The sequence below is a fragment of the Maniola jurtina genome, chromosome 5 (genome assembly GCF_905333055.1).
Source record: "Maniola jurtina chromosome 5, ilManJurt1.1, whole genome shotgun sequence".
Classification (NCBI taxonomy): domain Eukaryota; kingdom Metazoa; phylum Arthropoda; class Insecta; order Lepidoptera; family Nymphalidae; genus Maniola; species Maniola jurtina.
In genome coordinates, this window is record NC_060033.1 from 14,033,403 (window position 1) to 14,610,118 (window position 576,716).

Sequence of the window (576,716 nt, forward strand, 5' to 3'; positions counted from 1 at the left end):
ATTGGAAGCGGTTCTTGCGTCTTTTGCGGATCTTGCAATGCCAGTGATATGTAATAAGCCAAGACGGGTTGTTAAAAGACAAAGCAGAAACAAACAAGGAAAGATAGATTGTGTTTTATTTCCTCGCGAGCTTTACATTTTATTTATTTCAAACGTGAAATATTCTTGTTTCAAATATCAAATAGGCTTAATTTATACACTACTGTTGTATCGTTTGAGTTGAATAAAAATTCATTAAAATTCTTCATTAAAGATTTTTTCATTCATTACAATATAGGCAAGCGCTTCATCACAATCACACCTGATGGAAAGTGATGATGTGGCCTAAGATGGGACGCGTTTACCCAGAAGAATTATTACAAATTCTAGTTAGAAAATGATGATGGAGTCCTTTTATACCTTCGTGGAACTTAGGACTGCAGTTGCTTTCCATGTCTCCCTATCTTTAGAAAATAGTACATCTAATTAAGATATATATCTTTGCTGCTTTGCCCTTTTCCGGGCAGTTCTTGCAGTACCGCTGGACCGCAGGCTTAGGGTCGGTTCACATTAGCACCAAATCAAAGCAAATTCAAAAATCACTATCAGTACAAATATTATAAATTTGAAAGTGTGTTTGTTTGTTGGTTTGTCCTTCAGTCACGCTGCAGATGAGCAACGGATCGGTGTGATTTTTGTTGTGATTTGTATGGATTTGTATTTGTAAATTGTTGTAAAAGTTGGCTATGTCACTTTGCAGGTCTTTAACTATTAAAGACCTGGAGAGTGACATAGCCTACATTTTATCCCAGAAAATTAAAGAGTTCCCACGGGATTTTAAAAACTAAATCCACGCGGTTGATGTCGCCGGCTTCAGCTAGTTAGTTGTATATAAACTACTAGCGACCTGCCCCAGCTGTGCACGGTACGACCATGTCGGAAACTACATGGCCGGTTATTGAAAGGGTGGGTTCCCAACGAGTAACACCAAAACGAGCAACAGTGTGACTCGGGCTTCACCATACTTTTCTTTAGACAACTTTTACAATGGGACCAATTGTGTCCCACTGTGAAAGCTATTCCAACGGGAATTATAAAAAGTTTGGATAGTTGAATGCTACCCTCCTATGCTTGGACTAAGGGTGCGTTTCCACTGGAGCAGAGTGAAGCGAAGAAGTGTTCAAGCTCAGAGTTATTTATTTAACATGAGTCAGTAGAAGTACATTGTACACTTTTTGCCTGTTAAATTGTTGAATTAGTAAGATAATTATTTGATCATAATAATTAATAATGTACCTAAACATAAAATTAAACCACAAATGTTCCGAACACGCCCTGGTCTGAGAAGTAGCCCACAAGAAACTCTGACGGGTATTCCTTTTAATTTTCACACTATCAATTTTTGTAATTTATTACAATTATTATCAAAGCTGTTTAAAGCAACTCATTCCTAAAACCCAAGCGTTCAGTGGACCATGAATATTGTTACATGACGTGACAATTTTATCACATCATCAGATCAATGATTGGATTGGTCTGCTGAATACATCTCCGCTCCGCATGGCTTTAGTAGACAGATACCACGGTCTACATGTAAATTCTGAAACTTCCGAGAAAAATCTCTAGCTCCGAACAGGTAAATAATGTCCAAGTGAATTTAATGCTGGAATGGTTTTGAATAGCTGAGCTTAGAGCACCTGTCGGAGTTAACTCAATCCCTGCAATCCGTTTATCTGTTACAAACAGGATTCTATTTAGAGTCCCCCACTTTGGGAATTCAGTAACTCTTCGATTTTAAAAGTTCCTGGAACTTGACTACTTAGCCTATTCTACTAGTTCGGGACGTGTTGGATTCGATCTCGGGCACGCAGTTCTAACGTTTCGAAGTTAAGTGGGTTTAAAGTACCTACCTAATAGTAAAAGCGCGTGCAAAAAAATCGGCGAATGACTGCACATTGTACAAAAACATAGCTCAGCCAGGCTTGTATATTAAATCCTTACTCTATGATCTGCAAAAATCGTCATGTTGCAACTTCAGAATGGACTAGGTAAATGTTTTGCGCGGACTATAAAACAGCAACATATGACATAAAAGCAATCTCGAATTTTGCGTAAGTGGACTTGAATTACGTAGTTTGAAGAAGGCGGGATGTGATCAGCAACACAAACTTAACACAATACATCCTTTGTTTGCATAACGTGTAGGTACATATGATGTTAAATCTAAGAAACAGTATCCAGCCGATTAGCCGGGCCGAATATACCTCATAGACAATTACAGGGAAATAATAATTAATACAAGGAATCATAAAATTACCTAAACTTAGTACGAGAATATCATAGGTACCTACTTATCAATAGTAGATAAAAAGTTGGTATATTCAGGTGTCGGCATGTAATGCGAGCAACCATGCCTGAACTATGAAGAACGCGGCGTCTTAATATTCCTACAAGTTTGCAGGAATTCAATATCCAGATAATAGCGGCCGACCAGCACGATATTGAGGACACGGATATATTTTTATTACTTTACGTGTGCTTTGCTTATTAGGTATTTAGTACATTATGTATATGTGTAAAGATATAGCGATTAGATAAAACTAAGGATTAAAAGTTCCTAATGGTGGATTTGATGAAAGTATTTGTAAGCTCTCAGGTAAGACGGAGCGTGTAGCCGGAGCCTTAGATACGCCTTTTCAAAGAGGGAGAGTAGTAGAGAGAGAGTAGTAGAGAGAGAGTAGTAGAGAGAGAGTAGTAGAGAGGGAGAGAGAGAGAGAGTTCTTAGAGAGTTTTTCCCGGCTCTTCTGAATACAGCCTGCTTTCCAAACCGTGGTGGTAGAGTCTTGATCATATTACGAGCCACAATTTGGGCTACCTACTTGGATAAAGAGTTTTCATTCCACCTTGGTTGTGCATGGGCAAAAGGAATTTCCTTAAATAACGAGTTAATATTATTATTCTCTCGCACAACACCGAGAGGAATGGCGTGCACGTGAGGAGGCCTATGTCCAACAATGGATTAACAAAGGCTAAGAAAGAAGAAGAAGAAGAAGATTATTATTCTATAAATGTAATATAAATGTTGTGATATCGCGCTGTAGGGTTATAACGTGGTTAGTATGAGTACATTCACTAAAGTCGATAGAAACAATTAAGCGTCAAAATACTTTAGCGTTAAAGTAACATGAACCTTAAGAACCTTACCCTAAAGCTCAAGCCCATCCATACACATCTCTAGTAGTGCTCCCATCGGAAACCTTGTGAAATCAAAATTTATGATGCTGAATTTTGACTTAAATTATTATTTGGCCCATAGATTATTATTAGGTTCATTTTAGTCTGACGTTATTGTGTTCAAGCACTGCTAGCTTAATGGCTAAGGCATACAACTATGAGTCAGCTTAGCTTTAGGGTAATACTTCGGTTTCCTTTTCCGAATTCAAGCTTAGGCAAGGCTTTCGGACTTATGTGCGATTTTTTTAGAGGCGTGAAGTGATGATGTGGCCTAAGATGTAACGCGTTTGCCTAGAAAGTGCCTATTACCATTTGTTTTAAAGATACCCAGATTATAATTGGCAGAAAACAAGATCAAAAGGTAAAGGAAATCATCACAAAGAAACCTGCATGTTTACGTGTTTTCCATAATGTTCTCAAAAAGTCTACCAATCTGCATATGCCAGCCTGATTTAATACCTACTCATATTCTGTCCGTTTCTCGTTCTGAGAGGAAGATCCGCGATCAATACTTGGGCCAGCGATGAATTGAGAACTGTGATTATGGCCATGATACTAATAAAGTGTTTCAACGCTCGAATTATACCAACGTTTTTGAGATGTAAAATCTCATACTAACCCTACCTACTGTTAAGTGCGCCATTAGATTCATCCGGTGGCGAATGGCGGTGTTAGTCTATAAGAGCTTCGCAACTAATAAAGATAATGGCAGGAGCGTAATGGGAATGTTGTGTTAGGTGTTGAGATTATATCGAGAAGATTGGCACCATCGTCACCGCCCTCAATAGTTATTGTATTAATTTAGTATCAGACATTTACGAGGCAGGAAAAGCCAACCACCAAGCAAGGCGTACCCAGTATACGCACCACCACCACGCAGCACCACACAAATTCCAACACCACTCGACGCACGTTTCGCCCTGACACCGGAGCATGCTAAGGAGATGTAGACCTTACAATGCCTAATTTTTTTTTCTTTTATTGCTAGATTGCTATAAAACTTAAGGTTAGCCTTATCTAATTACTATACAAATCATGCCCGCGTGGAATGGTGCCAAGAATACTGGCTGCATTTCCGCGCTGGACAGCCAGGCTGACAGAATGAGCCAGCCCTTCTGTCACCCGATGAGGCTATTAAACGCGGTGAAATGTCTCGTAAAAATTGTTTAGCACTAAGACTCCATGGCCCCAGGGTCTCCACGGCAAACGGAACAAAAATGTAACTCTCAATAAGAGAGGCATACTTGCGCCGCTTGCCGTTTTCAGCCATTTCTGCTGCGGCTCCCGGTCTTGAAGCTGTCTCCCTGATGCCTAAACTTTGCAATTAGGTAATGCTACACGTTGCACGATACAGATTTCTTTGGTTTGGCGGATTATAGCAAATTAACCTTTTGGTTCCTTGTATGCCATCATTTAATAAAGGATTAGATCGTCGAGCCTTAATGCATACATGAAACACTCGGGTATGTCGTAAGACGTTTAGAATATACGGAGACCCTCATTTACTTCCTAATGGCTTGAGGTATGCGACCTTACTATGTCGGTTGTAAATGTATTACTGCTGGGTTAAACCTTCCTGAGTTCAGATGAGCTTCTAAGTTTATTGGAACTACAATTTTGTAATTTTCACGGAAATTATCTTGGACCCTTGCGCAGGGACATTGTATTGAACACGTCGAGGGTTCGTGAGAGAATTGATCCAATTAATACATCAGTCGGATATATTGGTTTGAGGTATGAGACCTTACTGTGTTGCTCGTAAACATATTAATGCTGGGTTAAACGTTCCTGAGTTAAAATGAGCTTCTATGCTTATTGGATGGATTCACGGAGCAAATCCTGGACCTTAAGCTCGTGCAGGGACATGGGTCCAACACGTAGAGGCTTTGTGAGAGAAGCCGGATCTTATATCCGGCTTATGTAGGAGTCAATTGTTTGGTATTGACTTGGCTCAACGATGCTCTACAAAGCTGAAGCTATAAATTATCTCTTTCTAAAGTTCGATGTTTATTTACTGTCGGGTACTGTCAAAAATAATACTGGACTAAGAGCCAGCGCTGTAAGAGTTCTAAGATAAAGAGAAAGAGTGTAAGAGTAGTTAGTGTAAGTATCCTGCGTGACATGTGCTACAAATTACATACCTACGAACCGCGGACGAAGTCGCGCGCAAAAGCTAGCATATTATACATATAAATTAGTCTATAGGTTAAGTCAGTCAACCCATATGAATCCGAGACGATCTATCTGCTTCAATTATAATAAAACCTTAGATTATATATATTTTCCTACTTCATTATAATGGGAGTGCGAAAAACTTATTTTAACTAAAAAGTAAAAAAAAATATTAAATCAAAAAACAGGATTGAACTTCTATCAACAAAATTAGGAGAATATTTTTGTACAAAAAAAAAAACAAAGAATTGTTTTGAACAAAAATAACAAAGCTGATTGATACGAAATTGAAATATGATGCTAAAAAATATTCTATTCCTTGACTCATCCATCGCAAAATCGTAATTACAATTGTAAATCGAGTCACCAATGAGAAAAAACTGGTCAAGGTAGGATTCCGTAGTCAAGCTAAAAACTTTGACAGTCATTAAGTATTTCGTATCCGGCAGATTTTTTCAAACTTTTCGATTTTTTTATGGGATAGAAGGTCGTCTTATACTAACGTATAAATTATCGCCATTCCTCAGCCAAATCCCTTCAGTAGTTTTTGCGTGAAAGAGTAACAAACATACCAAACAAGTACTTATAATACAAGTATATCAAATGTCTGAAATGAGCAACCGCCGAGTTTCTTGCTCGTTCTTCTCGGTAGGAAAGGCATTTTGAACTAGTGGTAGATGCTCTTGATGATTTAAAAGCACTTGTAAAAGTCCTTATGAGAATTACGAGTAAATAAAAATATTTTGAATTTTGAATTTTTTGAAAACTTTCGCCTTTATAACATTATAGTGTAAAAAACTCCCACAGAGACAGCACGAAATTCTTTGTTTTACTAAGGAACCCTAAAAACGAAATGAAAGAGCAAAAGGGATTACTCGACGAAATACCGAAATACTTAATCTTGATAGCGGGAAGCGAGGCGAAACAGCCGCGCCGTGTTATTGGGATGCAATAAAATTATACCACCAGCTCTGATTAAAATCTGATAATGCTTGTATTGCAAGCCATAAGCGGAAGCGGGTAGCTTGGTATAGCCGTGTATACATTTTAAAGTTTAAGGACGTCTGGCAGATGGTTGCCACCACGACACCAGACACTAGTTAATGCATGACGTGGTTCCTAATACTATTCCGAAGAAAAAAAAAATAGACTAATTTATACTTTGACGTAAGATTATATACACCTTTATTACCTGTTATCTCCCAAAGCCAGCATGATCCAAACTTCATAGTCGCTAATTGTTCTTCCCTGTGTTGGGGACAATACGCAGAGAAACTTTCAGCTTATATAAAATTACGAAGGACTCTCTCTCTATCCGGAGCTATGTGCGTTTCATGGTTTTTATCAATTAAATATCACTTGCTTCAACGGTAAAGGAAAACATCGTGAGTAAACTCGCATGCCTGCAGAGAGTTTTCTACAATTTTCCAAAGGTGCTAAGGCCTAGAGCCGCGTGGCGGGCTAGGACCAAAATCCAAGTCTCATTCTAGAAGGAAGCCTGTGTTCAGTAATTAGCTGGTAATGGGTTGATAATGATAATGATGATCAATTGATTGTGTGATAGCGTTCCGATAAAGCTTATTATAAAACTGCCATAATGTTTCTCCATCTTAGATAGACCGCACTTGACTAACTACATAACTTAAAAAACTCAGTCAGCCTCTGACTTGAACCACACATGACATTTGTTTGTACCGGGGACCAAAATTAATTTGCTTTTACACTGTCCATACATAAATTGTGACCTCAGCTTCAACAAGCGGCAGTTTTTGCTGCAACCCCGGCGGCTGCTCATCTATTCAATTAAACCTAGATTGTCTGCACACATACCTACTATTACGTGTGTATCTACATGCTTCACTCACGATTATTAAGAGGGGTTTATACGAATAAACTCCAAACAAACGTAATTTAGCTCTAGCAATTATATCAAAATAGCAAAAGGCTAAATTTGAAGTAGGTTTAAGTCAATATTGATGCATAAATTAATGCTGGCCTCTCTATACAAACGTAGTTTTGTTCTCATTTGACTACTAACCAATCAAACTCAATTAAATTTTGTAGTTAAATGCCCTAGGAATTAATATCTATAGGTATCTGTGGTTAGTTTAAGTTGTAATCAAACAAGACACGCAGACTTGACTCTGTCAAAGAACTTGTGGCTTAGAAAGATGATTTTAAATCGAACTAGGAACGTCTCGATAAGGTTCATCCGGCGCGGCTCCGGCTTTCCTGCGGGAAATTCCACATCCGACTGTTATCTCTAATCCGCCGTAGGGGAGGTCGTGGTTTAGATATAAAATCTGTTCATTAGCTCTATTCAGAAGCTAACAAGGTGAATTTTTGGGAATAATGGAAGAGTTTCAGACAATACCTGAGTGGGTAATTGACGAAGTTAAACTGTTGTAGTACTTACCGATTACTTACTTACTTAAACTTTAAAGTAATCATACACAGATGTTTAGCAATCATGACTGACCAGTACAAGCTGCGACTGCATAGCGAATCTTTCAATTTTCCTATCATTTTCATACACGAGATCGCTTGAGCAGTGGGCAGACTGCTTGTGTGGTCTGTGTACGTATCAGCGATTAATGCAAATTGACAGGGTAGGGTAGATATTCCGAAGTTTTGCTTATTTCCATCTTATTTGTTTCACATGAACTTAACATGGATAGAGCTATACTTAAGTTTTCCTAGTTGACTTAAAAGATAAAGTAATCGCAGAAATCTTGTCCGAGAAACGCGTGTAAGGCAATGCGATTTGCCCGATTAGGTAGGTAGGCCTCTTTTGCTTGTTTATCTTTTAAATCAGTGAAGGAAAAACTGAATTAGCAAAAATAAGCCGCGACGCGGCGTACTGCGTCCGTGAGTTATTGAGGCACCTTCGGCATGGGGTAGCCATTCAGGTTTTAAATGAATTCAAATTCAAAATATTTTTATTCAATTAGACTTTTACAAGTTCTTTTGAATCATCAAAAGCATCTATTTACCACTGGTTCGGAATGGGGTTTGTAATGTGTAATCCTTTTTTATAATACCTCAGTATTTTTAATCTGTATTGTAACACTATCAGTTGAAATCGCAGTTTTCTCTTCAACGACCATTGTTTGACAAAAAAAAGTTTGAGCATTTTCGATTGACTCTATGAATCATTTATTTGAGGGCCAGGAATGAATTAAACATATTCGAATAGGTAATAATAATGATAGTTATGTGACCATAACACTGTATTAGCCATCCAAGTGCCGTAATAACTATAACTGTGCTATAACAGCTAACTTTACAAGCTAATAAAGTGGTGATAACATTTTCGGTCAGTTTTACGAGTTTTATGGACAGCTTTGACGATTCAGATAATGTTAGTCTATCACGTAGTTATTGTAGAAACATGATACTTTGTGAAAAATTTTGTTTATAATACTTATGAGTAAGGCTAAGGCTAGTTACGACCCTACCGGCAAAGCTGTGCCGCCAAGCGATATGTTCCAGTACGATGGCGCGTAGAAACTGGAAATCAATTAGGGGAATGGGTTTAATTAAAAACTGCCACATCCATTCCAGGTAGCCCAACTTCTATCATTTCCATTTTTGACTGCATCATCCCTTACCACCAGGTGCCACAACCAAGGGATAGTTACCTTGTTAACGAATAAAAAAGTTTAAGATCAAGATCTATGATTAAAATAAAACTAAGTAAACCAGTTCTATTCGATTTCTTTATTTCTATTAATTATATCAGTGCATATACGCCTTAAAGTAACGTATAAAATAATGATTGGTATAACAAAATTATAAATTTAATTATTTAATTTATCTGATTTATTATAGGTATTGGTATAAACAAAGTTCTTCGCTCACTATATAGGACTGTAAATTAATAATAATGTATCTCCAGTAAGAATAGGCAGCTAAAGGTTCTGCAAATATCGTAGTATTTACACAAAAATAAACAAACTTATTTAGGATGGAAATGATCTTTCTCTCTCTGCCAATGAGCACATGAGTGTAAAAATTACAAATTAACAGGGCTCTCACCGTCACTTACTCCATACAATCGTAGTTCCAATTTCATTTGAATATTAAGCAACCAAAGTCCATGAAATTTTGCAGACATAATATTCTAGAAACTAATATCTGTGTCTGTGGTGTTTTAGATTTTTCTAAAAATATGTAGTTTTAAAATTACAGGGGCTCAAAGATTTGTATGTGAATTTTTAAGACCGCGTAACTTTGAAACCGAATATTTTAACAGAAATCTGGAAAACCACAGACATAGATATTAGTTTCTAGAATTCGTCTGCAAAATTTCATGGACTTTGGTTGCTTAATATTCAAATGAAATTGGAACTACGTTTGTATGGAGCGAGTGACGGAGAGACCCCTGTTAAAACATCGAACGAAGTTATGTTATGACTGGTACGGTACATACAGAGCGAACAAGAGCAAGCAGAGGTGAACATTCGCTGGTTTTCTGCACGTAGAATGATCAGCTAATGTGATGTACCAACAGGCTACATGCAGTGGAGTACGGTCAAAATCGATCTTACACACACTCTTGCTATTAAAGTTCCCTATCGTTCGTTAGCCTTTGATTACCCTCTTTCGCTCTGTCTATAGGCAACCTTAAATAATTATCCTTAAAACCATAGTATTAGACGGGCAAACTTTGTAGATTGCCCTTCTATACTAATAATCACTTTACACCAATGCACATTATGTTAGATGAGTTAACTGAGAGACAACTTGAAAATTAACTCTAGTATGATGAAATCTATCAATTACATCGATTTATTTATTTATTTTTGACAACTACTCACTAACGAGAGAAATTATACAAAACCGTTTTTATTAAAATTAATTTTTTTCTACCTATATCACAAAACACAGATGGTACAAGCAAATATTTTTTTAATGAATTATTTATTTTTTAGTTAAAATTTATAAATACATGAATCTTAATTTATTCGAAAAACTTTATGATAGGTACAGTATTAATTTTAACAGAGCAAACTTTTAAACATTATTTTATTAATCCCAATCTTACCACAATTACATATTTCAACCAAATAATTATGTATTTACAATAGTAACTTGAGTAGGTATCTTCAGTAGGTATTACACTAGCTTCGTAATTATTATGTCTGAAATATAAACTCAATAAGTATAAATCTTATCATTTAATTAGAACATCATAGTACGATATTATATTTACTGTGGCAAGGTCGGGTATTTAATATGAATTATATTCCTAAAAATATATTCTTCAATGATCTTATTACAAAATAAACAAAAGTAAATTCACACGATTCTAAATAAAAATTAAAATATCTTCCTCGATTTCAAAGTTTTTCAACCACTTTAGGATAGATATAAAAAGTATCTACAGGAACAAGTTTGAAAGTAAGATTTATGTTTCCAATAGATAGTAAAATAGTTTTATATATTACTTATAGGTTGTTAAAAAAATTAAAGTTACGTTGTATGGATATTAAAATTTATTATAAAGTGGGTGACAACCTTCAGACAATATTTTTGTGACATCAATTAATAACACTATCTGGTAATTTAAGTGCATGTGTTTCATATTAAAAACTTTATTTTTATAAACGGATTATTTTTGAATAAAACGTGCTCTGTGTGCATTATATTATTGTATATTCTTTACTTACATTAAGTAATTATTTATTTATTCATAAATTAAATTTAAATATCTTTGTCTATTAATAACATTAAATATTAACGCATTTACTATTAAATATTAGTAATATTAATATGAACTATAATTTCGCTAAGATATTATATTTTTTCGTCGGTAACGTCTTAACTAAATTTATTAAATTATTATTATTTTATAATAATATGATATATTGTATTATTATTTACATCTATTTCTCTAGAAGGCGTAGGATTAAAAAACACCGTGGTCCTTTTAATTATCTTCTAAGTAAAAGCTTATAATTACTGGGGTTTCTCAAAATTGACTGAATTAAATAAAGACCTTTAAATTTCTACTGAAAATCAAAAAATCGGAGGACCGGACTAAAGGCTGCTTGATAATATTTGCTTAGAGATTCTTTGATATTTGTATGAAAGCAATGTGGCAATCCTAGCGTTTGCCAAGAACGATCAATGTGCTCTATATCCTTCAGATATCGTGGATGCAATCTATACTATAAATTAAAAAAAAAAATGAGGAAATAATAGTTTGGGCAAAGGGTTATATACTTAGTCAATATAAATATTTACTTTCAATAAGTAAAATACTATGTTTTTCGTTACGTTTTCATGTAAAAAAAGACATATTTTTTCCTAGATTTTGCGATCTTTGACAAACACGCTGAGAGCCAGAAATTCTTCTCCAAATTTTTTGAAAGAAAACGCTTTTTGAAGGAGAAAATCAGAAGAAAACTTAAAATTTCTGACAGTGTATAGGCTATTCGTTTTTGTCAAGGTCTTTTATAAATGAAGATGACTGTATTGTAGAGTGCCAAGGGTAATTTAGACGTCTGGATCTTTTTATTAAGCATTTCTCAGTCATTTAATCGAAAATCAATGTCCTATTACGGCTCTTGCTCGAGAGGTCTTATCTGTGTTGAGATATTTGGGTCCCTTAATAGGGTATTAAGATTTTCTTGAGAGTTATCGGCACTACCCTACACATTATATCAATTTCTTTTGACAGCTACCTTTATCCCTATAAATAATATCATAATATTATCACTCGTCTATGTAGTAGGCATCCTTGGGGTTCGTCAGATAGACATAAAACGCTCTACGAGCCTGTCTATCTGAACGGGCGTTATAGAATTGATTATCAAAATATTTGCCATCAATTAGGTTAGGTTAGGTTTGACTCTGTGTTTAAAATTTATTAATAAAATCGATGAATGAGTGACATTGGCAAAACGTCTAACAAAAGATATATTATTATTATCTCTTTAGTTAAATACTATGTACAATATAGTATTATCTAATATAAATAATTTACTATTAATACTAGAAATAAATACTTTGTAATAATGTCACAGCTTCACCATTGTGACAATTTTCTGAAAAAAAAAAACTTAGCATGTTTTTTATTATTTCATTTTTTTATTAGCACGGGAAGGCAGTTTTTTACTAGGGTAAAAAACCCCTAGTAAAAAAGCCTTTACCCTAGTAAAAAACTTGGGGGACTGGTGAGTGCTACAGGTTCCCGAATATAGTAAATAATAAATACCCGGAGAAATCCGTACTTTTACAAGGTCAAAAGCGTCCTAACCCTAAAGGGGTCAAAGTATCAATAAAAATAACAACTGTTAACGCAAATATGAACAAACAACAACTTGTTTTACTTAGTTGTTATTGTCATTATCTCTTATGTGTGTCTAATAAACAAAATGAAGAAAAAATAAACAACCCTGCAATCAGCTGATCGTGGAAATGCACTCGCAAAAAAAATCCGTCAACTCGAAGGAACGTTTCAGCAGAAACAGAAAGAATCTATGGCGCTAAGTATTTGGTAGGTAATACATGTAAATTATACATGCCTCATTTGTCATGTTATATGATTTATCAAACACGCTGTATTTACCACTACCTGCTTGCCACTGATGTAGGAGAAATCGTTTATTATTAACATTAACGGTGAATACAGTGACCCTATTTTGGGGCGCTTTCAGAAACCTTGTATGTTGGATTTCCTTTTTTGATTCCGAATTTATTTGCAATGTAATTTTGTTTTTTACACGTCAAAGACTTAGGCAAAGTAACGTTTATCTGTATACAATACACTTAATTTAATTAAAAATTATAGATTCGACTAGAATATGTTATTATGCTAGGTTGATGTTGACGCCGACGCCGGACATGAAGTCGTCCCTTATAAGCGGAAGAAGTGCTGTGTGTCTGTAAAAGAAGAAAGATTTTCAAGTTAGTCGCATTTCTTCATTTTGCTTTTTCTTTACCAATAATTGTCGCATAACAATACCAGTAACATTTTCCATTATCAGTGAAAAGTTTACTGAAATGGACATACACAAATACGCTGCAAAAGGTGTGCCAAGCAAGGCGGTACAGGGGTAGATAGATACCTTCGATATAAATGGGCTAGGTACCTGACCAATAAATAATACTGGACTGACTGGGCGCTCTAGGTACAGTTTAGGGTCAAGTAAAAAAGCTTCGGACGACAGTGAATAAAACTTATGCGCATAGATAGATGCTGTACTTTCCTACGGCACATGGAGGGAAAGCATGAAAGCATTCGCGGCATTCTTTTTATCTGACGCCAACATTTACGCGCAAGATTTTAAATTAATGCATGAAATGACACATGACAAGGACAAAATTTGAAAACCACGGGCAGCAGGGTGCACACAGACAGCACATGGGGGATAGAAAAAAGGAGTGAACTTACAAGTCCAGTGCGGACCACTACAGTAAGTGTAGCAGTGTTATGACGGCGCTCTTAGTACAGTTGGTGTTGAGTAGAAAAAGCTCTGGAGAACAGTGAAGGAAGCAGACAAGGCAAAAGCATGTCACCAACTTAAAATATATGCATGAAATGACAGGCACGGGCGAAATGACAGGCACGGGCAAGGCGGGGGCACACATACAGGGTACAACATAAAGGCGTGGACTCACTCGTGCGGCGCGGGCCACTGCGGCGCGTGCTTGTGCGTGGCGGCGCGCGCGCGGGCCAGCAGCGTCATGACGGCGCGCTTAGTCGGCGACATAGCGGCCCGCGCGCCCAGCAGCGGCCGCTTGCGCCCGCTCGCGCCACCCGCCCCACCCGCACCTGCAGACAAGCCCTAAGGTGATACACGTGCCTGCAGATGGCATGCCAGATGCTGCTGAGTTGCCATATCAGGTTCTGGCATCCTCAATCAAAACGGTACGCATGCCTGTAGTTGGCATGCCAGACACCGGCCAGCTGCTATACCAGGTTCTGGCATTCTTTGTCAAAATGAATAGCATACTTATAGTTAGCATGCCAGACACAGGCAAGCTGCCATGCGAGGTTCTGGCATTCTTTGCCAAAACGACAGGTATGCATACCTGTAGTTGACATACCAGACACCTACAAGCTGCCACACCAAGTACTGGCAAGTGTAGAATGCCATGTCAGTTTCAAGATACGCTTCTTGAGGTGAAACGAGTCTGCCTCCCCGCTACACCGAAAGATGAAAAATGGTTTGCGATGCTGGCATACTAAGTACAAGTATACTGATGGTATCAATCTATGATAAGTTACCAAGTAACATTGCTACTTAGAAAAATTATACAAATAACTGACTGAAAACATTATTTGGCTGAAAACAATATACAGTTTATCATGCCTAGAATCGATCTGCATTCGAAACTTTTTTTCGATTTTGTCGCTTAGTTCGATATTCCATACCGCAGTCCAATTTTCCTAACCTGGAGAGCGGAGTGCCCATAAAGGCAGTTATGACGTCATAAATCCGCAAACAAAGGTCTATCACCATTAGTCCGTGGCACGCGCAAACAAACGTTTCGTGTATTTCATTCTGCGGTGGATATAATGCGTCAAGAATCACGATATCTGCGAAATATCACCCGAACAAAACACTTGAAACGACTCTCTGAGAACTTAAGTCTCTAGCCCAAGATATAAGCTTAGCGTGGAATGTTTCTTTGTTTTATTTATTTGAGGGCTTCTATAGCTATTGTTACGAATTCTAACACACTTGGCTGCAATCAGACTTGCTGGTAAGTGATGATGCAGCCTTCGATGGAGCGCGCTTGCCTACAATGAATATTCACCTTTGACTTGAAGACTGATGCTGGAAAGACATTCCATATCCTAGTAGCTCAAATTAGAAACTAGGAGGATATCATTTCGGACATATCCGTGGAATTTCAACTATGTACGGGTGCAGAGTTTGGCGATGCCTTGCGGTACGATAATAGAAAGGTGAAGGAGGAACCAGGTAAAAAAATTCTCGGGCACACTCTTCGAATTTATATATCCTGTAAAAAATCGAATTAGCTTCTTTTCAGTTAAAAATAAATTTGAACCTATTAAACATGCGCAGTTGGCTAATTATTCTCGATCTACTTGGTAAGTGCACAGTAAGGGATGATAACATACATCGTGGTTTACTAAAATAACATGTTGGTTTTTCTTAGCAGGTTGTAGCGACAGGAAGACGTAATATAGTGTAAAAATTATCTATACTTTTTTATTTAATAAATAAAATTGGAGTGTCTGTCTGTAATTTCGAAATAACTACCGCATATTAAGGTCATAATATGATTATTTGAACGATACTTTAACTGAATCACACGTTATTAAAATTTTTGTCTGTCTGTCTGTCTGTTTGAAAAGGCTAATCTTGTGAACGGCTGAACCGATTTTGACGGGATTTTCACAGACAAGTAGTGAATTGACCAGGGAGTAACATAGACTACTTTTTTAACCGACTTTCAAAAAGGGAGTTGTGTTTTTCTGCCTATGTACACCGAAATCTCCGAGATTTCTGAACCGATTTGCGTCATTTCTTTTTTAATCGATAGAGGAACTTTGAGACATTGTTTCATAAAAAATTTGGAGTCCAACTCCGCAATCCTGATGCTGCAGGGGATCTGACCAATCCACGCGGACGAAGCTGCGGGCATCAGCTAGTAGCAAATAAGAATTCGAAGGTAAGTGGCAGACATAGAGCAAAATTGAGGGTCTTCTCATTTAGTGAGCGCTTTGCTAGCAGCGGAAGAAACCTTCCTGTAAAGATCTAGCCTTGTTTCATTTCTTGAAGGGCCAAGAAGTGGATAAATAAGATGTTTAGTTTTCAAGTAACTTTCTGCCAAAGAAGAGACCAAACAGTTTGTAAAAGTAGATACGCTATTGTTTCTAAATTGTACCACAGCCGATTTTCTCATTACGCGGGAAAATTTGCGGGGTGTTTTATCGTTTTTGAAGTTCACAACAATCGGTCGAGCTTTATTTTTGAAGGCTGGAACAAGTGAGAAGTGCAGCGATTTTCAGATAGAGATTTATTTATAAGAAAAATGTATCACTTTTCAGCGTGATGAGAATAAGGGAAAATTTACATAATTTTATACCCTGGAATTATATCAAAACTTTACAACTTCAGTGGTCTTAGTCTATTTGGAAAATATCGTAACACATCGCAAATTCGTAATGCCCATTATTACGATGGTGAACATTGAATAAAGTAAGCTTGAAAGGTGTTTAGACGCAACGTTAGAAACTTAGTCATAATATGTTCTATTAAATATATAGAAATCACTAGAAATATAATGATTAAATAGGTTTTAAGATAGCCTGACTTGAGACCTATAAAAATACTTGAAAAATTGTGAAGGTCTACTGTTTTTGTTATTTGAATCAATACCATTTTTCCCGTCACACAAGGAAAAATCGCAAAATTTTTATGGTTTCCCAAGTACATCGTTCTGCCTCCCTTAACAGAACCACGGTAATGGTATGTACAGTATTCCAACTTCATACAAACGGACGAAACGCGAGCTATACCTACGCACCTCGATGTCGGCAGGCGCTCGACACGCAGACAGTCGCGACTGTGCCGCAGTGACGAACGGGCGGTGTTTTGTTTTTCTAACAATAACCGCGCGATTTTTTCGTTGTATGTGAAACCCGATCAAAGAAGCCACAATTTCAGCTCAGAATCTCGGTATTTAAGGTACCGGGACTACAATAAGATTAATTCGCAAACTTTTTTGATTGTACCAAGCGATGATTTTGTGGAATATATACAAAAAATGGGGAAAATGTTCCGAACTTCATTTAAAACCAAATATATAAATTGTAAAGTAGCTGCAGGTGTCTATAACCAAGTAAAAGATATTTATTCCTTTTTCTCTATCTTGCCCAAGTTCCCCAAAACAATTTTTGATTAAAAGCTTTATAGGGATGCGGATTTTTTAAACTTTAAAATTTAATAATTCGTAACGTTCGTTTAATTTCCTACGTCTCAGTCGAGGCGCAAATATTTTTCGGTCTCAAATTATAAGACCGATTTGTTATTCAATCATAAACATGGTTTTTTAATTAAATCTACCAATCAAAAAACAACACGCATTTTTATTGAACATTTCCTATGCAATTCACAAAGTATTTTATTTGTTTATATAAAAAAAGTATATTTACAATCACAAAACTAGATGGAAACACAAAGTAGGCAAATGTAATTAAACTGCTGGAGGCGGGCAGCCCTACCGCATGTTTACGTACCGCGCAGCTGTAGGTATTTATTTCAAAGAAACGGCCGAGTTAGAATACTGTATAGATAATATTACCGTGACAGAACCGTCAGAAAGTGACGTTTAGTTAAATCACAAAAGCAGAACCAAATGAAACAGTGCAGCGATTTTGATATCAATCACAAGATAGTGGTCTGTGATACTAGTATGAGTTTTTACATCCCCCAACGTTGATAGAATTCGAGTGTCGAAACACAATAACTTCAGAGTGAAATAAACCCTAAATCTGGTTGATTTAAAGTCTAAAATTCATTAAAACCGAAAAACTTCCACTGCTGGGTATTAGGTCCCTTCTAGGGACTTTCACGCCACGGGCTTGCCCCGTCTGAACCCAGCGGCTCTATGCAACTCGTTTGATATCATTTGCCCACCTAGTGAGGCACTTTCCGGTCTGAGGTCGACATTTTAGCACTTTGGGATCCCAACGTCTGACGGTTAAACGAACTAAAAAAATTAGCTCCACTGATTTTAATTTCACAAGATTTTCATTTGGAGCGCTGGTTACAATGATTTTAATTTCACAAGATTTTAATTTGGAGCGCTGGTTACAATGATTTTAATTTCACAAGATTTTCATTTGGAGCGCTGGTTACAATGATTTTAATTTCACAAGATTTTCATTTGGAGCGCTGGTTACAATGATTTTAATTTCACAAGATTTTCGTTTGGAGCGCAGCTGGCTACAACTATTATGAATGAACTGCAGCTTAAAAACAAGTTGGTTAAGGTTCATTTTACTTTAACACACTTTGAAGCGTTACGTTTCGCGCTCGAATTTTATCAATACTGGGTGAAATGTAAAATCTCATACTAAGCACATGTTTCTGGAAACAAACGGTTACAAAGCCTACAAAGCGGATTGTGGTCAGCGTTACAACTTGGATCGGCAAAGGGAAACACCGTTTCAAACGTATTTTGACTATTTGGGGGATTGCAAACAATTTTCATCTAAAACCGCGGCTGTTTTTGAATTTATCATGACCACTGTGACGTGTTGGTTTTTTCCAATGATATATCTACACCAATATTATAAATAGGTAAAGTTTGTTAGTTATGATGTAGGGAGATATTCATTACACTTTAGGACTTTGGGAGGATTTGGACGAAATCATCACATCGGCAAGCGCAGTGTGGGACGACCCGTCCGACCCGCTACTGTCTGACGACCTTAAGAAGATAGCGGGAAGTGGGTGGATGAGGAAGGCTTATGTCCAGCAGTGGATGGAAATAGTCTGATCGATTGATTGATTGACATCTTGAAGCTTTCCCTTGCTTTTTCTCGAAGCTTTCTCGAAATGCAATAATAATATGAACATGATGGCATGTAATCATAATATTATTATGAGCCGTACAATATTATTGGTTGTGTCAGTGCGATATGTGAATAAATTCTGTTTTTGAAAAGTTAGGTAATGAATATTTTGTTTTTAGAAAATTGCGGTTGAGAGAAACATGTTCAATAGTTTAAACAAAAATGTTTGCCAAAAGTTAAAATATGTAGGTTAAAAGGTTAGATAAACTATTATATACTTAAACTATTAACTATATTACACGGGGAGGAGTAAAGCCGGAAATATGTTAGCGTGTCGTGTTGAGTGTGAAGTTGAAGAAGTAGAAGAAGAAGAGAAGAGACACATTATAGTAGAGTGGCGTGTCGTGACTTTCTCTAACCATACTAAACTTAGGTAGGTATACTAAATACATGAAATCGATCTCAGCGTAAAATTGTAAATACCATTAGATTATAAATTAACAGAAAAACTGTTGAAATATTGTGAATCTCTCTACTGTGAGATCTATTTGTCTACGTTCACTAAACAAATCTAAATATCAAACATGGATATTTATGTTCTAATCTAACCTAAGTAAACTTTAGATTTTGGCGCCATTTTTCTTTCTCGAAGAAAAAAGTCGGTCAGTTCGGTCTGTCGTTACATTTCATAAACTATGCATTATGCCCAGTTTATGCTATTTTGCTGCGACATATTATTATAGATCTCACAATAGAGAGGTTCACAATCTTTCGACACTTTACAATCTCACGAGATTGGTTCTGTTAGATTATGATCTAACTGTATTTACAATTTCACCGTGACACACTATGTGCTACTGATGCATCACGACACAACACGACACGCTAGTCACTGGTCTAAAATGTTGTGTTACTTAGTGGAACCTTTAAGATTGAATCGTCCGTGGTTTCTAGAAAAAGCTGTAGATAAAAATGCTTGCCAAGGATAAATAAGAAACTGACTCCAAATGAAATAGGGAATAGGCAGAATAAATAAAACGTGGCTTAAATAAATCTAAAGCAGCGTTAAATGGAACTGCAGCGTTTAATGGCTAGAGTTATTTGAATTTTAATCCTCCTTAGCTATGTCATCTAAAACTTGAATTTTATGTGTTCCCAGACCTTTATTGTTGAAGGGGGAAGATTGTTATCAGTTTAATGACTAACCCTACTTTTAGAAGGACCAAACCGTGCCAAGTTTAGTCATTAGTTGCAAGTATTCAGAAACTTTGGAACTTTGATGTATGTCAGTTTCACGAGCGAAACTTTAAGCGCTCGTCGTATAAAATTTCCCTGCATTATTTACCTACAAGGAAGGTAATATTCATAATGATAGAAATACCTACCTACTGTTAATGTGAAAGTAAGGTAGCAAAAAACTTTTACGTGAACAAGTTACTGAATGCGCCAGCTCTCTGAAATGAATTAAAAAATAAAAGTAAATCGTAATACTTACTGATTTTTTTAAATTGTATGAAATGAAATGAATAAGATAGTGGGAAAAACAGGAAAATAATTAAAATGCTCACACCTTAGTTTGTCACCGCCACCTGGTTAGAGTATCAGTAATAGGTACAGTACTAGATAAACAAAATACCTACTACCGACCTTACACTGTCTTGTGAACTTATACGACCTCCTACGATCAACGATACCTACCGGCTCGACACCATCTACACGCACGTCAACGGAGATCCTATGGTCCGCAGCGCGGAGAATACTATCGGACTTAGACCAAGTCCAAAGGCCCAAAGGCAGCCTGCCTTCATGGCTTTTAGCTGGCAAAATCCCCGGTAAATGATCATCACAGGAAGCATGACTACTCCGCGCTATACGCGGGCACTATTAAGAAGTACCGACCTTGCGATGCTAGTGCGTGCACCGCGGCAGGCTTCACGCTGAGCAGGGCCGGGTATGCGTGCAGCATGCCGCCTAGCACTGGAATGCTCAGACCTAGTATGTCAGCACCCCTCAGTCAGTGTCAGTAATAAAGTGCTAGATAAATAGAGACGTACCGACCTTGCGTCGCGAGCGTGCACCGCGGCAGGCTTATCGCCGCGCAGTACTGGGTATGCGTGTAGCATGCCGCCTAGCACTGGAATGCTCAGACCCAGTATGTCAGCACCACTCGGTCAGTGTCAGTAATAAAGTGCTAGATAAATAGAGACGTACCGACCTTGCGTCGCGAGCGCGTGCACCGCGGCAGGCCTCACGCCGCGCAGCGCCGGGAGTGCCTGCAGCATGCCGCCTAGCACTGGACTGCTCAGACCTAGTGTATCAGCACCACTCGGTCAGTGTCTGTAATAAAGTGCTAGATAAATAGAGACGTACCGACCTTGCGTCGCGAGCGCGTGCACCGCGGCAGGCTTCACGCCGCGCAGCGCCGGGTGTGCGTGCAGCATGCCCCCTAGCACTGGACTGCTCAGACCTAGTATGTCAGCACCACTCGGTCAGTGTCTGTAATAAAGTGCTAGATAAATAGAGACGTACCGACCTTGCGTCGCGAGCGCGTGCACCGCGGCAGGCTTCACGCCGCGCAGCGCCGGGTGTGCGTGCAGCATGCCGCCTAGCACTGGACTGCTCAGACCTAGTATGTCAGCACCACTCGGTCAGTGTCTGTAATAAAGTGCTAGATAAATAGAGACGTACCGACCTTGCGTCGCGAGCGCGTGCACCGCGGCAGGCCTCACGCCGCGCAGCGCCGGGAGTGCCTGCAGCATGCCGCCTAGCACTGGACTGCTCAGACCTAGTGTGTCAGCACCACTCGGTCAGTGTCAGTAATAAAGTGCTAGATAAATAGAGACGTACCGACCTTGCGTCGCGAGCGCGTGCACCGCGGCAGGCTTCACGCCGCGCAGCGCCGGGTGTGCGTGCAGCATGCCCCCTAGCACTGGACTGCTCAGACCTAGTATGTCAGCACCACTCGGTCAGTGTCTGTAATAAAGTGCTAGATAAATAGAGACGTACCGACCTTGCGTCGCGAGCGCGTGCACCGCGGCAGGCTTCACGCCGCGCAGGGCCGGGTGTGCGTGCAGCATGCCCCCTAGCACTGGACTGCTCAGACCTAATATGTCTGCACCACCTGGTTAGAGCGTTAGTAGGTATATAATTAGTATGTTAGTACTGCAACTAACTAACACTCATGCTAACAAATTGGTTAAAAATTCGAAAGAACTGACGATTTAGAATATGAAATAAATTAGTCATATTCAGATTTCCAGAAAAATTTTTTTTGGAAATATTTATCTAATAGTTTTAATAAAATCCAAATGAATTTATTAAAAGGCATATTTGTAGTAGGTACGTTAGTAAAAGCACTAGTGATAATAAACTCGTATCGCATAAATAAAGACCATAGGGTATAAGGATATGAAGGATAAAGAAGTTTTTTGATGGAAAAACAAAATAGAAAGTTTCGCGTATGTTATTTTTATAACCTATTCGTCAATACAAAGAAGCAAATTATACTAATGGAAACATTGATTTTAATAGCTCCTTAATAGGTAGTACGTGACAGTGAACTCACCCAATATGGTATTTTGTGTGAGCAAGTGGTGTGTAGGCGGTTGCTGTATCACGCCCCCGCTGACCAGTACGCTGTGACCCGCGTGACTTGGCGCCAGCTGCTAGTAACATACGAGATCATAAGTTTTAAGTTACACTGGACGTAAAAAGGATAAAAAATATTAGATGCGAGTTGGACTCGCGCACGAGGGGTTCCGTACACCTACCCATCGCACAAGAAAGAACATTTTTTATTTATTTTTATTTTCATGGCGGCCATTTTGAAATTTTTATTTTTGCTGTTACAGTGGCAAAAGAAGTACACATTCTATGAAAATTTTAACCCTCTACCAATCACGGGTTCACGAGATACAGCCCGCTGACAGACAGATGGACGGACGGACAGATAGCGGAGGCTTTGTAATAATAATAATGAATAATGATTTAAAAAAATAATGTCCCGTTGGTACCCTTTAGATACGGAAATCTAAAAATAAGTACAGAAAGCATAACGATGTTCGAGAATTTGAATTTCATAAATAAGACATAGTTTCAAAAATAAGTGGAAAGTGCTTTTCTCAACATAAAAAGAAAAAAAAAACCTTTCTTTCGGGCGCTTGCATTGGGACGAAAACGTGTGACGCATTATGCTAAATATGCTTCGTATATTTGGAAGGTGCTATAAATACACGGCCTAGAAAGCAGTTTTAAAGATTTTTCGAAAGATTTCGGCAGGTTTGGTAGAATATAATTTTCACAAGCTATTGTCAAAAAGTAGTTAAGTATAATTTTAAATAACTTTTTTTGTAAAGTTTGACCATTCGCCCTATATGGGTATCATTGTGTTATTAGATATCGAATGCTCATCAAGCAAATTTTTTATGGTATGATTGGTTGACTGTACGTTCATCTCCTCTCCTCTCCGCTTAGGTGGATACTGGACCTAAGCGAGCGTTTAGACTTTTGATAAAAACTGATTTGACTAGTAGGTGCCAGGCGCCAGCCCTATTACTATACAGTTTGTGTTTGTTTTACCTGATGATGGGAGAGGTGTTCAGGCGCCGGGGTCGGTGCGGGGGGAGAGAAGTCACGTGCGTTCGTGTGGTTCACGGCTAGAGGCAAAGCCGGCTGTGCAGGTGCTAGCGGTGTGGTTGGTAACTGTTGAATAATACAATATTACGTTACTAGTGAGTAAAGTTGCAGGCGGAAATTGTGACCAAGCCGAAGACAAGTATTTACAACAAAAGATTAGGTACTAATGTGTATTTGTATTTTCTTTACGAAGTTTTTTAGTAACCTGGTACGTGTGTACGATAGTTGTGATTGACTGAATTTATGGTGTTTTTGCTGTACCTAACTTAGCCAATCGTCAAATAGAACCAGCCAATCAGAGGTGATTCAAATCGTCAAACAATGGTGCTAAGAGGGCTAGTTTATTTTTTAAATAATCTTTTGTTTTAACTATATTGTAATCTGTAAAAATACTTGTTCTGACAAGAAAGGTTTAGCTCACAGTCCGCTACGCTGGCCCCGTGCAAATTGGCAGACTTAACACACCTTTGGGAACATTATCTTAGGAGAATTCCCAGACATGCTGATTTCCTCACGATGTATTCCTTTGCGGTTCAATAAATGATATCCAATTGCTTAAAACGTACAGACAAAGTCTGTAAGTCGTTTAGCACCTTAATGATCATATTCGCGTGGCACGGTTATGAACATGCGTTAGATATGTATGGCGTGCTTATAGAAAAAGGTCATAAGTGCGACAGGTTTTGATGCAATAGTTTCACGGAATTGCTACTCGAATTCTGAGGCCGACCGTACATAGCTCCGAAAATTTAGAGGTGCGTGTCGATCGAAACCTCGACCTCCGGAGTAGAAGGTTGACGTCTTAACCTTTAATATCCCAATATGAATAATGAAATCCTAAATTGGGTAATAACGGAGATGAAAACGTTATAACACCTGGTGAGGAAGAGGAAACAATTAATAACTCTGCTAAGTTAATTATGCTAAGCATGCATCATTAATTTGCATCTTTATTTTGCATTCATTATGCTGTGGCCATTTCTCATCGCACCGCAAGACAGCGAGATTTATATCTTTTCCCTTCCTTTAATTTTTGTGTACAAAATGAAATAATTAAGGTTTTTAAAGGCTTGGATACACACAAAGCGGCATGACAACTTCAATACTACTGCACATTGTGTGTGTGGCCTGCCTATATAAATCGCACTTAGGTGCATTTTTTCAGTTTTCAATGTGCTTACCTAATATCCACAAAATAAAGTGATGGTTTATTTAAAAGTCATCAGTTTTATCGATGACAAAATGAATCATGTTAAGCAGCAAAAAAATTGGAACAATCTGATGGTAGAGGTCTTACAAAGATATAAGTTTTAATAAACTCTGTACAGATTTGACGTGGATATAGAGTAACATCGCCCGAAAGAAATTAAAAAATGCGAACTAAAAACTTTTAAATTTTCAAAGTAATTTAATCAAAATAACACTATGATGTAATTTACCATGTAGAAACTATTTGGAATCAAAGATTAATTTACTATTCATCATATCATTAGTTTGACAAGGGTCTATCAAAAGCGTTATCTTAACCCCGCAGTACCTTTCACGTAAAGTATCAGTAATATAATATCTGCCCCTGAGATCTACCCCATGTCTACGTCTAGCATTCAAATGAAGATAATTCTGTTCCGAGATATTCGGATTGATTGGACGTTATCTATCGACCGTTTACTAAAATTAACTAGAATATTCTAGATGTTGTAAATATTTTACGGAAAATGGCAGTGTTAAAATTTTCTGAATAACTCATGACTCAGGAGAGACAAATAGGTACTTATTTTAAGCGTATGCATAGAGTTAATACATGTAGGTAACTTATACCTACTAGGCTTCATACGTTAATATTGTAGTTTCAGTTTTTAATTATTATTATCCTGCGTTTTGACGTTATATTTTTCTATGATTTTTTAATATGAATTTTAGCAATGATTAACATTGTTAACAAGCTGATATTAGTGTCATAAATTTTTTATTTAATTAGATACTTCGTAAATAATTCAATTACTTGATAATAAATAAAGTAGAAAATCTAATTGTAAATTGGACCTCCTTATAATATTTTAACAAGATATTATGTTAACTAATTTGGAATTTGATATGGTTTAGATACTGTAGTGCTTGAAACTGAACTTAACAAAGTCTTAAAAGTCAAAACAAGACTGAGTTTGAAAATCGAGCCGCAGGCGAGGTTTTTAATAGAATCACTCGAGAATATATTAACCCCTATCATCTATGCATCAGTCTCATACCCCACGTTAAATTTTAAACCTCCAATAAATAAACCTATCACTCGACATTTTCTTCAGTTCATTGCAGTGAAAGCAACAATGTGATTTCCTGTTTTCCTTTTAAAAGAAAGCTGTAATTCCCGGGTGGCATGGAGTTGTCAGTCTAAGCACTGCTAGCGATCAGGGGGCACGGCAGTGCCCCCGCCAAGACGAGCCAAACGAGGCGGCCGGGGCGCTACGTACCTTTTTCTCGAAGTGTTTCGCCGTATTTTCGACCTGTCATAACTTCGGTCTGGATGACGCTAGAAAGCTGAAATTTTCAGTACAAGGTGTCCTCAGCAAATTTACCAAATATACCAAATATCAAATATCTAGCTTTTATGGTTACAGATTTATTGATACCTAAAATACGCCGATTTCGTCCCTCACTGATGATCATCAAAACCTCTACTCAAAACCTCTAAGGTACTTCCCGAAGTCCTAGAAGACTGAAATTTGGTATGTAGACTAGAAATTGCATACAAACTACAGGAAAATTAAGACTTTGGAAATTCCCCCCCTCTACGCCTCTTATGAGAAAAGCAAATCTGTAAATTCTGTCGCTAGAATGCTGATATTTTCAGGATAAGATGTCCTTGGCAGACTTATTAAACGCACTGAGTATCAATTGTCTAGCTTTTATAGTTTCAGATTTATTGACAGTCAAACTTCTAGTCTGTAATTCTAGGGCACTTCCCGAAGTCCTAGAAGACTGAAATTTGGTATGTAGACTAGAAATTGCATACAAACTACAGGAAAATTAAGACTTTGGAAATTCCCCCCCTCTACGCCTCTTATGAGAAAAGCAAATCTGTAAATTCTGTCGCTAGAATGCTGATATTTTCAGGATAAGATGTCCTTGGCAGACTTATTAAACGCACTGAGTATCAATTGTCTAGCTTTTATAGTTTCAGATTTATTGACAGTCAAACTTCTAGTCTGTAATTCTAGGGCACTTCCCGAAGTCCTAGAAGACTGAAATTTGGTATGTAGACTAGAAATTGCATACAAACTACAGGAAAATTAAGACTTTGGAAATTCCCCCCCTCTACGCCTCTTATGAGAAAAGCAAATCTGTAAATTCTGTCGCTAGAATGCTGATATTTTCAGCATAAGATGTCCTTGGCAGACTTATTAAACGCACTGAGTATCAATTGTCTAGCTTTTATAGTTTCAGATTTATTGACAGTCAAACTTCTAGTCTGTAATTCTAGGGTACTTCCCGAAGTCCTAGAAGACTGAAATTTGGTATGTAGACTAGAAATTGCATACAAACTACAGGAAAATTAAGAAATTGGAAATTTCACCCCTCTAGGCCTCTGTATGGGGGAAGCAAATCTGTAAATTCTATCGCTAGAATGCTGATATTTTCAGGATAAGATGTCCTTGGCAGATTCATTAAACGCACTGAGTATCAATTGTCTAGCTTTTATAGTTTCAGATTTATCGACATTCAAAACCTCTAGTCACAAATTCTAGGGTACTTTCTGAAGTTCTAGAAGACTGAAATTTGGCATTAAGTAGGAATTTCAACAATTATAAACAACAGATAAATTAAGAAATCGGGTCCCCCTTCATCCCCTCGTATATGAGAGGCATATCTGTAAAATCTGTTGCTCGAATTCTAAAGTTTTCAGGATAAGATGTCCGTGGCAGATTTATCAAACGTACCAAGTATCTGTGTTTCCTGAAGTCCTAAAAGACTGAAATTTGGTATATCTGCTTCAAAATTGAGTTGCAAGATTCCACCCGAACAGACATATTTACATACGAGTACATTGCAAGTTGAATAAAAGCTTTTTAAAAAAGAGGTAACGATAGAGAGTGGGCCAAGAAAATGATGTACCTACAAAAAATAAAAAAATCCAAAAAAATCTAGGGCACCTGCCAAAAAGAAATGAAATCCCACCAAAAACATTTCATGTAAAAAGGTAGCCAAGACTCACAAGTTCATAATGTTTTCACTGTTAAAAAGTTATGAGATCTCTAGTAGAGCCAAGCCCCTAGCTGAGCTTAGATTTGTGCTGGTCATGGGACCTATCCCAAGTCCAAAGTAATATAGCTCTTAAATGTTCTTGACTATATCAAATTTATAACAATAAATAACAAATCACTCTACTTACAAGCTCTGATTCTACAAACCCTATATCTTGGTAAAAAAAGTACGGCTTGGCCGTTTACAGTTCGTGGATTTTTTTATCTGAAATGACATCTAAGCCCGGAATTGCTTCTGCGACCATCACGAAGTACAATACAAATTAGTAATTGTCGAACAAACTATTCCTTAAGGCCTTAAAATATGTTATGTCATGTAATAGTTTTACGAACATTAAACGGCCAAGCCGTCCTTTTTTTACCAAGATGTAGGGTTTGTAGAATCAGAGCTTGTAAGTAGAGTGATTTGTTATTTATTGTTATAAATGTGATACAGTCAAGAACATTTAAGAGCTATATTACTTTGGACTTGGGATAGGTCCCATGGCCAGCACAAATCTAAGCTCAGCTAGGGGCTTGGCTCTACTAGAGATCTCATAACTTTTTAACAGTGAAAACATTATGAACTTGTGAGTCTTGGCTACCTTTTTACATGAAATGTTTTTGGTGGGATTGTTCTGTCAGGATTTACTTTGTTTTCCTTTTTGAATGTGTATTTTGTTTCAATAGCACCTGTTGTGTGAAGGTTTAATCTTATAGATTGTTTCTAAACATTGTAGTTCTTACGTACCTACTTACTAGTTATAACACATACTCGTAAAATTCCGTAGCAACTCTTAAATTTTCCGTGATAAAAAGTATCCTATGTCCACTAAGAGGTTGAGTCATAAAAATGTAAGAGACCTAGATAATATTTGGTGGTAATATTGGTATGGATAGTTTGATTGATCACTTTTTATGAAGGCGAGACTATGCTCTCATATAAGTATTGGGTTTACCTAGGTTTTTGAGTAAAAATAATATCAAGCTAGATTTTATACTTGTCAATTTGTCAATCTGAGAAAAAATTTAATCCTAGGGTTCTTGTTTAACCTCTAGAAACAGCGGATATTGATATTTCTTTACGCTCATATTATGTAGGCTACTTACTTAGTTTAATTATCTTAGTTTTAAATAATAAGCGTCAATGCTTTTTGATAAAACTTCAATTTCCTTTATGGCTTCATTGCTAGGTATACTGAACACATTTTTTTCACTTTATTTAAAGAAAATTCCTCAAAGGCTGGCAACGCATCGGCGCCGGCGCGGCGGTTCCTCTGGTAGGTACCTACTGCAAATGTTTATGGGCGGCGGTAATCACTTAACATCAGGTGATCCGCCTGCTCGTTTGCTCCCTATTTTTATTTAAAAAAACTAATACATATAAAAAGTATCATCATAATAATATACTTACTCTTGGTTTGTTTGCATTGTCCCTTAGAGGCAATGTTTCTTCACTGCCACTCCTCGAGGAGTCGGGGGGTGTGAGGCGCCTTTGCTCATTTTGCGACGACAGGATTTGCATTTCCAGCATTTGTTCTTGCCTTATATCGTCATTGTAATCCTGTAACAAAAAGTATGCTGTAAGTATATCCATAATCAACTCTTATCTTCTTTTCATCTGCGCGGGAGATAATCTAAATAATCTGTATAAATAAAAAGAAAAGCTGACTGACTGACTGATCTATCAACGCACAGCTCAAACAACTGGACTGAGCGGGCTGAAATTTGGCATACACTTTTATGACGTACTAGCCGATGCCCGCGACTTCGTTCGCGTGGATTTAGGTTTTTCGAAATCCCGTGGGAACTCTTTGATTTTCCGGGATAAAAGTAACCTAATCCAGGATATTATCTGTCTCCATTCCAAATTTCAGCCAAATCCGTCAAGTAGTTTTTGCGTGAAGGAGTAACAAACATACACACACACATACAAACTTTCGCCTTTATAATATTAGTGTGATACATCCGCTAAGAATGGATTTTTGAAAATTCACATAATCTATTCACACCATAGGGGTTTGAAATTTGTGTAGTCCACGCGGACGAAGTCGCGGGCATAAGCTAGTAATGTATAAAAGAAAAAGGTGATTGACTGACTGATCTATCAATGCATAGCTAAAACTACTGGATGGAGCAGGTTGAATTTTGGCATGCAGATAGGTATTATAACGCAGCCACCCGCTAAGAAAGGATTTTTGAATTTTCAACTCCTTAATAATAGGTAAAATAGAAGCTTGAAATTTGTGTAGTCTACGCGGACGATGTCCTGGGCATCAGCTATTTAAGTACCTACTTAATATATTTTAAAGAAATCAGATTCTAAAAACACCGCACCACCCTGTCTAACTTAATTTAAATTTTAAGCATAAAAAATCAAATTGCCTTGGTCTAATCTCATCTTTTATTCAAAAAATCGTAAAATGAACATTGTAATTAAAAATTTCCGTAAACGCTAATAAAGTTTGGTAAGAGTAATTTGTAAAAATAAATTATTCAATTTCAGACAAATTGAACAAACTTAGCTTATCTTTTACTTAAACTTTAATTTACAATCGAGAAAGCTTACGAGAAAGGCTTATCTTCTTTGTTTATCTAGACTCTAGACTCTATCTCTACAGCATCACGATTGAGAAATTGGAATCCAGAGTTCAGTGACATGAAGTGAAGTTGGTTGACATAATGGACTAAGAGCCAGCGCGTGCCACGCCTTCATTATTTTATAAAAGCTGAAAGTTTCTATGCGTATTGTCCCTAGCACAGGGAGGTACGATCACCAACTATGAAGTTTGGATAATGGTGGCTTTGGGAGATAACAGGTTATAAGGGCGTAAAAAATGTTACGTCAAAGTATAAAGTATTTTTTTTTTTAAGTTTAATGTTGTATGGCAGAGTTTGCCACGATACCAAGTGTCCTAGCAATGTATGACGTGATTTCTAATATATTCCGAAGAAAATATAAGACATTGACTTTATACTTTGACGTAAGATTTTTATACCTTTATTACCTGTTATCTCCCAAAGCAACCATGACTTACACTTCATAGTCACTTATCGTACCTCTCTGTGCTGAGGACAATACGCAGCGAAACTTTCAGCTTTTATAAAATAACGAAGGTCTGCCACGCGCTGTCTTTCTCTCTCTATAATGTTTCCGTAGTAGGAATCGAAAAATCCATCGCACTTTTCGAAACTTGATAAACAAAAGAGAATCTAAATAGAACTGTCAAATAAAGGGTACTTTATACCTAAAGGTAAAGATATCTTTTGCGATATATACAGACAACATTTTATTACTGCCCTAAAAGGCGATTTCTGACCTTTCTATCTAAAGTCTCCGATAAAACATCTCACACAATGAGAAGAATTTATGGTCGGAAAAATGTTTTTCTTATCTAAGTAAGTTAGGATCAATGCACATTGCGGTATAGCGATATTATGCGTTTTTTGTAAACTACACTATGACTCTAAATGATAACTTTGACCTTATGTTTTTAGGTAGCAAATTCTCCGCAATTTTCATGGTGGACACGCCTATTGAACAATTGAGGCTGTAATTTTTCGAGTTAGCTGATCTATCATGCACATTAATTATATAAAATGGACTAAACAAAAAAAAAACAGAATCAAGATGTATTTATTTCATGTAGGACAACTAGTGTAACTCTTATGCTACATCTGTGACTCTACCGGTTCCAAACCGGTTTCCAATGGAAAAACCACTGAGAAAAGCTGGTAAGAAACTCAGTGGTTGCTCTTTTCAAATCATAAAAAGTTACATTATGTATCAATAAAACCACGTCACGATCTTGTAGCCAAGTGGAAGCTCAGGCGGTTGCTTCCACGCAATTTAGTCACTAAATAAAGCCTCGACTTTATAAATGCATTTTACACAATGTTTAAATTTGTGTAAATGCAAATGTAAAATGAGTGATTGATGATGATAATGTCGTAATTTTGACATCTCCTTATAAATTGATTTATTATTGCATCTCCTATGCCACGATTTTTAACTTAAAAACTTACAGTCTGGTGTAAAATTTCAAGTGAACGATAGCTTTGCGTAAATCTGTCATTTTTTTTGGAAAGGAAAACGTTGTAATTTGATATTTGCTTTCTTTTGCAGATTAGCTTAACTCCGTTATCACGTGTTTTAGAACCAAAATTTGACACTCAGCTTGGTCTCGACGTGTGTGTCACTCGACTCTGGCGACTCTGCAGCGATGTGATTTGAGCCTTAGGTACCTACTCATGGGTTTACGAGGGACAGTTCAGTTGTTATAATTTTTATTGTTACGTACTTAAGAGTTTATTTTTGTCCTGAGTGCGGCCTTTACAAAGTTTTTGAATTACATGAACGTTGTGACAAGCTTTGCGAAATAATATAATATAGATTTTTTTGGGCATTTTATCGCGAACCTTTGTAATTTGGCTTTTGAGTGAGTACTACAAGAGCTCGGTTCGCAGTAACAATTCGCTACGGTATTCCTTTTCAAATGAGTATTCGGAATTTATATAGGCTTCCATAATAATTTGAATACTTCTATAATAATAAAAGTACCTGTATTATTGTTAGAGGACCTTAAATTACCTGAATTTTTAGCATTCGACATGTACCATGACATGACATGTTCATCTATGCACTTTGCACTACCCTATCGCTTCATGAAACAAATTCACTCAAGGTGCGAAAGCTATTTTATCTTACTCGAGTTTATTTACGAGTACAAATTTTATGCCACGTATAACTTTATGTGTTGCCGTAATATCGAAATGGCACTTTATATTGCTATCAAATATTTTTGTGATTGTTTGCAAACGCTATGGAAATAAATATGTTTTTATGGCACTTTGCGTAAATTTATTCGTTAGTTACGTGCTCGGATGGTATTGTCAATATACCTACCTAATATTATCGATTCTTTTGATTTTGCAGCAACCACATAGAAAACGAAATACATAAAAGGCAAAAGAACTCGCCCAATCATCATCATCATCATCAACAGTCCACGCCGGCTCACTACCGAGCACGGGGCTTCCCTCAGAATAAGAAGAGTTTGTGCCACCGTCGAGATCAAAGCCCAGACCCTTTTGAATCTAGGAGACGGAAGTCTGAGCCTTGGCCTTAACCACCGGCTACAGCACTTTTATAGTACTATGTTGCTATAAAACGGATATTTTATCAAATTATGCCGCCAAGTGATTTTGCGTTTCGGTACGATATCGTGCAGAAACCAAAGGATTTAATGAAAACTGCCATACCCCTTCCAGGTCAGCCCGCGTCCATCTTAGACTGTAACTTGTATATCTGAGTTAAAAAAAACTATCTTCACTGGTCGAATAAACAGGTCTATGTTACTGCTATGCTATAAAGATCGGCTTAAAGAAAATTGAAAGTCAGGTGTAATAAATCCTTCATTGTTTTACACACAACGGATAAGCTTTAAAATTGTTCTCCCGTCGTCGTCTATAATACGCTCGTAAAATCGACTCGCACCTGGCTGAGCTGTAAAATTGCAAAATGGCTGTCCTATAATCTATCCTTAAGTCATAGCGATTGTTAAGTATTGGACCTAAGTACTTGCTGCAAAATTATTATCGGACGTTTCTAATTTATTTTCTAACTTTTTAGGGTTCTACAATCAATGTCAAGCTTCATTCAAGCAAAATCAGAAGCTGTGATAGTCTAGGGCTTAGGACATCATCGTCCCATCACCAACGACCTTAAGAAGGTACTTAGTGGGAAGTGGGTAGGAGAGTGTCGGAGGACCGTGTGTAGTGGCTCGACACTCTTGGGAAGGCATATGTCCAGCAGTAAACGCTTACAGGCGGATTGACTGATTGATTGATATATTTTGGAACCATTTGAATATGTTGTTTTTGGTCAATAAAATATTTATCATATTTTTTCATTTTTCTTTGTTAATTTTAGATTGCCTAGTTACTGCCCTACCGGAAAAGCCGTACCGCCAAGCGGTTCAGCGTTCCGGTACGATGCCGTGTAGAAACAGGTGTTAAGAGGGGTCTCTCCGTCACTCGCTCCATACAAACGTAGTACGTCTCTCATTGGAATACTAACCAATCATACTCAATGGAATTTTGTAGAAACGTTCCGGGAACTAATATCTATGCTTGTGGTTCTCCAGATTTCCGTTAAAATATTTGGTTTCAAAGTTGCGCGATCTTAAAAATTCACTCACAAATCTTTGAGCCTCTGTAATTTTAAAACTACATATTTTTAGAAAAATCTAAAACACCACAGGCACAGATATTAGTTTCTAGAATATGTCTGCAAAATTTCATGGACTTTGGATGCTTAATATTCAAATGAAATTGGAGCTACGTTTTTATGGAGTAAGTGACGGAGAGAGCCCTGTTACATGAAACTGCTATACCCCTTCCCAGTTAACCCACTTCCATCTTAGACTGTATCACCAATTACCATTAGGTGAGATCGCAGCCAAAAGCTAACTTGTATCAGATTTAAAAAAAGATGCAATTGATAATATACTCTCTAGTTATCTATCGAACGAACGGTAACCTGCTTTTCTAATTCGTCGAATTTGCACATCTCCGAAAGCGAGTCCTAACTTGCATTTGCGTCGTTGCGAGCCAAAGTGCGCAATCTATTTGCTTTGCAAATTCGATGCCTCACAAATGGCTGCAATCGTTAAAAGAAGCGTCCGACGTGTTAGACAATTAAGGTAATTGCTATTTGACAAATCGCAAAAATGCTGTACTTTGAAGTAAATTGTTTATTTTTCTAAAGCATTAACAGCTATTAAATACATGCAATTAAAAACTTCAGTTTGTGAAGATTATAAGGGCCTCTTTTAATTTAGTATACATTATCCCAATAAAAAAAAAAACCAAGTTGAAAACATTGCTGTTCGCAACTTGTTCTGTAAAAGTTTTCTTTAACATCTTGATACTTTGAAGCCAACCTCCAGAAAATGATATGTTTAGGTTTAGCAATCAATTTTAACTGTTAGTTTTATACTAAATGTTTTTCGTTTCTTAAATAATCTAAAACTAACCAAAAAACTTCCTGTGCTATTTATTTTCTTGCAGGCGCTCTATGGAATTCAGTGTCCACTGGACTGTCATGGCGGAAGGACTGTGCGCGTCATTTCGTCGCAAAATATTATTTAAAATGAATTTAAGCTTATTATTTTTGAATGAAAGTTGTGTTTATAATCGTTGAAAAATAAAATAGGGATTTTTTCATTTCTAAATGAAGCCTGCTTATATACTAAAATTTATTCGAAAGTTACGGTTTTACCAGGTAAATACTCGGAGGTTGTCATAGATTATGATGACAGATAGTAAGTGTTCTAAATAGGTATTATACCTATGTTTTTTAGGAGATAGCGCGCCTCGTTTCGGGCGCCGTGTTCCGAAATGGATTTCGTAGTAGTGCAAGTTTGGTGTAAGTCCCACATGACGGAGGGGTATGCGTCAGGCATTTCCTGTGTACAAAAAAAGACCTATATTTCGGATCCATTTTTCATCACTGACATCATGCACTATTCAAAGACTGGTCTTCAAGCATTGAGGAATTTTGGACGAGAGACATCTCGAAGGTTCCCGAAGGCTGCCTAACTGAGTTAGATTTGTCGGCTAGCTAGCTTTTTTTGAAATTGGACCTACTTAGCTGGATTGTGTGTTAGAGATTTCTTATGAGATATTATATGTACATAATATAACCATCATAAGGAAGCTCAGATTCATGCTGCGGGCAATGGGGAGAGCCTAAAGGTTGGAACGCCATTTCTGCGGCCGTGTTTCCTGCCATATATACCATAGATACCTGCAAGCCAAGAGTGAATAGGCATCTTCCAGGTAAGCGTGCTCCAACTTGGACCTCATCATTGCTTTCTTTAAAGCATGATTGTCGTCAAGCGCAAGCGCAAAGATTCAGGCGGCGCAAACCCGTAGCATGTGGAAGACCCTATTAAAGACCTATGTTCACTGTGGACGTCTGTCGGTTGATGTTGATGATTATGTCTTTAATGCAAGTAGTTCAGTAGTTTCAGAGTTTATCGATAACAAACAAACAAACCTTTCCTCTTCATAATATATGTACTTAGTAGCGAAAACTTGGAAAAAATCTCGTGGAAACTCTTTGATTTTCCGAGATAAATGTCATTTTACCTGGCAGCCCTAATCAATTTTATCACTGATAATAATAACTAATTCATAACCGTTAAACCTAAGAGTCAAAATCTCGTTTTTCTAGTCGAGTTCCGTAGGCTCTTTGAACTCATCGCATCCCAAGAAAACCTACCATTAGATGTAGGAATAATGGAAAGAGGTCACAACCCTCAGCAATAAAGAATACGATGCGGAGAGAGATGTCACTCTCAAGGTCTTTAAATGTATCCATGCAAAAAACCACGTCGACTGGTTGCTCCGTTGCAGCGTGATTGAATATTAAACCAACAAACACACTTTCGCATTTGAAATATGGCCAATAATTATAAGAAACAGTTTAAATCTCTCTCTGCTCTCCGAGAGACGTTAGGCAAAGTGAACACGAATTATGACACTTCTGTGTTCTTATACAAGCTTAGGTCTCTCAATTTTGTCAATTAATGTCAAATTTCTTTCTCAGATCAAAACCTAGTAAGTGGTTTAAATTCAAGAGAAGTTTAGGCCGTAGTCTTCAACAAGAAACTCGGCGGTTGCTCTTTTCAAAGATTTGATATACAATATTAAATTGCTTAAAACGCACATAACTGAAAAGTTAGTAGTGCGTGATTCCAGGATCGAACCCCCGACCTTCGATTAGGAGGCGGACGTTCTAACCACTAGGCTATGACAGTTTTAAAATTAAAGGGGTTTAAATATTTTAGTGTGAAGACTGGCCTACACATTTATTCATTAGATGTGCATCACTTTCTTTTTTAGGGTTCCGTACCTCAAAATGAAAAACGGAGCTCTTAAAGGATCACTTTGTTGTCTGTCCATTTGTCCGTCCGTCCGTCAAGAAAACCTATACAGTACTTCCCGTTGATCTAGTATCACGAAATTTGTTCTCGGATTTATTCCTTTACTTGGGCTATGAGAGTTGAGACCTATCTACCTGCCCATAATTCTAGGTTAACGGGAAATACCCTATCGGTTTTCTTGACAGACACGACAGACGGACAGACGGACAGAAAGACAGACAACAAAGTGATCCTATAAGGGTCCCGTGTTTCCTTTTGAGATATGCAACCCTAAAAACATTATGTAAGTATGCAAAGTATTTCCCTTGCAAACCATATTTAACAGTTGACATGTAGAGGTCATTGACTTTTCCTATCTTACTTTTAAGTTTTAATGCATCATTAAGTATTTACTGTTTTGACATGGTATTTAGATAATGGGTGATATTTATTTTATTTAATCTAATTCCTTTGAAAAACTTAGTAAGGCGCATTAATCTATAAAAAACCTAGCCAGTTCATAGACTTACTATGTTTTAAAATGGTCAAAGCGACTTACTAGCTTTTAATTTTACTTTAATGTGGGTGTCCTTACAATACAACGGGACATACTATGAAAGTTAGGCTTATGACATAAAACGATTTTCGGAAAAATGACTTTTACTTTGTTTTGATATGGGGCGGTCGATATAATTAGGTACTAGGGTAAAGGCTCAAGTAAATGAACAGATTGGACGTTATTACATGTATTAAGAGCTGGAATAAAAAACCGGCTGATATACCTTTTTTAAATATTTTCTTACAAATTCTTACACTTTTTTCAATTTCAATTTCAAAACCGTGTTCCGTTCAAACCGTTCAAAAGTGCGTGTGCGTGCGTCCATGTGTGTGTGTGAGTGTGTGTGAGTATATACTTGTCTGTATGTTTGTACGAGTGTTTGTTAGTGTGGTATTGCGTTGTATAACCACATGAGTAGCGAACAGAGTCAAAGCTTCATACAAGCGCGCTACGATAGGTACACTACTACAAGCTTGAGGCGCGTGTGTGCGTGAGCACAGGCGCTACGTCGCGTACGGAGAGAAATCGGTTTATACCGGCTCGGCCTGTGCTCAAGCTCAGGGGCTGCAGTACACGTCGCGCGTCGTGTTTCCTTTAATTTAATGTTAATGATAATAATTTAAATAGTGTTTAAAATCTATTTTCTTGAACTGTCATAGATTTTGTTCAAAATCAATATCTGAGGATCCCTAGGATCACAAAACAGGATATTGTTACCAAATTTAAAAAAATCGACGCCATTTTGAAATTCTTTGTTAATTGACCGATTTCGTTCAAAATCGATATTTAGAGCTCCCTGGGATCACAAAATAAGAAACTGTTACCAAAATTTAAAAAAGTCGACGCCATTTTGAAATTCTTTGTAAATTGACCGATTTCGTTCAAAATCGATATTTAGAGCTCCCTGGGATCACGAAATAAGAAACTGTTACCAAAATTTAAAAAAGTCGACGCCATTTTGAAATTCTTTGTTAATTGACCGATTTCGTTCAAAATCGATATTTAGAGCTCCCTGGGATCACGAAATAAGAAACTGTTACCAAAATTTAAAAAAGTTGACGCCATTTTGAAATTCTTTGTTAATTGACCGATTTCGTTCAAAATCGATATTTAGAGCTCCCTGGGATCACGAAATAAGAAACTGTTACCAAAATTTAAAAAAGTCGACGCCATTTTGAAATTCTTTGTTAATTGACCGATTTCGTTCAAAATCGATATTTAGAGCTCCCTGGGATCACAAAATAGGAAACTGTAACCAAAATTTAAAAAAGTTGGCACCATTTATAATTCTTTCTAAATTGACTGATTTCGTTCAAAATCGATATTTAGATCTATCGATCGATATTTAAAGATCGATATTTAAACTAGGCAATCACAACAAAAACAAACTTTACCATCTTGTTGAACAAATAACTATTGTTAATTAAATTGTATCCTCCAGTGCCAACCCTACCAAAATAGTTATAAATTTTGCCTCTGTTTGCTACTCTGTGGTATAACACCATGTTAGTAAATCTTAGTATATTTTTAACCGACTTTAAAAAAAGGAAGAGGTTCTGAATTCGTCGGTATCTTTTTTTTATATATGTTCCCCGATTACTCAAAGACGCCTGGACCGATTTGGATTTTTTTTTGTTTGATAGGGTATACTTTGCAAGTGGTCCCATATAAAGGTAAAGATCTGATGAATATCTTTGAAGATGGAGAACAGAACTCCTCAATGGATAAGAGCAAATTCAATTTTTTTTTTAATGTATGTTCACCGATTGCTCAAAGACGCCTGGACCGATTTGGATTTTTTTTTTTGAAAAGCTAGGTATACTTTGCAGGTGGTCCCATATAAATTTGATGAAGTTCTGATGAATATCTTCTGACATGGAGAACAGAACTCCTCAATGGATAAGAGCAAATTGCTCGCGCTCAGTGTAATTGCTTAGTAAACAGTAGGGTTTTAGCTGGGCATGGCACATTATTATAGTACAGTGGGGCCACTAAAAATTTTGAAATAAAAAATTTTCAAAAGAAAAATAAAACCGACTTCAAAAACCACAATAACTTAAATTATTTTTTACTTTTTAGTGTTTGTGATTTTGAAGTCGGTTTTATTTTTCTTTTGAATTTTTTTTATATTTATTCTGGTATTCTTCTTTCTTGGATATGGATCCCTCTTGGGTATCCCCATTTCTCTCTGTCTTTGGTACTATCAAGCTAATTTTCTCTCGCGATTTGCACAATAGCATTAGACCAACGCGTCTTCGGTCTACCTACCTGTTCTTCTTTCATCTGTAAAAATCGATACAATATGACCATTTGCATTTCAGTTTTAGGGCATGTCTCAAGGTGTCTGTAGGCTTTGTCTTTTTTCTTATGTCTTCAATTCTCACTTTGAATATTTTTTGCTTAATTTATGCACCTTGCCATCGCCCTTTAGCAAGTCACTATTTCTTTTTATATTCTTTGTCTGGACCCATGTTTGGCTGGCATAGGTAAGGCATGGCAGGATGCATGTATCTATAACGGATCTTTTAAGATGTACTGGGTAAGCTCCTTTCATTCTTTCCTTTTGTGCCCAGTAAAACAAGCATACTCGGGCTACTTTGAGAACCCATTAGCAGCTAACAGCAAGGCCTGGACTCCAATTTTTATATGTGGAAGCTGTATTTCCTCGTTGCGTTTATGAGCAAATAAGAATAGTTAACTACTTTTACTAAAAAAAAAAATTATAATTTGGCGCGAACCATCTAAACACCATGATGATTATTATTTCTGCGTTGTGAATATTACCAGAAGAAACAGCAAAAAAAATTGTTCCAAGCGGCTCTATTGTAACTTGCAGTCTGCAATTTGAACGATTCTGACTTCTGGTGATAAATCTGTACCTCAGCCCCAACCCAGTACCTCTAATCTACCATTTCAAGAACTTTCAGAAGGTAGTGACGATGTAGTGACTTTTTTACATCTCAACTTAGACCATTCAATCAAAATTATTTGGATCACTTAATGAGAGATCTTAGATTGTCTAAAAAGCATCAGAACATGTGGCTCAAAGGAACAAATCTGATAACATCAGACACTTGTGTTACGGTATATTATTCTCACTACTCTTAACACATTCAGTAGCTGATGTTGCACTTCCAGCGACTTGGATACAACAAGAGCGTTAAGTTTCATTTTCTCTGTAGTCATTTGGACTGTTTTCCAGAAAATTTAGGTGACTTTCAAACTAAGATAACTATACCAAAGGGGATAATATCATATGAAAGGGCTCTATTATACATTCTAAAACAGGTTTTATTTATTATTATTATGTAAAAGAGTTTTTGATTTATCGCGCAAAATGTAGAAAAAAATATACAATAAGTCAAAAACTGAAAATCTGACATTTTTTTTAAATTCCAAGCCGAAAATATACTTAAGAATTTATTAATAGGAATCGAGAGTTTATGCACTAGATAGAGTTTGTTCATTCACTGAAATTCCCAGTTCATTTACTGGCAATTTATCCTTTTGTTAAATAAAATAATTTATAATAATTAATACCACGCATTTTTTTGCGTTTTTGATATTTAAATAATTTAAGAGTGTATACCTACTGTGTATAGACACAGATAAAAAAAAATATAAAAATTATATATAGAACGATTCTCATATATCTTAATTTTAGGTCAAAGTCAGGGTAGTCATTCATTTACTGGATCTTTTACCCTCCTACGTCAAAATACTAAAAGTCCGCGTAAATTTCGCAGATTGAAATGTCTGCTTGATTAATTGTCAATAGAGGGTCATGACATGTCGAAATTGCTAGTTTGAAGGGGAAATCGTCAATGTCATTCGCATAGGTTTTCCTCTTAACACGGAATTGTGAAGCCGGGAGGTACAGGTTTTAGGACTGCCTTTTGGCCATTTTTACGGGAAGAGAGAATTCTCTGTCGCCATTGCAAATTGACATTTTGTACAACTCGCAATCATTGTACGATTTCACTAATTCTATTTCTACATTGACTAGAGCGTTTCGCCTCGACTTCGTTCGTGTGGAAGTTCTAAAAATACTTTTTTGGTGGAAGTCGAAGTTCTTTCCTTTCTTCTGTCTTAACAACAAACAAGTTAAAAAGAGAAGAATTATTTTAGCAGAAGAAGCAATAAACTTTCTTAGCTCGGTCAGCACGTTGGCAATAAACGTCGATTTTAACGCGTAGGTATCTCGGAAAATAGGTGGGTGCTCTTTGATCCAATGTAGACACGAAATAAATATATTTAAAAAAAATCAGATGCGAGTATGTCATTGATTACAATCTCACCTGGTGGTAGTGATGATGCAGTCTAAGATGGAAGCGGTCTAATGGTAGTAAGCGGTAGTATGGTATGTTTTTATTAAAACCATGCCCCTTTGTTTATGTGTATAGATGTACGTACCGGTACTAAAAACCTCCTCAGCTCAGCGAGCGCGTAGGCAATACGCGCGTGAGCTTCGGCCGGAGTTGCGAAGGCGCTGATTTCGACGTGAAGCTCGTCAGAGAGGTGGGCGAACTTCGGGTCACCGGACACGCGGAGCTCTTCCTCCTGGTGGAAGATGGAATTTTGATTAATACAAATAGCTGATGTGTAAGGACGACCTAGTGGTTAATCGTCGATCTTCTATTCTGGGAGCAGGGATTTTATATGGCGTGCACTTCAATTTTTCGAAGTTACATGCGTTTTAAGAAACTAAACATTACTTGCTTCAACAGTGAAGGAAAACATCGTAAGGAAACTTGCATGCCTGAAAGTTCTCCACAAAGTTCTCAAAGGTGTGCAAAGTCTGACAATTTACATACACTTGGCTCATCTCATTCTGAGAAGAGCCCCGTTGGTCACTAGTGAGCCGGGGTTGATCATATTGATGACTTAACTAACTACTGGTTATTTAACCGGCTGTACTTTCCGGTTTTATTATTATGTCAATTCTAAAATATGTAAATAGAACAAGAAAAAAGTAATCAGATTGTGATTCAAGTAGGTACAGTACCTTTTGGCGGTCTTTCATAGAACCTCGTCCTAAAACTGCCATCTTGCACATGGTGTCTTCCTGCAGCCTCTTCAAAGAGTTGCCTTTCGGGCCCAAAAGCTTCCCCACAAAATTGAACTGTAACAAAAAACCATCAATCTGTACTATAATATTATAAAGACGTAAAGTTTGTAAGTTTGCTTGTAGGAAGTAATCTCTGGAACTACTGTACCGATTTTGAAAATTCGTTCACCTATAAAAAGTTATACTATTAGGTATTTCTGAGTGACATAGGCTATATTTTATTTTCAGAAATTGTAATTAACTCTACGTGCGAAGCCGAGCCGAGTATTTTCGATAACAACTTGAACTCAGTCTTATTAATTTTCATTTGAAAATTATACATACCTACTATAATGTAAACAAAGCAGATAGATACGTATACAGCAGGCTTCAAATAATAATCAAAGCAGCAGACAGTAAGACAGATATACTTTCGTATTTATGATATTAGTATGGATTGGATATAGAAGATAAAGTTTACAATTCAGGGTAAAAATGACGAAGTTGGTTCCAAAAAAGTCGGACAATAGATAAGTTATTCCATCGTCGCCTATAACACAATTCACCCAATTTGATTCCACTGATCTCATAAAATCAATCAGACCCTCAATATGTCCCCAATTTTGACATTGTGGATTGTGGGGCGAAGCTCATTTCCGGGCGCTGCCCCAACGTAACCGCAGCCGCAGGGGACACAATCATAATTACCTATCTACAACATTTTCTCTAACAATTGACCTATATTACGTCGTTAGGAGTTTTCAATAATATTTTTAACGTGGAGCAAGATTTCCTTTATTGTTCATTGTTCATAATAACGAAATAACACGAACGAATTTATATATATTTTTACCCGACTAGCTGCGGGATTAAAAGAATTGGTAATGTTTGTAGAATCGTTGTTCTAGTGTGGCGAAACGCCACTTCTCAACAACATATTCGTATTATTTTTTTTTCTTTCTTAAAATAATATAATGAATTAGCGGATCCACACGATTTTACGTGTTTGGGTTAAAAATCCCGCTGAAAGTCTTTGACTTTTAGGGATAAAAAGTAGTTTATGTCTGACTCCGGAATACAAGCCAATCCAAGCAATGTCTATACCAAGATTTGTCAGTATTTCATCCACAGACCGTGAAAAAGTAATGGACAGATAGACATACACATTCGCATTTATAATAAGAAAGAAACAAATGTTTTACATTATATTATCTATTTTTCAATACACAAAGGAAGATACGTGATATGGAACAAATTGCAAAGGTTCACTTAGAGGCCGGAGGCTACGGTATGTTATCGAATATGTACACAGACGTGAATTTATTACGAGAATAACAAATAGGAAGTACATTCTATAGATAAATCGTTTCACTGAGATGGCTCGTGCGGGTTGTGGGAAGGTGTCAGTAACCCTTAACACCGAAGGAGCCCTCGGAGCGAAAACGAGAGCTGGACACTGACGCCCACCCATCCCGTCCGTCAGAAGAAGACTGGGGAGAAGAAGGAGACGTTATGCTCACCTTCTCCTGCCTTAGGAATTCAGTTTCTTACTAGGACGTCTCAGTCGCATCCGATACCCGGGATCCTGCCATGTCTCTTGCTGATACGGACTGTGACGTTGGGTTTTTAGTGGGTATCCCGTGGTGGTGCCAGCGAGTCCCACATACCCGCTTTTATGCGGAATGCGTAAGTGTATTTTCCCCAGGGAATAAAAAAGGGTAAAAGTGACCCTAGCGCACTCTCCAGTGCTTTCCATATTAAACGTAGTTTGGTATTCCAAAAATCAAAGAGTTCCCACGAGATGTTACATCGGCTAGTTTATGAAATAGATTCTTAATTAACCATCCTAACACTTGGTCTATATGTATGACTTCTGTGATATCTTGGTATGACAGCAGAATTTTCAATATAACTTCTCTATCACTTCCAGGTGAGCCCGCTTCGATCATCACTTACCACAAAGTGAGATTGCTGTCAAGGGCTAATAAGTGTGGGTTTCTATTTTCTAAACTTCTATTTTAGGCACTTTTATTTCAGGCGTCATCAGTTACAATCAGGTGAGATCGCAGTCAAACGCCAGAGGGAATAAAATACATCACTCCAATTCGTTATCGCAATTTTCCGAACATACGTCTGCCGTGAACTTCGGAATCTAATTCAGTATCCCGGACGGAGCTGTCCGTTTCCCTTCGTCCCTTGTGGGCCAAAGAGCAAGGAAACCTTTGAAGGGGAGGCAAGATACACAACGTTTCCCTCTATTAAAGAACTAGTCCATCAGGTCTTGTTGATGAACATTCGAAGCACGTCAATTAGTTTGAGGTGCAAGTTGCGGTCAAAGTTACGTTACATAAGTTACGTTAGCCTTAGATTTTGACCACAAATAAATAGTGCAAGATGCCATGATTATGGAAAAAGGTACATTTTGGTCTAAAATTAACAAATAGGTTCAGTACTTATTTTTTAACTTGTGTAACCAATGACATCACGTTTCCAGTGCCTTGCGGCGCCGTACCGCTGGAGATTTGAATATTGGGTGTCACAAGGGCACTGAATTGCCGCTTCAGCAATAAGTATGACGCTGCAAAGCACCACCCCTCCTCGCCTCTTCTCTCTGGTCCCAAATCCGTTGCGCATGTATTGATCACCGCAACGTGACGTGGTGCACGATTTCTATGTAGGATGATGCAGCGGCATCGCTCAGGCGCCGCACCGCCAACGCAAAGCATCGTGTGGCTTCACTCAGACGTGTAACTTGATGTATTGTACTCGAACATGGCCCGATTTTGTAGCTTTCGCGTGGAAATTAACGTCTACAAGTGAGCTTAAAATATTACTAGAGCCTTTATAGCTTGTACGACTATAAAATTTGGGATAAGTGCTTGCTTGGACTAATAAAATCGGTCTTGAGGGTAAACCTCGGGTTAACATTGGTTTTTTAGTCTAATAAATACTGGATTGGTTGCATTTACTTACATTTTAGTTAAAGTAAAAAGTAAGTGTATTAATAAACACACTTAGGTATGTATATGGTTTTTACTTTGTATGCTGTAGGTAGGTACCTATAGGTACTCTGAAATTACGAGAGAAATGAGATGAAACAATTTTTATTTATCTTTATACTACACGACGTCTGTGATTAGGTCCGCGTGCATCTGTGTTTTTAAAAATCTTGTGAGAACTATTTGATTTTCCGGAAAGTCAATTTTATCACCCTCCAGCAGCTCTTTAAAGTATATTATCCGCGCAAACAATCCCGTTGATTCGTTGTTCCGTTGTGGCGTGATTAATGGACAAATCAATAAACAGACACAGTTTCATATTTATAATATTAGTAGGGCTAGTCAGAATTTTTTCTATAATAACTTTTTTCACCCTAGAGAACTCGCCAAAATGTCTTTGCTCGCAAACGAACTGTCTCAAAATTGTTGTTAACTTTGACACAATAAACCCTATGTTGGAATCATCCCCTTGGGTACTCGGTCACGCAATCGCTTGTAGAACATCAATTAATAACTCGTCCACTGAATCCCGGGATCAGGTCTCAGGCGGCTGTCCGGGGCGGTCCCGAGTTGCCCCATTAGCGTAACTGAGCGGTGGAATATTCCAAGGGTTTTCATACAAAAGGGGTCATACCGGGAGCTTAACGCACCTGTCATTTTGAGAAAATTTATGATGGCGACGACTCCGCTAGAGTAGTAATAGGTATGCGCTGTTTTCTCAAAGTTGAAGATCCTGGTTTGATTCCGGGATATCAATTTACTAATAATATAATTAGGTATATCTTCCGGTGTCAATATTAAGACATAAATTATTTAACCACATTTTAACAGGATCCTTATGAATGCGATGACAGCTTGAAGGTGGTCGAAGAAGATACACCAAATAAAACTGTATGGTTCCATTTACCGAGTCTAGCAAAGAACTGGCCATTATTTTTGTATCAGTACTTTTATTGGCCGAAACTTTTTGATAGGAACTGACCCTTATTTTTCACATGAAATGTTTTTGTTTGGATATAATTACATCTTTTATGAAGTTATTGTACCTATTCATAAATCAGGGGATAGACAACATAGATAAAATGAATTAAGTTTCCTCCTCCGAAATACGACTCCATCCATAACCATTCATTTTAATTTATAAACAATTTGAAAATGTGATGTTTCCTGGGGAATCTATCATTCAATTTCACAGACAGCCTGGGCCCGACAATTTTTTTTTACTGCGGGCAAGAACAAATATTCAAATGACGGATAACCAAATACCCGTCCGAATAGTTGAAACAACAAAATGCCCGAGACAGTCGAGTCCTATCACTCAATAAATCATTTCTGTCCAATTCAATTTCGGGGTTAGTCGAATATCTACTTGGCCTTGAACCCAGGGTCGGGGCTGGGTACCCTGGGGTCCGGGCGGAGGAAATCATTTCTCTTTGTCCCTTGCGGCTCTGTTCTGGGCGGTTGGTGATCGAGCTGACGTCTCGAGGTCGACACGAATTTTATTTATCAGAGCTTAAGGGTTGTTATACACCTTATCGGATCGGCATATTCGATCCGGCAATTTTTACTGAGTAACAAAATCGGCCTGTAAGAGCAGTAGGTACCCTACCCTTACACCTCACCAAAGTTGGTACAAGAGCATCAAAACAATTTAGTGCTAAAATAAACCTTCAATAATTAAATCATATTTATTTTCTCAAATTCTGAGTAGGTACCTATTAATTAACAATAAGGTTAGACCCATTCACAATCTACTGCCACAGACAGTATGCAAAAATACACTGATTACTTAACTTTGAATTAAATTAAGGTAAATAGGAAAATATTCAAAGGACAATCGAAACTGATAAAATCAATATTACAGAGTAATCAAATGCAATTTTTAATAAAACAATGTAAAAACAACTTTACAAAGTCTCAATTCAATCGGAAAAATGATGTTCGAATATTATGTATAGGTAACGAAACAACATTCATTTTTACGAAATACTTAAGTCGAAAAATATTAACCGTTCAGGATTCTTTCACTTTATATAGGAAGGTTAAGGATCCACTCAAGGTGAAAGTACTAAAACCAAGAAATATTTTACCAAGAAAATGCTTTTTTGACGTTAATTCATTCATTCTATCACTAAACCTTACAAAATAATGCAATCATACTAGAGAGATTTTATAAAAGAGATTTAATTCAGAACAAGTCTACTAAATTAAACCACCTTTTATTAACGGTAATATTACCTTAACGGTTAAGTAATCTTAAGACAATGCCAGCCAAACGAAGTAAATGGCCTGAAATTCTGATCAAAGCATTCAGTAGCTCATGTTAATTGATATTCCGCAATTAACCGCTCAATTAAACGCGAAAGGTTAATTAGCGACCTATTTGGAAATTGAAACTTGAAAGAAGGTCCCGAACGCTTAACATTTTCTTTAATATGTATTTTGCATTTTCTTATTATAAACACTATCAAAGGAAAATCTGAGCAATGTAATGTTTTTGATGTTCTGTTTCTATGGGTTCAATTTTACTTTTAGGGTACGGTCACACCTGTGCGTCATGACTGCGGGATGCGGGACGCGTTGTGTGAGCGTCCACGACACAAGTCTATAATACTCTGTACGTGCAGGTAAAGCGGAATTCACATTACAATTAGTGGCACGAAATTAGTTTCACAACATTAATTTCATTATGAATTGCATTTGTAAACGTCTAATTTCGTAATGCATGCATTACGAAAAATTAATGTAAATTCCGCTTAATGGTGACGTACTGTATCATGGGAGGCGACCGCCTTACGGCTGACGTTTCTACTTCGCAGTTCCTTTGATCGCAGGTTTGGATGATGCTTTATTTTTCAGAGTAGGTATAAAAGGTGCGGACGTATGTTGAGCTCAACGCATTTTTATTTTGCGAAAACCCTTGTCATTATTGATTAATGGAAGGCGTCATTAGAGGCGTTATTAGATTACCTACTTGTTTTTGTATGCTGAATACTTGTTTTGTTTTAAATCCTTATCTTCTACTTTACACATAGACCGACATTTATAATTTCTTTTAGTTGATTGGTTGGTAGGTATTAATTGAATACAAACCAATCAACCTAAATTAAATTGAGCCAAGCTACATTTGTTTGGAGAGCACTTTTAATAGAGTCGTAAAAATCCCTACCATTTAATGAATGAGTGAATGAATGAATTGATTAATAAAAAGGGATTACAACTCTCAGCAATGAGAAATACGACTCACAGAGAGAAATTTGTTCTTTTAAATTTAAATCGAGTAAATCTTCATAACGAAAAAACTGGAATATTCAATGAAAAGAAATGAAATCCTCTCAAATATTGATATAACGTAGTATCGCGAAATATGTTTATCCAGTCAGATTCCATATTCCCCGGTCTAAAGCCGTCGTTGAAATTCATGCGGTGAGTTGTGTGCACGCCGCCTTAATCGTAAATCAATATAGAAAGTGGAAACATACGTGTCGATATACGAGGCGTGTGGAAACTGGAAGTGCCTACAAGAGATCTCCAGACAGAGAATCCAGGGGCTCCCTGCGACTCTTTTGATGTCGCCTGTCCACTTAATGGGGAGTCTTCCAACGCTGCGCTTTCCGGGTGCAAGGTCACAATTCTAGCACCTTAGGACCCCAAGGCTATCGGTTTTTCGAACTATGTGCCCTACCCTTTGCCACTTCAGCTTCGCTACTCGTTGAGCTTTGTCGGCTACTCTGGTTCTTCAATAGATCTCTTCATTTCTGTTTTGTCACGTAGAGTAACTCCAAGCATAGCTCTCTCGGTCGCCCGCTGAGTCCCCAATCTATGCTGAGCGATAAATAGATGACTGTACAGTCAGATGAGCGTAACCGTCTCGAATTTCTGACCGTATTTTTTGTCATAAAGATGTATTAGGGCAAAGAAAAACGCCGATTGTTAAGGATAGGGCTTCTGAGAGCCAATTTGTTACACGTCGAAGATTTAACGTTAAAAAATGTGTCAGGCATTGCTTCACTCAGATAACGATGGGATAAGTGAACTTAGGGAGATTTTTCACCCATTGTTGAAATTTTGAAACCCCTATTCGCATGCAATATTATAATTATGCAAAAGTGTGTTTGTTTGTTTGTTGGTTGTCGCAGCGGAGCAACGATCGACGTAACGATTTTTGCATTAGTATAGACTATAGAGACCTGCAGAGTGACGCAGGCTACTTTGTATTCTGGAAAAGCAAAGAGTTCCTACGGGATTTTTAAAAACCAAAATCCACGCGAAAGAAGTTGTGAGCATCACCTAGTAATACCATAAGCATAAAATAAGAGACACTCAAGTCGCATTGCAATGCATGCCATGAATATAAGCTTCTAAAAAAACGGCCAAGTGCGAATCGGATTCGCACATGAAGGGTTCCGTGGCATCGTACAAGAAATAAACACTTACAGCCGGCAAATTGTACCTATCTGCCCGTACTTTGTTGTGCTTTGTATGTTTTTTCTGTACTAATTTTGTGGTGTACAATAAAAATATATTCATTCATTCATTACCTTTTAATGGCAGCCATTTTGAATTTTTTATTTTTTTTTGTTTTTATAAATCCAATAAAAATACACTATGAAAATTTCAACTCTCTACCTATTACGGTTCATGAGATACAGCCTGCTGACAGACAGACGGACGGACGGACAGCGAAGGCTTAATAATACCGTAGCCCTTCGGCTACGGAGCCTTGGAAAAAGCAAGAAAATGTTCTGAAAAAGTAACAAAAGCTAAACCTTTCGACAAAAGCTGACCGACGTCCGTACTATAAAATTCACAGTTCAAATATCAGTTCTAGCCAAGTGGAAAACAAAGTTAGGTTCCTCACAAACTCAATTCCGTAGAAGTAATGCAAGATATATGAGCAGAATACAAAGTGAGTTTCTTCGTCACCTGTCAAACGACCTAGTTGACTGTAGTGTTGGGGGAAAACTTATACGAATACGCAAGTCTCAATCACACTAATATTATAAAGGCGAAGGTTTGTATGTGTGTGTGTATGTTTGTTACTCCTTCACGCAAAAACTACTGGACGGATTTGGCTGAAATTCGGAAAGGAGATAGATAATATCCTGGATTAGCACATAGGCTACTTTTCATCCCGGAAAACCAAAGAGTTCCCACGGGATTTCGAAAAACCTAAATCCACGCGGACGAAGTCGCGGGCGTCAGCTAGTTAATAATATATTTGATTTTTTTGGATCTTGCTCTCGGTATTTAAAATAGAAAATATCCGTTGAATTTATAGTGGGCTTCTTCCACCAAGATGAAATTGGATAGCATTAGCTTTTTACTTTACATAACCTATATTACATGCTATTATAAGTCGATTTATGTGATATTTAGGTGTGTGTGACTGTGTATTATGTGTAGAAGTTGCCTGAAATATAAATTTGGAACTAGTGTCACTATGTGCTTTGTGTGTGTCTGTGTGATATTTAAAAAAACTTTATGTTCATTAGCATTGAAAATGAAATAATCTACAAGTAGAAAAAACAATGCTATTTCTTGCGAATAAGTGTGTCTTCTCCCTGCCCTATTTGGACAGAGTCCAAGAATTGTGTTTGAGGAATACCCTAAGTTTTGTTTGGCGACGATCTTTATACTTATTGGTTCAGGTGTGTGAAATATACATTGGCTGTGAAAACAAACACTAGGGTAGTCCCCTTATGTTTCAGCTTGATTTATTGGGATGAAATTGCAAGGGTGTTATGAAAAGTAATAAAGGTAAATACAATTTGCCTTAGATTATATACAATATACATACTTTGGATTGATTGACAAAGATAAAAAAAATATTAATATTATTTTAGTGTTTCGATTAGATTAAATCCAAGATCCTAGCAAGTTAATATGGCTTTAAGTCTATCTTTGATGTAAATAGCAAGAGAAATTTTCTTTCAGTTAAAGATGCACAAAGATGAAACAGGATCACCACTGTTGCAATATTGTCGTACTTGATTTATCCAATAAAAAGCGTTCATAAACTCGTACATAAGCATTAGGCAACCCTAGACTGTTTGCTCTCAGCAAATTTTGTTTATTTCTTTATTTATTTGCGTTGGCTGTGAAAAGGAATGTGCGTAGATTTACTCTGAAGAATGCTTCATAGATTGTGGTTTGACTGGTTAAGATTAATTGGTTATAACTATTAGGTATAAAAATATCTATAGTATCCATTTAATTTATAGTTTACAGAAAAGTCAGCACAGTTAATTTATAGTACCTAATACACACTCAGCGGGCGATGGAAAGAGCTATGCTTGGGGATCCGTAGGAGAACCAGAGTAACCGGCATAGCTTAGCGGGTTGTGAAGCTGTGTGGTGTGTGGCAATTGTGGTTTCAAGGCGCTAGAATGGGGACCTCGTACCGGAAAGCTCAGCTTTGGAAGACCCTCCCACTAGGTGGACAGACGACATCAAATGAGTCGCAGGGAGCCGCTGGATTCAGGCGGCGCAAGACCGTGGCGTGTGGAAGTCCCTACGAGAGACAGGTTCAGCTGTGGAGGACATCTATCGGTTGACAATGATGATGATGATGACACATAAATACAGTTATAAGTCATGTGTCTAGCAGGAGGTGGCCACGATACTGTCTGGTGGTGTGATGACGTGATTTCTAATACTATTTCGAAGAAAATATAAAAAAAATTAGACTTTATACTTTGACGAATGATTTTATACGTCTTTGTTACCTGTTATCTGTCAAAGCCGCTATGATCCAAACTTCATAGTCGCTGATCGCTTCTTACCTTTGTTGGGGACAATGCGTAGGGATACTTTCAGCTTTTATAAAATAACGAAGGACTGGCTCTCACAGGTTCTTTCTATTAGTAATGTCAGAGACGTATGAATAAAAACTTACAGTAGGTAAGTATTACATTGTACTTCGATAACCTTTTATAGATATAATATAACCTTTAATCAGCTGCTCCTTAGTGGATAGCAAACTAACTATGGAGGTACCTACTTTAGAGAACCTTTCTATGCCAGCACGCACTAAGTGTGGCGCAATTTATAAGCAGCAGAGAGAATCAGAGTAATCCAGATAGCTCAACAGTTTGCGAAGCTGAAGTGGCAAAGGGCACATAGTTCGAAAAATCGACGAACGGTGGGGTCCCAAGGTGCTGGAATGGTGACCTCGCACTAGAAAACTCAGCGTTGGAAGAAACCCTCCCCCCTAAAAGGTTGACATATTAAGCCGTTGAGCTCGCAATTGGAGCAAAAACTAAGCCATTCTAGGTCTACTTAAAACTTGAAAGTAATTGGAGATATCATCTAGAACTTATTTCGAGAGAAGGTTTAAACCATTAATAAGATGGCGGTTTGCGTAAAATTGCAGCTATTGTAAATTTAAAAAAACAATACCTAACTTATTGCACTAAGGAATGCTGTTAGTTACTGTCAGGAAGGTAAAGCAATATGGAGTATTTAGGCAGTTTTACCGGAACACCACTTGTTCAATTAAGTGAAGTTTGAGGGAATGTGTAGAACCGATTACACCCTTCACGATGGTAAACATATCCTCACAAAGCACACATTTGGAGGAGGAAAGTCCTCATGGATACCGTCATGCCCGACTCCACAGGTATTGCGCAGTGACCTACGAACACCTCCTCTACTTTTCGATATCTGCGCTCACGGCTTCCCGGTATTACACGAAGCATTGCATCAGGAAGGCAGCTGTTTTTAGGGTGTGAGTCTTTGTCTCTCCCATTCATCGTCTTCTTGCGTTCTTAAGCACACACATAAACCCTATATCCCTTCACTTGGGCCACTCATCACTCGATCGCAATCGCCAATGTTAGCCTTGCTCTGCACAGAGAGCACGACATTATATCGAGATGTGACGAGCTTTCATTGAACCCTGATGTTCCGATGCAACTTTATTATCATTCTCTATTTTATGTAGGTACCTCGTGATATAACCGCTGTATGCCTTCACTTGGGGCACTCGATCGCGATCGCCAATGTTAGCCTTGCTCTTTGTGCAGACGACATTATATCGAGACGTGACGAGCTTTCATTGAACCCTAATGTTCCGATACTACTTTATTATGATTCTCTATTTTATGTAGGTACCTCGTGATATAACCGCTGTATGCCTTCACTTGGGCCACTCACCACTCGATCGCGATCGCCAATGTTAGCCTTGCTCTTTGTGCAGACGACATTATATCGAGACGTGACGAGCTTTCATTGAACCCTGATGTTCCGATGCAACTTTATAATCATTCTCTATTTTATGTAGGTAATTTCTGAATTGATGAAAAACTTTGTAATGGTCTTAATATTTTAATTCCATCATTATCATCAACCAGTAGACGCCCACTGCTCAACAATAGATCTCTTTTAGGGACTTTCATACGCTACGGTCTTGCGCCGCCTGAATCCAGCAGCTCCCTGTGGCTCATTTGATGTCGTCTGTCCTCCTAGTTAGAGGGTCTTCCAACGCTGAGCTTTCCCGTGCGAGGTCCCCTTTCTAGCACCTTGGAGCCACAATTGCCTCTTCAGCTTCACAACCGGCTAAGCTATGCCGGTTACTCTGGTTCTCCTACGGATCTCCAAGCATAGCTCTGTCCATCGCTCGCTGGGTGTAAATTCTTACTATAAATTAACTGTGCAGACTTTTCTGATATAGATATAGTGCTATAGATATTTTTATACCCCATCGTCATAGTCAATCAATCTTTACCAGTCAAGCCACAATCTATGAAGCATTCTTCAGAGTAAATCTACGCACATTCCTTTTCACAGCCAACACAAATAAATAAAGAAATAAACAAAATTTGCTGAGAGCATTTGATATTGTCCGCCCACCTATCTTCCAACACTGCGTTTTCCAGTGCAAGGGCACTGTTTCAGCACCCTGGGACTCTAACGCCTATCTTCAAACTATGTGTTCTGGCCGTTGCCACTTCGCAACCCGTTGGGATATGTCCGTTACTCTAGTTCTTCTACGGATTTCCTCATTTATGACCGCGTAAGTACTCACGGATATGGAATTCTTTGATTTTCCGCGATAAAAGTAGCCAATATTGATACCCGTGATGCAAGTTATCTCTGTACTAAAGATTTAGGTTTTTAAGAATCCCAAGGAAACTCTTTGATTTTTCGGAACAATAAAATTCCTGTCCCTAGGATGTTAGCTAACACTGTACAAAATTTAATCTTTATCGGTTAAGCGGATCGGCCATGAAAACGTAACAGACAGACACTTTCGTATTTATCGTAATTAATGTTTGGATTTTGGAAGTGGATTTGAATTGATTGAACATGCGTCTTGTGGCATGACGATGGGTGAATAAACACCTAGGTATGTTACGACTCATCATTCCGTTTTACCTACTTAAAACAAGAGGATTCTTAACAGTGGGATATTATTCTATATCGTTGTTTAAGAATTCAGCATAAGTGCAGAGACCAGATGCAGGTGTATCTTGATACCACTCCGCTTGCAAATTTTCAGCATAATTTAAGTGACTGTATAAGAAAAGCTTTTAGCAAAGTCGTACCGAGATAAGTATGTCTGTGTGTACATCTCGGCGTTCAAAGAGGTCTGTATTCTTCGTATTCTCAGAAGCGCGCTCATGTTGAAGCACGCTTGATTTCGTAGTTTTGCACTGTATTGTTAGTTCCAGTATTAAATTGTCGAGAAACGTGTAGGTACTAGACGCCGGTAAAGGGGCCTCGTGACAAGGTTCTGTAAGGCGTTGCCTTTTAAAAGAGTCTTTTCTTACGCGAGAAATTCGAGTGGTATAAACTCTTGAATTTACTACGGATTTACACTTTGAATCGAGCCTTTGATTTCTCCGGCTAAGGATTGAAACTTGTAAAGAATACCGAGTGAAGTTTGTAGTGGGTTTCTCTGACCAGGAATTTAGTATCTGTAGCCTTCGTAGCTTTAGTTAACAAAAGTATATCACCATAGCCAAACTAAAATAATGAAAAAAATTTGATCTACGAATAGCGATTGATATCTGTAGGTAAATATAAAAGGAAAGCTGACTGATTGACTGGCTGATCAACTAACGCACAGCATAAATTACTGGACGGATCGGGCTGAAATTTAGCATGCAGATAGCTTTTATGGCGTAGACATTCGCAAAGACAGGAATTTTGAAAAATAAATCCCTAAAGGGGTAAAAAATTCTGTAATGAAGTTTGTGTAGTCCACGTCGATGAAGTCGTGGGCACACGCTAGTTTAATACTACCTCTATACTTTGAGCTTTTTGTTCTGTACTTACAGCCTATAGGCACACAGACAGACACACTTTCGCATTCATGATATTAATGTGGATATCTTTGGGATCCATACGTTAGGTGTTTGTATAAGACTTGTGTTCTCACTAATGTAATAAACCCATAAATCAACGGGGAGAAGGGTCCAAACGCCTCATATTTCATCACACGTCCAATCTTTCTTCACACGTCCAAACAGAATTTATTTAGATCAAGGTATATTATTCTTCAAAGGAACTTCAGGCGAAATCAACGCGCGTTTATTTTCTTTGGCAATAGTAGTATATACTATGTGTTAAAGAGTTTGTGCTACGATACATGGAGTTAAGTAGTTTATTAACTATTTACGTTTTTAATTAATTAACTACCACATAAAAAAAAAAGAATATGAGCCAAGTTTATTATGCTTACTAATATTCGCCTTTACTCTCTACCTAAGCGTAAAGCATGTGCCTGTTGTTGTAGGCACGACAATAGGTAGGTAGGTAGTTACGTAGACAGGTAGGTAGGTGCAACGGGATTGAACCGGCAACCTTTCGGATTTCATTCCGCTCCTTTAACCGTTGAGCTATCGAGGCTAATAACATTAACACGTGAGTAAGCATGAGAAACGAAACGAAGCACGAAAAAACGATTCGCTAGGTGTTGTATTCACTCATTTATTCATATGTTTGATTGAGTGGGCTACTTAGCTTACGGGTCGGCTTAGGTTGATAGATAATAATTTCTCTCCAAAAAATTATAAAACACCTAAAAAGTTTTACGTACATTGCAGTTTATGAGTACGAACATTGAAGTAAATCCAACTTCATTTTCCATTAAGAGGGGTCTCTCCGTCACTCGATCCATACAAACGTAGTTCGTCTCTCATTGTAATACTAACCAATCATACTCAATGGAATTTTGTAGAAACGTTCCGGAAACTAACATCTATGCCTGTGGTTTTCCAGATTTCCGTTAAAATATTCGGTTTCAAAGTTACGCGGTCTTAAAAATACTCTCTCACATACAAATCTTTGAGCCCCCGTAATTTTAAAACTACATATTTTTAGAAAAATCTAAAACACCACAGGCACAGATATTAGTTTTTAGAATATGTCTGTAAAATTTCATGGCCTTTGGTTGCTTAGTATTCAAATGAAATTGGCTACGATTGTATGGAGTAAGTGACGGAGAGAGCCCTGTTAAGTCCACTGAAGCAAGCTTTGGAGCCGAGTTGAACAATGAAAATGTTATACTATAACAATATCTAGGATATAGAAGGGTCATGGGCAATTTAGCTAAAGAATAAAGGTGAAATTGAACATTAGATGGGATAACGCGTGGTTGTAACCAAGCTAAAGTCTGGGTCACACTGGGTTAGTTGAATATATTTTACAACCTTACAAAATCCCTGATATTAAAAATCATAGAAATTGGTTAAAGTCCTCAGAGCGAGGTGTTTTTGTGTTGTGTTACTGTGTATTTTTACCGAGTAATGTAAAATCCAAATCAAGGAAAAATTGCTACTAAACTTGTTGTACAAGTAGGTATGTATATGATGTAAAATGTCCACGCAGACGCAATTGCCAGTATCATCTAAATAATTACATAAAAGGAAAAGCTGACTGATGACTGATATATCAAAGCACAGCTCAAACTACTGGACGGATCGAACTGAAATTTGGCATGCAGATGCCTGATGGAGTCAAATAGGGGTTTGAAATTTGTGTAGTCCAAGCGGAGGAAGTCGCGGGCATAAGCTACTGTAATTATAAGACTTCAGCCTTAAGTATACCTTTTTAATGATTTTTAAACAAAAATATATATCTAGGTAGATATCTTTTTTAGAGATGAGTGCTTCCCTGACCACTTTTTTTTCTTTTTCTCTTCATTGTCACAACTTTCTGGGACAAATAAATAAAAAACAAAAAACAATAATTTGTGAGCGAAGTGTACACCCAACCTAACGTGTCCAGGGTAAATGCCCGTCATTTTTCAGCGAGTCGCAGACAAATGCGATCGAAACGTGATGACCCGTGCCGAACATGGCGAATGAGATTTTTGGCAACTTTTCACGTGTAATGCGTCTGAGCTGCGAAAACTATTACGCTTACTACCGTCAGTTATGGGCCATTTTTAAAAGTATAAAAATGTATTCAGAAGCTAATCTCAGTCTAAACCTAAATATCCTACCTATATATAATAAAATAATAATAATAATAATTTATTGATACTTATACATACATGGGTTACATAGCAAGATTGAGATTCCTTCCTTCTGCAATAGGAAATACCTGTATTGGAGAAGGTAGGAGTACAAAGTTTAAAGTTTTCTTAATTAATTTCTAATATTCAAACCTACGCTATTTGCGCACTGAATTGCACGATTGAATGTACTCATTAGATAATATAAACAACTGCAACTTATTTTTGCTTATAAGTTGATAGCCAATGTTAGTCAAGTTGTGATGCAGTCTAAGATGGAAGCGGGCTAATTCGAAGGGATGTTTATATATAGGCAGTTTTATTAAACTTATACCCCTTTACGATTTCCATAATTCATCATACTGGAACCAGCGATATACCCATTCACTTTTGACGATTTAATAGTGTACAAATATAAATTAAAAATTTATAACAACCCCGTCAAGTGAAGGTTACGGTAATATAATAACTAGATAACTTTCAAACGGCTGAACCGATTTTCTTGGATTATAACAAAGAAATTAAAATCGGTTCATAAGTTTGGGAGCTACGATGCCACAGACAGGTACACAGATACACAGATACACACGTCAAACTAATAACACCCCTCTTTTTTGGGTTGGAGGTTAAAAAGCTAATTTAATTAAAAAATATTAAGCTATTCTATTCTATTCTATTATTGTTTGGATTAGTATTTCTATAAGTACTTACATTAAATTATTTAACGCTTTCAAAAAACATTTTACACTTAACGAACTAAAGATAAAAATAAAAACGACGACGCTTTGGAAATAAAGTTAGAATAAAATAACAGAGCTCCAAGTGCAAGTTTTTCATTAAATTAAATTGTTCGCTTTAGGTGGCGTTAACTTTTCTATTTGCAGCAAAGCTATAAAGTGCATAGCTTATGTCTGCTAGGGTCCAGACTCCAGAGGCGCTGTTCGTTAACAAAGAGCTGGAAAATTATTTTATCAATAAAATATAAGTACTATATCTTACTACACTTTACTAACCTGCTAATGACCCCGCGGTAATATTTTAGTTATTAAAAATCTCTTTAATTTTTCGAAATAAAACATAGCCATGTCACTTTCCAGGTCTTTAACTATAACCACAAGTGTATTCGTACGTCTATCCGTTGCCCCGTTGCGACGTGATTGAAATACAAACCAATAAGCCAGCAAACAAATAAATGCATCTCCGGGATGCAAGCTATTTCTGATTCAAATGTATGGGTTGGCCGCGAAAAGGTGACAGACGGACACACTTTCGCATTTATATTATTGGTGTGGATTGCCAAGAGGATTTAGAGCGATTTACCATTGGTTCCCTACACTAGGTTGTAGGTATAGTACGCGACAGGTTGAGATGGCTATGTCGGGATATGAGCCGGGGGGATGTCCCGCACACCGGCACGTCACTCGCACTCACCCGCAGCGGGTTAGCGCGTGAGCTGTCTGTCCCCACCCCGGTTGCCATCTCAACCTACTAGCGCACTATACCTCTGTCATTATAATGAACGACTCAACGTGACATAGTCAACCACAGTAGGACAAGTGTAAATTAAAAATTTATAACACCCCCGACAAGTGAAGGTAACTAGAAAAGAGCTGATAACTTTTAAACGGCTGAACCGATTTTCTTGGATTGTATCTAAGAACACTCTCGACCAAGCCACCTTTCAAACAAAAAAAAACTAAATTAAAATCGGTTCATTAGTTTAGGAGCTACGATGCCACAGACAAATACGCAGATACACACGGCAAACTTATAACACCCCTCTTTTTGGTACGAGGGTTAAAAATCGCATGAATAGGTATGAATACAACACGGTGACTAAATACCTAAGCATAGCTCACCTTTGGATGATCTCTAACAGGTACTACGACTCGCACGCACACCTTGACAGGCTTGTCTCGTGTGATGTCCAGCATCCTCCTCTCACCGCGCCATTCACCTGTAGACAATAGACGAAAAAAATTATCCTTGTTCGGTACGAACGAAAGGTGGAACAAGATTGTTACTCGGTGGAAAGGGCTGCACTTTGAACATCATAAAATTCAAAATTAAAAATATTTTTATTCAATTAGACTTTTACAAGTTCTTTTGAATCGTCAAGAGCATCTACCACTGATTCGGAAAGCCTTTCCCTATCGAGAAGAACCAGCAAGAAACTCGGCGATTGCTCTTTTCAAAGATCTAACATCGCTGCTAACACTAGACAGATATCATCGTGGCGATTGACGCTTACGCGCCTGTTGACATCTTCGAGCGTGGTTTAACAGGGCTCTCTCCGTCACTCGTTTCCACTCGTTTCATACAATCGTAGTTCCAATTTCATTTGAATGTTAAGCAACCCATGTCCAGTCCATGAAATTTTGCAGACATATTCTAGAAACTAATATCTGTGTCCGTGGTGTTTTAGATTTTTATAAAAATATGTAGTTTTAAAATTACAGGGGCTCAAAGATTTGTATGAAAATTTTAAGACCGCGTAACTTTGAAACCGAATATTTTAACAGAAATCTGGAAAACCACAGACATAGATATTAGTTTCTAAAATATATGTGCAAAATTTCATGGACTTTGGTTACTTGATATTCAAATGAAATTGGAACTACGATTATATGAAACGAGTGGAAACGAGTGACGGAGAGAGCCCTCTTAAAATATATGGCGGCCAAAACATATGGGTTGTTCCTCAATTAAACCATTCTAATGCATCATGACTGCCCACACACTTTTTAACGCCATCCGATGCAGAAAAAAAAACAATTTAAATCAAAATAACCTATAGAAATCCGGACAAATTTCTAAACGCGCGATTTTTACGGATTTTCACAAACGCCATATTTAATCCGCGTCTGACAGCTGTCATTTTTCCCGCCCACTGCGACCTTTGGCTTGTATTATTTTTCATATTTTTTTAGCGATTTGCTCGATCGCCGTCAAATCTGAAATATAGGAGTCGTGATCGTGAGTGTTCTATGAATTATTCAAGCGTTTTCGCTCTTGTTTACGTAACCTACTCATAACTTGAGTAATGACTAATGAATTAATTACTTAGTTCATAGAGTTCATATTATTAGAGTGAATTATGACATTGATCTCATTAGTCGAGTAGATTTATGATTTTAATGTGCTCATGCGTTGATAAAATTTAACAACATTACATTATTATAAAGTAACATTAAGTAGTTTATTTGATGAGTAGTCACGAAATCTTATTTCATACTAGAAGATGCCCGCGGCTTCGCCCGCGTGGATTACGGTTTTTTTAATCTCGTAGGAACTCTTTGATTTTCTGGGATAAAAAGTAGCCTATGTCGTAATCCAGGATATTATCTATCTCCATTCCAAATTTCAGCCAAATCCATTCAGTAGTTATTGCGTGAAAGAGTAACAAACATACACACACACACACACACACACACATACAAACTTTCGCCTTTATAATACTAGTGTGACTAGTGTGACTAGTGTGATAGTGTGATGTGATTTGATCTCATTTCACACCATGCTAGAGGATGCCAGCGACTTATCGACAATGTTCTGCCAGTATTCTAACTGTCTGTGTGAAGTCTGCGAATCTACACTTGACCATCGTCTTCTTGACTAGGGTCTAAAACCCTTCTCATTTTGAGAGTGACCCGTTCTCAGTAATGACGGGGCGAAGAGTTGAAATGATGATGACAATGTTGACAGCTATTGCGATTATCGCAAAGTGATAACCTTTCAACGTGTTAAACGCAAGAATAGAATTTCTCATTAGACACTCTTGCGGGCCATTTCACACCATAAATGACCATTACCTCTTCAATATCACGCTCTACCTCGTCCTCAGATCACTAGCTATCAGTAATCAACCCGCATAATAGCATCTATAGATATGCCAACTTCATGCCAACTTCTGACTCCAACTGTGTTCGGCAGTCGTTTACTAAACCCATATGTCTTTAGCGTAGACCGCTTGATAAAATATTTGGTACTAGCGACCCGCCTCGGCTTAGTACGGGACTATTGCAATTTCCGTAAGGATCTCTATTTTTTGTCGAAAATAAAATATTGCCGATATTACTCAGGAATAATGAAGCTTTTCACTGGTAAAAAAAAATTCAAAATCGCTTCAGTAGTTTCAGAGATTACCTCCTGCAAACAAACTTACAAATTTTACCTCTTCATAATATTACTATAGATGTAGGACTGTAATTTATAGTCTATTATTCCTCCGTAGCGCCTAAACTACTGAGCCAATTTTGATGAATGAGATTATTATGGTCTGAGTGACATAGGCTACATTTTATACGAAAAAATCGACTTGACGGATGTTACATCCAAAAAAGTGGGGTATCCAAATGTTTTTCTATTGTATCGATTGTGATATGAAATGAAAGAGAGAACAATTCTGAATTCATAAAAATAAATATAGTACGATATTAAAATACACCAAGAGACGGAAAAACAATTTTATTTTATTTTATTGAAAATTTTGTTATATCTATCGCTATCTATCAGAAGTTCGCGGATGTGGTTTTAGTGCTGTTTAACTTCATCTTGTATTCAACATTTCTATCATCGATATGCTGGTATATGTGTGGATGCTTAAAAGCACGCTCCATCTGGCTTTCGGGTCATTAGCTATCAGCAATCTACCCCCATGTGGTTAAATGCTATGTTCGTTAGCATAAGCGTTCCTAACATCCAAGTTGGGCAGTTACAATCTAGTTGTTTTAGGGTGTTATTTGTTTAGGATCTTCGTACTACCCTGAATGTAGTTGTCCCTTTGAAATAAGCGTCTTATCATACAAAATGGCTTATTGTTCTTAGTTATAGTTTAAGTCTCAATAGCTCAACGGTTATAGGAGCGGACTGACTTTCGAAAGGTCGGCGGGTCAAACCCCACCACCACTATTGTCTTACCCACTCCTAGCACAAGCTTAACGCTTAGTTGGAGGGGAAAGGGTTAGTCATGATTAAAAATGGCTAATATTCTTTTAAAAAAATAGTGCCTATGTAATAATATAGACAAGGTAGATTGTCCAAATGAACGAATGAATATACTTTTATCGTATACCACAAAATATACAGAAAATATATAGTTCAGAAAAACACATACAAAGCACAACAAAATATAGGCAGGTAGGTAGTACAATTTGGCGGCCTTAGCGCTACCTAGCGATCACTTCCAGACAACCAAAATGGTGCAAAGGACATAGCTATAGATATTAGAGGTAGGTGGTGCAAGTATATACATTAATGTACTTATAGTGGTTAGGAGAGAGAGCCAGCGTGAGCCAGACCTTCGTTATTTTATAAAAGCTGAAAGTTTCTTTGCGTACCCCAACACAGGGAGGAACGATCAGTGACTATGAAGTTTGGAGCCTACTGTTGTCTCCCAAAGCCATGGAGGCTTTGGGAGACAACAGTAGGCTATAATAACAGTAGTTACCTACTAAAGGCGTAAAAAAAGCTTATACCAAAGTATAAAGCCTAATTTTTTTAATATTTTCTTCGGAATAGTATTAGAAATTACGTCATGCATTGCCAGATACTTAGTCGTGGCCATCCCCTCTTAACCACTATAGGCAATCACGGCAAGGCTCTCTACAATATAGGTTAGGTTATACCCTTTAACAGGTAGGTACATACACTGAATCGAAATTGAGTTATAAACTATTTAACGATACACTACACGTACGAAATTGGGTAAATCTTATCTTCGAAGCCTACAAAGAGACAATGGATGCGATACCTATTGGCAATGTACGGAATCAAATATTCGAAAACAGAATAATTTATAATCTTCGGGCACGACTGCGGGTTAGTCCCAATTCTTGGCGAAATTGTTTATTATAATTTATCTTCCCTAACTGATTTTGGGCTGATTTTTCAATCGTATACTTAGAATAACTTTTACCTGAGGAAAATAATTTTACGTTTGGACAGATTTTCTATAAAAGAACAGCTGTCAAAATCTCAAATGTATTCCTCAAACAAAAGTTATTTGACAAAAATCGCAAAATTGCCCCTTAAATGTAAAATAAAACGGTCAAGTGCGAGTTCTACTCCGCACCATAGTACAAGAAATCTTAAACCAGTATAGTAAAAATTTGCAAGTTAATGAGGGACAGCGCCATTTTGCTGTTAAATCTTACTTATTACTTAAACTAACTAAATACCTAAATCTCCCACGGGTATCATAGGTTTAATTTTTTTTTTATCTACACCTCATTGCTCCTATCTTAACCTCTGCTTGCCGCGATGTTATAGATATTGTCTAGTTAGTCTAATAAGGTAATACAACTTGTGGAAAGCCGTGGCCAGTTATTTAGTTTATGGTACGGTTAAAGAGAAAGATCAGTATTCAAATGCCCTAAATTATTCTGTTCAAGATATACGAGTATCTGGGAACAATATCATTGTTTCATTGTGAATTGCCTCTTTGATTGCTCCAGAGATAGCATTCACCCAATTTCCCATTTGTTGTTGAATAGTTTAGGTCTTTGTCTATAGAATAACTGCTTTAACTATTTAGTTCGATTTAAATCGTCTGTATTAGCTGCAAAAAACAAAATATATAAAGATTTTAACCTTTCTCTAGCTTAGATGGTTGTTCGAACACAATAATGTTTATTTAGAGATCCTGTTGAGTTTTGGCAAACATAGTACAAACACGTAGATGCCCGACAACCAAGCTATGTGTAATACAGAAAAAACACAAAGCCCTTCGTGCGGATTAACTAAAACCGACGGCTCATACCCACTTCTCCGAACGTAGACGCTTAAACAATTCAAAGAGAATAAAGCTTGAATAAACTCACTATATTTGCACCTCAATAAGCCCGAAGCTAGAGCTTTTCGCTACTTTTTTCAGAATTTAGAATTCCAATTTTAATTTCAAAATGATTTGCAGCCAAAGACGTCAACATTATATTTTAACAAGCTTCGTTACGGACGCTCTAGAAATTATTTCAAAAAATCATGTCAAGAATCCACCTTGCCTTGAGTCGACTTCAACAAGCCACTCGTTCGCTCCTGCATTTTTTACAAATTTATTCGTGATGAATATTTCACTTTAGCCATTGAGGCGTCAAGACTCAAGACGCTATGCAAATAAGGGCCTCTGAAATTCTCGGGACAGAGCGTTGTTATATTACTAGAGTAGCATTAATTTCCAAAAAAAGACTCACCCTGTCTGCTTTTTATGATTCAGTAATATATTGGCGCTGGATTTGCTTTTACCCTGTCTATTTATTTTTTGGATTGTTTTTGTCAAAAAAATAAAATGTTTTTTGCAAAGTAATAAATGGCAACGTTATAAACATTTTCTTCCATCTCATCAAGTTTCTTTCAGCAATATCGCCTTATCTACTCGTATATTTAAACATAAAATTTAGAAAAACTGATTGACTGACATATCAAAATGAAGCTTACTTGCAGAGAATAGCAAAGCAAAACGACGCTTGGTCTAAAAAGTTGAGATTTGGCATGTAGTTTCCAATCGGGAATAGTGTCACAATCTATCAGTGGAAAAAATCAGAATCGGATCATTAGTTCCGGAGATATTTCTTTACATAATATAAATATACATAATTGACCTCTTTATAATATTAAGTATAGTGTAGATTACATTACTAGTATAAGCGGGGGCGTTTTTTTGACGCCTAAACTCTGAGGTTTGCAACTCTATGGTCGAGCTCAAACGGCCGGAGTATCAAAATTGTATATCTAAATTTCTTTGAGTGCGCCAACTGCTTATTCTTTATGTGTAGCAGAAAACATTCTGCAATATTGCGCACGGTTGAAATGAAAATTCTAGTAGCATAGCACTATGTGTGCCAGCGATAAAGCAAAGTTGCATTTTGAAACATAAATAATTTGCTCCGTCAAAATGCTAACTTCACCCACGAAATGAAATAATTTCTCACTTTTGGACGGCATTTTTTCAGCAGACCTAGTTATAGCCAGCTATGACAATTCTGCCACTGTTTAAAAGCATGTTCTACTGAGAAAACAAGGAACTGCAAGAAACTCGGCAGTTACTCTTTTTAAAAGGACAAGTTTCTGATACGACCTGCTAAGGTCTGGAATGTCCTTCCGGCTTCCATGTTTCCTGCCACTAATCCTCTAGGCAAGCGTGCTCCAACCTTCTTTTTTTTATCGCTGAGAAATGTGTTTACGCATCCCCCCCAAAAGTCAGCCCAGGCGGCCAGCCAGTCAGCCAGCCAGCCAGCCAGCCAGCCAGCCAGTCAGCCAGCTAGCCAGCCAGCCAGCCAGCTGTAGAGGGATGGTAAGTGGGATCCTCCGGCCGAGAGGCGGCAGGAATACCTACTTAAACCCAGCGGCGCTCCTGCGCGTAGCTTGGCGACTGAATCGTGCAATCAACCGCGAAAATACAAAATTTCCTTCTTCAACCTCCAAGCGTTGCGTTTATATCACTAGTCACAACCCACACTCTTAAAATATACCAAAGCGTTTTGACTGTTTATTGGGTTGTCTTTCAATGACTCATCAAGAAGGTAGGTACTTAAACCTAAGTGGTTTGAAATTCGGTGTGTCAAAAACAGACTTCCCAAACATTCCATATTTGATAATTAAAAAAGAGGAAAAAACACACTGCAACAAAGCAACGGATCGACGTGGTTTTTACATGGATGAAGCGAAAATCCTGGAAAGTAGCGTCCTATCTGGTAGTCCTACATACATAAAATCCAGAGCACAGAGCCGGGCCAAGTTCGCAAATCCCTAATAGAGAAGTTTCAGTCAGAATTTCCAGAGCGGGTCAAGTTAGGTCCGCTGCGAAAGTAAATTTGCTCAACAGCACTCGAAGCCGGGAGATCGACCAAAACGTGCGGCGCTGCCAACTCAAACAGACGATACCGCGAGTGGGGGCCGTTTGCTTTGTCTTTGGCGCAAGGTATAGGAGCTATCATGGGTACAATTTGTATACCACTAGTCAATATCAATAATATTATATTTTTATAACATTATTATTAAAACATTAAACGCATCGAGGGAACTCTAGATCTCATGTACTATCTAAGAATGTATTTGAACCCGTATATTCAATGTACTCTGTGATGCAGATATACTCTAAAGAAAGTCTACTCTAAGGTTGAAATCTATTGCGCACTTTGCTTAGACTTAAGTTTCAGTTAAAACGAGACTTTATGCCAGTGGTATATTGCTATCTCGTTTTGACAGTGCCAAGTCAAAGTACGCTCTATAGATCTCCGCCTAAATGCCTCAGAGAAAACACGCTATAGTCTAGATCAGGGTTTCCCAACTGGTAGTACGCGGACCACCAGGGGTCCGCAGGTACTAATTTAAGGTCCGCGAATCTTAGTTGTAAAATCACTTTACTATTCCCGTTAAGTGTGTTTGTTGTTGGCTTGTGATCACGTCGCAACGAAGCCACGAATTGACGTGTTTTTTTGCATGAGTATAGTTAAAGACATGGAGAGTGATATAGGCTACTTTTTAACCCGGCAAATCAAAGAGTTTCCAAAGATTTTTTAATACCTAAATCCACTATAACCGTTATAATATATTAGTAACCTTATTTTTGAAGTTGGTTGATGAAACAGTGGCGGTCGCCGGAGTAAATGAGTCTCTTTGAATGCACCTGCTGAATGCCAGGAGTTCCAAGCTCTGGAGTGTGAAAATTTAATAAACTCACTTCAAGGATATATTTTTCGTGGAATGGTGGAATTTTGTAGTTTTACGCTGACTTTTATGAGCTCTGTGTTCATTACTGTATTGTAGAAAATTGCTTATGAAATTTTCACTTCGACTTCATTTGACGTGAATTTTGGTTTGCTGCGGATGATGGTGTCCTGGCTTCTATTACCGTTGGGGCAAAATAGTCAAGTGCCTATCGGGTCTTTCTATCAAGAAATTTTTTGTACTAACATAGGAATTTGACAGTGTTTCAGCCCCGTACTTTGGAGAACACTTATAGTCGTCGGTCCTGTGCCGGTCGTGTCGGGTTGCCGTCCCATCGGTGTTAGATATTGTTTGTGTATTGTAATATCTCCCGTGAAAATAGCTATTCTCTGTGGTGTTGGGTCACCATGGCCAAAATTCAGTCGGGAAGGCATTACATCTGATTATGCCGCCATTAGTGCCGTGCCGAGCTAATCATGTGTATAGCAATCTTTAGCTCTAAAACACAATACCTATAGTCTACATGCTAAAACTAATCTCCTGTAAGGTTTAATGAAAGGTTTAATTAACAACATCACCGTATATCTTGAACTGGTGTATCTAAACGTTAAGTGTGATCTCACTCACCCCATTTCACCCCGACACTACACGTCATTAGGTGGCCCATATATCACTTGTAATGACAGCTGTAATCAAGTACAAGCGTCGACACTATTTAGAGTAGATCGACGCTATCGTTCTGTACAACTTGGTTGTCTGTCAAGAAAACCTATAGGACCTAGAATCATGAGGCAGGTAGCTATTTTGTGGTTACATCAAAAAAAAAAAAAATTTTGACAATAAATCACATGAAGTGTTAGGTACGTTATCTTTTACGATACCCTTACGTACGGTGACGATACGGAACCCTTCGTGAGCAAGTCAGACTCGCGCTTGACCGGTTTTTGCTAACTCGAGAACAGATGACACTTGATTGGATATCAAAAGTTCGGTACAGTTTAGTTTAGTTGAAACAGTCGGAGTTCACAATTCGGTTTCGAGCAGCGCTAACTGGCACAAACTAGTTACAACTAGTAGCTGATGCAGGCACTTTAAGTCCACCTGGATTTCAAACTTTAGTTACATTGAAAATTAAATACTACGAACAACTACGGAATAGAATTATTCATTCAAGCAAACTGCATTAAGTGTTTGTATAAATATCATAGACCTCCGCCTTCATCATTTCTTGATCTTGATTTTGGAGGGTTGCAGCTGAAAATCAGCGTTGTTTTGTATTTGCGTGCATTAGATAATAAATTGACGCATGAACATCTAATGATTGATGATGATACATTTTGACTGTCAATAGTTGTAGGATTTGTAAGATAATTAATTATTATCGTAATGAATTACGTAAACTTCAAATTAAACTACGAGAGTCTTCGACCTTAAGCTTCAGAGTTCATACCTATACATGTTTCAAATCTCAACCCTTCACAGCATTATATCAATTTGTTACGAGCAAATAACTTTGCGGCGCGTCAATCTGACGTATATAACTTCAAAGCCTCCCAAAGTTTAACTTAACCCGCTACCCGCCGCCCGTACGTGCCTCCAAGTTCAAACATGGCGAACTTACCCGCCAACTAATTTTATATTCAAACAAACCCGTATCGGTCAGTTTGGTTAATCTGACAACAAGTCAACGGGGACCTCTTTATGACTGAGAAAGGGTTGAGGTTTGAGGGAGCAAGCCGCCTTTATTTATATAATTAGCTTATGCCCGCAGCTTCGTCCGCGTGGACCATACACATTTCAAATTCCTATTTTACCCCGTTACGGGTTGAACTTTCAAGCTTCCTTTGTGGATGTCTACATCGTAATAACTATCTGCATGCCAACTTTCAGCCCGATCCGCTCTGTAGTTTGAGCTGTGGAATCGACAGATCAGTTAGTCAGTCAGGCACCTTTTCCTTTATATGTTTAGACACCTTTTATATGTTTAGACAATCCCGTATCGGTTAGTTTGGTAATCTGAAAAAAAGTCAACGGGGACCTCTTTAAAGGACTGAGAAAGGGTTGAGGGCTTGAACGAGCATGCCGCCTTTATTAATACAATTTAATTTGTTAGAAATGATTAGATACATGATTTTTAGCGGTTTTTCCCATACATGGTAGATTGGTAACTATTGAAGAAATAAAAGATTAGTAGATAATATAGATGACAGATCACGAACAAAATGTCATCGCTCAAGTAGCCAAGTTTGGACACATTGTTGGTAACCTACCTCGTCTCACCGATTTTTTTGATTTTCTGGCATAAAAGAAGTTCATGGGTGTCTTGGGGATGCAAACTATGCCTGTCAAAATTGAACAAGCGGATAGACCGTGAAAGGTACCACACAGACAGACGGACCCACTTTAGCGTTTGTAACGTTAATATGAATAATGGAAATATGGTTTAAACAGGTAGGTGTGTCATGAAATATGAAGACTTTAATACATTGGCCAGATATTTCAGATGATACGGGAGTATTCGGAGCGAAATGAAATGTGAATGCATCGCTGATTCGCGCGATGTAAAACTTATAATGAAAATATGAATTTAAATGAAAACCCACTGAAAGATCGGGGCGGATATCCGTGTAGGTAGTTTCTGAAAAATATTTAAATTAAAGAGGAATAAGTACAGCTCAATAATATTATGTACGATTTGAGTGACACTTTTTGAAATGAAGAAAAATTGCAAAGGGAGAGGAATTAAAACAGGTTTTTAATAAGAGAGGTTCTAAGCTGTAACCTTAGTTTAAGCTTACTAATGGCAGTTTGAAAGGAACTGTTAAAAAAAATATATAAATTTTTGTTGTTATTTATTACCTATTATTTTTATATTTATTGATTCGCTCCAGCAATACACGGCGCTGCAATTGCTTGTATACAGTATGACATATTATTGTAAATTGTACATTTGAAAAGAGCAACCGCCGAGTTTCTTGCTGGTTCTTCTCGGTAGGAACAGCATTCCGAACCAGTGGTAGATTATTTTGACGATTCAAAAGCACTTGTAAAAGTTTAATTGAATAAAAATAATTTGAATTTGAATTTGAATTTGAAAATAAAAAAAGTGGTTTTAGCCCAGTGGTCAAAAGGCTGGTCTTCCCGTCGTGAGACCCGAGGTTCCCGGGCACGCATCTTTTACTTTTCGGAGTTATGTGTGTTTTGAGCAATTAAATATTTCTTGCTTTAACGGTGGAGGAAAATATCGTGAGGAAACCTGCATGTCTGAGAGTTCTACGTAAGTTTCACCAAGGTGCGTGAAGTCTGTCAATCCACAATCACCCAGTGTGGTCAACTATGGCCTAAACCCTTCTCATTCTAAAAGGAGACCCGTACTTAGTAGTAAGCCGACGATGGGTGACATGATGGTGGTGTTGATGAAATAAATGTTTATTTGAATTATTTGAGTTGTTGTTAGGAGGCGAGAGTTAGTTGAGCCAAGGCATATCTGTATTACAAATGCCCTGCTCGCAGATGATCGCTTGATGATGATTGCTTGCAGGTCACTCTGACGGTGTGCGCCGTCTAGCGGAGAAAGTTAGAGCGCTGGCTGATACAGAAATGAATACAAAAGGAACTTTTATAAAGTACAAACAAACGGTCGTGAGTTCTCACTGTGACCGAACATTCATGCAGCTTGAAACATTCAAACTTCTTTGTTTCAACAGTTTTTACACGCGCGAAAATGCGCTACTTTTTGTGCAAACTCTGCTTAAAAAACAATGCTGGAAAAGCTGTTCACATATTTCCATATTTCATTCAAAATTAGCTGATGCTCGCAACTATATTTTTTATTTTTTATTCAGATACAAGTTAGCCCTTGACTGTAATCTCACCTGGTGGTAAGTGATGATGCAGTCTAAAATGGAAGCGGGCTAACCTTTTATTAAACCCATACCCCTTTGGTTTCTACCATCTACACACGGCGCGGCCTCGTACCGGAACTCTAAAGGTGCCCACGCACTCGAACTGAACTGCAACTGAACTGCGCGTCGCGGTATTCTCTCCAGCCGCGACGCGCGTACCGCGTAGCGCGTCACTGCCGCGCGTCGTGGCTGGAGAGAATATCGTGCGGGGCGCTGCCGCGACGCGCAGTTCAGCTGCAGTTCAGTTCGAGTGCGTGGGCACCTTAAATCGCTTGGCGACATAGTTTGATAAAATATCCGTTTTATAGCAACATGGCATTATAAAAGCGCGTGTGTTAAGTGGTGGTTAGTGGTTAAGGTCCGGTTTCTACCTAGGTGAACTTCACCTCCTAGATTCAAAAGGGTCTGGGCTTTGATTTCTAACACGCACCTTTAAACTTTCAGGAGTTATTTGTCAAAATAATAAAGAGTTTATTTAAAACACCCATACTTTTTATTCAGGTATAATTAACATCAAAGTAATAAATTCGAATTTATTTAAAACACCCATACTTTCAGTCAGGTGTTAGGAATTCCATCTAAATTGCCCGTGTTACACATAAATGTAGACAAATGAAAGATTAACCGCTCACACTGTCCGACTTCAATATATCAAACTGACAAGGGCCAGTTATAATAATACATGATAACAAAATGTGAACTCTAAACGGATAGGCTTAGAGTTCAAAATGTTTAAAGCGCCAAGTTAATTATTCGAGTTGGCAATCTATTTCCCTACCTACATAATTATAATATTATCTACTTATACAACATTACAGCTCTTTTCACGATAGTTAAAATTACTGCTGAGTTTCTTACGGGCTCTTTTCAGGGAGTCTATTTTCCAAACTAGTGGTAGAATCTTGATAATTATACCTATTACAAGTTGACCAATATGATAGAAATATTATAGATTTTATATACCTAGCATATTTTAAACTGCCCTTGACCCTTAGCGAGTTTGTTAAAAAGCATTTTTACAAAACTGAATATCTTTTATTATTTGAAGTAGTTAAAAGTTTCAACGTTCAAACATTGTATTTTTGAAGTTGCTTTTAGTAAAATGGATCTTTTATAAACGTCTAAAACAATGGCAAAACACGGAACCCTTTCTGAAAACTTTTTAAAGATAATATAACTAAGAACAAAGCTTCGACCCTGGGCTATTTACCGTAACCTAATAACGTTAAACATGGAAAATAATGTTTTCAATAACATAAGCTCAAGATACATTAGCGCAAAGACGAAGGAAAGCGACAATTTTTTTTCTTGATATTTTAAAGTATAATGAACTAAATAGTGTTCTACTATGTAATGTATTGCGTGAATATTATAAAAAAATATCAAGAAGGGCAATGACGTGCAGCACATTATCGCAGGGAATTATGTCGTAAAACGTGTCCAAGGTCAAACTGCAAACATGACGAGATAGAATTTTAGTTCACTTTGATATATTTTGGATAGCGCGACGCTACGCTTTGTTCAAAATAATGATCATGTGCCTTGGCCCTTGACCCCTGAATCATAGACCAAAAAAAATATTATAGGTACCTACCTATCACAAGTTTCGAGGAAAGTGAATTTTCGTACATCTAGCGACCGCCCGCGGTTTCAACCCTGGAATTTTGAAAAATCCTTTTTCATGTGAACCTCCAAACCTCCTCGAACCTCCGTGTAAAATTTGTCAGTGAGTGAATTAGGATTTTCCTTTTGATTTATTGATCCTTTTAAATTATTGATGATACAACATCCTTTATATTGCCTTGTTATGGATATTTTCACAGGGAAATAATGAGAGCTAAATGCAACTTAAATGCGGGATTCTACTAGTGATATTCAAAACTGAAATTCCAACGTACCTATTATGAAACTCGAATAATCCAATAATGTCAATTTAATTTCCGAAGAAAATTGGATTTCTGCGAATTGAGGAAGTTTTTGACTCTGTGTGGGCACCTCGCTTGGCTTGAATTCACGTTCGCGGTACGAATGTTGGTTGTGGGTTGAAACATAAGTGAAAGCGGGTATTTTTTTGGGTACAAAACCTCAAAAATACGTTTAACATAAAAAACAAGCTTACTTTGCAATATCTGCAAGTAATCAGGGGGACAGATAGGAAGAATTCAAATCTATATCGTGCAATTTAGACGTCAAAAATTTTTACACATGTAAAAGAAGCGCAAGGAAAACTCAGGGAGGTGATGTTGGAAAGGAGGAGATTTTAGAATGTACAGGTAAAATACTTTCATAGAATGGTACTCATTTGGTACAGTTATCTTACTTTGAAAATTGAAATACATTTTAATTTTTTTAAATTATGTAAACACAAATTCACGGTTTTCAGATTTATTTCTTCACTTGTGCTATAAGACCTACCTGCCTTTCATGATTCTAGGTCAACGGAAAATACCCTATAGGTTTTCATGGCAGACACGATGGACGGATGGACGGACGGACGGACAGACAGACAAATAGATAACAAAGTAATCCTATAAGGGTTCTGTTTTTCCTTTTGAGGTACGGAACCCTGAAAAGGTCATAAGTGCAACAGGTTTTTGATGCAATAGTTTTGCGGAATTACTACTCGAATTCTGAGGCCGAGCGTACCAATCTTGCGAAATATGAGTTCTCTACTTCAAAAATAACGAAGAGTAGATAGAATAATAATAAGAAACGCTAATCTCTCGTACTTTACGCCGTCATCCTGTGCACAAGCGTGTCGCAGGTTTCACGCTCGGCTGCGGGAGTGAGAAACGTCTTTGAAGTTGTACAATTTATAAGAATATAGAGCCTCCCGCGCCGGGGCTTGCGGGGTTTAATTACAACGAGCTACTGGAGTCTCGAGGTATTTCGAGCTAAATTGACTGCTACCTCAAGCTGAACGAGTGGCTTCTTTTTAACCCCCGACCCAAAAAGAGGGGTGTTATAAGTTTGACGTGTGTATCTGTGTATCTGTGTGTCTGTGTATCTGTGTATCTGTGTATCTCTGTATCTGTGTATCTGTGTATCTGTGTATCCGTCTGTGGCATCGTAGCGCCTAAACGAATGAACCGATTTTAATTTAGTTTTTTTTGTTTGAAAGGTGGCTTGATCGAGAGTGTTCTTAGCTATAATCCAAAAAAATTGGTTCAGCCGTTTAAGAGTTATCAGCTCTTTTCTAGTTTTCTTGTAGAAAAGAAGGTTAGATAACCGTTAGGTTCATAATATTATGTCAATAGACAAATGTCAAGCTGTCAAGATGGACGTTGCCTAAATACATAACATAATTATTTATTTGAAAATGATGTTTTGGAAAACTCAAATACTTTGGATCGTCGGGGGTGTTATAAATTTTTAATTTACACTTGTTTATATGAAAAACTAAATGATACCTGCGTCTTCATATAGGTATTTTCAATCCCGCGGGAACTCTTTCTAGGTTAAACTGTTAAATTAGGATATAAACTATCTTCGTCCCAAATTTCAGTCTGTCCAGTAGTTTTTGCGTGAAAGAGTAACAAACACGCACACACACACACACACACACACACACACACACACACACACACAATAGCGCGATAATATTGGGAAATGTCTTTAAAATTGTACAATTTGTAAGAATATAGAGCCTCCCGCGCCGGGGCCTGCGGGGTTTAATTACAACGAGCTACTGGAGTCTCGAGGTATTTCGAGCTAAATTGACTGCTACCTCGAGCTGAACGAGTGGCTTCTTTTTTATATGAAAAACTAAATGATACCTGCGTCTTCATATAGGTATTTTTAATCCCGCGGGAACTCTTTCTAGGTTAAACTGTTAAATTAGGATATAAACTGTCTTCGTCCCAAATTTCAGTCTGTCCAGTAGTTTTTGCGTGAAAGAGTAACAAACACACACACACACACACAATAGTGCGATAATATTGGGAAATGTCTTTGAAATTGTACAATTTGTAAGAATATAGAGCCTCCCGCGCCGGGGCTTGCGGGGTTTAATTACAACGAGCTACTGGAGTCTCGAGGTATTTCGAGCTAAATTGACTGCTATCTCGAGCTGAACGAGTAGCTTCTTTTTTATACAAAAACTAGATAATACCTGCGACTTCGTCCGCGTAGATATATATTTTTAATCCCGTGATAACGCTTTGGTTTGGTTCTCTTAAATCGCAGAAAATTCAGGAGATTTCTTAGAATATGAATAATGCCAAGAAAATTTCGCAATTCAAGATTTACTACAAGAATAACGCCTAGAAAATTTTCGGGCTTAAATTCAAATTCAGTTCGTGAATATAAAATTGAAATCGTGCAAGGCACAGGCACGTGTTGCACCAGCCTCTAGTCTAGAGGCTAGACCAGTTGCTCCCAACCTTTTTTTGATCAGGGATCAAAATATTCCAGGGAGTAATATAATTCTCGAGCTCTAATTTTATACCAATCTACTTTTGCGCCATTACAAGGTAAATATTAATTTAATTAATTAATATTATTAACTAATTAATTTTATATATAAATATACATATGTGCGTGCGGGAGATCACCCCGTACATCCCGATTGCCATGTCGACCTGTCGCGAATTTTATGTCATTCTCCAGTTCTTACTACCCCATACGAAAAATCACGTTAATCCGTTGCTTCATTGCGACGTAATTGAAGGAAAAACCAACAAACCATTAAATCAACAAACAAACACGTCTTTTGCATTAATAAATGTGTATTGGGTATTTACAACTTAGTTTCGCGGACCTCAAATTAGTTCCCGTGGATTCCTAGTGGTCCGCGTACCACCAGTTGGGAAACCCTGGTAGACATTTAGACTTTTTAGAGTTTATCTGCATTCTTGGATAATATATGAGATCTAGATTTCCCTTGATGCGTTTCTTCTTCTCTAATCAATTTTTATTGCCGCTGTTTATTGCAGCTTGAAATGACTGCGGTACTCGTAGGTATGAAGTTTTGCTTCGTTTTCCAGAACTAGATGATACTGTGTCTTCGTTCGCATGGATTTAAGTTTTGGAAAATCCTGTGGGACCGGCGTGTGGGGGTGGGGTGGTTGTGATGGGGATTTTTTTTTCCGTTACAAAGTTAGTCCTTGACTGCCATCTCATCTGGTGGCAAGTGATGATGCAGTCGAAGATGGAAGCGGGCTAACAAGGAAGGGATTACGATCTCAATTTGGATGATGCCTATGTCAAAAATAAATTATTCTTTAATTACTTCCAAAATCTATGTCTGCTGTTAGTTTTAAGTTTGCTAACCATTTTAAATTATCGGTTCAACTAAAAAACTAAAAAAGTACGCCCAATTACATCAAATGCTTATGACGTCACATCTATGTATTTCATATTCATATATCGTATTCTTGTTGCATGCAACAATGTATTGTAGCTTTGTAGCCAATATTGAGCGAGTGTCAAGCAGTCAGTGATTGCGATTGTGACATTGTAGCTGTCATTTTGCCGTAATCGAGCCCCGGGTATATACACGATATTAATCGCAAAGGACTATTTGAAACATCGATAATTTCAAAGCATAGTTTGCAAATTGCAGCGACTAAATTCTATCGATAAAACGCTATGTTGATGATTATTCGTAATTGCATCGTACAAAGTGGATGCGAATAGTTGAGATAATAAATAATAATTAATACCAATCAATTACATTATCAGAGTGAACCAGAGTGAGGGAGCTCTCGGTTTGATCCTGAATCGAAATCTGTCAAATATTAGGTAATTTTATTCGAGCGCTAAGGGTGACATTTAAAATCATCACTATCCATTTCAATACCCATAATGTTATAAATGCAAAAGTGTGTTTTTTTGTCGGTTTGTTCTTCAATCACGTCGCAACGGAGCAACGGATTGACGTAATTTTCTCCATGGGTTAAAGATCTGGAGAGTGACATAAGCTACTTTTTAACCCGGAAACCCCATGGGATATTAACAGGGCTCTCTCCGTCACTCGTTTCATACAATCATAGTTCCAATTTCATTTGAATATTAAGCAACCAAAGCCCATGAAATTTTGCAGACATATTCTAGAAAGTAATACCTGTGTCTGTGGTGTTTTAGATTTTTCTAAAAATATGTAGTTTTAAAATTACAGGGGCTCAAAGATTTGTATGTAAATTTTTAAGACCGCGTAACTTTGAAACCGGATTTGATTTTAACAGAAATCTGGAAAACCATAGACGTAGATATTAGTTTCTAGAATATGTCTGCAAAATTTCATGGACTTTGGTTGCTTAATATTCAAATGAAACTGGAACTACGATTGTATGAAACGAGTGACGGAGAGAGCCCTCTTAAAACCCAAATCCACGTGAACGAAGTCGCGGGCATCACTTAGTACCTACCTAATATTTGACAGATGTCGATTCAGGATCAAGTTGAGAGCTCACTCACTATAGTTCACTCTGCTTACGCTACGAATAACCTGTCAAGGTTGTCGAGAATCGAGATGTCCAAACTCATACTAAGCCTACCATTGTGCACTCGATGAGTGTTGTTCTATAAAGTCGCGTATCGGAATGTAGCAGCCACTTCGCACTGCAGTTGGACATTTTCCAAATTGCCCGGTTCTATTTCCACTTGTATCGCGGAGTGAATTTAACTCCACTTTAAATTTTCTTTTCCAATAAATATTATTTATGTGACACCGTTTTCGTGTTTCCACTGGTGCAACAGTTTGTTATTTAAAAAGTAGTAGGTATAGGATGTTTTCTTTTATTGTTTCACACTTTTTCACAGGGTGTGTATTTCTATTGCCTAGGTTCGGCAAACGGATGGACCGTGAAAAGCTATCAGACAGACAGACAGTCAGACAGACAGACACACTTTTGCATTCATAATATTAGTATGGATTTAATCGTCACTTATCCACCATTAAAATTTTGATCGCAGTTCATCGTTAACTTGTAATTTTTTTATCATCGCATAAAAAAGGTTGTTTTGAAAAATAATCCTAATGAGCTCATATACCTACTCATTAATTACCTACATAGGGACTGTTTGCCATGCCCCGTATTGTTACCATGAACAAAGGGAGGAAATAAAAGTCTTGTATACCTAAAACCTTTTCAACGAACTAGCGCAGTTTACATTTACATCCGAGAGGTGACTGAATTATGCACCATCCGGGCAATTTTTATACGCTCCGAATCTCACAGCATACTGGGACATTGCTGTTTAAAAGATACATCGTACAGATTTTCATACAACTCTTTGAGCCCATACTTCTTTGAAACAACATATTATTGCCCGACTGTGGCGAAGCCCAAACGAGGGTTATATGTTTGTCCTGTATGTATGTATGTACGTTCCTAAGTTCACGCGTTACTACTCAACGGCTCAACCGATTTCGATAAAATATGATACGTCTTTAGATTCCGTTTTGATGGCGTGAGTGCATCAGAGTGATATGCGGGCCAAAATTATGTAGTGCAAACCGCAATCGGAGATTTTTTAGATAACCTAGGACATCTAGTTTTAGAAAATCTGCCAGTAATCACTGGCATGGATAAATAATTTAATCAAAACTTCGTTTGTATGGGACTCGTTCGAAGGACACCTAAAGTTACACTGCTCTGAAAGAACGTAATGGTAAATCATATTAATTAAACTACAATTTACTTACTGTCTTTAAAAAAACATAGGTAAAATATATCTGCAATTATCTAGAGCACGTATAAAAGTATTTCTAAAATTAATTCTATTTTCATATTTGTCATGTTGAAGTTATTTTTGGAAAGCGTGAAATGAAATTGAATAAATTCGTACTCGTTCATAGAAATTGAATCACCCGCTAAATGAAAGAGTTTAGCACGTATTTTGTAAAAGTTCGATTAATATTCCATTGTAAAAAATTGTCGCTTAAAATTTGGCTGTGAGTTAAATCCGTGCTTGTTTTTCATTTACATAATCTTCCATAGTATAATAATATATCTGTATGCTTTTTTCAGTAGCCAACTTTTTAATATTACTGATGTGAATATTTTTTTTTCGTAGACAGCTATTCACTTGGTATGTAGCAATGCAGTCTAAGATGGATGAAATGAGCTATCCTGAAAGAGGCATGCCATTATTTATTAAACCCATACCCCTTATGAATTTATTTTTGACAGTAGGATGGTATTGTTAAATCGACACGTTGAAGTATCCTACCAGACCAGACCAGACCAGACCAAAGCCATTCGAAATTATAATTTATTTTCCAAACCCTTCTGGGCATCGAATTCAGGGCCTCCCAGAGAGGGCAACAGGAAATAGAAATAATGTATAAAAATTATATAATTATAAAACAGTTAAAATATACAAGAAAAAGTTAAATAAAAAATAGTTTGTTAGAATAGGACATCCAATTTTCGTTTGAAATGTTGCGAAATATAATTGCAAAAAACTCGTTGGTTATTTCTGCCAAGAAATACTTAGTTTTTTCATTGAAAACCCTGCTCAGTCAGGGCAGATCGGACCGTGTGATTGATCTGTGCAAAAGGATCGCTGCAGAAACATTTTCAATTATACTATGAGTAGGTATTTCTTTTTTATAACTTTAGTATTTTTTCTTCAAGAAGGGGAAAAAGTGATTATTATAACTAACTGTGTACTAACTGCGACTGCCTTCAAAAAATCGGCTTTATTCCTTGTCTACTTTGTAAAGGCAATATTTCAACTTTCTAATCAGGACGCTCCTTTTGGCTTCCGTACCCGATGGGTGCTAACGCGCACGGGACTCTATTACTAAGCCTCCGCAGTCCGTCTGTCCGTCCATCCGTCTGTCCATCCATTTGCATCCGTTCGTCAGACGGTTTGTCTGTCTGTCTATCAGCGGGCTGTATCTCATGAGTCGCCCGTAATAGTTACAGAGTTGAATTTTTCGCAGTGTGTATTTCTGTTGCGCTCTAACAAAAAAATAATTAAATTCAAAATGGCTGCCATGCAAAAAGATTAAAAAGTGGTATCTTGTACGATCGATGATACGGTATCCTTCGTGTGTCAGTCCAACTCGCACTTGACCGGTTATTTATATGTTTAGATTGAAAATTAGACGATCTTATGCACACCTACCTATTTAAACTGTATAGGAAACTGCATAATGAGAGTTACAATAAGAAATTAATTAAAAGCAATGAAACACTGCAGCAACAAAAAAGTCAAATTAAGTAAAATTAGAGAGAAGAAATGCATCGTTTCAATACAATTACGGAGCCCAAAGTCTAACGTCTAACAAAGCAACGTATAAAGAGCCAGCAGACAAATAGTTCAAAGTGACCCTGTGGCCTGTAGATATCGGGATACGCCTGAAAGAATTGAATATGCACGAATGGATTTTTCGATCGGATTAACAAGAACAAGACGAAATAGCCACACAAAGCCATGGGAGACCGTTGCAACGCCCTAACGATGCAAAAACTACAAGAAAACATTGTCGTACTAATTGTACTTGGACTGTTGAGTGTAGGGACCTAGAGGTTTTGAAGAAGAAATTTCTTAGTGTGTTTATTTAAATGTGTAATATGTTGTTTAAATGTGTGTGTATGTAAAATTAATTATAAAATCTATGCTAACCTGCATTTAAGCAAATAAATAAATGATTGATTGATTGATTGTGACTTTTTAATTTAATTTATCTATATACTTATGATCAACTCATATCCGCCCCACTACTGAGTACGGGTCTCCTCTCAGAATGAGAAGGGCTTAGGCCATAGTCTGCCACGCTGGCCCGATGCGGATTGGCAGACTTCACACACCTTTGAGAACATGGAGAACTCTCAGGCATGCAGGTTTCCTCAAGATGTTTTCCTTCACCGTTAAAGCAAGTGATATTTAATTGCTTAAAACGCACATAACTGAAAAGTTAGTGGTGCGTGCCCGGAATCGAATCCCCGACCTTCGATTAAGAGGCGGACGTTCTAACCACTAGGCTATCACAGCTTTTAATTAAATTTAATTTATCTATACTCTTTAGTTTTTATTTTGTGACGAATACATTGGGCTACATATAACAATTATAAAGATTAGAATGTGTAGAGAAGAGAGTAAGGCCGGTTTCTCGCAATTCCCACGGGATAGAGATTAAAGAGGATTTATATTTTCGTCAAGCGAAGCTATAGACGGTCACTAATTAATAGTGAATAGTGATAGTTCAATTTTTTTTAAATTGCAAGCCTTGCAAGATAGGTCTGCGCTTGATGAGAATCATGATTTATAAAAAGCAATGATGAGCTCTTGGTTGGAGCGCGCTTGCCTAAAATATGCCTATTCGCTCTTGCCTTGAAGATGTTTAGGATAATCGTGGCAGGAAACACGGACGCAGGAAGGGCATTCCACACCTTTCGTATCAGAAACGTTAAGCAAAAACGTTTCGTGCGAGTATATTGGAGATCGACTATAGTATGTAGTACCTACTATGTTCAACTATAGTAGAATGGTGAAGGAGGAACAAGGTAGTGATAATGAAGTTCCTGAACACACTGTCCTCAGTATACCCAATTTAAAAATTCTGCTGAAGACGAAGTCGCGAGCATAACCTACGATATAACAGTGATAAGCAAGAATTTGTAACATTGACTTTCACATTTCAAATAATAAGTACCTGTCAGGTCAGGTAACAGATTTGGGTACAATAATTTCTTTTCTGCGTTACATAATATGAGATACAGATCAGTAATTGTATTGAAAGCATTGTGTGAAAAACCGGCCACGTGATAGTCAGACTCGCGCACCGAGGGTTCCGTACTCGGGTATTTATGCATAAAAAAAAATAAAAAAAAAACTGTTTTAGAATGTACACTGTACAGGTAAAGCCCTGTCATATGACACCCTATCTGGTATAGTTATCTTACTTTGAAAAATTGAAAATATTAATTAATTTATTTGTTCATGAACACATTTTTCATTTTTTTCGTAATATAACCACAAATTCATGGATTTCGGATTTTTTGCTTTATTTGTGCTTTAAGACCTACCTATCTGCCAAATTTCATTATTTTAGGTCAACGGGAAGTACCCTATAGGTTTTCTAGACACGACAGACGGATAGACCAACAGACAGACAACAAAGTAATCCTATACCTACAAGGGGTCCATTTTTCCCTTTGAGGTACGGAACTCTAAAAAAAGCGTACTGTTGGCCGCTTTCTATTTGATAGGATAGAACTTATCCCTTACACTACGTGATAGCTTATCTCTTTCAATGGACGCTTCTTCTATTGAAGCGTATTGAGAAAGGATCGTGTATTCTTCTATTTTAACTACACGTTACTGTTCGCAAATCTTTAAATTCTATTAGGATGTAATAGACGTACCTAAATTAAATTTGATAGGGATTTACGTGTTAACGGATGCTTTTCTACCAGGGATAATTGAAGATGCGTAGTGAAAGGTATTTTAAAATTCCATACTTAGTAAAGGGACCCTTTACCCTTAGATATTACTACCCATTTTGGAAATGCGAAAGTGTGTTTGTTTGAGGTCCTTTAATCACGTCACAACGGAGTAAGGGATCGACATGATTTTTTGCACGGGTGTGTAGGTAAAGACCTGGAGAGTGACCTAGGCTACTGATTACGAAACCCTAGATACCCACTGCAGTTCTGACAAGCATTTTTTTATTCTTCATTCTTTATTTATTTGCATTCATGTCTTACATCATAATAAAAAAAAATATAATATTACAAAATGAAGCCCCGTCAGGGCGCTGCAAATTAGCTCTTGACAGCAATCTCACCTGATGGTAAGCAAAGGTGCAGACTAATATGAAAACGGGCTAATCTGGACAGGATGACATGGCTGTGGCAGTTTTTATTAAACTAAGGTCGGTAAAGTAGCGTCACGGCAAAAACACAATAAAATAAATTTTCATCTCTCTCTCGATTGTATTTTAGTTTCAGGTTTCAAATAAATCTTTGAAGCGGCTTTCCAAGGGACTCAAACCCTTGCGTCGTCATTTATCCACATTACTGGACGATAAGCCGGCAAAGTTTACAGAGGGTTTTGTGAGGGACAGTTTTGTCAGAGTGAAAAAATCGAGTCGGACTCGCACGCGAAGGGTTACGATACCTTTTGTTTTAATTTTTAACCCCCCAAAAAGAGGGGTGTTATAAGTTTGACGTGTGTATCTGTGTATCTGTCTGTGGCTTCGTAGCTCCTAAACGAATGAACCGATTTTAATTAAGTTTTTTTTTTTGAAAGGTGGCTTGATCGAAAGTGTTTTTAGCTATAATCCAAGAAAATCGTTTGAAATTATCAGCTCTTTTCTAGTTACTGTAATCTTCACTTGTCAAGGGTTTTATCAATTTTTAATTTACACTTGTCATTGCAGCGATTTTGGAATTTTTATTATTTGTTGTTACAGCGGCAATAGAAATACACATTCTGTGAAAATTTCAGTTCAGCTTCAGCTATTACGGTTCACGATATACAGCCCGCTTACAGACAAACGGACGAATGAACATTGGAGGCTTAGTGCCTAGTATGGTCCCGTCGGCAATTTTCACCCATCTGTTATTCAAATAGTATTGTATTATCTTTGCTAACACATAATTTTGTATAACTAGGGCTTATATAAGTTAAAACATGATTCTTTGATCTATTCTAAAGTTTTCTTTCTGTTCCTTAAAACTTATGACGACGATCACAATGCCTTTCTTGACCTGTTACCCTAGCAATGATTCCAAAACGAACGGCCCGAGTAATCCACTTACAATAGCAAAATATGTTAACGAAATTGTTGATCCCATAAAGAATATTAAGGTCCTTATTATTGCCCGCGAAACTAGCAAAAGAAAGGGTCTAGAGGTAATAAAATTGGGATAAAGGGTGGGTTCTATAATAGAGGTCATGAAAGAGGTTGTATTATGTAGCAACGACTTTTGCGCTTAGTTTTGGCATCAACGAATTTTTTATTTTGTTTACACTTACATATTTTTGTTTGGTTTGCTAAACTTTAGCTGTTATCCGCGCCAATTCTGATGAATGGGACATAATCGACAAAATACTGAGAGTCGGTTGTATTAAAGCATAGCACGACTCTGGTAGAAAGGAACAAGAAATACAGCGAGTTACACTAATCAGTTTTTTTTTAAGACACAACAACTAGCTTGTACAATTACAACTTTAGTACAACTGCCTTGGCCAGATCATACAACTAGGTAGAAGAAGTTTGATGAAGAAGCCAAAGAGCCAAACCAACAATACGGTTGGGCTGTGCAGTGTAAGGTCTTCTCATCGTCAATACCGCAGAAGACGAAAGTTTTTACTTTTCTAGAATTTCTAGGATAAAATAAGTCATTCTAGGTCAATAGCCACTACTGACCTAGACCTAGGCAAGCGCGCTCCATCTTGGGCTGCATCATCACTTGCTAGCAGGTCTGATTGCAGCCAAGAGCTAGACTATAAATTCTTAAAAAATCTTTCTTTTTTATTCCCGTACTTAGGCGTAGCAGTCCACTATACTTAAGTTGCCTTTAAACTACGGAAATATAATATAATATGTATATAAATATCGCTCACCCTACTTTGAAATGTCACTATTCGCACTTAGATGTAATATTATATTACATCTAACATCATATTATTTTATATTTCCGTAGTTTGAAGTCAACTTTAGGTACGTGAAAATAGTACATATTGTGTAGGTATATGCAAAGTAAAATTTTCCGAGCCAAGCCGCACTAAAAGTTAGTTCATAACATATATATAAAAGTTGGAAGGCAATGTTTTGTGTGTAGCAACTTGTAGTTCCTCCTAGTTGCTCCTAGTTGTACGCCATGTATTGTAAAGTGCTAGAAGCGAAGTTTTCATCGCACAAAATAATGCATAGAAGTAAAGCTATCCTTTAAAATTATATAACTCTCACAAAAGTTTGCGTTTCAAAGGCTTAGGGCCCCTGCAGACTACATATAAAAAAATATACTAGCCATGTTTTACAATTATGGCTATAATTTTTGGTTCAAAAGGCATACCTAAAGCTTGTACTAGGATTCCTACATGTTGGTACCAAAACAGTTCTAGCGTGGCGCGGATTTGAAGAGATTTGGGTCCATTTGAAACTGTACCGAGCTATTGAGACTATTTTAGCTCAAAAGCGAGTTCGCGACCAAAGCGTTATGTCAACAACCAGTCTAAGCAGTTTCGTCTTTACCATAAGGGCATGTTAGGCACAAGTGCAGGATCTCCACCTGATGGGGGCTCTGATATAACGAAACCCATTGCCAGTGGCGGACTAAGGGTGGAAAGAGGAGTCGATCCGCTCCGGACCTCAGCTCTAGAGTCGGTCGAGACCACGATCCTTTCTTTAAATATTGTAGTAAAATCCCAATCCAGTCATTAAAAGCCAGATAGCGGCCCCCGTAAAAACGAGGAAAAATATTATGAATAACATACGATCGTTTCTGTAGTAAAGAAAAATTTCTAATTCAAATTGTCAAATTTCATGATTCTAGGTATTTTTTTTAATATTAGCTTACTAAACGTCTTTTCCTAATTTAGCATAAGTATAGTTAAATAGTTATACCTTTTTACGCGGGCCAAAGGCACTAAAATACAATTGTTTGAATAACTTTTGATCCCATCAGACCCCTCGTTATAGCCTGCTGAGGCATCAAAGGAAATGGTCCGAGGGCAATAAAATTGTTATAAAAGATCTTGCGGGGGTTGTAAAGAGGCTGCATTATTGTATTAGCGAGGAATGGTACGAGTACGATTGCTTTTTAAATATTATCTTTATGTAACAAAGTGTAGAGAAATCTCTGTGTAAAGTACGCGTTTAGTGTACGATATATTTTTAACCCCCGACCGAAAAAGAGGGGTGTTTGTAAGTTTGACGTATGTATCTGTGTATCTGTCTGTGGCATCGTAGCTCCTAAACTAATGAACCGATTTTAATTTAGTTTTTTTTTTTTGAAAGGTGTCTTGATCGAGAGTGTTGTTAGCTATAATCCAAGAAAATTGGTTCAGCCGTTTGAAAGTTATCAGCTCTTTTCTAGTTACTGTAACCTTCACTTGTCGGGGGTGTTATAAATTTTTAATTAACACTTGTGATAGAAAAGCGGTGATAGCCTAGTGGTTCTTTTTTCTTTCTTCTCTATGGGTTGCCCCTCCCCGAAGACATCTTCACTCTAGCCATCCAAGCTCGCTCCAAAAGCCGAGTAGACCACCCAGGTTGCCGAAGGCTTCATGGAGTGAGATTAGGGCGCTCATATGAGAAGAGAAATCACGTAAAGTATGCGTTTAGCGTAAGATATTTGATGGAAAAGCGGTGTTAGCCTATTGGTTATAAGTTCAGCCCCCTTTTCGTGGGGTCCAAGGTTCGATTCCTGGCACGCACATCAATCTTTCAGGAGCTACTACTATGCGCATTGAAATATTAGATAATGTAAACCTGCACGCCTGAAAGTTCTCCAGAAGAAAGTGTTTCACCTTAGCCTGAAAATAATATTATTCTGTTATTACATAATACATTCGAACGTTAAATTGCACGTATTATTTAAACCTCAGCGTTGCCAAGAAATTGCATCGAGCGCAGCTGCGGGCGTGCGAATAATTTTAAATTATTTTAAACCAAGACAATCGTAATTCACTTTTAACAATAAATCCGATAAATGTGATGTTAGCTTTGGATACAAGTCAATTCAACAACATGTAAGGTTATTTTTAAAAATTGATTTGAGTTGTCAAAAATAATATAAAATTATTAATTTATCTAATGCCGGTAGTTTGATAAAATCGATATTTCGCTCATTCGATGTCATACAATCTGTTGCTAGGAGGCCAACAAGATTGAACTTGCATAAATACGGGTGTTTCGAAGGTTGTAGTTTAGTCTCCTTCAGAGATTCGGAGCGATATCGCATATTTTCGGTATTTGGATTGTGAACTGTATAATTAGATGTTGTGATAGCAATCACGCTCTAATTAAATTATTTATTTTGGCATTAGTTTGTTTAGATTAAGACTCTCGGATTACCTTTACACATTGAACTTGTGTTTTTTGTGTTGGTAAATGAGAGGACATTCCAATAATTCCATAAAAATAATTAAATAATACCTGCTTTTCTGAGTGACGCCAATAATTCAGAAGCGGGAAGTGTCTCACGTTGCCTTCATTTCGCTTTGGTATCTTTTTCAAAACAACCCACATTTGATAATTTTTTTTAATGAGTTCGGTGGTTTTGGTAATTTAGTGATTAAAATTTTAAGTTTTTTTTAAAGAATTTAGTCTTTCGTGAAGTGGAAAGTAATTTGCAATAAGTGATTCAGATTTTGTATACATCGAATGAGAAGTTAGTCGTTTGGATTTATTGTTGACTGGATATTAAAACTGAGAGTTCGGCAGTTCAAGGGTAGGTTTTAATGATTTGACGGAGGGCAGGATAGCCCATGATTTGGATTTGACTTAGGGCAAGGAAGCCCGCGACTGACATGACATGATTGATTAGAAACACGAGGACGTGTTAAATTCAGGACGGCCGAACTGTAAGGTTATTTTTAAAAATTGATTTGAGTTGTCAAAAATAATATAAAATTATTAATTTATCTAATGCCGGTAGTTTGATAAAATCGATATTTCGCTCATTCGATGTCATACAATCTGTTGCTAGGAGGCCAACAAGATTGAACTTGCATAAATACGGGTGTTTCGAAGGTTGTAGTTTAGTCTCCTTCAGAGATTCGGAGCGATATCGCATATTTTCGGTATTTGGATTGTGAACTGTATAATTAGATGTTGTGATAGCAATCACGCTCTAATTAAATTATTTATTTTGGCATTAGTTTGTTTAGATTAAGACTCTCGGATTACCTTTACACATTGAACTTGTGTTTTTTGTGTTGGTAAATGAGAGGACATTCCAATAATTCCATAAAAATAATTAAATAATACCTGCTTTTCTGAGTGACGCCAATAAACAGGAGTTTAATTTTAGCGTTCTTAAACTATCGTGAGTGATATTCATTTATATCTATAGTACGCGACAGGTCGAGATGGCAATCGGCGGGGAGACGCCCCGCACAACCGCAATTCACCGCACCGGGTCAGCGCGGAGGCTGTGCGGGTGTGCGGGGCGTCCTCACTATACATAGTTAGTAGTTACTTATAATGAATAACAATGTCCTTCCGACCGAATTGCGGCCACGGAAGCTCTACTTATAAAGATTAGCCAACTGTGCGGGAGACACCTAGTGCTCAAGCGTGTGCGCAAACACAGGTGCACTCTCTATTCCCCCACTCTCATAGCCCAATGGGACGGAAATCCGGCGCAGGACCAACAGCTTTACGTCCTCTCCGAGGCACAGGGGTGGAACATCGCCAAATTCCTGAATTCCGGGCAAGTACTGAGAAAAACCCAATGTCTATTATTTGGACCAATCCGGGAATCGAACCCAGGACCTCGTCATCTGCAGTTGAACATGCTGACCACTGGACCAACAAGGCAGTTATAATAAAACTTAATTGGACGATTATAATGTATTTTAAAAAATTTAACCGAAGAAAACATTTTGAAAAATGTGTTGCGAGCTCTCCTTGCTCATGAGTCGTCCGTAGTATACGAACACCTTAAACACAACCAAGATTTTAGCTAATTGTATTATGAAAAATAAAAGCTAAAAAGCAAAATACAAAGGGTGGCGCAAAAGAGGACCACTCAGACTTAATTAAGGCAATTAGTCCCAAAATCTCAAAGATAATACAGTTACTCTAAGGGCAAGAAACATGAGAGCATCAAGTACCTACTGAGAATTGATCTACTAGAAAAAGTTATATCAAAAAAGTAAAGTTAGGGCGTCGTGATTACCTAAGTTACCTAAGTTTCCTTCTCTCTAACACATTCTAACATTTTCAGTGATTGTGAAAGAATCAGTTCTTCATTATTCTTCACTTCACAAATCATCACTTTTGACAAATGTGGCTCAGCCAAGTCCTAAACAATAAAATGACTTTTATTTTAGATACATTTTATCATTTTTGATAGAGACAAATGGGGACGAAAAATACTGAATGTTTTCGCCATTTTTCTCTATGAAATTTTACTGATATTACAATAAAAATATGTCTAAAATGAAAGTGATTTTATTGCTTAGGCTGAACACATCTGTTGAAATTATACTGGTTCTTTAACAATCATTGAAAATCATAGAATGTGCGAAAGAGAAAGAAACTTAGGTAGACTTGAAGACATAACTGCGGAAACTGAGTTGTCTGCCTGGGTGTAGGAAATTTTGCATTGAAGGTTTTTTTCCTTAAATAATCAAAGGCTTTTATGATGTTAAACAACTACTGAGAATGCATTTTCGAAAATCTAGTTCGGAATAAATTCCGCCACTAGCCACAGTTTTGGAATCGCGTAAGACTCAGCTGCAAAATGCAAATTGCAAAAAAGATGTTCTTATTTCACTTTGAAGCAATAAAATCGATAAAACTGACAAATTAATTCCCCTGTAGTATCTCCCCGGGATAATGTATTGAGGAATACATTCGACGCTGAAAATAAAAGCATCGGTAGGTAATGCAAGCGGACGTTATTTTCACTCGGTAATGCAGTCTCTAGTGTTATTGGAATCTAGCCTGCGGCTTTGTGTGCTTTAAAATTCATAGTTTTGAACTCTTTGATCTGACAAAAAGTCTATGTCACTCTCCAGGGCTTTAACAGGGCTCTCTCCGTCACTCGTTTCATACAATCGTAGTTCCAATTTCATTTGAATATTAAGCAACCAAAGTCCATGAAATTTTGCAGACATATTCCAAAAACTAATATCTGTGTCTGTGGTGTTTTAGATTTTTCTAAATATATGTAGTTTTAAAATTACAGGGGCTCAAAGATTTGTATGAAAATTTTTAAGACCGCGTAACTTTGAAACCGAATATTTTAACAGAAATCTGGAAAACCACAGACATAGATATTAGTTTCTAGAATATGTCTGCAAAATTTCTTGGACTTTGGTTGCTTAATATTCAAATGAAATTGGAACTACGATTGTATGAAACGTGTGACGGAGAGAGCCCTCTGTCGATCCGTTGTTCCGTTGCGACGCGATTGAAGGACAAACAAACAAAACACACTTTTGTATATTTTATATTAAGGATAGTGATATAAGTTATAATAACTTATAATATTTTTAGGCGTAGGCATATTAATAGATAACACTTGTCCGTCATCTGCTGCAAAACTGAGCTGCCAAGCGATTTAAGTTCCGATACGATGCTGCGTATAAGTCGAGTACCTATAGGTTTAAGCAATGAAATTGCTATAGGGCTTTCAAGTTAGGGCCAATGCAGACCGAGCGCGGTGAGTGACGGTGAGTGAAGTCAAGGCGTGGGGACTAGAGAGTGGCTAGTGGCGTCTTGAGATAATATGGAGGAAGTATGGATGAGAATCGACTGGTGCCGTTACCCCACGAGCAGTGCAATGTGCATCTTGATCGCACTTATTTTATTACATTTTATTATAATAATTCCAAATGTGTGTCGAAGTATATAAGCTGAAACTGATTAAAAAGAAGAAGACGCGTCTCCCTGCCACTCTACTCTGTTTATGGGCCTCGTGCCTTAGAAGCACAGAATCCCGCTCACGGACTCAAGGTAAGTATTAGAGACGCATCATATCTACGCGAATAAAACGCCGAAGAGAATTTCCGCGACCGATTTTCCACTACGTTTGTCCCGGGCCTTAATGTGACAAATTATGTAGTTTCCCGTCGTGACATCGGGATAAAATATCGCGAAAATACATCCTATGCTAACAATGAAAATAAAAAATCTCATAAATCCAAGTGGTCGTTGTTTTTACACGTCTGAATAACGTACTACATCCTAAATAAACACGCGCTTCACATGTGTAGAGCACTGTAAATATAGAGGCGACGATTAGACAAAGACTTTATTTTGTTTTCGATTTTATGTTTCACTGAGAGAAATCCCCTGGCGCTTACCTACAAATGAAATGGGACAAGGGCAAGAGAAGAGAAGAGAAGAAGAAGAACTTTCCAAATGTCCCTTTTTATTTTCTCCACCCAAAAGCATTTTCTTTCAAAAGGCTTCTTCTCTTCCATTTCGGTAGGAATTTCACAGTTTTCCGATTCGCTAGGTAACCATTAGGAGAAAAGTTCTGCCTTTTCAAAGGAAACGCGAAAAAGAAGGAGGAAAATTAAGGTTCTCCCTTCTGAAAGGAATTGGTTTTAAAAGCAGAAAATTAAACGGAAAAAGTTTTCTTTTTTGCAAGGCTAAGGACAAAATAGAAAAAAAAACATAAATTTTGGAAACGTTTCTGGAATAAGCTAATCATAACGCAATTTAAAGTATTCCCTTTTGAAAAGAAACTTTAACAAAAAAAGAAAACCAGAAGGAAATTTTTCTCAGTGAATTCACTTTACGCGCTACGATGGGCGTATTTCGCTCGGAAATAGGTACCTATTGAATTTTGAAAAATCTGGCCTTATTCCTTCACTACCATAAAAAAGGAACGTCTGTGGAGTTGTTTATGTCCAAGGGCTAGGCGTTAATGAGTCAGTCATGAGTCAAGAATTTTGTTTTTACATATATAGATGATTTTAAAAAAAGGTTCCTATGCAAAAGGTACTCTATACATATTTTTGATAGCTATTGCAGGGGGGCGTAATGAAAAATGTGTATTGTATATTTTCTTTCGCGATAGATGTTTATTGAACGCTGTGAAACATCGACCATCGCGTCTAGGAATAGACATAGCGCTATCGTCTTTTATAAAAACTCAGACTAAACATGATACATGCAAACTATACCTATGCTTGCCTATAATTAAGGTATGTACTCTGTGCAGTGGTTAAGCCGTGAAAAGGTAATAAATAGATACACTTTTGCCTTTTTCTGTGAAATATAAGAAATGTGCATCTTGTTAGAAAAGCAGTCAAATAACTCACTTGATTGCATGTTTATAAATTCTAGGTATCTAAAAAATTGCCAGAGGCTGACGTTTTTATGCCTCAATGATAATACTCCTGCGCAGATTGGTGCGTAGTACTAACAACGTCTTGAGGTTACAATTATTAGTATTAGCTTATAGTAGTAGTAGTAGTATTAGCTAGTGGGTTGGACTACAAATTATGTAAATTATTGCTGTGATTTTTTTAACGGAAACGGAATTGCGCAGCGATGACTTATACCCACGCTAAATAAGTATGTACTAGTAATAAAGTGGAGTCACTGTTACTTGAAATAAAAATTGTATATTCTCTTTGGCCCACTGGTCGTATAGCTATTAGTCAGAGACCATATAACGTCTCCCCGTTGGCCCATGTTTAATTTTTGTCGTGGATGTGATGTTTTTGACAGCAAATAAAACGCTGTTTTGCTTGTTCTGAGATGAACAACAAGATTGGGCGGGACAGTCATGTGAACATTTAATGAGTTTGTTGTTCTTTGTCAGACTTTTTATTGAGTAATCGCTCCTCCCTTTTTGACTAACGACAACCACTATGAGATCAATATTTCACTAGGACACCATGGCAGTGCCACCGGTTACGCCAGCGTGGTATATTGAGCTATCAAACAAGAAACACCAGAACAGATACCAGAATTGTCAGTTTCAAAATGGAAGTTGAAGAAGACGTCACGTACGAGCAGAGTGCGAGAGAGGCTACCCTTGTAGCGCAACCGGTGGTCAAAAAGTGAAACAATAAATAGCTCTATGTATAAATTATTGGTTGCGCCACCAGCGGTTGATCCTGGCCACCACCACCTAATTAATTGGTTGCGCAACCAAGCGGACACCAGGTGAGGTACACTGAAAGTGAGGATGTAAGCTATCTCCATACCAAATAGATGAAGCTCGTGACTTCATCTACGTGGGATTCGGGTTTTTAGGGTTCCGTACCCAAAGGGTAAAAACGGAGCCCTATTAATGTCACTCTGCTGTCGGTCTGTCTGTCTGTCCGCGTGTCACATGTATCTAAATCATAGATAAATGTATTACAAACCTGAAATTTTATAATTTAAAAATCCCGTGCTTTTGTCAAAATCATTTGAACGAAGAGCCGTGAAAAACTATCAGACAGACAGAAACACTTTCGCATTTATCATTTTAGTATAACGTACCTATTCGGGAAAAATACCTACACTAAATATACAAATCACCCTTTTCTCTTTTTTCAACCGTGTACGTGTTATTGGCAGTAGGCTGAAATTGCTTACACGGTTATAAATTTAATTAATATTGAACATAAAACAGTAAATCCTAGTTTTACGAACTAAACCCCTCCGAAGGTCGTATAAAGGCTGTGTATTATAAAATGGAGGCAGTAGCACCGAAACGATTATGTAAATTATAATAAATTATGGTATGCAATAAACTGAAGTCCTAGGTTTTATTCTAGGCACCTACACTATTTTACACGGGCTGGCGCTATGGTAAGGCAATTTATGCTACATTGGAATTGCTATTTTACTATTACATTTTATTATTTACTAGCTGATGCCCGCGACTTCGTTCGCGTGGATGTAGGTTTTTTAAAAATCCCGTGGGAAGTCTTAGATTTTCCGGGATAAAAAGCCTATGCGCTAATCCAGGGTATAATCTAGCTCCATTCTTTTCAGCCCAATCCATCCAGTAGTTTTTGCGTGAAGGAGTAACAAACATACACACACACACACACACACACACACACACACACACATACAAACTTTCGCCTTTATAATATTAGTGTGATGTGATGATTTCTTTTTTTATAATTATAATATTTTATTCGCAGAACTCTTTTTTGTAACGAGCCAGTAAGCCCTGCCTTAGCCTTGCCTAATTTTGTTTACACTATATATTTTTGACTCATGAAATAGTAAAAATTGATAAAATACCGCATCCGTACATTTCTAAGTTCACATCCCAAGAAAATAATATAAATATTATCTAGTAATTTAAATTAAAATTTCTAGTAGCACTCTGTCTTGTAAAATAGTAAAAATATACCTATCGAATTTTTTCTTGGATTTACCTACTTTACCTTTTTAGTCTACACAAAAACTTGTTTTTTTTTTTTCAAATTGAAAAATGAAATTTAGTAAGATAATGATGTAATAATGGTGACAATTAATTACGTAAACTTAAAACTAAAGCTACGAGGGTTCCAAACGCGCCCTGGTCTGAGGAAAAACCCGCAACAAACTTAACCGAACTACTATAATTATGTACTTAGTTAAATGTATGTAAGTAGGTACTGTTTATTTCTGAGGCAATATAAAATTTTCCTTCCTCAAGGGGATAAATCATTTACAGATTTTCTGCCATTGTAATAAAGTTGCAGAACTTTGCTCGCGATATTAAGCTGTGCCTACACCGGTGCGATTAACATGTCAAGTCGGTAGAAGAGAGCGAGTGGCTTAAAATATTAAACACTATTTAAATTGGCTTTTCAATGTCTGTTTCTAATTTATACTAAGTATACTAAACTTTGTATAGTTATAAAGAGGTTAAAATTGGTAAGTTTGTATGTAGGGATGATCTCCAGTTCGGAGCTTATGATCCGATACTGAAAATTCTTTCACTGATACATAGCTGCATTATCCTCGAGTGCTATAGAATTATTATTATCAGTCGAACAAAGTCGCGGGTACAAGTTAACAATATTGTAAGAGCCATAAGTTGGCTATTGCTCTTGGTTCTTACAACTTGATAATTGCCGGTGTAAGTCCAATAGCTATTACTACAGGCAAGTTAATACAAATAAATGAAATTACAATAATTTTATTTAGGTCAAATAACTGATCGCATCGGTGGGACGGATGTGAACTAAGCTTTAGGATCGATTGTGCCAACTCCAAATTATTGACGTAAATAATACGTTGAAGCTCATTATATCAAAATACAAAGTTAGGCACTTTACTTTGTAACTTAGCGGTAATTGGCTTATATATTTTCGGTAAACTTATTACGACTTTGATGTAAATTCAAAATGTATACTTGACAAATTCCTTCACCCTTATGACATAGTGGTTTGCATGTTTACCTTAACAGGGCTCTCTCCGTCGAGATTAGATTCCATTCCAGATTTCTGTTAAAATATTCGGTTTCAAAATTACGTGGTCTTAAAAATTTTCATACAAATATTTGAGCCCCTGTAATTTTAAAACTACATATTTTTAGAAAAATCTAAAACACCACAGACACAGATATTAGTTTCTAGAATATGTCTGCAAAATTTCATGGACTTTGGTTGCTTGATATTCAAATGAAATTGGAACTACGATTGTATGAAACGAGTGACGGAGAGAGCCCTCTTAAGAATTTGTGTCCGGAGTTTCGTAATCTCCCACTAATAAGGATATGTAAGCAAATAACGTCTATACTGCAGCAGGTTTAGCATGACGCCTAGAGCTAGAGTTGCAGTAATATCAAAACTGATACCCTTCTCATTCTTGAAGAAAACCCGTGCTCCGTAGTGGGCCGACGATGGGTTAATCATGATGATGATGATGTGGTTCAATTTGGAATTGCGAAGTTTAAACTAAGTATGTGTTCATATTGTTATTTGTTACTTGTTGTAACAAGAAGAATTTGAACAAGAGCTTGAAATCTTGCTTCTCACAATTTTGTTGTTGTTACTTTGAAGTAGGACTTCTTCAAGTAGGTACCTATGCAGTAGTGTTGTACTCAACTGCAGTCAAAAATATCCTTGTTCATGAGAAAGATACTCTGGCACACAGTAACTTTACGAGTGTATAACATTTCTTTATCTATCATACATATATTATTTTTGGCACACCTTCGACACTCTATACAAGCGAACTGATTTAATTACCTATTACTACTACCGGAATACTGGCCTGTCCACACACGATTTGTTAATGGCTAACGGTAGGGCTGAGGTCTTAGCGAAACCATTTTTCTAGGCCGTGAAAAGACAAACAAACCTACATATACGTTCAAAAAAGGTTCCTCAAATTTGAGATTGCAATTATAAACTTTCCGAACATTGTGTTACCTCAAATCTGATTGCAAAAGAAGATTCCAAGTTTTCCAAACACTCAAAAAGGTGCGTCTTTAACACACGGGACTAAAATCTAAATGAACTTTGGAAGACGAGAGAGGGTCAAAGTATAAAGCTTAGTTAGGCTTAAGAGATTACTCGTAAATGGGATAACTTCAGAACAGGGATAAATAATATATTCATTCCCCCAAATTGTGTAAGAAAAACGTATCCATTTATTATCGTATATCCGTTATCGTAACCGACAGCAAATGCTGCCCTTTGATTGGTTGATTCGCTGTTTACATTTTTTCCACAGCCAATCAAAGGGCAGAATTTGCTACTTGCTACCAATTACGATAACGATGAATGCCTTTTTTGTTACACAATTGGGGGGCAGTTCTTTAGTTGTTACTTTATTAGATGTAGTATGAGATTTCACATCTTACTAACGTTGATAGAATTGGAGCGTAGGATGGGTCTCCTCTCAGTAGTTAGGCCATAGTCTACGTCGTTGGCCAAAAATTGGAAGAAATCACACATCTTTGAGGACATATAAAGAACTCTCAAGCATATGCAAGTTTCTTCACAATGTTTTCCTTTACCGTTAAAGTATGTGTAGGTATATTATGATTGCTTAATAACTTAAGTTAAAAGTGCGCGCGGCCGTGGTAGAACTCCATATCCCTGGAAAAAGAGGGTGACGTTTTAACCACAGAGCCATCGCTGCGCAATTTTGATATCACTAGGTAGAAGTTGTGGCGAGCGGCAATTTTTTGGAGGCGATTCATCTATTTTTAAAATACTTTCCCAATGCATTCGGGGTAAACTTCTAAACTAGTATAAAGTCTGAGTGTTGTTTAACCTACTTCGGCAAGTATTAATAACACAGGTTCAGCATTTTAGCTAAATTGAGAATCAGGTTGTTAAGTATTTGTAACCGTGTGTAGTCTTCTAACATCAAAGTCATATCAACATAGTTATTTCTTGATCGTAGCAAGAGATCGTACTTCGTAGAGAACATAAGGCTGCTCGAAACACTCGTGTGTTACAAGCGGCGATTGTTGACAAAAGCGCGTTTTTTAATAAATCGCGCGATACAATGTGTGTATGCTAATTCTGGACTAGCTTTGGAAAGTTTTAATAACATTGGAACAGCATTTTATACTTAGGATCAGGTTGTTAAGTGTTTGTAACCGTGTGTAGTCCTCTAACATCGACGTCATATCAACATTGTTATTTCTTGATCGTGGCAAGAGATCGTAGAGCGTAGGTAAACTTGCTCAAAGCACTTCAAAGACGTGTGTTAGAGAGGTTATAACATAGGGTTACAAGGAGATTGTTGTCGGAAACGCGTTCTGTTACAAATTGCACGATACATTGTAATAGATAGGTACCTTTTTCCTATTTCTGTATGTCTGATTTTAAGATGGTAGTGTAGTGCAGTTATTCAAAATGAGAAATCATGTTTAAAAGTATCCAAATTTTGATTTTTCGTATTGTTTGGGAAAAACAGAAATTTGTTTTTATAATTGCATTGTCAACTCCCTTCTGCGGTGTTTCCATTAGATTACTACATGGGATTATTCAAGGGGCGGACCAACAAATTCCTGAAAGGCCAGCAACGCATTGGTGGTTCCTCGGGTTTATGAGCGGCGGTAATCACTTGACATCAGGTGACCCGTCTGCTCGTTTGCTCGCTATTTTTAACCCCCGACCCAAAAAGAGGGGTGTTATAAGTTTGACGTGTGTATCTGTGTATCTGTGTGTCTGTGTATCTGTGTGTCTGTGTATCTGTGTATCTGTGTATCTGTGTATCTGTGTATCTGTCTGTGGCATCGTAGCGCCTAAACGAATGAACCGATTTTAATTTACTTTTTTTTGTTTGAAAGGTGGCTTGATCGAGAGTGTTCTTAGCTATAATCCAAAAAAATTGGTTCAGCCGTTTAAGAGTTATCAGCTCTTTTCTAGTTTTCTTGTAGAAAAGAAGGTTAGATAACCGTTAGGTTCATAATATATGTCAATTGACAAATGTCAAGCTGTCAAGATGGACGTTGCCTAAATACATAATTATTTATTTGAAAATGATGTTTTGGAAAACTCAGATACTTTGGATCGTGGGCGCGGAATAGTCCAAGAAAATCGGTTCAGCCGTTTGAAAGTTATCAGGTCTTTCCTAGTTACTGTAACCTTCACTTGTCGGGGGTGTTATAAATTTTTAATTTACACTTGTTATTAAGGCTATCCTTGCCAACGATCCCCCGTCGATTTCCTACGTATGATATTATTGTTCTTATCTCTATCTGCCCTGGTTCGTGCATTCTCGGTTCCTAGATCGGTACATTTGTGATAACCAATTCAAATTGCTGTGATTGGCTGAATTTACCATGTTCTTGCTGCGACAGTGAGTTTGAGCCACTAGCGGAACAATGTTAGCCGGTCAGAAATGATTGCAATTAGTCAACCTGTTTGACGTCCGTGTTCTGTTTTCGATTACAAAAAAGAAAAAATTGTTGTTGCAATCATCAATTTTAGCAAATAGTGAAAGAGAGTCGGCCAATCAGAGGTCACAACTACCGTCACACTTTCTGTCACACTATGGCAGTAGGCATACCGAGTAATGAAAACAATTTTTCATTCTGTCTAGGTCGAAGTAGGGTTGCCACCTGGCTCTTTTTGATTTACAGGCTACCACCATCAAAAATACGGGGTTTAGATTTGAAGAAATTTGAAATTTTGAAGTATTTGAAGAATATATATATATAGGCGGTGTTTCTCTCTGAAATGCATGGAAAGCCTATTTAGATATTTCAGTTTATTTATAAGTTTTGTATTTTTTCTCTGTATGTTGCCGTATCTTGATTGGTGAACTGTGTTTGCAATGTGGTTTTAAATAAAAGATTTATTTATTTAAATAGCTTTTAAAAACTCTTAGTGTTGTAAAGCAAAATGTTATACATTTCATGCATACAATCTTCTCATTTCAACTTAAAATTACATTTAATTTGTAATTCCACCTTCACAGTATCAATACTATGGCCGTAGCCAGGAATCGATTGCGGGAGAGGTTTTATTAGGGCCGGAACTGAATCCTGTCATGAGGAAAAAAACATTCGCTCAACTTTATGGGCTAATTACCTGGTTAGTGGAATTTCGCCTTTCAATTTGACAGTGAGATAAAATACAACAATAAAAAAGCGCGAGCGCAGTGAGCGTAAGTGTTTTTGGTTCAATACAGAAAAAATTAAAATGAAAGGGAAACGAGTGTAGCCATAGCAAGATTTTATTTTTAAAGCTTCCTATCCATACTAATATTACGAATACGACAGTATATCTATTTGCCTATCTATTTGTTACCCTTTCACGGCCCATCTTCTTTACCAAAATTTTGGTACTTACTATTCAGAGGTAACTTGCATCCCAGACATTTTTTTTAGGCGGCTTTTTAGCCCGGAAAATCCCCCACGGAATTTTTAAAAATCTAAATTCATGCAAACGAAATTGCGGGGTTTACACCAAGTAATAGAAATTCAAAGCGCGAGTGAAGTGAGCGCGAAATGTTTGATATATTTCCAAAAAAAAATTGGTAAGCAAATGCAAGAAATAGTGTAAGTATTATTTTAGGCTTAGGTTTTTGACGGCTTCCCAGGCGCAGTCGCCATTTCGAAATTTCTGGTCTGGTGGGAGGCTTCAGTCATGGCTAGTTATATGGTTAGTATGGCCCTAACGGCCAAGAAATTAGACTGCATCATCACTTACCACTAGAAAAGATTAAAGTCAAAAAAGTAAAGTAAAAAAAGGCTTACATCCTCAAACCAAGCCCCGCCGCCTTGGCTACGACCATGATCAATATCGAGTGGGTTTCGGCTATGCATTGCCGCAAAAGAAAAATATTCTTTCTACTGGACATAACGTCAGTGTTTGATTTCGCCAGCCAGCTCCTGCTGAATTTGTAAAAAACCGGCCAAGTGCGAGTCAGATCCACGCACCGAGGGTTCCGTATTCGGGTATTTTTTCCGACATTTTACTCGAGAAATCAAAAACTGTTATGCATTAAAAAAATATGCATAAAAATAAATAAAAATCTGTTTTAGAATGAACAGGTAAAGCCCTTTCATATGATAACCCACTTGATATATGTAGTTATCTTACTTTGAAAATTGAAAATACTAATATTTGTTCATGAACACATGACAGTCGGATAGAAGGACAGATGGACAGACGGACAGACGGAAAGACTGATAGACTGACAGACAACGAAGTGATCATATAAGAGTTCTTTTTTGCTTTTGAGTTACGGAACCCTAAAAATATTTAGTTTTATTTGCCCCGTATTTTATTTTCATAATTACAGGTTTCTGTATCCTGAAATACGGGGTAACCAGTAAAATACGGGGCCTCTGGCAACCCTATTCGGAAAACACTGTCACATTCAAGTTAATGTCAAATATTTTGTTTTCAATTACAGAAAGCTGCATCAATCATTATTACAATATTTTCTTTGTTGTGATTGGCTGAATTTTTGAGTTTCAGCCAATAAACAGACTGTTTGCCAATTAAACGTCATAACAATATAAATGCCAGAAAGTTTAACCAAATAAAACAAACTTAATGAGAACCTAGTGAGAATGCAAACGGCACACAATTTATAATACATATTATGTTAGTCGTATATAATAGATATTATAGTAGTCGTTCACTTTGGTAATAGTCAGATTGTCATCAGTAAAATTGATATTGGTCGATGTTTCGTAAATTATTGTTTCGGTGACAAATATTTTTATTATCTATTTATCTTTGAACAGAATGGAATAGAATGAAATGGAATGGAATACAATGATAAATTTTTATTCCTGTAAACTTTTAGGTAAACTTCAAAGTGTTTTTGGATGGTCAGAAAAATTTACCACTGGTTCGGAATGCCGTTCCTACGTTTTCTAGGGTTTCGTACCTCAAAATGAAAAACGGAACTCTTATAGGATCACTTTGTTGTCTATCTCTCTGTCTGTCGTGTGTGTCAAGAAAACCTCTAGGGTACTTCCCGTTGACTCAAAACCATGAAATTTGGCAGGTAACCTAACTGCGTAATTTTGGGTAGTTTTTTTAATCGATAAAGAAAGTTTGCGACATTGTTCAATAAAAAATTTGGATTCCAACTCCTCAACCCTGATGTTGCAGGGGACCTGACTACTAAAGCTAATGGGATTTAAAAAGTGTCGATTATTAATTGATATTGAAGGTATCTATACCAAGTAAACACTTTGTCGTTGACCTCAACCCTGATGCTGTAAGAAATTGCATTCCTAAATCCTGGTGATCCCTCGGGATTTGAAAAGGATCAAAGGATCAAACAAGTTGCATCCCGGGGACGGGCTATTACGGAGAGGCAACTTTTGTTCTGGGAAATGAAAGGATCGGGATTTTTAAAAACCTAAATCCACGCGAGCGAAGCTGCGGGCATTAGCTAGTTGTAAATATATTTAGAAGCTACTATAAGATAATAGATAAGGTACTTATTTCCTTATATTTTTATTGTATGGCAGCGCGCGGTTTTAAATTATAAATTGCACGTCCTGTCCTTTTCTGTAATACATTTTTTTCTCAATATCTACCGCTTTATCTCATAGCAAGAGTCCGTAAGACATAATACAGTATAAATAAGCAAAATATACAATTTTTGCAGTTTCCACGTCAGTACCTGTCGAATTTTTCTAACAGTGTAAGCAGCAGAGTTGAGTTTACCATCAAGTGTTGATATGTGGGTGTTCCATAGAAGCTTTGCATCTAACATTATACCGAGAAACACGGGGTTCTCCTTTATTTTCAACATATGATTATTTATCAATGAATTTATGTCATTTAAGGTCCTGGTATTGGGCAGTGTGAATTCAACACACTTAGATTTCTTTGCATTTGGAAGTAAATTGTTAGCAATAAATCAGAGAGTGATCTGTGATATGGCATTACATATAGTATACATTGTCAAAAATTATAATATTAAAGCTGTGCGTATTGCGTGAGGAATAGGTTGCAAGAGAGTTGCAACTTGCAGGGTTTGATGCATGCGCTATTGCCAGCAAACATGAGACATATTTTTATCTACAGGCAACGTCTACGCATAACGGTAGGTAACGCATACGTCTAACGCAAGTTGAAATGTACCAGTGTATTTAGTTAGACCTATCGACAAGTTTGGAGTTGGGTGCAGTCTAAATGTGGCCCGTGTGTTTAGACTGTCAGTTTCTGTCAGTTTCACGTGTCGTCCCCCGCACTTCACCACCCCGCTTGCACAAATCGAGACAGCACGAAATTTTCAAGATTTCTGGGTGTAATTTCTGGTTTTCGTAGTTCCCACATAATTATAACAATATAAAATATATAACGGTAATTTTTTTACTACATAATATTCATTAAATTTTCTAGGTCTGTGGTTTTTCCAAATTTCATTAAATTGCTTCGTTGTCTAGAAAAACGAGCACAAAGTTGGGCCTTTTTTTAAAGAAAAATACAAATCTTTGAGCCCCTGTAATTTTAAAACTACATATTTTTAGAAAAATCTAAAACACCACAGACACAGATATTAGTTTCTAGACTATGTCTGCAAAATTTCATGGACTTTGGTTGCTTAATATTCAAATGAAATGGGAACTACGATTGTATGGAGTAAGTGACGGAGAGAGCTCTGTTAAATAAACAAATAAATTATATTTTCTGACAATTTACAGCTTTACTCTCTCTATTTCGCAATCTTGTAGGAGGGGTTTCTCTTGTTTGTTTCGGAGTAATTTCAAGTTGTACGTATTACCCGTATGTCATAGATATATGAAGACTGACGTCTGATTACTCAGCACAGAATTCCAAATAAGGTGCCTAATCTAGATTCCATGTAACTCAGTTAATATTTGAACACGGATCAAAGTACCTATACTTAAAAAAATCCCCATCTTCAGGGGATGCATGTCTCTGTTACGTGGGCAAAATTGTGAGTAAATAATCGACTGACTGATGCACGCGACTTCGTTCGCGTGGTTTTTGCGTGAAAGAGTAACAAACATACACACATACAAACATACACACGCCTGCATTTTATACCAACGCGTCGCTCGGTGATCGTTGTTCGTGACAACAGCAATTTGTTACACCGCTCCGCACTGGCAGCGAAGTTTTTGTCGCTGATATGACATATTGTTTTGTAAATCGGTGAATAATTTACAACATTCCATGTCCGAGTGTGTAAAATTTGTATCCGACTTGCACATATTTTGTGTTGCATGTGGATCACATTTTCTAATATTGAATCTATATACACCGCAGATAGCATTTAAAAATCACCACAATACAATTTTTTTTTGACGTGACAACGTCTTATAATTCGATAGAGCCGGCTGCACGCACGAAAAAACATGACTCATGCGGCGTTACCTAGCTCTGAGGCGTTCCATGTAAGGCTTGAAGTGCAAGCGAGAGCGCGGAACGAGCGACAAAGAAGCACAATCGGCCTTTGTTGTCACGTTCAACTATCGTCAGTTAACCGACTTTACAGACAACCAATTTTTTATTTCGATATAAGTTAGCCCTTCCCACGTGGTGGTAAATGATGAGGCAGTTTTAAACGGAAGTGGGCTAACTTGGAAGAGGTATGGTATTGTAGTTTTATTAAACTCATACTGATTTCTTTCTACATGCGTGGACGAAAATAGCGAGTTTAAATGGATTCACAATTACAAAACTAAAACGTATCCAAAACTAGTTAATTCAATCCTAAAAAAGTAACGTATTCTCTCTACAATTCATAGGACATTGCGTCCAGGGACCAGGCTTGCATAAAAGTACATTGTTATTTCTACGTCAACGCCTGCATTTTATAGCGACGCGTCGCTGAGCGTTGTTCGTGACAGCAGCAATTTGTTACACCGCTCCGCACTGGCAGCGATGTTTTTGTTGCTGATATGACATATTGTTTTGTTAAACGGTGAATAATTTACAACATTCCATGTCCGAGTGTGTAAAATTTGTATCCGACTTGCACATTTTTTGTGTTGCATTTGGATCACATTTTCTGATATTGAATCTGCATGCACCATATCAGATAGCGTTTTGCCATAACACAGATGTTTTAAATTCCGATATAAGCCCTTGACTGCGATCTCACGTGGTGGTAAGTGATGTGCAGTCTAAGATGGAAGCGGGCTAACTGGGAAGAGGTATGGCAGTTACTAAGACGAAATTATCAGATAACCCCAAATGAATACATGCAATTTCTAATTTTATCATAATGACTTCAATATAAATAAATAAATAAAATAAAAATAAAAAAGCCTTTTATTTATTCACTAATTTTACATAGATATAACTTAAAATACTAGGTGATTAAAGTAAATTTTTAAGTAGCTTAAATTAATTAGTAGGTAATATTTTTATGAAGAACCCTTTTCAGGTCAAGGCCTCCTCCAGAGAAAACCATTTTGCTCTATATTTGGCTATAACCATCCAGTTTGGAAAAGCCACTTTCTTTATGTCATCGTCCCAACGATAATGCGGCCTTCCTCTACCATGTGTGCCTTTTGGGACCTCAATATAATGCGACCTAATTAAAATAATGAAATAAACATACTTACCGAACTTTTTTCCCTTTCATCTGTTTGTTGAACATACTCAAGCTTGAATTCAAAATAAAATTAGAATATTGCCGGAGGTCACGGAATATTCAAATCTCTTGCTTTCTATAAAAGTAATGAGGAACTTAAGAAGTATTATAATGAATGAACTCATTTATTCATTACTAGATGATGCCCGCGACTCCATCCGCGTGGATTCAGGTTTTAAAAAATCCCTGGGAACTTTGTGATATACCTGGATAATGGATAGTCTATATATACAATCCGTCTTCGGGATGTATCATGCAAGCTACGAGTATGTCTATACCAAATAGATGATGCTCACGCTTCGTTCACGTGGATATAGGTTTACAAAACTCCCATTTGAAGTCTTTGATTTTCCAGGGCCAAAAGTAGTCCTTCCCCGGGATGCAAGCTTTCATAAACATCAGATATTTACTGTATCCAAATCTCGTTCTTTTAGTCGAATTGTACCTATGCGGAAAGATACCGGGAACCAACCGTTGTATTATCCCAAGAAATCTCCTACCACCATGTGATTAATGGAAAAGGGTTCACGACCCTCATTAATGAAAAATATGCAGTGAAAGAGATTGATTAAATTCCATTAAATCCTCGTTCAGCCGTTCAATTCGTTTATATAAGACGTTAAAACTTAAAACAATAGGTACAAATCCCTAACAAAAGGCGACATAACTCTTTGTGATGGAAATCTCTGGAAGCTGATTCCTTCGAGGGATGGCGGCGATTGAACAAACGGAATTATTAATGGATTTACGGAGTTTAAATATTAAATACATAATGTGAACTTCAAAGCGGTGCAAACTTGTAAAGGATTCAAAGTTCTCATATTCTATTGTATTGTCTTTGCTTTAATGTAAAAGACTTGTCTATATCTTCAAAGGAAATACAGAACTCAACCTCCCAAAGTAGCAAGTACCCAGATGGATTTACAAGCGTCGAACAAATCACTGCAAGCAAGTAAACTCCTCAAGGAAATGTATCAAGCAGTCAGCATCTATCTCTGGAGTCAGTGTGACGTTGAATTATTGCGCAGTCGATTTGTCTTGATCGTAGCTAATGGAGAAATCGTTTGTACACAAGTTAACTTAACTGTGTAATGTGTTACACCTAGTCGTACTACCTGAGGTTAAAACAAGTTACAATTACAAAATAGCTAGGTTTCTGTCTCCGGGAATGGTAGTAGTGTACTTTGAATGAATCAATATCCATAGGAAAAATGCGAAAGTGTTTCTGTCTGTCTATCTGCTTGCTTTTTACAACCAAGCTGTTTGTGCGAATTTGAGGAAAATTAGTACAGAGAGAGCTTGCATCCCATGGATTGACATAGGTTACTTATTATCTCGGAAAATCAAAGAGTTCCCAAAGAATTTTAAACCTACATCCACGTGGACGAAGTCGAGTGCATTATATAGTGTATAATATTAGTATGGGTTTCGTTTCTCAAATACTAGAATCTCGGAAATCGTGATGATGATGACGAAAGTTACCTACCTAATCCTCCTTCGCCTATACATACTTAATTTTTTTCAATAAAATTTCAAACGTGCTATAAATAGTGCACAGCAGCCTGCGCCAGGATTTTCAACTCTTGGGCGGAAAATGCTAAAGTTTAGCCCCAAAAAAACGTAATTTTACACTATGGCACACTGCCAGCGTGGCTTCAGGGCTTCGGTTGTAAACTTCGGAACCGTGTGTTGACTGTAATGTATATCTTATGGGATTTAATTCAACTAAAAGCTTGGAGAAATAACCCTTGTAAGATTCAAGAACTAACCTAAAGGTTACGTTCAAAATTAAAAACATAGGTAGTATTGCTAAAGAAATCTTATCTTACTTGTTTTATATTGTCCTTTAACGTGATTTTTTGCATCGGTATAGTTAAAGACCTGGACAGTGACGTAGGCTATTTTTATACCGGAAAATCACAGAATTCTCACGGGATTTTGAAAAACCTAAATCCACGCGGACGAAGTCTCGGGTATCAGTTTCATATAAACATCGTTAGTGCTCTTACATCAACCCAATTGACACTGGCTATAATTTATTCTATATTTATTTATTTTTATTTTTCATGTACCAAAACAGTATTTACAAAGTAATAATTTTAGTTACATTTTTACTTATAGGTATAGACCATGCAAGGGAATCAAAACCTATAGAATAGGTAATTCCCATTGACCTAAAATCATGAAATTTGGCAGGTAGTGTCTTATGGTACAAGTAAAGGGAATTTCCGAAAACCTTGAATTTGTGGTTAAGTACATCACAAAAATAATAAAAAATCGGTCGGTAAAAGTCTTTACAGCGTACTTGTGTTAATGTTATCTTTGATCAATCTCTATGTACATTATTATCTATGTGGTAGACTCAGTTCCGACGCTGTCTCTTTTAGAAAGATAAGCGGCACAGTGCGGCTTGTTTACTTTGCCTGTTTTCTTAGTATTATATCACGCAATATCCTGCTATGAACATAGGCGGTACCAAACGAAAGCACTTTTATATTGGGAAGCCATAATGTAGAAGAAGTACCTATTGTTTTCAAGGATACCAGCTACTACGATGTTTTACCTAGGTGCTCATGTCAAACAGAATACCTTTTAGTAATCCGCACTGAAAAGTAAAAAACATGGAATACCAAGTACCACCAGACAGAAAAATTGTAAAAGACTTTGAATTTGATAAATAATCATTTTTTCATTCTTCATTTTCATTTTTTCATTTTTCAATTCAGCGTTTAAGCTATCGCGAGTCTATAAGTATAAATTATCTATTAAAAATCGGTCAGGTGTGAGTCACAATCACACACGAACAAGAAATAACACTTTTTAATTTTTTTGAATGGTCATGGCGGCCAATTTGGAATTTTCTTTGTTGTTATTATAGCGGCAATAGAAATACACATTCTGTGAAAATTTCAACTCTATCAATTATGGTTCACGAGATACAGCCTGCTGACGAATGGACGGACAACGGAGGACTAGTAATTGGGTCCCGTTGGCACCCTTCAGGTACACAACCCTAAAAAAACTAAGTTCCGTGTCCATGGTACCAGCGATGAAGAATAGATTTAGAATAGAATAGATTTTTATTCAAATAAACTTTTACAAGTGCTTTTGAATCGTCAAATAATTTACCACTGGTTCGGAATGCCGAAGATATCCCAGAGCGGGGACCCGCCGGAAGGTGATCTAGCTACAGCATGCCACCATGCAAATTAAATCTTCTACGATGGTACGGAACCCTTCGTGTGCGTGTCCAACTCGCACTTTTTTATTTTTTCTTGATATGGATGTAGAAATATGAAACAATGGTACATCACTATTAAGTCCTAAAACTTTTCCGAGGCAACATTTCGCAAAATATTTATCATCGTCATAGACACGGAGGGATAATTTCGCCCATGTAATTCGCCTTTTGTTCATCTTTATTTCACTCGAGAAGCAATTTTCTTAGGCTTTTATCGTGTATCGTCACGGCTTTCCGAAGAGTATTTCCTGGAGATTATGTACTCTATGGGAACTTATTACTACGCGATAACCGATTTGCAAATGTGAAAGTATGTTTATGTATTGGTTTGTCCTTTAATCACGCTACAACGAAGAAACAAATCAATGTATTTTTTTGCATGGATAGTTGAAGACCCGGAGAACGACGTAGGCTACATTCATCCCGGAAATTCAAAGAGTTCTCCCGGGATCTTTAAACCTAAATCAACACGGATATTATTTAATTTGTTGTTTAACTGAATTTACGGCAACTTTAGTTAACCAAAGTAAAACATTTATTTTATAAAACTTTGTTGGACAGTATTTTTTTAAATTAAGCTTTAATGGCACGGATATTAGTTTCTAGAATATGTCTGCAAAATTTCATGGACTTTGGTTCCTTAATATTCAAATGAAATTGGAACTACGATTGTATGGAGTGAGTGACGGAGAGAGCCCTGTAAACACCTACCTATCTCTTTTACCATTGTAGGTACAGCTGTTGTGTTTCTTTCAAACTGAGTAGCTTTCGTACCTTAATTAAGTAGTCGTAGCTTTTGATAATTATTGTAGCATATGTTTAGTTTTGTACCAAAATCCAAATCTGTTTCAACACATACATACATAAACCTTGAAAACATTACACTTCTTTTTTGGGCTATCGTGTAGGTAATAAAGTAGGTAACTCAAGTGATAAAGGAGAGAATTTTTTAAACTTTTTCTCTCAAAAACAGGGTATCATAATTCTCTATAATATCGACAATCACTTTACTTTGACCCCGACATTATAAATGTTCGTCAATTAATTGGAGACCCTCCCTACTGCCGCCCTCGTTTATTGAATCTGGACATCCGTTCTTTGTCAAAGTAATGAATGCCACTTGAACGATTTCCCTTCTCCCGGTATTTTTGCGATATTTCATTCAAAGGTATTTATAGTAAGTACTTAATGATTCTATGATTTATTACAGAACAAAGTAAGGAGCAAGAAAACTAGGTTTACACCCGTAGGTAGATTTCTCTGGTTCTCCTGTGGTTTTCCTAATTTCTGATTTAATCACGTAGAGAAACCCCAAGCATAACTCTCGTCAAGAGGTTACCTAGTTAATACTAAAATATTTAGACCTAGTTATTTTTGAAGAATAAAATATCATTGTTTTTAAACAAATGAAGAAAAACTACGTTACCTATAAAGGAAAATATTTTACACAAAATTGTATAAAATTAGCATAATCAAAGCTAAAAGAAAATGCTGGTCCATTTTCTTCTCAATAATAAATGTAAATTTGTAAAGCCTGACTCGATTAAATGAATAAATATGCATATTTCTTTATTGTGATATTCATCTTGCAGGTTCCCGCAACAATTATTTTGAAAAATTATGAAAGGTGAAAAAATCAAAGTCAAAATACATTCAGTCACAAATCTATGATCTCTCTTGAATATTAAAAATACTTAATGTTTTTTCATTGTAGCGTGGTAGGTATCTACGCTTAGATTAAGGACTAATAATATTTTTTTACCTAGGCATTCTAAAATAAGTGATGCATTGGAAGTCTCGTAACACAAGCAGAAACGGAAACAGAAACAGATGCAGAAGCGGAAGTGGAAATACTATAAAAAAATCCTTTTTCAGCAAAAAAAATATCTAAAGAAACGCGTTGCGACAAGTGCCGAAAGCCCGCGCACCACCCGTGCGCGCTCTACCACCATGCGATTCACATGCGCCTACACCAGAACTCGACCATCGTTAATTTCCGATCATATTTCCGTAATAAAAGTTGCGGAAACAGAAGCAGAAACAGATTTGAAAAAGCGTGCGGAACTTTCGTAGGTGCGGAACCTACAATGCGCGAGTGTTGTAGCGGGCCCTACAACACTCGCGCATCCGTAGCTACACTGTAGGCCCATGCTCACGCTACACCTACCTCGCACAGCTACCTCACGGGCGGCGCATCTATACTAATAAATAAAATTGGAGTGTCTGTCTGTAATTTCGAAATAATTACCTCATATTAAGGTCATATGGTTATTTGAACGATACTATAACCGAATCACACGTTTTTAAAATTTTTGTCTGTCTGTCTGTCTGTCTGTCTGTCTGTCTGTCTGTTTGAAAAGGCTAATCTTGGGAACGGCTGAACCGATTTTGACGGGATTTTCACAGACAAGTAGAGAATTGACCAGGGAGTAACATAGACTACTTTTTTAACCGACTTTCAAAAAGGAAGTTGTGTTTTTCTACCTATGTACACCGAAATCTCCGAGATTTCTGAACCGATTTGCGTCATTTCTTTTTTAATCGATAGAGGAACTTTGCGACATTGTTTCATAAAAAATTTGGAGTCCAACTCCTCAATCCTGATGCTGCAGGGGATCTGACCAACCCACGCGGGCGAAGCTGCGGGCATCAGCTAGTCTTCTTATAACATCTTAACCGATCCGCTACATCGCGTAGCATTAGTGGAAACGGTCACATAGTTTCGTAGACGTTTCTTTGACCTCCTCACAGTGTAGCTGCATACCACTTTTTATTTATCCAGATAATACAAGTTGACTGCAGTCTCACCTGGTGGTAAGTGATGATGCAGTAAGATGGGAGGGGGCTAACCTGGAAGGGCTAAGGCAGTTTTTATTAAACCCATATCGCCAATATCTTAATTAAATTAAACCCATATCGCCCATATCTTAATTGAGGGGAAAGAGGAGTATTAGTCATGATTAACATGTGTTAGCTTTATCATTGATTATAAATTAATATTTGAAGCTGATTTGACCAAAATATAGAAAATGTAAAGTCTTGATTTGACTCAAATTTAAATGTAGAAAATATAAGTCTTGATTTGAATAAATTCAGTAGAAACATTTTTTACAAGTCATGATACTAAAATCGTAACGTGTATAAATAAGAATTTTGGCGGTATTGTCCACCAGTTTTTGAGAGTCAGTGTTGAAGCGTGTTATAATGCCGGTTCACGGCCAAAAATCTATAAACTTCCTAATAAAGTGAATAATCAAATTCTAAACAAGTAAACGAAATAAATCACCACAAATAACTAATATAATGTTTGGAGAAATAAACGCTACTAAATGGATTATGTCTATCATTTCATCGAGGTACCTGACTACGATTTAACACATGGCTAATATTCTTTAAAAAAAAATGGAAGGGGTCCACGATCGTCAACAATGAGGAATAGTGAGACAGTGGACAACCCTATTGGTATAGTAAATTCCGTCCGATTCAACAGCGTCGAAGCAAATTATTACTAACTAATATAATTGTCGCCAACATCAAGCTGTCTATTCAATTACCCGTATTTGCATTAGGCAATACTGTCACTTGCCAACGCTGTTAACATTGATTGGCTGGACAGGATAGTTTTGGGATAGTTAAAATGTAATAATGCCTTTCGCACACTGACGGAATCACCTGCGGCGGTACTTATGAGATTTTACATGTTTCCCAACGATGATAGAATTCGAGATTAAAAGATAATAACACCAGAGTAAAATGGACCTAAAGTGTGTTGAATTAAAGTCAAAAATTCAGTACCTCCGATTCTAATTAAGACACTGTTATCATATTCCATAATTATTATATTAAGCAGGTTCGTGAATATAAATAAAAAATAAAATAAAATAACTTCACGTTTCCGTTTGGAGTGCTGGCTGTTTATGTATGGACGAATTTAAGCTTTAAATCAAGGACGCTAAGGTCCATTTTACTTAAACGCTGAAGTGTTTCAACGGTCGATGTGATGTAAAATCTCATACTAAGCACACTGTAGGCGACAACCCTATATATTCCAAATTCCAGCTAGTCCCCCAGATTTAACACTAAAGTAATTACAGTAACTGAATCAAATATAGCCGTCGAAATCGAACTGGTTATCCAATTACTATTTGGATTAATCCATTTCCACTCGATGTCGTCACTGGTTGATTGATGGATGGTGGATGGCTTAAGAGGGCTCTCTCCGTCACTCGTTTCATACAATCGTAGTTCCAATTTCATTTGAATATTAAGCAACCAAAGTCCATGAAATTTTGCAGACATATTCTAGAAACTAATATCTATGTCTGTGGTTTTCCAGATTTCTGTTAAAATATTCGGTTTCAAAGTTACGCGGTCTTTAAAATTTTCATACAAATCTTTGAGCCCCTGTAATTTTAAAACTACATATTTTTAGAAAAATCTAAAACACCACAGACACAGATATTATTTACTAGAATATGATTGCAAAATTTCATGGACTTTGGTTGCTTAATATTCAAATGAAATTGGAACTACGATTGTATGAAACGAGTGACGGAGAGAGCCCTGTTAAATGCATTCACATTATGTATTCATGATCTGCTGTCATTAAGTGTGGTCTAGTATTGACAACTTACATGGAATGATGAAGTGACTAGGTGTTGGTTGTTTGGTCGGTCTTGTCACACTAATATTATAAAGGCGAAAGTTTGTATGTGTGTGTGTGTGTGTGTGTGTGTGTGTGTGTGTGTGTGTGTGTGTGTGTATGTTTGTTACTCCTTCACGCAAAAACTACTGGACGGATTGGGCTGAAATTTAGAATGGAGATAGATTCGACACCTCCCACGTAAGTTGTTGTATCCCCAAAACTACAACTTTTCAGTAGAGCGTTTTAAAGATATAAATTGAAATTAAAGCTCCATTTTTCAATATATTTTTGTGAAATTCGGTATTTAGTTATAGTTTACAGTACTTTCACATATTCTGAAAGATAATTTATAGAAATACTTCACATTTCTGAGATTTTGTTCATACAACATTTTACGGCGTGTTTCATCTTTGTAAAATGTTGTATAAGATACTTACAACAAATTACGCTGGAAAAAACGGGTTGAGTGTCATCGTATGTGTTAAATACAACAGTGTACGTCGTTTAAAATTTAAATAAAATGTAGTATGTGTAGTCCGATTCATCATTTCCAACCAAGGGATGTCCACTACTGGACATAGGTCTCTTGTAGGGACTTCTATATGCCACGGTCTTGCACCACCTGAATCCAGTGGCTCCTTGTCACTCGTTTGATGTCGTCTGTGCACCTAGTGGGAGTCTGTCAACGCTGTGCCTTACAGTGCGAGGTTCCAGCACCTTGGGACCTCAACGTCTATGGGTCCTTCGAATTATGTGCCCCAGCCATTTACACTTCAGCTTCGCAACCCATTTATGCCGGTTACTCTGATTTTCCTACCGATATCCACATTCCAGATTCGATCACGTGGAGAAACTTCAAATATAGCTCTCTAATTGCCCGCTTAGTGACTCTGAACTTTCTTATGAATTCCATTATAATATGTGACCATATTATCTCGGATCCATAATATGTCATCACTGGTAACACGCATTGTTCGAAGACTAATTTAGTTTCCATACGCTGCCGCCGAGTCGGATTCGTTGGCTGACCTGTTTCTTGAAATTGCACTTACCTACCTGGTCCAAGTACCTGTTCCAGGCTTACACACTTTTCTATAATTTAGAGTGCAGAGCCCTCAACGATTACTGGGTGGGCCGAGACATAAGAATTAGACATAATTTTCGTCTTACTCATGTTCATTTTCAGGCCCATCTGTTGTGAAACTTTGCACAGGTCATTGAGCTGTAAATGTAGAAACTCTGGGAAACCTAATGACGTTTGCCAGAGTTTCTGCGATAGTGACTATGTCATCGACAAATCAAGGGTGAATTTCTTTTGATGTTAATGTCAAGTTCATTCCAATCCAAGCTTAAAGATAAGGACGTCTTCCAAAGCAGCGGTAAAGAGTTTCAGAGAATTACGTCTCAATATGCACTCTGTCACTGCAATTGGACTGGCCTAGTCTGGTCCTATATGTCGACTGACATGATGTTTTCGTACAGGATACTATTTCAGCATTTGTATGAACAGGCAGTTGTTTCAGCATCTCAATAGCAACCTTAATACAGCACCAGTTTCCACCAAATCAAAAACTTTCTCATAGTTTACAAACGCTTAGCAAAGAGGCAGATTATTATAATAGCCTTTAGTTATGTTATGCATAACATGTCGCAGCTTATGAATGTGACCCTTAAGCTTTTTCAGAATCAAGTTTGTTAGGGATGCTGAAAGTCATCGAACTTATTATTGTGACGATTCATAATGACTTACGATAACAACAGCTTATAGACATGGCTTAGCAGCGAGATGAGTCTATGACTCTTCTTGAGTAATGTTTGTAACTTTGTAATTTCGTTATGCAATGAACTAGATTAATTTGAATATAAGATTCACTAACCTTTTGTGCCCACATTGCAACAAATAAACCATTACTTATTATTTATTACGGCATTATCGCCATGACGGGATTGAAAATCCCGTCATGGCGATTGGAAAATAGCTGAAAGACCTTAAGTACTGGTTTGCCACCCGCTTTCGGAATTCTACTGTGATTCTGATATCACCGAGCGAATTTTTATCCTTGAGTTGTTTGAGAACCATACTTATCTCGTATAAACTGGAATCTGGGATATCTTGGGTATAGTGTCCCGTCAATTTAGCTCTGGGATCTTTAGCCAAATCTTCAACAAGTCTTTGTATTGTGGTGTATAACTGTCCATAGAACTTCTCCACTTATTTCAAGAGCTCAAGTTTAGCTGAAATGAGGTGTTGTCAGTTTTTTGTCGTATCAGCAGGCCCTGTTAAGTAGACAGATCTTTCGTGAATACTTTTGAGTTCCTGTTCCGCTCTATGGTATCTTTAAAACGGAATTAAAGATCCATAAGTCACATGTTTGTACAATAGAGATCTGCCAGTAGGTAGGTGCATCTGCTGAAGACTACAGTATCATTTCTGGCCTTTTTCTGGCCATGAGCTTTAAAATCATAAAAAAATATTTGTTATTTTTGGACGATAGGCCGTAAAGAAATTGGACTCCACCACCTGGCAGGTTCTACCAACCTATTTATTGGAAAGGTAGGCTCTGAAATAATATATTGTAGTAGTGATTTTTTTGTTAATTATATGGTAACCTAGTGGTATGATGAGCCGATTAGTTATTTCATTGACTATCATAGGTTTACGTCGCCATCAAACTGAATTTTAACATAGTTTTATTGTATACAATGTCGTATGTAAGAAAAAAAACAATGTCATAGCAACGTAAAATATAGCATGTAATCATGCAACAAAATTTTGAAAAATAAATGCCGAAGTAAAATGTTGTATGTATCACTTAACACAAAATTTATTATAATTCTGCAACGTAAACGGTTGTATGTCATCATACAATACTGTTTTTGGGTGTCCTCAACGACGTAAATTGTTGTATGTAATCTATACAATAGTTTAGCTTGGCATCACTATTAAATTACTAAAATACGATAATGAAATAAAAAAATGCAAACACAACCGTGACATATCAGTGTCTTGAGTTTCAAACATTTCATTTGAAGTCCGGCGTGATCTGTTGTATCTGTTACATACGAGGCGCAAACGTGCGACTTCACCCCACATAAAACGTTGTAAAGGTCGATATAATATTTTACGTCGTCCACGTTTGAAAAATACAACATTATACGCCTCAAAAGTACTTTAAAAAACAACATTTTTAGGATTTTTTTTAATTGAACATATAAAATAGATAAAAATAGACATTGTTATGTAAAAAAAGCAAAATGGCAATTTTGTGGCTTACAACAACTTACGTGGGAGGTGTCGGATTATACTCTGGATTAGCACATAGGCTACTTTTTATCCCGGAAAATCAAAGAGTTTCCACGGGATTTTTAAAAAACAACATCCACGCGAACGAAGTCGCGGGCATCAGCTAGTATTATATAAAATTATTCATTTATCTGATAAAGGTAGTTCAATAAAATCGATATTTGGCTCATTCGATGTCATATAATATGATCTGTTGCTAGGAGGCCAACAAGAGTGAACTTGCATAAGTACGGAGGTTTGAAGGTTTATAGTTTAGTCTCCCTCTGAGATTGATGAAGATGAAACAATATTTTCGTGTTTCATATTCTCGGTGTTTAGATCTTGAACTGGATAATTAGACGTTGTGATAGCAATCACGCTTTAATTAAATTATTTATTTTGCCACTAGTTTTTAGATTAATACTCTCGAATAACCTCTATGCTTTGAACCTGTATTCTTCGCGTAAGTTTTGGGAGGATATTCAAATAATTCGTTAAAATGAATTAAATAATACCTGTTTGTTAATGGTGTCCGTGCTACAATGGTGCTACACGACTGTGGGCCTCTTGTGTATCACCCCGGATACTGACATCATTGCCTTGCGTGACCAACTGACTGACTTTCAACACCTAGCCCAAACTTAGAAAGCTGGAATTTTGCACGAAAGTCCTCTTGATAATGTAACAAGGAACAAGGCTACATTGAATATAATATATGAGGTATATTTTCATGGAGCAAAGCCAAGGGCGATCGCTAGTCATATGCAGAAAACCTTTTAAATATTTTTCTTTTCAATTTAATAGTTCATTTGGGCTGGCAAGGCCGTTCAGCCGAGCTGGCACGTGGGCCGTAAAACGCACTTTTATGCCACAATGTGCTCAGACACAAAAGAGCAGCGTAGCAGACCGATTTTACGACGTTATTCCATGTATATTGGGAAACATAAATAAAACTATAAAAAAGGTTCAGCTAATACTAGTAATTTACATGAAATGTAAGATTTTTAGGAATCTATTGCAATTTTTAGAAAATCCAATAGCTTTAAGTAATTGGATTATGGAACCGAATTTCTTGTACGCTGATGTCAGTTGCTTACCGTTTGTAAAAATGAAATGTTAAAAATGAATGTTAAAAATTGAAAAATGAACATTAAAAAAATTAAAAAGTATTATTTCTTGTACGATGGTACGGAACCCTTTGTGAGCGAATCCGACTCGCACATGACCAACATTTATCACTTGTTAGAATAAGCTTGATGAGATACCGCACCCTGATAGACATAATAGACGGACAGCGGAGGCTTAGTAGGTAAAAGTGTCCCGTTGGCATCCATCTGGTAAAAAACCCTAAGAAATTGGAGAAAGTGGCAACGCAGCTGTTCAAGCATAAACGTTATGATTCAGTTAAAGAAGAAAGGGGGAAATCAGGCCATTGAGGAAAAAACATACCTTTTTTTATATCACTCGCACCGTGGGAAGTCACATTTAAATTTCAGCGTAATAAAGGCAGTAACATTTGCATCCACTTCAAACACAAAATGAGAGTAAGTGGCGCAAATTTATACAATTTAGTGTAGAGAAGAGCCCTGCTGAGGTAGAGAATAGAATACTTTTTTCAGGGTATCGAAGTAAAATTAGAAACCCTCCGGAATTTCACCGCGCGATGTTTTCCGCAAAATTCTATGACGTGAAAATTGTATGAAGCGTTCGCGAGTGCGTGCGGCTCCATTCAATTTCAAGGAGAAAATTACGTCATTAAAAAAACACCCCTATTTATATTACTCGCATCTTGGAAATCCACATTTAAATGTCAGCTGACGGCTGTCAGGTCAATTTTTATCGTATAAAATATAGCCTATGTCACTTAGACCATAATTATTAATAGATACCTCATTCAGCAAAATTGGCCCAGTAATTTAGACGCTACGGTGGAACACACATAATCTGATACAAACATACATACATACATATTACATACATACATACATAGACTGCTAAAACCCTTCCTTTTGGTTTTGCTGTACTCAGGTAAAAAGCTGCCAAAGTTTTTAACAAATATCATGGCTACGGAACCCTACCTTATTCTGATACGCACTTGACCAGTTCTTATTCAAATATCACCACATAAGGCTTTCACTGACAATGACAATGTTGAGTCGGGGAACTGTTATGTGTTTGATCACTTTTGATTTAACTTGTTTAGATTTTAAGCTTAGTTTAAGCTTAGTTTTATTTATTGTGAGTTATTTATTCATCCAAGTTTATTGTATACTTTTTAATTTTTTTAAATGATGTAACCATAAATTCGCGGTTTTCAGATTTATTCCTGTACTTGTGCTATAATACCTACCTACCTACCAAATTTCATGATTCTAGATCAACGGCAAGTACCCTATAAGTTTCTTGACAGACACGACGGATGGACCGACGGACGGACGGACGGACAGACAGACATACAGACAGACAGACAGACAACAAAGTGATCCTATAAGGGTTCCGTTTTTCCTTTTGAGGTAGGGAACCCTAAAAGTGTACTCTTCTAATTTATTCTGTTCAAAAGGTCACAGGGATGATCGCTAACGATTATAAAATAGGATAGCACATAAGGTGCTGAAAGGGTAGAAAGGTATGAAAGGGCGCGTAATATCCCGGGTTAAGGGGCACAGGTGGTCAATCTCAAAAAATTATGTACCCATTGTTATGTTATTTCTTCAAAAAAATCGCGCCCTTTTATATGAAAAATTGTGTTGAAAACTAGGTGAGTAGGGACCTAATTTGTTTATCACATATATCAACTATGTATATCTTGTGCGATGGCACGGAACCCTTCGTGTGTGAGTCTGACTCGCACTTGACCGGTTTTTGGTAAGAATATGCGTGTATGTGTCCCAGATGCTTTTTCAATTGATTTACTTTAGTTTCGTACTGCACTCACGAACAAAATTAGTGACTAAGGCCTCATTCGCACGGGAGCTTTTTTAACGTCCGTTAAAAAAGCTTTTTTTCGCGGAATTGCTACTCGAATTCTGAGGCCGACAGTACACAGAAGTTATAGGCATATCAAATTACATATGCTCATAGAAATCGTTGCCTTTATTATATGTCTCAGCATAAAATATTACTTTTGCGATCCATTAATACGTGTGTTGGCAACAACTCGTTCTCACGTTCGGTGTTGCTTGATGTTGGTGGTTATGCTGTGGTCGTGACGTCAGAGCCCCCTCCATCGAGACGAAAAAGATGGCGCTAGGGCGAGGACGTGGCGTGGAACGACAAGCTTCAGTTGCTGTTTGCGCTCCAACCGATTTACATTGCATTATACGGGTTGATTTTACTATCTGAGACTTAAATTGTTTACATCAGAAGTGTGTAGTAACTTACGCTTTGAGGAAAAATCGGTCGAAACGCAAACGTACTTTTCCAGCTAGAGGTCTTCAAGTGCCAGGACACCGTCGGCCGCGATGGAAACGTAATAAGGTATCTCGTAAAGATACCGAAACTGTGAGTACTTTGAATAATTATTAAAGATTAAGTGAATATGGTTTAAATTACTAAATCGTATTCTCAAACTTTTGTATAGTCAGGTGAGATAATTCGTTACTAAACTAAGTTGAAGGTATCAGCTAAAAGTCTGGCACGATTTAATATTGCGTACAGTCTATAAGTGGTCCTCGTGGGAATAGTGATCGGTAAACGAAATTCTCTTTTAGTTCCAAATTCAAAGGAATATGTTTTAAAATGGTTAATTTTTAGTTTGTTCGAATTTTATTTTGGAACTAAATGTTAAATTCACGTTTGTCTCAACTTTTTTTTCGAACAAAATATTATTTAAATTATAGTGGGTCAATTATTATAGTAGAATCAGTAATATACGTCCTTAGAAGATAATAATTTAAAAACGTGTGACGATTGAGCTTGTTATTTACATAGAAGTTTTTATAATAAAAATATTAAACATGTGGGTAGTATACGTGACGAACAAGTTAAAATGTTATAGTGGTAGTGGTAAAAGTAATCGAAGAATGTCTTAGGTTAGTCAAACTTCACAAGTGAAATGTTAGCTCAGATATAAATCATGATAACCAATCCCGAACTCGTATACTGAAAAGAAATGAAATTTATTTATTTGCTGAATATCAGTTGTTGAGTTCAAAATTATAACTAAGCAGCGACCTTCATATTCTACTTAATAAGCATGCAAATATTTATTTTAATACTCATCAGGAATAATCCGTACAAATAATCCTAATGAGACCAAAAAGTGAATTAATTTCTATGGTAACATGTCTCTTAATTAAATGTCAATATTAATATTATAATAATAAGTTATTATATTAATTGTAAGTAAATGTTACATAATATATGGGTTAAAAAGTGTATATTTTTGATACATGTCACGAGGCGTTTATAGATACCGGAAGTAGGTAGTTGTCCGCGCATATCAAAATCGTTAGTAAAGGGATTTCAGTTTAAAAACATTTATTTATCAATAAAGAGCATAACAGTCCTTTTAGATATCAGGAATTACAGCTATTTACATTTACAATGGTAGGTACTTACGCACATGATATCAAGTATCCATTTTAGTACTTCATATTATCTACATTGAATAATTGTGTGGGTAAGTAATAACATCCATACGTTTACAATACTAGTTTTTAGGGAAGTTTTCGTAATTGTTCTTCTTTTAAAGCATAATTGGGAGTGTATATATCCTGTTATTATTTTCTTGATAGGAATACAAGTTTGAAGCGCGTACGAGTGACTTATATTTAGAATTTTCGTATCTTTATAGAGGTAATTCTTTATTCTTTCTTTATTTGCATTCATGTCTTACATCATAAATAAAAAAAATATCATAATATTACAACATGAAACCCCGTTGGGGCGTTGCAAAGTAAAACATATGTAAATAATCAAAGGTAATATTACAATTCTTATGAAATATGAAATATGAATAGCAAAAATTATGAATTAATGGTCATTAAATAAAAATAAAATAAAAAGGTCACATATAAATAAAGACTATGTGAGTTTTCAAATTATGTCCTATTATAATTAATCAGACTTTAAAGGAAAAAGTACTTACAAATAAAAAGTGGTTAACAAAGTTATTACAATCTTCTTATATCGTATTATCGTATTATTGAGGTATATTCATTCAATAGTTCATGCACACTGTAGTAACATTTTTGGATTAGCCATTTTTTTAGTTTTGTTTAAATATTGTTTCTTTTGTTTCATCTATTATTATTGCTATACAGGTTATTTAAATCAGTAAATATTTAAAAAAGAGCCTTTGTTGCAGTTTCAAATAAGTTCTGTACAGGTTTACCTTAGTGCTACCTAAGTAAATAATTAATTAGATAGATAATAACTTTAAATTATTACAGTAAAGATTATTTACATATGAAGTTTTAGTTTTATTTTTTTTATATTCTGCGTGATCATCGACATAAGCATCCCCTTTTCGATATAATATTCAATATACAATAGAATAGAATAGAATAGACTAGACTAGAATAGAATATGATATAATATAAAAGAATAGAATATAATATAATAATTCAAGTAAACTTTTACAAATGCTTTTGAATCGTCAAAATAATTTACCATGCATTACAATATGATGTTTGACTAGAGCGTTATAATATTAGGGCGTACTTTTGGCATACAAGATGAATAATTTTACGTAACGTTTCTATTTAAAGATAAAGCTGATTTTTTTTTGTTGATACAAGGGTTTTTAGCAGAATTACAAAAAGGTAATTAAAAAAAAAATGTGTTAACATTCCTTTTGATTCAATTGCGTTAAGCGAATTTATTTTTACGTTATAGGTATGTACCTATTGGGTACTAGGGAGTAATAACTTGCTTGGACGGAATGTAACAGAGTGATCCGATTTGGTTTATCCCCGAGAAAAGTAATGTAATAGTAGTAGACTCGTATACACATTGACCTCTGAAAGCATTTTAGCTATTTTTTGTACATCCAAACAGAGAACCGTTTTGTATACATGTACAAGTCAATTAGATTGAACTAGAACGAAGGTAAAAGGATTGTACATCATATTTTAATAAAATAGACACAGACAGACTAGTAACGATGAAAGTAATATTTCTCTTCAGAGTTAGAACTATTGCCTGTAGTCTGTTCAATTCAAAAGTTTTGTTGCATTTGTTGGGTACCTGCTTCAAAAACAAATAATAATTACGGATTGTGGTGTGTATAATATGATAATGAAGCTTTATTTAGTTTGTAAAGTTATAGTATATCATTAATAATGCAAATTAGAATAATATTTAAAAAAATAACTATGATTTATGTTGGTAGTTAATACCTAATATTACAAATTTGGGTAAAAGCTTCACATTTGCGTTGAACAAAGAAATATTCTTGTCCGGATAGCTAAGTGGGTAGTATTAACTTGAGAAATTCTCATTAAAAAGATTACAATAAGAGGGTAGACAAATGCAACATTTTTATGCTCTCAGCTGCAATTCTGTGCTATAATCAGGACGGGCCGAAAATAATAAAGAGTGACAGTAAGAGTATATTGTGCGAATAGAAATATTAAATAGCATACAGTGGCAGTAGATGAATTCCCTGCGCGAATGGACAGATGAATGAGTTAAAAAGAAAGTCTTGGTTTTGGCAGTGGCATGCATCGGTGTCGCTCATAATCCATGACTCTCTGTTTATCATTTTTAATTAGCCTAATAATTATTTGAGATAGCGTAATTTAATATTTGCATATATGGAATATGAAATACCAATTATTATTATTGTTTGATACTAGAGTAATTCATGAATTAAAATAGTTTGTGGGCTATAAGATTATATTTGGTGACCAACCCTTGTAATTAATAATGCAGTGAACTAGTGAAATCATTAATATAACTGCAGTTAAGATATTGATTAGTTTAAAAAGTGATAGTTTTAGTATGATAATAATTATTTAAAGTTAACTTTGATAGCACCAGCTTTACAATCAAATGATCCGTTTATAATAATAAAGCATTGATAGTTAAAATAAAACGGATGAGATCAAATATGATTCTTATGAGATCAAATACCTTGTATTATGGTGAACTAGGCACCGGTGATCCCTTGCGTGGATGCGCGGTAGATAAAGATAGTGTGGTGATTGCATACGTGGATGAATAGTGTCGGAGCACTGTGTGGGTGCACGATGCTATGGCATTGAGTATGTGTTCAGAATTTAGTAAAGAATTTTGAGATTTAGTAAAGAGGTATGATCTGATGTTAATCGTGAGTGCTAATGCATTGCTTCTTTAAAGAATATTCATGGAGTATTAAAAACCGTGTTGGCAAGGCTACCCTGTGTATTATGTTGAGTAATCTATTTAAAATTAAGTATGTATAGCAACATAATTGATACAGCGAGCCGTGATAAAATTTTGGAAGATTAATTAGTTGGAATATTGCACCATGGATATAAGATATCACGCTGGGATACGAAGCTTGAACTTTGATAAAATATTCGAAAGATAATTGGGAATATTGTACCATGAATATAAAATATCACATTGGAATACGATGCTTAAACTTGAAGGCGAACTTGGTACGCTTAAGTGAGTGAAATGCTCTTTAAGTGCAAGTGGTCTTCAAGTGGTCTTTTATAATGCTTGGAACTTGATGGCGAACTTGGTACGCTTAAGTGAGCGAAATGCTCTTTAAGTGCAAGTGGTCTTCAAGTGGTCTTCTATGATGCTTGGAACTTGAAGGTGAACTTGGTACACTTAAGTGAGCGAAATGTTCTTTAAGTGCAAGTGGTCTTCAAGTGGTCTTCACCAACTTGGTACGCTTAAGTGAGCGAAATATTCTTTAAGTGCAAGTGGTCTTGACCAACTTGCTGCATTTAAGGTAATTGCTATTTGACAAATCGCAAAAATGCTGTACTTTGAAGTAAATTGTTTATTTTTCTAAAGCATTAACATCTATTAAATACATGCAATTAAAAACTTCAGTTTGTGAAGATTATAAGGGCCTTTTTTAATTTAGTATACATTATCCCAATAATAAAAAAAAACAAGTTGAAAACATTGCTGTTCGCAACTTGTTCTGTAAAAGTTTTCTTTAACATCTTGATACTTTGAAGCCAACCTCCAGAAAATGATATGTTTAGGTTTAGCAATCAATTTGAACTGTTAGTTTTATACTAAATGTTTTTCATTTCTTAAATAATCTAAAACTAACCAAAAAACTTCCTGTGCTATTTATTTTCTTGCAGGCGCTCTATGGAATTCAGTGTCCACTGGACTGTCATGGCGGAAGGACTGTGCGCGTCATTTCGTCGCAAAATATTATTTAAAATGAATTTAAGCTTATTATTTTTGAATGAAAGTTGTGTTTATAATCGTTGAAAAATAAAATAGGGATTTTTTCATTTCTAAATGAAGCCTGCTTATATACTAAAATTTATTCGAAAGTTACGGTTTTACCAGGTAAATACTCGGAGGTTGTCATAGATTATGATGACAGATAGTAAGTGTTCTAAATAGGTATTATACCTATGTTTTTTAGGAGATAGCGCGCCTCGTTTCGGGCGCCGTGTTCCGAAATGGATTTCGTAGTAGTGCAAGTTTGGTGCAAGCCCCACATGACGGAGGGGTATGCGTCAGGCATTTCCTGTGTACAAAAAAAGACCTATATTTCGGATCCATTTTTCATCACTGACATCATGCACTATTCAAAGACTGGTCTTCAAGCATTGAGGAATTTTGGACGAGAGACATCTTGAAGGTTCCCGAAGGCTGCCTAACTGAGTTAGATTTGTCGGCTAGCTCGCTTTTTTTGAAATTGGACCTACTTAGCTGGATTGTGTGTTAGAGATTTCTTATGAGATATTATATGTACATAATATAACCATCATAAGGAAGCTCAGATTCATGCTGCGGGCAATGGGGAGAGCCTAAAGGTTGGAACGCCATTTCGGCGGCCGTGTTTCCTGCCATATATACCATAGATACCTGCAAGCCAAGAGTGAATAGGCATCTTCCAGGTAAGCGTGCTCCAACTTGGACCTCATCATTGCTTTCTTTAAAGCATGATTGTCGTCAAGCGCAAGCGCAAAGATTCAGGCGGCGCAAACCCGTAGCATGTGGAAGACCCTATTAAAGACCTATGTTCACTGTGGACGTCTGTCGGTTGATGTTGATGATTATGTCTTTAGTGCAAGTAGTTCAGTAGTTTCAGAGTTTATCGATAACAAACAAACAAACCTTTCCTCTTCATAATATATGTACTTAGTAGCGCAAACTTGGAAAAAATCTCGTGGAAACTCTTTGATTTTCCGAGATAAATGTAATTTTACCTGGCAGCCCTAATCAATTTTATCACTGATAATAATAACTAATTCATAACCGTTAAAACTAAGAGTCAAAATCTCGTTTTTCTAGTCGAGTTCCGTAGGCTCTTTGAACCCACCGCATTATTATCCCAAGAAAACCTACCATTAGATGTAGGAATAATGGAAAGAGGTCACAACCCTCAGCAATAAAGAATACGATGCGGAGAGAGATGTCACTCTCAAGGTCTTTAAATGTATCCATGCAAAAAACCACGTCGACTGGTTGCTCCGTTGCAGCGTGATTGAATATTAAACCAACAAACACACTTTCGCATTTGAAATATGGCCAGTGATTATAAGAAACAGTTTAAATCTCTCTCTGCTCTCTGAGAGACGTTAGGCAAAGTGAACACGAATTATGACACTTCTGTGTTCTTATACAAGCTTAGGTCTCTCAATTTTGTCAATTAATGTCAAATTTCTTTCTCAGATCAAAACCTAGTAAGTGGTTTAAATTCAAGAGAAGTTTAGGCCGTAGTCTTCAACAAGAAACTCGGCGGTTGCTCTTTTCAAAGATTTGATGTACAATATTAAATTGCTTAAAACGCACATAACTGAAAAGTTAGTAGTGCGTGATTCCAGGATCGAACCCCCGACTTTCGATTAGGAGGCGGACGTTCTAACCACTAGGCTATGACAGTTTTTAAATTAAAGGGGTTTAAATATTTTAGTGTGAAGACTGGCCTACACATTTATTCATTAGATGTGCATCACTTTCTTTTTTAGGGTTCCGTACCTCAAAATGAAAAACGGAGCTCTTAAAGGATCACTTTGTTGTCTGTCCATTTGTCCGTCCGTCCGTCAAGAAAACCTATACAGTACTTCCCGTTGATCTAGAATCACGAAATTTGTTCTCGGATTTATTCCTTTACTTGGGCTATGAGAGTTGAGACCTATCTACCTGCCCATAATTCTAGGTTAACGGGAAATACCCTATCGGTTTTCTTGACAGACACGACAGACGGACAGACGGACAGAAAGACAGACAACAAAGTGATCCTATAAGGGTCCCGTGTTTCCTTTTGAGATATGGAACCCTAAAAACATTATGTAAGTATGCAAAGTATTTCCCTTGCAAGCCATATTTAACAGTTGACATGTAGAGGTCATTGACTTTTCCTATCTTACTTTTAAGTTTTAATGCATCATTAAGTATTTACTGTTTTGACATGGTATTTAGATAATGGGTGATATTTATTTTATTTAATCTAATTCCTTTGAAAAACTTAGTAAGGCGCATTAATCTATAAAAAACCTAGCCAGTTCATAGACTTACTATGTTTTAAAATGGTCAAAGCGACTTACTAGCTTTTAATTTTACTTTAATGTGGGTGTCCTTACAATACAACGGGACATACTATGAAAGTTAGGCTTATGACATAAAACGATTTTCGGAAAAATGACATTTACTTTGTTTTGATATGGGGCGGTCGATATAATTAGGTACTAGGGTAAAGGCTCAAGTAAATGAACAGATTGGACGTTTTTACATGTATTAAGAGCTGGAATAAAAAACCGGCTGATATACCTTTTTTAAATATTTTCTTACAAATTCTTACACTTTTTTCAATTTCAATTTCAAAACCGTGTTCCGTTCAAACCGTTCAAAAGTGTGTGTGCGTGCGTCCATGTGTGTGTGTGAGTGTGTGTGAGTATATACTTGTCTGTATGTTTGTACGAGTGTTTGTTAGTGTGGTATTGCGTTGTATAACCACATGAGTAGCGAACAGAGTCAAAGCTTCATACAAGCGCGCTACGATAGGTACACTACTACAAGCTTGAGGCGCGTGTGTGCGTGAGCACAGGCGCTACGTCGCGTACGGAGAGAAATCGGTTTATACCGGCTCGGCCTGTGCTCAAGCTCAGGGGCTGCAGTACACGTCGCGCGTCGTGTTTTCATTTAATTTAATGTTAATGATAATAATTTAAATAGTGTTTAAAATCTATTTTCTTGAACTGTCATAGATTTTGTTCAAAATCAATATTTGAGGATCCCTAGGATCACAAAACAGGATATTGTTACCAAATTTAAAAAAATCGACGCCATTTTGAAATTCTTTGTTAATTGACCGATTTCGTTCAAAATCGATATTTAGAGCTCCCTGGGATCACGAAATAAGAAACTGTTACCAAAATTTAAAAAAGTCGACGCCATTTTGAAATTCTTTGTAAATTGACCGATTTCGTTCAAAATCGATATTTAGAGCTCCCTGGGATCACGAAATAAGAAACTGTTACCAAAATTTAAAAAAGTCAACGCCATTTTGAAATTCTTTGTTAATGGACCGATTTCGTTCAAAATCGATATTTAGAGCTCCCTGGGATCACAAAATAAGAAACTGTTACCAAAATTTAAAAAAGTCGACGCCATTTTGAAATTCTTTGTTAATTGACCGATTTCGTTCAAAATCGATATTTAGAGCTCCCTGCGATCACAAAATAAGAAACTGTTACCAAAATTTAAAAAAGTCGACGCCATTTTGAAATTCTTTGTTAATTGACCGATTTCGTTCAAAATCGATATTTAGAGCTCCCTGCGATCACAAAATAAGAAACTGTTACCAAAATTTTAAAAAGTCGACGCCATTTTGAAATTCTTTGTTAATTGACCGATTTCGTTCAAAATCGATATTTAGAGCTCCCTGCGATCACAAAATAAGAAACTGTTACCAAAATTTTAAAAAGTCGACGCCATTTTGAAATTCTTTGTTAATTGACCGATTTCGTTCAAAATTGATATTTAGAGCTCCCTGCGATCACAAAATAAGAAACTGTTACCAAAATTTAAAAAAGTCGACGCCATTTTGAAATTCTTTGTTAATTGACCGATTTCGTTCAAAATCGATATTTAGAGCTCCCTGGGATCACAAAATAAGAAACTGTTACCAAAATTTAAAAAAGTTGACGCCATTTTGAAATTCTTTGTTAATTGACCGATTTTGTTCAAAATCGATATTTAGAGCTCCCTGGGATCACAAAATAGGAACCTGTAACCAAAATTTAAAAAAGTCAACGCCATTTTGAAATTCTTTGTTAATTGACCGATTTCGTTCAAAATCGATATTTAGAGCTCCCTGGGATCACAAAATAGGAACCTGTAACCAAAATTTAAAAAAGTTGGCACCATTTATAATTCTTTCTAAATTGACTGATTTCGTTCAAAATCGATATTTAGATCTATCGATCGATATTTAAAGATCGATATTTAAACTAGGCAATCACAACAAAAACAAACTTTACCATCTTGTTGAACAAATAACTATTGTTAATTAAATTGTATCCTCCAGTGCCAGCCCTACCAAAATAGTTATAAATTTTGCTCGCTTCTTAGAAGCTTTGCCTCTGTTTGCTACTCTATGGTATAACACCATGTTAGTAAATCTTAGTATATTTTTAACCGACTTTAAAAAAAGGAAGAGGTTCTGAATTCGTTGGTATCTTTTTTTTTATGTATGTTCCCCGATTACTCAAAGACGCCTGGACCGATTTGGATTTTTTTTTTGTTTGATAGGGTATACTTTGCAAGTGGTCCCATATAAATTTGGTAAAGATCTGATGAATATCTTTGAAGATGGAGAACAGAACTCCTCAATGGATAAGAGCAAATTCAATTTTTTTTTAATGTATGTTCACCGATTGCTCAAAGACGCCTGGACCGATTTGGAATTTTTTTTTTTTTTTGAAAAGCTAGGTATACTTTGCAGGTGGTCCCATATAAATTTGATGAAGTTCTGATGAATATCTTCTGAGATGGAGAACAGAACTCCTCAATGGATAAGAGCAAATTGCTCGCGATCAGTGTAATTGCTTAGTAAACAGTAGGGTTTTAGCTGGGCATGGCATATTATTATAGTACAGTGGGGCCACTAAAAATTTTGAAATAAAAAATTTTCAAAATAAAAATAAAACCGACTTCAAAAACCACAATAACTTAAATTATTTTTTACTTTTTAGTGTTTGTGATTTTGAAGTCGGTTTTATTTTTCTTTTGAATTTTTTTTATATTTATTCTGGTATTCTTCTTTCTTGTATATGGATCCCTCTTGGGTATCCCCATTTCTCTCTGTCTTTGGTACTATCAAGCTAATTTTCTCTCGCGATTTGCACAATAGCATTAGACCAACGCGTCTTCGGTCTACCTACCTGTCCTTCTTTCATCTGTAAAAATCGATACAATATGACCATTTGCATTTCAGTTTTAGGGCATGTCTCAAGGTGTCTGTAGGCTTTGTCTTTTTTCTTATGTCTTCAATTCTCACTTTGAATATTTTTTGCTTAATTTATGCACCTTGCCATCGCCCTTTAGCAAGTCACTATTTCTTTTTATATTCTTTGTCTGGACCCATGTTTGGCTGGCATAGGTAAGGCATGGCAGGATGCATGTATCTATAACGGATCTTTTAAGATGTACTGGGTAAGCTCCTTTCATTCTTTCCTTTTGTGCCCAGTAAAACAAGCATACTCGGGCTACTTTGAGAACCCATTAGCAGCTAACAGCAAGGCCTGGACTCCAATTTTTATATGTGGAAGCTGTATTTCCTCGTTGCGTTTATGAGCAAATAAGAATAGTTAACTACTAAAAAAAATTTATAATTTGGCGCAAACCATCTAAACACCATGATGATTATTATTTCTGCGTTGTGAATATTACCAGAAGAAACAGCAAAAAAAATTGTTCCAAGCGGCTCTATTGTAACTTGCAGTCTGCAATTTGAACGATTCTGACTTCTGGTGATAAATCTGTACCTCAGCCCCAACCCAGTACCTCTAATCTACCATTCTACTCTTAACACATTCAGTAGCTGATGTTGCACTTCCAGCGACTTGGATGCAACAAGGGCGTTAAGTTTCATTTTCTCTGTAGTCATTTGGACTGTTTTCCAGAAAATTTAGGTGACTTTCAAACTAAGATAACTATACCAAAGGGGATAATATCATATGAAAGGGCTGTATTATACATTCTAAAACAGGTTTTATTTATTATTATTATGTAAAATAGTTTTTGATTTATCGCGCAAAATGTAGAAAAAAATATACAATAAGTCAAAAACTGAAAATCTGACATTTTTTTTAAAATTCCAAGCCGAAAATATACTTAAGAATTTATTAATAGGAATCGAGAGTTTATGCACTAGATAGAGTTCGTTCATTCACTGAAATTCCCAGTTCATTTACTGGCAATTTATCCTTTTGTTAAATAAAATAATTTATAATAATTAATACCACGCATTTTTTTGCGTTTTTGATATTTAAATAATTTAAGAGTGTATACCTACTGTGTATAGACACAGATAAAAAAAAATATAAAAATTATATATAGAACGATTCTCATAAATCTTAATTTTAGGTCAAAGTCAGGGTAGTCCTTATTCGTTCATTTACTGGATCTTTTACCCTCCTACGTCAAAATACTAAAAGTCCGCGTAAATTTCGCAGATTGAAATGTCTGCTTGATTAATTGTCAATAGAGGGTCATGACATGTCAAAATTGCTAGTTTGAAGGGGAAATCGTCAATGTCATTCGCATAGGTTTTCCTCTTAAGTGAGCGAAACGCTCTTTAAGTGCAGTTGGTTTTCAACTACGACAAATCTGGTCCCCTAAGTGTGGCAAAGTCCCTTTAGATGCGGTTGTTTTGTTCTTTAAATTGAAAGCTGTTGTTGTGATGAGTGATAACGAATGGACAATATTCCTGGATCTTACGAGTACATAGTGGAGGTATCTTGTTAAGTTGCGAGCTGTCGTATGATTGTTAAGTGATAAGTGACAATGAATGGGCAATATTCCTTAGAAGTTAGGAAGGATCCTTACAAGTAGGTAATGTGAATCAGGTGTTAACGGTTGTTTATTTTGCAGTAATTTTATCCCGACTCGTGGGGTGCCCGGGGCGGGCACCATGCAGCATGGCCGTGTTGGCAACAACTCGTTCTCACGTTCGGTGTTGCTTGATGTTGGTGGTTATGCTGTGGTCGTGACGTCAGAGCCCCCTCCATCGAGACGAAAAAGATGGCGCTAGGGCGAGGACGTGGCGTGGAACGACAAGCTTCAGTTGCTGTTTGCGCTCCAACCGATTTACATTGCATTATACGGGTTGATTTTACTATCTGAGACTTAAATTGTTTACACGTGAAGTACTAAATTAATTGCCTAAGCAATATAAGTTAATTATATAAGAGGATAACGATAACGCCTAAACACTCTGAGGGTAGGTAATAAATAACGGACATCGACAGCCTTCGTTTGGTTCGGCGAGAGAGAAAATGAGTATTAATTATTCCACGCCTACGCTCTGTCATCTGTCAATCGTTTGCATCGGTATCATCAATCGTTATGTCGCCAATGATAAGAGACAGATCGAGATCAAAATGATAGACTAGCTACGGTGACTTAAAATATTTAGTTATACCAGCTAATAATTATATTATTCTGAGCTAATATGGTCCTGGTCGTACCTACTCCTAGCACAAGTTTTACGCTTAATTGGAGGGGATAAGGTAATATTAGTCATCAAGATAAAATTGCATAATATTCTTTAAAAAACCTTAGGATCAATAACATCATGTAGTAGGAAAATATCATCATTATCATTATCACTAACCCATCGTTGGCTCCTTTCAGAATGAGAAGATGTTTGGCCATAATCCACCACGCTTGGCAAGTGCGGATTGGCAGACTTCACAGGATTCACAGGACTAAATTTTGTACCTCTTAGTAAATAGGTCCCTACCTAACTCTTAAGGTGCCCACGCACTTGAACTGAACCTCAACTGAACGGCGCGTCGCGGCAGCGCCCCGCACGATATTCTCTCCAGCCGCGACGCGCGGCAGTGACGCGCTACGCGGTCCGCGCGTCGCGGCTGGAGAGAATATCGTGCGGGGCGCTGCCGCGACGCGCAGTTCAGCTGCAGTTCAGTTCGAGTGCGTGGGCACCTTTACTCTGGCTATAAACGTACACCACTGAATGAACGCGACTAATATACCTACGCATACTTACTGCGTCCACTTGGATATTCCACCCTCAGATTACCACAGATAATTGCATAAAAAAGTTTATTCTTCATTTAATAATACCAATAAAAGGCGTTTAGTCCACCGCTAGTGAATGGACCATAAAACGCAATTTTACGCCTCCAACGACCCAGACACAAAGGACAGAATACACTTGACCACTTTACGATTTAGTGCCAAGTGTATTGCTATATCATAAAAGAGACTATAAAAATAGATTCGACAGATAATTTATACGCACCGCAGAACGTAAAGATATCAAATGCCAGATTCGCGGAATAAAATATCGTGGTCTCAGATTATAGAAGGGTATTAGAGATAATAGAGGTTTTGTAAAACGTTCACTGTCTATCACATCACACTTAATATTATAAAGGCGAAAGTTTGTATGTGTGTGTGTGTGTGTGTGTGTGTGTGTGTGTGTGTGTGTGTGTGTGTGTGTGTGTGTGTGTATGTTTGTTACTCCTTCACGCAAAAACTACTGGATGGATTTGGCTGAAATTCGGAATAGAGATAGATAATATCCTGGATTAGCACATAGGCTACTTTTTATCCCGGAAAACCAAAGAGTTCCTACGGGATTTCAAAAAACCTAAACCCACGCGGACGAAGTCGCGGGTGTCAGCTAGTTTTTGATATATTTTTGTGTATTGGCTCAGTCAGGATATAGGTATAATCAGTCAGGATACAGGTACAGCTGCAGCTCGATTGCGGTAGAATGACTGCTACAATGTCACAATCGCAATCACCTCTGATTGGTTGACACTCGCTCACTTTTGGCTGCAATGCATTGCTGCAACAAGAATAGCATAAATTCAGCCAATCACAACAATTGTCGTTGTTATAATAATTGATGCAGGTTTTCCGGAATTGACCTACTGATCCACCCGGCTTTGCTCGAGAGAATTTAGCTATTATGTATATCTATAACATATACATATATTGTTATAAACATTTCCACGTTATATCCTGGATCAAATCGCTTTTAAAATAATTATTAAAATTGTTTCAGTACTTTCACAGTCTATCGATTACAAACAAACAGACAAAATCTTTTTTTTTTTTTAGTATATTAATTTAGATTTTATTAAGTGAAGAAATCAAGCAAGGCATTGGGGTCTCAAAGTGCTATCGAATAGTAACTTCGCATTTGCAACTTTTAACAAGTGTAAATTAAAAATTTATAACACCCCCGACAAGTGCAGGTTACAGTAACTACAAAAGAGTTGATAACTTTCAAATGGCTGAACCGATTTTCTTGGATTATAGCTAAGAACACTCTCCGATCAAGCCACCTTTCAAACAAAAAAAAAACTAAATTAAAATTGGTTCATTAGTTTAGGAGCTACGATGCCACAGACAGATACACAGATACACACATCAAACTTATAACCCCTCTTTTTGGGTCGGGGGTTAAAAACACAGCCACAAATAACCGCTCTCACTCTATTATGAAACTACACGATGCGAAAAACACAAAAGCAAGTATGTGTATTCCGTGTAGGTACTCGTATTACGCGATATTACTTCTTTAAATGTATTTTCATATGCGCCCGGAGCGGCGGCGTACCATCCATTGTTACAACATGTTGACGTATTTTATTTCGACGCGGTTTTCCGCTTCTGAATGCGATATAAATGCTGGGAAAACGTTATTTAAATATGTCTGTGTTACTGTAAAAGCTTAAACTGCGGTAAATCCTAGGATTTTCCTGCAAAATCCAAGATTTATAAAGTAAATCCTTACTACTTAATAGATAAAGTCCGAAATGTTTCGTGATAGCTATAGAGAACTCTCAGGCATGTAGGCACTACACACGATGTTTTCCTTCGCCGTTAAAAGCAAGTAATATTTAAGTAATTTCTTAAAACACACAGCTCCAAAAAGTTAGAGGTGCGTGCCTGGGATGGAACCCTCGACAGCCCGAGTAGGGGGCGGACTCTTAACCAATATACTGCTTAAGAGAGTGCAGCTTTCAAACTTTGTTGCTAGGTCCATTGCTAAGCTTACTAAAAATTGGCTGGTATTTATAGAGAGAGAGCCAGCGCGTGCCAGACCTTCTTTATAAAAGCAACATATTGTCCCCAACACAGGGCGGAACGATTAGCGAATACCTACGAGTATCTATCAAGTCACCACAATACTAAGCGCCTAACAATGCATGACGTGATTTCTAATACTATTCCGAAGAAAATATAAAATTAGACTTTATATACTCTGATGTAAGATTTTTTAACACCTTTGGTACCTGTTATCTCCTAAAGCCACTATGTCTTTACCGTCCTAACTTCATAGACGCTGATCGTTTCTCCCTGTTTGGGGGCAACACGCAGAGGAACTTTCACCTTTTATAAAATAACTAGCTGATGCCCGCGACTTCGTTCGCGTGGATGTAGTTTTTTAAAAATCCCGTGGGAACCCTTTGATTTTTCGGGATAAAAAGTAGCCTATGTGCTAATCCAGAGTATAATCTATCTCCATCCTAAATTTCAGCCCAATCCGTCCAGTAGTATTAGCGTGAAGGAGTAACAAACATACACACACACACACACACACATACAAACTTTCGCCTTTATAATATTAGTGTGATGAAGGTCTGGCACGCACTGACTCTTAGTCCATTATTAAGTAAGTCAATTGTATCAAACATAGGTATCGTTTGCATAACTTAATCCCAAATTCCAACGTTATCCACCAATCAGCGCGCTTTGTTTGACTCACAAATCTAATTGCTCGATTGCGATTGTAATCATATTTCAATTAAAACAGCGTAATTACTGTGATACCATACAAGTCAACGTGGATTATATAACTGAAATTGTGTTCACAAATTGTTAAGTTAATCTATCATAGGATAACCAAATTATATTTTGTCATATAAATTTCCATCACTGCCCATGTTTATAAAATTATGAAAATTGCGAAAGTGTTTTTGGTTTTTAGTTTTTTGGTTGGTCTTTCAATCACGCAACGGATTGGGGAGTCACATGATTTTTGCATGGGAATAGTTAAGGATTTGAGAGTGATTGGCTATTTTTTAACCCCCGACCCAAAAAGAGGGGTGTTATAAGTTTGACGTGTGTGTCTGTGTATCTGTGTATCTGTGTATCTGTCTGTGGCATCGTAGCGCCTAAACGAATGAACCGATTTTAATTTAGTTTTTTTTGTTTGAAAGGTGGCTTGATCGAGAGTGTTCTTAGCTATAATTTAAAAAAATTGGTTCAGCCGTTTAAGAGTTATCAGCTCTTTTCTAGTTTTCTTGTAGAAAAGAAGGTTAGATAACCGTTAGGTTCATAATATTATGTCAATAGACAAATGTCAAGCTGTCAAGATGGACGTTGCCTAAATACATAATTATTTATTTGAAAATGATGTTTTGGAAAACTCAAATACTTTGGATCGTCGGGGGTGTTATAAATTTTTAATTTAAACTTGTTATATCGTAAACTCAAAGGATTTCTACGGGATTTTAAAAACCTTAATCTACGCGGACGAAGTCGTGGGCAATGGCTAGTTTCAAATAAAAAAGAAATGAATGTGAATATTTCATTTAATTTCAGATCTTACTTTTAATTTGACCCCATGACAAAATGATTTCTTAAATCTATACTAATATTATAAAGAGGAAACCTTTGTATTTTTGTATGTTTGTATTGAATAGGCTCAAAAACTACTGGACCGATTTCAAAATTTCTTTTACCATTACTTAGAGGGATTCTTCCGAATCCGTATAGGCTATATTTTATCCCGGAAAATAGATAGGATTTTTCGTGGTAGTGTCCACCCGTGCAAAGCCGGGGCGCGTCGCTAGTAAATAATAATTTGGTGTAGATTTGGATAAATTAATAGCAAGATCCTGTAGAAACTTGGATTAAATTAAAATTAGGTACCCATATCTATAAACAAATTTTAAAATTAATAAACAAAATAAAAAATCGTTCATAAAATCAATATAACAAAAATAAAACAATTTCAAATAATTACTGCACATTTATTCATTGAAGGAAAATGAAATAAATAATAATTAATCGAATCCCAAAATTAATTTTACTAGGGTTGTGAATTATGATAACGTCATTTGTTATGTTCATAATTATAACTGACCATACTTAAACAGAAACACTTATGTAAGCAGTCGTATCTATATTTTTAGCCGCAATCTAAAAATATGAATTGACCGCGTATTTTCGTGCAGGTAATTTGCCGCTGGGAAGTATAAAAGTGTGTAAAGGGAAAGGGCCAAAACATAAAATCCTTTATAATATTCAGCCCTATCAATCAAAGAGCCCTTTAGGTGCGCAACGCAAAGGTCTACCAGCACGCAAACTACAAATACGCATTTTATTGGTAGGAAAGGGAATTTTGATACTCTTTTTGGGAGAGTTTCTTTTTTATTACGTCATAGTTGAACCCCGTTTCCAGTCTACACTAGTTTAAACTATTGAAAACTAGTTATTCAAATACAACTTTGTTTTACAATTTTTTTTTGTAAAAACTGATTCATGAAAACAATATTAAGTAAAGCCTACCTACTGGGCCAGTTAAATTAATTTAATTGTGTGTAAATTAAGAGTGTGAAGAATGAATTTAATTGATCATTTTAGTTTTTAATTTTTTTTAATTTAGATTTAAAATTTTGTAGAGTTCTCTATCTAATCTAAAAAAGTAAGCCAAGTAGGTCGCAAAATTAAAGGTAATGTTTATAAAAATTTTGAGTGTAAGTTTGTCCATTTGTATGCCGATAAAGAGGGGCATATAGATAAATCATTTTATGACCCCAATTTAAAATTTTAAAATTACGAAATAGCTCTTTAAATGCGTAGGTAATATTATTCAAAATGCGGATACTTTGCTATTTTATAGTATCCTTCTAAATACATTTGGAGCAAAATTGGTGTTCGCCAGTCATTCGCCGCAACATGGTACAGCGATGGCTGCGCCTGATACCGCCATCATCATCAATCATGCCATTGATTGCTTTCTTGATAGCTTCGGACTGCGTCTATTCTTTACTAACTTAATATAGAATGAAGCCACATCAAACTATAAAGATTAGTAATAATATTACGTATAGAACTTTTTTGCTATTATCAACGCAACTTAACTCTTTCAAATAAAGTCCTCCTAGGTAGATACATTGAGGACCAAATTGGTATTCGCCAGTCATCCCGCAGCCCACGCGAGCGTCGCAACATGGTACAGCGATGGCTGCGCCTGATACCGCCATCATCATCAATCATGCCATTGATTGCTTTCCTGATAGCTTCGGACTGCGTCTCTTCCTTACTGACATAATATAAGGTGAAGTTATATAAAACTAATAAAGATCAGCGATATTTTTATTTGATACTTAAAAATAATATTATTCTATTTCGAATTCTCGTATGTTCTACTAGTTGCCTAACCCTGGCTTTACATGGCGGGCCTGTCTATTTTATAGATAAATATGAACTTGTTATATATACAGCGTGTAACCAGAACGTTAGCAAAAACATCAATGAGCAAAAACGGTGATAGTACTGATGATTACTGATAAGATACCATAAAAACTCTACGAAAAAATCCTGTATTTTAAAAGTTCACAATATATTGAAAAAATAAAACATTTGGACGACGGTAGAGGTCAACGAACGTTCCGAAAATAGGTCACTTGAAGTCAATGCCACGTTGTAGTTGTTCTGTACGTCATCGACATCAATGCGGGTTCGAAAAATACTCAATCACTAAAACTACAACATAAGACAAATGGTTATTGATCGGATTATTGATATAAGTTTTTGCTAGAGTTCTGGTTACAACCTGGATTACAATACTTATAAATCTTTCCCCGAAAATGTTTTGAATATGTTTACTTAATTAGTTTTTTTGGTGCAAACTCACAGTTGGTTACGGAAAAGCGTAAAGCATAATCATAAGCTGTATACGGGATCGCATAATCATATTTCGGGATTTCGGGCAAATTAAACAATAATTTCTGGCCTCATATCGGGTATCAAGCTGCAGGTATGTCAAACCGCATCACAACAAAGCTAATGCGGCGTAAATATGGCGGCCGCATTTAATGATTAAGCGTGAAATGTAATTCGCTTCACGCACCTGTGCACTTCATTATTTATTGATTTTGTTTTGATGAATATTAAATGATACAACTGGTAGTTTGATGGATGGAAACTATGTACATAGTTTGGCGGGTGGATGATCGCGAGAGAGACAAGATGATGGTGTCTTCAGCATATTCACTGGGTCTTCCAAAATATCTAGCATTGACTCTGCTATGGTTTTTTTTTCGTGTTTTATCTGCGATCAGTCGACAGACTATAAGCAGATTCGTTGTAGGTCTGTATGACTTTTTCAATATCATACCACCAGTGCCCTTAGATCTGTATTTATCTACTAACTAGCCGATGCCCGCGACTTCGCCCGCGTGGATTTAGGTTTTTCGAAATCCCGTGGGAACTCTTTCATTTTCCGGGATAAAAAGTAGCCTATGTGCTAATCCAGGATATTATCTATCTTCATTCCAAATTTCAGCCAAATCTGTCTAGTAGTTTTTGCGTGAAGGAGTAACAAACATACACACACACACACACACACACACACACATACAAACTTTCGCCTTTATAATATTAGTAAGTAAGTATGATTATTAACGCTGACTGTAACAAAAACTCTCTGTATATTTTTAGAATAGAATAGAATATAATTAGTTCTCGACTATGAGTTGCAAAGTTAGCTGAACCGCTCCAATGGAAAGGTACCCTCAGGTACTTCATCCACCACTTACCAAAAAGAATTTGGGTTGAATTAGCAACAAAGTTTAGAGCAACTGCAAATTTTATTCGGCAAAGGGCGTTGCTGCTTATTAGCATTTGGACGGACTAATATTCCACATCACAGTGCGGTAAGTTACTAATTTTCCCTAACCATGGCAAAGGCAAAATGTACGAAGTAGCTCAATAAGGTAATAATTGCTTCGGACCAACTTTGGTCTCTGTTTAATTTGGGTTCAAGTCAAATGTAAATGCTACATGAAATACTATAATTAGATGACTCTTGTATTCGTTTGTGACTCTGTTACCTTTATGAGTCCCGATTTCTACAAATAGGTAGACCGTTGGACTCTTTAGTTTACAGCAGACCATCGTAACACCAGCAGACCTACATCCGGTTATAGATGTCAATCAGTTGACGATGATAATGATGAGCGGGTTGTTTTTTTTTTTAAATTATTACATACTAGCTGATGCCCGCGACTTCGTTCGCGTGGATGTAGGTTTTTAAAATTCCCGTGGGAACTCTTTCATTTTCCGGGATAAAAAGTAGCCTATGTGCTAATCCAGGGTATAATCTATCTCCATTCTAAATTTCAGCCCAATCCGTCCAGGAGTTTTTGCGTGAAGGAGTAACAAACATACACACACACACACACACACACACATACAAACTTTCTCCTTTATAATATTATTGTGATTGTGATAGACTAGTCCTAGTGCTTGGCAGCAATCAGACCTAGTGGCAAGTGACGATGCAGCCTAAGATGGAGGGTGCTTGTCTAGAAGATGCCTATTCACTCTTGACTCTAAGGTACCCATAGAATAGGTTTCTGGAAGTTTAACAGTAACCGTAACGTAACTTTAAACACCTGTCATGCAACTAGACCTAAATTACAGATTTACACATACTTAATTAATGTTAACTTGAAAAGTTTCAGTGTCTTGGATGACTTGTGGTTACCAGAGAAAAGTGCTAATGTAATTATCCTTGTAAGTAAATGAAAATTGCTAATGATCTTACAGTTTTGCGAAGTAGATACAGTTGGTACTAATTTATAAAAAAAAACTTACTTTAGCTCTTACCCAAATTAGGTATTAATGAGAAAATTTGGGTAAGACAGCTTAAGTTATTGATGGGAAAAGAAAATTAAGGACTTTTGGATTAATTGTGTAATAAGATGGCGGCGTGTGGCTACAAGAGGCCTACAACATCGACCATCCTGGAAATCTATCGTTTAACGACAACACTATAAGCGGTAGCTTCTGAGAGGCCATTACTTTAACAAAACCCCTACCATAATTGACTAGGTGATGCCCACGATTTCAGCCTATTTTTAACTGACTTAAAAAAAAGGGAGGAGGTTCGCTATTCGACTGTATGTTTTTATTTTCAACAGTCGGTGCTAATGAGGTGCCAATGTGGAGTCACAAACAATATGAAGAGTAGACGGTTCATGCGGCTAATTGGCACCGGCTCCAAAAATGTTGATATACATAGAACTACATTAACTCTTGTGTACATAATATATTCGGTAATAAATTAAATTATGTTTTACTTTTTAGTGTTTGTGTAGAATTTTCAAAAATCCTTTCTTAGCTAATGCCTATGTCATAATAGCTATCTATCTGCATGCCAAATTTCAGCCTGATCTGTCCGGCGGTTTGAGCTGTGCGTTGAATATTGATAGATTAGTCAGTCAGTCAGTCAGCTTTTCCTTTTATGTATAGATGGAACACAAAGAGCCTCAAAGAGAAAGTGTTATAAAAAGATAAAGTACACAAGTTATTTTTAATTGAGTTGGTAAAAGTGTTAAGTACAATTAATCAAGCCCCGTGGTTTTATTCATGACTGTAATTAATTAAAAACTACAATTTCTGTGACACAAATGTAAATTCCTTTTCAAAGCAACGAGTATTAAATGTGTCATTACGTTTTACGATTATAAATTAAAAACGGAATTCCTTTTTAAAATTAAGTATTTTCCTCATGACAAAAATACTGTAATTCTACTAGGTAGGGATAGTAGGTACTAATTAGAAGCAAGGAAAGTCGTTGAGTGGAGACCGCGTATAAGCAAGCGTAGTATGGGACTCCCTCCAGCACGATGGACTGACGATATAAAGCTGCTGGCGGGAAGTGGCTAGATGAGGAAGGCTGGGACAGGGTGTGGTGGCGCTCTTTAGGGAAAGCCTACGCCCAACAGTGGACGCCCATAGGCTGATGATGATGATGATGAATTAGAGGCAAAGTTAAATATCTTATCCAAACGGTGAAGGAAAACAAGAGTTTTTCATTTAAAATTCTCAAAGATATATTATGAAGTCTGCCAATCCGCACTTGTCCAGTGATCTAGACTACGGCCTAAATCCCATTCATATATCATTATTTATTGCTGACAAAAGAAACTGGTAGCAAAATTAAGTTTGTCATTTTCACTCCTCTGTGTGCTAATGAAAATAATTCTAAATCAAAACCCAATGATTCGCGCAGGTGTACATAATAGCCTTACGGTACATCCATCCATTATCACTAGAAATGGGGATAATTGCTACTTTTGAATCATTTTCATTTGGTGAAATTATTTTTCTTCTTCATAGTGATTTCATAGGTGCTTTTGACGGAAAGTGATTTTTATATTTTCGAACTTACAAGCGTTTAATTAAGTCTGCTACATTAATTTAACAAGGAATTTACCGTTGATACTTCACACGTGGCTTTTCATGGAAAGTGAATTTTCGCACTTATCGTTAGTGTGAAAAAGAGAAAAGGAGTTAAATTAATGTAGTGAACAGCTAAATTAATTCAACTAGATATTTTTCTCTTTCTACCACGAAGCGGTGTAAATATGTCCACTTAGACACTTTCTGCATCTTAACTTGGATCGATTAAAGCGCGAAAAAAAATAATAAGCGGGATCAAATAAATATTTTATATTTTTCATTATTTTTGTAAGATTTGCTTCATGATTTTTCACAGGCTACTTTGAGTAAGATAGCTAATGTTGTTTAATATGATTAGGCTTCTCACGTGAATTTCACATGCAACTTACCTGTGATATCGTTCATCACTAGTTAACACCTCTGACAAGGGAGATCGCTCGCGATAATTACGTCAGCTGCAGACGGGAAATTAAAATTATTGATTGGTTTTTATGTCATTCCAAACAATGCCAGGCAATCTCTGGCACTATTTGAAAATTTTCATATTGCTTAATTATTATCTTCAATTTGCTTAGCTGTTATTAAACTAGCTAACCCAATCCGGCTTCGTTCGAAAGAAGTTTTTGAAAATCCTTTCATAGTGAGGGTCTAACTCTACGCTATAAACATAACTAGGGTTGCCAACTGCCACTTCTTGATTAATTACAGCATTAAAAATAGGTAATTAGTTTTTTTATGGGAGACAACCAAAATAGCAGAGTTTTATAAAGATAATTCATTTATTTAATTAAAACTTATTTTTTGGAGAAATGGCTCTAAGAAGCTCTTCGCGCGTCAACCAAACGACAAATTTAAATCACAGATTCAAAAAACCACAATCTATGCCAGCCAGCCAAACAAAACGACAGTGTTTGCTTCCAGCCAGCTCCGGATGAATTAGTAAAAAATAATACGGGAGCTTTATTTACCCCGTATTTTATTTTCGCAATTACAGATTTCTATATTATTACAGCCTGTAAGTAACTCGTAAAATACGGCGCATCTGGTAATCCTAAACATAGGTAACCTAAGAATAACGTAATATGTGTAAAATCTCAACTTTTCAGACCGCTACCTTCGAACATTTGAATATTTTTTTTTCTCCTTGAAATTTGAAAAAGAAAAGCAAACAGAAAGTTAGTTTTTATATTGAGTTCAGAATTTTTGATAAAAACGAAACCGCGTGCAAAATTTAGTTAGACACAAATCATTAAGTTCCATTACCGACTTCCTTGAATCCACCAAGTTTGCACCATAAACAAACTCAACAAAAGCACTTGAACAAACATAAAAAGATATAAATCAGCAAAGAAGTAATTTCGCTGTAAATAGCCGATAGAAACTTGCCCGCGGCCTTATCAGATTCAATGTTCTGGAACAAAAAAAATGGCTAAGCGTGTTTCCGACACGGTAATGGGTTCCGTGACATAAAATATTAGAATCAAGCGGTTAAACAAATGGCTTCACTGCTTGAGTGATTGAGAGTGATTATTATATTCAAACAAAACTCTTTATCAAGATTAAAGTTCAAACCTACAGGCACTATCTTATTGGAGCATCGCAGTAGTAGCGCAACCAGTCGCGCTACCGTCAAAATGCATAGGGTGCAGCTTTATGGAGGGTACCCCACCTGGTGTCCGCTTGGTTGCATAACCAATTTGGTTCGGATCATCCGCTGATGGCGAAACCACTGATATGTATACAGCAACTAGCTGATGCCCGCGACTTCATCCACGTGGATTTATGTTTTAAAAATCTCTTGGGAACTCTTTGATTTTCTGGGATAAAAGGTAGCCTATGTTACTCTCCGTCCTTTCAACTATCTCTATGCCAAAAATCAAGACGATTGGTTACTTTAGTTAGGGCGTGAAAGAAAGACAAACAAACACTCTTTCGCGATTATAATATTAGTATGATTTGGCGTCACACTCACTAGACCACCAGTTCCCAAAATCACACGTAAGTACAATTATTGAGGTTGCTCGTCCATTTCGACGGAAAAATGCCACTTGACTCGCTATAGTGCAAGCAGGCACTGTCCGTCTTCGCCACTTGCCAATGTACAGTACTCGTTACCTCGCCACTGTTCTTGACCAATGTAAATTCTTAGAAGAAGCTAACGACACCTCATTTACAAAAGCCTAGTAATTCTGGTATATATTCTAGTAAGCCACTTAGCAATTACGAGGGAAACAAACTTTTAATGTACTTGTTTTCATGGAACTCTATGAAATTCGATATTCTTGAAACAGATTTTGAAACGGCAATAAAACAGTAATAATACATTATTATTTAATACTTAATTACTCTCATTTCACCTGTTATTACAAAATGCACGGAATGGGCAAGCCAAATGATGGGTTGTTAGCAAAATTAACATGAATTTTATTGCTATAGTTTTCTTAACAAGACTAATAACGAAAATTGTTAGGCAAGTATTCCTAATTGGAATTACGTAATATTGGACGAGTCGATTTAGGATTTGACGGTGAAGGAAAACACTGTGAGAAAACCTGCATGCCTGAGAGTTCTCTATACCAAATGTTCTCAAAGGTGTGTGAAGTCTGCACATCACTAGGCCAGCGCGGCGTGGCAGACTAAGTATGCCCAACTGCGATGTTATTCTAAGATGGCCAAACTCTTTTCATTCTGAGAGGAGACCTGTGTTCAGTAGTGCACTGGCAATGGGTTATTCGATGAGTGTCACATGAATTTTAAACGAAAATACTTTGAAATTGATACGATTTGTTTATTCTTTGCGACGACGTGTGAGCACGTTTCCGCCATCGTTATGGTTTCTGCGTTTTTGGGAGCAAACGAGCAGGCGGATCGTCTGATGTTAAGTGATTACCGACGCCCATGAATGAACATTTGCATTTTGCAGCACCTGAGGAACTGCGCCAATGCGTTGCCGGCTTTTCAGGAATTTGTTGGTCCACCCCTTGAATAAACCCATGTTGTAATTTAGTGGAAACACCGCCGATGGGCGTTGATTCCACAGTTTATATGTGCGTCATCTCATTCTATCTTTCTTTTTGTCAATAGCTCTACATTTTTCTAGGTCTCTGTGGACAGGATAACTTGAGGGAAATGTATTTTTCAATTCTTACTACAAAATATTGTGATTCCGTGGAGAACAGAGTAGGTCGTGTTTTGAATGTAAACACTGCACCCTCGATGCACAGCATCGGGTATTTTCATTCCATTTCTGTGCCGCTGTTAAACAAATGTGTTTATTTTTTCAAGCTCTACTTCTATATTTTGAAGTTATGGTTATCTCGGTCTGGCCTCAAGGGTTAAGGTTTTTTTTCTCAGAAACGGCTGAAGGTATATTTTTCACGAGTTCTTTTAAACACTTGAGGTACCTTTCCTTAAGGAGTGTACCTATACGTGACATCGTTTGTTCTACAGACGTTAGGGCGTTGGTTGCGGAATTGCTTATGACATGACCATAAGCGCCAAATTCTGGTGTCGGAAATCATTGATTCCCAAATGACCCCTGTCTATCTCTTCGGGAACTTCCACTAATAAATCCACAGCGCTCAAAACTGCACCGGGAAGGTCGTCAAAAGATTCTCAGTGGGTCACCGAGCCAGCGAACAAAGTAACCAAAATTATTCTAAAAACATGGTAATGTCTTGAATGGCTTCTCCTTTCAGCTTTCTACCCTTAAAATTAGGACCAGATGTTCGTCAAAGTATCAACTAATATCAAAGTTGTAACTTTGAAGTTAAATGTGTGCAAAAACCTAAGGCTAAGATTCTGAATATTGAAGTGAAAACTTGGCAAAATGTTTTTAACCTTATAAATAATTTCTAAAATAAGTACATAAACATCTAAAGACTTTTATGAGAGAAGTACCTACTTTGTCTTTTTTTGTTTTCATATTTAATTATTATTGATTGAAGACACGAATAAAAATAATTGAAGTAAGCAATTTGTTTATACATATTATTATGTTACTTCAATATTTTTTGCGGCAGAAATATCATCAAAGTAGACGAAGTAAAATTAAAATGAACATAGCGAACCCAACTGACTAGGGTAGATCCTGACTTAATAATGATCAAGGAAAGTACTAATTCAGTTAATTTATACCGTTTGTTGTCACGTCTTGATATTCCAAGTTTGCGATTTTCTCCGTGCATTCTAACACATCACTGCACTACACATTAAACGTAGACTCACCATTCTTATGGCCATAGTAGCCGGTGCCGGAGGAGGAACCGCTGCCGCTCGAGGAGGTCTGCTGAGGGCGGCCCTCGTCGTCCACCTCCAGAGGCAGAGAGGCTTCCATCGCGGCCGCACTAGCACATCACTGCACTACACATCCGATGCACTTGCACTGCTTATACCTGGAAAGAAAAAACACAATTTTATATACATTTTCGCAAAAGTGTTTGGTTCTTACGTGTGTGTGTTTGTGTGTGTGTTTGTGCGTGTGTATGCGTGTGCGTGAGTGCGTGCGCGCGCGTGTTTGTGTGTGTATAACTTTATTCTGTTTCCATCATAATCAAAATCAGCAGACTTTGTGGGACCAACTTTAAATACGATCCCAAAATAAGAAATAATGACATGGGTGGTCTTACAATAGATTGACGGGTATTAGCGCTTAGCGACATATCAGGTTCGCACTTGGCACCAGATCTAAAGCGACTTGTTAACTATTCAAACACTCAGAGCGTGGGCAATTTGATACCACCGACTTGAGAACTGAAGTCGAGAATCGCGTCGATTAGTGAAAATAACAAAAGACTTCTAAACCCAAGCGGTGATAGTCTAGTAGTTAAGAGGGCTCTCTCCGTCACTCGTTTCATACAATCGTAGTTCCAATTTCATTTGAATACTAAGCAACCAAAGTCCATGAAATTTTGCAGACATATTCTAGAAACTAATATCTATGTCTGTGGTTTTCCAGATTTCTGTTAAAATATTCGGTTTCAAAGTTACGCGGTCTTAAAAAATTTCATACAAATCTTAGAGCCCCTGCAATTTTAAAACTACATATTTTTAGAAAAATCTAAAACACCACAGACACAGATCAGGGGGCACGGCAGTGCCCCCGCCAAGATGAGTCAAACGGCGGCCGGGGCGCTACGTACCTTTTTCTCGAAGTGTTTCGCCGTATTTTCGACCCGTCATAACTTCGGTCTGGATGACGTTAGAAAGCTGAAATTTTCAATATAAGGTGTCCTCAGCAAATTTACCAAATATACCAAGTATCAAATATCTAGCTTTTATAGTTACAGATTTATTGATACCTAAAATACGCCGATTTCGTCCCTCACTGATGATCATCAAAACCTCTACTCAAAACCTCTAAGGTACTTCCCGAAGTCCTAGAAGACTGAAATTTGGTATGTAGACTAGAAATTGCATACAAACTACAGGAAAATTAAGAAATTGGAAATTGCCCCCCCTCTACGCCTCTTATGGGAAAAGCAAATCTGTAAATTCTGTCGCTAGAATGCTGATATTTTCAGGATAAGATGTCCTTGGCAGATTTATTAAACGCACTGAGTATCAATTGTCTAGCTTTTATAGTTTCAGATTTATTGACAGTCAAAACTTCTAGTCTGTAATTCTAGGGTACTTCCCGAAGTGCTAGAAGACTGAAATTTGGTATGTAGACTAGAAATTGCATACAAACTACAGGAAAATTAAGAAATTGGAAATTTCCCCCCCTCTATGCCTCTTATGGGGGAAGCAAATCTGTAAATTCTGTCGCTAGAATGCTGATATATTTTCAGGATAAGATGTCTTTGGCAGATTTATTAAACGCATTGACTATCAATTGTCTAACTTTTATAGTTTCAGATTTATTGACAGTCAAAACTTCTAGTCACAAATTCTAGGGTACTTTCTGAAGTCCTAGAAGACTGAAATTTGGCATTAAGCAGGAATTTCAAGAATTATGAACAACAGATAAATTAAGAAATCGGGTCCCCCTTCATCCCCTCGTATATGAGATGCATATCTGTAAAATCTGTTACTCGAATACTAAAGTTTTCAAGATAAGATGTCCGTGGCAGATTTATCAAACGTACCAAGTATCTGTGTTTCCTGAAGTCCTAAAAGACTGAAGTTTGGTATATCTACTTCAAAATTGAGTTGCAAGATTCCACCCGAACAAACATATTTACATACGAGTACATTGCAAGTTGAATAAAAGCTTTTAAAAAAAGAGGTAACGATAGAGAGTGGGCCATGTAAATGATGTACCTACAAGAAATAGATCCAAAAAAAATCTAGGGCACCTGCCAAAAAGAAATGAAATCTCACCAAAAACATTTCATGTAAAAAGGTAGCCAAGACTCACAAGTTCATAATGTTTTCACTGTTAAAAAGTTATGAGATCTCTAGTAGAGCCAAGCCCCTAGCTGAGCTTAGATTTGTGCTGGCCATGGGAGCTATCCCAAGTCCAAAGTATATAGCTTTTAAATGTTCTTGACTATATGACATTTATAACAATAAATAACAAATCACTCTACTTACAAGCTCTGATTCTACAAACCCTATATCTTGGTAAAAAAGTACGGCTTGGCCGTTTACAGCAATTTACACCGTTTACACCGTTGTAGCAATATCACTTGCTACAACGGTGAAGGAAACCATCGTGAAGAAACTTAGGTAGATGACTGAGAGTTGTTCATAATGTTCTCATAGGTGTGTGAAGTCTGTATGCCCCCATTTGGCTATCATAGTGGACTATAATATAATATAGCCTAACTTCTTCTCACTCTCAGAAAAAAACCGTGCTCCTGGTGGTAAACGATGATGCAGTCTAACATGAAAGTGGGCTAGCCTGGAAGGGGTATGCCAGTTTTCATTTAACAAATACTCCTTTGGTTTCTACACGGCATCGTACCGGAACGCTAAATCGTTTGGCGGCTCGGCTTTGCCAGTAGGGTGATAACTAGCCACGGCCGAAGCCTCCCACCAGACTAGACCAAATATTTAGAAATAATGAAATTCCAAACCTCTGCCGGGAATCGAACCCGGGACCTCCCACTAATATATAACTCCCACAGCGTCACCACTGCGCCAGGGAGGCCGGCAAGATGTTGACAGGGCCAACAATGCTCTAATGGCTAGTAGCCATAGTACGATTTACGACCTAGAAAAGTCTGCACTCTCGACCATAGTTTACAAACCGTACAGTTCGAAAATGACAGTGTTTGATGCTTATATTCATAATATTGCTGAGAAGTGCACCAGTCTGACTCACACTTGGCCGGTGTTTTGTTATAATCTTGCTAACCTGTAAATTTTAACCAATAACAGAAAACTATCCGCCAATCGTAAGTGATTGTAGCTCATTATGCTACCATGTTTTGTGTTTTAAACTCTTTACTGCACACTAGCTGATGTCCGCGTGATGATTCGTTGATTTTTCGGGATAAATGTATTTAGCTTATGTCACTTTCCAGGTTTTTAACTATACCGATTCAAAAAATCACGTCAAACTGTTGCCCCGTTGCAACGTGATTGAAGGACAAACCAACCAACGAACAAACTTTCACATTTATAAATTAGTTTAAATTTAATTAATTAATATCTAAAAGTATTCCCTTCCAATTAATTTCTGTTTAGTTAACGTATCGTCTGTGATGCATGAGTTTGTAGTACATACTCCCGCCGCGCTCTCGCCGCTATGTTTGTACGTACGCTCGGTTCTAAACTGTATGATTCTTAAGCTGTGTCAAGACCATTAGGTATAAGGGAAGCCAGTACGTCAAAATAATGAAAACAAATTGAGCTTGTTAGAGCTCGAACAAGCTTAGGCGTTGTACGTGAACTTTGTATGGTAGCTTCAATCAAAAGCTTATAATTACGACTAGAGCCACTAAAGGCCTATCAAGAAACCTATAACAATTATTGTAATTTATAGACAGTAGAGATAGTGTAGTGGTAAGTATGTTAAAAATTATATATACTTATATTATAAATATTTCTATTTAAAAATAATAAAATGACGTCACACACACACACACACACACATACCCACCCACACTCACCCACACCCACACGCACACACACACGCACGCACGCACGCACGCACGCACGCACGCACGCACGCACACACGCACACACACAATCAAAGACCCACGAATATGAAACCTACGTCACTAGGCTATGACTTGTAATATTGTATTGTAATATGAATAATTACCTGTTAATTATTCTATCACAGTAAATAGGTAGGTACTCCACACAGTTATTATATGCCACTATTACTAGAATTACAAATAAAAATAAAAATACATATTCTTCACTTGATTTGATATTTTAACGAACGAACACCGTACACTCATTAATTTTGTAACTGGCTTTACAGATCTGGACCAGCTTTTAGACCCCGAAAAAACTAATCTCGCTTCACAAATTCTGGAACCCAGTAAATTCGGCGCGGCAATTTTAAAATTCGAACGAATTCGGTATTCGGCGTTCGAATTATTAAAGCGGTTGTTTTCGGCGTAGTGTGCAATAAACTGAGCGCGCTGTGGGGCGCCACTATTTTTACAGATGTTCTGAATATAGGGCAAGAACGGGTGGTTGATATTCGAAGGAGGAAATACATTATTGTGTAGCGTGATGCGTGACGAGGCTCATATTTTTTATACCCATTTTACACGTGCAGTCTGTGGATGGACTATACGCAGCGGACATACAGTGCCCTGCGTGTTTAATATAACAATGTGCTGAGAGCGGTGTTGTGGAAACATTGCCGACACTGCAGTGCGTCGGCAATGTTTGCATATGCTCGCGTGGATGATTTCTACGCGATCAGGCGCAAGCTCGCGTTCAAGATGCCATTGTTCATGAGCGCATTGGCCATGAAACTGGACAGTCCACTCTGGAGGTACTGAGGTGGTGCGCACATAGGCGCCAGGAGACTCCCTCGGGCTAAAATATTAGGATTAGGTAGTTTAATTTAGTAGGATTAGTTATTAAGTTAATCTAAGCTAGAAATAAGTACTAAGATAGGTAAAGTGATTGTTATTGTTGAAAGTTGATGAAAATAAAAGTTATTTTTATTTATTTAAGTATATTAAAAGTTTGAACTAAATCTGAAAATATTATGTTATTGCTACAATATGTACAAGTGTGAAACTGCCAGCGGAGTGTTCAGCGCTGAATAATAGCCATTGAATTCATTCGACATATTTTATTTTAATCCATTGAAGTTTTTCTACGAAAAGTTATTTTAATATCACTCAGTGAAGCAGCAATGTAGAACCAATCTCAAATGAGCTCAGTGGCTATCATTCAGTGTTGATCACGGAGTTAGCAGGCGCAAACGAACAAAATATTATAGAAAGGTTCCCGATCTATACGAATATTTATCGTGAATTAAAGAATTTAAAAAAATTGTGAATATTGTGTTAAATCACTTTAGATTATTTTATTATTCTAAATGTGCTTATTTCGTTAACAAATTAAAATTAAAAGTTGGCTGGCTGGAAAGAAAGTCATAAAACATTCTCTTATATTATGTATTTTAAGTACGAAATATGTTAACGCTTTCCATGATTTAATTTTAATCTAAAACAAGTGAGAACTTTACTTAGTAATTAATATTTAAGAGCTAATTTATGTCGCTCTTGGTCCGTAAACACAAAATTGTTTGGAGTATAACATGGCTCATCTTTTGCAGAAACAATCACGGCTTTTGGCTTTTCAAATCAAGTTTACCCAAACTCGTGGAAGTGTGTCTATTTGTCTGTCTGTTAGGTACCTTTTCAAGGGTCATCCGCTTAACCGATTTTTAGAATATTTGGTAGAGGGATAGCTTGCATCTCGAACACGGACTAAGGCTACTTTTTATACCGGATAATGTAAAAATTTAAAATACCTAATCCCCACAGACAGAGTTGTAGGCATCGTTTAGTTTTGATACAATATCAACGTGCTTAATAACATAGGTTGGTACCTAGAATTAGAATGTTCTAATTTTATTATATTAATTTATTGATAACATTAACATTTAGAAACAGTTATGCAAATTAAGCTATTTTATTCCCTAAATTGCTCGTGGCTAAAGCACTAATAATATTGTACGTTAAAATAATGGAAAGGTGATTATGAAATGAGTGAATTTTAATTTTCCCACTAGATTACAAAGTGGGGTTATTCAAGGACTGGACCAACAAATTCCTAAAAGGTTGGCAAGTGGTAACGCACCGGTGGTTCCTCTGGTGCTACAAATGTTCATGGGCGGCGGTAATCACTTAGCAACAAGTGACCAGCCTACTCGGTTGGTCGCTATTTATTATTAAAAAAAAAAACGACCGGACAACGGATGAAGCATTGTCTGAAGTCTGAAAGGTATAAGTAAGTCCGAATTTCACCCGTGGAACTAATGTCTTTGTTACTATTTGAGTAGTACAGTCAAAATCAAGTATAATTAAAAACAAAAATTTTACATACAAGGTTTGTATGTATAGATTTAGATTTTTTTTTTAAATCTGGGACTCTTTAATTTTCCGAGAGGAAAAATGGCATATGCAAGCTATCAAAATCAGTTAAGCGAATGAAAAGGTAACAGACAAACAGACACCCTTTCGTATTTTTTATTAGTGTGGATTCAACTTTTGATTCCTTCTATAAATCATGCAAAGTAACGCCTGCGTCTATACAACATTTGTGCGTCAAATCTAGGCCACTAACTCCTGGTGTACATAAACTTTGGCAGAGTTCCCGGGAAGTTTTGACTTGTCAAGTAAAAACTCGTTTCATTTTAATTTTCACCAACAGGCATGATAGATCATCGCAGTTTTAAGACCAACCCATTGCAGAGATTCATTCCATTTTGTTATTTTAAATATTTATCGTACCAATTTTCTAATAAATGTAGGTGGAAAAATTCTAGGGTTGTCAACCGCACTTTATTATAAACTTTTTCATCTGACATAATTATGAAAACAATAAAGGGCAAAATGCTTAATATGTGTATGTGTATACGTATGTGTGTATGCACTAGATATTTAGATAGATAATAATACTGTAGAGATAAATGTTCCAGTGTAGCATCGCCTCTTTTGTGCCGATTTTTTATTAGGATATCGTAGACTTCACTTAAGGGACATCGCAAATAGATGGAGTGGAGTATAGAGCCAATTCGTTTTGATAGAATCAAATTTTAGTCAATTAAACTTTACAAGTACTTTTGAATCAACAGAATAAAGCCACTGGTTCGGAATGCCGTTTCTACCAAGATAATAAATTAAACTCAGCTTTATGTACTACTAGCTGATGCCCGCAGCTTCGCCAGCGTGGATTGGTCAGATCCCCTGCAGCATCAGGATTGAGGAGTTGGACTCCAAATTTTTTATGAAACAATGTCGCGTTCCTCTATCGATTAAAAAAGAAATGACGCAAATCGGTTCAGAAATCTCGGAGATTTCGGTGTACATAGGTAGAAAAACACAACTCCCTTTTTGAAAGTCGGTTAAAAAAGTAGCCTATGTTACTCCCTGGTCAATTCTCTACTTGTCTGTGAAAATCCCGCCAAAATCGGTTCAGCCGTTCCCAAGATTAGCCTTTTCAAACAGACAGACAGACAGACAGACAGACAGACAAAAATTTTAAAAACGTGTGATTCAGTTAAGGTATCGTTCAAATAACCCTTAATATGAGGTAGTTATTTTGATATTACAGACAGACACTCCAATTTTATTTATTAGTATAGATTTAATACAAAACAAGGAGTAAGCTCGATGCGCCTCTGGATATAGCAGAGGTCTACCGATAGCTTTCGAAATCTTGAAACAAATATATGATTTTAGGCACATAAATCTGCGATTGCAATGGGTTCCTTCTCATATAGGCCTAAGAGGAAACGAGGAGGCTGATAAACTAGCGAAATCGGCAATAAATGTTGGTAAAGAATTGTCCATTGTACCATTTTTTACAGAAATTTTAAATAGTTTTAAAAATAAATGTTGTGATAAATTTAAGGAATACTTTGATATAAGAAGTAGGGAAAAAGGAATTTGGTATAAAACTATCCAATGTCAGCCTCCTCGTTTCCCTTGGTTTGGTAATACTTGTTTAAGTAGAAAATATATAGTCGTAGCTCATAGGTTGCGTTCTGGACACTATCCTTCTAAGAAATTCGCATTTTTAATGAAAAAAGCTGATTCTGACAAGTGCGAAGTATGTGGTACAACAGATGATGTCCAGCACGTACTAGTGGAATGTAGCAGATACAGCGCGCAGAGAGAGAGTCTTGTGCAGAGATATAGCATTAATAGATTTGACATGGGTAGTTTTACGAGTATGTTGACTACACCGACAGCAGAGAGATTCAAGTCTATTATTGATGTATTTCTGCATAGGCAGTAATATCTCTCCACTTGTATCTGTTGCATTCCACGATGTTATTTAGAATGTAATTTAGGTTACGATGGGGCTGGCGTGTCCGTGTCGGACAAAAGTCCCAGAAAAATAAAGATTAAAAAAAAAAAAAAAAAAAAGGAGTAAGCGCACCGCATTTGGGCTTGCTGTCGTTTAGCCAAAGTAAAAAAGCTGGTTTGATTTGCTAAGTATCAAGGAAGACGCTATGCCTCGGCTCTGCCCATTTACGTTGTGCTTAGCGTTGTGTGTGTAATGTGTATAAGCTGTATGACGCCATAACTCAGGACAAATCCAATATCACAAATATTGTGTTCTTTTTTAATTTTCATACCCGCGATACGTACTACGATATTTTTTGAAACAAAATTTGGCAACCCTATGAAGATAATATTCGAAGTATTTTATAATTAAAACAATAATAAATGAAATATGTTATCACATTTTGTTAACACATTGTAAGCCGTGAAATAACATCAAAATAGGTTATTGTATCAATATGTATGAGCTTTATAACGTAAATAGCTTTTCATTTAAATAGTTTGGTGGTATTTTTATGCTACGAGTACCTATCTACCAATATTTTTTACAAGATATGCCGGCTACTTCGCTGTCCTAATGCAAATTAACAGAGTTTACACATCTTTGAAAAAAAATGTTAACTCTCAGAATAATGTCAATGATGAAAACTGCTAACCCCTTCCAGGTTAGCCTGCTTCCATCTTAGACTGCATCATCACTTACCACCAGGTGAGACTGCAGTCAAGGGCTAGAAAAAACATTTTTCTCGACTAAAAATTGGTCACCGATTGTCGGACATGGGCGGAGTGCCTAAGTAATAATATATTCTGGCTCCGACGGCCATCACAATACAAATCGTTGGAACGAAGCTAATCTGCGATTTGGTAATCTAAATGCATTAACAGTAAGCTTTAAGCACATGCAAATACGTCGCCCGCAATCAACTGGAATGTTTGTGTTTCCACTGCAGTGCATTGAAATGTAGCACCCAGTTATTTCACAAATATCAAGTGCCAACTAATTTATCCGCGTGGTTTCTAAAAATCCCGTGCGGACTCTTTAATTTTCCGGGACTAAAAGTAGTCTTATGAGCGTCTCTAGAATGTAAACAATCTCAGTAAGACCAAGACAAAGTTGCAGGTATTATCTAACGATAATTCACATCCACGTAGATTTCGTTCTTTTAATCCCGTGGGAACTCTTTGATTTTCCGGGACCAATAGTAGCCTATTTCGTTCCCTGGAATGCAAGCTATCTGTGTACCAAATAAAACAAATAATATGATAATAAAATTTTTATTTCTTTTAATTTGACATCAACTTAAGAGTTCTTTTTAATAAAATAAACTTACATCTAAATTAAAACTAAAAACAAATAAAAATAATTAAAATAAATAAGAAACTAAATTAAATCTAAAACCTCATCGAGACAACCACAGCGAACCACAGCAATAATACGACATCCGTAAACACTCGAGGTTACGTCTGAAAATCAGATTGCTGTGGGTTCATTTTGGAGTCTTCTACTAAAATTGTTTCATATCATTTTATTATAATACACATTGTAGTTTATAGAATTACATACATAGATACAAGTAGAAGTAACAAGAGTAAATTAAAAATTTATAACACCCCCGACGAGTGAAGGTTACAGTAACTAGATAAGAGCTGATAACTTTCAAACCGCTGAACCGATTTTCTTGGATTATAGCTAAGAACACTCTCGATCAAGCCGCCACCTTTCAAATAAAAAAAAACTAAATTAAAATCGGTTCATTAGTTAAGGAGCTACGATGCCAAAGACAGATACACAGATACACACGTCAAATTTATAACATCCCTCTTATTGGGTCGGGGGTTAAAAAACAAAATGAATGCAGTGCTCCCCACAACATGGCCAGCAGTGCACCAACAGTTTTCCCCACAGTGGTTCTCATCTCAGCGTAAACCTCTGCTATTATTGCAGCTGCTTTTCGACTGCACCATTTCCCTTTACTTCTGAATACTTAGTGCTACAGTTTACTGGAAAAATTAAAAAAAAACATAGTTTTTCATTTATGCGTAATTTTATCATCTCTATTTTTTTCTTTTTACCCGACTGCGGCGAAGCCAAAAGGAAGGGTTATGATTTTAGCGGTCTATGTGTGTATGTAGTTTGTATCCACATTCTGTGTGTTCCACCGTAGTGCCTAAATTACTAGGCCGATTTTAATGAACGAGGTGTCAATAATTGATTCGTTGTAAAGTGCCCGGGCGACGAGGTTATATTTTATACGAAAAAAAATTACCTAACGGATGTTAGTACCATCAAAAAAAGTGGGGGTCTCCATAAATTTTTTTTTGCTATTGTATCGAGTGGGATATCAAATAAAAGAGGAGACAATAATTCTGAGCTGATATGAATATAAATGTAAACAACATTAAAATATACGAAGCGACAGAAAAACAATTTTACTCTAATATTGTAGTGTTTATTATGACGATCGCAGTCGGGTTTTAGTTTTCAACTTTCTCTAGTACCCTTTGGGTGCAGAACCATAACAACCAATGTTATGGTTCTGCACCCGAAGGGTACTAACGGAACCTTATTTCTAAGCCTCGCTTTCCGTCCGTCAGTTTGTCAGCGGGCTGTATCTTGTGAACCTTAATAGATCCATGCTTAATAGCATCGTAATAGGTAGAGAGTTGAAATTTTCACAGAATATGTATTTCTGTTGCCGCTATAAAAAAATTACAAAAAAATTGAAACTCATTCCTTGTTCGATAGTATGGAACCCTTCGTGTACGAGTTTGACTCGCACTTGACCGATTTTTTTCCAGTCCACGCGGATGAAGTCGTGGGCATAAGCTAGGTAATCCATATATCCATATATAATATTATAAATGCGAAAGTGTGTCTGTCTGTCTGTCTACTACCTTTACACGGCCCTACAGTTTAACCGAGTCTGACGGTACAAGGTTAGCTTATATCCCGGGGACGGACACTTTACTTACCCGGTTACTTTTTATCCCGGAAAATCAAAGAGTTCCCACGGGATTCCTAAAACACCTACGGCTTAACCGATTTGTATAAAATTTGGTACCGAGGCAGCTTGCGTCCCTGTAATTGACATAGGCATTTTATCCCGGACAATCAAACAGTTCCCACGGGATCTTTAAAAACCTAAATCTACGCGGACGAAGTCGCGGGCATCTGCTAGTAGTTATAAAGTTATATAAAACGGGAATATAGTCAAATGTGAATCCCTATGAGTTACATAAAAGCAGCGGTTAGGTCCATTAATGCATATTTCACAGACAATTACTAAGTTCTCTAAGCCACAACACAGTTACTATGTACTGCACTATATCACCTTTGTTACGCGTGTTTATTATTCTATACGCCATGCGCCATCATGGATAGTTTTGTGCTGAATTTCGACAAGGTCTGGGTAACGTTATTTGAAGAATAGTAACGCTTTATAGTTTAAGTAATTGAGAATGCGTTTATGTATCTGCTGATAAATCAGAAAAGAGGAGATCTGTAGGAGAACCAGAGTAACTGATATAGTTCAGCCGGTGACGAAGCTGAAGTAGCAATGGGCAGGACACATAGTTCGAAAAAAACCGGCCAAGTGCGAGTCAGACTCGCGCACTGACGGTTCCGTACTCGGGTATTTTTTCCAACATTTTGCACGATAAATCAAAAACTACTATACATAAAAATAAATAAAAGTCTGTTTTAGGATGTACAGGTAAAGCCCTTTCATATGATACCCCACTTGGTATAGTTATCTTATTTTGAAAATTGAAACACATTTTAATTTTTTTAACGATGTACTTGGCTTTGCAATTGTACATCTCCATGCAACTTTGTTGTTTCTTGTGTATACGTAATGATCGTAGAAAATAAGTTTCTACTCCACAATTATTTCTACCAAGTTAAATAAATAACTACTCTAATGACGTACTTATACGGAACGTCAAAATAATAAATTCCCACAAGAAGTTTTGGACTAAGAGCCAGGGAGGGCCAGACCTTCGTTATTTTATGAATGTTTCTCTGCGTATTGTCTCAAACACAGGGAAGAACGATTAACAACTATGAGATTTGGATGATGATGGTTTTGGGAGATAGCAGGTGAAAATGGCGTAAAAAATCTTACTTCAATGTATAAAGTGTAATTTTTTATATATTTTCTTCGGAATAGTCCTAGTAGAAATCACGTACAGATACTTATCGTGGCTAAATTTTTAAACATTAAGGATGTCTGGCAGGCGGTTGCCACGAAACACCTTAATTTCACTCCGGCACCGGAGCATTCAGAAGATATATTTTTTTTTAAAGAATATCAGTCACTTTTTAATCATGACTAACTTTCCCATTTCCCCTCAAACTAAGCGTAAAGCTTGTGCTAGGAGTGGGTACGACTATAGTGCAACGGGTGGGATTTGAACCGCCAACCTTTCGGATTTCAGTCCGCTCCTATAACCGTTGAGCTATTGAGGCAGATGTTGACTCTACAATGCTCATTTGTACAACTGCAAATAACTTGACGACTTTGCAATTGCAATTGTACAACTTTGCGCGAATTAGTTGTCCCTTTTGTAGTGTGGTGATTGTATACCTACTCAAAAAAGCTGTTTCTTCAAAATTATTTCTACCAAGTCAAATAAATAACTATCCTAATGACGTACCTACTCGTATACGAAACGTCAGAATAACGAATTCTCAACTAAATTAAAACTCCCCGCGTGTTCGAAACGCTTCATAGAGCGTACTTGTTTGTTTTCAATATCGCATGATGAAGTGTAGTGGGGAACATACGCTGTGTATTTTTAATATGAACGTGCAATATCAACATCAAGTGCTTTTTTAATACATTAACTTTCAAATATAATAACAGCTACGACATTGGTTTTTAGTTGGTATTAAAAATAATGTTAGAGCTTGACTCGTGGTTCCTGACACTGCATATTGCCAATGCATATTGCTCTGTTGGTTATCATGTTCGACTTTGAATGACGAGACCCTGGCTTTGATTCCTGGGTCGGGATTTTCGGGCCGGGTTATTCCGTCAAGATATTTTCTGAATAGACAGGAGTGCGGACCCCGATGTTCGTTGGTACATGTTGTTATTATACTATCATTGACTTGTTACTATGCAGCGCCGCATCTAGTTAAAGTCTGTATATCTGTCTGCAAGCATTTCATAACCCAACAGTTTAACCGATTTTGATGAAAGGTACAGAGGTAGCTTGCATTCCGGAAATTGATATACTTAGTCAACTTTTCAACCCGGAAAATCAAAGAGTTCCCACGGGATTTAAAAAAAACATAAACCCACGCGGATGAAGTCGCGGGCATCAGCTAGTAAACATAAATTAAAGAAGTAGGTACTTATGTTGGAAAGAAATAAACCATTAAGCTGGAACCTGCACGTGGAAAATCATATTTCCGGTACAAATTGTACTTCGTGGCTCGCACGCCTAGTTTTCATATAATAATTATTACAATATTCCTCGCTTCACAGGAAACCGGCGGGGTGGTCGGAGCAATGCATTCCGCTTTATGTTCGCGTATTTCTGCAAAACGTCGTAAATGTACCGTTATTTGCACGCGCAATCGTATGGAAATTATAATCAGTAGGTATTAAGCCAGGTAGGTTAGCCAGGGTACCCAGTCATTGTTTTGTAAACGTTTACTCGCTTGTGTATGCTGAGTACTAATCATAATCAAAATGAAAATGTTGATAAGGGTTCTTTGTTTTACTAGGGAACCCGAAAAATCACCTTCGAAAGATGTTTTTCACTTTAGTGTCACAGTTTAGGGAACTTCTAACAAAACGTCGGAAATTCGACGTCACTGGCAGGCGTCAAATGTTAGTAAGTACCAAGTACATTTCTGCCGTCCTAACGAAGAGAGCAATAACTAGGTTTCGACTACTTTCGAGATATTCGCGGTTATGATTAGCTACTTACAAATCGTAATATTACATATTGCAGTTTTGATAACCAACAGAACCGAAACTACTGAAGATACAAAAAAGACGTCTAAAGCGAAAATATAGAGCTCATTTTCCTGATTACGGATATGGTCTTAAGTCAATTTGCCCAAAAACTCGACTTGTTGCACTCTTTGTTAGGACGGCAGATTTGACGCAGGTAGTTTTAAAGTAGCCCTATTTTTCTTTGATTTTATTTCGGAGTTATAATATGTGCGTTTTAAACAATTAAATATCACTTGCTCTAACAGTGAAGGAAAACATCGTGAGTACCTACCTGCATGCCTATGAGTTCTTTTTAATGTCCTCAAAGGTGTGTGAAGTATGCCAACTCGCACTCGACCAGCGTGGTGAACTATGACTTAAACCCTTCTCATTCTGAGAGGAGTCCAGTTGTCAATAATATTAAATAAGTAAGTACATAATTTAATATCAAACATTGTGGAACCGGCAGGGTTATGAACCTGCATCTCCCCTAGGTATGTATAGCGTCTGGAGCACCTTTGGCCACTAGGCCACAATTCACTTACTGCTAAGCTAGTACAGTGAAAAGAGGAAAAGCAGCTTTGAATCCTGTCGGTTCGACAACTTTTGATTTGTATTTAAAACTATTTCGAAATTTCCTTAACAGGGCTGTCTCAATCACTTACTCCATACAATCGTAGTTCCAATTTCATTTGAATATTAAGCAACCAAAGTCCATGAAATTTTGCAGACATATTCTAGAAACTAATATCTGTGCCTGTGGTGTTTTAGATTTTTCTAAAAATATGTAGTTTTAAAATTACAGGGGCACAAAGATTTGTATGTGAATTTTTAAGACCGCGTAACTTTGAAACCGAATAATTCCGAATATTCAGAAATCTGGAAAACTATAGGCATAGATGTTAGTTTCTAGAATATGTCTGCAAAATTTCATGAATTTTGGTTGCTTAATATTCAAATGAAATTGGAACTACGTTTGTATGGAGTGAGTGACGGAGAGACCCCTCTTAAGTGTATGTAAAACACTGTAAATCACAAAAGTTATAAATATAGAGCCCCGTTCTCAGTAGTGAGGCGGCGGTAGTTTGTGATGATGATGATGTGAGATAAATACAACAAACAACACGTGATGGCGTCCGTCTTCACTGATCTTTCGACACACAATCAACAATGATGCAACACCTATTCCCGAAATAATGGAAACAAACGAGTCTAGGAAGTTGCTATCGGCCCATTCATAAATATCGAGTTGTGAGTGTGCCAAGAATCGGTTACTTGGGTGTTTTACAATCGAATGAATGTTAGGTAGTTCTTCGACTTCAAGAAATAAGACTTTAATAATATACCTATTCAAATAAATATTTATTTCATTTATTTATTTAATTAAAGACAATAAAAAAATACCATTTTACACCAAACTTTGTAGACCAAAGCACTATATAAAAACTGAGACTGGTGTTTGAAATTTTGCAGCCCAAATTGACCGTAGTACAAACTCCTAAGCGATCATTTTTGACATTTGATAAAAAGTCGCTGATTTGACTAGTAGTCATCATCCCTATTGGTCAGCGTGGTAGACTATGGTCAAACCCCTTCTCATTCTGAGAAGAGACCCGTTCTCTTTAGTGAGCTGGCGATGGGATGATGATGATATAAAATCGATCAACTTTGAAACTACTGAACCGAATTTAATAATCAGCATCAAAAACTACTTTATATGCAAAAGTAATATAGACTTTAAATAATTAAGTACGAATACGATGCATTACTTGCTCTCGGAAAGAAAATCCATGTAACGAAAACTTAAGTCTACTTACCTATATTCTGAAGTACCGAAGTTACCATTAAATTTTCTATTTCCGCCATTTAATTTACAGCAAATTGGGTACCTCGGTGCATTTTCCCTGTAATTTGTAGGTAGGTAATAGGTAGGTAGGGAAGTGCCTATATTATTTTGCTGAAATTACACGCTCTAACCAAGGCTATGAAATTTTGCCAAAACATAAACAATAGTTAGTTCTGTATGTTTTAACTGCAAATTATAATGTGACAGTAATTACTTGTAAATTACTTTTAAGAAATAATTAGGTTTTATTTATATTATGTTCAATAACAAAAGCTACTGCATAGATGAAATAAGGGACAGCGCATACACGCACAGTAGAATAGCGTCGAGTCTTTTTGATAACAACTTTAAATCAGTGCAGCTTTACTGTAATATAACTAGAAGTATTTAAGTACGTAAGTATACTTGGCTGTTGACATCAAACATATTTAAAAAACTTAAGATAAGCAAAGCTTAAGTATACAATTGCATTTTCAAAAGTGAAGACTTTAGTCTGTTCGCTTGTATGGGACAGTGTTTACGCTCCTTTTGACACCTACATACGAGCACGCTTCAAAAAATGGCGGTCCTTTACATGGGTTGGTTGACAATTTGACATAATATGGTCCAGAATTTTTCAGTGAAAATAAAACCAGAGGTGATTTAAAAGATGCGCCTGCGAGCTGCGCGCTACTCGGAGCCTTTATATTAGGTTAAGTAGGGTAAGTCAAGGTTATAGTTTGAGTTAAGCCGTCGCGCTCTGCCGGTATGTGTTTCACATATAACACTTTATATTAATGGCGAAAGTTTGTGCGTATGTGTGTAAGTCTGTTACTCCTTCACGCAAGAACTTTGAAAGGATTTGGGATTTGGCTGAAATTTGGAATGGAGATAGAGTAAACTCTGGATTAGCACATGACTACTTTTTATTCCGTAAAAATCCATGGTTCCCGTGGGGTTTTGAAAAGACGCAATTCTGGAATTCTTGGCTGGAATTTGGAATGGAATGGAGATAGAATATGCCCTGGATTAGCATATACTTAGACTAATTAATAATGTTAGCGAAGGGAATGGGAAAAAAAGGAAAATTAAATTGTCGCCCAATCAGAGGCAAACCGAATGGAAAATAGAACATCCGAATGCTTTCATCTTCACAGCAACTCTCAAACGTCGTAAAAACTGAATAATGACAACAGATGTGTCCCAGACGTATAAAACGGTATTGTAAAAGGTCTATCATACGACACGCCAGCTGTGAATCATACTATAGTATGTATGTATATAGTGTGCACTAATCTAGAAAACTTTAATTGTATTTACAAGGTTAAAGTAAAATGGTCTTAATTAAACGGCTCTCCGAAGCACGGAGGGAACGAAAAGGTTGAAATCAAACCTCTAAAATTCTATCACACATCCAATTAGCGATTTGAGCCAACATTGTGCAACATTCGAGTAATACTTACTATCACGACTAAGCCACCTTAGATAGGTGATATCTTTGTACATCCACTAATATTATAAATACAAAAGTATGTCTGTCTGTCTGTTTGTCTGCGAGCTTTTCACGGCCTAACAGTTTAATAGATTTTGACGGACAGGTACCGATACCTACAGCTTGCATTTCGAGGAAAGACATACTTTTAGCTTGAAAAATCAAAGTTTCCAACGCAATTTAAAAAAAAAACTGAAATACGTGGATAAAGTCAAGCAACATATAGTTCCTAATAAAATAAACGAAAAATTGAATTTAAACACAGAAACCAATTAATGCCTCTCTAAACACTCAAAACTCTAATAATAACTTATTCAAATTAGGTACTATTTATACAATTTTGATTGTCAATTGTTGGATTTGTGAGACGATGTGATAATATTAATTACGTAAACCGAAAATTACGAGGGTTCCTAAAAATAAAAGCTGTTGTTTCAATAGCCAAATGAACTTTAACCTGCCTTTTATTTTAATAGATTTTATTATAATACAAATACTGTGAAAAAGTCAATAAAGTCGTCCTTAAAACAGTGGCCAAAAATATATTTTTTGTTCTTTGAATGTGATACGGCATTAGACATTCTTTACTAGCTAAACTTAAAATATGTTTTCGTATATTTATAGAAATGTATTAAAAACGTGACATTATTAATAAAACTTAATATTTTTAAAACTCGGAACGTTTCGCTTTCGTGATATAAATCGGACATAGATGAAAAAACCGGCCATGTGCGAGTCATATATTATATCCACAGAGAGTTCTGTATTTGAGAAAGAAATTCATAAATAGTTACTTATTATTAAGTAGCTGATACCCGCGACTTGGTTTGCTTGGTGCTCCGTTTGCTCCTTTGCGGCGTGACTGAACGACAAACCAATAAACCAACAAACAAACACACTTTCGCATTATAGTGATTTCGTAATAAAAATAAATTTACTATTTCATAAAGAAATTCCTTTTATTTTGGACCGCAAAACTAAGTTACTTTGTTTTAGTGAACTATCGAAACATAATTATATAGGATTTTACGCTTTGCAATCTTCGGAGATAAGGGAGATTTATGTTTTGTTGGTCTGTTAAACTAAAAAACAGCAAATGAAGTGCTTTCATAATAATTAATAATCATTATACCTATCATTGGATTAGTATCACTATTTTAAAATTTCGAACTTCCGTCTCTGCTCCTTTTGCAATTGTACCTAATAATTTTATTATTTTAAATTATTTCAACTCCAATATAAGATCCATCAAGCATATTCTAAACTCATACATTTTGATAGCATTGGCAGTTACTGAAGTAGACAAGCGTGACAGACGGACAGACTATAAGTCGCATCGTAAGGGTTCCTTTTTTAACATTTCAGTACAGAAACCTAAAAATAAATGACTGTTCGCGTACATCCGCACATTAGCAGAGCTTTTAGTTAAAATTTCAAATATATTCAGATAATTTCATTCACTTATTCACTGGTTTAGCGATCCAAAGAGAATTTAAAGTTTAAAGTACCTAGTTCAAACTTCAAATGAAACGTGCTTCAAACTTCAACTCCAAGGAAATCCCACAAAGCATTTTGATCGCCCCATGGAACTACGTGTAGGAATCAGTTTTAAGCTTATTCAGTTTTTTGTAGGTCGCCCATTGCCCAAATGTGGTAAATAGTATAATTCCATTCTTTACTATCGATGCTAATTTTTAGATAGTACATATCTATACATATAATAAAATTGTAGAAAAGTGGTGTCTGTACAATGGAAATATATAAAAAAAAGTAGCAGGGGTTGTTATTATATCGATGCCGAACCCGAAATTGTAATTAATTTTTTTTTGCCTGTTTGTCTGTGTGTTTGTGCACGCTAATATCAGAAACGGCTTTTTCGATTTAGATACAGTTTTCACTAATATATTGTAGTAAGCTTCACTTAACATTTAGTGTTTATTTCATGTCAATCGGTTGATAAATAAAAAAGTTGTGTCAATTTAAAGAATCACGGCGAACATTTCTATTCCACGCGAACGAAGTCGCGGGCACAGCTAGTCCTAAATAATAAGCTTTGGAGTCATCGTCGACAAAGTATTTTTTAAAGATTGTATATTATTATACATAATGATAAAATAAAGAAAACTTCTCCCATGCAGGAAGAGGATGACATAAAGACAAGACGAATATTTTTATGTTTTCTCTTTTCGTTGAAATAACATAATTATTTCAATCACATTTATAAAAAAACATCATTATTACGTCTTATTATATGATATTTACGCCTGACGGATTCACCGACGACGGACGGCGTCTCTCTCACAGCAACTATGTAATGCTGGAGTCGCGCCAACTTCATAATTTACATTTACATAACTTTTAGGACCTATATTCATTGACTAGTTGGATTATTACAGTCCGCGTGCAGTTCTAACACAGTTCACGACATTTAGGAAACTTGTATTAAAACGTCGAGGCATCCATGTCAATGGCAGACGCAAATGTCCCTACATTTGACGCTAAGTAGTCTATGAATCGCCTATTATTATTACCCGACTGCGGCAAAGGCAAAAGGAAGGGTTATGATTTTAGTAGTCTATGTATGTATGTATGTTTGTATCTAGATTCTGTGTGTTCTCTGTGAATTCTGTGTGTGTGTCCACCATAGCGCCTAAACTACTGGGCCGATTTTGATGAATGAGGTGTCAATTGATTCGTCGTAAAGGTTCGGGTGACATAGGCTACATTTTATAAGAAAAAAAAAACTGACCTGACGGGTGTAACATATAAAAAAGAGGGGGTCTCTTTTTTTGCTTTTGTATCGAGTGGGATGCCAAATGAAAGAAGAGAAAATTATGAGTTCATGAATATAAATGTACTAGACTACAACATTAAAATATACCAAGCGACAAGAAAATAATTTAACTATAATATTTACTATTTTACTGTAACAATTTTACTATAATATTCAGCGTTTACTAAGACGATCGCAGTCGGGTTTTAGTTTTCAACTTTATCTTGTTCTTTGAGTTCACGTCACCCATAACCTTAATATTTGACATGACGTCGATTCAGGATCAAATCGAGAGTTCCCTTACTCTAGATCACTCTGGTCCTACAAGTAGGACAGTGCGGATGTTTATTGGCTGATAATGATGTTGATGATAAAGCAAAAAATTGTTTGCACATATTAAAACTATGTATTTCTAAAACTGTTGAGAGTTTTAGTGTGTAGGGCACGTTAGCTCGAATCCCTACATCTGAAACCATTTCGGTCGAACGACGTACGTCAAAATTATCGTTTTCTTGTGCTATAAAAAGACAGATCATAACGTCCAGATTGTCTCGTTTTGACGAATCTATTTATATGGATGTTTTGACATTTCTGCTCCAATCTGGAGGCTGACCTAGTATTGGGGACACATGATTTTTTTTTGACAGTTTTGATACAAGTTCTAATGTTTCTTAGTTATTTTGTGAGGGGGTGATAGTAAAAAAATACCCGGCTGAGTTTTTGTGGGTTCTTCTTGTTTTTTCTCATAATATATTTTTTTTTTTTGGCAGCAACAAGGTGATTATGATTTTGTTTTTTAAATAAAGCTTGGTCGACATTACTTATGTTTATTTTAATCAAAATAATCACCTTGCTGGTCATGGAGAAACAAGCGGTTGTTATCATAGAGGATGCCGCGTCCCGGCGCTTAGCAGGTGTGCGTTGCACCTTACACTGAGAAGATACCATACATATTATGTAACGTAAATGCGAAAGTGCATCTGTCGGTCTGTCTGCTTAAGCTTTTCACGGCTCGTCCGATATCCTCTTATGACCAAGATACAGAGAAAGCTTGTAACCCGGGGAAGGTTTTTTTTAACAACCGACTCAAAAAGAGGGGTGTTATAAGTTTGACATATGTATCTGTGTATCTGTCTGTGGCATCGTAGCGCCTAAACTAATTAACTGATTTTAATTTAGTTTTCTTTTGTTTGTAAGGTGGCTTGACTGAGAGTGTTCTTGGCTATAATCCAAGAAAATAAGTACAGCCGTTTGAAGGTTATCAGCTCTTTTCTAGTTACTGTAACCTTCACTTGTCGGGGGTGTTATAAATTTTTAATTGACACTTGTTGTCCCGAAAAATCAGAGAGGCTCCACTAAGTAGGTTACTTTTATCGCGGAAATTCAAAGAGTTCCCACGGTTTTTAGAACGAACCTAAATCCACGCGCACGAAGTCGCGGGCATTATTCTAGTAATGCTTATATTTCTTACAGGAGATAATAATAATAATATTACATTTTCTAGAAGTTCTATTTTCTGAGGCGACGCGCTCCACTTCTTAATCAGATAATTCGTACATTGCTTCGATATTCTCTCAGATGCAAATGTAGGGCGGGTGGAAAAGTTAGGGATGTGGAAATCTAAGCTATTTGTTTGTCCTTCACGCCCTAACTAAGCAACCAACCGACTTGATTTTTGGCATAGAGATAGTTGAACGGACGGAGAGTAACATGGGCTACTTTTTATCCCGCAAATATCTATATATTCATACCTTTAATATCTTAAAGATATAATATCGCAGATAAAGTTCAAGAATACAGCGTACGCCGATTTGGTTTCAGGTGATTTAACATGCCAGGACAAAATTTCAGCTTTCTAGATCCAAGAATTCGTGCTGAGCATCAATGAGTATCTGCGAGTCAGAGCTCTTCTTTTTATATATTTCGATAAAGAAAGATATTCGCTCGAATGCAAATGCGTGGAGGCTAGGAAAGTTAGGGATGTGGAAACGTATAAAACTGGGCCTATTTAGAAAGAAAGAGCCTTTTCTACCGTGCACATAATAGGTAGGTATAATATGAAGGTCGGAATTTTCTTCCGATTTCGAGGTCTTTGTTTTCTGACTTGCGATATCTTGAAATAACAGTGAATAGGCAAACTCCTTCCATCTAAGAGAAAACTGCAACCCCACAAGAAAGGCTTGTCTATAGCATAAGCTACACAAGCCGAGACCTATGCCCATCATTTATGATTATTATTAAGTAGTTATACAGAGTGTACCCCAAATGGGATATCATAGTATGTAAGGACTTTACATTTTAAAACAGTTTTTTTTTTTAATTTTTATGATTTTTATTATTTTTGAATTATCTGTCGTGCAAAATATCGAAAAAAATTGGTTGAGACGATAACGAAGACAATGTAGAGATACCCTTTATTAAAATAAAATAATTATTAATATAATTTCGGACGCTATCTAAAATTGTTTCTGTAGAAACATTTTTATTTAGAAAATTACGAAAAGCCATTATTATAAAAGCTATTTCTGGATATATTTTACTCTGTGAAAATGCTATAATATTGGAGTACCTACCTAACCGTGATTATCCCCAACAATTCAAGCTCACCCAACCAGATTATATTGTATTATACAGAATTATCTGTGAAGATCTACAATGTTTTTGTTCAGGACCGCTGACCGAAGAAAATAAGATAATTCTAACAATACTGACTAATGAAAATGGTCTGCAAAGCACAATTTTTTTCTAAAATATAATACTTGAAATATAACTTGCATTAACGGTGATGGAAAATGTCGTGACGAAACCTGTATGCCTGAGAGTTTGACGTGTGTATCTGTGTATCTGTCTGTGGCATCGAAGCTTCTAATTTTTTTTTTAAAGAATATTAGCCATGTTAAATGACTAATATTCCCCTTTCCTCTCCAACTAAGCGTCAGGCTTGTGCTAGGAGTAGGTGCGACAATAGTGCAAAGGGCGGGGTTTGAACCGTCGACCTTTCGGTTTTCAGTCCACTCCTTTACCGGTTGAACTATTGAGGCTCTAAGTTCTCCATATTGTTCTCAAAGGTGTGTGAAGTCTGCCAATCTGCAGATGGCCAGCGTGGTAGACTCTGGCCAAAATCCTTTATACTCTGAGAGGAGACCTTTTCTCTGTAGTGAGCCGGCGACGGGTTGATTATGAAGATGACACAGAATTATCTATGAAGATCCAAAATGTTAATGTTCGGGAGAGCTATCCGGAGAAAATAAGATAAGTAATTTTAATAATACTGACTAATGAAAATGGTCTGCGAAGCACAATTTTTCTCGAAAATATGATAGGTACTTGTCTGAAGTACAAGAATTATTTTTAAATTAATTTTTGCCTTTGAAAGAAGAACTCCGCCAGTAGAAGATCGATGTTATAGTTGTCAAGTTACTATGTCGTTTAAAAACCATCTAAATAAACTAGCAAAAAAATTTAAATAAGAATTTTCCAAGCAGATTTTAAATAATAGGTATTAATACCCTTTGTTTAAAATCAAAGTGTAGAGGAGAATTTTCTCAACGGCTTTTTCATATAATTCCGAAGCAGTCTCTAAAGTATAGGTTATTATATCGAAACTTCCAGAACAAGCAAACTTGAGCACTAAACGAGAAACTCGGAACTTTGGAAAGTTGTAAAGAAACAATAACTTTGAGGCAAAGATATTTAAATATTATTATACTGATATAGATAGGACAAAGGGCAGACTATCATGATCATACACGCAAATCAAATATTAAGGATCTGTTTTTTTATTGACAGTAAATCGAATTGAATTTCTAATAGCATATAGATCAGTATTTCCACCATCTAAAGCACAAAATATGTCGTACCTATGCTATTTCCTATATTAACTTGCGTGTGAAATTTTCAATATAAACTCACATCCGAAATCCAAATCTGAAATTTGGTTGACACTTAACTATTACTTAACGATTTTTGGCATATTTGCATTCAGTAGGTGCTTTTATGAAAATAAATCAATTAACGAATTGAAGAAATCAATTAATGTTCAACGCTATAAATTGCTACAGGTGTTTAATTATTTGTATTATTATATATTAGATTAGCGATCGTCCGCGGCTTCGTGCAGCTAAAATATTATAAATCTTTTTTATTTCTTATCCCGTTGGAATTTAAAAAACATCGTCTTATGAAGCTAACGTCTGTGCAAAATTGCAACTCTGTAGCTTCAAAGGTTTAGGCTAAGCGTTGCGCGTGTCAGTGAACCAGATTTTTCTTTTTATATATTTAGATAAAAGGTCCCAAGAGCCGCTCTACCGTTTAAATCTCCTTACTTTGGCGTAATGTTATAGAAAAATATCGCTGTGCGTGATGATTTCCTGGCATTATTTTGTTTGAGATTTGATCAAGTTTTGATGGCTTAAATATTTGATAATAAAGTATGAACAAAGCGAAAGTTCAAGATCGCGTAAGGGCATGAAATGTCGGATTTGGATTAACAGCTTGGCAACTTTGTTGTTTCGTACTTTTACTAATCCAGGCAGTAATTGACTGTAGAGTATTGCTGGCGGGGCAAAAAGTTTCACACGGGGCAAAATCTTTGCCAACCCTGAGAAACATTTTGCCCTTTGTGAAATTTTTAGCATCAGTTTCTGTCCACGATGTTTTTAGAGTTCCGTACCCAAAGGACAAAACAGTGCCAGTTTTAAAAAGTTATTAATGTCACTGTTGCATGCCTCTCTGTCTGTCTATTTCAAAAACTAAATCAGTTTCTAATTTGAAATTTATATTTAAACAACAAGTACTGAAAACGCCGATTTTTAAGTCTGTTATAAGCAGTAAAAAAACGATGATGACATTTAGACAATACAGTTTTGTTGCCTAGACAATTCATATTCACTCTTGTTGAAGGTTTTTAAATTCATATCTTCGCTTAGTTTGAGTTTTTATTAAACAAGTGTAAATTAAAAATTTATAACACCCCGACAAGTGAAGGTTACAGTTACTAGAAAAGAGGTGATAACTTTCAAACGGCTCTTGGATTATAGCTAAGAACACTCTCGATCAAGCCACCTTTCACACAAAAAAAAAACTAAATTAAAATCGGTTCATTAGTTTAGGAGCTACGATGCCACAGGCAGATACACAGATACACTTCAAACTTAAAACACCCCTCGTTTTGGTTCGGGGGTAAAAAGACGTCGCATCTTGTCTCCACTCCACTCTGACGTTTACCTACACCTAAGATAGCATAGAGTAGTAATGCAGTATATCGAGAGAGTAGTAATTACCCTTTCAAAATTAGTTTTTTCACATAATTAAGCTTTAATAACTAACATAATTACAACTTCTAAAAAGCTGATAGACCTCAGGCATTATAAATTCAATCAAAGTTTGGTAAAACTTTTCATGATACACATTTTTAAGTAGGCAAGTTAGCTAAGAAAATAAGTGTCGTAAGCTATAATTAGATTTTAATAGGCAACTTAATTTATATTGGAGAGTTTGCGGAGCTCGCAAAAAATAAAATTAAGTGTTTGGATACTTACTTAACTTTTTCCTTTTTTAGAGTTCCGTATTGCCAAAGAAAAAAGGAAACCTATCACATCATTGTCTGTCTGTTTGTCTGTCGTCTCTGTCAAGAGCTGTAAAGAGAATCCAAACCTATAGGGTACTTCCCGTTGACCTAGTATCATGTTTGGCAGGTTAGCAATTTTTTTTTTTTGGCCCAAGTACAGGTAAAAATCCGAAAACCGTGAGTTTGTGGTTAGTACATCACAAAAAATAATAAGTGTTATTTCTTGTGCGATGGCACGGAACCCTTCGTATATGAGTCCAACTCGCACTTGAACGTTTTTTAAAGAATTCTTAGTTAGCTAACTTAGTCAGTTTTAGTATGCTAACTTTTGCTATGTTGTCTGAAAATTTTTGAATGAAATTGTGTAAAGAGATAGCTTACATTTCGCGGAAGGACATAGGCTAATTTTAATCCGGAAAATCATAGAGTCTCCATGGGATTTTTCAAACCGAAACTTAGGCAAATGCAGTTGCGGGCGTCATCTAGTATAATAGGTATCTGTATATCTGAAAATGTGACTGTTTGTTACGTCTTAACGTTTCAACTGAGAAACAGATTTCATCAACGAAAGTTACAAATATACTTTTTGCTTATTCCAAACAAAGCACTCTTACGTGGTTTTGAAAACACCAAGTCGTCTCAGACAAAAATTAATTAATCAATAATCATGTGCATTTTTCCAAAAAATACTAAAATGTACCTATTATTATTAGTACACTAAGTTATTCCTAGCAAAACATAAAAAGCCCATACCTACATTTCATTTGTATAGAACTATTATAGCCCAAAGGTAAAAATATGTTTTAAGAGGCTCAACACTTTGAAATGAAACGTATGCCTACTTGAAAATAAATAGCTGAATTCTAAAATTACTAGAGCGTATCAAAACGAACTGCTTCAAGTACCTGGCGCCAGTGAAAACACGCCCATTGTTTATATCAAAACTTTGAAACGCTGGAATAAACAACACCTGAACGCAGGAGTGGGTTAATATTTTAAATGGGTAGTACTTGTTTTTCTTTTAAAGTTCATTTAAAGTTAAATATTACTCATTCAAAATACGTGCTACGAGTAAATTATGAATTTAACTTTTTGAAAGTGCTTATTTTGCGAAAAATATTCACAGAATGTACGTTGATTTTTCGGTGGGTAAAACAAGTCTTCTTTGTTAAAGCAAATCACAAGTAGGAATTTTTTTTGTGACTAGGTACAGTATTTTTAAAATAGATTTTTAACCCCCGACCCAAAAAGAGGGGTGTTATAAGTTTGACGTGTGTATCTATGTATCTGTCTGTGGCAACGTAGCTCCTAAACTAATGAACCGATTATAATTTAGTTTTTTTGTTTGAAAGGTGGCTTGATCGAGAGTGTTCTTAGCTATAATTCAAGAAAATCGGTTCAGCCCTTTGAAAGTTATCAGGTCTTTTCTAGTTACTGTAACCTTCACTAGTCGGGGGTGTAATAAATTTTTAATTTACACTTGTTAAACTAGATGATGCCGACGACTTATTCCACGTGGATATGGTTTTAATTCATGGGAATTCTAATTTTTCGGGATAAATATTTTATGATAAATAAATAAATTCAATTCAATTTACTTCAGTACAATCGAGATCGATAAAGCGTGAATATTTTAACCTTTAGAAATCTATTTTCGAAAGGTGAAACTATAAAATTACGCACTACCTACCTTTCACCGATAAGGTTGTGATCGGATTCCAATCACGAATAGAAAGCCCTCAAGAGGAAAGAGCTTAAAAACGCCGATCTATTTTTATTTTACTACCAACTATTTGCTGTTATAGACCCCTAACTTCTGCTCGAGCCTTTTCCCGTGTGGATTAGGTTCATCCGGAGAAACTGTTCATTATTGAACTGTTGCAGTTTTCTTTACAACTAGGCGATACTTTGTAGAAGTCCATGATAATTATACAAGGAACCATAAGCTTAATCCATCCATACTAATATTATATCTATCTGTCTGCTATCTTTTCACGGCCCAACATTTTAACCGATTCTGACGAAATTTGGTACAAGGTTAGCTTATATCCCGGGAACGGACATAGGCTACATTTTATCCCGAAAAATCAAAACTTTCCCACGGGATCTTAAAAGACCTAAATCCACGCGGACGAAGTTGCGGGCATCCTCTAGTTTGCTATAGTACCTAACTAGCTGATACCCGCGACTTCGTTCGCGTGGATTTAGGTTTTTTAAAATTCCCGAGGGAAATCTTTGATTTTCCGGAATAAAAAGTAGCCTATGTGCTAATCCAGGGTATAATCTATCTCCATTCTAAATTTCAGCCCAATCCGTCCAGTAGTTTTTGCGTGAAGCAGTAACAAACATACACACACACACACACACACACACACACACACACACATACAAACTTTCGCCTTTATAATATTAGTGTGATGTGATAGGCCACTAAAAGAGATCTGAATGGTGCAACGAGCAGCTTGCGATATGCACTGCCAGCCCTCCCCTTGATCGATTTGATTACGACGAGAAACTACAAACATACTTAGCTCTCGCCATCGCTCGTTGAGCTTGCTTATGAGGCCCTTATTACGTCTACGTAAATTAGATCTTAGAGCTTGAAAACTAGATATTAGTTTCTAGAATATGTCTGCAAAATTTCATGGACTTTGGTTGCTTAATATTCAAATGAAATTGGAACTACGATTGTATGAAACGAGTGACGGAGAGAGCCCTCTTAACAAAGGCGTGCCTAAAAAGAGTTCCGTAAGGAGACAGTGGTCAATAGACCGCTGTCAGCCTTGTAATATCACGATTTCTACGATCATAATAATTATGATGATTGATGAACCAAAGCTAATAACGGTTTTCCAAAATATTCTGAAATAACAACTTTTTATTGAACAAACCGGCTGGTTTCTTTTGTTCTTGGTAGTAGCACAGAATATATAATGTAGTAGTTATAATAAATTCAATACCTCCGGGCAAACCTGTGAAGATTTTACGACTAGACGTAGGTTTTCTCCAAAGCCTAATTTATATTTTATAAAACAAACTTTAGGGCGGTTACGCACTCGTCCGATCCGAATCCGTGAAAATACGTTCCAAAGTAGTCATAGAACTACATATTTGTATGGTAGCTTACGAACTAGATCTTACTTCCATCATCCGATATCTCTCCATCATCCGTGAGAATATCTCGGATGTGCCTCGGATTCAAATCGGTCGTATGACGTAGAATGTAGATATTATTTCAAATATCATATAATAAGAATATTAGTAATTTTTTGAAATCATGACTAACATTCCCGTTTCCCCTCCAACTAAGCGTAAAGCTTGTGCTAGGAGTGGGTACGACAATAGTGCAACGAGTGGGATTTGAACCGCCGACCTTTCGAATTTCAGTCCGCTCCTATAACCGTTGAGCTATTGAGGCTATAAAGATGTCCACTGAATAGCTTGGATTTGAATCAGAGATCGGATTAGTGCGTATGCAATATCCGAGTTTTTTATATGCGTATTTTCACGGACTCAGATCGGATGAGCGCGTAACCGCTCTTACGTTTGGGCCAGATAAGATTAAATTATTATTTTATTAAATCTTTTTGATTCATTCCTTTAATTCTGAGTTCTATTACATTAATAATGTATTCTTAACTCTATAACATTATTTTGTCTTATTAAGTATCTTATTTTAAAGAGGTTTTTTCCGTTTAATAAAATGCACATGTTACTTATTTGTACTATAATATATATTATCTTACTAACCGACTTCAAAAAAGGAGAAGGTTTTCAAATCGTCGGAATCTTTTTTTTAAATATATAGATAAGGATCGCGATTTCTCACCATATGCATCTATCTCTGCCTAGAGTACCTACTCCATGTCCTGATGATACTCCAATGATGCAATTATTCTCGGAAAATTTTAGGTTTTAACAAAAATGTCACCTAGCTTACAAGGGTCGCGTTGTTGGTTCAATCATATAATCTTATGATTAGAGTGTACTTTGAGGTAATAGGTAAGCTGCAGAAAGTGGGTAGTGGGTACCTAATGGGAAAATAATGGGGTGTTCGTGTGCAGGCAATAACATTATCGGGTCCAATTTTGAAAAGTTTGTTTTTATTCCAGATCTGGGCGTCAGTCCTATACTTACCTAGTATGGAATATAGATTGCCTAATTAATACTGTACTTAAGAGCCTCGTTGGTCCTGTGGTTAGCATATTCAACTGCTGGTTACGAAGTAGGTACTGCGGTTCGATTCCCAAGTCGCGCCACAAACAGTTAAGCATTCGATTTTTCTGGAAATTCTCAGGTAGGTAAGTACTAGCAGAGTTCACGACAATTATGAAACTTGTAACAAAACCTCGTGGCTTCACTTACACTGGCAGCTGTCAAATGCAATCTATAGCCCGCGACAGGTTGACATGGCAAGCGGGGTATGAGACGAGTGGAGGTTAGAAGGAGGACGAGTTAGGAATTGATACACAAGAGACACAAACAAGGAGAACTCAAAAAAACCGTTTAAAAAAGCAAAAACTCGTAAAATTAATCACGAATTGAATTTCAATGGAATTTTCATGAATTCGAAGTCCGAGTCGGGAATGCACACGAAGGGTTCCGTACAACTACAAATACAAGAAATAACACTTTTAATTTTTTTAATTTTCTTGGCGGCCATTTTTTTATTTTATAATTAAGTTTATACCTAGTAACTTAGCGGCTATAGAAATACTTACTACTAAATAAAAATACATACTGTGAAAATTTCAACTCTACCTATTACTGTTCACGAGATACATGGCGTAGACAGACGGACGGACGGATGGATGGATGGACAGTGGAGGCTTGGTAACAGGATCCCGTTGTCGTCCTCCGGGTACAGAACCGTAAAACCCAAAAGCTTGTAAAATTCATCACGAATTGACTTTCAGTAGAATTTTCATGAATTTTAGTCGAAATAGAGTCGTCACTTTAACTCTACCATGCAATTCAATTCAGAATAAAAAGAGCGATTAACGACTGTCTTGTTGGAACTTGGATCCCTTTCAATGGAATCAGCTTTCCGAACTGAGGTCGCGTCAGCAGTTTACAAAATCCTTAGTTCATCACAGTTTCATAGAAATTGTTACTTTTTTGAGTAGTTATCTACAAATCTCCTTTACGGCTGATATTCATACATATTTAATATTATAAACTAGCTGATACCCGCGACTTCGTTAGCGTGGATGTAGATTTTTAAAATTCCCGTGGGAACTCTTTGATTTTCCGGGATAAAAAGTAGCCTATGTGCTAATCCAGGCTATAATCTATCTCCAGTCTAAATTTCAGCCCAATCCATCCAGTAGTTTTTGCGTGAAGGAGTAACACACACACACATACAAACTTTCTCCTTTATAATATTAGTGTGATGTGAAAAGGTGTCTGTCTGTCCGCTAGCTTTTCACGGCTCAACGGTTTAACTGATTTTGATGAAATTTGGTACAGAGTTAGCTTACTTTCCGGGAACGGACATAGGCTACTTCTTATCCTATAGATTATCTTAAATCAAAGAGTTCCCACCGGATTCTAAAACGCCCATCCGTTAAACCTATTTATATCAAAATTGGGTAAAGTGGTGGCTTGCGCCCTGGAAATTGACATAGGCAACTTTTTATCTCGGAAAATCAAAGAGTTCCCAAGGAATTTCAAAAAACCTTAATCCACGCAGACGAAGTCGCGGAAATCATCTAGTTTATAATAATCGAAATAAATATCTGCAATCTGTCGGTACGTTACTTGATCTGACTCAATCGAATGAACGATGCGTGAACGCATAAGTAATGAACAGACAGACAGACAAACAGACAAACATTTCATAAAGCAAGCAAACAAAGTCACAAGCATAATCTACTTATAAAAGACCTAGATCTTGAGAAAATAAGCCCGCCTCTTATTATGAAAACACATAGTACTCTGATAATGGTCCTGGGAATATTTACATTGTAATAGCAATTTTGTACGTGGTCCAAGTCAAAAGAAACAATAGGAAAAAAATCTATTTTATTTCTTCTTCTAAAGTTAGCTAATCTTTTTGAATGCCTCTTCCACGTCTCTCTTGAGGCTATTCCTTATAGGTACAGCGTATGACTGAATACGCTTCTACGGTAGTGGAGAGGTGCGGGAGGGGTGTCAGTTGTCACAAGTTGACGAATCACTGAGCCCTCGCGTCACGTCATCACTCCCCTCCTGCGCCGTTCTATTACCGCTAATCTACTCAGTTATGCGTTACGCCTATTAGTAGATAGTAGAGTAGATAGATTATTTTAGTGTTTTTAAATTAGAAATATGTTCTAAAGTCAGGTACCTATTAACTTACCAACTAATAGCTGAAATTAATAAATAATCAATTTCTCTGTAATCTGTTGATAATTCTGTCAAAAACGATCATACAATTTTAGGCAAATTAAGTTTGTTGTTCCTTAATCCACTTATTGACAAATAGATTAATTATTATTCAGTCACTAAACCATTTACTTAACGGTACTATTTTAAAACAACAGACCGACGACAAAGCTATAAGCAACTTTTTTTGACAAGTAATTGACATAGATAGATCTTTTAAATAACGGTTTTTTTGATCAGAATAAAAAGAAGAAATAAAAGAAAGAAAGAAAAACGTTTACCAAAACTGAACGCTGGCGCTTATAACTCGTACCAGAGTAACAGCGTATTTGATCATTCTAAGGCTGTGAAAAGAGATGATATAGCTAATGAAAGTGAGATTGGAATACAAATTGATATTTCAAATGGGAATTCTTAAATTGGTCATCTTAATTTGTGTAGGTAATGCTCAAAAATGAAGTCTTCATCAGTACCCATTTAAATCCCGGGCGCTGTTATAGCAGAGTGAACTGGAGTGAGGAAACTCTCTGGTTCACTCTGCTTGGGACTGAATCAGAAGTGAGTTTTGAGCATGAATCGACATCTGTCAAATATTAGGCTAGGGATGGCGTAAAATCAAAGAGAGCTAGTCGTTTCATAGCTTACTTAGAGTCAAATGTAGGTGAAATTTGACGCCTGAAAGTATAGGTAAAGCCTCGATGTTAGATACAAGTTTCGTAACTCGTGAACTGTGGTCATAGTGTGAGAATGGGACACCATCTTCCCACCCAAGCGCATAATATGTGTCAAAATGGAACTTATCCTTTAGATTAAGGACTTCTCTACACTGAAGTTTCCAAGAGGAAGACACACATTCTCTCACACACTCACACACACACACACACACATACACACAACACACACATACATACACACACATACACACACTTGCAAACGCAAGACAAGAAAATTGCTCAGCCTTATTGTCACTTGTGTCAACTTGGGTCTATACCTATTGAAACAATTGCCTGAGGTGTAATTAGTATAATTATACTGTACGGTACTTATGTTTCAGGTCAAAGTATAATTCGCATTCGTAATCCATCTTCATCTAGACATTCTTGGTTTAAGCCTTGAAGTTAAACCATTTTGAAATATTGTCGTAGGTACGTCAAAAGATAAAAATAACAGACGAGTGGGCTAAAGACATTACGACTCCCGCGGGAAATTATTGTCTTGGTTTGTCTCGAGTGATTTTATATGAATCTCGACAGTATGTAGAATTAGAATCGTGAATGCTCGCCCTACGTGCGCAAAGCCGCTATTTAATTGTACAGTGTCTTGCATGCAAGTTGCATACAGCTTGAATAGTGGAAAATTAAACATGTAGGTACGAGCTGCAGGTTGCACGTAGGTAAATAGTTTTGAACTTGTGCGCAAAAAGTACAACTATCACTTAGATAACTGCAAGTTATTTGCAAGTGACAAGCAAACGCGTCGGACGCAAAGACATGCATGCGAATTGCGAGGTGCAGGCCCAGGCAAATCTTTCTGTTGCAAAACTTGTACGTAAATTGACAAACTTGCATGCAAGCATTTGAAACAGCGGAAATTGCGACTTTGACATAAGTTATTATAAGATTTTGCATAGGTATATATTATAGGTTTGCTTGATAATGCCCTTTACAAAAAGATTTTCAGCACCTAACCAAATCTAGTACTATTCGAATGAAATAACAACCATTCCTAGACATAACTAAGCGAAGATGAACTTTAGAAATTAGTGCCTAAATGTTAAAGAAAATCATAATCATATATTGATAGTAAAGTTAGTAGGTAAGCAGTTTCACTTTATGCCGAGGAAATCCCACAATACACTTACAATACAAATACACAAACTACACTAAAACCAAACAACTGACATAGGCTATTGACATGAACGATATAATAATTAATCAGACGTATTCAAAACTGTTTAGTTTGTGTATTCTAAATACTAAAATATTATCCGTTTATATATTATTAAACAACACTATATTTACGTACTCAGTCTATGTATAAAACATCTGCAATATGTGACTGTTTGAAGTGTGATTTCTCCTAAACTATAGTACCATGGTTGTCGTTTTTTGCTATCGTGGCAATAGGTTTTACAACTGTCTGCCTATCAAGGTTCATGAGATACAGCCTGCTGACAGTCAGACGGATGGACGGACAGACAGACGGACGATGGACTGACAGCGGAAACGTAGTACCTGATAGGGACCCGTTTTAAATAAAAAAATAGAAAAAAAACAATTAAACTTTAAGTACAAGTATTTTTAACCCCCGACCCAAAAAGAGGGGTGTTATAAGTTTGACGTGTGTATCTGTGTATCTGTGTGTCTGTGTATCTGTGTTTCTGTGTATCTGTCTGTGGCATCGTAGCGCCTAAACGAATGAACCGATTTTAATTTACTTTTTTTTGTTTGAAAGGTGGCTTAATCGAGAGTGTTCTTAGCTATAATCCAAACAAATTGGTTCAGCCGTTTAATAGTTATCAGCTCTTTTCTAGTTTTCTTGTAGAAAAGAAGGTTAGATAACCGTTAGGTTCATAATATTATGTCAATTGACAAATGTCAAGCTGTCAAGATGGACGTTGCCTAAATACATAATTATTTATTTGAAAATGATGTTTTGGAAAACTCAGATACTTTAGATCGTAGGCGCGGAATAGTCCAAGAACCCACCAAAAACATTTCATGTAAAAAAATAGCCAAGACTCACAAGTTCATAATGTTTTCACTGTTAAAAAGTTATGAGATCTCTAGTAGAGCCAAGCCCCTAGCTGAGCTTAGATTTGTGCTGGCCATGGGAGCTATCCCAAGTCCAAAGTATATAGCTTTTAAATGTTCTTGACTATATGACATTTATAACAATAAATAACAAATCACTCTACTTACAAGCTCTGATTCTACAAACCCTACATCTTGGTAAAAAAGGACGGCTTGGCCGTTTAATGTTCGTAAAACTAATACATGACATAACATATTTTAAGGCCATAAGGAATAGTTTGTTTGACAATTACTAATTTGTATTGTACTTCGTGATGGTCGCAGAAGTTATTCCGGGCTTAAATATTATTTCAGATAAAAAATCCACGAACTGTAAACGGCCAAGCCGTACTTTTTTACCAAGATATAGGGTTTGTAGAATCAGAGCTTGTAAGTAGAGTGATTTGTTATTTATTGTTATAAATGTCATATAGTCAAGAACATTTAAAAGCTATATACTTTGGACTTGGGATAGCTCCCATGGCCAGCACAAATCTAAGCTCAGCTAGGGGCTTGGCTCTACTAGAGATCTCATAACTTTTTAACAGTGAAAACATTATGAACTTGTGAGTCTTGGCTATTTTTTTACATGAAATGTTTTTGGTGGGATTTCATTTCTTTTTGGCAGGTGCCCTAGATTTTTTTTGGATCTATTTCTTGTAGGTACATCATTTACATGGCCCACTCTCTATCGTTACCTCTTTTTTTAAAAGCTTTTATTCAACTTGAAATGTACTCGTATGTAAATATGTTTGTTCGGGTGGAATCTTGCAACTCAATTTTGAAGCACATATACCAAACTTCAGTCTTTTAGGACTTCAGGAAACACAGATACTTGGTACGTTTGATAAATCTGCCACGGACATCTTATCTTGAAAACTTTAGTATTCGAGTAACAGATTTTACAGATATGCATCTCATATACGAGCGGATGAAGGGGGACCCGATTTCTTAATTTATCTGTTGTTCATAATTCTTGAAATTCCTGCTTAATGCCAAATTTCAGTCTTCTAGGACTTCAGAAAGTACCCTAGAATTTGTGACTAGAAGTTTTGACTGTCAATAAATCTGAAACTATAAAAGTTAGACAGTTGATAGTCAATGCGTTTAATAAATCTGCCAAGGACATCTTGGCTTGGCCGTTTACAGCAATTTACACCGTTTACACCGTTGTAGCAATATCACTTGCTACAACGGTGAAGGAAACCATCGTGAAGAAACTTAGGTAGATGACTGAGAGTTGTTCATAATGTTCTCATAGGTGTGTGAAGTCTGTATGCCCCCATTTGGCTATCATAGTGGACTATAATATAATATAGCCTAACTTCTTCTCACTCTCAGAAAAAAACCGTGCTCCTGGTGGTAAACGATGATGCAGTCTAACATGAAAGTGGGCTAGCCTGGAAGGGGTATGCCAGTTTTCATTTAACAAATACTCCTTTGGTTTCTACACGGCATCGTACCGGAACGCTAAATCGTTTGGCGGCTCGGCTTTGCCAGTAGGGTGATAACTAGCCACGGCCGAAGCCTCCCACCAGACTAGACCAAATATTTAGAAATAATGAAATTCCAAACCTCTGCCGGGAATCGAACCCGGGACCTCCCACTAATATATAACTCCCACAGCGTCACCACTGCGCCAGGGAGGCCGGCAAGATGTTGACAGGGCCAACAATGCTCTAATGGCTAGTAGCCATAGTACGATTTACGACCTAGAAAAGTCTGCACTCTCGACCATAGTTTACAAACCGTACAGTTCGAAAATGACAGTGTTTGATGCTTATATTCATAATATTGCTGAGAAGTGCACCAGTCTGACTCACACTTGGCCGGTGTTTTGTTATAATCTTGCTAACCTGTAAATTTTAACCAATAACAGAAAACTATCCGCCAATCGTAAGTGATTGTAGCTCATTATGCTACCATGTTTTGTGTTTTAAACTCTTTACTGCACACTAGCTGATGTCCGCGTGATGATTCGTTGATTTTTCGGGATAAATGTATTTAGCTTATGTCACTTTCCAGGTTTTTAACTATACCGATTCAAAAAATCACGTCAAACTGTTGCCCCGTTGCAACGTGATTGAAGGACAAACCAACCAACGAACAAACTTTCACATTTATAAATTAGTTTAAATTTAATTAATTAATATCTAAAAGTATTCCCTTCCAATTAATTTCTGTTTAGTTAACGTATCGTCTGTGATGCATGAGTTTGTAGTACATACTCCCGCCGCGCTCTCGCCGCTATGTTTGTACGTACGCTCGGTTCTAAACTGTATGATTCTTAAGCTGTGTCAAGACCATTAGGTATAAGGGAAGCCAGTACGTCAAAATAATGAAAACAAATTGAGCTTGTTAGAGCTCGAACAAGCTTAGGCGTTGTACGTGAACTTTGTATGGTAGCTTCAATCAAAAGCTTATAATTACGACTAGAGCCACTAAAGGCCTATCAAGAAACCTATAACAATTATTGTAATTTATAGACAGTAGAGATAGTGTAGTGGTAAGTATGTTAAAAATTATATATACTTATATTATAAATATTTCTATTTAAAAATAATAAAATGACGTCACACACACACACACACACACATACCCACCCACACTCACCCACACCCACACGCACACACACACGCACGCACGCACGCACGCACGCACGCACGCACGCACGCACACACGCACACACACAATCAAAGACCCACGAATATGAAACCTACGTCACTAGGCTATGACTTGTAATATTGTATTGTAATATGAATAATTACCTGTTAATTATTCTATCACAGTAAATAGGTAGGTACTCCACACAGTTATTATATGCCACTATTACTAGAATTACAAATAAAAATAAAAATACATATTCTTCACTTGATTTGATATTTTAACGAACGAACACCGTACACTCATTAATTTTGTAACTGGCTTTACAGATCTGGACCAGCTTTTAGACCCCGAAAAAACTAATCTCGCTTCACAAATTCTGGAACCCAGTAAATTCGGCGCGGCAATTTTAAAATTCGAACGAATTCGGTATTCGGCGTTCGAATTATTAAAGCGGTTGTTTTCGGCGTAGTGTGCAATAAACTGAGCGCGCTGTGGGGCGCCACTATTTTTACAGATGTTCTGAATATAGGGCAAGAACGGGTGGTTGATATTCGAAGGAGGAAATACATTATTGTGTAGCGTGATGCGTGACGAGGCTCATATTTTTTATACCCATTTTACACGTGCAGTCTGTGGATGGACTATACGCAGCGGACATACAGTGCCCTGCGTGTTTAATATAACAATGTGCTGAGAGCGGTGTTGTGGAAACATTGCCGACACTGCAGTGCGTCGGCAATGTTTGCATATGCTCGCGTGGATGATTTCTACGCGATCAGGCGCAAGCTCGCGTTCAAGATGCCATTGTTCATGAGCGCATTGGCCATGAAACTGGACAGTCCACTCTGGAGGTACTGAGGTGGTGCGCACATAGGCGCCAGGAGACTCCCTCGGGCTAAAATATTAGGATTAGGTAGTTTAATTTAGTAGGATTAGTTATTAAGTTAATCTAAGCTAGAAATAAGTACTAAGATAGGTAAAGTGATTGTTATTGTTGAAAGTTGATGAAAATAAAAGTTATTTTTATTTATTTAAGTATATTAAAAGTTTGAACTAAATCTGAAAATATTATGTTATTGCTACAATATGTACAAGTGTGAAACTGCCAGCGGAGTGTTCAGCGCTGAATAATAGCCATTGAATTCATTCGACATATTTTATTTTAATCCATTGAAGTTTTTCTACGAAAAGTTATTTTAATATCACTCAGTGAAGCAGCAATGTAGAACCAATCTCAAATGAGCTCAGTGGCTATCATTCAGTGTTGATCACGGAGTTAGCAGGCGCAAACGAACAAAATATTATAGAAAGGTTCCCGATCTATACGAATATTTATCGTGAATTAAAGAATTTAAAAAAATTGTGAATATTGTGTTAAATCACTTTAGATTATTTTATTATTCTAAATGTGCTTATTTCGTTAACAAATTAAAATTAAAAGTTGGCTGGCTGGAAAGAAAGTCATAAAACATTCTCTTATATTATGTATTTTAAGTACGAAATATGTTAACGCTTTCCATGATTTAATTTTAATCTAAAACAAGTGAGAACTTTACTTAGTAATTAATATTTAAGAGCTAATTTATGTCGCTCTTGGTCCGTAAACACAAAATTGTTTGGAGTATAACATGGCTCATCTTTTGCAGAAACAATCACGGCTTTTGGCTTTTCAAATCAAGTTTACCCAAACTCGTGGAAGTGTGTCTATTTGTCTGTCTGTTAGGTACCTTTTCAAGGGTCATCCGCTTAACCGATTTTTAGAATATTTGGTAGAGGGATAGCTTGCATCTCGAACACGGACTAAGGCTACTTTTTATACCGGATAATGTAAAAATTTAAAATACCTAATCCCCACAGACAGAGTTGTAGGCATCGTTTAGTTTTGATACAATATCAACGTGCTTAATAACATAGGTTGGTACCTAGAATTAGAATGTTCTAATTTTATTATATTAATTTATTGATAACATTAACATTTAGAAACAGTTATGCAAATTAAGCTATTTTATTCCCTAAATTGCTCGTGGCTAAAGCACTAATAATATTGTACGTTAAAATAATGGAAAGGTGATTATGAAATGAGTGAATTTTAATTTTCCCACTAGATTACAAAGTGGGGTTATTCAAGGACTGGACCAACAAATTCCTAAAAGGTTGGCAAGTGGTAACGCACCGGTGGTTCCTCTGGTGCTACAAATGTTCATGGGCGGCGGTAATCACTTAGCAACAAGTGACCAGCCTACTCGGTTGGTCGCTATTTATTATTAAAAAAAAAAACGACCGGACAACGGATGAAGCATTGTCTGAAGTCTGAAAGGTATAAGTAAGTCCGAATTTCACCCGTGGAACTAATGTCTTTGTTACTATTTGAGTAGTACAGTCAAAATCAAGTATAATTAAAAACAAAAATTTTACATACAAGGTTTGTATGTATAGATTTAGATTTTTTTTTTAAATCTGGGACTCTTTAATTTTCCGAGAGGAAAAATGGCATATGCAAGCTATCAAAATCAGTTAAGCGAATGAAAAGGTAACAGACAAACAGACACCCTTTCGTATTTTTTATTAGTGTGGATTCAACTTTTGATTCCTTCTATAAATCATGCAAAGTAACGCCTGCGTCTATACAACATTTGTGCGTCAAATCTAGGCCACTAACTCCTGGTGTACATAAACTTTGGCAGAGTTCCCGGGAAGTTTTGACTTGTCAAGTAAAAACTCGTTTCATTTTAATTTTCACCAACAGGCATGATAGATCATCGCAGTTTTAAGACCAACCCATTGCAGAGATTCATTCCATTTTGTTATTTTAAATATTTATCGTACCAATTTTCTAATAAATGTAGGTGGAAAAATTCTAGGGTTGTCAACCGCACTTTATTATAAACTTTTTCATCTGACATAATTATGAAAACAATAAAGGGCAAAATGCTTAATATGTGTATGTGTATACGTATGTGTGTATGCACTAGATATTTAGATAGATAATAATACTGTAGAGATAAATGTTCCAGTGTAGCATCGCCTCTTTTGTGCCGATTTTTTATTAGGATATCGTAGACTTCACTTAAGGGACATCGCAAATAGATGGAGTGGAGTATAGAGCCAATTCGTTTTGATAGAATCAAATTTTAGTCAATTAAACTTTACAAGTACTTTTGAATCAACAGAATAAAGCCACTGGTTCGGAATGCCGTTTCTACCAAGATAATAAATTAAACTCAGCTTTATGTACTACTAGCTGATGCCCGCAGCTTCGCCAGCGTGGATTGGTCAGATCCCCTGCAGCATCAGGATTGAGGAGTTGGACTCCAAATTTTTTATGAAACAATGTCGCGTTCCTCTATCGATTAAAAAAGAAATGACGCAAATCGGTTCAGAAATCTCGGAGATTTCGGTGTACATAGGTAGAAAAACACAACTCCCTTTTTGAAAGTCGGTTAAAAAAGTAGCCTATGTTACTCCCTGGTCAATTCTCTACTTGTCTGTGAAAATCCCGCCAAAATCGGTTCAGCCGTTCCCAAGATTAGCCTTTTCAAACAGACAGACAGACAGACAGACAGACAGACAAAAATTTTAAAAACGTGTGATTCAGTTAAGGTATCGTTCAAATAACCCTTAATATGAGGTAGTTATTTTGATATTACAGACAGACACTCCAATTTTATTTATTAGTATAGATTTAATACAAAACAAGGAGTAAGCTCGATGCGCCTCTGGATATAGCAGAGGTCTACCGATAGCTTTCGAAATCTTGAAACAAATATATGATTTTAGGCACATAAATCTGCGATTGCAATGGGTTCCTTCTCATATAGGCCTAAGAGGAAACGAGGAGGCTGATAAACTAGCGAAATCGGCAATAAATGTTGGTAAAGAATTGTCCATTGTACCATTTTTTACAGAAATTTTAAATAGTTTTAAAAATAAATGTTGTGATAAATTTAAGGAATACTTTGATATAAGAAGTAGGGAAAAAGGAATTTGGTATAAAACTATCCAATGTCAGCCTCCTCGTTTCCCTTGGTTTGGTAATACTTGTTTAAGTAGAAAATATATAGTCGTAGCTCATAGGTTGCGTTCTGGACACTATCCTTCTAAGAAATTCGCATTTTTAATGAAAAAAGCTGATTCTGACAAGTGCGAAGTATGTGGTACAACAGATGATGTCCAGCACGTACTAGTGGAATGTAGCAGATACAGCGCGCAGAGAGAGAGTCTTGTGCAGAGATATAGCATTAATAGATTTGACATGGGTAGTTTTACGAGTATGTTGACTACACCGACAGCAGAGAGATTCAAGTCTATTATTGATGTATTTCTGCATAGGCAGTAATATCTCTCCACTTGTATCTGTTGCATTCCACGATGTTATTTAGAATGTAATTTAGGTTACGATGGGGCTGGCGTGTCCGTGTCGGACAAAAGTCCCAGAAAAATAAAGATTAAAAAAAAAAAAAAAAAAAAGGAGTAAGCGCACCGCATTTGGGCTTGCTGTCGTTTAGCCAAAGTAAAAAAGCTGGTTTGATTTGCTAAGTATCAAGGAAGACGCTATGCCTCGGCTCTGCCCATTTACGTTGTGCTTAGCGTTGTGTGTGTAATGTGTATAAGCTGTATGACGCCATAACTCAGGACAAATCCAATATCACAAATATTGTGTTCTTTTTTAATTTTCATACCCGCGATACGTACTACGATATTTTTTGAAACAAAATTTGGCAACCCTATGAAGATAATATTCGAAGTATTTTATAATTAAAACAATAATAAATGAAATATGTTATCACATTTTGTTAACACATTGTAAGCCGTGAAATAACATCAAAATAGGTTATTGTATCAATATGTATGAGCTTTATAACGTAAATAGCTTTTCATTTAAATAGTTTGGTGGTATTTTTATGCTACGAGTACCTATCTACCAATATTTTTTACAAGATATGCCGGCTACTTCGCTGTCCTAATGCAAATTAACAGAGTTTACACATCTTTGAAAAAAAATGTTAACTCTCAGAATAATGTCAATGATGAAAACTGCTAACCCCTTCCAGGTTAGCCTGCTTCCATCTTAGACTGCATCATCACTTACCACCAGGTGAGACTGCAGTCAAGGGCTAGAAAAAACATTTTTCTCGACTAAAAATTGGTCACCGATTGTCGGACATGGGCGGAGTGCCTAAGTAATAATATATTCTGGCTCCGACGGCCATCACAATACAAATCGTTGGAACGAAGCTAATCTGCGATTTGGTAATCTAAATGCATTAACAGTAAGCTTTAAGCACATGCAAATACGTCGCCCGCAATCAACTGGAATGTTTGTGTTTCCACTGCAGTGCATTGAAATGTAGCACCCAGTTATTTCACAAATATCAAGTGCCAACTAATTTATCCGCGTGGTTTCTAAAAATCCCGTGCGGACTCTTTAATTTTCCGGGACTAAAAGTAGTCTTATGAGCGTCTCTAGAATGTAAACAATCTCAGTAAGACCAAGACAAAGTTGCAGGTATTATCTAACGATAATTCACATCCACGTAGATTTCGTTCTTTTAATCCCGTGGGAACTCTTTGATTTTCCGGGACCAATAGTAGCCTATTTCGTTCCCTGGAATGCAAGCTATCTGTGTACCAAATAAAACAAATAATATGATAATAAAATTTTTATTTCTTTTAATTTGACATCAACTTAAGAGTTCTTTTTAATAAAATAAACTTACATCTAAATTAAAACTAAAAACAAATAAAAATAATTAAAATAAATAAGAAACTAAATTAAATCTAAAACCTCATCGAGACAACCACAGCGAACCACAGCAATAATACGACATCCGTAAACACTCGAGGTTACGTCTGAAAATCAGATTGCTGTGGGTTCATTTTGGAGTCTTCTACTAAAATTGTTTCATATCATTTTATTATAATACACATTGTAGTTTATAGAATTACATACATAGATACAAGTAGAAGTAACAAGAGTAAATTAAAAATTTATAACACCCCCGACGAGTGAAGGTTACAGTAACTAGATAAGAGCTGATAACTTTCAAACCGCTGAACCGATTTTCTTGGATTATAGCTAAGAACACTCTCGATCAAGCCGCCACCTTTCAAATAAAAAAAAACTAAATTAAAATCGGTTCATTAGTTAAGGAGCTACGATGCCAAAGACAGATACACAGATACACACGTCAAATTTATAACATCCCTCTTATTGGGTCGGGGGTTAAAAAACAAAATGAATGCAGTGCTCCCCACAACATGGCCAGCAGTGCACCAACAGTTTTCCCCACAGTGGTTCTCATCTCAGCGTAAACCTCTGCTATTATTGCAGCTGCTTTTCGACTGCACCATTTCCCTTTACTTCTGAATACTTAGTGCTACAGTTTACTGGAAAAATTAAAAAAAAACATAGTTTTTCATTTATGCGTAATTTTATCATCTCTATTTTTTTCTTTTTACCCGACTGCGGCGAAGCCAAAAGGAAGGGTTATGATTTTAGCGGTCTATGTGTGTATGTAGTTTGTATCCACATTCTGTGTGTTCCACCGTAGTGCCTAAATTACTAGGCCGATTTTAATGAACGAGGTGTCAATAATTGATTCGTTGTAAAGTGCCCGGGCGACGAGGTTATATTTTATACGAAAAAAAATTACCTAACGGATGTTAGTACCATCAAAAAAAGTGGGGGTCTCCATAAATTTTTTTTTGCTATTGTATCGAGTGGGATATCAAATAAAAGAGGAGACAATAATTCTGAGCTGATATGAATATAAATGTAAACAACATTAAAATATACGAAGCGACAGAAAAACAATTTTACTCTAATATTGTAGTGTTTATTATGACGATCGCAGTCGGGTTTTAGTTTTCAACTTTCTCTAGTACCCTTTGGGTGCAGAACCATAACAACCAATGTTATGGTTCTGCACCCGAAGGGTACTAACGGAACCTTATTTCTAAGCCTCGCTTTCCGTCCGTCAGTTTGTCAGCGGGCTGTATCTTGTGAACCTTAATAGATCCATGCTTAATAGCATCGTAATAGGTAGAGAGTTGAAATTTTCACAGAATATGTATTTCTGTTGCCGCTATAAAAAAATTACAAAAAAATTGAAACTCATTCCTTGTTCGATAGTATGGAACCCTTCGTGTACGAGTTTGACTCGCACTTGACCGATTTTTTTCCAGTCCACGCGGATGAAGTCGTGGGCATAAGCTAGGTAATCCATATATCCATATATAATATTATAAATGCGAAAGTGTGTCTGTCTGTCTGTCTACTACCTTTACACGGCCCTACAGTTTAACCGAGTCTGACGGTACAAGGTTAGCTTATATCCCGGGGACGGACACTTTACTTACCCGGTTACTTTTTATCCCGGAAAATCAAAGAGTTCCCACGGGATTCCTAAAACACCTACGGCTTAACCGATTTGTATAAAATTTGGTACCGAGGCAGCTTGCGTCCCTGTAATTGACATAGGCATTTTATCCCGGACAATCAAACAGTTCCCACGGGATCTTTAAAAACCTAAATCTACGCGGACGAAGTCGCGGGCATCTGCTAGTAGTTATAAAGTTATATAAAACGGGAATATAGTCAAATGTGAATCCCTATGAGTTACATAAAAGCAGCGGTTAGGTCCATTAATGCATATTTCACAGACAATTACTAAGTTCTCTAAGCCACAACACAGTTACTATGTACTGCACTATATCACCTTTGTTACGCGTGTTTATTATTCTATACGCCATGCGCCATCATGGATAGTTTTGTGCTGAATTTCGACAAGGTCTGGGTAACGTTATTTGAAGAATAGTAACGCTTTATAGTTTAAGTAATTGAGAATGCGTTTATGTATCTGCTGATAAATCAGAAAAGAGGAGATCTGTAGGAGAACCAGAGTAACTGATATAGTTCAGCCGGTGACGAAGCTGAAGTAGCAATGGGCAGGACACATAGTTCGAAAAAAACCGGCCAAGTGCGAGTCAGACTCGCGCACTGACGGTTCCGTACTCGGGTATTTTTTCCAACATTTTGCACGATAAATCAAAAACTACTATACATAAAAATAAATAAAAGTCTGTTTTAGGATGTACAGGTAAAGCCCTTTCATATGATACCCCACTTGGTATAGTTATCTTATTTTGAAAATTGAAACACATTTTAATTTTTTTAACGATGTACTTGGCTTTGCAATTGTACATCTCCATGCAACTTTGTTGTTTCTTGTGTATACGTAATGATCGTAGAAAATAAGTTTCTACTCCACAATTATTTCTACCAAGTTAAATAAATAACTACTCTAATGACGTACTTATACGGAACGTCAAAATAATAAATTCCCACAAGAAGTTTTGGACTAAGAGCCAGGGAGGGCCAGACCTTCGTTATTTTATGAATGTTTCTCTGCGTATTGTCTCAAACACAGGGAAGAACGATTAACAACTATGAGATTTGGATGATGATGGTTTTGGGAGATAGCAGGTGAAAATGGCGTAAAAAATCTTACTTCAATGTATAAAGTGTAATTTTTTATATATTTTCTTCGGAATAGTCCTAGTAGAAATCACGTACAGATACTTATCGTGGCTAAATTTTTAAACATTAAGGATGTCTGGCAGGCGGTTGCCACGAAACACCTTAATTTCACTCCGGCACCGGAGCATTCAGAAGATATATTTTTTTTTAAAGAATATCAGTCACTTTTTAATCATGACTAACTTTCCCATTTCCCCTCAAACTAAGCGTAAAGCTTGTGCTAGGAGTGGGTACGACTATAGTGCAACGGGTGGGATTTGAACCGCCAACCTTTCGGATTTCAGTCCGCTCCTATAACCGTTGAGCTATTGAGGCAGATGTTGACTCTACAATGCTCATTTGTACAACTGCAAATAACTTGACGACTTTGCAATTGCAATTGTACAACTTTGCGCGAATTAGTTGTCCCTTTTGTAGTGTGGTGATTGTATACCTACTCAAAAAAGCTGTTTCTTCAAAATTATTTCTACCAAGTCAAATAAATAACTATCCTAATGACGTACCTACTCGTATACGAAACGTCAGAATAACGAATTCTCAACTAAATTAAAACTCCCCGCGTGTTCGAAACGCTTCATAGAGCGTACTTGTTTGTTTTCAATATCGCATGATGAAGTGTAGTGGGGAACATACGCTGTGTATTTTTAATATGAACGTGCAATATCAACATCAAGTGCTTTTTTAATACATTAACTTTCAAATATAATAACAGCTACGACATTGGTTTTTAGTTGGTATTAAAAATAATGTTAGAGCTTGACTCGTGGTTCCTGACACTGCATATTGCCAATGCATATTGCTCTGTTGGTTATCATGTTCGACTTTGAATGACGAGACCCTGGCTTTGATTCCTGGGTCGGGATTTTCGGGCCGGGTTATTCCGTCAAGATATTTTCTGAATAGACAGGAGTGCGGACCCCGATGTTCGTTGGTACATGTTGTTATTATACTATCATTGACTTGTTACTATGCAGCGCCGCATCTAGTTAAAGTCTGTATATCTGTCTGCAAGCATTTCATAACCCAACAGTTTAACCGATTTTGATGAAAGGTACAGAGGTAGCTTGCATTCCGGAAATTGATATACTTAGTCAACTTTTCAACCCGGAAAATCAAAGAGTTCCCACGGGATTTAAAAAAAACATAAACCCACGCGGATGAAGTCGCGGGCATCAGCTAGTAAACATAAATTAAAGAAGTAGGTACTTATGTTGGAAAGAAATAAACCATTAAGCTGGAACCTGCACGTGGAAAATCATATTTCCGGTACAAATTGTACTTCGTGGCTCGCACGCCTAGTTTTCATATAATAATTATTACAATATTCCTCGCTTCACAGGAAACCGGCGGGGTGGTCGGAGCAATGCATTCCGCTTTATGTTCGCGTATTTCTGCAAAACGTCGTAAATGTACCGTTATTTGCACGCGCAATCGTATGGAAATTATAATCAGTAGGTATTAAGCCAGGTAGGTTAGCCAGGGTACCCAGTCATTGTTTTGTAAACGTTTACTCGCTTGTGTATGCTGAGTACTAATCATAATCAAAATGAAAATGTTGATAAGGGTTCTTTGTTTTACTAGGGAACCCGAAAAATCACCTTCGAAAGATGTTTTTCACTTTAGTGTCACAGTTTAGGGAACTTCTAACAAAACGTCGGAAATTCGACGTCACTGGCAGGCGTCAAATGTTAGTAAGTACCAAGTACATTTCTGCCGTCCTAACGAAGAGAGCAATAACTAGGTTTCGACTACTTTCGAGATATTCGCGGTTATGATTAGCTACTTACAAATCGTAATATTACATATTGCAGTTTTGATAACCAACAGAACCGAAACTACTGAAGATACAAAAAAGACGTCTAAAGCGAAAATATAGAGCTCATTTTCCTGATTACGGATATGGTCTTAAGTCAATTTGCCCAAAAACTCGACTTGTTGCACTCTTTGTTAGGACGGCAGATTTGACGCAGGTAGTTTTAAAGTAGCCCTATTTTTCTTTGATTTTATTTCGGAGTTATAATATGTGCGTTTTAAACAATTAAATATCACTTGCTCTAACAGTGAAGGAAAACATCGTGAGTACCTACCTGCATGCCTATGAGTTCTTTTTAATGTCCTCAAAGGTGTGTGAAGTATGCCAACTCGCACTCGACCAGCGTGGTGAACTATGACTTAAACCCTTCTCATTCTGAGAGGAGTCCAGTTGTCAATAATATTAAATAAGTAAGTACATAATTTAATATCAAACATTGTGGAACCGGCAGGGTTATGAACCTGCATCTCCCCTAGGTATGTATAGCGTCTGGAGCACCTTTGGCCACTAGGCCACAATTCACTTACTGCTAAGCTAGTACAGTGAAAAGAGGAAAAGCAGCTTTGAATCCTGTCGGTTCGACAACTTTTGATTTGTATTTAAAACTATTTCGAAATTTCCTTAACAGGGCTGTCTCAATCACTTACTCCATACAATCGTAGTTCCAATTTCATTTGAATATTAAGCAACCAAAGTCCATGAAATTTTGCAGACATATTCTAGAAACTAATATCTGTGCCTGTGGTGTTTTAGATTTTTCTAAAAATATGTAGTTTTAAAATTACAGGGGCACAAAGATTTGTATGTGAATTTTTAAGACCGCGTAACTTTGAAACCGAATAATTCCGAATATTCAGAAATCTGGAAAACTATAGGCATAGATGTTAGTTTCTAGAATATGTCTGCAAAATTTCATGAATTTTGGTTGCTTAATATTCAAATGAAATTGGAACTACGTTTGTATGGAGTGAGTGACGGAGAGACCCCTCTTAAGTGTATGTAAAACACTGTAAATCACAAAAGTTATAAATATAGAGCCCCGTTCTCAGTAGTGAGGCGGCGGTAGTTTGTGATGATGATGATGTGAGATAAATACAACAAACAACACGTGATGGCGTCCGTCTTCACTGATCTTTCGACACACAATCAACAATGATGCAACACCTATTCCCGAAATAATGGAAACAAACGAGTCTAGGAAGTTGCTATCGGCCCATTCATAAATATCGAGTTGTGAGTGTGCCAAGAATCGGTTACTTGGGTGTTTTACAATCGAATGAATGTTAGGTAGTTCTTCGACTTCAAGAAATAAGACTTTAATAATATACCTATTCAAATAAATATTTATTTCATTTATTTATTTAATTAAAGACAATAAAAAAATACCATTTTACACCAAACTTTGTAGACCAAAGCACTATATAAAAACTGAGACTGGTGTTTGAAATTTTGCAGCCCAAATTGACCGTAGTACAAACTCCTAAGCGATCATTTTTGACATTTGATAAAAAGTCGCTGATTTGACTAGTAGTCATCATCCCTATTGGTCAGCGTGGTAGACTATGGTCAAACCCCTTCTCATTCTGAGAAGAGACCCGTTCTCTTTAGTGAGCTGGCGATGGGATGATGATGATATAAAATCGATCAACTTTGAAACTACTGAACCGAATTTAATAATCAGCATCAAAAACTACTTTATATGCAAAAGTAATATAGACTTTAAATAATTAAGTACGAATACGATGCATTACTTGCTCTCGGAAAGAAAATCCATGTAACGAAAACTTAAGTCTACTTACCTATATTCTGAAGTACCGAAGTTACCATTAAATTTTCTATTTCCGCCATTTAATTTACAGCAAATTGGGTACCTCGGTGCATTTTCCCTGTAATTTGTAGGTAGGTAATAGGTAGGTAGGGAAGTGCCTATATTATTTTGCTGAAATTACACGCTCTAACCAAGGCTATGAAATTTTGCCAAAACATAAACAATAGTTAGTTCTGTATGTTTTAACTGCAAATTATAATGTGACAGTAATTACTTGTAAATTACTTTTAAGAAATAATTAGGTTTTATTTATATTATGTTCAATAACAAAAGCTACTGCATAGATGAAATAAGGGACAGCGCATACACGCACAGTAGAATAGCGTCGAGTCTTTTTGATAACAACTTTAAATCAGTGCAGCTTTACTGTAATATAACTAGAAGTATTTAAGTACGTAAGTATACTTGGCTGTTGACATCAAACATATTTAAAAAACTTAAGATAAGCAAAGCTTAAGTATACAATTGCATTTTCAAAAGTGAAGACTTTAGTCTGTTCGCTTGTATGGGACAGTGTTTACGCTCCTTTTGACACCTACATACGAGCACGCTTCAAAAAATGGCGGTCCTTTACATGGGTTGGTTGACAATTTGACATAATATGGTCCAGAATTTTTCAGTGAAAATAAAACCAGAGGTGATTTAAAAGATGCGCCTGCGAGCTGCGCGCTACTCGGAGCCTTTATATTAGGTTAAGTAGGGTAAGTCAAGGTTATAGTTTGAGTTAAGCCGTCGCGCTCTGCCGGTATGTGTTTCACATATAACACTTTATATTAATGGCGAAAGTTTGTGCGTATGTGTGTAAGTCTGTTACTCCTTCACGCAAGAACTTTGAAAGGATTTGGGATTTGGCTGAAATTTGGAATGGAGATAGAGTAAACTCTGGATTAGCACATGACTACTTTTTATTCCGTAAAAATCCATGGTTCCCGTGGGGTTTTGAAAAGACGCAATTCTGGAATTCTTGGCTGGAATTTGGAATGGAATGGAGATAGAATATGCCCTGGATTAGCATATACTTAGACTAATTAATAATGTTAGCGAAGGGAATGGGAAAAAAAGGAAAATTAAATTGTCGCCCAATCAGAGGCAAACCGAATGGAAAATAGAACATCCGAATGCTTTCATCTTCACAGCAACTCTCAAACGTCGTAAAAACTGAATAATGACAACAGATGTGTCCCAGACGTATAAAACGGTATTGTAAAAGGTCTATCATACGACACGCCAGCTGTGAATCATACTATAGTATGTATGTATATAGTGTGCACTAATCTAGAAAACTTTAATTGTATTTACAAGGTTAAAGTAAAATGGTCTTAATTAAACGGCTCTCCGAAGCACGGAGGGAACGAAAAGGTTGAAATCAAACCTCTAAAATTCTATCACACATCCAATTAGCGATTTGAGCCAACATTGTGCAACATTCGAGTAATACTTACTATCACGACTAAGCCACCTTAGATAGGTGATATCTTTGTACATCCACTAATATTATAAATACAAAAGTATGTCTGTCTGTCTGTTTGTCTGCGAGCTTTTCACGGCCTAACAGTTTAATAGATTTTGACGGACAGGTACCGATACCTACAGCTTGCATTTCGAGGAAAGACATACTTTTAGCTTGAAAAATCAAAGTTTCCAACGCAATTTAAAAAAAAAACTGAAATACGTGGATAAAGTCAAGCAACATATAGTTCCTAATAAAATAAACGAAAAATTGAATTTAAACACAGAAACCAATTAATGCCTCTCTAAACACTCAAAACTCTAATAATAACTTATTCAAATTAGGTACTATTTATACAATTTTGATTGTCAATTGTTGGATTTGTGAGACGATGTGATAATATTAATTACGTAAACCGAAAATTACGAGGGTTCCTAAAAATAAAAGCTGTTGTTTCAATAGCCAAATGAACTTTAACCTGCCTTTTATTTTAATAGATTTTATTATAATACAAATACTGTGAAAAAGTCAATAAAGTCGTCCTTAAAACAGTGGCCAAAAATATATTTTTTGTTCTTTGAATGTGATACGGCATTAGACATTCTTTACTAGCTAAACTTAAAATATGTTTTCGTATATTTATAGAAATGTATTAAAAACGTGACATTATTAATAAAACTTAATATTTTTAAAACTCGGAACGTTTCGCTTTCGTGATATAAATCGGACATAGATGAAAAAACCGGCCATGTGCGAGTCATATATTATATCCACAGAGAGTTCTGTATTTGAGAAAGAAATTCATAAATAGTTACTTATTATTAAGTAGCTGATACCCGCGACTTGGTTTGCTTGGTGCTCCGTTTGCTCCTTTGCGGCGTGACTGAACGACAAACCAATAAACCAACAAACAAACACACTTTCGCATTATAGTGATTTCGTAATAAAAATAAATTTACTATTTCATAAAGAAATTCCTTTTATTTTGGACCGCAAAACTAAGTTACTTTGTTTTAGTGAACTATCGAAACATAATTATATAGGATTTTACGCTTTGCAATCTTCGGAGATAAGGGAGATTTATGTTTTGTTGGTCTGTTAAACTAAAAAACAGCAAATGAAGTGCTTTCATAATAATTAATAATCATTATACCTATCATTGGATTAGTATCACTATTTTAAAATTTCGAACTTCCGTCTCTGCTCCTTTTGCAATTGTACCTAATAATTTTATTATTTTAAATTATTTCAACTCCAATATAAGATCCATCAAGCATATTCTAAACTCATACATTTTGATAGCATTGGCAGTTACTGAAGTAGACAAGCGTGACAGACGGACAGACTATAAGTCGCATCGTAAGGGTTCCTTTTTTAACATTTCAGTACAGAAACCTAAAAATAAATGACTGTTCGCGTACATCCGCACATTAGCAGAGCTTTTAGTTAAAATTTCAAATATATTCAGATAATTTCATTCACTTATTCACTGGTTTAGCGATCCAAAGAGAATTTAAAGTTTAAAGTACCTAGTTCAAACTTCAAATGAAACGTGCTTCAAACTTCAACTCCAAGGAAATCCCACAAAGCATTTTGATCGCCCCATGGAACTACGTGTAGGAATCAGTTTTAAGCTTATTCAGTTTTTTGTAGGTCGCCCATTGCCCAAATGTGGTAAATAGTATAATTCCATTCTTTACTATCGATGCTAATTTTTAGATAGTACATATCTATACATATAATAAAATTGTAGAAAAGTGGTGTCTGTACAATGGAAATATATAAAAAAAAGTAGCAGGGGTTGTTATTATATCGATGCCGAACCCGAAATTGTAATTAATTTTTTTTTGCCTGTTTGTCTGTGTGTTTGTGCACGCTAATATCAGAAACGGCTTTTTCGATTTAGATACAGTTTTCACTAATATATTGTAGTAAGCTTCACTTAACATTTAGTGTTTATTTCATGTCAATCGGTTGATAAATAAAAAAGTTGTGTCAATTTAAAGAATCACGGCGAACATTTCTATTCCACGCGAACGAAGTCGCGGGCACAGCTAGTCCTAAATAATAAGCTTTGGAGTCATCGTCGACAAAGTATTTTTTAAAGATTGTATATTATTATACATAATGATAAAATAAAGAAAACTTCTCCCATGCAGGAAGAGGATGACATAAAGACAAGACGAATATTTTTATGTTTTCTCTTTTCGTTGAAATAACATAATTATTTCAATCACATTTATAAAAAAACATCATTATTACGTCTTATTATATGATATTTACGCCTGACGGATTCACCGACGACGGACGGCGTCTCTCTCACAGCAACTATGTAATGCTGGAGTCGCGCCAACTTCATAATTTACATTTACATAACTTTTAGGACCTATATTCATTGACTAGTTGGATTATTACAGTCCGCGTGCAGTTCTAACACAGTTCACGACATTTAGGAAACTTGTATTAAAACGTCGAGGCATCCATGTCAATGGCAGACGCAAATGTCCCTACATTTGACGCTAAGTAGTCTATGAATCGCCTATTATTATTACCCGACTGCGGCAAAGGCAAAAGGAAGGGTTATGATTTTAGTAGTCTATGTATGTATGTATGTTTGTATCTAGATTCTGTGTGTTCTCTGTGAATTCTGTGTGTGTGTCCACCATAGCGCCTAAACTACTGGGCCGATTTTGATGAATGAGGTGTCAATTGATTCGTCGTAAAGGTTCGGGTGACATAGGCTACATTTTATAAGAAAAAAAAAACTGACCTGACGGGTGTAACATATAAAAAAGAGGGGGTCTCTTTTTTTGCTTTTGTATCGAGTGGGATGCCAAATGAAAGAAGAGAAAATTATGAGTTCATGAATATAAATGTACTAGACTACAACATTAAAATATACCAAGCGACAAGAAAATAATTTAACTATAATATTTACTATTTTACTGTAACAATTTTACTATAATATTCAGCGTTTACTAAGACGATCGCAGTCGGGTTTTAGTTTTCAACTTTATCTTGTTCTTTGAGTTCACGTCACCCATAACCTTAATATTTGACATGACGTCGATTCAGGATCAAATCGAGAGTTCCCTTACTCTAGATCACTCTGGTCCTACAAGTAGGACAGTGCGGATGTTTATTGGCTGATAATGATGTTGATGATAAAGCAAAAAATTGTTTGCACATATTAAAACTATGTATTTCTAAAACTGTTGAGAGTTTTAGTGTGTAGGGCACGTTAGCTCGAATCCCTACATCTGAAACCATTTCGGTCGAACGACGTACGTCAAAATTATCGTTTTCTTGTGCTATAAAAAGACAGATCATAACGTCCAGATTGTCTCGTTTTGACGAATCTATTTATATGGATGTTTTGACATTTCTGCTCCAATCTGGAGGCTGACCTAGTATTGGGGACACATGATTTTTTTTTGACAGTTTTGATACAAGTTCTAATGTTTCTTAGTTATTTTGTGAGGGGGTGATAGTAAAAAAATACCCGGCTGAGTTTTTGTGGGTTCTTCTTGTTTTTTCTCATAATATATTTTTTTTTTTTGGCAGCAACAAGGTGATTATGATTTTGTTTTTTAAATAAAGCTTGGTCGACATTACTTATGTTTATTTTAATCAAAATAATCACCTTGCTGGTCATGGAGAAACAAGCGGTTGTTATCATAGAGGATGCCGCGTCCCGGCGCTTAGCAGGTGTGCGTTGCACCTTACACTGAGAAGATACCATACATATTATGTAACGTAAATGCGAAAGTGCATCTGTCGGTCTGTCTGCTTAAGCTTTTCACGGCTCGTCCGATATCCTCTTATGACCAAGATACAGAGAAAGCTTGTAACCCGGGGAAGGTTTTTTTTAACAACCGACTCAAAAAGAGGGGTGTTATAAGTTTGACATATGTATCTGTGTATCTGTCTGTGGCATCGTAGCGCCTAAACTAATTAACTGATTTTAATTTAGTTTTCTTTTGTTTGTAAGGTGGCTTGACTGAGAGTGTTCTTGGCTATAATCCAAGAAAATAAGTACAGCCGTTTGAAGGTTATCAGCTCTTTTCTAGTTACTGTAACCTTCACTTGTCGGGGGTGTTATAAATTTTTAATTGACACTTGTTGTCCCGAAAAATCAGAGAGGCTCCACTAAGTAGGTTACTTTTATCGCGGAAATTCAAAGAGTTCCCACGGTTTTTAGAACGAACCTAAATCCACGCGCACGAAGTCGCGGGCATTATTCTAGTAATGCTTATATTTCTTACAGGAGATAATAATAATAATATCAGGGGGCACGGCAGTGCCCCCGCCAAGACGAGCCAAACGGCGGCCGGGGCGCTACGTACCTTTTTCTCGAAGTGTTTCGCCGTATTTTCGACCCGTCATAACTTCGGTCTGGATGACGCTAGAAAGCTGAAATTTTCAGTATAAGGTGTCCTCAGCAAATTTACTAAATATACTAAATATCAAATATCTAGCTTTTATGGTTACAGATTTATTGATACCTAAAATACGCCGATTTCGTCCCTCACTGATGATCATCAAAACCTCTACTCAAAACCTCTAAGGTACTTCCCGAAGTCCTAGAAGACTGAAATTTGGTATGTAGACTAGAAATTGACTACAAACTACAGGAAAATTAAGAAATTGGAAATGCCCCCCCTCTACGCCTCTTACGGGTGAAGCAAATCTGTAAAATCTGTCGCTAGAAAGCTGATATTTTCAGGATAAGATGTCCTGGGCAGATTTATTAAACGCATTGAGTATCAATTGTCTAGCTTTTATAGTTTCAGATTTATTGACAGTCAAAACTTCTAGTCTGTAATTCTAGGGTACTTCCCGAAGTCCTAGAAGACTGAAATTTGGTGTGTACACTAGAAATTGCATACAAACTACAGGAAAATTAAGAAATTTAAAAATTTCCCCCTCCACTCCCACGTATGGGGGAAGCAAATTATTTGTAAAGTCTATCGCTAGAATGCTGATATTTTCAGGATAATATGTCCTTGACAGACTTATCAAACGTGCCAAGTATCAATTGTCTACCTGTTATGGTTTCAGATTTATTGCCATTCAAAACCCCTCTAGTCAAAAGTTCTAAAATACTTCCCTAAGTCGTAGAAGACTGAAATTTGGTATGTAGGCTAGGGATTTCATTAAAACAACAGGAAAATAAACTTTTCCCAGTCTGTACATTTAAAAAATGTGTTTCCTGAAGTCCTAAAAGACTGAAATTTGATATATCTGCTTTAAAATTGAGTTGCAAGATTCCACCCAAACAAACATAGTTACATACATTGCAAGAATAAAAGCTTCTAAAAAAAGAGAGAACGATAGAGAGCGGGCCATGAAAATGATGTAGGTACCTACAAAAAATAGATCCAAAAAAAAATCTAGGGCACCTGCCAAAAAGAAATGAAATCCCACCAAAAACATTTCATGTAAAATGTTGCCAAGACTCACAAGTTCATAATGCTTTCACTGTTAAAAAGTGATGAGATCTCTAGTAGAGCCAAGCCCCTAGCTGAGCTTAGAATTGCGCTGCCCATGGGACCTATCCCAAGTCCAAAGTATATAGCTCTTAAATGCTCTTGAGTATATCACATTTATAACAATAAAGAACAAATAACTCTACTTACAAGCTCTGATTTTACAAACCCTAAATCTTGATTAAAAAAGTACGGCTTGGCCGTTTAATGTTCGTGAAAGCATTACATGGCATAACATATTATATTAAGGTCATAAGGAATAGTTTGTTCGACAATTACTAATTTTTATTATACTTCATGATTGTCGCACAAGCTATTCCGGGCTTAAATGTCATATCAGATAAAAGTACCACGAACATTAAACGGCCAAGCCGTCCTTTTTTAACCAAGATTTAGGGTTTGTAAAATCAGAGCTTGTAAGTAGAGTTATTTGTTCTTTATTGTTATAAATGTGATATACTCAAGAGCATTTAAGAGCTATATACTTTGGACTTGGGATAGGTCCCATGGGCAGCGCAATTCTAAGCTCAGCTAGGGGCTTGGCTCTACTAGAGATCTCATCACTTTTTAACAGTGAAAGCATTATGAACTTGTGAGTCTTGGCAACATTTTACATGAAATGTTTTTGGTGGGATTACATTTTCTAGAAGTTCTATTTTCTGAGGCGACGCGCTCCACTTCTTAATCAGATAATTCGTACATTGCTTCGATATTCTCTCAGATGCAAATGTAGGGCGGGTGGAAAAGTTAGGGATGTGGAAATCTAAGCTATTTGTTTGTCCTTCACGCCCTAACTAAGCAACCAACCGACTTGATTTTTGGCATAGAGATAGTTGAACGGACGGAGAGTAACATGGGCTACTTTTTATCCCGCAAATATCTATATATTCATACCTTTAATATCTTAAAGATATAATATCGCAGATAAAGTTCAAGAATACAGCGTACGCCGATTTGGTTTCAGGTGATTTAACATGCCAGGACAAAATTTCAGCTTTCTAGATCCAAGAATTCGTGCTGAGCATCAATGAGTATCTGCGAGTCAGAGCTCTTCTTTTTATATATTTCGATAAAGAAAGATATTCGCTCGAATGCAAATGCGTGGAGGCTAGGAAAGTTAGGGATGTGGAAACGTATAAAACTGGGCCTATTTAGAAAGAAAGAGCCTTTTCTACCGTGCACATAATAGGTAGGTATAATATGAAGGTCGGAATTTTCTTCCGATTTCGAGGTCTTTGTTTTCTGACTTGCGATATCTTGAAATAACAGTGAATAGGCAAACTCCTTCCATCTAAGAGAAAACTGCAACCCCACAAGAAAGGCTTGTCTATAGCATAAGCTACACAAGCCGAGACCTATGCCCATCATTTATGATTATTATTAAGTAGTTATACAGAGTGTACCCCAAATGGGATATCATAGTATGTAAGGACTTTACATTTTAAAACAGTTTTTTTTTTTAATTTTTATGATTTTTATTATTTTTGAATTATCTGTCGTGCAAAATATCGAAAAAAATTGGTTGAGACGATAACGAAGACAATGTAGAGATACCCTTTATTAAAATAAAATAATTATTAATATAATTTCGGACGCTATCTAAAATTGTTTCTGTAGAAACATTTTTATTTAGAAAATTACGAAAAGCCATTATTATAAAAGCTATTTCTGGATATATTTTACTCTGTGAAAATGCTATAATATTGGAGTACCTACCTAACCGTGATTATCCCCAACAATTCAAGCTCACCCAACCAGATTATATTGTATTATACAGAATTATCTGTGAAGATCTACAATGTTTTTGTTCAGGACCGCTGACCGAAGAAAATAAGATAATTCTAACAATACTGACTAATGAAAATGGTCTGCAAAGCACAATTTTTTTCTAAAATATAATACTTGAAATATAACTTGCATTAACGGTGATGGAAAATGTCGTGACGAAACCTGTATGCCTGAGAGTTTGACGTGTGTATCTGTGTATCTGTCTGTGGCATCGAAGCTTCTAATTTTTTTTTTAAAGAATATTAGCCATGTTAAATGACTAATATTCCCCTTTCCTCTCCAACTAAGCGTCAGGCTTGTGCTAGGAGTAGGTGCGACAATAGTGCAAAGGGCGGGGTTTGAACCGTCGACCTTTCGGTTTTCAGTCCACTCCTTTACCGGTTGAACTATTGAGGCTCTAAGTTCTCCATATTGTTCTCAAAGGTGTGTGAAGTCTGCCAATCTGCAGATGGCCAGCGTGGTAGACTCTGGCCAAAATCCTTTATACTCTGAGAGGAGACCTTTTCTCTGTAGTGAGCCGGCGACGGGTTGATTATGAAGATGACACAGAATTATCTATGAAGATCCAAAATGTTAATGTTCGGGAGAGCTATCCGGAGAAAATAAGATAAGTAATTTTAATAATACTGACTAATGAAAATGGTCTGCGAAGCACAATTTTTCTCGAAAATATGATAGGTACTTGTCTGAAGTACAAGAATTATTTTTAAATTAATTTTTGCCTTTGAAAGAAGAACTCCGCCAGTAGAAGATCGATGTTATAGTTGTCAAGTTACTATGTCGTTTAAAAACCATCTAAATAAACTAGCAAAAAAATTTAAATAAGAATTTTCCAAGCAGATTTTAAATAATAGGTATTAATACCCTTTGTTTAAAATCAAAGTGTAGAGGAGAATTTTCTCAACGGCTTTTTCATATAATTCCGAAGCAGTCTCTAAAGTATAGGTTATTATATCGAAACTTCCAGAACAAGCAAACTTGAGCACTAAACGAGAAACTCGGAACTTTGGAAAGTTGTAAAGAAACAATAACTTTGAGGCAAAGATATTTAAATATTATTATACTGATATAGATAGGACAAAGGGCAGACTATCATGATCATACACGCAAATCAAATATTAAGGATCTGTTTTTTTATTGACAGTAAATCGAATTGAATTTCTAATAGCATATAGATCAGTATTTCCACCATCTAAAGCACAAAATATGTCGTACCTATGCTATTTCCTATATTAACTTGCGTGTGAAATTTTCAATATAAACTCACATCCGAAATCCAAATCTGAAATTTGGTTGACACTTAACTATTACTTAACGATTTTTGGCATATTTGCATTCAGTAGGTGCTTTTATGAAAATAAATCAATTAACGAATTGAAGAAATCAATTAATGTTCAACGCTATAAATTGCTACAGGTGTTTAATTATTTGTATTATTATATATTAGATTAGCGATCGTCCGCGGCTTCGTGCAGCTAAAATATTATAAATCTTTTTTATTTCTTATCCCGTTGGAATTTAAAAAACATCGTCTTATGAAGCTAACGTCTGTGCAAAATTGCAACTCTGTAGCTTCAAAGGTTTAGGCTAAGCGTTGCGCGTGTCAGTGAACCAGATTTTTCTTTTTATATATTTAGATAAAAGGTCCCAAGAGCCGCTCTACCGTTTAAATCTCCTTACTTTGGCGTAATGTTATAGAAAAATATCGCTGTGCGTGATGATTTCCTGGCATTATTTTGTTTGAGATTTGATCAAGTTTTGATGGCTTAAATATTTGATAATAAAGTATGAACAAAGCGAAAGTTCAAGATCGCGTAAGGGCATGAAATGTCGGATTTGGATTAACAGCTTGGCAACTTTGTTGTTTCGTACTTTTACTAATCCAGGCAGTAATTGACTGTAGAGTATTGCTGGCGGGGCAAAAAGTTTCACACGGGGCAAAATCTTTGCCAACCCTGAGAAACATTTTGCCCTTTGTGAAATTTTTAGCATCAGTTTCTGTCCACGATGTTTTTAGAGTTCCGTACCCAAAGGACAAAACAGTGCCAGTTTTAAAAAGTTATTAATGTCACTGTTGCATGCCTCTCTGTCTGTCTATTTCAAAAACTAAATCAGTTTCTAATTTGAAATTTATATTTAAACAACAAGTACTGAAAACGCCGATTTTTAAGTCTGTTATAAGCAGTAAAAAAACGATGATGACATTTAGACAATACAGTTTTGTTGCCTAGACAATTCATATTCACTCTTGTTGAAGGTTTTTAAATTCATATCTTCGCTTAGTTTGAGTTTTTATTAAACAAGTGTAAATTAAAAATTTATAACACCCCGACAAGTGAAGGTTACAGTTACTAGAAAAGAGGTGATAACTTTCAAACGGCTCTTGGATTATAGCTAAGAACACTCTCGATCAAGCCACCTTTCACACAAAAAAAAAACTAAATTAAAATCGGTTCATTAGTTTAGGAGCTACGATGCCACAGGCAGATACACAGATACACTTCAAACTTAAAACACCCCTCGTTTTGGTTCGGGGGTAAAAAGACGTCGCATCTTGTCTCCACTCCACTCTGACGTTTACCTACACCTAAGATAGCATAGAGTAGTAATGCAGTATATCGAGAGAGTAGTAATTACCCTTTCAAAATTAGTTTTTTCACATAATTAAGCTTTAATAACTAACATAATTACAACTTCTAAAAAGCTGATAGACCTCAGGCATTATAAATTCAATCAAAGTTTGGTAAAACTTTTCATGATACACATTTTTAAGTAGGCAAGTTAGCTAAGAAAATAAGTGTCGTAAGCTATAATTAGATTTTAATAGGCAACTTAATTTATATTGGAGAGTTTGCGGAGCTCGCAAAAAATAAAATTAAGTGTTTGGATACTTACTTAACTTTTTCCTTTTTTAGAGTTCCGTATTGCCAAAGAAAAAAGGAAACCTATCACATCATTGTCTGTCTGTTTGTCTGTCGTCTCTGTCAAGAGCTGTAAAGAGAATCCAAACCTATAGGGTACTTCCCGTTGACCTAGTATCATGTTTGGCAGGTTAGCAATTTTTTTTTTTTGGCCCAAGTACAGGTAAAAATCCGAAAACCGTGAGTTTGTGGTTAGTACATCACAAAAAATAATAAGTGTTATTTCTTGTGCGATGGCACGGAACCCTTCGTATATGAGTCCAACTCGCACTTGAACGTTTTTTAAAGAATTCTTAGTTAGCTAACTTAGTCAGTTTTAGTATGCTAACTTTTGCTATGTTGTCTGAAAATTTTTGAATGAAATTGTGTAAAGAGATAGCTTACATTTCGCGGAAGGACATAGGCTAATTTTAATCCGGAAAATCATAGAGTCTCCATGGGATTTTTCAAACCGAAACTTAGGCAAATGCAGTTGCGGGCGTCATCTAGTATAATAGGTATCTGTATATCTGAAAATGTGACTGTTTGTTACGTCTTAACGTTTCAACTGAGAAACAGATTTCATCAACGAAAGTTACAAATATACTTTTTGCTTATTCCAAACAAAGCACTCTTACGTGGTTTTGAAAACACCAAGTCGTCTCAGACAAAAATTAATTAATCAATAATCATGTGCATTTTTCCAAAAAATACTAAAATGTACCTATTATTATTAGTACACTAAGTTATTCCTAGCAAAACATAAAAAGCCCATACCTACATTTCATTTGTATAGAACTATTATAGCCCAAAGGTAAAAATATGTTTTAAGAGGCTCAACACTTTGAAATGAAACGTATGCCTACTTGAAAATAAATAGCTGAATTCTAAAATTACTAGAGCGTATCAAAACGAACTGCTTCAAGTACCTGGCGCCAGTGAAAACACGCCCATTGTTTATATCAAAACTTTGAAACGCTGGAATAAACAACACCTGAACGCAGGAGTGGGTTAATATTTTAAATGGGTAGTACTTGTTTTTCTTTTAAAGTTCATTTAAAGTTAAATATTACTCATTCAAAATACGTGCTACGAGTAAATTATGAATTTAACTTTTTGAAAGTGCTTATTTTGCGAAAAATATTCACAGAATGTACGTTGATTTTTCGGTGGGTAAAACAAGTCTTCTTTGTTAAAGCAAATCACAAGTAGGAATTTTTTTTGTGACTAGGTACAGTATTTTTAAAATAGATTTTTAACCCCCGACCCAAAAAGAGGGGTGTTATAAGTTTGACGTGTGTATCTATGTATCTGTCTGTGGCAACGTAGCTCCTAAACTAATGAACCGATTATAATTTAGTTTTTTTGTTTGAAAGGTGGCTTGATCGAGAGTGTTCTTAGCTATAATTCAAGAAAATCGGTTCAGCCCTTTGAAAGTTATCAGGTCTTTTCTAGTTACTGTAACCTTCACTAGTCGGGGGTGTAATAAATTTTTAATTTACACTTGTTAAACTAGATGATGCCGACGACTTATTCCACGTGGATATGGTTTTAATTCATGGGAATTCTAATTTTTCGGGATAAATATTTTATGATAAATAAATAAATTCAATTCAATTTACTTCAGTACAATCGAGATCGATAAAGCGTGAATATTTTAACCTTTAGAAATCTATTTTCGAAAGGTGAAACTATAAAATTACGCACTACCTACCTTTCACCGATAAGGTTGTGATCGGATTCCAATCACGAATAGAAAGCCCTCAAGAGGAAAGAGCTTAAAAACGCCGATCTATTTTTATTTTACTACCAACTATTTGCTGTTATAGACCCCTAACTTCTGCTCGAGCCTTTTCCCGTGTGGATTAGGTTCATCCGGAGAAACTGTTCATTATTGAACTGTTGCAGTTTTCTTTACAACTAGGCGATACTTTGTAGAAGTCCATGATAATTATACAAGGAACCATAAGCTTAATCCATCCATACTAATATTATATCTATCTGTCTGCTATCTTTTCACGGCCCAACATTTTAACCGATTCTGACGAAATTTGGTACAAGGTTAGCTTATATCCCGGGAACGGACATAGGCTACATTTTATCCCGAAAAATCAAAACTTTCCCACGGGATCTTAAAAGACCTAAATCCACGCGGACGAAGTTGCGGGCATCCTCTAGTTTGCTATAGTACCTAACTAGCTGATACCCGCGACTTCGTTCGCGTGGATTTAGGTTTTTTAAAATTCCCGAGGGAAATCTTTGATTTTCCGGAATAAAAAGTAGCCTATGTGCTAATCCAGGGTATAATCTATCTCCATTCTAAATTTCAGCCCAATCCGTCCAGTAGTTTTTGCGTGAAGCAGTAACAAACATACACACACACACACACACACACACACACACACACACATACAAACTTTCGCCTTTATAATATTAGTGTGATGTGATAGGCCACTAAAAGAGATCTGAATGGTGCAACGAGCAGCTTGCGATATGCACTGCCAGCCCTCCCCTTGATCGATTTGATTACGACGAGAAACTACAAACATACTTAGCTCTCGCCATCGCTCGTTGAGCTTGCTTATGAGGCCCTTATTACGTCTACGTAAATTAGATCTTAGAGCTTGAAAACTAGATATTAGTTTCTAGAATATGTCTGCAAAATTTCATGGACTTTGGTTGCTTAATATTCAAATGAAATTGGAACTACGATTGTATGAAACGAGTGACGGAGAGAGCCCTCTTAACAAAGGCGTGCCTAAAAAGAGTTCCGTAAGGAGACAGTGGTCAATAGACCGCTGTCAGCCTTGTAATATCACGATTTCTACGATCATAATAATTATGATGATTGATGAACCAAAGCTAATAACGGTTTTCCAAAATATTCTGAAATAACAACTTTTTATTGAACAAACCGGCTGGTTTCTTTTGTTCTTGGTAGTAGCACAGAATATATAATGTAGTAGTTATAATAAATTCAATACCTCCGGGCAAACCTGTGAAGATTTTACGACTAGACGTAGGTTTTCTCCAAAGCCTAATTTATATTTTATAAAACAAACTTTAGGGCGGTTACGCACTCGTCCGATCCGAATCCGTGAAAATACGTTCCAAAGTAGTCATAGAACTACATATTTGTATGGTAGCTTACGAACTAGATCTTACTTCCATCATCCGATATCTCTCCATCATCCGTGAGAATATCTCGGATGTGCCTCGGATTCAAATCGGTCGTATGACGTAGAATGTAGATATTATTTCAAATATCATATAATAAGAATATTAGTAATTTTTTGAAATCATGACTAACATTCCCGTTTCCCCTCCAACTAAGCGTAAAGCTTGTGCTAGGAGTGGGTACGACAATAGTGCAACGAGTGGGATTTGAACCGCCGACCTTTCGAATTTCAGTCCGCTCCTATAACCGTTGAGCTATTGAGGCTATAAAGATGTCCACTGAATAGCTTGGATTTGAATCAGAGATCGGATTAGTGCGTATGCAATATCCGAGTTTTTTATATGCGTATTTTCACGGACTCAGATCGGATGAGCGCGTAACCGCTCTTACGTTTGGGCCAGATAAGATTAAATTATTATTTTATTAAATCTTTTTGATTCATTCCTTTAATTCTGAGTTCTATTACATTAATAATGTATTCTTAACTCTATAACATTATTTTGTCTTATTAAGTATCTTATTTTAAAGAGGTTTTTTCCGTTTAATAAAATGCACATGTTACTTATTTGTACTATAATATATATTATCTTACTAACCGACTTCAAAAAAGGAGAAGGTTTTCAAATCGTCGGAATCTTTTTTTTAAATATATAGATAAGGATCGCGATTTCTCACCATATGCATCTATCTCTGCCTAGAGTACCTACTCCATGTCCTGATGATACTCCAATGATGCAATTATTCTCGGAAAATTTTAGGTTTTAACAAAAATGTCACCTAGCTTACAAGGGTCGCGTTGTTGGTTCAATCATATAATCTTATGATTAGAGTGTACTTTGAGGTAATAGGTAAGCTGCAGAAAGTGGGTAGTGGGTACCTAATGGGAAAATAATGGGGTGTTCGTGTGCAGGCAATAACATTATCGGGTCCAATTTTGAAAAGTTTGTTTTTATTCCAGATCTGGGCGTCAGTCCTATACTTACCTAGTATGGAATATAGATTGCCTAATTAATACTGTACTTAAGAGCCTCGTTGGTCCTGTGGTTAGCATATTCAACTGCTGGTTACGAAGTAGGTACTGCGGTTCGATTCCCAAGTCGCGCCACAAACAGTTAAGCATTCGATTTTTCTGGAAATTCTCAGGTAGGTAAGTACTAGCAGAGTTCACGACAATTATGAAACTTGTAACAAAACCTCGTGGCTTCACTTACACTGGCAGCTGTCAAATGCAATCTATAGCCCGCGACAGGTTGACATGGCAAGCGGGGTATGAGACGAGTGGAGGTTAGAAGGAGGACGAGTTAGGAATTGATACACAAGAGACACAAACAAGGAGAACTCAAAAAAACCGTTTAAAAAAGCAAAAACTCGTAAAATTAATCACGAATTGAATTTCAATGGAATTTTCATGAATTCGAAGTCCGAGTCGGGAATGCACACGAAGGGTTCCGTACAACTACAAATACAAGAAATAACACTTTTAATTTTTTTAATTTTCTTGGCGGCCATTTTTTTATTTTATAATTAAGTTTATACCTAGTAACTTAGCGGCTATAGAAATACTTACTACTAAATAAAAATACATACTGTGAAAATTTCAACTCTACCTATTACTGTTCACGAGATACATGGCGTAGACAGACGGACGGACGGATGGATGGATGGACAGTGGAGGCTTGGTAACAGGATCCCGTTGTCGTCCTCCGGGTACAGAACCGTAAAACCCAAAAGCTTGTAAAATTCATCACGAATTGACTTTCAGTAGAATTTTCATGAATTTTAGTCGAAATAGAGTCGTCACTTTAACTCTACCATGCAATTCAATTCAGAATAAAAAGAGCGATTAACGACTGTCTTGTTGGAACTTGGATCCCTTTCAATGGAATCAGCTTTCCGAACTGAGGTCGCGTCAGCAGTTTACAAAATCCTTAGTTCATCACAGTTTCATAGAAATTGTTACTTTTTTGAGTAGTTATCTACAAATCTCCTTTACGGCTGATATTCATACATATTTAATATTATAAACTAGCTGATACCCGCGACTTCGTTAGCGTGGATGTAGATTTTTAAAATTCCCGTGGGAACTCTTTGATTTTCCGGGATAAAAAGTAGCCTATGTGCTAATCCAGGCTATAATCTATCTCCAGTCTAAATTTCAGCCCAATCCATCCAGTAGTTTTTGCGTGAAGGAGTAACACACACACACATACAAACTTTCTCCTTTATAATATTAGTGTGATGTGAAAAGGTGTCTGTCTGTCCGCTAGCTTTTCACGGCTCAACGGTTTAACTGATTTTGATGAAATTTGGTACAGAGTTAGCTTACTTTCCGGGAACGGACATAGGCTACTTCTTATCCTATAGATTATCTTAAATCAAAGAGTTCCCACCGGATTCTAAAACGCCCATCCGTTAAACCTATTTATATCAAAATTGGGTAAAGTGGTGGCTTGCGCCCTGGAAATTGACATAGGCAACTTTTTATCTCGGAAAATCAAAGAGTTCCCAAGGAATTTCAAAAAACCTTAATCCACGCAGACGAAGTCGCGGAAATCATCTAGTTTATAATAATCGAAATAAATATCTGCAATCTGTCGGTACGTTACTTGATCTGACTCAATCGAATGAACGATGCGTGAACGCATAAGTAATGAACAGACAGACAGACAAACAGACAAACATTTCATAAAGCAAGCAAACAAAGTCACAAGCATAATCTACTTATAAAAGACCTAGATCTTGAGAAAATAAGCCCGCCTCTTATTATGAAAACACATAGTACTCTGATAATGGTCCTGGGAATATTTACATTGTAATAGCAATTTTGTACGTGGTCCAAGTCAAAAGAAACAATAGGAAAAAAATCTATTTTATTTCTTCTTCTAAAGTTAGCTAATCTTTTTGAATGCCTCTTCCACGTCTCTCTTGAGGCTATTCCTTATAGGTACAGCGTATGACTGAATACGCTTCTACGGTAGTGGAGAGGTGCGGGAGGGGTGTCAGTTGTCACAAGTTGACGAATCACTGAGCCCTCGCGTCACGTCATCACTCCCCTCCTGCGCCGTTCTATTACCGCTAATCTACTCAGTTATGCGTTACGCCTATTAGTAGATAGTAGAGTAGATAGATTATTTTAGTGTTTTTAAATTAGAAATATGTTCTAAAGTCAGGTACCTATTAACTTACCAACTAATAGCTGAAATTAATAAATAATCAATTTCTCTGTAATCTGTTGATAATTCTGTCAAAAACGATCATACAATTTTAGGCAAATTAAGTTTGTTGTTCCTTAATCCACTTATTGACAAATAGATTAATTATTATTCAGTCACTAAACCATTTACTTAACGGTACTATTTTAAAACAACAGACCGACGACAAAGCTATAAGCAACTTTTTTTGACAAGTAATTGACATAGATAGATCTTTTAAATAACGGTTTTTTTGATCAGAATAAAAAGAAGAAATAAAAGAAAGAAAGAAAAACGTTTACCAAAACTGAACGCTGGCGCTTATAACTCGTACCAGAGTAACAGCGTATTTGATCATTCTAAGGCTGTGAAAAGAGATGATATAGCTAATGAAAGTGAGATTGGAATACAAATTGATATTTCAAATGGGAATTCTTAAATTGGTCATCTTAATTTGTGTAGGTAATGCTCAAAAATGAAGTCTTCATCAGTACCCATTTAAATCCCGGGCGCTGTTATAGCAGAGTGAACTGGAGTGAGGAAACTCTCTGGTTCACTCTGCTTGGGACTGAATCAGAAGTGAGTTTTGAGCATGAATCGACATCTGTCAAATATTAGGCTAGGGATGGCGTAAAATCAAAGAGAGCTAGTCGTTTCATAGCTTACTTAGAGTCAAATGTAGGTGAAATTTGACGCCTGAAAGTATAGGTAAAGCCTCGATGTTAGATACAAGTTTCGTAACTCGTGAACTGTGGTCATAGTGTGAGAATGGGACACCATCTTCCCACCCAAGCGCATAATATGTGTCAAAATGGAACTTATCCTTTAGATTAAGGACTTCTCTACACTGAAGTTTCCAAGAGGAAGACACACATTCTCTCACACACTCACACACACACACACACACATACACACAACACACACATACATACACACACATACACACACTTGCAAACGCAAGACAAGAAAATTGCTCAGCCTTATTGTCACTTGTGTCAACTTGGGTCTATACCTATTGAAACAATTGCCTGAGGTGTAATTAGTATAATTATACTGTACGGTACTTATGTTTCAGGTCAAAGTATAATTCGCATTCGTAATCCATCTTCATCTAGACATTCTTGGTTTAAGCCTTGAAGTTAAACCATTTTGAAATATTGTCGTAGGTACGTCAAAAGATAAAAATAACAGACGAGTGGGCTAAAGACATTACGACTCCCGCGGGAAATTATTGTCTTGGTTTGTCTCGAGTGATTTTATATGAATCTCGACAGTATGTAGAATTAGAATCGTGAATGCTCGCCCTACGTGCGCAAAGCCGCTATTTAATTGTACAGTGTCTTGCATGCAAGTTGCATACAGCTTGAATAGTGGAAAATTAAACATGTAGGTACGAGCTGCAGGTTGCACGTAGGTAAATAGTTTTGAACTTGTGCGCAAAAAGTACAACTATCACTTAGATAACTGCAAGTTATTTGCAAGTGACAAGCAAACGCGTCGGACGCAAAGACATGCATGCGAATTGCGAGGTGCAGGCCCAGGCAAATCTTTCTGTTGCAAAACTTGTACGTAAATTGACAAACTTGCATGCAAGCATTTGAAACAGCGGAAATTGCGACTTTGACATAAGTTATTATAAGATTTTGCATAGGTATATATTATAGGTTTGCTTGATAATGCCCTTTACAAAAAGATTTTCAGCACCTAACCAAATCTAGTACTATTCGAATGAAATAACAACCATTCCTAGACATAACTAAGCGAAGATGAACTTTAGAAATTAGTGCCTAAATGTTAAAGAAAATCATAATCATATATTGATAGTAAAGTTAGTAGGTAAGCAGTTTCACTTTATGCCGAGGAAATCCCACAATACACTTACAATACAAATACACAAACTACACTAAAACCAAACAACTGACATAGGCTATTGACATGAACGATATAATAATTAATCAGACGTATTCAAAACTGTTTAGTTTGTGTATTCTAAATACTAAAATATTATCCGTTTATATATTATTAAACAACACTATATTTACGTACTCAGTCTATGTATAAAACATCTGCAATATGTGACTGTTTGAAGTGTGATTTCTCCTAAACTATAGTACCATGGTTGTCGTTTTTTGCTATCGTGGCAATAGGTTTTACAACTGTCTGCCTATCAAGGTTCATGAGATACAGCCTGCTGACAGTCAGACGGATGGACGGACAGACAGACGGACGATGGACTGACAGCGGAAACGTAGTACCTGATAGGGACCCGTTTTAAATAAAAAAATAGAAAAAAAACAATTAAACTTTAAGTACAAGTATTTTTAACCCCCGACCCAAAAAGAGGGGTGTTATAAGTTTGACGTGTGTATCTGTGTATCTGTGTGTCTGTGTATCTGTGTTTCTGTGTATCTGTCTGTGGCATCGTAGCGCCTAAACGAATGAACCGATTTTAATTTACTTTTTTTTGTTTGAAAGGTGGCTTAATCGAGAGTGTTCTTAGCTATAATCCAAACAAATTGGTTCAGCCGTTTAATAGTTATCAGCTCTTTTCTAGTTTTCTTGTAGAAAAGAAGGTTAGATAACCGTTAGGTTCATAATATTATGTCAATTGACAAATGTCAAGCTGTCAAGATGGACGTTGCCTAAATACATAATTATTTATTTGAAAATGATGTTTTGGAAAACTCAGATACTTTAGATCGTAGGCGCGGAATAGTCCAAGAAAATCAGTTCAGCCGTTTGAAAGTTATCAGGTCTTTTCGGTCTTTTCTAGTTACTGTAACCTTCACTTATCGGGGGTGTTATAAATTTTTAATTTACACTTGTTGAATCTTCAGATTTATCCACCACTGGTTCGGAATGCCTTTCCTACCGAGAAGAACCAGCAAGAACGTTAGCAAGCACTCTTGGGTTGCAGAAATCTAAAAAAGAAATAGGTATAGAACGCGACAGGTCAAGATGGTAACCGAGGTGCGGGATAGTGCGGGTGACGTGCGGGTGTGCGGGGCGTTCCCAGCCTCATACTCCGATTGCCACCTCGACCTGTCGCGAACTTAGGTAAGTACCCACTCAATTAAAAGCCTAGCTATATTTGCATGAATACTTAATTGTTGATTTAACATTTCACAGAGTATGCGAAGTCCTTTCCATGTTTCCTAAGCTAATAAGAAGCTACAATGAAAAGTCAATTAGAAAAGCTAATAACACACAAACGACCCTAATCCCGTATCCCGATTTATCCCGGGTTATAGCGGATTAAGGTGAAATTCACGTTTGGATTAAGACTTGATAAAATTAATTTGCCTCGTAGCTAATACAAAATTTATTCAAGTACTAATCTATACTAATAAATAAAATTGGAGTGTCTGTCTGTAATTTTGAAATAATCTATACTAATAAATAAAATTGGAGTGTCTGTCTGTAATTTTGAAATAACTACCTCATATTAAGCTCATATGGTTATTTGAACGATACCATAACTGAATCACACGTTTTTAAAATTTTTGTCTGTCTGTCTGTCTGTCTGTCTGTCTGTCTGTCTGTCTGTCTGTCTGTCTGTCTGTCTGTCTGTTTGAAAAGGCTAATCTTTGGAACGGCTGAACCGATTTTGACGGGACTTTCACAGGCAAGTAGAGGATTGACCAGGGCGTAAAATAGGCTACTTTTTTAACCGACTTTCAAAAAGGGAGTTGTGTTTTTCTACCTATGTACACCGAAATCTCCGAGATTTCTGAACCGATTTGCGTCATTTCTTTTTTAATCGATAGAGGAACTTTGCGACATTGTTTCATAAAAAATTTGGAGTCCAACTCCTCAATCCTGATGCTGCAGGGGATCTGACCAATCCACGCGGGCGAAGCTGCGGGCATCAGCTAGTTTTATAAATAAGGAATCAGCAAAGCGTACTGCGAAAATCTGCACTAGGGTCGCAGATGATTGGTCTATACTCTATCCGCGGAAATTTAGAGCCTCAATAGCTCAACGGTTGAGGAGCGGACTAACTTTCGAAAGGTCGGCGGTTCAAACCACACCCGTTGCACTATTGTAGTAACCACTCCTGGCACAAGCATTACGCTTAATTGGAGGGGAAAGGGGAGTATTAGTCATGATTAGCATGGCTAATATTCTTTAAAAAAAAATAGTATAGCTCTCTGTTACGTAATCCCATACAAATGAGAGAGGCAAAAAATATAGCAGCGAGACACCAACCAATCACAAAGGAAACACGTTTTTAATTGAATGACAAATGTATTTGAAAACATTTTCGGATTGAATTTTGAATTTTTTTGATATCAAAGATATTATAAAACTCCAGACACGCAGCGCTGACACAATTGTATTAAAAAAGTGAAGATAATTCGTACGCTTGTGTGTGACTCATAAGCGTAGCGATACAGACTTCATAGATACCAATTCAGATTATCACTGGATTTCATATTCAAGATAGGGGATAGAGAACCATCCAGATGGCATATAATATCATTCAATGCTTAATGCTTTGCATAAAGGTTTAATATGACACTTGACGACTGAATGGTCCCCTAAAGAAGCCCCTATCTTGACTAAAAATTTCAGTGTATACAAACTTGGCACATAATATGAGCGTGCTTCAAAAATGGCGGCGCGCTATCAAAGTTGGCTGGTGTTAACATGGCGTTACTACATCGCCTTAAAATTTGTCCCGCTAATACCTCATTAAAGTGAACAGAGGCGGTAAATTAAGAGTCTGTTAATTACAAAGTTAATTAAGCCAACAAGTTAACTGAAATCCCGGATCCCGCATACCTCGCAAGTTACGGGACCGCGGGATTAAAGGTACGGCGGGGTACCGCGTTTGTGAGTTACGAATTAGGAAAAGTAATTTGTCGGCTACTTACTCAACCAGTAAATCGGGATAGGGCGTAATAGTACATTACAGTCCAGGCCTGAAATAAAGCGATTACTGGCCGAGTAATATTGGAAGGTCGAGGCGAAGCCGAGAACTTCTGAAGTGATTTTGAAAGGACGAGGCACTAGCCGAGTCCTTTTAAAAGAAACGAGGTCGATATTTGCTATTTCAGCCGAAACTAGTATAGTACTATCCTCCATTCCTTAATTTCCTTCATTTACGAGGAAACAATAAGAAACTTAAACTCATAAACCCTACAGTCCTATTCACACACCATTATGTGTAGTACCTATTGTGTGTAGTATTGGTACACACCAATTCGAACGTGACGGTCTCGTTTGAAAAAAAAATTAAAAAAGTTAAAAACAAATCAATTAATATAAAATTTAAAACAAAATATATAAATTATCATCAGTATAAAACTGTTCCAAATTTCCATTACAGTCCTCTATAACCTGGTCATCAGTATGAAACTGTCCAGCAATTTCCATTACAGTCCTTTTGGAAATGCGGCCAGTAAATACCCAATTACAGTCCTCTATAATGAGATCCTTTCTTTTGTAAAGTAGCACTTGCTCGAAAACTGTTAAAGTGAATGTGTGTGTGTGTGTGTGTGTGTGTGTGTATGTGTGTTCATTTAAAATTAATTTTACCTCCACTTGGAGGTTAAATTAATTTTAAATGAACAAACTAGAGTTTTTCGATGCGTTGGTACAATATTCTTATATTTATCGTAGTTCCAGTTTTATCTTAATATTAAAGACCCTGTAGTTGTAATAAGAAAGCTTAGAGTCACTCAGCGGGCGATGGAGAGAGTGCTTGGAGTTTCATTACGTGATCAAATCAGAAATGAGGAGATCCGTAGGACAACCATAGTACAACCATACTGAATTAACCGAAAACAGTTCTACTCTCTGAACTCAATGATTTTCCGGCCAAAAAGTAACCTATATCCTACCCCAGGATGCAATCTACTTCTGTATCAAACATCAAAATCAAAAACACAGACACACTTTCGCATTTATAATATTAGTATGGAAGTGTGGAAACGTGGAAGTAATTAATGCTCGACGTCAGGTATAATATCTAATTACATAATACTTCTCCGACTCGAGTCGAGACAATTGATTATGTAAGTGCTTCATGAGTAAAACATTCTTACATTGAAAAAAAAAACGGTTAAGTGCGAGTTGGGCTCTCACACGAAGGATTCCGTTCTACCACCAAAAAATAAGAAATAGCAGTTTTTTTTCCATGGCGGCTATTTTTATTAACCCCCGACCCAAAAAGAGGGGTGTTATAAGTTTGACGTGTGTATCTGTGTATCTGTCTGTGGCATCGTAGCGCCTATACGAATGAACCGATTTTGATTTAGTTTTTTTTGTTTGAAAGGTGTCTTGATCGAGAGTGTTCTTAGCTATCATCCAAGAAAATCGGTTCAGCCGTTTGAAAGTTATCAGCGTTTTTCTAGTTACTGTAACCTTCACTTGTCGGGGGTGTTATAAATTTTTAATTTACACTTGTTAGGTTGATATTTATTTTGTTGTTTTAGCGACAGTGGAAATATTGTCTATACATTCTGTGAAAATTTCAGCTCTCTACCTAAGATACAGCCCGCTGAAGGACGGACACTCGGACGGCGGAGGCTTAATAATAGGGTTCCGTTGGTATACTTCAGGTGCGGAACCCTAGACATGGACATACCTATGATGAGTTACATACAATATTATATAATAACAGCCTTTGTTCCTTTAATTGAAATATAATATAAAATAATTAGGTATATTATTTTCCTCGTGTTGCATGTCACGGAAATAAAACTATATACTAATAAAATATTATACAGAGGTACAGTTTGACAGACAGACACACTTTCGCATTTGTAAAAGGGGTGATTATCGAACTGTTTTGTATAAGCATCAGACATCTCCAACTAACATTGGACCTATACCATAGACAGAGGACAGAGGACGGACAGCGAAGGCTTAGTAATAGGGTCCCATTGGCACCCTTTAGTTACGGAACCCTCAAAAGAGTTTTAAGAGGGGTCTCTCCGTCACTCGCTTCATACAAACGTAGTTCGTCTCTCATTGGAATACTAACCAATCATACTCAATGGAATTTTGTAGAAACGTTCCGGGAACTAATATGCCTGTGGTTTTCCAGATTTCCTTTAAAATATTCAGTTTCAAAGTTAGGCGGTCTTAAAAACACATACAAATCTTTGAGCGCCTGTAATTTTAAAACTAAATATTTTAAAAAAAATCTAAAACACCACAGGCACTGATATTAGTTTCTAGAATATGTCTGCAAATTTCATGGCCTTTGGTTGCTTAATATTCAAATGAAATTGGGACTACGATTGTATGGAGTAAGTGACGGAGAGAGCCCTGTTAAACGTCTGTTATTTATAACTGACACTGCTGATGATCGTTAAATGTAGTTTATCCAGCAATTTGTTCGAGCAGATCGACGTTGCGCTTCAGTGCCCGCGCTGAACTTGATCATGAAAGTGAGGTCACGGTATCAGCACAGTTCACGGTAATAACTACACCTGCGAGGAAAAACATCTATCTCATTTTTCTATAAATTTTTAGGAGAGCGCAACTAACATTTTATATCCGTACCTACCTACTAGCAGATCTCTTTTAGGGTTCCGTACCTCAAAAGGAAAAACGGAACCCTTATAGGATCAATTTGTTGTCTGTCTGTCTGTCTGTCCGTCCGTCCGTCGTGTCTGTCAAGAAATGTACTTCTCGTTGACCTAGAATCATGAATTTTGGCGGGTAAGTAGATCTTATAGCACAAGTACAGGATTAAATCTGAAAACCGCGAATTTGTGGTTACATCATTAAAAAAAATTAAAATGTGTTTAAATTTCAGATGTGTATTTTCAGAGTAAGATAACCATACTAAGTGGGGTATCATATAAAAGGGCTTTACCTGAACATCCTAAAACAGATTTTTATTTATTTTTATGTTCAATAGTTTTTGATTTATCGCGCTAAATGTTGGAAAAAATACCCGAGTACGGAACCCTCAGTGCGGGAGTCTGACTCGCACTTGGCTGGTTTTTTTTGTGAGAAAAATCCGTCATGGATAACACTGGCCACGGGGGAGCACAGTCACTGGCTATGTCGGACTCCTACCGACTATAACCTTACGAAGTTCCATCCCACCGCTGACGACGGAGCACAAGGAAACGTACTAGCCGACCTTACCCAGCTTCGCTCGGGCGGAAATTAAAAAATCCGTATGGGGGTAGAGTTTCCAAAAATCCTAAAACACGTATATCCTTCATTTGTAATCAAAAACCCAAATACCTATTTTCCTTACCATTGTACAAGAAATAACATTTTTATTGTGATGTTACAACAAATTCACGATTTTTGGATTTTTCCTTTACTTGTGCTATTAGACCTACCTTAACTGCCAAAGTTCATTGTTCTAGGTCAATGCGAAGTACTCAATAGGTTTTCTTGACAGACACGACAAACGGACAGATAGACAACAAAGTGATCCAATTGTTCCGTTTTTTTATTTGAGGTAACTTCACTGACTATGACTGGATATGATGGCTTAATTCTGAATTGTAAACATCTTGTCAACCCATATAAAAACAAAAATAAATTAAGTCATTTATTTCATTTCTTGCTGACTTACAGTCTTTTTTCATTGACTGAATTCATAATGCTAATGAATTTAGACACAGTTGTTAGAAAAAAAAGAGCATTTTTGTTTTACGAAGAAAATGTAACTCCAAATCGCTAAAAAGTGAGTTACGATGGGTGTGATACGTGTGAGTCCTTGCAGATGTCAATAGTGTCACTCCGGTCAGCGATTCCTATTATTTCCCTAGAATAAATAAATAAAACTTTAGACAACACGTATGCTACATCAGTGATGTAAAAAAGTCGAGATCCTGCGCGCATGTGTTGGGATTACTTTTTAATGTGTTGTGTGTGTTTTTGTTCTACAAGTATTTACGGGATAACACTAATTTAAAAAGTGAGTATTTAATATTTATCAAAAGATAACCTCTTCTATTCAGTGGGTTTGGAGTTCGTTACCGGGCGCACATCTCTAATTTTTAGGGATCTGTACCTCAAAAGGGAAAAAGGATCACGTCATTGTCTGTCTGTCTGTATATCTGTTCGTTTGTCGTGTCTGTAAAAAAAAATCTTCTTAAAAACTGACTTAAAATCGCTTTAAAGTGACTTAGGTTGTTTTTTCTTGCAGGTGTCGATAGTGTCACTTCGGTCTACGATTCCTATTTGTCTACAATAAAACTTGATGAAGAACGCATGCACTATCAGTGATATAAAGAAGCCGAGATCCTGCGCGCATTTATGGGATTATAATTTTGATGTCAATGTTTTAGTGGGATAACTATTATTATTATTATTAAAAAATCGCGTATGCTTACGGATTACTAGTGTATTAATTTGAAAAGTGAGTATTTCATCTTCTTTGCTTTCTTGACTTTACTTAACACAAGTGATGCTCGCAACTTCGCCCGCGTGGATTAAGGTTTTTAGAAATCCCGTGGGAACACTTTGATTTTCCGGGATAAAAAGTAGCCTATGTGCTAATTCAGGATATTATCTATCTCCATTCTTTTAAGCCAAATCCGTCTAGTACTTTTTGCGTGAAGGAGTAACAAACATACACACACACACATACACACAAACTTTCGCCTTTATAATATTAGTGTGAAAATAGAGAGAAATCTCATCAATCACAAAAAAAAATATTTTTATTTTAAATGAATTTTTTGCAATCAAAAAATTTAATTTCTAACTACTTTTCCATACTTAACTATAAAAAAAAACATAATTTTCTTTCATGGTCTCATCGCCGGCCTACTACTGAGAACGAAATTAAGCACGAATTTGAGTTCTTAGAAAGAGAATGGTTTAGGTTACAGTCTGCCCCGCTGGCCCAGTGCAGATTGGCCAAATTCACACAGCTTTGAGAATATTATGGCTGACTTTTAGGCGTATAGATTTCCTTACGATGTTTTGCTTCACCGTTAAAGCAAGTGATATTTAATTGTCCCATCTTCGGCTCCGAGATTTAATATTTTTCACTTGTAAGTAGTCTTCGCTACGCTTCAACCCACTCGCACGTAGTTTAGCTATATAAGAAAGAAAGAGATAGCATGCTCCCTACTTTCATAGCAGCCATGCCGGCTACAGGCGTCATTCGTTTTCGTGCGCGCGCGACTACCGCACGTAGTAAAGGATAATAAAAATAATAAAAAAATAAAATATTTCTCAAGTTAATTACCATGCCGAAAAGAAGGCACATAGCACTGTGCATAAGCATAGCATAAGGAAAAAAAATGGCGTAAAAAGATTAGAAAATATGAAGAAAAATTACGACGCCAGCATTACGTATCGGATAGTGAAGGTATGTACGAAAAAGTTATTCTTTTTGTTTCCATGCTGGCTATTTCTTGGCTACTTATAGCAATTATATCTCTGATCTACTACGTGATATTAGACCGTAGATTAAAAAAAAAAAAAAAAAAAAACAAAAAAAAACAAAACGGCTTCGAGTCAATACGAGATATTGACCAATAGCAATATATTATGAGTTAATACGAGATATTGACCAATAGCAATATATTATGAGTTAATACGAGATATTAACCCTTCTTTTATTTATTTATCTTTTCAACTTTCCCCGGTGCCCGCAACCAACAGCACGACCGCTATCTTCTGTCGTGGAAATTCCACACAGGGCTGACTCGATTGAGCCAGAAGTATGGGGCGTGGAGCCCCCGCCATCACCACCTGCGGCGGTGGCAGCATCTACATACAGTACCCGATCTGACAGAGGTTACAAATGCACCCCCTAGTGCCGACTAGAACTCTTACTCGCTTTAGGGGATTTCGAGAGCCTCCTTAAAGAGGGACTAAAAAAGGAGGTAAGGGGCGAATTATTAAAAAAAAAAAAAAAATGCTTATTTCCAAAAATCTGTCCCCTGCTGAAGCCCTCCGTGCTCAATCCAGAAATTAGCGCAATGCTAACAGAGTCGGCCCGGAATAGAGATTCCCGTGTTTTAAAAAAAAGCAAAACCAGCTGGCATGTGCTTTTACAGTACTCAGCAAGACAATGTCGGACATGCTAACTAAACAAATAGAAGCACCGGCGATTCTGAAAAATCTTGCAGATGCGGGTAAATTGATTGCTGACTCCCATTATTTAGAATCTGAAACCAGACGCTCACTCGTGACGCCTATGGTCGACATAAAAATTGGTTGATTTCATCAAGTCTTCACGGGGCATCCAGAAGACGGGGAAACTTATCCAATCTTCAGCCACATCAAGTGATTTAAACTTCAAGCCCTCCCTGCCGCGTACACACTCGAACTACCGCGGCGGACGTCAGCCGACCCGCGGGGGGCCAAATTCACGCCGACGCAAGTTTACCAGCGCCGTTCAACAGCGTACCAACCACAGCCGGTTTGCAGCGGGCAGCGAGCGTCAACGCCGCCACCATCGACGTCTCGACGTCACAAGCAGTCGTGGCTGGCGAAGCAGAAACGATAAGTTCCCAGGTACATGCGGGTCGTTTAAAATTTTTCATGAGAGCTTGGAAAAATTTTACTAATGATGAAGCTGTTCTTAATAGCATTTCTGGGTATAAAATTCCATTCACTGAATTACCAATTCAGGACCCAACATCTTATCCAAAAATTTCTCTTCCCAATAATAATAATAATAATGAGTTTAAGTTTTTCTCAAGCAATTCGTAGATGTGAACCGTGTAAGGGCCAATTTGTTTCAAGGTATTTTTCTGGTCCCTAAAAGTAACGGTGAAAAACGTATTATTTTAAATTAAAAAAAAAAAAAAAAGCTTAATAAGTTTGTAAATATAAGTCACATCAAAATGGAAGATATTAGGACTGCAATTAAGTTAATGACCAAAAACTCTTATATAGTAAACCTAGACCGCAAAGAAGCTTACTTTTTGGTACCAATACACAGAAATCACACAAAATATTTAAGATTTTTTTTCTCTTTACGAGTTCTTGGTTTTACTTTTTGGCTTAAGATCGTTGACACGGCTTTGGTCATTTTTGAGCCATTTTGCCGCTTCATATTTTGTTAAACACTGCATTTACGTAAAATATATTCATACTACATTGTAGAATATTTCCTGTTTTATTAAATTGGAAGAAAATATTTCCCAATTTATTTTTATTTTTTATTTTATGGCCTGAAATATCAAAAGACTATTAGTGAATTTTGGGTTTCGTCTCATCTTTGACATTCACTACATCAAAAGTTACTAGGTCAATTCATACAAAGACATATATTTTTTTTTAAAGATGAGGTCCTGAACTAACAAAGTGACAGATTCAAAGTTTCAATTGGCATTTTTTAAATTAGAAAAATCCAAACCAAAAAAGTTATAATTTTATAAAATTATAGTCATGTAAAACTATCATTTAGGTGGATTATTTTTCTTTATTTATAAATAAAATTAAGTACTCATGAAAATAAAACATATTTACAATATATGTTATGAAGGGGTTAAAGAAAACATCTAAATTTAATTATTATTTGTTACCAAAAATAAACTTGAAATACACCATAAAACTGCGCAAACATGCAGTTGGAATCGAACTAGGAAACTAGTATCGGTCGAGGCTTTTCCGAGAACGGACATAACACTTGTTTTCTGAAAATTCTTTGAAAGTTTTCTGAAAGTTTTTTGAAAATTCTTATTGGATTATTTAGAATATACCTGAAATTGTAGTACGACTATCACATCTCAATACTAGGTATTTTTAATACTCGTAATTTTTTCTTACAGATAGTTTAAAACTTTTGTATATATAATATTTTCATTTTTGTGTTTTGCGTATGTAGTTAAGGATTATAGCTGTTGAAAAAATGTAATACATAATTTGAAGAACGAACTAGAGAATACCTATCAAATCTTATCAAACAAGACCATTCTGTACCCAACTAGGGTAAGACAGAGAATTTGGCAGCTATGTATGTGTGTTTGTTTGTTTATCGATTCCCTCATTATTGCCAAACTACACATTAAGTTTAATATAAATCCTGTCCCGTATGTTAGAGGCTATATTATGACGTCAAAACAAATCAATTTAGGAGATATAACCAACAGAAAACCAAGAAGTGTTGCGAATTTAGAAGTACTTGATACATGATATGGAAAAAATAAAATAAAAAATGTAGATATGTCAAGAAAAAATTAACTTCAGACAGATGGCTAGAGTTTGATATCAAATCCATTATGCAGATTTCGAATATATATATAATTTATACATATAAAGATATACTTAATTATCTACGATGTATTTTTGAAAAAGGGACATGGAAACCCATCCTCTTCATCGGTGCCTTTCCCTGGTGGTGGGTGTATTATCAGGCAAGCTTTCGCCAGGCAACAAGTCCCTCCATCAGCAATGAGTACAATTCTTGCATCCTTGTCGAATAGTACAAAATCCCAGTATACTTCTAGCTTTAAACTATGGTATGGTATGGCTATTGCAATACTAAAAGTTTAGATCCTTTAGATATTCAGGTTTATGACTTACTGGACTTCCTAGCAGATTGCTTAAGGAATGTATCCTCTTATGGTTCATTAAATAATCATCGTTCAGCTTTATCTCTTATTACCATAAATAAGGTGGGCCAAGATGAACGAGTAAAGAGGGTTTCTCAAAGGTGTTTTTAAAATTAAACCAACCTTTCCTAAGTATGATACCACTTGGGATCCAAATGTAGTTCTTAATTACCTTGCAAACTTATACCCAAATAGCTCTCTTAATTTGGAACAACTCACTAAAAAGCTAGTAGTTCTACTAGCCTTGTCTAATGGACAAAGATGTCAGACATTAACGTTAATTAGGATCCCAAATATTAAAATGAGCAGTGAAAGGATTGTTATAACGATTACCGGTATTATTAAAACTTCAGGGATAGGCAAATCACAACCGAGACTTGACCTCCCTTATTTTATACAACGGCCAAGCGTTTGCCCAGCGGATACACTAGTATCCTATATAACGATGACCTCGATCTGCAGATCTAGTCACGATGATAGACTTATACTTACTACTAAAAAACCCTTTCATCCTGCTTCGTCCCAAACCATTGGACGATGGATAAAACAAATTCTCACAGCTAGTGGTGTCGATACGGCAATATTTAGTGCTCATAGTACTCGACTTGCAACTGCTTCTGCTGCACTACGAGCAGGTGTCAGTGTCGATACTATAAGAAAGACTGCTACCTGGTCAGAGCGGTCAGCAACCTTTGCGAATTTTTACAATAGACCTTTGACTAACGATAATTTAGGTTTTGCTAATGCACTATTTAATGTTTCGCCTAATTAAGTTATTTTCTTTGTATGGAATACAGATTCAGGTTAATTTTTATGTTAATTTTCACAATAAATAACTACTTATTTTGTTTAATCTAGATTTGTTTTTGGTTTAATATTTTGCCCTCCAACGTTTCCATTTGCTCTGAACATCTTACAAGTGAAAAATATTAAATCTCGGAGCCGAAGATGGGACAATTAAATGATCAAACGAACTTACCAAGTGAAGTTCGATCTTGATTGTCCCATCTTCGGCGAAGAGATTTAAGGTCCCTCCCATCCCCGTCTATAATAATTATTTATTATTTACCCGAAACATCAACGTTGGAGGCCTTGTTATTCTCTAAACTAAATGACGCCTGTAGCCGGCATGGCTGCTATGAAAGTAGGGAGCATGCTATCTCTTTCTTTCTTATATAGCTAAACTACGTGCGAGTGGGTTGAAGCGTAGCGAAGACTACTTACAAGTGAAAAATATTAAATCTCTTCGCCGAAGATGGGACAATCAAGATCGAACTTCACTTGGTAAGTTCGTTTGATCATTTAATTATTGTTAAAACGCATGCCTATTATATTTCCGAAAAGTCAGAGATGATCAGATCGAAACCCCTGACCTCCCGATTAGGACGCAGACGTCTTAACCACTGGGCTATGACGGCTATTAAAAATGCTAAAGTATGTCGGGCTGTCTGTTACTTTTTAGGGTTCCGTAGCCAAATGGCAAAAAAACGAACCTTTATAGATTCGTCATGTCTGTCTGTCTGTCCGTCCGTCCGTCCGTATGTCACAGCCACTTTTTTAGTTAACCGATCTTGACGATATTTGCCACAGAGATAGTTCTTCACATTCTGGAAACGGACATATAGAATCAGGACAAAAAATTATCTATCCACACGGATGAAATCGCAGGAATGAACTACATAGTAACTGATGTTATAAAAATGGTTTATAATATCCATAATAAGTAAACTAACTCATTATTAGTTTTGTAGTAAAAAGTTCCATAGCCCCCATCTAAAGTCGCGCCCATCAAAATGCACCATAAGGAACTTTCAATATATTATTTTGATTGCTTGTCCGGGATCAATCCTAACCTTCAGAAGAAAAAGGCTGGCGGCGGGATGTTTGATCATGATGATTATGACTCTTCACAATCGTATTTTATTTATTTCAGATGAAGAACCAGGGGCGAGCACTGATGTTACGGGCGACACTATGGATCTGCACAGTTTTTATTCCAACAGACTCGCAGTTTGCCGATCCGATTTCATCCGTTATGCGATTTCTTCAAGAAGGTGAACATGAAATAAATAACGAACCACCAGACCGAATACATTTTCTTTCGGAATATGACTTCATCGTCGTCGGAGCGGGCACAGCTGGATGCGTGGTCGCTAACCGCTTAACAGAAATACCCGAATGGAAGGTGTTACTTATAGAAGCTGGTGCGAATGAAAATTATATTATGGACATTCCTCTTCTAGCGAATTTCCTGCAGTTTACTGAAGCCAATTGGAATTACAAAACCGAGCCCTCTGACAGATATTGTGCTGGTTTTGAAAAAAAGCAATGTAAATGGCCACGTGGTAAAGTTCTCGGAGGTTCGAGCGTTCTGAACTATATGATTTATACCAGAGGTTCGCCTCACGATTTTGATAATTGGGAAGCGAAGGGTAACAAAGGATGGGGCTGGAATGACGTTCTTCCTTATTTCAAAAAAATCGAAAACTTCAACATCCCTAGACACGATAATCGCGAATATCATGGATATGACGGTTTCTTAAATGTCGAACATGCACCTTTTCGTACAATTAAAAGCAACGCATGGGTAAAATCAGCGCAAGAGTTAGGTTTCAAATATAATGATTACAATGGAGCAAAGCCAGCTGGAGTATCTTTCTTACAACTTTCTATGAAGAACGGAACCAGACACAGTTCCAACAGAGCATACCTCCATCCTGTTAACAAAAGAAATAACCTCCATGTCTCTAAAGTCAGCATGGTTACTAAACTCATTTTTGATAATACGCAAACCAAAGTAATAGGCGTTGAATTAGAGAAACTTGGCAAGCGATATAAAATTTTAGTCAAAAAAGAAGTTATATTATCAGCCGGTGCTATTAACTCGCCTCAAATACTTATGCTTTCTGGAATAGGACCCAGAGATAATTTAGAGTCTCTAAATATACCGGTTAAAAAGGATTTACCTGTAGGATATAACCTTATGGATCATATCGCAGCCGGTGGGATTCAATTTATTGTGCAACAACAAAACGAAAGCCTTTCTACGAGTTATTTTATGAACCACTTAGACCTGGTATTCAAATGGATGAGTAACCACCAAGGTCCTTTATCAGTACCCGGAGGATGCGAGGCTCTTATCTTTCTGGAATTGAAAGACAAATTCAACATAACAGGCTGGCCTGATATGGAATTGCTTTTTATAGGTGGAGGTCTTAATTCTGACCCTATATTGCCAAGAAATTTTGGTTTCGATGAACGAATCTATTATAATACATACTCTTCACTAGGTAACAAAGACGTTTTCATGGTATTTCCTATGCTTATGCGACCTAAATCTAAAGGAAGAGTGTTATTGCGGAGCAGAAATCCGAAAGTTCACCCAACTTTGGTTCCAAACTACTTCGAATATCCAGAAGACTTGCAGAAAATCGTCGAAGGTATCAAAGTAACTATTGAAATTTCAAAGCAACCATCTTTGAAAAAGATAGGAACTAAGTTGTACGATGTACCCATTGCAGAATGTTTAAAATATGGCCCATTTGGCAGTGACGCTTACTTTGCTTGTCACGCACAAATGTTCACTTTTACAATTTACCATCAAAGCGGGACTTGTAAAATGGGATTAGAGAGTGACCCATCATCAGTTGTAGATCCTAGATTGAGAGTACATGGCATTTCCAGATTAAGGGTCATCGACGCTAGCGTAATGCCTGAAATAACGTCTGGTCATACTAATGCTCCAACGTACATGATTGCAGAAAAAGGTGCCGATATGATAAAAGAAGACTGGGGGAAGAAACCATGACAACTTTATTTGTCTAAAAAATATTTATTTGTAATTTAGTTAATTAATAAGACTGTGATGTAATTATAAGTATACCTAATTAAAATAGTTCTTTCCATTAGCCTATTACCAATGCTTCGATACGTTACAGCCCAGGACATCGGTCTCCTACTCGGGGAGTTTGGTTTCGCTCCCTGGCTCTTACTTTTCCGAGTCATGTGCGTCTTAAGCAATATAATCACTTGTTTTAAGGAAAACTCCTTTACCGTCAAAGCAAGCAATTAAAGCAAGTCCTGAGGAAACTTCCATGCCTGAAAGTTCTCCATAATGTTCTCAAAGATGTGTGAAATCTGCCAACCCACACTTGGCCAGCGTAGCGGACTATGGACCATAACTCTTCTCGTTCTGAGAGGAGATCCGTATTTTGTAGGGGGCCGGCGGCGATGGATTGATGATATGTATAACATAATGATGATGGTGGCATAGTTCCTATCTACTTGTAATGATATTTTAATTTTACCGCGGCCTGATGTTCTGCGTAGCAATTAATTGTAAAGAATAGAATCACATGGAATGGTGTTTTTTGGGCTCAATAAAATATATACATATATATAATAATATATATATATAATAATTTAACTTTAGTTATTTAATTTGACACGAAATTTTGATTTCTGTTATCCTCCATTCGAAAAACTAGCGAAATAATTTTAGTCATCGAAATTGACGGAATTAATATAAATAATATGGGTTACATATTAATTATATATAAATTGTATGTGGTTACATAATTTCACGTAACTACATATTATTAAGTGCACCAAATAAACAGAGTTAAGCAAATTAACCACATTTGTATTGTAGAAATGTCAAGGCGGGGATTTAATTAACTAAACATTGTTTGTGCGTTGCCACGAAAATACCTTCACGTTTGATGTATGAGGCTTTAAATGTCGTCACGGGAAACCCTTTCTAAAACTAGTCAAGTACCTTGTCTTAAGTGTAAATTAATAAACACTATTGATGCTGGATGCATTTTTTAGGTAATAAACATTGAGGAAGAGCGTAACTGCATGCCTGAGAGTTCTCCATAATGTTCTCAAAGATCGTGTATTCTCGTGCAACCAGCCAGCGGCGCCTACACACTACACAAGGTGCGCCTCCCGAGGACTGGCTTCCGACAAGCTTTAAGCTTAATTGGAGGGGAAAGGGGAATATCAATCATGATTAATCTGGCTAATACTCTTTAAAAATACATATAGAACTTTTTGGATGCAATACATAAGTACATTAACATTACTAAGTATATTATTATACTACTAGCTGAAGCCCGCGACTTCGTTCCCGTCGATATAGTTTTATAAATATCTCGTGACAACCCACTGATTTTCCGCGATAAAAAGTAGCCTATGGCACATCCATACATACAAACTTTCCCATTTATAATATTAGTAGGATATACGTGTTTCGTACATTTTAATGCTAGATACATTATTATAGTTTTATCATATTGCTGTAAAAGTTTGGCAGCAGCGACGCCGCAAGCAGCGGAGACAAAAGGCCTTAAAGTTTCTAACTTTTGCAATGAAATATTGCTTTTCAAGCTTCTCAAATGTTTTATGTGATAAAGAAAATAGCAATTTACCTACTTTATTTCCCGCAAAATTGACGATATGGAAACAAAGAAAATTAATAAAATAATTAGTGGATGACTGTAGCCCTTACCCTTATACACACAAACTTTCGCATCACATTATAAAAGAGAAAGTTTGTGTGTGTGTGTGTGTGTGTGTGTGTGTGTGTGTGTGTGTGTGTGTGTGTGTGTGTGTGTGTGTGTGTGTGTGTGTGTGTGTGTGTGTGTGTGTGTGTGTGTGTGTGTGTGTATGTTTGGTACTCCTTCACGCAAAAACTACAGGACGGATTGGGCTGAAATTTAGATAGATTATACCCTGGATTAGCACAAAGGCTACTTTTTATCCCGGAAAATCAAAGAGTTCCCACGGGAATTTTTAAAACTTAAAACCTACATCCACGCGAACGAAGTCGCGGGTATCAGCTAGTTTATAATATTAGTGTGATTAAAGTAAGTATATACCTACTTATGGATTTATTATAACTAAAACTTCGTCTGTGTGGATGTGGGCTTTTAAAAATCTCTAGGAATTTTTGGTTTCCCCGGATAAAACATATTGTAGGTACGTATGTCTCCAGGATGTAAGTTATTTGTGTACCTCATTGAACTCGATTGAGTATATTACGCGTAAAAAGTAAGGCAAATTGAAATAATTATAACCTTCATTGTGAGCAAGAAAATATAACCATAATTCTTCCACTACCCGGTACTATGTATGGTACTTACCTACTTTTTTGTACCACGATTTTGTACCGAGATAAAAACATAATTTCCTCTCTGGATGGCGAGCTATATTCACCATTTGTTTTTATTTTCTCTAATTACGCCTGAATGGTTAATGGGAGATCCTAGATCTTTTGCATTGATTAAACAACTGTCTAAATGGTTTGGCTGCTGTATTGTCCTTCCATTTTCAAAATCCGGAACGAGGAAATTTGCAGAAGAACAAAAGTGACATAGTTCAAAGGATTAGCAAGTTTAAGTGGTAGTGGGTAAGCCCATCTCTTATCGCTGAAGCGAATTGCTGAAGCGAAGGCCGATGGGGTAGATACCATCTATGGTTCTAGAGACACCGCATATCGCACCATTAAGCGCAGTTTAGAATGACCTTCAGCTCACTGGATGAAGACCTGAAGAAGGTGGCGGGAAGGAGGTGGATGAGGAAATCGGAGAACTGTGTTTGGTGGCCCGCTCTTAATAAGGATATTTCCAACATTGGACGCATACAGGCTGATGAATTCAATTGGATTTTCCCACTCCTCTCGCTTAACTCGTATTTCTAATTACTAAAGTCGTGATCCCAGTCAATTAACCATATTTAACCGCAATATTATTCACAGAATCCCCTTGTAGGAGATTCTTTGAAAAATAATGCAGTACACTCCCAGATCCTTCTTTAAGAATTGATCAATTATTATCAAACGGTAGTGATAACTAGGACTGACAGCCTTACGTGTTCTCTGAGGCACAGAGAGAAAGAAAATGACTTCAGAATTCCAAAATTGGTTACCCATTCTGTTGCCGCTTGAGTCAACGTTGCTTACGCATGGCAATTGTCTGATGTATCTGATCTCAGAAATGCAAGTGAAGCAAAAGTTTAAGCTAAACTAAGCCAAGGTCCTGAAGTATCAAAGATAGACAAGTAATTAAACGTAAGGATTACCGTCCGTTATTTAAGCTTTGTTTGTAACATACTCCATGCGAATCCCTTGGAAACCCTTCTGAATACCAGTGCGTCACCTTATTACACCGTCACTAGCAAAATAAATCCCCCTGATATTGGTTCCGTCCACTTCTGTTCTAAATTCTACCTAACTAGATACGAAATCACGTAATTTTAATCTTATTTCATTACGATAAAATGCCCTTGAATAATAACCAGTTAGGAAAAGATGACATATTAATCTTATTTCGTAGATGGTTACGAAAAAATAATTATCAACGTGGACGGAACCCTAATTTTCTCTACTTTTATTAAATTGTAAGATTGTTGAATAAAAACAATTGTTATATTCCTTAACATCTAATTCTAACAACAATTCAACCTTGAAATTCAACATACTTGAAATTCGAAATGGCTGTAAATGTCTACAACCACACCAACTAACTATAACTAAATAACTATCAATAATTTTTTTCCATTAAATAAAAATAGCTATTGTAAGTTTTCAGTATCAGGGATATTGCTTTTTATTTATTTTTTATTTATTCAGATAAAAGTTAGTCCTTAAGTACAATCCCACCTGGTGGTAAGTGATTATGCAGTCTAAGATAGAAGCGGGCTAATATGGAAGAGGTATCGCAGTTTTTACTAAACCCATACCCACACCGCATCGTACCGGAACGCTAAATCGCTTCATGGCACGGCTTTGCCGGTAGGGTGGTAACTAGGAACGACCGAAGCCTCCCAGCAGACCCAGATCAGATATAGTGTTTACTGGCAGCATATTCACAACCTAGAATGCATTGCAAATTTCGAAACATGTTTGTGTAATAATAACCGAGTAATATTAGCTATGTTAATTTCGCAAATTGCTCATCGGCTTAATCTTGACGTTTCGATCTGACAGCTGTGACAACCTCCACGCCACGCGCAATAATATGTTTGTTTTCCAATACGAGCTTTTGCGGTTATTTTATATTTCTAGCAGTGTTTTGTTTTATTTAAGTGGTAATTTTGTGGTTATTTTCACATTTGAATTTTCGCTTGTTCATTTCCCCGCAATGGAGAACACCGGGGTATTAAATTAAAATATTAATATTAAATGATGCCTACGCTTCACTTAAAATCCCGTGGGAACTATCTGGTTTTCCGGGATAAAAAGTAACCTGACGCAAGTTAACTATAACTATACCAAATCTATTTTCCTGTCTCTATAGGTACCAAATTTCGTCAATCTCTAAACTTGTCTCTAAATAATTTTTTAACACATAATTATCAAAAATTGTGGAACTGGCAGGATTCGTCAAACTCGCTTTAAAGGTTCGGCCGTGAAAATGCAATTAAAAGAAGAAATCTTGATGAAGATTGTCTATCTTGAAAAGATAGACAGATTGCTAGAAAATGTTTAGCATATTATTATCTTGTTTTACACTTAAAACTATTATTTATATTTATATTATTTATATTAGATTATATTTTATTATAATTAAATTTGTGATACTCTCTCTCTCTCTCTCTCGACGTAAACAGTCAACGAATTCATTAGCGAAGTCAAGTGTTTATTAAAAGTTCAGGTTAGTGTTCAAAATTCGATGAACATATATTTTACATCAAAAACATATAAACGTTACGCGTCGGTGTGACACGCGTCGCGTTCGGTCGTAAACAGTCGACGAACTCGTTAGCGAAGTTATGTTTCTACGAGTATTTATTAAAAATTCGGATTAGTCTTCAAACTCCGATGAGCTTTATATTATTAAAAAACATAAAACGTTACGCGTGGGTATAACACGCGGTCGAAGTCGTAAACAGTAGAAGTGAAGCCGTTAGCAAAGTTAAATTGGGTAAGTCTCAGGGCCTGACTTTAGTTTACGAGTGTGTTCTTTTTAGGGTTCCGTAACAACCCCTCCGGTAAAGTTTCGTCCAGCCCCTCTGTACTTCTGTGCATCTGTTTGTGTGTCACAGCTATTTTAAAAATAAACTATAAGAACTGTAAGGTTGAGAATTCAGTTGTAGAAACTGTTACACAGGCAAAAAATAAATTTATTTTTCACATAATATATTGGGCAACGGAACCCTACATGATGCGTGTTCTAACTCGCACTTGACCAGTTTTTTCTGAAGAAGTTTGGGGTGCAAAAATTTATTTAACTACTAGACAAATCTTGAAGTTTTCCTCAGTTAGTTTAATAATAATTTGGTCTTGACAGAAATCTATCTAGTGATAGATTTTAGTCCAACCCTGGATGCGTATTTTCTAGACAAAATAATGCATTTAGGGTTAATGAATGGCTGGATATTATATATGGATAGATGACGGAAAAAAATAAAAATTCACTCAAATTTGCGACTGCCGGCTTTATCTCTGTGTATATAAAATAGATAAACGCTTTAACAGGATGGCGCTGTCTGTATGATCGATGTTCTGTCGAGCGCTGGCGGAACGACATAATATTATATCAAACGAGGACTTCAAAGAACATGCTTCCGAAGAAGATAATATATGAAGCAGATTTGGACGTACCTATGGGGTGTCGTTAGAATCCTTGCATAATCACCAGTGACACTGAGTAAAGTGGTGATAATAAAAAAAAGAGTACCCGGCTGAGTTTGTTGTGGGCTCTTCTCATACTTGGGTGCGTTTGGAACCCTCGTAGCTTTAGTTTTAAGCTTACGTAATTAACTATTATCACCACTTTATCATCCTTCAAATCTAAAAAACGGACAAACAAAGGGTGTACAATAGTACCTGTAGAGGCACTAGTAAATAGGCATTTTCGAGCTACGCCGTGTGAGCCGTAGCAAGTTTGGTTAGTTGCATCTAGCCCGTTGTATCATGTTGACGTTTACAAATTGTAACTTAAAATTGTGAATTATAATATATATTTTTTTAGTGTTCATTTCTTTTGTTTTTATTACTACCCTGGTAGAGAACACGGCGCTATATATACATCAAATATCTGTACAAATATACCTGTACATTGGTGACTCGGACTTTGAACTACCAGGGTAGCGCGTGTTAATTTTATTAAAATAAAGTAAAGTAACGTAAGCTAGGGCAACTCAAATTAACACGTAGGAAGTGAAAAACTAAAAAACTTTAAAAATGGCGCAACCTACGACAGTAGTGAAGGATGAAGACACGTATCTAGCGTCGATATCTCTCACGTCGAAGATCCCGGAGTTTTGGACCGACCAACCTAGGGTCTGGTTTATCCAGCTGGAAGCAATACTGGCACCACAAAAACAAGGAGACGCATCCAGGTATAATATAGTGGTATCCAAGCTGGGTAAGGATGTCATACAACAAGTGACGGACATCCTCATCAATCCTCCGGAAGAGCGTAAGTACGAGGTACTTAAAGAAAGGTTGCTGAACATGTATGAAGAGTCGGAGAACCGCCAGATACAGAAGCTCATCGGGGAAATGGAACTGGGTGATCAGAAACCCAGCCACCTCCTCCGAAAGATGCAGGATCTGGCCAGGGGTAAAATTAATAATGAGACCCTAAGTGTTTTATGGCAGAATCTGCTACCAGCAGCAGCACGAGGCGTTCTGGCTGCAACAGAAGCTAAAGATCTAGACAGACTAGCCGTGATTGCTGACAAAGTAATGGAAACTCTGAAGTCCCAACCAGTAGCAGAAGTGGCAGCAAAGGAGACGGTACCCGGAAATTCGTCGATGGCAGCTGAAATAGCCAGGATCCATGCGAGGTTGGACCAGCTGGACAGGTCCAGAGACAGTTGGCGAGGCAGGCGAGGTCGCGGAAGGTTCCGTGGTCGTTCGCGTTCCCGAGGACGAGAGGACAGCAGGTCCAGACGTACCCCGGATAGCCCGGACTGGCTCTGCGTGCATCATTTTAAATATAGGCAGAGAGCTAATCGCTGCGAACAGCCGTGCACCTGGAATAAGCAGGAAAACTAGTGAAGATGCAGGTGGAACCGGTGGGTACCTGCGTCGAATTAGGGAACCACCGTTTATGTATTACGGATAAAGACAATGGCATACGTTATTTAATAGACACAGGTGCGAACATTTCAGTGTTGCCTAAAAGTTATAAATCAGTGTGTGACAGTGCAATGAATAATAAATACAAACTTTATGCCGCGAATGGTAGTGAAATACAAACTTTCGGAACAAAGACTCTAGTGTTAAATTTAAGATTGCGTCGTGCGTTTAAGTGGACTTTTGTAATAGCCGACGTTAAACAACCCATTTTAGGAGCGGATTTTTTAGCTAAGTATAATTTGTTAGTAGACTTAAGAAACAGACGATTGTTAGATCAGGAGACTAACATGTATGTAATTTCCACTATAGTAAACTCGGAGCATTCATCTATTTTTACTATAGCCGAGTCGCATCCATGTTATTCTCTCCTAAGTAGGTTCCCAGAATTGACAATGCCAGCGACGTTCAAAGAACCACCACGTCACAGCGTAAGACATCACATCGAGACTTCAGGTCCTCCGGTGCATGCGCGCCCAAGGCCACTGCCGCCGGACCGATTTAAAAAGGTAAGAGAAGAATTTCGCCTTATGCAGGAAATGGGTATTTGCCGCCCGTCAAAGAGTGCGTGGGCGAGTCCTCTACACGTTGTACCTAAAAAAGATGGTAATATAAGGCCGTGTGGAGACTATAGAGCGCTGAATGCAATTACGAAGCCTGATAGATACCCAATTCCTCACATAAAGGATTTTACGTTTATTTTAGCCGATAAGAAAGTATTTAGCAGGATTGATATTAACCGAGCGTATCATTTTATTCCGATAGCAGAGGATGACGTGGAGAAAACAGCTATCATTACACCTTTTGGTTTGTTTGAATGGCCATGTATGTCTTTCGGTTTAAGAAACGCAGCACAGACGTTTCAACGTTTCATGAATAATTATGTCTTACAGGATTTAGAGGCAAATTTTCAACAAAATAACCCGGATTGTGCGAATTATAAAGCAGAATTTGTTTTTTCATACTTAGATGATTTAATAATAGCTAGCGAAAATAGTTCGCTTCACGAAAAACATTTAGAGACCGTTTTTGAAAGATTACAACAAGTTGGGCTAACTATTAATTTAGCAAAGTGTGCGTTTTCACAGGATAAAGTTGAGTTTTTGGGTCATGAGGTGTCAGCCAGTGGCTTAAGGCCGTTGCCAAGCAAGGTCCAAGCCATTGTAGACTTTCCCAGACCGAAAACGGTAGAGGAACTTCGTAGATTTCTAGGCATGGTAAATTTCTATAGAAGTCATTTGCGTCAGGCAGCCGAATATCAAGCTGAATTAAATAAGTATCTTCACGGAGCAAAGAAACGTGACAAAAGTAGTATAGTGTGGACAGAAAGTGCTGTTCAAGCTTTCGAACAATGCAAGTTGAATTTACAGAACGCTGCTTTGTTAGCGTATCCGATAACAGGTCAAGTGCTTGCTATAATGGCAGACGCGTCAAATACTTGCGTTGGAGGCACATTGCAACAAAGAGTAAATAACGAATGGGTTCCGTTAGGTTATTTTTCGAAAAAATTGACTGACACGCAACAAAAGTACAGTACCTACGACAGGGAGTTACTTTCGATTTATTTGTCAGTGCAATATTTTAGGAACATGTTCGAAGGTAGAGATCTCGTTTTGTATACAGATCATAAGCCGTTAACGTTTGCGTTTAAAAAGCTAAGTAGTAGTAAAGAAACGCCGCGAAGGACCCGTCAGTTATTATTTATTAGTGAGTTCACGACGGATATACGCTATACAAAAGGCGAAGAGAATGCGCCCGCGGACGCGTTATCGCGCGTTGAAACAATTTCGTGCCCGTCTGTACTTGACTTCACAGAAGTGGCTATTGCGCAAGCCAACGACAAAGAGCTCACAGAATTGCTAGGAACAAAAAACGGTAATACGAGACTAATAAAAATTGACTTGCCGAGTGTAAATAAACCGATTGTTTGTAACTTGCGAGGCGATAAGGCTAGGCCTTACTTACCAAAACAGTTTAGGCGTATCGCATACGAAACAATACATAACCTCAGCCATCCAGGCATTAGAACAACAAGGAAAATGGTAACTAATAATTATTTTTGGCCTGGGATGAATAAAGATATAGGTATTTGGGCTAGGTCGTGCATAGAGTGTCAAAAAGCAAAGGTTCACAGACACACTATGTCACCTTTAGGGCAATTTGCAAAAGTAGATAGAATGTGTCATTTACACATTGACATTACAGGTCCATTCACTATTTCAGAGGAAGGCTACAGGTATTGTCTTACAATGATCGATAGAGAAACGGGTTGGCCGGAAGCATTTCCAATTAAAGATATTTGTGCGAAGACAGTAGCCAAACTCGTGTATGAAGGATGGATTACTAGACATGGGTGTTTTATTAATTTGAGCTCAGATCAAGGAAAGCAATTTGAAAGCAGTCTCTTTAGACAGTTAATGAAATATTTAGGGGTTCATAAGTTTAGGACGACACCGTACCATCCACAAAGTAATGGCATGATCGAACGATGGCATCGTAGTTTTAAGGCCGCCTTAATGGCGAGATTAAAGGACAATAGGTCGTGGGTTGAAGAAATGCACACCATTATGATGGGACTACGTGCAGCACCACGCAGTGACACAGGGGTAAGTGCCGCGGAATTAACCTTTGGGCGAACTCTGAGGCTCCCTGGAGAATTTTTCGAACCATCGGATAGTAAGATAACGGACGGTGAGGAGTACCTAAAGCAGTTGAAACAGGTAATTAGTAATTTAAGACCGAAACCCGAGACACAGAGAGACTCTCGAACTATTTTTGTGCACCCTGCTTTAAAAGACTGTAAAAAAGTTTTTGTTAGAAACGATGTAATGCGTAAGTGTCTACAACCACCGTATGACGGTCCCTATGACGTCATAAAGCGGTTGGAAAAAGCATACTTAGTACAGTTACCCAATAGACAGGCCCTTATTTCTATTGACAGGTTGAAACCGGCTTTTGTCCTGGATATCGAAAATCCACGACAAACGCCGGGTGAAACGTCATGTAAGAAAAAATGTAGATTTAGTGACGATGACGTTTTGCCGACTCATACAATCCGTACTACTCGGAGTGGGAGAGTCAGCAAAACGCCCGTTAGGTATCAGTAGAATAATTTGAGTATCAACTAGCAATTAAACAATAAGTATTACGAAATAAGTATTGTAAAATGGCCCCGATCCGCATATATTATTTTTTATTTTATTCATGTATTATTTTTTATTAGAAGTCATAACTAAACCTTATTATTGAGAGTGTTAGAGTGGTTGACGATTGTTATAATTTATTGGATAGTGTGTAAATGTAAAATGTAATGTAACCAACATTCGAAGCGTTGAGTGCAACGAAGGCTGGATGGCGTGGGAATAGCAACAATTGAACGTGGTATTGCCACAGCGACCCCGTCGCCACCCGCTCAAGTTGTAGTGACCTCATCTCAAGTATGATGTGTTAAGAGATGTACCATGCATCGAATCAAAGGAACACTTTAACTGGGTGACGTGTTTAAATTATGATTTGTTGGGTAAGCGGATCGGAAACATTGTTAGGGTTGTCGAAAAATAAAGAACGAATATTGTGAAATAAAATTAAGGTTGCGGAAATTTGTATTTGTTTAATTTTTATTAAGATAAAAATTTGGGGTGGTGTGATGTAGAGGCACTAGTAAATAGGCATTTTCGAGCTACGCCGTGTGAGCCGTAGCAAGTTTGGTTAGTTGCATCTAGCCCGTTGTATCATGTTGACGTTTACAAATTGTAACTTAAAATTGTGAATTATAATATATATTTTTTTAGTGTTCATTTCTTTTGTTTTTATTACTACCCTGGTAGAGAACACGGCGCTATATATACATCAAATATCTGTACAAATATACCTGTACAGTACCTATTTTGAATAAATGATTTTGATTTTGGTTTTGACTGCTTTTAATTTTTTAAATTATCTATAACTAGCTGATTTAGGTTAGTTGGTAGGATGTAGGTTTTTAAAAACCCCGTGGGAACTCTTTTACTTTCCGGGATTTAAATAGCCTATGTCACTCTTCATGTCTTTAAGTATACCCAGGCAAAAAAATCACGTCATCTGTTGCTCCGTTACGCCGTGATTAAAGGACAAACAAACACACTTTTGAATCCATACTAATAATATAAATGTGAAAGTGCATCTGTATGTCTGTCTATCTGTCTGTGTGTCTGTCTGTCTGCTACGTTTTCACGACCAAACCGCTGAATCGATTTTAATGAAATTTGGTACAGACCTGGGATACATCCCGGGGAAGGATATAGGCTACTTTTTATCCCAGAAATCAAAGAGTTCTTACGGGATTTTAAAAAAACCGAAATCCACGCGAGCGAAGCCGCGGGCATCCTCTCGTTTATAATAATATTTTATATAGTAGTGAAGTAGTGATTTTAACATATTATTTATTCCCATCAGGATATTATAAGTACCTACCTACTTATTATTAGTTTAATTTATTCTGTGGTAACACGAAATCGCCAAAAACTGTGATACTATGGTATGCCTTGCATATGTATAGCAGATAACGAATAACATCTCTTGCATTTTCAATACTGACAAATGTGTTGTATTACGTGCATGCGTCTCTTGCAGCTTACCTTTAATACTTGGCAAAATAACCATCAAACAAGAACGACACCAGACGCAAGCTTTCCCAAGAAAAAATCTTATTTCTCGATCCAGAACACGTATCTGGCACCTCACAATTATTACGCTGGCACTAGTTACAATAAATCTTTCCCGTTTTTAGGCCATGAAAACCGCGTTAAAAGCTCGCTAACCCGGCCTCCATTCATCATACACATACCAATTATTCTAAAACCATCCGAAACTGCAAGCGGCCGCCAAATGACGTCACGTCTCACCGCTAAATGACTGCACGCTTGATTCGGGTTTGATTTATGAGAGGCACTTACGCACTGACGTGTTTGTAGCCTACTAAATTATTGCTAGAGCTTAGATAGCTACTGTTCTATGTAGTTATAAACTACATACTAGAATAATTTTGCAAAAAAGAATAATAAGATGGAGTTGTCTACTGAAAGCACCTATTAATAGCAAGTACTGTGTGTGTGTATTGATAGGATGGTTTGCGCATCATTTTCTTAACCACATCGGTCAATCAATCAATTTATTGCAAATTTGGATTATCTACATTGGTCTTATTCTAAACTAATAATAAGTACAGCCAAATTTAGCCTTACGGCATGCAATATTTTACACAAAATAATAAAAAACCGGCCAAGTGCGAGTCCGACTCGCGCACCGAGAATTCCGTACTCGGCTATTTTTCCGACATTTTGCTCAATAAATCAAAATATATTATGCAAAAAAAAAAACTGTTTTAGAATGTACAGGTAAAGCTAGCCTTTTCATATGATACCCCACTTCATATAGTTATCTTACTTAAACTTATCTTACTTAAAGAAACTTTAAACACATTTTAATTTTTTTTAATGATGTAACCACAAATTCACGGTTTTCGGATTTATTTCTTTGCTTGTTCTATAAGACCTATCTACCTGCCAAATTTCATGATTCTAGGTCAACGGGAAGTACCCGGGAGGGGCCGACAGAGACAGACAGACAGACAGATAGACAGACAGACAACAAAGTAATCCTATAAGGGTTCCGTTTTTCCTTTTGAGGTACGGAACTCTAAAAATGAAATATCAGGGGGCACGGCAGTGCCCCCGCCAAGACGAGCCAAACGGCGGCCGGGGCGCTACGTACCTTTTTCTCGAAGCGTTTCGCCGTATTTTCGACCCGTCATAACTTCGGTCTGGATGACGCTAGAAAGCTGAAATTTTCAGTATAAGGTGTCCTCAGCAAATTTACCAAATATACTAAATATCAAATATCTAGCTTTTATGGTTACAGATTTATTGATAACTAAAATACGTTTTCGTCCCTCACTGATGACCCCTCTCCCGTCCTTTTTTTACCAAGATGTAGGGTTTGTAGAATCAGAGCTTGTAAGTAGAGTGATATGTTATTTATTGTTATAAATGTGATACAGTCAAGAACATTTAAGAGCTATATTACTTTGGACTTCGGATAGGTCCCATGGCCAGCACAAATCTAAGCTCAGCTAGGGGCTTGGCTCTATTAGAGATCTCATAACTTTTTAACAGTGAAAACATTATGAACTTGTGAGTCTTGGCTACCTTTTTACATGAAATGTTTTTGGTGGGATACTTAATTTCCTTGACATTAGAATCAATTTTAACAAACTCAAAGCTCTATGCTCTATAGATCTCGCCCTAAAATCGAATCTGTTGCGATCGGCGCGTGCTCTAAATTGTAATGCGGGATCATTACGAAAATAAGGCGTCCGCTAATGACGTCACGTTTCAGTAAATGAGTGAACGTGTGATTCGGATATGATTTATGAGATGGGGATTGACTCGTAAATAACGAACTCCGCTCTCGCAGTGACGTGTTTGTAGCCTCCTAAATTATTGTCAGAGTCCAGATAATGCCCATAAGTACATAAGTAACAAGAGTTATAGCCTATCTGTTCGTCGGCCTCTACCAACAGGATCTTTACTCAATAATGTGCTTGCCAAATACGTCTCTGTGCACGCAAAAGCAAATTGTTTATCCTAGCAATAAAACTTACAAAAGTCCTTCTGAAAAGAATTTATGAAAGAAACTTTCCAATACGTGTTAGTATTAGAAAGTTACTTTCATAATTTCTTTTCAAGTCGAGTAAGAATCAAACTCTCACACGAAAGGTTCCACGAGAAGTTCAGTGGATATCCATTGGTGACATGACGAAGGCAGATCTTTTTCCTCTGGTATTATTAGATTACTAGCTGACGCCCGCGACTTCGTCCGCGTGGATTTAGGTTTTTCGAAATCCCGTGGGAATTCTCTGATTTTCCGGGATAAAAAGTAGCCTATGTACTAATCCAGGGTATAATATATCTCCATTCTAAATTTCAGCCCAATCCGTCCAGTAGTTTTTGCGTGAAGGAGTAACAAACATACACACACACACATACAAACTTTCGCCTTTATAATATTAGTGTGATAAAAATGACTGTTCATTAGTCTGTTTTATGTCAGGAATAGGTATTAAAAGTAAGAAAGAAAGAGAAATGGAATATGACTATATTATTTTGCACCAAACAATTATTTCTCCTAAATACATTTCCATTTTCCACTAAACCAAGTCACTGGGCCGGAAGTAATAGTCGTTACTCAACCAAACCGTTTGTTCTGCATCTATTGAATCAGCGTTAATGTTAGCGTCACTAGTCGCCTGCGATTTCCTCATACCATATTATATTAGAAACAAGATGATGCCCGCGACTTCATCTGCGGGGATTTAGTTTTTGTAAATCCTGTGGGAACTCTTTGATTTTCCAGGATTTTCCAGTCGCTAATGTCAATTTCCAGAATGCAAGCTACCTCTGTACCACATAAATCGGTTAAATAGATGGGCTTTTATGAATCCCGTGGAAACTCTTTGATTTTCCGGGATAAAAAGTAGCCCATGTCCATTTTTGGGATGGAAGCTAACTCACTACCCATCAAAATTGGTTGAACTGATGGACCGTGAAAAGGTAGCAGACAGACAGACACACTTTCGCATTGATAATATTAGTATGGATAGTAGTTTTGTGGTTCTTGCATAGTAAATAATATGCTGCTCAAAATTCAATAATAAAAAAGAAAATTATTATTGATAATTGATAAATATTGATAAAACTCAACTAAAATATTAGGAACATGTAATCTGTGTGATATACTATAAAATAGTATTCAATTGTGAGCGTTCTGCAAGAATTGGATCTAATTTTTGAATTCCGAATGCGGTTACGGATGTGTAAAGCCCGCCTTAAAGTTAACTTTACACCAACTTAGAAGTTGTTGTGAACTTAGAAGTAGAAAGTTTTGTACCTGCACAAGTCAGACCCTTGTTTTTACACCTCCCAACTCTAGTCCATCACGTAATAGTGAGGTCGTGCATCACCTAATAACATTTTCCGTTCCAATATTTACTTTGAAACTTCGTCCACCTCTCACACAAAGTTGCTAACTTCTAAATTGCTCCAAACCCGACCTTCCGGTCAAAAGTAGTGTGATCAAGTAATAAAACTGCATTAACGGACGGCGCTCTGAAAATAGTAATATCATAGGCACATCACGTTTTGCTGTAGAGGGAGTTGGCGCAAGTTATAGACTTTTGCTATGAATCAGAGTCACAATTTGGCTCTATACAGGTTAGCAGATATTATTATGATCAATCAGTCATTTTTTTGCAAAATTGGGTTACATAGTGGTCTAATTCTAATTTTATATAGGTGCGGCTTTTACTTTAAGGCACTGAATATTTTCAAGTATTAAAATCCTATTAAACTAAATTTGCAATCAAAAAAAAAAAAGTAATGTCAAATAAATCATAACATTACAAGAAGAGTGCTAAATCACTTCTTCTGAATGTTATGTTTTGGAATTTTGAATCAATTATATCAAAATATTCGAAATATCTTCAATCCCTTGATTTTTTATTTCGCTAACCAATATGAATATATCTATAAGAAATCTCCAAAAGTAACTTTACAAGTTTGATCACTTCATCCATTTATAAGTGAATGAAATAACATCAAATAAGTAGATATAAATAGAAAAAAGAGGTGTAAAGCTCTTTTCCAATACTGCGTAATGAGAAATTCCTTGAAGATATTCGCTAGAGAGACTTTAAAATATAATAGGAAACGCTGTCGCTTCTAAGCTGTGGCAAACGCAATATTCTTCGCGAAACTTACATCAGATAGTGTTCCACTTTGTAAAACGTTATAGATTCAAGTTGCCGACCAACTCGGTGAAAGTTCCATACAACTTTTATTTTCTTATTAGATTCTTTTTTAGGGTTCCGTATCTCAAAAGGAAGAACAGAACCCTTATAGAATGAATTTGTTGTCTGTCTGTCTGTCTGCCCGTCTGCCTTGTTTGTCGAGAAAACCTATAGGGTAGTTCTCGTTGACCGAGAATCATGAAAGGCAGGTAGGTAGGTTTTATAGTACAAGTAAAGGAAAAAATCCGAAAACCGTGAATTTGCGTTTATATCACACAAACAAAAATTGTTCACGAAAAATTTAATTCACTAAATCGCCTATAGATGGCGCAGACCGTTTTTAACTTACAGAGTTAGAGTACATTTAGGTGTTAGGTATATCTTGTACGATAGTACGGAACTCTTTGTGTGCGAGTCCGACTCGCACTTGACATTTTTTTTTTTCAAAAAACGCATTTTTTTAAATAATTCATCTCGAGTAAAGATTTACGGCGGTGACTAAGAGCTTTTTAATTGGGTTCATAATCCAATTAAAAAGTTTGCTGTTTTTAGAAAGTCCGATGAGACACCTGAGGGAAGTTTTTGTACTTATAACATTTTTTGTAACAATTAAGGCTTACAAAATTCCAATGAAATTTGCTGTCAATGGATTAAGAAACTGCACTGTTTTAATAGTTTCTAAGAAAACATTTTTAACCGACATCAAAATCGTCGATTCTTACCTATTCTCTCTTCGAACAGGATAGTATAGCGTATGGCTGCAAAAACCGTGAGAAGCACATACAATTATCATTTGTCATTTCAACCAACCGCCGGCCCACTATCAAACACGAGTCTCCTCTTAGAATAAGAAGGATTTAGGTTTTATACTGGCCAAGTGCATATTGGCAGACTTTACACACCTTTGAAAACATCCCTTCCTCATGTTTCCCTTCATCGTTAAAAAATCTTAATCCACGCGCACGAAATTCCGGCCATCATCTAGTGAATGAATATTTTTAGTGTTCCGTACCTCAAAAGGAAAAAAGAACTCTCATAGGATCACTTTGTTGTCTGCATGTCTGTCCATCTGTCGTGTTTGTCAAGAAAACCTATAGGGTACTTATCATTATCTAAATTTGCAGTGTTGCACATACAAATGTTAAAATATCTTGTAAGATGGTACAAAACCCTTCGTGTGTGAGTCCGACTCGCACTTGGTCGGTTTTTTTTAAATGGATGAATAAAATATTTCTCGTCCTATTACTAAGGAACCCTAAAATCAGCTGCAATGACGTGGAGATTTTAAAATCGGGAACAAATGGTCGCTGTCAACATGAAAAACGAGTTAACAAGGAATGCCATTTATTTGTGAACGGCCGTACGTGCAGTATCATGAAAAAGGCTGATAAGGGTACATAATATTACGAATATGTATCGATGGGTATACTGCCATATAAGTATATGACCTGCTACAACTTATAATACAAGGCAAGATAAAAGGCAGACCTGGCTGTAGACGAACATCCTGGCTTAAAAACCTGCGCATGTGGTACAACATGAGCACTAAGGTCACTGTTTATGGCAGCGGTGAACAAAATCCAATTAGCCTTAATGATTGCCAACCTCCGAGGAAGTTGCACAAATTCGATCGATGGGTACATACAGTAAAAACAATTTGATATAAGTATTATTATTATTGCATTTTTATATGCAAAAAATATCATATATCCCTAGAAACACAGAATCCTATAGTGTTTTAGATAACTGATTTTCCCACGTTAGGGTACTGGAGCACCCTAGACGTTCCAAGCTTTAATTTTTTTATTTAATAAATTTAAATGATGAATATTACATTAATAAACTTAACCTAGAAATTAAAAACATCAACTCACGGCTAAGCAATTTAGAATTAGGGCGAAATCAAAAGAGTAAAAATTTTGTACAGAAATTTTTAGATTACCGTAACACGCAAACCACGAATTCAGATCGAAAGCTTCTATCTGTGCATGAGAAGATTAATAAATGCACACAGTCACAGCTATGGTCATGTCTAATATAGGCGGCTTCAAACGGCGCTCGAACCAATTAGGCCGGCGCGGCGCGGGCAGGCAAAAAGAGCAGACAAACTACGTTGTAGCTACCTCTGAAAACCAATAACAGCTGACCTAGGTAATGACGCAGACGGCTCCGCTGGATTGTAGTGGGTATTCTGGTCTCACAGTGGGTCCCACATACGCACGGAAGCAGCGTGGTATCTCCGCTGCTTCCTTGGCGAGATGCGTAAAAGCATATCCCAGCGATTAAAAAAAGCGGCCAAGTGCGAGGCAGAATCGGGCACTGAGGGTTCCGTACTCAAGTATTTTTTTGAACACTAAGCATGATAACTCAAAAACTTTTATGCTTAAAAAAAAACAAGGACAAAAAGACAAACAACAAAGTGATCCTATAAGGGTTCCGTTTTTACTTTTGAATTCAAATTCAAATTCAAAATATTTTTATTCAATTAGACTTTTACAAGTTCTTTTGAATCGTCAACCCTAAAAAGGTATGTTTCATGTTGAATGTCAGTTGAAATAGGAACTATATCTACTGTGTAGTCATCATCATCTATGTAGTGATCAGTAGTTATCAGTAGTTTATCATCTGTTAGATGATGTCCGTGACTTCATCCGCGTGGATGTAGAGTTATTTAAAATCCCGAAGGAACTCTTTGATTATTCGGAGTAAAAACTAGCCTATGTCTGTCTCAGGAAGCAAGCTATCTCTCTATTATCCACGAGGGTCAAGGTTTTTTGAAAATCGTAACTTTTTGATTTTCTGGGACAAAAAGTATGTCTATCCCCGAAATTTCGTCAAATTCGCTTTGGATGAGCCTTGAAAGCTAGCATACAGACAGACGCACTTTCGTATTGAGGTATAAATTGATATCTATACAACATTAAAACTAACATGGATAATATCCTTTGAAGAAATAAATATCCATCAATTTTAGCTGGCGGACTCTCGCAGCCAATCAGAACACTATAAAAAAAAACTGCTCAGAGCATTTTTTATCCCGGTAAAACAAAGCCTGGGATCCTACGAGGTTTTTAAAAATTTTACGTGGTCGTACTAACCAATTAAGGGCTGACCTATTACAAATGTCGCTGGGGTTATTGCCTGCAGCCGGGTTGGTTGCTAGCAATATCAGTCCACACTTTTATTAAATTTTGCGTGAACAAACTTAATAACACAGTTAATATGCTTCTTGGAGCCGTGGTACTTATTAGTTTACGTTGTTCAATTAATGGTGTGTAGGGGTTCTTTTATTTTCTTCTCTTTGTAGGAAAAAATCGTCTTTTGATATACCTGATTTCACTGAAGTGCTCTCGGTAACCTGCGGACTACAAGACTACAAGCGATGTACGAGACATCAAAAAGGGGTTCGCTTAAGAAAGCGAGGCCATTTGCTTAGTAGGTATCTATACTAATAAATAAAATTGGAGTGTCTGTCTGTAATTTCGAAATAACTACCTCATATTAAGCTCATATGGTTATTTGAACGATACCTTAACTGAATCACACGTTTTTAAAATTTTTGTCTGTCTGTCTGTCTGTCTGTCTGTCTGTCTGTCTGTTTGAAAAGGCTAATCTTCGGAACGGCTGAACCGATTTTGACGGGGTTTTCACAGACAAGTAGAGGATTGACCAGGGAGTAACATAGGCTACTTTTTTAACCGACTTACAAAAAGGGAGTTGTGTTTTTCAACCTATGTACAGCGAAATCTCCGAGATTTCTGAACCGATTTGCGTATTTTTTTTTTAATCGACAGAGGAACTTGGCGACATTGTTTCATAAAAAATTTGGAGTCCAACTCCTCAATCCTGATGCTGCAGGGGATCTGACCAATCCACGCGGGCGAAGCTGCGGGCATCAGCTAGTATGAATATATAAGTTTTCTTTCTTTCTTTCTTTTTCTTAAAGCCTCATAAGAAAGCTCAGTTTCACTCATCGGCCGATGGACAGAGCTATGCTTAAAGTTGCCCTACGTGATCAAATCAAAAATGAGGAGATCCGTAGAATTAGAGTACCCGACATAGCTAAATGGATTGCGAAGTTGTGGATTCGTTCGAAAACCCTAATCCTTTGGAATCCTAAGGTACTAGAATGGTAACCTCATACCGGAAAGCGCTGCATTGGAAGACCCCCCATGAAGTAGAGAGACAGACCACATCAATCGAGTTGCAAGGAGCTGTTGGATTCAATGAATGCGATGTATTGGCGCCCAGCTGTGTGATTCTCTAGTGTAAAATAATATTTACATTGGTTGCACTCAGGATGTTACCTTAGATGTAGCACATTTGCTATTCTACTAATTGTGTTCGACTCGCCTTTGCGACACTAGCGCTATACGAGCGGTTGTGACGGATGTAGGAAACGCATTTTTGACAGTTGTGTATGAAATTTCAGACCAATCCCGGACTAACAACACCGGATATACAAAGAAGCCCACTAGGGCCGTAAGCCAAGATGGCGGGCCCTAGCCGGTGAAATCCCGGCTAAAAGATCACCACCAGGGTACAATGTTGCCCGTACCCCCGCTTGGCCGTTCCGACCAAACGGAGAAGACCCGCACTACTGTATGAAATTTGCTATTCTAATTGGTCGTCTTCGACTACATCGTACGCCCTTGCCTTCGATTTTATCTGTCAAACTGAAAAGCGCCTCAGTAGGTATCTCGTCGACGCGTGTATGAATTCGCGCAAAACAATTTGCGTCGAATTCGTCTCTTCTGGACAAGGTCTAATTAGTTTCAGTTTCGTTTGAAGTTCGCAATATTAGACGTCTGTTCGTTCTAAGCTGTAATGCCGAGTTACTTAGCATTCCAGTCAGATGGTAGAAACCAATTAGACCTAGTCTGTAGTGGCATTTTTTAATATTGGCACAAAATAACTCTAAATTTCTTACATTGGTCATTTAAAATATATTAACCTTTAATGGTTGTCTCAATTATAATTGCTGCATCTTAAACTAAGGATTTTATATACCTTATATTTTGATTGTTAAAAACGCATATAACTCGCGAAAAGTTAAAGGTGAGAGTCTGGGATGGATCCCCCGACCTCCTGAAAAGGAGGCAGACACTTTAACCACTGGGCTATCGCGGCTTTCCATAGACACACCTACATACAACCATGTATGTATTAATCTGTATGTCCGTCTACCAGTAATCCAGAGAGCAGCGCCGGCATAATGTGTCCGAATGCAATTAAACTGGTAACTGGTAAACATTAATCAACATTTAGGGCACGTTTGCGTTTCCGCGTTGTAAATCAATTTGAGGACAGAATAAACAATAATTAATTCATTTTTACCTTCGTTCATTGATTTCTATACAGTTATATCGGACCGCCATATTTTGAAGCATGCTTGTAAGTGTTGTTTTATCCAAAGGTGCATTTAAACACTACGACAGCAAAGATTGGGTACTTTTTTCTTCAATCTTTTAAATAGAAATGTATTTAAAAAAAAGAACTCTTCAATTCAATACATTTCTAAATGTGCTTTTTTCGATTCTAACACAAAATATTATCCTCCACTTTTTCCATTATTTATCATTGGGTTAACGCATTTGATGATTTTTTTTTTATATTTTGATAAAAAAATTGTTATGAAGTAAGGATCTGACGAAGATTCGCTCTAGTTTTTAACTACTATAATAGTACTATATTACCAATAGTTAGTTTATGAGGTCCTAAGGCGCTAGAATGACGACATCGCATTGAAAAACGCATCGTTAGCAGACCCCCAATAATGTGATTAGACGACATCAAAGGAAGCCGCTGGATTCAGGCGGCGCAGCGCTAGACTGTGGCGTGTAGAAGTCCATACAAGAGACCAATGGCCAGCTCTGGACGTCAATCGATTCACGATAATGGTGGTGATGATGATGATGATTTATAGTTACTACTAGCCAATGCCCGCGACTTCGTCCGCGTGGATTTAGGTTTTTCGAAATCCCGTGGGAACTCTTTGATTTTCCGGGATAAAAAGTAGCATATGTGCTAATCCAGGATATTATCTATCTCCCGTCTCCTTCCTCTCCCCTCTTAATCTGTCTAGTAGTTTTGCGTGAAGGAGTAACAAACATACACACACACACACACACACATACACAAACTTTCGCCTTTATAATATTAGTGTGATAGTACCTACTATAGTACTATATTCACATTCAATCATGGTGTAAAATACAGCTCAAATCTGCCATCAATTTAAATAAAAATTCTTATCTCCAAAAGAACTCTGAATAAAGGACTATATTTTTCCCGATCCAAACATTACTTTCCTTTGAAACTTGGCTGAAAGAGACATCAATTACACTAAACAAAGGGACATCCAAATAAATTACAATTGTAATAATGTTATCGCTTCTATATTCCTCCGACATCAATGGCCATAACGTTCCAGACGGTGCTATATTATAACGGTATTGCTTAAAATTCAAACAAAATTTTACCACTTTGAACTTAGCTTTAACAAGTGTAAATTAAAAATTTATAACCCCCCGATAAGTGAAGGTTAATGTAACTAGAAAAGAGCTGATAACTTTTAAACGACTGAACCGATTTTCTTGGATTATAGCTAACACCTCGATCAAGCCACCTTTCAAACAAAAGAAACTAAATTAAAATTGGTTCCTTAGTTTAGGAGCTACGATGCTACAGACAGATACACAGATACACACGTCAAACTTATAACACCCCTATTTTTGAGTCGGGGATTAAAAATTGTACATCAACTCACGCTTATTTAATGATGAGCGAGATAAAGACATCTTTTCTCTGGATAGTAACAAAGTCTGTCCATCTGTATGCTTTGATAGAATAGTACGCAAAATAAAGTTTCATTTGTGATTGGTTAGCCACTCAAAATGGTTAACACCCACTGAGTTTTTGTCTTTGTTATTAATGAGGGATTACGTAATAGAGAGAGCCCTATACTAACTTCTCTCCGTGGATAGATCAGCTATAGTATTATTTATTACGGGCTAGTGAGATCTGGAAGTATCTATCTTGGAGTTTTCCGAGTTTTGAGCACATATTTTATTATTGGCTCATCTAAGGCCCCGATTACGCTGTAAGTTTTACTCATATTAGTAACTTACTTAATGTAAATGTACTTATAATAATGTTTACATTAGTAAGTCGTAAGTCAATCACGTAAGCTACTTACGTGGGTAAAACTTACAAGTGTATCCGTGGCCTAACAACCAGTCTGGAGAACTTTTGGCTCACTAGACTTGTAGGCGATGTATAAATAACTAGCTGATCCCCACGACTTCGTTCGCATGAATGTAGGTTTTTTAAAATTCCCGTGGAAACTCTTTGATTTTCCGGGATAAAAAGTAGCCTATGTGCTAATCCAGGGTATAATCTATCTCTATTCTAAATTTCAGCCCAATCCGTCCAGTAGTTTTTGCGTGAAGGAGTAACAAACATACACACACACACACACACACACATACAAACTTTCTCCTTTATAATATATTAAATAATAAAGCAACATAGTTTTGCATATTAAACCGCCAAATGAAGTAAATTCCCAATAAAATAATTTATGGTTGCTCATACCACCGCTAAGTTTGGACTATTAACTTTTTATTACGTACATACTCTAGTTCAAAATACATTGTTGCATGAAATGTATGAGCTAACGAATAATTATAATATTATTATTTTAACTATCGCATGAAAATTTTGTGCAGTCTTAGTCATAAAAATATTATAAAATGTGATTATTAATTTTAGTTAATGGGTATTATAATGTATGGATAATGTATGGAAGTTTTTATTGTAAAGATTCTAATCAAAAACACAACAGTAAAAGTTAAGCGAATTGATCAAATGATTAATTCAAATATATGCGATAACATATCGAAATATATTTCGATATGTCATCGCATATGAGTCATTTTATTTTATATGCGTTATTTATACTGTCAGTGTATATGTGGTGATTAAATGTAGATGCACTCTAAGACACAACACCCACAGACTGAGCAGGGCGGCGCGGCGCTGAAGCGCGGCTTTTATCTCAATGGTTATAACCTGTTTTGTGTACCCTTTTCAATAAAATCAAATAAAAACGCCTAACGTAGGTATGAATTATTACAATTATTGGGAGCCGGATCCCGATATTATCCCAGAAGCGTTCGTTCAAACATGGAAAGTTTCGAATACGCATCGTTTATTTTCGACGAAAGTTTTAATTAAAATCGATAATTAATTCGCCCACTCCACTTAATGGCAGCGATGGGGGATTAACGATCACTTGGATTTTGATAGCTTTATTATTGAGTTTTCCTAGCTCTCCTCAAAGTATGGGCTTAAAATTCATAAAGCAGGAACTTTTCGATTTTTCGATGCATTAAAATTAAGCGCGCTCGATCATGATAAACAGGTTTTATATAAAAAGTTAACCTATAATAGCCTTTGTGGACTTTACCTTGTTATGGAAAAAAAATCGGTCAAATGCGAGTCAGACTCACACACGAAGGGTTCCGTACCACTATACAAGAAATAACACTTTTTTTTTAGATGTAGTACTTAACGACAAATTCACGGTTTACGCATTTTTCTTTTACTTGTCCTATAAGATATTGCTACACTACCAAATTTTTTTAGGTCTATGGGAAGTACCCTATAGGTTAGGCCTATTCCTATAAGGGTTCCTTTTTTCTCTGGAGATACCTCTAAACCATAAAAATAACCTCAATATTATGATCATTTCGTGGTCGTTCTGTCCGTATGTCAAGGCTCATTATTTTACTACTGGCACCTTAGCCAGAGTGAATTTAGCAATGATTGGCCTCCGCCTACGCCGTAGACGGCTCTGCTACGTAGTAGGCTACGCCTGCCTACGCAGCTACGGCGCGCCGTATGCAAATTATTAATTTATGATTCAAGGGTAGGTAGGCATGTATTGCCTCGTCGAATTTTTGAAGTTGACGGAATTTCCCCAAGAGGTTAATGAAGTATTCAGTGAAGTTTATTTTAATATTAATGGGCAGAAAAACGAAATTTGGTTCTACTTAGTGCGCAAACTCTCATGCACAATTTGACAATCTCCCTGGCAGTGGTGCACGCTATGGTTATATAAGTGGAAGGTTCCAGGTTCAATTTACGACAGAGAGAATTTGGGAATTTATAATTTCTAAATTAACTCTGCTCTACTCTGCTGAGAGGCTTCGGCCATGGCTAGTTCCCACCCTACCGCCAATGCCGCGAAGCGATTTAACGTACCGGCACGATGCCGCGTAGAATCCAATAGGGGCTATGCGTTAATAAAGCTGCCATAACCATTACAAGTTGACCCGTTTCCGTCTTAGACTGTATCATCACTTAACACCAGGCGATATCGCAGTCAACCTTGTAATGGTATAATAAAAAGCCCGCATACAAATAGTACTACGGCTACTTCGCATCGGGAATTCTCAGATTCGGATTGGATGTAGTGCGTAAAGACCCTAACTTGTCATCAGGTACACTTAACAGTTTGATTCAAGAGTTCGTAACTAGGAAACAAGATTTTAACAAGCTAACGTTTAAAAATACTAAATGCGAATTTCACAGGATTTATGGATCAGGAAATTAAACTTGTCTCCTTCATAAATTAATTATTTCAAGAGGAAATGTCCAACCCTTGCTGGTTGTAATTACCCCAAGCAAAATGGCACCCGAACGTCGCTAAGGGGAAGCTATAAAATGATTTGGTGAAATCTTCAAAGTTTCGGTTTGATCGATAATTTTCAATTAAATATAGATATTTCATCACTTTCAGTTCACAATCCATAGTATCCATGCCAATATTATAATTGACGAAATTTGGTAAAGAGATTAAGTCTAAGAAAGCTTACATCCCGTAGAAGAACATGAGTTTTTGGTCCCGAAAAACTAAAGTCCCCATGGGATTTTTAAACAACTTTATACGCGGACAAAATCACGCATCATCTTGTAATGAATTTAAAGTGACAAAGAACAGTTTTATAAAAAAATTTCTCTCGTTTATTTATTTTTCCCATTTTATCCTATTTTTAAACAACAAATAATAAAATAACAAAAACAACAGAAAAAATAACAGAAACACAGAAAAAATAACAGAAACAACAGAAAAAATAACAGAAACACAGAAAAAATAACAGAAACAACAGAAAAATAACAGAAACACAGAAAAAATAACATTATAAATTATTATTATCAAATTAAATCAAAGTCATATTGGACACTCTTTGATTGTCCATTGCTGAATTTCTAAGATAAAAATTAATTGATGTAATGGTGATAATTAAAATGAAATAAATTTGAAATGACTGAAATGAATTTATTCCTTTCATGTGTTACTAATGATATTATGTCAAGACTCTAACACCTCCGGAAAGCAGATTCTAAACGTCATTATAATATCTCATTGAAATAACAACACAAATATTATATTCCATACATAGAGACAAAACATACTCGTTTTCAGGAAAATCTAAACAAACATGTTCACGGTTAGCATAACGCAATTAAGTCCGTCAAAACAAGTGCCGCGGAAATTATAATGAAAGTGGGACACGGACATCGTTATATTCTAGTGTATTCTAATTAACTCTGCTTGATTATAAAGTATTTCTCTTCTATTTTGCTCATATTATTATTTTTAGAAATGCGAAAGTGTGTTTGTTTATTGTTTGTCCTTTAATCACGACGCAACCGAGCAATGGTTCAACGTGATTTTTGTTGTGGGTATCTATCTAAATATATAAAAGGAATAGTTTACTAACTGACTGACTAATTTATTGATCTATTAACGCACAGCTCAAACTACTGGGCGGATTAGCAGATAGCTTTTATGACGTAGACATCCGCTAAGAAAGAAATATTAAAAATTTAATGGAGTAAAATAGGGACATGAAAGTTTTAAAAGAGTAAAATAGGGGTGTGAAAGTGTAGTCCAGGCGGATGGAGTCGCGTGGTCTAATATAAATCTAAATTAGTCTGCCCTATCCCTCGACTGGACAAAGGCCTCTTTCCAATTTTGCCACCATTCTGTATTCTGAGTCTCTTCAGGCCAGCTAAGTGTTCTATCTTTCATCACGCTATTCATCGTCTTGGCCTTCCTCGTTAGCGTTGATGATTCTGAGGAGTCCAGAATGAAGCAGATTTTGCCCGCAAGTCATCTGAACGTTACAAATGACCTAAGTAAAGGCCTAACGTAATCAATTCCCTAAAACCTTTGTATATTTTTATACAAAGTACACGAGAATCTTCCATTTTCACTCACGTAAAAGCCTCGACGATCACCGCTGTCATTAACCCGAGACAAAACAACCTTTTTCAATAAAAACACAAAGCCGCATTATGGAGGAAGACAATGAACGGAAATGGGGCATAAATAACTATATTGAACCGCTATATTTATGGTCTGAGCGGGATTTTTTGGATACCAATAAAATCATGACCTACGGTTTGAAAACATGGACACTGACAAAACAAATGATATCCAAACTGCAAATGGCATAGGCTAGTTTTTAACCCCCGACCCAAAAAGAGGGGTGTTATAAGTTTGACGTGTGTATCTGTGTATCTGTGTGTCTGTGTATCTGTGTATCTGTGTATCTGTGTTTCTGTGTATCTGTGTATCTGTGTATCTGTCTGTGGCATCGTAGCGCCTAAACGAATGAACCGATTTTAATTTACTTTTTTTTTGTTTGAAAGGTGGCTTGATCGAGAGTGTTCTTAGCTATAATCCAAACAAGTGTAAATTAAAAAATAACACCCCCGACGATCCAAAGTATTTGAGTTTTCCAAAACATCATTTTCAAATAAATAATTATGAATTTAGGCAACGTCCATCTTGACAGCTTGACATTTGTCTATTGACATAATATTATGAACCTAACGGTTATCTAACCTTCTTTTCTACAAGAAAACTAGAAAAGAGCTGATAACTCTTAAACGGCTGAACCAATTTTTTTAGATTATATACTAAGAACACTCTCGATCAAGCCACCTTTTACACAGATACACAGATACACACGTCAAACTTATAACACCCCTCTTTTTGGGTCGGGGGTTAAAAAATTGGTTCAGCCGTTTAAAAGTTATCAGCTATTTTCTAGTTTTCTTGTAGAAAAGAAGGTTAGATAACCCTTAGGTTCATAATATTCAAGTGTCAATTGACAAAATAATGTCAAGCTGTCAAGATGGACGTTTCCTAGATACACATAATTATTTATTTGAAAATGATTTGTCGGGGGTGTTGAAAATTTTTAATTTACACCTGTTATCCCAGTAAACCAAAAACTTCCTACAGGATTTTAAAAGCTTGAATCCACGCGGAGTACTATATTAAATATTATACTTAAATAATACTTTTATAAACCAGAAAAGGAAGAGTTACTAGAACGGTCACTTTTTAAAAAATAATGAGAGCAAACCAATTTTAATTTGGCCAATTTTCTTCCAAAACTTTATGATCCGGAAAACCGGTTTGCGGATGAAGTATTTTGTTACAAAGGCGATTTGTTAAGCAATTAAACCCTTTATTATAATGAACTATCAATGACCCGAGGTTTCACCCTTGTAAAACCCGAATTTGGCGAATCCTTGGGTTTTACTCATCCGATTTTGATCATTTTTTTAAATAATAAAATAGTGAGCAAAAGAACAGGCGGGTCACCTGATGTTAAGTGATTACCGCCCTCCATAAACATTCAGAGGTACCACCGATGCGTTGCCGGCCTTTCCGGAATTTGTTGGTCCGCCCCTTGAATAACTCCATGTTGTAACCAAGTGGGAACACTGCCGATGGAAGTTGATTCCAATTGATTTAGCGTAATTATCTATTTTATTTGGATTTTATGAATATGCACCAACGATTATAAGAAAAGAAAGAAAAACCAAAAAGGGACAAGGAAATTAATATAATTTTCCATAATTATATATGAGCCTCGATAGCTCAACGGTTGAGGAGCGGACTAACTTCCGAAAGGTCGGTGGTTCAACCACACCCGTTGCACTATTGTCGTACCCACTCCTGGCACAAGCTTTACGCTTAATTGGAGGCGAAAGGGGAGTATTAGTCATGATTAGCATGGCTAATATTCTTTTAATTTAAAAAAAAATGTTTTTAAGGCGTGCGAAGTCCGCCAATCCGCATCGAGTTAGCGTGGTAGATTATTACCTAAAGCCTTCTCATTCTGAGAGGAGACTCATACTCAGTAGGTAGACCGGCGATGGGTTGATCATGACGACGATCATGAAGACGATGGTGACAGTGCTTGTCGCGCGTTCGTCCCATATGACTCGTACTAATAAATGCTACCTGCTACTAATTTCTAGACAAATACCACCACAGATGTGTTTTGGAGATGTTATCTTTTCGCTCTGAATGAATTACCATACGGATTGTGTAAATAAAACAGCGCCAATCTACGCGTTGAGATCGTTACGTCTTATACCCCTACTTGTGGAATTCGAACACAAAAAAATGAGCTTAATTTCGATCGAAAAAAAATTACATTATTTATAAAAATTCATTTTTTGTTTAATGGACGAAATCACACTTATACTAACTTTTTTATCTTCTTAATTTTTATTGATTTTTAATTTATATTTTTCAAAATCCCGTGGGCATTTTTTGATTTTCCCGGATGAAGAGAAGCTTATGTCACTCTCGAGGTCTTTAACTATATCTATGCAAAAACACTGCAACATGTTACTCCGTTCTGGTATGATTGTTGAACAAACCAATAAACAAACACACTTTCGCATTTATAATATTAGCAAGCCAAGATTGTATTAAACGATAAATAAACTATGGTTGTGCTTGCACAAACCTTTTGTAAGTCTTTAAATTAAATTTTTATAATATGTCCTTTCTTGTCAACCTTGGAATGAACTTGTCAAAAAGTGACAGCAAAACAAAATTTTGGTGCAAGTGAGCCTAATACGATGCTCATTAGTGATTGTGTACTCGTAACTTTACCTTGAAAGTATTACAACTAAGCCAGGTAGTAACTTCGCTAAGTAAATAAAGTTTTTCGAAAGGTTTTGAATAGTAGAAGTCAGAAGAAGATACTCACCGTCTCGATAAAAGCAACATTCCGAACATATCTTATGGTAATTCAATTACGGAGAAATCCTCAACGATTCAAACGAGCACATAAAGCCTGATACGTAATATTTTAATTTAATTTTTCGTGTAAAGGTTACCATGCGGTATGTTCCTTGATCAAAGGGCGTGTAATTAATTAAATTAAAATTTCACAACAGAACTCAGATCTTATTTTGGTAAAGATTTCCTTAATGAATAAGATTTACTTAACTTTTCTGATATTATACCTATAAATAAAATTTTGCGATTTTTGAAAGCTTTTATTTAAAAACATTAACTTTAACGTTTCAATATTAGATATATTGTGCTTATTTAGATTTTTAATGTAAATTTCTCATGAAATAGAAACACGATTGGACACAATTTTTTATTTATAAAATTTATTCATTGTAAAAATTCCGCAAACTGAGTTTTTGGAAAAGAAAAAAGAAGTTTGCGGGGTTTTTTAGTTTTAATCGGAAATGGTAAGTAATTAATTTTTCTGTACATTGTTTTGTTTAGTTTTAGCCTCTCAAAGAAGAAACTTACAGCAATGTACCTACTGCTAAAACCACGTCACAGAGTCTAAATTGTACGTTTTTGAACGTAGATTTGCTATATTGTAGTCCCCCACCAATTTTTTTCAAAAATTGCATCCGAGCGAAAGCTAGGGTGCATCTAGATTCTAGGTTCACAATTCGCATCTGTATTTTCTCTTTTCGCTTATAACTTTTGAAGTTCTAAGAGGATTTCCATGCGGTTTTTACCATCATTAAAAACGTTTGACGACAAAGGTTTATATGTGTAACTCATTCACATTCAGTTTATAGAAAAGATAAGGCCCACCTACAAATCTGTGGTGAGTGAGGTGAAACATAAAATGTAGCTAACTAAACTAACAATCAACTAAATCTTGTGCCCTAATGACTAATATATTGTAGCCTCTAAACTCCACAGGCAATTAATTATGTTGCAACATAATAATATGATCCATTTTGTAATTTACTATCGGTTTTACAGCATTAACTAGTGTTAACTATGAATTATGTGGGTTTGTTAGAATCTTTGACTAAATTTTAACGCAGGTGTATATAAACATTGCCTCATGCACAAAAGAGTCGATTTACGAATAATTTAGGAAGTATTTATAAATTTTACATAATATCTCTATTGCCTAAACTTTATAACTTATTATGGCAGGCACTCTTACTTTTTAACCCCCGACCCAAAAAGAGGAGTGTTACAAGTTTGACGTGTGTATCTGTGTATGGCATCATAGCTCCTAAACTAATGAACCGATTTTAATTTTTTTTTTTAATTTGAAAGGTGCCTTAATCGAGAGTGTTCTTAGCTATAATCCAAGAAAATTGGTTCTGCCGTTTGAAAGTTATCAGTTCTTTTCTAGTTACTACAACCTTCATTTGTCGGGGGTGTTATATTTTTTTAATTTACACTTGTACACTCTAATTCTTGGCAATAAGTATTTCTAGGTATAATGTTATTTATTATTGACGAATTTCACTTAGGTAATAGGACGCCATGCGTCTCAGATTGCTAAAGGTTTGGCCAAACCTGAGCTCATTACATGGTTTCTGAGAAAATCCAGGAGCGTCGATGTTAATATCTCTAAATCAGCATCATCTCTGTCTTGATAATTCAATAATTGTCCAAAGTCAAAGTCAAAATCAAAATCATTTATTCAAAGTAGGTACAATTGTAGGTACTCCTTTTGATGGTCGAAATTGTTAGATTTGTACGATATAGTCGTGATAATTAATTACGTAACTTAAAACTAAAGCTACGAGGGTTCCAAACGCACCCAAGTCTTTTGTTTGCCCAAGTCCCTGTGTTTTTTCGTGTCAACACATACCAACATCATTTCGAAAAAATATTTAAAAAATATAAATCTAAGTAAAAAAGCTATTTTACTTTAACTCCTATGGGTAATTTATTTAAATGTGGTTTTCATCATCATCTGGCTTCCGAACCGGTCCTGAATTATCATAAATGGCACAAGTTGTCCTACATTTAAAACATTTCACGAAGGAGATTGAAATTAAGTTTTAGAACAGATTTTAATCCACTCTTGCGAAGTTGGGGCGATTTAGGTAGAGAACCTAAGAAGAGATCTTTGAGAAAAAGTGTAAATTAAAAATTTATAACACCCCCGACAAGTGAAGGTTACAGTAACTAGAAAAGAGCTGATAACTTTCAAACGGATGAACCGATTTTCTTGGATTATAGCTAAGAACACTCTCGATCAAGCAACCTTTCAAACAAAAAAAACTAAATTAAAATCGGTTCATTAGTTCAGAAGCTACGATGCCACAGACGGATACACAGATACACACGTCAAACTTATAACACCCCTCTTTTTGGATCGGGGGTTAAAAACATATAGTAGGGGATAGATGATTTATTCTCTTCATGTTCGACTATTTATGTATGTATGTTATGTATGTCTCAAACAGTCAACACGAATATTATTTACATATTTTGATAATCAACCCCACGGCATAGCGATATTTACATAATAAGGACACGTTACTGTCACTGTACATAATAATAACAATGAATACCTACTTATGTTTTTTTTAACCCCCGACCCAAAAAAGGGGTGTTATAAGTTTGACGGGTGTATCTGTCTGTGTCATCGTAGCTCCTAAACTAATGAATCGATTTTATTTTGCATTTTTTTTTTGTTTGAAAGGTGGCTTGATCGAGTGTGTTCTTAGCTATAATCCAAGAAAATCGGTACAGCCGTTTGAAAGTTATCAGCTCTATTCTAGTTACTGTAACCTTCACTTGTCGGGGATGTTATAAATTTTTAATTTACCCTTGTATCTAGAAAAGTTGTGGTGATTTTCTTAATTACTTTAAGTTTCTTTCATTTACAACCTCAAGCTAGATTTTTTTCGCTAGAAACTTTACTGGACTGCAAAAACAAACGTAGGTACCTACCCCGCGCAAGAAAAGGGCATTTATTACTGTAAAAACTCACAAAAGTAACGAGGAACTGTGACAGATGGCGGGATTTAAATTAATTATCCTCGACACATTTTCTTGCAGACTTGTTTTTAAAGTTCTTGAATCGCTCTCGAAATGCGCTCGGAAAAACAGAAAAATGTCTTTGAAAAGGAAGGAAAGAATAAAAGAAAGGTAGCGAAGGTTTGGGAAAGGTAGAATGTTCTGGAGTTCCTAGGGAACATGTAATTTGTAAAGTTTTCTGAAAGATTCATAGAAGCACCTTCGCAAAACTTTACGTTTTCGTTTTAAGTTTCTTGCTACTTGCTGAATAAAGTGTATGCTAAAGCCATAGAATTCACGGCCGTAGGCAAGGGGATGGGGTTTTGGAAGTTCAAATCCCCCGAAATCCTAGACATGGAAAATCATTTTTAGAATCCTATAAAATAAATGTCAAAAATATAGCCACGCCTAGTAATTTTAACAGCCTCTTAAATGTAATCAAAAAATCACACAATTACAGTTCACATTTTCATTCAGAAAATTGCTTCTTAAATTCTCTTTTCTTTTCCAAAAATGTTATAAATAAGGCACCTTAGATCATGATATTTATCATGTCTGACATTAAAATAGCTAATCATCGCTAGATAGTCTCATGGTCTATTCAATACATTAGCTTTATAAATAACCAAAAAAGGCGCGGGCGAATAAAGCCAGAATTTCGGCAGAGTCACGGCGATCCAATTACTAAATAGTTTGCCAGGCTTTTATATAAAAGAGCCACCCCTTCCTCCCCTAAACGTGGCCCGATAGCGCATTAATATTTTGTCGAGTGCGGAAATTGCCTAAAATGCGTCTGTCAATTGTTTGCCAGTTTTTGTCTGCTAACGCATTATCCTGAGCTACTTTTCTTCCGTGAGTAAATAAAGCGTTTTATTCACTAAGAAGTCGCAGTAAAGTTTTAAGCGATGAAACCAATCCGTTGGTTCTACATTGGTTCGGTTTTTTAAGGTTTATTGGTAGATTTTTTTTTACTTTGTTGCAAAAAGTTAATCACTAAAACACTACGGTTACTTACTTCTCTCCCGCGTTCGATACTAACCCCTTGATGGTTTGAGCCAATTTAAAAGACAGTTTCCTAAATTGACTCTCTAGAGTATAACCCTTGCACAAGGTTACGGGCCAGCCTGCCAAGAACTCCCAAGGCACCTTGGTACAACCATACGCATCGCTGAGCTTCAAAAGATGTCAAATAAATTATTTCAAATGCCATCATTCAGCTACAAGGGTTTCCCATTAAAATGCCCTAATTTTATGGTCCCAATAAGCAGCACGCTTAGCAAGCAACCAAGTTTTCACTTGTCGTACGGCGTACGCACTTCGGTACGTTTTCTGGATCGTGATTTAAGGTGTTTCACAATCTCTTTTATGTCAATGCACATAACATACAATAAATCGTGAAAAATAACGTATCCAAGTCATATTGTATTGTTATTAGTAACGAATGTGTAAGCTGGCCGTTATGACTCTATACTCTTTAGCTTTTTCTAACGTGCATCAAAAATATTGAATAAAACACCAAGCAATTAGTTGAGCAGTTCTCCCCCGAGTATTGATAATCGGTTACAGGAGCACCAATGATGTGTGAACACAGTAAAATTTGAAACCCATTTGATTAAAAATTATGCTTTGCTATAGCTTTTTTTAACGTCCATTATAAGGAATTCGCAAAAATTCCCGCAAGGTTTCCGCTTGGAATACTCACTATAGGTGTATGGATGAACTTGATCCGTCTTTCATTGATGCTAAAGTGGTTCTACACTGAAATTCTATCAACGTTGTGGGGTGTTAAATCTTATGCTTTATATTTAGTGGACCCATTGGTCCGCTACCTTTGCAGATAGAGCGTTGAGTTTAGTGACTCCCCGTCGAAAGTAAGGGGCTTTATGTAGGATTCCACGCGGAAAATCGTTCGTCCGACCAAAGAATTAATGAATTCAAATTAGTTGCAAATTCGGCCAGTTGGTTCGAATCAAAATGGATAGCGAACTGTGAGTGACGATTTAACATTTAAATGAAAGATTATACGATTTTATAGCCCAGGTTCATTAGTAACTATATTATGGCCATCGAATAGCCAGTCACCTGACAGATATGCTTCCATATTATTTAGTATTTTGTGATGGATCGAGATCCGATACTCGAGAGGATTGCAGTCAAGAGTCCTTCTGTAGTATACCTAATAGCTGTACCACACAAAGCGTTGGACCTGTTGTTTCTAATTAAATTTTCAGTTAATTAGTTAAAATTAATATGAAAATGAATTAATTTATTGCACGTAAGACAGACATCATGTGCCACGTCTTATAATATCATGTGACGACTCTAAAGTTTAAACTACGGAAATATAATATACCTATATAACATAATATATAATAAATATTACATCTAAGTGTGAACAGTGACATTTAAAAGTAGGGTGAGCGATATTTATATATTATAATATATTCCGTAGTTTGAAATCAACTTAACACCGGTTCGGAAACAATATTCTACCGAGAAGCTGAGAAGTTGGCAATGTTAGGATTTCTTCAACTCGGTTTCAAGAACATGAAACCAACATCTTGCACTTGTGGGAGCATGTTGGCTTTTCAAAATAATAAAACGAGCAAACGAGGCATAAGTGCCGTTTAATATACCTGGCAGATCTTTTTTTGATTTTCCGCAAATTTTCCGCAAAAATCAATACTATGACCGGCTCACTACTGAGCATGGGTCTACTCTCAGAATAAAAAGGGTTCAAGTGATAGTCCACCATGCTGGCCAAGTAACTTCTGACTCCACTCAGCTTTGAGAACATTACGGATAACTCTCAGGCATGCAGGTTTCCTCACGATGTTTTCTTTCACCGTTAAAGTAAGTTAATTGCTTGAAACGCGCATAGCTCTGAAAAGTTAGTGGTGCGTGCCTGAGATAGAACCCCTAAACTCCCGAATAAGAGGTGAACTTGATAGTCTACACTTTCCGTCTTCCACTAGGCTATCACGACTCGGAGTATACGTACTTAATGCAATTTTGTTCAAGTAGGGGAAGAATGCCACATCAAAATTGCGTCAATACTCAGCAAAGTGGACCCGGCAGTATAAAGATAAGTTTCCTGCATCCATCGGGAAAATGTAGCGACCATAGAGATAAGTGTCGACGTTTGAGAGAGCTCTTAGATCATAAGTGGGCTTAGTATAGGTGCGATAAGATAGAATATAAGTTGTTTGTGGGAACTCGTTCGTTTTGAACAAGTATCACAGAATGGAGATGGTTTGGATGGATCTTATTTTATACTACCTAGACTTAAATTACTAGATCAGCTGATACCCGCGAATTCCTCCGCGTGGATATAGGCTTTTAAATAACGTAGGAACTCTTTACACGACTATAAATAAATAAATTATATTTTATATCAGACTGAAAGTCCATATTATTACAATATGATTACAAAGATAGTTTGTTAGTAACAATAATTCCTTATATTTACGTTAGTAATGATAATAGGTACTAAGTAAATAAATAAAGTAGCCTATCGCAGCAACTCTAGTCGCCCGGTGGTCACAGCTACCCAATGTTTCGTTACTGGGCAGCCTGACCTATCTTTAAAATTGCAGCCAGAATGCAGTTGTGACTGCTACGAAGGCGCTGTAGGAGTGAGGCCATCTTTTATCAGTCCTGCACTCTCAGTGTGTTGAATGCTTTCTTTGAATATCTGACCCACAGAGAGTAAGATAATAAATAAGGTAAAGAATTATTTTAACTTTCAACATCTGAAGTAACTAAACGTAAAGAAACTCAGGGTATTTTCTCTGTAGGATAATGTTTCAAAAGAATAACCGGCTTCGCTTCCGGAAATCAACATTTCCGAGCGATATCTCAAGAGCCATGAAGAACCGTGTTATAATATTCTTTCAGGTTGAAGTTCAATCGATCCTCCCAAAAAAGGCCCTTGGGTGAAATATAACAACCCTTCATAAGGAAATATCCCTGAAAAAGCCCTTTTCAATCGCTCATATATTTTCTCGCATATTTCCAAACTTTTTTTAACTTAAAGCCTCACTTACCTTTGATATTCTACCAAAATCTTGAACGTTCTCAATCTTGATAACAACAAGAAATAAGCACTTATTACCACAACAAGAATTCTTAACACACGATTTTGATTCGCGGTCGGAAAAGCGCTTTTCCTTTAGCATCAGGCGTCCAGCCAACCCGGGAGCTGAATGAATACTGGCAAGCATTGAAAATGTGGAGGAATACTGTTCCTAATTAGAATTTTCCAGGAGAGCGCATGTGTGTTAGAAAATCGTACAACTTTTAACTCTAAAGCTCTACACTAACGGTTTTGATTGGGTTGTTAGGGTTTGAATTTAAGACGTTTTTACGCCAAAAATGTTACGCAGCTAACAATTCCGTAGTTCGGAAAATTCGAAACACCTATGGTAATTATTAATGGGGGTTTTTAATCAACTATTTATGGTGTAAAGAGGTCTTTTCAACTTGAGACTGAGGTGAGGGATCGACGTGCCCTTTCAAGTAACGAATTGATGGAAAGTTTTGAAAGTCGGTTTTCAAGAGCTTTTCATTGGATTTGAAATATGGAATTATTAATTTTGTTTTGAATCTGGGATTTTGAATGTTGCTACAATGCTCTAGCGGGTAATGCACGTATTTAAGTGGGTAGACCAATGCCAAGGGTCCTGGGTTATAATACCTAGCAAGCACTTTTGAGTTTTCATATACATTTTTGTCATAACATAGGGTACAAACGAACTAAGCACGACCGAATCCTCAGCAGACCAAATCTTTGTAAATTTAGAAATCTAATAATCTTAATCAATGATAGACCTCCGCTGCTGCATGTAGGTCCCTTGTAGGGACTTCCACTCGCCACGATCTTGCGCCGCCTGAAACCAGCGGCTTCCTGCGACTCGGTTGGTATTCCGACATTACAATTTCAGCGGTACAACACGTTGCTACATGTCTTACGGATCTCTTGATTTCTGTTTCGATCATGTACGAGTACCTAATAATTCTACTATCTTTACAACCTCTCGCACTACCAAGGGTCATTGGTAGAGATCTCTTATAGAGAGAAGTGCTTCCATGTCCACTTTTTCTTTCTTTTGATCTTTATTGTTATAACTTTCTGGTACAAATAAATAATAATAAATGTAGAGAATCTTTGAGCATAGCTATCAATACCGCCCGTTGAATGACTGAGCTTTTTTATGTCCATGACTACGAAAATCATGTTCAGGGAGCATAAATTGACCCAGTGTAATCCGAATCCAGTTAATTTCCGGGTCCATTCTACTACGCTATAGGGATCACCAATACAGATCACTGGTTCGATTTTTCGAGGCATTATTTAAAATTTTGAGTTCACTTAATTTAAACAATTTAAATAAATAATAAATAAATAAAGGTTTATTTAGCTCATATACAGACTCACACACAAAAACAAAAAAACAAGAATAAAAATAAAAATACAATTAAACTTGAATATTAATTAATCTTAAAACTAGAAAATACTATTATACTATGTTGTGTCTGTGAGCTAAAAGGGCTCTGCCTCAGCAAGATGCTGCAGTATTTGACTACTGCAGCGCTGATTTTCAGGCAGAGCCCTGGTATCACGACCTGACAACGAAACAGTGCATCTGCATATTAGATTAAATTACAGATATAAAAAGCAACCAAAAAAGAAAAAGAATTATTAGTAGGGTAGAAAAGATATTATATATATATTATTATCATTTATTGTATATACATACATATATAGATATTATACAAATATAAACATGAGTAGGGTCGACATGTCTTCAGCAAGGAATACGATTTTTTTTTTTTTTAATTTTTTATCTTTACTGTGGATTTGTAATGCTATTCGATAAAGGAAAACATCGCACAAGAAATTGCATTTGTTGAGAGGAAATTTCCGATACGTTAGACGTAATAGATTAAATTGCAAAATACCTCAAGCAGACTAGTTCTTTTTGACGACCTTTTCGCAATAAAGTTGCAAACGAAAAGTCCTAGATTGAATTCCCGGTTGAGTTATTTTGCTCATGCTACAAGTTCTACTTTGTATATGAAGCGCTCGCGATTTCGTCCGTGTGTATTTAGTTTTTTTTAAATCCCGTAGGAACTCTTTGAATTTCCGGGATAAAAAGTTGACTACGTCCGTCCCCGTTAAGCTAACTCTGTACTTACTAAATGTTAAAAATCGGTTGAACTGTAGAGCCGTAAAGAGCTAACAGACAGACAGACCGACACACAGACCAACTTTTTCGCATTTAAAATGTTAGTACGGCTGGAAGAATTTTCTGCAAAACGTTCCAACACATTAGTCAAGTCAAAATTGAGATTTACGAGCATACTGATTACAGTTCGGATAAAATGATGTCGTATCTCAAAAGAAATCAGGATAATTTCAGGATATTTCAGGAAATACTAGACCTAGATCTACTAACTGATACCGTCAAAGCCGTGCAGCCAAGCGATTTGGCGTTCTGGTATGATGTCGTCTGGAAACCAGGTTAGCCTGCTTCACCAGGTGAGATTGCAGTCAAGGGCTAACGTAGCTAAGCTAAGCCTAAGCTATGTATCTGGATAAGCAAGTGTAAATTAAAAATGTATAACACCCCCGACAAGTGAAGGTTACAGTAACTAGAAAAGAGCTGATAACTTTCAAACGGCTATATCGATTTTCTTAGATTAGCTAAGAACACTCTCGATCAAGCCACATTTAAAAAAAAACACTAAATTAAAATCGGTTCATTAGTTTAGGAGCTGCGAAGCCACAGACAGATACACAGATACACACGTCAAACTTGTAACACCCCTCTTTTTTAGGGTCGGGTGTTAAAAAAAGGGATAACCTATCAACGAATACATAACCTGTCAATTTTCCCCTAAACTGACTTTACCTGGGATCGGATTCCGAAACTTCCCGATTAAAAAAGAAAGCTCTTTAGTTCCGCTGTGTAAGCTTCGTTAGGCGCAACCAAAAAGCGCACGCCAGCGCTTTTAGTGATGTTCTTGTTTATATCTCGTTACTGTTACCTTCACTGAACGATACCGAGCGATTGTTTAAAGTTGGGGTTGATTCTATGTTGGTGCCACGATTTTAGTCCTTACTTTTTATAATTACTAGCTGACGCCCGCGACTTCGTCCGCGTGGATTTAGGTTTTTCAAAATCCCGTGGGAACTATTTGATTTTCCGGGATAAAAAGTAGCCTATGTGCTAATCCAGAATATTATCTATCTCCATTTCAAATTTCAGCCAAATCCGTCCAGTGGTTTTTGCGTGAATGAGTAACAAACATACACACACACACACACACACACACACACGCACACACAAACTTTCGCCTTTATAATATTAGTGTGATGATAGTTGACACATTGATCAACTATAATTATGGCGAGGGCGTTCTCAAAATGTATGACCATACCTACCATATCAATCATATTATACTTACTCAGTGGTTATAGTTACGATGGCACTATTATAAGTATACGAAACTTTGAAAATCCAAGCCCTAAAAAGCTAAAATAGGGGCTAGTTCGTGTAGTAGGCATAAGTTAATAGAACAATGTTGAGCCATCGATATTTAACTGGGTCCATATTGAGCATGTAGACGGAATGTAGCGATGGGTTTATATAATAGCAATAATACATAATTAAAAACTAATTACATAAATACAATCAGCAACTCAATCGGGATTGTGGCACGGTAAATTATAATTATTATTGATTAAAATTGTTCATTATAAACAGTAATGTAGGAAATGAAAAGAAAATTAAATCTCCTAGCTTTTACCTGCGACATTGTCCGTGTGAAAGAAGGTTTTCAAAAATTCCTTATGGACTCTGTTTTCCTGAAATAAAAAATCTATCGCATCTGTCAATGTACAAGTAGGCAACAAAACTAGGTTGCACCCGTCCATAGTCGTTTGTTCTGGTAGTTTTGTTGGTGACTGTACTTAAAAGTCATGTACTTGTAAGTCATTGTGCCTCAGAGGTCAAACAAAACTGGTGTGCTTTGATGCATGCGCTAGCTACTCAGAAGTATTGCACACGCCTCGTGTTCAGTAGCGCATGCATCAAGCCCTGTGGGTGCACGCATTCCCTTGCGTCCTCTCCATCGTTTGTGACGCACACGCATCACGCACAACTCTAATACCAATTAAAACTAAGCGTAGACGCATGAGCTATTACCTACAAAGAATTTACAATATGCACTGTTTCGCCCTTTGCAGCTTACATGACGCATAGGTCAGCCTCGGAATATGAGTAGCAATTCCGCGAAACTATTACATCAAAAACTTGTTGCACTTATACCCTTTTTCTATTACCCCGTCCACACACTGCCATCGCTCCCTATTTTGTCGGTATGTATGCAATAGCGCGCACGCTGCCACAGTGTGCCTAGTGGGAGATTTTTAACCTATTCGATCGCGTAAAAGTTAACTGCGTTTTGTATGGAATTGAAACAGCGCCATCTAGTGACAAGAAGATGGCGCTGTTTCAATTCCATACAACGCAGTTAACTTTTACGCGATCGAATAGGTTAAAAATCTCCCACTAGGCACACAGTTTCGACGTCCATCGGGTTCAAAGGCAAGCGATCTAGTGCGGCGGCGTCGCGATTAATTATGCGAGTATAGCAGTGTGTGGACGCACAGTATAAATAAGCCACACATACCAGCTAACGCGTGTGCACAACCGAGCCACACGAATATTATGATCATTAAGGTGCTATACGACTTGCGGCCTTTGACTGTACCTCTACGCAAGCTGTAAGGGCACCAGTGTAGTTTGACCAATTGTTCTTTGGATATGATATTTATTAATTAATGATATGAATAAAATTGATACGCATCTTCAAATAATACCTATGTGCTACAAGGTATACATATACTTACCTACTCTGAGAAACCACCTGTCTTATGATTTATTCTAGAGCGCAAAATAATAACCCTATGCCGCAACCATTGTGTTTAATGATATAGGTCTGTAGAGTGTAGACGCAGGTGTATTTAAATAGTATTATGAATGTTCCCCATTCTAACTACAACATGTTATATAGGCTAGGAGTCCATATATTCTGTATGAGGCCTTTGGAATAAAAACGCTTTTTCATAGTAATTAAATTGTACATATATAGTAGACGCTACAATCCGTCAAAATAGACCAATCTGTACAACGCGATACGCACTGTCCACCCTTACACTATTGAAGAAGCAGGAAAAGCCAGCAATATACACTACCAAAAGACAACACCACACAATTTTTTTTAGAAGACATTCAACGTACGGTTAACTCTGAAACTGAAGCATTCTGAGATGTAAACTCAACAATGGACTAATATGCATCTTTAATAGATATCACATTTTGCACCTGGTATCATACAGATTTGTCTGTTGTGGCAGTTTACAGCGAATTAAGCTTGTGGTTCAAGTGCCTTCAACATTGAAAAGAACGGAAATCCGAAAGGTAGGGCATTTAAATCACACACGTTGCTCTATTGGCGTACATACTCCTAGCACAAGCCTAACGCTTACTTGGAAGGTAATATTAATCATGATTGACATGGCAATATTCATTTTTTTAAAGGAATGCCTTCTTATTCTATATCCAGCTTTTAACCAACAGCTCTGAGCTTTATTGCAATCAAGACGATAAAATGTGGATATTATTAAATAATGTAAATTACCAACTTTTCTCGTTGTCTCTTAGACTACTCCTACGGCACACGTGACACGATTGGTGTGTAATGCGACTTATGAAACTTGAGATTTGTGCAAACACGTTTAATTAATGATTAAGCTAGGCTTCGGGTGTGGAGCTGAGTTTTGATTTAATTTTGCCTCACGATCAAGACTGAGTTAAGGTGACTATTCCTCTTGAATGAAAGTTCTATTTAAGTAAGTTCTATACATAGTAAGTGAGTAACCTCACAATGTTTTCCTTCACCATTAAAGCAAGTGATTGCTTAGAACGCACAACCAAAAAATAGTGTTACTGGATTTGAACCCCGTACCCCCAAAGACTGACGTCTTAGCCACAAGGCTATCACCACTTCATGTACCGGTAGCGAACCAGTGGTAAATTATTTGACGACTAGCGGCCCGCCCCGGCTTCGCACGGGTGCAAGTCAAAGTTATAATTTATCGTAAAACTAATGGAAAAGTGTGGCTAAAATATAAATGTTTGGTTTATACTATCGCGGACTTTTTTGTAGGCATTATTGAGTTCTACAACTTTTCTATAGAAGTCAACCATACATCTCTAACCATTTAGGCAGCGTTCGCGCGAATCGTTAACGTACGACAGTTTTTTCGACGCCTTACTCCACAATTTTCACTACCACGAAAAATCCTATCTATTTTCTGGGATAAAATATAAATATGGTAAAAGAAATTTTGAAATCGGTCCAGTAGTTTTTGAGCCTATTCAATACAAACATACAAAAATACAAAGGTTTCCTCTTTATAATATTAGTATAGATTCAAAAGCACTTGTAAAAGTTTATTTGAATAAAAATCTATTCTATTCTATTCTATTCTATTCATGAGGCTTACAATACTAGTGTCATAACCCAGCTTATTTTAAATGTCCAAATAAGAAACTTCAATTTCAATATAAATTAAGTGGGGCTCCGTAGAAAGTTACAAAGCGAAAAAAAAGCACGAAAAGTGATTGGTTTTCCGAGACGGTCTGAGTCTTACAGCGAATCCTTTCAGGTCTTGCCGAGGCACTCTGGTTTTTAATTTAACAGAAATTATATTAAGCAAGCCAATGCTTAACTGTTTTCAAAGAGGAGTATTTCATTCCTATATACCTACCTAATGTATCAGCCAGTGTACGTCCATTGCTGGACATAATGCTACCCATCACCTTCTTCAGGTCATCGGTTCAATGGAATTGAGGTCGTCTTACATTGCGCTTACCAGTAGGTACGTGGTTTCCACTTCAGAACACGTCTGACCCATCGGCCGTCGGTTCTGTAACAGACATGACCTGCCCTTTGCCACTTCAACTTGCTAATCCTTTGAGCTTGAGTATATAATGTACCTCAGTATGTGATAATTATATTTAAAGGGTAGGTAAATTACATTATATACTACATAATCTTCAGAGTCTCATCCTGTTCGAAAATATCAGTAATCGAACCCAGACTCATTGCTACTTACTAGTAACTTGATTGCTAGAAATAATATGTGCTTTAGAATTATCTAGTTACTTCTGTGCGAGTTGCCAAAAATCGGTAACCCTATACTTAAGTATTGTAGACAATGACAGATACTTAGCATTTCTTTTAAACTCCCGACCCACAAAAGGGGTGTTATAAGTTTGACCTGTAGGTACATCTGTGTATCTGTCTGTAGCTTCGTAGCTCCTAAACTAATGAACCTATATTAATTTAGTTTTTTTTTTGTTTGAAACGTGGCTTGATCGAGAGTGTTCTTAGCTATAATCCAAGAAAATCGGTTCAGTCGTTTGAGTTCGGAGCCGTTCAGCTCTTTTATAGTTACTGCGTAACCTTAACTTATCGGGGGTGTTAAATTTTTTTAATTTACACTTGTAATTAATTAAAAACGTATGAATAGATAAATAGAAGTATCAGTATAACCAAACAGTAATTTTAACGACTTTTATTTGTGTTACTGAACTAAATCATTTTTGAAAATATTAACTTGCCGGAGAGACTAAAACACGTCTTACTTACACGGCGCTCGCACGCAAGTAGTACCTAGTAGATGTAATATAAGTAGTACAATAAAAATAGTATAAAAGTCTCCCTTTTCCTTTGCAGTCAATTTAAAGGTAACAGGCTCTTAATGTCACTTAAGTAGAACGAGAAAGATTTCAGCCTGCTCTTGACACTATTGTGCCACAGTATAGCAAAAAAAACATTTTAGTAATTTTTGGTAGTGGCTTTTCTCAGTAAGTTCTTATATATATTTATCCTATCCTAGTCTCTCCTCTCACCAAAGGTTGCCTGGTGGAAATTGCTTTAAGCAATAAGGCCGTCTCTGCATACAATTGTTCTTAATTTATAGGTATTTGTGTTTTATGTTCTTGTTTTGTGTACACTAAACTATTCTATCTATCTATCCTAAATTCTTCTTAAATTTATGTTTATTAATTTTGCCTTAATTTAGGTACCTACGTGATTTTATATGTAGTCTGTAGATACGGGCATACCAAATCCAAAGATTAAACTACGAATTCAGTCTTTTGTTTTTTCTGCATCTTTTTTAGTAACATAATAATTATATTATTAACTACTTACATATTACAACAAAATATGTAATAGGTACCTACAGTTTTGGTAAGCCCGAATCTTCGTGTAAAGTTACTGAGACTAATGCTGAAATCTATAAAGCGCACTTTGACTTTGCTCTGACTTAAGATTGAGTTAAAACGAGACAGATTTATGTGAGAGATATAGCTCTGTCTCGTTTTAACTCTGTCTTAAGTCTAAGCAAAGGCAGAGCGCGCTCTATAGATCTCACCCTAAGTCTAGCAACTTTCTTCATCTCAACGCTTAATCCAGCTATACTCATAAGCAGAACTATAATAATATTTGATGAAATGTAACAACTTGTACTACAATTTGTATGTAACAAGAAAATGCTGATACATTCAGGCTATGACTACACCCAGACAGCTACTATCTTACATTTTATATTTTATTTAATTTATTCTTGCCATCTTTATACAGTGCAGTTAACTGAGCACAGTGTAATTTAAATAATTTTGAATAGCAGCGCCAGCTTGCTTCTAGAAGATATTTGAACAGGCAATCTCGCAAAATTGAAGCAAACATTTATATAATACTGCAATGTCGTATTGGTTAGTTTGTAAAACAAGATTCACTGGTCCGAGTCGAGTTATTTTATTTTTACCTACGTATAATTGGATGATTTATGTGCATTCAATAAAAATTTTAACTAAAGGAAGGATTACTGTCGATACAGAGCTCAAAACTGTACTACCTACTTAGTGATTTAAATTTCTATCCGTCTTTCTGCCTGGGCATGCCTCACGCCGAAACTACAGAACAGATTTGAACGCAATTTGGTATAATAATTATACTTACCAAGTAAAAACATGGTGTAAAAAATATTAATATAAAGGATAGTTTTTATACCGAAAAATAATAGGGTTGTTGTAGGGTTAAAAAGGGGTTGAATTGTCAAATGTTAATCGATTTCAACAGTTTTTTTACATAAAAAAAATCACATATCATGGTAAATTGGTTTCATGTTCAATTGAAAATCTGATGAATAGTTTCGGAGGATGGAATTCCTACGGGACGGGTAGCAGCAAATATCAATGAAGATCAGTGTCTTAGTAAAAGGGATCATCATCTAAATTGAATCAACCTTGAAATTAATTGGAGATTTCTTGATTGTGAATTGAAGCGTTGCTAACACATCTCATTTTGAAAGCCAAACTCAAACATTACGTTCAAAGATGCACACGGGAGCTAATCAAATATTTTAACATCCAGGTCAAACAGCGGTGTAGTTACAAGCCCCATTTATAATAAACGCCTCGAATATAAGGTTTGGTACAAATCAGAAGTTTATGCGATTAAATAATTTCTAGGTAGATATATGAAAAATGATGCATAAAGTAAGCACTTCATGGTACCTAGTTTAAATATTCTTTGTAAGTAACTCAATTAAGTAAGTAGAATACTTACCAAGCAGATTTTTGTAAAGTACTTAGATTGTAAGGTTTTGTAAGCAGATGATTTAAAAATTGTTTGGCGATTTTTCAATCGTCAAATAATTTTACCTAAGGAATAAATTTGACGTTTTGACAGATTTCTTATACAAAACTGCTAATACGTCAAATTTATTCCTCAGATAAAAGGTATTTGATGATTAAAACATCAGCCCTAAAAGGATTTTTTTTTTGTATTTTACTTACTTATAAGTTATTACGTATACAACACGTACATACCGTGACAATATTAGATGATGCCTGCGACTTACTCCACGTGGATTCAGGAATTTTTTAATCCCGTGGGAACTCGGATTTTCCGGACTAAAAAGTATGTCTATATTTGTCCCCGGGATGTAAGCTAACTCTGTACTAAATTTCATCAAAATCGTTTAAACTGTTGAGCCGTGAAAAGTTAACAGACAGACAGACGCATATATAATGTTAGTAAGGATTCTCTTCCGATTCTACCCCCTTACCAATTTTTAAAAATACACTCGAGCGAAGCTGGGGTGGTCAGCTAAATAGCACCTAAAGTAACAGGGATCGGTTGCTTATAGCTTATAACTTGTGCCACACCCCAGAGGTCTGTTGGGAACAAACAGCAACTCGGCGTGGCTCAATTAATATTGCATCAATTAATCACAACTTAGAAGTGACACCGAGCCGTGAGTTAGTGTCTAACCGTGTACCTACACGTTACAACTTACAAATGAATGAATACAGGGCGATTGTGACAAAAGAAATTTATTATAAGTTTGAGTGGCTTTACGTTATTTATTACAACGTGATTTTTGACGTGACGTCTTATAATTCGATAGAGCCGGCTGCACGCACGAAAAAACATGACTCATGCGGCGTTATCTCGCTCTGAGGCGTTCCATGTAAGGCTTGAAGTGCAAGCGAGAGCGCGGAACGAGCGACAAAGAAGCACAATCGGCCTTTGTTGTTACGTTCAACTATCGTCAGTAAACCGACTTTACAGACAACCAATTTTTTATTTATAGTTCGTTCACACAGGTTGCGTAAGCGTAGACGTAGCGCGTACCATTGCGTTGTAATGTATGGAACTGTATGAAACATGGCACACCGCGGACGTATGCGTAACCCGGTGTGTTAGACCCTAAAAAAACTAAATTCACGCGGACGACCAACGAGGTCGCGAGCATCATATTTTGGTCACTATCACTACCCATATTTTAAATGTAATATTTATTGGTTTGTTGGTTTGTCCTTTAATCACTCCGTAATGGAGCAATGGATTGCCGTGGTTTTTTGCAAGGATATACTTAAAGACCTGGAGAGTGACATAGGCAACTTTTTATCCAGGAAATTCTTAGGGTCCACATGTGATTTTAAAACCTCAATAAGTAGGTATTTTTTGCAATACCAAAGTGCACTTGCAGCTCCAGCTTGAATATGAAATGCATCGTAACTTTGCTCCAAGCGCGGGCGGTGAAACTTCGCGATCGAAGCGTCTTCAATGCAAATCACTTTGAAACAGTTTACGTGTAAGCTGTTAATACATCAACGGTTCATCCCGAGAGCTTATTGTTATTTATTTAATTTTGCTTAGTCTAAGTCAAAATCAAAGTTAATCATTTGTTGAAAGTACATTTTAGTACTCTTTTCGATAGTCAGTTGTTTTATTTGTAGGATGATATAGTACACTTAAAACTAAAGCTACGAGGGGTTTAGAATTTCTAGAACCAGAAGAAAGTTCTTCATTAAAGACGTTCTTGTTGACGACCACTCTATTTATCTCACCAGCTGCGGGGAGTCTCCACATCCCTTACATCGACCAAGATAAGTCAATACAATAGTAATAATTCCTAGGGCGAGAATTCAAAATAACACACTTATCACACTAATCACACTAATATTATAAAGGTGAAAGTTTGTATGTGTGTGTGTGTGTGTGTGTGTATGTTTGTTACTCCTTCACGCAAAAACTACTGGACGGATTGGGCTGAAATTTAGAATGGAGATAGATTATACCCTGGATTTGCACATAGGCTACTTTTTATCCCGGAAAATCAAAGAGTTCCCACGGGAATTTTAAAAAACCCTGCATCCACGCGAACGAAGTCGCGGGTATCAGCTAGTAAATAAATAGAAAAGAATATAGTCCAATCAAACCCTCCAAGCTTTATTACCGAGCTCCGCCGCCTACAGCGAAATAATTGGATGCACATTGTTTACACCCACGCGATCATTCCACTCCACACCACTAAATATATTCAGGTAACGATGTGGCGTACATTTAACCTGTAAACAGATAAAATGAATCTCTGTACATTCACAGTTATAGGTAAAAGTAAAATTCCCTTAGAAAATTCAATAATAAAATTAGATAACAAGCCTACTCATCATCATTATCATCATCAACTTATTGTAAGGCTTTATACTGAGATTGGGTCTTTTCTCAGAATGAGAAGAGCTTAGGTCATAGTCCACCATACTGGCCAATAGCCAATTACGTGCTGGCAGACTTCACGCACCTTTAATAAATAATGAGAGAAACCTCAGGTAAGCAGGTTTCCTCACGATCCTTTTCTTCACCGTTAAAGAAAAAAAACCGGCCAAGTGCGAGTCAGACTCGCGCACTGAGGGTTCCGTACTCGGGTACTTTTTCCAACATTTTACACGATAAATCAAAAACTCTTATGCATAAAAATAAAAATCTGTTTTAGAATGTACAGGTAAAGGACCTTTCAGTACTTAATTGAAAAAATATTTATTTTGGATACCTAACTAGTTATTTTTTCGCCAAGAGCAAAATTATTATCATTTAAGTGATTAATGTTTGTGGATTATGTATTTTAGTTCCTATCATAATAATAAGTAATTAATTCTTATATCTGCTTACAAAATTAATGTTCGAGGAATTCTAAAATTCAGAATGAAAATCTCGTGCCGACTGCCGGTTATTAAAGGTGGATACAGAAATAATAAAGACTGGAGTCTGGAGTGACTGTTAGAAAGAAAGAAAATATTTTCTATTTAATATCTGTATATTCAAACCGAATCCTACCAATTACATGAAAAAGAAGAGCAGGTAGGTATTATGGGCTCAATTAATCGCTTCGATTCAGTTGGTATTCCCTGTGGTATTTATATTTACTGGCGCGTTTTAATGAACCGGTAGCTTTAGTATTTTTCTTCTTTTGAAACCTATATATCTCGTTACTTGAACAAAATACAATCGTTACTATTTACGTTTGCAGATATTCTTTTTACCTGGGGAAATCCTCATAATATTGTCCATTCATAACCAATTGTCCATATATTGGAAAATTAATTGATGGAAAATCGACCGATACCTACTGACAATGATGTCTATGGATTTGCCTTGAAAATTGTGAAAACTAAATAAGTATAAATAAATGCAAATTTTGTAACTATTTTGGATAAGTCTGAACTCTGAAAGCTTTCTAGACTAAACTTTTTTGGGGCTGTCGCCATGATCTAGCGAGGAAATTGTGTGGAACCGTAAAACCAACTAATAGGATCGCTTTATTTTTACTCGCTTAGCTTAGCTCATTTTTACTAGCTTAGCTTAGCTCATTTTACTAGCTTAGTTTAGCTCATTTTAACTAGCTTAGGTGAGCTCATTTTACTAGAACCGCTTAGCTCATTTTAACTCTGTCGGAAAAGGCTTCAACGAACTAATCTATGATTATGAAACTGTCATATTGGTGGGTTTGACACATATACCTTCGCTTCCCATCTTCGCATACTATGTAAAGGTGGCCTTATTTTTTAATTAGGATTTATATTTCAGATATATCATAATTACGGAAGGTTTACCTCCAGTAATTTTCACACGAAAGTTGAAAGACGCTTTTTAAAAGGCCCTAATTTTGAATTCAGATTTTAAATTAGGTCACATCTATTCAATGACGTATTTACACTGAGTTAGAGACTATAGAGTAGCAGAGCTTAGTCAAAAAAATCCTTCCTCACCTACCTGTAAAAAAACGTAATGAAACTAATTAATACTTTTATTTCAACATAATATACTATGTTAGAAACGAAATATATGTATAGAGGGCGACAGAAAACGTTAATCTGTTAGTGTGAACGAGACATAAAGTATAAAGCATTAGTCATCACTCACATAACATGGCTGCTTACTTCGGGGAAAAAGTTTAGAGCGCCGCTTTGCACCCAGCATTATGTTACAGCCAGACTAAACAATAATCAGTACGATCCGTATTTTAAGTTGAACATAGCAAATGTTTGGGAAGAGTGATCCAGTAGGCATACGTACTGGATTACTCTTACCGAACAGTTGTAAGTAGGTAGATTATTATCACTGTAGAGTGTAGACACGAGAGTGTCTTGCAGCAAGCCGGTCTTGGCCCGCGGTCTGTAGTGCGGAGACTGCTACTCTAGTATATGACACCTCTCTGTACCTATCTATGTTTACGACATTTCCACAGGAAAATGTAACGCTATTGAAGCGGCATAATTTCCCGCGAGACATCTCGTTCGCTAAGATAGGAATCATATAAATGTACTTACTACTTTTAAATTTTATTTTATTTAGGTTAAAAGGAAATTTCCAGAATGCAGCTCCGCTACTGCTTCGTAACAAAAGCTAATATACGAGTATTTTGACATGTATTAGATACAGCAGTCCTCCAGAGGATTAGGCTCAATGCAAAGATTGTAAAACTCCAGATAGTCAAAGCTCATCTTCTATCAGCTTCTATACCTATACCTACATATAGTGTGACTTGTCCTGCGTGACTGAACTATCAACACACACCCTAACCCGCTCAGGTTATACCGGCTTCCCACGGCACGTGATATTGCGGACGGACGCGGACCAGCCCGTACGTCACCGACGATGCATCATGAGAAAAGTATTATCCGTTTATATTAATTAACACTTCAATTTTATTTATTAGTATAAATTATTAACAAACATTAACAACCACAGAATTTATTTCTTACTGGTTTATTTTGGTAGGAAGGACATTCCGAACCAGTGGTTTTTAATTAATTCCATTACAAGTTTTCCCTTGACTCACCTAGTGGTAAGTGATGATGCCGTCTAAGATAAAAGCGTACCCGAACCCTAATAACTTGGCGGCACGACTTTACCGGTAGAGTAGTAACTAGACTCAGTAATCAGACCAGACCATAAACAATTTAGAAAATATAAACTCATAAATTTTCCCTGCCGAGAAACCCGGGACCTTCCACTTATGAGACCACAGCGATCACCATTGCGCCAGAGAGGTTGTCATAAATATTGATAGTAGATTCACTCAACGACTCACAAGCACTTGTGAAAGTTTATAAAATCTTTCTGTTTTCTATTTGAAGCGTAACACAAGTATCACACAGTGTGTACCTATAGGTATATAGTATAAGAGCTAAGTAGTATAAGAGGCGAGTAGTGCAGGAGTCAGCCCATAAATCCGCTACGGCAGGTGAGCTAATGGGGGCTTTACAAATCATTAAACGGGCTGAAATAACGTACATAAAGTCCTCTCAGAGATTTCCCCTTAATAGGCAATGGGCGTATACGGGAGGTTATTCGCCCGTGAAATGTATAAAACGAAATAAAAATCACACACAAAATAGTTATTGCTAAGGACCAAAGTATAAACGGAATTGCATATTCATGACATCCCAACACAGTTAGGAGGCTTAGCTTGACGCCAAAGTATATAGCAGAACTCACGTATCACGTAAAATTGCAGTCAATGCCTAAGATCTAACTCAAAACTAATTAAAAAATTAAAAAATCGTCATTTCAACCGATGGAATAGAATGGTAATAGAATAGAAATATTTTTAATCAAATAAACGTTTACAAGTACTTTTGAATCGTCAAATGTATCTATCTACCACTGCACTGGTTTGGAATGCCATTCCTCCTTGAATCAGCAAGAAACTCAACGGTTGCTCTTTTCAAAGATTCGATTTAGACAGAGGTACCTTGCTATGGCGCTTATCCCTATAGATTTTCATGTGAAGCTGATGAAACTATCACCTTTCTTGCGAATGTTTTTTACTGAGTGTAACTAGGCTTAAAAAAATCATAATTATGTTTAATAATACCGTTTGTATTCAAAATTAATAAATTGGTAAAATTAAAAATATGCTATTTAAATTCGTGAAACTCTTCGTTCTTCTATTTTATTTTTGTCTGTATACAGATATATTTATTCATATAATATTTTAATTCTATTTACGTAATATAGAATTGCAAATGAAGTATATAATTGATCTGCTTTGCTTATAGGGCTGGTGTTCGTCGAAATAAAATCCCGTATGTAGGTACACCAGTAAATTGTTGGCTAAATTATTTTCCTTATTTCTTAAATCAAAATGTAAAAGCATATTTTTATTTTAAATTCAAATGTAAAAATTACGAGGTTCTCTGAACCGTCAAAACTCCACCGGTTCCAAATTATTATTATTTCAACCAGCAAGAAGTAATATACAAAATTGCTTTGAAATATTTAGATCGTTGGGAATTTTACTTATACTTGTGGGACCTCGAGTAAAAACTTGAGTTTTTAAGCGTATATTTTTCTTTCTATGCTGGATTTGAGTGATGTTACTACTATTTAATTGTATAAGTACAGGATATGACCGAAACTATAATAGGTATGTAAGGTATGGTAAAATTCCACAACCAATTTTAGACTTGCCTTTAGACAAGTTAAAAAATTTAAGTATTAAAAGTATTAACTTACTGCTTTTGATTATACAAAAAGCATCGATGATTATACCTACCTATATCTAAATGATAAAAAGTGTTGATTTGACTCACTCCAGCAATGGTCGGGACTGTAAACTGTACATGGCATATCAATCCTATTGATAATTGAATTTTTGAGAAGAGCAACCACCGAGTTTCTTGCTGGTTCATTTCGAAAAACAGTCGAACATTTGAAATTCAATTCCAATTTTTTTTTCAAAAAATATTCGAAATTCAATTGAAAAACATAGTTTCGTTTGTGATTGGTTGGTGACTCAAAATGGTTAGCGCCCCCGGAGATTTTTGCCTCTATCATTTGTATGGGATTAAGTAACAGAGAGAGCACTATAATAACTCTTTTCCATGGATAGAGTATAAGCAGGTGTAACATAACCTCACTTTTGGCCCTATCTTAAATATGCTCATCGAAATACGCTCTCGTGTGTAGGTAAGAACGTGGATAAAATAAAAAGGATAGCCGCACCAGTATTTCAACTTGTGTGACGCTATAGACACGTTTCACGGTACAGACGTGAAAATCGACACCTTCCCTCTCGGGTTCGGCTCTCACTTGATTGGGAAGCTTTTTGATCAAAAATCTCCACGAAGTAAACTTGAGTTTTTGCTCTAATATGTCGAATATATTCATCGAAATACGCTCTCGTATGTAGGTAAGATACGTGGATAAAATAAAAAGGATATCCGCAACAGTGTTTCGACTTGTGACTCTATTGATAGATACATAGATACGTTTCACGGTACAGACGTGAAAATCGACACCTTCCCTCTTGGGTACGGCTCACACTTGATTGGGAAGCTTTTTGATCACAAGTGTAAATTTAAAATTTATAACACCCCCAACAAAGGTTACAGTAACTAGAAAAAGCTGCTAACTTTCAAACGGCTGAACCGATTTTCTTGGATTATAGCTAAGAACTCGCTCGGTCAAGCCGCTTTTCAAACAAAAAAAAACTAAATTAAAATCGGTTCATCAGTTTAGGAACTACGATGCCACAAACAGATACACAGATAAACACGTCAAACTTATAACAACCCTCTTTTTAGGTCGGGGGTTTAAAAAATCTCCACGCAGTAAACTTCGTATACGATACGTTTCACGGTACAGACCTGAAAATCGACACCTTCCCTCTCGGGTTCGGCTCTCACTTGATTGGGAAGATTTTTGATCAAAAAAATCTCCACGAAGTAAACTTGAGTTTTAATTGGATTGACTTTCATTTATTTTAAAAAAACCGCTGAAAAAAGATCATTATTTTGGTTTACGAATCCGGATTTGTTGTTTTTCTTTTTTGTAAAAATCAACATCATATTATCGGATAGGAAAACTTTGTAAATAACAAAAAGGGTATTTTATTAATAAGATGTCTATTTGTCATCGCATCCATAATGACCCGATTCGTACCCGAAGGGTGCCAACGGGACCCTATTACTAAACCTCCAGTGTCCGTCCGTCTGTCTGTCCGTCTATCTGTCAGCGAGCTGTATCTCATAAAGCGTAATAGGTAGAGACTTGAAATTTTCACAGACTATGTATTTCTATTGCCGCGTTACGTAGTACGGAACCCGCGGCGCGCGAGTCTGAGTCGCTCTTGGCCGGGTTTTTATTAAAAAAATAACGATGAAATCAGTCATGCGTCCTTCTGAATGTATTTTCAACGGGAATAAAAATGTGAACGCTTTTTCCGATTTCCACCAGCATTGGTGAAGCGAATATTTTGTTTTGATAAAAAGAATTAAAAAAATAGGTATTAAAATCATATACTTACTAGAATATCGAACTAGCTAATCAAATATAAAACATAGACCTATAACTGTGAAAGTATTTGCAGTTGATATTTTTTAACCCAAAATTTTCAAAGGCACAAACTAAACGCCAACATCGGAAAAATATCTCTTTTTTAATTTATAGACTGGCGCTTGGCTGCAATCAGACATGCTGGCAAGTGATGATGCAGCCTAAGATGGAGCGCGCTTACATAGAAGATGCCTATTCACTCTTGACTTGAAGGTACCCATATTAAAATCGGAGGGGAAAACTGATGCTGCAACAGCAAATCGCTTCGTATACGTGTATACGTGGAATTGCGACTACGTACGGGTGCAGAGTGCAGACCTTGGCGATGCATTGTGGTACGAAATCTAAGTATTTTGATCTCAAAAATAGGAGGACTGAGTTATCCTTTAACTAGCTGACGCCCGCGACTTTGCCCGCGTGGATTTAGGTTTTTCGAAATCCCGTGGGAACTCTTTGATTTTCCGGGATAAAAAGTAGCCTATGTGCTAATCCAGGATATTATCTATCTCCATTCCGAATTTCAGCCAAATCCGTCCAGTGGTTTTTGCGTGAAGGAGTAACAAACATACACACACACACACACACACATACAAACTTTCGCCTTTATTATATTAGTGTGATTAGTAATGTTAAGAAATTAACCGATTTGGATGATTTTTTAAGGTCCATCTGATTTTATCAACTTAAGTTCAGTAGTTTATTGACCAGCCTTTGTAGTATGTTCTTGTTCACTGACTGTGGCAAATTACTTATTTAAGATAGAATATCTTAAGTAGACTTTTTAGCTTGAATTAAAAGGTAAGAAATCAATAAACCGGCTACAAAAGGAACTATAAAGTATATACTATTAATTGTATTTTCCAGTTTTATAATATAAGTAGGTAGTACCCACGTTTGTTTTTATCAGGCGGGCCACGGGCATAATAAATGAAACATCGATCAATTGCGAGTTGGACTCACACGAAGGGTTCCGTAGTACAAGAATTCTGTGAAAATTTCAACTCTCTATCTACTACGATTCACGAGATACAGCCCGCCGACAGACAGACAGATATATCGACGGACTGACGGACGATGGACGGATGGGCGGACAGCGGAGTCTTGTAATAGGGCCCCGTTGGTACCCTGAAAACGACGAAACAGATGATTCCCAAAAAAAACAAAGTATAGCTATGCTTCCAACGCTGTAGGTACGAGAGAAAAGAAAAGCACTCTTCTTTTGTTGCAGTCGGTTAGTAACTAATGAGTAAGCGTATTATTGAAGAGAGCGTCCTGTGAAATTCGTTAAGAGCCTTCTAAATATTCACAGTTAACAAACAAATAATAAGGCAGTTTTTATGCACAGTGTCGCGTCGTCCGGGCCGCGCCTCTGAGCCTTTGTTTCGACAAAATTCGGCTGAAATCGGTGGAAATCGGTCAGGCGTCCTCTTTCAATATCGGTGTATTTCCAGCGGAAATAAAATGATTTCGCGTATTTCATTTCTATTTCAGTCTATCTGTGTTTTTGTAGCATGTTTTTTTAAAAGCTCAAAAATCTTTTCAGGCTCCATTTCAATTTATATTTATTAGAGGATTTCTGAAAACCACCCTAATGCAACTGTGGGTACTGTGGTCTTTAGTGTAAGAGTTCCCAGGTTCGGTTCTTGGTTAAGCCAATTTAGAAATTTATAATTTCTAAATGGCTGATCTATAGTTACTTATTACCAATCTGACGGCAAAGCCGTGGCGCCAAACGATTTAGCGTTCCGATACTATGCAAATAAATATTATCTACTTGCTTGCTCTAACCATTGCGAAACCAGTACATACTGGTTTAATTATGATCTCTTAGAACTCTAGACATCTAGAGTTCTAATCTACATAATGTTCTCAAAGGTGTGTGAAGTGTGCCAATCTGCACTTGGTCTATCGTCCCTTAAACCCTTCTCCTTCTCAGAAAAGACCCGTTCTCAGTAGCGTCTGTGAGCGAGTGATGGATGATTTGGAGCCTCGATAGCTCAACGGTTGAGGAGCGGACGGAATTCCGAAAGGTCGGCGGTTCAAACCACACCCGTTGCACTATAATTGTCGTACCCACTCCTGGCACAAGCTTTACGCTTAATTGGAGGGGAAAGGGGAGTATTAGTCATGATTAGCATTGCTAATATTCTTATTTAAAAAAAAAATGGTGCGGATTGAAATGATATCTACTGGTAGTTTACTTTACATAAGTTATTATGAGGATTAGCTCATCAAACTTTGGAGTTACGGAGCCTCAACTTTTGACTCATTAATAATACTGACATCTCAATTGAAAACTCATAATGAAGATATTCCTGTTCTGCTGTATTGATGAGAGGCTCAGTGCAATATTCGTGCACATTTGCTAGCAAAGGGCAACTGACTAGAGCGTCTGTCTTTTGTCTGTTCATTAATTACTATACTCATTAGCGGGCTTAAATAGAGCAATGAAACACAGAGGTTATCAAGCGTTTTCCCTTTATAACCGGTAACCTATCTAGTGTCTACAGACAGAATAAAATATACCTAAGCTTGCGCGTTTTATTGTGTTTTATTCTTCATTACTGAGTGTTGTAACTCCTGTCTATTAATCACGTAGGAGTTCCCTTAGGATGATAATGTGGTGGAGTCCCAGATTCTGCCGTATAGGTACTTAAGACTCGGCTAAGAGAAAGAGATTTCGATGATTTCTCGCATCATTCTGATCAAAGCTTGGGCATCTTTTCCCCCGAAGAATTCGGCTTGCCAAAAATCAACTCTAAAGAAATTCAAATTCAAATTCAATGATTTATTCAATAAAATGTAGGTAAAATATGTTGAAATAATATCTGATGAGCCTTATACATTTTACCACTATAACTGGTGTTTGAATATGAAACTAATGATATTATGGTCTTGTTTGAAACAAAAACGCTTGTAGGAAGACGTCTATAGTACGCGACAGGTTGAGATGGCCATCGGGGTATGAGGTGGGGGGACGCCCGCACAGCCGCACGTCACCCGCGCTCACCCGCAGCGAAGCGCGGAGGCTGTGTGGGTGTGCGGGGCGTCCCCACCCCAGTTGCCATCTCAACCTGTCGCTAGGTACACTTTTTCTATTCAAGTATACGTACCTTTTCAAGTTATACAAGGCAGAATACACGGAGAAAGGAAGATCGTTCCAAAGATTCGCAGTTCGTATCTTAAACGTAAAAGGAAACATTCTGTACTTCGTTGTCTACTCTATGCAAGTTTGAATAATTAAGCTGGACTGTCTGTCCGTCTGTAACGGTCCCCTTGTATTCTTAACACGACCTCTTTGTGACAATGTCAGGAACTGAACACTGAATCGTCGTCTAATGCTCTATAGGACCTACCTTGGTTAATATACCTGCTTATAATAATATGTAGATAGGGAAACTAGATGATTTTTGTCTTCTAGACGTCTTTTGATGAAAGGTACAGAGTTAACTTACAACCCGGGAACTGACATAGGCTACTTTTTGTTCCAGAAAATCAAATAGTTCCCACGGAATTCTTAAAGGTCCATCCGTTTAACCGAATCATAGGAAATCTTGCAGCTTGCATCTCGGAAATTGACATAGGCAACTTTTACCCGGAAAAGCAAAGATTTATAACGGGATTTTTATAAGACTTGTCCATCAGTTTTTGTTTTATTAATGAATAAAATACTTAGCTAAATTAAAATTACTACTAGTTATACCTAGTCGTCAAAAAGACCACCCCTGGTTGCCCCTGGACCAAAAGTGCCCATCAAGCTGGCAGCATTGCCCCGCTGAATGGCGATGGACAACCTTTGGACCAGGTAGGCCCCAGAGCGTGTATCGCAGCCTCTTTCTCTTAGACGACGGCCAATGTCGCGCACAAAGCCCCGCGCCTCCTCACCCCAGCAGCCCATCGTCTCCACCGCCAAAGGGACGAAGAAGTATTTGGCCATGAGTGGGGCGTATTTAGTCTTCTGTCTGTTTTATAAGAACCTAAATCCACGCAGACGAAGTCGCAGGTATATTATCTAGTCGATTTTATATTGAAACGCAGGATGCAGTTTCCAGACTCTGTGGTAGATAGAAAATAAAATAGAATAGAGTATGCAATGTATCGAGAACCGAGGTATCGCTGGAGGCGTTTTCTCAAGTTTCCTCTGAATCAAAGCGTTCCATGCAAAACAGTTTGAAACTGTCCGTAGAAGTAAGAATACAAGTTTAAGACTAATTCAACTGCATAATTTATTTATAAGTATTTAACTACAATGTATTTTGACGATATTATCATCTATGGGAGAAATTAAAGTCATCAAACAAAATTATAAATTTTATATCTGCCTGTAATTTTATTATTACTTATTAACATAATATTATAATTGGAATAAGCTCAGGTAATTTTATTCAAAAATTGTTTACAGCATGAAACAAGTGTAAATTAAAAATTTATAACACCCCCGACAAGTGAAGGTTACAGTAACTAGAAAAGAGCTGATAACTTTCAAACGGCTGAACCGATTTTCTTGGTTTATAGTTAAGAACACTCTCGATCAAGCCACATTTAAAAAAAAATACTAAATTTAAATCGGTTTAATAATTTAGGAGCTACGATGCCACAGACAGATACACAGATACACCGATACGCAGATACACAGATACACAAGTCAAACTTATAACACCCCTCTTTTTGGGTCGGGGGTTAAAAAGAAATTTCATGAATAGACACACCGATCATTACATACATAGGTATTATGATTGTAAATTTGTCCTGTCATGAAATGTAATTTTACATTCATAGGCTGGATGCCCGCGATCGAACCTCTGACCTCCTCGATAGGAGGCTGTCGTCTTAACTACTAGTCTATCACCGCTCCAATTAATATATACTTAGTTAAAATTCTAATTATTAATATCGGACGAATTCAACGAATCTATTAAACTGTTGAATAAAGCATAAGCTGAACATAGAACCAACGTCTTAATACTTAACATACTCAAAATATAGATGAGGCTATCTAACATCTGTCTGCGGAGGACCTCAAAGACCCTCGGAGACCCCGCGGACTTAGCCCGAGCCGTTGGTCAGACCAAACAAAAGAAGCGATCGATACACCTATCTGCGATGCTATCCACGCGGCAAGAAATAGGGAGCAATGGATCCCATTGCATCTAAGGGGAGCAACTGCCGAGTTTCTTGCTGGTTCTTCTCGGTAGGAACGGCATTCCGAACCAGTGGTAGATTATTTTGACGATTCAAAAGCACTTGTAAAACTTTAATTGAATAAAAATATTTTGATTTTGATTTTGAATTTGAGCCACGATCCTCAAAATTTAGGGAATGCCGCAGGAAGAAGAAGAAAGCATAATAAAGCATAATAAGAAGAAAGTATAATTTGCTCGTGAGTTTAACCTAATACCAAGCCTAATACTTACTACGTGCAGCAGCTCTAATGACATACCTACGACTGAAAATCCGATAACAGTCGAAATGCGCAAACGATTCCCGTTCGCCCCTAGGACGAATTTAAACGAGCGAATTTCCGCCAGCCGCCCTAGCGCCTATGGAGATATTTGAACTTTACATAAGTTACAGATAGGATATTTGAAGAAAAAGAAAGAAAATTCTCCCGCTTTGCCATGCTTTTTTAAAATTCAGATTCAAGTTAGCCCTTAACTGCAATCTCACCTGGTGGTAAGTGATGATGCAGCTTAAGATGGAAGCTGGCTAACCTGGATGGGGTATGGCAGTTGTTATTAAACCCATACTCCTTTGGTTTCTACTCGGCATCATACTGGAACACTAAATCGCTTGGCGGCAGGGCTTTGCCGGTAGGGTGGTAACTAGCCACGGCCGAAACCTCCCACCAGAAAACGGTAAAAAACCTACTTTCAAATTGTGGAACCAGCTTTCACCTGCTGAATGTGTTCCCTGGTCGACTACGGAAACGTTGCATTAATCACTGCTACTCTCACTTGTAATTGGCTGAATGTATGGTATTTTTGGTGTAACAATATTGTAAGCGAGTGTCGGTCGGATGTCAATCAAAGATAATTGCAATTGTCACACTGTACCTATGTAGGTGTTAACTTACTGCAATTGACCTGGAAAATTTGCCTTGTTGTAGCAGTTTGGACTTTAGGTAATGTCCAACTTATATATCCAACTTATAAACTATACCCCTTTATGATATTGGTTTACTGTGCGTCCACTCACTGCTCTACTCGTGCAATTAATCGCGACGCCGCGCGCTGCACTAGGTCGCTTGCCTTTGCAACGCGATGGACGTCGAAACTGGCAGCGTGCGCGCTATTGCAATAATAGCTTACCGACAAAACAGGGAGCGATGGGCATGAACGAGGAACATGCGAGTAAGGCGGCCACACTACGTCTCTGCCTCCGTTCCTCGCTTCTTCGCACGCCACACGGGTAGTGTGTGTACGGGGGGTTAGACTTTAGAAGGATAATGTTCCTTCAGGTCAAAATATTAGCATAAAAACGTTTCATATAAGTAGCAACTCTATCATTCAAGTGAACATCTTGGACTAGGTATGTACCTGTGAACAAATTTTGGCTTCATTTGCGTCGCTGAGAACCGACCACGCAATTAACATAACCGTTTCACTGATGACAAATGCTTAGCGTACATTCAATCGTGGTATATCTATTCTATGAATACCACTCGCATAGACGCAACGCAATTTTTCAGAAAAGCGTACAGACCCTAGCTTTAAAATAAATAAAGTAACAAGACTTCAAGGCTTTTTTTTCACTCTGAACGTTTTAGGGATCTTTAAATCACTATATGATCATGACAGAGACCCATAAGTATCCTAACTTTTCGATCTATCTTAAATCTAGTACACTATAATCTTAAGTTTCTTAAAGTGCACAGATATTACAAATACGTAGACTTTCTTTAGACTCTCGGACCTGTCGGATACGATGCAATCATCTAAGTATACAAATAAACTGACGGGCATCAACGTACTAAACTTGAGATTTCGCATGTAGGTTTTCTCTGTAATCTACTTACATCAGCTAAGAAAAGACTATCTAAAACTCAATGCGAAAAGAGCTGATAACTTTCAAACGGCTGAACCGATTTTCTTCGATTATAGCTAAGAACACTCTCGATCAAGCCCCCTTTCAAAAAAAAAAAAAGACAAATGAAAATCGGTTCATTCGTTTAGGAGCTACGATGCCACAGACAGATACACAGATACACAAGTCAAACTTATAACACCCCTCTTTTTGGGTCGGGGGTTAAAAATCGCAGCCTGTGTAAAAACATGTACAGAAACCCCAAAATGCTATAATATCAGAGAGAACTAAGTACAGAATAATCTCTAAAATAAATATTTATTGACAACCACCCGGGAATCGAACTCGGGATCCCCGTAGATCAGGCTTTAAATCGAGTTCCAGTGGGAGGCTGTGCGGGAAAAATGTAGCAGGCTAGCGCTAACTTGACACCACTACAAAGTTATAAACACGCCGAGCTACGAATCGGAAAATCTTTTTATGTTTGTTTTTTGTCTTTTTTTGTTTTTGTCTTCAAGATCTATTTTAAAGACAGAGAATTTTTTTTAAAAGTTAGACATAAAAAACATGAATACGAGTAATTACCTAATTACCTATATTTAATCCCCGACCCAAAAATAGAGGTGTTATAAGTTTGACGTGTGTATCTGTCTGTCTGTTGCATCGTAGCTCCTAAACTAATGAACCGATTTGAATTTAGTTTTTTTGTTTGAAAGGTGGCTATACCTAATCTACGAAAACTGGTTCAGCCGTTTGGAAGTTATCAGCTCTTTTCTAGTTACAGTAACCTTCCCTTGTCGGGGGTGTTACAAATTTTTTATTCACACTTATAAGTTTTACTTTTACCATAAAGTGACATACCTACCTATTATAAAACAAACCCTGACGATTAAGTGATTAATGGACAGGGGACCCAAGGGCCGGGACCGCTGTCTAGTAATGTAAAATATCTACAACGTAAACAAAAAATAACGTATTTTTATATTATTGGTTATTAAATTGATACCCAAATAGTATTTTATTTTGCTGTACAACTCCATTACTTTCATACATCCATTACCATCGTTGGCAAGAGCTCCCTTTGGTCGCGTTATCACCCCCATTTTCAATGTTCAAACCCTATTTCACGTGCATCCGAGCTTTCCACGCTGCATACGACCATAAAATCACAAACCTCACATGAAAATCGACCTTATTCAATAATATTGTAAGTCCTTAATCGTGTGCCTGGGTTTTTATATTGGATTTTCAATATAGTGTCGGTGTACAACTGAGAGTAGCAATCTTTACGTCGTAATACTGATATTACGGTAAGCATTCCCTTATGAATCTAGAAGCATGTGTTATGCTGTGACTAAAATAACTTAGCCGTTTAAAATTGCTCGTCTGTGGCGCGTGTGTGGCGCGTGTGTGGCGCGTGTGTGGCGCGTATGTTGCGCAAGTGTATCACGTGTGTAGTGCGTGTGTGACGCGAGTGTGACTCGTGTGTGGCGCGTGTGTGGTGCGAGTGTGACGTGTTTGTCATTATTTTATAGATTATTTACACGCTAAATTATTTTATAGATTATTTAAAAATTAATAATAATCAGAAAGTGTACAATGATATTATTTTGAGTAATGGCTTTGACTTTAATTAAAAACCAGGATGAAACTAAAAACATGCTAGAATTTTTCTCTCATTTTCAACATGATGTATGTTCAAATGGAATAATGAAGTGGTTGGAGTAGAACACAACTCGCTGACAGCACTCGTGCCTGTTGGCAGTTGGATCAATACTGAATTACTGAACAGTGAACTGCTAATTGGAGTCAAGTGCTACGCCGTGTATGATTATTCGACATGTTAAAAATACAAGTAGGTAGGGATTTAAGGCTTTCTAACATTTGTCTGCGGAGGACCCTCGAATACTTCAGTCACATGACATCGCAAAAAAAAACACCAGAAATATTGAAAAACTCATGGTCACTGGTATAATAATATGGAAAGAGAGAAATCCCGCAGACGGCACCCGAGGCGTTGATCAGACCAAATAAGAGAAGCGGTTGACACACTTATCTGCAATACAGTCCATGCAGCAGGAAACAGAAATTAAGGAACTTCGTAGCAAAAAATGGTATCAAAGGAGAGCCACGATCCTCAAAATGTAGGGAGTGACGCAGGAAGAATATGATGTATGTTCAAATGGAATAATCAAGTGGTTTGAGTAGAACAGCTCACTGACATCACTCGTGCCTGTTGGCAGTTGGATCAATACTGAATTACTGAACAGTGAACTGCTAATTGGAGTCAAGTGCTACGGTGTGTACTCGCGCTTATCCGACAAACAGTAGACCAGGTTGTTGATATAAGTACATGTAGGAATTGTTGTAAGGCTCGGTTTACATAATTTAATTACTAGGCTGTGCGTGAAACTTGATATAACTTGAAGTATCTCAGTGACCTCGACTTTTAGTGCACTTATTTTAATTAGATACCTAATAGTAGTATTTGATATTATACTTTAGTTTTATTTACTGACTTAAAACATAAACAAATTGCAGAAACGAGGAATTAATTACGCTGAAATTCTTCCTCACGAGGATGGAGAATCCGGCTTGAGACGGCCTGGCTTGGTGCCGGTGGCCGTGGCACCTGTCCCACTAGGCAACGGTCCTGGGATCAAAACAATATGGACTGTGGCATGTAATCTTCATCGTCTTCTGAGGGTGTAATCAACATGCAAATGGTTTTTTAACAATCTTTAAGACCGAATTCTCCACACATCTACTCGTATTTAGGGTTCCTTACTTGCATAGTACCAACAGGAGACTATTACTAGACTCTGTTGTCCGTCCGTCCGTCTATTTATCATCGGGCTGAATGTCGATTTCGTGAACCGTAATAGGTAGAGATATAAAATTTTCACTTAATGTTCTGTCTGTCTGTCCGTCCGTCCGTTTGTCTGTCTGTCTATCAACGGGCTGTATCTCATAAACTGTACCCGTAAATGGGACCCATTGGCAACCTTCAGATACGTAGCCCTAAAAATGGGTACTTCACTATCAGGGTGCTGATTTGCTTAATTTTGAAAAATTTTCATCCCTGTTAGACAATTAGCGTCCACAGTGGCATGTCCGTATCTCATTTAACGTAGAGTTTAATATCATATCGACGCCACAAATTGGTGTGTCGCGGAAATTACTTTACCAACTAATTACGCTTCGTATACTCGTAGATAATTCTGTATTATTTTAGTGGTGTTGCTGCGAAATTGGTGTTATTTCTGGATATTTGCTCTAATCAAAATGTTTTAGCTAGATTTGAACGTAGGCTGAGGCAATCATTCTATTCGAACTACTCGAAGGGCTTGAACTTGGCTTAATACTAGTAACATTTTCTCTCGGTGTACTTCAGGAGGCCCACCAGCTTGCGTGTGGCGTTGCTGGCCACTTTGATGCTGGACCGACTGCTGCCTCCACTCCAGCTGCGGAGCGTAAAAAAAAAAACTAAAAAGACCACAGCCACAGAATAATATTATAATAGTAGTATCCACAGCGCTAACCATTGCGCCATTTATATATAAGTTAGTCATAATAATATTAATAAGATTATTCACTTGTGGGTAAATATCAATGATTAATCATAATGCCATCATCTGAATGAGATATCAAAAATTGTACTTACACACAAGCTTTTTCCGAGTCTCCAGGTATCATGACGGCATGTTAAATTGAGTTTGTTAAGCGTTTGGCGCCGGTTGATGGAAAAATAAATACGATTTGCGAGGAAATATTTTGTACGTGTTTTATACAGATCAAACATTATATTACAAGGGCGCGAAAGCCATATTTTAAGTGAAGGTAAAATAATCAAATGCTTTTCACTTTTAAAAAAAATTTGCTGTTATACTAGTAGGCATGAGAATCAAAAGCGCTAGAGCCCAGAGCCGCAAAGATTAAAGAAAAAAGAAAAATCATTATAGAGCTCTAAAAACTGCTAAAGTAGGTACCTATCGCTCGAAAAAATGATGTCGGTTTATGTAATAAATTATATAAATAATTAAGTACCTACATAAATACCTGGGTTGCAAAATTTTTTTCTTTATAGGTTGTATTTACTTATGTAAGTAATTAATAAAAGACGTTAAAACACCAGTGAAAACTTTTTTGAATCAATGCCTTATAATGAATGCAGCCTAATCAAAAGAATTAGCCACGTTTCCTTCCAAATACAAATTCAAAGCTCGAACGCGAGCATTCCGAATTCAAATGAGGCACCGTAAATGGACGCAATTCATTTAGGGCGGTGCGTTAGTATATTTTGTCGGAATTGAAATATATTTATTTCGCCTGGAAGACGCACGATATGTATTTCAATTACGTTGAACGCTATAAATGCGAGATTACACTTTCATTTTACATGTTATTTTAGGATTCTTGTTACATTTTCAAGATGTCCTTGTTTAGCTGTTTTAAATATACCTACTCGTAGGTTTTTTTTTCTTATTTAACCGACTTCAAAAAAGGAGGGGGTATGTCCTTTTCAGTGATATCTGGTTGTTACATTGGAAATGTAATTAGGTACTTGGCCGTAGACGAACATCCTGGCTTCAGAACCTTCGCCAGTTGTTTAATATGAGCACAGTCAAGGTCACTGTTTAAAGCAGCGGAGAACAAAATCCAGTTAGCCCTAATGATTGCCAACCTCCGATAGGAGAAGGCACTAGAAGAAGAGGAAGACCTACTCTTCATAGTGCGAATATTCTTTTTAACCCCCGACCCAAAAAGAGGGGTGTTATAAGTTTGACGTGTGTATCTGTGTGTCTGTGTATCTGTGTATCTGTGTATCTGTCTGTGGCACCATAGCGCCTAAATTAATGAACCGATTTTAATTTAGTTTTTTTTGTTTGAAAGGTGGCTTGATCGAGAGTGTTCTTAGCTATAATCCAAGAAAATCGGTTCAGCCGTTTGAAAGTTATCAGCTCTTTTCTAGTTACTGTAACCTTCACTTGTCGGGGGTGTTATAAATTTTTAATTTACACTTGTTATACAAGGAACCAAAAGCTTAATTTGCTATAATCCGCTAACCATATATCTATATGGCACCACACTTATCACACAGATCCTAACACCACTCGATGCACGTTTCGCCCCGGCACCGGAGCATCCTCAGGAGATCTAGACCTTACAATGCCTAATTGCAAAGCGCCTAATTGGTTTTGCGGATAATAGCAAATACTTTTGGTTCCTTGTATATCATGGACTTCCGCAAAGTAACGCCTGCTTCTATACAATATTCTTTTTCTTTTCGTGTACCTTCCTAGAAACTTATTAAGGATGAAAATTGAAAAAATAATTTGAAATTTTTTAAATATTTCCCCACTACTACTACTTACTATTGGTACAACTATACCTTATATCTAGATAAGCATATATCAGGTTTTAAAAAAAAAAAGAATATTAGCCATTTTTAATCATGACTAACATTCCCCTTTCCCCTCCTACTAAGCGTAAAGCTTGTGCTAGGAGTGGGTACGACAATAGTGCAACGGCTGGGGTTCGAACCGACGACCTTTCGGAATTCAGTCCACTCCTATAACCGTTGAGCTATTGAGGCTCTAGGATTAATTCGAAACTCCAATTTCATGCAGGTCTCATGACAATATAGATCCTAAAAACATTGCCATCGGCAATGTACGGGTGTTCATTAATTAAACATCGTTCGATGCTTGCATACACATCAATGTTGCATACAAACGTTTCATCGTTTCTAATTATTTTCTACCTATAAATAAAAAATATTAGATACCATTAGCATTTTTTATACAAGAATGGACGTTGCGCTTGACTCAATGACATCCCCCGTACCTATAAATTAGAGTTTAATTCCGATTCCGAGAGTCCGGAACTTCCGATTGATTTGCACCTTCGGTTTCGGTTTCGATAAATAATCGGAAGTTATATCGGAGGTTATATCAGGAGAATATGCTGATGCTGCTTAACTTCACTAGTACTAGTACTGTTGAAGGGTTAAAATTCGATAAAATCGATTCGAGGGATAAATCGATTTTCAATTTCGATAGTTTTTATTTTCAACACCCAGGCAATACACCTACCTGTATTATTTTTGAACTGATAATAAGAATACAACTATATAACTATACAATTAAACAATGTGTGTAATTTTATTTTATTACACCTGACCTTAACACACTTATGCCTCCGTCTCCGATTTCGGTTTCGATTGCGGTTCCGATTCCTTTTCCGGTTCTGACAAATCACTTCCACATATAATTACTATTTCCATAATATCCCTGCTATAGGTTATGCACTAGATAGAGTCAAAACACATATCCGATTAAAACTACTCTTCTTCATCATGATCATCAACCCATCGCTGGCTCACTACTGAGCACGGACCTGCTCTCAGAATGAAAAGAGACCAAGAAAGGTTTGGCCAAAGCCCACCACTCTCGCCAAGTGCTGATTGGCAGCCTTCACACACCTTTGAGAACATTACGGAGGACTCTCAACTATGCAGGTTTCCTCACGTTTTCCTTCACCGCTAAAGCATGTCATATTATTTGATTAAAACACATAATATTTAAGTACTTACTTTTAATCAAAACTGGAGATAACGATCTCAATATGTCCCACGTTACAAGCAAGTTATAAGACATTTTGAAGTAAACTGGTAAATAATTTGGAAACTTCTAATTACTGAAAGCGATGAAGTCCTAAGTTTCGTGTCAACTAAACTTTAATAATATTCTGTAGCTACGCTTCTAAGGTAACTACTTAGGTATAGGTATTGCGTCTAAGAAATACCTAACTATGGATTTTTGATGGTTAATCTATGAGGAGTCTGACTGTAGGCTTTTCAGACCAGCTGGAGCGTTTACCCAGAGGTTTTATTTGAGGGGGCAAGCAAGACGTCACGCACAGCTCGCCTGTGCCCGATTCTCCTGCGGCGCATGGGATGAGAGTTCTCGGCTTCCTCTCTCAACCTCTCCGCTGCCTCTTTCTGGGTCATTACTTCCTCGCTGAAGGACCCCATTGCTTTCCAAACCCTCTCACTAACCACCATTGGTGTGGACGAATTATGATTAGTTCGTCCAAGCCCCTAAGTTATTAGTTATCCTTATTAAACAAGTTGCATTCAAAATGATATTCTCGTATAACGAAGTTTGCAACCAGTAACTCAAGCCCCAAGTATTATGGAGTGGAGTTTGTAAATTATATTTAACGTTACGGGTAACTTCGGGATCCCTAATTAGTTGCTTGTCATACGGGCGCATTGAGACTAACTGGATTTGTATGGATAATGCAAACAATAGCATCAATAGCACGAGGCTTAGGATACGTAAGTACATAGTTAGCTACCCTCGAATAGATAGCTTCTAAAAGTTGAGTGTCTTAAAATTAATTTGATGTGTTTTGGCTTATTAGGCTTCATTATCACTTACCATCAGGGGGAATTGCAATCAAAAGGAGGTCTATACCCTATAGGGGTACATGTTACTCTAAAATCTCGACTATGGTTGACATATTCAGTAAAACCCCAAGTCTTAGTGATTAAAATCTGAACTGTTTTTCGATATGATTGTTAACTTAGGACTTTACTTCACTCAGTAAATAGTAAGTCGAGTCACGGTCAAGTCTGAATCTATACCTACTAATAAATAAAATTGGAGTGTCTGTCTGTAATTTCGAAATAACTACCTCATATTAAGCTCATATGGTTATTTGAACGATACCTTAACTGAATCACACGTTTTTAAAATTTTTGTCTGTCTGTCTGTTTGAAAAGGCTAATCTTCGGAACGGCTGGACCGATTTTGACGGGGTTTTCACAGACAAGTAGAGAATTGACCAGGGAGTAACATAGGCTACTTTTATAACCGACTTTCAAAGAGGGAGTTGTGTTTTTCTACCTATGTACACCGAAATCTCCGAGATTTCTGAACCGATTTGCGTCATTTCTTTTTTAATCGATAGAGGAACTTCGCGACATTGTTTCATAAAAAATTTGGAGTCTAACTCCTCAATCCTGATGCTGCAGGGGATCTGACCAATCCACGCGGGCGAAGCTGCGGGCATCAGCTAGTAACAAATAAGTTTGAATTCGACGTTTAGTGAAACCATGGGTGATCTGTAAGTGAAACTAACTGTTTTCAAATGGGCTAAGTCAGAAGACTCGCTTCGCTCGGCCACGCAGGCTCGCTTCATTAACGACTTCCTTTGCGAGCAAAAATAATCTAGGGGTAGGTCAGACAAGACTGCGTGGAGTCGGGGTGATTAGATTTCGTTCTGGTTCAGGAATTGTTGGTGGGCATTTAAATTGTGGCTGTAGATTAAATATATAAGTAGATATTAACAAATAGTTCAATCGTGAATAGTTTATGTACTAAACGTGTTGACTGTTGGTAAACAAAACCGCAAAACAATCTAGTTGTGAAACTATACCACTGAGCAACGAGCTGGACGCAAGGCTCCACACATCAATAGAATTCCTGGACCAAAGCCGCAGGATCTAGATTCAATTCAGTTGTCTACAGAGCAACTCTTCACAGACATGTTGACAAATAATACGAGGCAAATTTCTGGCTATCCTTAAGAGGAAAACCTATGCGAATGACATTGACGATTTCCCCTTCAAACTAGCAATTTCGACATGTCATGACCCTCTATTGACAATTAATCAAGCAGACATTTCAATCTGCGAAATTTACGCGGACTTTTAGTATTTTGACGTAGGAGGGTAAAAGATCCAGTAAATGAATGACTACCCTGACTTTGACCTAAAATTAAGATATATGAGAATCGTTCTATATATAATTTTTATATTTTTTTTTATCTGTGTCTATACACAGTAGGTATACACTCTTAAATTATTTAAATATCAAAAACGCAAAAAAATGCGTGGTATTAATTATTATAAATTATTTTATTTAACAAAAGGATAAATTGCCAGTAAATGAACTGGGAATTTCAGTGAATGAACAAACTCTATCTAGTGCATAAACTCTCGATTCCTATTAATAAATTCTTAAGTATATTTTCGGCTTGGAATTTAAAAAAATGTCAGATTTTCAGTTTTTGACTTATTGTATATTTTTTTCTACATTTTGCGCGATAAATCAAAAACTCTTTTACATAATAATAATAAATAAAACCTGTTTTAGAATGTATAATAGAGCCCTTTCATATGATATTATCCCCTTTGGTATAGATATCTTAGTTTGAAAGTCACCTAAATTTTCTGGAAAACAGTCCAAATGACTACAGAGAAAATGAAACTTAACGCTCTTGTTGCATCCAAGTCGCTGGAAGTGCAACATCAGCTACTGAATGTGTTAAGAGTAGTGAGAATAATATACCGTAACACAAGTGTCTGATGTTATCAGATTTGTTCCTTTGAGCCACATGTTCTGATGCTTTTTAGACAATCTAAGATCTCTCATTAAGTGATCCAAATAATTTTGATTGAATGGTCTAAGTTGAGATGTAAAAAAGTCACTACATCGTCACTACCTTCTGAAAGTTCTTGAAATGGTAGATTAGAGGTACTGGGTTGGGGCTGAGGTACAGATTTATCACCAGAAGTCAGAATCGTTCAAATTGCAGACTGCAAGTTACAATAGAGCCGCTTGGAACAATTTTTTTTGCTGTTTCTTCTGGTAATATTCACAACGCAGAAATAATAATCATCATGGTGTTTAGATGGTTCGCGCCAAATTATAAATTTTTTTTTTAGTAAAAGTAGTTAACTATTCTTATTTGCTCATAAACGCAACGAGGAAATACAGCTTCCACATATAAAAATTGGAGTCCAGGCCTTGCTGTTAGCTGCTAATGGGTTCTCAAAGTAGCCCGAGTATGCTTGTTTTACTGGGCACAAAAGGAAAGAATGAAAGGAGCTTACCCAGTACATCTTAAAAGATCCGTTATAGATACATGCATCCTGCCATGCCTTACCTATGCCAGCCAAACATGGGTCCAGACAAAGAATATAAAAAGAAATAGTGACTTGCTAAAGGGCGATGGCAAGGTGCATAAATTAAGCAAAAAATATTCAAAGTGAGAATTGAAGACATAAGAAAAAAGACAAAGCCTACAGACACCTTGAGACATGCCCTAAAACTGAAATGCAAATGGTCATATTGTATCGATTTTTACAGATGAAAGAAGAACAGGTAGGTAGACCGAAGACGCGTTGGTCTAATGCTATTGTGCAAATCGCGAGAGAAAATTAGCTTGATAGTACCAAAGACAGAGAGAAATGGGGATACCCAAGAGGGATCCATATCCAAGAAAGAAGAATACCAGAATAAATATAAAAAAAATTCAAAAGAAAAATAAAACCGACTTCAAAATCACAAACACTAAAAAGTAAAAAATAATTTAAGTTATTGTGGTTTTTGAAGTCGGTTTTATTTTTCTTTTGAAAATTTTTTATTTCAAAATTTTTAGTGGCCCCACTGTACTATAATAATGTGCCATGCCCAGCTAAAACCCTACTGTTTACTAAGCAATTACACTGATCGCGAGCAATTTGCTCTTATCCATTGAGGAGTTCTGTTCTCCATGTCAGAAGATATTCATCAGAACTTCATCAAATTTATATGGGACCACCTGCAAAGTATACCTAGCTTTTCAAAAAAAAAAAATCCAAATCGGTCCAGGCGTCTTTGAGCAATCGGTGAACATACATTAAAAAAAAAATTGAATTTGCTCTTATCCATTGAGGAGTTCTGTTCTCCATCTTCAAAGATATTCATCAGATCTGTACCTTTATATGGGACCACTTGCAAAGTATACCCTATCAAACAAAAAAAAATCCAAATCGGTCCAGGCGTCTTTGAGTAATCGGGGAACATAAAAAAAAAGATACCGACGAATTCAGAACCTCTTCCTTTTTTTAAAGTCGGTTAAAAATATACTAAGATTTACTAACATGGTGTTATACCACTGAGTAGCAAACAGAGGCAAAATTTATAACTATTTTGGTAGGGTTGGCACTGGAGGATACAATTTAATTAACAATAGTTATTTGTTCAACAAGATGGTAAAGTTTGTTTTTGTTGTGATTGCCTAGTTTAAATATCGATCTTTGAATATCGATCGATAGATCTAAATATCGATTTTGAACGAAATCAGTCAATTTAGAAAGAATTATAAATGGTGCCAACTTTTTTAAATTTTGGTTACAGTTTCCTATTTTGTGATCCCAGGGAGCTCTAAATATCGATTTTGAACGAAATCGGTCAATTAACAAAGAATTTCAAAATGGCGTCGACTTTTTTAAATTTTGGTAATAGTTTCTTATTTCGTGATCCCAGGGAGCTCTAAATATCGATTTTGAACGAAATCGGTCAATTAACAAAGAATTTCAAAATGGCGTCAACTTTTTTAAATTTTGGTAACAGTTTCTTATTTCGTGATCCCAGGGAGCTCTAAATATCGATTTTGAACGAAATCGGTCAATTAACAAAGAATTTCAAAATGGCGTCGACTTTTTTAAATTTTGGTAACAGTTTCTTATTTCGTGATCCCAGGGAGCTCTAAATATCGATTTTGAACGAAATCGGTCAATTTACAAAGAATTTCAAAATGGCGTCGACTTTTTTAAATTTTGGTAACAGTTTCTTATTTTGTGATCCCAGGGAGCTCTAAATATCGATTTTGAACGAAATCGGTCAATTAACAAAGAATTTCAAAATGGCGTCGATTTTTTTAAATTTGGTAACAATATCCTGTTTTGTGATCCTAGGGATCCTCAGATATTGATTTTGAACAAAATCTATGACAGTTCAAGAAAATAGATTTTAAACACTATTTAAATTATTATCATTAACATTAAATTAAATGAAAACACGACGCGCGACGTGTACTGCAGCCCCTGAGCTTGAGCACAGGCCGAGCCGGTATAAACCGATTTCTCTCCGTACGCGACGTAGCGCCTGTGCTCACGCACACACGCGCCTCAAGCTTGTAGTAGTGTACCTATCGTAGCGCGCTTGTATGAAGCTTTGACTCTGTTCGCTACTCATGTGGTTATACAACGCAATACCACACTAACAAACACTCGTACAAACATACAGACAAGTATATACTCACACACACTCACACACACACATGGACGCACGCACACGCACTTTTGAACGGTTTGAACGGAACACGGTTTTGAAATTGAAATTGAAAAGTAAGTAAAAGTAAAAGTAAAGTGTAAGAATTTGTAAGAAAATATTTAAAAAAGGTATATCAGCCGGTTTTTTATTCCAGCTCTTAATACATGTAATAACGTCAAATCTGTTCATTTACTTGAGCCTTTACCCTAGTACCTAATTATATCGACCGCCCCATATCAAAACAAAGTAAATGTCATTTTTCCGAAAATCGTTTTATGTCATAAGCCTAACTTTCATAGTATGTCCCGTTGTATTGTAAGGACACCCACATTAAAGTAAAATTAAAAGCTAGTAAGTCGCTTTGACCATTTTAAAACATAGTAAGTCTATGAACTGGCTAGGTTTTTTATAGATTAATGCGCCTTACTAAGTTTTTCAAAGGAATTAGATTAAATAAAATAAATATCACCCATTATCTAAATACCATGTCAAAACAGTAAATACTTAATGATGCATTAAAACTTAAAAGTAAGATAGGAAAAGTCAATGACCTCTACATGTCAACTGTTAAATATGGTTTGCAAGGGAAATACTTTGCATACTTACATAATGTTTTTAGGGTTGCATATCTCAAAAGGAAACACGGGACCCTTATAGGATCACTTTGTTGTCTGTCTTTCTGTCCGTCTGTCCGTCTGTCGTGTCTGTCAAGAAAACCGATAGGGTATTTCCCGTTAACCTAGAATTATGGGCAGGTAGATAGGTCTCAACTCTCATAGCCCAAGTAAAGGAATAAATCCGAGAACAAATTTCGTGATACTAGATCAACGGGAAGTACTGTATAGGTTTTCTTGACGGACGGACGGACAAATGGACAGACAACAAAGTGATCCTTTAAGAGCTCCGTTTTTCATTTTGAGGTACGGAACCCTAAAAAAGAAAGTGATGCACATCTAATGAATAAATGTGTAGGCCAGTCTTCACACTAAAATATTTAAACCCCTTTAATTTAAAAACTGTCATAGCCTAGTGGTTAGAACGTCCGCCTCCTAATCGAAGGTCGGGGGTTCGATCCTGGAATCACGCACTACTAACTTTTCAGTTATGTGCGTTTTAAGCAATTTAATATTGTATATCAAATCTTTGAAAAGAGCAACCGCCGAGTTTCTTGTTGAAGACTACGGCCTAAACTTCTCTTGAATTTAAACCACTTACTAGGTTTTGATCTGAGAAAGAAATTTGACATTAATTGACAAAATTGAGAGACCTAAGCTTGTATAAGAACACAGAAGTGTCATAATTCGTGTTCACTTTGCCTAACGTCTCTCGGAGAGCAGAGAGAGATTTAAACTGTTTCTTATAATCATTGGCCATATTTCAAATGCGAAAGTGTGTTTGTTGGTTTAATATTCAATCACGCTGCAACGGAGCAACCAGTCGACGTGGTTTTTTGCATGGATACATTTAAAGACCTTGAGAGTGACATCTCTCTCCGCATCGTATTCTTTATTGCTGAGGGTTGTGACCTCTTTCCATTATTCCTACATCTAATGGTAGGTTTTCTTGGGATGCGATGAGTTCAAAGAGCCTACGGAACTCGACTAGAAAAACGAGATTTTGACTCTTAGGTTTAACGGTTATGAATTAGTTATTATTATCAGTGATAAAATTGATTAGGGCTGCCAGGTAAAATGACATTTATCTCGGAAAATCAAAGAGTTTCCACGAGATTTTTTCCAAGTTTGCGCTACTAAGTACATATATTATGAAGAGGAAAGGTTTGTTTGTTTGTTATCGATAAACTCTGAAACTACTGAACTACTTGCACTAAAGACATAATCATCAACATCAACCGACAGACGTCCACAGTGAACATAGGTCTTTAATAGGGTCTTCCACATGCTACGGGTTTGCGCCGCCTGAATATTTGCGCTTGCGCTTGACGACAATCATGCTTTAAAGAAAGCAATGATGAGGTCCAAGTTGGAGCACGCTTACCTGGAAGATGCCTATTCACTCTTGGCTTGCAGGTATCTATGGTATATATGGCAGGAAACACGGCCGCAGAAATGGCGTTCCAACCTTTAGGCTCTCCCCATTGCATCTGATGGTTATATTATGTACATATAATATCTCATAAGAAATCTCTAACACACAATCCAGCTAAGCAGGTCCAATTTCAAAAAAAGCTAGCTAGCCGACAAATCTAACTCAGTTAGGCAGCCTTCGGGAACCTTCGAGATGTCTCTCGTCCAAAATTCCTCAATGCTTGAAGACCAGTCTTTGAATAGTGCATGATGTCAGTGATGAAAAATGGATCCGAAATATAGGTCTTTTTTTGTACACAGGAAATGCCTGACGCATACCCCTCCGTCATGTGGGACTTACACCAAACTTGCACTACTACGAAATCCATTTCGGAACACGGCGCCCGAAACGAGGCGCGCTATCTCCTAAAAAACATAGGTATAATACCTATTTAGAACACTTACTATCTGTCATCATAATCTATGACAACCTCCGAGTATTTACCTGGTAAAACCGTAACTTTCGAATAAATTTTAGTATATAAGCAGGCTTCATTTAGAAATGAAAAAATCCCTATTTTATTTTTCAACGATTATAAACACAACTTTCATTCAAAAATAATAAGCTTAAATTCATTTTAAATAATATTTTGCGACGAAATGACGCGCGCAGTCCGTCCGCCATTAGAGTCCAGTGGACACTGAATTCCATAGAGCGCCTGCAAGAAAATAAATAGCACAGGAAGTTTTTTGGTTAGTTTTAGATTATTTAAGAAACGAAAAACATTTAGTATAAAACTAACAGTTAAAATTGATTGCTAAACCTAAACATATCATTTTCTGGAGGTTGGCTTCAAAGTATCAAGATGTTAAAGAAAACTTTTACAGAACAAGTTGCGAACAGCAATGTTTTCAACTTGGTTTTTTTTTTTATTGGGATAATGTATACTAAATAAAAAGAGGCCCTTATAATCTTCACAAACTGAAGTTTTTAATTGCATGTATTTAATAGCTGTTAATGCTTTAGAAAAATAAACAATTTACTTCAAAGTACAGCATTTTTGCGATTTGTCAAATAGTAATTACCTTAAGAGGGCTCTCTCCGTCACTCGTTTCATACAATCGTAGTTCCAATTTCATTTGAATATTAAACAACCAAAGTCCATGAAATTTTGCAGATATATTCTAGAAACTAATACCTATGTCTGTGGTTTTCCAGATTTCTGTTAAAATATTCTGTTTCAAAGTTACGCGGTCTTAAAAAATTTCATACAAATCTTTGAGCCCCTGTAATTTTAAAACTGCATATTTTTAGAAAAATCTAAAACACCACAGACACAAATATTAGTTTCTAGAATATATCTGCAAAATTTCATGGACTTTGGTTGCTTAATATTCAAATGAAATTGGAACTACGATTGTATGAAACGAGTGGAAACGAGTGACGGAGAGAGCCCTGTTAACACAGATATAAAAAATCTAGCTAGGATAGCCAGTCCTTGATCTTGCAACACTCAAAATTGTATTAATAACTAAGTTATCTCACTAATTGTATATGCTTACAGTTCACTTTGTTGTAGGTACTTAGGATTGTAGGAATTTAATAAGATGTAAATTTAATTGTACTTAGTTATTAATCTTTTGTGGAAATAAATAAATTATTATTATTTATTATTATTATAAATAATATGTACATACCTGCTGTTGAATTTTCTAAGCACCCGTTGGTCTAGTGCTTAGCATGTTCAACTGCGGCTGATGAGGTCCTGAGTTCGTTTCCCGACTCGAACCAAAAATAGAAAGGCATTCTTTTGATTTAATTTAGCTTACTCGGACAACGTTGCTCTTATATAACATGAAATAGCTATGCCACACAGGTGTGTGAAGGCGCTTATATAGTGTGTATCTATGGTGTGAAGTCAGTCAATCCTCACTTAGTTAGGCGTGGTGGACTATAACTCAAATCCTTCTCATTTTCTCATTTTAAGACTTTCCCGTTCTTAGTAGTGTGTGCCGCCACACTACTGAGAACGAGTTGAGATGATGATGATGCGGCATGTATTGCGTGATACTACTATTTGTATGATGGCATAACTTCTACTGTAGTAGACTTCTACTACAGCTGGCAAGAAATATTGTACATTAACCTTTAGAAAGAACTTTTGGCTTCGTAGAGCGTTGTCTCTGTTACTCATTCCTATGGGACGTTTTGTCGGTCTCACTGACAGAGACGAAATTGCTATCTCTTTCTCACTTAAGGCCAATTTACACCAATTGCGTATGCAGCACGTACACGTGACACGTGTGTAACGACGCGCGTGAATCCGTAGACATAACTGCACGCATCACGTCTACGCGAAAGTTCACGCTACGCAAGTGGTATGCAATGTCTCTTATAGTTCCTTACATTACAACGCAATGGTACGCGCTACGTCTACGCTTACGCCACGCTTACGTAGTCTGTGTGAACGAGCTGTTAGTCGGGAAAGATAGCCTTCTATATTCTTGCCTCGATACCTTTAGGGCCACGGAAACGATAAAATATGTGCACGGACTTTGGATATTATAACATTCTGTGCTTACATCACTCTGTGGCCGTCTAGTGGCATAGTTACTAGTTACCTTCAACTGTAAAGTTCGTCTGCATTAGTTACACTCGACATGCAACGCTAGATTTTCGACACGTCTCGTCGCTTCGCATGGCACGAACAAATTTTACGTCAGTATACCTAGTATACTTGCAGATCGATTACAGTAGAATGATAGCTACAATGTCACAATCGCAATCACCTCTGATTGGTCGACACTCACTCACTATTACGATTGTAATAATTATTGATGCAGGTTTTACAGAATCGAGGCCCTGATCTACAGAACATCCATACCTATTTGTTTTAATAATTTAGATTTTAGATGTTCAGAAAAAAATAATTATAAATAGGTGCACTAATGTCATTGAGGTAGGTATAGTTAACTTTTCTGACCTGTCCGAGTATCATAGTGACGTCATGAGAAATTCAATATGGCGGATATGAGAACATGACGAGGCAAGAGCATATTATAATTAATTCAATCCTAAATCAGAGCAGAAATGTAACCCCATCTTGCAGCCGCCACTCAAACTCGGACGTTCATAACAAGAATTAGATTTTCACATTCCTGCCCACGGTTCCTGCCCCTCGGATTTTGCCTGTCTATTTATCTTGTCGGATTAACTTATGCAATGCTTCGGCCAAAACCAAAACAATTCAAAACCTATTCTGTAGCAAATTAAATATGGGCTTAAAATATATGTACAAGAGTCACATTATCAAAAATTAAAAATTATTCATGAAATAGCAAGAGTCGTTAGCATCCACCGCATGCCGAATGCAATGCAATTTTCAATCACACTTCACACTAATATTATAAAGGAGAAAGTTTGTATGTGTGTGTGTGTGTGTGTGTGTGTGTGTGTGTGTATGTTTGTTACTCCTTCACGCAAAAACTACTGGACGGATTGGGCTGAAATTTAAAATGGAGATATACCCTGGATTAGCACATAGGCTACTTTTTATCCCGGAAAATCAAAGAGTTCCCACGGGAATTTTAAAAAACCTACATCCACGCGAACGAAGTCGCGGGCATTAGCTAGTGGGTACTAAAAGATTTTATGCACGTAGGATTAATGAGAACTGACCGGGTTATTATTCCGAAAAAATCTTTACCATTGTTATGCCTCTTATTCATTGGTGAACACTAGATTCTTTGAAATTCCAACCATAATATAAAAGATCGAGAATATCGGTTATTATTTTTCGCGAGAATAAAATAAAATAGGTTTGCTAAATCCTACAAATATCCTTTTTTAGATTCTTATTTGGACCCAATTATTATAAAGATATAGAGTATCATAGGCGCGAACCCAAATTAGTATAGGCATAGCCTTTCCACTTAGATAACTTATTAGGGAATGTGCTTTAGATAAATCTTCAAGCACTTACGAGTGGTAGGTACCAAGAAACCAACATGGTATGTAATTTTTTTTTTTTAAATAAATGAAAAGTTTTTCAGGCTATGAACCTGAAGAAGTCTCAACTGCCTCTCAGCCGCATTGAACAGTGACTAAAAAATACTGCTATAAATTCATCAACAGCAAGATGCATTTTTATAGCCCATTTTCGAGAATATTTTTTCCAGAAATACTTTTATCAAAAGAGGAGGAAAATACATAAATCACGCACACTCTTTTAACACTTAAACCGGTGCCATAGGCCGTAACGAGTCCATAAATCCGCGTATTAGTTAGATTTACACGCGGGCGGTCCCAAAGACCGCAATATGTCAGCGGTCGAGGGTTACAAATCACGGACGTGCGATACTTACAGGGATTAAATTCACTCACCTGTTAAATGAAAACACCTCTTCTCAGTATACCTAAGTATATAATTTATGTGTTTATTAATAATTATTGCATCTAATGTCACAAAACCACATTTAATGTTATAAAGACGAAAGTTTGTCTGTATGTGTGTATGTTTGCTACTCTTTCACGCAAAAACTACCGGACGGATTTGGCTGAAATTTCGAATGGAGATAGATTATACCATGAGTTAACATATAGACTACTTTTATCCTGGACCATCCAATAGTTCCTACGGAATTATAAAGCATGGAAAATGTCGCGGGCATCAGCTAGTACTTCTTTTAAATGAGTAGGTACGAGTACTTCTCTAAGAACTTGCCAGGTAGCAAATCAAAATGGTTCGATTATATCAAGTTAATCTGGAACGTGTATGAACCCAGTTTTCCGAATCTCTAAGTATTTATCATCATTCTACTCCTTCCTTCGGTACGTGGTACAATATGATCGTAACGTAAACGATTAAAATAATAAAAATACTGAAATAGTTAAGATGTCATAGTAGAGTTGAGTGGCTACCTACATATAGTTATAAAAATAAATTGGTTGCATCGAGTAGTTCGTACTGTAAGTAAAAAAAATAGATTTTGGCACCAACTAGTACTTGGCACTAGCAAGTAGGTACTTTAAAACACCTTTGTAAAAGTAGCGGTCTCAAAAGAGCTGTTCTGTTTGGCGGCTATTTTAGTAACGTTTGCGAGTTACTTGAGTTCGAAAAACATCTGAGTTATTCTTTATTTTATTAATTGAATTTTTAACTGTACATCGACCCAGCATCCTCTTGAGAGCGTTCAAACACAGCTGTGTAGCACTCAAAATGTGCGTAAGTTAAATGCAGACGCGTGCGGTCGAAAGGACCGCTATATGTCTGCTGCAGAGGGTTACAAATCACCGCGCGTGCGATGCTTACAGTGCCTACTACGAAATAATATATTTCTATTCGCTACATATAAATGAAAAGCCCTTTATAGATTGTGAGGGAGGGAAACATCGTGAGAAAACCTGCATGCCTGAGAGTTCTACATAATGTTCTCAAAGGTGTAAGTCTGTCAATCTGCAGCGTGTTTAGGATTGCCGGATTCCCCGTATTTTACGGGTGACCCCGTATTTCAGGGTACAATAATATAAAAACACGTAAAGGTGGCTTGATCGAGAGTGTTCTTAGCTATAATCCAAAAAAATCGGTTCAGCCGTTTGAAAGTTATCAGCTTTTTTCTAGTTACTGTAAACTTCACTTGTCGGGGGTGTTATAAATTTTTAATTTACACTTGTTAAAAACCTTGATTCACGTGTACTTAGTTGTGGACATCATATTCTATTTATCACAGAGATAGCTTGTATCCTGGATACTTACCTCAGCTACTTTTTATCCCGGAAAATCAAAGAGTTCCGGCTGGATTTTTTAAAAGATATATAGTTTATCGATTACAAGTTAGTTCATCTGGTTGTAAGGAATGATGCAATCTAATATGGAAATAGGTTAACTTGGGAGGGATATGGCAGTTTTATTAAACCCATACGCCTTATAGATTTCTACTTTCTACACGGCATACGGTACGACTTTGCCGGTAGGTTGGTAAGTAGCCACGGTTAAACACCAGACCAGAGATAATTTTCAAAAATCATAAATTCCCAAATTGCCTCTCCTGGGAATCGAACCCAGGGTCTCCTATTATAAGACCACAGCACTCACCACTGTGTCAGGTAGCTCGTTACAGTGTCCACGCGAACGAAGTTGCGGACATCATCTAGTACAGTTATCTAATATTCTAGACTTCCTTACTTATGATCGATCATCACACTAATATTATAAAGGAGAAAGTTTGTATGTGTGTGTGTGTGTGTACTGTGTATGTTTGTTACTCCTTCACGTAAAAACTACTGGACGGATTGGGCTGAAATTTAGAATGGAGATAGATTATACCCTGGATTAGCACATAGGCTACTTTTTATCCCGGAAAATCAAATAGTTCCCACGGGAATTTTAAAAAACCTACATCCACGCGAACGAAGTCGCGGGCATCAGCTAGTTGGATATAAAAGCGTCGGTTTATTGCGCCACTTGTTTGCTACTTATGCCTCGAGACGCCACTTTTCCTCTATTATTTGGAGGCGGAGGCTGCTTAACTTCAAATCCAATGGAAAAAGTTTTGCAATATGCTATTTTGTACTTGGTTCAAAAGAAAATATCAATACTTACTTGCCTACTTACCTATTTCTATACAGTACTTATTATAGTTTCTAAATTCCTATCCATATAATATTAAACAAGCAAAACTGTGTCTGTCTGTTTGGTTCGCGGCCCATCCTTTTAACCGATTTCGACGAAAGGCACAGAGATATCTATCGCACCCAAGATGGACAATGGAGCTCTATGACAAGTATCTCGAAAATTAGAGTTCCCGCGAGATTTTTGAAAACCTATATCCACGCGCATGAAATCACGGGTATCATATTCTAGTGGGTAGATTGTATCTAATATTCTAGACTTGTGATCGATTCCTGGATAGGTATAAGCGCGTCGGTTTATTGCGCCATTTGCTTCCTACTTATGCCTCGAGACGCCACTTTTTTGAAGGCGGAAGCTGCTTGGAAAAAGTTTTGCAATATGCTATTTTGTACTTTCCTACTTACCTACTTTTGTTCTGTCTAGTTACATAGTTTTCAAATTACATACTATCTATAGGTAAAAGTGTTTCTTGTTTGTATGATTTTACCATGGTCTAATCTCTGACCGGACTGCCCTTAGTAGGTAGATACCTATAAGTTATAATAACCTAGTTACTTAATAACAGTAGAACAATTATTCCCATTCCCAAATAGATTGTGCCGAACTGTTAGAACAGCAGTAAACATAATAATTAATTCACTCCAATCCCTTTGACAGCGGAGCCCCAACTTGTCCGGAGCGGCACCTGTGCCTTACACAAATAACGAGAAGGATCAACCTATTACAATAATAATTTGACTATGAATATTTACCTACTTTTAAGCTCGATTTTTTCTTGTTTTTTAAGCAATAAAATCTTCTATCTATCTATCCATCCATCCATCTATCTATCTATCCAGACTGTGCCGGGCGCCCCCCTGCCTCATACCCCGATTGCCATGTCGACCTGTCGCAAACTATAGATAGGTTACCAACCTACCTATTTATAATTTCTAGGCAGATACAATCTAGAATCAAAGACATCGGAGCTGCTCGCTCGATTGTCACTAATCGGCGTCGATACACAATCGGATATTCCGGACGTCCGGACGTAGGATCCGACTGCACTTGATTATTGAACACTCGATCACGATTCACGACTGCTCCACTATTTATTTGATAGATGTGAATGCTTCCAAATTCAAAGGGGATTTGGGATATTGAATGTTAATTGGAGTATGAGAATCTTTAGGTTGTTTCAGGAGGAATGGATTCTAGACGCCCTAGAAGTTTAAAAGTTTAAAAGTGTCTGGCAGGGGGTTGCCACAATACTCTCTGACATGATTTCTTATACTATTCCGAAGAAAATATTAAAAAATTAGACTTAGACTGACTCTTAATCGATGTTGAATGATGACAAGCGGTGATAGCTGAGTGGTTAAAGCAAGTGATATTTATTCGAAAAGTTAGCGGTGCCTGTCCGGGATGTGTTAGAGCAATTATGAAAGGAAAATTAATTAATAAAGAAAATAAAATAAATTATTCTATGCTACATTTACTTAGATACCTATTATAAACAGGCAAACTTAAATAAATTAATAAACTGTTGGTTTAGGTTCTTATTCTAACTCGAACAATGGTTTTTGGGTCCTTTGAAAACACGTTGTTCTACATATTATAAAATAGAATAACTCATTATTTCCTTTGATTGAAAGATGGTTTTGAAACCTTCACATTTAGCGTACCTACTTACTATAGAACTAGCTGTGCCCGCGACTTCGTTCGCGTGGAATAGTGACTTTTCGGGCGAGGCGTGTAGTACGTACTCTGTACGTTAAAAATGTTCGCCGTGATTCTTTAAATTGACATAACTTTTTTATTTATGAACCGATTGACATGAAATAAACACTAAATGTTAAGTGAAGCTTACTTCAATATATTAATGAAAACCGTATCTAAATCGAATAAGCCTTTTCTGATATTAGCGTGCACAAACACACAAACAAACAGACAAAAAAAATTAATTAAAAATTCGGGTTCGGCATCGATATAATAACAACCCCTGCTACTTTTTTTTATATATTTCCATTGTACAGACACCACTTTTCTACAATTTTATTATAGAAACATACTTCCAGTTTAATGGTCAAAATCAACCCTTTATTAAGGTAAAGGGAAATATTGTTTGTATAGGACCAAAAAGTAGACAAATACCAAGAGCCCAGCGGAAAAACGGACGCTCGATTCCGCCACTTGGTTGCTTCGTGTATGTTCATTGCTGTGTCGTATTGAAAAGGGAGGTTGCTATTGGTTGGGCAAGACAGCGGCCATGCGTATTTTCCCACGGATAAGTATGCTGTGAAAGTGTCTGCTTACGACGGAATTTGGACTAAGTAGGTTTATCAGCTGAGGTTGCGCATTTTTGACCCCCGACCCAAAAAGAGGGGTGTTATAAGTTTGACGTGTGTACCTGTCTGTGGCATCGTAGCTCCTAAACTAATGAACCAATTTTAATTTAGTTTTTTTTTTTTTTTGTTTAAAAGGTGGCTTGATCGAGAGTGTTTTAAACTATAATCCAAGAAAATCGATTAAGCCGTTTGAAAGTTATCAGCTCTTTTCTAGTTACTGTAACCTTCACTTGTCGGGGGTGTTATAAATTTTTAATTTACACTTGTGACTTTGCGCGTTAAAACGAGATAGCATTATATTGCTGGCATAAATCTGTCTAGTTTTAACTGAAACTTAAGTCTGATATGAATAGATCTTAGTTTTAGTGCAAGCACTGAATATAATAGTGGGTACTATACATAGTGCAAGTAATACTAATACTTCTTTGCCACCGTTACAGAACCGAAGCGAAACTTCCGCTAAATTTTTTCGCATGGTAGGTATAGTAGCGAAATTCCGCTCGCGAAACTATACGAATTTCCGCGACATTCGTTCTGACCCTAAAGCCGTTTGCTCTATTGCAAACTCGTAATATGATTAAATTCTTAGCATCGCAACAGAGCACTGTTGGTTTGTGTTATTGTGGTATCTCTTCATATGAGTTAGAGTACGACGCTACATTCCTCGGTTATCTATTCCTAAGGCAAATACCTGCTATAGTTGAGTTATTAAATTTTTCATCTTTAAAGTTTTCCTTTTTACCCGACTACGGCAAAGCCAAAATGGTTATGATTTTAGCAGTCTATGTATGTATGTATGTATGTTTGTATCCAGATTCTGTGTTCCACCGTAGCGCCTAACTACTGGGTCGATTTTGGTAAATGAGGTGTCAGACGATTCGTTGAAAAGGTCCGGGTGACATACGCGGGCTGTATCTCGTGAACCGTACGTAATAGATAAAGTTGTCACAGAATGTGTATTTCAATTGTCGCTATAACAACAAATAATAAAAATTTCAAAATGGCTGCCATAAAAATAAATAAATAGTTATTTCTTGAACGATGGTACGGATTCCTTCGTGTGCGAGATGGACACGCACTTGACCGATTTTTTTCCTCCTTGGGCGACAATACAGGCCGTCTAACAAGTAGGACGACAAACATGGAATTAGGTGAGGTGTTTTAAATAAAAGAAATACAAAAATGCTATAACTTTTAATAACAATTAATAATCAACTATTTACTTACTTATGCAAATCAAATAAATATCACTTATTTTCATACTATGTCAGAAACGTTCCCGCAAGTTCCAACAATAACTGTACATCGTTTCGAAGCAATCGAATGAACCAGACTGCCCGAACGTATAGGCAACGAACAAACAGATAGATAGACATTATTTTTTTATCTTTTAACATTAACTAAAAATACGGCATGGCTCTAAGCTAAAACTTTTTCACACCTTAAACATTTATCACTATTATCTGCGGCATTATATTTCCTACATCTCAAGCACTGTCCATTTTTACTCTGTGACAACACGATTTCCCGTTTCCCGCCTTGACTATCTGTCAAATTGACAGCTGACAGTTCTAAAATTTCACACAAAACGCTATCGTTCACTCCATCACTCACATTTAATTCATTCAATTTTCTATACAAATTCGAATCTACCCTCAAATTTAATTTAAACTTTTTTAAAGTTTCATTCTTTGTTTTCATGCAGACATCTTTTTTAATATTCAATATGGCGTCCATTAGAGACATTTCTATATTTTTAGTCTGTAAAATAGGTATTTCCTTAGTAAAATAAAATGGTTTGTCATACAAAGGATGATAACGCCACACCTCTTCGACTAAATGAGGCAAAATTGGACCTAACGCCTTACAGATAGAGACTAAAATCGTATGAATTACAAGTTGCGCTGACAACCTTTCGATTGAATTCTTTTCAGAACAATATAACCTATCTTTTATACAGTGACAGTATAGTCCTGATACTTTATTGCTAATGAAAAATAATACAGATTGAGTGACTTGGTTATACCTAAAGTTATTGTAATAATCGCGTATTTGCTTGTCAAACTCATGACATTCTTCTACCATGTATTGGTCGAAGTAATTTAAGGTCGGGTTTTGGTTAAAATTCGACTTTTCCAAGTCGTTAATGACGCCGAGAAGGTATTTTATAATGTTGCGAAGTCTGATGACCTCGTTCTGGCAGTCTTCTAGAAGTTTCTTGCTTATAACTATCTGAGAATGTTGAGTGGCGTGACTGGCTACCCACCATCTGAAAGGAAAACATTTTGTTACGAATATATTTTCTTAATAGTACATTACGACACGTGATACTTAAGTATTTCACGGCACGGCAAAGTATTGCACGGCACGGCACTATACATCGTGCAATAATAGAGTTAAGAGTGCTCTCCATGGTCGCGTCGGTATATTTAACACGAGGCAAGCTCAAAAAGTTTAAAATAGAGATGCTTTAAGAGTCGTAACTTTCAAAACAAATACAATTTTACTATATTTATTGTTGTCGAGCGTAGATAATGGAGAGATCAATGGATATCTAGTTTTTCAGGTCAGAACAAAAATAATAGAAAATAATAGACTGGAACAAAGAATAGATAAATAATAAATAGAAAAGACTCTGACACCTCAGTAATCAATTTCTATTAAACAACAACAATTATGCTTCCAAAATATATTTTTTTATAAAATCTTTTTTTACCTGAGCGTATCGACTCCATACGCAGGTTGTTTCTTGTCCCCGTATATGATGGATTTAGGGTCTATGACGTTGCCAATAGATTTAGACATTTTACGTTTCTTCTCGTCCACTACGAAGCCGTGCACGAATATTGACCTTAAATGTAAAATGTAAATTCAGCACAAATCTCTAACCCTTCAGCTATGAAGGTAAGTGTAGAGGCATGCAGCCTCTTTTAAGACCGGCAGCTGCGAAGAAAGCAACACACTTTGCAGCTGTCACTTAGAGAACACAATTTGAATTCGGAGCGATTCAAAATATCTTGCTGGCCTGGACGAACCCCGGGCAGCGCATTCAACCAATTCACTTCAGATCATCAAGACCGAAACACCTCGGTCTAGCATCAAGCTCCGGACCTCGTTATTCTACCACAGTTTTAATTGTAACCAAAACACATATTGTAAATACAGCCCAAGTAATACAAGTTAATTTGTAGCGGTATTTTTATTTATCAAGTTATCTATCATACGCTGCATGGCTGCTACATATTCTCCAGCCAGGGAACATAAATGACGAAGAAACTGGGACGGCTTACGATTCCCTAGCAAAATAAGATACAACAAGCCATCTAAAAATTTTCCCGGGATTTCCAAATTCCTAAATCTAGCGCACGAATTCACGGGCATCAGCTAATCTGGTAGAAACAAAGAAATGAAGGGACTTACCTTGCCTTTACTGATTTCTTCAATTTCAAAGTCATATTTTTTCGCAACATCCTTTGGAATCAAGTCTCTGACGTCACAAGTCCACCAGATATCAGCGTCGTGTTTTTCCACTAAACTCTTATCGCGTAGGCATCCGCTAAGTGTTTTTGGAATTCAGCCCTTAAGGGGGTAAAATAGAGGAGGGGAGTATAGTCCAAGCGGACGAAGTCGCGGTCATAAGCTAATTATTAAGTATAAAATGTACGTACTCATATGGAGCATCGTCTTTCAGAGCTAGAGACGTGAGTAAGGACGCTTGGAACCACCCCGTCAGCTGATCCACCCCTTCGGAGTATAGTCGAGCTTTCTTCCCCTTTAACATCTGCCAGGACAGCCCCGAGTCTAGCCAGATGTCCATTATATCCTGGAAAAGTAACATTCCATACACATACTTATATTTTTAACACAACAAGCCATCTAAAAATTTTCCCGGGATTTCCAAATTCCTAAATCTAGCGCACGAATTCACGGGCATCAGCTAATCTGGTAAAAATAAAGAAATGAAGGGACTTACCTTGCCTTTACTGATTTCTTCAATTTCAAAGTCATATTTTTTCGCAACATCCTTTGGAATCAAGTCTCTGACGTCACAAGTCCACCAGATATCAGCGTCGTGTTTTTCCACTAAAGAACATAACCTTTCCAGGATCTCCCTAAAACATAATAATACAAAAGCTGTGATAGCCTAGTGGTTAGAACGTTCCGGATCTAATTCGGAAGTCAAGGGTTCGAACAAGGGCACGCACCTCTAACTTTTCAGTTATGTGTGTTTTAAGCTATTAAATGTCACTTGCTTTAATGGTAACGGAAAACATCGTGAAGAAACCTGCTTGCCTGAGAGTTCTCCATGTACTCAAAGGCGTGTGAAGTCTGCCAATCCGCATTGGGAGAGCGTGGCAGACAATGGCCTGAACCCTTCTCTCTCTGAGAAAAGACTAATAATAATCAACAATTAGCAACAGACCAAAAAGTAAACAACTTTGGAAGAGTTTTTTAAAATGCAAGACAGGCTTACGTTTGACGATAATCATGCTTAAAAAAGCAACGATGAGGTCTAGGTTGGAGAGCGCTTGCTTAGAAGATGCCTATTCACTCTCGCTTTGAAGGCATTTAGGGTATACGCGCAAAATTTTACCTCTGGCATTTGTCATCGTATGTTGGCATTACTCCAGCTGTTCCAGCGATGCCTGGAACTAACACTTACTCGTTAAGAATGACGTCACTTCCTCTATAGAGCACGGGTATGGGTACGCCCCAGGCGCGTTGTCGTGAAATGCACCAATAGGGCCGTTTCTCCAAATGCGCTCTGTGCCGAGATTTTTCTGTTGTTGAGGGTTAAACAATTACCTGATATCTAGAACTAATACTTACTCGTTAAGAATGACGTCACTTCCTCTATAGAGCACGGGAATGGGCACGCCCCAGGCACGTTGTCGTGAAATGCACCAATAGGGCCGTTTCTCCAGCTGCGCTCTGAAGCCTTGCCGAGATTGCTCTGCTGTTGACGGTGGAAGGATTGTGACTTGTTCCAGAGCTGCCTGGAATGAGTATACAACTAATAGATTTTTTTTTTTTTTATAAAGAATATTAGCCATGTTAAATGACTAATATTCCCCTTTCCTCTCCAACTAAGCGTCAGGCTTGTGCTAGGAGTAGGTACGACAATAGTGCAACGGGCGGGGTTTGAACCGTCGACCTTTCGGTTTTCAGTCCACTCCTTTACCGGTTGAGCTATTGAGGCTTAGATTGTCACGCTTATGTCAAACATAGGCCCAGAGTAATAAACAGACCCAATTCAATATGAAATTCAGCCTCATCAGTCAATCCACAAAGATATAGACCACGTTCCGTACGAAAAGAAAGGTATTACAGTCTCGAAAAAATTAGGCATCCAAAAATATTTATCTTTCTGAATAAAGGACTTGCTACTTTGAGGTTTCGGACACAGTATTTCCAAAAATGTCAGAGATGAACCAGTTCGTGATCTGTCAAAAATAATTTTAATAAAAACCAAAATTTAGAGTTTTTGGGGAATCACAACAAAAGCATAATTTTTCAAACTTACCAATGCTTTCTCCTTCAACGCAGATGTGTCAATGAACCACTGATGACTCGCCCTGATGATGACGGGCTTCTTGGTCCGCCAGTCCAGCGGATAGGAGTGGACATATGTTCCTGTCTGAAGGATGGACTGTTCCAGCATTTTGATGACGGCATCCTGGCCTTCGGTTAGGACTTGGAGGCCGTCGAGTTTGGGGCCAAGGTTCGTGTATTGGCCAAGTTCGTTTACGTTGCATTCCTGTTTACAGATTTATAGAATTTAATAGTTTTTCATCTTTTAGTTAGTTTGGAACCAAGGTTTGTATTGTTTAGGTATGCAATTGAGAAAAAGAAAACTCGAAAGCGTCCTCGAGGCTCAAACCAATAGTAATACCGCGGCCAGCCATGCGTGCAGGCTAGTCCGTTGTATCTATGTTACGTACGAGTTGGTGAATATTTTTTTAAAACACAAAAATAAACGTCAAACAATAGACTCGAAAAATCTTTATTTCAAAGAACAATAAATCAATATCCCCAGAAAACAAGTCTATAGTCAGTTTTTTAAAATACAACAATCAACAAAATTGGAACTACAGAAAGTCCTAACCAATGAAACATTTCACATAATAAGCTATCTCTGAAAAACATACCACAGTCATGTTATTCTTCAAAGCGACCAAGAAATCCTCCGGTCCGTGCGCAGGCGCAGTGTGAACGAGTCCCGTGCCTTTGCCTTTCGTCACGTGATCCGCTTCCAGAAACGGCAAAACATTCGGGGAAAGATTGTTTTTGTATGAACAGCCCTGGAGATGCTGACCTGGTTAAATCATACCACGCTATTTAAAGTCTAACATTAAAATATCTTAATTTGAGAAGAATTTTCCATGCTCCTTCTGATATTTATGCGGTACTAGCCGATGCCCGCGGCTTCGCCCGCGTGGATTTAGGTTTTTCGAAATCCCGTGGAAACTCTTTGATTTTCCGGGATAAAAAGTAGCCTATGTGCTAATCCAGGATATTATCTATCTCTATTCCAAATTTCAGTCAAATCCGTCTGGTAGTTTTTGCGTGAAGGAGTAACAAACATACACACACACACATACAAACTTTCGCCTTTATAATATTAGTGTGATAAAGTGTGAAGTGTGATATAACAGATTGGCTGACAGACCTTTCAGAAAATTTTGGAGAGCTCTCAGGCATGCAGGTTTCTTACGATATCTTCCCTCGCCGTATAAGAAAGTGCTATTTAATTGCTAACATAGCTCCGAAAATATAGAGGTGCGTGCCTGGAATCGAATCCCCGAACCCCCGAAGTAGGACAACAAGGACAGTAGGCCAACTTCTCCTTATCCTATCATCACACTAAAATATGCCTGTTTTCCAGTGTAATTCACTTATAATCCTTATTTTTCTGATCAAAAATATTTACCTTTAAACTTAACGAAAACACTAATTTCAGCGCCCAAAACCTTCTCCAACTCTTGAATCTGGTCTTGTGCGATCAGGAACAGTTCATCTGGCCTGCTACTGAGAGAGACTACAGCGTACATCATTTGTGCACTGTATGCGATTGCCTTGTTTGCTACCAGGGTCCAAGGAGTAGTCGTCCAAATTATAGCTGATATGGGTTTACTGTGGAACAATCACATCACACTAATATTATAAAGCCGAAAGTTTGTATGTGTGTGTGTGTGTGTGTGTATGTTTGTTACTCCTTCACGCAAAAACTACTAGACAGATTTGGCTGAAATTTGGAATGGAGATAGATAATATCCTGGATTAGCACATAGGCTACTTTATATCCCGGAAAATTAAAGAGTTTCCACGGGATTTCGAAAAACCTAAATCCACGCGGGCGAAGCCGCGGGCATCGGCTAGTGAATTCTAAAGACAGGTAACAGGTTGCTCTTTTTGAAGCACGTTGCTAGGTGTTGTTTTACTCATAGGTGCATAAACGACGCGCCAGTTTTTATGTATCTGGGTGTATTCGTATGTGTGTTCGTGTGTATTCCTGTGTGTCTGTATGGGTAAACACACACACACACATACATATACACTGACGACTGTTAGGCTGTAGTTCACCATGCTAGCAAAGTGACGATGGGCAGACTTCACACGCCTTTAAAAAAAATATAGAGAATTCTCTGGCACATATTCTTCACGATCGATGTTTAGCTACACCATTAAAGCAAGTGATATTTATTAATTAAATTGAGATATTCACTTTTATATTGTTAAAACATCTCTTCAAATCTACATTTACTGTTAAAATAATAAGTCATACTTACTCTAAATGCTTTGCAGGTTTGGGAGTTATGATCATTGGCATTTTTACATACACTTCTTTGCTTTTGAACTGCGGGTCATATTCTAACTCGGCTTCAGCTAAGGCTGTTCTAAAACAAAAGCTATTCTAAAACACAAAATAACTAGAAGTTACCTGTTCCGTTTGCCGTGGAGGCCCTGTGGCCATAGTCTTTTAGTGTTAAACATTTTTACGAGACAATTCACTGCGATTAATAGCCTCATCTGGTGACAGAAGGGCTGGCTCATTTTTTGCGCACAGGATCAGCCTAGCTGTCCAGCGCGGAAATGCAGCCAATATTCTGGGCACCATTCGGTGCTGGAAGGATTTGTAGTAATTAGATGAAGCTAGCTTTAAGTTTTATTGTAATATTCTCAATTTAAAAAAATAGGTTTTTTTATAACAAACACGCTCACTAAGAAAGAGTTTTCAAAAATCTATTCTAATAAAGCTGGGGCAGATCAGCTAGTTTAAAAAAAAATGGATTACATTATTCCTTTAAGATCAAGACAGCAATTATTAATACTAGTTGAGAGACAAACAGAAGAATCTTTGACAGACAAATATAATAAAAATATATATTAAGAAGAGCATTTTAAAAATTAACTTACTTGGAAGATGGTGACCAATAAACAGGCTTCAATGCCCGATATATCAAGCCAGACATATACATCTTGTAGAACTGTCGCAACTGATTCTGTACGTACTTTTTGTCCAGCGTTAAATAGCATTGCTTATCCCAGTCAGCCATAATGCCTGTGATAGATTTTTCAATAAATTAGAAAGAAATGTACTAGTTTTAAATGTAAAATTTTTGTTTTATTTTCTTCTTTCAATCAAAAAAAGCAATCATGCAGTAAATGCAGGATAAAGGAGCAACCCCAACTGGCCTACATAGTTAGGGCCCTATAACACTGTCGTCACAACTCTGTCTAAACATTCGCGTTGTCAGCATTTACGAGATCAAAAGCATAACACAGACAAATAACTGTGTTTGATTAAAGATTGAAAAATATAATATAATTATTAACACACCCCAACTTTTAAAAGCTTCCTTCTGCCTTTCAATAGTCTCCAAAGCAAATGACCTGGCAATTTGTCTCGTATGCACAGGGTCTGAGGGTTCATTTTTCCTTGCCTTAGTGTTGAGTGCTTTGAACTCAATGGGCAGACCATGGCAGTCCCAGCCAGGAATGTAGTGGACTTTATTACCTTGCAGGAGCTGGCTTCTGTTGTTTATATCTTTTATAATCTGTGGAAAAGTCCAAATTTAGTTTAGCGTTAGACATCAGAATGCATGCCATTGTCTACTTTTAAATAAGAGGTAAAAGATAATAACGAAATTAAATTACTACCTTATTAACAGCATGGCCCATATGCAAGTCTCCATTGGCGTAAGGTGGACCATCATGCAACACAAACTCTGCACCTGTCAGATGTTCTCTCTGCCAGTTGTACAGTTCAGAAAACTTGGCTGTCTGCAAAATACAATACACGCAATTTTATACTTAGGCACCTAAGTATTTACTCAATGGATTTATGGTTATTGGTTGAGCTTTTAAGTACATTTTTTTTTTTAAAAAATAAAGTTTTTAGTTTAACTTAAGACTCTTTTTGTCGCTTAAATCACTTATTAAGTATGTGAATGTTATGAATAGGTTAAAAATATTTGTAAATACTTATTTAAGTTTTAAAAAATGTACTTTACCTGTTTCAAATTTATCTCGTTCAAGGATAAAATTAACCAAGACCAACTACTGAGTTGGTATATTTCTATATGCTTGGTAAAAAAGAAGAAATTGCATACCTTTTGAATATCTTCCTTAGTTGCATTGTTCGATCGTGCCGGAAAATTGGTTTTTGGAAACAAAATTGTATGAGAGTAAGTTTTTGTTTTTGGTTCTGCTGTACTTTTTACTCTTACGCATGCTACGCAAGTCCATTTCGCGGTTAATTTTCTGTAATTAGACTGGTAAATTGTAAAATTTTGAGTTTTTAGCATATTTTAGGTTAGAAATTTATTATGACATAAGCTGTCATTTAAAAGGAAATGTCATTGTCACTGTCAGTCATCAGCACAGCGTCTCTGCGTAGTCTATTTTTTTTTTTCTTTAAATCTGGCTTTACTCTGATTAGCCAATGTCAAGTTTGTGATATTTTCAAGTTATTGAATTTATACAAGTATGGACTCCGTCTGCGCCGGCGCCCGCCGACATACGCGCGGCGCCCCTTTAGAGCGCTTCCCAGTCAGTTCCACCACCAAAAAACACCAACTAACACAAAAACCAGCCACTCTTAACAAAAAAAAACACTCCAAACAAGCACAGCACGCGCGCCAGCAAACGCCATCACAGACGAAGTCCTGCGTAGTCTATGGCATTGTTAGAGATTCTGACCGAAAAAATGCTGACACTAGCTGACAATCAGCTGCAAGTTGGATCGTCTGTTGATACCTTAATTGAATTATATTAAGAACGCATGAACGCAGCGAACTTTTTTTAATACTATTGTCATACTTTTGACAGCTGTCTTTTTCATGTTTTTGAAAACAACACATGTTTGGCCCATTTTGCCTGCTCAAAAAGTCAAAACCTTTAAAAAATAATCAATTTCAATTCATAGACGTAGTTCAACTAAATAAACACTATCAAAATGGTAACTAAATACAATAGTTGAGAGCTAAGTTGCTGTGATACGTCGTACGTTCTTAACATGGTTAATTATTTCAGCCGAAAGCCAAAAAGAAGTTTATAGACCGAAAAAAAGCAGTAACGTTTAATCTGGTGCATAGATCCCAGAGGGATCCTCTGGTGGCTGATGAGAGCGCCCCGCAGCGTGTTCTGGTGCCAGTGAATGCCAATATACCTGCAAGAAAAGAGAAAGAACCCGTACGTAAACATAACCTGAAGCGACTCTTTTGCGTGTTATTTGACCTAGTTAACGAAATTTGCGGGATAAGGCAGTGTTTTCTAAAACAGTTTTAGAGTGGTTTTCTTACTTGCTATACTATACTATACTGTACTATAAAAATTGCCCGCCATTGCATGACAGATTTAAATTAGACTTATAATTTTAAGACCCTATTGTACTGTAGGACATACAATTTTGAAATTTGTTGGTTTTTTTTTAGTTTTGCTCTTTGCATGTGTCTTTCCTGTAATCTCATGCAGTTAATACTTAGTTTTCTAAGTAAACATAACAGTCACATCAGTTTCCTAATTTTGATTTTTGTTTTAAATGGTTGAGATAGGACAATATTCCATATAAATGACTAGTTTAAAAAGTAGGGTTAATCTAAGCTAGTGCAAATTACAAAGTAGGTCTATACTAATTTAGGATTCCTTTTTAGGAATTAACACCTGAGCAGAGAAGAGAGGAGCAGATGAAGTATGGAGTATACTTTGATGATGACTACAACTATTTGCAACATCTCAAAGACACTAGGGAGGTCACACTGGTGTTACAGCCTGTATGTATACCCTGCACTCACTACCCATATTATAATTAATGTGAAAGTGTGTTGTTTTACTTCGTCTGTGGTGGCATTTGCTGGCGCGCGTGTTGTGTCTTTTTGTAGTGTTTTTTTGTTAGAAGTGGCCGGTTTTTGTGTTCTGCCGGTGTTTATTGGTGGTGGAACTGACTGGGAAACACTCTAAAGGCGCGCCGCGTGTATGTCGGCGGGCGCCGGCACAGACGAAGTCCATACTTATACATATAGTTTCCCTAACTTGTAAATAACTACAAACTTGACATTTGCTAATCAGTGTAAAGCCAGAGGAGAGAAAAAAAAGTGTGTTGCTTGTTAGTTTGTCCTTCAATCATGTCACAATCTTCTGCACTATACTTTTGTTTTCCTAAACAGAAATCCTCTCACAAAAGGAAGCAAAAGCCAGTCTCTCAGAGCCAGGACAGTAGTGATGAAGACACCAAGGAAGGCACGGAAACACTACAGCTACCCAGCTCAGTGTTTGCATCAGAGGTGGAAGAAAATGTTGGATTACTAAACAAGGCTGCTTCACAAGGTATTAGAATAGATTTATTCATTCAAATAAACTTTACAAGTGCTTTTGAATCGTCAAATAATTTACCACTGGTTCGGAATGCCGTTCCTACCGAGAAGAACCAGCAAGAAACTCGGCGGTTGCTCTTTTCAATTGTGCAATTTACAATAATATTCTATACTATACAAGCAATTGCAGACCCGCGCATTGCTGGAGCGAGTCAAATCCATGCTTTTTTATCATTTACATAATCTTCGATTGTGTAATATGCTTTTGCCAGGAGCATACTTTTAATGGATTTTTTAAACTTTGGTAAAGGCAAGTCTAATATTGACTGTGGAATTTTATTATAAAATATTACACTCATTCCCACAAATGACTTTCCCACTTTTCTGAGGCGGAGCGTAGGAGTTGCGAGCTTATTACGATTTCTAGTTGGCCTGTCATGGAAATCACCGATTTTTTTGTAGCTGAGGATGTTTTGTCGTACAAAAATTATATTATTGTAAATGTATTGAGAAGCTACTGTAAGAATACCTATTTCCTTAAATTTCTCTCGTAGGGAATCGCGCGGTTTTAAATTATAAATTGCGCGTATTGCCCTTTTTTGTAAAACGAAAATTTTTCCAATATCTGCCGCTTTACCCCATAGCAAGATTCCGTAAGACATAATACTGTGAAAATAGGCAAAATATACAATTTTTGCAGTTTCCACGTCAGTTATCTGTCGAATCTTTCTAACAGCGTAAGCAGCAGAGCTGAGTTTGCCAGCAAGTGTTGATATATGGGCGTTCCATTGAAGCTTTGCATCTAAAGTTATCCCCAGGAACACGGTGGTCTCCTCTACTTTCAACATATCATTATTTATCATTAATTTTATGTTATTTGTCGTCTTGGTATTGGGCAGTGCGAATTCGACACACTTGGTTTTCTTTGCATTTAAAAGCAAATTGTTAACAGTAAACCAGTGAGTGACCTGCGATATGGCTCTATTTACATCGTCATAATTATTCTCATTTCTATCTAATTTAAAAATCAAAGACGTATCATCAGCAAATAGTACAATATCGCAAGTATTTTGGACAAAATATGGTAGATCGTTTATATATACCAAGAACATGAAGGGACCTAGGATAGAGCCTTGAGGAACACCCATTAATGAGGCTGATCCGGATGACTTCACATCATTTACACATACTGTTTGTATACGATCACTGAGATAAGACGCAATAAGACTAAGCGCAGTGTCTTTGACTCCATAATAGCTCAATTTAGCTAAGAGAGTCTCGTGCTCAACGCAGTCGAATGCTTTAGACAAATCACAGAAAATTCCAACGGCATTCTGTGAGTTCTCCCACGCATCGAATATATGCTTTAAAAGCATTGCGCCCGCATCGATTGTTGTATAGCTAAAATGAAAAATCAGATACACTTTTAGTTAAAAGAAAAACATTAGAATCGACACCATTGTTAGATATAGCCTGCTCACTGTATTACAAGTAATAAAAGTACATTACTAGAAGGTACAGTATTCTCTTATAAATTATATTTGCCCAACAGATTTTGTTTTAGCTGTCCAAACAACATTCTACCTTCTGTAACATTTATACAGCTAAACTCAATCAACTGATTCTAACAAAAGGTGCAGACATAGCTTGCATTCCAAAGACAGAGAGGCAATTTTTATCCCAGAAAATCAAACTGAAAATACTGAACTGATTTCAGTAATTCTTTCACCATCCAGAAATAAGTACTTTATTCACACACTTGTGGGAAATTTAATTTACTTATGTATATAAATTTCACACAAGTGAAACCAGGCAGATCAGCTAGTCTAATGTATAATAATATTTTTTTCAGGACTTTGCCTTGATTTGGACCCAGATGTAGTGGCCGCTTTAGATGAAGACTTTGATTTTGATGATCCAGACAATCAATTAGATGACAATTTCGTTGAGCTGGCCATGGCTGAAGGTATTAGATTTTATTCTCTGTAAGGATTTTTAGTGAATCCATACCTTTATAATCTGTATGTATAAAAGGAAAAAGTTGACTGACTGACTAATCTATCAAAATACAGCTCAAACTACTGTACAGATCGGGCTGAAATTTGGCAAAAAAATTCAATCCCATGAGGAGTAAAACAGGTGATTGTAATTTGTGTAATACATGCGGGCATAAGCTAGTCTGTCTATGTCTGTCTGTATATTACCTTTTCACATATTCCTAACCATTGAACCTTGATGAAATATGACTCTAAGTCATAACTAAGAGATAACTTGCATCCCAGAGACAGCTACTTTGAAATTTAGCTACTTGTTATCTTGGAGAATATTTGAGGAGTTTATTGGAATTTTATTGGAAAGTAAAAAACAAAATTTTATAAAACTGATTCCAGTCCTCAGTTTTTAATATAATATGTACTAGCTGTGCCCGCGACTTCGTTCGCGTGGAATAGTGACTTTTCGCGCTTTATATAGCCACGGACGCTCAGGCGCGAGGCGCCGTGATACTTTAAATTGACATAACTTTTTTATTTATGAACCGATTGACATGAAATAAACACTAAATGCTAAGTGAAGCTTACTACAATATATTAGTGAAAACCGTATCTAAATCGAATAAGCCGTTTCTGATATTAGCGTGCACAAACACACAGACAAACAGACAAAAAAAAAATAATTACAATTTCGGGTTCGGCATCGATATAATAACAACCCCTGCTACTTTTTTTTTATATATTTCCATTGTACAGACACCACTTTTCTACAATTTTATTATATGTATAGATTTCTATTTTCAGGTGGTTCTGACGATGAAGATGATAGTGATCAAGACAGTATGTCCGGTGATGATTGTTCCGATAAAGCCTTTGTATCTGATGATGATGATGATGACAGTGACATGTCACAGGTAATAAATACTACTACTTATTGAACTGAAGAGGAACGTTATCTCTGCCAAAAATGGCCACCACACAGAACAGCTGTTTTGTGGCCACCATCTTTTATCAAGGTGTTAAAATACCCTATTATGGTGTACAGCAATTTTTATTTTATTTTATTTTATCTTATATTATCTTTATTGTCTTAATACTAATTACATCGATAAATATGGCTAATTACAGATTTTCTCGAAAATAATAATTTTAACAATTTGTCTGAGTTAGTGATACATAGTTTGATACTAAAGAAAAAAAAATATTTTACTTATTCTGTAATAAATAATCTGAACAAATTGCAAGCTCCGTCAGAGTTTGGGCTGGCTTTGCACTCATTTCTAAAAATTGTTCTAGGAGGGTAGACACAAGATGCCATCGTGGGGAGACAAAGACGAGACCAAATCACGATTCTCCCAATACTCTATGTCTTCCAGCGTCATTCGGAGAAACCAGGGACTGTCCCTACTTGACAACAGGTTTGAAAAGGTGAGCATAGATATTAAAAAAAAAATTGGTATTAACATAACAGTCATGAGTCCACTTGAGCCTGTACATCTTATGTATCTATGGAATACACACCACTGATTGCTGGGTATTATATTCGTTGCCAATATTTGACACAAGGACAGGCTTACTTTTTGTACAACGGATCAGCCTGGCTGACCAGCGTGGAAATGCAGCCGGTATTCTTGGCTCCATTCCATGTGAGCATGATTTGTAAAGTAATTAAATAAGGCAAGCTTTAAGTTTATTGTACTATCACACTAATATTATAAAGGAGAAAGTTTGTATGTGTGTGTGTGTGTGTGTGTGTGTGTGTGTGTGTGTATGTTTGTTACTCCTTCACGCAAAAACTACTGGACGGATTGGGCTGAAATTTTAGAATGGAGATAGATTATACCCTGCATAGGCTACTTTCATCCCGGAAAATCAAAGAGTTCCCACGGGAATTTTAAAAAACCTACATCCACGCGAACGAAGTCGCGGGTATCAGCTAGTTTTCAATATTTGCAGCAACATGCATTTTTTATAGCTTGCTTATAAGTTACTAGCTTGTGCCCGCGACTTCGTCTGTGTGGATAACCAAATTTCAAACCGCTAAGGGGGTCACCCTTAGGAGTTGAATTTTTAAAAATCCTTTCTTAGCGGATGTCTGCATCATAGCTATCTGCATGCCAAATTTCAGCCCTATCTATTGAGCTGTGCGTTTATAGATCAGTTAGTTAGTCAGTCAGTCAGCTTTTCCTTATATATTTAGATAACAACTTCTTTTGCAGATGTTTGAGGAATATGACGATACAGAAGTAGGCGCGTTAGACCTAGAAGAGATAGAAGGGTTTCTGCCGGAGTCACATAAGAGATTGCTAGAAGCAGCTGAAGAGTTCGAAGAATCACAGAGAAGATACCAGCTCGATAAGGAGAAGGAAATAGCCAGGTATATTAGTCCTCGCCCCGGCTTTACTTAAATATCTTATATAAAATGAGTTAGATTGATAATGACAAAGATAATGGTAGCAAGCTTATTCACAGATTTTATTTTAATTCTGATGTGAGAAATCTTTTTAAACAACTTCAAAGAAATAGGAGGCTTTCAATTTATTTTTATATTATACTAGATGATGCTAGCAACATCTGTGTGGATTTGTGTCTTTAAAAAAACCATGGGAATTCTTTGATTTTCCAAGATAAAAAGTATCATATGTTTGTGCACGGGATGCAAAGTATCTTATTATCAAATTTTGATAAACAAAATTGGTTAAACAGATGGGCTGTTCAGCAGACAAACAGACTCTTTCGTATTTGTATTAGTATGGATAATGCATTTATAATATAATTTTTACCTAGAATCCAGCGCCTTCAAGAAATACAAGAAGAATCAGAAGAGGATGACCTGGTCACGGTGGAAGTGGACAACAAAGAAAAGTGGGACTGCGAGACCATCCTGTCCACTTACTCCAACCTTTACAATCATCCTAAGATCATAGAGGAACCTAAAGTAAGCCACGATAACTCTGACCTTGTACTTGCGCAGTGGGTGATTTATCGATGTATTTGATGGTACAAAGCGACGCGCACGACAGGCAGAACTGTACCGCCGCGCTATTGGTACGTCTGTCAAACTTTTCCCTTATCGCGCCGCGCTGTACGACTGTACAAAGAATCTATTTAGTGGTTACCACCAGGCGACATCGCAGTCAAAGGCAAACCTGTAACGGAATTTAAAAAGCTCAAGCATGCAGGTTTCTTCACGATGTTTTCTTCGCCATTAAATATAAATGTTGAAATCAGAAATAATTTATCGCAATTAGAATTGTCTATTTACTATGTATAAATTATTTTTACTATTATATATTTATTTAGTTAATTTTGGAACATTGTTTCAGAAGCCCCAGAAAATCAAAATCAACCCTAAAACGGGCATCCCGGAAGATATCCTCGGCGCGCAGAACAAACTGACGCTCAAGTCACTCGCCAAGTTTAACGCGGAGCAGAAGAGCCACAGCAATGACGCGTCCGACGACGACGGAGTCACCGACGCGGACACCGTGCTGTCCACGCTGAGCGTTTTGTCCATAAGGTACCCTGACTATATTCAAATTCAAAATATTTTTATATTAGACTTTTACAAGTATTCTTGAATCGTCAAGAGCGTCCTACCACTGGTTCGGAATGCCTTTCCTACCGAGAAGAACCAGCAAGAACCAATTGCTTTTTTCAAAGATTTGATATACAGTTATTATGCCATGTATAAAAGTAATTGAAGTCCCGCGCATTGCTGGAGCGAGCTGCAGGTCAAATCCACGCTCTTTTATCATTTACATAATCTTTGATTGTATAATAAATATGCTTTGCGAAAACGATAAAATATACTTATATAAACATAAAATTCAATAATAAAATTTTAATAATATTCCTACCATTTTCAGACCGAAAGAAGAAACTCCAGAAGAAAAGAAAGAAAGAAAACGCCTCCTCAAAGAATATAGGAAGGAAAGAAGAGTAGAGAAGAAAGCCAACAAAGAGGCTTTCAGGGATGAGAAGAAACGACAGGAGAAGATTATGATGAACAACAGAAATAATGTTCAAGGGAATAAAATTTTATAATGTAATAAATATATATTTTAAATATTAGGTACAGTTTATTTTTTCTTGAAGCCCATATCATCGTTTTAATGTACAGTAAACAGTTGTCCCACAAGTGGACGTGGACATAGATCTCACAAGAGGTAGACGAGCTGAACACGAGGTATACGACTACGAATCATTACACTAATATTATAAAGGCGAAAGTTTGTGTGTATGTTTGTTACTCCTTCACGCAAAAACTACTGAACGGATTGGGCTGAAATTTGGAATGGAGATAGATTATACCCTGGATTAGAACATAGGCTACTATTTATCCCGGAAAATTAGAGTTCCCTCGTAATTTTTAAAAACCTACATCCACGCGCACAAGGTAGCGGGCATCAGCTAGTTGAGCACTAAAACCCGACTACTACCCGCTGCCGATAGATAGCGATAGGTTCAGTACAAAATGGTTTTCTGTCGCTCAGTGTACTATATATGAACTTAGAATTTATTTCTCTTTCATTTGATATCCCACTTGATACAATAGCAAAAAAAAATTTGGAGACCCCCACTTTTTTGGATGTAACATCCGTGAAGTCGAATTTTTCGTATAAAATGTAGCCTCTAGAGTCTAGACCAAACGAAACGATTGACACCTCATTCATCAAAATCGGCTCAGTAGTTTAAGCGCTACGGTGGAACACACATAAATACAAAACTACATTATTATTATTATATAAACTGCTAAAATTATTACCCTCATAACCATAATCTTAACCTTCCTCTTGGCTTTGCCGTAGTCGGGTAAAAACAGATCCCAGTTGGGGTTGTGTGCGAGCCTTTGCCTAGGATCTGACCTGCGTAAACCACCTTGTATAGCTTCAAAACTCAAAATCATATATTCAAAGTAGGTACTATACGTATTTAGTGTACCTAGGACTTTGTCTGTGTTGGTGTTTGCTGGCGCGCGTGCTCTGCCTTTTTGGAGTTTTTTTTTTTGTTACAACTGGCCTGGTTTTGTTTTACTGGTGTTTTTAGTGGTGGAACTGACTGGGAAGCGCTCTAAAGGAGTGTGTCGGCGAGCGCCGGCACAGACGAGGTCCATACTTAACTATATAGTTTCCCTAACTTGGAAATAACTACAAACTTGACATTGGCTAATCTTTGTAAAGCCAGACGAGAGAGAAAAAAATAGTGTAGGTACCTACACCTTTTGATAGTCAGAATTGTTAGATTTGTATTCTTTAAATTAGATTACATTCGGACGTATAACAAAAAGTACTATCGACTATCGAAATTGACTCAGTTTGGGTGGTTTTTTTGTAGGTAAATAAAAAGCATTCATTAATAAACAATTTACTATATTTTCTATAATAATAATATTAAATATTGCTAGTATTTCACTATTAACTACACTTATAAGTAAATATAACTCGACATGATAATATGACAGATCAGGTAATAATGCATTTAGATTCTTATTACAGTAAAAGAAAAACCTTTGAGGTGTCTAAGGACAGCCGACACTAATAAAGCTGTACTGTCTCGCTCACTCATATGAGCAACAATAGGCGATGCTCATCTAATTATTATTATAATCGATTATTTTTCAAAAAAATAAAATACGATAAAAAATTGATTACTAAGAAAAAGAATAGATTTTAAAAATCGATTACCAAAAAATCGAATTTGTTTGAAAAATAAATCGATTAGAATTTTTATTTTTTATTTTATCTAATTGTTTTATTCTCTTGTCAACTTGCGAGACGGTATTTGAAAGCATTCATTTCCATTCAAGACGATTCATTTTTTGCTATAGAACCGTTTCACTCAGATGGCTCGTGAGGTAAGGTTGTGGTTGTGGTGGTTGATGTGAAAATCAAGGACTTCAATGTTGCTGTCACCCTCCCGCAACCCACACCGTCCTGCAACCCGCAACCTTCCACATGAACCGTCTCAGTCAAGCGCCTATATCTATCCTACAAGACGATAGAGCAGCTTCGCTTCAAAAGCTCTCCTGCTTGTTAATAATAAAATTAGCTTTTTGTCAGTGAACGACAAAGCATAGAAATATTCCGTACGCTTCATTACAGCGTAACGAAATCTTTACAGTGGTGTGCGGTGCATATGTAGGTCACTCACTCGTCTTCAATTCGATAGGAACTCGTTATCTATCACTTTAACATGTTCAATTACGCAGCAGCGGCCAGTATCGCATGACAAACAGTACGATACAAGTCTGTTTGCATTTAAACAAACGTGAATTTGTGGCCCATATTTTCAATTAACAAAAATTGTTACAAATCTTTTTCGATGAATGAATGAATATACTTTTATTGTACACCACGAAAATCAATAAGAAAAAACACGCAAAACTGAAATATAGGCAGGTACAATTTACGCGCCTTCTATGCTTTGTCGTTCACTGCTTTTTGTACATTTTCCATGATTCCATACAGTGATATTGATAAAAATTACCACTAAGACAATACAAGTCCTTCATAACCTAAGCCCTCAGGGTCGGGACACTCCATCCTGTTCTTCAGATGCTGCAGCGTGTTGTGGAAATGTTTGGTGATCTGTTCCACTTCCTCCGACTGGTCGAGATTACCCAGCTCTTCGCGTATCTTTTGTATTATCTGTGGAAAATTAATGGATATCACATGGAAGTTTTTTAGCAAGTTTAGGTTAGAATTGTAAAATATTGTAATCCATTTTGGTTGCCTAGTAAAAATAAATAAATAAATGTCGAGATAACTAACGTCAACTTCTGGTTCACGAAATTCAATTTCGAAGAAACACAGTTCAACATTGTGGATACTAGAATAAAAACGAGATACCGTTGGTCGATGTCGAGTTACGAAGATCGACTTCGAGGTAAAGAAGATCGATTTCGAGGTAATAAAGTGCAAGGTTATTTTTAAATTTTCAGTGTTTATAGATCGTGGAACTCAATAATTAGATGTTGCGACTTGCGTGCTCTAATTAAATTATTATTTATTTTGCCATTAGGTTTTAGATCAAAACTCTCGGATAACCTCTACGCGTTGGATCTGTGTTCTTCACGTAGGATTTGGGAGGATATTACAATAATTCGTTAAAATTAATTGAACAATACCTGCTTTTCCGGAGAAGATAATGCTAAGTTTGAAAACTAAATGAATTGAAATATACAAAACAGGTGGTGAACTCACATGACACAAGGTCTAAGGGTGAGATTTATATGTAGAACGCACTTTGACTGTGCTCAGACTCAAGATTGAGTTAAAACGAGACAGATTTATGTGAGAGATATACACCTGTCTCGTTTTAACTCTGTCTCAAGTGTAAGCAAAGTCAGAATGCAATCTATAGATCTCATCCTAAGACCTCGTGTCCTGTGAATGAGCCAGCAATAGAGTAACTTACCGCTTCGATAAGGTTGGTGGTGAGGCTGGCGTTCCCCCGCTCGCGCAGCAGCGCGTACCTGCCCAGCAGCTCGGCCAGCAGTTGCGCCTGCACGCCGCCGTCCATGCACTGCTGCGCGACCCGCGCCGCCTTCTTCAGGCAGTCCAGCGCTCTACCCGCCTCGTTCAGAGGCCACTGGGAACATAAAGTAACTTGTAAAAAACTTGTAAAAAAGTTTGAGAAAGGGCCGAGTTTTGTCTTTGGAATAGTTACTAGAGGATGCCCGCCTCTTCATCCGCGTGGATTTAGGTTGTTAAAAATCCCGTGGGAATTGTTTGATTTTCCGGGATGAAAAGTATCCTATGTCCTTCCCCGGAATGTATCCTAAGTCTGTACAAAATTTCATTAAAATCGGTTCAGCGGTTAAGCCGTGAAAGCTTAGCAGACAGACAGACAGACAGACACACTTTCGCATTTATAATATTAGTATGGATCTAGTTGATGCCTGCGACTTTGTCTGCAACTGTAACATACCTGTTTGCCATCTTTAGCTCCTTTCCAGAAGAGATGTGCACATAGCGCCACCGCCCGACTTTGATCTGGTTTTTTCAGCAGCTTGCTCGCGGCTAACGCGCACTGCGTACGCATGGGTTCCGCGTTTTCCGCGCCTGCAACACAATCAAAAAATCGTCAAGTGCGATTGGACTCGCACACGAAAGGTTCCGTACCACTGTATACAAATTAACATTTTTTCTTTTGTTACATTTTTATTATTTTTTCTTGTAGTTGGCAATAAAATACACATTCTGTGAAAGTTTCAACTCTCTACCTATTACGGTTCACGAGATACAGGTCGCTGACAAACGGACGGATAGCGGAAGCTTCCCGGAAGCGAAAGGAATAGTTGGGCAACCTTCGGGTACGGAACCCTAAAAACGATTAGGATATACAAGTATTGAAAAAGTTAAATACGAATGTACGAACTATACACATACATTTTTAAGAATGATGACTCCAGGGGAGTTATTGTTATATTTACAATGGATAGGTATCACTGACGATAATTTATAACGCTAATATTTTAAATTCGTTAGAAAGTTGATTCCACACTTACCAAAACAATTAATCTGTTCGAACGTTGCAATGATGAGTGTTATAGCCGCCAACTGCGCTTTGCTGTCCGATATTTCGTCCTCATACAAAGAAAACGCTTGCGAAAGATACTCATAGGCGATCGTTTCGTGATTCGCGAAACCTATCTCGCTTATTGCGAGCGCTCCTTGGAGGTACAATCTGAAAACAGGGAAAATGCCTGAAGGTACATAATATCCCTTACAGTATGTATTTCGGCTTCGTAGAGCGTCGTCTCTGTCACTCATACCTGTGTAACATTTTGTCGGACTACACGACAGAGACAGCGCTCTACAAAACCGTTATCTCATTCTAAAGTTCGATGTGCAATATTTTCTGCCGGGTACTGTAACTTGGTAACTTGATATATTTTCGAAAGTTTTTTAAAATAGTGTGCTATTGTGTGTTTTAATTCTGTGATAACTTTTCGTTGGAGACTATTGTGGTGTGTGTGCTTTGTATTTGTGTTACCTTTTGTTTATTATTAATACTGTGTGTCTCCATAAAAAAAATAATAGTTTCTCTCTCTGCATCATATTCTTGACTTCCGAATAATGGTAGGAGTTTTCTTGACATAATAAGGTGGTGAGTTCCCAGATCCTTCTGCATACGACTCGGTTAATAGAACGAGATTTCGACTCTTAGGTTTAACGGTTAATTATCAGATAGATGTTAGTGAAATAATGAAGGAATTATGAAGCGAGTCTTCTGGCATAGTCCATTCAAAAGCTTATCTCCTTCGAGCCATCCGCTGTCGGTACCCCAAAAGTCTGATTTGCCGCAGTATCACTTGCTATCACTTGCTTTAGCGATTAAGGAAAATTGCTGTGCCCCAATGGGGTTCCAATATTGACATTGTAAAATAATAATTAAACATTTACTGTAATTGTTATTGTTATAAATTATGTGAAAATATTGGAATGCATGAAATAAATGACTAAATGACTAAAACATTGTGAGGAAACGTGCATATCTGAGAGTTCTCCATGTTCTCAAAGGTGTGCAAAATCTAAAAGATGCTGCCCAACAGTTCTGTTGCCCCAATACCACTACGCATCCACCTAGGGAAACACGTATACCCAGAGGATGTTACTTCAATTCCAGTGAGAAAAGTAGTGCTGTATGTGGCGGTTACAGGTTTTGACGAGGAAATATGAAGTGGATGCGTTCACAATGGATCGGAGACGGACGAAGTGATACAGGGTATACGAGAACCAGCATAACCCAAAACAGAAGAAGCCCTAACACCTACCTTAAAGGCAATTCAGCTAGTTCAGCTTTCACCAGCAAACTGATGGTTTGATGGCAGAATTGGAAGATTTTCTGGCATTTTTTCTCCCACATCTCGTCCTGTAACAATACTTTTACTAACTCGCCTTCTTGTCTATATTCAATACATTTCGTAATAAGAAACATAGATGTGTATATTATGTGTGCAAACTTGGCCACTGGAGCGATGTCATTTTGTTCTTGATCTGTCATCTATACCTACTGTTTTATATCAATGGTGTAACTTATAAAACTGTACAAACAGCCTCGATAGCTCAACGGTTGAGGATCGGACTGAATTCCGAAAGAACGGCGATTCAAACCCCACCCGTTGCACTATTGTCGTACCCACTCCTGGCACAAGCTTTACTTAATTGGAGGGGAAAGGGGAGTATTAGTCATGATTAGCATGGCTAGTATTTTCTTCAAAAGAAAAAAAATTATAGTGATGAGCTAGAGACTTGAAATGTCAAGTATTTTTTTAAAGAATATTAGCCATGATGCTAATCATGACTAATACTCCCCTTTGCCCTCCAATTAAGCGTAAAGCTTGTGCCAGGAGTGGGTACGACAATAGTGCAACAAGTGGGGTTTGAACGGCCAATCTTTCGGAATTCAGGCCGCTCCTCAACCGTTGAGCTATCGAGGCTAAAATGTTAAGTATTGTTTCACCAAAGTTTTTCTGGAGGTTTACCTGATCTTTTAGTTCCTTGTAAGTGAAAGCGAGTCGGTACGCGTGGAATATGATGGGTGGGAAAGTATGTTGTATGCGTTTAGCGCCTCCGCCTTGAAGGGCTTTTCTAGCTGCGCTTAGTATTAAATACTGCTGATCCGCGGAATCCGATTTGAAGTGATGGATTAATCTAAGGAAAGAAAAAGCATATTTAGCACTAAGTTTTGCTCGCGACTTCGTCCACGGTACATAACAGCGTCAATTCTGATCTTTTACTCTAGTCTAAACTATACTTAGAGTATATCTGCATCTTTTCTTTATAATATTGCTAAAAAAAAATTAAAAATTAAAGTTTTTTTTAGTGCTATTCCATAAATTTTAACATTATGCTCAAGACTGGCACCTAAAGTCATGAGGTTTGACAGTTTAAAATTAAATTAAGTTTTTCTGCTTTTTCTTTATTGTACAGTGTGACCTAACCATACTTATATGGTATACATATATACGTATATTTGCTTATAGGCTATTATATAGATACTACTTATGTGGTTAGGTCACACTGTACACTATGTTTCGTAACTTTTTTCTACATTTCATAATAAGAAACATAGATGTGTACCTATGTATGTGCGCAAACCTGGCCACTTGAGCGATGACATATTGTTCGTGAACTGTCATCTATACCTACTATTCTACATCAATGTACCTGGCCAACAAGCCTTGTTCCTCCATGAAGTCCTCAGCGTCGGGCTCGCAGCCAAGCGGGTCTGGTTGCTCGCGCACTAACACGTCCAGCATCGACAATACTGCTTCCACCTGACAACAACGTTGTATTCGTCATATTCATTCGTCTCTCGAACTATATGAACAGGGGTGTGTGGCCTAGTTGTGCCAACGCATATCAATTGATTGCGATTGTTAAGCAACCTTGACCCAAGTCGGTAACTGGATGGGTGACCGACTTTTGAGGTCCAAATTAGGCCTTTTTGTTTTCTCCATACCTTGGAGTTATCACGGTTATTATCACTAACATCTGATAATAACTGTTATCGATATCTCGTTCACCCCTGGTTGCTTGAGACGAATTGACCAATAGGGTAACTGTCCACCAATATTTATCTGCTTAAGTACGTTTGATATTAAGTGTAGGGTCTCTAAAACATCGTCAATCGTTAAAAAATAAATAGCGATCATCAACCGTTTCGGTTGGTTGATCTGGTTGATCAACATCTACTTAATTACTTACATCCTCAGGCGTAGAGACCGTGGTATCGCTCTCCAGTACATCGTTAATAAGATGCACAGCAATCATCAACCGCCCTGGCTGGTTGAGCCGGTTGATCAGCGGGGCGTAGTTCTGCAATTTAATCAACGTGAGGATATTCTTGTAGTGATCTGCTGGGAGCTTGAGGATCTTCATCAGTTCCTTGAAGACTGGCGTGTTGTGTTCTAGATGTGGTTTTCCGCTGTTGAAAAAATCGTTTCATTTAGTTTTTAGTTTTTGTACAAAAATGAAGGTATTTCGTTTGTTGCATATAAAATAAATAACTTTTTGTGTTTTTATTTATAATTTTTATGATAAGGTTTTACTTTTTACCTACACTACAAGGAAGTTACTATGCTATTGAAAGTAGTTTCAATAACTGCAACTCTAATTCAAATTCAAAATATTTTTATTCCATTAGACTTTTACAAGTACTTTTGAATCGTCAAGATCATCTACCACTGGTTCGGAATGCCTTTTCTACCGAGAAGAACTAGCAAGAAACTCGGCGGTTGCTCCCATGATGTACCCATAGCACAGATCCCATAGCATCAGATATGTGCTAACGCTAAGTCCAATTTGTCAAGAAAACAGTTACTGCACTAGCTTTACTAACGCTAACTCTAACGCAAAAATGTCTTCAAACGGCATATCTATGTGACTGTCTCTGCTACATTACTAACCTGCTCTGATGTATATCCGCGCAGATCCTGTCTGTGTGTGCTAGCACTCTGTCCACATACGACAGTTTGTCAGGGTGGCAGCGCTGCGCTAGCTTCAGTAGTGCCAACTGTAGAGCCAACATGTCTTCTGGAGGCATGTCTGTGCGACTCTGTTGAAAACAATATACAGTTCCAAAACTAAAGTCTACTACTCAAAAACACCGCCATAGACGAACATATTATATCTTAATACATATATACAAATTGAATATGTTCCGAATTTACACAGAAACAGCTTTCATTAGATGGCGAATTGTTACAAATATCTCAGGTTAATTTTTTTCCTATGTTTGTTTGTCATATCCGCCATATTGGATTTATCATGCCGTCATATGCCCTATGACACTCGCAAATGCTAAGACTAAACCAACAATGCCTCATCAAAATGCAACCAGTAATAATCCGATAAATAAATATCCTCCCATGATCAGGTAAAAATATTTAGTCGTTATTTTGAGATTTCAATCATGAACAAGAAGTAATAGAGTAGATGTAAAGACTTGCCTGAGTGATGGCAGCAACCTGGTCGGAGAAGACTTCAAATAGCTGCACTTCTTGCTCCTTCCCATCTTCTAGAACTACGCTGAGATTCACGTTACCCTCATTCCTCTAAAAGGAGCAAAAATATGCAAATGTATTTTTTGTACACTAGATTTCAAAAAAAACAGTGTCAACAAATAACAATTTTTATAACTGAAAAATACAAATATAACATATATATACAAAAATACAAATATAACATACTAGCTGATGCCCGCCACTTCATCCGCGTTTGATTTTCCGGGATATAAAGTAGCCTACGTGTCAATCCAGGATATAATCTATCTCCATTCCAAATTTCAGCTAAATCCGTCCAGTAGTTTTTGCGTGATTGAGTAACAAACATCCAAACATATCCACACTTTCACATTTATAATAATAGTAAGATTAGGATTAAACTGTCTATTGAGATTTTAAAAGATTATTTTAAAAGAGTCGTAAAAGCACATACATCTTGAAATTCATAAATAAAAATTCACGCACCTGACTGAATGCCGCAAGCCGTTCGATCAACGCAATGATGATATTCTTAATGTTGACACCGGGTTGCAACTCTGCACAAGACTTCAAGAAAGGCTGCAGATTTGCCAAGTGAAACTCATCAGGGAACACCTAAAACAATTGTATGTGATAATGAAACTAATTTTACAGGTTGCCTTATCTTAAAAAGATTGACTGATCTATCAATGCACAGCCTGAACCACTAGAATTACAAACTTGACATTTTTAGATTCTCTTTATAATGTAGGCACTCACTAAGAAAGTAATGTTTGGAAATTCTACATCTAAATGGGAAAGTTCGTATGAAGTTCCATCACTTTTGAAGTTATTATCCTTGATTTTTTTTAAGTATCCATGAAATTAAGTAGGGGTTCGGTTAAAGATTGAAAACATAAGTACGTCTTTTACGACTTTTGATCACCCTAAGGGCTGATAAGGACTAAGGAGTACCTGTATAATACACTCCATGAGGTACTCCTGAGCAATGGCATCCCGGCAGCTGACGACTTGCTCCAGTATGCCTGGCAGCACAAGGCGGCGGTAGTCCTGTTCCCCCACCGACTCCAGTTGTGACAACCGCACTAGGTTAGTCCCAACTAGGATGCGTAGTTCGGAACGCTCGCGTTCTCGACGCTCCTTGTCCCTTTGGCGGATAAATCAAAATCACGTTTTACCCGACTGCGGCGAAGCCCAAAGGAGGGTTATGTGTTTGACCTGTATGTATGTATGTCCGTTTCTATGTCGGCTTGTAACTACTGAACGGCTCAACCGATTTTGATAAATGATACGTCATTAGATTCGTCTTGATGACGCGAGTGTCACTGGGTGCATACAATTCTTCAAAAAATCTAAATTGCGGAATTTATGCGGTTTAATATGCGGGCTGAAAAGTGCAGTGCAGCGCAGAACGCAGTCGGGGGTTTTTGAAGACTTTTTAAATTAATACTTGTTACCAAAATGTACATAATATTATATGATATGGACTGTATTTGTAATTCAGAAATCCAGAAAGATGAAATACCTTGAATGTCCTTGATGCTGCATTCTGACCCACAGTTTATTCATTTCAGCGAAATTCATCAGAACGAAATCTATAGCGTCGCGAACCTATAGAAAAACAATATTTTAAGTAACTTAAATTTTGCATTATTATTGCATTAATGTTCTAACATTTTAAAAAAATCGGTCAAGTGCGAGTGGGACTCGCACAAGAATGGTTCCGCACCATCGTACACAAAACCTCAAACCAGTATAGTAAAAATTTGCAAGTTAATGACGGACGTCGCCATCTATGTGTGATTTAGTAAACTAATTATTATGTTTGTGATTATTTTGTGATGTAACCACAAATTCACGGTTTTCGGATTTTTCCTTTTACTTGTGCTATAAGACCTACCTACCTGCCAAATTTCATAATTCTAGGTGAGACATGACAGACAGGCAACGAATATGATCCTTTTGAGGTCAGAACCCTAATAAAACAAATCAGGAAAGTTTTCAGTGTCACTCACAGTGCCTTCACTGTCATTGGCAGCCTCAGTAGTGTCGGGCAGCACATTTCTAGTGCACTGCAGCAGGTAGTTCCTGAGGAACAAACCACGCAGGGGATGCTGTACTCCTCTGCACATTTCTACCAGATCCTGTTAAAAAAATATTAAAATTATTGCATTACTACCACTTTTATAAGTTTACGCAGAAAAGCGCAAAGTGACGCCAACTAAAACCTTTTAAAAAAACGAAAATTAAAAAAGAAAAACATAGGTATCAGAGCTGTTTCTGAGGACTTCCGAAGATTGGCTGTTGTATGACATCATTGACTTGACTAATGAATCTAGATATATTTTAACGGAAGGGAGTGTACATCATTTTGGATTTTTTTTTGGAATATCTATTGTGGAGTAACAGTGGAGTTTAAAGAAATAAAAGATACCTTTAACAGATCCCTCCGTAAGTTAGAATTAGTCTTGATGTAGACCAATCCAACTGTGATGAGAAGGTACAGCCTCGGCACAATATTGCCGGCATATTGCACCAGTTCGTACAGGTCAGCCACCTTGCGACCCTTCTGGAACTCCTCGAGGAGGTACAGTTCTAAATGACGGAGCTCGTCTGTGATTGCCATATCTGGTTTTTGTGTTAAGAGGAATCAAACTCAAGTTATAATGCAAATAGAGAGATAGGACTACATGCTGTGCCTGCGTGGATTTAGAATTTTAAAATCCTGTGGGAGCTCTTTGATTATCTGAGATAATAAGAAGTTTATGTTACCCTCTAGGTTTTCAACTATGCCCATGCAATAAATCACATTGATCAGTTGCTCTATTGCTATTGGTATTGATGTGTCAACTGTCATGTCAAAAGTATAGTTTATTGTACTAAATTGTACAGTTTGACATGATAATTGACAGCAAAAATGGTGAGTTTTTTCTCAAAGTTTAAACACTATATAAGTTATTTATAATAATGAAAAATTGGAAAAGTCTCCCAGAAAATTTGAGAAGAACTGAATGTTTTTTTTCCATGGGATTTATGTATGAACTCAAATTAATTCAAACTTCACGATTCAAAGTATGAATATGTGAAATTCATTTTTTTCGTTTTGTTTATAGTCTTAGAAAACTTGTAAACTAGTTCTTTTTATAAAGGATACAAAGCTCATAGTAGCTCTTGGGTGACAGGAGAGAGGTTCTTAGCTCTCCAAGCATAGTTGAAGCATGCTTCAGTGCATCCATTAGTTTTGATTTGTCCAAGCATCTTTTCATTTGAAATGCCTGAAATATATACAACATATTATAGTTTTAGTTCATGCTACCTAGCCTAGTGGCCACACACCTTATCTTATATTCTTAAACATTTGTCTCTGATGATTTACTGGTGTATTCGGGCTACAGGGATGTAGGAGTAGATTTTGATATCAAAATATACCCATATTTAGATCCATTTTAGATTCTAATGTTGCATGATTTCAAGAACATCCATATACATTGTAACTATCAATACTATAAAAAATTCCTCGATAATTATAGGATATTGACAATGTAATAGGCCCCATACACCCACTCTAAATGTCATAAAAATGTATAGAAGTATTATTTACCTGGACCTTGACAACGTTCAGCGCTTCATCTAGAAGCTTCTCCTGCTCCTCGACGGGGGAAGCTTGGTTCGTCATCTGGGCCTGCTCACAAAACAGTTAAAATAATAACGTAATAACGAAAATTACAATCACTTAACACTACGATACTTTTTGAACCACTAACATTAGACCAGATATATAAAAACGGGTGATCTGTGTTCTCCATGTGTGCAGATTGACGTGTTAGTATACGTACCGGCCTCGATTTTGCAATTTTATTTGCTGATAAAGATGTTTTTGCTGAAAATCTCCTTGAAATTGTTGGGTGTATCAATTTGTTGATCTTAGAGTTTTTTTTAATGGATTTGACATTTAGCTTGTAGGGTTGCTGACCCTATAATTAATTTATTACAGGCTAAGGGTAGAAATTATGCTAATTAAACCCACCTGTACGTATGATTTGGAAGGATACAGTGAGTTCTGCGGTAAATACATTAGTCCTAGAGGTTTTTACGTTCTTATTCACCAGTTTTTCTAGTGGAAATTAATTTGATTCACGTTTATTGTATTTTTATTGCAATAACTTAAGTTATTTTTTAATTGTGGCAATACCAGCCACCAGGCACAGAAAAATTTAAACATGCAACATCAGGCAATACTTATACCGACGCGCGTCGAGAAACGAGTCGAAAAAACGTGAATTCACCTGTTTCAAATCATAAAAAGAGAAGAAACATAGAGGTAATTTAGACTTTTTTTTATTATTTTATTAATTCTTTTTTTGAAACACACTACATGATTAGATTAAAGCATTAATTTCTTGTCTCAAAACATATTCATTGTTGTTGTTGTTTTTGAACGCTAAATAATTTGTCAACTGTCAATGTCAAACGTCAGCTGGCTGTCTATGACAAATTCGATTTTCTTCATGGATGTGTGTAAATAAATCGAAAGATTATGGATAAGCCTAATTTAAGCCAATATTTCGGAGGATCAGAGGTCCCGCCCGCGTCGCAGTTCTTCGATGAAATAGGAACATCCCCGTCCGACATGATACAAAGCGTTTATTTAGGCGACTCTGAAGGTATTTTTAACTATTTATTTTGTATTGTTTTTCATTAATAAAACAGTGTTTTGTATACTTTGTAGTTAATTGATAATAGTCATGGTTGATTTTAGAGACGCAGCCTATAACAACGGGAGTGTTTCCAACGAATATGACAACTTCTTTTACGGAACACAGAGGTCCGCAAGAAATCAGTTTTACCAATGTTTTACCAACCGTAAGCGGCTCCACAGCGATTCCTGCGACTAGCTTACCCGATCCATCTACGTTTTTCGACACTATAGGTCCTGAACCTCAAATAGGGGCCATTAAAAGTAATATTGTGACATCATCTGTTCTTACTGAGGCTATGGATGGCTTGAGCATTAAGGTAAATTTAAAATATCTACTTTATATCATAAATGTGCAGATGACCTTTATTCGTCTGTCTGTTTGTTAAGTACTATTTTGTATCTGTACTGCAGAACCAATCTTAGTGAAATATGGCACAAAGATAGATAGAAGACTGCGATATACTAATAAAAGATCTTTAAGAGATTGTTTGCATGTGCTTAATTTATAGAACCAACCAGTTGACAAAGAAGCTGATAGAAGAAGGGATGCGTGGATACCAAATGAGGAAGCCAAGAAAACACTCTTAAAGGTAACTTTATTACTTTCATTCATCATGAAAACAAGGAAAACAATTCTGAACTCATTGATTCACTTATTCTCATTTGTAAGTTTATTTGAATAAAAAAACTTCCGGTTTCTATTACTTGTCTAAATTAATCTCTCATTTATTTATTTTGCACATTTTACCCTATTTTTAAAAAATGTTCAAAAATAACAGCAATAACAAAAACAACAAACAATAAAATAACATAACAAAAACAACAAAACAAACAGACACAAAGAAAGAACAAAAAATAAAATAATAGCTACAACAAAATCAATAAATAACAGAAACAAAAGAGAAATAATATAACAGAAGCAACAGAAAATTAATTATTATTAGAATCCATGAACCGATTGAACTGATTTTCATATTTGCATGGAACTTTAGAACCTAGGCAGAGGACTATAGAAGTGATTTAAGGCACTTAAAATCTCAGGAACACAAAAGGTTACAAAAAGATTTATAAATATCTAAATTCACACTGATGCTTAGTTCTGGGTAAAGGCTAGCAATAAATAGATATGTCCAAACATATGCCCCATGTCAGCTGCCATAAATAGGTCATTGTTTCAGGCACAATCATCACCAAAAGGCTCATTCTTCCCTGAGAGAGAAGTGTTGACAATGCCAGGTCTAGTTTTGGAAGAGGAATTGGTATGTCTTTTTTTTATCAATGTGACTTTGTCCTTCGACCATGGATTAAGGTCTTTAAAGATCCAGTGGGAACTGTTTGATTTTCCGGGATAAAAAGTTGCCTATGTCAATTACTGAGGTGCAAGCTACTTCACTACCAAATTTCATATAAATCGGTTAAATGAATGGACCTTTAAAAATCCTGTGGGAACTTTTTGATTTTCTGGGATAAAAAATAGCCTATATTCTACTCCAGGATGCAAGCTAACTCTGTACCTTTCGTCAAAATCGCCTCGACAAACAGACACACTTTTGCATTTATAATATTAGTTTGGAAGTATGGATGGATAGTATAGCTAAAATAGCGAGTAAACGAGCAGGTGGGTCACCTAATGTTAAGTGATTACTGCTGCCCATGAACATTTGCAGCAGCAACTTAGGGGATTCCTAGTTAAAAATTGTACCTAGGTGCGAAAATTGAAAAGTTGCTTGCAAAATCACTGTCAAAAAAGAATATGTATAAAATTATCATAGAAAATTTTTTCATGAAATGAAATTATGTAATTTAAAAGTACCAGTACTGCCAATTTATATTAAAAATCCTTCACAGGCAGATGCTCTTCAAGAAGTGGCAGTCAAATACCTGGGAGTGAGTTCAGCGGGCAGTCGGGGCGTGGTTAGGGCGGAGCACGTGAGCCGAGACGAGGCGGGGCTACGCGAACTATTGCGTACGGGATACTTACGCGCTGCGATCAATTTGACTGCTACTCTCATCAGTGCTGCTGGACAGGGTGAGTCAACTTAAAAAGAGCGAGCAAACGAACAAGCGGGTCACCTGGTGTTAAGTGATTAGCACCACCCATGAACATTTGCAGCACCAGAGGTACCGCCGATGCGTTGGCGGCCTTTCAGGAATTTCTTGATCCGCCCCTTGAATGGCTCCATATTTGTAACAAAATTGACGAATTTATATAATTATCATTATGATGCCCGCAATTTTATCGGCTGGACTACACAAATTACAAAAATCCTTTCTTAGTATATGTCTTAACTCATAATAGCTATCTGCATGTCAAATTTTAGCCTGATCCGTCCAGACGTTTCTGTGCGTTGATAGATCAGTCAATTAGTCAGCTTTATCTCTTTATAATATTAGTATCAGACCATTATACTATGCAAGTGGAAGGGAAAAAGAGGAGAGGGCGACCAATAAAGGTGGATGGATCGTGTGAAAGAGGATATCCGTAAAGGGGTGGATGATACGTTGACGGATGACAGAAGGGAGTGGAAGAAGACTTGTTGTGCCGACCCCATGTAGCGTGGGTTAAGGTCAGGTCTGATTAATCAGACTCCTGTATTGTAGGTGCGGGTCGCATGCACAGACCGACTAAACACACGCCGCGATCACTGCAGCTGTGGCTGACGCGGTTCGCGGTGATGTGTCGCATCAAGCTGTACGAGCCGCTGGCTAAGGAGGCCGAGCCTTTCGGCGACTTCAGCAAACCGGACATGTTTTATCAGGTACTTTCAACATAGGGACAAGTTACGTAAGCGGCAGCGTCCAGGGTGGACTAAAGAAAACCAAGGCTTTTTACTAACTGATTTTATTATTAAATTATGTTATCTAAGTGTCAATATCGTTTATTATACTAAAATGATCAACTTATTAATTAAATTAGGTTGTATATCTGTGACCCCCTTTTCCACACTTCAGTCATTCGCTTGCGTTTGATCAAGCTGTATCGGCTAATTTCCACACTTAGTGCGTAGACTAGCTCCTCTGACAATGCTTGGGTTCTCTTGAGGGTACCAGTGGAATACGCAACTGACATGTCGCATGCATAGACCGACCAAACACAACAAAACCTTCAATGGATTAAAAATAACAGTGTTGAACACTTAGTTAGCGAATCACTCCACACTTGGAACCATAATAACTTTAGTTTTAAAGAATTTATCAAAATTACTGTTTTCAACTATTCCTTTGGTATGCGTCAGACGCATTTCACGAGTCATAGATTACACGGTGATAAACTATGAAAAAAAAGTGGCAAACGGAAGTTGGATTGTAGTAATTAAACTTATTATCTATCCCAGTTCTACCCAGACGCGTACGAGAATCGAACCGGTTCCCTTGTACCGTTTTCCCTGCGCCTGTTGATCGCTGAGCTACCGGCGCATGTTGGCAAGCCCGAGGAAGCTATGGACAGACTGTACGCTATGCTGGATGTTATGCAACAGGTATGTACTTAAACGGTGATAGCCTAATCACTAGGCCCTAGTGGTTAGGACGTTGGCCTTCTATTCAGTAGGTCAGGAGTTCAATCTGGGGCACTCACTTGTTGGAGTTGAATGCATTTTCAAAATATTTTTATTCAATTAAACTTTTACAAGTAGGTACTTTTGAATCGTCAAAACATCGGAATGCCTTTCCTACCGAGAAGAACTAGCAAGGAACTCGGCGGTTTCTCTTTTCAAAGATTTGATATACCAAAGTTATATTAAAAAGGCAATCAAAAAATCGAGGCTGTATGATTTTTATAATTAAACTACCGCTCGTGGCCATCTAGATTCTAGACACTTCAGTAAAAAAAATCAATTTCAGATGATATCTAACCTTAACGAGGGTAGAACGGAAGATGGCAGTGGGACTATTACTTTGGAAGACAAGACGGAATCGCTTCGACTGTGGACCGGCAGGCAGACCAGGGTGTTGCATTCTGTGGTCAATTGTGCTATTGCTTTGAAGGTAAGTTAAAATTACAGGCATAACGCATAACTGAGGAGGTTCCTGCGGTAGTGGAGCGGTGCGGGAGGGTGTGATGACGTCACGCGAGAGCTCAGTGATTCGTCAACTTGTGACCACTGTCTCCCTTCCGCACCGCTCCACTACCGCAGGAGCCTACACAGTTATGTGCTATGTAATTCCATACTGCACAAAATATTCGCACAAATTTAATATCGCAATTTGTATCAAATCACAGATATTTTGCGCGCGAATTTTAAATCGCAGTGTGGGCATCTCTATGATTGCAGTATATAAAAAAGCACAAACACAATAGCATTTGTAATATGGGTAGTAATGTAATATTTTAAGATACCGCTGTTTTCAATTGAACCTACTTTCAGGACTATCGATTAGCAACTAAGATCCTGACGACTTTACGCGATCAAAGCGCGACGCCTCAGCAACAGAGAGCGTTGTCAAGCGCACTTTGTCGAGTGTCGCTACTGGCGGGACACGTCAAGGCGGCTTTGTTGCACTCCTTCACCGCCAAGGAGGCCAGGCATCACATGTGAGTATCCCTCATCATTTCAACCCGTGGACGTCCACTGTTGGGCATAGCGATCAAAGCGCGACGCCTCAGCAACTATAAGTGTTGTCGAGCGCCCTCTGTCGAGTGTCACTGCTGGCGGGACAGGTCAAAGCGGCTTTGCTACACTCGTTCACCGCTAAGGAGGCCAGGCATCACATGTGAGTATTCCTTTCTTCCACTCCAAGGAATAAAAACCTTAATTTGCTATAATTCGCTGAAAAAGGCAAATCTGTATGGCACAACATGCAGCAAGCGACATGCACCGCCCACCCTCCCACTGCTAAGTATGCAGGAAAAGCCAGCCACCACGCAAGCCACCACGCAAAAAGTAGAAACGCATCCTAACAGAATACACTGGCCACTTGGATGTATGCTCTACTCCAGCTGATACCTGTTTATTGCGAATGCTACGCTACAACTTCAGAGCGAACTAGAAGTATGGCGTCACCTGTTTCCCATTCCATTCCATCAGCCTGTATGCGTCCACCGCTGGACATAGGCCTTTCCCAGAGCGCGCCACCAAACATGATCCTCTGCCTTCCTCATCCACCCGCTCCCTGCCATCTTCAGGCCATCGGGCTGGAGGTCGTCCCATACTGCGCTTACCGGTACGCGGTCTCCACTCCAGAACACGTCTGCCCCATCGGCCATATTAAAGTATAAAGATTACTCCCACTAGATTACAGCATGGGATTATTCAAGGGGGCGGACCAACAAATTCCTGAAAGGCTGACAAGGCATTGGCGGTACCTCTATGGGGCTGCAATATTCATGGGCGGCGGGAATCACTTAACATCAGGTCACCCGCCTGCTCGTTTGCTCGCTATTTTTATAAAAAAATAAAGGCCTTATCGCCGCGTAGGTGACTAGTGAAACATCAGCTAGATATAAAGTGTTCCTCTATATCCAGATGTCCGACGCCAGACGTTCGCGAGTACGTGGACCTGGGCCTCATAGACATCGCGCACGGGAAATATCAAGACGCGTACAACAATTTTGCGAGGGCTGCTGACCAGGAGCCCACCAATATAATGGTGAGCTAAAAGACATTCAATTTTACGTATCTACTTCAATAGAGATGTTGATAGGTTACTGTAAGTTTTCACCAAAAAACCACAAGTTAAGCTGATTCCTAGCAAAAAAAAAAACCGGCCAAGTGCGAGTCAGACTCGCGCACCGACTCTTCCCTACTCTGGTATTTTTTCCGACATTTTGCATGATAAATCAAAAAGTATTATGCCTAAAAATAAAAATAAACTGTTTTAGAATGTACAAGTAAATCCCTTTCATATGATACCCCATTTGATATACTTACTTGAAAATCTAAAATCTTGGATCTTTGAAAATCTAAAATACTAATTATTTGTTCATGAACACATTTTTTTTTGTGATGTAACCACAAATTCGCGGTTTTCGAATTTTTTCCTGTACTTGTGCAATAAGACTTACCTACCTGCCAAATTTCATGATTCTAGGTCAACAGGAAATACCCTTTAGGTTTTCTTGACACATACCACAGACAGACAAATAACAATAAATAAAAGTGACCCTATAAGGGTTCCCTTTTTCCTTTTGAGGTACGGAATGCTAATTATGATAAATAGTAAATCTTGTTGTTATCATTATCAGGTTGCAAACAACTTGGCGGTGTGTCTGCTGTACATGGGTCGCCTCAAAGAAGCTATATCTGTACTGCAAAAGGCCATACATTCCGACCCCGAGCGAGGCCTCAACGAGAGCCTACTCATCAACCTGTGCACGCTGTACGAACTTGAGTCCTCCAAAACTAACGAGAAGAAACTTAATTTGTTGAGAATGTTGTGTAAGCATAAGAGCGATACTATACCTAATGTGTTAGAATGTTTAAAGTTAACTTGAGGTACAAAACAAATGCAAATACACTAACTGTAGTGTATTTGCATTTGTTTTGTACCTCAAAACAAATGCAAATACTATGGGCTTATGGTTTAGCTATGGGCGATACAATCGAATTATTCGATTGTTGCCATTATTCGCTAACAATCGAACAATCGAAAACAATTGTTTTCGATTGTACAATTATCACGTAGCGCGCGGTCTGAGACGAATGAATCGAAAATCGAATGCAATTGCGCAATTGATTTAGATTTTCTATTTATTCATTCAAGACCGTGCGCTCCGCATTCGAATACTTAACAATGAATGCATCGAACAATAATTAATCGATTGTTAATTATTAACAATCGATTGTTCAATTATATTATTGTTCGATTCGTTCGTTTTTTTTTTTTGCAACAATCGCCCATCACTACACTACAGTATCCGTATACTCATCACTGTGCTTAGTATTAGATTTTACATCTCAGCAATGTTGATAGAATAATTCTAATTATTAGACACATTAGTGTCAGAGTAAAATGGACCTAAATTTGCTTGATTTAAAGTCAAAAATTTAGTACCACCGATTTTAATTTTGCAAGTTTTCGCTTGGAGCGCTAGATGTAAAAGTAGGTATAGACGAAATTGAGCTTTAAAAACAAAATTATTAAGGTCCATTTTACTTCAACGCAGAAGTGTTGATTATTCAACATTGGTGAGATGTATTTTATTCTCAGTAGGTAAGTATCTCATACTAAATATGTACAACCATTTTTAACCCCCGACCCAAAAAGAGGGGTGTTATAAGTTTGACGTGTGTATCTGTGTATCTGTGTATCTGTGTATCTGTGTATCTGTGTATCTGTGTATCTGTGTATCTGTGTATCTGTGTATCGGTGTATCTGTGTATCTGTCTGTGGCCTCGTAGCGCCTAAACGAATGAACCGATTTTAATTTAGTTTTTTTTGTTTGAAAGGTGGCTTGATCGAGAGTGTTCTTAGCTATAATCCAAAAAAATTGGTTCAGCCGTTTGGAAGTTATCAGCTCTTTTCTGGTTTTCTTATTACTTTTATCCCAGGACCACCAGAGGTAACGTATTTTCTGACACAGGAAATATGTACGATTGAGTAGTGTTAGTAAGTACTAAGAAAGCATGCCTAGCCTACGTGCTAGCTTGCTTAGACGGCCAATTTTCAGGTATCTGATAATCAAGGTACATAAAACCATTACTTACTGTAGAGGCACTAGCGAGTAATCATTTTTGAGGCTACGCGTGCCACGACGTAGCGTAATTCGTCAGTTGCATCTAGCCCGTTGTATCATGTTGACGTTTACAAATTGTAACTTAAAATTGTGAATTATAATATATATATTTTTTAGTGTTCATTTCTTTTGTTTTTATTACTACCCTGGTAGAGAACACGGCGCTACTATATATACAGCAACATTCGTTGTACAATAAATACCTGTACAAATATACCTGTACATTGGTGACTCAGACTTTGAACTACCAGGGTAGCGCGTGTTAATTTTATTAAAATAGTAACGTAACGTAAGCTAGGGCAACTCAAGTTAACACGTGCAAGGAAGTGAAAAACTAAAAAACTGTAAAAATGGCGCAACCTACGACAGTAGTGAAGGACGAAGACACGTATCTAGCGTCGATATCTCTCACGTCGAAGATCCCGGAGTTTTGGACCGACCAACCTAGGGTCTGGTTTATCCAGCTGGAGGCAATACTGGCACCACAAAAACAAGGAGACGCATCCAAGTATAACATAGTGGTATCCAAGCTGGGTAAGGATGTCATACAACAAGTGACAGACATCCTGATCAATCCTCCGGAGGAGCGTAAGTACGAGGTACTTAAAGAAAGGTTGCTGAACATATATGAAGAGTCGGAGAACCGCCAGATACAGAAGCTCATCGGGGAGATGGAACTGGGTGATCAGAAACCCAGCCACCTCCTCCGGAAAATGCAGGATCTGGCCAGGGGTAAAATTAGTAATGATACCCTAAGCGTTTTATGGCAGAATCTGCTACCAGCAGCAGCACGAGGCGTTCTGGCTGCGACAGAAGCTAAAGATCTAGACAGACTAGCCGTGATTGCTGACAAAGTAATGGAAACTATGAAGTCCCAACCAGTAGCAGAAGTGGCAGCAAAGGAGGCGGTACCCGGAACTTCGTCGATGGCAGCTGAAATAGCCAGGATACATGCAAGGTTGGACCAGCTGGACAGGTCCAGACACAGTTGGCGAGGCAGGCGAGGTCGCGAAAGGTTCCGTGGTCGTTCGCGTTCCCGAGGACGAGAGGAAAATAGGTCCAGACGTACCCCGGATAGCCCGGACTGGCTCTGCGTGCATCATTTTAAATATAGGCAGAGAGCTAATCGCTGCGAACAGCCGTGCACCTGGAATAAGCAGGAAAACTAGTGAAGATGCAGGTGGAACCGGTGGGTACCTGCGTCGAATTAGGGAACCACCGTTTATGTATTACAGATAAGGACAATGGCATACGCTATTTAATAGACACAGGTGCGAACATTTCAGTGTTGCCTAAAAGTTATAAATCAGTGTGTGATAGTACAGTAAACAATAAATACAAACTTTATGCCGCGAATGGTAGTGAAATACAGACTTTCGGAACAAAGACTCTAGTGTTAAATTTAAGATTGCGTCGTGCGTTTAAGTGGACTTTTGTAATAGCCGACGTTAAACAACCCATTTTAGGAGCGGATTTTTTAGCTAAGTATAATTTGTTAGTAGACTTAAGAAACAGACGATTGTTAGATCAAGAGACTAACATGTATGTAATTTCCACTATAGTAAACTCGGAGCATTCATCTATTTTTACTATAGCCGAATCGCATCCATGTTATTCTCTCCTAAGTAGGTTCCCAGAATTGACAATGCCAGCGACGTTCAAAGAACAACCACGTCACAGCGTAAGACATCACATCGAGACTTCAGGTCCTCCGGTGCATGCGCGCCCAAGGCCGCTGCCGCCGGACCGATTTAAAAAGGTAAGAGAAGAATTTCGCCTTATGCAGGAAATGGGTATTTGCCGCCCGTCAAAGAGTGCGTGGGCGAGTCCTCTACACGTCGTACCTAAAAAAGATGGTAATATAAGGCCGTGTGGAGACTATAGAGCGCTGAATGCAATTACGAAGCCTGATAGATACCCAATTCCTCACATAAAGGATTTTACGTTTATTTTAGCCGGTAAGAAAGTATTTAGCAGGATTGATATTAACCGAGCGTATCACTTTATTCCGATAGCAGAGGATGACGTGGAGAAAACAGCAATCATTACACCTTTTGGTTTATTTGAATGGCCATGTATGTCTTTCGGTTTAAGAAACGCAGCACAAACGTTTCAACGTTTCATGAATAATTATGTTTTACAGGATTTAGAGGCAAATTTTCAGCAAAATAACCCGGATTGCGCGAATTATAAAACTGAATTTGTTTTTTCATACTTAGATGATTTAATAATAGCTAGCGAAAATAGTTCGCTTCACGAAAAACATTTAGAGACCGTTTTTGAAAGATTACAACAAGTTGGACTAACTATTAATTTAGCAAAGTGCGCGTTTTCGCAGGATAAAGTTGAGTTTCTGGGTCATGAGGTCTCAGCCAGTGGCTTAAGGCCGTTGCCAAGCAAGGTCCAAGCAATTGTAGACTTTCCCAGACCGAAAACGGTAGAGGAACTTCGTAGATTTCTGGGCATGGTCAATTTCTATAGAAGTCATTTGCGTCAGGCAGCCGAATATCAAGCTGAATTAAATAAGTATCTTCACGGAGCAAAGAAACGTGACAAAAGTAGTATAGTGTGGACAGAAAGTGCTGTTCAAGCTTTCGAACAATGCAAGTTGAATTTACAGAACGCTGCTATGTTAGCGTATCCGATAACAGGTCAAGTGCTTGCTATAATGGCAGACGCGTCAAATAGTTGTGTTGGAGGCACATTGCAACAAAGAGTAAATAACGAATGGGTTCCGTTAGGTTATTTTTCGAAAAAATTGACTGACACGCAACAAAAGTACAGTACCTACGACAGGGAGTTACTTTCGCTTTATTTGTCAGTGCAATATTTTAGGAACATGTTCGAAGGTAGAGATCTCGTTTTGTATACAGATCATAAGCCGTTAACGTTTGCGTTTAAAAAGCTAAGTAGTAGTAAAGAAACGCCGCGAAGGACCCGTCAGTTATTATTTATTAGTGAGTTCACGACGGATATACGCTATACAAAAGGCGAAGAGAACGCGCCCGCGGACGCGTTATCGCGAGTTGAAAAAATTTCGTGCCCGTCTGTACTTGACTTCACAGAAGTGGCTATTGCGCAAGCGAACGACAAAGAGCTCACAGAATTGCTAGGAACAAAAAACGGTAATACGAGACTAATAAAAATTGACTTGCCGAGTGTAAATAAGCCGATTGTTTGTAACTTGCGAGGCGATAAGGCTAGACCTTACTTGCCAAAACAGTTTAGGCGTATCGCATACGAAACAATACATAACCTAAGTCATCCAGGCATTAGAACAACAAGGAAAATGGTAACTAATAATTATTTTTGGCCTGGGATGAATAAAGATATAGGTATTTGGGCTAGGTCGTGCATAGAGTGTCAAAAAGCAAAGGTTCACAGACACACTATGTCACCTTTAGGGCAATTTGCAAAAGTAGATAGAATGTGTCATTTACACATTGACATTACAGGTCCATTCACTATTTCAGAAGAAGGGTACAGGTATTGTCTTACAATGATCGATAGAGAAACAGGTTGGCCGGAAGCATTTCCAATTAAAGATATTTGTGCGAAGACAGTAGCCAAACTCGTGTATGAAGGATGGATTACTAGACATGGGTGTTTTATTAATTTGAGCTCAGATCAAGGAAAGCAATTTGAAAGCAGTCTCTTTAGACAGTTAATGAAATATTTAGGGGTTCATAAGTTTAGGACGACACCGTACCATCCACAAAGTAATGGCATGATCGAACGATGGCATCGTAGTTTTAAGGCCGCCTTAATGGCGAGATTAAAGGACAATAGATCGTGGGTTGAAGAAATGCACACCATTATGATGGGACTACGTGCAGCACCACGCAGTGACACAGGGGTAAGTGCCGCGGAATTAACCTTTGGGCGAACTCTGAGGCTCCCTGGAGAATTTTTCGAACCATCGGATAATAAGATAACGGACGGTGAGGAGTACCTAAAGCAGTTGAAACAGGTAATTAGTAATTTAAGACCGAAACCCGAGACACACAGAGACTCTCGGACTATTTTTGTACACCCTGCCTTAAAAGACTGTAAAAAAGTTTTTGTTAGAAACGATGTAATGCGTAAGTGTCTACAACCACCGTATGACGGTCCCTATGACGTCATAAAGCGGTTGGAAAAAGCATACTTAGTACAGTTACCCAATAGACAGGCCCTTATTTCTATTGACAGGTTGAAACCGGCTTTTGTCCTGGATATCGAAAATCCACGACAAACGCCGGGTGAAACGTCATGTAAGAAAAAATGTAGATTTAGTGACGATGACGTTTTGCCGACTCATACAATCCGTACTACTCGGAGTGGGAGAGTCAGCAAAACGCCCGTTAGGTATCAGTAGAATAATTTGAGTATCAACTAGCAATTAAGCAATAAGCATTACGAAATAAGTATTGTAAAATGGCCCCGATCCGCATATATTATTTTTTATTTTATTCATGTATTATTTTTTATTAGAAGTCATAACTAAACCTTATTATTGAGAGTGTTAGAGTGGTTGACGATTGTTATAATTTATTGGATAGTGTGTAAATGTAAAATGTAATGTAACCAACATTCGAAGCGTTGAGTGCAACGAAGGCTGGATGGCGTGGGAATAGCAACAATTGAACGTGGTATTGCCACAGCGACCCCGTCGCCACCCGCTCAAGTTGTAGTGACCTCATCTCAAGTATGATGTGTTAAGAGATGTACCATGCATCGAATCAAAGGAACACTTTAACTGGGTGACGTGTTTAAATTATGATTTGTTGGGTAAGCGGATCGGAAACATTGTTAGGGTTGTCGAAAAATAAAGAACGAATATTGTGAAATAAAATTAAGGTTGCGGAAATTTGTATTTAGTTAATTTTTATTAAGATAAAAATTTGGGGTGGTGTGATGTAGAGGCACTAGCGAGTAATCATTTTTGAGGCTACGCGTGCCACGACGTAGCGTAATTCGTCAGTTGCATCTAGCCCGTTGTATCATGTTGACGTTTACAAATTGTAACTTAAAATTGTGAATTATAATATATATATTTTTTAGTGTTCATTTCTTTTGTTTTTATTACTACCCTGGTAGAGAACACGGCGCTACTATATATACAGCAACATTCGTTGTACAATAAATACCTGTACAAATATACCTGTACACTTACCTCACGTAAATTCTCCAAACTGATTTTTACGTATATTTTAGGCAATATCCTTAAAAATATGTCGCCAATACTCCCAGACACTTCCCGCGTCGGCCGTATTGCTTTGCAGACGCTTTAAAGCTCCCAAAATAAGTAATTACTTAACTGCACGTAAATTCTGATGCTCCATTTTTATATATGTCCACCAGACAACTATTTTAAAACCTTTTATAAGAAGACAGACCGATCCAGAGGGCCAATCATCCCCTAAATTCAATTTTAATGCCTCTGTGGGTTTGAGCGCGAGGGCATCATTATCTACGCGCATGAGACTGAGTAAGACATGTATTAGGATATATTGACTTCTCTCTCACTCTCTTATAGTTTACTTATGTCAATTAATTATTAATATTAAAAAAAAACAGCTAAAAATTAAAAAAATTGGAGAATTTACATGAGGTAAGTAATGTTTTTATGTACCTTGATTACCTGATACCTGAAAATTGGCCGTCTAAGCAAGCTAGCAGGTCTGTAGGCATGCGTTCTTAGTACATACTAACACTACTCAATCGTCCACATTTCGTTCGTCAGAAAATACGTAACGGCTGGTGGCCCTGGGATCTTTCACTATTGTAACAGAGGTTCATAATATTATGTCAATTGGCAAATGTCAAGCTGTCAAGATGGACGTTGCTTAGATACATAATTATTTATTTGAAAATAATGTTTTGGAAAACTCCGATACTTTGGATCGTAGGCGCGGAGTTTCTAATTTATAAAATATTATAATCACAGTTAAACGAGAAAACATCAATTCAATTATAATATCCAACAGTCAACCAAAGGCCACGAACAATCAAACCAAACCCAAACCATAGTCAAACTATTTTTAGGGTTCAGTAGGTATCTGTAGAAAAAAAAAGATGTAGTCGCGTAGGTGTGCATGGCACCATTAAATATCGTAGGAGGCGATGACCCTCCGCGCGGCTGAGGTTCCCGCATCGTAGTCGATTTGTCGCGCAGGTTTGGATGATGCATTAGGCGCACCTTCTTTATATTTTATCTGCTTGAACTCAGCTTATTTACTTTGACAAAATACGTTTAAAATTCATCATCATCAGGATCAACCCATCGCCGGCTCACTACTGAGCACAAGTCTCCTCTCAGAATGAGAAGCTACCACACTGGCCAAGCACGTATTGGCAGACCTCACGCACCTTTCAGGGAGCATTATGGCCAACTCTTAAGCATGCAGGTTTCCTGACGATGTTTTCCTTCACCACTTCGTTGTCTGTCTGTGTGTCATCTTTCAAGAGAATCAAAACTTATAAATTGGGTACTTCCCGTTTACGTAGAATCATGAAAGGCAGGTAGCAATATCTTATAGCCCAAGCACTCTACTCCTGTGGCCCAAGTAAACAGAAAAATCCGACAACTGAATTGTCATTACATAAAAAAAAACTTGTACGGAACTCTTCATGTGTGAGGCAGACTCGCACTTGACCGGTTTTTGAAAGTTATGTCAAATAAAAATTTGACATGCAATAACAAACAAAATGACATACAAGCCACTTTATTCCTTATTTCATCGGATGAAAGTCGATTTCAATTTAATCGTATATCTTAAAAAAAGCGAACTATTATACGACTACGTAAAATGGGTACATTTTTAAAGCAACGACATGTTAGAAAGAAATATTTCGTTTTGGTCGTGTTGAACTATGTGAGTCATTCAGATAATTCTTGATTTAGTGGATTTAGTGATGTTCGGTCAAAAATATTTCATGGAACGTATAATTAACATAACATTGATGTTACTTTTGAAGAGATATTAGCTGCCTTATTGGATTTATATTATTATAGAAATTGGGTTTTAGAATGGCACAAATAAACGGTAATTTATGAATAAAAGTTTAAAAAGCGTGAAATAAAAATTAAATTAAAAATTTAAAAAACCCCCGACACATAAACCTCTAAAAAGTAAAAAAATAATAGGTAAGTATGTATGGGCCCTTTAAGAATAGTATAAATAGTAAAGTTTTTATCCAAGCGTTCGTTGCGTCGGGGGACCGCTAAAGACTATTCTTTCTACAACAGATGACTTTCATAGTTTATGATAGGTAGCGGTCCCCTGGCGCAACGAGCGCTTGGATAAAAACTTTACTATTTATACTATTCTTAAAGGGCCCATACATACTTACCTATTATTTTTTTACTTTTTAGAGGTTTATGTGTCGGGGGTTTTTTAAATTTTTAATTTAATTTTTATAGCATATTTAACCAATAAAAATAAAACTATGTAATATGTAGTTAATATTAAATAAATAAATAAATTATGTACATATATGTATTTGAAAAATAAATATAATTTTAATTTTATTTGTAGTTTTTATTTTATTCCATCATGTTGCTCGGAATTATTGAATAAGTTTGTTTCAACCATACAGTCAAAACTTTAGGAATAATTCAAAAGTCCCAAAATGCAAGTCATGTCTGCTCTGAGTGTTAGTTTGACACCTGTATTAGATAAATTATCTACCAGCGTTCCAAATAAGCGTTGCCCAACTATGACAATAGTTTAGCAATTCTTGGATGAATGATTACCGTTAAATTCAGTAGAATCTCACAAATTCGATTGACAACTCATTCATCAAAACCGGCTCAGTAGTTTAAACGCTACGGTGGAACACACATAAATACGAACCTATATAGTAGGTACATAGGCTGCTAATATCATAATTCATAATCCTTCCATTTAGCTTTGCCGTAGGTACTCAAGTAAAAAGTGCGAGTCGGACTCGTGCACCAAGGGTTTCATAGGTATTCAGGTATTTTTTCAACATTTTGCACGATAAATTAAAAACTATTATACCTACATAAAAATAAATAAAAATCTTGGCCGGTTTTTTACGCATTTTAAAGGTACAGCTTATTAGATAACATAGGTACCTACCTATTTAAAAATGTTTTGTATACTTTGGTTTATCGTCTATTTATAGATAGCTAGGTATACATATGATAACAAATACCCATAGCCTATCTTTTTGATAAAGAACAAACAAGATTAAATCACATTTTTGACTTAATGAACGCAGTAGTCTTATAAACGAGAGGTTTGGGGTTCGATTCCCAGTAGCTAAAATTTTTCAAAATCAGATTTGGTTTGGTCTAGTGCAAGTCTTCGGCCGTGGCTAATTTATACCTACCAGCGAAGACATGCTCAGATAGAGCTAATCGAGTTTTAGAAAATTGAAAAAAGGATTACCTAGGTACATATTTTATTTTCATTATTGATAAGAGTTTAATGTAAAAATCAACCTTGTTTCAATGTGCTAAAACTCAATTTTAAATATCATCAGCTCTGCTCTCCGCGCCAGTCTATCTGAACAGACCCTTGGATTGCAGTCAAGGGCTTACTTGACTTAAATAAAAATCAAGTGCGGGACTTGCATAGGAAGATTTCCATACCATTGTACAAGAAATAACCCTTTTTAATTTTTTTTTAATTTTCATGGCAGTAATTCTGAAATGTTTAGTATTTGTTGTTATAGCGGCAATAGAAAAGAAATACACATTCTGTGACACAATGACCATTATAACTCGTTCACACAGGCTGCGTAAGCGTAGACATGGCGCGTACCATTGCGTTGTAATCTATCAACTGTATGAAACATGGCATCCACTTGCGTAAAGCGTGGAAGTATGCGTAACCCGGTGTTAGGGGTTTACGCGCGTCATTACGCACGTGTCACGTGAACGTGCTTGGTGTGAATCGGCCTTTATGGTTCAGGAGATACAGCCACTGACAGACAGACGGACGAATAGCGGAGTCTTAGTAATAGGGACCCATTGGCACCCTTCGAATATGGGACCCTAACCCTGAAACTGTGATGGCGGAGAAATGAAATGTTATTATTGTGACAAAATTTGTTTATTCATTAAAATTCAAACATATTGCTTATCCGAATTATTCCCGAAAGATTTTTAAGCAATTCTTCTAAGTGCCAAATAGATTCGTGGCCTATACTCGGCAATCCTACATTTTATCGTTGAGGAGAAATCTCTTAGAAAAATGAACAAGTATAGAAGGACTCAGAACTGTCACCCAATGTGGTTTTATTTATGCCAACTATGGGGAAGTTTTGCTTAGGCATTATTATCTATCCACGGAGAGAAGATAGAATAGGGCTCGCTCTGTTCCCATACAAATGACAAAGAATCGTTTTTTGACCAACAAATGACAGGTTCGTTTTCAAAAAACATTCAAAATTCAAATTAAGAACATAGGTTCCTTTGTGTGGTTAACGCTCATTGACTTTTTGTTTTTGTCATTTGTAAGAAATTACGTAACAGAAAGAGCCTTATACTAACTCCCTCTCCATGGTTAGAGTATAGGCTACGTTAGTATGTACAACCATCCGTTAGTTGCCTCGATTTACGTCTAAACCACTGTTTATATTTTGGTGTGTGGGATTGTTGACAGTCTTGGCTAGTGTCATAGATTATATGACGTCATGACAAATCCAATATGGCGCCCATTAAAAACTAAAATATTTACTATAAACGCATACCTATTTTAGACAAATGCGTTAAAGGTTGAACCATTCTGAATTTTTAATAGTTTTTGATTTTCATCTTATTATCTAAACGTATTTAGATATAAATCCTCAAATAAAATAAAATTGTCAAATCAATTATGTACTTATAAGACTATACAAAAAACAAACTAAAGCTAATTTTACACTTGTTCATTGTTCTGAAAGGAATCCTTTTATTGGTACAGTTTACATGATTTACATAATTTCCCCAATCCGTCTGCCAATTTGTGAGGTAGTTGTGTTCAACAAACTTTACATAAAGTATCTCACCCACTGTATACCTAATGCACATCGGACCGTAAAATCTACTTTAATAAAAAGAAATGTAATGTCATTTTAAAAGTTTTTTTTTTAACTCAACTTGGTTAATTTCTTTCCTTATTCATAAAAAAATAAAACACCTAAAAAGTTACCACATCCAAAATGGGTACTAAACAAAAAATTAAAACAATTAATTAGCGTACGTAATTCATTCACAATTTTATTGTAGTTAGTCAAATCATTTTATTTGTTTAGGGGCTGAATTTTTCAATTGGCACATTGAGGAATTTTGATGTTTTGATAGATTTCCTGTACAAAAACTGTTGATACCAACCTCTTTGTTAATAAAATCAAAACTGTTTGACTATTGAAAAATCAGCCCTAATTTAAAATGTAAATTTAAATTTAAAGTATAAATCACACAAGTTGAAAAAAAAAAACGCACTTAAGCATCAACACTCTGCATTCATGCTGCATGTCAACTGCCAGGTTGCAGTTTCAGTGCAGTTATGCTGCATGGAAACTCCTGACCATTTGCACAACATCAAATGCAGTTTTTAATCTGCATGGTTCATTATACCATTTAAAAAAATCAAACTTAAAATTTATTTATCACTAATTTATTTATTTTAAATTTCATGTGATATTCTATTACAGTGGGCGCAGAACTTATCACTTGATGATAGTCCTTGTCATACAACTATACACAGAAAATTTTCGAAAAAAATGAGCCTTTAAAATTGATTTAAAATTATGCCATGTAATTACCTGAAAATTTGCGAAAAAAATAAAAATAAATCTTTTAAGTTGTCAAAATTTAAAAAAAATATCGCATTGTTTTTTACATTGTCATTTAAAAAGTAACCATATAATTTAGCATACTTTTTGTGGCAAAAAAAAAACTTTTTTCAATAATAATTGTTTAAATAATATAGAAACCTAAAGCTTGGTTTTTATGAGATGTATAAAATATCATTTTACAAATGTTCGCCTTCACTTAACATAGGCTTGTCCCGTTATTTAATATTTATCTACAAAATACAGTACAACACACACCACTTGTTGAACCACCAATACTCAATCTAAAGGTCTTCACACCTTACTGAGACTCAACCCTGACTCCATTCTGACTCAAATCGCAGATGACTGAGTCGAGTCAGATGACTGTGAGTCAAGTCAGATGGAGCCATCATTATTAAACAATAGATGTCTGTACTGTATTTATATCTGATGAAACACAAAACCAATACTGATATTTCCAAGTGTTAAGAAAGTTTTGATTTCAGTCAGTGAAATATTTAGCACTTCTATTAATTTCCTATTCTAAATATTTACATTAACATAAAGCTGTATACATATTACATATTATATAAATGACCATGATACCTTTCAATTTTAAATCTGATTTGCATTCTATAAAACTGGACAAATCATTATTTTCTTCCTCTTAATTTTAGTTTATCTTATCTTTTATTTTATCTCCATTTGTTGACTGTATTGACTTGATTGATATCTTTAGACTGTGACTAGAGGACTGTAGTGTACAAGCAGCTTTAGAGAATGCAATCAAGAATTTTATTTGTTAATTTCTACAATATTTCCAGAAAAATCACAAGCCCTTTCCCTAGATTGGCAGACAGAAATAATTCATTTATAAAAAACATAGTTCTGTAGACTGGCACAATATAAAACGGTTTACTGATCAAATTGATTTTACATAATAATGATAAATGAGTATTGTTAACATTAAGAATATTATCAATATTATCATTATTAGCATTTCACTGCTTAATCTAAGTGTACTTGAACCTCTAAAATTCTTAAACTAACCGCATTAACTACATTAGCATCAATTGGCTCCCCGAGAATCAAACTTGTTAGTTGTGGGCTAATTTATACATGACCAGAGAAAGATTTACATTCTCTCTTGAGGCATAAAACACCAACTTCCCAACTCCAGGCTGATACTGAGAATGCTTTGGTGAAAATATCTATAAAATTTTGTGGGCCAACCTAAGTCTAGAATGCAGGACCTCATATGACTCACAATCAATTAAACTAGCCACTCGACCAAAGAGGCAGTCAACTAACTGACTGAGTTTCCCTGTTTGAACCATAGAAGATATTAAAACTGAATAATCCTGTGTGAACAATAATATTAGAAGAGCACCATATAGAAAGGTTGAGCCTTTTGGAACAAAACTAAAGTAAACGAGGTTTGAATATTTTAGTATGCAGCCTGGTCTACCTATGCTCTATCCATGGAAAGGAGCCAAAATCTCAGTGGGGGTTAACCACTTTGGGTCAATCACGGTTTCGTTTGTGATTGGTTGGTGACTCAAAATGGTCTGTAATTTTTTTTAACCAGTGGCCACACATAAAACCTGTATTAATCAATATCCTAGCATCAATACAAACAGGTATTCTGTAAAAAAAAATCTTCCAAAGTGTCACATCTCTGAGATGTAAGCTATCAAAATTGTACTAGTGGTGTCATCAGTACAACAGTGTAGCCATCTTATCATAGTCTGTTCGATTACTGCCAAAGTATGATGCTAGGGGAGCTATAGTAGTATTTGACCATTGCCACTTGACAATACATAATAATATTTACAAATTAAAAAAAACAAATGTTATTTAGAGCTGTCCAAATTACACTAGCAAGCGTCATAGAAACCGAGAACAAATCTTACACCATTTGGTGTATAAAACTGTAACTAGACTGAACCATTACTTGCTATGACATGACACTCATGAACAATCATCAAACACATTTTTCCATTCAAACTACGACAGTTTTGATATGAAATTCTGTCAAATTTTAAAACATATATAATAACATTTTTTGTATTTGTAGACATAAACCTCTCAATTCTAGTGTGTAATAAATTATGTCCAAGATTATTACATTAAAATATGACAATATTGATTGTATGAATTATTGTCAAAGTCAGTGTTTTATGACAGTTCATGGTTGTACACTGTCATAGTGAATAATGGACCTGCAATACAGAATCTAGCCATACAAATGTTACCAGTTGCGCTAAGTGATGGAGGCAGATGCCTCAGCTACTTAATTACACGATTAACAGTTCACTGTGATGTTTTTTACTTCATTAATAAATAAGTCCGCTTACACACTATAGAGTTTGAACGGAAGATTGTTCACAACCGATTGCGACGGTTCCTTATAGCCCTAAGGCGCGCGCGGCGCGACTTTGCGGATTAAATGTCGCCATTTTGACTGATCCCAATCCTCTTGATGAATTCCTCTTGGAGCATCACTGTTTTGATCATATTGGGGTGTGCACCGTAAGCTATGGTCTGGTCTGGGGTGGAACAGTACTGCTGGGTACCATCTGTGAGGATCACACCTTGTCCATTGCTCAGAGACCCTGATTCGGCCGAGTTCCAGTATGATTCACTAGGTGATGTTGTGTTTACCCCAGGGGGAGGGGCTGCTGGAGCTCCTGTATATCTAAAGTAAGGGTTTTTCAAATCTAATGTATTGGAGGAAGAAATGTTAGTGCCCTCCAATGTCACATCCATTGTTACATCGTAACTCTGTCGCTTATTCGCTAATAAGAGAACTCTCCCAGTGAGAGCTTGACCTTGTTTTGCAAAAATCGGTGTCTCTAACAAACATCTGACTTGATACCAATGTGTCAGAGGTTCGGTGGGTGCTGTCGACAGCCATATGTGTTGTGTGCTGCCCGCAAAGACCACATCAAACCAAAATGCAAGGCCATGGCAAGTTCCCGACTGTGTTAACTCAAATCTGAATGGCACTTCAATACGATGCAAGTCTGTTTCGTTAGCTTCCAAAAAGTCCACCACATGTTTAACCGATCTTGACATACAAATACGCACATCAAATGTATCTACAATAGGCTGCCTAAAGTACTCCTTCATTGCTGCGGTACGCAGTGCACTTAAGTCCACCCCATGGAAGCAAGCTTGATACCAGAAGTTAGCCTTGTTGTACTGTTCCATGAATAATGCATCGTCTGTGAACGGAGCTATGTGCAAATCCCCTCTTGTAGGGTACATGTTGCCATTGGATTTGAGCCATTTTTTCGCATGAAGGTATGTTTCTAGCATGCGTTCGTTATACAGCATGTATCCCATGGGCTCGGATATGATCACATCTACACTCTCGGGCAGCTCTATTTCCTCTATCTTGCCCGCAACGACCGTGATGCGGTCGTGGAGGCCGTTGGCACGCACCAGCGCCTGAGCGTGGTGCGCCATGTTGCTCGCTTCAACCGCGTATACTTTCCGCGCCCCGGCCTGAGCCGCAAAGAATGACAGGATACCAGAACCGGCGCCAACGTCTAGGATTACCTTATTCTTAAAGTCGTTAATATTAGACAATATTGCACGCTGGTACGTGCTCGTCCTCACGTAGTCCTGCATCATGTTCTGTTGCTGGCTTAGGTACCCGTAGAACTGGAAGTATTGCATCGCTGACGAGTCCTCCGTACGCACGGTGAAAACAGACGACGATCTGCCCGCTTTGATCTTGCTGACCAGCAAATGGAAGCTCTGACAGTCGACATCGGAGGCGAATTTAAAAAACAATGTCTCGTTATCTATAGTAAAAATGTAAGACTGTCCAGCCACTCGCGAGCACTCACTCTGGCTGTGGACGGGAAACTCTAGCACCTCTTGAGCCAGCACTGGGTCGGCACGTATCACTTTAACACTGAGACCTTGCGGGTCGTAATCCACGTTTACGTTTGTAGGGAAGTTGAAGCGCGGTGTTAGAGCACCGTCATTGTTGACGGCAGACACGGTCACCGCGCGAAACGTGTTCGCCATTTTCACAAAGCTTCCGACCTCGATACTTTTGTTTTTGATACTAGGCACGCGTACGGCAAACAAAGAAAATGCCGTTGAGAAGTTTTGTAGAGGAGGCCGGTGTAAAATCGATTAAATCACAAACTTCCTTCCCAAATTTGTCTATGGTTGCAGCGGCAGCGTGCTTACCACAGATCACGATTATTGCTTGACACAGACGAATCCGTAATCCGTTGCTTAGGTAGGTACCTATTTCATGCCTATTTCGTAGGATGATACTTAGATATTCACGGATTTTTTTTTTTTGTATTCTGAGCAATGGAACACAAATAAAATGCCATCAATCAAAATAATAAACCATTATCTACATAAGGCAGAGTAAAAAATCCAAAAAAACTAATTTTGCATTTTTTTCAAGTTTGTTTATTTTGTACTCAATGGTTTTTTATTCTATTCTAGCATAGATTTAGGAAGCGCCACAAACAATGTAAAATGCTGTTCCTGTACTTCGTAATCTGTTGTTGTAGTTTGTCTGTGTCTGCCAGTGCTGCGGTGGGTAGTGCTGCTGCGGCTCGATCATGAAGACTCGTAGAATGACAGCTAAAATGTCACGATCACACTCATCTCTGATTGGTTGGTGCTCGCTTTACTATTGGCTTCAATGTATTGTTGCAACAAGAATACCATAAATTCAACCAATCACAACAATTGCAATAGTAATAATGATTTATATTATATTGAGCAGCTTAGCTACGGCCTACGAGCTACATGCCAGAGCCGTAAAAGTTTTGAGGTTATAAAGTTGTAAACATTTCAGGTTAAAAAGTAATAATTGCTATTTGTTATCATTCAACAAGTAAAACAATATGTCCAAGAAAATAAAGACCATGAAATGGGATTCAGTGCCTTTAGATGGATTTCCAGCGTCAATGATGGACAAATTCCATGGATTTGTTGGACTGGAGGAGTGCACCGACTATGGTCTGGATAAAAGCACTAAGCGATCAAAAAGGGTATATAATTATTATTATATAAATAGACTAAAATTTTTTCAACCTGAAGTTGCATGGACACCTTTTTAACATAAAAATATGTCATACACATGCCACACCACACATAGCTAATAATAAATATGTACCTAATAATTTAGTAAGTATAGGCTAGTTTATTTAACTGGGACAAGGAATCATTTTTGTCAAACTGACAGTCATTTTATTTTACGCTCTAGTAATTTCGGGTGAAAAAGCGTTCTAAAGGGTGGGTGTTGGCTAAAGCGGAGATGAGCAAAGTATAGAGGTGTGCTGCATATAATCAGTTTGTTGAACACAATTGGATATTGTTATGAAAAGGATCCAACCCACACAGAGTTAGTTTTGCCCAGTCAACTTTATATGGTAAAGTTTAATATCTGAAAACTAACTGTGTCTATTAAATGTATTTCACATTAAAATATCATTAATCAATGAATTCATTTATTTATTCCTGCATATCTTCTCTCTGCTCATTTTGGCTTCAGTGGAAATTCACTCTTAATCTTACTTATTACTCTTTTTTTTCAGAAAAAACAAGATAATATCGCAAAACAAAATGAATCAAAGCCAAAAGATTCAAAGAAGCGTAAACATAAAGAACGTAAAAATGCAGAAGAAGCACCTACAGTTCCAAGCAAAAGAGTTAAATTAAGCAATGGTTTTGTTGTGGAGGCTTGTGAGAAAGTGGCACCATCTGCAACCAATGAAATTGGCAAAGATAATGATTTAAAACAAAATAATACACTCTATACAGGTATTATTCAGCATAATTCATTTAAACAATCTAATTATTAAGTACATAAATATCTAGGCCATAACTGTCTTTTGCCAGACTAGAAAAAGTAATTTAGCACTCTACTGTGCAATGTATGTATGTATGTGTGAATGTATGTTAGTCAGCTTCCTCATAACTCACAATTTGATAAATTGGTTTGTTGTGTTGAGGTCATAACACTGAAAAATGATAAAGTAAAAGTAAAATAATAAGTGTGCCTGCAGATGTAGCAACACTATGTTAGTGAACAGACTTTAAGTACTCGTGTTTTATAGAACTTTTCTTGTTTCAGGTAATCGAACAAACCATAATAAAAACAAAAAGGAGGTAAACAGTAACAAGACATCCACCACAGATAAAACTCAAAATAAAGGAATTAAACCTAAAAAACGAAAGTTAGGCGAAGACATTTCTGAGGTGGTATCCAGTTTGACACCTGAAGATATGCTATCCTGGGCCGAGTTTAAACTGCCACAGGAAATTGTTGATGCGTTGATGGAGCTAGGATTCAAAAGACCCACTAAAATACAGCAGTTGAGCTTGCCGGCTGCTATACATGGTAAGTTTAATAAGTGTTTAAAGCTACTAGGGTGGAAAACCCTTATTACGCAACAGCTAACCTGATGAAATATCAAACTGTCAAAAATAAAATATCTATAGTCCTTTTTCCTTAGTTTGCTTAAAAGATGAATAAGTTGTAGAAACCTTGGATAAAAGTGTAAGTGACATAATTTGCCCACTGGTTTAGACCTTCAAAGGATAGCACTAGTTAAATTAGTTAGTTAAGTATTAGACTTCTCAGTCAGTTAATTATAAATCAAATTTTAGGTAGAAGAGACATCTTAGGAGCTGCAGAGACTGGTAGTGGCAAAACCCTAGCGTTTGGACTTCCAATTCTATCTGGTATAATGAAATTAAAAGAAAAAGCAGAACTAAAAGGTCTAGATGTTTATGATATACCTTATAAAAAGACTTCAGTGAAAAAGAAAAGCAAATTGGAAGTTGAAAAAGGTAAAAAAACCAAAAAGAAAGGTAAAAAAGATAAGCAAGTTAGTAGAAAAGAAAAAGAAGTAAAAGAATCTTCTGAAGATGGTTACAGTTCTGGTGATGACGATGAAACGAATGAATCGCCGAAAGTCGGTGATGAACTAAATAGTGAAGATTTTATAGAAGAAATTGAAGTACCGGTCAGAAAACGTGAAGGATCAGTTGATGAGGGAAATGATAGTGAGGAAGATAGTTATATCCACTTGTCTGATATGTTGGATTCTGATGATTTGAAATCTAGTGATGATGATGAAAGTGATAAAGATGATGGAAATGATGAAGAAGGTGATGTAAATGAGGATGATGATGAAACAGATGGGGTTGATGAAGTTGATGCAAAGCAACAAGGTAAGTTAACCTTATTCAACAATGTTATTATGATTAATGTTAAAGATAAAACTGTGTTTTCATCATAGTGGTCTCTCTCTTTAACTGGTACGAAAGTTTTATAAAATTAGTGCACTTGGTAAAAGTCATCAACTGACAGACAAACGGTGTCGTCCGACAGAACTAGTGTAAATTAAAAATTTATAACACCCCTGACAAGTGAAGGTTACAGTAACTAGAAAAGAGCTGGTAACTTTCAAACGGCTGAAATGATTTTCTTGGATTATAGCTAAGAACACTCTCGATCAAGCCACCTTTCAAACAAAAAAAACTAAATTAAAATCGGTTCATTAGTATTGGAGCTACGATGCCACGGACAGATACACACGTCAAACTTATAACACCCCTCTTTTTGGTTCGGGGGTTAAAAAGTCGCACCATAAGGGTCAGAACGCTAACAAAAATGAAGACAGGTGATAGTACTGATGATTACTGATAAGATGCCATAAAAAGCTATTTAAAAAACCTGTATTTCTTAATAGTTTGCAATGTATTGCAAGTAAAACATCTGACTGACGCTAGAGGTCAACGAACATTGCGTAGATATATACCGCTGGTTAATGCCGTGTCGTAGGCCGACCCTGAGTTGGCACGCTATACATTGCGGGTTTGAAAAATACTTGGTTATCGGTATTGGAATAGAATAGAATAGAATAGATTTTTATTCAAATAAACTTTTACAAGTGCAAAGAATCGTCAAATAATTTACCACTGGTTCGGAATGCCGTTCCTACCGAGATAACCAGCAAGGAACTCGGCGGTTGCTCTTTTCAATTGTTCAATTTACAATAATTGGATTATGTTTAGGTAGATATAATAATAGCGCTAAGTTTTTGCTAGTGGTCTAATTACATTCTAACCTTTTCAGGTATAGGATGTGTAAAAGTAATAGATGATGTGGAGTTGCCGGGAACTGTAGTGATTAAAACTGGGAAGCCTTTGTATGCCCTCATCTTGACACCTACGAGAGAGCTCGCCATACAGATCAGTAGGCATTTGATAGCGGCCGCTAAATATACAGGTAAAATAAGATATTATCACATCATCTACAGTCCATACAATTGAATTGATTTAATCACATATTATGCGCGCTATGGAGGGAGCTATGTTGGGTATCACCCTCAGGGATAAAATCCGGAACGAGGAAATTTGCAGAAGAACAAAAGCGACAGACATAGCTCAAAGGATTAGCAAGCTGAAGTGGCAATGGGCAGGTCATGTCTGTCGCAGAACCGACGGCCGATGGGGCAGACGTGTTCTGGAGTGGAGACCGCGTACCGGTAAGCGCAGTTTGGGACGACCTCCTGCCCGCTGGACCGATGACCTGAAGAAGGTGGCAGGGAGCGGGTGGATGAGGAAGGCGGAGGGACGTGTTTGGTGGCGCGCTCTTGGAAAGGCCTATGTCCAGCAGTGGACGCATACAGGTTGATGGATGGATGGATGGATGAATCACATATTACTACAACCGGAACAACGTTCTGTCTGCATACAATTTGTGAGTGTGGGTAACGTTAGGGCTGAGGTCTTAGTGGGACAAAGACAACGCTATATGTAGTAACATCAGTGTGTCTCGCTCGCGTGACAACAAGGTGAGAACCGAGTGACACCAGCGCAAGCGCGCCGTTAAGTTCTAGACCTAGAAAGAAAGAAGAAAAATTTCCATTTTCGGGAAAATTTTTAGGATACATCGTGCCTCAAAGTTTGTCCGAAATATAAGAAAGTACAACTTTTCGACGTAAAAATCAACGAATTCTTACGAGATTTTGAAAAACTTAATACCACGCGGATGCAGTCGCGCGCATCATCTATTCGTAAATAGGTATAAAAAGGAAAAGGTGACTGACTGACTGACTGATCTATCATCTCACTGGCCAAAGTACTGGACGGATCTGTCTGAGCATGCAGATAGCTATTATAAATTATAATGTAGACATTTGCTTGGATCTTTAATCAACTTCAAAAAAAAGAGGAGGTTCTCAATTCGACTGTTTTTTTTTTGGAAATTCAACCCTTGAAGGGGTAAAATAGGGTTTGAAATTTGCGACGAAGCCGCAGGCATAAGGTAGTCTAGTATAAAAATTAATATTATGTCAGGAATAAAGGTGGCCACCATAGTAGGCGGCATGGCGGCGGTAAAACAGGAAAGAGTGCTTCGGTCCGGACCAGAAGTGGTGGTGGCCACTCCGGGACGGCTGTGGGAGCTGCTCGGTCAGGGGCAGCCACATCTGCAGCAACTTCCCGCTGTCAAGTGAGTATCAATTCCATGAGTTCCATCCATACCTTCGTTCATTCCTCCATCTGTCTGTCCATCTGACCGTCATCCATATTTTTTTAACATTATAAATGCGAAAGTGTCTGTCTGTCTGTTTGCTAGCTTTTCAAAGGTACACAGTTTAGGTTACGTCCCGGGGACGGACATAGGCTACTTTTTATCCTGTAAAATCAAAGAGTTCCTACAGGATTTTTAAAAATCTAAATCCCTTCGCCCGTTTGGGGTTCAAACTAGGCACTCGCAACAAAAATGAACTTTGCTATCTTGTTGAACAAATTATTATTTTCGTAGGAAACCTTCAATGGATTAAAAATAAATCTCAAATGAGCTCGGTGGCTATCATTCAGTGTTGAAAACTGAGTTAGCGAATCACCCTGTTGTACTGAAAATCTAATTATAAAATGTTTGTGGCCAGATTTCTAGCAATAGACGAAACGGACCGAATGCTAGAGCGTGGCCATTTCGAGGAACTGGAGCCTCTGTTGGAGAGACTCAACTCCGACGAAGCGCATCGCAGCGCCAGGCAGAACTTCGTGTTTTCAGCCACTCTTACAATGGTCCACGATTTGCCAACCCATATGAAAGGGAAAAAGGTATGGTTTGAAATGTCGGATCTACAAATTCGCAAAATAGAAAATCTGTTTAGAGTTAAAAATGTTATCCAAAAGGATTACGAATTAGTGTCCTAATTCCATCTAAGTTTCTCATGTAAAGTTGCAGATTTACTTATTCTACCATGTTGATAGGGAGGGGTTGTGTTGATTTGACTGAACCATTATCGGCATAGAATTGGTTACCACTGGTTTGGAATGCAATTCCTACTGAGAAAAACCAGCAAGAAACTCGGCGGTTGATACCTACTTGGATTATTATAATATCGAAAATTTTAACCTAGCTTATTTTTTCAGGTTACAAAAGGGGGTAAAATAATAAACAGGAAAATAGACAAAATGACTCCTCAGCAAAAGATCAAGAAATTGATAAGCATGATTGGGATGACGGATCCTAAAGTAGTGGATATAACTACGGAGAATTCAGGTAATTATAATATTCTTCATTAAAATAATAAGCAAAATATGAATCTGTAAAAAATGACGATTTGTGCCAAAGGGACCCTATTACTAAACCTCTGTTGTACGTCCGTCCGTCTATCAGCGGGCTGTATCTCGTGAACCGTCGACACGACAGACGGACAGACAGACAAAGTGATCCTATAAGGGTTCCGTTTTTTTCTTTTAAGGTACGGAATCCTAAAAATGGGTTCGAAACTAGTCTTACATCGACTAAATACGTGAGTATAGCAGTAACAATTTATACTTATAATATTTATTATATTTTGTCCACAGGCACAGCAGAAACGTTGACGGAGTCTCGGATAACGTGCTCGTTCGAGCACAAGGACGCCTACCTGTACTACATACTGAAGCGACACCCCGGTAGAACCATCGTGTTTTGTAACTCCATTAGCAGTGTTAGACGGTAATATTATAAAGAGATAGATAGATAGAAAACTTTATTGCACACAAAACATGAATCAATCCAGACAAAACTAAGATAATGAAACTAAAAACAATTGTATGCAAAGGCGGCCTTATTGCCCTGAGTAATCTCTACCAGGCAACCTTTGGTACAACGAGAAACTAGGTGTGTTGGATAGTATTGTAAAGTACGTAGTATTGTAGTAATAGTAGATTGATTGGGTGATTTATCGGTCAGGTTGGCGCAGCTACTGACATCGCTGAAATGTCAGCCGCTGCCTCTACACGCGAGCATGCCGCAACGACAAAGGCTGAAGAATCTCGAGAGGTAAATCGGAGTGGCGAGGCCGTTGGAGCTGGACAGTCCTTGAGTGGAGACCATGTATAAGCAAGCGTAATGTGGGACACCCTCCAGCACGATGGACTGACGATATAAAGCAGCTGGCGGGAAGTGGCTGGATGAGGAAGGTCTATGTCCAACAGTGGAAGTCCACAGGCTGATTATGAAGTAAGACTGTCCGATCCCAGCTTCGGCTTCGCCCAAAAAACCACCTTCGTCCATTTTGGTCGAAAGTTCAAGCGCCAAAATTAAACGAACTGTTACGAATGAGCGAGAGCGTAATGGAAGAGGCATCGCGTGGATGGCGGTTTGAGGTGTTAATATTTATGACAAGTTCAACAAGCCAACCAGTTAACATAAACTTAAAGAAACGGTCAAGCGCGAGTTGGAGTCGCAAACGAAGGATTCCGTACCACCGTAACAGATTAACTTTTTTTGTGCGGCCATATTGATTTTTATTATTTGTTGTTATAGCGGCAATAGAAATACACAGTGTGAAAATTTTTACTCTACCTATTATGGTTAATGAGATACAATCCGCTGACAGACAGACGGATGGACAGCGGAGGCTTAGTAATAAAAAGTTCCGTTGGCACATTTCAGGTACGGACCCTCATTGTGGGTAAAACTTAGATATGATGTATTGTCGTGACAGGTTCCGTGACGATCCTCACGGAGTGTTGGTGGCCACGGACGTAGCAGCGCGAGGACTCGACATACCCGACGTGGACCATGTCATACATTACCAGGTGCCCAAAACTGCTGAGGTGAGTTTATCTTTATTTTGAGAGAGACAGACTTTATCTTTAGGGTGTGACCAGAACGCTAGCAAAAACTTAGGGTTATTATCGTTGGATCGTTGAGGTCTAGCTCAGTCAGATGTTTTATTTGCAATATATTGTGAACTTTAAAAAAATACAGGATTTAAAAAAATCACAGTTTTTTGTTATAGTATTTTATCAGTAATCATCAGTACTATCACCTGTCTTCGTTTTTGTTGGCGTTCTGGTTACATCTATACTAATAAATAAAATTGAAGTGTCTGTCTGTAATTTCGAAATAACTACCTCATATTAAGCTCATAAGGTTATTTGAACGATACATAACTGAATCACACGTTTTTAAAATTTTTGTCTGTCTGTCTGTCTGTCTGTTTGAACGGGCTAATCTTCGGAACGGCTGAACCGATTTTGACTGGACTTTCACATCCTGTATAAAAGTATTCCTATACCTTTCCACATTTAAGATGGACAGTACAGTGCCATTATAGATCCTGTGTCAAGATTTAGTTTAGAGATCGTGTATCGTGTTTAGCTCAATTATTATTAGCACCTTTACATACCAAAACAGATATGTAATTTAAAAAACTTTCAAAAAACTCTAGTTGTGGTTTACAATGCATCCTTTTCAGTGTGATTATAAGAGACATACATACATACAGGTTAAACTCATAACCCTCCTTTTGGGCTTCACAACAGCGGGTAAAAAAACTAGATTTTGCGTCTGTTTGTTGTATTGGACAATTTCTTACACTTTTGTCCGAAAAAAGCTATTGTGTGTTTAGAACTACGTGCACCGCAGCGGGCGGACGGCGCGCGCCTGCAAGGAAGGCCTCACTATCCTGATGATGGAGCCTGCTGAGGCCTACTCCTATTCCAAACTCTGCAGGACTCTGAACAAGAGTAAGAGTTTTGATCTTTCATCATCGTGATCAACCCATTGCTGCCTCACTACTGAGCACGGGTCTCCTTTATGTAAGAAGGGTTGGCCGTAGTCGTCACGCTATCCAACTGCAGATTGGCAGATTTCATACACCTTTGAGAACAATATAGAGAATCAGACATGTAGGTTTCCTCACTATATTTCCTTCACAGAAAAAGACGAAGCTGTGTAATGCTTAGCCTCCAGTACACCTAAAGTGAGAGTGAGGGAATAGAGTGCAGTGTTAGCATCTAATGATGACACGTCTGTCTTATGATCTGTTCGTGATTGTGTATACAAATGTTGTCTTGTTCTGAAGAAATCATTATATTTTAATCGATTTTATGAAGAAGTATTCTCTGTCTAAATTCTCATGTACAATACAGCGTCGGAGCTAGCGAGCTTCCCCGTGCCGTCCCACAGCCTGGCGCCGGTGAAGGAGCTGGTGAACTTGGCTCGCGACCTGGACGCCCTGATGCTGAAGAAGCGGAGAGTCACCCAGGCTCAGGGGTGGCGGGATCGCGTCGCTAAGGAGATGGACATGATCGTTGATGATGACGATGTGTATCCTTTATAAAAACACTAGCTGATGCCCGTGACTTCCATACCTACTTCCATTGTAGAGTCAACATCTGTGACTGCGGTGATTCGCTAACTCTGTGCTTAATTCTGAATCCGAGCTCACTTGACATTTGTTGAATGAATGAATGAATGAATGATTTATTCAATACTAGCTGTGCCCGCGACTTCGTTCGCGTGGAATAGTGACTTTTCGGGCAGGCGCGAGGCGTGTAGTACGTACTCTGTACGTTAAAAATGTTCGCCACGATTCTTTAAATTGACATAACTTTTTTATTTATGAACCGATTGACATGAAATAAACACTAAATGTTAAGTGAAGCTTACTACAATATATTAGTGAAAACCGTATCTAAATCGAATAAGCCGTTTCTGATATTAGCGTGCACAAACACACAGACAAACAGACAAACAGACAAAAAAAAAATTAATTACAATTTAGGGTTCGGCATCGATATAATAACAACCCCTGCTACTTTTTTTTATATATTTCCATTGTACAGACACCACTTTTCTAAAATTTTATTATATGTATAGATAAATATTTTTCAAAATCAAATATTTTTAACTAGCTACGCCCGCGACTTCGTCCGCGTGGATTTAGATTTTTAAAAATCCTCTAGGAACTCTTTGATTTCCCGGGTTTATTACTTGAAGAAAAATTCTTCCGAACGTTATATAGTTTTAGTTCTGCTGTGTAAGATATTTGAATGAAATTGCTTTACAATTGTAGTATTGCTTTACTCTCTAGAAATAGTGCGACAAGCAGCAAAAAAAATCATGACATTGCAATACTTAAAATTCCAGGCTCAAAAGGGCTAGAATCTAGAGCCCTAAAGACAGTTTAAAAAAATCCAGATACTTGTATGATTGTGTTTTTGCTAGTAGGTATATCTAGTCAATGATCTGACACGCTAAAATCAAAAACAAAATCCTTGACTAATAAATCAGTCCAACAGCCAAAATTGACCCTTCAATAGACAAAGCCCTGAAGATGAAGAAGAAACAGCTGGAGTCCATGCTATCGAGACCCCTGTTCCCTAGGGGGTTCTCCTTCAAGTACCCTACACTCAACGACCCCAATGCACTGAACATGCCGGAGGAGAATGCTTTACAGGTTTGTACTATCATCATCATCAACCCATCGTCGGGTCACTACTGAGCACGGGTCTCCTGAGTATAAGAATGGCTTACCATTTGCCTTATACTTTGTAGTTTTAGTGAGATTATAGAGCATTTTTCAAACCCGCAATGTACAGCATGCAAACACGGGGTCAATGCCCCGGCTAACACGCGGGATCAACCCCGCGGCACCTATCTGCGCAATGTTCGTTGCCCTGTTAAAAAATACAGGTTTTTTGTGGTAACTTATCCAGTAATCATATCGGTACTATCACCTGTCCTCGTTTTTGCTTGTTCTAATAATTATACTTTGTATAATATGTTATTATACGTATTATGTTTTGATGCACAGGTAATGAAAAAAGCTATAGAAACGGGCGAGCTGAAGAAAGAAAAGAGGAAAGGCAAAAACGACGCGCTCTTGAAGTTAGAAAAGAAGTTCCAGAGACTTTAAATTATGTAAATAAATGCGCTATTTGAAATATCAATCTTTTATTCGTACAACAACTCTATTTCAAAACCTCGAAGTCGGACTCGCAAACTGGGGGTTCCGTACCATCTTACGGACATCGTACATCGGCGGCGAAACTGGACCCAAAAATCGACCGTGGGGTCCCAAGGTGCTAGAATGTCGTCGCACCGAAAGGCGCACTGTTGAAAGACCCCACCAGGTGGACAGACGACATCATAGCTGGATACCTTCGGTGCAAGACCGTGGTGTGTGGAAGTCCTTGCAAGAGACCTATGTCCAGCTGTGGACGTTTATCGGTTAGCGATGATGATGATTGGTGCTCCGAAAGAAAACTTTGTTAGCGTGTTTGAGGATCGCGTGGTGACATCTAGTGATCTAAGTAAGAGCTCGTTCACACAGACTGCGTAAGCGTAGACGTAGCGCATACCATTGCGTTGTAATGTATGAAACATGGCATACTCTTTGCGTGGCGTGAACGTTCACGAAGACGTAATGCGTGCAGTTACGTCTACGGGTTCACGTTCGTCACTACACACGTGTCACATGTACGTGTTGCGTGTTGCATACGCAATTGGTGTGAATCGGCCATTAGTTGTAGACTTGCACCTTCTCATGAACTAACTAGCTTATGCCCGCGACTTCGCACGCGTGGGTACCAATTTGAACCCCTATTTTATCCTTTTAGGGGTTGAATGTACCAAAAACATTTCTCAGAGGATATTTACGTGCCAAACAGCCCGATCTGCCAGTAGTTTTCGCTGTGCTTGATAAATCAGTCCCCGCCTAGGGTAATAATTTCTTGTGGATCAGTCAGTCAGTCGCCTTTTCCTTTTGGTAAAGTTACTATGTGGAAACCGCCATAGGTATACCTACATGCCACCGCTACCATACGGAACCCTGCCCAGCAATCCGCCATGTATCTGCTTGGCCGATAATAATTTTATCATTGTATTAATATATTTATACAACTCATTACCCTCATTACATAATTACCTACCTACTGTTTTTCCTGCACTTCTTACGGTCGCCTTACTCCCATATTTAAAGTTTGTAAGGTAACAGCCGTCGGTTAGTGGCAATCATGTTCTACCACAAAACAGTTGTTTTATGGTAAGTTAAAAATAACACCTAAGTTTGCTATCGTTGTACCTAACTACCTAGTTTCAGACTACCTACTTTCAGATTTTAGCCTAAACTATAAAGCCTACATAACAATTCAGATATTAAAAAACCGGCCAAGTGCGAGTCACACTCGCGAACTGAGGGTTCCGTACTCGGGTATTTTTTCCAATAAATAAAAATCTGTTTTAGGATGTACAGGTAAAACCCTTTCATATGATACCCCACTAGGTATAGTTATCTTATTTTAAAAATTGAAACACATTTTAATTTTTTTTTAATGATGTAACCACAAATTCGCGCTTTTCAGATTTATTCCTGTACTTGTACTATAAGACCTACCTACCTGCCAAAGTTCATGATTCTAGGTCAACGGGAAGTACCCTATAGGTTTCCTGACAGACACGACGGACAGACAGACAGACAGACAGACAGACAACAAAGTGATCCTATAAGGGTTCCGTTTTTCCTTTTGAGGTACGGAACCCTAAAAATTCTGAGTTCATAAAAATACAAATATAGTTATTAGTACTTACCTACAATGTTGTTACAAGTGTAAATTAAAAATTTATAACACCTCCGACAAGTGAAGGTTACAGTAACTAGAAAAGAGCTGATAACTTTCAAACGGCTGAACCGATTTTCTTGAATTATAGCTAAGAACACTCTCGATCAAGCCACCTTTCAAACAAAAAAAACTAAATTAAAATCGGTTCATTAGTTTAGGAGCTACGATGCCACAGACAGATACACAGATACACACGTCAAACTTATAACACCCCTCTTTTTGGGTCGGGGGTTAAAAATACACCAAGTGACAGAAAAACAACTTTATTCTATATCTATCGCTATCTATCGGCAGTTTGCGGGTTTTAGTGCTGTTTAACTTTTTAGTCCAAGTGGACTATAAAACTATCATAGTAGTGCTGCACGAAGTTTCGTGCAGCACTACAATAATAAAATCAATAGTTGATTACTAGTTTACCTATCTACTTGCTTTCAATCAATCAATCAATCAATCGGCCTGTTTGCGTCCACTGCTGGACATGGCTTTCCCGAGAGCGCGCCACCACACAAGATCCTCCGCCTTTCTCATCCACCCACTTCCCTCTAACCTCTTAAGGTCCTCAGTCCAGCGGGTTGGAGGTCGTCCCACACTGCGCTTGCTGATACGCGGTCTCCACTCCAGAACAGGTCTGCCCCAGCGGCCATCAGTTCTGCGGCAAAAGTGGCCTGCCAGTGCCTACTGCCACATTAGCTGGCTATTTCTAAAATCTACTTGCTTTGCAGTGCAGTATTGCAAGTTTCGTCCAGCATTAAGAGTAATAACCACAAGTTTCCGCCCAAATTCAAGTTCGGTGCAGCCACGTCCTCATATCAGATCGAAGGTGGATGGAATGCTGATGGTAAGTCTAAGCCAAGCTCCCGGTTCCATCTTGATCATAAGAGCACCCGGCCATCATCACTACCTAAATAAAATCCATCAAACTCATTTGGCTTGGTTCTACATTGCTGCTTCACTGAGTGATATAAAAATAACATTTCGTAGTAAACCTTCAATGGATTAAAAATAAATGTCATGAGCTTGGTGGCTTTCATTCACTGATGATCACTGAGTTAGCGAATCCCCCCCCCCCGCGATCATGGGATTACCGTTAGTACCGTTTAGTATAGTAGGTATATTATGCGAAAGTGTGTAGGTATGTCAGTCTGTTTGTTACATTTTCACGGCCTATACATTTAACCGATTTCGATGGGTACTTACAGACCACATCAGAGATAGCTTGCATCCCTGAGGTGTCCTTACATAGGCTATTTTTTATCCCGGAAAATCAAATAGTTGCCAAATGAAAGCCTAAATACACGTGGATGAGATCGCGCGGGCATCATCTAACTACTTGGATGAGTTTATTTGGGGGCATGTGCATTCACGGAATCGGGAATCGGCTTAGTGTCCTGTATGTGTATTATAGGTAAAGGTGAGAGCACATGGGACTGGCTGGTGCACACCCACCCGGGCGACGTCGCCGGCCGCGCCACTGGTGACGTGGCCGCTGACTCGTACCACCAGTGGAGGCAGGACGTGAGGATCGCCGCGAACATGGGGCTACAGTTTTATAGGTAGGTATTTTTTTAAACATTTTCAGGGTTCTGTATCTCCAGAAAAAAGGAACCGTTATAGGATCACTTCGTTGTCTATCTGTCCGTCGGTCTGTCAATTCGGGGGAATCAAAACCAGTAGGGTACTACTTCCCGTTGACCTAGAATCATGAAAGGCAGGTAGCAATGTCTTATAGCACAAGTACAGAAAAAAATCCGAAAACCGTGAATTTGTTAATACGAACTTGCAAAGTTTTATTATACTGGTTTGAGATTTCTTGTACGATGGTGCGGAACCCTCAGTGTGCGAGTTCGACTCGCACTTGACCGGTTTTAAAAAAATCCAAAAGCTTATACTGAAACATGATAGTCCTATTCTTCATAGTTTTTAACTTATAGATAAGTACAAATCAGAGCCTCAATACAATAGTTCAACAGTTAAGGAGCGGACTGAATTCCTAAAGGTCGGCAGTTCACTCTTCGGCACACACTCGTTGCACTATTGTCGTAACCACTCTTAGGACAAGCTTTTCGCTTAGTTGGAGGGGAAAGGGGAATATTAGTCATAATGAACTTGGCTAATCTTCTTTTTTTGAAAAAACAATATGTGAACTAAACCTTATTCCTATCGTGTTAAGGTTCTCAATAAGTTGGCCGCGGATTCTGCCCACCGGCTTCACCAACAAGATCAACAAGGCTGGTGTCAAGTACTACAGCGACCTCATCGACGCCCTGCTCGCCCAGGGCATAGAACCTGTCGTCACTTTGTACCACTGGGAGATGCCGGTGAAGATCAGAGATCTTGGTAAGTACGCACACATTTATCAATGTTATAGTCATACTATAATGATATGCCGTGTATACCTAACAACAAATATTAAGAACTAGCTGATGCCCGCAGCTTCGCCCGCGTGGATTGGTCAGATCCCCTGCAGCATCAGGATTGAGGAGTTGGAATCCAAATTTTTTATGAAACAATGTCGCAAAGTTCCTCTCTCGATTAAAAAAGAAATGACGCAAATCGGTTCAGAAACCTCGGAGATTTCGGTGTACATAGGTAGAAAAACACAACTCCCTTCTTGAAAGTCGGTTAAAAAAGTAGCCTATGTTACACCCTGGTCAATCCTCTACTTGTATGTGAAAATCCCGTTACAATCGGTTCAGCCGTTCCGAAGATTAGCCTTTTCAAACAGACAGACAGAAAGACAAAAATTTTAAAAACGTGTGATTCAGTTATGGTATCGTTCAAATAACCATATGACCTTAATATGTGGTAGTTATTTCGAAATTACAGACAGACACTCCAATTTTATTTATTTGTAAGTATAGATTCAAAATGACCGCCATGAAAATAAAAAATAACATAAAAAGGAGTTATTTCTTGTGCGATGGTATAACCCTTCGTGTCAAAGTCTGACTCGTATTTGAGCCGGTTTTTTTCAGTATGGTAATGAAATTATTAATATAGAATAGATAATAATTATTATAATATTAATACCTGCCTGAGTTTTTGTCCTCCTTCTCAGAAAGTTTTAATTTATAGTAAGTAATTATTATTGTCGTGACTCGTGTAATTCTTCCTTTTTTCCTTTTACGCTTTTTAGCAAAACATTTAGTAATTATAAATACAGATAGCCTTCCTTTGTAAACCATAAAAAGTTTATGTATGGATGGCGAGTTCATTAATAGGTACTAATCTTGAAACATGCTTATTATAAATTACTAAACTATTAAAAAAAACTTGGTACTAAATTTACAATCCTAATCCTAATCCTACTAATATTATAAATGTGAAAGTGTGGATGTTTGGATGTTTGTTACTCAATCACGCAAAAACTACTGGATGGATTTGGCTGTTTGGAATGGAGATAAATTATACCCTGGATTAATATATAGGCTACTTTTTATCCCGGAAAATCAAAGAATTCCCGCGGGATTTTGAAAAACGTAAATACATACGGATGAAGTCGCGGGCATCAGCTAGTATTTAAATAATTTACAATAGACGGACCGCCCGGTGTCCATCACCCACAGGTCCTCCTGAGGGCTCGGGTTCGCGGGAAGGGCTATCCCCTTTCCACGTTCCCTATCGTCAACATCTCCCTCGCCCGTCACCAAACTGGACAGGCGAGAGACCGGTGGGGCAGCCGGTGACTGGATGGGTGATGACGCCCCATCACCAACCACCCAACACAGCCACACCTTCCGCTCCTGAGGCTATGTCTCATGGCTGCGTCTACTGCGCCCTCTGCTAGGGACACTCAGAGGGACGCGCGGACAACACCCCCTCCCTGCCAGGTCAATTAGCCATGGCTAACAATATCCCATGAAGAGAAATCAGGGTACAAAGCGCTGCTGCTACCTACAATACTCAGGCACACGAGGAAGTTACCTGGCTCGTACCCCTAATTAGTCTGACCAAAGCCAATTTGTACATAATTCTTTCAAAGGTGGTTGGACCAATCCTCTGATCGTGGAATGGTTCGGAGACTACGCGCGAGTCATCTTCTCCCTGTACGCCGACCGCGTCAAGACCTGGATCACCATCAACGAAGCCATCTCCATCTGCGACTACGCCTTCACCAAGGGGCATTTTGCTCCCAAGATAAAGGAGCCAGAGTTTGCTCCGTTTCTCTGCAATAAGCACCTTTTGTTGGCACACGCTACTGCTTACAGAATATTTGAAAGGGAGTTTAGACCTAAGTATCCAGGTGAGAACTTTTGAATTTTCTCATACGAACTAATTATCGCTTTCACCATCATCAACCCATCGATGGCAAACTATTAAGGTCTTCCTGTAGAAAAGAATGGTTTGGGCCATACTTAGCACGCCGCGCTGGCTAAGTGTCACACATCCTTGAAAGCATTGAGGAGAACTTTCAGTTTTCAGAAATTAGCAGTTAGGTTTTTTTTTTTTTTAAAGAATATTAGCCATGCCAATCATGACTAATAGGTACTCCCCTTTCCTCTCCAATTAAGCGTAAAGCTTCTGTCAGGAGTGGGTACGCCTCCTAATCGGAGGTCGGGGGTTCGATCCCGGGCACGCACCACTAACTTTTCAGTTATGTGCGTTTTAAACAATTAAATATCACTTGCTTTAACGGTGAAGGAAAAACATCGTGAGGAAACCTGCATGCCTGAGAGTTCTTCATGTTCTCAAAGGTGTGTAAAGTCTGCCAATAATCCGCATTGGGCCAGCGTGGCAGACTATGGCCTAACCCCTTCTCATTCTGAGAGGAGACCCGTACTCAGTAGTGGGGCGGAAATGGGTTGATCATGATTATTCTAATCTTTTAGGTCGCATTTCTCTCGCAAACTACGAATTGTGCATAAGACCGGCTACAGCGAATGACACCGAGTTGGCAGAACTGGGAAGACAGCACTCGGTTAGTTCAGATTTCTCTGTAAATCCATTAAATATCATTATTTGTGTGATCGATCGTTACTCATGCATTCGCGAATCTATATACTTACTAATAAATAAAATTGGAGTGTCTGTCTGTAATTTCGAAATAACTACCGCATATTAAGGTCATATGGTTATTTGAACGATACTATAACTGAATCACACGTTTTTAAAATTTTTGTCTGTCTGTCTGTCTGTCTGTCTGTTTGAAAAGGCTAATCTTGGGAACGGCTGAACCGATTTTGACGGGATTTTCACAGACAAGTAGAGAATTGACCAGGGAGTAACATAGGCTACTTTTTTAACCGACTTTCAAAAAGGGAGTTGTGTTTTTCTACCTATGTACACCGAAATCTCCGAGATTTCTGAACCGATTTGCGTCATTTCTTTTTTAATCGATCGAGGAACTTTGCGACATTGTTTCATAAAAAATTTGGAGTCCAACTCCTCAATCCTGATGCTGCAGGGGATCTGACCAATCCACGCGGGCGAAGCTGCGGGCATCAGCTAGTCGTTAATATGATTGAGTTAAAATTTTGTACAGTTATTGTCGTCACTTGTATAAAGATTTCTGACATAGTAGATACCGAGGCGAGGAAGGAACTAGATCGCAAAGTTCTTGAACACATTCTTCAAAATATTCCGTGATATTCTTTCAAACTTTAAACTTTATGGTTGGAATATTAAAAAAATGCCTTTATTTCCAGACAGGTAGATACTCCCATCCGATATTTTCAAAAGCAGGTGGTTGGCCTCCTGCCATTGAGAAGCTGATGCTGGAATATAGCTTGAGACAAGGATACCAGCGTTCCAGATTGCCATCTTTCACCAAAGAAGAAGTGGAATTTATTAAAGGTATTCCGTATTGGTCATCACCATTATTCCATCCTGACATATGCCGTAACCAAAGAGCGTTACCACACCCTGTACTCAGCCTTCCTCATCCAGCCACTCTCTTCATATCGTCAGACCATTTCTGGTAATATGCAGCCAGCCTTGATTGTGTTTTTTGTGATTTGCATGAACGAATTGAAATGACTTGATTGTAAGGTATAACGCATAGGAGAGTATGTTCCTGCGGTAGTGGAGCGGTGCGGGAGGGGTGTGATGACGTCACGCGAGAGCTCAGTGAATCATCAACTTGTGACAACTTCTACCCTCTTGCACCACTCCACTACCGCAGGAGCCTACTCAGTTATGGCCTCATAGAAGCTTGCGTGGTAAGTAAAGTGGTCTATTACTTTTTTAATTCTTTTATTTAGAGGTTTTTACATATCTGTATGTCAGCCCGTCTCTATTACTTGTTGAGTTATCATTATCATCATCCTGTGCGTGTGGACGTCCACTGCTGGACATAGGCCTTCCCTAAAGAGAGCGCCACCACACCCGGTCCTCAGCCTTCCTCATCCAGCCATTTCCCGCCAGCCGCTTAATATCATCGGCCCATCGTGCTGGAGGCCGTCCTGAATTATTGAGTTATTTTACAAAATATTTTTTCCATAGGCACAGCAGATTTCTATGGAATGAACCATTACACTACGAGTGTAATCAGACCCGCCAAGCCCGGGGAAGACCCTGGCATTTGGGTTGTGACTGGGTCGCCTGAACTGAACGCCATCTTGGAGGCGCCGCCGAATAGCAAATTTGGCGTCTCGCCTATACTTCCGGTAACTTTATTTTTGGCTTTATCCCACGACTTGGTACCCAATAATTTAACACAGTTTTCTTCTGTATTAAATACTAGCTGATGCCCACTACTTCGTCCGCGTGGATTTAGGTGCTTTTAAAATCCCATACGAACTCTTTGATTTTCCGGGATATAATATGATAGGATTAATAAAATATAGTTCACAATGAAATTTTGTTTCATTAAGGTCGTCCCAGAAGGCATCCGGGAACAGCTATCCTGGATAAAAAAGGAATATGGTGACATTGACATATTGATTACGGAGAATGGGTTCTCAACCAAGGATTACGAACTTAACGACGTGGATAGAACTCAGTACTTTAAGGATTACTTGAAACAGGTAAGTACGTAAGGTCTAAGTACTTCTCTTCTCAGTCTACAACTCTACACTATTATATAAAGAGGTAAAGTTCGTAAGTTTGTTTGTAGGGGGTAATCTCTGGAACTGCTGAACCGATTTTGAAAATTCTTTCACCAATAGAAAGCTACATTTCCTGAGTGATATACGTATTCACAATCATTATTCCACCAATCAGATCATTGTAAATTGTCGTGATACAGTCATCTGATTGGTGGAACCTACACTGTGCGTTCGAGCACACTATGAGACCTCATAGTAACGTTTCTGAATACGGCTGTTAGGCTACATTTTATTTTCAAACACTCGTACGAAGCCGGGGCGGGTGGCTAGTTGCTATATAATTTAGCTGTCCACAATAAACTGCATTGCTTTTCTTTCTGTCTTTCAATGCAATGTCTCTCGCTTATGAAATCATCTAGGTTAGTTACCATAGTTAGACTGTTATTTGCTACATAGATTCAGAGAGGCGTGCTGGTGACATAACTACGAATATTTAATTTTGATTATATAAAGAGTTAGTTACATAGTCATTACCACAAAGACGTTTTCGCAGGTGCTACTCGCCATCAAAGTGGACAATGTGAGCGTGGTAGGATACGCGGCGTGGTCTCTCATTGACAGCTTCGAGTGGCTGGACGGATATACGTACGTATTCATACTTATGTAATTTAAAAAAAATAAAATAACTATATCAAGTGGGCTATCATATGAAAGGGCTTTACCTGTACCTTCTAAAACAGATTTTTATTTATTTTTATGCATAGGTAATAGTTTTTGATTTATCGTGCAAAGTGTCGGAAAAAATACCTGAGTACGGAACCCTCGGTGCGCAAGTCTGGCTTGCACTTGGCCGGTTTTTTTCATAGTTTTAAGTTTTTACTTCTGACTGCCAGTTTTTTTTTTCAGGACTAAATTCGGTATCCACGAGGTGGACTTCACACATCCGAAGCGCACGCGCACGCCGCGCACGTCCGCTCACTACTTGAGCTGCGTCATCCGGGGCCGCTCGCTCCACGTGCCCGACTCTTGCTATAAGGACAAGTACCTAGATAACAAGGCGAGGAGTCAGGGCAGACGAACAAACGGTAGCAGTTGTCTCTCACGAGGAGTTCCACTACTAAATATATTGTTTCTAGCTTTAAGACGTTTTTTGTGAATAAATGAGTCTGTTATTAGATATGTTTGGATTTTATAAAAATAAGAAAACTATTTTAATTTGTTAAATGTATAATATTATGTAGGTACTTATATAAAAGACTATGCATTCTTGTATAGAAACAGGCGTTAACCCTTGTTGTAGCAAGAATCCGGAATGTCCAGCAATCGCTTCGCTGTCACACATGTGTAGGGTTGCCAGATAGGAAAATGGAAAAGAAGAGCTGATTAGTGTAACCTCACAAAATAATCAGGACTTAAGACTGGCGCACATATTATGGCGCAGCGCAGCGCAGAGCATTTTTCACAGTCAATGTATTATCGACATTGTCTTCATTGAAATAATATCTAAAATCAATTGTGCATTCATGCGGATGCTCGTGCATCCGCGAGTCCCGCGCGTGCTCGCCCATTCTTTGGTAGAAATTCGCGTAATGTGTCACGCGATTAGAAAACTTCGCAGGCATGCTCTGCGCTGCGCTCCGCCATATGTGCGCCGGCCCTTACAAGGATTGTAAAATGTTTTGATTGTTACATATTTTTCAGAACTATTTTAGATCATAGATTGTCTTTAGTTATAAAATTCTTTATACCTAATGTGACTATCGGATTACTGTAGATGTAGGTTTAAGGCCAAATACAATTTGTGGAAAAGGAGGACGTCATTGGGATATCATATTATGACAACCCTACACTCGCATAGTACCTTTAGTCCGCGACTGGTTGAGATGGCAACCGGGTATGAGACGGGGGGACGCCTCGCACACCCGCATCGGGTTAGCGCGCGCTGTGCGGGTGTGCGGGGCGTTCCCATCCCGATCGCCATTTAAACCTGTCCCATATATATAGTGTGCGGAAATAAGCGTAGTTTTCGTGCGATTATCTTACTCTATTTTGTAGATAAAAAAAATTAAAAAGAATTTTATTAAAAAAATACTTATATTCACAAAGAAGAGAATTAATTAAAATTTAAGAAAAGAAAGAAGATTACAGAAAAGAAAGAAAGAAAGAAGAGAAGAAGAGTATTAATTAGGTACATCTACTTAAACGTAAATAAATAAATTGCTAAACTCCTGACTAAAATAACTATAATCTTAATGCTAAACTTAATAATAATACGGCTAAGTTTAGGAACAGTCCGCTTCGAGCTGCAACACTGCCGCCATTGTCTTGCTTCCGGCGGATCCTCGCGGCGTGGCTCTTGTTGTAGCAAGAATCCGCGACGTCCAGCGATCGCTTCGCGGTCACACACGCGTAGTAGTGTGCGGAGACACGCGGGATTCTTGTGCGGTTCGGGTGACTGTAGTCTATTTCGTAGAGACCGAATTTGGTTCTGAAAATGATAAAATTACTGTCATCTTTATATTTTGATTTATATCAATAATTATTATCATTCTTTTGAACTATAATATGTAGATATACCTACCTACGCGCCTTCTTTTACCTTCTTTTCACGCGCAAACGCACTCAAACTCGCACACACACACACACACACACACACACACATTACACATACAAACACACACACACACACACACACACACACATTACACATACAAACACACACACACACACACTAATCTCTTAGAATTGTAACTATCTATCTTTAAATATTAAGTATACCTTTAATTACGTGTTTTCAATTTAAACCTAATTTAATTATTATAAGTGGTTATATTATATTGTGCTGTACCTACACTATATTATGGGAAGACACTGCCTCCTGAAACACAGTTTTCACTTCATCAGGAGGCAGGGCCTCACACCAAAGTCTGTAATAATGTTCTGTTCAGATAATAAAGATTTATTTATTTATTTATTTACCTTATTAACGCATTATATATTTTGGATTGGGGAATAAACTCCCAAAAACAAAAGAACGAAGCGATTAAAGTATATAAAGGGACCTCATTGACTGGGTAAGACTTTATTGCTGACTGATGCCCGCGAAATATGGGTTAGGTAATCATGTAGGAATTCATTATTTTGCGGGATAAAAGTGACCTGTCACTCTCTAGGTATTCAACTATAATCGTGCAAAAAATCAACTCTATTTTTTGCTCTGTTGTGGCGTGATTGAAGGAGAAACTAACAAGCAAAGCTCTTTGCTTGTTGGTTTTGGACTCGTGATGGAAAAGCAGGCCTACTGAGTACAGACATCCTCAATATGTACCTATAGCCATCAACATGCTCACCTGTATCCGTCCAACCACTCGAAGTTGTCGATGAGAGACCATACCGTGTACCCCACCACGTTCACATTGTCCACTTTGATGGAGAGCAGTACCTGTAAGAATTTTGTTTTTAGGGCTCTGTAGGTTACCGAAGGGTGCCAACGGGATCCAATTATTACTAAGCCTCCGCTGTCCGTCCGTTGGTTATGAACCTCAATAGGTAGAGAGTTGAAATATTCTCAGTGTGTATCCCAAGCAGATGGACAGACCAGCTGAGGTATTCCAAGTGCCAATTTCACAATATTGCAAGACTAGCCTCTGATAGAAGCTCTGATGGAGGCTATTAATCCGCACGAGGTTGCAAGAACACCAGGACCACGATCTTCAGAAATGAGGGAATGACTAGCTAGCTAGTCTTGGGATGGTTACTACGACATACAGTCTCCCTCCCTAGGGAGGGAGACTGTATGTCGTAGTAACCATCCCAAGAGCGTGCCACCACACACGGTCCTCCACCTTCTTCTTCTTCTTCTTTCTGGACTGGTTTCCGTACAAACGCACTATTGTGCGTCTTTTGCCCCTCCCCTCCCCCGCCTTCCTCACCCACCCATTTTCCGCTACCTCCTTAAGGTCATTAGTCCAGGAAATCGTCCCACACTGCGCTTGCTGGTACAAAGTCTCCACTCTGCGACAGACTGTCTCTTGCTAATTCAAGTAAGCTGTTTTCTTGCTTATGCAAACAAAACTGCTTACTTGTTCCAAATGTTCCCTGATGAAATCAGCTCTGTCGTAATCGTCCAGCTGGCGCTCGAGCGTGGAGAAGCCGTTCTCCGTGATGAGGATCTCAACGTTGCCGTACTGCTGCTTCAGCCACCGCAACTCCTTGCGAATGCCCTCTGGGACTACCTTTAATCAAGGGTCAATTTTTATTAATCTTTAATTTATTGATAAGTCAGTAACCAGATGGGTCCCACGTGGAATATAAAGGTCCTTTCCCCATAACTCGGCAATCCATCGGTCCTGGCTGTTATCACTAATACCTGATAATAATTTTTTTAATTCTCATTCAGAGAATCTGATAATACTTAGGAAGCGTAAAATATTCTAAGAATCGAAATAGATAGAACTCTTAGTCGAGTCGAATAACTCTTAGTCGAATGGAATAACCGGGAACCCACGGAATTATTATCCCAAAAAAGTCACATTGGAAAAGGTTCATAACGAGGCAACAGGCAATAAGCTATTCGGCGCAGAGATACCCTAACTGTGGATCCGTCGAAGAACTAAACTGAGAAACAGACCTCAACGAGTCTCCAAACTAAAGTGATAATGATGATGATGATTAGAAACGAAAACTTACCGGAAGAATGGGTGAGCCCCCATAGTACGCATCCGGAGGAGTTTCCAGAGTAGCGTTCAACTCTGGAGATCCGTCGATGAACCACACACCAGGTTTGTCTCCCCGCCTGGCTGGTCTAATTAAACTGGTGGTGTAGAAGTTTATCCCGTAGAAATCTGCAGTGCCTGGAAAATTTTCAAATTAATTTAAACTGTTTTTGTGCAATGCTGGAAATGCGAATCGTATGCTTCATGCTCAGGTTGGACTTGTTAATTTACACACACTGCAAATTCCAATGGGATCTTAAAAAACCTAAATAATGCGAACGAAGAAGCGGAAAAGCTAATATTGTATAACTTTTCACCTTGGATAAATTCTTTTTCCTCTCTAGTAAATGGGGGTAGTCTAGATTCAGCGTATCCTTGCTTTAAACTCAGTTCCAACATCCACTTTTCAACGGAAGGTGGCCAGCCTCCTTGCTTTGAGAATATTGGATGAGAGTATCTGCCAGTCTGAAATTAGAAAGTTATTTTTTAATTATATGGCATCAGATTTCTTTTCAATTTTAATATGGGTACCTTCAAGTCAAGAGTGAATAGGCCTGATTGCAGCCAAGCGAGCAATTTATAAACTTAAAAATGAAAATTAAAAATATTTTAATTTTCAAGTCCGCCCCGCACTTGGACGATTTTTTAACCGAAAGCCCAAATTATATTTTTGATGGATCCATATAACTTTTAAAATGTTGGATTTTCAAACAAATTTTCATCTCTTTTTTATTCAACCCTCTTAGAGGTTTAAAAAATCCTTTCTTAGTGAGTGCGCGACTTAAAAGAAGCCTAGAATGATGCCTAGGTGCGTGATGATGACAATGATGATGAAAGATGTAGAGTAATTTTTTTACCTGATACTGTCTTCCAAGTTCTGCCAGAGCCTCGTCATTCGGATGGAGAGGTTCTATCCATAGCACATTGTTTGCGAGAGAAATTTTACCTACGAACAAGAATTCATTATTTGTCTAAAAGATGAGGAATGTCCGTACCTACTCCATTGTGACAAATATAGAGGTCGCTTAAATATTATGATCACATACAAGATGATTCCCACGACTTCGCCCGTGAAGATATAGGTTAAAATCCCGTGGGAACTTTTTGATTTTCCAAGACAAAAATAGCCATGTCACTCCCCAAGATGCAAGCTGTCCGTGTATATTTCGTCAAAATCGGTTAAATATTCGTATTTCCAGCTTTGCTCGCTTCCATCTTAGACTGCATCATCAATTACCACCAGGTGAGCTTGCAGTCAAGGAGCGACTTGTATTCAAATCTATATCTATACATATAATAAAATTGTAGAAAAGTGGTGTCTGTACAATGGAAATATATAAAAAAAGTAGCAGGGGTTGTTATTATATCGATGCCGAACCCGAAATTGTAATTAATTTTTTTTTTGTCTGTTTGTCTGTGTGTTTGTGCACGCTAATATCAGAAACGGCTTATTCGATTTAGATACGGTTTTTACTAATATATTGTAGTAAGCTTCACTTAACATTTAGTGTTTATTTCATGTCAATCGGTTCATAAATAAAAAAGTTATGTCAATTTAAAGAGTCACGGCGAACATTTTTAACGTACTACAGAGTAGGTACGTACTACACGCCTCGCGCCCCGAAAAGTCACTATTTCACGCGAACGAAGTCGCGGGCACAGCTAGTAAATAAATAAATAAAAAACCTTGAAATGTTCGTCTGAACTCGTGTTCATAAATCCTGTAAGCTTTAGCGTGTGCCAGCATGATGTATTTGTTACACAGATACGGTGCGAATGTTGGCTCCTTGATCCGTGGAGCGAACAGTCCGAGATTATAGAAATAATCACATATGGCAACAGGTTCATTGATAGTCAGCCATGTTTTAACACGATCAGCGTAGAGGGTGTAGACCACTCTGGCATAGTCTCCAAACCACTTTACGATAAGGGGGTTCGTCCAGCCTCCTGAAGAATAATAAATATTTGGTTAAATCCTTGGAAATCAAACTCTATAATACCACCTTTGATTTAGGTTCCGGGATTAAAAATATCCTATGTCCGTCTCCAAGATACAATCTGTGCCAAATATCAATCCTCGGCAACCTGGGCGGTCTACTCGGCTTCTGGAGCGAGCTTAGATGGCTGGAGTGCAGACTTCGGCGGGGAGGGGCAACGCACGCACAACGGACGGAAACGTTTAAGTGCGGAAACCAGCCCAGACAGAAGAAGAAGAATCCACATAAAAAGAGCGACCGTCGAGTTTCTTGCTGGTTCTTCTTGGTAGGAACGGCATTGCGAACCAGTGGTAAATTATTTTGACGATTTAAAAGTACTTGTAAAAGATTACTTAAATAAAAGTATATTCTATTCTATTCCACGGCTACGGCCCCAAGGTCTGCACGCCAACAGGCACAAATATAGGTAATACACAAAGCTGCTATCAAGGTTTCAATGGCACTTTATTGTACACGAATATATTGTTGGTGAAAATTAAAAACTGTCAAGTCTTACCAAGATCTTGGATCTTCACAGGCAATTCCCAATGATAGATTGTGACAATAGGTTCTATGCCTGCAGCGAGGAGGGCGTCGATGAGGTCACTGTAATATTTGGCACCAGCTTTGTTGAACTCGTTGGTGAAGCCAGTGGGCAGTATGCGAGCCCAACTTATCGAGAATCTGAAAGATAAGAATATATTTTGTATAGAAACTGGAGATGCTTCAAGTCTCATTAACACCTTGCCGAGTCGTTTGGATAAATGCTTTGTCAATTGCTGTGAAGACAGTCATCATCACCATCAACAGCATATTGTTACTAACGGCCTCTCTCAACGGGAGGGTTTACCCATAATCAGCAAGATGGATTGGTGATCGCAGCAGATAATAGTAGTAGCACAGAGGACCCTGTTGTTCTGGTATGGTATAACTGGTATTGTAATGTTGGAGGCCCAATCAAAGACTTGTTGGTGGTTCGCTTGCTTTAATGATACTGAACTGACTTATTCTATGTGCATTACATTATATGTGTTAAAGTGCCGTGGGTCACATACTACTACTGGTATCATAGTTACCTATGATACCAGTTCTGAAACACGGGCCCATAGATAAGAAGCGATTTGCCTCCTCGTTTCTAGTTCAAACCACTAGGATATGGAACGCCTCCGGTGTCAGTTTTCCCCTATACTTTTAACATGGGTACCTTCAAGTCAAGAGTGAATTGGCATCTTCTAGGCAAGTGCACTCCATTTTAGTTTGCATCATCACTTGCTAGCAGGTCTGGCTGAAGCTAAGCGCTAGTCTATAAATCTAAAAAAATACCGGCCAAGTGCGAGTCAGACTCACGCACTGAAGATTCCGTACTCTGGGTATTTTTTCCAACATTTTGCACGATAAATTATAAACTATTATACATAAACATAAATAAAAATCTGTTTTAGGATGTACAGGTAAAGCCCTTTCTTATGATACCCCACTTGGTATAGTTATCTTATTTTGAAAATTGAAACACATTTTAATTTTTTTTTTAAATAATGTAACCACTTTGCGGTTTTCAGATTTATTCCTGTACCTACTTGTGCTATAAAACCTACCTACCTACCAAATTTCATGATTCTAGGTCAACCGGAAGTACCCTGTAGGTTTCTTGACAGACACGACGGACGGACGGACAGACAGACAGACAACAAAGTGATCCTATAAGGGTTCCGTTTTTCCTTTTGAGGTACGGAACCCTAAAAATATTAAAGGGGAATTGTCAGGTTTGAGCTATCCTTGGCCAAATTGCTGACCTGTAAGTCTGGAGTCCCATCTGTATAGCAGCGTTCACGTCTTCGCGCCACTGGTGGTAGGAGTCTGCAGCCACGTCGCCAGTCTCATTATTCCTGATGTCTTCGGGATACTCATGGACGTATCTGTCCCATATGTTTTCACCTTTGCCTGAAGATCAAAAAATGTAAGAAATTTAAGTCACTTTGTCACCGTGTGCCTTGTATACCTACGCTGATATTTTTTTCTTTTTATTTAAAAGAATATTAATTAGGTATGATAATCATGACTAATACTCCAAAGCTTGTGCCAGGAGTGGGTTCGACAATTATAGTGCAACGGGTGGGGTTTGAACTTTGAACCGCCGCGGACCGTTTGAAATTCCGTCCGCTCCTCAAACGTTGAACCATCGAGGCTCTAATTAATTATTATTGTTATTAGGGTTTTAACCGAAGGATGCTTACGAGACCCTATTACTAAAACTTCACTGTCCGTCCGTCCGTCCGTCCGTCTATCTATCTGTCAGCGGTTTGTATCTCATTAACCATAGCCAGAAAATTTCAGCTTTCTACCTATTGGTAGAAATCTGAAATTTTCTGGCTCTTTTCAGAACGTAACTAATGTGACCTACCATCAGCATTCCACCCGCCCTCGATTTGATAAGCAGCCGTCGCCGCTCCGAACTTGAAGTAGGGAGGAAAACTCTGATCGATCCCCCATGATCTTTCAATAAGAGCACTGGAACAAATACATTTTCAAAATTATTAGGGTAAAGTACAGATGCTGCAGTGGGATAGACGCCACGCTTTCAAAAACCTAACTTCCCAAAATAGCTACAAAGAATTAATAGTTTTAATAGATGGCTTAGGCACCACACACCTTATTCACCGTAGGTCATCTTGCAGGACAGATGCGTTTCGCTTATGCATGTGATTTCCACAGCGAACGCGAATAACGCTTGATAATTTCAAACGTAAGTATTTACCTACTGTTGCATAACTTTGTAAGTACAAATTATTAATCCCGTTTCGTTTTTTTTTATGTCAATACGCTAGTTCATTAAATACTTTCACACATAGGTGTTAAAATTTGTTTTGTATTTAATTTACAAGACAAGTGAAGGTTTCAGTAACTAGAAAAGAGCTGACAATTTTCAAACGGCTGAACCGATTTTCTTGGATTCTAACTTGGAAATCTACTACTGGGTCACCACCACGGTATTTCGTGCAGGAAATAATATTTGCTACCGATGCAATGCAATGTTGCAAGATTACGCAATTTTTAGGCAACATGCAGGTAACATTTTATTTGACCTTTGTGCAATAAAATTGAATGCAAGATGCAAGGTTATTTTTATTTATTATTTAATAAATATACGATCCAATTTATTTAACTGATGATCATTCGTATGCCAAGGTTAAAATAAGCGCTGACCCGAGCAAAATTGGCGCCCTAGGCAAAATTACTTGAATTGTGTCCCTTGAGACAACAAGATAAAGTTGAAAACTAAAACCCGACTGCGATCGTTTTAGTAAACGCTGAAATTAGAGTATATAAAAAGTAAAAAATAACTTTTGTTTAGCTACACTTGTAATGTGCCTAGGTATGAAGTCGAGCGAGCATATAGAAACAAAATTAGAAATCCAAGAGTGAAGCTCGCCCGACTTCATACCTAGGCACATTACAAGTGTAGCTAAACAAAAGTTATTTTTTACTTTTTGGTGTTTGTGGTTTTGAAGTCGGTTTTATTTTTCTTTTGAAAATTTTTTATTTCACAATTTTTAGTGGCCCCACTGTACTATAATATGCTATGCCCAGTTAAAACCCTACTGTTTACTAAGCTATTACACTGATCGCGAGCTATTTGCTCCTATCCATTGAGGAGTTCTGTTCTCTATCTCCGAAGATATTCATCAGATCTTCACCAAATTTATATGGGACCATCTGCACAGTATACCCTTTCAAACAAAAAAAAAAATTTCCAAATCGGTCCAGGGGGCTTTGAGTAATCGGGGAACATACATAAAAAATAAAAAAAAAAAATAAAAAAAAAAAAGATTCCGACGAATTGAGAACCTCCTCCTTTTTTGGAAGTCGGTTAAAAATTGGTTTTCTGTCGCCTGGTATATTTGAATGTATGGTACATTTAAATACATGAGCTCCGAATTTTTTCGTCTTTCATTTGACAAATTCAAATTCAAATTCAAATTCAATGATTTATTCAATAAATGTAGGTACAAAGTGTTGGAATAATGTCTGATGAGCCTTATACATTTTACCACTATAACTGGTGTTTGAATATTACCTTAAATTGAATTAAATTAAATACAAATAAAGTCAAGACTAAAATATTAAGTAAAGAAAGACATACATATAGACTTTACACAAGCAAAGTATAAAATAATAGTTAAATAAAGATCAAAAATGTCAACATTATAAAAACCATATAAAAACATATCAATTATTATTAACAACTCAAAATATCCTTGACATCCCCACTCGATACAATAGCAAAAAAAAATTTTTGGAGACCTCCACTTATTTTGATGTAACATCCATTAGGTCAATGTTTTTCGTATAAAGTTGTAAAATTATAAAAGATTCTGTGTGGTCCACCGTAGTGCCTAAACTACTGGGCTGATTTGCCTGCCCATAACATGGCGACCATTTTGAAATTTTTAACCCCCGACCCAAAAAGAGGGGTGTTATAAGTTTGACGTGTGTATCTGTGTATCTGTGTATCTGTCTGTGGCCTCGTAGCGCCTAAACGAATGAACCGATTTTAATTTAGTTTTTTTGTTTGAAAGGTGGCTTGATCGAGAGTGTTCTTAGCTATAATCCAAAAAAAATGGTTCAGCCGTTTAAGAGTTATCATCTCTTTTCTAGTTTTCTTGTAGAAAAGAAGGTTAGATAACCGTTAGGTTCATAATATTATGTCAATTGACAAATGTCAAGCTGTCAAGATGGACGTTGCCTATAATAATTATTTATTTGAAAATGATGTTTTGGAAAACTCAAATACTTTGTCGGGGGTGTTATAAATTTTTAATTTACACTTGTTATTTGTTATACTTAATAGCAGAAATAGGAATACACTCACTATGTAAAAAATTATTCTCTCTACATGTTACGGTTAATGACTACAGTCCGCTGACAGACAGACTGATACCTATAATTATGGCTATAATAGACGGTCAGTTATAGACGCTTAGTAAAATATGGTCCAGTTGGCACTTGGCACCCTTTGGGACGGAACCCTAAAAATTGTACTTATTTAAGTAACAATATTATCATAAACAGCATTTTGAGTGTTATCATTTGTAGTCGTACTTTGAAATTTGAATTACAAAAGTAAACGGTTATTGGGAGTAAGTAAGCTTATTATCAATTTATTTGTTTGTTTAAATATTATAATAACCTCACGTTTTATTGGCTACGAAGAAGTGATCATTATTATTATTTGATTTTTGATAATAGTAGTAGGCACATAATAAAAGTTATTTTCTTCGTGTTTAAAAGTATCGTGCAAAATGTCGGAAAAATACCCGAGTACGGAACCCTCGGTGCGCGAGTCTGACTCATACTTGACCGGTTTTACTTTATTCACAAGATAAATAAACTAGTTTTCTTTCTTCTTTCTAAATTTAGTATAGAGAAAGACATCAGAATCGACGCCCATAACGTAGCTAAGTAAGGAGACTCGTGCTGATTACAGATATATTGACGTAATTTTGGCCCATTATGGCCGATTCACACCAATTGAGTATGCAGCACGTACACGTGACACGTGCGAACCCATAAACGTAACTGCACGCATTACGTCTAGGTGAACGTTCACGACATGCAAGCGGTATGCCATGTTTCATACAGTTCCATACATTACAACGCAACGGTACGCGCTACGTCTAAGCTTACGCAACGTTTACGCAGCCTGTGTGATTGAGCTCTTACTCAGAATGTCGCGGATATTATTTAACTTCTAGTTACCTCAATTCTACACTTACCTTGAAATGAGCAAGGTTAAGGATAAAGTTTAAAGTTTATTAAACGTTTACTGCGAATACAGTCATTTCATAAATTAATTTGGGTCCGCCATTACGTTAAAATGCCGGTGAAACCCAAATAAGGAGCAACGCACACTTGCTGATTGACGTGGAACCGAGCGTCCACTCTTTCTTGATAACAACTCAAATTAAAGGTTACCTATTGTATAGATAGGTACCTACTTAACGTGTATCGGACGAGACGGGATGGGAGGATTTCAACTACCTACGAGTAAGTGGATTATTAGAACCTCCCGTCCCATCCGTGTTTAACCCCCGACCCAAAAAGAGGGGTGTTATAAGTTTGACGTGTGTATCTGTCTGTGGCATCGTAGCTCCTAAACTATTGAACCGATTTTAATTTAGTTTTTTTTGTTTAAAAGGTGGCTTGATCGAGAGTGTTCTTAGCTATAATCCAAGAAAATCGGTTCAGCCGTTTGAAAGTTATCAGCTCTTTTTCAGTTACTATAACCTTCACTTGTCACTTGTTATAATTTTTTAATAAACACTTGTAACTATACAATAGTACCTACTTATGTAGAGTACGCGATTGCCACCTTGACCTGTCGCGAACTATAGTTCAAGAAATCTTCTCGTCCCGTCCAGCTCACGTTACGTAGGTACAAAGTACTGACTCTACCTTAAGCTTTACATATTATTTAAATAAACTTTATTTACTAAATATTACTAGACGATGCCTGCGATTTCGCCCGCGTGGATTAAGTTTTTTAAAATCCGTGGGAACTCGTTGATTTTCTGGGAGGAAAAGGAGTCTATGGGCGTCCCCGGGATGTATCTAAGCTAAGTCAGTAGGTACCAAATTTCAGCTAGCAGACAGACACACAGACAGACACACTTTCGCATTTATAATATTAAATATAATTTTTATGGACGTACCGTGAGGTCAAGATTTTTATTCAAAGTCCTAATTAACCTACATAAGTTTCCATTTAAGACGCTTAAGTCATCAATTATTTTTTGGGAAGTACCTACCTACTCACGAGAACAAAGAAAACGAGACCAAATTCGACGTCCCCACTATAAGCCGTCAGAGAGGTCCAATGACCACCGCCCACCTCCATCATAATCACTTATTGTCAGCCAAATTGACAGACATGTAAAAACCACAGGTGTCTGCAAAATTTTACCTTATTGGAAGTATCCGAAAAATATTTCGCCGAATAAAAACGAACGAACAACCTCATAAAAATCGGTCAAGTGCGAGTCGGATTTGCACACGAAGGGGTCCGTAACTCCGTACCATCGTAAAAGAAAGAACACTCTTGAATTATGATCAACGTGTTAAACTGAGAACCACACTTAAACAGTTAACGTCTAATGCAAATTGAATTGGGTTTAATATCAACCAACGCCAAACGGCAATGTGAATGCCGTTGTAAAATTATCGCGTTAGGGTGTGGCCACACCTACGGTTAACGGCCATTAACACGTTTATCAACTGCGTTTCCCTTTAATATGCCGGAGCATTACGGTCGAGATACAGCCCGCTGACAGACAGTCGGACAGATGGACGGACGGATGGATGGACAGCGGAGTCTTAGTAATATGGTCCCGTTGGCACCCTTCGGGTACGGAACCCTAAAAAGCTTCTAATAATAAAAATACAATCATAAATCCGGCTTTATAATGTAGTGGAACGAAATATACAGGGGAGCAAAAACTGATCTTGTATCGTTTTGTTCGTTTTCATCGACCTCTGTGGCGCAGTGTTGAGCGCTGTGGTCTTATAAGTGGGAGGTCCCGGGTTCGAATCCCGGCAGTGGCAATATAGCGGCTAGGCGATTTAGCGTTCCAGTACGATGCCGGGTAGAAATCGATCCTTTCAAGTTCTTCAGAACGACCACGACGGATGGACGGACAGACAGACAGACAACAAAGTGATCCTATAAAGGTTCCGTTTTTCCTTTTGAGGTACGGAACCCTAATAAGAAGTTTCTTTTCCTTTTGAGATTCGGAATCGAAGGCGTAATAACACCTGTGCCTACACCAGCTCCTCAAGTTTATTTGAGGTCAACCTCTTGATTACCTTATATTAATTACTAGCTGATGCCCGCAGCTTCGCCCGCGTGGATTGGTCAGATCCCCTGCAGCATCAGGATTGAGGAGTTGGACTCCAAATTTTTTATGAAACAATGTCGCGAAGTTCCTCTATCGATTAAAAAAGAAGTGACGCAAATCGGTTCAGAAATCTCGGAGATTTCGGTGTACATTGGTAGAAAAACACAACTCCCTTTTTGAAAGTCGGTTAAAAAAGTAGCCTATGTTACTCCCTGGTCAATTCTCTACTTGTCTGTGAAAACCCCGTCAAAATCGGTCCAGCCGTTCCAAAGATTAGCCTTTTCAAACAGACAGACAGACAATCAGACAGACAAAAATTTTAAAAACGTATGATTCAGTGTTGGTATCGTTCAAATAACCATATGAGCTTAATATTAGGTAAGTAGTTATTTCGAAATTACAGACAGACACTCCAATTTTATTTATTAGTATAGATAATACAAGCTCTATGGTATAACCTCAGTATTGCGATAACCTTTTGCTTATTAGTAGGTATGGTATAATTGTCTAAGAGTAGCAACTGAGAAACAAGTAACATGGGACTCCCCGTCACTCACTCCATACAAACGTAGTTTTGTTCCTCATTTGAATAATAACCGATCCAATACGATGTGATCTTGTAGACACGTTCTAGGAACTAATATCTATGTCTGTGGTTCGTCAGAGTTCCGTAAAAGTAACTATAGTTTAAACTCTACTTATATTGCGAACTACTGTTTAGCTAAAAACTCTTTATTACGTAAAAATTGTGAAGGTTCGTTTGGTTTACATTGTTAGCATTATATTAAAACATCCATACTAATATTAAAATGCGAAAGTGTGTCTGTCTGTCTGTCTATCTGTCTGTCTGCTACCTTTTCACGGCCCTCCAGTGTAACCGATTCTGACGATTGATGTACAGGGTTAGCTTATATCCCGGGGACGGACATAGCCTACTTTTTATCCTGTAAAATTCAAGAGTTGCTTAAGATTCCTAAAGACTCATCCACTTAACCGATTAGTATGAAGTTTGGTACCGAAGTAGTTTGCGTCCCTGTAATCGAAATAGGCAACTTTTTATCTCGGAAAATCAAACAGTTCCCTAGGGGTCTATAAAAATCTAAATCCACGCGGACGAAGTTGCGGGCGTCCTCTATATAACGTAGCAACCACTGTCAATAGCTAAACAATAGGTACGTCGTTGAGTAACTAGGTCTTAGAGCGTATTTATTTAGAACCGTATCAACAAATTCCATTGAATTTGATTGGTTGGTATTCAAATGAGAGCGAAAATATTGTGTGTATGTATGGAGCGAGTGACGGAGAGACTCCTCTTAATTGCATCTCTAGGATATAGGACGTTTTAATCTCCATGTAAGATCAAGTACACCTAGAGATTTACCTAGATTCAAGGTTTTAATATGAATTACTTAAGCCCAAGCCTCTAGAGATTAGATAGTTTTTTTTTTTAGGGTTCCGTACCTCAAAAGAAAAAACGGAACCCTTATAGGATCATTTTGTTGTCTGTCTGTCCGTCCATCGTGTCTGTCAAGAAAACCTATAGTTTCCCGTTCACCTAGAATCATGAAATTTGGCAGATAGGTATAGATCTTATAGCACATATAAAGGAATAAATCCGAAAACCATGAATTTGTGGTTACATCGTTAAAAAAAATTAAAATGTGTTTCAATTTTCAAAGTAAGATAACTATACCAAGTGGGGTATCATATGAAAGGGCGTTATCTGTATATCCTAAAATTAATTTTTATGCATAATAGTTTTTGATTTACCGTGCAAAATGTCGGAAAAATTATCCGAGTACGGAACCCTCGGTGCGCGAGACTGACTCGCACTTGGCCGTTTTTTTAATATGAATATAATAAGCTGACCCGCCCTGTATTCACTCGAGAGGGATTTGTGAAAAACGGTGAGAGTTCTGAAAAGAGGACCCAGTCTACTACTAGGTAGTCGATATTCTGACTAATTTCTTAAACTGAACTCTTTCAAGTGAAGATTGTGTACGGTCTGCCCCAGAAAGGGGAGAAAGACTAAAGGGACAAGGACAGAGGTAGCGAACTCGTATTGTAGGGAGTCGAAAAGGGTCCTCCGAGAACCACGCCAAGAGTTAGTACCCGGTTGATCTTCCGGCTCTTCCGCGATTCGGCTCACATAACCGAGACGTTGGTGGGGCCATGAGAGAGAAGAGGTTCCTACCTATAGCTATAGATATGTCAAAGACGAGTTCAATTAACCCCGACCCAAAAAGAGGGGTGTTATAAGTTTGACGTGTGTATCTGTGTATCTGTCTGTGGCGTCGTAGATCCTAAACTAATGAACCGATTTTAATTTAGTTTTTTTTTGCACTTTACACTTGTTTAAAATAATAATTTCCAAAAATATCTTCTTTGGTTTCGCAGAACCAAGTTAGTAAATTATATTTAAATTGCGGTCAACTTACTTGCTCTTTTATGATATTACTTCCACCTTGGTCCAGTTTTCTTCAAACAAATATTATTAGCATTATGATAATTTCACTAAAAATCACACTATTTATTTGTAAACTGTATTATTATTTGTAATATATACTTAATACCTTTTCTTAATTAGGTAGGTAATTAATATTGGTTTGTATACAATTATATATTATGATATTACCTAAGTTTTATGTTAAATATTCCTAAAAGATACAAAACTATTTCCATATTATGTTCATTTTATATTTTTTCGCACTTTAATAAATTTTTATTTTAAGATCACTTATTTTTTTCATGTGTTGCCTAGTTAATATATCGGGCGGTGACACCAAACTTAGCATAATATTGCTTACCACAGAACTACTGCATATAGAGGCGACATGGTTATAACTGCAACATTTAAACAGTTTTATTGCTTGTTTATATAATATGTGGTGAAGCGGTAAGGTTTATCCAGGCGGTTGTTGGCTCGTTCATTATTGTAAGATCTGATTGCCAGCTCGACTGACGTGTGAGTGTAAGGTGTAAGGCTAGATTTTAGTGGATACTAAAAATAGTGGATAGTGAATAAAAAAAAAAAAAAAAACTTTTGTCGACGAGCCACGAAACAGATTTTTAGTAAGAATCTGAGCGGCAGATTTATATATACCGTTGTCGTATCGAGAACAAAAAACCGGCCAAGTGCGAGTCAGACTCGCGCACCGGTGGTTCCATACTCGGGTATTATTTCCGATATTTTGCACGATAAATCAAATCTATTATATGCATGAAAATAAATAAATATCTGTTTTAGACCCCATTCTTACTTTGAAAATTGAAAATACTAATTTTATTTGTTCATGAACACATTTTTTTTGTGATATAACCACAAATTCACGGGTTTCGGATTTTTCCTTTACTTGAGCTATAAGAGCTACCTACCTGCCAAATTTCATTATTGTAGGTCATCGGAACGTACCCTATAGGTTTTTGTTGACAGACACGACAGACAGACAGAGGGACAGACAGACAGGCAACAAGTGATCGTATAAGAGTTCCGTTTTTCCTTTTGAGGTACGGAACCCTAAAAATTGAGGTACGGTAAGTTTACCGTTACCTACGAGTAAAACAAAAAAAACAAAAAAAAATATCTAGATGTTTGGAATTACGTCTTCGTCGAATTGTAGGTACCTAGATCTAATGTGCCTCGCTTTTTATAAGTAAGTATTAAGACCTTGGGCCTTTCCAGTTCAGCTTTTGAAGAGGTCTTCAAAAGCTGGTAAAAAAAAAAAAAAAAGGTAAAAAGGTATTATTGCATCAACTGTGTACAAGGTTAGATTTCTAACCTTGTACACAGTTGATGCAATAATAGTTAACGAAATCCGTCTATTTACGGTTAGATTCTAGACAGGGGGGCGTCATACCTAATTAACGCCCGAAGTTATCTAAGGAACCTACAATATAAAAAGTTCTAACAGTTTGCCACTTTGTAGTTGAGTTTGATGAAATTAATGTACTTATTTGAACAGTCATACCTAGATACTTACTTGGTCCAAAAAACTTGACTAGACGATCCGCATACTTCGTACGCGTGGATTTAGGGTTTTTTTTAATCCAACAAGGAACTGAAGCTTAATGACAGGCATTAGAAAACAAAGTGGTCTTGTAAGGGTTCCTTTTTTTTTAGGTACGGAACCCTAAAAATATATTTTTCAGGGTACTTTCTCTACCGTAAAAAATTTTCAAAAGAAAAATAAAACCGACTTCAAAAACCACAAACACTAAAAAGTAAAAAATAAGTTTTGTTTAGCTACACGTGTAATGTACCTAGGTATGAAGTCGAGCGAGCATATTAAAACAAATTAGAAATCCAAGAGTGAAACTCGCCCGACTTCATACCTAGCTATTATACATTACAAATGTAGCTAAACAAAAAATATTTTTTACTTTTTAGTGTTTGTGGTTTTTGAAGTCGGTTTTATTTTTCTTTTGAAACATTTTTTATTTTACAATTTTTAGTGGCCCCATTGTACTATAATATGCTAGGCCCAGTTAAAATCCTACTGTTTACTAAGTTATTAGACTCATCGCGAGCAATTTGCTCTTATCCATTGAGGAGTTCTGTTCTCTATCTCCGAAGATATTCATCAGATCTTCACCAAATTTATATCGGACCACCTGCACAGTATACCCTTTCAAACAAAAAATAAAATTCCAAATCGGTTCAGGGGTCTTTGAGTAATCGGGGAACATACATTAAAAAAAAAGATTTCGACGAATTGAGAACCTTCTCCTTTTTTGGAAGTCGGTTAAAAATGGAGATGTTTTTTTTTCGTCAATGTCATGGAGTGGGGTGTCGTTACTCTCTTCAACCCCGCATATTGTGACATGCAAGTACGGAATCTTGGACTGAAGGTAGCCCAACCAATTTATAATTGCAAACTGGCATTCCTTCCGCGCGTTTAGCAGTATATGGCCAATCATAATAATTCTACAAGTTCTAGATATTCGCGCACACTATAACTATTGTGATAAATAGGTATCGGAATAGTTTATAATATGCATTTGCATTGCGTATACAAATCATAAAACGCATAAAAAAGCCTAAAATATTCAAAAGAGCGGTTCCGCACTCATCCGATCCGAGTGAAAATTAGGATTTGCAATTGAATGAACTTTCCAATCGTGTCATTGGCTGTGAGTGATTAGATGGTGATTAGACACACTTGTATAGTATCTATTAAATGCTAATTCTAATAAATTACTATTAAATCCTATTTTTAAGAAATGCCTCGTAATTATAAGCGGATATAAAATGTAAGTAGGTAGGTAGGTACTTAAAATAAGTGAACAAAAAAGTTTAAATATTGAGTTAAATATATCGAGCTTGGTAACAAAATATGAACTCACTAGCTGATGCCCGCGACTTCGTCTGCGTGGATTTAGGTTTTTTAAGATCCCGTGGGAACTGTTTGATTTTCCAGGATAAAAAGTTGCCAATGTCAATTACAGGGACGCAAGCTACCTCGGTACCAAATATCATACATTTCGGTTAAGCGGATGGGGCTTTAGGAATCCCTCGGTAACTGTTTGATTTTCTGGGATAAATAGTAGCCTATGTCCGTCCCCGGGATATAAGCTAACTTTGTACCAAATTTTGTCAGAATCGGTTAAACTGTTGGGCCGTGAAAAGGTAGCAGACAGACAGACAGACAGACTGACAGACAGACAGACACACTTTCGCATTATATTAGTATGGATTATATACTCATCATCATCATTCAACCCATCTCGACCCACTACTGACAACGAACGAATACTAATGACCTAGTTTGCGTTAATTTGGAAAAAATAAAAATTACCAATTGATCAATTACTTACCTATCCATCTAGTAATGAAAAGTAAAACGTTGAGAATTCCGTTCATTAACAAGTTGAATTCCGCTTATTAGTTTATATCTCTTGGTCCGGTTATCATAAGTATAATTAATTCCCATAGTATATTCTATTTGTAACTCCAGAGGCAGTTGAAAGAATACTACTGAGAGAAAAAAGGTACTTACCTACTCTTTTGAGAAATACCAAAACCGTCGAAAAATCTCAGACGAACAAAGTCACAGGAATAAAATTATAGTTAGTAGCCTTTTAAGACGCTGAGGATCGAAACAAAGCATTATTATTTATCGATACCTTATTTATCAAAACCTAATGAGTAGTTTAGCAATTAAGTCTAATGAGTAGTTTAGCAATTGAGTGTAATTAGTAGTTTGGCAAATAAGAAACAGCCGATAAGGCGACAAAAAAAACCGGCCAAGTGCGAGTCAGACTCGCGCACTGAGGGTTCCGTACTCGGGTATTTTTTCCGACATTTTGTACGATAAATCAAAAACTATGTATTATACTTTAATATAAATAAAAATCTGTTTTAAAATGTACAGGTAAAGCACTTTCATATTATGATACCCCACTTGGTATAGTTATCTTACTTTGAAAATTGAAACACATTTTAATTTTTTTTAATGATGTAACCATGAATTCGCGGTTTTCAGATTTATTCCTGTACTTGTGCTATAAGACCTACCTACCTGCCCATGATTCTAGGTCAACGGGAAGTACCCTATAGGTTTTCTTGATAGACACGACGACGGACGGACGGACGGACAACAAAGTGATCCTATAAAGGTTCCGTTTTTCCTTGTGCTGCTGCCTGTTAACATTAATGCCCAACAACGCCATAATTACCGCGATAGTCAACGCGTTAAACTGAGTGGCCACACTTGAGCAGTTAACGTCTAATTATTTTTTTCAATGCCAATTGAATTGGAGTTAAAAATCATTTAACGTCAAACGGCATTATGAATGCTGTTGTACGTTGATCGTGGCAACATCTACGTTCAACGGGAAACGCCGTTGAACATCGCGTTGTTGACCGTTAGTGTGGCCGAGACATTATAGCGATAGAGCTTTGACCTTTCCGTAGTCGGTCGAAAGATGCTTGCAATATTATGCACTGTGGGAAATCCCAAGCTTGAATTATTATTATAATAAGTTTGTAGAAATTTGTTTTAAGAAGACTTGTTGGGAAAATCCAAGTTTGAACAAGTTTTAATTCCTTAGAAAGCTACTTAAACTGATTTTCTTGTGTAGAGAGGTCAGTGGACGATATTGATCTTATTACAGCGTCTGACAAGCTGATAGGGCGGCGTCAGTAGGCACATGAGGCCCCCGTCACAGTTCACGACAGGTATAATAGGTGGTAGGGTAAGGCCTCATTCGCACGAGAGCTTTTTTAACATCCATTAAAAAAGCGTTCAAATAGAACAAATGCATTGTATTTTCAGCGCAACGCCGAGTTTTAACGCAACATTTTTTAACGCTCGTGCGAATTAGGGCTAATTGTAACAAAACGACGAGGCTTCGACGTCACTGGCTGACGTCAAAATATATCATGTTCCTACATTTCACGCTAGGTAGCCAAAAAATCGCCTGTACGGGTTCCGTACCAAATTGGTAAAAATGGTACTCATATGATGCGGCTTTCTCCGTCCGTCTGTCCATCCGTCCGTCTGTCAGAGGGGAAAATTATGTCAAAAAATGTCCCCCCATTCTACAGAAACTAATTTTTATTTTTGTAATATGTAAAGAAGAAGAATTATTAAATCCGAAGCCCTTAGGTATAGAATTATAGATCGTAAAAGTACTGTACCTAGGCGGACCATCCTCTCCGCCCCACTCTTTAGTCCGCCTCTGAATCTTAATCCAATTATCTCTAGCGCAGCACTGCATTTTAAAGATAAAGATAAAGATAAAAGATTAAGATAAAATTAATTTATTTGCATGAACCTACGTAAAACAAGTTGAAATAAATCCTTACATATTTCTATCCTTATAATTATACTGTCTATGTACTATTGTGCAAAATAGACCTCTTGTCATCGACGGTAAATTTAAAAATATTCATTTTTTTAAATGATAACAAAAATATTTATTTTGACGGACAAAAATGTACCCCGAGTATTGTCCCTTTTCTGCGCAGCAACAGCTTGTAGCAACAGGTTTTCTGGAAGGCCTAGTTCTTGTAGTAGCAAGAATCCTGAACGTCAAGCGATCGCCCCGCGATAACACAAGCGTAGTAGTTCGCCGACAAACGCGGGGTTCTTGTGCGATTTGGATGATTAAAGTCTATTTCGTACAGACCGAATTTAAGCCTGAAAAAAAAAGATTAAACTAAGTTGGCCAATTTTTATGTACGATTCGCTTGTTTTAACTTTGCCAATTTAAAATATCCTACAAATACAAATCCTTTCTTAAGGTTGACCACGTTGTGGAGGAATTATGATAATATGTTTGCATAATATATATATATAAGTTTTCTGCAAGTTTCTAGAGTTAGTGCGATGAGCTTAACGTTGATCCATACTAATATTATAAATGTGAAAGTGTGTCTGTCAATCTGTCTGCCTGTCTGCTACCTTTGACGGCCCAACAGTGTAACCGATTCTGACGAAATTTGGTACAGGGTTAGCTTATATCCTACTTTTTATCCCCGAAAATCAAAGAGTTCCCGCGAGATTCCTAAAGACCCATCCACTTAACCGATTTGTATGAAATTTGGTACCGAAGTAGCTTACGTCCCTTGTAATCGAAATTGGCAACTTTTTATTCCGGAAAATCAAACAGTTCCCACGGGATCTACAAAAATCTAAATCCACGCGGATGAAGTCGCGGGCATCCTCTAGTATATAATTATTTATCAGGCAGCCTCTCTTTTTTTAATATTTTACCAACTTGCTGTTAATTACTAGCTTGCCTGCGACTTCGTCCACGTGAACTACACAAATATCAACCCCCTATTTTATCCCCTTGATCATTCAACTGATAGACGTCCTCTGCTGGACACAGGTCTCTTGTAATTACTTCCTCATCCCACGGTCTTGCGCTGCCTGAATCCAGCGGCAAACATCAAATAAGTCGCATGGGACTTGTTTGATGTCGTCTGCCCACCTAGTGGAGTTTTCCAACGCTGCGCTTTCCGGTGTGAGGTGCCCATTCTAGCACCTTGAGACCCAAACGTCTATCAGTTCTTCGAACTATTTTACTCCCTTCATGATTGAATTTTCTGAAATCCTTTCTTAGCGGATGTCTTCGTCATTTATAGCTATCTGCATGCCACAGTAGTTTGAGCTGAGCGTTGATAGGTCAGTCATTCAGTCAGTCACCTTTTCCTTTTATATATTCAGATTATGTGTCAATAGGATCTTGGGCATTTGCTGGACTTACGTGTACCCGTCCAGCCACTCGAAGTTGTCAGTGAGGGACCATACTGTGTATCCTATCACGCTCACATTGTCCACTTCCATAGAAAGCAGCACCTGAGCAGCAAAATTTCAATTCATTCAAAGTTAGTATACAAGAGGATAGGTCAGCCTCTTGCATACATATTTCCTACATTCGCAAAACAAAATTAATCTTCATAATGTTATTATGATCATCATCGTATATCGTATATATGTATAACCCTACGCTAAAAAGCCTTCTACAACAATATAAAGTAAAATTATTTTTTAGATAATTAAATAATTTAGTTAAAAAAATTAAGCTCTGTATAACTGAGTATTACGTCATACAAATAAAGTAATTACTATATAATAATATATTTCAACTGAAGAACTTACTTGTTCTAAATACTCCCGTATAAAGTTGACTCGATCGTTATCAGTCAGTTCGTATCCGCTGGTTGAGAATCCGTTCTCCGTGATGAAGATATCCATGTCACCATATTGTTGTTTCACCCACGCCATCAATTTACGAATGCCTACTGGATAGACCTTAAAAAGAGATTGATAAACCAGAGTAAATTAAAAATTTATAACACCCCCGACAAGTGAAGGTTACAGTAATAACTAGAAAAGAGCTGATAACTTTCAAACCGCTGAACAGATTTTCTTGGTTTATAGCTAGGAACACTCTCAATCAAGCTATCTTTCAAACAAAAAAAAACTAAATTAAAATCGGTTCATTCGTTTAGGAGCTACGATGCCACAGACAGATACCCAGATACACAGATACCACACGTCAAAGTTATAACACCCCTCCTTTTGGGTCGGGGGTTAAAAAAAAAAATATGGGTCTCCGATATTGACGTGATTTTGTCATCGAGGTTTGTCATGGTGTAACATTTTTGTGTTTGAAAAAGAATTATAGGAAAAGCTTGTTAGCTTCTCAGCTCTGAAGACTGCCTTTCGAGGTAGAGTCTTAGCTTATCATAGGCGCCACAAAATGGCCTACATGAAATAAAGATATTTGAAATTAAAGTAAAAAATAGTCTAGCGCGAGTCATAATCGTATACGAAGGGATTCTTACCATCATACAAGATATAAGCAGGCATTTTTTAAGATTTAAAAAAATCTTAGCGTTATTTCAAATTGCCCATCTTGATTTTTTTATTTTTACTGTTATAGCGGCAATAGAAATACACATCCGAGTTTCTTGCTAGTTCCTCTCGGTAGGAACGGCATTCCGGACCAGTGGTAAATTATTTTGACGATTCTAAAGCACTTGTAAGAGTCTACTTGAATAAAAATCTGTTCTATTTTAAAATCTATTATATTCTATTCATTATGTAGGTACATTTCAGCTCTGCCTATTCCAGTTCATGAGATACAGCCCGCTGACAGTCACACGGATGGACAGACGATAATAAGGTCCATTTGCACCCTTCAGGTGACCCTACAAAGACATGAAAATTACCGGATTTAAGGGGGAAGCACCATAAGTAGTACCCGGTGGATGAATGACGGTCGCTTGCAACTCTGGTGATCCAGTGAAAAACCAGATACCAGGCTCATCTTCGGGCTTAGATGGCCTTAGCAAGTAAGTCGTATAATGGTTCATTCCGTAGAAATCTGCAGTGCCTGTAAATTAATGTTTTGTTTGATTATAATTGACAGGTAAATAATAGTGTACAGGGAGAGAGAAAAACTGGCATATACTGGATGGTTGTGTTTGTTTATGGTTTGTTTATTGGTTTGTTGGTTTGTCCTTCAATCACGTCGCAACGGAGCTATGGATTGACGTGATTTTTTTTGCATGGATATTGGATATAGTTAAAGACCGGGACATAGGTTACTTTTTATACAGAAAAATTAAAGAGTTCCCACGGGATTTTTGAAAATCTAAATCCACACGGACGAAGTGTGCTCGTGGAATCTGTGGAACTAGTACTATGAATCATTATTTATACTATGAATTACCTTTCATAAATTCTATCTCATCCTCAGTAAACGCGGGCAACCTTGATTCTTTGTAACCTTCAGCAAGACTAACTTCTAACATGACTTTTTCGATAGCAGGCGGCCAGCCACCCTCCTTTGAGAATATTGGATGAGAAAACCTGCCCAACTGAAAAAAGAACAGGTATGAAGGTCTTATTTAAAACATTATTGTCTTAATAAAAAATATGTGTCCACTGTCCAATGTTCATCCTGTTTTAACGGAATTTGCACCTTCAACAATTGCTTTAAGAATGTTTCTACATTATGTTACGACGATTTTATGTTACGACCAGGCGCCCCCAAAACAAAAATGTAATAAAAAGCTTATTATACATATTATTTTAATAGGTACATTTACACAGAGTTTATCCAGAACGCTAGCAAAACTAACTGAGCTTTACTATTACTACCTTAACACAATCCAATGCCAATAACCATTTGCCTTATCTTGTACTTTTAGTGATTTGATATTTTTCAAAATCGCATTGTATAGCGTGCAAAACTCGGGTCAATGCCCCACCTACGACGTGGCATTGACTTCGAGTGACCTATCAACGGAACGTTCATGACCTCTAGCGGCAGTCTGATGTTTTATCATAAAAAAACTATGAAAAAAAAAATCTGAATTTTTTTCATAGTTTTTTTTTTATGATATCTATTCAGTAGACGCAAGATTTACCGAATTACAATTCGCAATTCAAGACCTAAATTACGGAAAGTTCGTTGATCTCCAGCGTCAGTCAGAGTTTTTTCTTTTATGGTATCTTTATCAGTAATCATCAGTACTATCACTGTTTCGTTTTTGCTAGCGTTCTGGTTACATCACACTTAATATTATAAAGGCGAAAGTTTGTATGTGTGTGTGTGTGTGTGTGTGTGTGTGTGTATGTTTGTTACTCCTTCACGAAAAAACTACTGGACGGATTTGGCTGAAATTTGGAATGGAGATAGATGATAACCAGGATTAGCACATAGGGTACTTTTTATCCCGGAAAATCAAAGAGTTCCCGCGGGATTTCCAAAAACCTTAATCCACGCGGACGAAGTCGCGGGCATCATCTAGTTCAGTATATAATGGACATTTTAGTCCATTTCTATTTTATGCAAGACAGTAGGCACCTAATTAAGTATTATTACCTGATGCTGCATCCCAAGTTCGGCCAGCGCCGTGTCATTAGGAGTTGCAGGTTCTATCCACAAACCGTTATTTGCCAACGAGATTCGAGCTGCGAAATTATATACTTAATATTGTTTTCTCAATTTAATAAAAACATGATTTACATTCATTCATTACATTCATTTTCAGCTGTTATTCGAATTATTCCGAAAAAAGCTGGTCAAGAGCGAGTCGACTCGCACACGTAGGGTTCCGTACCGTCGAACAAGAAATACCATATTTTTATTTTTTTGTGATGTAATAACAACGGTTGTCTGACTTTTCTGTTTACTTGTGCTATAAGACATTGTTACTTGCACGATTCTAGGTCAACGGAAACTGGGAATTACCCCTAGGTTTTAATTTCCTTGACGGGCCCTGACAGACACGATAGACAGACAAATAGAAAACAAGAAAATTGATCAATCTGGAAACTAACCTGTATACTTTGGTCTGAATTCCTCATCAAATATCCTATAGGCTTTAGCGTGTGCCAGTAATACATACTTATTGCACAAAAAAGGTCCAAACACTTGCTCTTTAATTCCAAAGAAGCCGAGATTGTAAAACAGATCGCACATCGCCACAGGTTCGTTGATAGTCAGCCAGGTTTTAACACGGTCAGCGTAAAGAGAATAGACTACTCTGGCGTAGTCCCCAAACCAATTTACGATGAGAGGGTTTGTCCAACCTCCTGAAAAATGTAGATAGATAGATGGATAGATGGAAATAATGTTTATTGCACACAAAAACATGAAAAGGAACACATTACAAAAGAAAATGCAAGTAGGTATTTAAAATTTAATTTTAAAATTAGTGCTTTATTTCCATGTTATCGACTAGCTGACCCGCCCCAGCTGCGTTCGGTTAGCATTTTTGAAAATCAGTGAGGGGGTGTAATTTCCAAAAATCCTGAAAACGTAGTTCTTCATTGTTACCCGAAAACCCAAATACCAAATTTCATAGATATAACTGGTAAAATGATGGACTCTCATACAAACTTCTATTTAACGCCCCTGGGGTTCGAATTTCCGAAAACCCTGAATTCAAATTCAAAATATTTTTATTCAATTTAACTTTTACAAGTACTTTTGAATCGTCAAAATAATCTAGCACTGGTTCGGAATGTCGTTCTTATCGAGAAGAACCAGCAAGAAACTCGGCGGTTGCTCTTTTCAAGTGTTCAATTTGCAGTAATATACAAGCAATCGCAGCCCTGCGTATTGCTGGGGCGAGTCAAATCCATGCTTTTTTGTCATTTACATAATCTTCGATTAATTCGGGGTTGAATTTCCAAAAATCCGTTCTTAGTGGGTACCTATGTTATAAAAGAAATCTATGGTAGGTACTGTCACATGTATTTTACTCCAGCGGTTTAGGCGGTGCGTTGATATATCAACCGGTCAGGACTTTTTATAATATAATATTCTTACCAAGATCTAAAATCTTCACCGGTAGTTCCCAATGGTAAATAGTAACAACTGGTTCAATGCCCTCAGCGAGGAGGGCGTCGATGAGGTCGCTGTAGTATTTGACACCAGCTTCGTTTATTTCGTTGGTGAAACCTGAAGGTAATATTCGAGCCCAGTTCAATGAAAATCTGAAAATTTAGATACAAACTACTGTGACGATTTCGACTACTGCTCCAAATTAATCATCATCATCAACATAATTGAGCCACCACCAGCCACTACTACAGGGCCTGATCACACATGCCACATTATTGTTATACAACTAGCTTTTAAGACGGGGGAGACTTGAGTTGAGTCACCACAATTAGCTGAGTTATCATTCATATTGTCTTCTGTGCCAAACAATTTTAGTATTACACTCAGTCTTATCGAATTCTTATTTCCCTTTTTCCTAGAATTTGATTGGCAAGCTGACCTGTAAAATTGGAGCTTCATTTGGGCAGCAGCTTTGACATCTTCTCGCCATAGTCGGTACGCGTCGGTAGCCACGTTTCCAGTATCATTATTCTTAACTGGGCTGGGGTATTCTTGGATATATCTATCCCATGCATTTAGTCCTTTTCCTGAAGATGAGAAGAGGGGCCAAAAGAGTCAATTTTTAAGGTCTTTAATAAAAAACCGGCCAAGTGCGTGTCAGGCTTGTGGACCGTTTTTTTTTAAATCGATGCTACTTTTATTGCGTTGAGTAACTTTTTAGCTACTTACCATCGGCATCCCAGCCACCTTCTATTTGATACGATGAGGAAGCTGCACCAAACTTGAAGTTGGTGGGAAAACTACTATTAATGCTCCATGCATTTTGCAGTAGGGCGCTGAAATGGAAAAATTAACATGCGTATTGTGTAGGATGACAGCTACATGTCACGATCGCAATCACCTTTGATTGGTTGACGCTCGCTCACTATCGTAAAACTATGCTATTGGCTACAATGCATTGTTGCAACAAGAATACCATAAATTCATCAGCCTCAGCATTTATTCCATTAACTTTATTACATTACAAGTTAGCCCTTGACTGCGATCTCACCTGGTGGTAATTGGTGATGCAGACTAAGATGGTAGAGGGCTAACTTAGAAGGGATGTGGCAGTTTCATTGAACGGTTTTTATACTATGGCATCGTACCGGAACGATAAACGGCTTTACTGGTAGGGTGGTCAAATTACATCGTCAATTGCTAACTTGACATATTATATTTAAAAAAAAATTCTCACCTCAAAACAACTGCGTGTACAGGCAACATAGCCATTATTAAAACAAAAGTAGAATGTGCAAAATATATAGATAACAATTTTAGCAAATAATATCTGCATTCTGCGTAAATTAAACGAACAAAATAAATCCCTTTTTAACCGACTTCCAAAAAAGGAGGAGGTTCTCAATTCGTCGGAATCTTTTTTTTTTTATTATTATTTTTTTTATTTTTTATGTATGTTCCCCGATTACTCAAAGACCCCTGGACCGATTTGGAATTTTTTTTTGTTTGAAAGGGTATACTGTGCAGGTGGTCCCATATAAATTTGGTGAAGATCTGATGAATATCTTCGGAGATGGAGAACAGAACTCCTCAATAGATAGGAGCAAATTGCTCGCGATCAGTGCAATAGCTTAGTAAACAGTAGGGTTTTAACTGGGCATAGCATATTATAGTACAGTGGGGCCACTAAAAATTGTGAAAAAAAAATTTTCAAAAGAAAAATAAAACCGACTTCAAAAACCACAAACACTAAAAAGTAAAAAATAACTTTTATTTAGCTACACATGTAATGTACCTAGGTATGAAGTCGGGCGAGCTTCACTCTTGGATTTCTAATTTTGTTTTAATATGCTCGCTCGACTTCATACCTAGGTACATTACATGTGTAGCTAAATAAAAGTTATTTTTTACTTTTTAGTGTTTGTGGTTTTTGAAGTCGGTTTTATTTTTCTTTTGAAAATTTTTTTATTGCATCAATCCAATAAAAAAGATTAAAGTAAATAATGCGTAAGTTAATTCATTTTAGGGTTCCCCGTACTCCATCCGCATTGCGCACCTAAAGGATGCCAAACGGGACGCTAATATTAAACCTACGCTGCACGTTCGTCCGTATGGTTCAGGGCTTCAGCCATAATACTTAGCTAGTTGAAATCTTTACATGATACTGACTAGTGCCTCTATCACGGTAAAAATTTAAACCAAAGGGAGGTGCCCATTACGACAAATAACGTCCAAAAAGCATTTTTTGGACGTTATTTGTCAAAACTCATCAAAACCAAACTATTTGCGAGTCTGGTAAAAACTTTGAGCGGTCAAAGCGCACTTTGATATAACTTATTTTAAAAGATATTGAATAAATAAAAAACCCGGCCAAGTGCGAGTCAGATTCGCGCACCGAGGGTTCCATATTTCCAACATTTTGCACCATATCATTATCATACCATAATTTGTACTCCACTTGTATAAGCTAAGTATAAAAGAAACGCCCACCTACATTAATTAATGTATCAGTATGACTGTATGAAACGAAGACTGTTTAAATGTGCTTTCAAGGCCCGCTTCAACCTTAGACTGCATCGTCACTTACCACCAGGTATGATCGAAGTTAAGTCATTGAATAGAAAAACTTACCCCAAAACAACTACGAGTACTTGTAGAGGCAACATGGCCCCATCAAAAAAAAGTTGCTAAAATGCATGGATTTTGATAACAATTGTTGCAGATATTATTATATCATCAGCCCATAAAGTACTACAAAGATAATAAAATCAACAGTAATAATTTTATTACTTTATGATCCCAAAAATGTAATATTTATGAAGCACTAGCAAACCCGGCGAACTCCGTTTCGCCACTTGGTTTGTAGTACATGCTATGAAAAAAGATTTTCACGCTTTTCTGTTGAAATTTTTCCTGAATTTTCTTTGCTATAAACCACACGGAGCCCGAGACCTTTCCAACGAATGCAAAACCGTGGAAATCGGTTCGTGCGTTATGGAGTTATAGCGTCAGGAAGGAAAACCCGACTTATTTTTATATAGTAGATAAGATACGCACAAGTGAACTTTAAATGCCCATCCTTGATAATAATTATACAATTGTATTATAATAAATAAATAATAGCTAATATTTTTTTTATAGTAGTGATAGATTTTTCTAACTAAGCACATTAATACTATGTAGGAAACGCCTACCGTAGCATGTAATATGACTGTACGAAACGGAGATTTTTAAATGTGTTGTTTGGCCCACTTCAATCTTAGGCTGCAACATCTCTTACCACCAGGTATGATCGAAGTTAAGGGCTTGTTATTGAATAGAAAAACTTACCCCAAAACAACTACTTGTAGAGGCAACATGGCCATGACTAAAAAAAGTTGCTAAAATACATGGATTTTTATAACAATTGTTGCAGATAATTATTATATCATCAGCCCATAAAGTACTACAAAGATAATAAAATCAACAGTAATAATTTTATTACATTATGATCCCAAAAATGTAATATTTATGAAGCATAAGATACGCACAAGTGAACTTTAAATGCCCATCCTTGATAATAATTATATTATAATAAATAAATAATAGCTAATAATTTTTTTATAGTAGTGATAGATATACCTAATATACTTAATATTTTTAAATGATTAATTATTTATTAATTTCAGTGTTACTAAGTATATAGATGAAGCCCGTGACTTCATCTCAGTCGAATTAGGTTTTCAGTAATTCCGTAGGAATGCGCCGTTCCGTCCGGTTCGGGGCCGCGTGTTCATCATATGTTTTATTTGAAAGTCCGCTAAGCTCCGCTCCGCTCCAGTTACAAAGTTTCTACTTTCTACCAGATGCAGAGTAGAGATTTCAAGCATGAATGGCCAATTTACAGTCCGCTCCATTCCATTCCGCCCAGCTACACGTCCACTCATGCGGAGTGGAGAGCACTATGATTGGTTAATTTACGGTCCGCTTCGCTTCACTCCACCCAGCTTCGCGTCAGTGGAAACGCACCCTATATCAAAGTTACAATCGCCACCTTTAGCTATTCTTAAGTCTAATCCAATCTAATTCTGTCCTATACTATTTAAGTACCTACTCTTACTACAATATAATACTCTTCTCTCTTAGCACCCTCGTTACGGTGCGGGATAGAGCCCATCCGAAGGAAGCAAGACCCCCCCTGTCCATTACTCTCCGTCATAAAATAGCTTCAAATGTTGGACGGATAAGTTAGTGTCAATATGATATGTAACTAATATAACTATACTATATATTAGTCACATAAAGCTAAGAAAAAAGCCAGATAACTCAGACGGTTAGTTAAATAAAAGACGAATTGTTGTGGTTTTTTTTATATTGACATAGAAACTTAACCAAGTAAAACAAAAAAATATGAGAGTGCGTCAATTGTGTCCCGTTTCCAGGTTTCAGTTAGAATTTAGTAATTATATAATTTGTATGCAAGTACATCCAATGGAACTATTTGCTATATATAATCCACCAAAACGTAACCGAAACAGACAATCTGAATCTGAATACACAATTGCTTTTGTAGTTTTTGTAGTTGTCAACTTGTAGTGTGTAGCGGAATTCCATAAAGCGCCTGCAATTTCTATCCAAAGATTGTATGGTTTACTCATTCATAGCTCATGGGAGGCCTAGTTCTTGTAGTAGCAAGAATCCTGAACGTCAAGCGATCTCCCCGCGATAACACAAGCATAGTAGTTTGCCGACACTCGCGGGGTTCTTGTGCGATTCGGATGATCAAAGTCTATTTCGTACAGACCGAATTTAGTCCTGAAAAAAAAAAGATTAAACTAAGTTGGCCAATTTTTATGTGCGATTCGCTTGTTTTAACTTTGTCAATTTAAAATATCCTTCAAATAAAAATTCTTTCTTAATGAGGGTCTACGTTATGAAGGAGTTGTAATAATACTAGCTGATGCCCGCGACTTCGTCCGCGTGGATTTAAGTTTTTCAAAATCCCGCGGGAACTGTTTAATTTTCTGGGATAAAATGTCTATGTCAATTACAGGGATCGGTTAAGCGGATGGGTTTTTAGGAATCCCGTGGGAGCTCTTTGATTTTCCGGGATAAAAGTAGCCTATGTCTATCCCCGGGATGTAAGCTAACCCTGTACCAAATTTCGTCAGAATTCGTTAAACTGTTGCTGGTCATCTAGTAGGGCAGTTTTCCAAAGTTGTGCTTTCCCCCCAACGTTTATCAGTTCTTCGAACTATTTTACTTCCTTCATGATTGAATTTTCTAAAATCCTTTCTTAGCGGATGTCTTCGTCATAATAGCTATCTGCATGCCAATTTCAGCCCGATCCACAGTAGTTTGAGCTAAGCGCTGAAAAGGGTCAGTCATTCAGTCAGTCACCTTTTCCTTTTATATATTCAGATTATGTGTCAATAGGATCTTGGGCATTTGCTGGACTTACGTGTACCCGTCCAGCCACTCGAAGTTGTCAGTGAGGGACCATACTGTGTATCCTATCACGCTCACATTGTCCACTTCCATAGAAAGCAGCACCTATGAGAAGCAAAATTTCAATTCATTCAAAGTTTCACGAGGATAGGTCAGGCTCTTAAGGTCTACTTATTTCCTACATTCGCAAAACAAAATGAACCATCATAATGTTACTATCATCATCATCGTATTTCGTGTTCTTTTGGAAGCCCTATGCTGCAAAACCTTTTAAAATAATATAAAGTAGAAATATTTTTTAGATAATTAAATAATTTAGTTTAAAAAAATTAAGCTCTGTATAACTGAGTATTTATACGTTATGCAAATAAAGTAATTATTATATAATAATATATATCAACTGAAGAACTTACTTGTTCTAAATACTCCCGTATAAAGTTGACTCGATCGTAATCAGCCAGTTCGTATCCACTGGTTGACAGTCCGTTCTCCGTGATGAGGATATCTATGTCACCATATTGTTGTTTCAACCACGCCATCATTTTGCGAATGCCTACTGGATAGACCTTAAAAAGAGATTAGATTGATAAAAACCGGCCAAGTGCGAGTCAGAGTCGCGCACTGAGGGTTCCTAGTCCGTACTCGGTTATTTTTTCCGACATTTTACACGATTAATCAAAATTATGCCATCCATTGCGTTTTCAACCTAGATTGATTTTTATATCTTGTATATCTATATGTTGTATATCTATTTATATTGTTGCATCAGTTGTGTGTATCGTATCCGATATTGACATGATTTTGTCATCGAGGTTTGTCATAGTGTAATTTTGTGTTTGAAAAATGATAGGAAAAGGTAACTAAGCTGAGTTTCTTGTCTGCCTGTTGGCTTGGCATCTCGGAAGACTGCCTTTCGAGTCAGTGGTAGAGTCCTGACTTATCATATTCACCACAAATTTTATTGGCTTACATGAAATAGAGATATTTGAAATTAAAAAAAAATACTGAATCAACTGCGAGTCATTATCGCACACGAAGGGATCCGTACCATCATACAGGATATAAGTATGCATATTTTAAGATAAAAAATATTTGCTTAGCGGCAATTTCAAATTCTCCATCTTGGTGTTTTATTATTTGTTGTTATAGCGATAAGTCCTTGAGTGGAGACCGCGTTTGAGGAAGCGTAGTGTGGGACGCCCTCCAGCACGATGGACTGACGATATAAAGCGGCTGGCGGGAAGTGGCTGGATGAGGAAGGCTGAGGACCGGGTGTGGTGGCGCTCTTTAGGGAAGGCCCGTGTCCAGCGTGGACGTCCACAGGCTGATGATGATGACGATGATGATAGCGATAATAGAAATAACGCTCTGTGTACATTTTAGCTCTCTACCTATTACGGTCCATGAGAATCATGAGATACAGTGCGCTGATAGACACACGGACAGACGTACCTACGTACAGCGGAGGATTGGTCCTGTTGGCACCCTTCAGATACCAACCCTGTAACCCTACAAAAATATGAAAATTACCGGATTAAGGGTGGAAGCACCATAAGTACTACCCGGTGGATGAATGAATGTCGCTTGCAACTCTGATGATCCAGTGATAGGCCAGATACCAGGTTCATCTTCAGGCTTAGATGGCCTTATCAGGTAAGTCGTGTAATGGTTCATTCCGTAGAAATCTGCAGTGCCTGTAAAATTATGTTTTGTTTGAACACTAATTGACAGAGAAGTACGTAATAATGCACGGGGAGAGAGAAAAACTGTGCCACAATATTGTGATGCCTGGTAAATAATAATTAATTACTACCCAAATCCGACAAGTGACAATCAAAAAGTGTACAATGTTTCTTGTTTTTAACCCTCGACCAAAAAGGGGGGTGTTCATATTATTTTGACATGTGTATCTGTGTATCTGTCTGTGGCATCGTAGCTCCTAAACGAATGAACCGATTTTAATTTAGATTTTTTGTTTGAAAGGTGACTTAATCGAGAGTGTTCTTGGCTATAATCGAAGGAAATCGGTTCAGCCGTTTGAAAGGTTATCAGCTCTTTTCTAGTTTTCTTATAGAGGATTTTGTGTCGGGGGTTTATTAAATTTTGAGTTATGGATAAATGTTTTGACTTGAAAGTTTGTCTGTTGATTTATTGGTTTGTTGGTTTGTCCTTCAATCACGTCGCAACGCAGCAACGAACGGATTGACGTGATTTTTTGCATGGGTGTATTTAAAAACCGGGACAGTGACATAGGCTACTTTTCCCGGAAAATCAAAAAGTTCCCATGGCATTTTTAAAGATCTAAATCCACGTAGACGAAGTCATGGGCATCAGCTAGTGTACCTACTGTGAATTACCTTTCATAAATTCTATCTCATCCTCAGTAAACGCGGGCAATCTTGATTCTTTGTAACCTTCAGCAAGACTAGCTTCTAACATGACTTTTTCGATAGCAGGCGGCCAGCCACCCTCCTTTGAGAATATTGGATGAGAAAACCTGCCCAACTGAAAAAAGAATAGGTATGAAGGTCTTATTTAAAATATTATTATCTTACTAAAAAATTATAATAAACTAGAGGATGCCCGCGACTTCGCCCGCGTGGATATAGGTTTTTAAAGATTCCGTGGAAACTGTTTGATTTTCCGTGATAAAAAGTTGCCAATGCCCAGGGACGCAAGCTACTACAAATCGGTTAGGCGGATGGGTCTTTCGGAATCCCGTGGGAACTGTTTGATTTTCCGGGATAAAAAGTAACCTATGTCCATCTCCGGGGTATAAACTAACTCTGTACCAAATTTCGTCAAAATCGGTTAAATTGTTGGGTCGTGAAAAGGTAGCAGACATACAGACACTCTTTCGCATTTATTCAATTCAAATTCAAATTCAAATTTTTTTTTATTCAATTCAATTACAATATTACTCCATACTAATTATAATATTAGTATGGAGTATGGATAGTATGGATGTTTCCAATGTTCATCCTGTTCTAACGGAATTCGTTCCTTTAACAATCGCTTCATGAGTGTTTCTACCACACGAATAGATATTGTGGTTCCTAGATTACGACCAAGCGCCCCCAAAACAAAAAAAAGGGCTCCGTACTCAAGTATTTTTTCGACATTTTCACGATAAATCAATAACTATTGTGACAAAAAATAAATAAAAATCGGTTTTAAAATGTACAGGCAAAGCCCTTTCAATGATACCTCACTTGGTACAGTTATCTTACTTTGAAAATTGAAAATACCAATTATTTGTTCATGAACACATTTTAATTTTTTTGTGATGTAACTACAAATTCACGGTTTTCGGATTTTTTCTTTTACTTGTGCTATAATACCTACCTAGCTGCCAAACATGATTCTAGGTCACCGGGAAGTGCCCTTTAGGTTTTTTTGATAGACACGACAGACGGACAGACAGACAGACAGCAGGTCGTTTATGGGTTCCGTTTTTCTTTTTGAGGTACGGAACCCTAAAAAAAGCTATTTATACATTTAAATATTTTGCATTTAGTCCATTTCTATTTTATGCAGGTATACCTGATTAAGTATTGTTAGGTACCTGGTGCTTCCTCCCGAGTTCGGCCAGCGCCGTATCATTGGGCGTTGCAGGTTCTACCCACAAAGCGCTATTCGCGAACGAGATTCGAGCTGCGAAATAACATAATGTTGTTATTAAAAACATGATATACATCAGTTATTCGAGTTATTCCAAAAAACCGGTCCAAACCAACAACAGACTCCTCCACCTGGTTCCTCCTTCACCTTTCTACCATCGTACTGCCAGGCATCGTCAAGGTCTGCATCCGTACGTAGTCGAAATTCCTCGAACACGTACGAAACGATTTGCTTCCTCTTTCTTAATTCGAACCGCTAGGATATGGAACGCCCTTCCGGCGTCAGTTTTCCCTTCCACTTATAATATGGGTACCTTCAAGTCAAGAGTGAATAGGCAACTTCTAGGCAAGCGCGCTCCATCTTAGGCTGCATCATCACTTGCTAGCAGGTCTGATTGCAGCCAAGCGCTAGTCTATATAATTAAAAAAAAAAAAAAAAAAAAACAGAGTGATCCTAAAAGGGTTCCATTTTTCCTTTCGATGTACGGGACCCTAAAAACGAGAAAAATATTGTTGATCAATCTGAAAACTAACCTGTATACTTTGGTCTGAATTCCTCATCAAATATCCTGTAGGCTTTGGCGTGTGCCAGTAATACATACTTATTGCACAAAAAAGGTCCAAGCACTGGCTCTTTGAGTCCAAAGGCACCCAAATTGTAAAAAAGATCGCACATCACAACAGGCTCGTTGATAGTCAGCCAGGTTTTAACACGGTCAGCGTACAGAGAATAGACTACTCTGGCGTAGTCCCCAAACCAATTTACGATGAGAGGGTTTGTCCAACCTCCTGAAAATTGTAGAAAGATGATAGATAGATAGATGAAATGTTTATTGCACACAAAGACATGAAAAGGAACACAACACAAATTGGTCCAGGGGTCTTTGAGTAATCGGGGAACATACATAAAAAAAAAAAGATTCCGACGCATTGAGTACCTCATCCTTTTTAGTCGGTTAAAAAGGAATCTATAGTACTGTCAAAATTTCATGTATTTAACCCCAGCGGTTTAGTTTGTGCGTTGATATAATCAACCAGTCGGATACAGATTAATTCTCACCAAGATCTAAAATCTTCACCGGTAGTTCCCAATGGTATATAGTAACAACTGGTTCAATGCCCTCAGCGAGGAGGCCGTCGATGAGGTCGCTGTAGTATTTGACACCAGCTTTGTTTATTTCGTTGGTGAAACCTGAAGGTAATATTCGAGCCCAACTCAATGAAAATCTGAAAATTTAGACAAAAACTTCTGTGACGATTTCGACTACTACTCCAAATTAATCATCATCATCAACATAATTGAGCCACCACCAGCCACTACTGGTGGTGGCTCAATTATGCAGGTGTCCTGTCGGAATGAGAAGGCTTGGTGTGAGTTGGAAGACTTCAGGCAGGTTGGCAGGCATGCAGGTTTCCTCACGATGTTTTCCTACACCGTTAAAGCAAGTTATATTTCATTGCTGAAAACCCTCTTAAAACGCACAAAGCAAAGGAAAGTCATAGGTGCCCGAACTCCTGACCTCCCAAATAGAAGACCGACGTTTTAACCACAGTGGAGGACTAACATCGTCGTTCAAAAATGCGTGCATTCAGTATTTTTCGGTGCTGATTATATTTATCCCAATAATTTAGGTCCGAATCAATGACAGATAGGTATTAGACAGGCTAAGATCAGACGTTTTCATAAGTGCTGATAAAATTACCATAGAAGTTGACAAAAACGATGAAAATTGTAGAATCATATTGAACATTATGAAATGCTTTTTGTTGTAGACCTACGAGTAGCTGTTATGACGGAAGGGACTTGAGTCACCATAATAATCAGCTGAGTCAGCTGAGTTATCATTGATATTGTCATCTATCCCAAACAATTAAGTATTACACTGAGTGTTACCAAATTCTTATTTCTCTTTTTCCTAGAATTTGATTGACAAGCTGACCTGTAAAATTGGAGCTTCATTTGGGCTGCAGCTTTGACATCTTCTCGCCATAGTCGGTACGCGTCGGTAGCCACGTTTCCAGTATCATTATTCTTAATTGGACTGGGATATTGTTGGACAAATCTATCCCATGCGTTTAGACCTTTTCCTGGAGATGAGAAGAGAGAGACAAAAAGATTCAGGAATCAGGAAGGAATATTTTATTTTATTTGATCATGTATAAATGAGGAACAAATATAACAAAATAATTTGACAGTTGGGAAATAAGTTAAAAGGGCGTTCTGATTCACTCATATACTAATTCCTAGATCCAAGAACAAACGCATCAAAACCATTCTAGAAAGCTGAAATTTTGCACAGAGGTTCCCTTATTTTATAATGTAAACAAGGGTAGGGTCGTGTACCCTATGGGAATTCCAAAGGGTAAATTCCCGTAGGGTAGGGAATAAAGAAGATTTACATTTTCCTTTTTATTATAAGCAACATAGGAACCGTGTTCTGTACACAGTACAAATTCAGACAGCGACATTAATTCTAGACAGCGATATATGAGTACTAGTTACTAGTATATGTTTCTACTTTGTATCAATGTCAAGACAGCAAATAGTCGAAGGAATAAGCAATCATATAACGTGAAATTGTGTATGTCTGTCTGCCTGTCTGTCTGTCGACAGACAAACAGCTGAGGGCTATTGGGCCGTGGAAAGATAGCAGACATGCTAGCTTTTCACAGTTTAACCGATTTTGATGTTTGGTACAGACAGAGTTAGCTTACATAGGTACCGAGGAAGGACATAGGTTACTATTTATCCCAGAAAATCTAACAGTTCCCACGGGATTCTCAAAGGATAGTATAGACAACTTTTTATCCCCGAAAATCAAAGAGTTCCTATGGAATTTACAAAAAACCTAACCTAAAACCTAAAATCATCATATTCGTCTATCGTCTTCATAAAGGCAAGATCAGCTTCCAGCCACTTTATTCCAATGACTTACCATCAGCATTCCAGCCACCTTCTATTTGATACGCTGACGAAGCTGCACCAAACTTGAAGTTGGAAGGAAACCTGCTACTAATGCTCCATGCATTTTGCAGTAGGGCGCTGAAAAAATTTTATCAACTTTGTATGTTTTTGAAAAAGCGCTACCGCGAAATTTTCTTGCGGAGACTTTTTAACAGGGCTCATTCGTTTCATACAATCGTAGTTCCAATTTCATTTGAATATTAAGCAACCAAAGTCCATGAAATTTGGCAGACATATTCTAGAAACTAATATCTGTGTCCGTGGTGTTCTAGATTTTTCTAAAAATATGTAGTTTTAAAATTACAGAGGCTCAAAGATTTGTATGAAATTTTTTAAGACCGCGTAACTTTGAAACCGAATATTTTAACAGAAATCTGGAAAACCACAGACATAGACGTTAGATTCTAGAATATGTCTGCAAAATTTCATGGACTTTGGTTGCTTAGTATTCAAATGAAATTGGAACTACGATTGTATGAAACGAGTGACGGAGTGAGCCCTCTTAAGTGTTTAGTGTGTTACAGTGTTTTAAAGGGTACCCATGGTTTCTGATGATACCTTTAATCTATGATATAATTCAGTCCTTGCTCTTATATACTCTTTATGTGCCTCCAGTAGGTACATATCCATACTAATAATATTATAAATGCGAAAGTGTGCCTGTCTGTCTGTCTGACTGTCGGCTACCTTTTCACGGCCCAACAGTTTGACCGATTCTGACGAAATATGGTACAGGGTTAACTTATATCCCGGCGACGGACATAAGCTACTTTTTATCCCGGAAAATCAAGGAGTTCCTAAAACCCATCCGCTTAACCGATTTGTATGTTTGGTATCGAGGTAGCTTGCGTTCCTGAATTGACATAGGCATTTTATACCGGAAAATCAAACAGTTCTCACGGAATCTTTAAAAACCTAAATCAACGCGGACGAAGTCGTGGGCATCTTCTAGTTATTATTATAAACGAAACACCCACCTACATTACCTACTGACTACATGACTGTACGAAACGAAGACTGTTGTACTGTAAACGTGTTTTCAACCTTAGACTGCAAAATCACTTACCACCTGGTATGATCGAAGTTTAGGGCTTCTCATTGAATAGACAAACTTACCTCAAAACAACTGCTTGTAAAGGCAACATGGCCATGACTAAAATAAATAAAAGTTAGCAACTTTTTTTATGTACATGCATTGCAAAATGTATGTATTTTGATAAAAATTATTGTTGCAAGTATTTTTACTTCATTAGCCCATAAAGTAAGTGATAATAATCAACGGTAATAATTTTATTATTTTACTAGGGGATGCCCACGGTTTCGCGTGCGTGGATTTCGATTTCTTAAATCCTGTAAGAACTCTTTATTTTCCGGGATGAAAAGTAGTCTATGTCCTTCCCATGTCTGTACCCATTAAAATCGGTTAAGCGGTTGGGCCGTGAAAACGTGGTAGACACACAGACAGACACACTTTCGCATTTATAATATTATATTACTAGAGGATCCCCGCGACTTCGTCCGCGTGGATGTAGGTTTTTGAAGATCCCGTGGTAACTGTTTGGTTTTCCGGGGTAAAAAGTTGTCTGTCAATAAGATGGACGCAAGCTACCTCGGTACCAAATTTCATACAAATCGATTAAGCGGATGGGTTTTTAGGAATCCCGCGGAAACTCTTTGATTTTCCGGGATAAAAAGTAGCCTATGTCCGTCCCCGGGATATAAGCTAACCCTGTACCAAATTTCGTCAGAATTGGTTAAACTGTTGGGTCGTGAAAAGGTAGCAGACAGACAGGCAGACAGACAGCAGACAGACAGACACACTTTCGCATTTATAATATTAGTATGGATAGTATGGATAAGTATGGATAATCCCAACTAATTCATATTTATTAAGCATAAGATAAGATACGCACAAGTCAACAGCTTTATAATGCACTTTATAATGACAATAACATCTAATCCTACTAATATTATAAATGTGAAAGTGTGGATGTTTGGATGTTTGTTACTCAGTCACGCAAAAACGGCTGAACGGATTTGGATGAAATTTAGAATGGAGATAGATTATACCCTGGATTATCACAAAGGCTACTTTTTATCCCGGAAAATCAAAGAATTCCCACGTAATTTTGAAAAACCTAAATCCACGTGGACGAAGTCGCGGGCATCAGCTAATAATATATATATTTTTGATAATAGTGATAGAAATGATGTACGTAATGTTATATTTAATTTGATTACTATTTATTCATTTCATATTTTTATTTGAAAGTTAGCACAGCTCCGCTCCGCTCCACTTACACAGTTTCCAGGAGCTTATTAATTACCAGTTTTCGTGCATTGTGATTGCTAATTTACGTTCCGCTCCGCCCCACTCCGCTCAGCTCCGTGTCAGTGGAAACGCACCCTAAATCAAAGTTCCACCACCTTTCCACCTCCACCTTCCACCACCAGGTTCGCCACCTTTAGATCCAGTTCGGTGTGGTTCAGACTTCGGAGTATGTCGCATGAAGCCTATCTCTTTTCTCTCTTACTCTCAATAACTTCCAATGTGGGACGGGCAATAACACAGTTTAACGAATATCAATTAGTGTCGATGTGATAATAAATAATAATATGTCGTTCTGCATGAATGTACCTAATGATATATACTAAATGATGGCCGTGACTTCGTCCTCGTGGTTTTAGATTTTTTTTTAAATCCCGTGGGAACTTTTTGATTTTCCGGGATAAAATTTTCCTATGTCAATTTCCGGGATGAAAGCTACCTCTGTACCAAATATCATATAAATCGGTTAAACGGATGGGCCTGTAAGAATCCCGTGGGAACTCTTTGATTTTCCCGGTTAAAAACTAGCCTACCTATGTCCTACCCCGTGATGTAGGTACGCTAACTCTGTATTAAACATCAAAATCGGTTTAACTGTTGGGCCGTGAAAAGCTAGCAAACAGACAGACAGACACACTTTGGCATTTATGATATTAGGTATGGATCACATAGAGCTACGAACAAAACGACGACGGTTAGTTAAATAAAAGATGAATGAATGTGATTTATTTTATTAACCCCCGACCCAAAAAGAGGGGTGTTATAAGTTTGACGTGTGTATCTGTGTATCTGTGTATCTGTGTATCTGTGTATCTGTGTATCTGTGTATCTGTGTATCTGTGTATCTGTGTATCTGTGTATCTGTCTGTGGCCTCGTAGCGCCTAAACGAATGAACCGATTTTAATTTAGTTTTTTTTGTTTGAAAGGTGGCTTGATCGAGAGTGTTCTTAGCTATAATCCAAAAAAATTGGTTCAGCCGTTTGGAAGTTATCAGCTCTTTTCTGGTTTTCTTATTACTTTTATCCCAGGACCACCAGAGGTTACGTATTTTCTGACACAGGAAATATGTACGATTGAGTAGTGTTAGTAAGTACTAAGAAAGCATGCCTAGCCTACGTGCTAGCTTGCTTAGATGGCCAATTTTCAGGTATCTGATAATCGAGGTACATAAAAACATTACTTACCTCACGTAAATTCGCCAAACTGATTTTTACGTATATTTTAGGCAATATCCTTAAAAATATGTCGCCAATACTCCCAGACACTTCCCGCGTCGGCCGTATTGCTTTGCAGACGCTTTAAAGCTCCCAAAATAAGTAATTACTTAACTGCACGTAAATTCTGATGCTCCATTTTTATATATGTCCACCAGACATCTATTTTAAAACCTTTTACAAGAAGACAGACCGATCCAGAGGGCCAATCATCCCCTAAATTCAATTTTAATGCCTCTGTGGGTTTGAGCGCGAGGGCATCATTATCTTCGCGCATGAGACTGAGTAAGACATGTATTAGGATATATTGACATCTCTCTCACTCTCTTATAGTTTACTTATGTCAATTAATTATTAATATTAAAAAAAAATCTGCTAAAAATTAAAAAAATTGGAGAATTTACGTGAGGTAAGTAATGCTTTTATGTACCTTGATTACCTGATACCTGAAAATTGGCCGTCTAAGCAAGCTAGCAGGTCTGTAGGCATGCGTTCTTAGTACATAGTAACACTACTCAATCGTCCACATTTCGTTCGTCAGAAAATACGTGACGGCTGGTGGCCCTGGGATCTTTCACTATTGTAACAGAGGTTCATAATATTATGTCAATTGGCAAATGTCAAGTTGTCAAGATGGACGTTGCCTAGATACATAATTATTTATTTGAAAATAATGTTTTGGAAAACTCCGATACTTTGGATCGTAGGCGCGGAGTTTCTAATTTATAAAATATTATAATCACAGTTAAACGAGAAAACATCAATTCAATTATAATATCCAACAGTCAACCAAAGGCCACGAACAATCAACCCAAACCCAAACCATAGTCAAACTATTTTTAGGGTTCAGTAGGTATCTGTAGAAAAAAAAGATGTAGCCTCAACTGTTATAGTCGCGTAGGTGTGCATGGCACCATTAAATATCGTAGGAGGCGATGACCCTCCGCGCGGCTGAGGTTCCCGCATCGTAGTCGCTTTGTCGCGCAGGTTTGGATGATGCATTAGGCGCACCTTCTTTTTATTTTATCTGCTTGAACTCAGCTTATTTACTTTGACAAAATACGCTTAAAATTCATCATCATCAGGATCAACCCATCGCCGGCTCACTACTGAGCACAAGTCTCATCTCAGAATGAGAAGCTACCACACTGGCCAAGCACGTATTGGCACACCTCACGCACCTTTGAGGGAGCATTATGGCCAACTCTCAAGCATGCAGGTTTCCTGACTGTGTTTTCCTTCACCACTTCGTTCTCTGTCTGTGTGTCATCTTTCAAGAGAATCAAAACTTATAAATTGGGTACTTCCCGTTTACGTAGAATCATGAAAGGCAGGTAGCAATATCTTATAGCCCAAGCACTCTACTCCTGTGGCCCAAGTAAAGAGAAAAATCCGACAACTGAATTGTCATTACATAAAAAAAAACTTGTACGGAACTCTTCATGTGTGAGGCAGACTCGCACTTGACCGGTTTTTGAAAGTTATGTCAAATAAAAATTTGACATGCAATAACAAACAAAATGAAATACAAGCCACTTTATTCCTTATTTCATCGGGTGAAAGTCGATTTCAATTTAATCGTAGGTATATCTTGAAAAGCGAACTATTATACGACTATGTAAAATGGGTACATTTTTAAAGCAACGACATGTTAGAAACAGATATTTCGTTTTGGTCGTGTTAAACTATGTGAGTCATTCAGATAATTCTTGATTTAGTGATGTTCGGTCAAAATATTTCATGGAACGTATAATTAACATAACATTGATGTTACTTTTGAAGAGATATTAGCTGCCTTATTGGATTTATATTATTATAGAAATTGGGTTTTAGAATGGCACAAATAAACGGTAATTTATGAATAAAGTTTAAAAAGCGTGAAATAAAAATTAAATTAAAAATTTAAAAAACCCCCGACACATAAACCTCTAAAAAGTAAAAAAATAATAGGTTAATATGTATGGGCCCTTTAAGAATAGTATAAATAGTAAAGTTTTTATCCAAGCGTTCGTTGCGTCGGGGGACCGTTAAAGACTATTCTTTCTACAACAGATGACTTTCATAGTTTATCATAGGTAGCGGTCCCCTGGCGCAACGAGCGCTTGGATAAAAACTTTACTATTTATACTATTCTTAAAGGGCCCATACATATTAACCTATTATTTTTTTACTTTTTAGAGGTTTATGTGTCGGGGGTTTTTTAAATTTTTAATTTAATTTTTTATTTATTTAGAAACTCAACAAAGTAAAATAAAAACGTAACTGGAGTGCGTCATTTTTTTTTCTCGTTTCCATCAGGTTTCAGTTAGAATTTAGTAATGATAAAATTTGTATGTACATTGAACTATTTGCTAAGTATAATCCGCCGAAACCTAGCCGAAACAGACAAATCTCAATCTGAATGCACAATTGCAAAAGTTTACTTTTGGCTCCAAAATTGAGTCTTCATAATATCCTGGGGATGCTCCAATGTCGGAGTGAAACGTACGTAAAGTGCGTTCTGGAAGATCTGTGTGGTGTTGTGTTAAAATAGACTCTATACTGTATTGCTTGCTTTTCCTGCTTCTTTAGTAGTGGGATGGCGGAGGGTATATCGCATACCTACTGTTGTGCTGTACAGATTAGTCTGTTTTGACGGATTATAATGAATTAAGCTTATATTTCCTTGCATATGGTGGAGTTCCGTATAATAACACCGTTTGTATGGTTGTATGGTTTACTTATGAGTAAACCATACAAGCTTACATACAGCTTCTGTGGGAGGCGTAGTTCTTCTAGTAGCAAGAATCTTGAACATCAAGCGATCGCCCCGCGATAACACAAGCGTAGTAGTTCGCTGAAACACGGGGGGTTCTTGTGCGATTTGGATGATTGAAGTCTATTTCGTACAGACCGAATTTTGTCCTGAAAAAAAAAGTGACATCATTTATTTAAAAGACCGTGAATTTCAGCAAAAATGGCTGAAATTGGTAAGTAGCACAAGCAGATACCTATGCCTCGAGAGATCGAGGACTAGGATACCTATAATTCGCGACAGGTCGATATGGCAATTGGGGTGGGGACGCCCCGCACATCCGCACAGCCCTCGTGGTTACCCGGTACGGGACAGCGCGATATACCCCTCCCGTTCATACCCCGATTGCCATCTCGACCTGTCGCGTACTATAACATACTTTGTTCCGTTTTCCATAGAGACCCTGGGGCCACGAAGTCCTGAACTCCAAGAAAAAATTTACAAGATATTTTACGGCATTTGCTTAACTCATTTACTGACAAAAAAGCTGGCTCATTTTCGTGCAAAGAATCAGATAGACTGCGTCAAAATCTAGCCACCATTGTGATTTCCGTCTCCAGGATGTGAGCTGTCTTTGTACCAATCATATGAATCGGTTAAACGGATAGGGCTTTAAGAATCCCGAGGCAACTCTTTAGTTTTTCGGGATAAAAAGTAGCCCGGAAAACTAACAGACAGACAGACAGACACATAGACTTATTGCGTAGGTGTAAGTCCCACAGACTTATTGCGTATAGGTCACACAGACTTTTGTGTAGGTCACACAGACTTATTGCCTAGGTCACACAGACTCATCGCGTAGGTCACCGTTCGGACAGAACTTGGGGAGTTTGTAATTTGTATACAGACAGACAGACACACTATCGCATTTATAAGTAAGTATTGATTCGTTCAATTTACCCGTATCCATCCGCCCACTCGAAGTTGTCAGTGAGAGACCACGCTGTGTATCCTATTACACTCACATTGTCCTTTTTGATGGACAGCAGCACCTGGGAAGCAATTTCGCAATTCTCAATTTTGTCCGCATGGCGTTTAATTTTTCCCAAATTTTCTAATTTCTGGTAAGAGTCATTAAAAGACCTCTATTCTCTGAATCACGCGTTTCCGGTTGGATACAGTTAGGTATTTTAAAGTTTAAACTTTGAACCAAGCGAGAAAAAAGTCGATTTTCGATAAAATAAAATAAAATCTACGAATGTTGTAAGTCGGAAAAAAATCTCTCGACTGAGAGTTCCGTGGCGTGCGCTGCGTTGTAGTTGAAGTTACACGAAAACATGCATTGTTTTGGTAGAATTTTTCCTCTCAAGCTATCCGTGCAAAGCTGAGGCAGATCGCTAACTTATACAAATAAAAAAATTGTAATTTGACGGCCTCCCCGGCGTAGTGGTATGTGCTGTGCTCTTATTAGTGGGAGGTCCCGAGGCGAAGGTTCGATTCCCGGCAGGGGTATGGATTTTATAATTTCTAAATCTCTGGTCTGGTATGGTGGGAGGCTTCGGCCGTGGCTAGTTACCACCCTACTTGCAAAGCCGTACCGCCAGGCGGTTAAGCGTTACGGTACGATGCCGTGTAGAAACCAAACGAGTTATAAGCAGAGATTGGTTTAATGAAAACTGCCATACCCCTTCCAAGTTAATTCGCTTCCATTTTAGACTGCGTCACCACTTACCACCAGGTAAGACTGCAGTGAAGAGATTTCGCCTGAATAAAAATTAAAATTGAAGTTTTTAATAAAAGAAAACAATTATTTACTTGTTCTAAATATTCCCTGATAAATTTGACTCTTGCGTAATCAGTCAGATTGTATCCGCTGGTTGAAAACCCATTCTCCGTGATGAGGATATCTATGTCGCCATATTGTTTTTTCACCCACGCCATCATTTTGCGAATGCCTACTGGATAGACCTTAAAAAAAAGAACATGGCTTAAATGTAAATCGATTGATCAAAAAAGTCAGTAAGTAAATCTAAATTATATAAAAGGAAAAGCCGACTGACTGATCTATCAATGCACAACTACGTGCCGCCGTGGAGTGACGTCACGGACGTGACCGCAACAGTTGCGTCTCTTACGTATTTTGTCGATATAAAATAAAATCTTGCGTTTCAAAGTGTACCATTGTGTTGTTGGCAAAGCTTAGACCCTGGTCTAGCAGTGACTGTGTTTTGAGCATTGGAAATCGCCTCTAAGTGGCGTAAATCTTCAGTTAAAACTGTTCATCAGGTATATAAAGACAAGAAGAGGGTAGGTGCGTACTTTAGTTAAATCGACCTGCCCAAGTAGATCGTTGCTGTCCAAGTTAAACAATCTAGCTTTTAGCCCCATCTACTGGAATTACAGTAAACTACTAAGTAAACGCCATCTATTGTCGATTGTCTAAACTACGTACAAGTCGGTTCAAGATACGTTGTCCTAATCAATACTTGGTTCAACATGGCCAAGTGCCGGGCTTGTGGAAAATTCCTTTCGCCGGTAGGTGCCGTTGCTTGCGGGTGCTCTGCGATCTATCATAAAGCATGCGTCGCTATTTCAGAAGATGCACAAATACCATCAGATTGGATGTGTCCAGAGTGTAAATGCAAGTTGCCAAAAACGGGCAATGTGGCAACACCTGTGAAGGGCATAGCCACCAGTTATAGTGTGCCACCTCAGTCAGAGACGCCCTGTATATCTGTGGGTAATGTTGCTAGCCAAAATCCTGAACCTACGGCCTCCATGAGCCCAGATAATAATCAGAATTTAAACGACACGGCCCACGATACTACCCAGTCATTCAGTGTGGAATTGGGACTAGAAATTCGTTTATTTCGAGACGAACTCCGTGAAGTCAGACAGGAATTTAAAGACCTTCGTCAAGAAATTTCCGAGCTGCGCAGTCTACTTTCCGGATCGAATGAACGGATCGACGGCCTAGAGAAAAGAATAAGTGCGCTCGAAGGCCTAAAGGAATCGGACTCTTCTCCTAAAATAAGCATGTTGGAGCAGACTATCGCTCAGCTAAAACTAGATATTAATGACCGGGAACAGGACATTCTACAGTCGGATATAGAGATATCCAATCTGCCAGAGGTGACAGGTGAAAATCCAACACAGACTGTCATGGTGTTGGCGACAAAGTTAGGCCTGTCACTTAAACAGGAAGATATCGTATTCGCTGAAAGAGTCGGCAAAAATTTTGATTTAAACAAAGGCGAGACCAAAAAGAGTCGTCGTCTAGTAGTACGATTATCTAGACGTCAGCTGCGGGACGAGTTTATACAGAGCGCTAGAGTTCGGCGTGGGGCTACATCAGCCGACCTGGGCGTGGACGCCCCGCCACGACGATTCTATGTCAACGAACGCCTAACCTCTACAAACAGGAAACTCTTCTATACGGCGCGTGAAGCAGCAAGAAGCTTACAATGGAAATTTACCTGGACAAAAAGAGGCCGAATATATACTCGACAAGGAGAAGGTAAACCAGTTCATACCATCAGATCTGACGATGATCTAGCACGTGTTTTTGGCTCTAGCATCGTTGGAAATGCTAACGAGCATAGAGTTTAAGTGCACCGCAGCTTTTCGCAGACATCAAATGAGGTTTAGTTATTGTGTTTTGTCTAGTTTAGTAATAATGCTTTCTGTAAGGCTAAGAGGACAGCTAAAAATTATTAGTACTCTACAAAATAGAGCAAAATTTAAAAATATATTATACTCGCAATTTAGTTTGTTAACTCCGATACAGTTGTTTTCTAGAGAGTGCTTAATCTTGATTTACTTAGTATATGCCATGCCATGTTGCTCATCTGCTCTATATAGTACTCTACAATATGGAGCATTTAAAAATATATTATACTTGCAATTAAGTTTGTTAACTCCGATACAATTGTTTTCTAGAAAGTGTCTAATTTTGATATACTTATTATATGCCATGCCATGTTGCTCATTAGTTCCATGTTTTAGAAAAATACCGAATATAGAATTATGTTGCCGTGTAACAATTTTCGTACCGAGCCGTTATAATAATGATTCTTCTGTTAAATTTTGTGGTGTTCCAGCAGATGCAGCCTATATAATGTTGAAGGTAAAAGATTATATTTTATTGAAGTTTAATGAAGAGATAACTCTATACCGGCACAGGCAAAAACAATAAAAAATACTTTAAGGTTGGACTTTTTAATGCTGGATCGTTAGGAACACGACATGACGAGTTTGTAGCGGCTCTGGATAGTCTAGATATAGATATTTTAGCAATAAATGAAACATGGCTTCGGCAACGGCAGGACGACCGGGCACCTGTTGTACCTAATTATAGATTACGGCATATACCACGACCTGAAAGTGTGCGCGGAGGTAGAGGCGGTGGAGTGGGCTTTTATATCAGACAAGGTGTGAGTGTGCGAACTTATCAGCATCCACTTTCAGACAACGTTGAACAGATGTGGCTAGGAACAACCGTCAATAAACGCCGTATAATTATTGGAACTGCCTATAGGCCACCGTGGCTTGACGTTAATGAATTCTTTGACGCAATCACGCAATCAGTTACCTCGTTTGGTTACGCTGATTGTGTGATTCTATTAGGCGACTTCAATATTAATTTACTAAAAATAGAAGACAGTAAGACAAAACTGTTTCATGAATTCCTACACTACACAAATCTTACACAGCTAGTTACTGAGCCAACACACTTCACAGATCAAAGCAGCACACTTATTGATGTGATCTGTACGGACTCACGTATACATGACGTTAAAGTTACTCACATACCAGAACTTGGACACCATGCGATAGTTTCATCCACCCTTAATTTGAAAAAAGACAACCTCCCACCGCGCTGGATTAGTATTAGACCCTTAAAAAATATAAATATTGAAAATTTTAACAGAGATTTAAATAATATATCGTGGAATTTTGTAAATAGTACTAATAATGTAAATGATATTGTATTAGAATTTAATAGAATAATTTTAGATTTATTTAATTTGCATGCGCCTTTAAAAAAAGTGGTGTTGAAAGAGCAGCATCCATGGATTACTGACGTTATAAAATTAATGATAAAACTCAGAAATCAAAGTCATGATCGGGCTAAGACCACTGGGATTGAATCGCATAAAAAATATTACAAAGACATGAAGCTTCTGGTTAAACATGCTTTGGAATCTGAAAAAAAAGCGTTTCATGAAACATACATCAATGCCTACATCAATTCTCCAACTATATTGTGGCGAAATCTAAAAAATCATCTTTGATAACGGACAAGAAAAAATCGAAAGAACTGCCAGCGATGTTAAATGACCCCAACATAATTAACAAACATTTTCTTGACGTACCAGGCGAAAAGGCAGTAGCTTTGTCGGATCTGTCTTATTATGAATATCACCGGTATGGAGATGGTCAATTTACGCTGCATCCAGTGGATGAAATTATCATTGCCAAGATTATTCAGAATTTAAAGTCAAATGCGCAGGGTGTAGACGACATATCTCTTCAAATGCTATTACTGACTTTGCCTCAAACATTACCAGTTATCACCGCGATAGTCAATAAATCTATATCTACGTCTACATTTCCTGATGCGTGGAAGATTGCTAAAATAAAACCATTGCCAAAATGTAATAATCCCCTCAATTTTAAAGACTTGAGACCCATCAGTATCCTGCCTTGCATCTCAAAAATTTTAGAAAAGGTTGTGGCTCATCAGGTAACAAATTACGTGGAAGAAAATAAGATACTACCAACTTTTCAGTCAGGTTTTAGAAAAGGACATAGCACAACTACCGCTCTTGCAACCGTAGTAGATGATATCTTGACAGCACAGGATCAGGGTAAGGGTACTTTGCTTGTTCTTTTAGACTTCTCAAGAGCTTTTGATTCCCTAAATACAACTCTTCTTCTGTCCAAGCTGTCTTACTATGGGTTTGACATCTTAACAGTGAAATGGTTTGATAGCTACCTAAGTGATAGAGCGCAGTTTGTTGAAGTCACGAACAACGACAGCACAATCTCAACCTCAGACCCATCTCCTGTGACCAGAGGAGTTCCTCAAGGATCTATTCTTGGACCTTTGCTGTTTGCAATTTATACTGCTGACATTAAAAGTTGCATTAATCATTGCCTATACCATCTTTATGCTGATGATACACAACTGTACATCTCTTTTGATCCCCTGGACACAGCGGCAGCTGAATCAAAAATTAACTCTGATCTAGAGCAAATACATTTATGGTCAAAAAGGAACTGCTTGGTACTAAATCCTAGTAAATCACAATGTATGATGTTGGGTTCCAAAAGTGTTGTTGCTAAATTAAACATGCTTAATCCCACAATAAAAATCAATAATAATATCATTGAAAAGATAGAGGAAGCACGAAATTTGGGAGTAGTCTTTGACACCGCACTGCACTTTGAGACTCACATCCTTAACGCCGTCCGCAATAGCTTATATCGCCTTAAGCTGCTTTATAAAATGAGGCCCTATATTAGTTTAAAGCTAAGAATACGGTTATGCGAATCACTCGTTCTGTCAAGACTAAATTATGCTGACACGGTATATGGGCCTCGTCTCCTAAGTAGGACTAAAAAAGTTATTCAACGCGTCCAAAACGCCTGTGCTAGGTTTTGCTTTAATATCCCACCACGCACGCATGTCACTTCCTACATTAATGAGGCAAATCTCCTGAAGATGGAAGCACGTAGGAAGTTACACCTTGCTACTCTACTGTTTGGGGTACTTAAGCACGGAATCCCAGAATACCTGCGTAAAAAACTAATGTGGTTTGGTGATAAGTCAGCACGCATTACACGTAATTCCTATCTCCTACTGTCTACACCAAAGCATAAAACAGCGGCATTTAAGGGAAGTTTTAAATTTGCGGCCACTAAGTGCTGGAACGATTTACCACCACCGTTAAAATTGCCTATGTCCCTTGGAATTTTTAAAACTAAACTGAAAACATATCTTCTTTTGCAACAAAAAATTACAAATTAAAATTAATTATTAAATATTTACTATTTGGATCAATCAGCATAGTATCGTTACAGCACTTAAGCCGCACTTTGTAATTTATTAGATTATAATCTTAGATTGCATTCATTATTTTTCTTGCTTGTCTTTGTACCTTAATTTTTATATCGTTAGTCTTTTTGCTTTGTTTTTTTTTTATTATATTACAATTATTTTATATTTAAATAAGGTAACTACTAGTCCGTGACCTCACTCTTTAAGGCTCCCACTGAAAACCAGCGCTGCAGCTTGCTGCAGCATTATGCTGAGTGGGAGACCTATATTTGGTCACATGGGACATTTTAATTTTGGTATATGTTAACTTATAAGTATAATATTATTATGTAGATATTCATTCAATTAGTTTTAAGATATATTGTATTGTAATGTGATGTAGTGATCAAATAAAAAAAGTTTTCTTTCTTTTCTAACTAAAACTACTGGACGGATCGAGCTGAAATTCGGCATGCAGATAGATAGCTACGTAGACGTAGACATCCACTAAAGGATTTCTGAAAATTAAAAGACAGGTTTGAAATTTGTGTAGTTCACGCGGACAAAGTCGCGGGAATAAGCTAGTCGAAAATAAAATTTAGTCATTTATTTCATGCATTCCAATATTTTAACATAATTTATAACAATAACAATTACAGTAAATGTTTAATTATTATTTTACAATGTCAATATTGGAACCCCGTTGGGGCACAGCAATTTTAGCAGAAGAGACGGCGCTGTATTACTCGTCAAAATAGTCGTTTATTTCATAATAGGCTTTTTAGATTAAAAATGTTTTTAACCCCCGACCCAAAAAGAGGGGTGTTATAAGTTTGACGTGTGTATCTGTGTGTCTGTGTATCTGTGTATCTGTGTTTCTGTGTATCTGTGTATCTGTCTGTGGCATCGTAGCGCCTAAACGAATGAACCGATTTTAATTTACTTTTTTTTGTTTGAAAGGTGGCTTGATCGAGAGTGTTCTTAGCTATAATCAAAAAAAAATTGGTTCAGCCGTTTAAGAGTTATCAGCTCTTTTCTAGTTTTCTTGTAGAAAAGAAGGTTAGATAACCGTTAGGTTCATAATATTATGTCAATTGACAAATGTCAAGCTATCAAGATGGACGTTGCCTAAATACATAATTATTTATTTGAAAATGATGTTTTGGAAAACTCAGATACTTTAGATAGTAGGCGCGGAATAGTCCAAGAAAAGCAGTTCAGCCGTTTGAAAGTTATCACTTATCAGGTCTTTTCTAGTTACTGTAACCTTCACTTGTCGGGGGTGTTATAAATTTTTGATTTACACTTGTTAATGAATTGATGAACGCTATATCGGTCAAGTGCGAGTCGGACTCGCATACGAAGTTGACATATAGAGCTAACTGGCATCAAAATGTACTTTCTATTCCTCTTCTAATTTTTATAAGATTTTTTAAGCTTAAGGTACTAACCGGATATAAAAGTAAGGCACCAAAAGTAGCCCCTGGTGGAGGAAGAACTGTCACTTGTTCTGAAGATCCAATCGTACCTTGTCCGTCTTCGGGCTTGGCTGCCCTCACGAAGTAGGTTGTGTAATGGTTCATTCCATAGAAATCTGCGGTGCCTGCAAAATAACATTTTAATTGTTTTGGCACTTGACAGAAAGGAAATAGGTAGGGCATAGGGAAAGGCACGTATTTTATCTTTATATAGTTACTAGAGGATACTCGCGGCTTTGCCCGCGTGGATAACTGTTTTTTAAAATCCCGCAGGAACTCTTTGATTTTCCGGGATAAAATGTAGTCTATGTCCATCACCGGGATGTATCCCATGTCTGTACAAAATTTCATTAAAATCCGTTCAGCGGTTGGGCCGTGAAAACGTAGCAGACAGACAGACAGACAAGACAGACTGACAGACAGACAGATACACTTTCGCATTTATAATATTAGTATGGATATTATATAGTCTATCTGTTGATAATGATGATGATGATACATTATCTAAGATAAGTATTTAGCAAATAAAAATAGTCCAATTCTTACCCTTCACAAATGCTATCTCATCCTTAGTAAACGAGGGTAGTCTGGATTCCTTGAAACCTTCAGCAAGACTCTGTTCCAATATAGATTTTTCAATAGATGGCGGCCAGCCGCCCGTCTTTGAATAAATTGGATGTGAATATCTGCCCAACTGAAAAAGATAATCTAAAATTAATGATGACTACATATTATTACCTACTAGTAAGATGATTATTTATTTTTATTTATTTATCAGTTAACAGTTTTTCAGTATTCAGTTATCTAACATATCGCTTTTGGAATCTATCTTCTATCTTCTTCTAAATATATAAAAGGATATGTGATTCTGACTAATTAACTGATTGATCTAATGAGGTGCCAATGTGGAGTTACAAACAATATTATTATGAAGACTAGACCATTCGTGCGGCTTATTGGCAACGGCGGGAAGTGACTGGATGAGGAAGGCTGAGGACCGGGTGTGGTGGCGCTCTTTAGGAAAGTCCTATGTCCAACAGTGGACGTCCACAGGCTGATGATGATGAAGTAGGTACAATTTAGTAAGTAGTACTTACTTGATTCTGCCTTCTAAGTTCAGCCAGCGCCGTGTCATTAGTAGTAGCGGGTTCAATCCATATCGCGTGGTTAGCGAGCGAGATTCGACCTGCAAAATAAGATAATTGGCTTGTTCAATATTTAAAACGAATCATAATATCTCAAATCTTTACATACTTACATCGTTCTATAGTTAGTACAAATCTAATTTAGGTAGGTAAAATTACCAATAAAACGAGAATTTTTATGAACAATCTCGCTCGCAAAAATCGTCTTTCAAATACTAATTATTATTGTCTGTGTCGTAATTTTTATATTAGGTAATAATAGTCAGGAAATATCCTATGTTTTTACGTACATTCAGCAGATGATATCTTTAGATTGGCCATCGGGACAAGCCAGCAATGTTTACGTCAAAGGTGTAGGTACCAATTTGTTTCTCAGAAAATAAGTAAGTAATATTGTCTTGGATAATAGAATTTTCACTAATCTATTTGAACTATCAATCTCAAAACTAACCTGTATACTTTGGTCTGAATTCTTTATCAAATATCCTGTAGGCTTTGGCGTGTGCAAGTAATACATACTTATTGCACAAATAAGGTCCAAATAATTCTTCTTTGATTCCCGGGGCGTAAGACCCAGTGGAGTAAAAAAGATCGCAAATTGCAATCGGTTCGTTAATAGTCAGCCAGGTTTTAACACGGTCAGCGTACAGAGAATAGACCACTCTGGCGTAGTCCCCAAACCAATTTACGATGAGAGGGTTTGCCCAACCTCCTGAAAAATGATGGCATTTGAGTATTTTAGAACTTATTTTCAACTTACTGCTTAATTTCTATATCATTAGGTACTTATTCTTACCAAGATCTGAAATCCTCACAGGTAGTTCCCAATGGTAAATGGTGATAACTGGTTCAATGCCTTTAGCGAGGAGGGCGTCGATGAGGTCGCTGTAGTATTTGACACCAGCTTTGTTTATTTCGTTGGTGAAACCTGAAGGTAATATTCGAGCCCAATCCAATGAAAATCTGAAAATTTTGAAAAAAAAAAAAACCACTTACTTATTATGAAGATTTAAACTGCTCCAAATTAATAACAAATAAGTATCAGATATTACCTATAAGCTAACTCTGTACCTTTCGTCAGAATCGGTTAAGCTGTTGGGCCGTGAAAAGGTAGCAGACAGACAGACAGACAGACACACTTTCACATTTATAATTTAAGTAGGTATGGATTATGAACTGCTTATTGTCATAAAAAAACTTGAGCCACCACAATCAGGTGAGTTATTAATGTCTATAGTCAAATAATTTTTCTCCTTCTTCATTTTGATAGGCAAGCTGACCTGTAAAATTGCAGCTTCATTTGGGCTGCAGCTTTGACATCTTCTCGCCATAGTCGGTACGCGTCGGTAGCCACGTTTCCAGTATCATTATTCTTTATTGGACTGGGATATTGTTGGACAAATCTATCCCATATGTTTAGTCCTTTTCCTGAAGATGAGTAGAGAGGTCAATTTTTAAGTTCTTTAATAAAAAGGAAGGATCAATTAAGAACTATAATATTTTACTTGGCAAATGTGTTCAATTGCGATAGCAATGAAATTTTTCTTGAATTTATTTTTTCATCGCAAATGGGAGAAAAGCATTATTATATCTACAAATCTCGGCCGAAATAGCAATAATTAACAGCCTCGTTTAGTTTAAAAGGACGAGGCGTCAGCTGAGTTCAGTTCACTTGGGAAATACCTACTCGGTTACGCCTCGATCTTCCAATATTGCTCTGTCGGTAATTTACTTTCTTGCCGGTCTAGACTGTAATGTTCTATCAAACGTATCTAATTCTGAACATAGAAACAATATAACCCATTGCTGAATTGCGTAAATTCAGTTACTTACCATCAGCATCCCAGCCACCTTCTATTTGATACGCTGACGAAGCTGCCCCAAATTTGAATTTGGGGGGAAAACTATTACTAATGCTCCATGCATTTTGCAGTAGGGCGCTGAAACGGACACATTTAAAGGCGTATTGTATAACAAGTGTAAATTAAAAATTTATAACACCCCGTCAAGTAAAGGTTACAGTAACTAGAAAAGAGCTGATAACTTTCAAACGGCTGAACCTATTTTCTTGGATTATAGCTAAGAACACTTTCGATCAAGCCACCTTTCATACAAAAAAAACTAAATTAAAATCGGTTCATCAATCAATCAAGCTACGATGCCACAGTCAGATACACAGATACACACGTCAAACTTATAACACCCCTCTTTTTGGGTCGATGGCTATACACGATTACGATAGAATAACAGCTAGGTACAATATCACGATCGCAATCACCTTTGATCGGTTGACGCATTACAATTGCAATGCAGTTGCGATAAGAATACCATAAATTCATCAGCCTGGCTGAGATTCCATTTATTCCATTAACTTTATTAAATTACAAGTTAGCCCTTGATTCCGATATCACCTGCTGGTAGGTAGTTGATGATGCAGACTGAGCTGATAGCGATGTGGCCAAGATATGTCAAGTTTCATTGAACGGTTTTTAAGGTTCCGTAGCCAAATGGCAAAAAACGGAACCTTTATAGATTCGTCATGTCTGTCTGTCTGTCTGTCCGTCCGTATGTCACAGCCACTTTTTTCCGAAACTATAAGAATTATACTGTTGAAACTTGGTAATTATATTATGGCATCGTACCGGAACGATAAACGGCTTTGCTGGTAGGGTGGTAAAACATCATCCCTTACCACCAATTGTAATCGCAGTCGAGGGCTAACTTGTCATATATTAAAAAAAATTGCTTACCTCAAAACAACTGCTTGCAGAGGCAACATAGCCATTATTAAAACAAAAATAGAATGCTTAATTATATAGACAATAATTTTAGCAAGTATTATGTGCATTCTGCGAAAATTATACAAACAACAAATTAAACAAAATAAATTCTTTTTATTGCATCAGTTCAATAAAAAAGTGTAAAGTAAATAATATAAGTCCATGTAAATAATACATAAGTTATTTCATTTTTAGGGTTCCCCCTGCCCCATCCGCATTCCGCACCTAAGGGGTGCCAAACGGAACGCTAATGTAATACAAAACCTTCGCTGTCCGTCCTTCCGTCCGTATGTCACAGTGCTCCAGCCATAATACTTAGCTATAGTTCATAAATAAAATATAGCTTGAGTCCTGTGAGAGATGTCATCCAAATGATGCCTATGAAGTACAATATTTGTAATGGTAAAAATGTGTTAAGAATGTACGCGAAAAATAAGATACTTTCACTATCCCAACTATCCAAAGTGGGGTCTCATATTATGAAAGGGCTTCATCTGTACATTCATAAGACAGCGTTTTATTTATTTTTATGCATAATAGTTTTTAATTTATCGTGCAAAAAATTACCCAAGTACGGAACCCTCAGTGCGCGAGTCTGACTCGCACTTGGCTGGTTTTTTGTTCTGTTACGAGTTAATTCTTGACTGCAATCTCACCTGGTGGTAGGTAAGTGATGATGCAGTCTTCTAAGTTGGAAGCTGGCTGACTTAGAAGGGGTATGGCAGTTCTATCAAACCTATTTCCTTTACCAGTTAAGCTATGGCATTGTTGTTTCAAAAATTTATTTTGCTGCAGTTATTGTGCTGTGAAACGAAACCCTTTGTGCGCGAGTCAGATTCGCACTTGGCCGGTGGCTTGGCTTGAACAATTTCATTTTTATGTCGAATGATACTACTATTAAGTCTATTTGTATAAGATAGCATTGCAAATAATCCATTTTATAAGAGGTAGGCAATTAAGTAATCATATTATGACTAGACAGACCGTTCCTTGAGTTTCCAGGCAATAAAATCATCCCAATATATTATTTTATCACTAGTTGACGCGCCCCGACTTTCGCACTGAGATCCTTTCTACTCCACAGACAAAATATGGGTATGAATGAATAGTCCTATTAGAATCTACCTACTTATAACCCGTATTGATAGGTACCAATAAGAAATGGCTTTACTTGTACATTCTAAAACAGATTTTTATTTATTTTTATTTATAATAGTTTTTGATTTATCGTGCGAAATGTTGGAAAAATACCTGAGTATAAATTCATGTCAAGCAACACATAATAGCTATATTTTAAACCCACTGGCGCATTGATGAGGGCTGTGGTATTGCCGGAGGTCCCGTGCTCGATTCGCTAAAGATCACATCATACATCTGTAGTAATGCCTAGACGCCTTTATGATTTCCTTATTATAAAACTTAGGATAGCTAACGCGAAAGTATTTTTTAGGGTTCCGTACCTCAAAAGGAAAAACGGAACCCTTATAGGATCACTTTGTTGTCTGTCTGTCTGTCTGTCCGTCGTGTCTGTCAAGAAACCTATAGGGTACTTCTCGTTATCCTAGAATCATGAAATTTGGTAGGTAGGTAGGTCTTATAGCACAAGTACAGGAATAAATCTGAAAACCGAGAATTTGTGGTTACATCATTTAAAAAAAAAATGTGTTTCAATTTTCAAAATCCGATAACTAAACCAATTGGGGTATCATAATATGAAAGGGCGTTACCTGTACATCCTAAAACAGATATTTATTTATTTTTATGTATAATAGTTTTTGATTTATCGTGCGTTGGAAAAATACCCGAGTACGGAACCCTCAGGGTTCCGTATTTCGTATTTTTCCAAGCGCACCTGACTCGCGAGTCTGACTCGCACTTGGCCGGTTTTTTTAAATAGCGGCCATAGAAGCAGGCGGATTACCGCTGCCCATGAACATTTATAGCACCAGAGGAACCGCCGATCCGTTACCGGCCATTCAGGAATTTGCTGGTCCGCCTCTTGAAAACCCCAAATAAATAGAGTCCATATTTTGTTAAGATATATCCGCTGCGTTTTTTGGTGAACCCGTTTATTATGGTCTATGAACGGGATGGTTCTTTCTGAAGCAAGAATCCGGAGCGTCTAAAGAGATGACACATCTGTATGCGCTGAAGCTTCTATGATTTCCTTACTACAAAAATTTTCAAAAGAAAAATAAAACTGACTTCAATTTTTTTTCACAATTTTTAGTGGCCCCACTGTACCTACTATAATATGCTATGCCCAGTTAAAACCCTACTGTTTACTAAGCTATTGCACTGATCGCGAGCAATTTGCTCCTATCTATTGAGGAGTTCCGTTCTCCATCTCCGAAGATATTCATCAGATCTTCACCAAATATATATGGGACCACCTGCACAGTATACCCTTTCAAACAAAAAAAAAAATTCCAAATCGGTCCAGGGGTCTTTGAGTAATCGGGGAACATACATAAAAAAAAAAAAAAAAAAAAAAAAGATTCCGACGAATTGAGAACCTCCTCCTTTTTTGGAAGTCGGTTAAAAACTTATAGCAAACGCGAAAATGTATAAGTAAATAGAGTGCATAATTTTTAAAAAATTTAATGTCTGTAATTATTATAGGTACTAAGTTGAATGATGGTTCGTTTTCAGGTCACCTATATTAAATAAGCTAGTAGGTACTTTACTACCTATGGTACAGATCACAACAGAGAGCTTCTATAAAAAAAAAAAAAACAAAACATAGAGACTTCGACGTCACTGTCTATGGTTTCATAATAAAAAATACCCTAAACTAAACACAGTAAGCAGTAGTATACATTGACACTTATTCGTTGGAGTACTGTTTGGACTTTCCTCTCTTTTCAAGTACTGGAATTGGTGTGAAGAGTCAGGGACGTCAAGAGAGTGATCTTTGATGATGTTCGCATAGTAGAGTGCAGAGGCGCGCGGGGTGCGCTTGCGCATAGGGTCCGAGAAATCCACAGAGTACAGGCCGTACTTCAGGCTGAAATAAAATAAAAAATTGTCAAAATAACTTAACATTTTTTTAGATGAATGCGTCTAACGATCTCTACTGTACTTAGATATACTCTATCCACGGAGAGAAGTTATACTGTGTTTTTAACTGGGATTTTTTGGGTAAATTGTAAACCATCACACTAATATTATAAAGGCGAAAGTTTGTATGTGTGTGTATGTTTGTTATTCCTTCACGCAAAAACCACTAAACGGATTTCGCTGATATTCAGAATGGAGATAGATGATATCCTGGATTAGAACATAGGCTACTTTTTATCCCGGAAAATCAAAGAGTTCCCACGGGATTTCAAAAACCTAAATCCACGCGGACGAAGTCGCGGGCGTCAGCTAGTAGGAGATACAGGGAAGTTGTTGTAGGAAACATAGATCTTTTTTTTTGATAAAAAATTACCTAACCTAGTCGTAACCTAGCGGTTAATTAAGAATTTGGCTTCCTATTCGGGGGTCTAGGATTCAATCTCGGGGCCAGCTAAGTCCCGAGTATGACACCCGCTCGAAGGAAAATTTTCCTATTGCTACGGTCGAGCCCATCACACTGCTCCCGCATATACTTACGTATATCCGAACGCCCATTCGAAGTTGTCCATGAGAGACCACGCTGAGTAACCGATTACATTAGCACCATCTTCCTTTATAGCCAGCAATACCTGAAATAGAAAAAAAAAATATTAATTCATAGCTGACGTAAAAATTACAGGTTGAAACCAGAACGCTAGCAAAAACGATTATACGTCGATTGATTATAACTGATAAGATACCATTAAAAAAACTATATGACAAAGAAATTAAAGTAATCCTGTCTTTTTTTTAAAGTTCGTAATATATTGCAAATAAAACGTCTGACTGACGCTAGAGGTTAACGAACGTTCCGTAAATAAGCCACTCGAAGTCAGTGTTGTGTCGCAGGTGGGGCTGAATGAACCGAAACAAAGTCAAAGTAATTTTATAGATTTCAACCTTAGTTTCACTGAAAACGAGACTTTATGCCAGCAATATAACGCGGTCTCGTTTTAACAGTGCTTGAGTAAAGTCAGTTGAGTAAAGTGCGTTCTAAAGTTCTTAACCTTAGAAAGGGCAAATGAATGTACCTAGTCTGTAAATTATTCTCCACAATCTCCATTTCTCTGTAATTTAAGATTTCCAATGATTTATTAACCCTTACCTCTTTCAAGTAATCTCGTATGTAGACAATACGTTCTGCATCATACAAATCCGATTTGCGGGCCGCGTACCCGTTCTCTGTGATGAGAATGCTTACGTTATTATAACGCTCCTTTAGCCAATTGATTTGATGCCGAATGCCTTGGGGCACTATCTGAAATCAATAATAATTTTTGCCTCGACTTTGCACGACATCCCTCAGCCCTTGGTGCCAAAAGGACAAAGAAAAATTCGTGAGTGCACTTTATTTATTTTAAACTAGGCCAGGTGAGATTGTTTTCTTTCACCGTTAAAGAACGTGCTATTTAATTATTAATTACTAAAATTGCTATACCTAGAAGGGGTATAAAGGTGCCCACGCACTTGAACTGAACTGGAAAGCTAAATCACCTGGCGGCACGGCTTTGCCAGCAGGGTGGTAACTAGCCACGGCCGAAGCTTCCCACCAGGCCAGACCAGAAATTCAGAAATTCCAAACCCCTGCCGGGAACCGAACCCGGGAACTCTCACTAATGAGACCAAAGCGCTTACCACTTCGCCAGGGGGGCCGTCAAAACAGTAAGTAAACCTTTAAAAACCAAACAGGTATATCCGAGGCGTAACTGATGTTTCCAATTATATTATATTCTTACCGCTAAATAGTCCCAGTCGGCATGCGGCCACTGTGGGTCAGCCTCGAACACAGCATTGAGCTCCTTTGATCCGGACATGTACCAGACTCCTGGTGCCTCATCCGGATGAGCGGCTCTGACTAGACGGGTAGTGTAGTGATTCAGGCTGTAGAAATCGTAGGTACCTGCAAGATGATGATTAGAGATGGGGGATGCCAGGAGGAGGTGGGGTACATGAGGGGGAGGTGAGGGTAGACGAGGAGGGAGGTGGGGGAAGATAGGATAGTGAATAGGATACCTTCTAGGCAAGCTCCACCTCAGGCTACATCATCGCCATTATTGATTGCGATTGCAGTTAAGCGCATGCCTACCTATTAAGTTAACAAGTGTAAATTAAAAATTTATAACACCCCCGACGTAACATTCCGCGCCTACGATCCAAAGTATCTGAGTTTTCCAAAACATCATTTTCAAATAAATATTATGTATCTAGGCAACGTCCATCTTGACAGCTTGACATTTGTCAATTGACATAATATTATGAACCTAACGGTTATGTAACCTTCTTTTATACAAGAAAACTAGAAAAGAGCTGATAACTCTTAAACGGCTGCACCAATTTTTTTGGATTATAGCTAAGAACACTCTCGATCAAGCCACCTTTCAAACAAAAAAATAATAATTAAAATCGGTTCATTCGTTTAGGCGCTACGATGCCACAGACAGATACACAGATACACAGATACACAGACACACAGATACACACGTCAAACTTATAACACCCCTCTTTTTGGGTCGGGGGTTAAAAACAAAATAATTTGACTATTGTGTTTTTTTTTGCTGTACGAAATTGCGGAAAATTAATTCAGGATTTTGCGATCGACTAGCGATTCGGATAGCAGCTTCTATTTAGAAGCTCCACTACTCTACTTTTGACTTAAAAATATGAATGACTAGCTTATGCCCGCAACTTCGTCCACGTGAACTGCACAAATATCAAACGCCTATTTTACCCCTTAGGGTTTTAATTTTCAAAAATCCTTTGTTAGGGGATATCGACGTCATAATAACTAACTGCAAGTCTTTTAGCCCAGTAGTTTGAACTGAGCGTTGATCAGTCAGTCAGTCAGCTTTTCCTTTTAAGTATATAATTATTTAGATTTAGTTAGATTAGATTAGGAGAAGATGAAGAAGATATACCCATTACCCACCTTGAATAAGTTTTTTCTCTTCTTTAGTGAACGGTGGTAACCTTGAATAAGGAAAGCCTTGCTTTTTACTGTATTCTGCCATTATTTTCTCTATAGAGGGCGGCCAGCCACCTTCCGTGGAGTAAATTGGATCTGAGTAACGTCCAGCCTTAAATTAAGAAATAAAGGTTTAAAGTACGCCTCAATAGCTAAACGGTTCTCAGGTGGGAGGCTTCGGCCGTGGCTAGATACCACCATAACGGTAAAACCATGCCGCCAAATCGAAACCAAATGGGTATGAATAAAAACTGCCATACCTCTTCCAGGTTAGCCCGCTTCCATCTTAGACTGTATCATCATTTACCATCAGGTGAGACTGCAGTCAAGAGCTAATTTGTATCTGAATAAAATAATAGCGGACTGAAATCGGAAAGGTCAGCGGTTCAAATCCCTCTGTTGCACTTTGGTTGGAACCCTAGAATAAGACCATTCCTAGAACAAGCTTTACGCTTAGGGAAAGTGTAAAAGAAAATTAGTCGTGATTAACATAGCTAATATTCTTTAAAAAAAAAGTACAGGTGAGTACAACAAGTACATTATAGACGATGGGTTCCGCAATGTCAATTCTATCGATCATGAGTAATGATTGATTCAAAGAGCAGAGAATTGGGATGATGCCTATGTCAAGAATAATTTATTTCTAACTAGCCGATGCTCGCGACTTCGCCCGCGTGGATTTAGATTTTTCGAAATCCCGTGGGAATTCTTTGATTTTCCGGGATAAAAAGTAGCCTATGTGCTAATCCAGGATATTATCTATCTCCATTCCACAGCCAAATCCGTCTAGTAGTTTTTGCGTGAAGGAGTACCTAACACACATACATACACACACACACACATACACACAAACTTTCGTCTTTATAATATTAGTGTGATAAGAATTATTAAATAGAAGGTCTTCCAAAATTCGTAAAATCCACGTCCGCTGTTAGTTTGAAGCTTGCTAACCATTTTAAATTATCAATTTAACTAAAAAAGTACGTCAATTAATCTGTGACGTCACATCTGTGAATTTCATCCAGGATTTCTTGCAACGCGAAAGTTTTAACGTTTGATAAAAAATCGCCAATTTGACTAGACGTCATCCCTATTCTCGACTATTTGATCACACTAATATTATAAAGGAGAAAGTTTGTATGTGTGTGTGTGTGTGTGTGTGTGTGTGTGTGTGTGTGTGTGTGTGTGTGTGTGTGTGTGTGTGTGTGTGTGTGTGTATGTTAGTTACTTACTCCTTCACGCAAAAACTAATGGACGGATTGGGCTGAAATTTAGAATGGAGATACATTATACCCTGGATTAGCACATAGGCTACTTTTTATTCCGGAAAATCAAAGAGTTCCCACGGGAATTTTAAAAAACCTACATCCACGCGAACGAAGTCGCGGGCATCAGCTAGTTTATTATGAAACTGCAGCTTACTCCGAATTCCCGCGCTAGTTCGGTCAGATGCTCATCTTTCTCTGAAGCTGGTTCCAGCCATTCAGGATTGTTGGCTATTGACAGTTTACCTGAAATATAATCCATACTAATATTATAAATGCGAAAGTGTGCTATGTTCTCACGGCCCAACCGCTGAACCGATTTTGATGAAATTTGGTACAGACATGGGCTACATCCCGGGGAAGGACATAGGCTACTTTTTATCCCGGAAAATCAAAGAGTTTCTGCGGGATTTTTAAAAACCGAAATCCACGCGGGCGAAGCCGCGGGCATCCTCTAGTAATTAATATTTAAATTAATAATTATATTCAAATATAATAGCTATGTGTACAAACCTGAATTTCTTTAGGATTTTCAAACTAGTTTTTTTCCTTTACACGTTAGCGCTCGACTACTATCTCGCTAGGCGGTACCTAAATGATGATGCAGTCTAAGATGGAAGCGGACTAACTGACTGTGAAGAGGTATGGCAGTTTTTATTAAACCCATATCCCTATGGTTTCTACGAAGCTATACCTTCCACCAGACTATACAAGAGATTTTGTTTTCTTCTCTCGTCTGGCTTTACACTGATCAGCCAATGTCAAGTTTGTAGTTATTTACAAGTTAGGGAAGCTATACAAGTATGGTCTTCGTCTGTGCCGGCGCTCGCCGACACACGCGCGGCACCCCTCTAGAGTGCTTCCCAGTCAGTTCCACTACCCAAAAAACACCAGCGAAACACAAAAACCGACCACTATCACGACTATCACCAAAAAACACTCCAAAAAGGCACCGCACACACGCCATCAAACGCCAACACCGATGAAGTCCTACAAGAGACTTAGCTATAAAATTCCAAACCCCTGCAGGAAGTCAACCCGGGACCTGCCACTAATAAGACATTCAGCGCTTTCCACTGCGCGTCAATACTTCCAAAACTAATACTTACAAGAAAACTAGAAAAGAGCTGATAACTTTTAAACGGCTGAACCAATTTTTTTAGATTATAGCTAAGAACACTCTCGATCAAGCTACCTTTCAAACAAAAAAAAACTAAATTAAAATCGGTTCATTCGTTTAGGCGCTACGATGCCACAGACAGATACACAGATACACAGAAACACAGATACACACGTCAAATTTATAACACCCCTCTTTTTGGGTCGGGGGTTAATAATCTAGATAGGTAATTACCATGATATTTTGGCTTAAACGCCTCATCATAAATCCTCCACGCTTTAGCGTGAGCCAATAACACGTTCTTATTGCAAATGAAAAGTCCAAGTTCTGGTTCCAGTACCATAGGGACAAAGAAACCCGAGTTGTACACAAGGTCACAGATTGCCAGCGGCTCGTTGATAGTTATCCAGGTCTTGACCCGGTCAGCGTAGAGGGTGAAGACCACGCGAGCATAGTCTGCGAACCAATCTGCTATGAGCGGGTTTGCCCAGCCACCTGTGGGAGGGAACACGAATAAAAAACCGGCCAAGTTCGAGTCAAACTCGCGCACAGAGGGTTCCGTATTCGGGTATTTTTTCCAACATTTTACACGATAAATCAAAAACTATTATGCATAAAAATAAATAAATATCTGTTTTAGAATGTACAAGTAAAGCCCTTTCATATGATACCCCACTTGGTATAGTTATCTTACTTTGAAAATTGAAACACATTTTAATTTTTTAATTATGTAACCATAAATATGCTTTTTTCAGATTTATTCCTGTACTTGTGCTATAAGACCTACCTACCTACCAAATTTTATGATTCTAGGTCAACGGAAAGTACCCTATAGGTTTCTTGAAAGACACGACGGACGGACAGACAGACAGACAGACAGACATTAAAGTGATCCTATAAGGGTTCCGTTTTTCCTATTGAGGTACGGAACCCTAAAAACCGGTCAAGTGTGAGTCAGACTAGCGCACTGAGGGAACCGTAATCCGTAGTAAACAAGTTCACTTAGGTCAACTATTATGTATTCTGAATTTAGGTTCAGATTGTGTGAACAACTGTGAACTTGTTTACTAGCGTGTGACGTCACACGACGTTGACAATTGTCGTCGAGCGCAAGCCTACCTCACAATAGAAAAATTATTTACTTACCTAGATTTTGTATGCTTTGCGGAAGATCAAAATGGTACAGTGTTATGACAGGCTGCACCCCTTTCTTCAGGAGGCCGTCGATCAACTCGTTGTAATACTTTGCTCCCTCTTTGCTTATTCTGTTTGGAAAGCCTGTCGGTAATAATCTGCTCCAGGATACGGAAAATCTGGAAAAAGATATATTTTTTTTGTTTTTATAAGCTAGCGACCCGCTCCTGCTTTGCACGGATAGCTGCGCAGGGATCTCTAATGTTTTGAAAATAAAATATTATAGCCTATGTTACTCAGGAATAAATAGCTTTCTACTGCTAAAAGAATTTTCAAAATCGGTTCAGTAGTTCCAGGGATTACTTCCTACAAACAAACTTACAAACTTTACCTCTTTACAAGCCGGGGTGGGTCGCTCTTTTCTTATATGGTGGTACGGAACCCTTCGTGTGCGAATCCGACTCCTACTTGATCAATTTTTAAAAAATTAAATCCCTCCGGCGATGTCATGGGCATTAGCTAATAGATAAAGATACCATGAGGAAATTGAAAGCTTTTGGACAAGTTACCGGTAGAAATGCAGCCCCAAATCGTGGGCCATCTGAACATCCGTCCTCCACTGGTGGTAGGAGTCGCAGGCGACGTCGCCGTTGCTGCCATCGACGACTATGCTCGGGTCCTTGTGTAGCGCAGCATCCCATATGCTTGCACCTTTATCTACAGAAATCAACATTTGTATCTGAGTCGAGAGATTTCTCTAAGTAGGAGTATTCTTAACTAGGTTTATCCTTTAATTACGCCGCAATAGAGCAACAGATCGGCGAACCCTCAGCAATGAGGAATAAGTACGACCATAAATTCAAATTCAAATTCAAATTCAAAATGTTTTTATTCAATTAGACTTTTACAAGTTCTTTCGAATCGTCAAAAAGAAAGATGTCTGTTTTCATGCCAGCTATCTGTGTACCTTTTGTTAAAATAGGATTATTAGATAGATTAACAGATAGATAGACAGACAGATACATTTTCTCATACTTTATAATAATTATTATAGTAGGTTCATCATCATAGTAGGTACAGTATCACCACAAATATTTTGACTAAAAATAACTTTACTATTTTTACTTATAGAGATAAGTGCTGCCTTGTCCACTTTCTTCTTCTCTTTATTGTTACAACTTTCTAGTACAAAATAAATAACAATAACAACTTTACAATGGAATTAATAGTCAACATAGGGGCTTCCTTAGTGTCCAAGATTCTGCTCTCTTAGTATTTTTAGGGTTCCGTACCTCAAAAGGAAAAACGGAACCCTTATAGGATCACTTTGTTGTCTGTCTATCCGTCGTGTCTGTCAAGAAACCTCCCGTTAACCTAGAATCATGAAATTTGGCAGGTAGGTAGGTCTTATAGCACAAGTACAGGAATAAATCTGAAAACCGCGAATTTGTGGTCACATCGTTAAAAAAAATAATTAAATATGTTTCAATTTTCAAATAAGATAATTATACCAAGTGGGGTATCATATGAAAGGGCTTTACGTGTACATTCTAAAACAGATTTTTATTTACTTTTATTTATAATAGTTTTGGATTTATCGTGCGAAATGTTGGAAAAATACCCGAGTACGGAACCCTCAGTTCGTGAGTCTGACCCGCACTTGGCCGGTTTTTTTTTGTTGGGGTTATTTTCTTACCACTGGCGTTCCAAGCACCTTCTACTTGGTAAGCCGAGGTGGCTGCCCCAAATTGGAACCCTGGAGGAAATTTTAGGTCTAGACACCAGCTCGCTCTCAACAGTAGTCCGATTATACTAGAAATAAGTAAAATATGTGCCTAATTATTTTAAATGTAACGACTACCTACCTACTTAACATTACATTATAATAACAACGATTTAGAAAAATTCCGGCCGGCATACAGATGCTTCCTCATCACCTTCACCGTTAAAACACGTGTCATCATAATCCTAATCCTACATATTAATATTATAAATAAATGTGAAAGGGTGGATGTTTGGATGTTTGTTACTCAATCACGCAAAAACTACTGAACGGATTTGGCTGAAATTTGGAATGGAGATAGATTATACCCTGGATTAACATAAAGACTACTTTTTATCCTGGAAAATAAAAGAGTCCCCGTGGAATTTTGAAAAACGTAAATCCACGCGGACGAAGTCGCGAGCATCAGCTAGTTTAGGTATAATTCCTATCTTATCGAATCTATAAACTAAAAATTTTATCGAGCTAAATAACTAAAAATTGCAAGTTTTGAATAAAAAAACACAGTTACTTACCTAAGTAAAGTAACGTACGACATCGCACACATTACATTAATATTTCTTCAAAGATCGCACGATAAAAAGACAATAACAGTTAAGTAAGTTAACATTACTTTTACAATTTTCAATAATTTTTGCAATATAACTTGGGTTAAAAGGAGAGCAAGTTTCATTAAGGTTATTTAACTAGCCAAGTCCACCCCAAGCAAGATTTTCCAATGAAAAGATACAATTCGAACTATATTATATCAGTATCAATAAGGGACTTCGGTATCAACTTATTTATTCGATTGTTAAATGTTGACTTATCAAAACGAGGTCTACAAGTTTATTGGAGTTAATTAGTATATGTCTGTCGGCCTGTCAGAATTAATGCACATAATTACTTTAAATTCACAAATCTTATAACAATATGCAAATCAATGGTCAAATGTCATATTAACTATAATCAAGTAGAAATAGAGAAATAAAATAATTATATTATTTTTTGTTATATTATAGCGGCAATATGTTATAGCAATATCAAATCTTTGAAAGGAGCAACCGCTGAGTTTCTTGCTGGTTATTCTTGGTAGGAAGGGCATTCTGAACTAGATGCTTTTGACGATTCGAAAGTACTTGTAAAAGTAATTGAATGAAAACATTTTCATTTGAATTTGAATAGACACACCAACCCTACTTTACCTCGGTTCACAAGATATAGTCTGCTAACGACTGACGGGCAGACGGATCAACGGATGTACGGTCGGACGGACAGTGGAAGCTTAGTAATAGGATCCCGTTGGCAGCGTTCGGGTACGAAACCCTAAAATATGGTCATTCAGCTTTAACGGTGAAAGAAATCTGCATGCCAGAGCGTTTTGCATAAGTTTTCAAAGGTGTGTGAAGTCTGCTGTCGAACACGAATATAAGGGGTTTGGCCCCCATAGTCCACCATGATGACAGTGTGGATTAAGAACATTATGGAGAACTCTAAGACATGCAGTATATCCTCACGATGTTTCCCTTCGCTGTTAGTAGGTAATACTTGGTTGATTACGTAGGTCCTCCGAAAACTTAGAGGTGCATGCGAGGGACCGAACCCACGATTCCCCAAATAGGAAGTTGACGTCTTATCCATTAGGCTATCACCACTTAACCCATAGATAACCAGAGATAAGATTTTTTTTCATGTTATAAGTACTTAAATATGATTGACAAAACACGTTACAGCATTTTTGCGATTTGCGGTTTTACGACCATCTATTGACAAAACACGTTGTATAGGTAAGTATATCTTTCACCCGAGTGAAGCCGGCTGCATCAACTAGTTCTAAATAAAGCTTTGTTTATTCACTTGTTTTTCCCGTTTTGCACTTAAAGTGGTTTGGGTAAAATTAGCGTCGTTTTTAGGTTGGCGGCCACCAAAAAAACTGGTATTTTATGAAAAAAAAGCGGAAAGCAATCAAAAGTTATTAATTATGTAAAACATAATAGTTAATTAGGTTAAACAGCATCGGAGCAGAGATATTCCATCTATTATAATATTACTAGCTGATGCCCGTGACTTCGTTCGCGTGGATGTAGGTTTTTAAAATTCCCGTGGAAACTCTTTGATTTTCCGGGATAAAAAGTAGCCTATGTGCTAATCTAGGGTATAATCTATCTCCATTATAAACAGCCAAATCCATCCAGTAGTTTTGCGTGAAGGAGTAACATACACACACACACATACAAACTTTCTCCTTTATAATATTAGTGTGATGTGATTGTGTGATGTGATGTGATGTTTAATTTCATTGATTACATTACACCTAATGTTTTTTTGCAAAAATCAAATGTAAGTCCTTCTTTTGACTCACAAGCCATGCCCGACATCAAAATGCACCCTCATTATCATCATTATCAACCGATGACGTCCACAGCTGGATATAAATCTCTTGTAGACACTTCCACACGCCACGGCGAATCCACCGGCTTCCTTGCGACTCGTTTGATGCGTCTATCCTCCGAGTGGAGTCTTTTTAGCTCAAATATTTTGAGCTTTATACATTCTTCTCATTGTCATATAGCTACGTATATAAGGATATTATTCAATTAGAAAGTGCAGTTGAAATTGGTAAATTCAAATGTCTCAGCTCCGATAATATCACTTAGAACAAAGTTATTTATAAGCATTACATATTTTAAGTACTAGAACTACTTATAAAATAACACTAATACCTGTGCTAATAACACCAGTGGCTCCCAAAACAAAAATGACGCCACTGCTCCATACAAACCATCGATTTTGGTAGCGCCACGATACAAACTTATTTTTATTTATTTATTTTTATTTTTCATGTCCCAGAATTGTAGTTACAAAAGTTATAATAAATTATGTTAAGTGCGTTGGAAATGCTTATCTCTAAACAGAGATTTATTCCAGCTTCCCGTTCAAGGTTACCCAAACCCCTTTGATATTTTAATTTTACTCTCTATCTAATAATGTTCATGAGATACAGCCCGCTGACAGACGGACGGATGGACGGAAAGACGGACAGCGAGGCTTAGCGAGCGAGGGTCCCGCTGACACCCTTCGATTACGGGATCTTAAAAATAGGAGAAATAAGAACAAAGGTCCAATACAGTTCATCAGTAAGTTTATTGGTGTCGAGTACATCAAGCGAGTGTTGTTGGATGACGCGCGCGTAGTACTGCGCGGAGGCGCGGGGCCGCCGCGTGCGCTGCGGGTCGCTGAAATCCACCTCGTACAGACCGAATTTAGATCTAACGGAAAAAACAAATTTAGTATAATATGCCGGCGCGAAGGCGTCAAGAAAATCAAGATTTCAATAATTAACCACTTTTAAACTGTTTGAATATCACAAACTAAACAGACCAAAACAGATTTTGCAAAGATAATTCAGACGGTAGCAAAAGACGATTGTACAAGCATGTTTTGGTATAAATACTGGTAACCGCGCGGCATTCTCGCTCGAGACCATGCGGACCTCTTAAAGTTGTCAAAAGTGAATCCAGACAAGTTGTGGTTATAATTGTAATGATTTTTAGTGAAAGTGTTGAAGATAGTATCCCCTCCATTAAAATAACTCTGAGACACTTGATCCGTCCTAATATTAAAAAAAATATATAAAGTGATTAATAAAGTGGTACCTGCCATAATACTTATGTTTTATAATAATTTACCGATATCCGTCGCTCCACTCGTAATTGTCGATCATGGTCCACGCTGTATATCCTACTATTTTCACTCCATCCTCGTTGATTGACAATAGTACCTGAAATATTTTATTTAGTATATTTTAGTTAGAGCACATCAAACTAAAATCTAGCTAGGTACTACATACTTTTAACAGCTTTATCGTACTGATTTTTTTTTACAAGAGAAGAGCCGTAGACATCATCTCTCATGTTGATGATGATCTATATTGATTTGTCGGGGTGCTGCCTCAGCTTGATACGGCAGCCAGTCAAATGCAGCGCTGGTTTTCAGACATGACCTCTAGTGATATTACGGGCCCTAAACACGTCTCAGAGCCGTATTATTGTGTCATCATTAATGTCCAAAGACTTGAGAGCTTTGATCTTTTGTTTCTATAAAGACCTACCTGTTCTAAATGATCTCTGTAAAAGTTGATGCGATCCTGGTCGTCCAGATCTGTGTCGTATCCAGCGACACCGTTCTCCAGAATGAAGATGTCTATGTCACCGTACTGCTGCTTCACCTTAGACAGTTGGAGTCGCAAGGCTCTGGGGTACGACTGAAATGGAAGATCATTATAAGGGCACCCTCGAAAAGTTAAGGAAGCAGTAGTGTCATTCTCACTATTTCATTATTTATTTTATGTGTTGAACGTCTAGACTAGACTCTAGTCAACCTCAAAACACCCAAAGTCATCACTAAGGCTGAAATTAAAATAAGTCTGAATTCTCAATTAGGTGTCTATTATATGAAAAGGAAAGAACTATCACATTGCTCAAAATAAGTAGATATGTATACCTGTGCCTGTATTAAACAGCATCACGTAACCTAAGATTAGAGCACTTACAGCCTTAATCTACAGCCATGCGCCCACGAAGCAAATCTATACCCTGCGTGCGCACTACGTATTGTAGTCGCGTAGGTACATGATGCCATTAAATATCCTGGGAGATTTCCACGCGGCTGGCGTGACTGCTTCGTAGTCGCTTCGGTCGTGCAGGTTTGAAACTTTGAACAGACTTACAGCATAAGAAAATCGTAATACGTACAAAAAACCAGCGAGTGGCCCCAGGCTTCCAATCGGGACGGACTGACAGTATGAAGTCGAGGTCTGGACAACCAGTAAAAGGCCAGGGTCCAACTTCCTCGCCTGCCTTCGCTCTTCGTACAGTGCGAGCCGTGTAGAAGTTGAAACCGAAGAAGTCGTACGTTCCTGAAATACAACTGAATGAATATATTACTTTATTAAAGGACTCGACACAAATCAAAAGACCTTGAATACGCAGGCGGCCATTACATTATGTGCATGGGAGTATAACTACGACCCGAAGTTCTAACTTCGAAGAGGATAGATTTATCGCCTTTAGAATGAGGAGTGCTCTGAAAAGTGGTGGACCTCATTCATGACCTACTTTTTCTACAACGGCACGGCACGCCACTGTTAACATTTTCACCCTCACCACCTAGGTGCTTGGTGCACTTCGACCACCCGTTGTGCCAATTTTTTCAACAAACAAAGTGATCCTATTAGGGTTCCATTTTTTTTTTTGAGTTACGGAAACCTTACTAGCAGAGAAAAGTCTCTGCTATAGCATACTAAATAGCTAAAGTACTGTAGAAAATTAAAAAAATCGTATCAAACCTCTAACTAGTTCCTTCTCTTCCTGAGTGAACGGGGGTAACTTCGACCCCGTATATCCCAGCTGCCTGCTCTTTTCTGCTATCTTCTTCTCCAATTCAGGAGGCCATCCACCATCCTTTGAAAATACGGGATGAGTGTATACTCCACCCTGAAATTCAGATTTTTTCCATCAAAGGAAGAAATAACTCCTGAGTTTTGGCACAAGTCTTTTCTTTGGATTTAGCCTTCTAACTGGAAAATATTACAACAAGATCTGTAACGCAGTTATAGCTCAAACCACTAACTAGCTCTTAAAACAAGTTATTTTGCACCTTTGTTTTCAGTTTTCTCTTTTCTCTTTAACGTTTATAGATACATGAGAGTACATGAGATTTCTTTCAAGAAATCCCACGCCATGAAGCCAGGGTAATCATCTAGTTTATTTACAAGCGCTGTCACTACTGGGCTATAAGTCCTTCCTCCATGTTGTTTACACAGGGTTAAAGATCTAGGTAATTTGAGGACTGTTTTTGTAATGTGTGGAATTACATACCCAAAGTTGTTGAGCGAGATCTGCCGATTCCTGCTCATTTTCGTCATCTGGTTCGAACCACATTAATTGATTGGTCAGAGAAACTTTACCTGAAACAAAAATTTAACCTAATAATAATTAATGATAATAATGTAGCCTAAGACGATTCACGCCAGTTAAAGACGCCTATTTACTCTTCTTTAAAGGTACCAATATTGTAAGTGACCAGGAAAACAGAATCTGGAAGGACATTCCATATTCTAGCTAGCAGTGCGTATTAGAAACAAGAAAGCAAATCGTTTTGCATGTATCTGATAAGTTAGAATCTGTTATAGTAGGTTACCATCTAAATCTATTTATCTAAAGGCAATCCAAACCAGTGGTAGATGCACTTGACGTTTCAAAAGTACTTGTAAAAGTTTGAGTAAAAATATTTTGAATTTTGATTTTGATCGCCGATCCACTAAAATTAAGTACTGTATATCCTGTGGGATTGATTGTAATCCACCACGCTGGCCAACCTCGGTTTGACAGACTTCACACACCTCTGACAACATTATGGTGAATTATCAGACGTATGTAGCTGTCCCGTTAACGTTAAAGTAAGTGATATTAATAAATTGCTCAAAACGCGCATAACGCCGTAACATTACTATCGTACCTTGATATTTTTGTCTGAACTCTTCATCATAGATCCTCCACGCTTTTGCATGTGCGAGAACAGCATTCTTACTGCACATCAAGCCTCCAAAGGCCGGGCTTGCAATCCCAGGAGCGTGCATACCAGAGCCATAGCTCACTTGGCAATAGATTATGGGTTCATTTATGGTTAACCAGGTCTTGACTCGGTTGCCGTAAAGGGAAAACGCGACCCGTGCGTACTCCCCGAACCAGTCAGCTATCAGTGGATTTGTCCAACCCCCTGAAAATATGTACTCGTATATTGTTTCTTTAAATTATTCATCCTTCGTCGCCCATATTTGTTTATAACCATGTTTATAATTATGTACGGAACTCTTAAAGAGCAAGGCCCGACACGCAATTGGCCAGTTTTTATCTGAAAAATATAAATCCACTTGCCTAGATTTTGCAAGGATTGCGGCAGATCCCAATGGTACAGAGTGACCACGGGTTCGATTCCCTTCTCCAAGAGCCCGTCAATGAGATCACTGTAATATTTCTTGCCATCTTCGCTGACATAATTTGAGAAACCATTCGGCAATAACCTCGCCCAGGCTATGGAAAATCTGAAATGGGAAAACGATCAATTAATTCAATAGCAGTATTAACGCCTGTAGGTACAGTAGGGACTAGGGTTCTTTATTGGCGGCTAATGTAAGTCACAGTGTCGCGTCACAATGAAATGAAATAGCATGGATTATTGGGGATACTGCGTATCGAAATACCTTTATCAAGTAGATTTACTAGAATTGTAACTAGCTACAGCCAAAGCCTCAACAAACCATGTAGCTTTTTTAAAGATTGCATCGGAATTTCCCAACATCCAAAATCCAAAATCCTTTCCAACATCTTTTTAGTGAAGGTACCACCCACCTGTAAAAGTGCAACCCAAGTTCAGAGGCGATTTCAACGTCCCTCTGCCACTGGTGGTAGCTGTCGCAGGCCACGTCTCCGGTGGAGCGGTCTATGATGGCCTCGGGGTGCTCGTGGGTGAACACATCCCAGATGCTCTCGGATTTATCTGCGGAGAAGCTTATTTTTAACCCTCAACCCAAAAAGAAGGGTATTATAAGTTTGACGTGTCTGTGTGTATCTGTGTATCTGTCTGTGGCATTGTAGCTCCTAAACTAATGAACCAATAGCAATTTAGTTTTTTTGTTTGAAAGGTGGCTTGATCAAGAGTGTTCTTAGCTATAATTGAAGAAAATCGGTTCAGCCGTTTGAATGTTATCAGCTCTTTTCTAGTTACTGTAAGCTTCACTTGTCAGGGGTGTTATAAATGTTTAATTTACCCTTGTATCATCATTGCATAGACGTGCCATGCACGTGCACCTAGTAAGTATTGTACGCAACAGGTCGAGATGGCAATTTCTTAGCGAAGTGTCATCACATACCGGGTAGGTAATCGATATCGAATCGAATCACATTTTATTCTGGATACATAGTAGGTTCATACCTACTTCTTTTCGATATGCCAGTGTAAATCAAAGCCCAATCCAGTGCATTTATAACAATTATTTTTCCGTTCAATGACACAATATTCTAATACCTACTTTTCAGCCTAGTTCACGTGTTTGAGAATGGATTATTAGTTATTAGGGTTCTTTTATTTTTAAACGTGACGAACAGGCAAATGATGTCATATTTTTAGGGTTTCGTACCTCAAAAGGGAAAACGGAACCCTTATAGGATCACTTCGTTGTCTGTCCGTCTGTTTGTTCAATAGGTACAGAAAACTACAAGCAACGACGAAATCGGTAAACGCCGTCGATACGGATTCGAGCAACACTAAAACTTAGACAGCGTGCCGGGCGTTCTCCCCTGCTCGACCTACCTCATACCCCGATTGCCACCTCGACCTGTCGCGAACAATACCTATGTGGTTACTTAATATTGATAACATTTGAATGTCTAGTATCTACTAGACAACAGATATATACTAGACAATCAAATGTTATCAATATTCTGTCAGTGTATAGCAAAAATACAGTTAGTTATCTAAGGTAAGATAAGAAATTGCCAGGTGTATCTACGTTTTATGCAAAAGATCTCTACAAACAAGATAAAATTAGTAACTGATAAAATTATTAGATCACTAACCAAATAACATTTTCAGGTGAAAGCGTTGTTTTTAGGGTTCCATAGTGAAACAAGAAATCCTTAGGTGTAGTTCCGAGCAGACCGTGCACATATCCAGCTGGGGACAGTGAACTTTCTTACCACTAACATTCCAAGCTCCTTCGACTTGGTAGGCAGCTGTTGCGGCCCCAAACTTGAAGCCAGGTGGGAAATTCCTGTTGCAGCATGCTACAACCACTAAAGCACTGAAAAAGAAAATATTTTACTTTAAAATTTAACCATATGTATAGGTTGCTATCAGAACGCTGGCAAAAACGGTGATAATTGATAGTACTGATGATTACAATAAAATAATGAAAATTCTGTATTTTTTAAAAGTTCGCAAAGTATTGCAAAACAAACACCTGACTAACGCTAGAGGTCAACGAACGTTGCGCGGATAGGTGCCATGTCGTAGGCGTAGGCATTGACTCCTAGTTTTGCACGCTTTACATTGCGGGTAAAAATCACCAAAAAACAATTATAAGGCAAATGGTTATTGGTATTGGATTGTGTTTCTGTAGTATAATAGTGTTAAGTTTTCGTTAGCGTTCTAATTACACCCTGTATATGTACCAAGATAACCCTTATCAGTACTATACGATTAATGAAAAGGGGGCACGACCTTGAGCAAGCAGGAAACCGAGAAAATAATAATAATAAAAATAAATAATAATAAATTTATATCCAAGCCATACCTAATTAGGTTCCATTATTTGCAAAAGTCTAGCTTTGTAGGACTCCGTACACAAAGGGTGCTAACGAGATCCTATTACAAAGTCTGCGCTGTCCATCCGTCCGTCTGTAAGTCAGCGGGCTGTATCTCATGAACCGTAATAGCACGGTAATATTATATACATAATATTACCGTGGTAATAGGTAGAAAGTTGAAATTTTCACAGAATGTGTAAGTATTTTTATTGCCGGTTGCCGCTATAACAACAAAAAACTGGCCGCCATTACAATTAAAAAAAAATCAATGGTGTCGATTTTTATTGTTCTAATAACTAATGCCCGTTATGTGTTAAAATGCGACTCGCGCGCCAGCTATAGTACGATGATGTTACTATGACAATAACCTGTACGGAAGCGTCAACAACAACGCTACAAAGTTTCAACTCAATCTGACGAATGATGCCTGAACGCATAGGTAAATAACGAACCATCGGTAAAATTTTCGTTATATCAGATTTTATTATTTTGATGAAAAATATAAAATAAAAATTCACTAACCTGAATACGAGTGTCTTAGCCAACCACATACCTACCGTCTATTGCAGTCCACTGCACCACTACCACACTACTGTCGAAAAGTCGGTATGACGACTGCATGATAAATACTATCTACAAATAAATGTAACAATTTAATACACTATCTTCACTATCTTTGACGGCCTTCCTGGCACAGCGGCAAGTGCTGCGGTTCGATCTCCAACACGGGTTTGGAATTTTATAATTTCTGGTCTGATCTGGTGCAAGGCTTCGACCGTGGCTAGTTACCACCCTACCGGCAAAGCCGTGTCACCAAGCGATTTAGCGTTCCTGTACGAGGCCGTGCAGAAACCATAGGGGTACGGGTTTTATGAAAACTGCCATACCGCTTCCAGGCTAGCCCGCTTTTATCTTAGACTGCATTATCACTTACCACCAGGTGAGATTGCAGTCAAGGGCTAACTAGTACCTGAATTTAACAAAAATCAATAAGGGACGGACCGTGAGTTGGTGGGCCAAAATTTATAGTCAGTGACTTAGATATATGGATTCTGATTTATATTTCAATACTCCAAATGTTCAGGTATTTAGGAGTTATGGTTGAATAAAGAGACTCTCATGTACAAACCCTGAAAACATTACACTCTTTTTAGCGTTCCGTACCTCAAAAGGAAAAACGGAACCCTTATAGGATCACTTTGTTGTCTGTCTGTCTGTCGTGTCTGTCAAGAAAATCTATAGGCTACTTCCCGTTGACCTAGAACCATGAAATTTGGCAGGTAAGTAGGTCGTATAGCACAAGTATAGGAATAAATCTGAAAACCGCGAATTTATGGTCACATCATTTAAAAAAATAAAAAAATATGTTTCAATTTTCAAAGTAAGATAACTATACCAAGTGGGATATCATATGAAAGGGCTTTATCTGTTCATTCTAAAACAGATTTTTATTTATTTTTAAGCATAATAGTTTTTGATTTATCGTGCAAAATATTGGAAAAAACACGAAATTGGAGTGGGTACGGAACCCTAAGTGCGCGAGTCTGACTCGCAATTGGCCGGTTTTTTAGGCTTTGTAAGAATAAGGTAAAATAAGTACAAAGATGTAATACAGTTCATCAGTAAGTTTATTGGTGTCGTGTACATCAAGCGAGTGTTGTTGGATGACGCGCGCGTAGTACTGCGCGGAGGCGCGGGGCCGCCGCGTGCGCTGCGGGTCCTTGAAGTCCACCTCGTACAGACCGAATTTAGATCTAACGGAAAAAACAAAAAAAAAAAGCTTAGCAACCCATCATCAATCAAACTAAACCAATCAACCAACAAATCATCTCACAGCTCACTACTGAGAATGAGAAAGTATTTTCTCGGAATGAGAAGAATTTAGATCTTGGCCTAAAGGTGCCCACGCACTCGAACTGAACTGCAGCTGAACTGCGCGTCGCGGCAGTGCCCCGTACGATATTCTCTCCGGCCGCGACGCGCGTACGTCACTGCCGCGCGTGGGCACCTTTAGTCAAACGGAGAAGACCCCGCTGAAAATGTTATAAAACTGTAGAAACTTTTTGTTGATGAACGATGTGCGAAAGCATGGGTAACGAACGGAATTAATTTTTATAAGGTTCCTAGCTGATGCCCGCGACTTCGTTCGCGTGGATAGGTTTGCAAAAATCCCGTGGAAACTCATTGATTTTCCGGGATAAAAAGTAGCTTATCTATTAATCCAGTCCATCTATCTTCATTCCAAATTTGAGCCAAATCGTTTTAGTTGTTTTTACGTTAAAGAGTAACAAAGACACACATACACACAAACTTTCGCCTTTGTAATATTAGTGTGATAGTGCCATTTACCGATATCCGTCGCTCCATTCGTAATTGTCCATCATAGACCACGCTGTGTATCCTATAACTTTCACTCCATCCTCCTTAATTGACAACAGTATCTGAAACAAGATAAAGTTGAAAACTAAAACTCGACTGCGATCGTCATACATACATACATAGACTGTTAAAATCCTAACCCTTCCTTTTTGGCTTTGCCGCAGTCAAAACTATAATCTGGTTGTAGTTACTACTCGGCAGTTAAAGTTAGGATGGTTTAGGCCCAATTTCGCCAAACAATTCTAAACAAGGCACTAGCTGATATCTCTTCAAAAATAACAGAAATGTTATGTTAATAGGTATACATTCCATGAAATATTTTTGACCGAACATCAATGAATTAAAAATTATCTGAATCACTCACAAAGCATTCACTTACAGTTTAAAACGGCCTGAGTCAGTTCCGTATCCGTAGAAAAGGACCCGTGTAACTGATTCTGGCAACTGACTTTTCTACGGATCTCCTCATTTCTAATTAGATCACGTAGAGAAACTCTGAGCTTTCATAAGAGGTCTATTTTAATAGACGTCACTGGCAACACACACTGTCCAAAGATCTGTTTGAAGACTGTGATTTTTGATTCTATAAAGACGTACCTACCTGTTCTAAATGGTCTCTAAAAAAGTTGATGCGATCCTGATCGTTCAGATCTGTGTCGTATTCAGCGAGACCATTCTCCAGAATAAAGATGTCTATGTCTCCGTACTCCTGCTTTACCCAGGAAAGCTCGAGACGCAGACCTCGGGGGTATGACTGAAATATAAGGTTAGAAGGTTGTTTTAAGGGCACCCACATATACAATTGATTCTGGGCTACGGCCGTGGCTAGAATTATCAACAATGATCTTCCACATGTCTTTGGCATCTTATTGTATGGCGTATAAAACTCGTTAAGGTGCCAACGCACTCGAATTGAACATATTCTCTCCAGCCGCGACGCGCGGCAACGGGCGCTGAATCGCTGTGCGGCGCCGCTCTAGTGCGATATGCTCCATACAAAATGATAGAAGTAATATTCTGACGCGATGTGCCGCGTAGTGCAGTCTCGTGCAGTGCAGCTGCATTTCAGTTCTAGTGCGTACGCACCTTTAATGGTAACGAGATCTCCAATTAAATTTCAAATAGGCCGGTCACACAGCAGGTAAGGGAATTCACAATCTACCGACTAATGTTACTTGTTGGTGAAATTATCGTCAAACCTAAATAAAGGCTATATTTCTTTATTTAAAAGGTACATACAAATAACCAATGAGTGGCCCCAGGTTTCCAATCGGGACGGAGTGCCAGTATGACATCGAGGTCCGGAGCACCAGTTAACGGCCAGGGTCCGACTTCCTCGCCTGCCTTCGCCCTGCGTGCAGTGCGAGCCGTGTAGAAGTTGAGACCGAAGAAGTCGTATGTTCCTGAAAGGAGTTTATACATACAACTTTACTATAGACGAGGAACCGCAAGTTTGTAGACAAGATGTTGACTCCAACAGTGCATTGTGGAGCGCGCCCAGTTTACTGCATTTCGGGTCCTTATTAAAATTGTATTTTCTTTGGAACTACTAAACACCGCTATCAACTATGATACAATTTTAAATTACAATTAAAGCCTTTGGCGCCTGTTATACCTACCTATGGCTATATGGCTACCTAGACCCTAAGGTCTCAGTTCCTATAGAACATTTATCTATTTTACGAGTTCGTATTCATTCCAAATCTCAATCGAGTTCTTTCTCTTTGTGAGTCTAAATTATTATTGTGAGTGAATAGTTTTTGCCAATGTGGATACTTCGAAGCAGCAAAGATGTAATGAAATATAGTCCTGTAGCCGACGGCAACAGGACTATATTATCTTCGCTAAAATGCTGGAGCGCATCAAAAATTCGTATCAATCTAACCTCTAACTAATTCCTTCTCTTCCTGAGTGAACGGGGGTAACTTCGACCACACATATCCTTGCTGCCTGCTCTTTTCTGCTATCTTCTTCTCCAATTCAGGAGGCCATCCACCGTCCTTTGAGAATATGGGATGAGTGTATACTCCACTCTGAAATTCAGAATTTTTTCATCAGATAATTTCAATTTTAGGAGAACTATCTCCTGACACAGGTCTCTCCTGGGTTAGCCTGTATTATTGTAACCACAGTACAAACAGGTCAGGCACAACAACACAGAGGGAACAAGTCCAAATTCGGACCTCCAAAGTCATCCAGTCACCAACTTGGGTCAAAATTGCTGACCTAGCACATATTATGTGTATAAAAGGAGAAAGTAACTGACTGACACATCAATATATCTCAAACCGCTCGATCTAAAATCCTGGAAAGCTTGTAAGTTTTCAGTATTCTTTATACCTCCCCCCTAAATTTTTTTTTTTATCAAATTCCACCTAGGTAAGCGGAAATATAGTTTATTAACAGGCGCTGTCGTAGTTGGACTAAAAAGTCCTTCCTCTATGTTGTTTATAATAAAGTAACAGATGTAGGCTATTTAAAAAAACTTTTTTCTCAAAACTGTGGAATTTACATACCCAAAGTTGCTGAACGAGATCTGCTGATTCTTGCTCATTTTCGTCGTCTGGTTCGTTCCAATTTAACAGATTGGCTAGAGAAACTTTACCTGAAACGAAAATGCCTTTAACTCATAAATACTCGTAAAATGGTTTCTTGACCTAGTAGTAAATCTATAATCTATATATTTATTTTTATTCTAATAAATAAAATTGAAGTGTCGTGTCTGTTTGAACGGGCTAATCTTTGCAATGGCTTAACCTATTTTGACGGGACTTTCACAAACAAGTAGAGGATTAACCAAGGGGTAACATAGGCTACTTTTTTAACCAACTTTGAAGAATGGAGTTGTGTTTTTCTACCTATGTACGCTGATATCTCCGAGATTTCTGAACCGATTTGCGTATTTTTTTTTATCGTTAAGGGAACTTTGCGACATTGTTTCATAAAAAAATTTGGATTCCAACTCCTCAATCCTGATGCTGCAGGGGATATGATCAATCTACGCGGGCAAAGCTGCGGGCATCATCTAGTTATGAATACGATGCAGCCTAAGAGGTCTATTCACTCTTCTTTTAAAGATCCTACTTTTGAAATGAGGGCGCTGGCCAACTTTGGATTAATAGACTTCAAGCACCTTTGAGAACATTATGAAGAGTTCCCAGGTATGCAGGTCTCCTCACGATGCTTTTGCTTATCATTTATGCACGTGATATGTATAAGCACATAGCTCCAAATTCCAATACACGCCTAAACTAATCATACCATAATCCCACCGCTGCCACCATATAGTAAAACAAGACGAGTCGACCAACAACTGATTTATTTTATCAATGAATACCCTCAAGTACCTATATTATAATAATTACACTGCACCTTGATATTTTTGTCTGAATTCTTCATCGTAAATCCTCCACGCTTTGGCATGTGCTAGAACAGCATTCTTACTGCACATTAAGCTTCCAAAATCCGGGCTTGCAATCCCAGGAGCGTGCACACCAGTGCTATAGGCGATTTGGCAATAGATTACGGGTTCGTTTATGGTTAACCAGGTCTTGACTCGGTCGCCGTAAAGGGAAAACGCGACCCGTGCGTACTCCGCGAACCAGTCAGTTATTAGTGGATTTGTCCAACCACCTGAAAATAGATTTTCACACAAAAAAAAAATTCCAAATTGGTCCAGGGCTTAGAGTAATCGGGGAACATAGTTACATAAAAAATTAAAAAAAAAAAGATTCCGACGAATTAAGAATTTTTCTCCTTTTTTGGAAGTCGGTTCAAAATAAGATATTATGACACCGAGAATAAGCGCAAAGTTTTTTTTTGGGCTAAGGTAGCAATTTTGTCTGAAATGTACAAATATACACTTGCCTAAATTTTGCAAGGATTGCGGCAGATCAAAGTGGTACAGAACTACCACGGGTTCGATTCCCTTCTCCAAGAGCCCGTCAATGAGATCACTGTAATATTTCTTGCCATCTTCGCTGACATAATTTGAGAAACCATTCGGCAATAACCTCGTCCAGGCTATGGAAAATCTGGAATGAGAAAAAAAAATTGAAAATCAGAGTTGCACGCGGTTTTTAACTGCAAAATTTCACAGGACTTAACACACATTTTATTCATTGTAATATTATAATTCTTAGCTAATTCAGTACCAAAAACTACATTCATGGATCTTTGTAAACAATAGGCATGTGCTTTGTTTTCGAGTCAAACTCAAGTGCAAATTCAAGTATTCCTATACCTTATCGGTTAATAACACACATATTTACCAATGATGATATAATTCTCAGATAATTCAGTACCTACTTACCGAAAATGGCATTCAAGAATCCTTGTAAACAATCTATAGGGACGCGATAACCGCTTATGCACGATATTTAATTTAAATGCAGTGTGTTACGAATGCGGTTTATTATGTTGTGCAGCTTATAAGGAATTTAAATCTTATTGCCTAGGAAATAGAACTCACACTCGCTAATTACGAGAACGCGTCGAACGACCGGTTACCGCGCGGCAGCAACGCGGCGAGCGTAATTTTTAACCCCCAACCCAAAAAGAGGGGTGTTATAAGTTTGACGTGTGTATCTGTGTACCTATCTGTAGCATCGTAGCGCCTAAAGAAATGAACCGATTTTAATTTAGTTTTTTGGCTTGATCGAGAGTGTTCTTAGCTAAAATCCAAAAAAATTGGTTCAGCCGTTTAAAAGTTATCAGCTCTTTTCTAATTACTGTAACCTTCACTTGTTGGGGGTGTTATACATTTTTAATTTACACTTGTACCTGTAAAAGTGGAGTCCAAGTTCAGAGGCGATTTCAACGTCCCTCTGCCACTGGTGGTAGCTGTCGCAGGCCACGTCTCCGGTGGAGCGGTCTATGATGGCTTCAGGGTGCTCGTGGGTGAACACATCCCAGATGCTCTCGGACTTGTCTGTGGAAAAAACAAAACAGCTTAGTAATATACACAGTTAAATAGTCATATCACATTATCACACTAATATTATAAAGGCGAAAGTTTGTGTGTATGTGCGTGTGTGTGTATGTGTGTGTGTGTGTGTGTGTGTGTGTGTGTGTGTGTGTGTGTGTGTGTATGTGTGTTACTCCTTCACGCAAAAACTACAGAACGGATTTGGCTGAAATTTAGAATGGAGATAGATAATATCCTGACTTAACACATAGGCTTCTTTTTATCCCGGAAAATCAAATAGTTCCTACGGGCTGCTGCGCATATAAATGCGCTGGCATTTTCTTAGCCCGACGGGTAAGCCTGACCATCCTTGTCCTATCTTGGGCACCATGCCCATCCATGATCACTTATGATAAATATGTTGTATGTATGTTAAATAATACGGTAATGTGGTTAGTGGTTACTGTAGAACTTTTCTTCAGAAACAGGTTTTTCATTTCTTCCAAATTCAAGTTTTATTTTCTTCATTTAATCGCCATAAATGTAACTAACTTAGATGTTTATATAGGTCTAATATTTATAATTAGACATGAAGAAGCAAAGAGCTTATCATACCTACTAAGTACCTACTAGGTATGCACTATGCATATATACATAATTTAAATTTATAATGTGGTTACCCAGACAATAGAATCTTATCACAATATATCAGTATATATTTGATAATAAGTGTGTTTGTATTTAAATAGGTAGTTAATCTTGTAAAATAAGATGAATTGTCTAGCCAACCATTAAAGTATTTTCAGGAGAAATGCTCAATTATTATCAGAGTACATAGTACCTAGGTACTTTTTAGTTAGTAAATAGGTACCTACTTATTAAATAAACAAATCGCAAACTATCTCAAATATGCTAAATTCCATAAAGGCCGGCAACGCATCGGCCGTTCCTCTGGTGCTGCAAATGTTCATGGGCGGCGGTAATCACTTAACATCAGGTGACTCGCCTGCTTATTTGCTCGTTATTTTTTATTACTACAGAGTTCTATCGAGATTATCTGGGATTTCAAGCACCTTAAGGTATTGGATGGCAACTTAGTACCAGTGCTTAGTGCCTAGTCCACAAGGTGGACAGCCAACATCATCGACGACAATGACAACGACGTCGTCGTGAAGATACAATACCATGGAGTATAGAAGCCCCTTGAAGAGATCTATGTCCAGCAGTGGACAGTGGACATGCTTACCACTAACATTCCAAGCTCCTTCCACCTGGTAGGCAGCCGTCGCAGCTCCAAACTTGAAGCCGGGCGGAAAATTCCGGTTGCAACATGCTACACCCAATAAAACACTGAAAAAACAAAATATTTAAAACTAGTGGATACTAAAAAAACTAGTAAAAAAATAATGTGCCTGTAGAATGATGTACTTTGTTCTGTCTGTCTGTCTGTCAAGAAATCTATAGGGTACTTCCCGTGGACCTAGAATCATGAAATTCGGCAGGTAGGTAGGTATTTTAGCACAAGTACAGGAATAAATCTGAAAACTCCGAATTTGTGGTTAAAAAATCATTAAAAAAATAATAAAAATGTGTTTTAATTTTTAAAGTAAGATAGCTATACCAATTGGGGTATCATATGAAAGGTTACCTGTAGGTACATTCTAAAACAGATTTTTATTTATTTATATGTATAATGGTTTTTGATTTATCGAGCAAAATGTTGGAAAAAATACCTGAGCACGGAACCCTCAGTGCTCGAGTCTGACTCGCTCTTTGCCGGTTTTTTAAAATAAAAATAAAATTCACTAACCTGAACACAAGAGTCTTTGGCAACCACATACCGTCTACTACACTGCTATTGTCAAAGAGTGGGTAAGAAGATTACAACAAACCTTGAATGAATAATTATTAAGAGGGCTCTCTCCGTCACTCGCTCCATACAAACGTAGTTCCAATTTCATTTGAATATTAAGCAACCAAAGTCCATGTTTGCAGACATATTCTAGAAACTAATGTCTATGTCTGTGGTTTTCCAGATTTCTGTTAAAATATTCGGTTTCAAACTTACGCGGTCTTAAAAATTCACATACAAGCCTTTGAGGTCCTGTAATTTTAAAACTACATAATTTTAGAAAAATTTAAAACACCACAGGCACAGATATTAGTTTCTAGAATATGTCTGCATTTCATGGACTTTGGTTGCTTAATATTCAAATGAAATTGGAACTACGATTGTATGGAGTAAGTGACGGAGAGAGCCCTGTTAAACACATTCATCCAAGCAACATACCTAGCTATTTCTTTGATATCAATGAACTAAAGAATTAAAGTATAACTAGAACTTATTCCCGGTCTTCGTTGGTCCACGTGGATTCAAGTTTTTTAAAGTTGTTTGAATAGATAACTATTCATTAAATAACTTGACCGTAACTGGAAGCTTTATATTGAGAGTAGCATTTCCGTTTCCGTCGATTTCATGCCAGTTTTCGTACTTTTATTGATGTCATATCCGGTTTTGTGGCGCCACCTGGCGGGGTCGCGCTCAAAGTTTTCGTAAATTGCTCAGCGCGGCCATGGCTTCATTGGCGTTTTGTTTGCCGTCGAAGCAACTTGCAATCAGTCAACACGAAACGTTGCAAGATATTTTATTTTATTGTGTGGTACTTTATAAAGTGAATTTGGTGAATAATTCGCAGTAAGTACTTATTTTTAATTTATATTACATTATGTAAAATGTAAAATATAATAATATGTACGTGATCAATATTTTTAACGGTTTGTCCGTTCGGATCACAGTACTTTATATTTATTTGCCAGAAGGTAGTTATTAAAAACTTTTCGTACTTGAGACGATGTAACAATTAGAAACCGATTATTAGAAATGAATTTCAAATATTTGAAATTAATATTATTTAGCTAAAATTTACCTTTTAAGTCTGTTACAATATGCTCATTTTATTTAGAGGGTACATGACGATAGTTATGACCCCGATTGCATTCTGAAATGAATCCTCTCGGATTTATACGAGAAATTCTTTTAAGATTATGATATGTCTTTTCTAGTTATTGTTATTGTTAATTCAAATTGTTACATCGAATAGTAATGAAATTACAGGTAACCTTTATAAAAATAAAAATATCACACCTGACGATCATCAGGATGAAATCGAATAACAAAGTTCGTGTTTAGATTTTACTTTCAACAGGTTCTAACCTTTAATTAACCAGGTTCCAGGTTTTTCAGGTTTAGCTAGCGCATCTTGGTTTTTACGTGTACCTACACAGTACATTAAAAAGTCTTTGATAAAACTCAAGGTTCATAGACCTAGAAACAAACAAAGAGGTAAAAAAGTATGATACCTTGCAATTTCTAGCAGATAAAGCTTATGCAGCTATCACATACTGCATAAACAAAAATAAGCCTAGGTTTTCCTAAAAATTGTGCTTTCTTGACTTTATTTTTATTCGTATATAAATTAACTGAAGATCAATATTAACTTAAATAATAATATTAAATTAACTAAAATATTGACTGAAATCAATAATCAGACTTCGTCGGGTCTTTCCACAATTAGTGGGTAGCTACAGCATAGAAGGTATTGCGATGCGCTGCGAAATTATCACGAGCCAGGTGGGTCTTTTGGTTACATCCATATGGGAAAAAACGAGTGGAAATTGTTAATATTTTTTGGGTCGAAAAGAACACATTTATTCAGTCAAAAATCAATTATTATTAGTCCGCTGCCTCTCGCGGGGGCAAGGCATTGAAAATGTTACCGTTCCATCGCGTGGAACTATTTTGCATACACTATGGTAAATTATTTTGACGATTCAAAAGCAATTGCAAAAGTGTATTTGAATAAAGATAAGATAAATTTATTTGACCCAGTAATAAATAGAAAACACATTGAACGCGTTCGCCGCTTCACAAGCACAGAAAATTATAATTGTTGCCGTTCCATCGCGTGGAACTACTCGACATGCACATTGCTTTTCTGAAAAATGGTCACCCGCCCCTCGTAGGGGCCATGCATTTCAAATGTTACCATTTCAATACATAGAGCTGCCATGACTACCTTTGCCGTGCATTGAGCCTATTCAATGATCAATATTATCCACTCTCGTGGGTTGGATACCAGTATGATCAATATCATTCAACCTTCGCAGGGTTGATCCTAACATGAGCAATATTATAACACCCTCGCGGGGTGGATACCAGTATGCTCAATATCATCCACCCTCGCGGGGTGGATGCTAGTTTGAGCAATCTCATACACCCTCACGGTGTGAATACCAGTATGATCAATATCATCCACCCTCGCGGGGTGGATGCCAACATGATCTATATCATACACCCTCGCGGGGTGGAAACGAACATACCGGTAATATCTACAAAGGTCATCTAAAAAGTTCTTATCGTTCCTCAATCAGGACTGGAGGTCCAAAAAGGTAAGTAAGCCACAGCATGATTATTTGCACCCGAATTCTCCAAGACAAATCAGAGAAACTAAACCGACCTCGTTCCAAGCAGGTTATTTAGTGCACTGTCTTTCGCAATGAAAGAAAATAGAGGCACCAGAGGTTATACAAAGGTTATTTCAATGGTATCGCATACCAACATTTAAAAAGCCACCTATTGTTTTTCCCAAGGAACTGTACGCAATAGTGCGTAAAATGAATCATGAAGCTTGCACCGCACGCCAAGCTTCCTTTTCACCTTGTTTCTGGTACCGAACTCCGAAGTGTCATCCCGACCAAGATCACATCTTAAAGTACGAAACAACTATGTATGTTATGGCAGAACATTTCATTTTGATAAACATGCAAAGTCTGTTTTCATGTAGTGAAACAGTCTTGTGTCAGTGCTTCTTATTGAGGCCATACGGGAAAGTTAGATAGATTAGATGATAACCTACCTGCCGTTCGGACTAACCACGGTGTCTATGGGTGATATTAAGAGAATGGTGAAATATGAGTCCTATTTTACTTATCAACTTGTCATAGCAAGTTAAGGCAAGTAACTACATGCTAAATGTACAAGAGACTTAATACATGTACATTTTTTACATGCATTAAGTTAATATCTACTACAGTCGAACTTACTGTTTTTGGTATATAAAATTTGAGAATTGGTTCTTTGACCACGAAAGAGTGAGTCTAACTATTTAGAAATACTATGGAGACCCTAGAAAATGCCTCCAAAGAGGGCTGATGGATGTAAGAACAGTTAGAAACGCTAGTTAACAAACCAATGACCACTGGATAATCCAAGATCTATCCAATACTGGTAGATCACTATTATCATTCGTTAGACGTCTACGCTGGACATAGGTCTCATAAAGAGACTACCACATGCCACGTAATTACACTGCATGGATCCCTGCGACTCGTTAAATGTCGTCTATCCATCAAGCGATCTCCACGCTGCACTCCAAGCTGGCAGATGCGATAAATAAATTATAAGGGCTAAAGGAGAAATATTATCTACCTCCACTAGTTCATGTTCTAGTAACGGATGCTTTGGATCAGGCTTGGGAGCATTAATAAACAATCTTCATCTATCATGCTCTTTGACATGAAAGGAACAAATGCTTTACTCTTATCAAAATGATAGTCTAATTTACCCTTCAGAAGCTTCAAGAAGGCTCACTTCTTACGCCTTAGTTCAAGTCTCATTCAAAGTAACAACGAGACGTTACTCTCTCATTTACTAAGAAAAAGAAGAATGATGTTCATTCTTTCATTCATTCATTTGTTAATAAAGCATATTTACAAGGTTTAAGGATGTTGTTATCCTTATTGAATAAAACATTCCAGATACTGGAATTATGGCTTGACAAATACACCATAGCTTACAATATTATATCCGGTATGTATAGTAATCATGTAAATAATTTGTATCTAATGTCATAGCCAACCTCCCAGAGTGGCAATACGAGCTTGCGTGGAAATAATATTTGCAAAGTGGGTAATCCTGGAGGTCGATCTATTCACCTCGGAGAAAGCATTCGAAGTACACAACTATGCACTCTTAGATTTGATGGACCATCAAGTCCTGTTTCACGATGCTGTATCTCATGAAAGTTTCCATTGGCATAGTTGGTTTACGCCATTATTTTCAATTCTTCGTCTTGACTCTTGACCCATCTCAATTGGTCAAAAGGAATATTTTTTGAACAGTTGATTTAGTTTATATAATTTACTCCGATCGAAAGTGTTTGGCGGGCCTCGACCGTTTATATAAAACACAGCCTCATTGACTCGCAATGGGTCTGTCATTGTCTTAAGAAGTCTAGAAATAATGAGTGGTCCTATACATTAGACACATAAAACCTAAGCAGTAAATCACTGCTTAATTTCAAGCGGAAATCTATCTTGAAACTATTGAATAAGCTTGGAAACGTTGATCATCATGGTCTTTAAAGAAAAATATTGATACGAACCTAAAGTATCACAATTAGCACCAGTTTTGGCACATAATATAAATGACATAATTTAGAATTTTCATTCCTCTTACACGAATCTGTAATTGGATCTGTTATTGGATGTATGAAATAAAAGTCAAGTAATGTTTGTTAATGCGCGTGTTTTATATGTGCTATATTAATGAATAAAAGCAAATTCACTCAATTATGTATTCATGTCCAAGCATGTTTTAAAATCGATTTCTTCAGAGAGATTTGAAATCCACCCGTTTGGGGTGCTAATAATAACTTATTACTTAACTAATCATTTGTAATATCTGCGTTTTTATTACTGCTTACTATTCAGATAACTTCATATTGCATCAAAATCGTACCTTAGAACGAATGATGTGTATTTAATAAAATTTGATGATTATAAAATTAAAATCTGACATTTGCCCTAAATTCGGCTCAAAATCTGAAATAGACAACCAATCAGAAATTGCTTGTAATAGGAATAGTCATAACGGGTATCTTTACCCTCTTTTTGGATTTATATGTGTAATTGGTAATTAATTATTGAACGACAGAGTATGATATGCTACAAAATATAATGCTCTATATTTTATAATGGTTAACGGATTAAACGTGCCTCTCGTACAGTAGGTATAGCAGACTGGGTAAAAACCTTTTTGAAAGAAGCAAGCATATCTGCTACTTCTCGTAGCATACACTCAACTCAGGGAAAATCATTCTTATGATGAGATGGCCCATGAAAATTAGCAATCAGCTAATACAATTCAAAATTTTTCTAAATGTAAAGTGATTGAAGGCAATGTACTTAGTCCAGGTGGTATCGCTCAACTAACTATTCTTCAGTTCTATGACTGATAGTTAAAATTCTTTTCTTTATTGATTTTGTATTCAAATAAACAAAATTTTGTTTATGAAAAAGAACATAATATCATATAAGTACTCATTATGGTACAAATATTATCACATTGGCGTAGAATTCTAATATCTATTATGTGGCGTCACCAGGCGAAAACAAACAGGGTCTCAATATAAAGCTTCCAGTTACGGTCAAGTTATTTAATAGTAGCGTTTTACCTGAAAATAAAACGCATATTAAAATACTTACCTCACTGGAAGCTTTCAGTAATTCCTGCCTGGTGATATTGAGCCAATGAAGCCATGGCCGCGCTGAGTAATTTACGAAAACTTTGAGCGCGACCCCGCCAGGTGGCGCCACAAAACCGGATATGACATCAATAAAAGTACGAAAACTGGCATGAAATCGACGGAAACGGAAATGCTACTCTCAATATAAAGCTTCCAGTGAGGTAAGTATTTTAATATGCGTTTTATTTTCAGGTAAAACGCTACTATTTATTCAAGGCCTCTGTGACATTCAACCCAAGTACTCAACTCACGCATATCGGTCGAATTTCCAGGAGATACTTAAGTTACTTATCCAAAACTAGCTATATTATAAATAATTTATCTTTTAGTGCTAATATTACCCGTTCGCGTTGATCTAGATTTTTAACAACCCCGTGGGAAACCATTGATTTTTCGGGATAAAAAGTAGCTTATGACCTTCTTAGGTCTTTAACTTTACCCATACAAAAATCACGTCAATCCGTTGCGACGTGATTGAAGGACAGCCAATCAAACAAACACATTTTCACATTAATTATAATATTAGTACTTAGTGATAATAATAATTAATCTTCTTTGTATATAATATAACCTAATTACTTTAGGATTAGCGTATAAGATATGAAAGACGCCACGGCCGCGTATTTCATTTCCCTTACCTATTCCATAGGTACGTCTCTCAATGAGAGATGACTAAAGGTATAGTACGCGACAGCTTGAGATGGCAATCGGGAGTAGCCCAATAATTGTAGCCCTATTTTCCTATGATTTCACGTCACCATATCCTAATATTTGACATAATATCGTCGATTCAGGATCAAAGCGACTCTAGCCCAGGGAGCAATAACAATATAACGACATACAGTGTGTGTTTTTTTAACTGGGACAGTAGTCAGTACCTATGGGGAAATCCAAAACCATGCCTACATGGAAGTTGTCTTAGGAACCTTTAGGTCTTCTTTTGTGAATAGGTAGGTACAATTATTAAGGCATAGTCAATTGGTCAAGCGTGAGTTGTCCATAAAAAATGACGTAAAGGTTCCTAAGTCAGTTTCCCTGTACCTATCTCCTGTGGTTTTGGATTTCCCCATACTGTTCCAGTTAAAAAACACACTGTATACTATGTATGTATCATCGGAAAAGTTTTTTAGATCCTACAACTTTATCTGTGACGGGAAATCTGGAATCGCTGTGGGGATTTAAGTAGGGTAAATAAAACGAGATTTCATTTACAATAATAATATTATTTTTATTGTGTTTCAGTGGTTATGATTTAGTTCTGACATATTCAATATTTTTATTATATAAAATACAAAGTAAGTAACTAAACCTTGACATATTTCTGTAACAATCCATATGTACTTAATACAACTGATTTTCAAACCTCAGGTTCGTGAAATTAAATTATGGCTCATGCCTTCGTAACTTTAAATGCTACTACTACTATCCATACTTCCATACTAATATTATAAATGCGAAAGTGTGTCTGTCTATCTGTCTGTCTTTCTGCTACCTTTTTACGGCCCAACAGTGTAACCGATTCTAACAAAATTTGGTACAGGGTTAGTTTATATCCCGGGGACGGGATATCAATCGGGAATCAATAAATTCCCACGGGATCTATAAAAATCTAAATACACGCGGACGAAGTCGCGGGCATCCTCAGTATTGTATAAAAGGAAAAGCTGACTGACTGACTGATCTATCAACGCACAGCTCAAACTACTGGATGGGCTGGGCATGCAAATACTTGTAGATAGCTAGATATTTTGAGGTAGACAATTCCGCTAAGGATTTTGAAAATACAACCGCTAAGGGGTTAAAATAGGGGTGTGAAATTTGTGTACTCCACACGGACTATGACTACTAAAGCTAGCTAGGTAGTCCTAATCCTACTAATATTATAAATGTGAAAATGTAGATGTTTGGATGTTTGTTACTCAATCACGCAAAAACTACTGGACGGATTTGGCTGAAGTTTGGAATGGAGATAGATTATACCATGGATTAACACATAGACTACTTTTATCCTGGAAAATCAAAGCATTCCCGCGGGATTATGAAAAACTTAAATCAGCTAGTATTTTATAATTCATCCTAGAGATCTTGATATATTTCTGTGGTATGCAACGGTGCGGGTTTTGATCACTTCCTTGTAATACTCAGCGGAGTCTCGCGGCGTGCGCGGGCGCTTGGGATCGTCAAAATTCACTTCGTACAGTCCGAACTTTGTCCTGAAAAATGAAAAACAATGTCTAATTACAGACCTGTTATCTAAAGGTAAAGTACGTCATAATATTCCTATGAATTTTTTTAAATCCCGTGAGAAAATATTTATTTTCTGGGATATAAAAAGTCACTCTCCAGTTCTTTAACTATACCTACCAATGCAAAAAATCACATCAATCAGTTGCGACGTGATTGAAGGACAAACCAACAAACAAACACACTTTCAATTATAAAATATTCGTACTTAATGATAAATCTTCTGTGTACAACATCCCAATTCTATATGCTCTGCATTGCATTATGAGATACATATTTGTCTTGAAATGGATTTTTTTTAAATAATAAAACAGCGAGCAAACGAGCAGGTGGGTCACCTGATGCTAAGTGATCACCGCCACCCATGAACATTTGCAGCACCAGACGTACCGCCGATGCGTTGCCGGCCTTTCAGGAAATTGTTGGTCCACTTCTTGAATAACCCCACGTTGTAATCAAGAAGGAACACCGTCGATGGGAGTTGATCCATACTAATACTATAAATGCGAAAGTGTGTCTGTCTGTCAGTCTGTCTATCTGTCTGTCTGTCTGTCTGCTACCTTTTCACGCCCCAACTGTGTAACCGATTCTGACGAAATTTTATACAGGGTTAGCTTATATCCCGGGGACGGACATAGGCTACTTTTTATCCCGGAAAATCAAACAGTTTCCACGGGATCTACAAAAATCAAAATTCATAAATCAATACTTTTCTACATACGTATATCCATCATTCCACTCGAAGTTGTCGATAAGAGTCCACGCGGTATATCCAGTTATATTGACCTTGTCCTCGCGGATGGACAGCAACACCTGGAAATAAAAATAACTGCATGTCAAAAGTCAAAATCATCATACAGTTTTTTTTTCTCTCTCTCTTCTGGCTTTACAAAGATTAGCCAATGTCAAGTTTGTAGTTATTTGTAACAAGTTAGTTAAAATATACAAGTATGGACCCCGTCTGTGCCGGCACTCGCCGACATACGCACAGCACCCCTTTAGAGCGCTTTCCAGTCAGTTTTAACAAAATAAACACTCCAAAAAGGCAGAGCACGCCCGCCAGCTAACACCAACACACACGAAGTCCCATCATACAGTTAAATCGTGGTCTTATATTATACCCGCTATTTACATTATAATAATACGTCGTTAAACCACGAAATAAGCCTAAAATCATTAGTGTAGGCATAACATGGACGTATTATATAATAGCTTTATGAGGCATAACATCTCATTGTTTTGACAATTTCATACAAGTTTTTAACCCGCGACCCAAAAAGAGGGGTGTTATAAGTTTGACGTGTGTATGTGTGTATATGTATATCTGTGTATCTATCTGTGGCATCGTAGCTCCTAAACTAATGAACCTATTTTAAATTAGTTTTTTTTTTGTTTGAAAGGTGGCTTGATCGAAAGTGTTCTTAGCTATAATCCAAGAAAATCAGTTCAGCCGTTTGAAAGTTATCACCTCTTTTCTAGTTACTGTAACCTTCATTTGTCGGGGGTGTTATAAATTTTTAATTTACACTTGTTATATGAAAATGTCAAAACAATGTTAAAACATTACCTACTACTTTAAACGATGGCAGTAAGGCCCCAGTTCTCACCTGTTCCAAATGGTCCCTGTAATACTTGATCCTGTCGTAATCCTGCAAGCCGTACCCTTTGGAGGAGTAGCCATTCTCCGTGATGATGACCTCAACGTCTCCATACTGTGCCTTCACCCATGCCAGCGCCTGGCGCATGCCTTCAGGGTAACTCTGAAAACCAACAAATCCTACTCATAATATAAAGTGGCAAGCCCATCTATCTATCCTTACCTTTTCACAATTCATCCACATCACAGAATTAGACGTTTGGTACAGAACTAGTTTACATCCCGGAGAAAGAAATGGGATACTTTTTATTTAGGAGTAAATCAAAGAGTTAGAGAGTAGGGTACTTATGGTTTGGTTGGAGCGGAGTCGTGTAAATTGACCTTAACTCTACTTTACGTATGTGCAGGCTTAGTGGCTTATCTCAAGCAGTTCCATTAAAAATAGTGCTTCATCATCATCATCATCATCGTCGTCGTCTTCAAGTGATAGAATCCCACTGCTAAACATCGGTCTGTTGTAGGGACTTCCACGCGCCACGGTCTCTTACTACCTCGTTTAATTTCATCTGACCAGTTAGCGGGGAAAAATTAACTTACGTAACACCAAAAGCAGGCACCCTGTTCCCAACTCGGGTCGACTTCGAATATAGCGTCCAACTCATCTATATTTCTCAAGGGGGACGGTGTACCCAAACTCTCGCCGTCCTTAAGCCTCCGGACTTTTCTGGACGTGTAAAATTGGAAACCGAAGAAGTCGTATGCTCCTGTAAAAAACATTAATTTTAATATTAAAACTCTTCGATTTTCCAGGACAACAAGTAACCTTGATCCGTATACCTTACATACTATATAGCCTAGATATACTTATACGTATCTCTTTGTTCGCAATACTTAGATGCCTGCGATGTCGTCCACGTGGAATTTGATTTTTTTTTAATTCTGTGAGATATCTTTGATTTTTCGGGACAAAAGTTGCATAACAAAGATAAGTTTCAGACACAGGATGCAAGCTATGTGTCCTTTTTATGAAAATCGGTTAAATAAATGGGTTTAGCAGACCGACAGACAGACACACTTTCGCATTTATACCTTTAATATTAGTAAGTACTTATGGATAGCGGAAGAACCGTAAGTATTGTGATGAAGTTTACCTTTTGCCAACTCCTTCTCTTCATCAGTAAAAGCCGGAAGTCTGGATTGTGGGTACCCCTGGATCTCGCTATTCTTTGCCATAACTTTCTCTATGCCCGGGGGCCAGCCGCCATCTTTAGAGAAGACTGGATGTGTGTGCAGACCATACTGGAATTAAGGACATGAGAAAATATTATCTTTCTAGCACTCGCCACACAAAAGAAGTTTTTTATTGCTGTATGAATACCCACATTAATATGTTTACATGATCAAATAACTAATAGGTCTGTGCCTGTGGTTTATAGGATTTCCATAAAGTTAAAACTGTTTGCTCCCGATAATATTAGGTAGGTACCTACTGCTTACTTGTAGTACTACTACGTCAGGGTGGGTCCTTAAAATTGTTAAGAATGCAATGTAAGAAAATTTTTTGAAATAAATAAAAAATGTTGTGGAGCCCATAAATTCAGTCGGCCGTTGTAGATAATATACTTACTTAGCACTATAAAGTGAAGGTACTTACGAAATATTCATGCGCCAATGCAGCTATTTCCTCGTCTTCCTTGGTCGCTGGCTCCAGATAAAACAATGGATGGGCTACACCAATGCGACCTGGTAACGGAGAGAAAAAGAAAGAAAAGTTTTATTTTTCTTTTGAATTTTTTTTTCGCAATTTTTAGTGGCCAAACTGTACTATAATATACTATGCCCAGTTAAAACACTACTGTTTACTAAGCTATTACACTGATCGCGAGCAATTTACTCTTATCCATTGAGGAGTTCTGTTCTCCATATCCGAAGATATTCATCAGATCTTTACCAAATTTATATGGGACCACCTGCAAAAAACTTTTTTGTAGTTTTTATTGTTAGTTTTAATAATTGTTGTGCTTTTGGCTTACTGAGTAATTAATTTATTTCGTATAGATTTTATGCAAAGAATGTCTTAGGTTAAGTTTTACTATTTAGAAGTTTTAGATTAAGCATGTTGAGTTAGCCTGTAAGTGAGTATACATTGATAGTCCTAAGTTTATATAAGTCGTCATACTTACTTTTCTTTGTATACCGTTGGCTTCCTATTAAATAAAATAAAATAAAATAAAACCCCCGACACAAAAACCTCTATAACAACCAGGCGGCCAGGCTGATCCTTTGTGCAAAAAATGAGCCATTCCTTTTTCACCAGATTTATTCAGTTCACCTGTTAACTGTGCTGGTGAAATGTTTCGTAATTATTTTTTACTATTACTCACAACTCCAAGCTAAACGTTCTAAGCGATAGTTCAATGGTCAAACCTTTAAATTCCTTCCTGAATTCCTGGTCGTATATCCTCCAGGCCTTGCTATGGGCTAACACAACGTTCTTAGTGCAGATGTACCTGCCCACCTCAGAGTCCTTCACGCCGGAGGAGAAGGCTTCCACAGCGTAACCTGTACAGTAGGTAGGCTTAGTAAGAAAGAAAATTTCTTTTCAATAGGTTAGTATAAGGTTTCACTCACGAAATTGAGCTTTGAAACAAGGCTGTTTAGGTCGACTTTACATGAACGCTTTTTAACCCCCGACCCAAAAAGAGGGGTGTTATAAGTTTGACGTGTGTATCTGTGTATCTGTCTGTGGCGTCGTAGCGCCTAAACGAATGAACCGATTTTAATTTAGTTTTTTTTTGTTTGAAAGGTGGCTTGATTGAGAGTGTTCTTAGTTATCATCCAAGAAAATCGGTTCAGCCGTTTGAAAGTTATCAGCTTTTTTCTTGTTACTGTAATTCACTTGTCGGGGGTGTTATAAATTTTTAATTTACACTTGTTTGACGCTCGAATTCCATCAACTTTAGTGAGATATATAAGATAACAGTTTGGTACGCCTCAAACGTATTGGTCTCAGAAGGTCCTGGAAGAGGATCTACCTCAGCAGGCGCCGCTGGCTTGGTTGCGCGATCGAGTTTGGTCCCGGCATAGCCCAACCATTCGGCGACACATGAAACACCGTGGGAAACCTCCGTAACTCCCCGGGTAAGGTGGTAATTGGTACCCATGAGCAGTTCCCTACGAAAAAAGTATGAGTTCCAATCAAACGACACCGCATTAAAACCTATCAGATATGCGCATCGTCTGATCTTGACTGCAAAGAAGCAGTATATTCTGCCGTCAGCAAATATCCCTGATGCGCTACAGAATTAATGATGCAGCCCCATTGATGCCCCGACAGCGTTATTATGACGCACGCGAAAGGCATGTATGTCTTTTGGGTAAATTGACTCCACAGGCTACACGTATAAAAGGTTGAGCAATAAGCTCTAAATATAGAGCTTATAGCTCTCCTTTACTCACTCATAGGCACGTACTAAGCTGCAGGCAATCACGTTCACTCCAGACAGCATACCTATATTATATAGCACCTACCTACAGTGCAAATGGTGAATGGTTCATTGATAGTGATCCAGGTCTTCACTCGGTCTCCGAAGAGTTGGTACAAAACCTTCGCGTAGTCGGCAAACCAGTCCACCATGAGAGGATTGGACCAGCCACCTGAAACCAAGAAAACATTGCTGCAAACTTTTAAATTAATAAAATATTATCATCGTCGTCGGCGGCCCACTGTTGGACATAGATCTCTTGTAGGAGCTTCCACATGCCACGGTTTTGCACTGTCAGATCTCCAAGGCAACCAGAGTAACCAACATACTCGTAACTCAACGGGTTGCTAAGCTGAAGTGGCAACCCGGGAGACGATGGAGTTCCAAGGTGTTCGAATGGCGACCTCGTACCGGAGTGCAGTGCAGCAATGGCAAACTCTTAACTACTACTTAGACAGACAAATGACTTCAAACAAGTCGCAGGAAACAGCTGGATTCAGCTTGATCGCAGGTAACGGCTGATTTGTCTAAAATGCCTACTCATAGTAAGGTTTGGAATATTCTTCCGCGATCTGTGTTTCCTACCAATTGCAATCCGGGTATCTTTACAACAAGAGTGAATAGGCACCTACTAGGTAAACGCGTCCCATCTTAGACTACATCATCACTTTCCATTAGGTGTGATTGTGGTCAAGCGCTTGCCTATAGTGAATTAAAAAAAAATTACTTAATGTGCTCCATAAACCTACCAAGATTATGCAATCGTTGCGGCATGTCCCAATGGTACATTGTGACCACAGGTTCGATTCCCTTCTCCAACAAACCGTTGATGAGGTTGTCGTAGTACCGGCGGCCATCTTCGTTTATGTAGTTTGGGAAACCCGTGGGCAAAATACGAGGCCAAGATAGCGAAAATCTGAAAAGGAAAATTAATAGGAGTTAGGAAATAAATCGTAATTGTATGGTTTCTCCGCAATCATACACAAAAGGATCGCCTCAATCTAAACAGACATATTATGTACAACCTTAAGCTTCAGGGCTCGGACAGCTGCAGACTACGCCAGGAGTCTGTCGAGGCTGCACCTAGTCTGTTATTGCCCCGCTCTAATGCATAAACGTAGCATCCACCTATGGAAACACATCATATACCCTAAGGATGCTACTTCAATTCCATTAAAAAAAGAGTTATTGTATCGAGCAGCCACAGGTTTTGACAAGGAAATACTCTATCAGCCAATAATCTAGAAATAATCTATCGCCCAAAGTCAAATACTCTATCAGCTACAATAGATCTCGTGACCAAAATCAAAACGAACATAGATTCAAAAAATATTGCTCTCGGTATATTTATTGACTTAAAGAAAGCGTTTGACACCGTAAGCCACTCAGTGTCTGTAATCTGATCAATGTAATCTGGTCAAGTCTGATCATAAAATCGGCCACGGGATAGCTCAATTGATCGATAGGAACGATTTGTTTAAAATTTAAGCGTTAAGAAATTGCTCCCTTGTGCTTATTATTTTATCATTTTTTTAGCTAATTTTCAACTTATTTTAAAGTTTTGTACATCATTAGATAGCTGAGAATGTGTAAAAGCTTTGCAAATAATTTGCAGGCCTTCTCTATCAATATCATGTTTTATGTAGCTTTGTGTTCCTTCTTAGAAGTAGTTAATTATGTTTTGACTTAGCTTGTATTAGGAATAGGAGATATGAAATCGCCAAATGTTTTTTAATAAATTTCATTTACTTCCAATAGTAACGAATTCAAACACGGATATAAAACTGGTTTGAGAATTATTAAAGTTGAATAGATTAAATAAATTACTATAAATATGAAAAAATAATCATTTTAAATTAAAATTTACAGTTGGTGGCATGTCCAAAGTTTTAAATTACTGCCTTTCAGCGGCGAGGCATTAACTCTTTCAATTTTTGACATTTTTCAAGATAAATAGAGCTCCATTATTCTGACAAAATGTCGTAATGCTCTTAAAATTGCCACACTGTCGTTTGATTACACTTTTCTTGGCTTCATACTAAATATTTTCAATTGGATTTAGATCTGGACTTCAGCTGGCTAGTCTAAGACAGAAACAGACTGTGTTATGCAAAATTTCTATCCTATGATTTCACGTCACCATATCTTAATATTTGACATAACATCGTCGATTCAGGATCAAACCGACTCTAGCCTAGGGAGCAATAACAATAAACGACATACAGTGTGTGTTTTTTTAACTGGGACAGTAGTCAGTACCTATGGGGAAATTCAAAACCACGCCTATATGGAAGTTGTCTTAGGAACCTTTAGGTCTTCTTTTGTGAATACAATTTTGGCATAGTCAATTTATTGGTCAAGCGTGAGTTGTCCATAAAAATATGACGTAAAGGTTCCTAAGTCAGTTTGCCTGTACCTATCTCCTGTGGTTTTGGATTTCCCCATACTGTTCCAGTTACAAAAACACACTGTATACTATGTATGTACTATGTATCATCGGAAAAGTTTTTAGATCCTACAACTTCATCTATGACGGGAAATCTGAAATCGCTGTGGGAAAAAGTAGGCTAAATAAAACGAGATTTTATTTACAATAATAATACTATTTTATTGCGTTTCAGTGGTTATGATTTAGTTACGACATAATAATAATCAATATTATTATTATTATTATTATTAAATCGTTAAAATAGGGGTGTGAAATTTGTACAGTTCACACTGGCTAGACTACTAAAGCTAGTATTTTATAACTCATCAGAGATCTTGATATATTTCTGTGGTATAGCTGCAACGCTGCGGGTTTTGATCACTTCCTTGTAATACTCAGCGGAGTCTCGCGGCGTGCGCGGGCGCTTGGGATCGTCAAAATTCACTTCGTACAGTCCGAACTTTGTCCTGAAAAATGAAAAACGTTTTTCACACACTCTCTTGACAATGTCTAATTACAGACCTGTTATCTAATGGTAAAGTACGTCATAATATTCCTATCACTTTTTAAATACAGTGAGAAAACATTTATTTTCTGCGATAAAAAGTCACCCTCCAGGTCTTTAACTATGCAAAAAATCACATCAATCAGTCGCGACGTGATTGAAGGACAAACCTACAAACAAACACACTTTCAATTATAAAGTATTTGTAATGATAAATCTTCTGTGTAGGTGTGTAAAAACCATCGATGTATATGGATGGGCCCTTCGAAGATAAAAAACGCGCTCAAAAAGTCAAGAGAAATTGCAAAAGTCTCTTGACTTTGTCAATGACGATGACGTAAGATTCAAGCGTATTTTTGCGGACGGAATTGTATGGGAAAGGCTAATCCATATACATCGATGGTAAAAACTCAAACAACATCCAAATTCTATGAGCTCTGCTTTGCATTATGAGATACATATTATACTTACTAGGCTTTGTCTTGCAATGGATATTTTTAAAATAATAAAATAGCGAGCAAACGAGCAGGTGGGTCACCTGATGCTAAGTGATTACCGCCACCCAATGAACATTTGCAGCACCAGACATACCGCCGATGCGTTTGCCTGCCTTTCAGGAATTTGTTGGTCCACCCCTTGAATAACCCCACGTTGTAATCAAGAAGGAACACCGTCGATGGGAGTTGATCCATACTAATATTATAAATGCGAAAGTGTGTCTGTCTGTCTGTCTGTCTGTCTATCTGTCTGCTACCTTTTCACGGCCCAACAGTGTAACTGATTCTGACGAAATTTGGTACAGGGTTAGCTTATATCCCGGGGACTGACATAGGCTACTTTTATCCCGGAAAATCAAACAGTTTCCACGGGATCTACAAAAATCAAAATTCATAAATCAATACTTTTCTACATACGTATATCCATCATTCCACTCGAAGTTGTCGATAAGAGTCCACGCAGTATATCCAGTTATATTGACCTTGTCCTCGCGGATGGACAGCAACACCTGGAAATAAAAATAACTGCATGTCAAAAGTCAAAATGAAAATTTAAAGTTTTAATTTAGTTAGAATTTAGTTAAATCGTGGTCTTATAATAATTACCCGCTATTTACATTATAATAATATGTCGTTAAACCACGAAATAAGCCTGAAATCATTAGTGTAGGGGTATAACATCTCTTAATTTACACTTGTTATATGTAAATGTCAAAAAAATGTTAAATTAAAACATTACTACTCTAAACGATGGTAGTAAGGCCCCAGTTCTCACCTGTTCCAAATGGTCCCTGTAATACTTGATCCTGTCGTAATCCTGCAAGCCGTACCCTTTGGAGGAGTAGCCATTCTCCGTGATGATGACCTCAACGTCTCCATACTGTGCCTTCACCCATGCCAGCGCCTTGCGCATGCCTTCAGGGTAACTCTGAAAACCAACAAATCCTACTCATAATATAATCGTGGAAATTTTCCCGGCTATCTGTCTCTTACCCTTTAACAACTCTTCTACTTCACAAAATTTGACGTTTGGTACAGAAATAGTTTACATCCCGGAGAAAGATATGGGATACTTTTTATCCATAGATACATAATCACACTTCACACTATCACACTAATATTATAAAGGCGAAAGTTTGAATGTGTGTGTGTGTGTGTGTGTGTGTGTGTGTGTGTGTGTGTGTGTGTGTGTGTGTGTGTGTGTATGTTTGTTACTCCTTCACGCAAAAACTACTGGACGGATTTGGCTGAAATTCGGAATGGAGATAGATAATATCCTGGATTAGCACATAGGCCACTTTTTATCCCGAAAATCAAAGAGTTCCCACGGGAATTCAAAAAACCTAAATTCACGCGGGCGAAGTCGCGGGCATCGGCTAGTACTTATTATAAATGCGAAAGTGTGTCTGTCTGTCTGTCTACTACCTTTTCACGGCCCAACAGTGTAACTGATTCTGACGAAATTTGGTACCGAGGTAGCTTGCGTCCCTGTAATTGACATAGGCATTTTATCACGGAGAATCAAATAGTTCCCACGGGATCTTTAAAAACCTAAATCCACGCGGACGAAGTCGCGGACATCCTCTAGTTTCGAAATAAATTAAAGAGTTAGTTACTCATACTTTGGTTGGGTTGGAGCGGAGTCGTGTAAAATCGGCTGCGACCGCAGTTCTATCACACTAATATTATAAAGGAGAAAGTTTGTATGTGTGTATGTGTGTGTGTGTGTGTTTGTTACTCCTTCACGCAAAAACTACTGGACGGATTTGGCTGAAATTTGGAATGGAGATAGATAATATCCTGGATTAGCACATAGGCTACTTTTTATCCCGGAATATCAAAGAGTTCCCACGGGATTTCGAAAAACCTAAATCCACGCGGGCGAAGTCGCGGGCATCGGCTAGTTAAAAATAGTTCTTCATCATCATTGTCGTCAAGTGATAGACTCCCACTGCTAAACATCGGTCTGTGGTAGGGACTTCCACACGCCACGGTCTCTTACTACCGCTATCCAACGCCTCTCTGCTACTCGTTTAATTTCATCTGACCAGTTAGCGGGGAAAAAATAACTTACGTAAAACCAAAAGCAGGCACCCTGTTCCCAACTCGGGTCGACTTCGAATATAGCGTCCAACTCATCTATATTTCTCATGGGGGACGGTGTACCCAAACTCTCGCCGTCCTTAAGCCTCCGGAGTTTTCTGGACGTGTAAAATTGGAAACCGAAGAAGTCGTATGCTCCTGAAAAATCATTAATTTTAAATTAATACTCTTTGATTTTCCAGGACAAAAAGTAACCTTGATCCGTATACCTTACATAACTATAGCCTAGATAATAGATATATACGTATCTCTTGGTACGAAATACTTAGATGGCTGCGATGTAGTCCGCGTGGAATTTGATTTTTTTTTGATTCTGTGGGAAATCTTTGATTTTTCGGGACAAAAGTTGCATATGTCCAGCCACAGGATGCAAGCTATAATATAGTACCTTTTGTGAAAATCGGTTAAATAAATGGGTTTAGCAGACCGACAGACAGACACACTTTCGCATTTATACCTTTAATATTAGTAAGTACTTATGGATAGCGGAAGAACCGTAAGTATTGTGATGAAGTTTACCTTTTGCCAACTTCTTCTCTTCATCAGTAAAAGCCGGAAGTCTGGATTGTGGGTACCCCTGGATCTCGCTATTCTTTGCCATAACTTTCTCTATGCCCGGGGGCCAGCCGCCATCTTTAGAGAAGACTGGATGTGTGTACAGACCATACTGGAATTAAGCATAATATATGAGAAAATATTATCTTTCTAGCACTCACCACACAAAAGAAGTTTTTTTATTGCTATTTGAATACCCACACTATAATAATATGTTTACACGATCAAAAAACTATAGGTACCAATAATTAGGTATCAGTGCCTGTGGTTTATGAGATCTCCATTATAAAGATAAAACTGCTTGCTCCCGATATAAGGTAGTACTGCTTACTACTACGTCAGGATGGGTCCTTAAAATTGTAAAGAATGCAATGTAAGAAAAAATTTTGAAATAAACAAAAAATGTTGTGGAGCCCATACGTTCAGTCGGCCTTTGTAGACCATAATATACTTACTTAGCACTATAATAGTGAAGGTACTTACGAAATATTCATGCGCCAATGCAGCTATTTCCTCGTCTTCCTTGGTCGCTGGATCCAGATAAAACAATTGATGGGCTACACCAACGCGACCTGGTTGAAGAGAAAAAGAAAGAAAGGTTTTATTTTTCTTTTGAAATTTTTTTTTTCACAATTTTTAGTGGCCTCACTGTACTATAATGTGCTATGCCCAGTTAAAACCCTACTATTTACTAAGCTATTATTACTCTTATCCATTGAGAAGTTAATCTGTTCTCCATCTTCGAAGATATTCATCAGATCTCCATCAAATTTATATGGGACCACCTGCAAAGTATACACTTTCAAACAAAAAAAAATCCAAATCGGTTTAGGCGTCTTTGAGTAATCGGGGAAAATACATAAAAAATAAAATAAAAAGATTCTGACGAATTGAGAACTTCCTCCTTTTTTTGCAGTCAGTTAAAAACACACCTAGTTGTAATACTTCTGGTGTATGTTTTGTGTATAGTGGCCTTGCACCGTGCCACAGAAATGGCTGCAAACAGATAAGTATTTATGCGCGAAGACCGACAAACTGTCCTCGACAAACAAAGTGCTCTTCGATTTTTGCTACAGTGTTTGCAATTTTTTTAACAAAAATGTGCACTGTGCTTACCGGAATTAACTCAGTAAATTCGATTTTTTTAGGGTAACAGACAAGCCAGTTTTATCTAATTACTATACAAATCATGCCCACGTAGAATGGTGCCAAGAACACTGGCTGCATTTCCGCGCTGAACTACCAGGCTGATCCTTTGTGCAAAAATGAGCCATCCCTTTGTCACCAGATTAGGCTATTAACTGTGGTGAAATGTTTCGTAATTCATTTTTACTATTACTCACAATTCCAAACACAATATTCTTAGCGATAGGCATAGACTTATATATTACTTCGTCGTCATTTATATCAATGGCGATAGGGCCATATAGATATAATTATAAAGCTATTTAACATACCTTTAAATTCCTTCCGAAATTCTTGGTCGTATATCCTCCAGGCCTTGCTATGGGCTAACACAACGTTCTTAATGCAGATGTACCTGCCCACCTCAGAGTCCTTCACGCCGGAGGAGAAGGCATCCACAGCGTAACCTGTACAGGTAGGATTAGTAAGAAAGAAAGAAAACTTTTTTTAATAGGTAAGTATAAGGTCTCTCTCACGAACTTGAGCTTTAAAACAAGGCTGTTTAAGTCGACTTTACATGAACGCTTTTTTGACGCTCGAATTCCATCAACCTTAGTGAGATAGATAGGTATAACAAGTTGGTACGCCTCAAAGAGTCCTGGAAGAGGATCTATCTCAGCAGGCGCCGCTGGCTTGGTTGCGCGATCGTGTTTGGTCCCGGCATAGCCCAACCATTCGGCGACGCATGAAACACCGTGGGGAACCTCCGTACCTCCCCGGGTGCGATGGTGTCCATATGAGTAGTTCTCCATGAAAAAGTACGAGTTCGAATCAAACGACACCGCATAAAAACCTATCAGATATGCGCATCGTCTGATCTTGACTGCAAAGAAGCAGTCTATTCTGCCGTCAGCATCCCTGATGCGCTACAGAAATGAAGCATCCCCATTGAAGCCGCATGCAGTGTATCCCTTTTACGTAAATTGGCATAATAATTTATAGGCTGCGCGTGTCAAAGGTGAAGCAATAATCTCTAAATGTAGTCTTCTTAACTCCCTCAGAGGCACGTATTAAGCTGCAGGCAATCATGTCACAGTCATGTTCGCTTAAGTTCACGAGTTAAGAAGACTATTATAGCACCTACCTACTGTGCAAATGGTGAATGGTTCGTTGATAGTGATCCAGGTCTTTACTCGGTCTCCGAAGAGTTGGTACAAAACCTTCGCGTAGTCGGCAAACCAGTCCACCATGAGAGGATTGGACCAGCCACCTGAAACCAAGAAAATATTTCTGCAAACTTTTAAATTAATAAAATATTATCATCGTCGTCGGCGGATAGACGCCCACTGCTGGACATAGATCTCTTGTAGGAGCTTCCACATGCCACGGTTTTGCACTGTCAGATCTCTAAGGCAACCAGATTAACCAACATACTCGTAACTCAACGCTTTGCTAAGCTGAAGTGGCAACCCGGGAGACGTTGGAGTTCCAAGGTGTTCGAATGGCGACCTTGTATCGGAGTGCAGTGCAGCAATGGCAAACTCTATACTACTTAGGCAGACAAGGATTCAGCATTAGATCGCAGCTAACGGCTGATTTGTCTAAAATGCCTACTCATAGTTAAGTTATATGAAGCTGTGATAGCCTAGTGGTCAGAACGTCCGCCGCCTAGTCGAAGGTCGGGGGTTCGATCCCGGGCACGCACCACTAACTTTTTAGTTATGTGAGTTTTAAGCAATTAAATTTATATTACTTGCTTTAACGGTGAAGGAAAACATCGCGAGGAAACCTGATGCCTGAGAGTTCTCCATGTTCTCAAAGGTGTGTGAAGTATGCCAATCCGCATTGGGCCAGCGTGGCAGACTATGGCCTAACCCCTTCTCATTCTGAGAGGAGACCCGTACTCAGTAGTGGGGCGGAAATGGATTGATCATGATAGTAGTGCCAAATGTGCTCCTTATACCTACCAAGATTTTGCAATCGTTGGGGCATGTCCCAATGGTACATTGTGACCACAGGTTCGATTCCCTTCTCCAACAAACCGTTGATGAGGTTGTCGTAGTACCGGCGGCCATCTTCGTTTATGTAGTTTGGGAAACCCGTGGGCAAAATACGAGGCCAAGACAGCGAAAATCTGAAAAAAGGGAATAAATTGTAATCGTATGGTTTTTCCGCAATCAAAAGGATCGCCTCAATCTAAATAGACATATGTACAACCTTAAGCTTCAGGGCTCGGACAGCTGCAGACTACGCCAGGAGTCTGTCGAGGCTGCACCTAGTCTGTTATTGCCCCGCTCTAATGCATAAACATAGCATCCATTCTCTGTCCATGTTTTCTCCAATAAAAATAATAATAACTCAAAATTTAAAAACCCCTGACACAAAAATAAGAAAACTAGAAAAGAGCTAATAACTTTCAAACGGCTGAACCGATTTTCTTCGATTATAGCTAAGAACACTCTCGATCTTTACCTTTTAAACAAAAAAAAAACTAAATTAAAATCGGTTCATTCGTTTAGGAGCTACGATGCCACATAGATACACAGATACACACGTCAAACTTATAACAACCCTCTTTTTGGGTCGGGGGTTACAAAATAAGAAGAAGATCGCTTGATTGATTGTCGTATGATTTTTTCATATGAGTGTGAGAAGCATCATCTAGTGCCAACATGAGACGACCAGCACAAGAGTTTAAAGAAGATTAGCCACCTATAGAAATCCAGTCCCAAATCCGCAGCAATCTGGATATCATCCCGCCAAAGATGGTAGGAGTCGCAGGCGATGTCGCCGGTGCTTGCGTCGGCAATGACGTGTGGCCGAGTGTGAGTGATTGTGTCCCAGATGCTCGGCGTCTTGCCTGGGACAAACACAAAACCGGTCAAGTGCGAGTCGGCCCTTGCTCTTTTACGGTTCCGCACTTAATTATGAACATCTTGGTATAGTTACTATTTGGTATTATAGTTATCTTACTTTTAAAATTGAAAATACTATTGTATTTGTTCTTGAACACATTTTAACACAGGCGGACCTTGCTCTGTTCGGGATCCGTACATATTTTGGATGGTTGAAATATTTCTTTTCCGATCTAGAACGTCGCAATAAATCGTGAAATAAAATCCCAAAAAATATTCGTTTGTTTTAGTCACAACTTGCAAACTATTTTATAAATCGTTGTTTTCAGTATTTCTTGTTTATATACAGTAGGTATATGGTACATAATATGTACCTACACCTAACCTACCGAAATTTCATATTCCTAACTAGTTAGTTTAGTTTTTGAGACAGCCACCGTCACAAAAATTTATCGTACAAGAAATAACACTTTAATTTTTATTAAATTTTCATAGCGGTCATTTTGTCTTTATAGCAGTAAAGCCGGCTCTACACTCGCACGCGAAGTCGCGCCGTTTTTTCACGGCGTGAAGGTATGCCGCGATCCAAGCGTGAACTGTGTCCCTCCACACTCGCAAGTCTTGTTCGTGACGTTGACGATGCGTTCACGTTCGCGCCGCAAACCCTTTGTCGCGGACCAAAAACCGACATTGATCGGGGAAAGACGCGAATCGCGAACGCGAAGGCGTGAACAACATCTACACTCGTGATTCGGCTTTCGCGGCCGTTCGCGCCGCGAGTGTAGAGCCCACTTAAGAGAAAAATAAACATTATGTCAAAATTTCAACGCTATCTACGAGTATCTACCTCTCTCGTCATCTAGGTATTTTTGGAGAGTATTATATTATACTTAGCTACTGGAGCTGTTTTATCAGGTGTTTGAACAATTTTTAACCTAAGTATTTTGTAAAGTTTACCAACTACACTACACTACAACTAAGCCTAAGCAATTATTGAACCTACTCGAAGTTAGCTAAGTGCATGAAGCCGTAAATCGAGAAAAAAACAAGTGTAAATTAAAAATTTATAACACCCCCCGACAAGTGAAGGTTACAGTAACTAGAAAAGAGCTGATAACTTTCAAACGGCTTAACCGATTTTCTTGGATTATATTATAATAAGAACATTCTCGATCAAGCTACCTTTCAAACAAAAAAAAAACTAAATTAAAATCGGTTCATTAGTTTAGGAGCTACGATGCCACAGAGAGATACACAGATACACACGTCAAACTTATAACATCCCTCTTTTTGGGTCGGGGGTTCAAAAGAACAACTAGCGCGTTATAGTGGCTTTTAAAAATTCACCATAGCCTAATATTTGACATAAGTACCTAATAATATTATCGTCGAACCAGGATCAAATCTAGAGTTCGTTCAGTGTAGTTCACTCTGCTATGGCTGAAACCCTTCTCATTCTGAGAAGAGAGCCGTGCTCTGTAGTGGGCCGGCGATGTGATGAGATGGTGAATTGGTAACTCACCACTAACGTTCCATGCTCCCTCGACTTGGTAAGATGCTGTTGCTGCACCGAACTTGAAACCAGCGGGAAACTTCAGATCGCTGGCGCACCACGCCCCTTCCGTTAGAAGCCTGAGAACAGGTTCAATATATTTCAAATCCGGCGGAAATTAAAAATCAGAATTAATTTTAACGCACTCGGTTTGCCCTGGACGACAACCATGATTGATGGAAAGCGATTTGTAGCTTTTCTTTTCACAAATTAATATACAAGGTGTAACAACGCTAGCAAAAACGAAAACAGATGATAGTACAGATGATTACTGATAAGGTACCACAAAAAAAAGCGTTTTTTTTTAAAAATCCTGTATTTTTTAAAAGTTCACAATATATTACAAATAAAACATCTGACTGACTCTAGAGGTCAACGAACATTACATAACAGGCCACTGGGGGTCAACGCCGTGCCTTCTGCCGTGCAGTAGCCCTTGTTCTACAACTATGCCCTCCTGTCAATGTCATTCAAGTGCCAATAGAACCTTGTCGGCCTGCAGTATACTTAGCAGCAAACTCAGGCGCAGGTGCCGCGCCGGAAGGGCATTCCATAATAATCGGTGACTAGGTATGTAAATATGTAGGTATATTTGCACCTTAGCGGATCTTATCAGACACGTTGAACAATAAAACAAAGAGACTGTTTTTACAAGCACTTATGTATATCTAAAGCAGTTATTTCTTTTATCGTGAATGTGTGAAAACTATATAATACGTAAATCCATACTAATATTATAAATGCGAAAGTGTGTTTGTCTGTCTGTCTGTCTATCTGCTACCTTTTCACGGCCCAATAGTGTAACCGATTCTAACGTTTGGTACAGCGTTAGCTTATATCCCGGAGACGGACATAGGCTACTTTTTATCCCGGAAAATCAAACAGTTCCCACGGGACCTATAAGAATCTACATCCACGCGGACGAAGTCGCGGGCATCCTCTAGTCATTAATAAGTAGGTAATATAATAAGTAACAGTACAGGTATAATATCCCATTCAAAAAGCAATTCTAGCCAAACAGAGCTCTAATAAATAACTAATCACTTTGGTCTATACTGTATTTGTTGGTTGGTTTATTAGATATATTAGACATACACACAATAATTTTGAAAGACTTATCCAACGCCACCCCATATGGTGAGATTAAAGATAGGCGTGAATAAAATTCGGCCCCACTTTACGTCTAGGGGAAGTACCTGCCAACCCAAAAAATTTAATTTTTTGAAAATTTTATTTTCCCACTTTGTCTTGAAAGATATTTACTACAAAACTTTGAAATAGAACCCTACTGAGTTTGTTCTGTGTTTCTTCAAAAAGAGGGGTGTTATAAATTTGATGTGTGTATCTGTGTATCTCTCTGTGGCATCGTAGCTCCTAAACTAATGAACCGATTTTAATTTAGTTTTTTTATGTTTGGTGACTTGATTGAGAGTGTTCTTAGCTATGCCGTTTGAAAGTTATCAGCTCTTTTCGAGTTACTGTAACCTTCACTTGTCGGGGGTGTTATCAATTTTTAATTTACACTTGTATCAAAATAACCTTTACAAAGTAATTAGCTGTAACGCTGTTGATTACAAATAAATGAATAAAATAAAACTCTAATACTTTGGTCTTTGGGTCCACAAACTTACACAATTTTTATGAACTTAGCCTTTTGTTATCAGTTATCACTCACTATAAAAACTTCAGCAATAAATTATCTGAAAAAAAATATGTATAGGTACTTACCACACAACGAGCGCCGTCCAAGGCGTCATCTTGAAAGTGCCGGGTTTCAATTTATTTCAACGGGTTATATAAATTAATCATTATTGTTGTATAGCAGAGCGTAAGGGTATGCTTGCACTGTGGTATGTCACCGAGCGGTTATTAGGCGGGACAAACTAACTAACCAGACTGGTAATAAAACCACAGCACTGCGGCTTAAATTTAATGAACGCTTCTCTTTCTGTCGCTGACTTTTATTTCTCATCGTAAGAGATAAAATATGTCATCGAGGGTCGCGCCGCCATCACGCTATAAGTATATTTTTCGGGTCGCCAACCTAAACCGACCTGTCAACGTCGGGAACCCAACCTTTTTTTTTTTTTTCTCGTGAGGAAAACCCGTCATGATACCACCAACCACGGGGGGAGCACGGTGGTTATGTCGGACTCCTACCGACTAAAAACCTCATGAAGTACCATCCCACCGCTAATGACGGAGCACAAGGAACCGGAAACACCTCGTTACTCCGCCAGCGGATATCCGCCGTAGCAGACCCACCATTGGGACACTACGTGCCCCCAAACACCTAGTTAGAGGCATGCCGGAACCACAGCACGCCAACCAACCCGAGGACCACACTGTGAGTGACGGACCACCCCGTGTCCATCACCCACAGGTCCTCTCGAGGGCTAGGGTTCTCGGGAAGGGCGATCCCTTTCCACGTTCCCTATCCTCAACATCCCCCTCGCCCGTCACCAAACCGGACAGGCGAGAGACCGGTGGGGCAGCTAGTGACTGGATGGGTGATGAAGTCCCATCACCAACCACCCAACACAGCCACACCCTCCGCTTCTGGGGCTATGCCCCATGGGTGCGTCTACTGCGCCCTCTGCTAGGGATACCCAGAGGGACGCGCGGACAACACCCCCTCCCCGCCAGGTCAATTAGCCATGTTACCAGGGTACACCGGCCCAAGCGTTGCTGCTACCTGCAACACTCGGGCACACGAGGAGGTTACCTGGCTGGTACCCCTCGGGAACCCAACCTAGTATAACCACTAACCAGTATACACCGCGCCGGCCTAAACGCGCGGTCTGTTGTCATGTGAACATTGAATTAAAAGAAAATTAAACAATCACTTTAGTGAATATTCACTCAAATATACCGTTTGATACCGACTTAGATTATTTATTTGTCCGTAATTACAATGTGGCTAAGAGCCGCGTATCTTGAACGCCAAGCTAGGTAGGTATCTAGGTATATCGATACCAACATAGTTTGGTTAGTACTCAGTAGGTAATCGCATTTGCATAATTTATGCAGGTTGCTACTATATCGCGTTTTTATCGTTGCAAAAAGTCGCAGTGCGTGATGACCCTTACCATTTCCATTTTAAATCTTTTAATTAATTCTATTACATATCAGAAATACAGAGTAGAATAACAAATAATAAATAGTTGAGCAATTAAATAAATCTTAGGCTAGGAGACCTTTACCTATAGTATAAAAATATAACTAACTAGGTATATTTAACTAACTGAGTTTTAATATTATTATTATGTCGCCAGTATATTTTTTGATTGTACTATGTTCTAGCAGGTAATTTTTAAAATTAATTTGAATTGTCACAAATGATATAAAAATTAATTTATTTACTAAAGGTCGTTTAATAAAATCGTTACTTGGCTCATTCGATTTCACACGATCTGTTGCTTGGATGCCAACAAGAATTGGAGGTACCTATTGGGTTTGATTAATTACCTAGTACAGTGTACCCCGTTAATCCGGCCCCTGTCTTACTCGGCACCCCTTGTAATCCGACAAAGTCTATTATTATTGAATTTACTAAATTTGACATACATTATAAAGTATATATAACAGAATCTAATCATTGGATTTGTCGGATTACACGGTACTCTTTTATGAAAAATTCCGGACTATAGGGGGTCGTAGGCTGTAGGTCCTCTATAATCCGACAAATTCGATAGTTCGACAGATCTCTGCCAAACGTTTGTCGGATTACGGGGGGACTACATTTTGTTGTTCGGCAATTGAAATGTTGTGTACATTTATTTCTGTGATTTCAACTCGAGGTACATCCCGCTGACCGACAGACAGACGAACGGACGAAAGGGCGGGCGGATATTAATTTAGAGTAGCTGATATTATGTTTGTAACTATGGATAGTACTATTTACAATCCATACTGATAATATGATAAAAAAATGAGTTTGTTAAACAACACTCATAAAAATGCTTGGATAAGCTTATCTACTCAAATCGAATGTTTTCATTTCACTCAGTGTACAGGAGTGTCTGTCTGTTTGTTTGCTATCTTTTCATGAAAAAGAAATTTGAAAGTATGAAAAATTTAGTCATGGTCATGGACGAATAAAAAAGGTCGGACGGATTGTTGCTGGGGACCACCAAGAAGTAATTTATATAAAAGCCAGCCTCGCGTGTAGGCTCAAGGGGTCACGCACAGATTTACACTAATAGTAAGCCGATCGGCCGCCATTACACTCCACTCACACATACTTGCACCAGTGCAGTGCTTCAATTCTTTCTTAGCGACAAGTAGTCCGCCCACTTTATTCGTCCATGGTGCACGGTCGTGGTTTGAACAAGCGACTAACCCTATTCACTGCAATAGAATCGCATCCTTCCTTTCCTTTTCCTAATCGTCTCAATACTCCAGTTTCTAAATCACCATGATCTGGGAATGCAATTCCTTACAGCATCAGGGTGAGGAGTTGGCTCTTCGAGTTCAACAGCTAGGTATAAAGTCTTTACTTGGAAGTGACCTCCAATAACAATTTATAATCGATAGTTTCTAAATCCAATCTTTTGGTGGTCCCGGCAGCATTGGAATTGAGGAGTTAGAATCCAAATTTATGGAATAGTATGGCAAAGTTTCTCTTTCGATTAAAAATAAACTCAAATCGCTTCTGAAATCTCGGTGATTTCGGTGTACTATAGAAAAACACAACTCCTCCTTTTTTAAAAGTCAGTTAAAAAGTAGCCTATGCTACCTATTCCTTGGTTAATCCTTGTCTGTGAATGCGATTTCAGGAGATTTCATTTCAGGGCGAAGTGCAGGCGAACTAAAGTATGTAGTGATCGAAGTTGTGGATAAAAGCCTGTAAGAATATACATATTGTAAACGGATGTAAAAATATTATAATCTAGATAGCTGATATCCTCTATGGATGCTCGTGGTAGGTTAGGCTAGGTTATCTTGATAATGAATACCTAATTAGCTTATGTGTTTATTGACTCTACGGCACTTTGACTTGATTGACCGTGAGTAACCGTAACTTGATAATGATGAATTAGCTTATGTGTTTATTGACTCTAACTTTAACCGTGATCTGACCTGTTGATAAGTGATAAATCTATCAGAGTTTAAGATAAAAACCATTATTTGATCTATTTTTACGCAGTATCGGATTGCTTAGGGATTAGGGGGTGGGTGAAGGTTAAGGTGACGCCCTGACCCCTGGCTCTGGAATGATAAAAAAGTATATAGCGATTTATAGCGTGCTTAATTTGTAGGTAGGTAGGTAGTTATTTGAGAATAATATGAGCATGAGTGATCGAAAGCGGAAAGTCGGGTTCTTGGATCTATGGTTCTTGGCTTTGTTAATTATGAACTAGTTTAAAATGTAAAAAAGCCTCTGGAAACTCGTAATTCTACCTACCTATAAAATATACCTAATTGTTTATACAAAACTAAATCACGTTAAAATCCCCGTTATACCAATGTTACCCACTCCTATGCTATTCCTATATAATGTACTCTATTGCATGATTGAATAGGATATTGGTCATGGATCTGTTCCCAAGAAAAACACAACAATAACCAATGAGGTCATTGATGATAACTTAAACAGTGTTTCCACTTTCAGAGATTTCGCTCTGTTTTAGGGCGAAACGACTATGTTATGAGATACGGGTTAAAATATTTTTTGGGTACAAATACATGTAGTATTTGAGCTAAATTCGAAAATCAGGTGATGATCCTATTTTTTATATATCAATTCAATGTAATGTTTTTATTTTTTAGATTTCTCACAAGTGACAGTAACTCACAAAGTCTAACAAATTACAAAACCATTTTTTTGGGAATTGCGGAACAGTAGCGTATTTTATAGATACAAAACTAATAACGTGAGGATTTATTATTAAGCTTGAGATTAACTAAACAATTTTTACGTTAAGTACAAGGTTATTTAAGTATTTGAGTATATAATTTAGGATCGTGAAATAATAGTATTCAAAACGTGAAAAGGTGTTGTTAAATAATAATTAACGTGAAATAATATTGTTATACTTACCTTCAAAATCAGGGTAAATTTCAAACAATCTATAGGGTAATTTAGAGCGAATTTCTACAGAAAGTAGGGTAAAACCAAAATCGTAAATAGAAACACTGACTGCGAGTGACAAATGACAATGACATTGACATGAAAATTGATGACAAATCAAAATGACAATATGCTGTTGCCAAATTAAATTAGTAAACTACGAAAAAATTGGCTGAATTTCATCATATTGTACGCGTTAAATTATCCTTTTCTATCATAATTCCAGTACAAAATGCTTATAAACTAGGATAAATGGTGGCACAACTCAAGTGTGAACAAACGTTTGCTTTAATGTTTGGAATCTTTGAAGTGAATCATCGTGTGTTCAGGCTTTAGAGATGTCCAAAATGAAGAAGCTGACTGGCTCATTTCGCTATACGCAGTGGGACCCGTGCCTCATAGTGTCCCAGATAGTGGCGATGCAGTCCGTGTTGTACCTCACGCTGAGTCTGCTGATCGCTGTGATGCAGGATCTGACGACTTCCACGAGGACTTTGGATCACCTGTTTCAGTACCATGTGAGTAAACAATAAACAAAAGTCTACAGGTCTTCTTCGTCTGTCTTGGGTTTCTATTTCACAGACTGCTTCTCGCTCAAGCTTTATTGTTGGATTTTCAGTTGAAATAATATATTATGTAAGGTACCAGATGATGCCCGCGCCTTCGTCCCCGTGGATTTAGTTTTAATGATTTTTTGTGATAAAAATGAGCCTATATCCATCTCCAGGATGCAAGCTATTTTTGTACCTGCCAAATAGATCAAGTTCACAATTTCCTTCATGTGGATTTAGACTCATTACGCACGGTCGAATAGTCACCCCGTGACTCAGTCAATAGTGACCGTTAGACTCTGTAAGTTAAGTATATGAAAGGTCACCACGTCTCTGTGCCCATACACATGACAACTTTCAAATAAATTACAGATTCCAACAGCAACTGAGTCCCTGTAATGGGTCTTAGATTTTTAAATCCAGTGGGAACTCTTTGATTTCCTTATCACAACAGCTTGTAAAAGCATGTGGCAATATAAAAATTATGTTGTACATAGAAATGCCTCAGATTTTCCTAACAATGTTTACCTTTGCCGTTAAACTAACTGATATTTGATTGCTTAAAACGCATGTAACTTCCAAATATTAGAACATATCCAGGATTGAACCTTCAACCTCCCAAATATGAGGCCTCTACCTAGGTCCGTAGGTAGAGGCCTCATATTAGGTAGGTAGGTAGGAGGGTAGGTAGGTAGGTACCTAGGTAGGTAGGTAGGCTTGGCTAAGGCTATCACAACTATAATTTCCTTTCCAGGAGATTCAAGTCAAGGACAATGAAGGTAGAGCAGTCATAGTGGTGTTTGTCCTAAATGCAGTTATAGGCGCATTTGTGCTGTGGACACTGGTGGGACGGACCAAGCTGTGCTTAGATTTTAGGTCAGTATCAAAGTAGCTATTAAATTGGCTTAATGGCACAATTTCTAAAAAGACCAATTTTAAGAACAAATAAATTATTCAATCATTTAGTTTAATCTCCATTAAAATTACATTGGTTCTGAACTACTTAGTATAGATTAAGTTATATTATACACTAAATGATGCCTGTGGATTTAGGTTTAAAAAGGTTGGAAGCATCAATTTCCAGGATGCAAGCTACCTCTATACAAAATTTTATAAAAATTGGGTAAATGGATGGGCTTTTATGAACCCTATGGGAACTCTTTGCTTGTCTGGGACAAAAATAGCTTATGTCTGTCCCCGGGATGTAAGCTAACTTTTCATCCTAACCTTTCATCATAATCAGTTAAAGTGTTGGGCTGTGAAAGAATAGCAGACAGACACACTTTCACATTTATAATATTAGGTATGGATGGATTAAAATGTGTTCTCACTGTCTTTCAAAGCTCCCAGGAACCACATACCAAGTGCATTTCCCAGGATTCAGCCCATGTAACCATGTGGGGCCATGGACGGTGGAGGGTTAGCCTTCAAAGCCACATTAAATGCAATTAATCAATTTTTTTTATTTCAGCTGCACCTTCTACGGTATTCACTTACTGTTCTGCTGGGTGTACAACCACAGTTTCCCCACCACGTTCTCATGGTGGGCGCTGAACATAGCCTGCGCCAGCATCACGTGCGTCGCCGGCGAGTTTCTCTGTCTACGCACAGAGCTGCAGGCTATTCCCCTGAGCAACATCGGCGCCAAAGTTGACTTATGAAAGTTAACCGTTATATTCACATAATGGTTGGACTATTCGCGCATAACGATTGGACTATTCGCGCATAGCGGTTGGACTATTCGCTCATAATGGGTGGACTATTTGCGCATAATAAATGGACTATTTGGATGTGTTAAACTAGTAGCCTATCTAATATATGGGTATTAGGTATTAACAAGTAGATCCTGGCTGACTAAGATCATGCTAGGACATAAAAGTTCACGTTACTGTTCTCCTGGGTGTACAACCACAGTTTCCCAACCACATTCTCGTGGTCGGCGCTGAACATAGCCTGTGCTGGTATCACATGCGTCACTGACAAGTTCCTGTCTACACACTGAATTACAGTCTATACCGCTCAGCGTTATCTCACTAAAGTGGACTTAGGAACTGTGGACTTAACCGTTATATTCACATAATGGTTGAACAACTCTCAAATTTTTATAGTCTTTGAAAACGAAATTCGATATCAAGTTTCTTGATGGTCGATACGCCTGCAAGCACCCCTAGAAAAATGTTGGTGAAATTGAAAATTATTATATTTACATAATAACTGTTAGGACCTAGTTTTAAAACCGTAGTTTTAAAACAAGATCCGATAAACTTTTCTTAAAGTATTTTGAAACTTGTTGAAACTCGCAATGTTTTCGAGATGTTAAACTTAATTGAAGATTTTTATTTGCAGTTTTGTGAAAAAATGCTTGGCTGTGTCCCTAAATTAATGAAAAAAAAAATGAGTGTGATTAAGGAATTGATAATAATTGTAATAAATTATAACATTTTTAATAATAATTGATTACCTAATAGTAGTTTTCCATAATTAATTTAAATTAATTTTAATACAAGTTACTGACTTAAATAAATTAAGATAACACAAAGAATATACCAAGCTATAGATTTTCTATGACATTGAAATCGTAACCACAGGCGAAATGCTTTTTGAAGATACCTCTTCATTATAAGAGCCCTTGTTAACTAACGTGAATGTCGATACATTGTCCTCATTGGATACGCATCCGCGCGCAGTCCCGCGCGTGCTCGCGTACAAATTCGCGTAATGTGATACGCGATTAGAAAACTTCGCGGGCATGCTCTGCGCTGCGCTCCGCCATATGTGCGCCGGCCCTTAGGGTAAATCTGTTATGTATAAAAGCCTGATTCTATATTATATAGGTCGAGTTGGCAATCGGGGTACAAGGCGGGGGGACGCCCCGCACACCCGCACCGCACCCACGCTATCCGGGGCTGTGTGGGTGTGCGGGGCATCCCCACAATTAATTTTATATTATATATTTTTAAAATTTAAAACCTACTTGAACCAAATATCACTAACTATACTTTGGTCAGAGTTCGGACCTCTCGCTCTAATTTATTAGTCGAAATGAGACAGCGACAAAATAGGTATTTGCTTCAAGTATGTAGGTATTAGGAGCACCTGATACACCTTTATTATTATAATATACCAGCTGATGCCCGCGACTTCATTCGCGTAGATTTGCTTTTAAAATCCCGCTGGTACTAAAAAGTAGCCATTGTCACTCTCTAGGACTTCAGCTACACCCATGCAAAAAATCACGTAGAACTGTTGCTCCGTTGCGACGTGATTGAAGGACAAACCAATAAACCAACACACTTTCGCATTCATTATATCATGGGAAAACGTGATTATATAACGTGTCATCTTTATACAAATACCTATAGATGTCACGTTTCTTAACTTGAACCTTTAGTAGTAGGTACAGTCGGGTACCTTCAAATTCAGGGTTCACCTTGGTATAATTACTAAACACTACACCAGATACTAAGAACTTAGACTTTTCAGTCAGGCTAAAATTTTAGCCAAAAAGCCGGATTTCAGATTGTTAAATAAAATAAGCTTAGCTAATGATAACAAAATGGTTATAGATATACGATCAAAATAAGGTTGTAAATAAAAGTCATTGAATTATATAATTTTGTTTTCATATTTTAATCTAATAAACTAGAGACCTTTAGAAGCCCTCTATCCGCAATATATATATTTTTTAATAATAATAAGTGTAAATTAAAAATTTATAACATCCCCGACAAGTGAAGGTTACAGTAACTAGAAGAGCTGATAACTTTCAAACGGCTGAACCGATTTTCTTGGATTATAGCTAAGAACACTTGATCAAGTCACCTTTCAAACAAAAAAAAAAACTAAATTAAAATCGGTTCATTAGTTTAGGAGCTACGATGCCACAGACATAGATATTAGTTTCTAGAATATGTCTGCAAAATTTCATGGACTTTGGTTGCTTAATATTCAAATGAAATTGGAACTACGTTTATATGAAACGAGTGACGGAGAGAGCCCTCTTAAGTGATTATAGCTACCCATGAACTTTTGCAGCACCAGAGGTACCTACCGCCGATGCTTTGCCACCCTTTCAGGAATTGGTGGGTCCGCCCCTTGAATAACCCCAAGCTGTAATCTAGTGGTAGTGTGTTGCTGTTAATTTGAACTCTACCTACTAGGTACGGTTCAAGAGATACGGCCCGCTGACAGACAGACGGACAGCGGAGGCTTAATAATAGGGTCCCAATGGAGCACTTATGATAATATTTGATTATGTACATTAATTTTGGCCGTCAGAGTAGGTATTTTAGTAAAAGGCAGTTTGATTATAAAGATATATTTCAAAACAAAACAACAATAAGTATCAGCAACATAATAATAAAACTCAAATACAATATGGAAGTTATCACAATATTTCACATAGCTTAGAAGTTCTAAAGTAAAGCTATTGCTTGCATTTCACTTTTACAGCGTGCCGCTACAGTATATTTTAGCTTACAAACTATGTAGGTATTAATCCTTAAATTGATTTCGTTTATTATGCTCATGTCCATGGGCAGGCCTAACAAATTTTCAAAGACGGAAATATTACTCCAAGAGATCGTAGTCAATTTTGAGTATGTGCTTGGATTGTGATACGGAGCTTTATAGGCCTAGCGCCAAAGCTTGTTAGCTACATTGAGATGGCAATCACCTCTGATTGGCTGGCACTCATGGAATGCACAGTTGCAGCAAAGTTTAATCACACTAATATTATAAAGGCGAAAGTTTGTATGTGTGTGTGTGTGTGTGTGTGTGTGTGTGTGTGTGTGTGTGTGTGTGTGTGTGTATGTTTGTTACTCCTTCACGCAAAAACTACTGGACCGATTTGGCTGAAATTTGGAATGGAGATAGATAATATCCTGGATTAGCACATAGGCTACTTTTTATCCCGGAAAATCAAAGAGTTCCCACGGGATTTCAAAAAACCTAAATCCACGCGGGCGAAGTCGCGGGCATCGGCTAGTCTTATATAAATATTGGTGTTTTCATTAATTGATTACTCCTAAATAATATTGGTGTTATAATATTATCATATTTACTTAATTTATTGATACAATGATCTAGCGTCTTTTATTCATGTGGTGTTATCTCATAATTCTCTAGACAGGTACAGGTAGACAACTTTGTAGTCATAATCATTCAATCATATCTAAAGAGATTATCTTAATTCAATTGGATTTAGCTGGACAAATATCTAATAGATAATAGCTGCAGACGAATAGGTAGGTACTAAAATAGTATAGTTTTTCTATTATACAATGGACCGTTTATCTGATCTAAAATCTAGAATGACAATAGCTTGTAAGGTAGTGTACCTAACCATATTATTACAAAATTTTCTTTTTTCAAGCACATGCTTAGAATTTCCCACGGTCTCTCGGGCTATTTTGACGGTGTGATATGTTGAACATTGCTTGCTTTTCCTGCATGTGTAGTAGCGGGAGAGCGAGCGGTGTACCTATCATTTATCTATTCCGTTTAGGTGGATACCATGCTGGTATCCACCTAAACGGAAAAGAACCAGCAAGAAACTCGGCGGTTGCTCTTTTCAAGTACATATTCATTGCAAAAGCATATGACACAATCGAAGATTATGTAAATGATAATAAAGCATGGATTTGACTCGCTCCAGCAATGCGCGGGGCTGCAATTGCTTGTATAGTATGGAATATTATTGTAAATTGAAAAGAGCAACCGCCGAGTTTCTCGCTTGTTCTTCTCGGTAGGAACGGCATTCCGAACCAGTGGTAAATATTTGACGATTTAAAAGCACTTGTAAAAGTTTATTTGAATAAAAATCTATTCTATTCTTTTCTAATTTGATTGATCGACTGAACACACCTCCTCTCCTCTCCGCTTAGGTGGATACCGGCATTTAAAGTAAAATAAAATAAGCTTGTTCTGTTTGTATCATGGACTTTCCAACCTACAATATTACTGTATTTGTTATAACTTATAATATGGTCGTATTTTACTGATACAATGTTACGGTGCTCTAGCGTCTTTTATTTATTCATGTGGTGCATGTCTTTTATATTTCTACTATAATTATTTCACAACACTCATATAGTCATATACCTACTAAGTATGTAATCTTAATCATTTAGTTATTTATAACATGATATATAAATTTATTTCATTTCAGGCAAAAAGATTCTTCCAAAAATTTTAAAGAACAGTTACACAATAAAGTAATGTTAAGTGAAATAACATGATTTATAAAATAAAACATATGCTGGACACTAAAAAAATAACTATTTTTAGAAATTTTCGAATATGTTTTTCCAAGGTTTACAATAAATAACAGTATAAAAGAAAATCAATCTTATTATAATATTTTGCAAATACGGCTTAGATATGCATTTAGAATGCTCTACGAAGACTTGGATATGTTTATGCATTAGCAAGGCAGAAAAGTAAGTGTTTTTACATTAAAAGAACTATGCCTTAAATACTTAAGTATACATATTTTGATACTTATAAATGTAGGTGCAGTACTAGCAACTTTATAAGTTACGCTTTACCTGCGCAGAAACTTATTTTTAAATGGCGCGATATCTCAGCCAATCATAGCGCGCGGCTGTCCGCTATTGGTTTACCTACGCGCCATGTTTTATGTGCGCGGATTATGAGCGAGATAGCGCTAGTCCTGTTTTTGTATTTAAAATCTTAATGTCAAGCAATAAGGTCTATATTTCATTGTATTGTTATTCGGTTTTAGTTGGCATTGACAAACGCAATTGTCTGCGCTGAACGAATTTTGCTGATGTAACTTATAAAAGTGGTAGTATCTACTGTTTATATATTTAAGAATAAGAATATCTTTGAATACGGTTTTAAAGTTAATCATAAGAATATTCGTTAGCTATTACTTTAAGCGATGTTTACATTGTCATTGTGAAATCAGAACAATCCAAGTACGCACACAATTATTACGTATATCACGTAGTGAAAACGATATTTAATAATAATTTCTTTTAATTACTAAGAGCTATCTCATATGACAATTAGGTAAAATTAATATAAATAACAATTTCAATCACTACCCATATTATAAATGCGAAAATGTTTGTCCTTCAGTCACGTCGAAACTGAGGAATGGATCGTTTTGATTTTTTGCGTCCACAGGCTACGTTTTATCCCGGAAAATCAAAGAGTTCCCATGGGATTTTCAAAAACTAAATCCACGCGGACGAAGTCGCGGGCATCTGAAATATAATAAATTCAGCCGGCCAATTAATTATAACCAGAATTAAAATACAGACTAGGAAGACTAAGTTTTTGACTAACTAAATAATATTATGACTAAATAACAATTAAATTGTTTTATATGAATAGCAATAATGAAGTAAAATATATGAACAACAATAATTAAGTAACACTAAAATTAAAGGCGTTTGAATATTTTAACTATGGAGCCTGGCTGACCTATAGTAGTCACCCATTTTTAGGTTTTCGTACCTCAAAAGAAAAAACGGAACCCTTATAGGATCACTTTGTTGTCTGTCTGCCTGTCATTCCGTCTGTCCGTCTGTCGTGTCTGTCAAGCAAACCTATAGGGTACTTCCAGTTGACCTAGAATTATGAAAGGTCTTACGGTTTGGGGCTCTCTTTTGGCATTGAAACCTAAGAAATACATATGTAAAAAGAATACTATTTGAGGTAGATCTATTTGATAATAAAAGTACTTATAATGTATTTTCAATGAAAAACTTCTCTATTAAAAAGATTGATAACTGAAACAAGCAAATACCAACTTTATTATCAAATTGTTAAGATTCAAAATACCATTATGCATCTTTCATTGCTGTCTTAATTTTCTAGCTCTAAATAAATAGTTATTATCATTATTATCAAACAGTCAAAATGAATATAATATTATTGTATTTAATAGCCTTCAGGTAGGCTTAGTCACGAGGTTTGGCAGTTTTAAATTAAATTAAGTTTGTCTGTCCTTTTCTTTTACATAGGTAAGAAAAAGAAGCGAATACACTAACACTTACTTAAAGTTCAGTTACGCTCAAAGTCAGTACCATTGTCTGTCCTTTTCTTATTACATTGGTAAGAAAAAGATGCGAATACACTTTGCAATCAGAATCAGTAACAATGGTAGCCATGGCAATTTCACCAGTGAAGTTTAACCAAATTTCGGGCTAATTTGTATGTGATTTTGCCCGAACACAGGGTTCCTACCCGAATTCGGATAAGCTATAATTAAAAAAAAATCTTACAAGGAAAACCACAGACGAATGCACTAACCTTAAAATTATTATTATTTTAGTTTTGGGTGCGCTCGAAGAGGGTATAACCAGAACGCTAGCAGAAACGAAGACAGGTAATAGTACTGATGATTACTGATAAGATACCATAAATTTTCTCAAAAATATTCTTGTATTTTTTGTATTTTTATATGATAACATAATAATATTGCAAATAAAACATCTGACTGACGTTAGATGTCAATGTTGTTGACCTCTAGCGTTGAATGTTCCGTAAATTAAGTCAATGCCGGTCGAAAGGCGGGGCATTGACCCGCGTTTTGCACGCTTTACAATGCGGGTTTGAAAAATACCTCACTAAAATTACAATATAAGGCAAATGGTTATTGGCATTGGTTAAGTTACACGCTAAGTTTTTGCCAGCGTTCTGGTAACACCCTGTATTTTGTCTTATGTACTTAATACCTAATACTTATATAAATAAGCTAAAAATATACAATGTTTAAATGAAATCTCGACGGTATAATACGCTATGGTAATTTTGCCCGACTCTGCCGGGGAGAGTAATGTTTTTACGGCGAGCTCTCGTCGTCCACTTCCTTTATCACGGAGTCTGACTCCCATCGCGCCCTTTCAGCTAATAGCTCTTGAAGTTTCTGTTAAAGATAAGTGTTGATTTTTAACAGACTTCAAAAAAAATCCGGCCAAGTGCAAGTCGGACTCGCGCACCGAGGGTTCCGTACTCGGGTATTTTATCGACATTTTGCACGACAAATGCATAAAAATAAATAAAAATCTGTTTTAGAATGAACAAGTTAATCCCTTTCATATGATATCCCACTTGGTATAGTTATCTTTGAAAATCATTTAATTTTTTTTTCTGTGATGTAACCACAAATTCACGGTTTTCGGATTTATTCCTTTACTTGTGCTATAAGAGCTACTTACCTGATAAATTTCATAATTCTAGGTCAACGGGAAGTACCCTATAGGTTTTTTTGACAGACGGACATACAGACAGACAACAAAGTCATCCTATAAGGGTTCTGTTTTTCCTTTTTAGGTACGGAACCCTAAAAAACTGCCATTCCCCTTCCAGGTTAGCCCGGTTCCATCTTAGACGCATCATCACTTACCACCAGGTGAGATTGCAGTCACAGGCTGAATTTATTCAAAATAGGTACTATTGTAAACCTTTTGATGGTCAGAATTGTAATATGATATAGTGGTGTTAATCAATTACGTAAACTTAAAACTAAAGCTACAAGGGTTCCAAACGCGCTCAGATCTGAGAAGAGCCCACACACAGCTCTGTATTAACTTACCTCTGGCTTATCAAGAATGATAATTCTGTTCTCAATCTTAGGGGCCAACTCACACGCGTTTTGCTCCAGGTCGTCTAGAGACGCGCGACGGGTTAACCTGAAAGCATCGATTGTATTTTATTTTATCGAACAGACAAGAAGATTTTGAGCAGAACGTTTGGGTTTAGAAACCTGGAAATTACTAAGTTAAGATGTACGGTTAAACTGACGATGTCAGTAAGACAAGTTTATACACATAAATATAACAGATTAATATATTTATATTAATGAATATAAATATAAAAGATAAATATTTTGTGACGCTGAATGTAAAAAAACATTATATAAGTTTAAAAAATAATTTGAAAATAAATAAATAAAAATTAGTGAGCGATGTTTGTTGGAATCAAAAAATCCTAAAATGGACACTGTTGACTAGTATAACTCCAATAAACGAATTGATCATCGTTTCTTTTTAGTGATTCTTTCTTGTTATGAACGTTAATCATTCTTTCTCACTTACACGCTTTACCTGAGTATAGAGTGTGAGTGAGACGGAATATTAAGCGCCGCTTTGTTTCGATTAAATTCTCTATTCGAGCGAGTTTACGACGTTTTCAAGGCACAAAGGACTGAAGATATAAAAAGGATGACGGGGAGCATGTGCTGGCGTTTACTTTGGCAGGCCTATGTCCAACAGTGGACGTCCACGGCTGATGTAGGCATAGATTACCTGTGGTGAGTGATATGTGGCTCAACGGAAACCGAAGACGCTCTTCGGAGTGGTGGTGGACCGTCCAATTCGCTGTTGTCCAACATCTTCACCAGACTATGTCTGTAACGGAATATAATCTGTACATATAATAAAATTGTAGAAAAGTGGTGTCTGTACAATGGAAATATATAAAAAAAAGTAGCAGGGGTTGTTATTATATCGATGCCGAACCCGAAATTGTAATTAATTTTTTTTTGTCTGTTTGTCTGTGTGTTTGTGCACGCTAATATCAGAAACGGCTTATTCGATTTAGATACGGTTTTCACTCATATATTGTAGTAAGCTTCACTTAACATTTAGTGTTTATTTCATGTCAATCGGTTCATAAATAAAAAAGTTATGTCAATTTAAAGAATCACGGCGAACATTTTTAACGTACAGAGTATATGCTGCCCGAAAAGTCACTATTCCACGCGAACGAAGTCGCGGGCACAGCTAGTATCAATTATAATTGAGTCAAGTCAAAGTCATTTATGCAAATTAGGTACTGTTGTACACTTTCTGATTGCCAAATAATGATGTAGTGGTGATAATTAATTACGTTAACTTAAAACTAAACGTCCGTGCGGCACCGTTTATCGATAACAACTTCTGCAGTATTCTCACAACCCTATGACTGTAATGATGACACAGTTCGCACGGTCGTAATGGGTCAACTATTATACGATTTCATGTGTGGCACAGTTTAGAAAATGAACGTTTTTCTTTCTTTCCTTCTTTCCATGTTGAAACTTCATGATGTATTATGATGACGAGAAAGTTAAAAACATCAAGCGGCGTAATATTCCGTACCTGGGCCATACTTTACAAGACGATAGGTACCGCCTGCTGCTGACAATTACTCGTATGATGGGCAAAATAGCTGGAAAAAGAGGGGTAGGAAGAAGTCATGGCTACGTAACATAAGGGAGAGGACTAGGGTTAAATCAAAGAAGTTTAACTAACTGACTGCTGACCTTCAGTAATGGAGAGGCACATAAAGGAGGATATATTTCGGAGAGTGTGCACAGGAACTTTTCGATCTTGTCCCTCCTTCACCATTTTACCACCGCACCGCAAGACGTCGGGCGAGTTTCCATCCTTATGTCGTCGACATTCCATCTACACGCACGAAACGTTTTGCGTCTTCATTCCTCATACGCATGGCTAAGGTTTGGAATACTCTCCCGCGATCTGTGTTTCCTACCAATTACAATCCGGGTATCTTTAAAACAAGAGTGAATAGGCACCTTCTAGGTAAACGCGTCCCATCTTAGACCAACCACATCATCACTTTCCATCAGGTGTGATTGTGGTCAAGCGCTTGTCTATAGTGAATAAAAAAAAAAGATACCTTCGACTAAGCGTAACCAGCGACTGCCTGTGTTTGGATGGGCGCGACTTGCCCGTTCGCACGTTGATCGCCGCGAAGTGGTTCTGTATCGCCATCCCGATCTCTGGGCACATATCTTCCGATACCTGGGGGGACAATTACAATTGTTTATAATTATTAGGGTTCCGTACCTCAAAAGGAAAAAACGGAACCCTTATAGGATCACTTGTCTGTCTGTCCGTCTGCCTGTCTGTCGTGTCTATCAAGAAACTTTAGCCTACTTCCCGTTGACCTACAATCATGAAATCTAGGTAGGTCTTATAGAACTAGGTAAAGGGGAAAATCCGAAAACCGTGAATTTGTGGCTACAACACAAAAAAAAATGTGTTCATGAACAAATAATAATAATTAGTATTTTCAATGCAAGATAACTATACCAAACCAAGTGGGGTATTATATGACAGGGCTTTACTTGTTATTTCTAAAACAGGTTTTTATTTATTGTTATGCATAATAGTTTTTGATTCATAGTACAAAATGTTGGAAAAAATACCCGAGCTGCGCAAGCCACACCAAAATACTAGTCCTGTAACCTATACTTACCGATAAATACTTTGAATTTAATAAGACGTATTACAATAATTGTAAAATTACATAATTGACAATTTATCTTCCTATTACCTTAACCTTGAAACAATTGGTTTGCGTTTTAGTTTTTACTAGCTTACACGCCCTTGCTTCGCATGGGTAGTTTTGATGTTTGTAATTTGTAATTTATTTAAATGATGTATCACACTAATATTATAAAGGCGAAAGTTTGTATGTGTGTGTGTGTGTGTGTGTGTGTGTATGTTTGTTACTCCTTCCCGCAAAAACTACTGGACGGATTGGGCTGAAATTTAGAATGGAGATAGATTATACTCTGGATTAGCACATAGGCTACTTTTTAGCCCGGAAAATCAAAGAGTTCCCACGGGATTTTTAAAAAACTACATCCACGCGAACGAAGTCGCGGGCATCAGCTAGTATTTAAATAAATTACAAATGATGGTAACTAAGTCTAAAAAATAAATGTCCTTGCATGCAATCAGCTTAAAAGGGGGTTAGATAGTTTTCTATTTAAATACGAGTTGATGGATTTTAGTATCAAAATAACATAAAGAAGAATGGTAATAAAAGAGAACCTTGTGTGAAACCGGCGTGGTTGACAAAAGCTGTTGGGCATGCCTTTTATCGTCACTAATTTCCTTGTGTTTTCTCAATCAAGCAAATAAGGTAACATCAATTTTAAAAAGTTGCGACAAATAACGTTTATTACAAAGAATTTTATAGGGAGTTCATCTTGTCAAACACCTCAGGAAATTAGTGTGATTGGTATTTGATTGTTCTTCCCTATTAAAATATTATCTAATTGAATTACAAGTGATGGTTTTACACAAATATCATTCATGTATATGCATTATGCATACAACGAACGTTACGTAATATAAAATTTTAAATGACTGATTGTGTGCATTACATGATAAAAAGTAAAAACATTACGTTTGATAAAAATTGCATTATCTTATACTTACCTAGTTATAATATTGTCTTATTGTTGGTTGGTTTATTATCTTTAACCAAAACATTTTATTAGTCTCAAGCAGCTACCAGTAAGCTCGTTCGATTGTAATGAGAACATAAAAAAAAATACAAAATAATACATATCATCAAAATGAATTTCAAAGGGAAAGTGGCTATAGTGACAGGCGCCAGTTCCGGGATCGGGGCTGCTGTGGCGATTGCGTTGAGCGCAGAAGGCGCCTCGGTGGCCATTGTTGGACGAAACCAGGCCAAGTTGGCCGCCACCGCCGCTCGCTGCACCAACGCGCTGGCCATACAGGCCGACGTCACCAACGACGACGACGCCCAGAGGATCATACACCAGACGGTCGTAACATTTGGAAAAATAGACGTTTTAGTGAACAACGCGGGAGGTGCGAAGCTTGCAACTGTTTTCGATGAAAACATTATGGCAGCGTACGATTTCACCATGAACGTAAACCTTCGTGCTGTGTTCCGTATTACAAGCTTGGCTGTTCCTTATTTGATGAAAACAAAAGGCAACATTGTTAATATGTCCAGTGTTAGTGGGCATGGCGTACAGTTTTCGCAATCGTTCATATCGTATTCCGTTTCCAAGGCAGGACTGAGTCATTTCGGCACATGCCTCGCGGCGGAGTTGGCGCCGCATGGAGTGAGAGTGAACACGATAACTCCTGGGCCTGTGGATACTGATATACTAAAGAACAGCGGCCTTTCGTTAAAATGGGATGACCTCAAATCGAAAACTGCTCTCGATAAAGTATCAGAACCGCAAGAAATCGCAGATTTGATTCTGTTCGTCGCTAGCGACAAGGGAAAGTCCTTCACTGGTTCAAACATATTTTGCGACAACGGTTTGATGATAAAGCATTCCTAAGACGGCTCTTATTCCATAGTTGTTCATTTTTATTTATCAACTAATTAAATAATGTCTGACCGCGTACATTGAGCTTTTAAGAATAGTGTGATAACTCTATGATTTTTCAAGATATAAAGATGCGTTCGCCTTGCACCCAATAGATAAGACCCGCAACTTTATACACGTGGATCTTGATTTTTACTGTTTGATTCTATTTTTTAGTGTTTTTGGTTTTTGAAGTCGGTTTTATTTTTCTTTTGAATTTTTTTTATTTCACAATTTTTAGTGGCCCCACTGTACTATAATATGCTAGGCCCAGTTAAAACCCTACTGTTTACTAAGCTAATACAGTGATCGCGAGCAATTTGCTCTTATCCATTGAGGAGTTCTGTTCTCTATCTCCGAAGATATTCATCAGATCTTCACCAAATTTATATGGGACCACCTGCACAGTATACACTTTCAAACAAAAAAAAAATTCCAAATCGGTCCAGGGGTCTTTGAGTAATCGGGGAACATACATAAAAAAAAAAAAAAGATTCCGATGAATTGAGAACCTCCTCCTTTTTTCGAAGCCGGTTAAAAATACGCAGTTGACCTTGTCAAATGCTTTAGGAAAATCAGTGAATGATATTTATTTGTACTTGTCTCTAAAAAAATGATGTAAATAAAAACAAATGATTGTAATTCTAATAAATAAATGTCCTTGCATGCAACCAGTTTAATAATATAATATAATACTAAATATTAAATAATCTGCCTTGCTTCGCTCGGGAAATTTGATATAGAATATATGTATAATCAAAGTAGTTTAAGTTACTCCTTATAATATCAGATTTCTGCCAGTGAAAGTCTTGTCAAAATCTGTTCAGGCGTTTCGGAGATTAGCCGGAACAAGCAGACAGAAAGGCAGACAGGGAAACATTTTAAAAATTGTTTTTGTTATACCTACTGTATATACATACTTTCATATGCATTTAGTATAAAGCTGTTATTTCGATATTACAAACAGACACTTCAATTCTATTTATTTGTATCTATGTATAATTCAATGCTAAATAAATTACGTCGGATAGAAAAATCATTATCGTGTGTTTATAGTTTTGTGACGTCTTTAGTTCACACATTATATTAGTCTAACAAACCAAAGAGTATATAAACACTTACAAACAGCAAAGTGCCCGTCAAGACGCTGGATTGTAAACAAAAGATAATAATAAAAAATAATATAATTTAGCAGCTGACAAGCATCAAAATGGGCTTCCAAGATAAAGTGGCTATAGTGACAGGCGCCAGTTCCGGGATCGGGGCTGCTGTGGCGATTGCGCTGAGCGCAGAAGGTGCCTCGGTGGCCATTGTTGGACGAAACCAGGCCAAGTTGGCCGCCACCGCCGCCCGCTGCGCCAACGCGCTGGTCATACAAGCCGACGTCACCAACGACGACGACGCCCAGAGGATCATACACCAGACGGTCGAAACATTTGGAAAAATAGATGTTTTAGTGAACAACGCGGGAAATACAAGGTCTGCAAGCATGTTCGACGAAAACATTATGGCGGCGTACGATTTCACCATGAACGTGAACCTTCGTGCCGTGTTCCGTATAACAAGCTTGGCTATTCCTTATTTGATTAAAACAAAAGGCAACATTGTTAATGTATCCAGTGTTAGTGGGCATAGCACACGGTTAGCCATGCAAACGATAACGTATTCCGTTTCCAAGGCGGCGCTGAGTCATTTCAGCGGATGCCTTGCGGCGGACTTGGCGCCTCATGGAGTGAGAGTGAACACAGTATCTCCAGGGCATACAGTAACTGATCTGTTAGAGAACAGCGGATTTCCTGGAAAGTGGGAGGACTTCGCAGCGCTTACAGCTCTCGGTAAAGTGGCGGCAGCTCAAGAAGTTGCAGATTTGGTTCTGTTTATCGCTAGTGATAAGGCGAAGTCCGTGACTGGGTCGAACTACTTTTGCGATAACGGCTTTATGATAAAGCGCGATTAGAAGGTCGCTATTTTACGTTAGAATATGTTTTTTAGGGTTCCGAAAGAACGAAGTGATCTTATAAGAGTTCCTTTTGTCCTTTGGGAGATCACAAGATACGGCTATTTATGCCGCATAGCTTGATACTCGTAAGGGAATCAAAACCTACAGGTTTCTTCTCATTGACCTAGAATCATGAAATTTGGCTAGAAGCAATGCCTTATAACACATAAGGGAAAAATAAGGGAATAAGGGAAAAATCCGAAAACCTCGAATTTGTAGTTACATCACATTTAAAATATGTGATTACAAACTTATATTTACAGTTAGAAATAAGTAATTTAAATACACGCAGAAACAACAAAAAATAAAAAAACAAGAACGATAGAAAAATAAAGTAACAGAAACACTATAAAAAAACAATTACTAAAAATATGATAAAATGGATCCCACTAGCAACGAGGTAGGAGGTAGGACCCAAGCTGCCAGTGGTCAAGGCTCTAGAGTGAGCGACCTCCTCACATTGCGTGCCATCTCAAGAACCACTTCCACACCACGCCTTTTTTATTAACCCCCAACCCAAAAATAGGATGTTATAAGTTTGACGTGTGTACCTGTGTATCTGTCTGTGGCATCGTAGCTCCTAAACTAATGAACCGATTTCAATTTAGTTTTTTTTTGTTTGAAAGGTGGCTTGGTCGAGAGTGTTCTTAGCTATAATCCAAGAAAATCGGTTCAGCCGTTTGAAAGTTATCAGCTCTTTTCTAGTTACTGTAACATTCACTTTTTATAAATTTTCAATTCACACTTGTCTTAAATATTATATTTAAGAAGATAAGTATAAAATGTTATCTTAATGTACTTGTGGTAAATAAATTAAAGTTGCCATTCAGTTTTTTATTTATGTGGAACTCGGTGATGCCCGCGACTTCTTTCGCGTGGATTTAGGTTTTATTAAAAGTCCCGCGGGAACTCTTTCATTTTTAGACAGACACTTTCGCATTTATAGTATTAGTATAGCTTGGATCGCTATACTAAATTCATGTAATCCACCCCGACGAAGTCGCGGGTATAAAGGTGAACTGACACTTATCCGAGCCGAACGAAACGAATTTTAGAATCCTGTATATAAAATCTCATGAAACCTCGCACACTTCCCCGCGTCGAATCGTCCGAATCGGAAGTAGTTTTAGAATTCTAAAATTTGTTTCGACTGACTCTTTCGACGCGTTCGGCTCGGATAAGTGTGCGATCACCTTTAGCTAGTCACACTAATATTATAAAGGCGAAAATTTGTATGTGTGTTTATGTTTGTTACTCTTTCACGCAAAAACTACTGCACAGATTTGGCTGAAATTCGGAATGGAGATACATTATACCCTGGATTAACACATAGGCTACTTTTTACCCGAAAAAATCAGAGTTCCTACGGGACTTTGAAAACCTAAATCTACGCGGACGAAGTCGCGGGTGTCTGCAGCTAGTACAAAATAAAGGACTCACCAACACGGGACACTGGCGTAGCATAGTGAACCCATCGTTGCCAGAATGTAGGTACTGCTTGATCGCCAGCCGGTATTTCTGGTCCTTTTGCAAGTATTCATCCCCTATCTTGATCACTTGCTCCGCCACCCTCTCCCCCGGGGGTTTGCTGGGGTCGAAAGCGAACGATACGCCGGCTACCTGGAGAAAAGTGTCTAGAGATAGAGATTATTTAGGGTTCCGTACCTCAAAAGGAAAACGGAACCCTATTAGATCACTTTGTTGTCTGTCTATCCGTCTGTCAAGAAACCCTGTAGGCTACTTTCCGTCGATCTAGTATCATGAAATTTGACAGGTAAGTAGGTCTTATAGCACAAGTAAAGGAAAAATCTGAAAACCGTGAATTTGTGGTTACATCACATAAAGAAAAATTAAAATGTGTTCATGAACAAACAATTAGTATTTTCAATTTTCAAAGTAAGATAACTATACCACGAGGGGTATCATATGAAAGGGCTTTACCTGCAGATTCTAAAACAGGTTTTTATTTTTATGCGTAATAGGTTTTGATTTATCGTGCATAATGTTGGAATAATACCCAAGTACAGAACCCTCGGCGCGCGAGTCTGATTCGCACGTAGCCGTTTTATTTAGAAAGGACAGAAGTTAGTACAGCGTTCTCTCTGTTACGTAATCCCATACAAAAGATAGAGGTAAAAATCTCGTGGTCGCTTAACATGTTAAGTCGCTAACCAATCACAAACGAAACTATGTTTTACCCTTTTAAATATATTTGTGTTACCTTTTGCTGTCCTGATTTTTTTTTTATACCTACAGTGAAATGATCCTCACATTAAACTGAATCGATCATGATCTGAGAAATATGAGAGCAGCAGACCAATTTGAGATCTGATCAATTATTTCCTGTAAAATCCTACCTGAGGAAACCTGCCCTCCAAACTGGGATACTTGGAGACAGCGTTCTCCAGAACCTTGATGACGGTCTCCCCACTCGCTTCCACCACCACGATTGGGTCCCGCATGGGGATTATCGTGGACAGGTCGCGCAGGGTGAAGTCTCCCGCTGGGTGTACCTTGTGTAAGGTTATTTTTAAAAATTGATTTGAGTTGTCAAAAATAATATAAAATTATTAATTTATCTAATGCAGGTAGTTTGATAAAATCGATATTTGGCTCATTCGATGTCATACAATCTGTTACTAGGAGGCCGACAAGATTGAACTTGCATAAATACGGGTGTTTCGAAGGTTTTAATTCAGTCTCCTTCCGAGATTCGGAGCGATATCGCATATTTTCGGTATTTGGATTGTGAACATTGTGTGATTGTGTTGTAATTAGATGTTGTGATAGCAATCACGCTCTAATTAAATTATTTATTTTGTCATTAGTTTGTTTAGATTAAAACTCTCGGATAACCTCTACACATTGAACCTGATGTTTTTTGTGTTGGTTTGAGAGGACATTCCAATAATTCGATAAAAATATTTAAATAATACCTGCTTTTCTGAGTGACGCCAATACTTGGGGTCCAAGAAGTTTGCATTTCACAGATTTTTTATGACCTTAAGACTATTTGTATATCCGTTGTTTAACTCAAAACTAGATTACCAGTATCTGCATTTTTTTATTTTTAATATTGCTAACAAGATAAAGTCGAAAACTAAAACCCGACTGTGATCGTCTTAATAAACGCTGAAATATTAGAGTAAAATAGTTTTTCTGTCGCTTGGTATATTTTAATGCTGTAGTACATTTATATTTATGAACTCCGAATTTTTTCCTCCTTCATTTGACAGCCCACTCGATACAATAGCAAAAAAAAATTTTGAAGACCCCCACCTTTTTTCATGTAACATCCGTTAGGTCAATTTTTTTCGTATAAAATGTCACCCGAACCTTTACGACGAATCGATTGACACCTCATTTATCAAAATCGGCCCAGTAATTTAGGCGCTACGGTGGAACACACAGAATCTGGATACAAACATCCACACACCACATACATACACACATGCATACATACATAGACTGCTAAAATCATAACCCTTCCTTTTGGCTTTGCCGCAGTCGGGTAAAAAAGGACGGAATATGAATTTTAAATTTTAGTGCACTCTACAAATTAAAACAAATGGCTCAAGACAGCATATTTTTAGTAACGTTGTAATCTGCAAAAACACTGTGACTCAAAGTCAGAAATTCAGGTCTTTGTTCTGGAACAAATCCTAAAAATGCCATAACCTAATCAGATCAAGATTCCAGCTACCCAAAATGCACTTCGGCTGCCGCAGCATACAATTCCTCCATTCTAGAACCTTCTTCCTTACCTGATCAGATCGGAAGGTCCCTGAGTTGAGCAGCAGAAGGTCGGCGCCCGTGGCAGCTAGAAGTACATCACAAACCCAGTTGCCCAGGTTGCACTCTTGGCGTCTCACCACGGAGAACCTTCCTTCTAGAGGCACGCAGAACTTGCCCAGAACTTCGTCCATCTTGCCGTCTATCATGGCTATAACAAATTATTATTATTAGGGAGTTAAACATTTCAACCGTATGCCATTCCTATTAATATTAATCACTACTACCCCTATATTATAAATGCGGAAGTGTGTTTGTTTGTTGGTTTATCCTTCAATCATAACGAAATGGAACAAAAGATCTACGAAATTTAAAAAAATAAAAACCCTGGAGAGTGACACAGACTACTATTTTGTCCCGGAAAACGCCAAAGATTCTTCACGGGAATTTAAAAAAAAATATTTCACGCGGACGAAGTCGCGGGGATCCTCTAGTTATAAATTAACATAAAAATAGAAAATGAAATATGCTGCAAATCCTTATTTCTCGTCTACATAGGTATAATGGAGAAATAAAGGGCAGATTTCTCAAAATTCTCATGGAAAAGGTGTTACGAGTAAGTATGTTTTTGCTGATACCGTGGACATAAACGAACTGCTAACAGCGACGTCTGTTGTCTCTACGCGGGCGATGTTTATTTATTGTCAGTACTCTGTAGTGAGCCGGCGCTGGGTCGATGATAATGACTGTACTCACCAGAATACTTTTCAACCTTGGACTTGAGCACGGGGTCTTCAGCGTACGAACTGCTCACAGCGACGTCCGTTATCTCGGCGATGTTTGTTTGTTGTCCGTGCTCTGTAGTGAGCCGGCGACGGGTCAATGATGATGATGGCTGTACTCACCAGAATACTTTTCAACTTTGGACTTGAGCACGGGGTCTTCAGCGTACGAACTGCTCACAGCGACGTCCGTTATCTCTACGCGCGCGATGTCTGAACCGAAATTGATGTTGATTTTGCTGAACTGGCGGAAGTCGGTGCCGCTTTTAACTATGTATTTGTTGTTTACCTGAATGTGAGTGAATTTTATTTAAAATGATTTCATTTTTGATTGGGTTAAGCTAGGTATATGAGTCTACTGTAATCTAAAATCTAAATATAATTTAAAAGCTAGGTGATTGAGTGAGTGACTCATTGAATGATCTATCAACGCACAGATCAAACAAATGGACGGATCGAGCTGAAAGGCATGTGGATAGCTATTATGACGTAGACATTCGCTAAGAAAGGATTTCTGAAAATTCAATTTCTAAGGGGGTAAAATAGGGGTTTGAAATTTCGTAGGCATAAGCTAGTATAGGATAAATTAATTTTTCTTCGACTTTTCTGCCTTACCTCTAAAACTTCATAGACGTGGTCGTGCCCTCCCAATATAAGATCAATCTCATTGCAGCCCTCTGCCAATTTGATGTCATTAGGCGTCCTCATATGTGTCAGCGCTATGACGTATTCACAACCCTGAAAGATAATATACCTAGCTTTACAAAAAAAAAAAAAATTAGAAGAACTTGTAACAATTTTTTAAATAAGTACATATCAAAAGTGTAAAAACACTATCATAAAAACATTATAAACTTGTAATCAAACGAGCTCGCTCTAGATATGTTTACTGTTCTGTACATTCCTCAGAGTTCCCACGTGATTTTTAAAAATCTTAATCGACGCGGACGAAGTCGCGGCCATCATCTTGTATTAGTTAATAGTCTATAGGCTCAGTATAACTGGGTAGGTTCCTGCGGTAGCGGAGCGGTGGGGGGGGGGGGGGGGGGGGGTGGTTGATGCGTGAGCTCAGTGATTGGTCAACTTGTGACAGCTGTCACCCTGTCTCACCGCTCCACTACCGCAGGAGCCTACTCAGTTACAGTCCGACAAGGCTCTTTTGACGCGTGGCCAAAATCGGAACTAAAGCCGCCGTCTTGAGAAGTGCACTTGTTGATAGTTCGCTGTGTCGGCATAAAGTTACAACAGCGCCGTCACTCAAGTGCCAAAAGAGCCTAGTATTACAACTGACTGAATGACTGTGTGCGTTATATCTATACAAATTTTCACAAGCCACCTACCTCTTGTTTCAACTGTGACGCTAGCTTATTTCCCGCCTGTAGGAAGTCTATGAACGTCACCTCTTCGGGGTTGATTGTTGCCAGAGTGTCTAACCATTCCTGCGAAGACAGAAAAAGATGTGAAGAAAATATAGTAAGAGTGAATGTGATAGAAACGCGTGATTTTGGACATAGAACACAATATGATTATTGGTAACGAAGTGCTGGTCAATTCTAAGCTTCAAAGTTTGGAGCATCAGCGCAATAAGGGCTTTCAAGATTTTGACCATAGTTGAGATAAAAACTATCAAAGTTGTATTGGTGGCGTACGGTCCAACAGGCAAGCCACCGTAAAACTTTGATAGCTTGAAATGTGACACTTTGGGAAATTTTGTATCAGGCAATGCCTGTTTGTATTGATGCTACCTAGTGATTAATACAAGTTTTATGCGTACGACTATTTTGAAAAATAAGAAAATGGCGGTTGGTAGACAGGCTAGGTTCCATATTAAAATATTCGAACCCCTGTCTTGTCAATAATTATTTGTCTTATCTTGCAGTTTTAGTTATTTAGCATTTTTCAAACCTGCAATGTATAGCGTGCAAAACTCGGGTCAATGCCCAACCTGCGACGCGGCAATGACTCCAAATGGCCTATATACGCAACTTTCGTTGACCTCTAGCGTCAGTCAGATGTTTTATTTGCAATACATTGTGAATTTTAAAAATGCAGGTTTTTTTCAGTAATCATCACTACTCACACTATATTATTACTATGGTTTTGCCAGCTTCCTGGTGTCACCCTGTATAAAAAGGCTATACCTGTTCTACTAGCCCAATGAGTCCTATCTTATGTCCATTGCAAAGTAAGGCATGTGTGATTTTGCCGTCACCTAGAGGCCGCCCAGTTTCGTTGTCTATCACATTTGACATGAGCCAGGGAAAGTTGCATTGGGCGACTAGGTTCGATAAGACATCCAGACCGAAATCTGAAAATAATATCATACTTCATTAAACCGTGAACGTTGGCATCTTTATTCCCACGAAACGTTTTTTTACCCGTCTACGGCAAAGCGATAAGGAATGGTTAAGATTTTAGCAGCGTATGTTTGTATCCAGATTCTGTGTTCCACTGTAGCGCCTAAACTATTGGGCCGATTTTGATGAATGCGGTTAATTGACTCGTCGTAAAAGTCCGGGTGATATAGGCTATATTTTATACGAAAAAATTGACCTAACGCATTTTACATAGAAAAACGTGGAGTCTGCAAAATTTTTTTTTGCTATTGTATGGCAACGAGGCAGGCCTAGGCGTCGCTGGCGAGACGAACTCTATGCCTTTATGCCGGCCTGGCCCCAAATATCCCTAGACAGAGACAGGTGGAAGGAAGATAGAGAGGCCTTTGCCCAGCATTGGGACTGTACGGGCTAACAATAATAATAATAATGGCAATGTCAAAGTTATCTTTATAGATCTCAGCCCAAAATTAATCATTTCATTAACATTTTTGTTATCATAGATCTTCAAAAGTTATAGTAAAATTAAGATAACTTACCAAAATCATGGTTCCCGAATACTGCACAATGCGTGCCGATTTCATTCAAAACTGGTACCATTTGTTCGCCTTTTGTGAATGTGCTTACTGAAAACACACACACAAAGATTAGTTGGGTTGATTGGATGATGCGTGCGGTTTTAGGTTTTTTAAAAATCCGGTAGAGTTAACGAGGCATTTGTTAAACTTATGTTGCAGTGCCATGCGAGCTGAATTGCACTTTATTCCGTCGTAACTAGAGTCGCTATTTGTTTGAACGTCTTTGAGGCGTGAGCCCTCTGTACCAGCAAGGTACTATTAAAATATGATTGGTAATACTCACACTGCTGTTATAATAGATGCTCATTTAGCCTAGTGGTTAAATGTGTACCGTTGGCCTTCTTTTCGGGATATCGGTGGTTCGATCCCGGGTACGCACTTTTAACTTTTCGGAGTTATAGGTATGCGTTTTGAGCAATTAAAGCTTGCTTTAACAGGAAAACATCGTGAGGAAACCTGCATACCGGAGAGTTCTCCATAAGGTTCTCAAAGGTGTGTAAAGTCTGCCAATCTGCACTTGGCCAGCGTGGTGGACTATGACCAAACCTTCGAACTCTGAGAGGAGAGCCGTGCTCTGTAGTGAGCCGGCGGTGGGTAGATCATGTTCATGATGATCATGATGATGAATACTCACACATACTAGGAGAGAAGGCATCGCCGCTAAATAATACGAGGGGGTTCAGATGCTGCAACGCCTTCACTGCCGTACTGAATCTCAGGGCACCGCCCACTGGCTCCGTATCTGCCGAGACAAAGTTAGACTTAGATTGAGCTGACCTTTTTTTTTAATCGCTGGGAAATGCGTTTACGCATCCGCTCCCTGGACGCCAGCCAACTTGCCAGCCAGAAAGCCAGCAAGCCAGGCCGAGTGTAAGTGATGAAAGAATACGTGAACAAAGTGTATCTCTAATCAAGAAAGACTAAGATGCGCCAATGGACAATTTTTTTGTAGGTATATAAGACAATTTATAAGCTTTGGTTAAAGTTAAACTACTAAATTATTACTAGTCATAAATTAGGCTAGATCGTAATCAATAGGGGAGGCAAACTGCCAATTTATCCCGAAAAATGTCACATGGTCGTTAGTGTTGAATCATAGCTGTCAGTAACCATACATTTTTACCGATAGTTCAATAATTATTAAGATTAATTAGTTATTAAGAATTAAGACATAGATTATACCCTGGGTTAACAGGTTCGCTACTTTTATCTCGAAAAATCAATGAGTTCGGATTTTAAAAACCTATATCCACGGGAACGAAGTCGCGGTAATCAGCTAGTTCAGTGTAATGCCTAAATGTATGCCGGGCTGTCACTAAATGACTGACATAGCCAACCGGTCTTGGTGAAATAGATCATCTGTATAAGTACTCACTCGTAGTCTGTTCGATGTTGTAGACATCGTTGTAGTGTATAATGAGTACATCGTCGCCCATCCCTCGCCCGGCCAACTGACTGACTGCCCGCCTGCCCACCTGCCTCACCTCCAGTGATGCCTGTACAATAGAATAAAAACATTTTTGTTGAAATAAACTTTTACAAATACCTACCTATTCTTAAATCGTTAAATGCATCTACCATTGGTTTGGAATGCCTTTCCTATCGAGAAGAACCAGCAGGAAACTCGGCGGTTGCTCTTTTCAAATGTGATTTACAATATTATGCCATGTATTAAATTAAAAGATTATACTCATTTCCACCAGTATTGATTCTCATTACTACCCATAATATAAATGCGAAAATGTTTGTTGGTTTGTGCTTATATCACACCGCAACAAAGGTCTAGTTAGGCAGTCTATTGTATAATAATGATATGATATATGTTATGGCCATGACTGTTTGATAGTGAAGAGACTTGTCAGTGATGATGAATTAGTGTAGCAAAGTAAATACAACACTACGAGGCTTTCAAAGCACATACAATACGATACGATGTCGAATCGTGGCACACTTGCACATGTTCAAAGCACATACATACGATACGATGTCGCATCGTAATTCGTGGCACATTGCAATGTCGTTTCGCGATATAGTGTTGTATCGTGGAAATCTACGCCGTGAATTGGTACGAAATAAGCACACATCGTACTTTCATCTCGGTGTTTTCATATTTTTGTTCTTATAATTTTCTGTTTTGATTTTTGTCCCCACGCTCATTCAGGGATTTCTAGGGATAATAAATTGATCTACATCAATATGTTCTTCGAATGATATCTTTGATGATGAATCATATCTTTGACTAGGTATTGAATTTATCAAATGCAGCATCGGCGCAAGATTGTGGGCGCATCGTCAATTTTCACGGCACGACATCGTGTTGCAACAGGACGTCGCAGCGTGCCACGATGCGACATCACGTCGTATCGTGTGTTTTGCCCTCACTACTAAAGGCGCAGACTAAAATAATGCTACACACTAAAACCTAATAAAGGTTTGATGGCCTCTTTGTCACGCGAGCACAATAGCTAAAACTGCGTCTACACCATTAAAACTTGCCTTATGCGTCAGTAGGTAAGTAGGTAGTTAATAAGAAATCATCCATTTTTAGGGTTCCATACCTCAAAAGAAAAACCCCTTATAGGGGTCTGACTGTCTGTCCGTCTGTCGTGTCTGTCAAGTAAACCTATACCTAGGGTAACTACTTCCCGTCGACCTAGAATCATGAAATTTGGCAGGAAGAAAGGTCTTATAGCACAGTAAAGGAAAAATCTGAAAACCATAAATTTGTGGTTACATAACAAAAAAAAATTGTTCATGAAAAAATAATTAGTATTTTCAATTTTCAAAGTAAGATAACTATGCCAAGTAGGGTATCATAATATGAAATGGCTTTACTGGTAGGTACATTCTAAAACAGATTTTTATTTATTTTTATGCAAATAGTTTTAGATTTATCGTACAAAATGTCGGAAAAAATACCCGAGTACGGAACCTTCAGTGCGCTAGTCTGACTCGCACTTAGCCGGTTTTGTTAATATCATAAATGCGAAAGTCTGTCTGTCTGCTAGCTTTTCACGGCCTATCCGTCTAGCCGATTTTGATGAAATTCGGTGCAGGTATAGCTTGCATCCTGGAGTCGGACATAGCCTAAGTACTTTTTATCCTAGAAAATTGAAGAGTTTTGACGGGATATTAATAACTTCCATCCACGCGGGCGAAGCCGTTCATATTCACAGCTGGACATGGGTCTGTATCAACTCTTAGTTTTAAGTTGTCTGTATGATTGCTACACGTTGGTAATTCGATGAGGAGGACCTAGAGGCCTATGAATTCTTGAAAATCGTACGATTGGGTTTCTTACTGGCATTCCTATGGATCTGGGTGTTTTTAGGGTTCCGTACCGCGAGTCTGACTCGCACTTGGCCGGTTTTTTTGATCGTGGCGTGTAGACGTCCTTAGAAGAGACCTTTGTCCAGCAGTGGCCGTCTATCGGTTGATAATGATGATGATAATGAAAAGAGTTACAATCAAAAATAAAGCGGTTATTTTTTAGTGAGAAACATTGGTCACAGATCAAAAATGGGCAGTGCAAGGCTATTACAATTTGTAACAGGTGTTCGCGCAATGTCATAGTAATTTGCCACTTGCCAAATAGGTACCTAAAGCATCACTATCCATATTATAAATGCGAAAGTAGGTACCTATGTTAGTTTGTCCTTTTTTTGATTTTTTGCTTAAATATAGGTAGTTAAAGACCTGTAGAATGGACCTACGAACAATGGGCTCACGAGGGGTTCTACAAGAAATAAGATATTTTAATTTTCATGGTGGTAACTTCTAAATTCTTTTCATTTGTTGTTATAGCGGCATTTTGTGAAAATTTCAACTCTCTATCCACTATGGTTCACAAGATGCAGTCTACTGACAGACAGACGGACGGACGGACAGCGGAGTCTTAGTGATAGGGCGCTGTTGTCACTCTTCAGATACAGAACCCTAAAAAGTAGTTGCTGTGGTTAATTCTGTTGTACTCAATTTCTAAACTTAGTTAAATAACAGATGTAATATATTGCTATTTCTTTCATAATGCTTCCTGTGAAAATGGATAGGACTAGATTTAGACCTGTCAATTAAGTTTAAAGATTGTAAAAAAATATATAGCTATCCCTTTCGTAATGCTCCCTGTGAAAAGGACAGAACTAGATTTAGACCTGTAGATTGTGAAGATTGTAAGCCACACTATGCTATACCTAGTGGTTTAAAATTAAACTAAATAGACAGAGGAATGTAGACACCAAACATGCACATTATTATTACTTGTGTTAACATTATTTCTAAAATAACGACACAGAAAGGTAAAAGAAAAATAGTATCTAATAGATATCTACTAACGAATAAGTAAATAACAGTGAATCTAATCTTAAAACACTAATTATAGAAGTGCAGTAGCGATTCCACAGTGCAATTACAATATCCATAGACTATAAACCATGCCTGTTTTAGCCATCCGACAACGGAACGGACTCCATCCGTGACCTCTCCTGGTACATCAACACTCGTTGACTCTATTAACGAGCTCCACCGTGATCTGAGCGCAGCTTGCGCTGCAAATGATGCCATCGTACGCACTGTTTTCACTAAAACCATTTTGCATTGTACACTTTTGATTTTATCTTTAACAAGATAAACTCTATTTTAATATTTGTAAGGTTGAGATTAATTAAAATATCAAATTGTTCTAAAGAATAAAATCCATGCACATGTCGCTCTCACTTTTTGTCACATTATCAAGTATTGAATGTATCTCTTTCTTGAGGAAGTGAAATAGATTATTATACATTCTAGTGTTCTCTCTTTTTTATAATTAGTTCTTATTTCTTTAGACTACTTTGTACAGCAAGTAAGCTTAATGGAGGTGTACTCAGTGCTTGATGTTGCAAATGAACATTTTTTGGGTGTTAAAATATTTAAATATTTAACATCTAGGTACATACTTCAAGATTAGCATTAAGTATGTATTATGTATAACTTAAGACTAGATCAAGATTTTATTTTAATATTTTAATTAGAAATTTTTAGACAGTTATCTTTGGCATTCTCATTATCTTTATGTAAATTAAGTAGGTATTATAATAAATATTACAGTTGGAAGAAAATTGTTCATACACCCAGTTAGATAGCACGAATGTAATTTTCACATTCACATTTTTCACCCAGCACGAAATAGCTGAACTAGTGTGCCTATTAAATTTAGATTTTACAGAACTCAAGGTCACTAACTTTTAATAGAATTTTTAATGTTACGGCATTTTTAATAAACTTATTTGTAAACTATGGGACGAGGAAAGGAATCACTGTGTTCTTTTAGGTAGTTTTGACGATGTTTGAGGTGAAAATTGACAAACTAGGGCTGCGCAATGCCGTATTACGAATGCTTGTTCCACAGTGAAGTAGAAGGTCAAGGCACTGCGATAATAATTTATTTTGGCACACGGACAACGTTTTTCAATGTCTTGATACTACATAATTATATTAAATACAATTCCTCTGACAATTCACGTAATAAACCCTTTTGTTTACATATTACGAAGAATTTAATCGTTGTATTCCTTTCGTCGAATACAATTTTGCGCGAAATATTTTTAAAAACGAAATTATATCATTACTTACCAAACAGGTTGGTGGATATCTTATATAAATGTTCAGATTTAATATAAATATATGCTTCTCATTCACAATCTACGAATACTGGCTTAATTTTAATATTTCTCGATCTTTTGAGTTTTGAAAAACGCAACAGCAACACCCACAAACGGAATTTCCAAAACCAACCGTCGCCTGTCAGTTAAATTGTCAAATTCGATCGGTTGTCAAAATTTACGTTCCTTTTCATGTGTGCGATGTGTTACTTTCAAGGTCAAAATATTTTTAAAGGAAACAATAATTGTAACTATGGGTAACATTGTTATAGCGGTGAGAGTTTTGAAGCAGCCATTAAAAATTTTTGCTTTGCAAATAACTATTTAAATTGTGATTTGTGGTTGACAACAGTTTCTTTTTTGTGGCATCTTTTGCGCTTGGCTGTTTAATTTGGAAAAGTGTAAATTTCCCTGCGACATGAAGACATCGATAAATCTATGAAACAAAATATCCTACCCAAAGACCAGTCCGGTTTGTAGAAAAACGTTCGTCTCATAGACAGAATAGAACCTACTCTCTATCTATCACACCATTACCTACTGCTATTATAGTGCGTTTCATCGAATAGTACCTATGGCATTATGTTGGCTCCCTTGTTTGTCCAAGTCATTGGCACCATATTTGCATAAGAAGACGCAAATTTTGTTTATTTTCATTTGATTTTCCTGAATCATCATCATCATCATCATCAGCCTGTGGACATCCACTGTTGGACATAGGCCTTCCCTATAGAGCGCTACCACACCCGGTCCTCAGCCTTCCTCATCCAGCCACTTCCCGCCAGCCGCTTTATATCGTCGGTCCATCGTAAATGAATGAAATGAAAATAAACAAAATCTGCGTCTTCTCATGCGAATATGATGCCAATGACCACCCAACAGACAGGGAAGCCAACATAACGCCATAGGTACTATTCGATGAAACGCACTATACATAGGGTTACTTTCGATCAGAATATCGCGAAACAAAATTGAACATCAGATTCGGTCTGTTGCGTCCAGGTTGCGTCAGAATTCTCTCGTCTAGTAGCTGTGACACTTCGACAAGCGGACAGACGGGTAAAGCTGCACCGCACCATAAGGCGTCTTTTTTTATCATTTTTTGATGCCGAACCCTAAAAAGGATAAGTTAAACACATTTAAAAGTTAAAGTTAGACTTTTCTACGAAATAGCTTGTTACATCTGGGTTAAAAAAAAAGAATTGCAGGCTTTAACGCTTTATTCGACTCCATGTTTATAAAAATAATCACCTTCAACGTCATACCAATCGACTAATTTTCTATTATACCACATGAAAGTTCCTTTCAACTTAGGTGATGCTTCTAGAATCAGATAGAGAATGGTTTTTGCTGCTTCGTCAGGATCAACAGCTCCTCTTTTAATTTTAGCCATATCTGTATCCAAATAACCAGGGTGCACAGCATTTATGATTATGTTTGGATATTTTTTCTGCTGTACCATGGTTAGTGCTGTCAAAGCTATTTTAGAAACTCTATGTTCTGCATGTTTCCCGTCATCTGCAAAATCTTCTTTTTTAAACGTGCCATTTTTAACACTCTCCAGATATTGATCAACGAAATAATTTATATCTTCGATTTTCAGATCTTGTTTCGTTAGTAAATCTAGCCATTTTTTATTGCGTAAATTGGAAAGGTGACCGCACGCGCTTGACACATTTACGACTCTAGCGCCATCTCTTAGCAAAGGATACAAAAGTTCTTCAATATTCAGTAAAGTTTTGTAATTTGTTTCGATATTTCTTTTAGCTGCTTCGTAGGTTGGGTAAACTTGATCCCAATCTAAAACACCTGCATTATTTACAAGGACATCAAAACCACCATGTTTTATTTTGAGATATTCTGCGAATTTTTTTATACTATTTTTATCACTCACATCAAGTAAATGAAACTGCGGTGTTAATCCGATCTTGTTTAACTTTTTCACAGCTTCCAAGCCTCTTGATTCATCTCTTGCTGTTAGGTATACGACTCCTTGGTATTTTTGGCACAATCCTTTCACAATCGCGAATCCTAGGCCTTTATTTGCACCGGTGACTACTGCCACTTTTTCCGCCATTTTGTTTCTTATGACAGATTTAGTTAACTATGAGTAATTTTATGACTTCATCTACCTTCAACGTCCAACAAACCAATGCGTGTGCGAGAATAACTTAACGGATTCGATTGTTTTTGTTTCATTACGATAACAGCTGTAAACAAAAATGATAATTATTTATAACTAGGTAGTTACATACATTAATTAGGTATATTATTATTTGATCTAGAGAACCTACTAAGGATTAAATCCCTATAAATTATGCCTGCCTAGATTTCTGTAGTGGTTAATCTTTGTAGTGGTTATTTTTTATTAATTAATCTCAGGTGGCCACAAACTTGTTATGTGACTGCCAGTTACTCACTAATTTTAAATGGCCACTGTTACTATTAAAAGTTGTTATTTTTAGGGTTCCGTACCTCAAAAGGAATAACGGAACCCTTATGGGATCACTTTGCTGTCTGTCTGTCTGTCCGTCCATTCGTCCGTCGGTCGTGTCTGTCAAGAAAATCTATGGTGTACTTCCCGTGGACCTAGAATCATGAAATTTGGCAGGTAGGTAGGTAGGGGAGACCGAGGGGACTTGAAACAATTTTCACATTTTGTTTGATGCATCAAATATTAAAGACAGTAATCGTATGATATTAGTATCAATAGATAGGTCATTCTTTACACGTGCCAATGACTAACATGTAGAAATTATAAACGTTAAATATTGTGGTGAAAAATTGACTTAACCGTAACAAGTCAGCTTGTTTCAACTCCCCTCGTGCCGAGGTAAGATGAAACAGGGGTCGAGGAGAGTTGAAACATATGATTTTTGAGAGGTTTTATGTGATGTAAAATATAAATGATGATATGATTTTAAGGTATTTATTAAAATTAAACTTTCAAGTACGAAAAAAAAGTTTTTATTAATAATTTTGCACTGCTATACCAGTTAAGTAGGTAACTACAGGTCTAAGACAAATAATCAACTTCTAAAATAGTTAAAAGTACCATGACATCCATTTCGTAACATTAATTAAAATCAGATAAACAAAACGTTTTACTTTCTAAATCGTTGATATAAAATAATCATTAATTTTCAGTCTTTAATTAAGTATTACAATCAGTCTTGATCAATATTTCTTTTAAATATTTAAGTTATATATAATAATCTCACAATTAATGTCAAACATAGAAATATTAATAAAATAAAAAACATCAATCTGACAAGCAGTTGTGGCAAACATAAGAAAGTTCCCCACCAGTGCAAGCTTCATGAGCCCAGTTGTGGCATTCTAGACACTGCACCCATTTTTCTTTGGCCCTGCTGTTTGAAAATGGCTCTAAGCAACAAAGGCAATAGGATTCCTCTTCTTCTGCACTGTCTTCGCTTCCTTTTTGTTCTCTCTTCTTGACAGTCTTGATCTTTTTGGTTTTAGTGCCTGGTTTTGATTTCTTTCTTGTTTTTGATTCTTCAAAGTTAGGTCTTTTCACCTTTTTCTTAGCAGTTCTAGCTGCTTCGATTGCAGCTAGTTCATCCTTTACGGGAGTGTCTGTTAAAATAGCGGATTTCACTTTGCGTCTATTTGTTTGATTACCTTTCCTTGGTGGGGCTTTAGGCAAGGGTCTAAGAGTTTCAGGTGAGAAAGGAATTGCTGTCACTGAAGTATGTCGTGATGTAGATGCTACAGGTATTATATCTTCAGTGGTCGAAGGCATCGTGATACTATTAAACATTACTTCAGATATCGCCAGTTCAGGTGAATTCTTATTAGGGTTTTCTGCAGACTTGGGTACGTCTTCTGTTTCGTAGCCGATTTGAGGAGGAGTAGCTGGTAAATTTAAGATTGATGGACTTGGTGTACGAGAATCATGTAATATATCGTTTCTAAGGGGACGTTCCTCACTTGTGGCAGAAGTAGGACATGGCGCGAGTTCTTCACTTCTTGAAATTCCCACTAAGCTAGAGCTAGATGGACCAGGACTAACGGAAGTTGCCAAAGGTCGATCAGTAATTTGACTCGGAAGGTAATCGGTTTCTTGGAATATTTCAGTGTTAACTGGCCAAAGTCCAGTATGGATGAATCCGGAAGATATATTGCGCGGCGTGACGGCTATGTCAAACGATGTTTTAACTATGCCAGGAATATCATAGATGGACATTACTTTTCCGGGATTTGACCGCATCCAATTGTCGCAGGCAGTGTTAACTGCCTTTTTCACTGGACCAAAAACGGCTCTGTCCATCGGCTGCAACTTATGGGTGCAGTGAGGTGGAAACGTCAATAGAATGATGCCATTTTCTTTGCAGAACTCGATGTTTTTAATGGCTGTGTGTGAAGCGTGGTTATCTAATAATAATAGTGCTTTATTTTCTTTTGATGGCCTTATTTGGTCTTTGAAAAAGTTAAGAAATGTGTAGAAGTCTTCTTCTTGCATCCACCCTGACCCATTTGCAGTGCCAATTGATCCAGTAGGTCCATCGCGAATAAAATGGTCATTAAATCGTTTCCGCGGGAAGATGAACATGGGGGGTATGTGATTCCCAAGAGCATTCCCTGCTAGTGCTATAGTAACCAATGTTCCCCTCTCTGCGGAAGTCATGGCACTCACTTGTTTCTGTCCTCGTCGGGCAATGACGCGGTCTGGTCTCTGAACAGTTGTAATGCCAGATTCGTCAACGTTCCATATATCCTTCCCTTGCAACTTGTGTTTGTCAACTACTGCGGTATAATTTTGAAAAAAAAGTTCCACGTTTGTTCTATTAAAACTCGTAGCTCGAGCGATACTTGTAGGTTGAGGTAGTCTCAGAGAAAGAACAGGATGACGTTTCATAAAAGATCGAAGCCAAACCTCTCCAGCCATTTCGTGCTTAGTCCAAGAAGAAGGAATTTTTTTATTATATTCTACAGCCAACCTATAGGCAAAAGTTCTGGCTTCCTTAGTTCTAAGGCCAAAGTTAGCAGCAGCGCAGTTTAAAAGATACTCACACAGTACCTTCTCCTCTGCAGCTGTAAAAACAGTCTTTTCCGGATATCCAACCGTTGGAGAAGTTGCCGTTTGGTTAGCTTCATAAGCTTTTTTTTTCTTAATATACCTGTAGAGGGAAGTATGGTTCAGGTTATAGCTTGAAGCCGCGTCACGTAGACTTTTCTGTCGCAAAGTTACTTCTTCTGCTGCGAGATCATATATTTCGCGACTCGCCATACCTCTGTCAGTCTTTCTTTTATAATCAGTAGGCATTCTGAAACAAAATAAACAAATTAAATCACCAAAACATCATTTATATCTTCTGCCCGTTATTTATTTACTCTGTCTGGTATAAAATTGAAAACGAGGAGAGTTGAAACAGCCTGTTTCAAATCACCTCGGTAAGAAAAATCCTCCCAGTTTGTATATAATCCACAATCAAGAAGCAAATGCACAGAAATCAATTGTATCAAACATATATAATGAATCTTTAGTTAATAAGCTTTGGAAACATATATAACTTAAACCAAAATACAAAACCCTTATCAAAATATGGCCAACGTAAAAAATCGTTAAAAACTTACTTTTCTCGATTTTTGTCACATGGCACGCAGAACTCCACAACCGCGCGTCTTACGCCACTGACGCGAACTGACGAGTTAGCGGGCGGAGGGAAGTGATTGAAAAGCGATGTTGCCAATTCGCTAACGGTTTCTCATTCTGAGAAATCGGTACTGTTTCAAATCACCTTTGTTTCAAATCCCCTCGGTCTCCCCTATTATAGCACAAGTAAAGGAATAAATCCGAAAACCGTGAGTTTGTGGACACAGAATAAAAATTTAAATTTTCAAAGTCAGATAACTATGCCAATTGGGTTATCGTATTTAAAAGAGCTTTACCTCCATAATTACTGGTCTGTGGTATTGTGAAATGTGAACAGAGTAGGGTTCAAGGTTTGTACCACCGAATAGTGTGGCCAGTTTTTATTTTTTTTATTTTTAATAAAGAATATTAGCCATGCTAATCATGACTAATACTCCTCTTTCCCCTCCAATTAAGCGTAAAGCTTGTGCCAGGAGTGGTTACGACAATAGTGAAACGGGTGGGGTTTGAACCGCCAACCTTTCGGAGTTCAGTCCGCTCCTCAACCGATGAGCTATTGAGGCTTTTAATTTGTCGAAACTATCGTAAAATTTTCTCGGACTCGAATCATTTGCCGAATCCCAATAGTGAAGCAGTACCAACATGGACATTATGTAAGGGTTATAATATATATATATAAGTACTTCATTATGGAAACCTTGGCTCGGAATCAATTCACACTTTGAATTTATTATCTAAACAGCCGTTGCTATTATTGTATTAGTATGAAAATTGTATAATAACTTAACTACAACTAAAATCGAACATCCTTAGCACTTTAATAATAAAAGGTGCTAATCACGTTGAATTTACATACTTAGTAAGGTAGGTAGGAACCAAAAGCTCAATTTACTATAATCCGCTGAAACAGACACATCTGTGCGGTGCAACATGCAGCATTCGATATGCATTGCCCGCCCTCCCACTGCTAAACATGCAGGAAAAGTCAGCCACCAGGTAATCAAAACTCACCACCAACACGCAGCACCACACAAATCCTAAAACCACTCGACACACGTTTCGCCCAACCGCATATCCTACATCATATCCCAATTGCCTTATCAACCGTCAACGTGCAATGATGGTCCGCTTGTTTAAGCTCTTTACTAGTACAGGCTGCGCCACAGACGTTGTAAATAACAAACAGTGGCTATCATGGGCCCAGGTGGTGGGGCCCATGGGGCCCTCTCGCTTTGAAAAGAGAGGAGCAGCAGGCTCCTGAATAAAGGTAATTTATAAACCTCTTAATTTAATATTAAATATATAAAATTACTTAATATAAATATTAAAGTTTGTTGATTACATTCTTGATAGGCTAAATAAGTTTACTGTGTGGAAGGCGGCGGTGGGGGGCCCGATTTTTCCTCTATGCATCGAGGCCCTTGTCCACCATAGCTACGCCACTGATAACATACCCTATATTCTTCAACTTCGTAGAATTTTATTGTTGTCATAGTCTTTATATTTCCTGCTATAGCTATATTGATATCTAGATAATAATTTATCTAGTAATAATTTTCCTCACGTCATACCTACCTAGATAGGTACCTATATTTTATTTGCTAGTTTTCTCTTTAATTTAGGGTTCCGTACCCGAAAGTGTCAACGAGACCCTATTGCTGAGCCTCCGCTATCCGACCTGTCTGTCTGTCAGTGCTGTATCTCATGAACCATAATAGGTAGACAGTTTTGCACTGATTGGGTATTTCTATTGCCGCTATAACATCAAATAATAAAAATTTCAAATGATAGCCATGTAAATTAAGTAGTACCTACATAACCGTTTACGATGGTACGGAACCTTTCGTCTGCGAGTCCAACTTGCACTTGACTGGTTTTTTCCCTTTTGAAGTATAGAATCCTGAAATTCTAAAAATCGGCTAAGTGCGAGTCAGACTCTGACCAATTTTATCCCGGAAAATCAATGAGTTTCCACGGGAACGAAGTCGCGGGCATCCATTAGTGTATAAGAGTTAGGTGTACCATAGATAATTAATTTAACAGGTACTTGAGATCTAACAAGTGAATAATATTAAATAACCATCTTAATATCATAAATACTTATTTATAAATACTAGATGATGCCCGCGACTTAGTCCGCGTGGATTTAGGTTCTTGAAAAATCCCCCGGGATTTCTGTGATTTTCCGGGATAAAAATTAGCCAATGTCCAACCCCGGGGTGTAAGCCAACTCTATACCAAATTTCATCAAAATCGGTTGAGCTGTTGGACCGTGAAAAGCTAGCAGACAGACAGACACACTTTCGCATTAATAATAGTATGGATATTATAAGAATCCGGTTTTATTCACGTGTAACTCTCATCTCACTAGGGTTGCCACCTGACACTTCTTGATTTACGGGTTACCAGCATTAAAAATACGGGGTTTAGATTGTTTTACGGGAGACAGTGTTTTACATAGTTTTTTTTAATACTTATTGTTTGAAGAAACAATTTTTAGAAGCTCTTCATTTTGTGATACAAATGTATAAAAATCTTAAAGTTACATTTAACTTGTAATTTGCTTTCACAGTATCAATATTGAGTCTGTTTCGACTGTATGGGTAATGGCCAATGGGTATTGGTCCACGCATTGCCGCACAAATAAGATATTCTATCTGCTGGACAATACGTCAGGGTTCGGTTTCGCCAGCCAGTTACAGCAGAATTTGTTAAAAATACGGGAGCTTTATTTACTCCGTCGGTATTTTACTTTCGCAATTACGGGTATCTATACTATTATACCTTGAACAACGGGGTAGCCCGGAAAATACGGGGCTTCTGGCAATCCTACATCTTACGATTGTTTAAACGCCGCTAAAACACCTAATCATTTAATACCCGGAACTACGGGGTAGCCCGGAAAATACGGGGCTTCTGGCAATCCTACATCTCACAATTGTTTAAACGCCGCTAAAACACCTCATCATTTAATAGCTATTAATAAAAGGGTTATAAAAGTAGCATTGTCCTTGGTATCTGACTACCTATTAACTAAGTAATTAACTATCATATTTACAGCTGTACCTATAACATCCTGCATTGATTACCTATCTCATTGCCCCAGTGCCCAGTTAATATAGCCGCGGACCATAAGAACGTGGGTTCGAGTCCCGTCAGCATCAACCGATACATGTCCACGGCTGGACATAGATAGATAGATAAAAACGAAATAACCAAGACAAAAGAAAGAACCGGAAAGAGTTACGGAACCCTAGAAAACCATTATTTTTCGTACTAAGTAAGAACAAAAGTAAACTATAAATAGTAAATTAAACTATTGAAAGTTTATACTTCTAATAATAAAGCTTATCTGATCCAGCCGTCTTTATGTCTTCCAAAATAAAATAAATTTTATTTAGGTACATAATTATAAAACCAAAGCACAAAAAGTATAATAATATATATGTACCTGCCTAATTGGTAACTATTATTTTTTGTTTTAACTAACTATTACAAAACTTAATAGTTAACATTAGGTAGGGTACCTAATTTGAAAATTAGCAAAGTAAGTAGTCTTAATTATTTATTTTTATAAAGCTTATCTGATCTTCGAATCTTTGTTACCTCTGAAATTAAAATAAGATTATTTCATGGTGCGTGGTTTTTTTGCAAAGTAAAATGGTGAAGTTCGTTTAAGCTGGTACGCACACGATATGCGGTGCAGAAAAAGAGAGCTTTGCCATTTCCGGAGACCTACAGATCAGCGGTGATGCGACGTCAGCCTCCAAACACACCAATCAACCACCTAAACATAACTTGTAACATTACATAGTGCTTCTATAAATCCATACTAATATTATAAATGCGAAAGTGTGTCTGTCTGTCTGTCTTTCTGCTACCTTTTCACGGCCCAACAGTTTAACCGATTCTGACGAAATATTATTTATCCCGGAAAATCAAAGAGTTCCCACGGGATCTTTAAAAACCTAAATCCACGCGGACGAAGTCGCGGGCATCCTCTAGTAATATATATTATTTATGGAAGCACTATGACGGACGGACGGTATGACACGCACCAATAGTAAGCCTTAGTGGTTTTTTTGTTGTGTCAAAAGCAGACTTCTTAAACATTTAATATTAAATTAATCTAATGATTAAATAAAAAAACAATGTACGGAACCCTAAGGGCGCCTTATCTTTGCCGCAAAGTGCCACCCGGGCTGCGATCCTGCGCTCGTTCATCGATCGAAATTGTATGGATTTACGTCACCAATAGGTTAATATTTGACATATCGTCGATTCAGGATCAAACCGAGATTTTCTCAAAGTCAAAGTCAAAGTTATTTATTCAATTTGGGTACTATTGTACACTTTCTGATTGTCAAACAATGATGCGGTGAAACAAAAAACTAAAGCTGCGACGGTTCCAAACGCGCCCAAGTCTGAGAAGAGCCCACAACAACTCAGCCGGAATTTCCTCATGGTTCATGAGGTTCACTCTGTTTATGGTGCGTGATGAGTGTGCAAATAAATATGTAACAAAACAGAACGTGTATGCGTTCCACAATTACTGCACTTGCCTACAATTTAAATATTATTATTCAGTCTCTGTAGGTTTGTTACCTTGAACTTGAAATGCTTTAAAAATAAATCTCGTATCTCTGTGAAATAAACAAATGATAAAAATTGCATCCCAGTTGTTTGAAGATATAAAGCCACTAGATGATGCCCGCGTCTGCGTGGATTTAGGTTTTTAGGATTTAGGAAACTATTAAATCTTCCGGGATAAAAAGTAGCCTATGTCCGTCCCCGGGATGTAAGCTAATTCTGCACCAAATTTAATCAAAATCGGTAAAACAGTTGGCCCGTGAAAACCTAGCAGATAGACAGACACACTTTCGCAATAATAATAGCAATTTACTCTTATCCGTTGAGGAGTTCCATTATATATCTTCGAAAATATCAAATCTTCACCATATGGTACCACCTGAAAAGTTATACCCTTTAAAACAAAAAAGAATTTTCCAAATAGTTCCCAGCGTCTTCGAGTAATCGGGGCACATACATAATGACTTAAAATTTAAAAAACCCCCGACGCAAAAACCTCTATAAGAAAACTAGAAAAGAGCTGATTTCTTTCAAACAGCTTTTTCAAACAAAAAAACTAAGTAAATTAAAATCGGCCCATTAGTTTAGGAGCTACGATGCCACAGACAGATACACAGATACACATGTCAAACTTATAACACCCCTCTTTTTGGGTCGGGGGTTAAAAATAAAAGATTCGACCTCTGAGCCCTCGAAATCGAAGCCGATGCGACGTTTGAACCAGAAGACTATCACCGCTTCCGCATCGTTCTAACTTCTAACCTTAGGTAAGTATGTGTGATCAACCCATTTCCGCCCCACTACTGAGTACGGGTCTCCTCTCAGAATGAGAAGGGTTTAGGCCATAGTCTGCCACGCTGGCCCAATGCGGATTGGCAGACTTCACACACCTTTGAGAACATGGAGAACTCTCAGGCATGCAGGTTTCCTCAAGATGTTTTCCTTCATCGTTAAAGCAAGTGATATTTAATTGCTTAAAACTCACATAACTGAAAAGTTAGTGGTGCGTGCCCGGGATCGAACCCCCGACCTCCGATTAGAAGGCGGACGTTCTAACCACTAGGCTACAGCTTTTTTGAGGTAGGGAAGTATAATAAAACCAATCTATTTCTGCAAAGGTGTTATTTATTTTATTTAACAACTAATCATCTACAAGGTCATGATAAGTGTAATACAACTAATATACCTAATATCAAAGTCAAAAGGCTTTTGGCAATAGGAAAAAAAATTTGCGAAGTGCGTTAAGAAACACGCAATATGCCTTCATAAATTGGGTTCCGTAGTCTTTTCATTACTAGCTAACACTAGAAAACCTTGTGGGAACTCTTTGTTTTTCCGGCATAAAAAGTAAAGCCGGCGTATGCCTGTCCATGGGATGCAAGCTAACTCTGTACCAAATATAGATGAAACATGCGACTTTATCCAGAGGGAATTAGATATTTTGAGAATCCCGTGGGAGCTCTTTGATTTTCCAGGGGGAAAAGAAGCCTATGTCCTTCCCCGAGAAGCAGCTTGCATCTCTGTGGGTGTAGGTACTACATAAAAATCTGTTAAATGAATAGCCCAAAGTAGACGGACAGACAGGCACTTTTTCGCATTTATAATAATTTAGTCTGGATTATAAAACTGAAAGCACCAGTTTGCTTCCATGCAACTTTTTTAACTACCGTACCCTAAAAATCAATTGTAAAATTATTTTCGTACCTATTGCTTGTTAACACATTTTTAGATGGACACGATAGGCACTACAAATCAAAGGCATGTCATTTTTTAGGGTTCCGCTCCTGAAGGGTACTAATGGGACCCTATTACTATGCCTCCGCTGTCCATCTGGCCGTCTATCTGTCTGTCAGCGGACTGTATCTCGTGAACTATAATAGGTAGAGAGTTGAAATTTTCACAAAATGTGTATTTCTATTGTCGCTATAACAACAAATAATAAAAATTTCAAATGACCACCATCAAAATTGAAATAATTAAAAACTGTTATATATTGTAGAATGGTACGGAACTCTTCGTATGGGAGTCCGACTCACACTTTATAAGGTTTTTTCATAAGTATTTAATAATGACTTTCAAGAAGGCAGGTTAATATTTTATGCGTTCAAGGTATTTTTTATTCATCGATTGACGCAATGTGAACGGTCTTGTGGTTTGATGGTTAAGAAGAAGTGACGAGGTCGCAGGAATATTATAATAGTTCATGTTACAACTAACAATAATTTACCTATGATATTTAAAAAACCGGCTAAGTGCGAGTCAAACTCGCGCACCGAGAGTTCCGTACTCGAATATTTTTTGCGACATTTTATGACATTTATAAGAAACTATTATACACTAAAATTACAGCCTTTTCATATGATACCCCACTTGGTATAGTTATCATGCTATGAAAATTGAAAATACCTATTTGTTCATGAACACATTTTTTTTTCGTGCTATAAGACCTAGCTACTTGCCAAATATCATGATTTTAGGTCAACGGAAACTATTCTATAGGTTTTCTTGATAGACAGACCTTGATAGACAGACAGACAGATAACAAAGTGAACCTATAAGGGTTCCGTTTTTCCTTTTGATATATGGAACCCTAAAAATAACTGATCAAGTGCATGTCAGGATTCACTAGGGTATGGTTCCGTAGGGCTCTCTCTGTTACGCAATTGCATACAAATGATAAAGTCAAAAAAAGTCGTGGGCGTGAACCATTTTGAGTGACCACCAATCCATGGAAATAAGTTAGTTAGTGTAGAACAGCACGATTGTCCTCTCGGCCTACAAAAAGCCTTATTAAACACTAAATAACATTAAAAATTAATAACACCCCCGACAAGCGAAGGTTACAGTAACTAGAAAAGAGCTGATAACTTTCAAACGGCTGAACCGATTTTCTTCGATTATAGCTAAGAACACTCTCGATCAAGCCACCTTTCAAACAAAAAAAACTAAATTAAAATCGGTTCATTAGTTTAGGAGCTACGAGGCCACAGACAGATACACAGATACACATCAAACTTATAACACCCCTCTGTTTGGGTCGGGGGTTAATAAAATAGTATCTTAATATGTTTAGTATAAGTAATAGTTATAGGTAGGATTAGACTTCTAGGTGGCTCATGGCGTGGCTTCTTAGGTAGACATTAGTTAGAAACAATTCTAGTAGGTAGGTAAGTATAAAATGTAGATGTGTACTTATATAACGAGCGAACACAAGGAATGCCGCTGCACGGATAAACCCGACCAGGTTTATGGTACACCGGAACGGTCATCCATACTAATATTATAAATGCCAAAATGTCTGTCTGTCTGTCTGCTACCTTTTCACGGCCCAACAGTTTAACCGATTCTGACAAAATTTGGTACAGGGTTAGCTTATATCCTGGGGACGGACATAGGCTACTTTTTCTCCCGGAAAATCAAAGAGTTCCCACGGGATTCCCAAAAACCCATCCGCTTAACCGATTTGTATGGGTACCGAGGTAGCTTGCGTCCCTGTAATTGACATAGGCAACTTTTTACAATATCCCGGAAAATCAAACAGTTCCCACAGGATCTTAAAAAACCTAAATCCACGCGGAAGAAGTGGCGGGCATCCTCTAGTTGTATTATAATTGTAATATTTTTACAAGATAAAGTTGAAAACTAAAACCCGACTGCGATCTTGTCTATAAACGCTGAAGTAATATATTAGAGTGAAATTGTTTTTCTGTCGTTTGGTATATTTTAACGTTATTGTACAGTTACATACATGTGCTCAGAATTTTCTCCTCTTTCGTTTGACATCCCTCTCGATACAATAGCAAAAAAAAATTTTTGGAGACCTTCACTTTTTTGATGTAACATCCGTGAGGTCAATTTTTTTCGTATAAAATATAGCTTATGTCACCCGGACCTTTACAACGAATCAATTGACACCTCAATAATGAAAATCGGCTCTATTTTATAATAGTTTAGGCTCTACGGTGGAACACAGAGAATCTGGATACAAACATACATACATATTATACATACATGCATAGATAGATGCTAAAATCATAACCCTTCCTTTTGGCTGTGCCGCAGTCGGGTAAAAAAGTATGTTTAAAAAAATAAAAAAATAATGTAGCATGCCGAAATATCGCATGCCGTTATTCCAATGTAAAAGAGCCTTATCTATAATCGTAAAGACTTAAATAAACATTTCTTTTTTTTGCATGTAAAACAATAGGTATTAATCGATCCGTTGAACGATACCCATAAACGATACCTGATTGTTGTTTAAAACGCAGTAATCTTATGTAAACTGCCATTATTAATATTCATTGTTTATAATTTACTATCATTATTATATTCATATGACAAGGTTATTAAACAGTTTATATTCTACTAGCTTATGCCCGCGACTTCGTCCGCGTGGACTACACAAATTTCGAACCCCTATTTTAGCCCCTTAGGGGTTGAATTTTCAAAAATCCTTTTCTTTGCGGATGGTTACGTCATAATAGCTATCTGCTTGCCAACAGTCCGATCCGTCCAATAGTTTGAGCTGTGCGTTGTTAGATCGTCAGTCTGCTAGTCATCTTTTCCTTTTTTAACCCCCGACCCAAAAAGTGGGGTGTTAAAAGTTTGACATGTGTATCTGTGTATCTGTCTGTGGCATCGTAGCTCCTAAACTAATGAACCGATTTTAATTTAGTTTTTTAGGGTTCCGTACCTTAAAAGGAAAAATGGAACCCTTCTATTATCACTTTGCTGTCTGTCTGTCCGTCGTGTCTGTCAAGAAACCTATAGGGATATTGTGATTAACTGTGTCACTAGAACACCATCTGTAGCCAATAGGTATCAGTATCTTAAACAGCTTTTCCTAGACCTTTGTCGTCGTCAGGGCCTAGACCTTAATTCCTTTAGGCGCCCTTATATTATGTGGACTCGATACGCTATTATAGTTCGGATTACGCGCATTGTACCTGCTTGCTATAATATAAAAGACTGATTGACGGCCTAATTAAAAAAAAAACATAAAAAAGATATTAATTTGATAGAATTTTATTTTATTTTATTTTATTTTTTATTTTATTGAAAAGGCACACAAAACAGGTTGTAACTAAAAATGTTTTTTTTTTCTTCTTTATTTTTTTTTGGTGGGGGTTTAGTCTAAGAAGACTATGTCACCCCCGTAGGTTCTACAATTAACAATTATAATGCATATATAAAACATAAAAATCAAAAAAACACAAATCATATATATATTATAACAATATTAACACATTTTAAGAAGCGACCGCACGTCCCTTGCTAGGCAGCGGGGTAGCTAATATGCTATTGCACATACCCACGCTGTAGTTGTTCTTAAGAACACGCGGCCGTTACCGGCGGCGGAGTGAAAAATGGTCCAAACATAAAAACAAAAGATCCTAATCTAAGTGACAACCCCTAATAGGTGTACACAGCAATACAGTACCTAAATAAATATAATATACATTACACAAGATATACACATAATTTTTCAAATGAAGGCTTCATAGAAATTTACAATAGTATTTACAATATAAAGTGGTTTACTACATGATTTTAAGTATTCAAATGACAAATATGCATAGAAGTTAAATCATATATCGGTATATAAGAACAGTATTTAAAAAAAGAAATTAAAAAGAATTTAAATTTTAAGAGAACAATAATATTATGAAAAGAGCGGTTTTAGTCCTGACGATGCTTAGGAGTCAGATTTTTGTCAGATATGCGTGGAGTAACATGAGTCCAGCTTTACTCTTTTTTTTTATATACTTTAAAAAAAAACATTTTTAATACAATTTTGAGAAACCTTAATTTAATAAAATTTTTGTGACATTATCTTCTGTAAGCTAATTAGATACGGTATATACACACGACACGAGTAAGATATCCATATATAACTTTAAATATATTAATTTAATTGATAATCTCATTACGAAAATAAAACAAAATTAGGATTTTTTGTAGTTAGTTTTTCAGTTCATAAATTCACATTAGAATTTAGAGATTACTTAGTAGTTACTTAGTTTGGTTACTAACAAACCGCAAGTAGTACCTATAATATAGTCAAAATAAAAAATACTATCATCATCATCATCATCAGCCTGTGGGTGTCCACTGTTGGACATAGGCCTTCCCTATAGAGCGCCACCACACCCGGTCCTCAGCCTTCCTCATCCAGCCACTTCCCGCCAGGCGCTTTATATCGTCGGTCCATCCAAAAAATACTATAAGTCAAAAAAAACGTAGAAGGAAATTGAGACCTGTTGTCAACCTATAGATGTCCACTGCTGGACATGAATCTCTTGTAGGGTCGTCCACACGCCACGGTCTTGCACCACCTGAGTCCAGCGGCGCCATGCGACTCGTTGTATGACGTCTGTCGCCCTAGCGGAGGGTCCGCCAACGCTTCGCTTTCCGTTTCACGTTTATACCATACTAGAGGATGCCCGCGACTTCGTCCGCGTGGATTTAGGTTTTCAAAGATCCCGTGGGAACTGTTTGATTTTCCGGAATAAAAATTTGCCTATGTCAATTACAGGGACGCAAGCTACCTCGGTACATACTAATCGGTTAAGGGGATGGGTTTTTGGGAATCCCGTGGGAACTCTTTGATTTTCCGGGATAAAAAGTAGCCTATGTCCGTCCCCGGGATACAAGCTAACCCTGTACCAAATTTCGTCAGAATCAGTTAAACTATTGGACCATGAAAAGGTAGCAGACAGACAGACACACTTTCGCATTTATAATATTAAAGTATGGACTAGCACCTTAGGACCCCAACATGTAATGTAACCTGCTTCAATGGGACACTTTAGCTTCGCAACCCGCCGTTCTCCTACGGAGCTTACTGGTAAGAAGGTAACGTGTATTATTATAAGACTAGATGCACAGCTTCGCCCGCGTGGATTTAGGTTTTTAAAAATCCCGTGGAGCATCAGGAGGATTGAGGAGGAGGAGGAGGAGGATTGAGGTGGATTGAGGAGATGGAATCCAAATCTTTTATGGAACAATGTCACAAAGTGTCTCTATCGATTAAAAAAAAATTACGCAAATCGGTTCAGAAATCTCGAAAATATCGGTGTTCATAGGTAGAAAACACAACTCCTCCATTTTTGAAAGTCGGTTAAAAAAGTAGCCTGTGAAAATCCCGTCAAAATAGGTTCAGCCGTTCCGAAGATTAGCCCGTTCAAACACACAGACAGACAGTCAGGCAGACAGACAAACAATTTTTTTTAAAACGTGTGATTCAGTTATGGTATAGTTCAAATAACCATATTATGAGCTTAATATAAGGTAGTTATTTCGAAATTACAAACAGACACTTCAATTTTATTTATTAGTATAGATTTAAATATCTTGAGTGAGCATAGTTCACTCTGGCTGAATTCTACAGTAAAATATAAAACAATAGGTTAAATGCAAGTCAAAATAAGCACTGTTGGTCTAACCTTCACATCGGCAGTTTGAATTTTATTATCCTTTTAAAATATTTGCGGATTAGTCGAGTTCATTCACTGACTAAAATAAATTCGAAATGTCAATAAATCAGTCAGAAATTTCTTTTTACGTTTATTTGGACAATTCATTATTGCAAATTGCAATGAAAACTGGTACTTAGTTGAATGGCGAGTTCGTACCAAATTGCGTAGAGTCTAAAGATCTCCCACTAGGACCTGTACTTACAGGTAAAATAAGACCGTTATTAAATAAATATAAGCGCTTTGCGGAAAAATTTGTACATCAATAAAACTTTGTATATAATTTTATCTTGGCACTAGAAATGAGGATAAAATGAGGATTCTTGGTATTTAAAAAAATCGTACGAACTTTTTATACAATGGCGTCAATCCTGATGTTTTCTTGTAAACTAAATTAAGGATATCTGCATCTTTTTCTTGTTAGAATTTCTGAAAAAGGACGGGGATGAATTTTAAATTTAAAGACTCTAAATTTTAGTGCACTCTACTTTAAACAATAGACTTGCGACTGACATCTAAGGTCACGAAGTTTGACAGTCAATTAAATTTAAATCTGTCAAACTGTGTCTGTCCTTTTCGTATTACATCCGTAAGAAGAGAATGCGAATACTCTTAAATAAATAAATAAATTACCTTTTATTTCAGGCCATTAGACCCATAATTGTGTTAGTATGTCAAATCACTTAAACTATGTTAGTAGGTACTTATTTCTAGCTTAACAACTAATTCTATAACCAAAACTATGACTAAAAAGCCCGAGGGAGCCTCTTGGTGCCTATGTGCGCACCTCCCCAGCACCTCCAGAGAGGACTATCCAGTTTCCTGGCCAATGCGCTGAGAAGAGTGTTGGTACTACTCATTAAAAGTTGTGGTCAGAATCAATACAAATATTCTCGTGCTATAACATAATTAAATAATAATTAAAAATGTTCTTCCGCGTATGAAACTGGATTAATAATAATTATACAGCGTACCTATGTTTTATTAAACTAGATTTCATGTTAAGACTAGTCCTAGACATAAATTACGTCAAACGTGTTATGAAATTTTAAAACTGTTCATCACATCACACTTTACACTATCTCACTAATATTATAAAGGCGAAAGTTTGTGTGTATGTATGTCTGTTTCTTACTCTTCCACGCAAAAACCACTCGACGGATTTGGCTGAAATTTAAAATTGAGCTAGATTTTACCCCGGATTAATACACAGGCTACTTTTATCCCGGAAAATTAAAGAGTTTCTACGGGATTTAAAAAAAACTGTATCCACGCGAATGAAGTCGCGGGTATCAGCTAGTACTTAACACTTTTGATCTTAGAATTTTATTGTTTTTATTTTTTAATAAAACTTACAAAAATACATAGATTATACGTAGAAATATTCAGATTGTTGAATAAATTGTAAGTTTGACATTTAAAATAAGACGATAGTCTTCCAGCTTCCTCTTCACATTTAAAACGTAAATTAACTAAGTAACGAGTACATAATTAGGTAGATAACTAGCCTTTGCCCGCGAGTTTGTCTGCAGGCATTATGTATTTATAGCCTTCTGCTATCCCCAAATTATCTGGATCATTAGTTTCAGAGATTAACTCCTACATCCTAACTCACAGACATTACCTCTTCATATAATACTAGCGACCCGCCCCGGCTTCGCACGGGTGGACATTTACTTTTATTCTATGGAAAAGTGGTTATAATGGCTAAAATATAAATGTTTGGTTTATACTATCGCGGACTTTTTTGTAGGCATTATTGAGTTCTACAACTTTTCTATAGAAGTCAACCATACATCTCTAACCATTTAGGCAGCGTTCGCGAGAATCGTTAACGTACGGCAGTTTTTTCGACGTCTTACTCCACAATTTTCACTACCACGAAAAATCCTATCTATTTTCCGGGATAAAATATAGCCTATACGGATTCGGAAGAATCCCTCTAAGTAATGGTAAAAGAAATTTTGAAATCGGTCCAGTAGTTTTTGAGCCTATTCAATACAAACATACAAAAATACAAAGGTTTCCTCTTTATAATATTAGTATAGATTAGTGTAGACTAGATACATATCGCGCAGACCGTTTCACAGTGCTACGCATAAACGCATGCTACCGTATGCGTGTTACTATGGAGTTAGCTCTAATCGTTAACTTCTAGGTAAAGCCATAGTATAGTAGTTTAATGTCAATGGAATGGAACCATAGAGTTGTGAATTTACTAGAGTATCAATGCCTTTCCGTGAGAAATCTTTGATTTTCCGGGATAAAAAGTTGCCTAATATCAATTTCCGGGACGCAAACTAGCCCTGTACCAAATTTTATATAAATCGGTTAAACTGTTGGGCCTTTAAGAATCAGTTGGGAAATCTTTGATTTTTCGGGATAAAAAGTAGCCTAAGTCTGTCCCCGTGTTGTAAGCGAACTCTGTACCTGTTCTCTGTACCTTTCGTCAAAATCCGTTAAACTGTTGGGCTGTGAAAAGCTAGCAGACAGACAGACAGGCACACATAATATTAGTATTGAGTATGGATTTAGATGGCGTCTGCTGCTCTATGGTTGCAACTCAAGAAGTAAGCCTATCTTCTGAAATAGTAGAATTTTCCGATACGACATTGAAATGTTTAGCAACAGCGTATTTTGTTATTCAAATTGTTTAAGTCATTCAATCAACCGGCCTATGTGGGTCATGGGTTCAGAGGAATGGATTAACTTTTTATAGAAATACCGGCCAAGTGCGAGTCAGACTCGCGAACTGAGGGTTCCGTACTCGGGTATTTTTTCCAACATTTTGCACGATAAATCAAAAACTATTATACATAAAAATAAATAAAAATCTGTTTTAGGATGTACAGGTAAAGCCCTTTCATATATGATACCCCACTTGGTATAGTTATCTTATTTTGAAAATTAAAACACATTTTAATTCTTTTTAATGATGTAACCATGTAAATTCGTGGTTTTCAGATTTATTCCTGTACTTGTGCTATAAGACCTACCTACCTACCAAATTTCATGACTCTAGGTCAACGGGAAGTACCCTATAGGTTTCTTGACAGACACGACGGACAAACAGACAGACAGACGGACAACAAAGTGATCCTATAAGGGTTTTTCCTTTTGAGGTACGGGACCCTAAAAATAGTGATTTCACGGTAGCTTCACTTATCCATACTTCAAACTAATATTATAAAGATCAAAGTTTGTGTTTATGTATGTGTGAGTGTATGTTTGTTACTCTTTCAGGCAAAAAATACCAAACGGATTTGGTTGAAATTTGTAATGGACATAGACAATACACTGCATTACCACATAGGCTACTTTTTACCCCGGAAAATCAAAGAGTTCACACGGGATTTTGAAAAACTTAAATCCACGCGAACGAAGTCGCGGGCATCAGAAAGTTTTATATAAACAACAACAAGAGTAAGAATAACAACGCATCAACAGAGTAACTACTAACCTATTAAATTCCAGTTTAAATAAGTAGGTCCTTACTGGACCTTATTATAATTATATACGAGCACACCTGCATCCAAAAGAATGCAGTTGATGCAGGATGTAGCCTTGGAAACCTAGGGTACTATTTTTCCTTGACTTTTATAATAATCTACTGGCTGATGCCCGCGACTTGGTCCGCGTTGGTTGGTTGGATTTATTTATTTTTTAATCCCTCATCTCAATTTCCAACTCTGCACCAAATTTCATATAAATCGGTTAATCGGATGGGCCTTTAAGAATCCCGTGGGAACTCTTTGATTTTCCGGGATAAAAAATAGCATACCTAATATGTCCTTCCTCGGAATGTAAGATAATTCTGTACCAAATTTCAGCAAAATCGTTTAAACTGTTGGGGTGTGAAAAGCTTGCAGAAAGATAGACAGACACACAGACAGACAGATACACTTTCGCATTTATAATATTAATATGGATGGATAATACGCGACAGGATGAAATGGCAATCGGGGAGGGAACGCACCGCAAACGCGCACAGCCTCCGAAAATAAAAAAGTGTTGTTTCTTGTACAATGATATTTCTTGTACGGTACCCTTCACGTGCGAACCCTACTCGCCCTTGACTGATTTATTTAACTACGGCTTGTTTAACATTTTGGTACAGAACCCTATAAATTGCCTGAGAAAGCTCGCAGCCCGCTTTAGGCACATAACACGAAAGTAAATAACTATTTGCATAGACAGGTATTTTTTTTATGTTTTTATAATAACTAATAAATTTTCTAACAATGTGGCCGGCGACCTCCGCGGTAGGCTGAACATATTCGTATCCTTGCCCTTAAACTTGAGTATCGGGTAGTCAGAAGTCTGCCGCGAGCGTGCAACGTCTTTCGCAACCGACGCGTTCCAATTTTAAATTCATCGATACAGATTATAATATCGAAGTAAAAAAAAAATAAGTATAAACTTTTTGAGCAATGTGAATTAAAAAAAAAATGTGCGAACTCTTTTCCCTTGCTTAGAAGCGAATGGAACCAAAAAGGTTGGTCAATTCTTTATTTGTTTCAATTTAAAAAGTTGCATGCATTTGCGGATTCGATTTTTAAATATTTATTTAACTATGATGCACATTAGATGATAAGAGATTGGTAATCTAGTTAGGCATTGATTTCATTTGATTATTTTTAGAAAAATATCCTTAGTACATACGTACCTACCGAATTATTTTTATTAAGTAGGTATAGGGAATTTAACACTACCTAAAAAGTTTGCAACAGTAAAAAAAAGAAATCGCAATTTTAAAAATATTTAGCCCTGGTAAGTGAATGCTATTTAAATGGTATTTAGTTAATGGTAACGTGTTTTTACATACGCGATGTTTTCACACTGAGTCGTATTTTCACGAATCACGAAAACGAATTTCATACGAATGAATGCACGTACACGCCCTTACGCGGTCTCAATACGGTGCAAAACAAAAAAAACCCTAAGGATGATTTTTCAATAGTCGAATAACTTTTACATGAGGGATAAAGAGGTTTGACATTTTTTCTATAGAAAATCTGTCAAAACGTCGTCAAATTTATCCCTCAGATAAAAGTTTTTTTACGACTGAGAAATCGGTTCTAATTAGGTAAGTAGGTACTTACCTACTTGGAATGGGACACGGTACTTTTTCATCCCAGGATTAAATAGTATAAATATCCCTTTTATAAATTGTTTCCTCGGGATTCCTGAAAATCTCATAATCTACGACAGAATCGCGGGTAGAAGCTTGTGATAAAATAATAGCTAAGTACGTAACTACCTATTATTTCCATTAAAGCTAGGTACATACTTTAATACGCTTAGTAGGCATTTAAGGCATAAAGTGTATTAGCAACATTATGCAGCAGGATTTTTAATTTAACATAACTAGTTTAAAATTACGGGCTGGCCTATTAAAATAATGTCACATAATTTTTTATTCTATGGTAAAACGTAAAATCACACTTCACACTAATATTATAAAGGCGAAAGTTTGTATGTGTGTGTGTGTGTGTGTGTGTGTGTGTGTGTGTGTGTGTGTGTGTGTGTGTGTGTGTATGTTTGTTACTCCTTCACGCAAAAACTACTGGACGGATTTGGCTGAAATTCGGAATGGAGATAGATAATATCCTGGATTAGCACATAGGCTACTTTTTATCCCAAAAAACCAAAGAGTCCCACGGGATTTCAAAAAACCTAAATCCACGCGGACGAAGTCGCGGGCGTCAGCTAGTCTAGTATAATAGGTAGGTACCTAGGTATAATTATTTTATTATATACAGTAAGTATATACATTAATTTAACAATCCTTAGAAAAAAGAAATATACTTAATATATATTATTGTGTCCTATAGAAGAAGGCGTTATTTTGCGGAAGTCCATGAATCATGATAGTATACAAGGAACCAAAAGCTTAATTTGCTATAATCCGCTAAACCAGATAAATCTGTATGGTGCAACATGCAGCATGCGATATGCACCGCCCGCCCTCCCACTGATAAACATGCAGGAAAAGCCAGCCACCAAGCAAGCAATACGCAGTACGCACTACCATCACGCTGCACCATACAAATCCCAAAACCACTCGACGCACGTTTCGCCTCGACACCGGAGCATCCTCAGAAGATGTAGATCTTACAATGCCAAATTGCAAAGTCTTTGGGGAAAATACCTCCCTATAATATTATAACTAATAGGCATAAGCTATGGCCAGGTCATTGGCCATAGCTAACAATATCCCAGAAGAGAAATGATAAGCCATGTTACTGGGGCACAACAGCCCGAATACACCTTTTACCCTCGGGCGTATCCAAAAGGGACTAGCAGCACCCGAGCACACTGGGAGGTACCTGGCTGGCACCCCAGAAGTATTAGCTTAGTACAGCTTTAGGCTGTTTTGCTAGGATTTATGCAGGTGTCCCAAAAACGTTTGGATATAAGAATAAAGTAATTAGATCGGATACTTCTGATCACATTCGTTTGGTTCAATATCCTCCTCAATTTTAAAGCCTTTAAGTTTGGCAGGTAAGTTCTTTATAAAGTGTAAGACTTTGAGAAAGGATTATGAAAACCTGAGGTGGGTTTCATATTTTTTTTTCGCAGAAAGTTAAAAGTGGAGCTGGAAGATTTGAACCGCCTACTTTCGGATTTCAGTCCGCTCCTAATTATAACCGTTGAGCTATTGAGGCTATAGTTAAAAGGGGGGTTTGAAGGTTGTAATGTTCCACTTCAGCTTCGTAACCCGTTGAGGTATATCAGTTATTCTGGTTCTTCTAGGTACGAATCTCTTCAAAATGTATCCATAATTTAAAACAATTATAAATGAACGATGCTTGAATGAACAGTTAACGAAAAAACGACCATACAATATTATTTTTATGTAAATACCTAAGTTATAAATAAGTAGGTAAGTACTTAAATCATTATAAAACTCACAAGTTCACCCAACCGACAATATAAATTTTATGTTTAGGATAATTTCGTTCTACCTATTTTCAAAATTATCCGCGAAGCTAAGTTGTAATCCAAAAAATGTAAATGAATTTATTTAGGTTCTTACCATAAAACTTAATCCTAAAAGAGCTTCGGATGTTATTTACATAATAATATATTTTGCAGTTATTTTAAGATATTACATAGGTATTATAAAAACAAAGAGATCAATGACCTTTCGTACCACGCGATGTTACCGAATCGTTCGTTACCCCGGGGCCCAGGTCCCGCCTAAGTTATGCAGCTCAAATTAAAAATACTAAGAGCGAAAATACCTTTTTAGGGTTCCGTATTAAAACGCTAAAAAGGAACTCTCATGATGCGACTAAGTCCGCCCGTCCGTCTGTCCGTCACAGTTGTTTTTTTCGTCTAATATCTATTCCAAGATTAAGTAGGTAAGTAATGAAATAATTCGAAAAAAAATATTATCCTGGAAGAGATACTTTAGTGATAAGGTCGCCATTTGTTTAATTAAGTGTATCATTTATATTCTGTCTTTGTAATTTTGTTACAATAAAGTTGTTTTAATTTAAATTAAATTAAATTATTTCAATTTGTCGAAAAAAAGGGCTTAATTTTCAGTCTACATTCTAAACTAACCTCTGAAATTTGCAAAGCGATGAAGGCTTCAATCGAAATTTTGTAGGATTTTTTAGAAATCTTCTAAATTTTACGATCTCAAATAAAAGGGTATTGCAACGGTAGATTAATTTAATATACCTATTGATAACTATTCATAAATTTTTATCCAGTTACGGAACCCTCAGTGAGCGCATCTTATTTATTACTTTTAAATCATGCTAAGGTGTTAAGCCTCAACGGTACTTTTTAAAATTCAGCGACTGGTAAGTTAACTGTAAAATTAAAAAAATGCATTCTTAGATGTTCAGTCATGATGAAGTTAAAAAAAAAAGATTCCGACGAATTGAGAACCTGCTCCTTTTTTTAAAGTCGGTTAAAAATGGCCTTGAGCCAATGTCCAAATCGACTGGGTGGATGGAATACATCCATAATCCATCATACCTATGAATACAAGGTCATTCGTGGTGAAGGCAGTATCACCTATAAATAAATAATATGTGGGTAGGCCTAACTGGTTAATCAATAGATGAGTCATTTGTCATTTATTATCTAATGTGATTTAAAGCGGGGCCCTACGTGCTACCACACCCCTACCACGATAGTTTGACAGCTATGCAGTGTGACAATCGCAATCACGTCTGATTGGCCGACACGCTCTTACTATTGGCTGAAATATATTGTTGCAGTAAAATATCATAAATGCCAATCACAACAATTGAGATTGTAATTCCACACTAATATTATAAATCCGAAAGTGTGTCTGTCTGTCTGTTAGCTTTTCACGGCCCAACAGTTTAACCGGTTTTGTTCGGTACAGAGTTACACATAGCTTGCATCTCGGAGTCGGACATAGGCTACTTTTTATCCCAGAAAAGCGAAGAGTTCCCACGGGATTAAAAATAACCTAATTCTACACAAAGTCGCAGGCATCATCTAGTAATGAATAATGCAACTTTTCTGTTTCTAATCGAATAACATCAGGTACCTCCTAATACAACGGAGCAAAAAATCTTGAAGTGAAAATATTTTATCTTCTATACAGAAAGATGCACGGCGTGGTACGGACTGCTCTACACATCTCGATATTCCTGCTATTTCTGGGACCGTTGCCCATCAGTGGGTTTGAGCCACGTCCAGAGATCGGTTATCCAGCCGGATTATTACCAGAATGTAAGTATTTTCTCTCAAAATCATATAAAACTAGCTTATGCCCACAACTTCGTCGGCGTCGCCTTTTTCACACAAACCCTTATTTTACCTTCTGGGCTTGAACTTTCAAAAATCCTTTCTTAGCGGTTAAAAACAACGAAGAATCACAAAAATCAGTTTAATCTATGTATACTAATTACCTTCTAATAAAGAGAAAGATTTGTTTGTCTGTATGTAATCAATGAGTTCTGAAACTACTGAACCGATTTTAAGAAGTCTTCCACCATAGAAAGCTACTTCTTAGCTTAGCTATAAAGCTACTTAGTTTTTTCAAAAGTAGCATAGGCTGTAAATTACAATGTATCGTAACAGAAAAAACTGAAAATCCTTAGTAAGATTTGGGGCAAATGAACGAAAGTGAAACTAGGTAAATAAAAAAAAAACTGGTAATAAACCAGTAATCCACTTATTTTTACGCTGACCTTTGTAAACCATAAAGGAATAACTAGTAGAACTGGTTTAATTAATAAAATCTTGCCTGAGCTTGGTCAAAAACAACGCGGGACGTAAGACTAACTAACTTTCTGCTTGGGCTGCAACCGTGAGCCCTAGCAGAAAGTTGTGACAAGTTTTTCCGCGGATATTGATACATTTTGTCGATGTAAATGACGCAAGAAAGCATTGTCGCATTGATCCAGCCGAGTTTCTTGCTGGTTCTTCTCGGTAGGAAAGGCATTCCGAACCAGTGGTACATGCTTTTGACCATTCAAAAGTACTTGCAAAAGTCTAATTGAATAAAAATATTTTGAATTTTAATTTTGATCTTGATTGGGCTGTTGAACGATACACTGAACGGATGCAAGCTTTTTAACACAAGAATCAACAGTGAATAGTACCTAGTATAGAGCCCTTACTTTAGTATAAGATTTTTTCACTCACTGACATCAAGCGTCAAACAGTTTAGCCTAAAGTAAATAACCCTTTCTTTTTGTTCTAAAGTCTAATTATGCGTAGACCAAAGTGCGACAGATATTAATTATTTAGCAAACTTCCTCTTAGACCATTGGCTGTAGATGTTTGGACAATGTATCCAATGGACACACTTGAGATTTGAAAAGTCTGTTAGGATTCATTTTACTTTTCGTACGTTCGTAGGTTTGGAAACTAAAATTGTATCAATTTTGAAGTAATACCGATCTTATACTAATCCTACGATTTCTTGTACATAATATACCTAATACGCTCGGCAGTATTGACAGCTTTGAACAGTTCCTTATATTCAGCTTCTAGAATTCCACTACGCGTCATGTCTGCAGCAGCCTTTAAGACCTGATTTACATGACCTAGTCATTTAGTGTCTACCTGCTTATGTAACATTACCTTCTCGTCCGAATAGCATCAAAACAATCAGGACATTAAACCTCGACCGATAACCGATTTAATATGTCCATATATTAAACATCCTATTGTTTTTCACCTAACATTTTGATTATTAACAGGGCTCTCTCCGTCACTCGTTTCATACAATCGTAGTTACAATTTCATTTGAATATTAAGCAACCAAAGTCCATGAAATTTTGCAGACATATTGGTTCTAGAAACTAATATCTGTGTCTGTGGTGTTTTAGATTTTTCTAAAAATATGTAGTTTTAAAATTACAGGGGCTCAAAGATTTGTATGAAATTTTTTAAGACCGTTTAACTTTGAAACCGAATATTTTAACAGAAATCTGGAAAACCACAGACACAGATATTAGTTTCTAGAATATGTCTGCATGGACTTTGGTTGCTTAATATTCAAATGAAATTGGAACTACGATTGTATGAAACGAGTGACGGAGAGAGCCCTCTTAACAAGATCACGTCATCTCTGAGGAATCTCTTTTGAGCGCTCGATCAGCCTCCAATACGCGTTTCATACAAACAAAGTTTTTAAAAGTTTCTCAAGAGATTTGTATGTAAACTTTGAGCCCTTGTAACTTGGATACCTTTTGACTCTGCTTATTTATACGGATGGGTTATATCCAGTGATCTGAGGGATGATTCGCTAATTAAGTTTCAGATTTATAGAACGCACTTAAACTTTGCTCAGACTTAAGTTTCAGTTAAAACGAGACAGATTTATGCTAGCGATATAACGCTGTCCCGTTTTAACAGTGTCTTCAGTCTGAGGAGAGTCAAAGAGCTCTATAAATCTCAACCTCAGTAATCCTAATATAATATTATAAATGTGAAAGTGTGGATGTTTGGACGTTTGTATGTTTGGATGTTTGTTACGCAATCACGCAAAAACTAATGGACGGATTTGGCTATAGATTGTCCCTGGATTAACACATAGGCTACTTTTTATCCCGGAAATCAAAGAGTTCCCGCGGGATTTCAAAATCCACGTGGACGAAGTCGCGGGCATCAGCTAGTCGTTAAGAGGGCTCTCTCTGTCACTCGCTTTTACTCGCTTCATACAATCGTAGTTCCTATTTCATTTGAATATTAAGCAACCAAAGTCCATGAAATTTTGCAGACATATTTTAGAAACTAATATCTATGTCTATGGTTTTCCAGATTTCTGTTAAAATATTCGGTTTCAAAGTTACGCAGTCTTACAAATTTACATACAAATCTTTGAGCCCCTGTAATTTTAAAACTACATATTTTTAGAAAAATCTAAAACACCACAGACACAGATATTAGTTTCTAGAATATGTCTGCAAAATTTCATGGACTTTGGTTGCTTAATATTCAAATGAAATTGGAACTACGATTGTATGAAGCGAGTGGAAGCAAGTGACGAAGAGAGCCCTGTTAATAAATGAAAGCCATCAAACTCATTTGACATTGACTACATTGCTGCTATAGTCCCGTTTTGCTACCATTTGCGTACGGAACCCAACGAGCACAATTCTTCTGGTTCCAGGTCCAGGAGTAACGAAGAACGCGAGCATAACCCCGGTGATGATGAAGATGTTGCAGATCATCGTTCACCGGATGTCGGATAAGGGCCAGGTGTTGAGGAAACAGTTCCCCATCCTGACCGCACACAGGTCCATTGCTAAAGAGAAGACCATAGGTGAGATATCCATCCATTCATTCGACTATCGATTGCTGGATATTATCTTCTCAGGATCGTGCAACTACACTGACTGAGATCTAAAGAGCGTACTTTGACGTTGCTAAGACAGCTTCAGTTAAAACGAAACAGATTTAGAGGTGTGTTATAAGTTTGACGTGTGAATCTGTGCATCTGTCTGTGGCATTGTAACTCCTAAACTGATGTAATTTTGTACTTTGTAACATAGCCTGTAAGTTCCATTTATTGAAACAATAAATGTCTTAAACCAGAAACTAATGAACCGATTTTAGTTTAGTTTTCTTTGTTTGAAAGGTGGCTTGATCGAGAGTGTTCTTAGCTACTTATAATCCAAGAAAATCGGTTCAGCCGTTTGAAAGTTATCAGCTCTTTTCCAGCTATTGTAACCTTCACTTATCGGGGGTGTTATTTTTTAATTCACACTTGTTTATTTTTGTGAGGAAAAGTAACGTGATTCAGTCTCCATTTCTAAGCATGAAAGCAGTTCTGTTTGTGTTTCCAGATTTCAAAAATAAGAAAACGGTGCTTTATGCGGTTGGCTTCTTGGACAGTTCGGTGTTTCCTCAAAGCCAGGCCATCGGCACCGCTTACTCCAAGCGTGGCTACAATGTCCTTATTACTGAGACCTTTGATTTCCTTACGTATATTTATCCCAAGTAAGTTTTTTTTATCTGCCTTTAAAATTTTACGTTTGGCTAAAACTTTTTTATCTGTATGTCCCATTTTTACAATACCCGTGTAACAGTTACAATAATATGTTTTTAATCCACGAAATAAGCTTAAAATCACTAATTTTTTTACGTTCTGTGGTGTTTGGTGATCTTTTTTTTTAATTTTTGTATTTTCAACAAAAAAGATAACAATACGATAGAAGATATGCTTGATAGCTCGGTTGAGCACTGCATATTTCTCTTTCATTAGCTTATATGTAGTTACAAAGTATGTGGTTAGTTAAAGTAGGTAGTTAACAATACAAAATGGTACAAATATATTTGGATAATTTTTTTATTGACTATAGGCGCACGCTTGACCACTACACACCTGATGGGAAGTGTGGATGTGGCCTAAGATGGGACGCGTTTGCCTAGAAGGTGCCTATTCACCCTTGTTTAAAGATACCCGGATTATAATTGGCAGGAAACACAAACCCTTGGAAAAGTATTCCAAACCCTATCCATGCCATTTTGGTAGAAAAATTTGGCGCTTTATATTTATTTTTTCATAAAATATACATTACTAGAGGAGGCCCGCGACTTCGTCCGCGTGGATTTAGGTTTTTAAAGATCCCGTGGGAACTGTATGATTTTCCGGGATAAAAAGTTGCCTATGTCAATTACAGAGACGTAAGCTACCTCGGTACCAAATTTCATACAAGTCGGTTAAGCGGATGGGTCTTTAGGAATCCCGTGGGAACTCTTTGATTTTCCGGATTTCGGATTTCGTTAGAATCGGTTAAACTATTGGGCCGTGAAAAGGTAGCAAACAGACAGACAGACAGACAGACACACTTTCGCATGGATTTTCGCATATTAGTATGGATAAGTAAACTAGCTGAACTGGGAACCTTAGCTGATAATACACCTTCGTCGTTGGTATCATCAACCAATCGATCAACTGACAGATACCCACCACGCCATCGTCTTGCGCCGCCTGAATCAAGCGGCTCCTTGTGATTCTTTATTTCTTTGTTACATCGTATGGTATCGTTTAGCTGGTCTCTGTTTACCAGTAATCTAGACATTAGACCATTTTTTACCAGTTAGCTTAGAGCATTGTTGTTGTATTTCAAAATCTGACCTTGGTGTTTTATGAGACGACGCGAAATCAGTAAATAAACCAATTAAATTAAACATAATATCTGTACTTAACTGAAATCAACATAGTGGAAAAATAACATTAATAGGTACACTATAAACATTTTTTTGTTATTTTATTATCCCTTATATTCATCGACATTAACAGGGCTCTCTCCGTCACTTGTTTCCACTCGTTTCATACAATCGTAGTTCCAATTTCATTTGAATATTAAGCAACCAAAGTACATGAAATTTTGCAGACATATTCTAGAACCTAATATCTGTGTCTGTGGTGTTTTAGATTTTTCTAAAAATATGTAGTTTTAAAATTACAGGGGCTCAAAGATTTGTATGTAAATTTTTAAGACCGCGTAACTTTCAAACCGAATAATTTAACCGAAATCTGGAAAACCACAGACATAGATATTAGTTTCTAGAATTTGTCTGCAAAATTTCATGGACTTTGGTTGCTTAATATTCAAATGAAATTGGAACTACGATTGTATGAAACGAGTGACGGAGAGAGCCCTCTTAACATTTAACCGGGCTCTCTCCGTTAACAGGGCTCTCTCCGTCACTCGTTTCCACTCGTTTCATACAATCGTAGTTCCAATTTCATTTGAATACTAAGCAACCAAAGTCCATGAAATTTTGCAGACATATTCTAGAAACTAATATCTGTGTCTGTGGTGTTTTAGATTTTTCTAAAAATATGTAGTTTTAAAATTACAGGGGCTCAAAGATTTGTATGTAAATTTTTAAGACCGCGTAACTTTGAAACCGAATATTTTAACAGAAATCTGGAAAACCACAGACATAGGTATTAGTTTCTAGAATATGTCTGCAAAATTTCATGGACTTTGGTGGCTGAATATTCAAATGAAATTGGAACTACGTTTGTATGAAGCGAGTGACGGAGAGACCCCTCTTAACAATTCAGGTAGGTATTTAAATAGCAATAAGTAATCTGATCTGAAATGCCGACTACAATAGATTTCCATTATAACAATGATACAATGCATTTCATTTGCAATGAATGTTATTATGATTACTGACTGATGCCCGTGACTTCGTCCGCGTGGATTTAGGTTTTTCGAAATCTCGTGGGAACTTTTTGATTTTAATAAAAAGTAGCCTATACGCTAATCCAGGGTATTATCTATCTCCATATCAAATTTCAGCCAAATCCGTTCAGTAGTTTTTGCGTGAAAGAGTAACAAACATATACACACACATACATACACACATACTTTCGCCTTTATAATATCAGTGTGAAGAGTGATATTAGTGTGATTTTATGAATTGACTGATGAATCCCCATCAATTTTAAAAATCCCATGGGATCTTTAATTTTCAGGGTAGGTAAAACTTAAAAAGCCTATGTCATCTTGATGGTCTCCAGGATGCGAGCTAATTCTGTAACAAAGTCAAAATAAGTTAAACGGATGGGCTGTGAAAAGGTAACAAACAGCTAGACACTTTCGCATTCATAATGTTAGTATGAATAATAACATCATATACCTATCTAAACGAGCAAATTGCAAATATCTCCTTGATAATATTGTGTTCGATGGTTCAATGAGCAAACATCGCAATGCACGAATGCATTACAAAGATGCCAACCACACATTCGAATTTAACTGAATAAACTTGATATCCACATAAACTCGAGAGTTTCAGGATATCAAGTGGAATTATTGTTCGGTTCAAATAAATAATAATAAAAAAGAAAAAAAAAAGATTATGGAGTAATCCTCAGTAAATATTTAATTCCAGATCGGTCCGTCTAACAAGATACATCGGCAAGAAAATCGGCGAGTTCCTAGTCAAACTGACGGACTACGGACTCAAAGCTGAAGAATTAGAATTAGTGGGAGCCAGCCTTGGAGCTCACGTAGTGGGCCATGCAGCCAAATATTTCTATGCAGCCACTGGAAAGAAACCTTCTAGAATAACAGGTCTAGATCCAGCTGGACCTTGCTATAGATCGTTACCACCTACAGAAAGACTTGACATTTCAGATGCAGCAAAAGTAGATATAATCCATACTAATATTGACGGGTTCGGTATAGCAGAAAGGCTAGGACATATAGATTTTTACGTAAACGGAGGAGAATTTCAACCAAGTGATATCCCATACATACCGTGCCTAGTTATGTGCAGTCATATTCGAGCGATCTTATATTGGTGGCAAGCTATCGAACATCCTAAGAAATTTATTGGTGTTGAATGCCATACAGTACAAGAAGCTAGGTTCGCTAAGTGTTATAATAATACCAAACTAAATTATGTAGGTTTAGCAGCTGATTTCAACAAGCCTGGTATATATTATCTGCAAACGCACAATGAGTTCCCATATTTTAAAGGGAAGGAAGGATTGAAAGAAGAGAATGAAGTTTTCTTATCCTTTATTAGGAAAATTAACTCTGACGATAATTTTCAGGTATAGGTAATTTAAGTATGAATAGAAAAAATGTGTTAAAATTGAATGAAGTTGATGTAGCTTCCGGATGAATCCAGGTGTTGAATGGAGGTTGACAACATTACAAATTCATGTGATGATGTAATTTGAAAAAATAATGAATGTTAATACCTATAGAAGCTTTTAAAAGCAATAAAAGCAGACGTTTTTCTAGTAATTATTTAAAATTGATAAAGACGTCATTTCTTCTTATTTTGATATGGTAAAATAGAACTTTTTATATTGGATAGATAAATAATAGATCCGAAAATAAGTGAATGCGTAGTTGGTAGCAATGCAGTAACTTAAAGTTAAGTACAATACAAACTAGGTTGTAAAACAAGAAAATGGGGCAATAGTAATAAAATAAGTTTAGCAGTTTATCCATACGTAATAAAGTAGTATATTTTATGATATTATACCTATTGTGAGTTTACTGACAGTAATTTCATCGATTCTTATTTTGATATAATGGAGATAGTCCTCGATGTATTTAATAAATACAACGAAGAGATTATTCTAGTCTTTAAATTAACTTGTAATTTGGATGATTGTTAGGTAATCGTGATATTCGTCAGTTAGGATAAGAGATAATAAATAATTTTGATAAGTACATTATTAAATTAATATAGTTTTAAGGCGTCGTCGATTGCATTGTAAAAGTAAAAAATAATTAATTCGGTTAGGGTTTTACCATTGATACAAGGATATTGTAGTAATATTATCATATGATATCCTTGCATCGAGATTAGAAAAATAGTTTTTAATAATTCTTTTTAATAGGTCAAGATTTTATCTATTATTAAAATATTAATTTTGACCTTTATGGTCCAAAACATATTTAAAAGCTGATATCAATGATTAAAATAATTATTTACGCAAAAATGATTACTGTACATACATAACCTAATTTAAATAAATTAACAAAATATCACCTTTTTTGAAAACCACAATGACAAGTGTAAATTAAAAATTTATAACATCCCCGACAAGTGAAGGTTACAGTAACTAGAAAAGAGCTGATAACTTTCAAACAGCTGAACCGATTTTCTTGGATTATACTTAGCTAAGAACACTCAATCGGCCAAACAAAAACAACTAAATTAAAATCGGTTCATTAATTTAGGAGCTACGATGCCACAGACAGATACACAGGTAGATACACATATACACACGTCGAGCTTATAACACCCCTCTTTTTGAGTCGGGGGTTAAAAATAATAATTGATCAACGATTTTCAATCTTTGACAATTTTTAGCATTCTAGAAACGGGAGCAAAACACCATTGTTAAACAAGTCAAATTATTCAAGTTTTATTTCAAGTCAAGTATTCGAACGTACAAAAAATAAAGGAAATCGTGCACCTAGATAACGATTACCGTATTAACATATTAATTGTAGTACGTTGAAGTAGACGGTCACGGATAATGTTCAATTGAAGTAGCCTTAAACTGATTTAACTTTAATAGTACCTACAGTCATTAATCACTTTAATTTGAACGGTTGTTATAAACGCGATTGATGCAAAATATAATTAAGTAGGTGCTGTAGACGTCTAGGTACTTAGCTGATATGCGTGACTCGTTTTATTTAAATAATATTATGTAGTTTCAGTTTATGTTAGTTTTTTTTTTTTTTTTTTCCGGTTTCCGGTACGCTAACGAGTGGACGTTTTTTGATTGATCTCCAAAATTTTACTAAATATAGTGCAATAAACGGTGAACTGTGGCCCAGTGAAATAATACTTCGTTGCCTCACGCATCGCGAGAAACAATTTCAACAAAAAACACTTGACTTAATAACGCTGTGAGTAGAATAATTACAACAAAAAACTACAATTTCACTTCCATACAATGGCCACCATATTGATATTTGGAGTCTCAAGTGACAGCATGTAAACAATTCAACGTCAAGATTCATGATCAATTTAGATAAAAGTCAATGCTACCAATATAACAAAAGCAAAAAACCATTAAAAAACAGACGAAGAATATATTTTGTGTTGACAGATACAGGGTTGCTATACTAAAAGTTTGTAATTCCCTAAAAATAAGTATTGCTACTTCAAATAAATTACAATGGAGGGCCAAATGGTACTTCTATTGGAAAAACTAAAAGATCAAATGGATCAGCAAACAGTTACCATAACAAATGCAGTAACAAAGAATATACTTGAACTAATCGATGAAAAGATAAAACCTTTAAGACAAGAAAACGAAAATTTAAAGATGGAAATTCACCAACTTCGGGATAAAGTAAAGTCCATGGAGATAGAAAAGAAGCGAAACAATCTTGTTATTTTTGGGTTGGAAGAAAGTCCAGAAACAAAACCAATAGACAGCGTACGAGTTGTATTTAAGGAAAATCTTGAAATAACTTTAGAAAAACATGAAATCATAAAAGCACATAGATTGGGACTATGGAAGGGAAAAGCTCGACCAATTTTGGTCAGCCTTACTACAAATTGGAGGAAAAATGAAATAATGAAAAACAAAAAGAAACTACCAAAAGGAATCTCTATAAATGAAGACTTTAGTAAAGAAACATTAGCGAAAAGGAAGGAGCTTATCCCAAAACTACAGGAAGAAAGGAAAAAAGGACGCATTGCCTATATAAAAGAGGATAAGCTAATTGTGAAAGAAGCAAAAGACCAAAGCCGCGACAAAAGGAAGCGGGAAAGCTCTTCTTCTCCTTCTCCATCTGCTTCTGCAACCGAATCAGAGATAGTAAAGGCAGCTCCTAAAAAAAAATTGAATAAAATAAATGCTTTCGAAAAAATGTATAGACCAAGGTCACAATCATTGTCAGAACAAAATAAATTGTAGGAAATAGCGCACTTTGG

General features: G+C 37.4%; 23 protein-coding genes, 4 long non-coding RNA genes and 1 pseudogene across 50 annotated transcripts in view; 14 read left to right on the forward strand and 14 right to left on the reverse strand.

Annotated features, from left to right (window-relative positions):
- The first annotated feature begins 601 nt into the window (after nt 1-601).
- LOC123865737 lies at nt 602-22,040 on the forward strand. Its single transcript, XR_006796035.1, has 3 exons — nt 602-676; nt 10,959-10,963; nt 22,030-22,040. It is a non-coding gene; the product is annotated as an uncharacterized LOC123865737 (long non-coding RNA).
- On the reverse strand, nt 11,179-268,635 carry LOC123865734 (KH domain-containing, RNA-binding, signal transduction-associated protein 2-like). 4 transcript variants are annotated; one of them, XM_045906954.1, is made up of 11 exons: nt 268,485-268,635; nt 146,138-146,304; nt 59,620-59,717; nt 42,257-42,373; nt 41,665-41,811; nt 29,177-29,326; nt 23,468-23,590; nt 22,455-22,554; nt 21,900-22,010; nt 14,014-14,167; nt 11,179-13,275 (listed from the first exon to the last, which is right to left on the reverse strand). In XM_045906954.1, exons 2-11 carry the CDS (start codon nt 146,244-146,246, stop codon nt 13,203-13,205), a joined length of 1,182 nt encoding a protein of 393 aa, XP_045762910.1. In that variant the 5' UTR covers nt 146,247-146,304; nt 268,485-268,635; the 3' UTR covers nt 11,179-13,202. The 4 variants fall into 4 exon arrangements, with proteins under 4 accessions (XP_045762910.1, XP_045762909.1, XP_045762907.1 ...); XM_045906953.1 differs by lacking the exon at nt 21,900-22,010 and having other exon boundaries at nt 22,455-22,551; XM_045906951.1 differs by lacking the exon at nt 21,900-22,010.
- LOC123865738 lies at nt 153,678-154,407 on the forward strand. The gene is made up of 2 exons (XR_006796036.1): nt 153,678-154,021; nt 154,265-154,407. It is a non-coding gene; the product is annotated as an uncharacterized LOC123865738 (long non-coding RNA).
- LOC123865736 lies at nt 187,436-188,165 on the forward strand. The gene is made up of 2 exons (XR_006796034.1): nt 187,436-187,779; nt 188,023-188,165. It is a non-coding gene; the product is annotated as an uncharacterized LOC123865736 (long non-coding RNA).
- On the forward strand, nt 221,271-231,541 carry LOC123865731 (glucose dehydrogenase [FAD, quinone]-like). Of its 2 annotated transcripts, none has more exons than XM_045906949.1 (3): nt 221,271-221,324; nt 223,023-223,235; nt 229,328-231,541. In XM_045906949.1, the coding sequence occupies exon 3, from the start codon at nt 229,328-229,330 to the stop codon at nt 231,200-231,202; it is 1,875 nt and encodes a 624-aa protein (XP_045762905.1). In that variant the 5' UTR covers nt 221,271-221,324; nt 223,023-223,235; the 3' UTR covers nt 231,203-231,541. The 2 variants fall into 2 exon arrangements, with proteins under 2 accessions (XP_045762905.1, XP_045762904.1); XM_045906948.1 differs by lacking the exon at nt 221,271-221,324 and adding an exon at nt 222,698-222,791.
- Nucleotides 268,636-317,877: 49,242 nt separating the features above from the next.
- Nucleotides 317,878-347,809, reverse strand: LOC123865730 (vacuolar protein sorting-associated protein 35). Of its 4 annotated transcripts, XM_045906944.1 has the most exons (19): nt 347,658-347,809; nt 347,232-347,312; nt 346,785-346,905; nt 346,065-346,258; nt 345,646-345,774; nt 345,156-345,241; nt 344,585-344,777; nt 344,117-344,245; nt 343,598-343,702; nt 343,055-343,203; nt 342,354-342,573; nt 341,814-341,923; nt 341,129-341,297; nt 340,418-340,515; nt 339,149-339,327; nt 338,569-338,702; nt 338,056-338,229; nt 337,082-337,286; nt 317,878-317,921 (listed from the first exon to the last, which is right to left on the reverse strand). In XM_045906944.1, the coding sequence occupies exons 1-18, from the start codon at nt 347,703-347,705 to the stop codon at nt 337,128-337,130; spliced, it is 2,478 nt and encodes an 825-aa protein (XP_045762900.1). In that variant the 5' UTR covers nt 347,706-347,809; the 3' UTR covers nt 317,878-317,921; nt 337,082-337,127. The 4 variants fall into 4 exon arrangements, with proteins under 4 accessions (XP_045762900.1, XP_045762899.1, XP_045762903.1 ...); XM_045906943.1 differs by lacking the exon at nt 317,878-317,921 and having other exon boundaries at nt 335,996-337,286; XM_045906947.1 differs by lacking the exons at nt 317,878-317,921; nt 347,658-347,809 and adding an exon at nt 347,467-347,595 and having other exon boundaries at nt 335,996-337,286.
- LOC123865729 (isoleucine--tRNA ligase, mitochondrial) lies at nt 318,009-326,686 on the reverse strand. The gene is made up of 13 exons (XM_045906942.1): nt 326,444-326,686; nt 325,992-326,114; nt 325,672-325,888; nt 325,248-325,392; nt 324,620-324,727; nt 323,761-323,963; nt 322,979-323,145; nt 322,354-322,587; nt 321,660-321,826; nt 320,803-320,941; nt 320,498-320,652; nt 319,546-319,680; nt 318,009-319,098 (listed from the first exon to the last, which is right to left on the reverse strand). The coding sequence occupies exons 1-13, from the start codon at nt 326,636-326,638 to the stop codon at nt 318,249-318,251; spliced, it is 2,838 nt and encodes a 945-aa protein (XP_045762898.1). The 5' UTR covers nt 326,639-326,686; the 3' UTR covers nt 318,009-318,248.
- LOC123865732 (protein LTV1 homolog) lies at nt 327,161-334,710 on the forward strand. Its single transcript, XM_045906950.1, has 11 exons — nt 327,161-327,291; nt 327,366-327,524; nt 327,986-328,105; nt 328,499-328,658; nt 330,498-330,611; nt 331,441-331,550; nt 331,933-332,064; nt 332,856-333,013; nt 333,424-333,574; nt 333,963-334,156; nt 334,506-334,710. Exons 1-11 carry the CDS (start codon nt 327,289-327,291, stop codon nt 334,681-334,683), a joined length of 1,479 nt encoding a protein of 492 aa, XP_045762906.1. The 5' UTR covers nt 327,161-327,288; the 3' UTR covers nt 334,684-334,710.
- A 284-nt stretch (nt 347,810-348,093) lies between the features above and the next one.
- Nucleotides 348,094-354,762, forward strand: LOC123865072 (trafficking protein particle complex subunit 12). 3 transcript variants are annotated; one of them, XM_045905909.1, is made up of 11 exons: nt 348,094-348,294; nt 348,390-348,646; nt 348,839-348,919; nt 349,508-349,588; nt 350,178-350,358; nt 350,931-351,088; nt 351,665-351,808; nt 352,173-352,316; nt 352,697-352,863; nt 353,795-353,918; nt 354,514-354,762. In XM_045905909.1, the coding sequence occupies exons 1-11, from the start codon at nt 348,168-348,170 to the stop codon at nt 354,760-354,762; spliced, it is 1,713 nt and encodes a 570-aa protein (XP_045761865.1). In that variant the 5' UTR covers nt 348,094-348,167. The 3 variants fall into 3 exon arrangements, with proteins under 3 accessions (XP_045761865.1, XP_045761866.1, XP_045761867.1); XM_045905911.1 differs by having other exon boundaries at nt 348,152-348,294; nt 348,374-348,646; XM_045905910.1 differs by lacking the exon at nt 348,839-348,919.
- A 10,279-nt stretch (nt 354,763-365,041) lies between these two features.
- LOC123865079 (histone-arginine methyltransferase CARMER) lies at nt 365,042-370,986 on the reverse strand. Of its 2 annotated transcripts, XM_045905920.1 has the most exons (2): nt 369,549-370,986; nt 365,042-365,232 (listed from the first exon to the last, which is right to left on the reverse strand). In XM_045905920.1, the coding sequence occupies exons 1-2, from the start codon at nt 370,816-370,818 to the stop codon at nt 365,123-365,125; spliced, it is 1,380 nt and encodes a 459-aa protein (XP_045761876.1). In that variant the 5' UTR covers nt 370,819-370,986; the 3' UTR covers nt 365,042-365,122. The 2 variants fall into 2 exon arrangements, with proteins under 2 accessions (XP_045761876.1, XP_045761875.1); XM_045905919.1 differs by lacking the exon at nt 365,042-365,232 and having other exon boundaries at nt 367,785-370,986.
- Nucleotides 370,987-371,619: 633 nt separating this feature from the next.
- On the forward strand, nt 371,620-382,011 carry LOC123865065 (DEAD-box ATP-dependent RNA helicase 13). Of its 2 annotated transcripts, none has more exons than XM_045905895.1 (15): nt 371,620-371,810; nt 372,357-372,582; nt 372,896-373,162; nt 373,432-373,998; nt 374,906-375,058; nt 376,132-376,285; nt 376,725-376,902; nt 377,218-377,347; nt 377,656-377,788; nt 378,026-378,115; nt 378,783-378,894; nt 379,692-379,809; nt 380,215-380,392; nt 381,359-381,524; nt 381,882-382,011. In XM_045905895.1, the coding sequence occupies exons 1-15, from the start codon at nt 371,664-371,666 to the stop codon at nt 381,981-381,983; spliced, it is 2,721 nt and encodes a 906-aa protein (XP_045761851.1). In that variant the 5' UTR covers nt 371,620-371,663; the 3' UTR covers nt 381,984-382,011. The 2 variants fall into 2 exon arrangements, with proteins under 2 accessions (XP_045761851.1, XP_045761852.1); XM_045905896.1 differs by having other exon boundaries at nt 372,357-372,546.
- A 1,022-nt stretch (nt 382,012-383,033) lies between these two features.
- Nucleotides 383,034-391,849, forward strand: LOC123865076 (myrosinase 1-like). The gene is made up of 11 exons (XM_045905917.1): nt 383,034-383,111; nt 384,411-384,526; nt 385,094-385,241; nt 385,859-386,025; nt 387,671-387,931; nt 388,518-388,606; nt 389,334-389,481; nt 390,130-390,293; nt 390,501-390,653; nt 391,228-391,319; nt 391,581-391,849. Exons 1-11 carry the CDS (start codon nt 383,083-383,085, stop codon nt 391,828-391,830), a joined length of 1,617 nt encoding a protein of 538 aa, XP_045761873.1. The 5' UTR covers nt 383,034-383,082; the 3' UTR covers nt 391,831-391,849.
- Nucleotides 391,850-392,902: 1,053 nt separating this feature from the next.
- LOC123865078 (myrosinase 1-like) lies at nt 392,903-408,145 on the reverse strand. Its single transcript, XM_045905918.1, has 11 exons — nt 408,065-408,145; nt 399,767-399,873; nt 399,159-399,306; nt 397,883-398,049; nt 397,076-397,336; nt 396,247-396,335; nt 395,707-395,854; nt 395,364-395,527; nt 394,757-394,909; nt 394,025-394,116; nt 392,903-393,162 (listed from the first exon to the last, which is right to left on the reverse strand). Exons 1-11 carry the CDS (start codon nt 408,091-408,093, stop codon nt 392,916-392,918), a joined length of 1,605 nt encoding a protein of 534 aa, XP_045761874.1. The 5' UTR covers nt 408,094-408,145; the 3' UTR covers nt 392,903-392,915.
- Nucleotides 402,339-418,409, forward strand: LOC123865105. The gene is made up of 3 exons (XR_006795899.1): nt 402,339-402,401; nt 402,613-402,614; nt 418,399-418,409. It is a non-coding gene; the product is annotated as an uncharacterized LOC123865105 (long non-coding RNA).
- On the reverse strand, nt 413,119-422,449 carry LOC123865102 (myrosinase 1-like). Its single transcript, XM_045905950.1, has 11 exons — nt 422,400-422,449; nt 419,799-419,905; nt 419,509-419,656; nt 419,055-419,221; nt 418,061-418,315; nt 417,603-417,691; nt 416,445-416,592; nt 415,942-416,105; nt 414,866-415,018; nt 414,471-414,562; nt 413,119-413,398 (listed from the first exon to the last, which is right to left on the reverse strand). The coding sequence occupies exons 1-11, from the start codon at nt 422,432-422,434 to the stop codon at nt 413,260-413,262; spliced, it is 1,497 nt and encodes a 498-aa protein (XP_045761906.1). The 5' UTR covers nt 422,435-422,449; the 3' UTR covers nt 413,119-413,259.
- Nucleotides 422,450-423,420: 971 nt separating this feature from the next.
- On the reverse strand, nt 423,421-433,495 carry LOC123865082 (myrosinase 1-like). Of its 2 annotated transcripts, none has more exons than XM_045905929.1 (11): nt 433,409-433,495; nt 431,053-431,159; nt 430,057-430,204; nt 429,177-429,343; nt 428,651-428,905; nt 428,062-428,150; nt 426,854-427,001; nt 426,027-426,190; nt 424,910-425,062; nt 424,510-424,601; nt 423,421-423,863 (listed from the first exon to the last, which is right to left on the reverse strand). In XM_045905929.1, the coding sequence occupies exons 1-11, from the start codon at nt 433,420-433,422 to the stop codon at nt 423,725-423,727; spliced, it is 1,476 nt and encodes a 491-aa protein (XP_045761885.1). In that variant the 5' UTR covers nt 433,423-433,495; the 3' UTR covers nt 423,421-423,724. The 2 variants fall into 2 exon arrangements, with proteins under 2 accessions (XP_045761885.1, XP_045761884.1); XM_045905928.1 differs by lacking the exon at nt 433,409-433,495 and adding an exon at nt 432,198-432,291.
- A 3,398-nt stretch (nt 433,496-436,893) lies between these two features.
- LOC123865806 lies at nt 436,894-449,809 on the reverse strand (annotated as a pseudogene).
- A 2,767-nt stretch (nt 449,810-452,576) lies between these two features.
- On the reverse strand, nt 452,577-461,795 carry LOC123865807 (myrosinase 1-like). The gene is made up of 11 exons (XM_045907042.1): nt 461,683-461,795; nt 461,081-461,196; nt 459,954-460,101; nt 459,397-459,563; nt 458,485-458,745; nt 457,288-457,376; nt 455,830-455,977; nt 454,640-454,803; nt 454,009-454,161; nt 453,402-453,493; nt 452,577-452,811 (listed from the first exon to the last, which is right to left on the reverse strand). The coding sequence occupies exons 1-11, from the start codon at nt 461,712-461,714 to the stop codon at nt 452,577-452,579; spliced, it is 1,605 nt and encodes a 534-aa protein (XP_045762998.1). The 5' UTR covers nt 461,715-461,795.
- A 2,418-nt stretch (nt 461,796-464,213) lies between these two features.
- On the reverse strand, nt 464,214-479,678 carry LOC123865080 (myrosinase 1-like). Of its 7 annotated transcripts, none has more exons than XM_045905921.1 (11): nt 479,610-479,678; nt 469,906-470,009; nt 468,559-468,706; nt 468,085-468,251; nt 467,666-467,926; nt 467,026-467,114; nt 466,494-466,641; nt 465,901-466,064; nt 465,258-465,410; nt 464,836-464,927; nt 464,214-464,415 (listed from the first exon to the last, which is right to left on the reverse strand). In XM_045905921.1, exons 1-11 carry the CDS (start codon nt 479,636-479,638, stop codon nt 464,229-464,231), a joined length of 1,542 nt encoding a protein of 513 aa, XP_045761877.1. In that variant the 5' UTR covers nt 479,639-479,678; the 3' UTR covers nt 464,214-464,228. The 7 variants fall into 7 exon arrangements, with proteins under 7 accessions (XP_045761877.1, XP_045761883.1, XP_045761882.1 ...); XM_045905927.1 differs by lacking the exon at nt 469,906-470,009 and adding an exon at nt 479,046-479,149 and having other exon boundaries at nt 479,610-479,674; XM_045905926.1 differs by lacking the exons at nt 468,085-468,251; nt 468,559-468,706; nt 469,906-470,009 and adding exons at nt 476,761-476,927; nt 477,676-477,823; nt 479,046-479,149 and having other exon boundaries at nt 479,610-479,674.
- A 7,485-nt stretch (nt 479,679-487,163) lies between these two features.
- Nucleotides 487,164-506,166, reverse strand: LOC123865808 (myrosinase 1-like). The gene is made up of 21 exons (XM_045907043.1): nt 506,060-506,166; nt 504,302-504,411; nt 502,637-502,784; nt 501,892-502,058; nt 501,069-501,194; nt 500,257-500,391; nt 499,283-499,371; nt 498,764-498,911; nt 498,216-498,382; nt 496,917-497,069; nt 496,559-496,650; nt 495,460-495,606; nt 493,461-493,627; nt 492,758-492,883; nt 491,654-491,788; nt 490,881-490,969; nt 490,378-490,525; nt 489,824-489,990; nt 489,237-489,389; nt 488,351-488,442; nt 487,164-487,598 (listed from the first exon to the last, which is right to left on the reverse strand). The coding sequence occupies exons 1-21, from the start codon at nt 506,086-506,088 to the stop codon at nt 487,457-487,459; spliced, it is 2,730 nt and encodes a 909-aa protein (XP_045762999.1). The 5' UTR covers nt 506,089-506,166; the 3' UTR covers nt 487,164-487,456.
- A 4,340-nt stretch (nt 506,167-510,506) lies between these two features.
- Nucleotides 510,507-514,569, forward strand: LOC123865098 (protein SYS1 homolog). The gene is made up of 3 exons (XM_045905946.1): nt 510,507-510,922; nt 511,710-511,831; nt 512,427-514,569. The coding sequence occupies exons 1-3, from the start codon at nt 510,743-510,745 to the stop codon at nt 512,614-512,616; spliced, it is 492 nt and encodes a 163-aa protein (XP_045761902.1). The 5' UTR covers nt 510,507-510,742; the 3' UTR covers nt 512,617-514,569.
- Nucleotides 514,570-519,370: 4,801 nt separating this feature from the next.
- On the reverse strand, nt 519,371-540,290 carry LOC123865071 (snake venom 5'-nucleotidase). Of its 6 annotated transcripts, XM_045905903.1 has the most exons (17): nt 539,889-540,035; nt 539,218-539,371; nt 538,939-539,081; nt 535,880-536,000; nt 535,139-535,246; nt 534,466-534,552; nt 533,732-533,898; nt 532,931-533,029; nt 532,206-532,328; nt 531,714-531,879; nt 530,841-531,019; nt 529,434-529,589; nt 528,517-528,696; nt 522,611-522,735; nt 521,236-521,337; nt 520,524-520,620; nt 519,371-519,854 (listed from the first exon to the last, which is right to left on the reverse strand). In XM_045905903.1, the coding sequence occupies exons 2-17, from the start codon at nt 539,282-539,284 to the stop codon at nt 519,771-519,773; spliced, it is 2,004 nt and encodes a 667-aa protein (XP_045761859.1). In that variant the 5' UTR covers nt 539,285-539,371; nt 539,889-540,035; the 3' UTR covers nt 519,371-519,770. The 6 variants fall into 6 exon arrangements, with proteins under 6 accessions (XP_045761859.1, XP_045761862.1, XP_045761860.1 ...); XM_045905906.1 differs by lacking the exons at nt 539,218-539,371; nt 539,889-540,035 and adding an exon at nt 540,115-540,290 and having other exon boundaries at nt 519,373-519,854; XM_045905904.1 differs by lacking the exons at nt 539,218-539,371; nt 539,889-540,035 and adding an exon at nt 540,115-540,290 and having other exon boundaries at nt 519,373-519,854; nt 538,939-539,117.
- Nucleotides 524,206-525,168, forward strand: LOC123865095 (3-oxoacyl-[acyl-carrier-protein] reductase FabG-like). The gene has a single exon (XM_045905943.1). It carries the CDS (start codon nt 524,304-524,306, stop codon nt 525,048-525,050), a length of 747 nt encoding a protein of 248 aa, XP_045761899.1. The 5' UTR covers nt 524,206-524,303; the 3' UTR covers nt 525,051-525,168.
- On the forward strand, nt 525,884-527,638 carry LOC123865094 (uncharacterized oxidoreductase SERP2049-like). Its single transcript, XM_045905942.1, has one exon. It carries the CDS (start codon nt 526,288-526,290, stop codon nt 527,032-527,034), a length of 747 nt encoding a protein of 248 aa, XP_045761898.1. The 5' UTR covers nt 525,884-526,287; the 3' UTR covers nt 527,035-527,638.
- Nucleotides 540,291-541,348: 1,058 nt separating the features above from the next.
- LOC123865090 (carbonyl reductase [NADPH] 3-like) lies at nt 541,349-542,311 on the reverse strand. Its single transcript, XM_045905936.1, has one exon. It carries the CDS (start codon nt 542,218-542,220, stop codon nt 541,363-541,365), a length of 858 nt encoding a protein of 285 aa, XP_045761892.1. The 5' UTR covers nt 542,221-542,311; the 3' UTR covers nt 541,349-541,362.
- Nucleotides 542,312-543,108: 797 nt separating this feature from the next.
- Nucleotides 543,109-545,931, reverse strand: LOC123865069. Its single transcript, XM_045905901.1, has 2 exons — nt 545,742-545,931; nt 543,109-545,431 (listed from the first exon to the last, which is right to left on the reverse strand). The coding sequence occupies exon 2, from the start codon at nt 545,428-545,430 to the stop codon at nt 543,406-543,408; it is 2,025 nt and encodes a 674-aa protein (XP_045761857.1). The 5' UTR covers nt 545,431; nt 545,742-545,931; the 3' UTR covers nt 543,109-543,405.
- Nucleotides 545,932-562,116: 16,185 nt separating this feature from the next.
- Nucleotides 562,117-574,725, forward strand: LOC123865085 (phospholipase A1-like). Its single transcript, XM_045905932.1, has 5 exons — nt 562,117-562,320; nt 566,422-566,549; nt 569,443-569,595; nt 570,119-570,272; nt 573,189-574,725. Exons 1-5 carry the CDS (start codon nt 562,307-562,309, stop codon nt 573,859-573,861), a joined length of 1,122 nt encoding a protein of 373 aa, XP_045761888.1. The 5' UTR covers nt 562,117-562,306; the 3' UTR covers nt 573,862-574,725.
- Nucleotides 574,726-575,517: 792 nt separating this feature from the next.
- Nucleotides 575,518-576,716, forward strand: part of LOC123865096 — a 1,620-nt gene continuing 421 nt past the window's right edge. The window contains exon 1 of the mRNA XM_045905944.1: nt 575,518-576,716. This exon is cut by the window's right edge and continues 421 nt beyond it. Coding sequence (XP_045761900.1) covers nt 575,953-576,699 — 747 coding nt within the window. The 5' untranslated portion in view covers nt 575,518-575,952 and the 3' untranslated portion in view covers nt 576,700-576,716.

Coding starts and splice junctions, on each gene's coding strand:
- LOC123865071 (XM_045905903.1), bottom strand. CDS start 539,284: ATGTATAATAATCTATTTCACTTCCTCAAGAAAGAGATACATTCAATA. Junction 529,590..530,840: donor GGACCTTCCGATCTGATCAG/GTAAGGAAGAAG, acceptor ACCTTACACAAG/GTACACCCAGCGGGAGACTT. Junction 521,338..522,610: donor CTGGTTACGCTTAGTCGAAG/GTATCTTTTTTT, acceptor ATTCCGTTACAG/ACATAGTCTGGTGAAGATGT.
- LOC123865094 (XM_045905942.1), top strand. CDS start 526,288: ATGGGCTTCCAAGATAAAGTGGCTATAGTGACAGGCGCCAGTTCCGGG.
- LOC123865065 (XM_045905895.1), top strand. CDS start 371,664: ATGTCCAAGAAAATAAAGACCATGAAATGGGATTCAGTGCCTTTAGAT. Junction 373,163..373,431: donor CTTGCCGGCTGCTATACATG/GTAAGTTTAATA, acceptor ATCAAATTTTAG/GTAGAAGAGACATCTTAGGA. Junction 373,999..374,905: donor AGTTGATGCAAAGCAACAAG/GTAAGTTAACCT, acceptor TAACCTTTTCAG/GTATAGGATGTGTAAAAGTA.
- LOC123865731 (XM_045906949.1), top strand. CDS start 229,328: ATGAAGAACCAGGGGCGAGCACTGATGTTACGGGCGACACTATGGATC.
- LOC123865080 (XM_045905921.1), bottom strand. CDS start 479,638: ATGTGGTTGCCAAAGACTCTTGTGTTCAG. Junction 468,707..469,905: donor AGGAGCTTGGAATGTTAGTG/GTAAGAAAGTTC, acceptor GCTTCTCCGCAG/ATAAATCCGAGAGCATCTGG. Junction 464,416..464,835: donor GAGTGGAGCGACGGATATCG/GTAAATTATTAT, acceptor TTTTTCCGTTAG/ATCTAAATTCGGTCTGTACG.
- LOC123865102 (XM_045905950.1), bottom strand. CDS start 422,434: ATGGCCATGTTGCCTCTACAAGTAGTTGTTTTGGG. Junction 419,222..419,508: donor ATGAAGCTCCAATTTTACAG/GTCAGCTTGCCA, acceptor CTAAATTTTCAG/ATTTTCATTGAACTGGGCTC. Junction 418,316..419,054: donor GGTGAAGATTTTAGATCTTG/GTAAGAATATTA, acceptor TACATTTTTCAG/GAGGTTGGACAAACCCTCTC.
- LOC123865078 (XM_045905918.1), bottom strand. CDS start 408,093: ATGTCGCCTCTATATGCAGTAGTTCTGTG. Junction 394,910..395,363: donor GGGGCTCACCCATTCTTCCG/GTAAGTTTTCGT, acceptor CCTTGATTAAAG/GTAGTCCCAGAGGGCATTCG. Junction 394,117..394,756: donor TCAGGGAACATTTGGAACAA/GTAAGCAGTTTT, acceptor AAATTCTTACAG/GTACTGCTCTCCATCAAAGT.
- LOC123865734 (XM_045906954.1), bottom strand. CDS start 146,246: ATGGAAGCCTCTCTGCCTCTGGAGGTGGACGACGAGGGCCGCCCTCAG. Junction 29,327..41,664: donor TGAGGAGGTTTTTAGTACCG/GTACGTACATCT, acceptor TTTTTGTTACAG/GATTACAATGACGATATAAG. Junction 23,591..29,176: donor ACAATGCAAACAAACCAAGA/GTAAGTATATTA, acceptor ATTATTCAACAG/TTACCAACCACACCGCTAGC.
- LOC123865808 (XM_045907043.1), bottom strand. CDS start 506,088: ATGACGCCTTGGACGGCGCTCGTTGTGTG. Junction 502,059..502,636: donor TTGGGACTGGATTTCTATAG/GTGGCTAATCTT, acceptor CCCTTTTTTCAG/ATTTTCGCTGTCTTGGCCTC. Junction 501,195..501,891: donor CCAACGATTGCAAAATCTTG/GTAGGTATAAGG, acceptor TCTTGGTTTCAG/GTGGCTGGTCCAATCCTCTC.
- LOC123865730 (XM_045906944.1), bottom strand. CDS start 347,705: ATGTATTTACCGCAGAACTCACTGTATCCTTCCAAATCATACGTACAG. Junction 344,246..344,584: donor TCATGGAGTGTATTATACAG/GTACTCCTTAGT, acceptor CAATTGTTTTAG/GTGTTCCCTGATGAGTTTCA. Junction 338,230..338,568: donor GAGCTAAAGATGGCAAACAG/GTATGTTACAGT, acceptor TTATGTTCCCAG/TGGCCTCTGAACGAGGCGGG.
- LOC123865090 (XM_045905936.1), bottom strand. CDS start 542,220: ATGGCGGAAAAAGTGGCAGTAGTCACCGGTGCAAATAAAGGCCTAGGA.
- LOC123865079 (XM_045905919.1), bottom strand. CDS start 370,818: ATGGCGAACACGTTTCGCGCGGTGACCGTGTCTGCCGTCAACAATGAC.
- LOC123865729 (XM_045906942.1), bottom strand. CDS start 326,638: ATGCTAAAAACTCAAAATTTTACAATTTACCAGTCTAATTACAGAAAA. Junction 326,115..326,443: donor CTAAGGAAGATATTCAAAAG/GTATGCAATTTC, acceptor TGTATTTTGCAG/ACAGCCAAGTTTTCTGAACT. Junction 322,588..322,978: donor TGAAGAATAACATGACTGTG/GTATGTTTTTCA, acceptor ATCTGTAAACAG/GAATGCAACGTAAACGAACT.
- LOC123865069 (XM_045905901.1), bottom strand. CDS start 545,430: ATGCCTACTGATTATAAAAGAAAGACTGACAGAGGTATGGCGAGTCGC.
- LOC123865095 (XM_045905943.1), top strand. CDS start 524,304: ATGAATTTCAAAGGGAAAGTGGCTATAGTGACAGGCGCCAGTTCCGGG.
- LOC123865807 (XM_045907042.1), bottom strand. CDS start 461,714: ATGTGTGCGATGTCGTACGTTACTTTACTTAG. Junction 461,197..461,682: donor TCGTACGTTACTTTACTTAG/GTAAGTAACTGT, acceptor ACTTATTTCTAG/TATAATCGGACTACTGTTGA. Junction 453,494..454,008: donor TACGAGATTACTTGAAAGAG/GTAAGGGTTAAT, acceptor TTTCTATTTCAG/GTATTGCTGGCTATAAAGGA.
- LOC123865732 (XM_045906950.1), top strand. Junction 327,525..327,985: donor CAAGAAAAGAGAAAGAACCC/GTACGTAAACAT, acceptor ATTCCTTTTTAG/GAATTAACACCTGAGCAGAG. Junction 333,575..333,962: donor AGATCATAGAGGAACCTAAA/GTAAGCCACGAT, acceptor ACATTGTTTCAG/AAGCCCCAGAAAATCAAAAT.
- LOC123865072 (XM_045905909.1), top strand. CDS start 348,168: ATGGATAAGCCTAATTTAAGCCAATATTTCGGAGGATCAGAGGTCCCG. Junction 348,920..349,507: donor CCAAGAAAACACTCTTAAAG/GTAACTTTATTA, acceptor TCATTGTTTCAG/GCACAATCATCACCAAAAGG. Junction 352,864..353,794: donor AAGGAGGCCAGGCATCACAT/GTGAGTATCCCT, acceptor CTCTATATCCAG/ATGTCCGACGCCAGACGTTC.
- LOC123865076 (XM_045905917.1), top strand. CDS start 383,083: ATGTTCTACCACAAAACAGTTGTTTTATG. Junction 385,242..385,858: donor ATGGGGCTACAGTTTTATAG/GTAGGTATTTTT, acceptor TATCGTGTTAAG/GTTCTCAATAAGTTGGCCGC. Junction 390,654..391,227: donor TTAAGGATTACTTGAAACAG/GTAAGTACGTAA, acceptor ACGTTTTCGCAG/GTGCTACTCGCCATCAAAGT.
- LOC123865085 (XM_045905932.1), top strand. Junction 566,550..569,442: donor AGCCGGATTATTACCAGAAT/GTAAGTATTTTC, acceptor TTCTGGTTCCAG/GTCCAGGAGTAACGAAGAAC. Junction 570,273..573,188: donor CTTACGTATATTTATCCCAA/GTAAGTTTTTTT, acceptor ATTTAATTCCAG/ATCGGTCCGTCTAACAAGAT.
- LOC123865098 (XM_045905946.1), top strand. CDS start 510,743: ATGTCCAAAATGAAGAAGCTGACTGGCTCATTTCGCTATACGCAGTGG. Junction 510,923..511,709: donor ATCACCTGTTTCAGTACCAT/GTGAGTAAACAA, acceptor TTTCCTTTCCAG/GAGATTCAAGTCAAGGACAA. Junction 511,832..512,426: donor AAGCTGTGCTTAGATTTTAG/GTCAGTATCAAA, acceptor TTTTTATTTCAG/CTGCACCTTCTACGGTATTC.
- LOC123865082 (XM_045905928.1), bottom strand. CDS start 432,232: ATGGCCATGTTGCCTTTACAAGCAGTTGTTTTGAG. Junction 431,160..432,197: donor TTACAAGCAGTTGTTTTGAG/GTAAGTTTGTCT, acceptor AAATTTTTTCAG/CGCCCTACTGCAAAATGCAT. Junction 427,002..428,061: donor AACTCGGGAGGAAGCACCAG/GTACCTAACAAT, acceptor TTCTTTTTTCAG/TTGGGCAGGTTTTCTCATCC.